This window comes from Canis lupus, chromosome 20 (assembly GCF_003254725.2).
Source record: "Canis lupus dingo isolate Sandy chromosome 20, ASM325472v2, whole genome shotgun sequence".
NCBI lineage: Eukaryota > Metazoa > Chordata > Mammalia > Carnivora > Canidae > Canis > Canis lupus.
The window spans coordinates 24,947,335-25,434,921 of NC_064262.1; the positions used below are offsets into that span (position 1 = coordinate 24,947,335).

The following is a 487,587-nucleotide window of genomic DNA, read 5'->3' on the forward strand; positions in this document are numbered from 1 at the left end:
ATAAGACACAGTGGATAGGATGCTTGTCGTAAGGTCTTCATTTCTAGAAGGCTCTTGTGCCTATGCCCTTTAGAATAACGCATATGCTTCTGGTGGCACTCAGGCTGGTTGGTCCACTGTCTTCTACCTACTTGCTCCTGAAAGTGTGCTTCTTGAACCAGAAGAATCGGCATGACCTGGGATGTTAGAAATGCAGACTTGCAGGTTGCCTCAACTTACTGAGTCAGAATCTACATTTGAACAATATCCCTAGGTCATTTGTGAGCACATTACAGTTTGAGAAGAACTACCCTACTTAATGGTTGTCACATGAAATGGGACTTTTCTCTCCTGTGACTATTGGTAAAGAAGTCAAGATAGGTCAGAAAACTGATTCAAGTGAGTCAGGACAACACCATCACATCAACCCAGGAGGTATTATTGATTTTCTCACGTGTTCACATAATCATTGGCCCCAGCTATTCCAGTTTCCTAGTTACATACCAGTATTTCAATCAAGTTAGTTGAAAATTCTCTGGATATAGAGTCATGTGTTAGGATTAAGATATAAAACCTTAGGATAGTTTGAAAACTCACTGTGCTTCCTAGAGTATGTCCTAATGCCCATCTTTAGGATATCCAAAGTTCAGCTGCTAAACTCACGTGACATTTTAATCTAGCCCAAAGTCAAAACACAGTAACTTTGTCAAACAGGAGGAGAGTTTAGGACTATAGCCCCTTTATAAGACCTGCCTTAAGAAATGTTTATGCCACCCATCTCCAGCATGTGTCAAATTGTGTGCTGTTGCTGTAGGCATAGAACAGCCTCCTTATTTTTCTCTCTAACCTGCTCAGAGCTATACCGCCTAAGTAAGCATCTTCCTTGCACTGGATTGAAAGCAGCATTATTTTTAACATAGGACTGGTGATTATTCTGCAAGGACTTACCCTGTTTTGCTTCACCATTTAGACCCTCCTTCCTTCTCAAAGAATACATTTACATTCATTCTATTTCCCCACCCTCATCTTCAAGTATTTATCAAGTGATGTGGCCAGTACAAAGTAAGACATGAATAACTGCCCCCGAGGAGAGTATATTCTGGGGTAATGGGGACCCCATGGCTGTTGCAGGCAAGAGGGGCAGGCAGAGTGGAGACGTCGCAGGGAGCTTGGGGGACAGAGGCCATTCCATGCGGGGGACCAATGGTACAGAAGGGGAAGTGTGTGGGACCCACAGGTTTGAGGAATGGGTCTTGCGGATCACATGATACATCTCCGGTGCCCAGTGGTGAGGGCTGTTCAAGGAGCATGTGCCCTTCCCCCACTGGGCCTGCAGATGACATGGGCTCACAGCTTCCCCTCTCTGGGTTTGTTTGGATCACTTCATCTACTGGAACATCGAGTTCAAAAAAGTTAATCCCTTCTTTCAACAGACTGAGGTCTATGTGGCAGTGTGGTAGATGTTGGTGTCTCAGCAGAGATGAAGACAGTCTCTTCCCCAGACAGTTCCTTTTAGTGGATAAGCCAATAAATGAGCACATAAATTAAATAAGATAAAAATCTTAACAGGAGAGTACATTTTGGAGAAGTTTATATGCAAGAAAAAATATAGAAAAGTATAAACTAATTTGCATAATGAATCTAAAAGGTAGTGTGGCCATGGTCTGGGAAGGTCTTAGAGCAGAGGAAAGACCTGAAGCCTGGATAGGCAAAGAGTGAAGAGACTACTCCAGAAGGAAAATAATCTGAGCAAAGTTCCCCTTTCCCAGGACTAATGAGCATGGAAACTTGTTTACTGAATTTTTGCCTGAAGCTGACATATATTGACTAACACTGCCAGGGCCCCTGCTAAAACACCAGATTAAAATATGCATTTAGTTAATAGATTCTCTAGAGCTTAAGTAATAATCTATAACTACATAATTACATATAACTGTATAACATATATCATATATAATTATATAATTGATATGTTAATATTATAGTTCATAATTAATGGTTATATTACATAATTAATTAGTAATTATATAGTAATATAAGTAATAATGTTAAAGTATTGATTAATATTAATACGTAATTATATGATATTATCTCTAAATATGATTATGATTATAGTTTTATATATAATAATTTATAATTATTGTTTTCAGACCTCCTCATATGCAAGGCTAAGTACCTTACACTGAATACTCAAAGCAACCTTATGGGGGTGTTTTGATTTCCATTTTATTAATAAGGAAACAGTTTAGGAACTTGAGCAAAGCCACATAGTAGACGCTAATGTTGTACATGGACACAAAGTTGGAGAGCAAAACCCACATTCTTAACACTATGTCAAACTATCCAGATGCTCTATATACTGTAGAACTTTGAATATTGTATACTCAGGTACGATACAACATTAGGATATTAGAACAGCAAAACATAATCCCTTTAAACAATTTCCCTTCAGATGGGAAGAGAAAGTATGATGTATAGAGCTGAAACTATTGAAGCAAGATCATGTGTGGCAATCATCTCTTTCTCAAGTCCTAAAAGTACATAAAAAGGCATGAGGGTGTGGTTATTTGGATAAGTCTTCTTAAAATTGGTAATTTTGTGGGACCTACTATGCAAGGCCAAAGTAATGTGCCAATTGGATCATTTATAGGGCATTGTGGCTGTATAGTATCCAAACATCCCTTCCCAAGGTGGCTAAAAATGCCAAGTCCCCAAATGAGAAAGACTTGTGTCATTTGGGAAATTATACCCATTGAGTTTTTTACAGGATTTCTAGAGTGTGTGTTCGAATGCCATTTGCTCATTCTTTTTCCAGTTCATGGGAAGCAGATTATCAAAAATGATTAACAGAATGGATATAGTCACATTCGCAAACCTGGGTTTGAGAACTGACCCTGCCACAGTGATCAGGCGTCTAGGTTGTTCACTTAAATGCCCAGCCATTGTACTTACCATGTGGCCAGGACCAGCAGAGTCAGCACCACCAGGACCTCGGTAGAAACACAGACTCTCAGGCCTCACCCTGGCCTGGCTGAACGGAAAGCTCTAGGGCCGGGACCAGGCATCTGTGTTTTAACAAGCCTTCCAGGTTTGGAAAGCCCTGTGCTGGACCTTAGCATCCTCATTGATAAAAAGGAGATAATATAGTAATAATATCCTCTTCTACGTATCATTGTGAAATCAACTGAGATAGTATACATAAAGTGCCTCACATGATGTCTAAAGTAAGAGTAATAATTATCATCTTTAATAATTTTATTTTACCTTTTCTTATTTTTGGTTTAGAAAGGTAAGAAACCAGAACCCCAAACAGATAACTCTGTCTGCCTTGGGTCTCACGAGAAATCCATTCTTACAGTTAGTGATGAAGACTTGTCTGACGTCTGCCTTATGTTACTAAGAAAATCTGAATCGTATAAACAGGTTTCTCTTGTGGTCTTTCTTCGGCTCCTGTTTGAAAACGAAGGAGGTCTGCGGCTGAGTGTTTTACGGCCAGTCCAGGGGCTCCGTGGAACAACTCTGATGGATGTGTGTGTCAGATTGCAAAACACTCCCGACTGGAGCAGTTAAACTGGACAGTTTAGAAAACCACCTCCAGGTTTCACATTTGGGAACACAAACACTTCTGGAGTGAAGTGCTTCTTCCCAGGGAGACATGCCACCGCTTCAGCTCCCTGTGAAGTGCCCATATATATCAGGGCTGAATAAAATCCCAGTAAGGACTGGTTTGACCCACTGTGGCCTGTTCCAAACCATCTGAATCCATTCTAATTTCTTTGCAACTTTTATTTAGTATTTATTTATATGAGCTTGGGCATCTGTCTTGCTTATGGCTTCCTTGCTTCTCATTTGTTCTTCCCCTCTCAGACGAAGCTCAGTAAACTTTTCTGTAAAGGGACAGAAAGTAAATATTTCAAGCTTTGTGGGCCATAGGGTCTCTGTGGCAACTACTCAAGTCTGCCATGGTTACTCAAAAGCAGCTGCAGACAAGGCGCAACCAATTGAATGTGGCTGTATCCCAATAAAACTTTATTTACAAAAACAGGTGGCAGGCCAGATTTGGCCGACCAACTCTGGTCTGCCGACTTCTGACTCAGAACCTCAAAACATCCCATAGAAAGGACCCAGATGACCAGACAGAAGAATAATTCAGTGTCTACAGGAAAAATTCTGGCTTAGAAGGAGTTCCTAGCTTCCATTAATCGTCCCTTCAGACCAGTTGAACCAAAACCCACTCTGAAACTGTTTTGCTCTGACCTGGCGGGCAAACACCTCCTCTTGGTTTAACAACTTTTAAAGAAGGTGTTGCCTCACAGGTTGGGACCAATCAAAACACGTTCCACATCTGGAACGAGGAAGTCTTTCGGTAAGGGATGAGATCGAAATGTTCAGACACCAATTAAGTAGGAGGCGAGGAAAAAAAAAAAAAAAGTAGGAGGCGAGGGCCCAGCCAGACTTAAACCATAGGAGTACAGAGTGAATGCCAGCATCTTACTTTTCTAGGATAGTTCAGGGTTTATGACTCTTGGTGTTTAGAGATAACTAAACTGGCCCCTCTGCAAGAAGTAACACAGAAGGTATGAATGTAAGAAATTACTCTTTATTCTTGCTAAAGTACTGATATGAATCTCTGTATCTCTGTACAGTGGAAGAAACCAGTTGACAAACATCGTGACCTAGGCTGTTCTTTCATTTGAAGAGGTTTCTTTTTGCAGTGCCAGGTGTGGTTTGAGACTTGGCTTTGTATGACTTACTCATTCCAAAGTTGGAATTTCCTTGGGTCCAAGGGAGCCATTTATAACAAATGTCATTGGTTGCTTGTCTAACAGCCATTCCAACTCCTGCTTTCTTTTTCCTTGAAGAAGAGCCACTAATTTTGTTGGAGTTCTCCATGTAGCAAAGATAAATCTTACTTGGTTTAATTCAGTGATGATCATCCCATTCATTGTTGCAGTGAGTTTATGGATGAGCATGTAACCCAGGGCCGCCTCATGAAAAATAAAGAAAAATCTGTGGGGAAGCTTCAGGAAAAGATACCCTCTCCCTTAAAAAGAGGCAAACGGGAAAATGTGTCCTTGTGTGGGTCTTGTGGGTATACAGCTTGGAACTGTGGTATCCATCTTGAACCCTGGGGGATGCTAAACTACGGATAACAAAGCATAATAAAACCTGCAGCTGCCTTGCCAGGAGACTTTCTGTTATTGAGAAAGTAAGTGTTCTTTATTATGTAAACTAACTTGAATTTTCTGTTTCCCGGGGCCAAAAGAATCCCAAATGATACCCATTCCTATTTGGTTTCCTCCAGGCCAGCTCTGGTCTCTCTGCCTATGAGCTCTCAAACTCTATGCTTCACTATCCCTGCCTCATCTTACCACCCATTTGAGATTTGGGAATTGTTCTTTGTTTTGTTTTGTCTTAATAGACCTTGAAGTTGAGATCTTACCTATTAGGATTTCACCAAGAGCCACCAGTCATTAAAGAGTTATAAACACAGCTACTCACAGACTGAAGTCATTTCAATTTGTGGTTTTGTTATTGGAAGTGTTGGTAGTAATAATGTTTGTTTACTTTCCACTTATTCAGTGCAATTGTCCTTCCCTAACAAAGATTGTAGGCAAGTGGATGTGATCAAGTAAGCAATTACATACCATGTAATGAGAGACCTGAGAGAGGACTGGGGGCTGTGGAAGTCTAGAGGGAGGATCTGTCATTGGCTTACTCAACAGTCAAGACCTTCACATTTCTTCCATGCTTGCAGAGGGTCCCAGCCTAGAAATGCCAGACGCTCACTCTCCAGCCTCCACTGCAGCTAGGGCTTGTACATATGAGCTCCTTCTGGCCGGTGAGACATGAGGGAAAGCCTTCAAAGGTCTTCTAAAACAGGATTTTCCTTGAAGATTAAGATCATCACAGAGAAGTGTTTTCTTCCCTTTCTGCTCGTTTCTTTCCTGGGAAGGCATGATTCAGGGCTACAATAGCCATCTTGTGACCATGAAGTAAAAGCCAAGAGCATTGTAGAACATGAATCTAAGTGTTGATATTATTATTTCATAGAACCAATCCTATATCTGTATATCTCCAGATTTCTTGTTAGGTGATGATACCACTGTATTTTCGTATCTGTTACATATAGGCAGTAGCATGCTAAATGGCACAAAGGGTATCTAATGTGGACTGGGAATCTAAGAAGGCTTCCTGGAGGAAGTGACTCACAAGCTAAAACAGGAATGATATGTACACATTATGTAATAGGAGGAGAGGTGATAAAGGAGGGTGAGAGACTTGGAGGGGAGATTATGGCAATTTAAAAATTCAAAATTGGTGGCTATGGCTGAAGTATAAAATATTTTTTATGGATTGGCAAGAGATAAGGTCAAATAGGTAAAAGGGGGGAGGACAAATCATATATAACTTTGTAATCACATATAACTTTGTTCATGAATTTCGCTTTTTTTTTCCTAAGAACATTACAAACACTATAGAAATTTTTCTCGTTCTCGAGGTCAGAGTTAATCACTTCTTTTATATACCCTGATCACACTACTGATAGTTCACTATCATTTGGTCCTGTCAGGGGTATAATTTGTTATTCAAGTATTTGTTTCCTCCAGTTTAATTCAATAATGCTTATCCCCTTATCCATTGATTGGTTCATAGATGAGCATGTAACCCAGTTCTGCCTAATGGAAAACAAAGAAATATCTGCTGGGAACCATCTGGAAAAGTTATCTTCTCCCCTAAAAAGAAGCATGGGGAGAATGTGTCTCCCAGAGAGCAGACTATGTCTTATCTCTTTTTTTTTTTTTAAGATTTTATTTATTTATTCATGAGAGACACAGAGAGAGAGAGAGGCAGAGACACAGGCAGAGGGAGAAGCAGGCTCCATGCAGGGAGCCCGACATGGGACCTGATCCCAGGTCTCCAGGATCACACCCCCGTCCAAAGGCGGCGCCAAACCGCTGAGCCACCCGGGCTGCCCTGTCTTATCTCATTTATCTCAACTCCCTCCATCAAATTTTCAACAAGGTCTGTTGAATCAAATTGCTTATCTCATTAGTATTTACAGAACCTGGATCTATTTTAAGTAGTTTGTCTTTCTTGGTCCTTTCAATACCCTCATGAAGCCTAGAGAGAGGTCCAGGCTTCTCACAGCTGGTTAGGGCAGAACCGTAAGGGCTGGAACCAGGTTGATCTCTTTTCATCCAGAAATGCTATTCACTGTGTCATACAGTTTTCTCCCATAGCAAGTGTTTCCATCACTAAGAGTTTGTACATCTATTCATTTGCAGTGAGGTCGCAGTTTGATGAAACTTAAAAACATTTTTTTTCCAAATAGTCATTGCCAGAAGCTTTGTAGTGATGGAAACATCCAGTCACACTTTCTTTTCTTGGGGAGAACTCAGAGTGGTCCTTTGGTGTCAGCAGACATAGGGCAATAAAGCCTCTTTGTTGTGGTTTGAGAAAGGCTAGCATTTCCCCATGTCTCCTGGCCTATAAAGTTCACAGAATGCTTCAGGCTGATGGACACATTTGTGTAGGAACTCTCTTAGTTAGCATAACTAACTACCTACCGTAACATGAACCTGAACATCTTAGTGGTTCAATGCAATCTTTTATTTCTCTCTCACATAGAAATTCATTTTTAGGGGGACCACATTAGAGACCCAGGCTCTTTCTCTCTTTTAGAGACAACTTCTGAATCTAGTAGACAGACAGAGGAAGAGAGAGAGGAGCTTTCTATGGACCTCACTTCTGTCCACATTACATTGGGCAGGATTCAGTCATGTGGCTACACTTACCTGCATGTAAGAATGGGAAACATAGTCCACCTCTAGGCCCAGAAAAATAACCAAATGATTTTGAAAGACAAGTGGTCATCTCTGACTTAGGAACCAAAGGGAATCTTGAGAAGAAAGTGGTGATAACCCTCCACTTTCTGAGGCTCAATCTTATGGTATTTCTTTCTTAAAGAGTGCATGAGTGGAGGTTGGATGGTGGGAAGGGGAGAGGCAGAGAAAGAGGGAAAGAGAACCTTAAGCAGGCTCCACGCCCAATGTAGGGCTCAACCTCATGACCCTGACTTCATGACCTGAGCCAAAATCAAGAGCCAGATGCATAACCAACTGAGCCACCAGGGACCCCAACCTTATAGTATTTCTGATGAACTAGGGTAGAGCAGAAAAGGCTGGGCTATGTAGAAGGGAATTCATCATAAGGGATAAGATAGACTTTCCTGTTGGTTCACCTCAAAGCCAAGATCATGTTTTTCATGAGGGAAGATTAGTTCCAAACATGATATATGGATGAAATTAGAAATTAGAAATCTCCATTAGAAACAGAAAAATTAGAAATCCCTCCTTATCCGAATGGATGAATGTTTATATATCAAAAGAGCTGTGTACTGAAGAATTGCATATATTTGGAGGAGCTCATATCCCAATAGAATACCATTTAATACTGTAAAATCACTCATTCATTCATTTATTCAACAAAGCTTATTACATACCTAATATGTGCTTAGCACATTCTACGTGGTGGGATACTCTTGTCCCTGCCCTTGTGCCCTCAATAATAAATAAATGTGATTTCAGGTAGCCACAAGCACAATGAAGAAAACAGTTTAGTTGCAAGGTTAAGGGATTGAAAGTAACTAGGAGAGAAGAGTCTGGCACTCCTCTAGATTGGATAGAACAGGACATGGTAAATGTTACCAGAGGAGAGAAAGTCTTCATTTCCCCCATTTCTAAGACCCAGTGAGACTGCTGCTGTGCCAAAAAATATTGACAACCAAACAATTTTCTGTGTTGGTCTAAGATGATTCCACGTTTCTAGACCTCCTGCTTTCAAGAGCCGCACTATGCAACCGTGGTGACAAAAATAGGAGCATAATATGAGCTTCATGTGTAGACTCACATCTTCTAGGGTTTTCTCTGCAGAGGACAGTAATTAAGAATGACCCCTTATGCCAGTAAACACCCCTGGGATTCTCAGACTTACCCCAGGAGGTACAACTCCTTAGAAAAACACCGATGAGAGATCAGACATCAGGATTATGCAGTTGGAGCAGGAAGAGGAATGTGGCCTCACAGGTGAGGAAGGCATATCAATTCCACTCTCATTCAACAATTATTTGTTAAACACTTTCTATGTGTCAGATATTGTGTTGAGGCCTGGAGATAAAGGGAACAAATGTGGCACAACCCTGACTTGATCAGTGTTAACCTAAAGGGAAACAGAGAGCTTGACAGAAAAACCAAAGTATCCACATACAAGTGTTTATGCTCCCACTCTATGCAAAGCCCTTTGCCCAGTTCCATAAACCATGGTGTGTAGCCTCTTGGACTTCTTCACGTGCCCCTTCATGAATACGTGAGCACATTTTTCCTCCCCGAGGCGCTCCTCCCTGAAAGGGCACTGGTTTCCTGATCTTATTAATGATTCTGCAGGTGCTTCCCTCATGAGGGAATTCAGCCTCGTTCCGCTTCATGACCAGGCAGCTGTAGGGGTCCCCCAGGGCAGTATTCTTACCTTATCCTGGGATCCAGCCCCAACATGTGTGTTCTCATTCTGACCCTCCCAGGTCACTCCGTGGCTGCCAGAAACCACCGGTCCCCATTGTGCACAAGTCCTCCAAAGTCAACCTTGTCATTACGCAGATGCTGTCAGAGGCCGTGTCTGAACACCATGCCAAAACAACCAGTCCAGAAGGAACATTCGGTCAATCTGTCTTGTCAGAAAGCCAAAAAAGAAGACATTTGTTCGATTGAATTCATGTAAGAGTTGGTTTGTTTTATTTTTAGCTGAATTTAGTCTTGTTGGCTGACGTATCTAGGCAGGGTTCTCGTCTCCTAGGGTTACAAGAGCTCACGTAGTCAACAGCCACCACAACAAAAATGTGTCCATTCCCCCCCTCCCAAGATCTTCGTCTTATCTCCATAACCACTGTGGAAAGCAGTTGAGGGCAAGAACTGTGTCATCTTCTTCATCACACTGGGTAGGTCTGTATTAATATTTGTGTCAGTTGGGGCCCTGCCAGGAAAGAGATGGTCTACCCAGTTGGAATCACTTGAGGCAAGTGTAGCAGAAGGACGGTTTGCAAGGGTGCAGGCAGATGTAGAGAAATGCTGGGTAATGACTCAGGGTAAGAACAGAACTCGACTAGGCCTGACAGGACATGAGGAGGAAATAGAACGGAAAGACAGACAACCATATTTGTCCAAGGAGCGCATCCATTCTGTGTCTCATCCATAGCAGGAGAGTCAAGGGAATATAACCCTAGCCTCACTTCTCTCCCTCCCTTAGATCACCCTTCTGGGGTCCCATGTGGCCAGATTCACCTGGAAGCCTGGGGACCCAGAGCCTGTGGATGTAATGCATTTCTGTCAGCCTCCCAGAACACAGAAGACTCTAGAAGAGTGGAAAGTAGAGCCAGAGGAACAGACAGAAGGTATCTAGCCCAGTACTGTGTCATCTAATTTCCAGGAGAGTTTGATTCCACACCTTCCCTGGGTCAGCATCTGACTTTTCAAGTCAAGCAGCCATGTGGATTCACGGACTCTTGAGCTTAGGGGAACTTTGAAAGCACCAGCTCCTCTGGGATGCAGCAAAATTTCTCCCAAGTCCATCCTCCTCTTGAATGCCTCTGTTGATAGGAAGATCACAATATGTCAAGGCATTTGAGGGCACACCTAATGAGAACCCTCTGCAACCCAGCTCCCATTTTCCTTGTTTCTAGTGTTCTAGGTCTAAATCCTCAGCTCTCTTTCACAAGGAAGGATGCCAGGGTCTTAAAACTCCTCATCTGGGCATGGGGTGAGGAGAAGAAGCTGTAAAGCTTGGGCTGATCTACCGGGCAATGGCAGAAAGGAACTCATGTCGTGGAGAGGGTGGGGAAACCACTTCTCTCCTTGCATCCCCACCACAAAGGCCTCTAAAATTCAGAGCATCCTAAAAATGAAGACGTGACTATGAAATCCCTGAGAACCAGAGCTGGGACCCTTCAGGCAGACTTAATTCTATTTCAAAGCCACACACTCCCCTCAGCAAGACAGAGGAATCCACCAGCAATGGCCAACGGCAGCCAGTGCCATTAATGAAACCCTAGCAGCTAAAAATACCCTCGGCCAGTTCCAAGGACCACACTGCTGCCAGTCTGTTATATTTCATCTTTTCAAAAATCCCAGCCTGTGGAAAGCACTCCACGTGGGAAGGCCTGGGTTGTTTGCAGGAATCAGTGTAAGACGTAGACAGTAGTTTATTTGTTAGGCTGGTAACACATGAGAAATGGAGGAGAGATTTGTTTTCTGTAGCAGGAGGCAGATCAAGCCAGCTGGCAGCGTGCCTGAAACAAATAACCAAGAAACAACTAGATCTGTGTGAAACTTGGTGAGAAAGTTTAGAGTTGGTGGGGCAGGGAAGGGGCCACCGGTGGAAGATAAAATGGGCAAGTGGAGAGGGCAAAGAAGACTGTCAAGTTTTCTTACTGGTAAACTCACTGCCCTGTTTCTTTGTCAGCAGTTTGAAGAGTTGAAATTAAATTTGGTTGGTTCTATTTCTTGTCTTTCTCTCCAGCAGCTATAAGCTTCGAAAGAGCAAGTTAGGATGAAAAATGAATAGTTTCACTCGTCACCCTACTATTTACTGTGTAAACTCAGATGCCACAACAACCCTGAGAGACACATTTTATTAGCCCATTTTTAACTGCCTAAATGTCTTAAAATTTACATTCTGTAAAATTCACTTATTTTTCGCCCATACAGTTAGTTCTAAGAGTTTTCATAAATGCATCTAGTTGTATGATCTCCACAGTGAAGATACAAAGCAGTTCTTTCACCTCAAACCTTCCCCTTGTGCTAAACTTTTCTCATCACAACCTCCCCCAACCCAGCACTAATCCCTGGAACTAAGAATCCTCTGTCCTTATAGTTCTGTCTTTTCTAAAATGTCATATAAATGAAATCATATAGCCTTTTGAGTCTGTACTAGCCACATTTTGCAAATAGGTCAAAGGACGCTTAGAGAAGTTCAGTAACTTGCCCAGGGTCACACAGCTAGAAAAGCAGAGATTTAAGTGCAAGCACTGATTCCAAATCTTCTCCTTTCTCTGCAGCGCTGAGCTGGAGCTGTGTTTCTTCATCTCCAAGAAGGGGGGTGGGGGGGTGAGGTGGGGGTAGAGGGTGGTACAGTGAAATCATGGATGCAGAAGGACTTTGGAAAATGTCAAGCCTTTGTGTAAGGCAGCATTGCTTATTGTTTCTAACAGTCTTTGTCCCATGCCAAGCATTTCAGGAGGGCGCTGAGCTCTCCAAATCACCCTCCTGAACTCCGTGGCATACCTTTGAACCAAGCCTTATCAGTCTGTTTAAAGAAATGCTCTCGCTCTCACTCTCTCTTTCTCTCTCCTACTAATGTAAGAAGCACCTCAGGAGGTTAAAGACCTGTCTTGACTGGAAGAAAGAATCACTGTTTTCCACAGACACAGATTTATTTAATGGGATTTGGGTTGTGCAGGGGTGTTTTGGTCATCTGAAGGGATTTTTCTATTCTCAGGACATGAAAGTAACTGCTATGAAATAAAATTTGACTTGACTATTACGTCACAAGAAGTAAACATCATCTGTTGGCCTGATGGCTTGGATGCCTCTCTCTAAACTGCTTCTGCCAAAGGCTTTGAAATGTTTGCTTTTGGGCTGGATTCAACCATCAGAATATTTAGAGAAGCACATGCTGAAGCCCCACAAAGCAGATCCCTCTCTTGGTGAAGATAAACCTGCAAAGCTGTGGTTTTCTCGAAGCCGCAGAAACATGTCTCGTTCCTTCTTCCACCGCTGCTCCCTCTAAATGTTATCAAAAGCAAAGGTCTTTCTTTGTTATTGCTGCAGATGTACAGTTTTAGCAGTAGACCCAACCGAGGCTAATGAGATAGCCTCCACTCAGCTCCAACACTGCCCAGTGGAGACATCTTGCAAGCCAAATGTGCAATTTCAAATTCTGTAGTAGACATGACTTCAAAAGCAAAAAAAAAAAAAAAAAATCATTGTAATTCATTTTAATAAGATATATCTAAACCGGGATCCCTGGGTGGCGCAGCGGTTTGGCGCCTGCCTTTGGCCCAGGACGCAATCCTGGAGACCCGGGATCGAATCCCACATCAGGCTCCCGGTGCATGGAGCCTGCTTCTCCCTCTGCCTGTGTCTCTGCCTCTCTCTCTCTCTCTCTCTGTGACTATCATAAATAAATAAAAATTTAAAAAAAAGATATATCTAAACCAGCATGTCCAAAATACATAACCAACATACAATTATTAATGAGGTTGGTTTTCTCATCCAAGAAAATGACAGTGATGTCTACTCACAGAGGAGGATTAAAGAACATAATCCAACTAAAGTGCCTGACATGTGGTAAGTGGTGGATAGATGTGAGTTGTTATTAGAGGCATCAGTATTACTGTTTTTACTGGTATTATGACTCTTACCATTGCTATTCAGAAGCCAAACCTCAGGGGTGCCTGGGTGGCTCAGTCATTTAAGCATCTGTCTTTGCCTCAGGTCATGATCCTGCGGTCCTGGGATCAAGCCCCACATCGGGGTCCCTGCTCACTGGGGAATCTGCTTCTCCCTCTCCCTCTGCCACTCTCCCTGCTCAGGCTCTCTCTCTCACACATATGCTTTCTCTTTCTCTCAATAAATAAAATCTTTTTTTAAAAGCTACACTTCTTTAGATGAGAAAAATCACTGAGGGTTGGGGTGAGCACTGGGATCATGCCTTTTATGCATGTTGATTGACTTCAATGTGCCCATCTGGCTTCACATGCTTTTTTTCTGCTGTAAAGCATTCCTCATCCCACAAGATCTCGTGAAGAAGCCTCATCTTGAAGCCATCATTGCCATCCGGCTAGCAGACACTGCTTAGCTCTTCAGTAAAGGCATAAAGGGGAAAAAAAATTACCCCACATCAAGAGAAGTGTGGCTTGGAGTCTTAGCAGGACACGCATGGCTGCCTCCCATGGGACAGTCATGAAGTATTGAATAAAAGTAAATCATTGTTTATAAAAGTGTGAGTAAGGTTAAGGGAAACCAGCAACGGGTGGTATAGAGCCTCGTGCTTAACTACAGAGGGGCTGTGTCAGCCCATGCTTGAAGGGGCAAGGAGACAAAACTTCACCAAAAGTCCAACGGAGCTTGAGGGCTACCTTACAGCAAGCATGACCTTCGGTAGGAATACATGGCCAAACTGTAGAGGAAGGAAGAATGGAGGAACAAGGTAGAAAGGAAATAAGCCTGACGACCTCACTCTCAGATCTTGTGCCAATGGTCCCAATTGACTTCATTCAATAGAAACTCAGAGGGAAGGTTGAGTCCATTGATGAAGGCCATGAAAATCAGCCTCCCAGAGCACAGAGCTTGGTAAAGAAGAGCGTGGAACTGGAGGGAGGGGAAATATCCAGCACAAAATTATCATTTGGTTTGGATCTTGGAACTTTCCTAAGCGAGTAATTCTCCAGCCCCTGAATTTGGGAGGTGTTTTGGAAAAGAGCATGACCAACCTGTTATTTTTCAAGTTCTGCCCTCATACACGTTAACATGCTCATTGACTTATGAAGTCCTCTTCCCTCTTCCTTTTCAAATACCTTTCTTTCTGAATGGCATTTTTCCAACTTGCACATTATAACAGCTCTATGAAAGTGTGTTAACTGTGGGACTTAAGAAACCAGTGCAAGAGAACCAGGATTGCCGAGACCCTATGATAAACCAGGCACTGTGCTAGGTAGTAAGCAAAGGTTAACCTTCAGTCTGTGTCCTCATGGTTTCTATTATCTAATAGAAAAGGGGGGAAATATGCTTGAAGTTCACCACTCGAAATGTAACTATAAATGTTATAGAGATACATTATAATGGAAAACTGGGTTGGGCTTTGCAATACATTGGCTCATCAGAGAGAAGTGATTTACACCAAGAAAAATGATTAGATACGATGGAAGTCTGATGGAGGTGGGCATGGTATTTTATGGTAAGCAAGAGGAGAGACTGTATTTCACACAAACCGAAGTGTTGGCCAAAATGTCTTAGTCTCTGAGCCTGATTTCATGAAGGTCTGTGTGGTAAGGAAGAGGTTAAATCAAAATAAAGAAGCCAGTCCCACAGAAACAGTCCTAAAGACCTCTATAGCTGCCTCCCTACCTATACAGATTATGAGACTAAACCCAAAATAGCCCGTACATTCAGTGGTTGCAATGGGCTAGGGCAGAGAAGGAACAGGAAAAGAGAGAGAGTTGGCCATTTGTCATCTTATTGCCCCAACAAAGGTAGGTATATTTTTTTCACTTTCTGACTGACTCTGGAATAAACAGAACACATTTGGCTGCAATGACAAGGAAGATACTCAGTTTAGTAAAAGTCGAGGTTTGGGATACTTTCAAGTTTTAAAACGGGAAATCTCTTGTCTTCATAAGCATCCATCAACTGATTTACTTACTAATTTTTGTAAATTATGTTATTGACTGTACATCTTATAGCCATGTAGGAAACTTGAAATAACACACACAAAGAATAAATAATGAGTCATGTTTTATCTCACCTTACAAAGATTTCTGTTGATAACTTCTCAGTAAATCTCTGTGTACATTTGGGTTTGGAGTCTATTTTCTTTTTCCTTTGACACATTTGAGATTATATTGTAATTATTATTTCTTCTCAAGGCCCTAATTTAAAGACTAACTATAATCTTGGGGTGCCTGGGTGCCTCAGTCAGTTAAGTGTCCAACTCTTGATTTCAGCCCAGGTCATGATCTCAGGGTCATGAGATTGAGCCTTATGTCAGGCCCTGTGCTCAGTGCAGTCAGCTTGAAATTCTCTCTCCTTCTGCCCTGCTGCACGGCTTGGCTCTCCAAATAAATAAACAAATAGATAAATAATAAATAAAAATAAATAAATACATACATACATGCATACTACCTATAATCTAAAAGAATGGTTCTAAAAAAATAAATAAATAAAATAAAAGAATGGTTCTTTCTCAGAGACATGCACTAAAATCAATTATAGATTTAATTCTTAAAATAATTTTTGAATAAAATAAAAACAAGTTTTCCCTGGAAATTAGGATTTGATATATATGAGATACATGGACCTTGGGCATCTTTAGATTATTGTTTTATTATTTCTAATTCATATCACCAGCTGTGAATTAGTACACAGTGTAGGGGCAGATTCCCTATAATACAAATACAAACATCCTCATTTTTAAAAATTTTTATTTGCGTTTATTCTATGCAGAATTTACTCCCGGGCCGTAAGTTTTTGTTTCTTCAGTTTCTTCTGGGATCTTTTTCTTCTGTGCAACCTCCTCTTCTGGTTTAGGAACAATCTGCTCTTTTTCAGTAAGAATCATCTCAATGTGGCAGGGAGAGCTCATGTATGGATTAATCCGGCCATGAGCCCTGTAGGTTCTACGTCGCATCTTGGGGGCTTTATTCACCTGGATGTGCTCAATGACCAGAGAATCTACATCTAAACCTTTAAGTTCAGCATTACTCTCCGCATTTTTAAGCATGTGCAGTAAAAATTCAGCACTCTTCTTGGGCCACCAACCCTTGTCCAGCCCCACTGTTTGGCCTGCGCACACCTACCAACTCCACCATTGCAGCGACAGAATGGCACACACTGCTTCTGCAAAGTGACATCTTTCAGATACTTGGTGGCTTTTCGAGTATGCATACCCTTGATGGCCTGGGCAGTTTCACGTGTGTTCTTAAAGTGAACATGAAGATTTGAACCTCTCGACTTGCATGATTTTGTAGGGTTTTCTGGGTTCAGCGAGTAGTGAACCATCTCTGGAGGTCACCTCAGGCCGCTCGGGGGAAGAGCCTCATTTTTAACATAGCATTTCTTGTTGTATTTTCTTACATCATAAAATATTTCTTTTTTTTATTGTGGTGAAATTCATATAATGTAAAATTAACATTTTAACCATTTTTAAGTGTAAAGTTTAGTGGCGTTAAGTATATTCACATTGTTGTCTAATCATCACTATCTCTTTCCAATCATGCCATTTGGATACTCAATACCCATTCCTTCCATACCCACAGTCCCTGGAGAAAAATAATATTTTCTGAACATCATTTCATATTGATGGAATGAAATATTTTGTAGTCAATATGAAATGACTACAAAATATTTCTTATATGGATATGCTCTTGGTTACCAAACCATTATCATAACGCTGGACAGTTCTGTTGTTTCCAGATGTTTTTATCTAAGGCAGCAGCAAATGCCTGTGTGTGTGTGTGTGTGTGTGTGTGTGTGTGTGTGTTTCTATTCGGTTCTTCTTTGTATCTTTTGTTTTTCTGCTGCAATATTCTATCTTTCATTTGTGTCAAGTGTGTTTGCAATTGCTCACTGGAGCACATAGTTTTATATATATACTCACATATATAATTCATGTACAGAATATGTGGTTATATAATATATAATTCATATTCATATTATTCTTTTAAAGATTTATTTATTTATTTGAGAGAGCCTGAGATCCAGAGAGATCACAGAAGGAGAGGCAGAGGCAGAAGCAGACTTGCTGCTGAGCAGAAAGCCCAATGTGGGGCTCGATCCCAGGACCCTGAGATTATGACCTGAGTGAAAGGCAGATGTTTAACTGACTGAGACACCCATAGACCCCTATATTCATATTATTGTATCCTTGAAATAAACTCCTGGAAGTGAATTTACTGAACCAAATGTGCAGTATTTTAAAAATTTAAAGTTCTGGGATCCTTGGGTGGCGCAGCGGTTTGGCGCCTGCCTTTGGCCCAGGGCGCGATCCTGGAGACCCTGGATCGAATCCCACGTCGGGCTCCCGGTGCATGGAGCCGCTTCTCCCTCTGCCTGTGTCTCTGCCTCTTTCTCTCCCTCTCTCTCTCTCTCTCTGTGACTATCATAAATAAATAAAAATTAAAAAAATTAAAAATAAAAAAATAAAATTTAAAGTTCTTGTAGATAAATAACAGTAATAGTTTTGATTTCTCTTAAATAGCTTATTGATGAAGGATGTATTTGTTTTACATATTTATTAGCTATTTCTTATTTCGTAGATTATCAAGATATTTGACTGTTTATTTGCTTGAGTTTTACTATTTATTTATCCAGTTTAGCAATGCTAGAGAATACTTGCCTTTTGCCAGTGATATTTGTGACAAATATTATTGCCAGTTTGTTACTGGATTATTATTGATGGTTTTTATAGCAAAATGCAAAGTGTGAGATGTTTATGTAATACAATCTTTAACCTTTCAGATTATTTTCTTCTGTTTTCAACTTTGAAAGTTCTTCCTCAAATGAAGTCAGTAATCACTTATTTTTTACATATTTATGGTTTAATTTTCCCCCTAACTCTTACATATGCCTAAAATTAATTTGGTAGTTATGTAAAGTAAAAAGTCAAGCTTTTTTTTTTTTTTCACAAATAGCTAACCCACTGCCATCAGATTATGTATTTGTTAAAAAAGTTCCCCACTGATTTATGATTGCATCTTCAACATAAATGTCAGAATCCAGTGTGTTGAGTCTGTTTCAGGCTACCTATTCTATATCAGTGATCATCTTTTTATTCCTATAGCAGTGCCACACTATTACAATCATTTCATTTTTTTTAACTTTTTACTAAGTAGAATTTCAGGAATATACAAAATAGATACAATTAAATTATGAAATCCTATGTACTTATCACCCAGGTTCAACACTGTATTTTTTCTAAAGAGCACAAGAGCAAAGAAAAGGGAAAGAGGAAATTAATAACCTTCCCATTGCATCTTATCCAGTTATGACTTAGTCTCTACCAATAATATATGTACAAAATAGTGAAATGATAGGGGAGAAACAGTTGTTCCAAGAAACCTAGCTAAGGAGAGTCAGTGTAGTTGAACAAAGAATATGGGAAGTTCTGATAATCCTAAAAGGCAGGACAAAGAGAAAACTTGAGTCATATAAGAAGTATGTGAGTTCATAAGAAGTGATGAACCTTTTCTTTACATGAAATTCAAAGAGGAATGTTTTATTTAAACATTGTTGAACAAAATGGACAATGTCTTCCAAAGTAGAATTGCAAAGGATAACAAAGCAAAATTTAGATTACTTTTTCTTTTCTCAACTTTGGATAAAAACCAAAGTCTGTTTTTAATCACTGTCTTGAGCACATTTCCACCAAGAGCTAAAGTCATAGCATCCAGGTATATAGTTTTTCAAAGATGCTTAGAGAAGCTAAGACCTTAAGTTGCATGTTTTTAACTAATGGGACCTGTGTCATGATGAAAAGACTGATAAATATACATTTGTTCTTTCCTTAGGAAAAATAAAAAGGAGATTGAACCACCTTGCTTTTGACTGGTGATTGTCAAAGTATGGCAGAAGGCATTTTATGACAGGGGTTGATGAATTTTAAAAATGTATATATTATAAGGTTCTCCTTCCAGGTAAGATGGAATAAGCATACTGTACACTGTATCTCTTATTGAATGTAATTACATAATTTTGACAGAATGTATAGGGCAGTTATTTGAGGACTCTCAAATGTAATTGATAGCAGTGAATTGGGGGAGATTAGAATGTGAAGTTGCATTCTGGTTGTGAAGTTACAAAGTGGTTGTGAACTTACCATTTTTTCTCTTCTAGCATGCTCTGGCCTGAACACTGTGCAGCCCAAAACCCCAAAGAGAGCGCTGGTGCACGAATGCTCCAGGAGAAACCTTCAGGTCCTCTTTAGAGAAGAGGGGACAGGAAATTTCTAACACTCAGAGACAGTGCAGGAATCCTCCATTTTGCCGCCTTTTTTTTTTTTTTTTTTTTCCTTCTCTTGGTTCTCTCCCACCTTGTCCCTTAGGCAATCCCATAGGGGCAGTGACAGAGGCTGCCACTGGAGCTGGCAGGAGCCAGAACTCTGAAAGAAGGGAATCTTCCTCTAGTATAGGTGGAGATGTGATCCCACGAGAGTGGAACAACTCCTCCATTGCATTTGATTCCTTCTCTATCCTCTTGCCACTTGAGCCCAGACATGGGTAAAGTCACAAACATGCGTGACAGATAACTAAAGCCCTAGTTTCAAGCCACAGGACCAAAAAGAGGAACCCAAGGGAAGTGAAAAGTATCAAGGACATGGAAGAAGAGGAACTTGAGAAAGCAACTCTTATAGTTACTTATGAACACATGGTCTTACCCTAAACTGTGTATGCAAGAGTCTGATCCTAATCTGCTAACCAGAGACTGTGAGAATTGAAATAACAGATAGATCATAGCCAGGGTCCCAAACTAACCACTGAGAGACACACAAGTGGGACAGATCTTAAGTGCACCATGAAGATTTGAAAATTGAAATGACGTTGGAAACAATGCTCATAGGTTGGAATTTGTGGTCTTAACCTCACTATTTTGATTGCCTGCTAAAATAAAAATATCAACAATTTTCATCAGATTTAAACAAGACACATACTTTTATAATATAATATTCAAAATGTTCAGAATGCAATCCAAATTACTGAGTATACAAAGAATGAGAAAAACCTCGAACTGCATGGAAAAGGCAATCAGCAGACATCAACACGACAATGACATAGATAGGGGAATTATCTTACAAAGACTTAACAGCAGCTATTATATAAATGTTCCAACAAGTAATCACAAGCACACTTGAAATAAATGAAAAACAGAATGTCTCAGCAAAGAAATAAAAAAAATATTAAGATGAACCAAACAAATTTTAGAACAAAAAAAATCAGTAACCAAATTTTAAAACTGCTTGTATGGGAGCACATTGGAGATAATGGGCAAAGAGTCCATGTACTTGAAGCTAGATCAATAGAAATTGTCTAATTTGAACAATAGAGAGAAAAATATCATTTAGCAGTTAACAAAGGCTCAAGGACATGTGAACCACTAACTAAAAGTCTAACATTCATGACATTAGAGTCCAAGAAGAAGAAAAGGAGAAGGAATAAAATGCTGAAAAAGTACTTGAAGAATCAATGGTTGAAAACTTCCCAAATTTGGCAAAAGACATTTACCTACAGATTCAAGAATTATGGCTAGCCACGAACTGGATAAGTCCAAAGAAATTCAAGACCAAACATAACCAAAGTACTGCATTCAAGAGAATGTATTTTCCCTTTTTTAAAACGATTTTATTTATTTATTTATTTATTTATTTATTTATTTATTTATTTGCAAGAGACACAGATAGAGAGTCAGACATAGGCAGAAGGAGAAGCAGGCTCCCCGTGGGGAGCCTGATGCAGGACTCAATCTCAGGACCCCAGGATCACGACCTGAGCCAAAGGCAGACACTCAACTCAACCACTGAGCCACCCAGGAGTCCCAAGAGAAGGAATTTTCAAACAAATTTCCTGGAAAGCAGCCAGAGGAAAATAATACATTACCTAAAGGGAAACAATGAGTCAAGTGACTGCACATTTCTCCTCCAAAACCCAAGGATGCCTGAAGAAAGTGACACAACATTTTTGATGCACTGAAAATAAAGAACTGCTAACCCAGAATTCTACATCCGGTGGAAAAAGTCCTTTAGTGATGAGGATAAAATAAAGATATTCTCAGGGAAGAACAACTAAAAGAATCCATTGTCAGCAGAGCTGCTCTAAAAAAATTGCCAAAGGAAATACTTCAACAGAATGGAGATGACACCAGAAGGAAAAATTGGAACATCAGAAATGGAGGGAAAGCAACAAAAATGGTAAATATCTCAGTAAATAGGGCAGCCTGGATGGCTCAGCGGTTTGGCGCCGCCTTCAGCCCAAGGCCTGATCCCGGATCCAGACCCATGTCCGGATCCCTGCATGGAGCCTGCTTCTCCCTCTGCCTGTGTCTCTGCCTCTTTCTCTCTCTCTGTGTCTGTCATGAATAAATACATAAAATCTTTAAAAAAAAATCTCAGTCAATATAAAGAACTCTCACTTGAACTCTTTAAAATATTTGATGACTGAAAGCTAAAATTTTAATATTGTATAGAAAGTTTTTCATGTATACAGATATGATATATTACAACTATAACACAAAGAGAGGAATATAATGAGACCTACCTGGTAATGAGTTTTCTACATTGTATCTGAAGTGGTAAAATACCACTTCCAAATAAATTATGTGACATTAAATACGTATATTCTTTAATCATTAGGCCAATCACCTAACATTTATGTAAAGAGATATAGTCTAAGTCACAATATATAAACTAAGTGATATTTACCCTAGTGCAGGGGTCAGCAAATTATGGGCCCAGTCCAGCCTCCAACCTGTTTTGTTTTGCTTGCAAAGTAAATTTTAACACATTTTTTAAAAAAATGAATATGAAACAGCAAAGTAAATTTTAACACATTTTTTTAAAAAATTAATATGAAACAGAGGGAGAAAAAAAACACCTTATTAAATAGAACCCACAAAGCCTAAAGTATCTATTCTCAGGCCTTTATAGGCAATGTTTGCTAATTCCTACCCAAGAAAAATGAAAATATATTCACACAAATATCTGAATATGAATATTTATAGCTGTTCTATTTATAATCTACAGAACCTTAAAGCAAGCTTGGTGTCCTTCAAAAATGAATAGATAAACTGTGGCATATACATATGATGGAATATTATTCCATAATTTAAAAAAAAAGAATGAACTCTTATTACATACAATAACATGGATGAATCTTAAAGGCTTTGTGTCAGAGGAAAGTGCTGTAGTGTCAGCAGAGTCAGCTAAAACAGAAAGTCCAAATACATTCCAGAGTCTCCTAACACCCAGTTTTCCAGCTTTAGTCATAAACCATTCATCATATCAAGAACCAGAAAAATTTCAATTTATAAAGGCAATCAATATGTCTGAAAATCAAGATGAGAGGAAGGTTAAAATTACCTGATACGAACTTAAAGCAAACAAATAATCCAATTAAAAAATGGGCAGACAATATGAACAGACATTTCTCTAAAAAAAAGTACAGGTGGTCAACAGACACATGAAAAGGTGCTCAGCATCACTCATCATCAGGAAAATGCAAATCAAAACTACAGTGAGATACCGCCTCACACCAGTCAGAATGGCTAAAACCCAAAAATCAAGAAACAAGTGTTAGCAAGGATGTAGAGAAAAAAGAACCTTTGCTGGAAATGCAAACTGGTGCAGCCACTATGGAAAACAGTATGAATTTCCCTCAAAAAGTTAAAAATAGGACTACCCTACAATTCAGCAATTGCACCACTGGGTATTTACCAAAAAAAATATAAAACCACTAATTCAAAAGAATAGGTGCCTTGTTTATTGTAACACTATTTACAATAGCTAAATTATGAAAATAGCCTAAGTGTTCATCAGTAAATGAATGGATGAAGAAGATCTAGTGTATGTGTGTGTGTGTGTGTGTGTATAATTTCACACATAAAAAGAATAAAATCTTGCCATTTGCAAGATGAAGCTAGAAAGTATAATGTTAAGTGAAATAAGTCAGAGAAAGAAAAATACCATATGATTTCACACATATGTGGAATTTAAGAAAAAAACAAACAAGCGAAGAAAGAAAAAGAGAGAGAGAGAGACAAACCAAATAACAGACTCTAACTATAGAGAACAAACTGATAGTTACCAGAGGGGAGGTGGGGGAGGATGGTGAAATAGGTGAAGAATATTAAAGAGTATACTTAACATGATGGACATTGAGTAATGTACAGAATTGTTGAATCACTATATTGTATGCTTTAAACTATTAGAATACTGTATGTTAACTATACTGGAATTAAAATTAAAAATTTCACGGAAAAAAATTTAAAGCAGCCATGATAAAACTGCTTCAGTGAGCATTCATGAGCAGAATCAAAACAAATTAAAAATAGAACATCTCAGCAAATAAGTAAAAGATACAGTGAAGAACCAAATGAAAATTTTATGACTGAAAAATACAATAATCGAAATTTTAAAACTCAGTGAATGAGTTTAAACGCAGAAGAGAGTGGACAGAAGAAAGAATAATTGAACTGACTGACAGAAAATTAGTAATTACCCAATCTAAGCAACAAAGAAAAAAAATGGACTGAAAAAAAAAAAACATGAACAGAACCTCAGGAACCCGTGTTACTATAAAATTTGTGCCCTCAAAATCCTAGAAGGGAGAAAAAGAAAAAACTACAAAGTACTTGAAGAATTAATGGTTGGAAAGTTCCCATATTGGCAAATAAAGCTGCAAGAACCTAAGCAAACTCCAAACAAAATAAATCCAAAATCTACAAGACACATCATGGTCAAACTTCTGAAAACTAAACATAAAGAAATAGTCATGGTACTAGCAAGACAGAAATGACATTTCTGGGGGAAAACCCATTTGAATGACAGTGTATTTCTCATCAGGAACCATGGAGGCAAGAAGAAAGTGGTCTTTTTCTTTTTTCTTTCCTTTTTTTTTTTTTTTTTTTTGAACATTTTTCAAGTACCGAAAGATAAACAATTGTACCAGATTTTTTTTTTTTTTTTTTTTAACACACACGACTGGGGTGGGGGGAACAGAGGAAGACTGGAGTGATTGAATCTTAAGTGGGCTCCATGCTCAGAGCAGAGCCTGACACCAGACTCAATCTCATGACCCTGAAATCATGACCTGAGCCAAAATCAAGAGTTGGACATTTAACTGACTGAGCCACCCAGGTGCCCCCACCCACCTCCCCTCTGGTAACTATCAGTTTGTTCTCTATAGTTAGAGTCTGTTACTTGTTTTGTCTCTCTCTCTCTCTCTCTCTCTTTTATTCAGTCATAAAAGGGACATTAAGACAATTTTCTTAGGAAAACAAGAATTTTTCACTAAAAGAATGGCTGAAGAAAGTTCTCCAGAGAAAGAAAATTATAAATTTTTTTAAAAACTCAAGAGTATTAGGAAAGAAGAAAAAAGACTATAGACAAAAATATGGGTAAATACAACAGATTGCCCTTCTATTGAGTTTCCTGTTATGTTTGATGGAAGCAAAAAATTATAATACTGCATATTGTAGTTCTAGGTATAGAAAGAGGAACTCTTTTAAGTTGATTATATTATAAACAGGGAAGGCTAATAGACATAAAGGGAGATAAAGTTACTACACTTTACTTAAATGGATATAATGATGGCACCAGTAGACCAACGAGTTATGTGTGTATATAATGTAATACCTAAAGCCACAATTAAAATAGCTATTAAAATACAAATGAAATTCTAAAAAAAAAAAAAAGGTAGACTATAAAAGCCAAGAAATAGAAAATGGAATAGAGAAAAAAAAGAAAGCAAAAATTTAAATGGCAGACTTAAGCCCTAATATATAATTAATTATGTTAAATACAAATTATATATATACCAATTAGAGAAATTATTAGATATAGTATATTGTATGCAACTACATTTTTAAAATACACACATACACATTAAAAGGCTGAGATTGGTAGAAACAAACAAAAACATGAATAATGTAGACTTTAAAGCAAAGAAAATCACCAGATGAAGAACTTTACATGATGATAGTCAAACCACCGTGAAGACAGACTAACATTAGGTTTGTATGCACCAAACCTAGTGTTTGCAAACCTAGAGCTGCAAAATATGGAAAGCAGAAACTGATAGAACTAAAGGAGAAATAGACAAAGAAAATATTATATTTCAAGATTTCAACTGTCCTCTCTCAACAATTAATTGGACAAATGGACAGAAAATCACTAAGCATGTGGAAGAACTCAATAGTGCCAGCAACCAGCAGCAGCAAATCAACATTTATAGAAGACTCTACCCAATAACAGCAGAATACACATTCTTTTCAAATGCCTACAGAACATATAAAAAAAAGTGGTACATCTTGGACCATAAAAGGAACACTAAGAAATTTAAAAGAATTGAAATAAAAAAACTGACCACAGTGAAATCAAACTAGAAATCAATAAAGTTAACTGGAAAATCACCAAAATTTGGAAACTAAAGAACATACTTTTAAATAATCAATAGGTCAAAGGGGAAGTTTATAGAGAAATTAGGGAATCCAAAGGACTAAATGAAAATGAAAACACAGCATATCACAATTTGTTAGACACAGCTAAAGTATTGCTGAGCAGTAAATTTATAGTGCTAAATGTATGTAAAGATGAAAAATCTCGTATAAAGAATCCAAATTCCCACCTCAAGATCCTAGAAAAAAAAAAAACAAAAACAAAAACAAAATAAACCTAAAGCAAAAAAGAAGGAAAGAAATAACAACAGGAGCAGGAACCAATGAAACTGAAAACAGAAGAACAATTCTTGGAGAAAGGTCTATGAAAAAAAGAGCTGTATATTTGAAAGGATCAATGAAATTGACAAATCTTAGGCAATAGTAATAAATTAAAATTTAAAATAAATAGTAATAAATAAAATTTTTTCTCAATAAAAAAGAGAGAAGACATGGATTATCAATATCTGGAATGAAATGAGGTTATCACTACAGACTCTGCAGACCTCAAAAAATAACAAGTAAATAATATAAATAACTCTACACACACAAATATAGCAACTTAGATGAAATGGACCAGTTCTTCAAGAGACACAGACTACAGCTCACTCAGTATAAAAAAAAAATCATTTGAGTCGCCATTAAAAAAATTTTTGTTAGTAAGATTTGTTGTGTAAAAACTTCCAAAAACATGACCAAGTGGGATTTATTTTCAGGATGCAAGGTTGGTTCAGTTTTCAAAAATCACTCATTGTGATCCAAACTCTTAGAGAAATAGAAATAGAGAGAACTTCTTTAACTCAGTTCCTAGCATCTACAAAAAGCCTACATCCGGAATTATACTTACTAGTGAAAGTCTGAATACTTTCTCCCTAAGATCCAGAACAAGGGAGGTTGTCTGGGTGGCTCAGTGGTTGAGCATCTGCCTTGGACTCAGGCATGATCCCAGGGTCCTGGGATGGAGTCCCACATCGGGCTCCTCACAGGGAATTTGGCTACGTCTCTGTCTCTCTGTGTCTCTCATGAATAAATAAATAAAATCTTTTTTTAAAGATTAAGAAAAGAAAGATAAGGAGTAATGCTGGGGAGGAGACCTCTCTGTGTCTCTCATAAACAAACAAATAAATAAAATCTTTAAAAAAAAGAAAAAGAAAAGAAAGATAAGGAGTAATGCTAGGGAGGAGACCTCTCTGTGTCTCTCATGAACAAATAAATAAATAAAATCTTTTTTTAAAAAAAAGGCTCAGGAACAAGAGGAGGATGCTCATTCTTACCACCTTCATTTAACAATTTGCGTAAGTGCCAGCCAATGCAATAATGAAGGTAAAGGAATACAGATGAGAAAGGAGGAAATAAAAAAAGAAAAGAAAAGAAAAAAGAAAGGAGGAAATACAACTGCCTTTACAGATGACATGACTATCTCCTAGAAAATCTCAAGGAATCAACCAAAAAACTTCTAGAACTAATAAATGAGTTCAACGAGGTCACAAAATAAACATATGGAAGTTAATTTTATTTCTATGTAGCAATAATGAACACATGGATGCTGAGTTTTAAAATATAATGCCATTTAAAATCCTTCAAAAACAAAAATATTGTATAAAATACTTACAGAACTTCTATGCTTATAATAAGCACAAAATACTTCTGAAAGAAATCAAAGAAGATCTAAATAAATGGAAGGACTTAGTGTGCTCATGGATTGGAAGACTCAAAATAGTCCAGTTGTCATTTCTTCCCCCAATTTTATACAGGTTTCATTTGACTTCTGTAAAAAAAATCTCAGAATATTGTTTGTAGATGTAGACAAGATTATTCTAAAATTTATATGGAAAGGTAAAGGAACTAAAATGATCAAAATAATTTTGAAAAAGAATAGATGAGAGAGATCAGTCTACACATTTTCAAAATGTGTTATGTATCAATAGTAGTCAAGACTGTGGTATTGGCAGAAGGATAGACACATAGATCAATGGAACTAAATACAGAACTCAGAAATAGATTCATCCAAATATGCCCACTGATTTTGACCAAGGTGTAAAAATAATTCAATGGAGAAAAGAGGGTTTTTTCAATAAATGGTGCTGAAGGAAGTGGACATCCATAGCCGGAAAAAAACTGAACTTCAATATAAACCTCATGCCTTATGCAAAAACAAATAAAAAATGGACTAGAGAACTAATGTAAAATGTAAAACTATAAAACAATTTCAAAAATAGCAGAAAATCTTTGATATCTAGGAGTAGACAAAGAGTCCTTAGACTTAACATCAAAAATAAGATCCATAAAAGAGGGAAAATGGTAAGTTGGACTTCATCCAAATCAAAAACTTGTGCTCAGCAAAATATCCTGCAAGGGGATGAAAACACAAGCAATATATTGAGAAAAAATATTTGTAAAACACATATCCAACAAAGGACCAGTATCTAGACTACAAAAGAATTCTCAAGCTCACCAGGAAAAAAAAAATAAGCTGACTAGAAAATGGGCAAAAGACATAAAAAGACATTTCCCTAAAGAGGATATACTGATGGCAAGTAAACACATAACATGTTCAACGTCATTGGCCATTAGGGAAACACAAATTGAAACCTCCTAAGATATCACTACACACCTATCAGAATGGCTGATGTAAAAAAAAAGTAGAGACCACACCAAATGCTGGAGATGATGTGAAGAAACTAGATCACCCATGCATTTCTGGTGAGAAAATAAAATGTTATAGTCATTCTGGAAAGCAATTTGGCAGTTCTCCAAAAGGTTACATACTGAATCATTCCATTGATATAACGTTCTTGAAATAAGAAAATTATAGAAATGGTTACCAGATTACAGTTGCCTGGGGTGAAGAGGAGGGTGACGGTGGGAGATAAGTGGATATAGCTATCAAAAGACAACATGGGAGACCCTTGTGTTGATGGAAATATTCTGTATCTTGATTGTGTCCGTGTCAATGTGGTTGTGATATTGTACTGTAGTTTATAAGATATTGCACATAAAACTACAATTATCTCAAAAAGTCAACTTTTTTTTAAATGTATGTATTTTCTTTTGGGGTTTCTGGGTGAATGATTTGTAATTCCATGGACTTTTACTTTAATGCATGATTAAGGGCTACTTCCTAGTAATCTAATAAGTGAATTACTCGGAGTTTTTTAAACCTGGTATTCATTCATTAGAACCAGAAGATTACTCTGGCTTTTAATTCTGCCTTCTGCTGAGAAAACTATCTGTCTGTCATGGTTTCAGAGAACTATATCGCTCTTACTATGTATGTAGCCATCAGCTAACTGATCATTGGAATCCCTGAGCCCTGGGGGTAGAATATGTTGGAGCGTTTTATCTTACTTGACTGTCATTTTCAATTTCTCTTCAAGGTGTTTTGGGTTTTTTTTTTTTTAATTTTAAATTATTCTTGGTTTAGCCTCCCAGTTGATTGAGTTTGTGAACTTGTTTGCTTAACTCAACAATGTGTAAAAATTCCTATTTGTATGAGCAATATGTCTAGCATATAACTTTCCATTAACTCAACTTGCACATATCTTTTGTGTTGTGGTTAAGAATGAATCATCCTCCCCTGTATTGCTAAAGCCAATATACACAAACATAATTTGCTTAGACACTGACCCTTCTTATTATCACTGAATTGTCTTTCCACTAGAAAGTGAGAGAGCTTGGTTGGGGGTGACCGGGAAGACTTTTGTTCCACTAACTGCCCATGGCCAGAGAAGTGTGAAGGCTCTGATCATAGACTCTCTGGTTAATGACTCATTCTCCTAACTGAGTTGAATAGCAAAAAAAAAAAAAAAAAAAAAAAAAAAAAAAAAAAAGTCCCGATTGGGGTTGCCAGCAAATGCAGATATCATGGTGCTTGAATGAAACAAAACAGAGATACGTTGACCACCACATGCATAAAAGGCAATGATAGCTATTGTTATGAACGGTAACGATTCTGACTTACGTTAACGTCCAGGTAGAGGCTCTTCCTCTCTCAGGCCAAGGATGCACTGTTAAAAATACATTTTTATTTCCTACGGAACAAAGTGGGCTTTGTACATTTGTTGGTGCCATTTGTGGTGGAGAAGGACTTTCTCGGATTGCTTTGGAATGATGAAGAGTGCGTCTCTCATCCAAGAACTGAAATGATACGTTCAGGTGAGTCTGGAGTCCAAATCCTCAAAGGAGGGATTTAGGAGGGATTTAGCATTTGGGAGGATCAGGTTTAAACCAAACAATCCTTTAAGAAGAAATTCCATTCAAGTTCTTTCTTTAAAACAGGAAATTAAACAGAGTCATTATAAGGCAAACTCCGGAGAGTGGTAGCACAGTTTCTCCCTACTGTTAGTGGCATGAATTTCATTTGGGGGTCATCTGTGAATTGAAAACTCTATTTAAATTTGATCCTGGTGACCACAGCTCCTTTAAAGTGCAATGATCACAATTCTGGGCAAAATGTGTCATTTTAGAAACATATACCTGAAGTACAACTCCTTGCATAATTATCAAGATTTAAATCCTCCTAGAGTATTATTTTAAGTATTTCATTAAATTCACGGGCCTATTTCCAAAAATCTTGTAGCAGGGGAGAGGGCCAGATTATAGAACATGAATTCCTTCAAGACCCTGGTAGAGTTAACATACTTTATTAAAATTACTTGAGGCAAGCCAGAGAACTAAACTGGTGAAGCAGGCATCAGTTGGCACATTTTCCAGATGTTTTTATTTTTTAAGTTTCATTAAGTGAATATCGGCAGAATAGCCAATGCTGTGTAAACGCAGCAAGATCGAACCCAACCCAGTAAATAACTCTTTCAATTGCTTTCAACAAAGCCTTCTCTCCAAAACTGAATTGCACATTGTTCTTTATGAACACAAGAAAGACTTCCTACACATCCTCTTAAATTCTTAGCAGGGCAGAACGTTGGTGCAAACTCCTCTTGAAACATTTAATAGTGAATACTTAAAATTAATCTGACTTTACTGGCATATTTTTTTCTTTGAGCAAAAATGAGGGCTTTGGGGAAAACTATTAGATTCAGTCAAGGTCTTCGCTTGTCTTATTCAGTGAGATGTTCTCCAAGAGATCCACTGTCTTATTCAGTGAGATGTTCTCCAAGAGAGTTAATGAGGGCCTGGGAGTGGGAGCATGCTTGCCCTATTTAAGGAAGAGCAAGAGAGGCTGTGAGGAGGAGCAGAGAGAGAATGGGGAGAGCTGTAGGAGATTGGGGTACCAGCACCACTCTCTATAGAGCCTTGCAGTCCAGTGGAAACACTTTGGCTTTTTACTCTGAATAAGAAAGGAGGCCATCAGAGACTTTCCAACAGAGCGGTGACCAGATATTGAGCTGGGCGTGGAGTCAACATCCTTGGGACCCCAGGTCCCCAGATGGAAATCAGGGGCTGTTGGGAAGAGCAGAGGGGAGCAGATGCTGGGGAGAGAGCCAACAATGTGTACTGCACACTGGGTTTTCCCACAGTGAATGATAGAAAGAAAATAAAAAGAAGTATGCTTTTGAAACCAGAGATATTCACACATGTGTAACACACACACACACACACATAGTCAGAGAGAGGGAGAAAGAGAACTTTACATCCCACAGACCTTTGTAGCCATGAAAAAGTGAACAACGTATATAGAAACAAAAGTCTTGAGTGCTTTGATCAAAACTAATTTTTTTTTTAATTAGGGTCACTTTGAGGAGTTCAGACTCCTCAGGAGTATATGTTCTGGTTCCATCTGTCCAATGTTGCAGGAAACAGTCTGTTTTGGCAGTTGACTGTGTCTACAATTCTTACATAAAATATGTTAAACATCTGTCCCTGATCAACTTAAATATCACTGCCTTTATTGTGTCTAATGCTGGCCCATCAAAATATAACTTCAAGAGAGGACTTTTTTTTAATTCCCAGCCCATCTTAAGAAGAAGCATAATCATATTCTCAGGACTAAACGGGAACCTTACAATATAACAATTTCAGTATAAGTTTCTTTGTAGACAAGTATCTTTAATTTGGAGACCACGTGGGATGAATTTGACCCAAACCCAATTTAAATATATGTCCATCCTTGTTTGTAGCTTGTAGCTTAGAGGTATCTCTTTTTTGTTAGCCAGAGCAACACCAAACCCAACATCCATGAACGAATGAACTTTCATCTGTGCTAACAGGCGAGCCAGTGTGGAATTTCTACACAGCCATGACTCTTATACTCCCAAGGCAGTCCTTTAGGAAAGGTTCTCTCTACACATAACACCATGAATACTCTTTCCTGTTGACAGTCTACTGTGTGCCAGGTACTGAGTGACATTCTTCACATACAATAGTCCAGCTTCATCCCTATTTTATAGCTGTGTGACCTTGAATCATGAACTTACTAGCTATGAGCTTTAGTTTCCTCATCTGTAAAATGGAGAGAACTTTATAAGGTTGTTGTAAGGATTAAGTGAATTAATATACATAAATTGCTTAAAATAATACCTGGAACATCATAAGCACTAAATGTATAGCCTATTAATAATCATATTTAATAATCCTCACAGCAGAGTTATAAAATAATACCATTATGTTTCCCACCTTCTTGGTGGGAAAGAGAAGATAAATGACAATAGCGGCGATCATGATATACTACTAATAGCTGGGCTAAGCAAATCTATTATCACTAATGTTTCCCACACCTTTATTCCCACTGGGAAGCCAAGAAGTTAAGGTCACATGGTTGGATTGATGGAACCAGGATTCAAATCAAGTCTTCCAATAGAAATATCTGTGCTCTCTCTGCTATACCAGACTACCTCTATCCTTGAGGAGTTTGGTCTGCATGGTAGAAATCAATTCTAAATCGAGTCTTCATAAATTGGCCAGTGAGTTTTGAATCTCTTTTTTTCTTCCCCTGACCAAATGAGTAAGTTTGGCATCTTAAGACCATTATTTTTTTTTAAAGTTTTCAAACTGTATCCTTTTTTTCTCCAATGTTACGCTTTTGTCTATTTCTCCCTTTGGTTAAAAAGTGAAAGTAATTGTTAAAATGGATTTTAAAAGGGCTTCTTGATATTAAAGCCTATCTCAGGAAATGAGTTGGCCATGGGAGGATGGGTGGTGCATTAATACAGATTGAACACAGGCAGTCCCTGCTTGCCAGAACCAATATTTTCTTATGTAAGCAACAAGTTTCAAAGCAACAGAATATTAATATGACCATGGGTTAGAATCGTTTTCACACTGTGCGGTTGAGGGATGATCCTGCGTGGAATCATCTGGATTGCTGCTTAGTAAAGGGCAGAATGCTGGGCTGAACTAGCTGAGTCCAAAGATTGAGGGTAAGAGTCAACCATCTGTATTTTCACAAGTTCCCTATGTGATCCATATGCACAGTACAGGTTGGACTGTTGCTTCATATATCTGACTTCCCATTATCCTCATCATCTTTAGCACAGACACCCAGATTCGGAATGGAGACCTTTACACACAGTCAGATATCAGGAAAGCACTTTTCAGGGGCACCTGGGTGGCTCAGTCGGTTGAGCATCTGCCTTTGGCTCAGGTCATAATCTCAGGGTCCTGGGATCAAATCCTACATTGAGCTCCCCACGTCCCTCCCCCTCTACACACACTTGTATTCTCTCTGTCTCTAAAATAAATAAATAATGAAAAAAAGAAGGAAAGATCTTATCAGCAGTCAATAAGGGGTAGAGAGCAGAACAGGTGGGAAATTACACTAAGGAGAGATCGTGTCATGCTATATAATCCCTTGAAGCTTCTCTTCAGTGTGAAGTCTAAGCCCATGAATTCAAGGGTTCAGGGAACCCAGGATGTAGGGTGTCTCCTCCCCATTCCACATTGCCTGATCAGCCGCAAGATGGACAGGCTACAGCAGAGGACAAAGGCTGGGCCTCCTTTCAGCCTGCCTGATGCTACTAACACATTCACAGCTCTATTAATTAAACATAAGGTTTGGATATTCCGTTCCTGATTTGAGCCAAGCTCCAAAATGAGATGATGAAGAGGGCAGGGGAGGTAGAAATAATAGCAGTGGCCCAATACTTGAGGACTTACGATGGACTCTCTCTGGCCTCTGGCTAAGCACTTTGTGTGCAATATCTCATTTTATCTTCACAACCCAAGAGGTAGGTCCTCTTCTACCTTCCTTTTGTTGATGAGTAAACGGAGGCACAGAGGAGCTGAGTAATTTGCCTCAGACCTTTCAGATAGGGGGACAGAAGCATAATACTACTGCTAAATTCTCTGCTCAGCTTCAGACGTCTGGCCTCAGTTAGAAACAAGATCCCATATACTGCTTGCCTACTGATTATTCACTTAGATACATATATGTAGAAAACAATAAAACAAGGAGTATGTTTTTACTCACATGCCTTTGGTGTTTGAACATGGTATAATTGGGTCTAAGTTGAAATTGACCAGCAGCAAGTGTCTGAAGACCAAATAGATCAGTGTCTGGTGAACACTGACCACATTTCAGTTTATAGGGATTTACCAAGATTGGGACAAACTCCGCAAAACCACAGCCAGCTCTAGGCCTGTGTCGTTAAAGGTAGATGATGCTTTTTGGGCAATCACTGTGTGCCAAGTACTGGGTGGGAACCTCTCATATATTTTTTTCATTTAACCATCAAAACAATCCCAGTATAGTAGTGACTACTGCAACCCCATTCTCTTGAGGTACAGAGTGAATCCTTCAGAGTGTGGTCTTCAGAGTGTGGTCTATGGTCCCGGAGCTGAGCTATCCTGCTGTACTGGTCAGGGTTCTCCAGCAGAACCAATAAGATTATATAGATGTGCATAAAGAGATTTATTACAGGGACTAAGTCATACAATTATGGGAACTGAAAAGTCCCACAATCTGCCATTTATAGGCTGGCGACCCAGGAAAGCCAGTGAAATATTTCAGTCTGAGTTCAAAGGTCTGCGAACCAGAGAAGCCAGTGAGGTTCCTGTCTGAGTCTCAGAGTCCAAGAACTAGGAGCATCCAAGTCCAAGGGCAGCAGATGGATGTCCCAGCTCAAGTAAAAAGAGAGCAAATTTGCCTTTCCTCTGCTTTTTTGTTCTATTCAGGCACTCAACAGGTTTGATAGTTCTCACACACATTGGTGAGGGCAATCTTCTTTACTCCATCTACAGATTTAAATGCTGAACTCTGGGGCCCCTGGGTGGCTCAGTCGGTTAAGCATCTGCCTTAGCCTCAGGTCATGATCCGGGGATCCTGGGATGGAGTCCCACACTGGGCTCCCTGCTGAGCTGCAAGCCAGCTTCTCCCTCTCCCTCTACTTGCCACTACTCCCCCTGCTTGTATCCTCTCTGTCAAATAAATAAAATCTTTTTAAAAATTAAAAAATTAAAAAATAAATTAGTAAATAAATACTGATCTCTTTCTGAGATGCCAACACAGACACAACGAGAAATGATGTTTGACCAGCTATTTGGGCACCCCTTAGCCCACTCAAGTTGACACATAAAAATAACCATCACACCTACCTTTCCAGTATGGACTATATTGGGGTAGAGGTCAGTAGGAAGAAGCAGGAGATTGGAATTCTAGTTCTAACTTTGTCATTTCCACACCTGGCAATGCTGTGACAGTCCCACGTCCCCTACGGACTTCAGTGTCTCCTATTCATAAAATACAGATATTGCCCTAATTAAACCACCAATCACTCTTTCAAAACCCTGGAACTTACCATGGTAGACGCCAAAAGTCTACTTTTTTCTCTTTTTCCTGAGAAACACAATTTTGTAGTCACTCTGTCTTCACAGTGGCCACATATAAAGAGTTTTGAGAAACAAAATTGTAGTAATTTTAAGGAAATGCATTAGATGGTGACATTCAGTTTTGTCTTGTAACTGGAATAAAATTCCCACATCCCATCAAGAAATCTTCTCCCCACTCCTGGGGTGAAAACTGTTCACCTAAATAATATTTATAATTTCATTCCTTCTGATGCTAAAATTTGACCAGCCTATGACCATGTTTCACTGTGAAGGAGCAAAGGGAGGGCATAGATCCTATAATTTGCTTGTCATGTTCCATTTACCCGTTGCTTCCTAATACAAGCAAAATCTTGGCTGGTAAGGATGCCCAAAAGATAGAGAAAGCATTGTAAGATGTCTAAAATATGCTGCGAAACAAGTGCCCTGGTGATACTTAATAACATATCATCAAATAAAACAGGTAATTAGCCATGATGATGGAAATATAAACATGACCTAATTAGCAGAACTTTTCATTACTATCTCTTAGTGTGGACAGTAAACATTTGGTATATTGTTATCACACCCATGTGCATAATTTCTTAGTTGATTTTGGAGCCACTGACCGGGCAGTAGTCAAGATGTCCAAAACAGTGGAGCGAGGTCACAATGCTGAAGCTTTTGTTTTCATACATTACCAGTGCGTCAAAGGTAACATACGTAGGCACTGAAAGTGTTCCATGTGATCACATCAAGGGTCTTATAAGAATTACTTTCATTTGATGTCTGTGTTCCAGAACTTTCTGCAATCCCACAGAAACAGCACTTCACCCCATACTTTCCGTGACTCTAGGATGAAAGAGAGGCTTAGTTCCTCAGCTGCAATCTGCCTTCCACATCCATCAGTCTACCAGACCCACTCGGGATAGAGTTCCCAATGGCCACCATATCACCAAGACCAACAGATTACATTCTCCCCCCATCCTTCCTGATCTCTTTAGTACTTCTGACTCTGTTTACCACTATCTCTTTTAAAAGTTTTTTTTTTTAATTTTTTTTATTTATTTATGATAGTCACAGAGAGAGAGAGAGGCAGAGACACAGGCAGAGGGAGAAGCAGGCTCCATGCACCGGGAGCCTGACGTGGGATTCGATCCCGGGTCTCCAGGATCGCGCCCTGGGCCAAAGGCAGGCGCTAAACCGCTGCGCCACCCAGGGATCCCTACCACTATCTCTTTTAAAACACACTCTGTTCTGTGATGCCTGTCTCTTTGGTCTTCCTCCTTCCTTGGTGGTCATAGCTTCTCCAGTTACTTGGCTGGCTCTCACTCTTCTGCCCACACTAAGTGGGACTTTACTGGTAATATTCCACCCTTTTCCCTCCATGAATAATCACTATGAAATCTCATGCCCACAGCATTTAGAACTAAAGGATTGTTTCCTTTACTTCTTACTGGCAGTTCCTTACCTCCATCTCTTGTTACTTGTCTCCTGGATTATCTCAATGCCCTCCCAATTTTTCTCCTTGCTCCCAATTTGACATCCCTGGCCCTTCAATCCACCCTGTACCAATATTTCCAAATTGGATGTTTGAGCCCATTGTTCCATGTTCTCTGTCCTCTGGGCTTCTTTTCACAAAGTCATCTTGAGTACAAGGCAATTAGGATGGTTTGTAACTTCCTGGTGACTCCAGGGGCTGGGACGACAGAATTGATGGCTCCTGTCACCAACAGGTTTTCCTGAGGGACAGCTGTATAAAGACCAGACTGAGGAGACAGTGACTTTCCCAGGATCTTCCAGGAGCAGGAGTTTTGTCACCTGAAAATGATCACTCAGAATGGATTCTGATCATAAATAAGCTGTTGTCTTGTCAAGTGTCCTTCTGGCATAAGGACAGTAGGTGGACAAACATTGCGGATAGGGAGAATCAGTAACCACCTGACTCAAAAATACTAGGAAGTCACTGAAAATCTTTTCATTTCCCTGCCAGCCTGTCATAGTGCCCATTTCATTAAAATTAAATTAAATTGTTATAAAACCCAAGGAGGGGATCCTTGGGTAGCTCAGTGGTTCGGTGCCTGCCTTTGGCCCAGGGCATGATCCTGGAGACCCGGGATCGAGTCCTGCATCAGGTTCCCTGCATGGAGCCTGCTTCTCCCTCTGCCTGTGTCTCTGCCTCTCTCTCTCTCTCTCTCTCTCTCTCTCTCTGTGTGTGTGTGTGTGTGTCTCATGAATAAGTAAATAAAATCTTAAAAAAAAAAACCAAGGAAATAGAAACTTAGACTGAAGTTTAATGCTCTCTTACATAAGCAAAGTCCAAAGGTAAACTGCCCAGGTGTGCTATGGTGCTCCCTGATCATAAGACACAGGCTTTTTCCAGCTTCCTTCTCCATTATCATCAACACACTACTTTAACCTCATGATCCAACCTGACTGCTTAAGCCCCAGCCTTCAGGTCTGTGTTCCAGCCAATAGGAGGAATTGGCATAAAAGATCAGACTACCTTCCATTAAAGGCGCTCCCTGGAAGATACACAGACCACTCTCTTTGCATACCGTTGGCCAAAACTCAATGACCTGGTCACCTCAGCCGCAAGGGAGGCTGGGAAATGTAATCTTTCTTTTGAGTGGTCATAGTCTCAGCTAAGGAATGGGCATTCCACTATGAAGGAGGAAGGGGCAGGTTCACCTATGGGAAAACTATCAATCCTTGCTGCAGCACCTGTAAATCCTTTGTTGGAGATGCGGACCTTTCGTCTGAAAGATTTTTAGTGACACGCAACTCTCTTTCTTGGGTCCCTTTGTGATTCCTCAACAGGCACTGACTCATCAGTTCCCTTCCAGTGTGACACCAAGATGCAGGCAATGTCAGGACAGGAGGGGAAGGTTACCACCAGGAGACAGAGGGGTTCGAAAACCAAAAGGAATGAAATGTCAAATACACATAATCCACTTGGTGATTTCAGCGAGGAGAACAATAAAATAGAGAAGTTAGAACCAATCCTGGTCTGCTGTGTGAATTTAGAGTCAATCTTCCTCCTATAAAATGGGGATAACTGGGTTATTGTGATGATGAAAGAATGAAAGAATTTGTGCTTTAAAGCACAAAATGTAGGTGTGATGTTATCTGTCATCCCAGCTAATGGCAATTTGCTTGTTGTTCGCTTCATGAAGGCAGGAGCAGGACTTGTCTTGTCCCCCGTCCGACTGTGCAGAAAATAAGGATGTTATAGTAGAGACGACTGCAAACGAGTTCCAAATCAAATGAAGGGGAAACTAGTGTAGTGAACAGAAGAGTTTTTGAAGGTGGCTGGAAGACAAGCAAGAATTGACTATAGCACATTTGATGCTGGCAGATGTTTGGCAGAACGGTGATTTCCTTTTTCCACAACATTGGGAGTTTGACCATTTTTTTGGTTTCTGAATTTGGGGATTTTTTGTTTTTGTTTTTGTTTTTTAAGATTTTATTTATTTATTCATGAGAGACACACAGAGAGAGGCAGAGACATAGGCAGAGGGAGAAGCAGGCTCCATGCAGGGAGCCTAATATGGGACTCGATCCCAGGACCCCGGATCATGACCTGAGCCGAAGGCAAATGGTCAACTACTGAGCCACCCCAGGGGTCCCAAATTTGGAGTTTTTAAGTTCTTATTTGGTACTCTAAAAATTTGGATGGGAGAAAAATGTAAACTGGAGTAGATTGAATTAATCAGGCAAACAAATACAAGCAGAGAAACTCGTTACATTAAATGACAGTCATGAAGAAGTAAAAGCCCTGTGAGCTATTGGCAACTTCCTCTGGTCCAGATTGTTTTTCCCTTGAATTAAACAAATCTAAATGTTTGTAAAATTCTTGAGAAAATATGGTGACCACATGAATAAAGTCAGTAAGCACTTTCTTTTTGTAGATTGTGAGGCTCTGTTAACGAGATATTTATGGTGTCAGTACGATCATTTCAGGTTCGTCACAGGGCATTTAATATCCACCTGGACCTTGTATCACATAACCACTGGAATGTGTAAATATTTCTCACCAGCATTGCTAATAGCTCACACTGGACTAATACCATAGAACTCTCTTTTTGTCTTTATAAGAAAGTCATCTCTATTTGTCACCAGATGTACTCCTTCTGTCACATACACCTTGTCCCACCTTGCTATTAGCTTGCTGTGCCTTAGTAATCTCATAACAAAGAGTGAATCTCGCTTCATGATTCAAGTATGCAAGGAATAGAATTTTATTTTTCTCCACTTTGCCTTAATTGCTATTTGTGTTCCTTTTCAACAAAGATGGGAGAAACTTAACCCCCACTGATTCAGGATCTTTACTCTTTCCACAAGGTTGCTGCTAAGTTCTAGGGATAAGACTCATCCTCTGCCAAGGCAATGAAAGGACGTCCACCTGCTCCCCTGTTGATGCCTCTCTGTGTAGCAGATGCTGTGGGTGTCCCCGCCATAGCTGTCCAGGCACCTCTGGGAGGGGTGGGTCCAGTCAGTGAAGGGTAGTCCCCTTTAGAAAGGTGAAGGTATGAGGTGTCAGCAATAAACATCCTCAGCAGCCAGGAGACCAGAGCATCAGCCAGGTAAAAGGATCCATGCTAAGCACATACAAGCCCAGCAGGCTAACCATTTGTCCAGCTTCTTGCTACCTCAGCCCCATTCCTACCATGAAACCTCTTCAGATTCAGCAGTTGCTCTACCGTGCCTGTGGACACACTCTGGGATGCATGGGAATTCTTATCTTGGGGTGGGGTACACCTAATGAGGTCTCTAAGACCCTATTGGCTGAGACAACATATGGTCATCTCTTTTCTAGAATCCTGCTGCCGCAGAAGAACTCTGCCTGGCAAAGTTTGGAACCCTGGCTGCTTGATCCCAGCACCCTATCTGCAGACAGTGCCATCCCCCATCCAGGTCTTGGGCTAGAGAGTTACTGGTCAGGCAGCACAAAGGAATGAACCTGCATCTTAGCTCTCGTGGCAAGCGTTTGACTTCCTCACCCAGGCCAGAGATGCTTTTCTAACTTCAGGGGCAAAAAAAAAACAAACAAAAACAAAAAACTTTGCTCTGGGTGAATATTTTCTCCCAAATCTGTTGACTACACCATGAGTCTTTTCTATTCCCCCATTGTCTTGGTCAGTGCTACTTAATAGAAATAGAATGTGAGCCACAATGGTGAGCCATATACATCACTTTCCATTCATTTTTTAAGAAACAAGTGAAATTAATTTTAACCATATGTTTTACTTAACCCAATAAAATACTATCGTTTCAACACATAATCGATTTTTAAAAGTAATAATGAAGCATTTTACATTCTTTTTTTGTACTTAGTCTTTGAAATCCAGTTTGCATTGTATACTTACAGCACCAGAGCAACCACATTTCAGGCAGTCAGTAGCCACACGTGGCTAGTGGCTACCATATTGGTCAGCACAACCGTATGCCCGGAGTCTTCTTTTCTATTCCTTCATTGTCTAACTTTTAAAAATGCAAAATTCAGAAGAGTCTCCTTTTTATCTGCTTTTCTGCTGCTCTATTTCCTGAGGCAGTGAACTCAGAATGGACAACTTCCTGAATGAGGAACACGGTTATGAGATAAAAACAAATTCTAGAAGATGGACAGGGAAACAAAGGTTAGTAATTCACAGATGTTATCCCACCACCGTTTATTAATAAATGATTTATGGCTTTTTATAAATTTATTTTATTTTACTATAGTACATTGTATTACATTAAAATAAAATATTATATATTAGTAAATGCTATCCTACTAGAATTTATTAAGTGCCTACTATGTGCACATTATAAAACTTATTTCTAAAACTTACAACAGGGCAGCCCCGGTGGCTCAGCAGTTTAGTGCTGCCTTCAGCCAACGGCCTGATGCTAGGGACCCGGGATTGAGTCCCATGTCAGGCTCCTTACATGGAGCCTGCTTCTCCCTTTACCTGTGTCTCTGCCTCTCTCTCTCTCTGTGTGTCTCTCATGAATAAATAACTAAAATCTTTTTAGTTATTTATTTAAAAATAAAATAAAATAAAATAAAACTTACAACAATCCAACATAGAAGTTATATGCAAATTTATCAACTAAAGCACAATCTCATAGAGGTTAAGTAACTTGCTCATGGTCAGAGATGACAGAACCATGATTCCAACCCAAATCTTTCTAGTGGCCCCCAAATCCTTTGCGCCTTCCACTGAGCTATACCAATTTCTTTCTCTTCTTGCTTGACCTACTTTTGTTTGTTTTCCCTTCACATAGTGGCTTTAGCAGAGCATATAGAAAAGGCTACCTCTGCCCCTGTGTGACCTTGGGTGAATTAGCTCTCAGAGTCAACCAGCAGGGAATCCAGCATGGCTGTAGAGCAGCTGTTGGGATGGCTGGTTCAACCAGAGATTGCCCTGGCCTTTGCTGCCATTCAGAGTGGGGCCATCACTGCTGCCCGTGTCAGGAGAATCTTCGTTTTTGATAAATGATGGCAGCTAGGATTGGAAAAGTCATGGCCAGCCTTGGGCAGCAAGCTATGTGCTTGTTCCCTCAAACTGACTGCCCACACATTCACAGGCACAATTGGATTTGAGTACTGGGTTCTCAGCCATCATCTGGGATGCAATAGAGATGTGACTTGGGGTTTTAATCCTAGCTTAATCTTTTCTATAATAATTTTCATTCTTTATCTGAAGACAGCTATTTCTTTCTATTCTGCTCTGTGCCACACAGATCTAATTTTCTTTTTCCTTTTTGAGAGAGGGCAGTCCACAGAGTTCAAAGGGCTGTTGGAATTACCTGCTTCAGTTCTGCTTAACTCTTATGTTGGTCTTGAGCATTCGGATTTGATTATCTCCTTCTTATTAACAATCCTAGGTTAGACCACATTTCATTTACCTACTACTCTATAAATACTTATTTAGGCATCTGTCCTACTCATTTTTAGCAACTTGAGGGAAGAGATCTTGTCTCATCAACTTTGTTTTCCCCTTGCTCAATGCAGCCATTCAGCATATATTTATCAAGTACCTAGAAGTATCCCAAGAACAGACCCGCCGAAAAAGATACAAAGAAGGACACAATTTGGTCCTTACCCCCAAGGAGTATAGAGCAGTGTTTTTTACAGTGGGATGTGTGTCAATTTTATAGAAGAGATTCCTTGGAAAATGCCATGTTATATTAACTTCATCTTTGCCCATTGATGCTGAAAGACTTCTCAGAGCCTTTAATATGCTGATGTGCACTATAAATCTCCAAAATGAAAAATAAGATATATAGTGTTTCTTGAAATGTTTTGACCATAGAACTGTTTCACGTCATACAATCTATTGGGACAAGTGTTTCATGGAACGCTTTAGGGAATGGTAGGGAATGTAGAATTGTAGGGAATGGTGGAATGTTTTAGGGAATGGTAGATTTGAGGCTGGTAGAGGATAGAGAAATGGAGAAATAATGACAATAATGCTAGCTAACAATTATGGAGTTCTTATTCCATCCCACGCTTGTGGAGATGTTGAGAAAGGAAAGTCTCCTGAGGCCAGTAGAGAAGACATCATCAAGGAAGGGACTCTTAAGTTGGCAATTGAAAGATTGGACAAAGACTTACATATAGATCTTGAAGAACATTTGTTGACAAAATGAGTAAAAAAGATATATCTGCCCTCACCCTTGTATGTACTACCATTATAAATTTTAATAGTTTTGTTTTTCTTGTATGTTAAGGATCCAACTTGTAAATAACTCAAAATTGGAATTATGGTAGGCTAACTAATGGTTCCCAAGATGTCCTTGTCCTAATTCCCAGAACCTGCAAATAAGTTATGTTAGATGGCAAAAGGGACTTTGCAGGTGTGATTAAGTTAAGGAGATAGTCATGGGTTATTCGGGTCAACGAAGTATCACCACCATCATTATAATAGGGAAACAGGAGATCAGAGAGACAACAGACAACGTGACTACAAAAGCAGGGGAAAATTTGAAGAGATTTTGCTGCTTACTTTGAAGACGAAGGAAGGAAGCCAAAAACCAAGGGATGTAGATAGTCTCAGGTGCTAGAAAGGACAAGGAAGAAATTCCCCACTGGAGCCTCCAGAAGGAACATAGTCCTAGGGATCTCTTTGAGACTTCTGACCTCCAGCACATTCAGATAATAAATCTGTGTTGTTTTTAAGCCACTAAGTTTGTGGTATTTTGTTACAGCAATTATGCAGCAGTGGGAAACTAATGCAGAATATATTTTTTCTTTATTTGTAAAACCACACCTTTGAAAATTATTGACAATTCCAAATAGCTTTTTTTTTATATGAATTAGAGCTACTGCCATTTGCCATATTAGAAATACAAACTAGGGCAGCCCCGGTGGCTCAGCAGTTTAGCACCACCTTCAGCCCTGGGTGTGATCCTGGGGTCCCCGGATCGAGTCCCACATCAGGCTCTCTTCATGGAGCCTGCTTCTCCCTCTGCCTGTCTCTTTCTCTCTCTCTCTCTCTCTCTCTCTGTGTGTGTGTCTCATGAATAAACAAAATCTTTTTTAAAAAAAAGAAATTCAAACTAAGTATATGTTAAATAATTGATGTATTTAAAATAGCAATAATAACTTTACTACATGTTGATGAAAATGCATCTTTTTAAGAAAAATAACTACATTTTCTAAAACAAAAAAGACAAGAGTAGCATTATTCCATATTTTTGTTCATTTTTTAATGGTTAACTTAATAGAGGGTGGCTGGATTCTAATAACTGGAAAACCCCAATGAGTAAAAGGGCAAATCATATCTTAGTTTTAGCATGAACACCATTTTGACCTCACAGACAGACCTCCTGACAGATTCCCCAGAGTCTCCAGACCACAACATGAGGGTCCCTAATACTTAGAACTGACTGTGTCCATGGCACCCTTTGCCAAATAGGCAGTCTGAGTTAATCCTCACAACAGGCTGATGTGGTAGGCACTAATATTAACCCATCGCAGAGATGAGGATGTCGAGATTTGGACTCAGTAAAAAACTGGTCTCAGGCAACATACTGGTAGAGCCAAAATTCAAGCCCAAAAAGACTGACTCCACACCCCATGATGTTCCTCCCACCACTCCACTGTCCTGTTATCCTGATAGATTGTTGGTGGACATCATTAACGCATGTGTGTAGGACTTTCTCTTTTCTGACTTTTTTCCTTCTGGATCAAAACACCTGCCAAGCACTTCAGCCCACCAATTACATTTTGTCTAGATAATCTGCTTCTCAACTTTTTTTTTCTTCTCAACTTTTAATGAGTTATAGAATCACAAAGCTGTAAGATAGTTCAAAATCCTTTCTCCCTTCATTGGACCTTTGGAGAAACTAAGGCCTGAGGAGGAAAGTCCTTAGCACATGACAACCCAGCTAGTTATTAGCAGAACCAGAAAAAGAATTCAACTCTCCTGGCCACTCAATTGTGATTCCTCCAGATACCATGTTACGTTAGATCCCATAATTCAAACTAAGATTTTTAAATATAACAGAAAAATAGCAACCATCCTTACAAAGCATTTCTACTTTAACAGCTACACATCATTTCTGTTCTCCAGTAGGAGTAGGAATAGTTGAAATTTTCCAGGTTTTTGTGTCAGCTAATGAAGGAGCTATCTTTGCTTGATCTCTTACAGGTATCATATCCAACTGCATGGCAACAGTAATCTCGGTCCCCAATGCCAAGCAGGTACTTAATAAATATTGATGGGATTAGAGGGGCACATGGGTAGCTCAGTTAGTTAAGTGTCTGACTCATGATTTGGGTTCAGGTCATAATCTCACCAGTCATGAAATCAACCCCACGTTGGGCTATGTGCTCTGTCTGTTCCAAATTCTCTCTCCCTCTCCCTCTGCCCCTCGCCTCACTCTCCTTCTCTCTCCAAAATAAATCAGTAAATTTTTAAAAATAAAAATTAATAACAAAATAAATAGATAGTGATGGGATGTATAAGTAAATGAATCACTCCACCCCTTCATTCCACCTCTGTATTTTCTTAAAGCCTTATTTGCAGGAATGTGGTTGATTTTGCACCTCCACCTATGGAAGTGAGTGAGATTTCTCCCAAGCAAAAAGAACCATTGAAATTCCAGACAGTAGAGCAGCTTCATGTTTTGCCATTTGTTTCCCTTTCAAATTCCTGCTCTTGATCGAGGCCTCCACCCTCCCTGCCAGAAAAGAGGGAGGAAAATTTTAAAAAAAAGAAGAAGAAGAGAAAGTAAAAGAAAAAGAAGATAAAGTGCCTTTGTAACAGCTCAAACTTATCTACGGCTTCCTCTTGAAGCTACCCAGCCCTTCCCTTTAGATTGTAATAACTGGATCTTTTATTTATTTTTTTTTTCGTTTTTCTTATCAAGGGGAAAATAAGAAAAAAAGTGCCTTTCCACAGGCTCTCAGAAGTCATCAGATTGCATCTCTGGAAGGGGTGAAATGTTCAGACATTCAGGGAATCAGGCCCAAGAAGGGCCTCCTCCCAGTTAAGGCACACCTGTTTCCCAAGAAGGTTCTGGCTCCTGTGTCTGGGGACAGAGGGGTTTACCGAGCCCAGGGGTGCAGCTGTTTGCTTTAGGAAAATAGCTTACGCTGTAAATACTCCAAGGTATTGTGCCTGGTGTACAAAAATCTTGGTTCCAGAGCAAATACATAAATCTGAGGCTGACGGGGGAGCTTAGTGGGCCACATGTTCGGAAACATTCGGAGTTTTCTTTAATGAAAGCAGATTGCCTTGCCCTGTGGACTTAGCGGATCCTATTTTCTTTTTTCATTTCAAATCCACAGGCTCTCAGAAGAATTGAAAGCAACTAGGTTATACCAGGTGCTTTGAGGACAATGAAAAACTGCCGCCGGACCTAAAAGCATTAGTCATTTGGGGAATTTCTCTTTTTCAAACAAGACCTGGTGGAATTAGATGCTCAGAGCAGTTATTACAATTTAGCTCGGCCAGGTGGTTTCTCGGGCAATGTCTGCAATGGACCAAGTTCAGTCGGTGTTGTCAAAAATCTGGTCTGTTTCATGAAAAAGGATATAGCCAAGCAGATACCAGAGTTCTCCCCTAAAAAAAAAGCAAAACAAAACAAAACAAAAATTAAATCAGTTAAGTTGTTGAATTATAGTAAAGCCTGTCTTACAAGCTTTGCCACACTTGTGCTCAAAATCTTCACTGGATGAAACTAAGGATGATTTGTCCCAAGAAACACTCCAAACCAAAAATTAGTGCTAAAATCAGTCAAGCCTAAGCCAGGGACCCAACAAATTATTCAACATTGGCTATTTTGACAGTTCTGTTCTTTACAGTCACCTCCCTTTGTTACTTTAATTTCTTCCCCTCAGAAAAGAATGGTTAAAATTTATGGTTGGGAGAAATAACTGATTACTGCTGGCAAGTTAAGTGAAGGGGCCAATTGTTCCATACGGCAAGAATCAGAAGGCTAGGAAGCCATTCACCAGGGAAGACTGATGTGCGAAAGGGCACAGCAATGTTCCCTCCATTGTGTGATAAAGAGTTTCATGTTTGGTTCCAAATTCCTAAGGGCAGCCTGGTGTGCAACCGACCAAGCCATAGGGAGAGCATGCGAAAGTTGAAAGTATATGCTTCACACACAAGATGGGGTCAACTTCCAGTAGACAAAGGTTTCCTGTTCACTTTTGTTAGAGTGGTCCAGACATCCTGCGTGTTTGTCAAGACAAGAGAAGCAAAATGGTCATTTTGCTAGTTCACATGGAAGCTGAATGGCCCCAGGCCTCATCAGCCCCCTAGGAATGACGTCATAGAGACTCCCCTGGGACACACACACACACCACAAGCCCTCCATGCACACAGCAGTGTTTCTAGAGAATCCAGGGGAGACTCACATGTGCCTAAGCCAACCTTAACTGACTGGTGGGGCTCCAGGAGACTGCCACATATTGCCAAAACTTCTCCGCCATCTCCCACCAGGCAATAGAAATGCAGCCACCAATCTCAGCCACCCCTGTCCCACTATTCCAAGGGACACCATCGTCAATGCATAAGGACTCCCATGAGCCAAGACAGAGCTGAGTTCCATCCAGAAATGGGAGAATGCTCTGCCCCGCGTAGAATCCTAAGCAACACTGTTTGCACCCACATTTCCAGAACTACCCCCACTCCCCACCCCTCCAGAAACAACTGCAGCTTTTCCATGGAACTCCCCTGAAGGGTTAGGATGCATCTGTGGGATTGGGAACAGCCCCTGCGTTAGACTGGGCATTCTCATCCCACCTCCAGGTGCCTGCTCACAAAACATCCTTCTCAGGAAACCATTTTTTCGTCAGAGTTTATCAGTTCATACAAATAACACACCAAATAGACCCTGACCGCCGTAAGTCAATGAAAGCCAACTAGACCCTAAACCCCAGCGAAGATCATGTTCCACACAGTAGGTCCATGTGAAACCTCATCTAAAAAGGGTCCAATTTGTGTGGGTGGCTCTCTCTGTCTGACACACTTCCTTATTACTTCACCAGTCATTTGACGTGTTTATTGTACGTGTTGCTAAGAATGAGAAAGTCATAGAATAAGAAAATGTAACAAGTAAGAGGGAGCTACAAGATGATCTGGTCCAGCCAACTGCAGGAAGGAGAAACCTCAAACCTTATGTCCTCTGCGTGGTCGTAATAACCACAATAGCAACCATAATGACTAACAGACACCGATTGCTTCAGAATTTATGAAGCATTTTACATACATTATTTCATTTAAATAATGAACTGAACCCACCCGTTTGGACCCCTACTTGTTAAATAGCAATGAAATGGAACTTTCTGTTTCTAAGTAGGGAAGCTTAAAAAAAATCTTATTAAAAATAGCTCCAAAGGCAATTTGAACATCAAAGAGTTTTTTATGAAACAGCATTTTGATGAGTTAAGTGTAAATGAATCAGAAACATATGGATTAAATTTTATTTAAAATAAACAAGGGTTTAAAAATTAAGAGGTAAAGTAGTTCGAAAACACATCTGACCTAATCCAAAGTGTCTGAGCACAAAAAGGGCTGAGGGCTTTACAAAGCTGTAAACTAGGGAGGTGAAAAAATGACAATCTTGTTACCTGGAGTTCTTGTCCTGGGTTCTACACCGAATAAAACTCTACACACCTTAACTCCTACACAAGAGGAGACCTAAAAGTTATTTTGAAATTCCCCTTTAAGTTATGAAACTATTGTATTAATACCAGATGACTGAAATCATGAATTAAGCCAGCCACAGATTGATAATGTCATTGAGCTTCTGTTTTTTCTAACATTTTAAGTCTTCGGTACAAATGCTCAGTTTTCAAAGATGTTTTTGAGATTTCTATCTCTTCCTCTCTGTTTCTTTTTTTAACATCCAAACATTTATTTTGAGCTATCTCTGTTATTTTTTTCTTTCCAACATGTAATAGGCAACCCACAGACTATGACATTTTTATTTCCATTTTATTCATCAGAATTGTTCATTGTTCACTGAGCCAGCTATTTTACGATTTGCGACTTTAAAAATCCACCTGCTTTGGGGAACTGTACTTGTGTTCCAGTTGCAATAAGAACCTTTGGTTCTAGCCAGTCACCAAAACTGGTACAGTTTGGGTTTGCATAAGTGGATTTCCTCTTGTCATGAGAAACGTTTACCTTACTGACAGTCCTTTATTTGTCTTTAGTGAACATTACAGCTTGGCAGATTTTGCACACATACCTTCTGTAAAGAAATCAGTTTTCCTACTCCATTGCAAACCTTAGTTTTTACATGAGAAGATTCTTTCCTCCTGCCTTGGTGATGAAATCCCCAAAGATATTGCCACTCTAGCCCAGCCTCAGTAGCTTCTAAATAAGTACCACTCCATAGAGTCATGATGCTTAATAGATTCCTAAGAAATCTTTTAAGCAGTGACTGGATGTCTGCAGTAAAATTGGATTGAGACAGAGATTCGTAGTACCAATTATCCTCTGCCCATCCATGTCATCCCATCCTTAACTGGGTTCCAGAAACCAGAATGGCCCGGAGCAAATTGTCAAATTGTCAAAATTTGTCCTCGGCAGTCTTCCAGCTTCTCATATTAATCCCACACACAGACGTGGTGCTCTCACTGTGATAGAATGGAAGACGTTGTACTGAAAGTCACTCAGACCCAAGTTTGAGACCCACACTTGCCACTTGGTGGTAGACTCAGTAAGAATTTGCCCCCACACAGCATGGCATTGCTTTATTTTCCAAGTCCCTTCCTTTCTATTTTGTGTTTGAGTGTCCTGGGCTTCAAGCAAGATGTGTTGTCCAAGTAGCTCCCTTTGATGTTGTCTATTTGGGGGGCTGTAGCTTTGAATGTGACATTTGTTCCATTCAGAAGATGCCATATTCTTGTCTCACAACCTGACCTCCACCTCAGTACTGATGCACTGAGTTCTCCTTACCTTAGTCTTTGCCTACATGCTTCCTCTGCCTGGAATTTGCTCCCCTTTGCTGGCCGCCGTTCTTGCTGTCAAGAACCTGTCCATCCTATAGGCTCTCCTTTCCTGAGTCTCTTCCATGATGGGCTTAGTCAGAAGTGATACCTTTGTTCCCTCAATTCCTGTGCCCCAACTGTGCACCCGCACACATACTGTATCAATATTTGGTCTATGACAATCAACTTTCCTTTTCTAAACCTGCTCTATCCGATAGGGTAGCTACTCACCATGTGTAGAATCTTAATTTTAAGTAATTAAAATTAAATAAAATTTAAAATTCAGTACCCTGATTGTAGTAGGGCCTTTCAAATGCTTACTAGCCACATGTGACTAGTAACTGTCATATCAGACAGCATAGACACGGCACATTTCCACCATTGTGGCAAGTCTTGTTGGACAACACAGTTCTAGAAGTTATGGGATTTAGAACCTTGTCTCTATGTTCTTTCTCTTCTGCAAACTCTCCCTACCATTTACTACACATACAATAGTGCCTGGCACCTGAGGTTCTATCTGCTTCCGTCCACTTCCTATCTTTCATGGGGCCAACTCAGGACCTTTCACAGAGTGATGATGGCAAATTTTACTGTTTTAAGTGCCTTATACCATACTACGTACTTTAAGTGGTAGGTATTAATAGCTTCTTTTTACAAATGAAATAATTAAGTGATCTAACTAGGTGACACAGGCATTAAGTGAAGAAGTCAGAATTCGAACCCTGACATTTCTGACTCTGGCACTATGTAACTACTCACCTTGTTCTGGAGCAGGATTCCTCAACCTCCATTCTAGTGATACTCGTGACTATTTGAGGCCAGATAATTCCTTGTTATGGGGGCTGCCCTGTGCATGGTGAAATGTTTAACAACATTGCTGGCCTCTGCCTGCTAGATGCCAGTAGTGTTACTGGCCCACTCTCCAACCCCAGTCCCCAACAAACAGAACTGTCTTCAGATATTGCCAAGTATCTCCTGGGGGAGCAACCTCATCCCTGGTTGAGACTTACTGCTCTAGATGTTCAGTTAAGGTTGGTCATACGGATGAAGAAATGCTTCTCAAAATTCTGGCCCCTAGCTTTGAGCAAGTGAGAAGCAAGTTTACACCTCCTCTTTCAGGAGGGCAACCAAAAAAGAATCCTCTTAATCTGCAGTGTAATCCACCCAGCCAACTCCCCATCTGGGAAATGTTCCGCGGCTGCTTCCTTTCATGTGCAGCAGAGATAGGGCCTCGGGTTGCTGACAGCCCAGATGTTCTGCAGCCCCACATGACTCACGTTAACACCCACATGCCCTGTTCCATGGGGCCAGCCGGCCAGCTTTTCCTTGAGACCACCTGGTCTGGACAAACAATCTCAGCAAACAGCACCTCGGTGGAAGGGGGGCTGAGTGGGGCTGAAGACATGTGGCAAAGAAGAAAGAGCTAATATCTGGCCTCAGTACAGCCATCCAGGCAGACCTCAGAAGAGGAAGAGCTGTTCTGAGCTGTTTGAGAGGACCCAGGGCCTAGCAAATGAACCCAAAACCCACGTAAGCCGCCTGGGAATCACGTTTCAGTGTTTGTAATAATCACAAGATGAATACGAAAAATAAGGTGGTCTTTGAAAAAGCCATGGGATCTTTCTGAGGCAGCTCTGTCTCTCCCAGAGATTCAGCGGTCATAACCCCCACCCCACATCCTCCACTTTGCCTTTGTTTGTCTTTTAAGTGTGGTTAACTGCAGACACCTCCTAAGAAAAACATTTCTTTTTTTTTAAGAGTTTATTTATTTATTCACGAGAGACACACAGAGAGAGGCAGAGACACAGGCAGAGGGAGAAGCAGGTTCCTTGCAAGGAGGCCGATACAGGACTCGATCCCAGGACCCAGGGGATCACGACCTGAGCCAATGGTGGACACTCAACCACTGAGCCACCCAGGAGTCCCAACATTTCTTTTTTAGCGTGTATCCCTAAGGCAGCATTTCCCCCCACTAGCCCTATGAGGAGTGCTACAGAGAAAAAGTGGGTCGCACAAGCTAGAGAAATGCTGACGGTTCTTTCCCCTTCCTGGGGCCCCCAGTATACACTCAAATGTAGAAACTCCAAGAAGCCTCGCAGCAAAGAAATGTAGATGGTGAGCAAAATTCCCCTTTGCCAGCTAACTCAAGCAAAAGATGCCTACACCTGCCCAAAAGCCCTCTAGGAAGAAGCAAGGCAACAAGATAGCAGGTTTGAAAATATTCGTAAACATTGAGAATATAAATGCAAACATCTAGTAGAACCCAGGAAGGCTGCTTTTTGTAAGGAAGCAGGAAAACTCAGAATTATGGGACCACTGGGTTCAAAACAAACTTCACGCTCAAAACCAAAAAAGAAAAAAAACAGAGAGAGAGAGAGATTTTTTTCCCCCAGTGAGCATATAAAGCTTTATTCTTACAAAAATAATCTGTTTGAAGAGTTTTATTTTAGGTTCAGAATTTCAGATGTTCTCCATGTCTCTTTTTAGGGCGTCCAACTCCTGACTTTAATTAAGAATGTTACACTCCGCTCTTAACGAGCAATAAAACCCAGAGAATGAGCAGTTGTAGTTTATGAATAATGACTGTCATTAGGCTGAAGCCCTAACCCTAACCCGCAGAACCTGTCCTGAAGCTGTTTCCTCCTCTGCCTCCCTTCCCTCCCGTAGCCCTCCCGTCAAGGTTTCCAGGAGAGGCACCATGGCATTTCGGGGCCCAGGGAGGCCCAGGTCACAGGGCTAGCTTGTGGCAGAACTACCTCCCCGGGTATCATAGAAAATCTTCACTATTACCCAGGCCACCTCTCAAAATAACGGCAGTGACCACAATAACTAAAGTCGCTGCGTGCCAGGTGTCAGTGGAAGTGCTTTCTCAAGAACAGTGGCGCTAGAGACCAAATGTGTGGGTCACCTCTGGAATTCATGAGTTGAAACCTAACCCCCAGTGTGATAGGTTAGGAGGTGAGGCCTTTAGGAGAGGATGAGGTCATGAGGATGGAGCCTTCATGAATGGGATTAGTGTCCTTATAAGAGACCCCAGGAGGCTCCTACACCCCATCTTCCATGTGGGGATGTTGAGAAGACAGCCCTCTGTGATCCAGGAACCAGGTCCTACCAGACGCCGAATCTGCTGACGCCCTTAAGCTTGAACTTCCCAGTCTCCAGAACTGCAAGAAATAAACTGCTATTCAGAAGCCAACTAGTCCATAGATTCTGTGGTAGCAGCCTCAACAGACTAACACAAGATCCACAGATGTCCAAAGGCTTAGTGGTTAGAAGTTTCTTTCTTTCTACTTGGATTAATTGTATTTAATTCTTACGATATCTGCCTAAATATTTTGATAACAATATTTGGGTATATTTGGTTTCCTTTGGAATCTTATGTATTTTATTTTATGCTTAAAAAAACTTTTTTTTTCTGAGAAGGGATCCACAGACTATACCGGACCACAAAGGGGTTAAAAGGATGGAAAAGATTAAGAAGACCTAGGGGTGTCTGGGTGGCTCTGTTAGTGGAGCCTGTGACTCTTGATCTCAGGGTTATGGATTCAAGCCCTACATTGGGTGTAGATATCTCTAGGAGAACAAGAAGAAGAAGAAGAAGAAGAAGAAGAAGAAGAAGAAGAAGAAGAAGAAGGAGGAGGAGGAGGAGGAGGAGGAAGAGGAAAAGCAGGAGAAAAAAGGAGAAAGAAGAAGATAGAAGAAGAAGACCTTCCCAGACTGGGAGACTGAGGCACAGAAAACCTAAGTAATTTACCCAAGGTCAAAGGGCATATGAGGAGCAGAGTGAGCATAGAAACCCAGGTAATCTGGCTCCAGAGTATATGCCCTTAACCAAAACCCCACAGCTGCCTCTCTGAGGCTCTACGTCAGACCCTCTATGAGATTCTGGAGACCCCATGTTCTCCCCACAAGTAAGGTAGATTCTCAACCACGCTTCATGTAGCAGCCAGGTGTGTTCAGTGAAACCTTAGCTGGCTTCCCCTCGTATGGTCCCACTAGCTCTGGCCTTCCCCTACTTCCACTTCCCTTCTGTCCTCTGTTTTCCAGCCCCATGGGGCTCCGTCCTCCACTTCCCAGCCTTTGAACTTAGCCTCTCCTCTCCTGGAATGCTCCTCCTCCCTTAATTCCTTCTCATCCTGTGACCTCTGCTTTCATGCCACCACCTCGCAGAAGGCTTCCGTGATTAATGTATCAAAATGAGTCCTCTGGGTTTTCTTCATATATTTTACATATTAATTCTTTCTCTGTTCTGGGTATGGCAAATATCTTCCCTGGGTTTGGAGTTTATCTTTTCACCTTCTTTAGAGAATCATTTAGTGAGCAAAATGATTAGTTTAAATGAGCCCAATTGATGTACTCCCTGACAGTCTGTGCTTTTTGTTTCTTGTTTAATAAATCATTCTTTACGTCCAAGGGCATGAAGATAAACTCTTGTGTCTCTTCCTAAAAGCTTTGCGTCTTACATTTAAGCCCTCGATGCATCTGGAATTGACTTGGAAAGCTGTGAAAAGGGATTCAATTTTTTTTTCCCTGTATGGATAATGAGGTGTTCTAACATTAATTATCAAGCTATCCGGTTTTCTCCCACTGATCCCATGTGGACCTTTTGTCTCTGCGGTCTATTAGCCAATCCCTGTGCCAGCTACTCTGCTTTATTTTGTATAGTTTTAACATGTGTTATGGCAAGTTGCCTTTCTTAACATTTTTCTTCAGGAATGTCTTGCCAATTTTTGCTTTTCTATGTAAATTTTTTAAACAGCGTGTCCAGTTCAACTTTAAAAACAAACAAATAAAAAGCCTGTTTTGAGATTTTCATTGGAATTACTTTATATCTACAACATTATTTGAGAAGAATTGACATTTTTTTAACTTCTGAGTCTTTCTGTCCACAAATGGGAATTAACTCTACATTGATGTAAATCATTCGATGCTTTTATTTGGGTTTGCAATGAAATGCTTGGGATTTCTAATTATCTCTGTCAGATCTTATACATATTTCATTACATTTCTTTCTAAGCCAGATAATTTTGCTGTTATAAGTAGAATCTTAGTCATATTTCCTGTTTTTTTGCTAGTGCAGAGAAATATCATTAATTACATATAGTTGTATTCCACAAACTTACTAAGTCAAATTACTCATGGATTATTTTGTGTCTTCTTTCTATATAGACATATGTATCATCAGCAGATGGTGAGAGTTTGGTTTTTCCTTTTAATATTCATGCATTTATTTACTTTTCTTATTTTGTTGCATAAGCTAGAATCTCCAAAACACTGTTGATTAAAGTTCCTTTTCTTTCCTTGATTTTGGCTTTAAAGGGTATGTTTTTAACATTCCAACAATGAGTCTGATGTTCAGTTAAGGGTTGATGTAGGTTCTGTGGGGTTTAGGTGGGGGTTTTTTAAAATATATGTTATTTAAGTAATCTCTACCCCAATGTGGGGCTCAAACTCACAGCCCTGAGATCAACAGTCTCCTGCTTCTCCAACTGAGTCATCCAGGCACCCCATGTGTGCTTTATTTTATTAATAAAGTTGCCTTCTTGTCTTAAAATTTACCATATGTTTGCTGAGTTTTATTTAATGCTTTTACCTCATTTAACAGAGTTGATTTATTTCCTATGTTTTGTTGATGTAGTGATTTAGTACACTTTCCAACGTTGAACCAACCTTGCTCTCCTTCCTGGTTATGATGCATTATCTTTTTCTATTCATTGATGGATTTTGTTTCCTTAGATTTTGCTTGGAATTGTGTGTTTATGATCCTCAGTGCATTTGAGCTATTACTTTTCCTCTCTCACACTGTTTTTGTCTAATTTTCGTGTCTGGGTTTTATAAGCCTTGTAAAAATGCATTGTGGTGTGATCTCTCTTTTCCTATTTTTGAAGAGACCCTGTATGATTAGATTTGTCTGTTCCTTGAATGTTTGGTAGAACTTGCCAGTAAAAGCATCTGGGTCTAGTACTTTCTTTGGGAAAAGATTTTTTAACAGAATCAACATCTTTGGTGTTAGGATATGATACATTACAAAAACGGCCACAATTCTTCGCTCTTCTGTATATCTATGGCCCTTCACCAAAGAGGGATCTACCTCATCACCTTTGGAACCTAGGCTAGCCTTTGTGAATTTCTTAGCCATACTTCCCCTGTATTGTTTTCAACAATAGGTCTTTAAAGGCTTTTTACACTTCTGCTCACTCTCTCAGAACCCTAGCCTACCACATGAGCAGGCTCAGCCTAACCTGTCAGAGGATGAGGTATCATGTGGAGGTCAGTTCAGGTGTCTCGACTGAGGCCACACCATACCATCCTCCAGGCAGCTGCCCTTAAAATGTGTGTGATAGAGAGTTTAACTGCAATTAGTAGAGATACTTACCCAACCTGCAGCTGGCCAAAGATGTATGAGTAAGCTTAGCCAAGACCACAGGAACCATCCCAGTGACCCATGGATAAGTACTTATAATAAGTACTTATTTAAGTCATAGAGTGGTAGTAGAGTGGTTTGTAGATAACTAATGCATGGCACCATTCTTGTTTTCTTTTTGTTTCTTGAATCCATTTGGATATTTTTAAGATTTTATTTATTTATCAGACAGAGTATGAGAGAGCACAATAGTGGAGAGGGAGAAACAGACTCCCCACTGAACAGGAAGCCCAATGCAGGGCTTAATCCCAGGACTCCAGGATCATGACCTAAACTGAAGGCAGCCACATAACTGACTGAGCTACCAAATGTCCCCCAATTAGATAATTTATACTTTTCTAAGAACATATCCATTTCACTTGAATTTTTAAAATTTATTGATGTGGAATTATTCATACAAAGCTCACATTTTCATTTTTTCTTTTTTTGTCATTTTTCCCCTTATAATTGTTTTATTTGGGTTTTTTTTAATTTGATCAATCTTCTAAGTTGTCAGTTACATTGCTTTAATAAATCAACCAAAATATGCACAAGGAGATCATTTCTATTTTTATATTTGTGTTACCATTCATTAGTGTCTATCTTTTTGTAATTATGACCCCCACTCAACTTTATCTGGCTTTTTCTAGTTTTTGTTTGCATTGTTTTGTTTAAGATGTATATTAGCTCATTTATTTTCCACCTTTCCTATTTTTAAATATAATCATCGAAGGCTACAAAGACATCATATGAAGCTGTAAGAAACAAGCTGGCTGCATCCCACAAGGTTCACAAATAGTATTTTCCTTATCCCTCAGTTTGAATGCACATTGTAACTTCTTCGACATATTCACCACTGAGAAGAGTGTGTTTAGTGTCTAAATGAAGGAGGAGTTACACTTTTGTTATTAATAGCTAACTTTACCTTTTATAGACAGTGCTATAGCCAACTTATACAAACTCAAAAGATGTGATTATTGGAGATTCGGGAATTTTGCAAACCTATTGTTAATAAATCAATAGCCCAAAATCAGCTATGGTGGGACTATTTACAGCACAGAAATCTGGAAACATTATAAAGCGGAACTTTTTTTTTCCCCTCAACAGAGGTAGTTTACCAGCATTTGTCCGTATAATATCAACAGCTTAGAATGAGTTGATACTTGCTTTATGCCCCAATACATGGCCATATGTCATGTATGTTGCATGTATACACACAAAGAAAGGTTTATTACAGTTGTTAAGAATAATACTCTACATGTGTTCACTAGATCTGTCTTACTAATCATGTTAAGTCTTCTATATACTTTTTAAATTTCCTTTTTCTATTTTTTATTTCCTTTATCAATTATTTTTTTAAGATCTTATTTGTTTATTTAGAGAGAGAGAAAGCATGAGCAGTGGGAGGGGAGAGAGAAAGGGAGAGAGAAAATCCCAAGCAGACTCCGCACTGAGCACAGAGCCTGACATGGGGCTCCATCTCACAAGCCCAAGATCACGACCTGAGCCAAAATCAAGAGTTGGATACTTAACCATTGAGCCATCCAGACACCCCTATTAATTTTTGATTAAAAAGTTTTAACTCATGATAGTAGAGGACTTGTTCATTTTTCTTTGTGTTTTGAAGCTCTTGCTTTAGATATTTTGAAGTCATATTACTGGAAACATAAGTTTATAATTATTCTCTTTCTCATGAATTAAAACTCTTGTCAAGGGCAGCCTGGGTGGCTCAGTGGTTTAGCGCCTGCCTTTGGCCCAGGGCATCATCCTGGAGACCCGGAATTGAGTCCGTGTTGGGCTCCCTGCATGGAGCCTGCTTCTCCCTCTGCCTGTGTCTCTGCCTCTCTCTCTCATGTGTCTCTCATGAATAAATAAATAAAATCTTTTAAAAAAAAATCTTGTCAAAATAGAATGACCCTTTTATCCCTAGAAATATTGTTTCCACAAATAGTTGTACATATTTCCTTAGGTTAATAAATACCTGCTGTATTACATCTGACCTTTCATTTTCGATCTTTCTGTATTGCTGAACTTTTTTATGTCACTTAATAATCTCTGATTTCTTATAGAAATGTTTAGGTTATTTCATATATTTGATAGTAACTACTGATGTATTTGGATTTATTTCTACAATCTTATTTTCAGCTGTTGACTGACCTTCCACTTCAGAGTGGGGGACACTTTCCTAATTCAATTCCATTTTGTCCTCTCCACCAACATGGGAATTTATATTGTTTCTCCTCATGTTCATGCTAACCTTGTTTCCTAATGTTTGCAGTGGTTTTGACTGTGAATGTTATTTCTAGATATTTTCTTTTTTTTAATGAGTTTCTTTTTTTTTTTTAAGATTATTATTTATTTATTTATTTATTTATTCATGAAGGACACAGAGAGAGAGAGGCAGAGACACAGGCAGAGGGAGAAGCAGGCTCCATGCAGGGAGCCTGATGTGGGACTTGATCCTGGGACTCCAGGATCACGCCATGGGCCAAAGGCAGGTGCTAAACCACTGAGCCACCCAGGGATTCCCTATTCCTAGATATTTTCTGAGACTTGGGTTAAAACCCGATTGTTTTCTGCACAGAGGATTTGAAATTTTCTTTCTACCAGCCACCTTACCACCACCTATAGTTATATCTTTGGTACAAGGTCCTTTGTTTGTTGATAGCATAGATCTAACCCCAAACCTGCAGTTGCCTTTATCATGAGTTTATAATAAGGAATTCTAAAGGAATTCTGTTATCTTTTTTCTTCACCCAAATGTTGGAGCAGAAACTATGCCCCCAGTGTCCCCTCATTAGGTTTTTGTGGGATTTTTTTTAAGTTCACTCACTTGAACTGTTGTCTCCTGGATTTATGTAGAGGTTCATGAATCCAATCTTACAGCCTGCTTCTTGTCTCTAACACATGACTGATTAAAACTCAGGATTTGGGGGCGCCTGGGTGGCTCAGTCAGTTAAGCGTCTGCCTTCAGCTCAGGTCATGATCTCAGGGTCCTGGGATCCAGCCCACATTGGGCTCCTTGCTCAGGGGGAGACTGCTTTTCCCTCTCCCATTAACCCTCCCCCTGTCTGTGCTCTCTCTTCCTCTCTTTCAAATAAGTAAATAAGATCTTTAAAAAATAAAAATTAAATTAAATTTAAAAACCCAGGATTTAGGCTGCCAGAGACAAGACTTACCCCAGGGCAAATGCCAACTCTAGAGATACCTCTCCCCTGATAATTCTTGTTTTGTGGTCATTTCAGGTCTCCACAGAATTCCTGTCCTCTCCTTCCCAGGCAGCCATGTTTCTTTTGTTTGTTGTTTGTTTTTTAATGTCTTACTATTTTAAAAAAATTTAAGATTTTATTTGTTTATTTGAGAGAAAGAGCGCACAAGCAGGGGGAGGGGCAAAGGGAGAGGGAGAAGCAGGCTCCCCGCTGAGCAGGGAGCCCATGCAGAGCTCCACACAGGACTTGATCCCAGGACTGGAATCATGACCTGAGCTGAAAGCAGAACCTTAATTGACTGAACCACCCTGGGGCCCAATGTCTTACTATTCTTTTAGCCAAAACCAGAAATCCCTCCCTGCTCTTCTCTTTCTAATCCCTTATTTACTTCCTTTATAACACACAAAGTATTGTAATTTTCTTAATTTTCTTTCTCACCAGAGTATACCATCTATGAGGGTGGCAACCCTGTTCTCTTCTTTACCATTCTGACTTTGCACCTAGCTAGCATGACTAGGCTCTCAGTACATTTTTGTTAAATTTATATGTGAATGAATGAATGAATGAATGAATGAAAACTCAGCACCCTGAAGGACTAGCCTGTAGAGATAGAGGGAAGGCAGGTCCTCAGAGGAGGTACTTACTCCACACCTTATGTTTAGGGGAAGGAGAAGGCAACTGTACACCGCAGGTGTACCCGGGAGATGTCACACAGGAAACCGCGTTCAGACAGTCCATGCAGCTGCCAAACAGAAGAAACCTGTGGTCCTGCTCTCAGGGCATCAGGCACCTCAGGTCTCATAGTGCGAAAAAAGAGTTTTACAGGCTGACGTCATCTAAAAATATTCACTGTCTTTATGCAATCTACATATTACAAGTTTGATGACCATGTTGCAAAGTGTTTTCAGCTCCTTTTGTCTAAATATACATTTTCTTAAAGACTTTATGTATCTGAGGGAAAGAAAGAGAGCAGGAGCAGGAGCAGGGGAATGGGGGGGTGGGTGGAGAGAGGGAGAAGCAGACTCCCCACTGAGTGCAGAGCCGGATGTGGGGCTTGATCCCAGGGCCCCGGGAACATGACCTGAGCCAAATACTGATGCTTAACTGACTGAGCCACCCAGGTGGCTTAATATACATTATTTTTAAAGACTCGGTGTACCAATTTAGGTTAGTGAAGGACGAGATGCCCCAAGGTCATTATGTTCACTATGAGAACAAAGTACTAGCAGTACCGCTTACCCTTTGACCACCGTATCCCCAGTTTCTGCTCCAACAGGTTTTATTTATCTTGAGATTAAAGCAAATCACCAGTGGACCTACAGTCATTGCTTTATGGTGAAGTACAGACACATAAGCCAGAGGCATCTGTGGATTCTGTAACCTTTGAAAAATGATTTATTTTTTATGGGCTTTGTTTTTCACTCGTGGGTAACCTGATAACATTTCAGAGCCTGAAATCCTTCTCTAAGCTAAAATAACCTGTTGAAAGTTAAGTGTAAACCAAGTCTAGGCTGGAAGAGCAGAGATTTTTTGCTTTTTTTTTTTTCCTGAAAGTTCCTTGAATCTGGAAACATGTCTGGTCATACTATTGCAATGTGGAAGATAAATCATAATTGGATTTTATTGAGTCACAAACGACCCTGAAATTGTCTAACTGTATTATATTAGAGAAGTCTAAGTCTCATAAATAAATACACTGATTAATAATCTACTCTAGACTCTGTGCCATCCTTTGTCAATTGTGGTGCTCCTCCGCTGGGCCTCAGAATCCTTCTTAACACAGAACAATAGAAGAAGCCAAAATGTCACTTCTGGTTCTCGCAAAATTAAAGCATCAACAGCGTTTGCCTTTTGTCAGCTAAGCAAATGCTAAATTCATCTCTTTAGTGTAAGGTGTGGATTTTTATGCTGGTTAACTTCATGCTTGGCAGTTCAAGGGTTGATCTCAGAAGTTTGGTGATTCTTGCTTTCTAGGTTTCTTTCCCACAGAAATAATCTATTTTTCATTGATTCTGCCTCTGTCCTACCATAATTTATTTTCTTCTCTCTCTTTATAGTAGTTCAAAACAAAAATAATATCATTTACAGGTTAAGGAAATTCCTAAACAGCTGAGACATGTGCAATCAGTTAAATGAAACTGTCTTATTTTCCATAAAATGAACTTAGTGGCTCTGGTCCCTCCTGAGCATGCTGGAAGCAGATAAGCTCTATACAGCAGCAGTGAAAATTGTAAATAACAATCAGCAAGTGATTTTTTCCACAGTGAAGAGATTTTTCCATTAGATTTCATTTGACCTTGAACACTGTGTTAGCAATGAATAATTAATGGTACTTATTACAGTAATGCCCCCACTTAACTTACATTATCAGGGAATTAGATGCCCTAAATGAGAGAATTGGCCAGATAGGAAGATTTGTCCCCTTTTTGCAGATTGCACACATACACACACGTACAAAAATCTTTATTGGAACCATTTCTAGTGCTTTCGTTTTTTAAATGTGTGGCAAAATTTTGTGACTTATTGACATTCTTTGAAACATAAACATTTATCCATTCAATAAATAGATCCTAGTGAAGCCTAATATGTGCCAGGCACTATGCCAGGTGTGGGCAACAGAACAGTGAATGAAAGAGACAGAGTCTCTGTCCTTAGGAAACCTATGTTCCAGTGGAGAAGAGAGATAAGTAAGGATCATGCAGAGTGCTAGGACCAGGGCAGGAAGAACTCATGAACTACACTGGACTGAGTGGCAAAGTAGTTGAACTGGAACTTGGCTAAGTTCTCTAGGACTGTTTGCCACTAAATGGCATCTGATTGCTGTGTCTTAAGATCTTGTGGTTAATCCTGGTAATTTATCTTCTTTAAACTCAGCTATCATTTCTTGCTGTTTGCTAAGTGTTTGGTGCTGCTCCTATTATTTTTTGGTACCAAAATAATGTGCACAAAGTGGTTAAACAAAGGATGACAAATACATGGTATGTTAGTTATCCATTGTTGCATAACGAATTACTCTAAAACCTACCAGTTGAAAAGAACACCCATTTATTATCCTACAGTTTGTATAGGTCAGCAATCCAGCATGCTTAGCCGGATCCTCTACTTCAGGATGTGTAGACATGGCTACATATCCTCAAGGTGTCAGCCAGGCCGGAGTCTCATTTGAAGGTGGGACTCCATTCCTCAAGGAATGTTGGACTGAGAGCATCAGTTTTTTGCCAGCTATAGTCTGGAGGCCACTCTTAGTTCCTTGTTACATAACCCTCTCAAAAAGGCAGCTTGCTTCATGAAAGCCATCGAGATAGAGAGAAAGAGAATATGCTAGCAAAATGGAAGTCACAATCTTTTGAAATGTAATCACAAAAGCAAAATTCTTTCACTTTTACTCTATTCTCTTGATTCCAAGCAAATCACTAGGTCCTACCTACACTCAAGGGAAAGAATACCATGGTAGGAACTACTAGAGGCCACCATAGAGGCTGCTTTCCCCATATACCCAGGGTATTATCATCATTCTTCCCAGGGCCGTAGCAAATCTCACTAATCAATCATGGCAGTTTCAACCACTGAGCCCCAAAATGGCTTCAAAATCATACTTAATGGAGAATTCCAAGAGGCCCATTATCACTCAGTTGATGAGATAAGGCAAATTTTCCTCTATTACTTAAACAATAATCATTCCAAGTGATTGTTGTGGGGAAAACATTTAGGCCAAGAATCAGGACAGAGATAGGGGTGCTAGTTAGAAGCAGATCTACCACATGACACAACAATAGCCATCATTTGCTAAGTCAATGGGAAAGAAGCAAAGCCTGTAGCAGAAATCGATTGATAGAGACTTGAAGACAGATATTTCACAGTAAGGACCTTGAATTGAGAAATACGTATCACAGCATACAAAAGCCCAAATAAGATCAGATCGTATTATGGTTGAACACACACAAGAGAAATCCAGTCCTGACCAGGACAGAGGTTATCCTCTTGGCTACACTGAGCAAGAGTCATCATCATTAAAAAATAATAATAATAAAATAAAAAAAAATAAAAAAAAAAAAGTCATCATCATTTTTCTCAATGAAAAATACCAAGGGTGCAAAGCAGACCATGGCCATGCCATGGCCTAGCCTTATGTCTCTTTCTTAGACCTATCTCAGATTTTGGAGAGTCCCACTCTATCTATGATAGTGTTACTCAACCTTCCTTCATGCACCCTCCCTTTGCATAAACCTAAAAATCTCATTATCCACCTGCAAAGGAATGTCTCTGCTCCCTTCTCTGACAATCACTCACATCTCACTCCATGTTTTATTCCCATTACAAAGCAAGGACCTCCTCATTCTTCAAGAATCTGTTTGTCCACACCAGCTCCGACTCCTTAAGCTTCCCCTTTGTCTACAGGGCTTCTAAAAAAATCAGTGATTTTCAAACAAGGGGAATCACAGTCCCCAGGAGAATAAAATTTTTTAATGTTTTATTTTTTAAACTTTCAAACATTCAGAAAAACTTCAGTAAGTGTATAATGATTTTCTGAATACTCTTCACTTAGATTACATATTTTCCTTATTACCCTCTTAATATATAGTTATTTTCCTGAGTCATTTGAAAGTAACTTGCAGGGGCAGCCCGGGTGACTCAGTGGTTTAGCGTCGCCTTCCACCCAAGCTGTGGTCCTGAAGATCCAGGATCGAGTCCCATGTCGGGCTTCCTACATGGAGCCTGCTTCTCCCTCTGCCTATGTCTCTGCCTTTCTCTCTGTCTCTCATGAATGAACAAATGAATGAATAAATAAATAAATAAATAAATAAATAAATAAATAAAAGTAACTTGCAGAGGGATGCTTGCATGACTTAGTCAGTTAAGCATCTGACTCTTGATTTCCGCTCAGGTCATGATCTCAGTGTGGTTAGATCGAGCCCCACAATGGGGTCAGTGCTCAGCAGAGTCTACTTGAGATTTCCTCCCTCCCTCTACCCCTCCCCTAGTTTGTACTCTCTCTGTCTCTCTCAAATAAGTAAATAAAATATTTTTTTTAAATAAAAGTAAATTGCAGAGATAATACCCCATTACCCCTTAATATTCTAATGTATGTTTCCTAAAAGCAAGGATCCTTACCTACATAGCCATAGTACAGCCATGAGACAATAATAGCCTCTAATCTGCACATTTCCCTAGCATTTCACTTATGATCTCAATAAGGTACTTTATAGGTCAGATCCAACCCCAGTCACGTGTGGCATTTAGCTATCAAGTCTCTTCAGATCCCTTTCTTTGTAGAACATCCCTCGATTTGGCTTTATCTAAATGTTTCCCCAAGATTAAATTCAGGTTTTTCTTTTGAGGCAGAGCCATCAGAGAAATGATGGTATGTTTTCCGCAGTGCATTGTCTCAGTAGGTACCCATACACAGTGTCTGTCCATACATAGTATCTGCCAGCTTCTCCACTGTAAAGTTAATTATAAGTATTTTGTACTTAGGAGTTAATGAGTAATTCATTCATGCTTTGCGGGGAAACATCTTGAGACACTGCAACTGCCCTGTTCTTCATCAGACTTTCCCCCACCACTCCCTGCCTCCATTGGTGATTCTTGTCTGAATCTATTATTACTCTGATAGTTTTGCCAGAAAATATTTTAAGGGTGACTTTGGCATGAATGATTTTAAAGGACTAATTTTCAGATTGTGAGCTCCTCTCTAGATGAACACACCTGTGGCATGCCTGGTTCTCCTTCCAGGGCCTCTGACTGCCTAGCTTCGGGCCACACTTCCTGCAGGATGCCACAGACACAAAGGGAAGGATGCCTCTGGGGTACTGCCTTAGGCCCCAGCTGGTTGCCCCTCTGACTTCCCTTTCAGAGCTGTCTCCTCCCCCTTTTATAGCAGAAAGGCCCACCTCTCACCCATCCAAAGCTTACTGTGGTGCACTCCTCCAGGCTAAAAACAATCCAGGACTCCAAACAAAGGAGTGATTCAGAATCTAGCTGTTAGTGTTGAGAAAGTGAATGATTCTAATGATTGGGTTACAAATCCTTTTCAACTCTTTGCTTTCAACAAAATTGAAGAAGGATCTGATGGAGTTGTCAGTTAGTAGATCATTAAAAATAATTTTTGATGATAGATCACCATACAATTTGGCAAATACCCCAGAAGAGTTTGAAGAATTGAGTGATGTTGCTATAAGGAAACTCTTTTTTTTCCCCCACTACTTATGTGAGCAAAGTTTTTCAGTACTTACAAGTACAATTAAAAGTAGGAAAAAAAGGGTGGGGGATAAAACTAATACTGAACCCTGTCTCATTTGGACAGTAAGAAATATCCAAGAGTTATTAGGAGGGGAAAATCCGATTCATCTCATTTAAGGTACATACTTCCATAAAATTTTTCTTCCCATGTTGCATAATTATTTATCAAAACTTTTATAATGTACTTGTTGTTTTGAGCAATTGAGTATGAATACAAATAATTTAATAACAACTCAATGCACAAGAAATTGTTTAACAGAGTGTTAAATTCCCAGAAAAGATTAAAGATTTCAAAGTTTAACTTTGTACAGAAAATTGATCCAGAAAATTGTGACAGAGTGATCAATAAAAGGCCTTTCAAGCGTTAAAATACATTACATTGTAGTAAATTCTGTGCAGGAACTGAAATGGAAACAGAAAAAGGAGCAAAGTGTCAAATCTCAGTATTATTAACCTTCTCCTGTATGAATTCAAGAGTGAATAAAACAAATTTTGTTTTATAGCATCAACGTTAAAGTATACTAAAATTGCACAACTATATAACCTTATGATGAAATATTGTAGCCCACCATTTTAAGATGTAAGGAATAAATGATTTTTCAAACATTCTGGGAGCCACATGATCAACAGCATTAGAAGAACACTGCTAAGGAAGACCCTTTGCCTCTGCATGTATTACCTTCAGTAGTGCTCTGAGGCTTTGCCTCCTGTTTTCTATGACAAACCTTCTGCTTCCTATCCAGGGTCGGTCTCCATCTTGCTCTCGGAGTCCCACTCACCCATCACACTCACCCAACCCCCACCCCATGGTTGCCTCACCCCCAAATGAAAGACCAGCTCGCCCTTTGGTGGGAAAGGCTCCAGATCATGTCCATTGCTTCTCAAATTAAAAATGGTTCTCTGAGTAGTGCATTTGTTATACCTAGATCACTAGAACACCTAGCCCCACCTGAGTGTAGTCAAGATCTCATAGCCAAAGAGGAAAAACTTGCCCTTGTGGCAGGTGCCCACTGGTCATGATTCTGTTTGAAGGAGGGCCATCTCACTGGGGGCATGTGCACCCTATCAGGCCAGTTGTATGGTGGTAAAGCACAATCAGAGTCCTCGAAAGAAGGAAGTCAGGAGGAATTCCTATGTTGCAGGATATCCCTGGTAACATCCAAATTCTGGGCCTCGCCAAGGAATGTGGAAGAAGGCCCAACACACCAAGTATAGGCCCCACCAGGTGACTTTATTGAGCATCACTGCCTCTGAGTGGTATCTTTCATACTGGTTTAAGCTCTTCAAATCCATTCTTTTGTTTCCATTTCTCAAAATGGTACTCAAAATTCCAAAGGGTTCAAATGGAATTGTAAATTAGCTGAAATGAAGGTAAGTGAGCTGCCAAAGTATGACATCTTTATTTTTGTAGTTTATTACAGCCTGATGATTTCCATCAAAGGATTTTACATATCACAATATTACTTTTTTTTAAAATGTTACTTTTAATTGGAAGTCTAATCAAGCACAAAGACAAAATTAATAGTTATGTAAGTTTAATTGAATTTTTAAATATTTAAGCTCCAGAAGAGATACATGAATGGGGAAAATAAATTTATGGAAGAAGAGATATAAAGGATAAACATATTTTAATTTAATCTTTCTAATTAAACATAAAAGCATTACAAAATAACAAAGTAAAAATATTGGTGAAAATCTATGGCGAGGGTGTAGTTAAAAAAAAAACTGTTAATGAAATAAGGGTCACAATTAATTTGACTGTACCTATAAACATTATTTTCAAATTCTGTACTCTTTTAGCCAATAATTGCCACTTCTATAAATCTAGTTAAAGGAAACACAAAGTTAAAGTCAAATTTATTTACTGTCAAATTGTATATTAGTTAACTGTAGAATGATAGTAGCAATAAGGGGATCCCTGGATGGCTCAGTGGTTTAGCACCTGCCTTTGGCTCAGGGCATGATCCTGGGGATCCAGGATCGAGTACCACATCGGGCTCCCTGCATGAAGCCTGCTTCCCCTCTGCCTGTGTCTCTGCCTCTCTCTCTCTCCCTCTGTGTCTCTCATGAATGAATAAATAAAATCTTTTTTTAAAAAAAAGAGATAGTAGCAATAAAAAGAAAACAACTGATATAAGGGATTGGGGTAAATTCACTGGAATAATATACAGTTCTTCCAAATGTTATTGTCAAAACACATTTAATGCTGGCAGATAATATTCAGGACAGAATATAAAGGGATCAAAATGTGTTAAAGAGAAGGAAGAGTGGAGGGAGAAAGGAAGCAGGGGAGGGAGAGAATGTATCTAAAACACATATAAGAAAAAATAGGCCACCATGATGGTGAGATTAGGGTACCTTTTATTTTCTTATTTACATTTTCTTTAGCTTTGAAATTCTTTGCAATGCATGCATCAGTTTTATAATCCAAAACAGTGTTGCTTTAAAGACCATATATGCAATTTTAATTTTAACTGCTGGTTTTGAGGAAAAACAGATTTCATGGTCCACTTGGCAGCATGTTTGTACAGAGTGCCATAGAACTAGTCCATTCCCCTGCCCCCCCCCCCCCCCCCCCCCGTCTATGGACAGCAGCTTCACCTAGAGTTAGACCTAAGCTGATGTATCTTCCCCCCTCCTCACATACATACACACACACACACACACACACGCGCGTACACAATCGGACAAGGATATTCTAGCCTGTCCCTTGAGAGCCTGCTTCCTTTCCTTTATTCTGAATAATTTAAATGGAGCTGAAGGAAGCTATTCTTTTCCATGAGCTGATATTAAAAGATTGAGAGAACCATGTAATGAGTTCCTTTCATTTATCAGTATTATCGTGATTAAATGTCCTCTCTTACATTATTCATTTATTCAACAAATAGTTTTGAGAGCCTATTAGACATTCAGATAGTCACTCTGATGGAGACAAAGTGGTATTCTTTCATTGGTCTCTTTACTCAGTCAGTAAATCATATTTCCTATAGTATTTACCCAGTGTGTGACAGACATTGCTCAAGACATTGCAAAAACAAACAAAACAAAACAAAACAAAACAAAAAAAGACATTGCAAAAACAGTAGAAAACTAGGTAGCCATAGTCCCTGCCTTCAAGGAGCTCACAGTTCAGGAGGAGACAGACAAGCCAACACATAAAAGTCACAATAAGGGCACCTGGCTGGTGCAGTTGGTTAAGTGTCCGACTCTTGGTTTCAGCTCAGGTCATGATCTCAGGATCCTGGGATCAAGTCCTGCAACTGCCTCCACACTCATTGTGGAGTCTGCTTGAAACTCTCCCTCTCCCTCTCCCCCTCCCTCTCATTCTGTCTCTCTTTCTCTCTAGAATAAATAAAATGACATGACATGACATGTCATGACAGTATGTGCCATGCAAGAATGCATGGTGTTGCAATAGAGACCAGCAGGTGTGCCTAACCAGATTAGGTGGTCAGGAAACGCCTGTCTAAGTAGGGACCTAGAGAATGAGTCAGAGAGCAAGTCTGGCTGAAGAGTGCTGAGGAACTGTAGCTTTTTATTCCTCAGATATTTTGAGGGGTGAATAGGGGTGATCCCAGATCTCTACAACCTCATACACTACAGGGGTTGACATATATAAAAGTCATCACACAATCTCCTCAGCATGTAAGAGTCAGAAAAGGCTTCCCAGCAAAGGTGAGTCCAAAAATTAACTTTTTTTCCTTGACTGTAATTGTTTTATTTAGTGTTTGAATAGGTCTATATAGTCATATGTCAAAAAATACAAAAGTAAAAAAGGGTTTACAGTGAAAATTCTCTCTCCCAACCTCTGCCCCTCATGCCCACCCAATCCCGCTCCCCAGAGACCATCAGTGTCACCGGTTTCTTCTGAATCCTTCCAGAGATGGTCTATATTGATCTAAACACATGACTGTGTTTGGGGGGAGTTCTTTATTTCTCCTTTTCATTATGTGAGGATCTGAGCTGAATCTTCAAGTATGAATTTTCCAGAGAAAGGGATTTGGACAATGTAAGAAAGAATATGGCAGTGGAGGACAAGAGAAAGTCTATGTCTCAAAGACACAGATGAGGTGCATAGGACAAGCTCTTCTGTGTTGTGGAAATATTAAGTGTGAGGCAGGAGGGCAGGGGAGCCAGATCATGGCAAGATCTGAGTACCATGCTGCGGGGCACAAATTTAATCTGGTTGGTAGCCGGACTCCAATAAAAGACTTAAGTACAAGAGTAACATGTACTAATTGGTGTTTTAGGAAGATCGTTCTAGCAGCTGGTGGACAATAAATGTCCAAGTGAGCCTTGCTCACCAAATGGAAAAGCTGAGCTTCTTTCCTTGAGGCAATGTGAGCCAGGAAAGGTTTTTAAATATGTGTCTTGCAGTATCAGAGGTTGTGTTAGGCCGACTGATCTATCAGCAGTGTGCTGTCCTGCGATATAGCACAACATTAGAATAATAACTGAGAGAAAATCAAGTCAGTGAGAATCTAATTGAACACCAACCCTCAGCAGGAATGTGGGCCATTCCTCTACTTTTTAACACTAAGGAAGAAATCTGTATTAGTTACATATTGCTGCATAACAAATTACCCTAACATGTGGTGGCTTAAAACAACCCACATTTATTATCTCACAGTTTGCACAGGTCAGGAATCTCAGTCGGGTTCTCTGCTTCAGGGTCACTCACCAGCTAGAATCAAGATGAAAATCATGAAAAAAAAAAAAAAAAGATGACAGTCATGACTAAAGGTTCATCTGAAATCTTGACTGGGGAAGAATCTATTTCCATGTTTGTTGGCAGATTTACTGAGGATCATTGGGTTTTAGTCCCTTGGCATCTGGGTCTCTCTCAACGCAGGCAGCTTGTTTCATGAAAAAAGAACAAATTGGAATAGCAATAAGAGAATCTGCTAGTAAGGTAGAAGTTAGAATTATTTGTAACTTAATCTCAGAAGTAACATTCCATCAGATAGCAGAGAGTCACTAGGTCCAGTCCATACTTGGTGGAGGGCAGGGGATTATAGGTGGCATGAATCCAAAGAGGCAGGATCATTGGGGCTAATTTAGAAGCTGCGTATCAGAGAAGCTTAATGAGAACTGTTCCTGTGAGTGTTAGGAGCTGGGACCTGGTCTGGGGGGCTAAAGCCAATATTGTTCCTCCCCCATGATCTAGTCAGGAAATCAGCTGCTCTCCCCTGGCCGGCTGATTACCGCCCTCTTTACAATCACCACCATGCTACTATCATGTTCATGTTTATCCACTGTCCCTGATGACAACACACCACCCCTCTGGAAGTCAGAGCATCTGGGAACATTTATATGTGCACTGGGTTGGACTGCATCTCCTTGCTGGTATTGGACACTATGAAACTTTCCTCACTGCTGCTATGTGTCACATACTTGTGACATCAACCCACGAAAAGAAACACCTTTGGGATCCCTGGGTGGCGCAGCAGTTTGGCGCCTACCTTTGGCCCAGGGCGCCATCCTGGATACCCGGGATTGAATCCCATGTCGGGCTCCAGGTGCATGGAGCCTGCTTCTCCCTCTGCCTGTGTCTCTGCCTCTCTCTCTCTCTCTCTGTGTGACTATCATAAATAAATAAAAATTTTTAAAAAAATTAAAAAAAAAAAAGAAACACCTTTAACAGTGAAGATCAGTTCTTAACACATCCCTGACATTTTAAACAGAGCAGCCTGGTTAGTTTGGTAAAGTAAGACTTTATTAACCATAGTGGTAGACAAGGGCCTTAGAGTGAGCAACTCAGGAAATGCCCAGGGGAACGTAGGGCCCTGAATGCAGGTGGTGTAAGCCACCACTCCAAACCAAGCAGACATCAGGAAAACAGAAATTACAACCGCCAACACTGAGTGTGTATACTGTGCATCAGCAACTAGGATAACCTGACCTTCGTTATCTTGTCTTAGTTCACTAACTGGGCAAGGTCAATACTGTCATCCCCATTTGACAGAGGAGGAACCTGAGGCCCAAAGAGGTTAACTAGTTTGCCTGCACTCACAGCTAAGAAGTAGCAATACCAGGATTCAAATAGTTAGTCTCGTTCCCTGCATTCTTAAATTGAGAACCAGCAATAATTCATCATTATGAACAGTCATGTTTAGTCTTGAATTACAGGGAGGACTCATCACCTAAAGATAATTTGGGGAGGGTGAGAAGGACAGACATCATCTAGAATAAATCAACTTTAAATGAAAATCAAAATACAAGTGTAAATAATGGAGGATAAAACTTTTATTTAAACTAGAGCTTTTAGGGGCGCCTATGCGGCGCAGATAGTTAAGTATCCAACTCTTGGTTTCAGCTCAGGTCATGGTCTCGGGGTCATGAGATGGAGCCCCGCATCAGGCTCCTTGCTCAGCACAGAGATCACTTGAGACTCCCTGTCCCTTTGTTTCTGCCCCTCCCTCTCTCTCTCTCAAATAAATAAATCATCTTAAAAAAAGAAAAAAGAGCTAGATCTTCAAAAAACATTTTTAATAAAGAAGAAAAGTTTATTTTTTTAAAGTTAGGTCAGGAGTCAACAAACTTTTCTGCAAAGGGCCAGATAGTAAATATTTCTGGCTTTGTGGTCAATAAAATCTCTGCTGTAACTACGGAAGTCTCCAAGTGTGGTATAGAAGTGGCATGGACAGGAAGTAAATGAAGGAGCATAGCTGGTTCCAATAGAGATTTATTTACAAAATCTGGTGGCTGGCTAGATTTGGCCATTGAGCTGTAGTTGGTCACCCTTAATGGGGTCATAATTGTAAGGGATACTAATTCTTAGAAAAAGTAAGACTTGTGCAGATTTTTAGCACAATATTTCTGACAAACTATGTGCTATCCCAATACAATATCATCCCTCCCTATTTGGTTTCAGTAGTTTTATCAGAAAGAGTCAACTGTGCAAAACCAGGCTTCATCACTTTTCTCAGGGTTCCCACTATCCTTTCGTAGACAAATGACTTTCTTTTGAAACTGTTATAACCTCATCCTTCTGGATTTTCTCTTCTTCAGGTGTAAATTTATCTGACTCTGCTATATCCCTGTTTCCATGTCACTGCAATAGTTCTCCAATGTCGTTTCATCAACTATGTGAAATCTTGTGCCGTCGTAAGATTTCCTGTTTACTTTCAAGTTGGTTTTTATGGGGATTGTTTGTTGGCTGGGTGTGCATCCAATGGACAGCAAGACTGGGGAACCAACTAAGACTGTGACCTGCTGAGCAAACCAGATGCTAAACAAGGAAGGGTTTTGGTAAAACTTTGAAATAGTCATGTCATTGGTGAATATTTTCCACATTACCATGATCCCAGCTTCCCTTCACAACTGCTACCTACAGGTTCTCAAATAATGAATACACAGGTAATGAAGATCATCCCCGTAGGATTTATCCACCATTCTTATGCTCACATGGTTTTCTTACATTCTGTTTTTCTATTATACCATCATTTATCGAGCGCCTACTTTGTAACAAGTCACTTTACTTGTACAATATCCCTCTCTATTCATTTTTTCCCTCTCTATTCAAACTCTTACTAGCTAAGCTCAGTAACACTGACACAAATGTTTCAAAAAACATGACACAAAAGTCTTTGTTACCTAAAATTCAGGTGCTGAATAGTTTCAGAAAACACTATTTCCTTACTATAGAAATTCACTTCTTTCATCTCATAAACCAATTCATCTTTGACCAGGAAGAGATACTTTTAATTTTTTACTGTTTCCGCTAGCAACTGTGAAAAGTATTTTACTGTTCCCATCTAACAGATTCTGAGAACCTAAGACAGCAAATAACTTGCCCCAGTTCTCCTTGCCAGTCAGTAGTGAAATGAAATCCAGAGTCAAGTGTCACTGGCTCCAGAGCCCATGATCTTTCTTTCACATACCTTTCAAATATGGAATTCATGTTGTTGAAAAGCCCATCTATTTTTCTCCCACAAAATCAAAGCTAGAGATTCCTAAGTTCCTTAAATCACACTATAATTAATAATGCTGATTTTACAACATGAGCAGTAACACTGTCATTTTTTTTAAATCCCCCCATAGGAGCACCTGGGTGGCTCAGTCGGTTGGGCATCAGGCTCTTGATTTCAGCTCAGGTTATGATCTCTGGGTGGTAAAATGGACCTCTGCATCTGATTCTGCCCTCAGCGGGGAGTCTGCTCTCCTTCTCCCTCTTCCTCTGTCCTTCCTCCCTGATCTCTCTCTCTCTCTCTCTCTCTGTGTCTCTCTCAAATAAATAAATCTTTAAATCTCCCCATAAATCTGAATGTTAAAATAAATGCACTTATAATGCAATCCCTCTACTTATTAGCACACTGGTTCTTAAACTGGGGTCACAGCACAGCAAATATCAGCATCCCCTGGAAATGGGGTAGGAATGTTGATCTCAAGCCCTACCTTGGATAAACTGAATCAGACACTGTGGATATAGGGCCCATCAACCTGTATTTTAACAAATCCTCTGGGTAATTCTAATGCACACACAAAGTTGAGAGCCACTGAATTGTAGGATTAATGACAAGGTCTCTGGTGATTGTTGCAATAAGAACCAGAGCATACACGGATGCCAAAAGTCCAGATGACTTTGTGGCTGTCATAAAATTCTGGTTAATGCTCTTGCTTCCCTTCTCATTCATTCATCTAACAAATAAGTACCAAGCCCCTATTCTGGGTCATCGGATACCAAGCCAGATGCTGGGACAAGGTAGGGGAGAAAACAAATAAGGCAGTAGCCCCCTCAGACTTACAGTCCGATGTGTGTAACAGACCAGAAAACAGTCAATTCCAGTAGAGTATAGTCAGGGCCATGAGTGGTCAACTCAGGATGCTGGGGGCAAGGAGTTCACCTAACCGAGTCCTGCAAGTCAGTGAAGATTTCCAGAATAAATGGCTAACAAGGTCGGAGTCCTGAACTTTCTGTGAAGGTCCAGTGCCATGGGAGCTAGTTTTGTATCTCCCTCAGGTCCACAGCCTGCCTGAAGCAGCTTCAGATGAAATAAGGGAGGAAAAACACTCAACCTGTTGCTTCTAGCTTGTTGGAACACTTATCTCTGACGTGCATTAAAACCATATGGAAGGTCACAGCTCCATGTGTTCACGTGGTAGGGGAACAGAAATTGGGAAACAAGTAAGCGTACCTCCAAATCCCAACTATTGGATGCCAACTGCCAATTTACGTAATTTCCTGTGCTTATTTCAAAATAGTCAGGAGGGCAGGAGACATTGTGAGCACCATAACCAGGCCATTTAGACTAGCAGCTGCTGACACATTCGCTTCTTTTGTGATTTAAAAAAAAAAAAAAAAATCTAGCAGAACTTGAGAGGAAAACATCTTTGGGGAATGGAATGAATAGTTTCTTAAGAGAAATCAGGTTAGATTTAACAAGCTACCCACAAACCAGATTCCTACCTACTCATTCAGCAAACGTGCTATGCGTGCCTGCTGTGAGCTGACTCAAAGCTAGGTGCTGGTCTTACGACAATTACAAGAAGGCATCTGACTTCCAGGAGATGAGAAGGCAGACATTGAACAGGACATTGAAAGGGTGATATTTAATAAGGAAATACCAGTACAAATAAAGATTGTTGAAATGCTGAAATACTTCTGGACTGGTTAGTGAGTGGTGTAAGTTTTTTATGTCCCCCAGAAATGCGCAGCCCCTAAAAAGGAGGGTATGAGGGGTGGGGCAGCTCCCACGTGCTCCCAAGTGGCCTGTGCCTCTGAGGCTGGGATGCAGATAGCAAGACAAGGAGCTTCAGAGAGGTCACTGTTGTCAGTGCCTGAGGCAGGGCTTCTCGAACCACATGGGAAGCTCTGGCACCCTCACACACGCTAAATGGGCAGATAGCACCCAGGCCGAAACAAAGCCCAACAAACAAGTCCCTTAGGACTACCGATGTAATGGGGAAGTTGTTGGAAGAACATCAATCCAGTTTCCTTTGTCAGGTCATGACCCAGAAGGGACACACGTAGCTAGTAGCAGTCACATCAGAGAAAACACCACATGAACTATTTTTAAAATTCAGGCTACATACTGTGTGGTTTTTTTTTTTAATTTTTTTATTGGAGTTCAATTTGCCAGCATATAGCATAACACCCAGTGTTCATCCCGTCAAGTGCCCCCAACCATGTGGTTTTAAACACACATTACATACTGTATGGTTCCATGGATACTACTTGCTAGAAATGACAAAATTACAGAGATGGAAAACAAATTCTTACTCTCAAGGGTTTGGGACAAGGTAGTGGCCATGAGATGGATTAAGTCTTACTCTAAAAAGCACAAGAGGTCTTTGTGGTGCCTTGATTGTGGTAGGAGTTATATAAATCTGCACATGTGAAATAATTGCATAGAGCTACACACATGCACACACACACACACACACACACATCCCACAAATGTAAAGTGTATATAAAACTGGTGAAATCTGAATAAGTTCTATGGATCATACCAATAACAATGTCTTGGTTTTGATGCCGTACTACGGTTATATAAATGTTACCATATAGTGAAGGGCCTCTCTATATTATTTTTGCAACTTCTTCAGAATCTATAAATATTTCAAAATAAATAGCTTTTAAAAAGCTATGGGCTGAATTGTGTCCCCCCCCAAACTCACATGTTGAAGCCTAACCCCCCTTGTAAGATATTTGGAGATGGGGCCTCTGAGAGGGAATTAGGTTTAGGTGAAGTCATGAAGACAACCCCAATGATGGGATTCATGCCCTTATAAGAAGACACTAGAGAGCTTGCTCCCCCTTTCTTTGTCACGTAGGGATGCAGTGAGAAGGCAGCCATCCATAAGCCAGAAAGAAAGCTCTCACCTGAACCCATTCTGGCACCCTGACCTCTGGGACTTCCAGCCTCCAGAACTGTGAGAAAATCCATTTCTATTGCTTAAGCCCATCTGGTATGCTATTTTGTTATGGCAGCCTTAGCTAAGACAAAGGGGGATTATTGTTAATTCATCCATCCATCCATTTGTCGGTGCCACCCATTCATGGTACCCAGCCATGATTACCTATTTTGGCTGTCACCGATGGTTTCTGGGGATGTGGGAGTGGGCCTCAGTATGGTCGTGACAGTCACAGAGAGCCTCCTTGGGCAGAGAAGGACTCAGGGAAAGATCAACAGACACCATCCAGAGAGATGGACACAAAAGGGTGTTCCAGGCAGGAGGTAACAAGGTCCTGGAGTGAGACAGGGCCATGGGACACCAAAGAATCCTGCACAACGTAGCAGAGAGTAGAGGGGGAGGGAGAAGACCGAGGAGGGAGGTGTGGGCAAGGATGGTGATGGCAATGGCCATGGCAACAGTGCATGAGTTATTGAGTCGGTGACAGCATGTCTTTCTGCACCTGGGACAGCCTCTGCACCTAGCCTTGGCCCTGGTATTTTCAAGGCACTCACCTCCACATTCAGAAATGTCCTTGTTTGGAGGATAATTTAAACAGCCCCGCTACATTTGAGCCACGGTGAGGATTGTACCTCACCCTGGGGACAATGGCTGATCTATGAAGGATTTCTAGCTAGACTCTTAGCATCTCATTTTTATTCTAGAAAGACCTAGCTAGCTCCGGGGATTAGTGCTCTTGCTGAAAAGGGAAAATAAGCTGACCTGAAGGTATTTGCCTCTGCTCCACAAAGGAAGGGGAAAAAAATTGGGAGTGGAGAAAAGGCTGCCAAGGGCTTCAAAACTTTACAGAATCTTTGTGGTCAACTCCAAGCCATCACCCTCCCACCCTCCGCTGCAGTTAGGATGGCCACACCCAGCCACAGAGGTCAGTTCGCTGTTGACTTCACACACACACACACACACACACACATCTTCTGATCCCCAGTCCTCCGTACCCTGCCCTCCTGCCTCCCAGACCCACCTCACAGAAAAATCTAGCTAACAAAGGAAACAGTGGAAGGGGGCAGGCAGCAAACAGGGTTGGCAGGGGAGGGCCAGGTCCCTGCTCAGGACTCAGGCTTGGAACTAATGAGCTGCAATGTTGAGTGCAGACACCCTTATGCAAAGCCCAGACAGTCCTGCCCCAGCCCTGTGCCTGAATTTTCCCCTGCGTGACCTCAAGAACCCAGTGTTACCTTTGGGATAATTGCACCAGTGCTTAATGATCATATTGAGCAGAGATTTCTTACAGGATTAAAAAAAAAATCAAATTTCCTCCCAATTTCTCTTGTGCATTCTATAGGAAGTTAGGTTAGTATAAGTCCTCTAAGAGGTTCCTCTCTTTCTCCTTTATCCTCTTAGCTCCATCCTCACTCCCCTGATCTTTTTACTTACCAACCACGAAAGCTGTTACCTATTGGTGATTTGTTCCCCCTGTCTTCTCCTGGTGATCCTTTAACTTCCCTGCAAATTCCTCCCTCTGACCGTAGGCCACAAACCCTGTTCTTAAGAATTTGCTGGGGTGCTGTACTCATGGTCACAACAAACACCATGAAGAAGGAAACATGACCAAATGTTCCATCTTTAATTCCATTTTAAAATTGACCTTTTTTTTCTGGGATTTTTTTTTTCTTTTAGTGTAAAACTAAAGTGGTCCTCTATCCCTTTAAATCAAATATCCCAAATGCGGATGGGAGTTTGTATTGGCATGATCTTGAAAAGAGAATTATTTCCTGACCTTGCTGGGGAAAGAAAACTTTCTGGCTATTCGTTAGTGCAGGCAATTTTGATGTAAACTGACATTTCTCGGATGCCCTTCTTGGGAATATTCAATGTGAAACCCAAAATCTCTGGCAGCTGAAACCCCAGCCCAACTGCCAGGCCCTGGGCAGAGATAAAAGAATGTCGATGAGCAGCAGGCAGATGGGATTACAACAAGAAGCCTTTTCTCTGAGCCCAATGAGATGAGCTGGGGAGGGGTCAAGGAGGAAGGGGGAGCCGTGCTTCCCAGAGAGGGGATCAACAAAAAAGGCGCTTTTTTCGGCTTTTTATGGAGAGGGTTTCCCCTGTTGTCCAGCCATTCCCCTGTTTTGAGCACCATTCACTGAGAGGCGCCTTTCTTCTCAAGTCTTTTATCCCAGGATGCTGAAAGCATTCCCGTGTCCTTCTTCCAGAAAGCACTCTCCCACACTCTGGAGGCCTCCAGCGGGTCGCCCCAGCAGTTCTCTGCTGGCTGCTGGGCTGGTGCTACCTATTCAGCTTTGAAAGCGGCTTTATATTGTTTTGCCTCTTCCTCCTCCTCCTCTTCCTCCTCCTCCTCCTTCTTTCCCAAGACCAGGAATTTAAAAGTTTGAAAAGATAATTCCCCAAAGTCCAGATTGCTCTTTGGGAGAGGACAATGGTTAGAGTTGAGAGAAGGAAACCCTGCTTCATATTTTTTTTTAAGTAGGCTCCATGCTGAGCGTGGAGCCCAATGCAGAGCTCGCACTCACAGCCACGAGATCAAGACCTGAATGAGGTCAAGAGTGGGACACTCGACTGACAGAGCTACCCAAGTGCCCCGGGGAAAACCCACTCTTAATTCACTCTTGATTTGTTTGCTCTTCTTTCATCTTCCAAATAATCTGAGAACTGTACTTATTTTTTTTTTTGATAGTTAAAATCAAAACGAAAACCATCAAATGCTTTCCTTTGCCACCAGACTTTCAAAATTCCAGGTACCTGAGATAGGGATTTGTTTAAATTTGGGCTTGAGAGACAAGCCCTGAGTGAGTAATGGCAACAATGGAATAAGTAGTGCTTGGTCTCCTTCCCTGCAGCCAGCTGTCTAGATCCACATCTCAATTCCACTGCCTCAGAACTGTGTGACCCGGAGCAAGTCACTTCAGCTCCCTGTACATTACCTTTCTGTATGAATAAAATTGGGAGAAGAATAGCCCACTGTTAGGACAATAGAACACTAACAATAGAACTCTTAGGACGATTCATTAGAGCATGGCCTATAGATGCTCAAGAAATATTGACTTCGGTGTTTACTATCTAACTGCACATTTATTCCATATTAACTTAGATATTTTATTTTGGGTCATTGTTCTACAACAGAAAGCTATGTACCCTTGCATTTAAGGCCAGTTCACCTCCTGGTTTTCATATTTGCTCCCACCTGAAGCCTTAGGGCAGGAATAGGCCCCGGACAGTGTGGCTCACAGAACAGAATTCTAGGGCTTTGGGAATTTGTCACCGAAACAAATATGAGTCTCTGGATTATTTTTATTTTTTTCTTTCAAAGAAATTTCCAGAGTAAAAAACAGGACATGTTGGCTAGAAGGAAAGTCCCAAAGCCCCTGTGCATACTTTTGTCATTGCACTGAAGAAAGGCTGGGTGGGACCTCCCAGCTGTATTGCCCCAGGAGCCCTACACCCTTCCTTCAGGACCTCAAAGTCATTCAGGGTCGGGTGGGTCCCTAAGAAGCTCATGGTCCTCTGCACCCAAATCCAAACACTTGTCCTGAGGGAGAATGGATTTTCCAAAGCCCTGCCCATGGGTTTTCCAATGTCCCAATTTTATGCTTGTTGTTATGACTTACAAAAGCTTGCTGGGTTTGTTTTGAAGACAAGGGAAAAAATAACATTACGCTATTTTAAACGCCTGCAAATATTTCAAATATGACCCAAGGCAGTAAAAATGCCGTATTTCCCAAACCACAAACCCCACTCCTTGTTAAAATCCAATTGCCATCTGAGTGTGGGATGAAGAGTCAGGATGCCAAGTCCTGAGCATCACACATTCTATCTTTCTTTGGGTGACTGTGAAATACTCTCTCCTCCATCACTTTTATGCCTATTTTTCACAAGATTGACTTCATAAAGCCATTGAAAAACCGCACCCCACATGGACACTTTGGGACCCTTTGCAGCTGGATGTCAGGGAACAGAGCTGGGCAGAGAATGTAAAAGGAAAGCAAATCGCTTCTGGTATCTCTTTCTCGAGATGTTAGAGATGGAAAAATGCACGTCCATATAAAAACCATTCTTGCTCCTCCTGCTTCCCTATGGCGCTCAGAGCACAAGAACTGTTTCTGGTTCATTCTGGGTTATGTTGTGCCAAGCGCGGTGTCTGACACTGAGCACGCAGTGGATGGTTGTTGAATGAATGATCTATTTAAAGAATGAGGCCTAAACGGAAAGCAAAATTGGCATAACTAAGCTTTATTTTTACTGTATTTAAGTAAGTGGACTGTTTTATGTTAACTGTATAGTTTAAAATTTAAACACAATATTTGTGCCTACATAAATAGTTGGAAAAGGTAAAATGTCATAACACGGGGTGTTTGTTATTAAAGTTGGAGCTTGCCTTTGGATTATGACAACTTGATTTAAAACAAGGAATGGATTGTTCCTTGCTCCACTCACTGTAAGTTGCAGTGTTTTGCAACATCAGATCTTTCTTGGGGATATAAACAGATGGTGACAAAGGATAGGCGCCTTGTGGAGTCATTGCATCTGAATACTGGCGTTGCTGGGTGGTTGGAGGCAAGGCAGAGCCAGGATAGAGCAACTTTGAGGCCAAACCCATCCTACCTGCAGGGGCCAGAGAAAACCAGCCACTTCTCCCAAAGTCCCAGCACTGGAAGACTAGAACTTGACTAGGTAGTTAAAGGGGACAGAGAGGGGGCTATTTTTTCCCCTTGACTTTTGTTTTTCATGGGGGTATAATTGACATACCACATTATATTAGTTCTAGGTATACAGCATAGTGATTCAATGTTTGTGTGTCCATTGCAAAATGATCACCACAGTAAGTCCAGTTGGCAGCTGCCATTCTACATAGTTAGCAGAATTTTTTTTCTTGAGATGAAAACTTTGAAGATCTACTCTCTCAGCAACTTCCAAAAATGCCCTACAGTATTATTAACTATAGTCACCAGGCTATACATTACATCTCTGTGATTTATTAATTTTATATCTGGATGTTTATCAAGGATATGGGGGCGCCTGGGTGGGTTCAGTCGGTTAAGCATCCAACTCTTGATCTTGGCTTGGGTCTTGATCTCAGGGTGGTGAGTTCAGGCTCTGCACTGGGCTCCATGACCAGCATGGAGCTGGTGAGGTTACCACCTCACCCTCAAACTCCAACATGACCTATGCCTTAGTGCTGTTTTTGTTGTCTGCTTTGATGTAAAAGCAAGAGTATTTGGAGCAAGAGCTGCAGTACTCCAAATACACAATAGGCCTTTTCTTTATCATTCATACAACATTTCTGGTTTAGGTATGTGTAGATGGGCCATGTTGTTTGTCCACAGGAAGAGTGTGAAGGTATAAGAATAATTTTTTTAGTCCTAAATGATGTTTTGTTTACTTTCTGTCAAGATATTTACCAGTGTCAAATTCAAACTATAGTACTGTGTAATTATGTATAAATTTTTTTTATTTATTTGAAATTAGACTAGATATACATTTTTAAATTTAACATCTGGCAGGACAGTGTTCTATTAACTCATTGAATGTGTTTCCTTTGTCTTGTGTTAAGAAATATTGATGCTTGATTGTAAATAAATAAATAAATAAATACACACACACATAAATAAGAATAAATTTTTTAAAAGCTAAAATCAAGGATATGTATGCAGAAGTTGTATGACCTCTATCTCAGCACAAGAGGATAGCTTTCTCTCCGAGCCTCTGCACCTCCATCAACGGTGCACGTACATGCACACACACACACACACACACACACACACACACACACAAGACCTGCTTTCAGCTACTGTGATAATCACGGACCAATTAAGCTTAGGTGTGATACCAATTGTCCTTCACTCCAGGGGGCTTGGAGTTCCAAAAATGTCCCCAGTGTGTCTGTGTGGCCACATTCTACCTTATTGTTGGCCTCTCAAGCTGCTTCTGTGCTCACTGCCTATCAACTGATGTGTCCGAGGTGTGCTACAGCCTTAAAATTAAGGAAGTCCCATCGATTCAAAACAAAAAACAAGTAACCCAGAAGTTCAAAGGGAAGAGCCTCTCAGAAGAGTCAATCGAAGTTCAGATCCCAGCCTACCACTCCCTGCCTATGTGGATTTAGGCAAGTTATCTGCTCCGCTGAGCCTCCCGCGATTGCCTCATACATAAAAATAGAAATAATAAGAGCACCTTCCCCATGGAGTTGTTATGAGACCTGAATGAGATAATGCATGTAAAGCGCTTAGCAAATTGCACGGCACACAGGAAGTGCTCAATGGAGATTTAAAGCAAATAAATAAATGAGTCATATTAAGTGAAAAAAAAAAACTTCGGGGTCTCCCCCAGGACCACAGCAGTGGAATTTTCTGCAAAAGAAGCATTTCAAAGGGAACCACTCAACCTGTTTCCACCCGGGAGGGGTTGGTGATGTTCTGTCAACAACCAAACCACAGGAAAAAACACCCCCATGCAACCTGTCTGGGCTTCCTTTTCCAGCTCCTTATTAGGCTGCACACCTGGGGTGTGATTTTATCCTCTGCCAGCCAGTCTTTTAACCCTATCCTGGACTTCTCTATGAGGTGGGCAGAGCTGAGTCAGGCTTTCCTCATTGGAGGGGTGAGACTAAGGAAAGGGCTAGATTCATGAACACTCCGTGCAGAGCTCTTTACCTTCTCTTTGACATGGACCTTTGACAATCCGGTGAAGCCCAAAGACCCCTTCTCAGAAGAAGTTTTTAAAATGCAGAAAACAAAATACATTGGATTAAATACATTGGAGAAAAAACTATGTTAAGACAGAGTGTTTAAATTTTAAAAATTTAAAAAGCAGTGTTACAATAATACGTGAGCTTCTTTACTAATGCATTAAATAACATGATCTAGCAGCCAGGCTCATAACCACCACGATTTTGAAGAAGCGATGAGGGAATATGTTATTTCACTGCTCCCACCGCAACTGGAATATGATCTGAAAATCCCTGTGATTTCTTCTGGTGGCAGAGAAGCAGGTACTACCATGTGGGTATGGTTTGTTGCCTACATCATAACAAAAGGAAATGTTAAATTTCAGTTAGAGGTGGTTGAAAATGAATGTGCAATTTCTTCCCAGCCAGGCTTATCTAAGTTGGGAAACCCTGACCAAGATGCATCCAAACCTTCCTCTTTCCCCATCCTCTCAGCCTCTAGAACCAGGGCTGACTTGCTCACTAGGCACAGTAGACACAAAACCTAGGGCCCACAAGACTTTTAAGGGTTGATTTTTTTTTTAAGTTTTCATTTTAATTTCTTTTGAAGTCAATAGAAAATAGAGAAGGTAATAATAATAAAAGGTGTAGAATAGTGAATCCAAACCAGATTTATATGTATCTTTATACAAATACAGTCTTAAATATAATTTTTAATACTTTTTTTCAGAAGGAATGGACCCACAAAGGCAAAAATGCACACGACCCATGGAAGTCATGATGCAGCCCTGCCTGGCACTGGTGGTGTTTCCTCAGGACGCTGTCTTTGAACCTCTAAGTCTAAAACAAGTAATGCCAAGGACATAAGTCGTATCCTCAGTTTGGCCATCCCTACTTCCACCTGAACAGTGGCCTGCTGTGAAGCTGCTCTCTCCCTGCTGGAGCTGTGTGCATCCAAGTCTCCTAAGAACGCTCATCTTTTTCCCTTTTCCAAGTAGAATCATCAGTGTCCTGATTTGCTGGGACTTCCCCAGTTAGCATGAAAATTCCATGTCTCAAGAAACCCCTCAGTCTTGTGCCAACTAGAATAACTTGTCACCCCACTTCCAAAGTCCGCTAGCTCAAGCACCCACTGTGGTATCACTGGGATTGTCTGCCTGGGTTCCCCTTTAAGCCCCGTCTTGAGAGATAGAAAAATGTAAACCCACACAGTGATCGGGATCACTGAGTTTTACCCACAGTTGCCCTCAAAATACAAAGGGACCTCTCTCCATCTTAAAATAATTTGACTGCTTTAGTACAGAAAATACAACAGTTAAAAAAAAATACAACAGTTAAAAGGATCATAATCCTAATGACAGGTAAACCCCACAGATATGTTTTTTCTCACCTGAAAGCCATGCATGTATCAATAAATTTTTTTCATATGTTACAGAAAAACATAAATACAGAAAAAGGAAAAAACATCTCCTCTACCCCGATGTTCTTTGCAAAAGTAGCCAACTTTAACACTTTCTTATAGGTTCCTTCCCCAAAAAGATTCTGAATTAGTCTCACATTCACTGTGCCTAATCCCAGAGTCTTCGTTTCTTACCACTTAGCTCCATAGTCTGCTGGCTAGGTGACAGTGAGTACCACAGTTTCTGTGTCTGTAAGACAGAGGCAGTGAGTAGACCTATCCAATGAGATATGGTCCATGCGAGATGCCTTGGAAGGTACTCAGCTCGCACCAAGTGCTCATAAGTATTGTTCACTATCATCGCAGTAATAGGAAATCAGAAGTCTGCATTGTTGGTATGGCCTCTTTCTTTCTCTTCCTTCACACTAGGTTCCTTGTGGTCCAGCAATGTGGGCCACAGTCTGGCACAGGACCACGTTTCTCCTGTCTGGCAGGAGGATCTGAGTGGGGAGTTATAGCACTTACGGCTTTCCTTCCCTATCGAGAGCAGTGAGCCCATCATCTCTCACTATGTTCTTAGAGAGCCTGAGGATCCAGAGACATGTGGTTTCTTCCAGACCCACACTCTCTAATATAGCAAGCACTAGCCACATGTGGCTCCTTAAATCTACATTAGATTTAATTTGAATTGCAGTTCCCCAGTCACGCTAGCCATAATTCAAGTGCTGTATGGCTATACGTGGCTGGTCGTTACCATATTGGACAGCACAGATACAAAATACCTCCATGGTTGCAGAAAGTTCAACTATGCAGTGCTGTTCACTGCTCTCCTTCATCCTCCAACTTAGACGTAGACCATGATCTGAGTGGCCAGTAGAAGCCTCACCCCCTGATGCTAAAGTGTTTCAACCCTCTACATAAGAGGTCTACCCCAAGTCCATGAATGGACTTCACAAGTCTTGTGAATGGAAGAGTAAATAACATAGGGTTAGCCATACTTCAGCCCCTTTTGAAGCACGAGCAGACAACATGCATTCCTGCTTTGCTTCTTCCAGCCTGCAGCAATCACTTCTACTTATCACAGAGCCACCTAGAGCCTCCAACCCCAAGGAGTTTCAATCAAGTCCCCATGCATCTGTGTCCCCACTTCAGTTTTACATTTAGATCCCTGTATACATATCCCAGTGTTTTGTGTGGACTCTCCCATCTGCCCCCTCTTCCACAGGAGAGTCTGCTCTGAGATGGAGCTCCAGCCCCAGGCTCTAGTGCACAGGGCAGCTATGTGGGGAAGGTTCTTGATTCTGCTCTTCTGTCTTTACACTGGATGTTCCATTGCTAGACTTCTTCTCCTTTCCTCCCTCTCTCCCTTCCTTCCTTTCTTTTTCAAACTTGATTGTGCACCTATGCCAGACATCAAGAATTTAAAAACAAAAAGGCTTGATCTCTGCCCCTCAAAAAGTTTGAAGTCTAGGAGGTTAAGGCAAAAAAAAAAAAAAAAAAAGAAAGAAAAGAAAAGAAAAAAAAGAAAAGAAAGAAAAAGTGATGATTTGGCAATAACAGCTTGCATTTATTGAGAGATTTATGTGCCAGTCTATCCTAAACACTCTATAAATACTTAAATATATTTATTCATATATTCACTAACTTATCTTTTTTTTAAGATTTTATTTATTTATTCATAAGAGACACACAGAGAGAAAGAGAGTGAGAGAGAGAGAGGCAGAGACATAGGCAGAGGAAGAAGCAGGCTCCATGTAGGGAACCCGATGCGGGACTCGATCTCGGGATCCCAGGATCACTCCCTGGGCTGAAGGCAGGTGCTAAACCGCTGAGCCACCCAGGGATCCCTCGCTAACTTACTTATCTTCACAATAACCCTATCAAGTAGGTGCTGTCATTATTCCCCATTATATAGAAGAGGAAACTGAGGCATGGAGAGATTAAATAATGTGCAAGTCATGCAGGTAATAAATGGTAGATCCAGAATTTGGACCAAGACATCCTGGCTGGAAATCTATGCTTTAGCAATTGTATTCTCCTGCACTTACTTTTCCCTCATTTGAACCATGCATGTACCAGTAAAATTTCCAGTAGTTTCTATCTACTTCCAGTAATCAGCCAATGACTAATTTTGCCCCTGATGGAACATTTGGCAACGTCTGGAAATATCTGTAGTTCTCACAATTTGGGAGAATAAAAGTGCTCCTGGCATCTCACGAGTGGAGACCAAGGATGCTAGTAAACATCCTGCAGTGCACAGGACAGCACCCCCAGCAGGGATTACCCAGCCCTGACTGCCAATAGTCTGAGGTTGAGAGACTGAGACATAGGTTAGTCGTCGAATGTAAAGGATTTGATAAAAGGCTCTTGTGTTATATGTATACATCCTCATGTTTATGTTATAATCCTTCAACAAAGAATTCAGAAATTAATATTGTTATTGTTACTATTTTCATTGGTTTCATTTGTATTAAACAAGAGAATGATAACATTTTCAGATTTTTCTCTGAGATAAATGTAACCCAATCCACCCAAATCTAAGAACCCAAATGTTGTTACTCGAGCACAAGCCTTTGGGGAGTGAAGGAACATGGATGAGCTGTTGACCACCCTCTCCACTCCCACCAACCAGCCCCAACTGGGAAGCCACACACATCCTCCTGACCCTGCAATCTCTGGGTCTCCTGAGTGCCCTTCTGGGCACCACCATAGGAAATAATTATCCCCTCTGGACTCCTGCCAATTAAATTCTCCCATGGCTTCTTGTTAGCAGAAAAGTGTGGGGAGGCGGGCTTGTTGGCATCCATTTCCTGTTCATCTCATCTGCCTCCTGCTTCATCAGCAAGTGAAGCTTTTTCTCAGGATGCCCACAGCTGCATTCCCAGCCCAGTCAGCCAAACATTCCTGGCCCCACCCGCAGACTGACTATCCCATTTATAAGGAAAAAGGGGAAAGAGGCAGTTTCTGGAGAGGCTTGTCTGAAGGTTCTGCTTCCTAGCATTAAGAGAACTCTCTCATCCAGGGAGTTCTATTTGGCTGTTGGCCCAGTGCCTGGGAATGGCAGCTGAGGCCACTAGATCTACCCATGAACTTGACAAATACTATTGAGGAAGAGGATCCTGGAGATTATACAGTCCAGCATTACTCAAAGCATGATCCATGGAACACTTATTCTGCAGAACCTTAAAAGATCTTAAGGGTAAAACGTTCTGTGAGCACTGAATTTGGGGGACCTTGAATTAAAGAGTGCTGGATAGGTCTGTTTGCAGCAGGACTTGTCAGAGCTTTGAATATGTTAATGGCCATTTTAAGTGTCTGAGTAAGGAGCATAGCATGCAGTGTTTTCTCAAACCATTTGACCACATGTCTTAGTTTGAATTCTCCCAAAAGCAGAGATAAAGACATGGGTTCAAGTACAGCTTAGTTAGGAGTTTATTCCAGTGATCAAAAATAACAAAGTGAGCCAAAATAAGACAGAGAAAGAACCAAAGGCAATAAAGACGTGTTAATGAGCTGATTAGAAACATGAGCAATTGGAACTCAATACTGCTGGAGGCTGTCTGAGGAACCATAAAAAATATGCCAAAAAATTAGCCCACTAAAGGTCGAAGCTCCTCAGGCTCCATGCTCTGTTGATTGGAGGCTACAGTTGGGGGCATTTGATGCCCTGCCCTTCCCAGGTTGCACCTGCAGGCTGGCAGCGCAGCCCTCCCCAGCTCTCAGGAAAATTCTGAGGCAGCAGAGCAAAGAGACACTGAGGGAAACACTTGACATGAAACTTGGCAACGTGCGTAGAAGTTTCCACACAGCTACACTGAAATAAGGTGGGCCAAAGGGATGTGGTATGGCACACAAGTCTGCTTACCACAAAAGACTTTCTTTTTTCTGCTAGAACATGTGATTTATAGCTCTTCTTGGAAGGCCTAGGAAAGTTTGTTCTCAACTGAGTGCCTTAAATTACAAGTGAGGGACAGAGATCCAGAGGAAAAGTGACTTGCTCGAGGCATGTCACAGTATTCCAAAAGAGGCTCACGGTGTTTCTCATTCTTTTTATCTGTATGGGGCTTATTATAGCACCTCCTTCCACAGTGAATTCAGATATGACATGCTTACAACAGTGCCTGGCACATAGTAAGGTCTCAATAAAATTATTAATATAACATATAAAATTGTTATATATATAATATAATATAATATAATATAATATAATATAATATAATATAATATAATATAAAATTGTTATTATTTGCTCCAAAATGAGAGTGGTTGCACACTCAGAAACTGCTACTGCAGTGTTGCTCACACCATACTTGTAGAAAGATGAAGTCCTTCTGTTCGAGAAGTTTACATACTTAAAATGAGCAAGGTCATGATTCATTCCCTCAACAGATTTGGTGGCTGGTATAGGTATAATAGTGAAGAAAGTAGAAGGAGCCTCTTCCTTCATGGAGCTTACAGCCTAGTAGAGGAGAGATAAATTAAATAGACAATTCAGTAACTAATTAATTACTTCAAATGTGATGATTGTTTTGAAAGAAAACTATCTATGCTGCAAGTCTACCTTCTGAACTTCTGGCTGCAAAACTCTCTTTCCTCCACCTACACACATAAATATCAACCCCCCACAGGGGCTGCTAGCATGGCACATGCAGAGCTAACAAATAAAAAAAGCTAACAACACACACCATGTCTCTGTAACACCCACAATCCCAAGTCAGTTTGGTAAGAAAAGAAAAAAATTAAGCTTGTTATGTGTCTTTATTGCCAACCCTCCTCCCCAATCATATACCCAAACGGGACTCATTTGTGCTTTTCCAGGTTTTTGAAAACCATCTGCAGGAAAAATAACAGAAGACCCTGAGGGAGGAAAAAATGTTGACTCTGGCATAAAAATATTAACACTATCATTGTAATAGTTACCATTTGTTAAACATCAATTCAAGTGGTACTTCATATGGTACTTTGTATGTTATTTGATTTCAATAAATATTTACTAAGTACCTACTGTCTGCCAGGCTCTGTATTAGACATAGGACATGCTCTACCCACCCCACTCCAAAAAAACAGATAAAAATTTATACTCTCTTGGGACTCACAGCCTAGTTGGAGGAGAGGGATAGTACACATAGCAATTAAGTAAATTTTGTCAATGTATCAGGTAGTTTTTGCTGCATAACAAATTGCCCCAAATCTCAGCGACTTCAAACTATAGCCATATCCTTAGCTCCTGATTCTGTAGATCAGCTATGTAGGCTGATCTCATCTCAGCTGGGGTCACTCACAAGTCTGGCAGGCAGCTGGCTGGCTTGCAGCTGAGTGCTTGGTCATCCAAGGTCAGCTGGATCAAACCAGGCCATCCTGGCTCACGTGTCTTTCACATTCTTCCAACAGGCTGGCCTGGCATCTTCTCATGGCAAGACAGACATGCAAAGGTGAACAGCCCAGTCCTGCAAGAGAAAAAAAAAAAAAATGGCCATGTACATATACTTTTCAAGTCTCTGCTTGCATCATAGTTATTAATATCCCATTGATTAGAGAAAGGCATATGACAGAACGTAGACTCAGAGTGGTAGAGTATTACAAAATTGTAGAAAAAAGATGCAGATACAAGGAGGCCATTAGTTGGGACAGTTACACAAATCACTTTGCCATGGATAGAAATAAGCACTACAGAAATGAGGCAGGTCTAGTGAGATGGGGCATGCAGAGGCCTTGGAATTTCTAGTAGGAGGATTGGGTAGTCTTCCCAGGGAGGGTGGCATTTAAAAAAGACTTGTCTCTGTGTATTACTATCTACTAATATTATTTCTAATTCTCACAGCAAATAGCACATTAGAAATTGTTATTCCCATTTTACAGATGGAGTAATTGAAGCTCAGAGTGGTAAGTAACCCCAGGATCTCACAACAAGCAAATGGTTATAATACTAAACAGGGCTTTTGCTATTGCAAGCCTTAGGAAACCCAACCCAAACTTGCACATGCCAAGAAAAGGTAGGAGAAGGAGACCGGGTGGCTTACAAAATTGAAAAGACCATCAGCAGACACATCAGTAGAAAGACACGTTAATAGTGTGGCTTTCAGATACACTTGGAGCCAGGCCTTGGACTCTGTCACTAGGCTCTCATTTCTCTCTTCCTGTGGGAGCTTCCTCTGTATTGGTCCCATTCTTGGACAGTCTTCCTTGGGGTGGCAGGATGGCCACCAGCAACTGCTTCCAATGTCAAGTCCAAGAGGAAACACTGAACCTCTTTTCTGGCAGTTCCCACCAAAGTTTAGAGATTCAGTCCAACTGGACCAGTTTTGATCATTAGCATTCCCTGCCCATTCACAATGGCTAGCAGAATGTGATGTGAAACCTGCCTTACGCCCCACTCAGGAGGCAATGTAGTAAGCACTTGATGAGTTAAAATAAATGAATGAACAAACAGACCTCAATATGGCTTAGTAACTCGATGTGCATGAGTAGTATCATCTATACTATCTTCTTCTCAAATAATGTCTAAGACCCCTTGCTTCTTTATAATAAATGATAATAACTTTTATACTGCTTTTCCTCACCCCCAACACACACCTACCACCTTTATGGATATCAACCAGCTTTGCAAGATTTGTGGATTTCACTCTGCATTGCACAAAGGTAGCTGATGGAGCACCTATGACACAGACAAGGAAATCGCTTTATTGGAGTCACACAGCAAGCTAGTCCTGGAGTCAAAAAACAGAAAAAAAATTCTGATTTCCAAAGGCTACCAACCCATTGCAAAAACTCAATCTGTTCTTCTATGGAGGAAAATAGAAGTGTTCCATTGAAGAGCTCTTTCAGAAGAATCAAAGATGAAATTCTCCAAAAGAAGGGCTGGTATGAAAAATCGTGATCATTGTAATGAGGAGGCCTCCTATTAGGGTAATATATATCCTCAACTGCTTTTCTGAATCTCATCGTTGGTAGTTTTGCAGAGCAGTCCTTTGAGAAATCACCTGGCATTGCATCTCAATATATGCAATTAAATTTGAGATCACAAGAGATATGTTATTCACGTTAATTCAGTTCAACAAACATGCACTGAACTATATGATGCCTGGAGCTGTGCTATTCCATGATAAGGCAGAGATAGCTAAAGCTCAGGTGATTTCACAGAGTCAGAAATGAGCAGCATCTTCACAGCTGACACTTCTCGAACTCTGCGCTGGGCACTATTCAAGCTTTTGACACCTATTATCTCATGCAATCCCCCAAACGATCCTACAGGTGGGTATTATTATTTCAAATTAGGAAACTGATACAGAGAGGTTGAGCTACTTGTCTAGGATCACTCAGCTAGGAGGGGACAGAGCAGTGAATCAAACCCAAATCACATCCTCCCCTCCCACCTGCATAGCCCTGCTTCCTTCTGATTCATGCCAGCTCTGAAGATGGTATGAGAATCACATTATCCTAGTGCTCTCAGACTCATGTTGCAACTGCCATTTCTTGAGGACCTCCTCTGGGCCAAACACCTGCATGCAGGGATAGTTACAGACATTAGCCCACTTAGGCTACAGAGCACCTCTATGAAGTTAGTGTTATTATCTCCCATTTTTCAGTTAAAGAAACTGAGGTTCAAACCAGTTAAATAATGATTGAATGACTACAAATTGGTGAGCTGATCAGAGGAAGGGAAATAGGAGCAGGACCTCCCCCCCCCACACACCCCTAGAGATTAGAGCTACCATTTATTGTGCATTTACTTGCCAGCCCTTGGGCTAAATACTTCATATAAATTATCTCCAGTACTCTTCCTAAGGACAATGAGTCCTAGTATTTCACTAATTTGCTCAAAGTTCACACCGCTAGGAAGTATCAGGCCTAGAATTCAACCCATTGTCCTGCTGCCCCAAAGCCCTATGAGAGCCACTATGAGAGCATGCAAGACTTTCCCAGGTAAGAAGTGGTGAGGGCACTGGCCCTCCAGTGGGGAATGGTTGACAAACTGTGGTACACCCATATAATGAAACCCTACTCAGCAATTGAAAGGAATAAATTAACAATACAACAGGATGAATCTCAAACGCATTGTCCTAAGTGAAAGAAGCCAGATTCAAGGGCTCACTACCCCAGGGAGAGAAACCAGATCAATGGTTGCCAGAAACAGGGTGACAGGGAGGGGTTAACTAAATAGTGTAGGAAATTTGGGGGGTGATGGAACAATTCCATATCTTGATTATGGTGGTTCCATGACTGTCGGCATTTGTCAAAACTTGGACAAGTGTACCCTAAGATGGATTTTACTGTTTCTAATTGATACCTCTATTTCCTAAAAAAGGGAAAAAAAGAAAGAAGAGGAAAGGGTGGAAGACCACTTGAAGGAGCTCAGCTAGCATAGTCTTCAGAGAGGCCTGAATTCTTCCTAGAAAGAGTATCAGATGGAAACATTTGTCAATCTGGTCAGCAAAGGTTCGGTGAGCAGCTACTATGTGCCAAACACTACAGGCATACCCTGCAGATATTGCAAAGTTTGGGGCCAGACCACCATGATAAAGCAAATAGTATAATTAAGCGACTATTACAATGAAGTGAATATTGCAGCAAGATGAGCCAAATGAATTTTTTTATTTCCCAGTGCATATAAAAGTTACATTTACACTATACCATAGTCTACTAAGTATGCAATAGCATTATGTCTAAAAAAGCCATGTAAATGCTTTATTGCTAAAAAAGACCTTATTGCTAAAAATGCTAACCATTCATCTGCGCCTTCAGGAAGTAGAAATCACTGATCATAGATCATCATAACAAATACAATAATAATGAAAATGCGTGAAACCCTGTGAGAGTTAACAAAATGTGACACAGAGGGACAGATGCCTGGTGGCTCAGTGGTTGAGCATCTGCCTTTGGCTCAGGTTGTGATCCCAGGGTCCCGGGATAGAGTCCCGCATCAGGCTCCCCACAGGGAGCCTGCTTCTCCCTCTGCCTAGTCTTTGCCTCTCTCTCTCTGGGTCGCTCATGAATGAATGAATGAATAAATAAATAAATAAATAAATCAATCAATCAATCAATCAATCAATCTTTAAAAAAAAAGTGACACAGAGACAAGAAGTGAGCAAACACTGTTGGAAAAAATGGTGCTGATAGACTTGCTCAACGCAGGGTTGCCACACACCTCCAATTGGTTAAAAAAAATACAGTACCTGAAGAGTGCAATAAAGCAAAACACCTAATATACAGGCATAGAGAATACTATGAGTGAACAGAACAGAGGAGCTCCTGAACCTTACGGCTTATGTACTGGTTTACATTTTTTTTAATTGTTTTTAACGAAATAATATAATTTCAGCTAATAGTAATAAAATAAGCAAATAAAACCAGGTAACAAGGGACAGTGAATATATTCTAGGTTAGAGAATGCAACCCTCTGTGTTTAGCAGAGTGCAGGGCATGGAGTAACCACACCAAAAGTTATGGACGGACAGTAGTGGATTCAAGGTTTATTTGGTTTTTAACTCAGAAAAATCCCAGACGATAGGACTTACAGTCAGCGCTCACTGAGGCCTAAGTTCTCCACAGGAATATTTTGACCTCGGGAAGGGTTTCTACATGCTGCCCAACACGTAGGCCACCTTTCTCCAGGCGACCCAGGGAATGCTCATTCATTTCAATGGAAAATTGCAGGAAACATACTGAGAAAGAAATATGCTGGGGCAAGACATCACATTATTCCTTCCCAGGACTTGAAGCAATGTTTTTTGGATTATTCATATGCTGCTCTTGTTGATTCTTTTTCTTCTTTTTTAAGGATTTATTTACTTATTTGAGAGAGAGTGTGTGTATGTGTGCAAGTGGGAGGAGGGGCAGAGAGAGAGAGAGAGAGAGAGAGAGGACCAGACTCCCCGCTGAGCATGGACCCCCGCAAAGTGGGGCTTCATCTCACAACACTGAGATCACAAACTGAACTGAAACCAAGAGTCGGGAGCCCAACCAACTGAGCCACCCAGGCGCCCCATTCCTGTCAATTCTAAATGGATTTATCATCTATTCTTTTGCATAATACAAAAAAGTTACAATTCCTTTCCAACCTGCTCTGTTTGCTTAGCTTTATATTTTATGAACAAAACATTCTTCCCTTCCTCTGGACTCTTTCCTATGCTTTATGCCAGGAAAACCACATGACTTTAAATGCTTTGGGGTTGGGTGGCTTCTTCCCCTTATATCCTGAGAACCTGATGCCAGAAGTCACCGCCCACATTTACAATGCATGTTCCTCATTTGACCAGAACACATCCTTCCTCCCTTGGCCTTTGTCCCGTGCTCACCTGGAGAATGCTTCAAGTTCAAAACATCCCCGTAGAGTCCAGCTATTGTCAGAGTTGAGAGTAGAAATGACTTTGGTATCTTCACAAATATATCCTGTTGTCTCCAACATCTTCATTCCAACTCTGTTTCTCTCCTTACCCATCCCCCAAATCTACCCTGGTGTGGGCTGATTCCATGGCATTTTGGGGATCCAGTAAACCTGGTCATTGGTTCTGAAACCATTCCAGGAGTAAGATTATTATGCGATGATACCTGAACTCCTATGAAGTTTGCAAAATCTGCCACAAGCTGTTCCTGACTTTCCACTGCTCAGAAAAGAAAACACCTTGTCTTTTGTCTCTGGAAGCTGTTTACTTAGGGCTTTGACTAGGCTCCCCACCTTTCAAACACAGAAAAGATGACTTCCAGCCAGTTGGCATTAGCTGTTTTAATTTGTCCATGAGCACGTCTTTTTCTTCTTTAACTCTCTCAGAATGTCAAGAAGCTTCACTGGAAACTCCAAAAGAAGTTGAGAATTTTTGGAAGTCTCTGGCAGAAGAGATTATAAAGTTACTCCCTGCCAAAGGCTGGCCTGCCCCAGCAGGTTTAGACAATGTGAAAACCATGTCTCTAGTGAGAATTGGCTGTGCTGCTTTGCTTCTCTTACAACCTTGGCTCTCCTGTCAGTGCTATTAGGAGAGAGCAAACACTTGCATTTTTCGCTTGAAATGTTTGTGGGTTTGCTGTTGGCTATGTGATCTCAGTTAAATTCAGTGACACAAAGTGATTTCCAAAGCAGTTAGGACCAAACTGATTTTGAAGAAGTCACCAGGAATGTGTGTCAAGGGTAAGCCACAAAGATGTTCATGATGATGGTATCTATGATAGGAAAGGAAGGAAGGAAGGAAGGAAAGAAGGAAGGGAGGGAGGGAGGGAGAGTGGGAGGGAGAGAGGGAGGGAAGAAGGAAAGAAGGAAGGGAGGAAAGGAGGAAGGAGGGGAGGAAGGAAGGGGCAAAGAAAAGAAAGGAAAAAAGGTGATAAGGAGCAATCTAAATGTCCGACAATAGAGTATTGTTTGAATAAATTTTGGTACAGCCATTTGATGTTAATGGCATGCAGTCGTGAAAAAAATGCCACTGTAGAAAGTTACATGATGGCATGAAATTATTCTTTCTCTCTTGTAAGCACCAACACACTAGAAGGTAACTAGTAATATTAAAGTACTAAAATTATTTCTTAACCTGCAAACGCAAGTGATAAAAAGTATATGTATGATGCGATCTCATTTTTATTTAAAAAATGTAAGTAGGTACAGAACAATGTTTCTCAACCTTGGTATAATTGACAATTGGGGCTATCCTGTGCATTGTAGGGTGTTTAGCAGCACCCCTGATGGATTCATGTTCCAATTGTGACAACCACAAATGTCTCCAGACATAGACATATGTTCCCTGGGAGACAAAAATTGCCCTCAGATGAGAACCACTGGTCTAGTACATATTGGCAGGATGTGAGAACCATTACAAAGGAGAGGGATTTTGTGAGAGTCTGTTTAGTACATCTGGTCCAGTCTGTGGGGCCAGGGAAGACCTTCTTGCAGAAATGCTATTGCAGCTGAGGTCTGGAGGGTAACCGAAAGGTACATAAACAAGAGGGACCTCCAAGGAGAGCATCTGTGGATCAGAGACCAATGGCTGGAGCGCTGGGGATCATTTTGGCTCCATTTTGAGAACACTGGCAGGTCAAAATCTCAACGTGTCACCTCGGCTCTCTTCCAAAGAAGAATCTGAAGAGTTCTGACTTCTTTACCATGAAGAGAGCTTAACAGATCGAGAAGTCTAACCGGTGGGATTCAGGGTCAAAGAGCTCTGCAATGTATCCTGCCTCCTCCACTTACCAGCCACATATGCTTAGGGAAGTTATTTCAGTTCCCGTCAGTTCCCCCATCTGTAAAATGGGTGAAATAATCCCATCCTCACAGGGTTTCTGTGAAGATTAATTCCATAAAGCCGCTTGTGCAGTGCTGAACATGGGCACAAATCGTGGCTGCCGTTGATGACTCTCACTCTCTGACCCCTCATTAGGTGCCCTGCATCATATTTAGAACTTGATACACATTTTTTCACTTATTCTTCATAACATTCTTGTTTTAATATTTTCATCTTGTTTTACACACGTGGAAACCGAGACTTCTAGAGATTAGGTAATCGGTTCAAAATCACACAGCCAGGAAGTGGTGGAGCTAGGATTGTATCGGAGAAGTTCAAAGAAAAAGCCTATTCTCTTGATCAGCGTTTTATACTGCCTCTGGCAACGGATCTGTCATTTTCTGCACTACTGTTCTCTTATCGAGTAACAAATTGCCACAGGTTTAGCAGCTTCAAATCACACCAGTTTCTTATCTCATGGTTGCTGTAGGCCAGCTGTCTGGGCACAGTGTGGCTGGATTGTCTGCTCAGGGCCTCATTGGGTTGAAATTAAGATGGCAGCCGGGACTGCAGTTCACACGTGGGACCATGGCTCCTCTTCCAAGTAGACTGGTTGTTGGCAGAATTCATTTCCTTAGAGTTGTAGGACTGACGTGCCTATTTCTCTGCTAGCTGTCAGCCAGGGACCACTCAGCTCCCATATATGGGTCCTGGCCACATGGTTCCATAGACATCACACAGACACCCATGTTTGCTTTCTTCCGGGTCAGCAGAAACACAGCTCTCTGACCCCTTTCCACCTCTTCCATCTCTATTCTTTTTTTTTTCTCTATTCTTTTTTTCTTTTTTTTAAGATTTTATCCATTTATTCATGAGAGACAGAGAGAGAGGGGGGCGAGCAGAGACACAGGCAGAGGGAGAAGCAGGCTCCATGCAGGGAGCCCAATGTGGGACTCCATCCTGAGACTCTAGGATCACACCCTGGGCCGAAGGTGGGCACTAAACCGCTGAGCCACCCAGGGATCCCCATTTTCGTCTCTGTTCTTAAAGGACTCCTGGGATCCATCTGAATCGACATCCTATCTTAAGATCAACTGATTTGAGAACTTCATTACATCTGCGAGATGCTTTCAGAGCAGTGCGTAGAACAGTGATGGATTGAATAACTGCAGAAAGTACACAAACACCGTCTCAGCCTTCTGCCTACCACCTCCTATTCCTGTTTCGTTTTGTTTTTTAAGGCTTTACTTATTTATGCATGAGAGACACAGAGAGGCAGAGATATAGGCAGAGGGAGAAGCAGGCTTCCCCATGGGGAGCCTGATGCGGGACTCAATCCCAAGACCCCAGGTTCACAACCTGAGCCCAAGGCAGATGCTCAACCCTGAGCCATCCGGGTGCCCCTCCTATTCCTGTTTTTAAACAATGGTTGCTGAGACTGTCAAAGAGCATTGCCTGCCCTTATTGTGTGTCCAGGTCTAAACTCAGCTCTTTGCTGACATCTCCCTGGACAGGGGTCCTGTCCCGCCGCCCCCCAGCTCCATGCCCCAGGCAGGCATACAAGAGTTCACCTCACATTTCCTGGTGCAGATGCTTTATGCCATGTGTCCATCAGCTCTGTGAATTCCCATTTGTTCCTTTCTTAATCTGTTCTCTATTTGGAGAGGCAGGTAATTCCCACTGTGAAGAGGGGAAGTCTGCACTTTTGGAGAAGGGAGTGGGGTACCATCGCCAAGTGTGACCAGGACCGATTCCAATTCAGCTGGCCAGTGCCATTTTGTGGAATCCAAAACTTTTCTCTGACTTCTCAGGCATGGTTTGCACTCCCCCACCTTTCCTCCTCCCTTCTATGTTCTCTGGTTTCCCCTGCAAATTCCTGTGTTCTTACAAGCATGCCAAGAAAATTGCACTCAAACCATCTGGACAAGTAATCCCAGCGTGAAAATTATCTGGGTATTTGGACTTCCCAAACTAAAAAGGTTTTGGTTTGAGTCATTCATAGAGGCCCACCCTAAAACAGCCTCATACTTCTGAAGGAAGGGAAGTGGCACTTAATAGAAGGGAGCATCCGGACCAGAAAATTTCACCTTGCCATTGATTTCTTCACATTATCTCTGCAAGAAATTCCACTAATTAAAAAAAAAAAAGAAAGAAACAAAGAAACAAAAAGCAGGTGAAGAATGTGAAAGACAGGATGTAGAGAATTAGCTGTACCAAATATGCATATTAATAGAGGTTTAAAGGTAAAAGCCCTGGGGCACCCCCAGGTGGCTCAAAGGTTGAGCATCTGCCTTTTGGCTCAGGTTGTGATCCCAGAGTCCGGGCATCAAGTCCCACATTGGGCTCCCTGACCCTGCTTCTCCCTCTGCCTATGTCTCTGCCTCTCTCTCTGTGTCTCATGAATAAATAATTAAAATCTTTTTTAAAAAATAAAAAATAAATAAGGAAATAGTCAAATAAAGTAATGTCTTTGTTCCTCCAACCAGACCACTTGGCATCTGTTTATTTGGTTCTTGATCATTTCAAGAATATTGGTGGGATGCCTGGGTGGCTCAGCGGTTGAGCGTCTGCCTTCAGCTCAGGGCATGATCGCCGGACCCGAGATCGAGTCTCATATTGGGCTCCTTGTAGGAAGCCTGCTTCTCCCTCTGCCTATGTCTCTGCCTCTCTCTCTCTCTCTCTCTCTGTCTCTCATGAATAAATAAATAAAAATGTTTAAATTTCAAGAATATTGAAAGAAAAAAAGGAGAATATTGGTATATTGTTCATTTAGGAGAACCATGGAAAAGTATAAAGCAACTCTATGTCAGAAGTATGAGTTAGTCAGACATTCTTCATAGAAAACGGAAGCCAGCACAATTTTTAAATTCATGCATCTTCTGAGATGAGATTTAGTGAAGATAATGATCAAAGAAATGTTAGTTATGTTCTTGAGAAGAAACTATGACAAGAAATAAATACGTGGTTCTCTGATGACACCTGGGCTTGGAGGTCAAAACACCTGGGATCTTAAGCAAGTCTTTTTTCTGCAACTGATATCATCAAAGCCAACTCTCTCCACAGTTCCCACTGAGGAAGCAGGGAGAGGCCTGTGAAAGCCAGTTATGGAGAAGTTGGAACAGGAATACACCAACGCAGGATCCCTGGATGGCTCAGCGGTTCAGCACCTGCCTGTGGCTCAGGGCCGGATCCTGGAGTCCTGGGATCAAGTCCCACATCGGGCTCCCTGCATGGAGCCTGCTTCTCCCTCTGCCTGTGTCTCTGCCTCTCTATGTCTTTCATGAATGAAAAAATAAGTAAAATCTTAAAAAAAAAAAAAAAAAAAAGGAATACACCAACGCTGGTCAGTCATTGGCTGCGGGCTGCTCTCCAAGGGCTTTAACCCCCCAGGAGACCCACCTGCCAGCAGAGATGTTTCATTCCTCCAGGGAAGAGCTGTAACAAGTTGTGCTCTGACGTCCTCTTAGAACTTTTTTTTTTTAATATACAAAAACAGACAGAAATAGATTTCAAGAGAGTAAGTTACAATGTTAGAAAAAAAAAAAGGATAAAAATCAATATCCTGTATGTTGGGTCCCCAGCCTTATCCCGTGGTCTTCAACCTCAGCCCTCTGTGTCCTCTGTGATCTGGCCTTCTTTCAGGGACTTGAGCCCCTGTGCTCCTCCAACAGTAGAACCTCCATAATCCCTTCCACCCCAGACTAGCTTGGACCACCACAGGACACTAATCTAGCCCTTAATTAGGTCTATCAGTCAGTAAACTCCACGAAAGCAAGGACTACTCTGGCTTTTGTTTTTTACCCTATCTTCCCAGAGTCTGGCACACAGAGATTAGTGAATATTGCATGAATGAACGGATATTAAAAAAATAAATTCCAAGCATCAGCCATGCAAAGGGACTCAGTTGCAGATATTTGCAATGGCTCAGACATATATCCTTGTTTTTGTTTTATTTCTCTGAATAGGTTAATCTAGTCACAGACAGAAACTAAAGGTGTAAAACTATTTACCTTATGGTTTAAAATATGCCCTCTCATCCCCACCTCCCCAGCTCTGATGTAACTTCTCTCCAGCAATCTATTTCGAGGGCCTTCCTATATATGCACATAGTAAGAAATACTCACATGCATTCATTCTTCTTTTTTTCTACAACTGGTAGGAAACCGTAAATACTATTTATTACTTTTTTACCTAATGATAAAGTCCCCTTATGGGGACTTAAAAAGCTTCCTCATTCTTTTCCCTCACACTTTATGAACATTTCAAAATAAAGCAAAGAGTGGGTAGTTTGGCTGTCAATACCTATGAATGCTCGCCAGCTAGGTTTTACCATTCAGTAGCTTCCTGGGCTTGCCTCATCAAATACCCACCCACTCTGTCATCCTTCTGTCCTTCCATCAAACCTTATCATTCCTTGATTCACTTCGAAGTGAATCACAGATTTCCATACACAGTCACACAAATGCTTTAGCCAGTGGATCATTAGCTAGAGTTTACCATGCACTTCGTTTTTTTTCTTTTTCTGCAAAATACACTATAGTAAACTGTGCAAATCTTAAGTGAATATTCTGAGTTTTGACAAATGCACAACACTGACTTTTGACAAATGAATACATTTGTGTACCCAAGCTCCTATCGAGATACGGAATGTGAACATCACCCCCAGAAATGTCCCTCATGTTCTGCATCAGATAATTCCCACTGTTTTGTCCTCAGATACAACCATTGTTCTTTTCCTACCATCAAATAGCTTTGACTGTCTAGAATTTCCTATAAATGGAATCATACAGTACGGACTATTTTGTTTTTTGAGCTTCATGCATGTCATTGCAGGAGTCAGTAATTTGCTCCTTTTTTTTTTTTTAATTGCTGAGTATTCTCACAGTGGGGAATATATGCCACAGCATTCCCACAGTGCATTTACCCTCCTCATTCTTCCTATTAAGTGCATGGAACACCATTACTGAGGAACATTTCGGCTGTTTCTACCTTCTGCTCTCACAGAGATTACCCTCTCTTTCTAGCCTGTCACATGGCTTGCAAATACATAAGCTGAATTCCAAGAATTGAAAACACCCAGTCATCGTTCCTGCTTGTTGACTCTCAAACCGGAGAGGAAAAGTTGGTGTGTCACAAATTCGGGACTGAGACACCCATCAGCTGCGTTTCAATGGCAGGTGATTTGCAAGGCATTTTAAGAGAATGAGAACTGTGAATTAGCACATCAGCCATCCCCACCCCCGGCCCTCCCCGGGGTGGGCGAGGAAGGGCAGTCAGGCCAAATGCAGGCTTCCCGCTAGCCAAGCCCTGCTGCATCACAGAGCACAAAGCCGAGAGACTGGTCAAAGAGAACATCAGGTTTCTGCACATATTGTGAGGTTTGAGCTCCTCTGGAGTGGGTGTCATTCTGTACGCATTCTTCTAGTTCCCGCACTAAACCTTTGGTTTCCGTCGGGCCGGATCCCTGAGACTTTGATTGCAGACTGGCTGCTGGTCTTGCTCTCAGCTACAGCCCTTTGTTGGAGAACTCACACCCCGGCCAGGCTCTGGGTTTCATTAGATAAGCTTACCCTCCACCCCTTTTTCACACCCATCATCCCCGGCCCCTGAACGTGGCAATGGGTTTTTCCTTACCTCCCTCCCCCTTTCTCTTTTATTTCTCACTGATAAATGGCAAAAGCAGCTGCCGGGTTTGCTTTGAAGATGCTGATGGACGAGCATGATGAATCGGGACGGATTAGAGCAGATGAATCACATAACAACGGAGAGGGGACCGGGGAGCTAGCGCGAAGCCGGCTTCCAGCTTTACGTTTTTCAAACTCGCCTTAAAAGCCTGCGTTGCTTTAATCTGGTTCCAGTTTCTGCGATGACTCTGCATATGTTTAAAAGAAGGAGAGCGAGAGAAGCCTTGTGGATATAAACAGGGAATTCCATTCTTCGGTGGGACTCTAAGAGCGCATTGTCATTCAGGGGGAGTCGAAATAGCTAGGAAACCACTTCAAGGCTCCCCCGAAACAACCGGGCAGCTCCAGGAAGAGGAACAGTTGGCAAACCAAGTGACAGAATTTAAAACTGTAAATCTTTAACATGAGGATTGACTAGCACAATACAGCTGTTGCTGTTGGTTAGCCATCTAGCCCTGTTTGGACGGAAAGTGTATTGTTGAGCTGATTGTCATAAACTGCTTGCTTCCTGCGAAATGGTTAGCATTAGCAGGTTGGACCCGGGTCTCGTGTTGAACCCAGGAAAAATAAGAACAGTTATTTCGCGGCCCCGTCGTGTTTTCTGGCCTTAAAGGGACAAAGGAAATAAAGCTGCAGTTCCAGGGCTGCACTCGGGGGTTTGAGACCCAGAGATTCCAAGTCCTCCTTTGAAATTCAAGAGACACTTAACAGAGAAGAAAGGGCTTGGTGAATGGATGGTTCCTTTGTATTTGAACAAGAGGGGCCCTCTTCCTCCCTGGATGGAAAGCCATTCAGAGGAAATCATTAAAGGACGTCCCTTTTTGCACAGCTGAGACTCTGGGGATACGGGCGAAACGAAGTGTCGAATTGATGTCGTTAAGTTACCCAAACAACAAGGGCCTGGATAGAAAAGGGGGGAAATCGTGGCTTAGCCGTTTGGCTAATTGCTAGGATCCTGCGATTCCCCGACTCACCGCAACTCCCTTGCAAGTTGTCATCACGAAATAGTTACTTAGCACTTTCCCATTTCATATTTTAAGTAGAGGAAATATTAAATGGTACAAAGGACTGTTGAGTGGTGGGGAGGGGAGTCTCGATTTGATGTATCAAAAACCTTTTGACCACAAGCGTTTTAAGATCTTCAGTACAGGTTCCAAGAGCAAAGATTTGAAAGGGGCTCTCCCAGCGCTGCTGAATACTAATAATCCTCACCGACAGTGTGATTGAACGCTTGCAATGCGGCCACCACTTTGCTAAATCCTTTCCGTGGATTATCTGATTTAATCTTTACCTCATCCCTACAGAGATCGTGGCATTTCTTTCTCTTGGAGAGCTTTAAGAATAAAGTGGGTCATTTTTTAAAAAACAGTTCTGGCTGCCCTTCTCCAGGTGGATCTAAAAACATTAAGCAGTGGTTCGGAAAGGCCTTTATTCCCCACCCCCCAACCCCCCACCTCTTTCCTTACTAGGCTTCTTGCATCTTCTTGCATCGGATTGCCTGAGAATGTGGGTCTAAGGGGGGCTCCGAAGGGGCCCATGTCGATTGTTGCTTATGCCCTCGGTTCATTTCTACACCTCCTGTTGCCAAGTACTGGACTGATCTTGGTCATGATGAGTAGAAGGATAATAAAAGCAGAAAAGAGGGGAAATGATGGAAAGGCTTTGTGTGCATTTTGACTGTACACATTTTATAAATCTGTTTACAAGGCGAGCGTAGCTCCCCATCTGTTTGGGAAATCCCATATAAATGACAGTTAACTGATTAGTCAGATTTTCCCCCAATTGTCGTGATTTGTAAATTTAACTAGGTATCTGGACATTAATAAAACTAACCCAGAGTCTGATAAAATGCATGTGGTTTGTTTATAAGTCATCCCCACCTACATCTTCCTTCTGACCACAAAGAGCATGTTAAGACTAAGTGTTTCTCATGCAACACATACTTATTGAAACACTGCTAGGTGCCAGGTTATCTACTTGCTAGATTCTGAAAATTTGTGAATAAATAAGATACACATTGCCTCCTTCACTCTGATAATGCAGTGGGTGGCTGACAAAGTATATAACTATATAAACAGATAAAAATATAGTTACCAACTGTAGCGAGTGCTAGGAAAGGGATCCGGGAGAAAAAGAAAGAACATACGAAGGATCTAAATTTTGATGGGGTGCCCCAGGAAGGCCTCTCTGGGAAAGTGACATACCGGTAGGGGTGTAAAATAAGACGTAGCCAATTCAAAACTAATGGCAAGGGTATTCCAGGCAGAAGGGACTTGCATTGGCAAAAGCTCTGAGGCTGGGAATTGTTAAGTGAGCTTAGACAACGGAAAGAAGGCTGGTATGACTATTGCTGGTTGGATGGGAGTGGGGGTGACAGAGAGCTGCAGGGCCAAGGGTGAGACCAGGCACCAGGCACCAAATGCCAGGGAGGGACTAGATCCAGCAGATCTAGTAAATATTTAAAACCTTAGAGGAACAGTGAATGGGATGCTCTTGATGGTTTTAAGCAGGGAGTGAAGTGATGAGCTTGCTCAGATGAGGGCCTGGAGACAGATTGAGGGGAGCAAGTGTGGTCTCAGGGAGACCAGCTAGGAGGCAAGTGCAGTTGTCCTGGGAGAGTTGAGTGTGGCTTGGATGAGAGTGGTGGTGAGAAAAATAGGACTTGTTTTAGACAGTTGAGGAAAGAATATGATTCCACATTCCCTGCATCCTGAACACAGAGCCCATAGGCACAATCACCAAGCAGAAGTAAGCAACAGATTTTGGGTTGTCCACTTGGTTGACCAAATAAACTAATTTACATCTATATAGGGTTTTGGTTTGTTTTTTGTTTTTTTTTTTTTTTTTTTTTTAGGGGGAAGAGTTTCCTAAATAATTCTGATTAGCTGTTCTCATCACGCTGTTAATTGGCAGGTACTTGTTGCCTAGATGTTGACACTAATATCAAGAAGCCATAAACTGACTCAGTGATGAGCACAGCGCTCCTTCAACTGAATTGTTGAAAAGACTCTACAAGTACCCCGTATAAGAGGATAGAGACACTGTGTGTTTATTTATCTACCATGTTGTAGAAAGCACTGACTAGAATTCACTGTCAGCTTTAGGATCCCTCCTAGTAGTCCTACCAGCATGCAATTTTGATCTTTCTCAAATGCGATCACTCCCTTATCAACCAGAGGCCACTCCTTCATTCCTGAATCATGAAGTCTGTCTTCTGAACACCCTGGCTTATGATGAATTATGTCTCCGTGCACAGTAACGCACTGTTGCCTGGTCTGTATTAATTCTTTGGTGTCCATATCTGGTTACACATGTTGAGCTGAGAGCTCTTGTGAACTTTACTCATCCTCAGCAGAGTTGAACAACAGACTCTGCTTTATAGGATGTTTGTCTTTGCTCAACCACAGCCCTTAGCTGGATACAATCTACGAGTTGCTCTTTCAGTTGAGTTGGCAAGGGCTCATCATTTTGGAGGTGAAGGTTGCATATTCTGTTTCCAATAACACGTCTGTGATGAGCCAATAACTGGGACGCCTGTCTTTGCAACTGGGTCATTACAACACCCACCAAAGTCACAGCAGCAGTGTGGCCAATCCCCCATACAAGAATCAGAGGGATTTCTTTGTTTTAATCTGTCATATTGCTGAGGACTTGTTTGAAGTTAATGTTTCAATATAGTTTTAATGTTTTTTTTAACATTAATAACACTTTTATTCTATATGGGAAGGTAAACTTTTGATGAATTTCAATGCTGTCTCTCTAAAGTTATCCCAGCTGTGTCTACGCACACACTGAAATGGATAACAATGAGGACAATTTTCTGGATGATATGCCAAGAGCTGAGATAAGACTCTGAATCAAATCCAAAGTCCCTTTGCCTCACTGCATCTTTTCACTTGGCTGGTGGTCTCCTTTTTCCATTTCTTTTTTTTTTTTTTTTTTATTGTGGTAAAATATACATAAGGTTTACCATTTTAACCATTTTTGAATATACAGTTCACTGTCATCAAGTATATTCACAGTGTATGCAACCATCATCAGTGTCTGTATTTCCAGAACTTTCCCATTACCCTACACAGAAGCTCTGTGCTCCATTTCCTCCTCCCCTAAGCTCCCAGTAACCCCTGTTCCACTTCCTGTCTCTATGAATCTGCCTATTCCAGGTACCTCATACAGGCACATCTTGCTCTGTTATGTGCCATTTTATTGTGCTTTGCTTAACTGTACTTCACAAGATATTGTGTTTTTTACACACTGAAGATTTATGGCAACCTGTGGTCAAGCAAGTCTATCAGTGCCATTTTCTTTTCTTTTGTTCTTTTAAGATTTGATTTTTAAGTAATCTCTATACCCAATGTGGGGCTTGAACTTACAACCTTGAGATCAAGAGTTGTACATTCTCCCAACTGGGCCAGCCAGGCACCCCAATTAGTGCCATTTCCCCACAGCATTTGCTCACTTTGTGTCTCTGTGTTAGATTTGGATAATTCTCATAATATTTCTAACTTTTTTATTATCACAATACTTGTTATGGTGATCGGCGATCAGTGATCTTTGGTGTTACTGTTATAATTGGGGAGGGGAGCACCACAAACAGTGTTCATGTAAGAGAGTGAACTTAATCAATAAAGTTGTGTGTGTTCTGACTGCTTCACTGACCAGCTCTTCCCTAACCAACGTCCCCCACCCCCCGCCCCCGCCCTTTCTATTCCCTGAGACACAACAGTATTGAAATTAGGCCAGTCAAGAACTCTGCAATGGCCTCTAAGTGTTCAAGTGAAAGGAAGAATTACACGTTTCTCACTTTATGTCAAAAGCTAGCAATGATTAAGCTTAGTGAGGAAGGCACGTCTAAAGCCGAGTTGAACTGAAAGCAAGGCCTCTTAGGCCTAACAGTCAAGATGTGAATGTACAGGAAAAGTTCTTGAAGGAAATTAAAAGTGCTACTCCAGTGAACATGTGAGTGATAAGAATGTGACACAGCCTTAATGCTGATCTGGAGAAAGTTTCAGTGGTCTGGATGGAAGATCAAACCAGCCCCAACATTCCCTTAAGCTAAAACCTAATCCAGAGCAAGATCTTAACTCTTCAATTCTATGAAGGCTGAGGGAGGTGAGGAAGCTGCAGAAGAAAGGTTTGAAGCTCGCAGAGGTTGGTTCATGAGGTTTAAGGAAAGACTCCAAATCTGTAAACATAAAGTGCAAGATGAAGCGGCAAGTGCTGATATAGAAGCTGCGGCAAATTATCTAGGAAACCTAACTAGGATAATTACTGAAGGTGGCTACACGAAACAATAGATTTTCAATGTAGATGAAACAGCCTTCTATTGGAAGGAAATGCCATTTAGGACTTTCATAGCCAGAGAGGAGAAGTCAATGCCTAGCTTCCAAGCTTTAAAGGACAGCCTGACTCTCTCATGAGAGGCTAATGCAGCTGCTGACTATAAGTTGAAGTCCGTGATCACTGACCATTCAGAAAATCCTAGGGCCCTAAAGAATTATGCTAAATCAACTTTGCCTGTGCTGTGCCAATGATGCAACAAAGCCTGGATGACCACACATCTGTTTATAAATGGCTTACTGAGTATTTTAAGCCCACTGTTGAGACCTGCTGTTCAGAGAAAAAAAAAGATTCCCTTCAAAATATTACTGCTCATGGACAATGCACCTGTCATCCAAGAGTTCTGATGGAGATGGACAATGAGATTAACTCTGCATTCTTTCTGCATTCCTGGACCAAGTTGTAATTTTGAGTTTCCAATATTACTAAGAAATACATTCCATAAGGCTACTGTTCCCATACATAGTGATTCCTCTGTTGGTTCTAGACAAAATACATTGAAAACCTGGAAAAGATTCACCATTCTAACAGCCATTAAGAACAATTGTGATTCATGGGAGGAGGTCAACATATCCACATTAATGGGGATGTGGAAGAAGTAGATTGCAACCCTCATGGATGACTTTGAGAGTCCAAGACTTCCATGGCATAAGTGCTGGAGATGTGGAAGAAATAACAACAGAACTAGCATTAGAAGTGGAATCTGAGGATGAGACTGAATTGCTACAAGCTTATGAGAACATTTGAGTGGATAAGGAGTGGATGCCTCTCATGGATGAGCAAAGAAAAGTGGTTTCTTGAGATGGAATCTACTCTTGGTGAAGATGCTGTGAAAATTGTTGACATGACAACAAAGGATTGAGGATATTGCATCAACCTAGTTGTTAAAGCAATGGCAGTGTTTGAGAGGACTGACTCCAATTTTGAAAGAAATTCTAGTGTGGGCAATCTGCTATCAAACAATATTTGCTTGGTACACAGAGAAATTGCTCATGAAAGGAAGAGAAAATGGATGTAGCCAACTTCACCGTTGTCTTATTTTAAGATATTATCATAGCTGCCCTAACCTTCAGCAACCATCACCCTGATGAGTCAGCACCATCAACATCTAGGCAAGACCCTCCCTCTGCAGAAAGATTATGAGTCCCTGAAAATTCAGTTGATGGTTAGCATTTTTAGCAATAAAGTATTTTTTTATCAAAGAACAGTTGACATACAGCAACAAAATTTTTAATTAAGGTATGTACATTGTTTTTTAGACATAATGCTATTGCACACTTAACAGACCACAGCACCATGTAAACATAACTTTTACATGTAATGGAAAACCAAACAGTTCTTTTGACTCACTTTATTGCAATATTTACTTTATTGTGGTGGTCTGGAGCCAAACCTACAATGTCTCCAAGGTGTGCCTAGACTAGTGGAATCATACAACATTTGCCCTCCTGTGTCTGGTTTATGTTTTCAAGGTTCATCCAAATTGTGGCATGTGTCCAAATTTCCTTTCCCTTTTTGTGGGTGAACAATATTCCATTGCATGGATGTACCACATTTAGTTTATCTGTTCATCCATTGGTAGTTACTTGAATTTTTCCCATTAGCTATTGTAAGTGATGCTGCTGTGAATATATAAGAATCTGCTTGAGTCCCTGCTTTCAATTATTTTGGATATATACCTAGGAGTGGAATTGCTGGATCATATCGCAATTTTATTTTTAATTTTTTGAGGACCTGACAAACAATATCGCACAGTCGCTGAACCATTTCACATTCCCACCAGCAGTGCACCAGGGTTCTAGTCTCTCCACATCCTCGCCAACAGTTACTATTAACCATCCTAATGGCTATGTCCATTTCTTTTGAAGTGGTCCTGTGTCTGTCTATATGCCTCATCGTCTTGATAGAATCAAGAGACCACTCTATTCTGAATGACTTACGCAGATAGATGCAAATTTTCATTCAGGCAAAAAGGGAAGAAGAATCTATCATCCAGATTCAAAGTTAAGGAAGTAATGATGAACCATGAGAGGCAGTGTAACAAAGTGGCTAAAAGCTTAGACCATGACAGTCTGGCTACAACCCCAGCTCTGCTCTAGCTAGCCGTGAATGTGGGTGAACTGCATGATTCCTTTGCATCAGTTTCTTCCTCTATGAAATATGATTAATAAAGACACCCATTTCCTAGGGGTGTTGTGAAAATTAACTAAGTGGATACATGCAAAGCTCTTAGAACAGTACTCTGCAAATATAAGTTTAAACAACTCTAATTCACCAAATTTCTAGTTCAAATATGCATGAAGACTTTTGGACTGCATCTCAGGCAGTTAAGTCAGAATCTCGGTGAGGGGTGGCATCTACATTTTCACTGAGCACCCAGCACCTCAATGATCCCTACACACTATCATATTTGACAACCCCTGCTCTAACTCATAGCCAGCTGGTGCCACCTTCGGGTTTCTTTTTTTTTTTAAATAGTTTTTTTTTTTTTTTTTTTTTATTTATGATAGTCACACACACACAGAGAGAGAGAGAGAGAGAGAGAGAGAGAGAGAGAGAGGCAGAGACATAGGCAGAGGGAGAAGCAGGCTCCATGCACCGGGAGCCCGATGTGGGATTCGATCCTGGGTCTCCAGGATCGCGCCCTGGGCCAAAGGCAGGCGCCAAACCGCTGCGCCACCCAGGGATCCCAACCTTCGGGTTTCATCTGACTTTCAAGCAAGCCAAGTCCCAAGATGTGACCCCATGTATGTCTAACATTGCAAAACTCAACTGGAATTTTATATTATTGAAACTAATAGCCTATAAATATTATGAGACTATTCCATGAAGGAAATTTGTTTTAAAATGTTGTACTCTGTTAATTCAGATGTTGCATTCTCTTCTTTTCAGAGCAAAAAGAGGGATTTTTTTTTTTTTTTAAGAGAGAGAGAAATAGAGCATGGGGTGTGAGGGAGGAAGGAGAGAGAATCTTTAGCAGGCTCCCCACCTAGCCTGATGCAGAACTGGATGTGGGGCTCCATCTCACGATCCTAACTGAGATCATGACCTGAGGTGAAATAAAGAGTTGGAGGCTTAACCAACTGAGCCATCCAGATGCCCCAAGGCTTTTACATTTTTGTAACCATTTCTGGCACAGCCATTTAAAAATCTGAAAAGTTGCTCATTATTTTTATAAAACAGTGATTCTGACAGTCCAGAAAATGCCAGGGCACTCATGTGGAAAGTCACCTGGCCCTTCTCAGTGTCCAGATGTATGGCATTAGGCAAAACATTGAAACTGAAGACTTAACTTCTATCTGGCCTAAAAGGGCCACAGAAATGTTCCATTTCTCAAAGCATTTTAAACAATCCAGGAATAGGAGCTCTTGTGAAATGCTTTGCACGGTTTCCCATTTCAGAAGTTGTTTCAGCAACCTGAACTTTTCAGAAAACTGAAGAGTTTAAGAATACAGAGGCTTCACCCATGCAGGCCACACTTTTACAACCAGGCCAGTCTCATCAAATTCCCACTGGGGAAGCCATCAGAATTTCCACTTCATGGCAAAAGGAAATACTGGGTGTTTCAGGTGAAGATTTCCTTCAAGAAAAGCAAGGGTCATTAAACAGCAAGTAGGGGAAAAGAAATAAGGACCATTCGTGTAGAGAGCTCCAGAATCACTTTGAAAAGAAGCATCTCTCAAAAGAACTGAAAATAGTGGAAATATTTTACACTAAACACAGTAACTAGATACATCCTATTATCAGCTCACCAAGACTTCTCAAAGGCTCTGTCATTTTTAGGGGCAGCTGTCTGGAGACAAAGAGGCTGATGGAGAAATTGTAGTGTCACCTGCCAGAGCTCTGAAAAGACCCTAAGTTTCATAAACAGACTCTCAGCCCCTACACATATTGGAGGGCTTACCAACAACCATACACTCAGCAACCCTGCCCATAGATTACCTTTGTGAATCCTCATGACTATAAAGTAGACCATTTTACAAATCAGAAAACAAGAGGCTCATGTATTTGTTCACCCCATAAATATTCACTGGGTACTTCCTACCTCAGGGACACTGGAAAACAGGAGATGGAAAATGAGGCAGGGAAAGAATTGCTAAGTGAAAGAAGCCAATCTGAAAAGGTTACATATTGTCTGACTCCAACTATATGACATTTTGCAAAAGGCAAACAAACCTATGGAGACAGTAAAAAGATCAATGGTTGCCAGGTGTTGAAGGGAGGGAGGGATGAAGCACAGGGGATTTTTAAGGCTGTGAAACTGTTCTGTATGATCTTAAAATGATGGATACACGGTATTAAACATTTGACAAAACCCACAGAATATACAACACCAAGGGTGAACCCTAATGTAAGCTACAAACTTTCATTAATAATGTATCAACATCAAGTGGTTCACCAATTGCAATAAATGTGCCACCCTCATGAAAGATGTTAATACCAGGAGAATTTAGGGAGGTGGGAGCACAGTGGGGTATGGAGGAAGCTTTCTATACTTTCCACTTAATTTTTCTGCAAACCCAAAACTGCTCAAAAAAAAAAAAAAAAAAGTACCATATTGAGTGGTTGGTTTTTTGTGTTTTTTTGTTTTGTTTTGTTTTGTTTTGTTTTGTTTTGTTTTGTTTTAACAGGGAAGGAAGACCACAGCCCCTGCCCTTATGAAGACTTAAAGAGGATGAGACCAACACAAAGCAAGGAAACAAAGACTTGGAAGAACTGGTGCCCCATGCACTGAAGGAGGGAAACAAACAAAGCAAATGGCTGGACCCGTGCTGATGGGTTGGTCACGGAAGGCCTCTCTGAGGAGGTGACATTGAAGCAGAGACCTGAAGGGACCACCATGCAAAAACAGGGGGAGAGTGTTGCACATAGAGGGAACAGCATGTGCTAAGACCCTGAAAAAGAAGGGAAATCTAGGAACACGAAGATCACCCAGCTGACAGACAGCACAGTCAGGATTTGATTCTCTTCTGACCCCAGCGCCTCGTAGGTCATGAAACAGCCACCGTCTTGAATATGGAGCCTTACTCTTTCTCAAATTCTCCCTGTACTCCTTTCCCTATGGTGTGGCTGGACAGTGTAAACATTACTTAAAATGGGAATAAATTCTTCCATCGCTGATGGCAAAGTGTCCCGCCCCGTTCTTCAATCAGTAGAGAAGATCCCAGGGCTTTGCTTTCCCGACTATCTTTAAAATTCAAGAGGTTTGAGGGAGGAGCACTTTGTCATTTGGAGAAAAGGTCATCTATTCATCATTTTCCAAAAAAATCCAACACATACTGCTTAACTCTTATGGAGCACTTCTCTTTGCATTATGAGAGAGGTTCCTATGGTCTTTATAAATATTTATGATACCCGACTGGCCATGTTACATATACTGTGCTTTGCTAATATGAGTCATGGCTTAAAGTCTTCCTGCGCACAGAGCACGGGGATTGTGGATGTGTGGAATGATATCCTGGCCGGGGAGCAAAGACGCTCACTACGATTGTTCTGTGGTTCTGCTTAAAGAATTTGCGCATAACCGTGTCAAAATACAGGTACTTCTTTTCTTGAAGAAGAAGAAAAAAGCAATCTGTTTCGATCCATATGAAAAAAGCATTTCAAAACTGAAAACACGGCATGTAAAGAAGAAAGAGGTAAGTGTGTTATTGTAAATGGGAAAAACAGCTGCTTGGGGCAGATAGAAACCAGATGGGAGAGAAAGAATCAGAAGAGTAAAGCTGAAATGCATTCAGGAAGAAGACATCAGAGGTGAAATGTGCTCACAAGTCAGAGGAGCGGTAACTCCCAGACTTTTCTTCCTGTGGTGCTAGACCATATGGCTCACAGGAACACTCCTTTCTCCAGGAACATGGAAGAAAAACCGAGGTGGATGCACCAACTTATCCAAGGAACTGATCCAAAAGTACAACCCCGGCACACCCCAGATGGCTGGGTGTCTTCACTGGGGAGGTGCAGAACTTGGCATGTTCTCTGAGGGAATGGCTAGAAGCCTCAGAAGAAGGATGTGTCTGTCCTCATCCAGCCCCAGTGCTGGGGGAAACAAACCAGACAGGGACAACCAGGTCTTGTAAGCTTGCGTTTATAGGAGCTCTCCTTTGTCACAATCCACCTGTCTTTTTACGTGATTCTCCAGGGAATGTTGGGAAACTCAGAGGCATTGCTCAGATCCCAACCTTGGCCATCTTGTCCAGCAGACGTGAGGTAGAAAGTTCTGGTGAACTGTTTCCTCCATGCTGTGTTGTGGCTTTCTCGCACTGGGGAAGTGTATTATTTGAGTTGCCACATGCTGACCACAGGCTTCCGGCTGCACCACATGCTGGCCTCAAAGGGGAATGGCTCATGGTTGTGATTCCCACTAAGGCTTGCTGTGGTGCAAGGGGAGGAGGCTGTGGCCTCGGCGGCTGGCACGTCCACCCACACAAAGCTGCAGACAAGCCCGCCGATGACTGTTGAGGTACCATGCCCAGATTCATGTGGCCAGTGTAGTTATCTTATCTAGTTAGCATTATCTGAGCAGCTAATGATGCGTGAACAAGCCAGGTTGGGAAGAACAGTCAGCAGAAAAGACAGCTCGTTCCTCAACATGCCACAGAAGGACAAAGCTGGTATCCAGGCTTCTCAACCTAAATTCTTGAACAACAAGGGCTTAGCAGATAAAAAGAAAGGATCTAATAAAGAGTAATACAGGCGGCTTTCATAAAGCCCTGTAACCTCAGGCCAATGACTTAATGTCCCTGAGCTTCAATTGACACATTTATAAAATGGTGATCCTACAAATATCTAGCTCATAGGGTAGTTGAGAAAATCAAGTGGGATCATTTATATAAAGAAGCTTATATTATAAACAGGATCTTTATAGTTAAACAGGAGAACTTAAACTGGTTTAAACAGAAAAAAATAAAACGTACTTACTGGCTCCCATAAACTGTAAAGTTCTGGAGCACATCTGGCTTCAGGCGTGGCTGGATCCAGTTACTGAGATTATTTCTTCCAGATGCTTGCTTGCTCTTGTATTTTCTGTCTCAATCTCGTAATCTCTCTCTCAATCTGTTTGTCTCTCCTCCTCTCTTCCTCCCCCCACCTTCCTCTCATTCTTGCTCATTATCTCTTGTTTGGGGCTTTGTTTTCTTCAATGTAGGCTTCATCCTCAAGCAGTATCTTTCTTTCAAATGCCATGAGAAAGGTGGCCCCTTTTAGTTCCAGGCCAAATAGTCTGTACAGAGGAAGTGAGACTTCCATACATCCCACTTCATGGAGGTACTCTGGTTGGATCTGGAGGTTGCCCTTGCTTGTATCCATATCTACAAAACAGGCACGAAGAGCTCTGGTTGATCAGATTGAGGCATGTGCCCTCTCCCATATGGAGGGTTGGGGAAGGGGCAACTTTAGGGTCTTTTGCAGGTGGACCCACCAGAATCATATAGCATGGACAAAGAACGATTCTCTACAGACACAACAGATGTTGACAAAAATGGTTCAGAACTCCATAGACAGGTCCTATGCATCTCTCGTATCTCTTGGTATCAAAACCTGCTCATCCTAGACCTTTTTCCCTTTTATTTGGCTGTTATTTGAGAAAAGAATTGGTTGTAGACTGGCTTCTAATCATGTGTCATGGAAAGAGCTTCTGCTAGAAGCCAGAGATCTGTGTTCTAATCCAGCTTTTACCACTAAGTAAGTGGCTTAGTGACTTTGGTCTGGTTAGTTTCACCAGCTCTGTGTAACCACCAACCCTGTCATTTTTTGCCAGCTCTCACAGACACAAGAGCTGCTGCCAGTTATCTTCCAGAGCCCCTCCAACTCAAAGGCCAGTTTCTATGATTTCATCCTTGTTGCATGACACCACATAGGCGTATTCTCATTTTAACCGAGACTTACTGAAAAGGCAATGATTTGATACATTGGATGAGATGTGATCAGGATAGTTGGGCAAGAGAAAGCAGGAACCTCTTTCCAAATCTTCTAAGCATCATTTTCCATGGGCAGGTACCTAATCATGGTACAGGAGCCTCCATTATTTGCAGTTTTGCTTTCCACGGTTTCAGTTACCCCTGGTCAGCCTCAGTCTGGAAGCTGATGATCCTCCTTCTGACAAATCCTAAGAAGGTCAGTAGCAGCCTAACACTACATCACAATGCCCCTGTCATTTCCCTCACTTCATCTCATCACATAGACGTTTTATCATCTCACTTCATCACAAGAAGGGTGAGTACAGACAATAATGTATTTTGAGAGAGAAAGATCACATCCACCTAAGTTTTATTTCAGTGTATTGTTTTAATTTTTCTATTTCATTATTGGTTTTTATTGTTAATTTCTTACTGTGCCTAATTCATATATTAAACTGTATCACAGGCATATATGTATAGGAAAAAACTTAGTATATATAGGGTGCGGGTCTATCCATGGTTTCAAGCATCCACTGGGGGACTTGGAACGTACCTCCTACAGATAAGAGGTATGTATTTTGAATTTGCTGTTCAAGGTAATGGAAAGTGTGGCTAGGTTGGCTTGTGTCCACACAATGGTGGAAAGCGAGGTTGAATGAACAAGGCATACTCTAGCCCACCTTTCTCTGATCAGATTGATGGCCTTCCACTTCTGCCAATGACTCCTGTCTTCTTATGGGACAGTCCTTCCAGGGCCTCCCACTGAGGTTTGTCCTGGGGCTATCCACAAAGCTCCAGCCTCCTAAGTGTCCCTACTCTTCAAATCTCCACCAAGACCTCCCCGCCTTAGTCCCCTTCCCTTTCAAGTCCTACACCCTGCTAAGTGGTAGATACTACATTCAATACACTAGCCACTTCTGTCTTTTAATGAGTACAGAAAAGTTACCCTCCAAAGCAATATATGCTTGTCAAGGATCTTGTGAAGATAATGTTCTAATACAAAAGAGTGAGTCCAATGGGGGAGCCCAGCACCCACAAAAGTCAGAAGGGAGTTAGCAGAGGAGCTAGACCTGGTGACCTCACTCTCAGGCAGTTCATATTTAGTATTTTATACCCCACTTCTTCCAAACAATATTGGAGGCCACTTATGACTATAAAGAAGACATGTATAAAATGATATAAATTAAAGAAGAGAAAGCATATAGGTCAAGCCCCTAGATTGACATGTTTATTTGATATATACAAATTCACCCTGTAGGGTGCCTGGGTGGCTCAGTTGGTTAAGTGTCTGCCTTCCCCTCAGGTCATAATCCCAGGACCTGCATCAGGCTGGAACCTGCTCCTCCCTCTCCTGACTGCTGCTCCCCCTGCTTGTGCTCTCTCTCTCTCTAATAAATAAATAAAATCTTTAACAACAACAACAAAAAAATTCACCCTGTTGAAAGCCAAGACAAAAGTAAAACATGGTGGACCAAATGACTTTCAACCACTAGTTAGAAGGAAAATCTTTAGGTCCTAGTTATAAATTAGCAGAGGGAGAGGTTCCTGGGTAGCTCTGCTGGTTAAGCATCTGACTCTTGATTTTGGCTCAGGTCATGATTTCAAGGTTATGAGATGGAGCCCCATGTCGGCTGGACTCAGTGCGGGGTGTGGATACTCTCTCTCCCTCTACCATCCCCCCCACCCCCTGAGCTCACTCTCATGCTCTCTCTCTTACTCTAAAAAAATTAATAATAACAAATAAATAAATAAGCAGAGAGACCCAGATGAAGAACTTTAAAAATAGTATGAAGAACAATGGTGGAGCAGCCCAGGTGGCTCAGCGGTTAGCACCGCCTTCAGCCCAGGGCCTGATCCTAGAGTCCCAGGATCAAGTACCGCATCGGGCTCCCTGCACAGAGTCTGCTTCTCCCTCTGCCTGTGTCTCTGCCTCTCTCTCTCTCTCTCTCTCTCTTTCTGTCTCTCATCAATCAATAAATAAAATCTTCAAAAATAAAAAAATTTAAAAAAAAGAACAAAGACTGGTGGCAAAGACTGCTGGTTATGTGATGTAGATACGTTCTTCATATCAACTTTGTGTGGGTCTTTGAAAAAAGACAACTTCAAAGGGCAAAGGAATCCCAGTTTTCTCCTGTAACCCTGTGTGTACAGCACACGTGAAGTGGAGAATTATCAGTTATTGCCGACAACCAAAGTTAATTTAAGTCTCCTGCCTGATTTGAAGCATGGCGATTTGAATTATCACCAAATCCTGTAATTTCTATATCTTTAATGCTCTCAAACCAGTACACTACTTTTTTTCACCATTGGCCCTGGCCTCATGACAGACCGCCATCAGCTCTCCCTGGAACCAATTTGTCTCCAACCCTCCCAACCATTCTGTGCACAAAGCAGTTAGACACAACTTTTCCCAGCTGTGAATTTGTTCTCCTTCAGGGCCTCCACATTGCTGCCAGAACATGAAGGTCCTAGCCTGGCCTTCCAGACCTTTTAAGATAGGGCCTCCTGTCTATGCTGCCAGGTTCACCTCCCTTCCTTTACTGTACCACTCTTCCACCTCTCTCTCTTCTGGAATATGTTTATCTGTTCCAGATGCCCCACAATCTCTGCCTGGCTATTCTTTCTCACCCTTCAGATCTCAGCCTAGACATCCTGTCTTGCACAAATCCTTCCTCACCCTCTCTCTGTGTCCGCTATCTTATCGCTTCTCAAACCAACTTGGAATCACCCATTTACCCACCTGCTGGCTCTACTAGACTCTCAACCTCATTGCTCATGAGCACAGCCCCCAGAGCCACCCCCACTTCTCTGCTTTCCAGTGTCCTGAACAATTCATTTCATTCCTCTGTGCCTCAGTTCCCTTGTCTCTAAAATAGGACTTATGACAGCACCTGCTTCAAAAAATATATTACAAGGACTAAATGAGAAATTTCATTGAAAACACTTATACTTAACACATAGTAAGTATGAACAATTGCTATTATCATGAGTGGTGGTATTGTATTAGGATAGAGATTTTATCTGGCTTATTCACTGTTTTATCCCCACACCCAGCCCAATGTCTGGCACAGAAGAGGCAGTCAATAAACATTTGTCAGATGAAAGAATGAATGAGTGGGCATTGAATTATCTGGTTCTATCACATACATAGTTTTGTCTGCACTTTATTTGGGTCTGTGTAGACCAAGGAAACCAACTGTGCTAGCACCTCCCCCAGTTTGTTTGCTCTGGTGTTTTTTCCATTTACTCTGTTAAGAGAAGGATTCCATTTTACAAAGAAGGGAGGGAGGGGGAGCCTGGTTCCAAAGGCCTGTTTGTTCTCATTATTAATTTTCCTCTCCTCTTCCAAGCAGAGTTTGAATGATTTTGAATGTGCACTCATCTGGAACGGCACCCTCCTTCTCTTGTTTCATGCCTGGCTGCAATTAAAGTCAAAAGCAAAATTTGAAAATACAACTTTATTATAGAATGAAAGAATTGTTGATTCAGGGACTGGCCTGTAATCTCACAACATTTCAAAAAAAAAAAGAAGAAGAAGAAAGAAAAAAGGAAGGAAGGAAGGAAGGAAGGAAGGAAGGAAGGAAGGAAGGAAGGAGAGGAGAGGAGAGGAGAGGAGAGGAGAGGAGAGGAGAGGAGAGGAGAGGAGAGGAGAGGAGAGGAGAGGAGAGGAGAGGAGAGGAGAGAGAAGAATATCAAGCTGCCAGCTAGTGGGTTCAGTCTCACCAGCAGAGACTCGAAACTCCAGAATCAATAACTCAGTTAACTTTGCCAGTTTCTAACACAATTATAAGAATTGGAAAATTGCCCAAATGCTCAAAAAGGAATTAAGGTCTTATGAGAACATCCCCACCCCCTTTTCTAAGGAAGTACACGAGCGATAAAAGCAAAATAACTGAATGGGGTGGGGCTCAGCCATTTCCAGTGTCAGATCAGAGAGTTGTGGAATTTCAGAGCTGGAAGAAGGCTCAGAGGTCATCTGGAGGCCATTTCACAGATGAGATAACTGAGACCCAGGGAGGAAGGAATTGACCCAAGTTCACAGAGTGCACATGAATCTTGAAGCATCTCTATCATGATTCCTTCCTCTGTGTGAGAAATAACTACTAAGAGTCTCTTTGGGGCCAGACATTGTGGTAAGAGTGGGGGCAGTTCATGGACAAGCCAAGCTGACATTTTCTCTGCCCTTACAGAACTTACCTTCTACTGCAAAGTCAGTCAACAGATCAACCAACAAATAAGGATGGAATAAATGGCCAGATCTAAACAGAGTGTAGTGGCGGAGAGCTAGCGATTCAGGGTAGTCAGGCAAGGCGATTGGGAAAGGAGAGCTAGTTCAAAGACTCCAAGACCAGGGCAAGCTTGGCAAATTCAAGAAAACGGAAGGGAGCAGAGTGTGGCTGGGGCACCGTGAGTGATACAACGTCCATATCCTGAAAATAGAACAGAACAGCTCTTGCACTCAAGCTCCTCACACCTGAGAGGCTGCTGGCCTTTGGTAGAATAACGAGGAGCTGGAACCCAACCTCTAACCCACTTTTCCTGAGCCCTGGGACATCTGGATCCACCAGCACACTCACACCTGTTCACATCACTTATGAAAATAGTTTCCATTCACCAAGGACAAACGGCATTGGACCGGACTTAATACCAGATTTCGTAGTCAGCCACCAAATCAGGAGAAAACCACGTTGAGGGGAACATGGCTGTGGTGAGAAAGGTCTGGAGGGGTAATTGCAGCATTAGGGAAGTGGTACAGAGCACAGTCTCTCATCAGAACCCCCTTGCAAAAAGACAAGCCTACCCATTATGGAGCCGGGCAAGTTGCCTGATTTCTTTGAACTGCAATTTTCTCCACTGTAAAATGGATACCTCACTGTGAAGTTGGAAGGAAAAGATGAGATCCTGCTCATAAAGAGCTCAGCACCCATCAAACCTTCACCCTGAGCCCCTTTCTAGCATCAGCTTTCTTGAGTGTGCACATCAACAGGCATTCTTGCTCCACGACCCGGCTAGGGCCCTGAATCCACAGCATCACTCATTATCCTTCCATTTGGTAGTGGCCACCGAGACCCACCGAATGAGAAGCTAATACTCTGGGGCCCAAGGACCGTTTGGCACAAGGCCCCATAGGCTGCCTGCCTCCCACCCACTACCCTGTGAACCCAACAGCAGATGACCTCAGCAGAATTAATAAAATGAATAGTACTGTTTTCGTTTAAACACCAATGAGGTGATGTCTGGTTTTTATTAAATATCGTAAGTAAATAATAAATTCATACCAGAAACAAAAGTATAAACATGGCTGTATTATAAACATTGATACTCACACAGTCTGTGCATCACAACAAGGGCCTCTGTTGGCTACACTCGAGGACCATGGGCTTAACTGACTGGAAGCCTTAGCTGCCATGAAACCCCAGCAAGCAAAAGAAAAGAAGAAAGAAAGAGAGAGAGAGAGAAAGAAAGAAAGAAAGAAAGAAAGAAGGAAGGAAGGAAGGAAGGAAGGAAGGAAGGAAGGAAGGAAGGAAGGAAGGAAGGAAGGAAGGAAGGAAGAAGAAAGAAAGAAAGAAAAGAAACCCCAGCAAGCAAGAGTCCTGGAAGGTAGGAAAATAGGATGCTCCACTGCTCTACTCTACACACAACCATCCTCCCCTGCAAAGAAGTCTTTGATCCTATTACTCAATCCTGAATAGCAATGATGACAACTATATCAATAATAATATTTCTGAAGCACCCCTTACGTGCTAGGTCCACACAGTCCACTAGGGAAGCCATTAGCCACATGGCTAATCAAAACTGAGATGTGCTACAAGCATAAATATTATACACCAGGGACGCCTGAGTGGCTCAGTCAAGCATCTGCCTTTGGCTCAGGTTATGATACCCAGGTACTGGGATCGAGCCCCACATCGGGCTCTCTGCTCAGCGGGAAGTCTGATTCTCCCTCTTGCTCTGCCCTTCCTCTCAACTCCCACTCGTGCTCTCTCTCTCCCAAATAAATAAATAAAATCTTTTAAAAATATACACCATATTTCAAAGATTTAGTGTGAAAAAAAGTAAAATATGCCATTAATAATTTTTTATGGATTGCATATTGAAACAATATTATTTTATATATATATTGAGTTGAAGAAAATATCTTATTAAAATTAATTTCACCTGTTTTTACTTTTTTAAATGTGGCTACTAGAAAAGTTTAATTAGCTATATGGTTCTCATTTTCTCTCTAATGAAGAAGCAACCAAGTGCAAAAAGCATGAAACATGCATTATCTTCTAGCTCCAGAGCAACCTGTTCAGGTTAGGACAGTTATTACCCCCATTTTCCAAATGATAATTCTGCAACTGAGTAGTGCTGACTTTAATCCCTCGTGGCCTAGAAGCTATTAGAGTATTTTGTAGATATGTCCTTCCCTGATTTTTTTCACTAAATTCTACTTATTCTCAAGGCTTATAACTATGTTTTCCTCCTCCTTGGAAGTCGTCAAGGATGACTGGACTTCTAGCAGTTGTCTCCTTTCTCTCTCCTCTTTCTCCCTCTCTCTTCCTGACCATAACTCTCCTTGCCTGTTCCCCACAGTTAGGTGCTTAAATTCCATCTGCCGTGTCCTATACACTTACTATTTCACATCAGTTGCCATTTTCTTTGCAAAATACTATGTTCTCACACACTGTTTTTCAGATTGTGGGCTGTAACCCAATCATTGTTGGGATGTGAAATCAATTTAGTGAGCCATAACTAAAAACCTTCAAGGAATGAAATAGAAGAGCATAGAAGAAAATAGAACAGGGGGGAAAAAATCAATGTACATGACACCATGAAATATTGTTTCCTAGTATGTGTGTCCTGGATCACGATGTAATTCATATTTCTGACTCTGCAGCTCAGTCCAGACAAGTTTGAGAAACACTGTGCTCATAATTAAGAGTATGGGTTCCAGAGCTGGGCTGCCCGAGTTTTAGTTCAGTTCTATCACTAGACATGCATATCAGAGTAGGTTCCTGACTTGATTCATTTGGCATTATAAGAAGCAAGCTGGTGCTAAGTATTTTTAAATGGCTATGTAAACAAAGGTGAACTCTAAATCTTCATTCAGGAATGTGTGTGAGGATTACAGAGTGGATGTAAGATTATTGGTAGGGGGAGAAAGTGGGTATGACTAAATGGATCTTTCATGGTCCCGTGATCTATCCTCTTTTTGAAATTTTTTGAAGAAAAAAAAGGGAAGACCATTTTGTTGCATTCCTCCATTCTTGTTTTTAAGAGAGCAAGCCCCAAGCTCTCTACAAATGGCTTGTACTGAAATTTCATATTTGAATTAAAGGTCATTAAACATGATGGGGGTAAGGGGAGTGAGGATTGTACTCATCCTTGTGGGGCCCTTGGAAGGATGAAATGAGAGATGCATGGAAGAGTGTATGTAGCACAGGGATTGACACACAAAGCTACCAAATTGCCTCTCCCCACAAAAAATAATATTAATAATCATAATATGTGGTTAGGATTCCCTTGCTCAGAACCTCCCATGCCTCCTTATTGTCTAGGAGATAAAGTATTAGCATCTAATCCTGGAATTCAGGCCTACCTCAGTCTGACCCTAAACTACCTCTGCAGCTTTGCTGCCCACATACCAGGAAAGGCTCACCTTTCCCTAAAGCCCCCCACAGGCTGTCTGCCTGACCTGTACCAAGCCTGGTCCATATCTTTTCCCACCCCTCACCCCCACCCCCAACACCACTCCTCTCCTCCACCTAAATTCTCTTGCTTGTGCTCTACCTGGTCAAAATCTAGCAGCTTTCAACACCAAACTCAGCCCCCACTCTTCCGCAGAGTCTTCATTGATCTTTAACTCACTGGTCTCAACTAATGTGTTAAGCTCCAGAGCCAGCCAAGTTCACAGGGTCAAGTGGTTAAAGAGATAGGCAGAGAAGGGGAAGAACCAATGAGCAGTAGCTGTCACTGGATCCTCAGAATCTCCAGGAGGGCTTGTGCAACCCTGGATTGCCAGGCCCCGCCCTCAGAGTGTTTGATACAATAGGTGTGGAGAGAAGGAGGGGTAAACATTTGCATTTATAACAGGGTCCAGGGTGATGCTGATGCTTCTGGTCGGAGAACCACACCTGGAGAACCCCTGGTGAAGTATTTGAAAATATAGGCCCCTTTAGATGGGCCTAGACTTAACATAGTGATGCACATCGTGCCAAATGCTCTACAAACTCAGGATTCAAATCTAGTCCCTTCCTACCCCCTCCCCCCATTTAATCTCTGTTTTAATAGCAGGATGTTCTATATCATTCTTTTAAGACATCTCCCCACATATACTAAGAACTCCAGAATTTGCTGAGTAGAGAAGTAATTCCTCTTCCACAGGCTACAGCAACTCTATGGGAATGGGTTTACCACTGCCATTGCTTCTCATGAACACACGGGGGCGTTGTTGAAGACTGGTCCACACCACCGTTGGTGGGGTTGGTGGTTAATAACTGGGCTGTCCTGACTGGTCCATGGGCCTACTGAGGTGCACTGAACCTTTGTTTTGGACTTTAATGTTACAGCTTTTTTTCGTTAATAGGCTCACAATCAGCCATTTTTCACCAAAGCATGACCACTGTGCTAACATGGCGGGGTCCAAGGGAGTTCAGATCATCAACCCTGACCACTATGCCCAAACCAGTTCACCTCTCTGACTTATCAATCCTTTGAGCTGAACTTAATCATTAGTATGATTCTCCTCAAGGTAATTATTTTAGGGGTTCTGTTGTCCTGTCCCACCATTGGTAGGGCCATCCTGAACAGCCTGGATCTCCTTAAAAGAGATTGAAAGCCATTCACACAAAACCGGCCAATTCTCTGCAGGCCCAGCTTTACATAACAAAAGAGTGAAGCAGCTTTTGGTAAACCACTCAAAAAAACAAAAAGGTGTTCTTTATGCTCTTTTCCAAGACAATGGAAGTCTATTTAGGCTTTTCATTTGCACATTAAGAGGGGCTTTTCAAGGGCCTTTATCCTGACCTGGTTGACCTGCTCCAGAGACTCTGAGCCAGAGCCACTAACTCCTTTCATTTTTGCTTTGTCAACCACGAAACCCACCTTCAGTTTGCACCTCTAACGTCAATCTGCACAGCAGTCCCCGAGTGGGTCATAACAACAATTTGGTGGATTCCAACTCTACTCTTTTTTTTCCAAATGAAAGTGGAAATTAAAGGAGTATTTTGCACGTATTAAAGAAAGAATTGATACACGGAACTTTTGTTTCCCGTGTATACAAAGTCATCAAAATCTTAAGTGAATTTAAGTGGGGGAACTAAGTCAAAAGACTTGCAGAAGATCAAATTGTTATGCAAACATTTCCCCCTCTTTTGGTGCCCTCTTCCTTCTTTCACCTAAAGAATTGGAAGCCTATTATGGGCCCCTCTTCCTCCTTCAGAGATTGGCCCTCAAGCTCCCGCAGTGTTGTTTTGCAGTTATCTAAGTACTCCAAGACCCCTCCTCCTACACCCCGCTGTAGACCTTGAGCTCCCTGAGGGCAAAGATGGGGTCTTACTCTCTGCTGTACCCCCAGCATTCCCACACAGTGTTGGCACAGTAAGTATTTGCTGAATGTCCCAATCTGCCCTCATGAGTTACCTTTGGCATCTTTCAGATACGTTATGTCATAGTTGGTAGAAACTCTTCCCCAACCTCGAGTTTGGGAACTTTGATACTTTTTTGATACATTTCTCTCAGTAGAATGTAGACCCCTTGAGGTCTACATATCTTAATTCTATGGATCCTGAGTCCTCAAAGAAAACTGAATGTAAAGGCACATGCACTGTAAATCCTAATTGATGAATGGAAGGTTCTGTTGAGCAGAGAAAAGGAGATTAGGCGTGTCTGACTTTCTCCTCCCTAATTATATCTCAACTTTTCCAGATAGAAAGGGTGTTCAACAGGATATATTAAATTAAACAAGATAACATAAATTAGAAGCCATGAGAATTTCTGGGAATTTTAACTGAAAGATCAGTATATATGCATAAAGATTCAGCTCTACAAGTGTTTACTAACACTTTTTTTTATAAAAAGAGAAAAAAAATTTTTTAGAAACAGGGCAAAATTCAACAATCCTACATTGCTTGAATAAAATATGGGACATTTACAAGACCAAAGATGTACATAAGATACTGTAGGAAGTGGTTTGCATAGGACTATTCTAAAATACCATATATGGTACTGATTTCATTTTGTAAAAGACATATGTATACCAATGGGGGCAGGCAGAAGGAAGAAAATACTCCAGAACATGAGTGTGCTTCTCTCCAGGTGTGACTGAGTGATTTATACCAATTTTGTGTTTGTCTCCTGCGTTTTCTCCATTTTCTGAAAAGGAATTTATATTACTTTTCTAAAAGGACCGGGTAGGAAATTCTCTGTTCCTTTGTTTTGTATTTAAGTAGGTAGACCAAGAGAAAGGAAAATATGAGCAGGCTGCTAAGAAGGAAGCTTATTCCAAAAATGAATCCCTAAAAAGCTCAAACAGGCAAGTCACACACTTGGCTCTGAGTTTTCTAGCAACTCACACAAAAGGGGAAGTGGGATCAGCTGCAGAACTCTCATTGTCCAGGGAAAAACTGTACTCTTCTTGATTACGTAGGTATCTGTCAGTGTCTCCTTTGAAGCCCTCTGAGGATGTTGTGCAATGTAATTAATAACATCCTCTACAGATCCTATCCAGAGTTTCCTGGAGTTGGCCTCCAATAGAGCAGTCTCTAAATTAGACTAACGCGGTCCCTGCCCTTACTCCAAGAGTGGCCTCGGGGCAAGGTATTTAATTCCTCACTGAGTACCTCTACTTACTAGTGGTGATTAATTACTTCATATCTAAATAACTGGCAGTTATTAATAGCCACAGTGAGCAAAAATAGTGATTAATCCATCCTCGCCTCTGGCTGGCTTCTCTGAATGGATTCCCTCTCTCCAATTGCCAGGAGCACCTTTCCAGGGAAGTGGTCTGCCCAGGTTTACACTGTAGCAGAGCCATCAGGTGACTCAGTGACTCACCTGGTCTCCCACCTTGACCTCATCCCGGGGTACAGAGGCAAGAAGCCAGAAAGACTTGTTAAGTATCTTCTATCTAAAGCTCAACGTACACAATAAGACCAAACTGGTAGCCTTTTTCTACACAGCCAGAGCTCTTGGGATAGACGTGTGGGGAAAAGGAGAGAAAGGCTGCAGAAGGGGATGTAGACTCCAAGGAAGTTCCCCAGACTGAGATCCCAAGGCCTGCTCCATGGGAGGCATCTGAGCTCAGTCTGATTTTTTACAACACCTGCCTATAAAGGTGCTGAGGTCCACAGGTGAATGTGGGCAGGTGAGAGGGCTTCTGAATTAGGGAGCAGATCACTTCAGTAGCATAGGTTTGAGAGGGCACAAGCAACCAGGGGATGTAAAGCGATCCTTATCCCATCCCCTGAGCATCAGAGAAGGCCTCCTGGCAGAGGTGATACCTGAACTGGGACTTGAAGCATCAGTGTGGCTTTGCAGAACTGAGGAAATGGTCAAGGGCATTCCAAGGAAGCAAAGGTACACTGTCTTCTGGGAAGCTCTCATCATCTTCTATCACCAAGGCATAAAATTCAGAAGGGGCTGGAGACAAGGCCGGAGAAGCCAGGTCATGGAAGGCTAGCAATGTAGCACCAAAGAAAACAGGCCTGGGTTTGTGTACACGAATGCCAAGACCAGGCAAGTGATATGAATCAGTGCATTGGCCTGAGGACAAGAGAGAATGGTGGATAGTGTAGCAAAGAGGAGTGCTCCTGAGTCACCTAAAGAGGCCAGTCAGTACTTCAGCCAGTTGTTACTGTGGAAAAATACAAGACTAGCATTGCTAGATGTCCCCACTGATTAAGAAGACAAATCCAGAGCCCTATGTGCTCGTCTCCTCATTTGTAAGTGTTGGTGACTAATTCAAAGTTAAAACACAATGAAAAAACAAGAAGGGGGAGGGCCTCAATATTGTACCAATGACCATTGTCCTGTAAACCTACCATGTTGCCACTTTGGTCTTACAGTAGGAGCCATTAACAGCTCTAAGGTGGGGGGCAAAAGGTAGACATGTACGTTTCCAACCCCACGTGTAGTTATATGAACTGTTGGTTAGAAAGGGCAAGAGAGGAAGCCTGAAACATGTTTAAGTATGTAATTCTAAGAATGGGCTACCATGAAATGCCCAAGAGGCAATTCTTATCACCCCACTGGTTTTCACTATTAATATGCAGTATCAGACCCAGTGTTGTGAGGGCAGAGTCAAGAATGGTTAAGTGGGGGCACCTGGGTGGCTCAGTGGTTGAGCGTCTGCCTTCACCTCGGGTCATGATCCTGGGGTCCTTGGATCAAGTCTCACATCACGCTCCCCTTAGGGAGCCTGCTTCGCCCTTGCCTAGGTCTCTTCCTCTCTCTCTCTCTCTCATGAATAAATAAATAAATTATCTTAAAAAAAAAAAAGAATGGGTAGTGAAAGGACATAGGATTCTGCTTGTCGGTGACCTACTGTGCACTTAATTATGTGAACGGCTGGGCTTAGGGATATGAGGATAAGAGCTGTCTCACTCTTAAAACCTCAGCCTTCACCTACAACAGAATCATATGGAATTAGTGAGAATTTTAATGAATTGACTAATTTACTAATGATGTGGTGGCCAGAGATGAGCTTCAAGTTCTGCTTGGCCACCTGTTACCCAGACAACTCTGGTTAAGACATTTGGTGTCGGCAGCCCCGGTGGCTCAGCGGTTTAGCACTGCCTTCAGCCCAGGGTGTGATCCTGGAGACCAGGGATCCAGTCCAACGTCGTGCTCCCTGCATGGAGCCTGCTTCTCCCTCTGCCTGTGTCTCTGCCTCTCTCTGAGTGTGTGTGTGTGTGTCTCTCTAGTGAATAAATAAATAAAATCTTAAATAAAAAAAAAAAGACACTTGGTGTTTCAGATCCTTAGCTCTTCACTCTGTAAATCAGGGATGCTAACACCTACTGTATCTACCTTGCAGGCTCAAAATCAAAATGCAGAAATGTCTGCAGGGAAGAACTTTACAACCTTGCAAGTGCTCTGTAAGGTAAACTGGAATGATTACTATTACTTTGCCAAACCTGGCTTTCTTTAAAAAAAAAAAAAAGAGAGAGATTGTATTTATTCATTTGAGAGAGAGAGAGAGAGAGAGAGTGAGAAAGAATGAGCAGGGTAAGGGGAAGCGGGAGAGGCAGAAGGAGACTCCTCACTGAGAGGGAAGCCAGATGCAGGAATCGATCTCAGAAACCTGAGATCATGACCTGAGCTGAAGGCAAACACTTAACCAACTGACCCACCCAGCCGCCCCTAAACCTGGCTTTCTTTAAGAACAATACATTTAGGTACGTGGGGAAAAAACAGAGAAAAAAATGTACAGCATCTGATACCTTTGATATAGGCCTTCCAAATCTTGACAGGTTCCCACCTTTTTACAAGAGTTGTGAAGCGGAGTCTCAAAGTTTCAACCCTGTGCCGACAAGCATCTGTAAGGCAAAGCACCCTCCCCTACAAACCACTCCATCAGCTATTGCTCTCAACCTGTGTGCTGTGAACTGTCCATTCTGGTCACACAGAACCACTTTGAGCCAGACCTGGACATGCACAACCTGCACATGTTTTTGCACATGCTGTTCCCTCCGCCTGCAACACTCTTGCTTTCTTAGCTTTTATGCCTACAAGAATGTCAGCTGTTAAGCATTATTATGAGCGGTTTTGAACTTACACATCACTTCAAAGATCTCAGGGACCCCAGAGGTTTCAGACCACTGCTGACTGAGCTGTTCTTTAGCAACTATTGTTTACTTATGCATCTCTCTTTCTGTCTCTCTCTCTCTCTCTGTGTCTCTCTTTCTTTCTCCCTTTCTCCCTCAAACATAAATGTCCTCTCAAAATGATAACAACCACATAGAATAACTGAGCTGAACTTTCTTCTTGGATCCAAAAGCACCTAAGGGGAGCCTGGGTAGCTCAGTCAGTTAAGTATCTGCCTTCAGCTCAGGTCATGATCCCAGGGTCCTAGGACTGAGCCCAATATCGGGCTCCCTACTCAGTGGAGAGTCTGCTTCTCTCTCTCCCTCTTCACCCGGCTCGCGTTCTCTCTCTCAAATAAATAAATAAAATTTTAAAAAACAAAAATATAAAACAAAACAAAAGCACTTAGGATGTCAATCACTCTGAAAAAATTTACTACTAATTTTTAGTCAAACAATTAATTTAACAGCAGTTCTCCCCAGTCCCTTTCTTTTTCCTTTTTCATTTTCTTTCCAAAATATTTTATTTTATTTTATTTTATTTTATTTTATTTTATTTTATTTTCCAAAATATTTTAAAGCAAATCTCTGACAACATGGCATGCACTCTTTAACACTTTTGTATGAATCTCTAAAAGGAACATTTTCCTACAAAATGCAATACAGTTATCACACTTAATAAATTAATGATAATTACTTAATACCATGTACTAGCCAGTTGGCATTCAGATGTCCCCTGTAGTCTCAAAAGTGTCTTTTTACAATCGGTTTATCCAATTATTGCATGAGATTGTTATGTCCCTTCCATCTCATAGTCTGGGAACAGATTCCCTATTGCTTTTTTTTCACACTCTTGACTTATTGCAATGATAAAACCAAACAATAATAAAACAAAGTCAGCAGTCTTACCCTTCCAGGATTCACTGATTGCCTTCAAATCCTAGAATAGTTGAACTTGTGCCTCTCTCCCCCTTGGTTGGCTCTGAGACAGTTGATTAGCCTTTTTTGCCAATAATATGTAATTCCTGGGTTGTGTATCTCACACACTGCACCTGCTCAGGAGTTACTGCACATCTGGTTGTCCCAAGAAAGATGGTCCTTTTTTTTTTTTTTTAAGATTTTATTTACTTATTTAGAGAAAAAGAGTGTGAGCTGAGGGAGGGGCTGAGGGGGAGGCAGAGAGAGACTCCCAAGCAGGCTCTAAGCACAGAGTCGACATGGGGCTCAACCTTAGGACCCCAAGATCATGACCCTAATGAAAATCAAGAGTCCTACACTCAACCGACTGTGCTATCAGGCACCCCAAGATTGGTACTTTTTAATCATTACATGAATATCTTATTTGCTCTTCACAGCAACTCAGAGAGGTATGTTCCATAATTAGTCCCATTTACAGTTGAGAAAAAAAAAAAAAAACGGAGGCACCAAGCAGTTCCAGGCTTTGCCCAAGTATACACATGTCTGACCTGGAAGCCGTAGATTGGCCTTAAAAATAGCCAAGTCAGTATTTTGTGTCTGCCACTCTCTAAGGACTCCATGTCGTAGGTGGGAGATCCACCCTGCCCTCTCTTCCTTCTTTATCTTGTGCAGCCTTTGTGGGCAACTCTTCCCAAGCTCAAGAGTCTTCTTCCTCCTGACTCAAGGGTTTTATATGAAGGCCTGGTGGAGAGAATGCCTCTCTTCATTTAGCTGTAGTAAACAGAGAACAGATATTTTGCTTCATCAAATAAGATATACAGGTATGTATGTATCCATCTAAATATAAACATGTATATATATACAGTCAATCCTCATTATTCTTGAGTTCTGTATTTGTCATTTCACCTGCTTGCTAAAATTTATTTGTAATCACAAATTCAATACCTTTGTAGCACTTTTGACATCATTCACAAACACACATACAGCAGCAAAAAATTTGAGTCACCGTAGTCTACTTTCCCAGCTGAGGTCGAGGCAAGTAACGCTCTCCCTTCCTGTCTCAGCTCTCATACTCTAAATAGGTGTCCTTTCCACAGCCTATTTAGCACACATTTTTCATATTTCTGTGCTTTTCAATGGTGATTTTGCTGTTTACAATGGCCCCCAAGCACAGCCCTGAAGTCCCGTCTGATATTCCTAAGCATACCACCATGATGTGCCTTAGAGAGTGAGTGTGTGTGTTAGATAGGCTTCCCTCTGGGGCACCTGGGTGGCTCGGTCCATTGAGCCTCTGACTCTTGATTTCAGCTCAGGTCATGATGTCAGGGTTGTGGGATGGGGCCTGGTATTGGGATCTGTGCTCCGAGGGGAGTCTACTTGAGATTCTCTCTCTTCCTCTGCCTCTCCCACTGCTGGCACTCTCTCTCTCTCTCTCTTTTAAATAAATAAATAAATAAATAAATAAATAAATAAATAAATAAATAAATAATTTTAAAGGCTTTGTTTAAAAAAGATAAGCTTCATTCAGACATGAGTCAGAGTGTTGTTGGCCTCGAGTTTAATTTAATGAATCCACAATACATGATAAATAAGAGATCTTTAAACAGAAATACACATAAAACAAAATTATGTGTTGATGTTTAACAGAATGTTAGGGCCAAGGCTCACAGGAACATAACCCCGTATTTCCCTTAGGGGCGATGATTCGCTATTCAGTAATTCAGTCTTTGCTGTGGCTTTAGAGAACACAACTTACCCCAAATAGGGCGAACTGGCTCTTTACACATATGCACTCACCTTAAGGTCGTTCTTTTTTTTTTTTTTTTTTAGTTTTACCAAATCTGATTAACTGTGTTTTCCAATTAAATATTTTGAAAAGGTTTTTTTTTTTTTTTTAATTGCAGAGAGTGGGGGATGCATAGAGCACATGATGAGGAGTAGGAGTTTAAAAATATATGTATCATATTTTGTTTTCTCTGCTCCAATCAATTCCGGATAAACTTTACCACTGAAGCGTATCTTGATATTGCTGACTCTTCCGAGGCAAGCTGGCCATGGGGAATAGGTTCAAATCTGCTACCAATTTAATGTTACTCAGTGCTGAAGTATTTATAACTTTGTTTTGCTGAATCATTATAAAGTATCTGAGTAAAATAAAATTAATCAATTCCTGAAGTTTTTATGCCTCCAGGGTTTGGGGAGGATTCAATGAACACAACTTTCTTTCATTATAATTAGTTTTCAACCTTCATCAATGTCTGTAGCCCTTAATGTAAGTAATTTCATATTGATCCTGGAAAGTTGGGTTCCATTTGCAAATTTTCATTATTCTTTCATTCTTATTGCTGAAGGCTAGTGAAAAAGATGAAATGAGAGGAGATAAAATTAAATTTTAAAAAATCTATTTTATGATTCCACACACACAAACACCCCAAACTTTTCAGTTTGTTTGAAAACCACTGGTAAATTCTGTCAAATTGGCTGTCCAAGGTCATTTCAACTTCACACTATTTTTAAACTTTTGGTTGTATGTGGAAGGTGAGATTCAGAACTTGCAGCTAGAAAGCAGTGCTTGGGCTTAAAGGGGTTGCAAGCATGGCTTCTCTGGGTTTTAAAGAACTGTTCTTCAGATCATGGTTTTCATCAAAGTCATTCTCTACGTTTTTGTAAACACGTTTAATAAGAAAAAAGTTTAAATAGCAAAAACAATATGAAAGGTTGCTCTAAATATGGAAACGTTGGGATGAATGTTATGTTTTAAAGGCTCTCACTTATGAAAACACTAATTAAAAAGTCCACACCGTGTATCTTAGGGAAAGGAGACACTTCTTTTTTCTTTTTTCTTTCTTTTTTTTTTTTAAGGGAGATACTTCTTTAACTGCTTTCTAAAAAAATTTTTTTTCACTGTCCTTCAGCAATAAGAATGAAAGAAGATAGTTTTTCTTTTACTCTTGCACTGGCTTGCTACAACCATACTCTTCATTTTTTAAAGTAATTTGAAAACAAGAAAGGGGAATGGGTCTAGCTCTCTGGATCCAGAGCTTACGTAACCCCTTCTCTTTCTGGCTGTGTAATTTGGGCATGTCACTGGGCTTCTGTGGCTCTTCTTCTGTGACATGGAGCCCTGACACCGACCACACACCATCATCCACGTCCAGCCTCACACCTACCCGCACAGCTCTGACCGGAGCACCCAGTACATAACAAGTGCTCAGTACAAGGTAGCTGTTGTCCTTCAAACTTGCACCCTCCAATAATCACATTTATAATGAGGTAGCTTTTCTCACATTAGTACAAAATGTGAGAGTCTACAATGAGTATAAAATGGCCAATTATACTTTAACCGGCGTGTATTTTTTTATAAATTTATTTTTTATTGGTGTTCAATTTGCCAACATATAGAATAACACCCAGTGCTCATCCCATCAAGTGCCCATCTCAGTGCCTGTAACCCAGTCACCCCCACCTCCCACCCACCACCCCTAGTTCATTTCCCAGAGTTAGGAGTCTTTCATGTTCCGTCACGCTCTCTGATATTTCCCACTCATTTTCTCTCCTTTCCCCTTTATTTTTAAATATCCAAAACATGTTACTGAGAAACAAATACAAGAATTTTCCACCTGAACTCCTTGTTTACCAAATATCTGTGGGCAGATATTTGACTTTTTTTTAAAGGGAGGTAGGGCAAGAAGATTTGACTTTTTTTTAAAGGGAGGTAGGGCAAGAAGAAAAGAGAAGAATGCCTCCATAAAAAGGCTGTTCAGGGATCCCTGGGTGGCGCAGCGGTTTGGCGCCTGCCTTTGGCCCAGGGCGCGATCCTGGAGACCTGGGATTGAATCCCACGTCGGGCTCCCGGTGCATGGAGCCTGCTTCTCCCTCTGCCTGTGTCTCTGCCTCTCTCTCTGTGTGTGTGTGACTATCATAAATAAATAAAAAAAATTAAAAAAAAAAAAAGGCTGTTCAGTGTAGATTTTCTGAGTAAAAAGAAGACTGACTGCCTTGACTCCTGATTGTTTTTCCTGTGGCCACCAAAGCTACACATCATATACCACTGAAACTCCCATTTCTATGACCTGATTCTTCCCAATATGCCCCATGAATGTTTTCTTGGATGCAAGAAGAGAGAAAAATCTCCTCCTCAATTCTCCCCTTGGACTTCCAGTAAGAGTGTTTTTTTAAAACAACAAAAAAGCAGCATGGGGAATGATTGCCAAGCACACAGCCACTTCTTCCCTGAAGTAGAAATGATTTTCAGGCAGGGGTGTGCACAGCTTTGGGGGATGATCTATGATTGGTCTAAGCCATCCATGACTAGCCCATTTCTCCTTGCCTGTTGTTTGTCAAGGGCAACGATTCTCAACTCAGTTAATTTTACCTACATGCATATATACACCCATAGGACATTGGCAGTTTCTGTAAACATTTTCATGTTGTTATACATGGAACTACGTTATTGGCATTTAGTGGGTAAAGGTCAGGGATGCTGATTAGCATCCTTCAATGTCCAGGATAAACCCTCACAAAAAAAGAATGATCAGGCCCAAAATGTTGGTAAGGCTGAGCTTCAGAAACACTGGTCTAGGAATTGATACATGACACAGTTCTGACAAAGAACTATGAAAGGAAGGAAGTGAAGGAACTTCTAATAAATAATTTCCGGCATAAAAGGAGGAATTTTTTTTTTTTTTGCCCCCATCTCCTTTTCTTTTTGGAATGCTGGAGTGTGAAGATATGATGCTTGGAACTGCTGCAACTATCTTGGGACCATGAGGGGAGATATCACCAACATGCTGAGGATCTTTGAACCATGGTCTCCAGACTTCTTGTTGTATGAGAAAATTAATTACCTTTACTTTTAATACTGTTAGTATTTTGGGGGCTCCTGGGTGTCTCAGTCAATTAAGTGTCTGTCTTTGGCTCAGGTCATGATCCCAGAGTCCTGGGATTGGGCCTGAGAAGGGCTCCAAATATATATATATATATATATATATATATATATATATATATATATATATATTTTATGATAGTCACACAGAGAGAGAGAGAGAGGCAGAGACACAGGCAGAAGGAGAAGCAGGCTCCATGCACCGGGAGCCCGATGTGGGATTCGATCCCGGGTCTCCAGGATCGCGTCCTGGGCCAAAAGCAGGCGCTAAACCACTGCGCCACCCAGGGATCCCAAATAAAAATATTTTTAAAAAAACTATTAGTATTTTTGTTTCTTATAATCAAAAGCATCGTAGTTATTATATCTATGATGGCATATGACTTATCCCTAAAAGGTCCACATTAAGTAAGTAGAAAACAGCAAAACTTTTCTAAGATTCAGATATTGCTCAGAGAGTTGGGCTCAGCCTAGCTAAGTGTTTTGCTTCTTGCACGAATCCCCTCATAGCAACTGAATTTCATTGCATGCCTCTGACAGATGACATCTGACTTTATACTGAGTGACCCATGGGCATGGAAAATTGTGAAGCCATTCTGTTGTATTTCAAATCCAAGCTTTGCCACCTAGCTGTTGAGTGATCCTGAGTGAGTTTACTTTTCTGCTTCTTTGTCTGTAAAATGGGGATAATAGTCCTCAGAGGTTAAACGAGTTATCACATGAAAAAATTGCTCAGGATAGTGTCTGGCACATATTAAGTACTATGTTCATATCATTGTTATTATTAATTGAGTCCACTAAACCTTTTTCACAAATGTATCTTACCTGATCATGTGACCATTCTTTAAAGCTGAAATTGACAACCAATAGGGCCTTTTGTGTGGACTACTACTGATAAGGAAATGGATTAGCAATACTCTGTTCAGTCTTATCAAATGCCCCCAACGGGTAAGGGCACAGCCAGGTGGCCTGTGCAAACTCTTCCCAGGATAACTGTACCACGATGTTAGCAGACCCATTACAGGTATGTCACTTGCTGGCAAAAGAGCTAATTCCAGAAAACATGTCTCCTTGTCTTCCAGGATTAATGATTCCATCACTCTTTTAGGTGTAGACCCAGATAGCTGGTCTAGCATTATACACAATTCCCAATTCAGTTAAACCAATACCAGGACAGATGCCATTAAATTCTGCACACACTCCTGGAAAGAGTAGCCTTCCTCAGAGCCTTGCTGCCTTCTTCTCTGTCTTTAAAACCCTACTTGTTGTCTGAACATCTGCATAATGGGACTTTGGCATGAGGCATGCTGTAATTTGAATTGAGCTCTGCAGCTAAGTTGCCATGTGACCTCAGACAAGTTACTTTACCTCACTGTATTTCATCGTCCTTAAAATGGGTCTAATGAGACCCCCTTTTAGAGAGTTGCTGTGCATAAGCTAACAGTAAAATTCTCTAGCATGGCTTCTAGGGTAAGCTAGGTGTTTGATAAATGCTTGCAACTGGTGTAATTCTGTTTGGTTCTCTCTAACCCCTCTTCAATTATTTAATAGCAAAATCGGTATCATAGCATGGCTGAGGGCTGGTGCAAGTTGATTGCACTGAACTATGCTGGACCCCAGCCACACTTGATGCTCCTTTTTCATAAATACTTGAGTAATACTTTAACCCAAGAAGGCAAGGAAAAAGCAGTAGGGCCCGGGAGGAGTCCGCCAAGAATCCACATGAATTGTGTATTCGAAGTGGCTCTCCTACAGTCCTAGAGAATAAATCTTCAACACTGCAGGTCTGTTCTTTTTTGTAGACTCCAAGCACTACAGCTTGACAACCACTTTAATTGGTTGCCAGGTCTCCCTAGGCAAAAGTAGTCCTGTGCATGATGAGGTTTCCTGTCTTGTGTAAATGTTGCAGAGCTTGGCACCAATGTATCTATTTTCAGCCTTCCTGGAAAGAAACAGACACTTTCTTCATCTGCCCCCTCTGTGTCCTAGGCCACAAGTTCCATATTTGCCCCAACCCTGAGACAAAAGCATCAGCAAGGAACGTGATCCTAAAAGTATTCCTTTATATCCTGGTGTCCTCCTTCCAGTGATTCTCTGAGTAAGTTGTCCTCGTAGCACCGGGGAACCCACAGGATGACATTGGATGGTACATAGATAATCTTTTTGCACAGGGGCCATACTAATCTTCTCTGAGTCATTCCAATTTTAGTATATGTACTGTGGGAGCAACCACAATAATCTTTCTGATATGAAGTTTCTTTTAAATTCAATTTCAATTGTTAAAAGTGAAAAAATACTCAAAGTAATGCAAGTGAATTTTTTTTATGGTGAGTTAATTTTAAGGACAATGTAATTTTGAGAACCTTGCTTTGTAACTAACAACGATGGAGTGTTCAGCACATACCTGCCCTGGTAGAGCTTGCAGAGCTTTGCAGGCATCGTGCCCACCATTTCCAGTAGTAGACACTGTTTTCACTCTACACATGAGAAAAATGAGGCTCAGAGAAGTTCTATAATTTACTCAGTTATTGCATTGGAGCTGCCTTAACCTCCATTGCTAGGTTCACTTTAAGTTGTTAGCCGTTGAAATGAGGCTTCAAAGCAACAGAATTAGGGGCTCAGTAGTTGTGGCATTGGCCCAGGAGCCTGTGTATTTACCCCAGCAGATGCCGATTCAGCTTTTGCCAATGCAAAGACCTTCAAAGTTGAACGATGTCTAAAATGCCTTCTAACTGGAAAATGTACCGACAAATGTCACGTTCACTGAGCAAAACACGTGCTGGACACTACCTAGGCATGTCCACTGGTAATTTTATCTTCTCTCCCAATAGTGTTATTTTCTCCATTGCAGAGATGAGGAAACCAAAGCTGACTCTTGCACAAAGTCCTGGCTCTTATGCAGCTGCCTCAGGATTCAAATCCACATCTGTTTACCTCCAGAGCCTGTGCTATTAATTTCTATAATGTAATCCTTTGAAAATAGGACTAATAATTCCTGTTCTTCTTATCTCTTCAGGTCATTATGAAGATCAAGTATAATAATGTATGTTAAGGTGGTGTATAGTGTGTACAGTGCTGTATTTAATCATTCAATCACGTAATTCCTCTACCTACAACCTTCCAGTGGCTTTTGTCTCACTCAGAGTTAAAGTCAAAGTTCTCGCAGTGAATGACCCAGTAACCCCATCACCTGTTAGATCTCACTTTTTACTACCTTCCTCTCACTCACCCTTTACAACCACTCCAGACTCCTTGGCATCCTCAAACACACAAGGCATACTCCTGCCTCAGGGCCTTTGCACTTGCTGTTCCCTCTGCCCAGAAGGCTTTTCCCTCATATATCCACACAGCCTACTGTCTCATCATCTTTGGGTCTTTGCTCATAATTTCAGTAAGGCCTTCCTCTATCTCCCCAGATAAAACTGCAACATTACTCAACTCTCCAACCCTCTATTCTTTTTCTCTGATTTATTTTTTCCCAAAGAACTTACTGCTATGGAACATACTATACACCTGATGAATTGGCTGATCTCTCTCCATTTAGACTATCAACTCCTTGCGGTAAAGGTCTTCTATTTGTCTCAACTACTTGAGAATGGTACCAAACCTAAAGTGAATACTCAATAAATAGATGTTGAATGAAAGAATGAATGAATGAAGTTAGTGAGTATTCTTATGTGCCAGGCATATCTTTTATCAAAGACAAAGTTCATGTATGCAGTTATGACCTTCCTGTAGCTTATTGAAAGATTCATTTTTGGTTCCCCTTTGACATTCAATATATTTCTAGATTCTTAATGCAAGAGCACAAATGATAAATAAATGTGACCTGAATAAATCTCTCAGCTTTAGGTTTCCCACACTGACAAAAACAAAGCTTGAGAGTGCAGCTCCCAAAACATCTACAATGCTGGTCCTTCCCTGTCCCTACCCCAGTCATAGAACCTCCCCTTTTTCCTTCCAGGAAAAGCCCTAGAGCCCTTGGCATCCACCCAGATCTCCTTCCCCAGGGAAGCTAGCATTCAGCTGGATTTCAGCAGCGGTGAACACTTGACTTATTCCCTGGGGATATGGCGTCTTAGTCACCCTATAAACTGTTAATTTTATTTAGCTATATTTTATAAGCTGGCACTTTATCAGAGCTGTCTCTCTCTCTATGCCCTCAAGTGCCTTTGAATGTACCCATAATGCCTGTTAATTTTATGTCACTCTTTGCATCTTGTAAAATGTGGAAATACACAACAAGAGAAACTAGGAAAGACAGATGCTGGATGGGTCAGCCAAGAGTGCCTGTAGAAGTCCTCTGGAGGAATAAATACGTGCTCTTTCAAGTGCAATGTCTTTCTGGAAGGGGAAATCATGTAATGACCTGGACTGGGAGTGCCTGGGGACTCCCAGTCCACCCCCGTGCAAGACAGTGATTCTGTTAGTCTGTAGTGGAGCCTTGGAATTAGCATGTTAGCTTTTCATTGAGATGGTAAAGCACAGAAAAGTAGAAATGATGTCCAGCTCAGTGAATTCTCATATGTTCATGCAACCAAGAATATTGCCAGCACTTCAGAGGCCGGGATCCCCTTTTTGTCATTGCTTCTCTCCATCAGTTATCCTGTTATTATCCTGACTTATAGCCTACAGATTAGGTTCTGCCAATTTCTGTATTTATATAAACAGACACATACTACATATTCCTAGGTGTCCGGCTTCCTTTGCTCAACATTATATTTGTGAGATTGATCCATATTTTTGCATGTGGATGCAGCTTATTCATTTTCATTGCTGTGCAGATTTTTCTTGTGAATGCATATTTCTTATTTGTTCTGATACTGAGGACAGACAACTGGATAGACTTCTGTATGCAGCTGTTATGAATCAAGCTGCTATGAATAGTCTAGTACATGTCTTTTATTTTTTTTAAGATTTATTTATTTATTTATGAAAGAGAGAGAGAGAGAGAGAGGCAGAGACACAGGAGGAGGGAGAAGTAGGCTCCATGTCGGGAGCCCAATGTGGGACTCGATCCCGGAACTCCAGGATCCTGCCCTGGGCCAAAGGCAGGCGCCAAACCGCTGAGCCACCCAGGGATCCCCTAGTACATGATGGATGGATGTACTTTTGATGGATACATGTATATATTAATGCTGGGTATGTATCTTGGAGAGAATTGATGAGGTAAATCAGCACTTTTAACAAGCAGCTCAGACAATGTTGACTCATGCTGAAATTTAAGAGCCATATGAACAGACTAACAAGCAAATATCACTTACCAAGGAAATTAATCCACTTTGGATTATACTTCAGTACAGAATATGTGAACTTCCCACAAGAATATTACAGTCACATTATGGAGGGAGGAAAAAAAAAAGAAAACAGACCATAGACCCAGAAAGCGCATAGTGAAGAAAACACTAAAGAAAAAATAACTCAGGGATCCAATCCAGATGTCTGTTCTAGTCTAAAACAATATACACATATAGAGCAGAGTTGCAAAATGGCTTTCTATAAGAAAGATTCTAGCCTGGGGAACCTGGGTGGCTCAGTGGTTGAGCATCTGCCTTTGGCTCAGGTCATGGTCTGGGGGGTCCTGAGATCGAGTCCTGCATCAGGCTCCCCACAGGGAGCCTGCTTCTCCCTCTTCTCCCTATGCCTCTGCCTCTTTCTGTGTGTCTCTCATGAATAAATAAATAAAATCTTTTTTTAAAAAAAGACTCTGGGTTGTATTTGGCATAGTCAGTGTTTCAAAAATCAAGAAATGTCACAAAAAGTCTTTATTTTGGATTTCTTTTTGAAAATTAAACTCTAGCAGCACTAGGTCCTCCTTCTTACATAGCTGCAATTGGCTGAAGCTGAGCACCAACTGTCCCTTCAGATGGGACTCGTAGTCCCCAAGGGCCAGTAGTCTCTGCCAACCCCCATTACCTCACTCTGGCCTCCCCTCATTCACATTAGCTGCCTGACTCCTGTAGGCATTCAGCTTCCTAATAACTGATATGGAAAATGACAATAAACATTTTCCTGTGCAATATCTGCCTTCATCCACACAGGAACCCTACAAGCCATCAAGGGCTTGGTAAGATAAGTGCCCATATTGGCAGTGGGAGCCAAGCAACTTGAGGTTGCAAGAGTGATTTAACAAAATTGCACAACTAGCAAGGGGTAGCCTTCTATCTCCTAACCTAGAGGAGCTGTTTTGAGTAGTATTTAAAAATTACATGTTTGCTTTTTTTATGTTAAGTGGTAACGAGTACATCAAGATATGTATAGTAAGATGCTTATAATAAAGTTTAGAGCAGTTTTTTTAAAGGCATCAGCAAAGGGAAAGCATTGCATGGAATGAAGTGGTCACAGACATGTTTCCCCCAAGGATGTGGGATCTCCTCTGAGCCTTGATTGATGATTGAGTAAAGGGGGACTGATGGCATTCTGAGCCAGGGCTCAGCTGGAGTCAAGCCAAGGAGTCAGGAACATGCAGACGGAGATGGATAAGAGAGAGGCCCAGATGTGTAATGAGAAATGCACCTCCTTACACTGCTAGCCATGGCTTGGACAGAGATCTCCACCTCTCTGAGTCTCTGGTCCCATTAAAGTTCTCTAGCTCACCCATTCAAGAAGACTAAAGGAAATTCTGCACGCTGTTAGTCGAGCTTTATTCATCCTCGTTAGGATGAATAGCACCGTGCTGACACTGGCAACCACAAGAAAGCATAGTGGTATTGATGGTTAGGGTGCTGGAGCAGAGAACGGAGGGACTCCCCAGGGCATCTGAGGTAGCAGCGAGCAAGATCTCCATCCTCACGTCATGCCCGCCTCAGCCTAACCCCATCACACCTCCCTGCTCCACCACCGGAGGGGAGTTCTTTCTATTTGAACTATCATCTTCAACTTTCCGTTTTACTTTGTTCTTCTTTTTTTTTTTTTTTTAAGATTTTATTTATTTATTCATGAGAAACACAGAGACACAGGCAGAGGGAGAAGCAGGCTTCATGCAGGGAGCCCGATGTGGGACTCCATCCCAGGACCCCGGGATCACGACCTGAGCCGAAGGCAGACGTTTAACCTCTGAGCCACACAGGTGTCCCACTTTTTACTTTGTTCTTAAAGTCGCTGCCAGGAAGCATCATCCATTTGGCAAAAAATATTAAGACACGGTCTTCCCTTAGATGCACCCAACTTTAAACTGACCTTGTAATCCATGTAGCACAGACACTTAGGAAGGAAGGCAGTGCAGTGTGGTAAAATAGTGTGAACTCCAGTAGCTGACTTGGATTTGATTCTTTGAACATCTCACTGTGTGGCCTCGGGCAAGGCAGCCAGCCTCTCCAGGTTCCAATTCTCATTATCTGTAAAATGGGAAAAATAGTACCAGTCACTTGGGGGTGATTATGAAGGTTCAGGAGAAATACATAAAGTGACTGGCACACAGCGGGTGCACTGCTCATTGCCATTACTGTTAGTCCAGTGCAAGATCATTATCAGAAGAGCCTATGACAGATGCCTGGGTGGGTCCTGGAATTGAGTCCCACATCTGGCTCCCCAAAGGGAGCCTGCTTCTCCTCTGCCTATGTCTCTGCATCTCTCTCTGTGTCTCTCATGAATAAATAAAATAAAGTAAATAAAATAGAATAAAATAAAATAAAATAAGAAGAGACTATGAATTAACTTGCCTTAATGTTGGGGTCAGACACAGAGCACAACATTGTGAATACGTTAGAAGTCAATCATATCCATTGACTCTCTAGTCTCTTTCTGATGGTGACAGACATCATCTCTAAACACGGAGCTGAGCATGTGATTCTTATGTCACCTGCCTGAATCATGACTGGCCCATGAAGTGGGAGTGTCACTCAATTAGGCCAATCAGAGTTCTTCCCAGGATTCATATAACAAACACAAAAAGGGAGAGAGAGCCAGAGAGATACTGTTGGCTCATTAAGCTAACATTTTATAAAACCTCCAAGACTCAGCAGGCACTGAGGATGTAGGTACATTTTCCATCTTATCTCTACCAACCTCTTTGTATTAATGATTCAAAGCCACTGCAGTTGCCATCATCACCTCTTCCCCTGAGAATGTCCAGGGATCTGAAGGAAGGGTAGTGAGTGTTTCCTCCTGGAATATTTTATCAGGAATAAAAGTCATCTTTTCCTCAGTTTTCTCTTTTTTAAAATCATATTTATTTAGATATAATTAACATACCACATTATATTAGTTCCAGGTGTATGAGATAGGATTCAGTGTTTGCATATATTGCAAAATGATCACCACAGTAAGTCTAGTTAACATTCTCCATCATACACAATAACAGAATTTTTTTCTTGTGATGGGAACTCATAAGATACACTCTCTTGGCAACTTTCAAATGCAATATAGTATTATAAACTATCATCACCATGCTGTACATTACAGCTCCATACTCTTTTTTCTCATAACTGAAAGTTTGTGTCTTTTGACTCCTTTCACCCATTTCGCTCTCACTCCCCACCAACTGCTTCTGGCAACCACCAATCTGTTCTCTGTATCTATGAGCTTGGATGGTTTTGTTTTTGTTTTTGTTTTAGATTCCACATATAAGTGAGATCATTGGATTTGTCTTTCTCCATCCAGTTTTTTCACTTAGCTTAATGCCCTCATGGTCCATCCATGTTGTCATGAATTGCAAGAATGCATTTTTTTTAAGGATTTTATTTATTTATTTGACACAGAGAAAGAGAGCATAAGCAGGGGGAGCAGCAGGCAGAGAGAGAGGGGAAAGTAGGCTCCCCACTAAGCAGGAAGCCTGATGTGGAGCTCTATCCCAGGACCCTGGAATCATGACCTGAGCTGAAGGCAGACACTTAACCGACTGAGCCACCCAGGTGCCCCTCATTCATTTTTTTATGCCTGAATAATATCCTATTCTACTTATGGCTGAATAATACTCCAGTATCCTATAATATATATTCTAACATTGTAAACACACTGTTATATATCACATTTTCTTTATCCATTCATTCATTAATGGACAGTGAGGCTCTTTCCATGTCTTGACTATTGTAAATAATGCTGCAGGGAACATGGGCATGCAGATAGCTCTTTGAGTTAGTGTTTTCATTTTCTTCAATAAATACCCAGAAGTGGAATTACTGGATCACCAAGCTTCCTCTAAAGCTCACTAGCCACAGTTTTATCACATCGCAAAGGAAATGGAATTACTATGATTCATTTAGACCAAGATTTCTCCACTGTGGCACTATTGGCATTTTGGAGAAGATATTTCTGTGTCGGGAAGGCTGTCTTACAAAGTGTACAAAGTTTAGACACATCTCTGGCCCCTACCCACTAGATGCCAGTGGCAGCCCCCTTTTCATGATAACAACGTCTTTGGACATTGCCACGGAACCCTAACAGGGCAAATGCCTCCAGGTTAAAAAAAAAAAAAAAACCAACACACACACACACAATGATTTGTACTAATCAGCACTCAATCCTCCCTGGAGATGGGAAAGATCATATTCCCCAAGTCAGTATCTGACATCACCAGAGTTCTGTCAGCCAGGAATGAAGCAGAGGGCTTAAGAGGGACAGAGAACATAGCCCTTGGGTCTGACATAGGCAGGAAATTGATAGAAGAGCTAACGGTACTCTCTGGAAGTAAGAAGGCCTCCGAAGAGAGACTGGGAGCTGTCCCAGCATTGGTAACATCAGCCTGTAGACAGGAAGGGGATAGAATCAGCTTTACAGAGGACCTCCGGTTTCCAGTCCTTTGGGAGCCTCTATAAGGACTTTGATTTTAATCCTTAAAAGGCTGTAGTGAAGACACTAAAAATGGGCCATTTGACCCCAAGAGGGTTAAAACAGGATCCATGATATAGACCTTGCAGGAGACAAGACACTTTTTCTTGTTCCATGGATCCTTTTGGCAGTCTGGGGAAGATTAATGGGTCCCTTCTCAGGATAATGTTTTGAACTGCATAAAATAGAATATCAATATTTGTAGTTGTTTTGGGACAGTGCAAGGATGCCAATGAGTTCCTTCTGTCTGAGGACTTAGATGGGAGAAGTGGTTAAAGGGATCCTGGGGGGATTTTCTGCTCCATATAAATTTGGGCTTTCAAAGCCTCCTCAAACTAATTGATTTTTAATTCTTATTTTTCTCATTAAAAATTGAATGTATACTGATGGGGGAAAATTGAGAGAATATAGAAAAGTATAAAGAAAAAATATTGTTCATATTCCAATCACTCGGAAATAATCACCATCAACATTTTTATTGGTCCTTCAGACTTGTGCATTTATATACATATACACATACATACAAAGACATACATAGAGGTACAATTTTTTTCACCAGAATAAGACAGTGCATAATTATTTATCAAATAAAAATTATTTTTTTCATTTAGTAGTTAAGGAACATCTTTCTGCATTAGAAAATAGTAATCTAGGGTCACCTGGGTGGCTCAGTCAGTTAAATGTCTGAATTCAGCTGAATTCAGTTCTGGGGTGGAGCTCCAGCTCGGGGGTCCCTGTTCCGTGGGGAGCCTCCTTCTCCCTCTCTGCTGTTCTTTACCCCACCCCCCACTTGTACTCTCTTCTCAGTCTTGTGTTCTCTCATGCTCTCTCTCTCTGTCTCAAATAAATTAATAAAATCTTTTTTTGAAAAAGAAAATAGTAACCTAGATTGGGGACAGCAAACTGTGTTTCACAAGACAAATCAGGCCCTCTGCCTGTTGAGTAAAGTTTTATTGAAACACAACCATGCCTATTTGTTTACATATTGCTTTCTCATTACAATGGCAAAATTGAGTACTGTTAACCCTTGAACAACATGAGTTTGAACTGCGCTGTCCACTTACATGTGGATTTTTAAAAATAAATATAGTATAAGACTGTTTATGTATTTCTCTTCCTTATGATTTTCTTAATAACATTCTCAATAGTAGTCTATTAGTAGCTAAGTTTTGGGTGAGTCAAAAGTTATATGCAAGGGGCACCTGGCTGCCTGAGTATTTAGAACATGTAACTCTTGATCTCAGGGTTGTGAGTTCAAGTCCCACATTGGGTGTAGAGGTTACTTAAAACTAATTTTTTTTTTAAAAGTTATATGCAGATTTTTACCTCAGAGGGGTTCGGCACCCTTATTCCGTACATTGTTCAAGGGTCAACTATAGTTGTGACCCAGAATGTATGGCCCATGAACCTATCATATTTATTATCTGAAACTTTATAGAAAAGATTTGGGGACCGTGAGCTAGATCATGGATTTTAAAACCTGAGGGTTTATGAATTTGGGGGAAGAAAAAGATGATATATTTATTTTCACTGACTCTAACTGACATTTAACATCTCTTCCAGTTGTTGATATAGACGACAAATCACAGTCATGTTAGCAGTACCTGTGAATTTGTTTCGAGCCTGTCATGCATATCTTGATGTGTTTATGTTTACCAGTACTTTAAAATTATAATTATTAGACCTATTAGATCTTATTTTGTGCCTATAACAAGAATGACATTTATTAGTATATTACAACTTTTTAAATGTCTGATACTTTTATTTCCACATACTGTTTTCTTTGCAATCCTGTGTATTCTGTTTTATACAGTTAAAAACATTATTGTGAGAAAGGATCCATTAGGTTTCTCCAAACTGCCAAAGGGATCCATAGAATAAGAAAAGTTTAAGAATTCCTGATGTAGGTAACTTTTTTTTTTTTTTAAAGTAGGATCCATGCCCAACATGGGGCTTGAACTCACAATCCCAGGACTGAAAGTTGCATGCTCTACCATCTGAGCCAGCCAGGTACTCCTGGCTAATTCTTAATGTAATTAATTAATGTAAGAATTACTTAATGTAATTCTTTTTTTTTTTAAAGATTTTATTTACTCATTCATTCAAGACACAGAGAGAGAGTGAGAGATAGAGATAGAGACACAGGCAGAGGGAGAAGCAGCCCCCACGCAGGAAGCCTGACATGGGACTCGATCCCAGGTCTCCAGGATCATGACCTGGTCCGAAGGCAGTGCTAAACCCCTGAGCCACCCGGGCTGCCCACTTAATGTAATTCTTAATGAAGCTACATAGTATTCCATTGTTATTTAACCAATATGCAATCTATTTCAAAATTTTCATTCCTTTTCTTAAAAAATATTTTTAATCTCATGTTGTACACAAATCTTTATGTACTTGTCCAATTGTTTACTTAGAATGCATCTCTTAAAATGAATTGTTGGATCAATTGTGATACACTTTTTTCTCAAGTCCCCTGATGCTGTTGCCAAACATTTAATAATAACAAGAATGATGGTGGTGGTAATATGAACCTAGTGCTTATTTAGTGCCACACACTATACTAAGCATTTTTTACATAATAGCTAATTTAATCCTCTGAGGACACCGTTATCGTCCCCTTGTACAGAAGAACAAACTGAAACAGAGAAGGAAATTCTCCCAAAGTCACACAGCTGCCAAGTAGCAGAGCTTGGATTTAAACTCAGGCAGAGAGGGGATCCCTGGGTGGCTCAGCGGTTTAGTGCCTGCCTTGGGCCCGGGGCGTGATCCTAGAGTCCTGGGATTGAGTCCCATGTCGGGCTCCCTGCATGGAGCCTGCTTCTCCCTCTGCCTGTGTCTTTGCCTCTCTCTCTCTCTCATGAATAAATAAATAAAATCTAAAAATAAAATAAAATAAACTCAGGCAGGATGGCTTCACAGTTCTCAGTTTCCAGAAGACACTCAGAAAGCCCACTGCAAAGAAGCTGAGATACGATGACAACTCCTTGTCAGCCCAGACAAGACCAGGCAGGGTGAGTATCACAGGACAAAGGAGGAAGGGAACAAGTAGGAGGGATAGTGGAAGGATAATGTGGCACCAGAACAGAGTGGTCAGAGGGAAGGAAAAAGCCCAGATATATGGACATAGATATAGATACAGATACAGATATATATAGATTACAGATTTTCCAATTACTCTGTGTGTGTGTGTGTGTGTGTGTGTGTGTGTACACATGTGTAAATCTGTAAAGACTTCAAATACATTAGGGAATGCCTGGAGCTGGCTGACTGGGGAATCGAGGTGTGCCACTTAAAAGGAATCTCTTTTCAAGGTGAAAGATGTTCTAAAATTGATTGTGGTGATGGTTGCACAGTTCTGTGGATATATTGAATTGTATACTAACAATTATTGAATTGTATACTTTAAATGGATGAATTATGTGGTTTGTGAATTATATCTCAATGATGCTCTTCTCTCAAAAGGGATGTCTTGGGCAGCCCCGGTGGCTCAGCGGTCTAGCGCTGCCTTCGGCCCAGGGTGGGATCCTGGAGACCTGGGATCGAGTCCCACGTCAGGCTCCCTGCATGGAGCCTGCTTCTCCCTCTGCCTGTGTCTCTGCCTCTCTCTCTCTCTCTATGTCTCTCATGCATAAATAAATAAAATCTTTTTTAAAAAAAAAAGGGATGTCTTAGATGTTGTATCTAATCATCTAAGACAAGAAGGTGAATCATGAAGACTGTCATATGATGACCGAAAGAGTATCCAGGGCAGGGAGTCAGAACCCCTCACCTACGCCCATGTGAACATCTGATCCCGCATCCATTAACAGCACCTACACTACCTACTTAGCCCAAAGTTTAGTTGAGATGGTAACATGACCACCTACTCTTTCATGTCACAATTTAGTGATTGCCTACTATGCACCAGGTATTGTTCCAGGTGCTGGGATATAAGAGTGCAAAAATAGGTGCAGTCTGCTCTCAGGAAGCCTTTTGTAGCAGAAGAGACAGTCAGTAACTAATTAAACAAATAAATATAGTGGATAATGTTAAGTGTAAGAAGAAAAACAAAGCCAGGTCATGCATTAGAGAGCAATGGCTCTTACACATACCCAGTAGCACATGATACATGGAAGTGCTATTCAGAAAAGGCTGAAATGATGAAGTGGCATTGGAATGATCTGAGAAATAAGATAAATGAGCAACTGTTATGAACTGCAGAGTATTAAAGAACACTTATTACTACTGATGACATAACTACATATATGTACCCTGTATGACATAACTATAAATTTCAGATTTCTCTTTTTATCAATAATTATATCCGTGATGGACTGAATTGTGCCTCCCCAAAATTCATATGCTGAGGCTCTAACCACCAGTGTGACTGTATTTGGAAACTGGGCCTTTAGAGAGGTGATTAAGCCGGGAGCCTGCTTCTCCCTCTCCCTCTGCCACTCCCCCCACCTCTCTCTCTCAATTAAGTAAGTTAAAAAATTAAAAAGATACTTTGTGCATTTTCATCTGGGGAAGTTATTTTCTCAATGTGCTAACACAGGGTCAACTTTTATAAACATTAATGGACACCCAAGAGGAGAAAATAGTTTCAATATACAAAATACATATTAAATCTTATTAAGTTTATTTTTCAAATTCTCTCATCTATTTATATTTTCTAAATAGTAGATTTGTGAACGTATATGAAGAATGTTTTTACACCTCCCACAACAGCTGCCTCCTATCTATTTCTCCTTCTTTCTGGATCTGTGATAAGTACGTTTAGGTTGTTGACTATTCTCTTTGCTATGGATTCTAACTGTCATCAGTATAAAATTATCTCTTTTGTCCCATTAATGCTCTCTGCCTCAGGTTTTATATTGTCAGAAAATAATTTTGCCATCTCTATGCCTTTTCATTTGCAGTTACCAGAAAAACTTTACTCATCCTTTAATTTCTAAACTTTTCTAATTCCTTATAGGTGTGTATTTTCTTTTGGCACTTTTAACCTCTGTCAATTCATTTTGAAGAGCGTTTTCTTTTTTCCCTTTTTTGGGGGAAGCAGGCAGCACTATTTCATAACTGTGAGTTGTTTTCCTAATCCTGCATCATTTGATTTACAGTTGGTGAAAATCCCTCTGATACTTTGCACCTCATCATCTATCAGAACCGGTTTCTATCTTTTTCATAGTTTTTCTAAGTGTTTAAGGGGAAGTTGACAGATTCTGTGTTAGGTCCTGCAGGCAGATGCCATTTTAAATTAGAGTCTGTATAGCCAAATGTTCATTCCTCATCACAACTTCATAACTGAACCTTGTAACTTAACACAAAAATCACGTCACTGCTGGAGAGTGAACTCCAATCATATATTCACCTTCGTGTCACTCACTCAAGATTCAAATCACCTTCAAGTAAGCCTGATAGAAAACTATTACTAATTCAGGGCAGCTTAACAAGTTGTCACTGGCCTGCCACACACCGGGCTAGTTTTCACTTATGTATTCACTTAACAAAAGGGTATTGGGGGGCACTTGGGTGGCTCAGCGGTTGAGCATCTGCCTTTGGCTCAGGGCATGATCCTGGGGTCCTGAGATCAAGTCCAGCATCGGGCTCCCCGCGGGCAGCCTGCTTCTCCCTCTGCCTACGTCTCTGCCTCTCTCTCTGAGTCTCTCATGAATAAATAAATTTTAAAAAATCTTTTTAAAAAAAGGGGTATCGGACACTCACTTTGTACTGGATACTATTATGGACTCTGGAGATAAAGTGGAGAACAAGACAAAAAGTTTGTGTCCTCATGGAGAATACATTTTAGTAGGAAAAAAAATTAAACAATAAAGAATTTAAAAATAAAGATATAATCCTAGGTAGTGATGGTCACATATAGAAAAATTGACTTAGAGAAAGTAGATGAGGTAGTTATTTGAGGGGAGGTGGTCAGGGAAGTAACATTTGAGCAGAGCCCTGACTGAAGGAAGAGCTAGGGAAGGGTTAGGAACAGAATGATCCAGGCAGAGGGAGCTGCATTAGCACCACAGCCCTAAGACATGAACAGACTATCTTGAATGAACATTAAGATTCCTCTTGCGACGCTCAATCACGATTCAAAGCCCAGTGGCTGCTCTGGGCTCACATGCTCTCCTTCTGGCATCCAGAGAGAGGAAAGCAGGACAATGTGTCATCTCTCTCCGACTTCTACTGTAGGAGGTAGAGCTCATGCCATTGGCGATTCTCCAAATTAGAAAGGGGAGAGCCGCTGAACAAGTGTCTACTACAGTTCCCTCCTTTCACTGTCCAACATGCCTTTTCATACTTATATTTTTAAAAAATATTTCCAACTAATATTATGCAGCCAGATTCCAGACAGCCGCAAGCATCTTTACCCACTTACCAGAGGAAGGCAGCAGAAAGTCTCTTCATTTCCTACTTCCTCATCTCAAAGTCCAGGGTTTGTGCATGAAGGCTATTCTTTTGGATCTCATTATGCAATGTCTGCGCTCCATTGCAAAGTCAACCAATAAAACACATCCTGTATAACAGTGGAACAGGAAGAAAGAAGACAGACAAGAGAAATTAATAAACATGAGCATATATAAATATGCACACATTTTATTACAAAAGGATACCAAAGTAAATACAAGATATTGGAATATTTACAAATGGTTTTTAGTCTAAAATGTTTTTTTAAAAAAAATAAAAATTAAATTAAAAAAATAAAATGTTTTTAAAAATCTGTTACATTTAGGAGACAAAGTACACATTTCAATTAAGGTTGTCAAAATTTTAGATCAAATTTATTTTAATAAAGCTGACTTAGAAAATTAACTACTCACTACTCCTAGTTTAGGGGTATGAACTGATTGATGTCTGATAAGATTAACAGAAGTTGCAACAACAACAAAATATAAGTTCAGTTTTTTCACCTTTTGAAGGATTTAATTTGTTTTAAATTTTAATTCCAATAGTTCACTTAATGTTATATTAGTTTCAGGTGTACAATATGGTGGTTTAACAATTCTATACACTACTCAGTACCCATCATGATGAGTAAATTTTTAATCCCCATCACCTATTTCACCCATCCTCCTACCCACCTCCTCTCTGCTAACCATCAGCTTGTTCTCTACAGTTAAGAGTCTATTTGTTGGTTTTCCTCTCTCTCTTTTTCCCCCTTTGTTGATTTGTTTTGTTGTTTTAAATTCCATATATGAGCAAAATCATATGGTATTTGTCTTTCTCTGACTGACTTATTTCATTTTGCATTATACTCTCTAGATCCATCCATGCCATTGCAAGTGGCAAGATTTCATTCTTTTTTATGGCTGAGTGATAGTCCCATTGTATATACATACTGCATTTTCTTTATCCATTCATCTATTGGCAGACACTTGGGCTGCTTCCATAATTTGGCTAGCATCAATGAAAGGATTTTAAGTATTTTTGATCAAAAGTTCATTGTACATCAAAAGAAACAGCATGTTGGGGTGCCTGGGTGGCTCGGTCAGTTGAGTGTCCAACTCTTGGTTTCAGCTCAGGTCATGATCCTAGGCTCCGTGCTGGGTGTGGTACCTGCTTGGGATTCTCTCTCTCCCTCTCCCTCTGCCCCTCCCCCTTAAAAAAAATAAAAGAAGAAGAAAAAGAAAGACACAGCATGTAAAATTTACCACCAAAATGGTATTTCAATAAATAAGGAAATTGCAACAAGAAACAGAATCCTTTGCAGGACAGAAACTGTTCTCCAAAGTAATTGAACCGTTTTACATTCATACCAGCAATGTGTCAGTTTCTCCATGCTCTTGTCAATACTTATCATTGTCCGTATTTTTTTTTTTATTACAGCTATTTTACTGAGTATGAATTAGCCTCCCATTGTGGTTTTGATTTGCATTTCCCTAATGCCTAATGGTATTAACACCTTTCGTGTATTATTTTTTTTTAAAGATTTTATTTATGTATTCATGAGAATACACAGAGAGGAGAGAGAGGCAGAGACACAGGCAGACGGAGAAGCAGGCTCCATGCAGGGAGCCTGACGTGGGACTCAATCTGGGGTCTCCAGGATCACACCCTGGGCTGAGGCAGTGCTAAGCCGCTGAGCCACCTGGGCTGCCCCCTTTCGTGTATTATTGATCATCAGTATATTTACTTCAGTGAAATATCTTCTCAGATCTTTCAGTCATTACTTAATTGGGTTATTACTGACTTGTAAAGATACAAGTCCTTTACAAGATAGAGATTTACAAACATTTTCTTTCAGTATGTGGCTCATCTGTTTCACTTCTTAACAGTGCCATTTAAAATGTAAAAATTTTTAAAAAAATTTTTTAAATAAATAAAAAAATTTTAAAAAATGAAATGTAAAAATTTTTAATTTTTATGAAGTTCAGCTTATCATTTTTCTTTCCTTTATCAACTGTCCCTTTGAGTGTCCCATTCAAGCATTTTGATTTTTGTTCAAGGAAGACAACACAATTTTGACTAAAAAATACATAATAGATACATTTTTCTTCCCTTCTCACCAATTTTGAAAAAAACCTCATATTATGGTGGCAACACTCTCCTAATGTAGCATCTGCTTTGCAAGGTAAAAAATAGTCACTGGGGAAAACATTTTGTTATCAGGGCACATCAAGCCTGCAGGTCATTATCAGGGTAGTTTTTGCCTATGTATCAATTCATCACCTACCTGTACCTTCCATCGGATTTCTTGGAGAGCTTTGCACCATTGGCTTAGTTCTATAGCACCTGGGGAAATGCTCCTTTTGAAAGCAAAGGTCAAACTATGCATGCTCAGCCCCACTGAAGCTACAATGAGACATCAGAAAATGAGAGACAGTTCTATTTAAGAGCCCATCTGTAGAGCCACACAGGGCTTGAGTCACTGCTGGGAAACTTCTGAGCAACAAGAACTGGAGCAAGTTCTTTAGTGTCTCTGAACCACAGATGGTCCTTTAATGAGATGGTAACAGTTACAGTTAGGCTAGGTTTGACCGTACCCACTAGGCCCTCCAGAAATGTTGGCCATCGTTGTTTTCGTAATTATTATTGCTACCATCAATACTTAACTAGGACCAGCAAGAAAGAACCCCAGCATGTCAGCTCTCAGAAACTCCCTTGGAATCTAGGTTTTAACAATGCTTAGGAAATCAGAGCTATTCCTTGTTACTCGATGTGGCACCTGGACCAGCCGCAGCAACATCACCCAGCAGCTTGTTAGAAATGCCAAATTTCAGGACGCCTGGGTAGCTCAGTGGGTGAACATCTGCCTTTGGTTGAGGGGATGATCCTGGATCCAGGGATTGAGTCCTGCATCGGGCTCCCTGCAGGGAGCCTGCTTCTCCCTCTGCCTGTGTCTCTGCCTCTCTCTCTCCTAAATAAATAAATAAAATATTAGAAAAAAGATATGCAGAATCTCAGACTCTACCTAGATCTGCTGAACCAGAGTCTGGGTGATTTGTGTGCCATTTGTAGTTCAGGAGATGCTAGAATCTTCCTAGCTTGGGGGGAAGAGTGAACACTCTGTGGGGCTCCTCCTCCTTGGACTCTATGCACTGCTTGGCTGCTAAACAATTCTCCCTTCATTTAACTGGTGCTCCTCAAGGAGATCATGGTTTGGCTGAGTTTTTTTTTTTTTTTTAAATCTCCGTAAAGGGGGTTAGAGAGTCCTGTCTTATCTTAGGGGCACCATTACAGTTAATCAGAATTTCTGCCAAGAGGGGGTTTGCTGTGCCCTTTCAAAGAAAAAGATAATAGACAATTAGCATAGACAAGATATGGGCAGATAAGTAGAAGAAGTACATTGGTTTTCCTCTCCTCAGGAATGAATTAACAGGCTGATGAAACCAGCTATCAAAACCCTCAGTTAATCTTTTAAAGAAAGAGTCATCATCTGCTTAAAGAGTTTAAATGTGAAGTATGGCCTTTCAGACGGATATTTGTGGATTGGGGCTCTTTCCAAAATCACAGGCCCTTCTCAAAAAAAAGTCATCTTTTCCAGTATAAATTAATAAAAAAGATAAGACTTGGACTTCACTTAAATGCTAGACTCATCTGTCCCCAAGTCCTTAAAAAGCAGTGCCTCCAACAGGAAAACAGAGTCCCTTCTCGTGTTTTTTTGATTTAGAAGCCCCAGAGAAAAGTGTGGGAAAAATCACACTTGAAAATCACACACTCGGGATTGCATTTTGCTGAAACCAAAACTGGGATTTGCCCAGAAATTTCTCAGATCAAGGGTAGGGAGGAAGAGAACGGGAGGGAGAGAGTTAAATGGTGAATTCCACAAGCAAGGTTTCCCAACGTTTTTTTTTTTTTTTCCCTTAACCCTCTCCCCTATATAAACCAGCAATTAAAACACAGCTGGATAAGCTATAGTAACTGAAGGCAAGGCATATGAAGGCTTTGGGGGCAACTCCTCATCTATGCTGAATCTTGCAGGACAAATAGGAGTTTGGTAGAAGAAGAGGAAATGTGGCCAAGAGGACAATTTTTAAAAATTGAGCTGTAATTAAACAAACTGAAACAAAGCAAAACATCAAGCTCTTAATGCAGAGAACAAACCGGTGGCTGCCAGAGGGGCAGGAGTGGGGGTGGGGAATGGGCAAAAGAGATAAAGGGATTAAGAGGTACCAACTGCCAGTTATAAAACAGGTAAGTCACGGAGACGAAAAGTACAGCCTACGGAACATAGTCGATAACATGGTATGGTGACAGATGGTGACTACACTTGTCGTGGTGAGCACTGAGTAATGTAGAGAATTGTCGAGTCAGTGTGTTCTACACCTGAAACCAATATAATATTGTGTGTTAATTATATTTCAATTTTAAAAAATGAAGTAAAGCTTAAAAAATTGAGCTGTAATTCACACACCACAAAAAAATTGAGCTGTAATTCACATACCACAATCTTTAAAGATACACAGTTTTTTAGTATATTTACAAAGTGGGGCAACCATTACTACCGTCTCATTCCACGATATTCTTCACTCCAAAAAGAATCCCAGATGTCCAGGTGGCTCAGCCGGTTAAATGTCTGCATTTGGCTCAGATCATGATCCTGGGACCCTTGGGACCTAGGCAGGCAACATGCTCCCTGCTCAATGGGGACCCTGCTTCTCCTTCTTCCTCTACCACTAGTCCCTGCTTGTGTTTTCTCTCTCTTTGTTTGTCAAATAAATAAAATCTTAAAAAAAAAAAAACTAATAAAAGTAGACCAAAGGAATCCTTTCACCACGTTGTAGAATGTGCTGGGATTTTGTTTTATTCCAGTATGCTGAGGCCAACAGATCAGGAGACAATTGTCACTGAAAAGATTGTTGCTCACAGTTCCCTGGGGGAGGGGGCATGCCACACCATGCCAGGCTGTACGGGCAAGTACTAGGGTGGGCAGGAGGCAGAGAATGAGGGAAAAGCCTGGGCCAGAGCCTTTACTGTAGTTTTCTTGGCACAGAATGGGCAAGTCAGGGAGGCTGATCAGGTTTAGGATTGGATAGTTTGAGTAATTACGGTGGGTTCTGGGCTCTAAGGTGGTCCCTAGTTCTCTGGTATATGGCCCAGGGTGATTTAGGGCTGGGGAATAATGTCTGGGACTGCAGGAGACTGATATAAGGAGGTGAATGGGGGGTTTTGGACTCAGGAAGAATTGGTTTGCATATCAAAGATGTGCACTCAGGCAAGGTGTTTGCTATCCCCAGGAATTAGCTAACCTGGGGTGGGGGTGGGGTGGGTCAGTCTCCCTGGTTCCCTGAGGCCCCAGAATGTCAAAGCATCATCACAAATGTGGAAAATAACATGATTGATACACTTCAGTCAAGCTCATCAACTGGGATACACATCTTAGAAAATCAGACCAGCGTCTGAAATAAAATACATTTTTGCTTCTTTCTAGACATATATATTTTTAGCCTTGTTTTAAGCAATCACATCCGTGAAATGGTGGGTCTAATAGGCTCAGTATCTTTTCCAAGCAAATATTAAAGTACATATATAACAAGACTACCTAAACCAGGTCATAGACCACCAGGATTTTTTGCGTGCTACAGTGGGAAGCACTGACCTAGCTCATCTTCTTCATTTTACAGAGGAGAAATGTGAAGGCCAGGAAGGGCAAATGACTCACCCAAGATCATTTAACTATTTGTGGCAAAAGAAGAGTTCAAACTCAACCCAATGCATTTCCTCCTCTGCATGGTGGTGCTCACAGAAACTACTTTGAGTCACTTGACCAGTGACCCCTTGTGTTTTTCTGATGGTTTACTGGTCCAATTATCTCTTTAGAACTATGAATATTATGAGCCTGAAAATAAAAGCACTTCCCCTGGTGTATATCTTCAATGAATTCTTCATTGTCTACCTTAGGTCACTATGGAATGGGGGGGGAGGTCTTCCTCAGATCTTGTTCCAGAGAGCAAACAACTTGCCTAAGGAAGTTGGAACCTCAGATTTCCAATGACTAGCACATCCCTTGCTTGGAAAACTGAGCCAGGAGTGCTTAGTATAATCCTGTCCTCAGAAAGTCTGATTCAATTAAAAAAATCCAAAGATCAGAATTTAAAGAAGTGATTAGTATTGTGGCACTAATAGTAATGACTCACCACTGATATTTGTAACACGTGATGTATTTCTCATCGTGCTTTGTAATAAAAAAATTTCTGTGCCTCCTTTATAAAATTGGAACAAAAATACATAAATTTTCAAGCCCTGCATCTAAACCCAACAAATTGGAATTGACACAGAAAGTTAGCCCTGTCAAAACATCACTTATATTCTGAGATGACTTCTGGATGAGGAGAGGAAAGAATGCTATCACTGGAACAGTGGTATTTCCCCAAACCCAGTTTAGACACATAGGAGAATTCTCCATCCAGTGTGTCATGGTAAAAATTGCAATGTCTGGAGCCACCATTTGCATGCAATCCCCTCATTTAACAGATGAGGAAACTAAAGCTCAAGAGGTTAAGTAAGTTGATCAAGGTCCCCCCGGTGGAGAGAGACCATTCTGAGACTGTGGTTTTCCTGTAGCAGGAAAATAGAACCACAGCCTAATGGAGACAAAGCTCATGAGAATCCTGTCAACTCCTAATTCTCAACACACTGGGCAGTGGTGCTCCAAAAATATCATTCACTAATTGAGATCTGTACTCGTTTCCTATCATTGCTGTAACAAATTATCATAAAGCTAGCAGCTTCAACAGCACAAGTTCATTATCTTACAGTTCTGGAGGTCAGAAGTCTGACACAGGTCTCACCAGGCTAGACTTGAGGTGTCAGCGGGGCTATGTTCCTTTCTGGAGGTTTTTACAGGAGGATCCATTTGCTTGCTTTTCTGGGTTGTTGGCAAAATTGAGTTATTTGCAAGTGTAGGACCAACGTTCCAGATTTTTGGCTGACTGTAGATTTTGAGGTTGGCTGCATTCCTTGGCTCCTAGACCCTTCCTCTAATTTCAAAGCGATGGCAGCTATAGACCTGATCACGTCTATCTCTGTCTCTTCTTCCGTGTTCACCTCTCTCTCTGACCACACCTGGGAAATGATCTCCATGTAAAGGATGCACGTGATGAAAGAGTGCCCATCTGGAAAATGCAGAATGATCTTTCCATCTCAGAGTCTTTACCATTAATCACATCTGCAGAGTCCCCTTTGCCACAGAAGCTAGCATATTCACACATCCCAGGGACTAGGACCTGGATATTTCTGGGGGTCATTCTTCTGCCAGCCGAGCCAGTTCCTCCTGTATCCACTCCTACCAGGGAAGAAGTCAGAATGAATCTCTAGCTCTCCAACTTCATAACTGGCTCATTCCTTATCCATTAACTCCATTTTCAATCCCACTGGTTTAATTTCTTCCAAGGCACTGGAGGAACATCCCTTCCCTGTTCAAAAAAGTGGATGGCTCCTCCTTGTCCAGTTAAATGAATCTAACTCCTCACCCCAGTGAGGAGTATCAAGGCCTTCAGTGATACATTATTTCATTTCAACTTCTCTTTTGTTCATATCACCATACATCTCTCCTGCAACCCATTTTCTTTGTTAAAATGGACTCCTCCATCTTCCCCACAGCCATCAGACACTCTCTTACCTCTGTGCCTTTACCTGCATTATTTTCTCTGCTTTATTCCCTCATCTTTGAGTTTCCTAATCCTAAAGTGTTCCAAACTCACCTCAAATGTGACCACTTCCTGGAAACCTTCCCTGTTTCTTACCACCATCATTCAGGCTGGAAACAAAGTTTTCTTCTGATTTCTTTTTTTTTTTTTTCTGATTTCTTATGGCTCTCATGTACCCCTTTTTATTAAAACTAAGCAGGTTCTAATTATCTGTTGCTACACGACAAACTACACCAAAATGTAGTGGCTTAAATCTACCATCTATTATTACTGTATTTCATGATTCTCTGGGTCAAAAGTCTGGTCAGGCACAGTGGGGATGACATATCTTCGTTCCTTGATTTCTGGCACCTGGCTGAGTTGACTTGGGTGTTTCTCTTGCTCACCCTCTCCCCAGAGTATTTCCACATGCTTAGCTCGGGCTTCCTCACAGCATGGTGGCCTTGGGATAGTGGGAATGTTTACAAGGCAGCTCAGGACTCCGGTAGACCAAAATGGAAGCTGTGAGTCCATGCAGAGGCAGGCCTGGACCTGGCATAGCATCACTCTGTCTTACTTCATCACCCAAACTATCACACACCAGATTCAAGGGAAGGAGAAGTGGATCCCCACTATCCTATGGGAAGAATATCAAAGAATTTTACAACATCTTTTAAATAACATAAATCATTTTCTAGGTACTTTGATACATGCCTGATCTTTTCTCTAAGACTATGAGTTCCGAGTGTAATCCATTGAGTAGCTGTCAAAGCACAGTGATTTGCCCATAATAGGAACTCAGTAAATTTTTTTGTGTTAATGAATAAATATGTTTAGCAGGTTCTTGCTAAAGGTAACTACAATTAATTTTACATCCTCTAGAGTGAAAATAGATGGGGCGGGGGGGCGGGGGCTACAATTCTTTTTTTAAAGGCTACTTCAAAGATTTTGAAAATGTGCATATATAAAATAGATGACCATGTTCTTTAGAGGGCAGACAGTGACTGTATAATATTTGTGATGTGAATCATGGGTAATCAATTCGGGGTTGTATGAACCGATCTTTCTAATTGAATTCCAATGAAGCACCTGCTTTATGTCAAACTCCAGCTCATGAGTGATCAAGTCATACAGAAACCCGTTTCACATCGATTTTCAATGCTGCTTAATAGTTTGTTTTGCTGATTCAATCAACATTTAAATCTATAATAACCATAGTTGAAGTGCTTGCCATAAAACTGTTTTTATCCTCTCTCTGCTCTAAGACTACATGGTATCAGCTTTTAGAAAGTAAAAGCCTTTGTCTAAATATATAATTTTGGGGGTGCCTGGCTAGCTCAGTGAGTAGGGCATGCAACTCTTGATCTTGGGGTCATAAGTTCAAGCCCTATGTCTGGTACAAAGATTACTTAAAAATTTTAAAAAAACACTTAAATATACAATTTTCCCTCCAAAATGCATTTGGCAGCATCCCTTCCAATTTTAATTACCATTGTATCACAAAAAACTACTACCCTCCTTTTTCTTTAAGAGCATTGAGAAGGTTTTCTAGAAAATGTTATAAAAATTTAATAATAGTAATAAGATAATAATCATAATAACAAGGCAATCAGTTTTATAAAGAGAAAATTGTTAGAAGGCACTGTGAAGTCTACATCTGAAACTAATGATGTACTATAGGCTGGCTAAATGGATTTAAATTAAAAAAAGAAAAATAAATTTTAAAAATAGGAAAAAAGGGAAAAAAACGAAGTCAATGTAATGAATAAGAAAGCATAGGCTTCAGAAAAAGCACTCCAATTGCCTGTTGCTCAGAGCTTTTTTCTTCTCATCCACAAACCAGAACTAATAATCTCCAACTCCTGAGATAGTTGAAAGGACTTGGTGGACAATGTACATTTCTGATACCTCCTGGACCATCCTTTCTATGCCTCCTCTTTTCAGTATGACACTGGGCAGTTCATAAAGGTTAAAGGCACAAAGTGTTATTCCTCTGAGAGGGCATTTGTAATTTATCAAGAGATCTAGATTTCCCCACAAAGGAATGAATCTCCTATGGTAAAATCGCAACTCACAGAAGTAAGACTGCAGAATGGAGTTAGGGAAGAAGATACTTCAGGAAGGGTCCCTTTTTTTTTTTTTTAAGATTTTATTTATTTATTCATGAGAGACACAGAGAGAGGGAGAGAGAGAGGCAGAGACACAGGCAGAGGGAGAAGCAGGTTCCTTGCAGGGAGCCCAAAGCGGGACTCAGTCCCGGGACTGGGAGATCACGCCCTGAGCTAAAGGCAGATGCTCAACTGTTGAGCCACCCAGATGTCCCAGGGAGGGTCCTTCTAATTACAGTGAGTAAAGACCTTCGACCTTACCTAAGGGTTAGGCCAACCCAGGAAGGCACTATCAGAAGAGGCCTAGTGGTCAGATATTTGGACTTCGGACAAATCCCCACTTGATCCCCACCTTAGCCATTTCCCAGCTGTGTGAACTAGCATGTTTCCTTTAACATCTCTGATCCTTTGTTGCCTCATGTCTAAAATGGGGCAAAAAGAGAACCTACTTCACTGGTTGCCTATGAGAATCAAAGGAGGTGAGATGAGTAATAGCATCTGATAGCCAGTAGGAGTAGCTTAGTTGATTTTTTGTTTCCAGTGATGATGAAACTTAAGTTTTTAAATCCCCAATTCTAAATATCAAAATATGTGAATACGTTGTCAATCCATGGAGGGAACTCCAACCTGGCAACACCCGCTGTATTCACCTTTGTATTCTAGTCCCATACCCTCCCCTTGTCCACCAGCCTATTGCCTTGTATAGAGCATGTGCTTAGTAGGAGCTCAATTAAAGCTCCAGGCCCTGAGGAACAAGAAAGCGATCCTTGAATCATTGTAATGACTTAAAATTAATGTGACGAGCGAAACATATTTAATGCTTTGAGAAGAGCAGGGCTCGCTGTCAGAGAGGCAGCAGCAGATCTTAGCTGTGGAATCTGGCATTTAGACATTGCTGCCTTTGCCATAACGCCCACAAGGATCCCTTGGGACTTTGTTGTCTGAGATAGATTTGCAGAGGACACAGCATCTATCACTCTGGCTCCGGCTTCAGGCCTCAAAGATAGAACTGTGGTGGTCATTTTTTCCTTACAAAACTCACTTTAGCCTGGGAAATCAGTGTGGGGACTAGAATCACCTGGACTTGGAGCCCGTTCAGGGAATCTGTCATGCGCTTAGTGTTGGCAGGGCTGCACGCCCTGAAATGCTGAAATCTGCTCTCACCGAAACTTCAGTCTGCAACTAGGAGTACAAAAGCCCCTCCTGTGGGTGCAGGTCCTCAGTAGAAATGGAAGACTACTGCTTTTCTTTGGGGCTTCCATCAGGTAGATGAGCATTAGTGTTTGTCTCATCCACACTGCTTAGCTGACCCTGAGGGCCCAGGGAGAAACTTCTCCCGTGACCATGGGGCCGGGTGCCACTGCTCACAAAAGTTTTCACAGCCCATGCCTGTTCTCTCATGTATATTCTAGTGCCAGTCTGTGAGGAGTCTGCTTTCTTCACACCCCTGACGAGGCGCATCATTTAAGACATACTTCGATGTCTGATTTATTTATATGGGAGAAAAAATAATGAGCCCTCGTTGCTTAAGCTTTTCATAAGAAAGTGTAGAAACCCTTCGTTTAGTGCAAGATGAAATGTTTGCTCTTGGGATGATAAATACACTTAACTCCAGGAATGATGTGCATTATTCCCTCATAGCCACCCTACCTCCAATCCCATCCAAGCCCTTGGTATTTCAGGAAACTCTGCTCGACTCTAGATGAGAGAAATTAGGTTTTTGTTGGCTTGGGTTTTTTCTATGACTTGAAATTCCTAGGGGCTGCAGCTGGGTAATATTTTATCTGTGCAGCTCCTGAGCCATATAACAAGAAGTATGCAAGACAGTAATCTAAGGAAACATGAGGTGTACTGCTGGAAACTTTTGTCTAGTCATTTATTCAAGTGCTTATGCCATGATGTGCCAGTTACTGTTTGTTTGTTTTTTTAAGATTTTTAAAATTTATTCATAAGAGACAGAGAGAGAGAGAGAGAGAGAGAGGCAGAGACACAGGCAGAGGGAGAAGCAGGCTCCATGTAGGGAGCCCGATGCGGGACTCGATCCCGGCACCCCGGGATCACAACCTGAGTTGAAGACAGATGCTCAACCACTGAGTCACCCAGGTGCCCTCGGTTACTGGTTAGACATTGAAGACACAGCAAAGATCTCAGACAAGCTCCTTGCTCTCGTGGAACTTGTAACTTCAGTACAGGAAGACCCACAATGGAAGCATAAACTAACATATGAATAAGAAAAATCTTTAAATAATAATAAGTATGGCTGTGTAATTTTATAAGATGTTGGGAGAGAAATGAACAGGAGGAAGGAAGCAATGTTTAGCTACAGGCATTAGGAAAAGCCTCTCTGAAAAGCCAAGAGCTAAGAGGACCTTGGAGCATAAGAAAGCACTCCCCATTAGAAGACTGAAGGCAAAGGGTGGCCAACAGTGGCCCATCCCCAAAAGCCAGCCGACACCAGTTTTTGGTGTGGCCTGAAAGCTGAGATGGGGTTTTACACTTTTATTTGTTTATTAATTTTTAAAGATTTATTTATTTATTTTAAAGAGAGAAAGAGCACGAGTGGGAAGGGCAGAGAAAAAGGAAGAGAGAGAGAAGCTCTCCACTGAGTGTGGAGCCCAAAGTGAGGCTCGATCTCACAACTATGATATCATGACCTGAGCTGAAACCAAGAATCAGATGCTTAACTGACTGTGGCATGCTGGGTTTTATGTTTTTAAATGGCTGAAAACAAATAGAAGATAGCAAATAATTTGTGACATATAAAAATGATATAAAATTCAGGGGTGCCTGAGTGGCTCAGTCGGTTAAGCATCTTGATCTCAGCTCAGGGCTTGATCTCTGGGTCATGAGTTTAGGCCCCACATTAGGCTCCATGCTGGGTACAGAGCCTACTTTAAAAAAATGATAGAAAATTCAAATTTGGGGGGCACCTGGGTGGCTCAGTCAGTTCAGCATCTGCCTTCAGCTCAGGTCATGATCCCGGGGTCCTGGGATTGAGTCTTGTGTCGGGCTTCCTGCTCAGGGGGAGTCTGCTTCTCTCTTTCCCATTCCCCCTGCTTCTGTGTTCTCTCTCTCTCTCTCTCTATATATATATATATATATATCCCTCTGTCAAGTAAGTAAATAGAATCCTTAAGAAAAAGAACATTCAAATTTCAGGCCCATCAAAGTTTATTGGAACAAAGCATGGCTCGTTGGCTTATCTGCTGTCTCTGGCTGCGTTGGTAGTACAGTGACAGAGCTGAGTAATTGTAACAGAGACCTCATGGCCCCCAAAGCCTAAAATGTTTACTGTGTAGACTTTTCAGGAGAAAGTGTGCTGACCCCTAACCTCGGAGAGGAAGCACACATGCTTAGTCCCAGCACAAAGACACGGAGGACAGCAGGGAGGTTGGAGTAAGGGGTGGAGATGATGCCTGATAGACACACAGAGATCTGGTCCGAGGGACAAGGGGTATCAGTATCATCTAATCATATGCAACCTCTGTGATAAGCAATATGCTTTTGTCTAGCCTCTACCCCCAAACAGTCTCAACTTACTGAAAACAAAGCCAAAGTTTTACGATTATAATGGACAAAATTCCACCCCATCCTCCTGGACCTGGGAACTCATAAACCTTCCACCTGCCTCCCTTTGGCTCAGAGCAGTGGTTTACCAACTACAACAGATGATCAGAATCCCAGCTCTGCTATGTACTGGCTGCGTGACCTTGAACAAGTTACTCGACTCCTCTGGGCTGCAGGTTCACTTTTGCAAAGTGAGGCTTCGACTACCTAACTTAAGGACTTCTGTGAAGTTTAAATGAGATGATACAACGCGCATAGCAAGGGCTGTGAATAGCTGCCATTATTATTATTATTATTATTATTATTATTATTATTATGGAGCAAAAATGTCACTTGGCAACTGCAGCTCCATGGCCCCAACCTCAGAGATCCAGATTCAGTTAGTCTAGGGCGGGGCACGGGAATCTGCCACAAGGAGTGTGAACTGCGCCGTTGAGAAATACTGCCCCGGGAAGACAGGTGCGCGGCCATCTGGCCTGGCAACGTGACCTGGCCTAAGGCATTGATAAACAGTAACTATGTATCATTGAACAGGTAGAGTTTGGGGGTGGGATTTTTTTCTTCTTCTTTTCCCTGTGCAAGCCCAAGCCTGAGTTTGGACAAAGAAGTGGAGGTGGAGGTAACCATGGAAATGGGGTGAACCTCACATCAACCCCACTCTGTGTAAATCATATTAAGTGCTCTCCCATTGCAGGCAGGGGCCTGTGCCGGTTAAGTTGTGTATAGAAGAAGAGTTCCCTGCCATACTCTGTGAATCCAGGAATCTTCATGTGTTTATTTCCATTTTTACCCTGTGGATGACAGAGTCCTTTTTTGCACTTCCTAGGGGAGACATTACAGAGGGAGACAGGCTTCCTCTTTTTCCCCTTCCCTGTCAGTCAGGGTGGATGGAGCGGGGGTGGTCCAGGAAGGTAAGTAAATAAGGGAGGCGGAACTGGTGTGAGGCAATAGAGAGTGGTGGGGACTGTGGTCAACCAGAGAGCTCATGCTGCACCTAAGGGGCTAGCTGCTCCTTCTCCTCCAGCCAATTGTGGTCATGCAGGAATGCAGACTGAGGATGGCCAGAAATTCCTTATTTTCTAAAAGAAGCCAACTATCTAGATTTTTATGCAATATATTCCCATTAATAAACATTGGCAAGTAATTCAAAAAAAAAATGTTTTAAACCCCATATGGGCCAAACCAAACAAATCCTCTGGCTGGATCCAGACTGTGGGTGGGCCTCCAATTTGCAAACTCTGGTCTAGACTGACTAATGCAAACTCTGGGACCTGCACCCCCATTTCCACCCCATCCTGTAGCCTGGTATAGGGACAGGATCTGTCTGTCCTAGGGCCCTGGTTCTCAACCTTAGCTACACACTAAAATCACCTGGGGGTGGGGGAGGAAAATGCTATATTGATGCTCATGTTCCGTATCCCAAGAGTCTGATTTCGTTGGTCTGGGGTGTGGGTGTGGGGAGGAGGTCCCCAGGGAATAGGTGGTCAGAGTTGAGCTCTGTGGTCCAAGGCAGAACCAAAGGGACTTGTTTGGAGAAGGAAGTCCTGGGAACAGGGTGCCCAGGAGTCTGATAAACAAGGCCAGGCTAGAAACCCCTGTCAAGGTGTGAACTTTCTGTGCTCCCTTCCTCCCCACCCCCTTGGTCTATGGGCAACAGTCATGTAGACAGTTGTGAAAAGTTTGACATTATTATTTTTTAAATTATTTTTTAATTTATTTGACAGAGAGAGAGAAAGCACAAACAGGGGGAGCAGCAGGCAGAGGGAGAGGGAGAAGCAAGCTCCCCGCTGAGCAGGGAGCCTGATGGGGGCTCGATCCCTGGACCCTGAGATCATGGCCTGAGCCAAAGGCAGATGCTCAACAGACTGAGCCACTGAGGTACCCCATGAGTATGACATTATTAAATTGTTTGTCTTGCAGTTTGCATCAGACAACAGCAGGTATTCACAAAATTCTCATAGCCTCGTGCAGCCCTATGAGGTGGTGGTGGGTTTGGTCCCGGAAAGAAGGGACGAGGTAAAGGTATGCTGCTCCTCCGGCTCCCAGCTACAAATGCCCACGTACAGAAGCAGCTGAAGCCTGGGAGCTCCAGGTGACAGCAGCCCAGAGGGAAGATTCTTCAGCACAGAGGAGCTGTCAGGCTGCCTCTTTCAGCCGTACCACCTCTTTCCCAATCATTCCAGAGGAAGGTCACCCTTAAAGTTGGCGTGGAAGTTGGTGCTTGAGTGAAGAATTCTTTTGAAATGTTTGATCTCTAGCCCCCAGTTTGGCCCAAGGTAGGTCATAAATGTGCGTTGAAGGCATGGAAAGAGAGAATGAAGGAGTCAGTGGCTGCCTTTACTGCCTTTTTGCCTTTTGAGGCAATTCTTACTCCTTTTCTATGAGCAAATGAGGGAGGAGGGGTCTGTATGGGAATTGGGTCCACTAAATTTTGTTTTCCATTAGCTGCTGGGCTTTCCAGCAAGTTCGCGAGTTGCCAGGGTGGTTTCATACAAAGGCTTCACTCACGTACATTAATTGGCCCTTAACACACAGGAAGACACCAGTGAGTTTTTATAGTGTGTGCAGGGTTTTTGAACCGAGGAACCAGATTCCTAGTTTTCCCTGCACCCACTATTTTCCCTTTGAAGTCCACAGGAGCCTTGCTCAGGGTGTCTAGAGAGAAACGAGGATCTGGTCTAAGTGAATTGTTAGGAAAATGTATTAAAGTGCTAAAGTGAGATTAAGTTACCCAGAGAAAATACACTTTGGCCAGAAGAAACTGCAATCAGAACCATCTGAAGGGGGTCCTATGGTCAGAGAAAAGAAGAAAATGTATTTTAAAAATTCAATTAATGGGCTCGGTTGCCTCAGAGGAAATAAAGACTCATTGTCTTTTACGTGTTTAAAATATGAATTGCCAATTAATGATGCGATTGGCAAATTGCTCTACAATTAAAAACAGAAATGTTGTTTGAGGCAATTAGAATAATTGTCATATGTTAATTATGGGTTGATGGATTTTGCATGCTGCCAGCAATTACCTTTTGAGTCTGAGCTTTTCTGAACGGACTCCAAATCCATAAAGACATTGATAAAATAAGAACTGTCTTCCCTGTTGGCATGCCCGCCATATTTTTAGTGTCTTTTAAGGTATGTAATTATTTTTAATTAGGTCTCCAGAAGAAATTTTCTTAATACATGTTTTACTAGGTCATCATTAAAGAACCTTGTAACCAATAAGAAAGGAGAGGGGGATAGAAAGAATATAGTCTTGAAAGTCAGGCAAACCTTGGTTTAGGGATTTACTAGCTGGGTATTTTTGGGCAAATTGCTTAGCCTTTCTGAACCTTAAAGTAAGATGGGGAAAATATATATCATCACTGGGAGGTTTACATGAGGTAATACTTCTATATCCCCAAGTATTATGAGTGATGCATTGCAAATGCTCTATAAAAGTAATTATTGCTTTTCCAGAAAGAGCAGGATATTTCAAGCTGGGCCCCTCAACTATTTCAATATAGGTAAGTCCTTGCAGTTACTATTCTTACAACTAGGACTGTCATATGTAGCCATCCAGATTATGGTCTGCACCACCTCTAGGAAGAGTCACTGATATCGAAGTCTATGTGAATATTGTGCCCCTTGAGGTTGTGCAGTGTACAACATTCACAACTATACATGGCTGCTCTGCTTATGACCAATATCCTAAACTTAATTCTTTTAAAATTTTGGTCCTCAGATAAACACATCTTATTTTTGTTCATTAGACATTCTCCTATTTAGGCGTTTTTCAGCAGCATTTATCAGAAGTTAGCAGAGTTTTACCCGGAGACCTAATATGGCCTACAGCCTGTTTTGCAAATAAATTTATTTTGGAATGCAGTTACACCTGTTCATTTACATGTTATCTTCAGCTACTTACTTTTGAGCTACAGAGTAGAGTAGCTGCAACAATGACTCTGTGGGCCACAAAACCGAAAATATTTGCTATCTGGCTCTTTATTGGGAAAATTTGTTGACCCGTGGTGTTAATGACCATCCAGCCAAATATCTGTTTATATTAATTGCAAGGAAAGTTAATGGCTGGTGGCTGTGGTTGTTGTTTCTCTTCTCTCACACCTCTTACATTACTGAGCCAGCTTTTTCCTAATTCCTCATTGCCACTTCTAGACTCTTCTTTCTCCTTCCCCAAACTACTACAACTCTGAAATGCATGCTTTTAGGTTTTCCCATCCACCACCCTGTCCTTGTGGCCATCATCTACTCACCCCTGAAATTTTAGCTCCTGGCTCACTGCCACCCTCTCAATAATCTTCCCATCATAATTCTTGGTACTTCTCATAAGCATTTGCATAAATGATCTTTCCATTACACTGGCCTCTCAGGTCTTGAATCAGATTATCTCCAGTGATTTCACTTTCATCCAACAGTCGATGACTATTTATTAAGTGCCAGACCTCGCTCTCACACACTCAGCTACTTACTCCCATGGTCAACCCCAACCTATCTTTGCCAACTAGAGTGACCCCTGCCCATCGAGCCTCCCAGCTCACTTCCTGTAGCAATCTGACTACAATCACTTCCAACTCCCCTGGCACCTATTCCGCTGATCCCACTACCTTTTCATAGTCCCTTGCCATTTTCCTGCTCCATGGCCTCGTGTTGTAATTACTCCCTAGCCTATAACTTCAAGCCCCCTTGCTCCTTCACCGCTTCATCATGCTCCCCTGGCAAAAATTTAGTCCTGGTTACATCCAGTACCAGACCATACCTGCACTGGAGCACAAGCACTTGAATTTAGAGAAACACACAACCCAGCTGATCGGTTTCACTTTAATTCACGCCCTCTCACCTCCAGTGGATATTTATGCTACCTGGTAATCTTTAATGGCTCATTAAACTGCCAACACCTTCACGCTTATTCTCTCTCTCAATGATCTTGCCTCCTTTGTCAATCAGGAAAAGAAGCAATTTGAAGAGAACATCCAAAAGCCCACACCGCCATAGCCACCTGCTTCTTTGCCATATATTCTGCATCAGCTTTCAGGTTCTTCTACCTAGGACCAACCTCTCCACCTGTCCACTAGGATCCATCCCCTCTTGCGCATTCAAGAATATTGCTTCCACACTTCTCCTCTTCCTTTTGTGCATTACTGGTTCTTCCATTTTATATAAGAATATTTCCATCATTACGAATATCATATTCTTTCTCCCATCTCAAAACAAACAAAATGAAACAAATTTTCTGACTCCATTTTTGTCTCCAGCTACCAAGGCAATTTCACTGTTCCCCTATAGAGTACAGCTCCTCAGAAGTATGATCTGTCCCTATTGTGCCCAATATTTATCTTTAGTTCTCTCTTTCACACTCAAATCATGCTTTTGTGATCTGTGTTCCACAAAAAGTACTCTTGTCGAGGTCAACAATGAAATCTTTTTTGTGAGATCCATTAGTCAGTTTTCAGTTCTCACTTTATCCTTCCAAAATTATTTGATATAGTTGACTTTTCCTCCTACTTAGCTTCCAGAACATGATGTTCTCCTCAAAGACAGGGAGTCATGGGAAAGAACCATCTAGAAGACCCCTGGGATTCACTTGGATTGATTATATTGAGAGTAGGAGACCTTTTGTGGAAGCCTCACCCTTGTAAAGTGGACCCTTTATCTAACACAAGATGGCTCTCTTGTTCTCATGATTCCTGGAGAAATCTAGTGGCTAAGGGAGTGGTGTGGTGGAGGGATGGAGGTAGGGAAGAGTTAGCCTGACTTGAATCCTGTTCTCCCACTTACGAGCTTATGAGCGTGGCTAGGTTACCCAGACCCTCCAAGACTCAGATTTTTCCATCTAGAAGAGTAGTTGGGAATGCCTCCTGCATAGGTTTGTTGTAAAGAATAAATGAATTAGTGTTAGGGAAAGCCTAGGATCATAGTCGAAAGCTCAGATGCCTTCCAGGGTAAGCAGGCAGAAACTATAAGCACATGCTTACTTTCTAAAGATAGGTCAACTTCAGATGTTGAAAATTAATACACTGGGCCAAATACATCCCACTGAAAGCCAAGTTTCGCCCACTTTTCACTTGGATGGTGGCCAAAACATGGCAGATATTTGGTTAATATTGGATCCCCTTTCTTTTGAAAACCCACCTCAATCAGCCATTCGGTCAACTTGCTACTGATTCCCGCAACATTCAATTGACACATCCATCTCTGTGGATGGGCGTTGTGCAAGTCAGGGTGGCAGGCAGTCCCTTCCATATGGTTCCATTTATTGCTAGAGAGAGTGGGATACCAAACAGGCTGACAGGTAGTGGAAACAACTGCTCCTAAAAGTGTCACCAAAAAAGATAGAAAAGGAGCTGGGAATCCACTATATTAAATAGAAAGTGTTTAAGAATGATGGTTAAGAGCTCAGGTTCTGGAGTATAATTTCATGGCTCAGTGACCTTAGGCACATTACAGTGGTCTCCCATTACCCACATTTTTGGGTTTTGTTTTGCACAGTTTTTGCACAGTTTTGGGTTTTGTTTTGCACAGTTTTGCACAGAGTACCACTCCCCTGCCCTGCATCTGCCCTGCCTCCAGTCTACTGTGGTCTGGAAACGGATGATCCTCCTTCTGATGTATCATCAGAAGGCTTATAGTAGCCTAGCGCTACATCACAACACCTACACCATTCCCCTCACTGCATCTCCTGACATAGGTGTTTTATCATCTCACATCATCACACAAAGAAGGGTGAGACAGCACAATAAAGTGTTTTGAGAGAGAGGGAGAGAGACCACATTCATATAGCTTGTTATATTGTTATAATTTTTCTTAGTTGTTGTTAATGTCTTACTCTGCCTATTTTATAAATTAAACCTTATCATAGGTGTGTATATGCAGGAAAAAAACATATAGAGGGTTCGGTACTCTCTGTGGTTTCTGGCATCTACTGCGGGTCTTGGAAGGAATTTCCCATGGATAAGGTGGACTACCATACTTATCCGTTCTCTGTCTCAATGTTCTGTTTTTAAAAATAAAGATAATAATAGTCCCTGCCTCAAAGAATTGTTGAGAGGATTAAGTGAGTGAAGACATTGAAATCACCCAAATCTTTCCCGGGCACATAGTTACTTCTTACGTAGGTTAGCTGTATGGCAGGCAAAGGGTTCTAGATGTGAAGTTGGAAACTAAGGTTCTAATTAAGGTGGCCAACTTGTCCTTATTTGCCTAGAACTTACTCTGGATTAGCACTGGAAGTCATGTAACCTGGGAATCCTTCAATTCATGGTTGGTCAGGCCGGTTCAACTTCCAGCTACTAACTAGCTGCATTGCTTTGAGGCCATCTTATCCTTCCTCTGGATCTGTAAAACGAGGAGTTTAGACTAGGTGAGCAGTTCTCAAACTTCATTGTGCATGAAAATCTCCTGTTGAAAAACATGGACTGCTGGACCCCACCCTAGAGTTTCTGATCCAGCAGGTCTGGGGTGGTCCTGACCCACTGTTCTAGATGATCCCGAAGGTCACTTTGTCTTCTACTCATCTTTGATTCTATGACTGCTTTCCTGTGACTCGCTTATAGTCTTTGTGGGAAAATGAGGTTCATGTACAGAAAAGCATTCATTCATTCCATCATTTATTCTTTCAACAGTATTTATTGGTCAGACACTGTTGGTTAGGCACGGTTGTAGATGCTGGAGATCTAGCAGTCAACAGAATCATAAGTTTGTAAACCCCTTGATGGCAGGGGCTCAGCTAACTTACTTTATGCCTCCCCATGCCATGCACAGTGAAGGCTCTTGACAAATGAGAGCTGGAGAATATATAATATATAGGGAAGAGCAAGATAATACATAGGGAAGTGGTAAGCTATGCCTTGCGGACGTTAAAGATAAGCTGTTGGGTAGGCAAGCTAGTCTGTGTCCAAGAGCTACAACTCTTACCTCCCTGACCCCCTACCAATCATGCCTACCCCCCAAAATCCGTATGTCAATGTCTGTCTTAGGGCTGGGATTCCATTTTTTGAGACTTATCCCCAAGTCTCTTATGAAAGAGAAGGACTTTTGGACTTACCTGATATTTTTAGGAAGAGTATAATAGGGCTTCAATGATTTCATCCATCCAATTAGTTATTTTACCTTGCTGTTAGCTATGAATGGGAGAACCTACCTTTTTTAAATAAGGCAATATGGTGTGTTTCTCTCATACCTATTTCCAGGAGAGGAAAAAGGGAGCTCATTTTGTGGCCTGCTAAAGAACCAGAATATTTATCATCCACGAAGCTTTGTTCAACTGCATCAGCTGGTTGGCATGCTGCATTCAATCAAGGATCCTGACAAACGTGTCAGCAAGGTCAACTGATAACACTAATTTTTGTGACACTCCCAATGACAGGTTTATTTGATTAGACTTTATTTCCCCTAAAAGAAATCCACTCATGTTTTATTGCATGTCCACTTAGTCACACCTGTTGCCTCGGGTCTCTGTGGCCACATAACAAATCACCCCAAAATTTAGCGGCTTAAACCAAGGTCCATTTTTATTGGTCTCCATTTTGTGGGTCTGGAATTTGGGCGAGGCTTAGGGAGGATGAATTGTCTCTGTCCTTGTGGTGCCAGCTAGGTTCATCCTTGTAGTTGCTTTGAGCTGAAGGCTGCCCTGGGCTGACAGATCCGAAATGGCTTCACTCCGGTGTCTGGGGTTATGGTACTGGTTGTTGGCTGAACTGGTTTTGTTTTCTCCCTCACAGGCTCTCCCTCCTCCTGGTCTCTTATCCTCCAGGGCCTTTGTGATTCAGTAGGACAGTCTAGGCCTCTTTACATGGCAGCTCAGGGTAGGAAGAACACAGGAGTGGAAGATGGTAGGTTCAGAACCGGCAGCGTAACTTCCTCCACATTGTGTTGGTCAAAACAAGTCACAAGCCCTCCCGGAGCCCAGGAGAGAGGGGAGAAATTAATGGCCATCTCTGGAGGTGATTCATCAACCTGCTTGCCTTCTCTGCATCTTAGTGCACTTCCAAGTAAGAAAGAATAGTGGGTTTTAGGTGGGAGTGGTGAGGGAAGGGGTGACTAGTGACAAGACGAAGACATTTCTTTGACTTATAGCATCTAAATCCAAGAAGGGTGTCAGAACCCCCTCCGGGAAATAAGAATACTCAAATGATTACGTAAACAATGTGGCAGAAGGATAAAAATGACAGTGAAAGGCACATAATGTGTGTCTGTCTATATGTTTATGATACATTTGAAATGTGTCAAAAACCCAACTGCCCTTTTGGAAACAAATATAACAGCCCATAAAATTCTCAAATGCTTCTCGTCTGAATGCATCTCAAAGAACAAGAGAGTTGAACAGCACGAGAGGACTTTACCAAAGTCTCAAGGGCAGCAGATGTATCGAATGCTCTCAGTGAAGGGGCAGTAATGCCAACCACATGCTTGCCTATATTTTTGAAATTATTTTATTAAGGGCTTGTGAAAATGTGGAAAACATAAACATGCACGCATGCTCATAAAAACACACAAAGTGCAAAGAGCTTATCTTTGTGGCAGTATTGGGGGAGATGGCCACAGGGTGTGTGGGGTACCTATGGTGACTGATGATTCTTAATTTTAAGTGTCCAAAGGAATCACCCAGGAGCCCTGCTCAAAGGCAGATCCTGATCCCATGGGTCTGGGACGGGGGCTGAGATTTCTGATGAGCTCCCAGGGATGTTGCTGCTGCTGGTGCATGCATTTGAAGAGCAAGCTTGTTGAATAAATGGAACGGGGTGCTTGGCAAGTGTCCTTTCCTTCAGAGCTTGCAGGGCTCGGGCAGCAAATGCTACCTCTGTGCAACCACGAGCCTGATACTGTGCTAGACAACAGGATACCAAGACAGGGCAGAGATGCAGACTCTGAACTTCATGAGCTGCGGGTCCAGAAGAAGAAATAAGCACAAAACATAATTCAAATAGAGAGTGTTAAGGATGCGGCTGGATGACTGCTAGACACAGGCTTTGTGGTCCGGATTCAATCCCTAACTTCGGCATGACTTGGGTAATCGGATTGACCAGAGTCTCAGTAGCTCCAATGTGAATTGACCTTCAGGGTGCCTACCTCATAAAACCCTCATGCGACTTTACTGGAATTAAACCATCATGTGAAATGTGAAATAATATCTAATGCATAGTAAGTGCTCTGTAAATACTAACCATTATAACTATACAGGTTTTGCTGTGTATGGTGGGGGCAGAGGCCAATATATTTACCATAAAATGTTAGCTTATTAATCATAGAAGAAATTCTGGAAAGCTATTAGCAAGTATGGAAAAGGAAAGAAATTATGTCCGTTTTCACAAAGTCCTTGAGAAACAAGCATTATGATGCACCTCTAAAGATGTGTATTGGGTATAAAGCATGTGTGGTGATGGGTGAGAAGGAACTTTGATTTAAGAAGGTTCTGTTTAGAGGCACCTGGGTGGCTCAGTTGGTTAAGTGTCTGACTCTTGGTTTCAGCTCCAAGAGTCAGGCTCCATGCTTAGCACAGAGTCTGTTTTTTCCTCTCCCTCTGCTCCTCCCCACTCCCTGAAGTACTCTGTCTCTCTCTCTCTCTCTTTGCAATAAGTGAATAAATACCTTTTTTTTTTTTTTTAGATTTTATTTATTCGTGAGAGACACAGAGAAAGAGAGAGAGGCAGAGACTCAGGCAGAGGGAGAAGCAGGCTCCATGCAGGGAGCCCGACGTGGGACTCGATCCCGGGTCTCCAGGATCACACCCTGGGCTGAAGGCAGCACAAAACTGCTGAGCCACCCGGGTTGCCCAGTAAATAAATAAATTATTTTAAAAAAAGAAGGTTCTATTTATTCTTGATCCTATGTGACCTTGACACAATCATTTAACCTCAGCTTTTTCATCTATAGGGTGGGAACTATAACAACCACCATATTCAAAATATATGAGGCTCAAATGTCATAATGGATCTTTGGTGTCCACAGAGCTGGCTTGGAACCTTGGCCTTATCACTTATTAGCTTGTGTAGCCTGGAGCATTTTTCTCAACATCAACCTCAATGAAAAAAGTATATAAAACACTCAGCTAAGTGACAGACACATAATAAGTCCTCAGTAAATGGTTGCTGTTGTTGTGATGTGAGTGCTTTGAAAAATATAAGGTGTATGACTTCACGAAGATTATTATTGTAAGTTATGATAAATGTGCTGTCTTTTATATGCATTGAAGTGTTGCTGCTCAGTTGCTGGCAGTAAGGTATAAACTATGATTTTCCATCCCTCCTCCCCTTTCAGGTGCTGCTCCAAGTGACAACTGGAAAGGTAGCCGAGGGAGGGTGAGAGGTCTAGTCCCTGTGGATGATGTAATTAGTGCATCTCTTCATCACTGAGGCTAAGAGGCTGCTTCTCATACTGACTTTCATTCCAGACTCTCAAAATTTTGAAATGCTGACAGCTTTCATAAAATTGTTCTCTATCCTTTCAGCGAACCAGTTACAATCACAAATTCGCGAGGCAAGGACAGGCGTGCAGGTTCGTCTGTGGTAGAAGGTAGAAACCACTGGTTTGGGGCCCAGTTGATGCTGCTCTGTAGAAGGGGGCAGGGACATGTGCAGGGTCGCAGGTGAGCAGTCTATCTATGGAAATGAAGCAACTGCTGCTTGGCACTGTTTGGGCATTAACCAATATTCCACCAGCCAGAGATTGCTCAACAAAGCACACCTCTTCCTGCCTCCACCCAGGGAAAATGTTGGAATGGGGGACAGAAATCTCCAAATGGATCATCTTAGAGTCAGTCCAACCCTGGACTCATTGGCTTCCTCTCTAGCCTTCTCCACCAATCCATCTCCTTGACAAGATTATTGCAAGGAAGGAGTTAATGAGTACACAGCTTTATTTTCCTTGGAAGAGAGATACAAAACAGGCTCAGAGCAGGGCTGTCATCACCCTGCAAGTCTTCAGGGGTTTTATAGGTAATTATTAACCCTTTGTGGCATCCCTGAGAAAAAAAAAACCTTTATGCTGAAAGCACCTACTAAAATTTTCCATGTGTCGTATGTATATGGACTCTCAATTTTTTCCAGTGTTATGATTCAAAAACACCTTACAAATCAGCCTTAAGTGTATGTAGCCCTAAACAGTTGAACTGCCCCTCGTGTTCTATATCAAAATGGATCCTTCCTTAACTGTCTTTGCACTCAGGTCAGAAGTACCATTATCTTTGTTTTCCATTTGACAAAACTGAGGCTGAAGGCAAGGTTTCATGGGTAATGAGGCCTGGCTAGAATCCAGGTCTTCTGACTGCTGCCCTGGTGCTCTTCTAATGTACTGAACATGATATAAAGCCTCTTCTAACAATGAGAAAGCACTTCTGAATCTCAGTGTTCTATAAAACCACCAATTATCACCACCCAGAACTGTAACAAACTGCCATAATTCGGTCCTCTGGAATTTGTGTTTAAAAAAAAAAAAAGTAATTCCCATGATCAACCTGCTTTCTTGTTATTTTATCATTTGCTCCTCCCCCCGCCCCCCCCCCCTTAGTGATTTCAGGCTATTTAAATTGGGGTTTCTCTTTTTCAATGGGTTTAAGAGGTTTAATGGCTAAGAGAGACATGTAGCAATTCTCACTGGGGATTTGATTCCATGCAGACCCCCGGAGATTGGTCTCTGGTAGGTTAAAATGAACCAGAAAACCTAAAATCCCTGCACGACCCCTTCAAGGAATAAATAACTATTTAAAATCGTGAAGATGGCAGTCAAGGAAAATGGGGACCCAGAGTCACCAAATCCACTCTTGCTCTGTGCTAAGTGTGCCAAGACTTGCACTTTGATAAGCAGGGACGCGGACTCCCTTAGAAATGTGTCATTGTTGTTGTTGTTCAGGTCTCCTTGATCTCAGGTTGTGGCCACAGATGAATTCTCTCCTGAGCCCAACATCACTGCTCTCCAAGCTCACACTCTCAATCACAAGCAGGTTGCTAGTATGTGGGCAAACTTCCATACATGGTATGGGGAGCAGACATGACTTCATGCTCTGCTGTAGACAAGAGGAACTGCCAAGGCTCAGGCGCCCAGTCCCCCCAAGTGTTCCTTGGTTTTGGAATGCTTCTCTCTGGCTGCGTGGTAACTAGACCACAGGGGATGCTTTACATTTGTAGGCACACCCTTACCTTGCAGAGTCTCAAACCCAACTTCCAGAATCTCAGTGTCCCAAAAGAGCATCGTACGGGCACGCTCACAAGCATTTGGAAAACATCTGACAATAAATATCCATTTTATAATACTTCTATGGAAGAGACCTGCAAGATAATTTTAGGTCAGCCGCTCAAGAGGTTCAATGAGTTCAACATCTTTTTGCCACATATGTTGTTTCATTTGGGGGTAGGGGTGAGGCTGGAGGACCTGACAGTTTTGTTTAAGGAAATGTTCATGGGTATTCTACATAAATTACTGTTTTGTGTTCCTTGGTCTCGAAAAGTTTAAGAAACATTGACATAAAGGACCTCATAAATTTGGGGACCCTTCAAATTCCATTCTTAGGTTTATTATTATTTTGCCGAAAGGCATTACAACACAGAGATCCATTTCTTCTTGTCCAGATGGAAGGTGTATGTTTATGTGGATTACAAATGAAACATAAAAACTGATTAAAGCCCTGGGTAGATGGGTCCGGTGTAACATTTTTCTGATAGTGTTTCTTGGGAATCATATTTGGATTGATTTACACACATATTTGAGCATTGCTTTGGGCATCACTGCTGAGATCATGCATAAAAAGACAGAGAGAGAGAGAAGCGAGGCACCATTATATCTGATAGCGTACTTAATCAGAGGAGGTAGGTGGAGAAATAGAAGAGGAGGAGGGAAATAAGGAGAAAGGAAACCAGTAACCACCAGACATGCTCCTCTGGTTGAGGCAAAGTTTAACATCTCAATTAAGATAAGCCCTCTTAGAATACATCAAATGGGTAACAAAACCCTTTAAACACGTTTCGCTTTTTTTTTTCTTTTTCTTTCTGAGCAGCAGCTCTTCTCCTCCGTTTCCATAAAACACAAAGTCAGCTTTCATTTGCTGGAGCAAGTGTTTTTGGAAAGACTTGACTTGCTGCATTTGTGCAGTTATGTTAGAAACTTGCATACACTTGGAAAGGGACGGGAGACACCAGCAAAAACCAAAACGCCCAGAGGGGCAGCTATATATTAGGGTGCTAACCTTTCCCCTTTCTCACTGCACGCTTGCATGTGTGTGTGTGCGTGTGTGTGTGTGTACACGCGCGCTCGACCTCACGGTGGTTTGGACACACATGGCTACTATGTTCGGACTTGTAAGGGCTAAACTTAGAAGATCTGCCACAATCACTATTTTTCCCTTCTACTCTGTCTCCTGAAAACCGGCTTAAAAACACTCATATTTAAACAAACGAGCAAACAAAGCAACTCTCCATCTGAAGCCTGGAGCATTTTCAGAGGTACCCTTTAAGCGAGGGTTAGGGGCGGGCGTGCGTGTGTGTGCACCTTTGAGACCTGGTTTCTGCAGCCCACGCTCCCTTTGGTAACTGAGGACGCACTGCTGGATTTGAGAGGTCAAGAACGAGTCAGGAGCAGGACGGAGCTCCAAGTTGCGCGAAGAGGAAGGCGGCCAGCCCTCTTGAAGTGACTGGTAGGAAATCTGCGGAGTTTGAAATCTGTGCCTTGGGTCTCGCAGGGCGCCTGGCGAGTGGGCACAGACTTTGCTCCCCATCCCCGGCCCTATTTACAGCCAGGGGAGAAGGGAAGGAAGCGGGTGGCCAGGACAACTGCAAAAGCGGAGGCGTTACCCTCTTAATCAACTTTCTCTCCTCCCCTAGACCCCGAGGGCACGTCTCGCCTCCACTCCCCAGCCCGCAGCCGGCTTCTCCGCCACCAGACGGCACGTCCCCTTTAAGGGTCGGAGGCCGCCTCTCCCTTTCGCCTCCTCCGGGTCCCCCGCCCTTCACACCTAGGGTGGGAAAAGGGAGCGGGGCGGGGCCTCCAGAGGGGCGGGGCCTCCCGAGGGGCGGGGCCTCCCGAGGGGCGGGGGCGGGACCGCGGCGAGCGCGCCAATGGCTGCGCGGCCTGGTCGCCCTGGTCTCCGGCAGCCAATGAGCAGCGGGCCGGGGGGCGTGGCGGGCGCCGCCGCGAAGTGTCCAACGTGGGCCGGCGGGAGGCGGCGGGCGCGGAGCCCAGGGGGTGTGTGAGGGCGAGCGGCGGGGGCGGGGCGTCGGGGCCCGCCGGGAGGCCCGCGGCGAGCGGCTGATTGTTCGGCCGCGAGGTCGGCGGGGCTCTCGCGGCGCGGAGGAGCCGAGCGCGGCCCGGAACTGCGCGCGCGCGCTCAGCCTGCGGGGCCGGGACAGCGGGGGCGCTCGGGCCCGGGGGTGACCGCGCCGTCCAGCTGCGGGGCGCTGCGGGGCGCTGCGGGCCGCGACGAGGATGCGTTCGGGCGCGCGGCTCGGGCTGCGGGACTGAGCGCCTTCCGTGCAGGCGAGGAGCGCCGGCCGAGCCGCTGCCCTGCTGCCGGGAGCCCGGGGCTTGCAGGAGCGCCGCCGGGGCGGCCCGGATGGGCGCGGGGCTCGCGGCCCCCGCCGGCGGCTGCGGAGCGGCCCGGGCAGCGCGGGCGGACTAGCGCGGCCGGCCATGCCCCGGCGCGGAGCCTAGCGCGCCGCGGAGCCCCCCGCCCGCCCGCCCGCCCCCCGGGAGCCTCGCAGCCTCCGCGCCCGGACCTCGCCGCGCGCTGCAGACAAGATGGCGCGGCCGGTCCGGGGAGCGCTCGGGGCCCCGCGCCGCTCGCCGCGTCCGGTCCTGCCGCCGCCGCCGCTGCCGCTGCTGCTGCTGCTGCTGCTCCGGCCGGGGTCGGCGGGGGCCGAGCCGCGAGCGCCCTGCGCGGCCGCCTGCACTTGCGCGGGGGACTCGCTGGACTGCGGCGGGCGCGGCTTCGCGGCGCTGCCCGGGGACCTGCCCGCCTGGACGCGGAGCCTGTGAGTGCCGGCCCACTCCCCGAGCCCCGGGCGCTGCCCTCGGAGTCGCGGCGGCGGGGGTGCCTGCCCCCCCGGGTTGCACGGGCCGCTGGCGGGGAGGCTGGGCGCCGAGGAGCGGGCGTGGGCGCGGGGCGGTGGGCTCCGGGAGGTACCCGCGGGGTCTGCAGGTGAGCGACTGCCGGGGAGCCGGAGCGCGCGTGTGCGTGTGTGTGCGCGTGTGTGTGTGCGCGCGTGTGTGCGCTGCAGAGCGGGAAACATCTGGAAGCGAGGGTGTCAGGAAGCCCGTCTGGGGTCTGCGGGTCTCTACTTCTTTTTTTTTTTTTCCTTTCCCCCTCTCCTGTAACCTGTAACCCAACTCTTGGGTGTGTGAGCTCCTCCGCCTTCCAGTGCGCAACGAAGGAAGGTGACTCTTGGCTCCAGTCTTCCATTTACATTATTTATTAGTGAGAGTGCGTGTGCGTAGCTGCCTCCGAGTCCCACAGGACCGTGGTGGCCTGACTTGGCTCTGGCAGGGGTACGAGCCTGCCTACACCCACGTTTGGGGGCTTGCAAAGTTCCTGGATATGTGACTGCTGTGTGTGTGTGTGTGTGTGTGTGTGTGTGAGTGAGAGTGAGTGGGGTGTCTTGATCCCTTTCCACCTGATGGGCATTAGGGAACTGTGTTCCAGACCCTTCCTGTCTATTCCTTAGGGGCCCTGTAGGGCTTCCTGATGCAGTGGGGTGGAGCCCCACACTTCATTTCTCCCCCGTAAATGGTGCAAATTAGGAGTAGTGCTGCTTCAGGAGAAGGTGCCAGGGTCCTGGTTGCTAATTTAAGCTGTCTGTTTCACCTGAAAGAGGCTCTTTTCTGGGCTGTCAGGATCTCGGCCTGTGACGACTTTAGTGGGACCCTACTTACAGGAGATTTGGCAGGAAGAAACCGCTTTAGACGTCTGTAAACATAGTAGAATAGAATAGGCGCTTTTCTATTCTAAGAAATCTGGTTCGAGAGTCAAAAAAATCCTATCCAGTTATGGGTAATTAAGCATCTCTGCAGAACTAGCAGTACCTTCTAGAAAAGGCCTCGCTTGAATCGTCTCCTTTTCAGTTGCATAATTGGACACCTTTCCTAGAACATATAGGGGCACGGGAGGAACCTCAGGCATGACATTCACCAGTTTAAAGAAGAGAAAACTGGTGACACAAGTTTTAAACGACACCTGTGGCTTGGTCTAAGAAAATGTGGTCTGGGTATCTGGAACCGGGCACGTGGATCTGTAACTTACCACGCAGCCTGATGATCAAGTACTGTGGAGTTTTGAAACTGGATTTTTGTTGGGGTTAGGTTTTTCTCTGCAATTTTCTGCTGCTTCTGTGGAATTCACTGACTTCGTGAAAATCAGTGGTCTTGGGGGGGGGGGGGAGGGCTAGGGGGGTTAATACAGGAGGTGGCTGTTAAGTAGTGGGAGACAGAGCCCAGCATTGCCAGATAGAATCCTGTTTACTTGGGGCAGTCTGGGGTATGGTGGTTTTCCCTTTACATATTACTAAGATAGTTTTTAAAATAAAATCATGTGGGCAGAATCAGAATAACTTCTGAAGTGTTCACCTGTTGGAAGAATGACTACCAGTGCCATGTGTCAGTGGCATTGTGGGGAAGGCACTTAGTACAGAAGTGGTGACTGCGCAGAGAGGACAGGGTGTCCTCTTATTTGCACTTCCCGGTGGTCACAAGATCCACTTTGCCTTGTCCTTTAATTTTTGGAGCAAAACTAGCCACTTTCGGGGCTTCCTGTTGCTTAGGAGTGACATTTCACATGACATAAGTACCTTTTAAATTGCAGTCTTTTCTCTTTTACTCACACATTTGATGACCAATAAATTCCAAACTGCCTGCTTTGAGCCTCACTAGATTTGATCATGCTGATTATGGTGTTAACCGATTAGATTTTGAGATATGAATGGTGATTTCTGATTAGTATGTGGCAATACCATGTTACAAAATGGGTATCTTTTGAAAAATATGTGTGAAGTCATTTTTTTCTGATTAAAGAAAAATGAAGTGTGTGTGTGTGTGTGTTTTCTAGACCAGATTTCTTCATTTAAGTCATTAGTCTTATTCTGAGTTTTCCATCGGGATATTTATATGGTTTAAATTCCTGGCTATGATTCAGCAAGACTTTAGGGGAGAAAGTCTCTGTATATAATAAAATAAAATATCTTGTAGTTTCACCAAGTTTATACCCTCCCAGTCCATTGTGTCTAGAAAATGCTTTGAGCTCATTTATAACCCCATGAACTAGATTTACTGCAGCTAGTTCAAACAATTTCAGGCTATGGGTTGGAGATAGAAGGGGACCTGTGGCTTTATGGAACTTTTTTTTTTAACTTTTGTAAACAGAGCATCTAATTTTGGAGTTGCTCCTAGGCCTAGTGTACAGAAAGTAAGACTTTTTAATAGTAAATGTAAATGCAGTTTGAATAGGAAAAAAATGGAATGGCAGTGGTAGAAGGGAAAATGCGTTCATTCCTGGAGCCTGAGGATAACGTCTTCACAATAACTTATGGTTGTAGTAGTTGAGCCATAACTGAGTCTGCCATCCCATTACGTAGGTGAGATTGGCATAGTCCAACCAGCACATTCATAAATAGCACCAAGCATTGCCAAGCCTTATTCCAACTTCCCAGAACCTTAGAAGAAGTTGAACTTCTTAGAACTTAGATGTTTGCTTTCTTTGAAATTATTTTTGAGAGCAGGGCTTCAGAAGCTGTTTGAGCAGTATTAAATACAATTTACCTTAGACTCTTCCCTGTGGCATAAAGTTGAGCACAGTATGTGGCTAGTGTAACTGTTCTGGGACTGAATGGTGGCTTATGGGATTGTGATTGGAAAGAGGGCAGGCCCCGGAGGAGCAAGTCCAGATTCTCAGTCGTTCTTACTGGGGAGGGAAGGTGACACAGCATTTGAAAGCCAGGATTTTGACTCAAGGACTCCTCGTGCAGTTATCCGGAGCCACATTCAGATGAGTGTATTGATTTGGGTCTCTTTGTATTATGTCTCCTTAGGTATTTGCGGTATCAAACCTGGGGGCTTAAGTCTAACCTTGTCAGTTCTGGCACAAAAAGTGGTGCTCAAGATTGCATTAGAAAATAAACACCAGCCAGAGGTTGCCATTGTAGTTGTGTAGCAAAGAGGGCCTTTGTCTTTCAAATTTTACAGCTGTGCTAGAAGGGCCAGGTGTGCAGGGTGTTGTGAATTAAGGATTTGGAACGTACTTCCCATCCTGTTTATGCAAATTAGACTTAAATTTGACTTAAATCATTGATGATGACCAGATTGTTCCAGAACCTCAGGTGAGATGTGTGTGTGTGTGTGTGTGTGTGTGTGTGTGTGTGTGTAAGAAGTTGATGATTGTAAGGATTGTCCTCAGGTCTTCCCTTCGGCCCATTTTTCTCTTTGTGTCCCTGTATAACTTACAAAGAACTCATCAGACATCATCCAATTTCTGAGGATGGACAAAGGGTTGTTGGGAATATGGGTTAATGGCCAAAAATCTGAAAGGTACAAGTGCTTTCAGAGTTTTGGGGACATTTAGCTTGGGCTCAGAGTCCTTTCCTTTGCAACAAGTGTCAGAAGCCTGGTCTCCCTTCCCCTCCAAGATGCAGTGTTTGTCTATTACTAGTTCTCTGACACCTGTTTTGAGTAAGGGAAGTCTGGCAAATAAAATTAGTTGCCTTGAGAGAAAGGCACACTATTTCAGTCCCTCTGATATGAAATGATAGCCATCAAAATCCAAATTTGTGAATACTGTGAAATTAGGAAGCGTATGGAGACTCCCGGGTTCCCAAATAAGTGAACTGTGTTGGCACACAGTGCCCCTCTTGCCTTCAGGATGTCAGAACTGTTCATGCCCCCTTTCCCAGGGACCGTTTTCAAAAGAAAATATCTCTTTCAATAATTACATTTGGTCACTAGATTTCACAAACTTTGGACTCTGGAATGTATTGTCAGGAATAATTCATCATCTCCAAAAAACTGAAGATGTTTCAATGTAATAAGAGCTCTTTCCTACTAGATGTCCCGATGTCCCGGCAATCTAGCTCTGCTCCTTTGGCTAGAGATTTCTCTCCCTGCAGAGCTCATTTCTTTGCCTGTGTTCCCCACGCAGCCTGCCCTGAGCGCGTTGGGATGGCCTCTGGCTGACCTTTCTCTCCCTCAGAGACCATGCTCACAATGAAAGGGCCTCTCCCCCATTCTGCAGAAGTGTCTCCTTGGTGCAAAGGCTGTTCAGCATCCTCCCTTTCAGGGTGGACAGGAATGCAAGAGAGCCACTAGGGTTTTGTGTCACTTAACAATGCACCTGGCCCAGTTCTGTGCACCTGCTGAAGCCCTGAAGGCCTGTTAGTCAGGGAAGGGGAGGTTATTTAACATAGCCTGTGGTTATTTTAAAAGTGACAACCACAGGAGAGACAAGTCTGGAAAAGGGATTCATTGAATTTAAAGTCTCTGTAAGTAAATAATGGATGTTGGTTGTACCACCGTCTTTTCTTCTTTTTCCCCATTTGTTTAAAACTCCAAGGGATTCTTCTGACTTACTCCATAGGTTGAAGGACTTCAGGTTTTCCTAAGCAAGCCTAATTTTCAACTCCTTTTGAAAGAGCTTGGGGACATTTACTCGTTGGGGACCTTCCCCCTCCTCAGAAACTGCAATTTGAAACCCTGGGGGTCTTTTAAAAGCCAACAGGACTCTGGGCTGTGTTAATATTCAGAGCTGTTTACAATGGATGCAGTTTCAAAGGCTGAAGGCATTGTCTTGAGACAAGAGGGAGGAGGGGTAGAAGCAAAATTCCCAGGCAGAGGAGGGAAAATATCTAAAAATCCCCAATGTTCCTTGGCCTGTGGGAAATTCAGGGACTGTTAGTGGTGTTTTTCTATGACTTATGCATGACCTTGGGCCTATGCGGTCCCTTCCATCTGCCTCATGGATTCAGTTCATGTTGTGTGTCAGTAATGTGATTGTCCTCTGCTTATGTGTCCAGTTCAAGTTTGAGAATCAGTTAAGAAGCTCAGATCTGTTCGTGTCTTCCCACGCAAAGAAGTAGGACTTTAAAGACCAAAGGTTAAAATTTTCACAGTAGTTTACCCACTTGAAACCTTCACTTATTTTTTTATATAACTAATAGACTAATAACTAATAATTAGGCTAATAACTAATATAACTAATAGTAGAGTTTAATAGTACAGACTCACCAGTTAATTGGCCAATTCCATGATTGTGGCTAAGAAAGTTTTGACTGAAAATCTTTTTTTTTAATTTTTATTTTTAAAAGATTTTATTCATTTCTTCATGATAGACAGGCGGGGGCGGGGGGTAGACAGAGGGAGAAGCAGGGTCCATGCAGGGAGCCCGATGTGGGACTCGATCCCGGGACCGCGGGGTCATGTCCTGAGCGGAAGGCAGATAGATGCTCAACCTCTGAGCCACCCAGGGATCCCAAGAAGTTGCCAGTTTTTATGCTGGTTTTTGTTTCTCGTTTTTTTAATTTTTTAATTTTTTTTATTTTTTGGAGGGAGTATGCTTCTGGATTTTTCTTATCCAAGGACTTTTTTGCTTTATATGTTCCTATATTATTACATTTTTTTTTAATAATCTAATACTTTCTATGTGGTTTTTATCCAAGTATGTTCTGTATACTCTTCTGAAACACAAGCTGTAAGCCCAGCTGCTTACAGAAGTCACTTGGTTTCTTAAAAAACTGTTCCTTCATTTCACTGGGTTTCAAGCGTTTTTGTGTTTTGCCTTCAGTTGTCTTTGTCCTCAAAATGAGCATTCCCTGTGTTGGGTATTGGGTTGGGTTGTTGGTGGGGAGGAGACTGGGTGAGGGTGAAGCTTTCTTCACTTCCACTCTGTTTCATATGTGGATACCCTCATCCCTGGTGATCACACCCGGCACACACCCTTCACTAGGGAACTGTGATGAAGAGATTTGCAAATTACTTCGAGAAGCCATCCCTGGCCCCACCACCCCACAGCTCCTGTGTGATTTGGGGCAAACGTCCTTCCTTTATCTCTAATAAAGGGGATTGTATTAGTCCAAGTGGCAGCTGCGGTGAAGACAGATACACATGTGTTTAGTCCACTTCCTCAATATAAGTCTGTCAGTTCACTGCTGATTCTGGAGCCCAGTTGCGAGTTGAAAGCCTCAGTAACTCAAGGTTTACATCTTCTCACGGCCAGTCCTTCCACGTCAGATTTCTTTTTTTTTTTTTTTTTTTTTTTTTTTTTTAATTTTTATTTATTTATGATAGTCACAGAGAGAGAGAGAGAGAGGCAGAGACATAGGCAGAGGGAGAAGCAGGCTCCATGCACTGGAGCCCGACGTGGGATTCGATCCCAGGTCTCCAGGATTGCGCCCTGGGCCAAAGGCAGGCGCTAAACCGCTGCGCCACCTAGGGATCCCCCACGTCAGATTTCTTGGTGACAGATGCTTCCTAGGAAAAGCTGACTTGTCCGAAATGAGGACCTGTTTTGGAGTTGGCAGGTGGCAGGGCTCACATCCCATGCAGCCTTCTCTCATGAAGTTTTTGGTGATATGTATAAAGTGAAACAAGTAAAATTTCATATGCCCTTGGGAATCTTAGGCCAACCTGGAGGGCTGGCGGGAAGCTGTGAACAGTTGCAGCAAATTATACAAATTATACAATTAGCAAAAATTATTGAGGTGGTTTATAAATGTATTCCAGTTGTGCAAATACTTCTGTTCCTTTAGCATTATCCTTTGGGAGGTGGCTATGGGAAGGAGGCAGAGAAGTGAGAGGCCCTTAAACTAATAGTTTTATCCTATTATTTCCCTGGTTTCACTGAAACTGAACCCTACTGAGACGCAGGTCGTGCCTCTAGGTCGATAGCTTGGAAGCCTGCAGGTGCGCCCTTCCAGGCAGGGGTTAGGTTTCAGACTCTGGGGCCAGCTGAATGCTGCGCTGTACCCATTTCTCTTTGGAAATATTTGAGAGTGGAGGAGGGGTGAGGGGTGTTGATTGTTGGGTTGTACACAGAGAGCTGAAGAGCTCTGACATTTTTCATTTGTTTTGGTTTGTTTGCAGCTATATTGTATGGGACACGGGTGGTGAGCACAGGGTCATGTCTGGAATCTGGCAAGGATGCCACCTGAAAAGCCATTTGCTGTTACTCCTTCTGCACCTGTACCTGTGTCCTTTCCCCAGTGAATGGCTGTGATTCACAGCCTTGCCCACATGAACGGCTACGATTGTTGGCGTCTTTATTACTATTTAATCTGGCATAACCGGTAAAGCCTATTGTGTGAACAACCAATCCGTTCATCTCTGCAAGTCCTAATACATCTTGGTTTCCTTATGAACCAGGATGCAGGTTCCAATCACTGCTTGTTCAGTTTGTTTTGGCAAAAGGTGGCATTCAGGGAGTTTAAAGAAAGCATGGTCTGTCTCTCTTTAAGCACTTCGCATTGATTATTCTTTAAACTTCTGTGGTGGACAGGTCTCTAATCTTCTAAGATCTGCAGGGTTTTGTTTTGTTTTGTATTTTCCTCAAGGTCTCATTATTAGGAATTTAGTGAATGAAATGAATGAGGGTCTGTCCAGCAAGCAGAATTACCTAGTTGTTAAGAAACAAGGTGAAAATGAGGATTTTTTTAAGCTGATAAAAAAAATCCACAGCATCATCATCTTCTGAGGCTCCTTTATGCAGCATTTAGCAAGTGACCCCCCACCCCCACTTCCTATCCTTTGTTCCTTCCACCAATTTATAATCTGTCATTCAAATAATTTGTCACTTAAAGCATACATTACGCTGATAAATCCTCTCTCTTGGTGCATTCTTGATGATAGCCTGTTAGAGACTCTGAGAAGTATCTAACTTTTGAACTGGAGGACAGATAATCCTGCTTTCTGCCAAACCTTAATAGTTGCAGAGCTCTTTGCTTTCTTGAAAGCATTTGTGTATCAGACATTAGCGCTTTGGGCTGGTTGGAGAGAACTTGACCAGGCAACGTCTGCTGGTCTTGAGTATCTTTTCTTACCTTTTTTATTAAGGAGCTACCAGACATCTCTGGAAGTGGATAGGGAGAGGTAGTGAACTCTCTGTACCATCCACCAGCTTCAACAATGATCACCCCATGGCTCCTCCCGTTTGATCTGTGCCCCAACACACTTTTCACCTTTCATGTTTTTTGGAAGCAAATCCAAACATACCATTTCATGTGTAAATGTATCAGATATTATTATTATGAACAGCTTTATCAAGATATAATTCACATACCATACAGTTCACTATAGGGTGATTTTAAGAAATGTAAATTTGAACAACTTTTGGGGAAAAAAAAAAACCCCACATCATTTAAGTGTGTTTTTCCAAAAGGAATTTTGGTTAAGCTGTCTTTACAGAATGTTTATTGAGCATGTACTGTGTGCACTCTGACTTTGTGTGTTCTAAGAATAGGATTCCCCCCCCCCTCCTTCTTCTGGGAGGTGCTTAGAAAGTTCTTTGGTCCTATAGGCCTTTGCCAGGAGTATGCAATTTTGAACTGTCCTCTCTCCCCACATAGCTCTTCATTGAGATGTTTCTACAATGCTATTAATTGCTGATTAGAAGCCACTTGTGAACAAACATAACTTCGAATGGGTCATTTAAAAAGTGATATTTCAGATCTTGTTGGTTAATAGAGGGGTAATTAGCCGTTGGGTGTAGTTAGGTCTCCAGTCTGAACCAAGTTAACTGTTGTTTACTTTGCAAGGCCTGACCCTCCAGCTGTGGCTACTTGAAGCTGCTTTAAATAGAGTGAGAGGCACCCTGGAAGAAAATCCTCCAAAAGCAAAGAACTAGGTTCCTGGAACCCTCTGTGCTTGATTTAAACTTCACAGTCTTGAAAATGCTTTTCTTCAAGTAGCTGCAGAATGGTTTGGTTTTGTTTTGTTTTGTTTTGTTTTGTAGAAGTTTAGTTTCTCCACAGCCTGCACTGCTGTTGTTATTTAGGAGAGACCCTTTGAGAGTTTATGCTGACTGCTGCTTCGTTAGGAATCTGAATGGGAGTTCCTTGTCTCCAAGTTCCGTTTGTGATTGTGTGCTCATCCTGGTTTATTGAATGATTTCCATATCCTATTTGTGAAAATTGAATTCCATATTGATTATGGGGCGTTCAGGGGTTTTAAAAGCTGTGCAGTGTGGTCATGTCAAACTCAGAGACAAAGTAAGCTTAATTAAACTTCTGTGATATTTGTTTAGATACCATCTTACAGTGAATTCTACCTTTGAAAAAGTGGAAGTACATGCCAGAGGCCTTATAAAAAATTTTTTGGGGGGGAGGGTTTAAAATTAAGAAATTTTGACTGTGAATTTAATAATCTGTTTTGCAATCTGGGAGAACTACATTCCTTCATCTGATTTCAGCGGTGTGATACGGTGGTCTATCACCATGCAACTTGCCTACGTTGTAGTTTGTGTTTTACCTTTAATTATTTTTTGTTGTTGTTAGTGATTTCCTCTCTCCACCTGGGCTGGTGTGAGTTTCTGGCATACAGGCTCACAGTGCTTGCAAAACTTATAAACAGCCAGAAGAGCTCATTGCTTCCAGGAAGTTGGTTGTTGATGCAGTGAAGTGATGGATGCATGCAGAAGCTGCAGTCTGGAGGGGCTGGGGTTTCCTTCTGTCTTTGGAGGAGAGGAGATCCAGAAAGCAAACTGAAATGTTGTGTAGCTGTTAAAGCCTGCCTCGTCCCAAATTCCTCTGAATGTTTGCTCAGATTTGGTGTCTGTGTAGGACTCTTGGCCACGGGTGATTTGACCTCATCAAGGGCCGTGCTTTGCCCAAGTGAAAAATCAAGAACTCTTCTAATGGAGATTTTTGGGTTCTTTCACAAGTTCATTTGAAACAGTACTTAGAAATGATTAAATTATATTGAATTCCAGATGCTCCTAAAATAAAGACTGGCTGACCTCAAATATTATTTGTTGTGGGGGGAGGTCTAGGGAAATTTATTATATCTGAAATCTTGGAATTCAGTACATCTTTCTGGGCAGAAAGGCGACATTTTCATGAAGCTTCATAAAGGGGTTCGTGACCAAAGAGGGATTAAAAACTATTGAACTAAAAGGAAAAATTAATTTTCTTAAGGCTATGAAGGCAGAAATGTGGTAGGATGAAAAAATAGCCTGTAGCTGGGTATCAGGAGACCTTGGGGTTTTGTCCCAGCTCAGCTCCTGATCGGTAGTGTAACCTTGGGCTAATGAATTAATTTCCTTTCTGGAAAGGGATGTATGACTTCTAAGACTCCTTATTTTCAGGTTTATGATTCTCTCCTAATTGAAGCAAAGAGGAAATAAGCTTACTACTCATTGGACGGTACAAATTAGAAAATTGAACTGTGTGTCTAGCATACTTCCTTAAAAGTGATCTTTGTATGTCTGGCAGTTCTGAGCAGAATCCTCAAATGGGTACCTGGGCAGCAAAGGAAAATGAGGTGTGCGTGAGGACTTCTGAATGAATAGGCCTTTGGGTGTTATTGAAGCAGAGCAAATATTCCATGGTATTTCTTTGGCCATTGCCTCTTTCTTTCCCTTTGGAAAACTCAAAACTTTGGAAGCTAATGAAGACCTACTTTGGACTTTTGATTTAGCTTTTTAAGATTTAGGTTAAAAAAAAAAAAAAGGCAAATAAATTAATGGCATGTTTTCCAAAGTTGCTTATCTCTGCTTACCTTGGGGCAGCATCTCTCTCAAGCAAGCCTTCAGTGCATACTTGGGATAAAGGAAGTTAGTTGTAAGCGATGCTGATAAACTGCCCTGAATTTCTAGATGGGCCATCTTGGATGGATTTCCATAGTCCTCTCCAGAGGAAGGGCAGTTACACACCACCTGGCCTGTCCTTTCTGAGCTGGTTCTCCATGGTATGAACATAGTGGATATCAGAGTAGCTTTTAACCGTTTTACCAGGAGATGTCTTGTGTGTATCTTTTAAGGCAGAAGCTCAACAGCCTAATATATGTAGTCCAGTGGTGTGGTTTCTCCAATTTTCAAAGTCTGTCGCTCACTCTTTTTGGGCAGGTTAATTCCAGAGCTACCCATCTGCCTGTGTTTTCATTGGTTTGCTCTTTGTTAGGCGCTGTTCTTGAAAATTGGGATCCTATCATCACCTGACTCCTTAAAAGACTTTTTTTATCATACAGAATCTAGATGTTTTTATTTTGTGATCTGAATACCTCCTTCACTGTCACCTGGAGTCCGTTAGTGATGTCAGTGACAATTCTTGGGTTTTTCTCTTTTTTTCTTTAGAACAAATTCTTGGAATTTGGAAGCTTGTTTGGGGATACAGCTAAAATGCAGTAAAGTTGGAGGTACAATTAGTGGTTTGGCACTTGTTGACAGGAAGTTTAACAGGAATTAGGGGCTACTTTCAGGCTAAAGGAAATAATCCAAAGAACTAGAATTTTTTTTTTTTTAAGCAGTCCCCTTTTAAGACCTGAAGATGGCCTTTTTTCATGGGCTTTCTGATCAAAATAGACCGAATAATCTTCCCATGATTATGTGAGTCCTTTTGTCAGTGTCAGACATAATCTCTGTTTTTCACTTGACCTTGTTCACTCATTATTTATATCTAGTCATCTCTCAGTGGCTTCTCCATCTCTCCAGTTAGGTAAGTTTTCACACATCTCTGTCTTCCTTCACTTTGATTTTTAAGTAGGAGGGATTGTTCAGGTTCACTTACCTAAGAATCCCCTGGCAATTATTTGTTTATTGCCCTATGCCTTTCCTTCTTGGGGCTAGGTGCATCTTTTCTGGGCAGAAGGGAGCTCATGTTTCCATTATTTTTCAAAGGGCATCTGAGGTTTAGCCCCAAAGTGTGATTACTCTTGATTAACCTGTGTGGAGGACCTAACAGAGGTGCTTTTGGAACTTAGATGTAAGGAGTTAGAGGACCTGTTTCTTTGTGCTGAGGACCTGTTTTTCCATCCAGTGTTAGCTGATGAGTAAAGGGATAGATTCAGAGGTGAGTCTGAATGGACTTGTATGGACCTTCAGTGAGAAGTCATAACTTGTGGTTTGTTTGATTTTATATGTCAGGGCGAACTTTTGAGAGAATATCTGACCTAAAACAAAAATTATGGATGGTCCTCCCTTCCTTTCTCCTTATTTTCTCCTTTCTGCTTGAGAACCACTTCAAAGAATCAGATGTGTTGGTGCCAGACGCCATGCAGTTATTGTTAAAAGAATTTGGAAATATAATTGAAAACAAACTTTGTTGAGCAGAGCAGATCCAGGCGAGTTCTTATTTTGAGGGAGAAGGGAATTCCAAGTTTTTCCTCTATTTGGAGCTGATGTCTCCGAACACTTGTTCTGTGAGATGAATCATCTGTGAATTCTACATCTGGGAGTTATATATTGGGAAATGGCATTCTTTTAAATGCAGAAGAAACACAAAAGCTTAAAGTTACAGTGTAGTTGGAAAATTCTAGTCAGAGTTTCAAAAAAAAATGAGCATTGAGGTGAAATTGGCAGAATCATTGGACATGAGATTGTGATACCTAAAATAGACATGCCCTTATATGGAAAGCAGCATGCCAGCCACACTTATTTATGGGGACCCCTCCCCTTTGTTTAGAGACACATGACCTTTTAAAAAATTTTGTAAACATCAACGAATTAGAATCATTAGTTGAGGCGAATGTGACTTGGGTCTGAACTGACTTAAGCATTTGTCTTAAACACTTCAAATAAATCCAAGCCATGGTCACCAATGAAAAACCCAGAGCAGTGCAGCGTTTCAAGGTCTCCTGGGGGAAGATAATGCTATGTCCTCATTCACCGTGTCCTCAAGCCCCCTTCATTCCACATGTGTGGTTGTGAGGAGCGGTGGTAATGGGGATAAAGCAGCCATGTTGTTGGGTGACACAATGGTCAGAGTGGTGGCTCTGGGGTCCAGGCTGCCTGGTGATCTTAGGCAACTGACTCAGGTTCCTCTTGCATTACCTGAGGATAATTATAATGCCCATCTCATTGAACTTGTTATGAGGACAAAACTGAAATAATTTGTAATTTTTAGAGGAGGGCCTAACACATAGCAGAAGCTTGGGTAAGGTTAGCTACTATTGTTATAATTCTAGCAGTAATAGCAGTTTACAGTTTTGCAGCTGGAATCCTGTCCTTTAATGTAATTATCATCTTAACTCTATGAAATGTAATACCTCTGCATCATACACGAGGCCGGGAATGGTTGGCTGATTTGCTCAGGGTCTAGCCGTTGCCAAAGTCAGAACTCAAACCTGACACTCCATGCTGGTACTTAGAATGACTATGGTAGAAACTAGTACTGTTTGTTTTCTTGTGTTTGTCTTGCTTCCCTTTCAAGTCTGCGTGCTCCTGGAGTCCAGGGATCGGTCCTTCAACTCCTTGGGACCTGAAGCACCTAGCACAGTTGTAGCCGAGCAGCCTGTGCTCCATAAATGGTGTCTTGAATGGGATCTTGAAGAGCATGCTTCTCCATTGGTAGACTCATGTGTCAGAATCCATTTTTGGTGTGCCCCTTTGGTGAAGGGGGTGGTAGCAGGCGCATATGTCTCACCATCTGTTGTTTATTGTTTCTCTTAGGTTGTGGTTTGTGTTCCTGTTCCATGTTTCTTTGGTTTCTGGAGCAACTGCGAATATTATATGCTCAGGGATCAAAAAAGTAAACTATTTATAAACAGTAAAGTATCCTTGGGTTTGGAAAGTGTTTTTCTCAAATGCGTGTATATTTGGTGGCTTTATTATAATCTCACTGATGTATCATTAGACAATTTGTAGACTGAGGCACATTTAAAAGATGGGCGAGTTGTAGGCTGGCCTTGTGTAACCAGCTTACAAACGGCCTTGGTGATAAGGCCCTGGTGTTAACGCTGACCTGAGTGGTGTATTTTTAACTCAAGAACATATAAACAGTTTAGCCTGCTGATGGAGTTTATACTCCGCCTGAAATCCTTGGCATGCCTTGAATCCTGCAGCCTTGGGAGATATATGTGGTCCTGGGAGACCGTGGTGGCCACCAGTGACCCTCTGGGCCCTACTCTTCACCTTAAAAAAAAAAAAAAGACCCCAGCAAAGATGATGAAAGGAAGAAAGGGAGAATTCCTCAGTAGTTTTGTAGGATACATTTTATATCCAGCTTTTCTCCTATACTATTTCATTGTGGTATGCGGATTTTTGGGGGCATGGGGAGAATTTTCTTCCGTTTCGCTTCCCCTGCCAGCCACGGGGTCTCCGCAGAGTCACAGATTGCAACACGTGACTCCCATTGCCTAAAGCTCTGGCTGTCCACCCACCTCTCCAGTGTTCATTGTTTATTCCTCTGTGGCTCCCTGGGTCCCGGCCGCCACGTGGGACTTTTTCCATGCCCTTATAATACCGCCTGTGTCGTGTCTCTCACATCCTCTTCCCTCTGCCTGGAGAAATGTTCTTCCCTCTTTGCGTTGCAAACTCCTCTTTGTCCCCCCTTAGCTGTCCCTTAGAAACTCTTCCTGACCTTCCTACTGAATTCTGCCTTGAGAACTGTGTAGTGGCTTTATACAGAATTGATGAGTTGACCGACAACTCTCCAACTCTCCAACTCCCCCCCCCCCCCCAATCCATCTTCTATAATCTTACCTGAAAGCAGGGACTGGTTTTGTGTCTGACCTACCATTGTATTTCTAGAAACTGGCCCACATTATATTTTGAGTACAGATATTGATGGAGATAGAGCCATTGGTCTTCATTCTACGTGGTCCTATAAACCCTATAGAGATACATCTCCCAAACACTTAGGATAATATAGACCTCCCAGAGGCTCATTTGTCTATACATTTTCTAAATATACCTTGTCTGCTTGATAGTATCCTCTATTCCCCACGAAATATTAATGTTGAGAGACTTAGAACAATGAAAAGGAAGAAGAAACAAAGAGTTGGAGTTAAAAGATAGGCAATTTCCGAGCCACATTAAGAGTTGATTGTTTTTCATTCCTCTGTTGTGAGAAGGTGGCTGGCTTTTAAATCCCCTATCCAGGGGTTGTTATTGAAACTCCTGTTCGGTTTGAACACTGCAAGTGACCTGTCTCCCACACGGGGTCCCCAGGCATTATTTCCCTTCTGGATCTCCGGTGGCTGTCGTTGGCAGGTGGGCTGGACCCGGCTGCTCTGCTCCATGTTGTGTTTGGCGAGGGAGCCCACAGTGCATTTCCCAACTGTCGACATGGCCTCTCATCTGCTCTTTTGCTAGAGCTGATGTTTGGAGTCTGTTTTTTGAGGATTGACACTGCAGGGGAGGGTTGTTTCTTACCTAGACTGAGGCTGTCTAGACACCCTTCCCCTTGTGGTTATTCTGCTCAGTTTATGCTGAGCCCTGGCCAGGGCAGCTGGTCTGGGTTGCTTGGCTCTTCTTTACTTTCCAAAGACCTCTACTTTGACAAAAAGGATGGTCAGGCCAAGGTCGTTTTTCTCGCTCTTTGCTGGCAGAGGAAAAGGCTGCTCTCCTTGACCGGAGTGAGTTGTGAGAACACTGAGGGCAGGTTACCGTGCCCTCCTTGGTTCAATCCAAACTAGCAACTTAGGTTTATAGAAGCTTCCGTGGCCAGAGACTTCTGAGCAGATAGATTTCTAAATCTGGCCCCTTTCCGCATGGACCTCAGGTGTGGGCAGTCTCCTGGAGATGCTAACAAGTAGTGGGGAAAACTGTGTTCAGCTCAGTGAGCTCTGCCTCAAATGTTTATTTTAATGGTATCAAGATCTTCTTGTAGGAGGGTCCTTTAATACCCAGTAAGTTATGATAGTCAAGGAACATGATTTCATGTAAATGGGATTTTATACTATTGACCTATAGTCTAGTTACCATGCCTTTATTTTAGTTACTTTTGATATTCTGGTGACACATGGTAGACATGTCTGTTGAATAAAGAGGAAACTACAAACGAAAAAAAAATGATCTCATTATCCAGTGACCAACCAGATCACTCTGGAGTATGAATATGTCTGCGGTTGAGTTATATTTTTTAATACAAAATTAAGGTTGCTATACACTTGTAATTCTATTTTTTAAAAAAGACTCAATATCATAAATATTTTCTGTAATATTAAACATTTTTAAAAATACCATTTAATGCATAATTCAACTTTCCCTGATATTAGGCATCTAAGTTTTTTCCTAAACTAGGGTAAACATCCTTATACATATATGTTTATACGTTTCATATTTCCATAGGCTGAGTTACTAAATTCAGATTGCCCTGGATATACAACTTCTTAAGATTTTTGGCACTGGTGCTCCTACGAGGCCACCAATTTACATATGAAATTGTACCCATTTCCCCCACACCGTCATGAACATTTAGATGCTGCTTTATATTTTCGGTAACCGTACACCAGTTTAATACCTGAAAATTGCACTGGATTATTTTAATGTGCGTTTCTTTGGATGATGAGGCTGAAGATCTTTGCATATGTTACTCACAGACATTTCCTTTTTAAATTTCCTTCTTTTTCTGACACAGAGTTAGCTGAATAAATGAACTTCATTCATGGCCTCATCTGTGAACTCTGGGCTTGAACCACAGATCTATCCCTAATTCGAGAGACGATGTGTTTCTTAGAGTCTGAAAAGCCTCTTTCCCCCAGGTGTCACTGCCGAGAACACCGTGCTCTGTGTGGGCTCGTCACAGATTCACAGATTCTGAATCTGACCTAGGAAATGTTTTTGTGTTCTTCTTAAACTGAAGTTGATTATGTGTTCTGGAGGGGAATGTTGCGGTGGCTTTGCAGATACCCAGAAGTAGCCCCAGCCCGCTTGAGCCCTGCAGAGCCAGCCTGCCTGTGCCCAAGCCGCCCTGCCTGGGGCTGGCGTGCCTGGTACCTACAGCTGGTAGGAATCAGAGCAGATTAGCGTGGCGGAGAACCCTTCAGGAACAGCTTCCAGCAAATGGAAATTATTTTAAAACAAATTGATGTGGTTTTTCTGTCAAACCTACTTGGAGCATAAACAAGGTTGGACTGTACGCTGCTTCCCTTCTACAGACTAGGCCGTGTTTAGAATGTGGCTTTGAGCAAAGTAAACATGGTCTTGAAAGTGAGTTGTCATTGTGTGTGTCTGACTTGAAAAGTAAAAGTAGCGCACTAAACCCGCATCCTCAATGACTGTCTGGTGGCACGGAAGACTTCCCTTCTCTTTGGTTTGTCTTCTGGCCGCAGCTGTCACTGCTTCCTGGAAGGGTTTTAAAGGTAAGAAGTAATTTGCTGTTGAAAGGATTAAAAGGAAAGAAGTACCAGGTCAGTTTCTGCGGTGAGATAAGCATTTTAATCTTACCCCTTTGCCGTGGAGGAATATCAAAAACATCTTGTGAAATACTTAACTGTGTGTGTTTTTGAGCGGACATGCGGGCCCGTATCCCGTATCCCCCCCGCCCCCCCGCCCTGTTTGTGCATCTGAATTCTCTGCTAGTTGCAAGGTGGTTCCTCCACACTAGGACAGTGTCAGCTTTATTAAATTGGCCACAGGCTCCCTAGAAGGTGAAACAATGCTCTTAATGTTCTGATTATATATTAATGAACAACCAGGCCAAGGGGCACTTGCCAAAAAAGCTACAAAGTGAGAAAGCCACCAATATCAGAGTGAACTTTGCACTCTGAAAGTGTGAATGATGTTGGGTGAAAGAAGTTTATTGCACAAGGGGAACAACTGGAATCTCTTTGATGTCGGTTAGAATCCAGGCCCCATTAGACTTTCGGACTTCCCAGTTAACTACATCTTTGCTGGTCTAGGGGACATGCTATGGTCCAGGCATGACCAGCATACTAGTAGCAGGGCAAAGGAGGTGGGGGGCGCATTGGGCATTTATATCTGCTCTCAGTGATCTTCAACTAATTTTAATCTAAAATTGAAACGTATAGTCTCCAACCTTTCCACTGGAAAGACTTTTTCCAGAAATAGCATGCTGTGATTCTAAAAGCAGCCTGGGGTTAGATCTTAATCAATTAGATCTTCATCTTAATCTAACTAATTTATTTCTCCCCATTGTGGTGACATTTTGTCCTGCCTTCTGGCTTATTCTTAATTTTTGAATGGCTGGCAGTGGGGAACCCTGCTTTCCACGGCCTTATTAAATAATTACGCAAAAGAAGAAGAAGAAGAAGAAAAAAAAACCCCTGCTCTTTCCAAATCCTGAGAATTTGTTTTCTGCAGGAGGCTAATACTCCAGCTGAGGTTTTCCACCTGTGATGGCTCCCTGAGCAGAGCTCTGGTAGTGAGTCATAGTCGTTTAGGAAGCAGCAAGGATTGACTGGGTGGGAGGGAATTTTGAAGGTGGTATCATGGCTTTACCATTCAAAATGTGGGTATTTTGTCTGCTGTCCACTTCATTTATCTACTAGCACTTGGAAAATTATTTTTGCATTCTTGTGGTACAGAAGTAGCTAGTTGGCATTTTCCTTAGAATTTTGAGAGTCTGATAAGGCAGGCAGGTTTTTTTCTTTTTAAAAAATAGCTTTATTGAAATACAATTCAAATTCCATGAAAATCATCCTTTTAAATGATTTGATACAGGGTGTTTTAAGTAGGCTCCACACCTGGCACAACAGTTTGAACTCCTGATCCTGAGATCAAGACATGAGCTGAGCTATGATCCAGGGTTTTTAACATATTCACAGTTATACAACCATCACTACTAATTCCAGAGCATTTTCATCACCTCAAAATAAAACCTTGTATCCACTAGCTGTCCCTCCCTATTCTTTCTTCCTCCCGCTGGCAATATCTACTTTTTATCTCTATGAATTTGCCTATTCTGGACATTTCATATTGATGGAATCATACAATACTAGCCTTTTGGGTCTGGTTTCTTTCCCTTAGCATGATATTATCAGAGTTCTTTCATGTTAGAGCACGTATCAGCTATTTCTCCTTTTTATGGCTGCATGATATTCCATGGTGTGGATACACCACATTTTGTTTATTCACCAGTTAATGGGCTCTAGGTTGTTTCCACTTTTTGGCTCTTTTGCAAAATGCTGCTGTGGGCAAGTGTTTGTGTGAATGTGTATTTTCACTTGCCTTGGGGTATGTGTATCCCTAAGGTGGAATTGCTGGGTCATAGGGTAAATGTGTTCAACTTTTTGAGGAACTGCTAGGCTTTTCCAGAGGCAGTATGCACTTACCAATAGTGTATAAAGTTTCCTCTTTGCTCTCAGTCTCACCAGTAGTAGTTGTCTGTGTTTTTCACGATAGCCATTCTAGTGGGTGTGAAGTGCTATCTCCTGTGGTTTTGATTTGCATTTCCCTCATGACTAGTGATGCAGAGCATCCTTCCATGGGCTTATTGGCCATTTGTGTATCTTTTTTGGAGGACTGTCCAGATTCTTTGCCTACTTTTTAATGGGGTCATTTTAAAAAGAGATTGTACGATTTTGAATGGCTTGGGGTTTTCCCCAGGTAGACATGCTTTTCTGTCTTACTTTCCTTAGGAGAGAGAAAGTGCATTTTTAAGATTTTTTTTTCAAAGACTTAAGGTCTTCAGGTAGAAATAAAATGGACAGTACTTACTGGTTTATCTGGTTTACTGCCCCCACCCCACCCCACCCCACCCCACCTCACCCCACCTCACCCCGCTGCCCAGTCTGGAATCCCAGGCAGGGGAGGAAATGCAAGAGAACAGAATGGTGGTTATTCTTGAAGTGAATCTAGGTTTGGGGGTCTTTGCGGGAGCTCATCACACACACAGGGTTCTCCACCAGGAGAATGGGAGGATTTGTCCACCTGTAACCTAAGGAAACTTGCTGTGCATGTACATTTATAGCCAAGTCTATTTTTTGTGCATTTCCTCTGCTCCAGGGCAAGCCTGCCTTTGCCGACAGAGCTTTGCAGCTATAAATTAGACAGAAATGCAGTATTGAGGCTGTCCAAAGGCAGTCAGGGTAATTGCTCTGGACGGGTTTACAATAGGGAGGTGTGAAGTGCTTGGTGGCAACCGGAAGCTGGGGGAGGGAAGACAAATTGAACTTGGCCGGCTTCAGTGTGGTGGGCTGACACAGCTAATTGAAAACGCTGGCCCTGGTGGCTTTTCATGGGAAAGGAAGCTGAGGCCTTACAAGCGTTTCCTTTACAACAAGAAACCAGAGGGAGAGGGGCTCATTGAGTTATGCAGGGTTTAGAACTGAATCTCTGTAAGCATTTAGAGCCTTTGGCTTGGATGTAGAAGATCAGATTTTCTGTGTGTTTTTTGTTTTTAATTTCCTACTCTTTAGCCCCATTCTAGATGAGCCAAGTGGATAGAGGTGGGGATTCCAGGTGGTGGGAGGGACCTTAAAAGAAGGTCTATAGGTCCACCTTGGAAAAACATTGACAGCACTACCTTTGGCGATCCACTGACTTAGGTAGACTGGCCAGTGAGCCATCTCTAGACAAGTGAAATAGGGGTTACTTGGTGGCTCCCTGTTAGTCTTCTGGGTAGCCGGTAGGTGTTCTCTAACTTCTCCATTGACCTTGGAGTCTGAATTTGTGGCGCAAGACCTGGAAGTCTGCATTTTAAAGCTGAGGGTGGTGGTAGTGGGGGGGGGAGGGGCTTGGCCTTGAAGTCTTAAACGTGAGAGCTGCCACTCTGGATAGTGGGCTTCTGTAGGCTCACTTACAGGTCCCTATGACTCCACGTCTCCCCCCTACCCCCCTGTGGTTGCTTGGTATCGGGGGTTTTCTGGAGCTTGGGCCCAGGCAGGACTGAGTGGTTCCTTGCCCAGCCAAGCCTTTTCCTCCCTTGAAGCCTTTGCCTGTGGTCTCGTCCTCCGTGACTCATCTTTATCTTCCGGTCTGAGGTTAAACATTTCCTCAGAGGGCTTTCCTAGAATGTCCAGGCAATGGTGGCTGCTATCTTATTCCAGGATAGCCTTCAGAGCACATCTCTGGTTACCTCCTCAGGGTCTGTCTTCTCCTCCTGATTGTAAACGCTCGGTGGGTAGAGGCCAGCTTGTACCGCACGGTCCTAGAACCCAGCGCCAGTCCTGGCACACAGCAGGTGCTGAATGAGCATTTGTGTGTTTGTTAATTTCCAAACCAAATGTGAGTGACCACTGGCTTTTCTGCTGTGTGAATTATCCCAGGCACTGTTTCCCTATGTCCTTGAAGCATCCACCTACACACACTTGTAGAAATAACCCCAGGTTGGCTCTTCTGCACACATTTTCAGTGTGGTGTTATTGTTTCCCTCCCAGAGGTTCCCTTGATACCTTTGAAGGATCAGCTGCACCTGCTAAAAGTAGCCATTTCCTAAAAACTAGAAAATGGACCCATCTCGCATTTACTTTAAACTCCGTGGTAGCAATTTCCAGAAAGCCCTTTCAAAGGCGGGATGTATAAGGTGTGGAGATGGTGGAGGTGATAGGATCTTCCTTGAGATGTGTGGTGGTTAATGTATAACCTCTTTAACAAGGCTTCTGGATATGCATGTGGCCTTGTGGCTATCATGGATTCATAAACCGTGCTGTGGTTCACATGCTTGTAGTAGGTCCATGGCTGTACACAGAACTCACACTTCCAAGCTTCAATTTCCTGTGTTTGAAAAACCACCACAACCAACAACTGGGAAGGCTTGGGTCTTGCAACAGGGTGGAGATACTCAAGAAGTGGTTGGCAAAGGCTTCCTTAGATTCCTTCTTCCTTCCCCTACTCTCAACATACATTTGCATGATTTTAGAGAAGGTGAAGCTAAGGGAAATCAAGAAAGAGAGGTGGATTGTGTCTCAACTCTACTGAAAAAAAAGATCTCAGTATCCTATGGAAAAAAAATCAATAGTATTAAATATCCTGTTATAGTATGTTTATATTATAATGTAACACTAATAGTATATTATTAATGTGTTAGTGTTACTGGAGTTTTCATAATTTATAAACAAAAGGCACCATTGTTTCCCATTTAAAAATTTATTACAGACTATAAGACTATTTCATTATTCCTGAATAAGTAAAATGTATTATTTTATGACTTCTCAAACTGTTAAATTATGTTTAAAACTGTATTTTCTAAAATCAGGAAAACTTGTGCCCAAATTTAAGTAAGTTTATTTGTAATACAAATTTCAGTTGGTACTTTCCATGCCTGTAAGAATAACCTGATAATTTCACACACAGAAGAGAAAAAAGAGGTGGGGAGCTAAGGTCTGAGGGCAGAGTGAATCAGGCCTTCCTTTTTGGGGAGGTGTATCTTCCTCATGTAGAGAAGACATTCTGGTCTAAGATCCAGGCACTGGTCCCCAGGACGAGTGCTATTCCAACTGTACCTACTGCTCCTTCAGTACATTAGTATCTTTGAGGGTTGTTCATTAGGAGGGGCCAGATTAGAAATGAGAGAGCATGAATACAAGAAAGTAGCAAACTAGGATAATTTTGTCCCGTATTTTTGCCTCATGAGCATTGTCTAACTGTTCCATCTGAGGGGAAAATAAATACTGGAGTTTGAATACTGTGAAACTCAGAAGCTAAGCTACCCGGGTAGCTTAACAAATAACATTTTGAAGTACTACCTGCCCTTAATGGCAACACAAGCCATCAGTTAAATAAACCAGCTGTTAAGTAAGAGCAAGAACACAAGTGTTTGCACTAACCACCTTTACATTTTCTGATCCTTGAATGTCAGTTGGTTTGTGAATTATTAACTTCAATGTGCATGAGGAAATACTGGCTGCTTAAGTGTCATGTATATTTTTATGTAAGAAAAAAAAGAATTGACCACACCCTCAGCTGCTACCATTTTCGGCTCAGTGCTTCCCTGCTTTCACTCAACAGGCGTATTTAAAGCAGAGGTAGGAATGTTGGCCTCTCACAGACCATACGTGCACCATATATCATAGCTCATCACTTGCCATCATAATTTTGCTTAGGAAGGAGCTGAAGTGATTTACAACCTGTTGGCAGATAGCAGCCTGATGATCTTTATCAGGCTACGTGGCATGTCTAGAATCCTAGTGAAGGGCTTGGTAGGGATAGCTGTCTTGTTAGGAAGAATTGTGTGTATTGGGTCAGAAAAGAAGATTTAGTAAATCAGGTAGCTGGCTTCAGACGTCTGTCACTTCCCAGCAACTTTGCAAGAGGGCTTTGAGGCAAGCTCTACAATTTGTCCCTGGAGAGAGAACCATCTTTGTCTAGTGCCTCAGCTTCCTTGGTATGAAAACCCCAAGTTGGCCTCCTCCACAAGAGCTCAGCAGTGGGTCTCCTTGGAAGAACCTAGCACAGCCCATGGAGGGAGTTGCAGTTAGCATCTGTTGCTAACTGATTTGAGGACTTTGATGGGGAAAGATTGGAGGATTCCATCTGTGAGCCTGGTTTCTACAATGCACAGCTATTTGTGGAGGTCTAAAGGTGATATGAATAGACTAGTTACCCCTCTGCCTTTTACCTAGGAAGGGGAATTGTGTATAAGCCTTTATTTGGAGGTGAAGGGAGGAAGACTTTGTAAAGGGTGAGGAGAAGGGGGCCCACCAGACAGGGCTATTGAATAAATAGCAGATGTCTTCCTTTGAGCATTGCATACCTTTGGGTATTGGTTGCTGGATTAATCCTGCAGTGTGAGTAAGTCACACTTAGAAATGCCTGGGCGTGGTTCTAGGGGTTCAGTTACTTTACTGCAGGGTCTAGGCTTTGCTCATTTGCAGTGCTAAAAACATGCGTGCCATGGGAAGGGAGAGAGCTGGTGCTTTGTTTCCCTTTTCCCTCTCTTTATTGTCCTCAGGTGCAATGACATTTGATATTGGAATACATTGAGCACCTTATTCTCAAACTGCCGGAATTGTTGCTGACATAGACCGCAGGCCCCACAGCCAGCCTCCCATATAGAAATGGAAGAAAAGAAATTCAAGCTGTAAATGCATCTCTGTTTGGGGGCTTTGTAGTGGTAAATTACATGAATGAGTAAGTTGAAAAAGTGCCTGGTTTATACCATCATGAATACCTAGGTCTTAGATAAATATTGACACCAGCAGTGTGGCAGGCCTACCATTGGTCTCACGGCCCTAAGGAATAAAAGATCTTTTCTGAGGTGCTTGTGACCTTATAAACCACCCTGACAGGTTTGTGCAGGTGCTTTCTGCAGTAGCTCTCTGGGTTTGAGAGTGGGTGGTTTTCTCTTTGTGCTTATGCAAGCTTAAACCTAACCAAAGCCAACCCCCCTCTGGTTTATCGATCACCACTGAGTGTGGGGCAGGTAAAGGAAGTTGTTGGCGCTTTTTTGCAGAGTCATGCTTGTGTGGCCATGCAAACTGGACCTGGGACCCGAGGGTCTTTTATTTGCTTTGATAGTATTTGAGAACTGAGTGTTGGAGAGTGAGAAGAGAAAGCCAGCCTGGAGAGGCTTAGCTGGAGGACAGGTTGGGTGTCATAGCTGAATGCCTTACAGAGCCAGCTGTGCCACACCCCAAACCATCCTTTGTTTGATCTCCTATATCTTGTGGCACAGAACCAAATTGCCCTCTAACTACAGAGGGCTTGGCGATGCCAGTTTCGTTAGTGTCAAGTATGCAAGAGCATCAGCCCCCCTCCCCCCCCCCCCAAAAAAAAAGAGGTAGTGAGATTATTAGAAGGAAGCCATGATAGGAGTTACCTGGCTAGGGCAAGCTCAACAGAGATTTTAACTCAAGTTAAGTTTTATTACGTCATCTTTAAAAAGGAGTGATGGTGGAAACTGGGGGGTTTGTGTGTTCATCACATCACATGTATTACGCAAAGATGTCCTACCTGTTCCTAGGGCAGCTGCCTTGATGTAGCTGATGTCTGGGTTTGGTGTGACACATCTGCCTTGGTTTCCTACTGAGGTGGGAATTGAATGGCTCTTACCTCTCGCTAGCATGCAGAGAGGATATGGAGTATCTCAAGGGACATGCGGTCTTCCTGAGGTTTCCCCAACCTGTCACTGGGACTCTGAAGGGAGTCCCTTATGATCAGTTATTGGTAGGGCTTTCATCACTGTTAGTGGTGATTTACTTTAAAAACAGACTCACATCCCACAGGTGCCAGTATTTGTTATTTGATCGAAGTAGAGTTTAGCAAGTGGAATTTAGCACGAGGACCTACCCTTTAAGACACACCTTTGGGAGTCAGTGACCTGGAACTGCAGACAGTGGAGGGGCAGGAAGAGATGGGGAAGGGCACAGATATGAGGGCTTCTCTGTGTTACAACGCATGGGGCCCTGCTGGATGTAGACGGACCACGTGGAAGAGGTGAGGCATCTTTTTAGAGGCCTTGGTAAATGATTTTAAAAAAAGAAAAAACAGAAATGGAAGTATATGATGGTGCTGTCATTTTCACAGCCAGCTTCCTTTTTGACACAGTAAAATTTTAATATGTTCAAGGATGGCAGTCACACACCTCATCTGATTCTTTGTGCTTGTAATTGTAGTGAAAAGGAAGTACTATGTTTTAATAGCAGAAAGCAGTGTACGATAGGGCATGCTGCAGTACTGTGTGGTTGGCACACCTTGACCTCACGTCTTCTCCATGGTTTGGCAACCAGGACCAAAGAAGTTGTACGGCCCCAGGAATACCATGTAGATGGGCTTTTTATGTGGTTGGCATTTCATGACATCCTAGAATCGTAGAAAGAAAAACTTTGCCTTTTGGCTTCAGCCAGGCACTTCATAACACACATAAACTTTAAAAAGCCCAACGGAAAAATTGACAGAACAAAATCCCAAGTTGATAAGCTAGCTAATAAAGTCAGTGACTTAACTGTTAGCCAGGAGGCTGACCTTTTAAAACTGCATTTTCTTCAAAATACTTAGCTAGAGATACTCTTGTGCCTCCATGTAATACAACAGGATGTATTCTTGAAAAGTTGTGGGTAAATTCAATTTTTGACTTTGGCTGACTTAATACCGGGGATCTGTTCCCTGTATCTGAGGGATCTTCATTTGTAAGTTTGACATAGCTGGGAAAGAAAGGAAGGATAAACCTAGAAGATATTATTTGAATATTTAAAATCTGGAAGACGATGTTGAAAACTAAGAAGAGAATATTATATTGATAATCTTTGAAGGAACCTTGCACTTAGTCTGTTTATAATGTCGAGTATCATGGTAAGTGCAAGTACACCTGGATTTTTTTATTTGCGTTACTGATTTTGGATGCTTGGGTTTCACACAGGCACAAAGAAATATCAGAGACGTTAGTGAGTAGTGGGTGTGATTTCCGTTGGAAAAATGAAAGATCCACATATGTTACAGTGAAAACTGATCAAGGACTCCAGCATTTACCCTTGGGAACTTCTGGTTTCCCAGAAGGATTTTTCCTTATGGGCAGCTCTAGCCTGGGAAGGTAGTTACACCCACTTATGTCATTTGTCCCTTAAATTGTGTCAGTGTGTGTGTACGTTTGTGTGTGGGCTGGGGAGGAAAGAGATGCTGATAACACTAAGGTAAGCTGCTGTTTGTACAGATGTATTTGCTTTAAAAAGAAAGCTTTCATTTCCTTCCTCCCTTTTAAGGGAGACAGTTAGGCAACTTACTATATATTGCTGTTTTGTAACCCAAAAGTATATTTGCCTAAAATCACCCTTCTAAATACAGTTGACCCTTGAACAGTGGGGGTGGTAGTTAAGGGTGCTGACCCCCTGCATAGTCGAAAATCTGTGTATAGTTTTCGACTTCCCCAAAACTTAACTACTAATAGCCTACTCTTGACCAGAACTGTTACTGATGACATAAACACATATGTGTCGGTTAACACATATTTTGTGTGTTATGTGTATTATATACTGAATTCTTATAATAAAAGTAAGCCAAAGGAAAGAAAATCCTAAGGAAGGAAGCTGCATTGACACTACTGTAATGTAAAGTGTAAGTGGACCCACATAGTTCAAATCCATGTTGTTCAAGGGTCAACTGTACTTTATTTAACAACAACAAACCTCGATCGTTAGGTGTCCAGAGGTGTTACTGCCAAGTTGTTTTGTTTTGTTTTTTTAATCTTTTGGCATATGTTTCTTTAACCAGAGGTTTGTGTACTCTCATTCTCATTGACTGGCTTCGTGTTCGAGGGGAGGGTGCATTGTCAGAAATGGGAGTTCGGAAAACCACCAAATGCCTTGACCCTTTCCTGCTTTGGGGAAACTCCTGGATGAGAGGGTTGAGGAGGGTATGTAATGACTCAGATGGAGGGAAAGAGTTTTTTTGTTTGTTTGTTTGTTTTGAATATTTTAACGTGTCTGTCGTGCTCGGGAAGTAATATATTATTGGAGTATTGAAAGTTTCATTTCTGAAGAATCCAGAGTCACTGGTGTAGAATTTCCTTATCCCTTTATCCCAGCGAAATCCTCGGCTGTACCTTCTGCCAGAAAGACAGGCTTGGAATTTGACCACCCTGTTCTTGTGACCAGGAGTACTTTTTATGGGGCTGTGTTAAAACAGTTATTTTCCGATCTGAGAGGCCTTTGGTGAGGGCATGAAGTGTGTGAAATCACTCAGTGATTAAGTGGAGAATCATTTCAGTGTCTTGGGAAAGGAAATTGATCCTAGTATCACTTAGAATTGGTGGTTGTGCCAACGTTTACACAATTTTGTTGCGGGACACATTCAAAACGCTTATAGGATATTGCTAGTTTGCATCTTTCATATGTGAAACCAAATTTAATGAATTTTAAAGCTGCATCACGCTTTTAATAAACACCCTAAATTTTACAGTGGTGGTTCTATAAGATGCTCATCTTCCTGCAGATATTTCAGGGGCCGAGGGGTTCAGGTGGAGGTGTAAGTATCTTAACAGTATTCTGTGACCAGAAGGCACTGGTGGACTTCGCAGAGCACTTGGTGAAGCAGATTCCAAATTTATCCACCAGATTAATGTGTCCCTCACTTCCTGTCCCTTTTGACCGACTTTTAACTACTACAGAAGCAAAAGTCTGTTTCCTGCCTTAGTAGAGCATAGTTTTCATTTAGGAGAATCTCCCTCCATCCTTTCTCTGAAGGAACTCCATCCAGACCTTAAGTGTGATGCCAGAGGTGAGCACGCCTTCTTGCCACGTTTCTGTCTTCTCTAGATCATGATTGATGAACCTATTGCTCACACTGGAGTGCCTGGTACCTCAGGACATGAGAGCATCATTGGACAAGAGATTGATGAGGCAGGGAGTGCCTGGCTCTGAGGCCCTAGGCTCCCTCTGTTCCACAGAATGGCTGGGTGTTCAAGAGCTAAAGATTAAACTGTTGTGCTGGATGGATGGTGCCCGGCAAGGGGGAACCAGTCCTATTACGGGCGTGATGAGTTTGGAAAGTCCTATAGAGCTCAAGCACTCCATGAAAGGGTGAATTTGTGATCCCTTTTCGGAAATGATAAAGTAGAGAGTAGGTGACCAGACTCCTGACCCCTCTTCCCTCCCCATTTCCAAGTCTTTGCACAGCCACTTCTGTAACAGCAAAACCAAATGGTGGCTGTAGACACCTCTCCCCTCCTGGGGTGGTCATGGGTGGTGTTCCTGTGTGACAGGTTTGTGGGAGGGTCAGCTTGTGGCCAGCAGCTATTTCCTGCTCAGATTCCCTTTGTGAAATACCCACTAACTGCAGAGCTGGTGAGGCCAGAGTGCCTCTTAATTAAATTAATTAATCTTTAGAGGTTAATGATGCATGTACCATATTTACTCAGAGACTGTTATGGGATATTTATGGGCTTCCCTCTGGGACCACCCCTGCAGCCTGGCATGAGACACAACACACCCAATTACTTTGTCTCTTCAGCCAAACTAAGATTTGGGTAGGAAAGACAGATTTAAAACCTCTTGCTTTAAGGGATGTAATAGAAAGAAAGCAAATGCTGATTATGGTTCATGGAGCTGGGGCTCTTGACTCTTTTGGTCAAAACTTCAAGTAGATAAACAAGGAGCTGTTTTCTTCCTCTGGAAATCTTCCTTCCTTCCTTCCTTCCTTCCTTCCTTCCGTCCGTCCGTCCGTCCTTCCATTTTATTTATTTATTTTACTTTACCTTTGTGGCCTTACTTCCTGGCCTTCTTCCTTAAAAACCATGCTCCTTTTCTATTCTTCTAGAATTCACTAAGGTCTTTCATTTTCTGGTTAACCTTTCTCATCATAATTGATCTTCCTGCTCTGAATGCCATCTGGACACAGTGGTACCCATACCAAGGATGCCAAATACTTACAAGGGCCAGGAAGATAGTGCAAATGAGTAAGAAGGGCCTAGGAGAGAGAATAGGAGTAGCGAGGTCCATGTTCAACTGCAGTACTTGCTAAAAAAATGTTGCTGGTGGCTACTATTAGGGATGCTTTCCCAGTGATTATTTTCAAGAGAAACTGAAACTTTAATTTTTTTGGTGAAGACTTTTTCTCCAAACACTCTTTACTCACAAACAAACATAATTTCCCTGCAGTTCAGCCTTGGCCCAAGAGCCACCAATTTACAACTCCTGGTCTATCATTCAGAAGATGCTTGCCATATCAGAGCCTTTGGCTGCAATTATTTACAGAGTCTGTAATATATTCAGAGTCTTTCTGACCAGTACGTTACAAACTCCGTTAAGATCACAGGCTAGATCTTACCCTAACTTGTATCAGAATTTATCAGAGCACAGTACACATTGTAGACACATTGTAGTCACTGAATATTTGTTGAACTTGATTGGTACTAAAGGACAAAGACTTAGACTTGTATTCAGATTATCCATGGGCCGGGGTAAGATGTGTGAACCATTAAGATAGAGAAGCACATATAAGATCTATGGGATTATGGAAGCAGGCCTGGGTGGCTTCTGTCAGCTAATATCTTAAGCATTGGAATTCAGAGGCCCACACCGATTTCTATAGCTGATTTTAAGGAGTAAAATGAGGACTTCACTCATTGTGAAGTCCTCATATGGCTAGAGCATATTATCTCTTCTTTTGAGTTGCTTGCGGGCCTCATGTGCATAGAGATTTATCAATGTAACCCTTTCAGAAATTGAAATAACTGTGATTCATTCCTGACTTTCTTAAATAGAACTGACCAAAAGTTTACAAGATGAGCTGTATGTAGTGAGTTGCTATCTGAGTGATTTTGCATTTGTTTGCAGAATGCGTTTCTTTTTGCAAGCCTCAGTTTAGGGAATATGGGGCTACTTAGCTTACTGACGAAAATGGCAGCAAGTACAGAACCTTCTCCTGAGTGGGAATTCTTGCCAGAAGAATGATTCCAATTTAAGGTGCAATTTTATTATTATTCTCAATATAAACCTTTAATACATATTATCAGCTTGTTTAGTTGTAGCTTTTGGTCAATGAAGGGAAAACATCACAACAGAAAACAAGATGAGAGCATTCAATATTGTAGGTATAAAAAGAAATCCCTTATTCTCATAAAACCTATAATGTAGATCTAGGGAGTGTAATGTAGTGATTTCATTGGAACTCGATGTGTACCACACATAATTTCTCAGAAGGTAAGAATGCAGCAGAAATGGCTTTAAAAGCTTAAGGGATTAAGTAACTTTAACGAGTTGTATTTTCTTCTTCACTCACACTCCCTGAAATTTGAAAACCAATCACTTTTTCCCCGGAGTCCTAAGCAGGTGACTCCTTTTCTAATGGGTGGCACGCAGTACAGCTTTTGAGGTAAGAAGAGATAGATGACTGGGGCCCAGGTTTTCTAAGAAATAAGGGGTTTCCAGGTCAGTCTTGGGTGCCCCAGGAGGGCTCCCCAGATGGGTCTTTGGATTGCTTCACACTTCTCTTTCTGGCTATATTATTCAGTTTAGCAAACACCTGAAGGCTTAACCTATGCAAAGTACTATGGAGTTCAGGGGTTCAGTTGAGTAATGGGAAATGGGCTGGCCTGGAAACCAAACTGAACACGAAAACCTCACTCCCCAGGGAATGCTTGTCATAGAGTTAGGACCTGCTTCCACTTTGAATTCTGATTCCAGTTAATGTTAAAGAACACGGCCATGTGTTGAGCAGGAGGTTTTGTCTGGATAAGTCAGTGGCCTGTGAGCAATGCCTGTATTTGAGGATGAAGTGCTAATTATGTTGGTGTAACGATGTTGGGGTTACTTCCTCACCACAGCTTACTCAATAGCAAACAACTTTTTATCCTTCGACTCCAAGGAGTCAATGAATTATTGTTTGCCAGCTTTGAATAGTGTTTGCCAAGTTTGTAATATGTGGTTCTGGTTGTAATCCAGGGAGGTGCTGGTCAGATTATATAAATACTGATTTAAGCCTATAGAATTACACTCAGAGGGCATTTTTTATTCAGTGTCTTCTTAGTGAATTGAATTTTCAAATGTCTTCTCTGTTGGGATGGTTAAGAACCTCGTGCGCCTAAAGGATATGTATGAGCTAATATTGTCGGTATCCATCTCCCACCACATTTTTAAGAAAGCTCTTGAATTATTGGGAAGTTCAAACTTATGTTTGAAATCCAATTTTCTTCTTTAAGTGCCAGTTCACTTTAGATATGTATTAATTCCTGCATGATTTCAATATGGTACAGTTTTATTGTTTAAAGACTTTATTTATTCACGAGACACACAGAGAGAGGCAGAGACATAGGCAGAGGGAGAAGCAGGCTCCCTGCGGGGAGCCCTATACAGGACTGGATCCCAGGACTCCAGGATCACAACCTGAGTCAAAGGCAGATGTTCAACCATTGAGCCACCCAGGTGTCCCCAATATAGTACAGTTTAATAGAAATTTCAGCTATGATGGAAATCTCCTGTCTGCATTGTGCCTCACCGTAGTGGGGAGCGTCACGTGGTGGTTGCACACTTGGAATTTAGCTAGCATGACCAAGGAACTGAATTCTTAGTTTGGTGTAATCTTGATTACTTTCCGTGTGAATGGGAGTAGCCGCCTGGCCAGTGACTACCGAATTGGACAGCACAGGTTTCCATAATGGTGAGGATTGCTCAGCTATTCAAAGACTTAGCTCTTCTCATTCAGTGGGGTCAGGGTCGGGGGTCTTTGTCAGGAAAAACGCTCAGCAAGCAGATTGTTGTCTCGCACTGTTAAACAGTTTGCTTCTCAGACACAGATAAAACCGGGATAAAACTTGAGCCATTCTCCACAGAGGTACCTCTTGTGTGTTCTCCAAATGGTGGGCCGGACGGTCATCTTTCAGCGGATTAGCTGAAAGAATATCTATGGCTGGGCCCAATTGTTCCAAGCTCTGCGCACCCTTTGTACGAGAACAGGGAAAATTTGTGTTATGACAATGGCTGACAAAATGTTTAGTGAAAGCTGCAATTGGCAGTAACTGAATTCCCGGAGGTTTCTTTCCAGCCCTCTCTGCTACTGAAAGGTGCAGAAATGCTTTTGACAGCATCTGTCCTGCTGACAGATGAATTGTTTTGACAGGAGAATCTGAAACCTTCAACTGAAGACACATTCAGATGTCGGGCCTGGTAAGGGGCAATCATGTTTGGAGAAATAAGTGAGATGCTTTAGATTTGTGTGCGTGTCAGCTGCCACCTGAAAGAAAGACCTCATGAAAGTTTTTTTTTTCCCCTTTTTATAATTAACCCTTTGATTGTTCTTCTGACCCAAGATGAGAATTCACACCCCTCTCTGCACAATCCTTGGGGTGAATAAACATATTTCTTTAATTGTTGAGAAATGAGTGATATCAAGAAGCATAACAGTGAAAGGGTCAAAAAAAACTTTATTTAAGAATTGCACTGAGGTATCAAATCATTATGTGGTGTACCCAAAACTAGTATAATGGTACATGTCACTTATATCTTAATAAAAAATTATGCTGGGAGAAAAAAAAAAACAGTGCTCATGACAGCATTCTTGATAATAGCAGAAAGGTGGAAAGAACTCAGTTGTCCATTAGCTGTTGAATGGATAAACAACATGTGGGATATATGTATACACACACACACAAAATGGAACTTTTATTCAGCCCTAAAAAGGAAGGAAATTGTGACACAGGCTACAACATGGGGGGACCTTGAGGATATTGTGCTAAGTGAAATATGCCAAACAAATACTTAGATGTCTTTTTTTTTTCTTTAAAGATTTTATTTATTCACGAGAGAGAGAGAGACACACACACTCACAGGCAGAGGGAGAAGCAGGCTCCATGCAGGGAGCCTGACGTGGGACTCGATCCTGGGTCCCCAGGATCACACCCTGGACTGAAGGCGGCGCTAGACTGCCGAGCCACCTGGGCTGCCCTACTTAGATGTCTTATACAGAGTAGTCCAATCCACAGAGACAGAAAGTAGAGTGGAGGGGGCCAGGGGGCGGGGAGGATGGGGAGTCCGTGTTTACGGGGTGCAAAGTTTCAGTTGGAGAAGAAAAAGTTGTGGAGCTGGATGGTAGTGACGGTTGCACAACAGTGTGACTGTACTTAATACCATGGAGCTGCACACTTAAAAAGCAGTTAAGTCGGTAACTTTTTATGTTTTGTATATTTTACCACAATAGAGAGCCATGCCGAGAGTTTGTCTCAGTGAGATGAGCAAACAAGAAAATGTCTCTGAGGATTTTGTTTCAGATTATATTTGTCAAGGAGACTGCGGTAAATATTTTCCCCATTTCCTGATCACAGCAGTTGGAGATCAGCAGCTTGTCCCAGGTTTTAGGACTGGTCACTTCTCAGACTTCAGAGCTGGACGGCTCTGCGGTGGCAGAAAGTTGAAGCTGTTGCAGGGGATCCGAGCTTCAGCCTCTGTCTTCTCTCTCTGATTGCTAATCGGCACTCTTGAGAGGAGAATGACCCTTTAGACCAGTCTGCTGACCCTCATTTGTTGATAACCTGGCTTTTCTAGTTCATTCAGAGGGAAAAAGTGGCCTCATTCAGGCTGACCCGGGGAGAGCTTAAATTTCCACTTACAGGTGTCTTCATCTTCTTTGCTGTTTACTGGAATCTCAGCGTGAGGCCCTCATACTGTTCAGCTTCTTCGTAAGATTACCTTGCAGAAGACCCTTTTCCAAGGAGCCTTAATCCGAAGAGCAGGATTCATATAACGTTTTGGAAATTTAAGTAAATTTTGTCTGTTCTTTAAGAGAATGACAGACCAAAGGGGTGTCATGATTTAAAAATGGTTTTATTCTAATACCATTCCTGGGGTGGGGAGTAAGGGAAGTAATTGCATTCCAGATAGTTTACCAGTTAATTGCCTGAGACTGGTTCCACCCCTGGCCACATCTATAAGCCAGAGACAAGACATGCATTTTGAACCTAATAGCCTGAAGAGTCAGTTGTCCAGAATTCAAGGTTAAAAGCTGGTGGTCCTCACTCCAGATGTGGCCTGCAGGCCTGCAGGAACGTTATGTTTGGCCCATGAAGAATTGTTTTGTTTTGTTTTTAAGAATTGAAAGGATTTCACCTAAGAATTCAGAGTTTGAACTTCTCTTGAAAATGAAGACTGGTCTGCATTGCCCTTGTTTTTGGACAAGAGCAAATGCCCCTTTTGATGGGCAAGCAGGTACTGCTGTGTCGGCCTCTTTGCACGCCTGGCAGGGTGACCATCCACATTACTTGCTTGCCCTCCAGGCTTCTTGCCTTTGTGACTTCTGAGTCTTCTCCTGATGTCTCCTCCATCTCCGTAACTCTCATTACTGATGATGATGCAGATGTCGTAGATATTGTAAACTCACGTTATCTCTGGACTCAGCAACAGTATTTCCCTCCCTCTTGTTTATGCTCATGTGCTCAAAATAGAAGAAAGTTTTCACTCTGTCCAGTCCTTTTTCTGATGTGGGAGTGTTTTCTCCATGTGTGGATTTTCTTTTTCAAGTCTAACCTGTTGATTTCTGTGTACCCGATCATAAATACCGCCAAGCACAGACAAGCTCATGCTTGACTTCAATATGTGGTTTAAAAAATTACCACCTTCAATTTTTATAGTAACATAATCTCTGGACAAATTGCTTTTAATTCAGGCTGTGCCCTGAACACAGATGTACCATTAATTTCAAATGCAGTCTGACTTTTATTTAGATGAATGTCTTGAGCCGACAATGAAATGGCTATCAGCTGTAGGTTAGTATTGATTGGAATGTCTCTGGAGTAAGTTTAAAAGCTAGTTGCCACTTACGTGCTGCCGAAATGATAGACTTGAAACTCATGATTTGCAGTACTGTTAATTGGCATTAATGCCTATGGAATTAATAGCTGAGATCAATACTGTTGACCTCTTTGGCATATGTGGGACTGGGTGTGTTTTGGTGGCAGGGAGCAAGGCACAGTATACACCAAGGTCCCCTCTGGACCATGTCTCTGGATTTCTGTTCCTGAAAGATCAAGCTGGTCTAGGCTGAGGGCTGATCCAAGAAGCTCGGCTGACTGAACACAGATCAGCTTGCTCCTTGTGTGCCTCTAAGGGTATAGCTGGGGGATGAAAGGAGAGAAGTAATTCTGAATGATCTTGGCAGGTGCTATCTTCTTGAGGAGGCTGCTTGCATGTATGTGAGCCTTTGGTTAAAACCAGCCACAGATTTCCCATAACCATAGCTCCTCTCTCCTGTGTGACTGTCTCTCCCAGTATTTATTCATTGATGGTGGGCATGTTGTGTTCATGGAAAGCCTTATGATTAGAGCCTCCTGAGGTCTCCCCTTTCTAAGCAGTTCCTTCAACTTTGAGTGAGCATCTTAGCGATTTTTAGTCCATAAGATCTTGCTTAGACTAGGATTTCTCAACCCCTGATTATTAGCATTGACACTTAGGGCTGGAGATTTGTTGTTAAGGGCTCTCCTGTGCTTTTTGTGGGATGCTTAGCAGCATCCTTGGCTTCCGTGTGCTAGATGTGTGTAGCCGACCCTGCCCCCGCCTTTTCCCTGCAGTTGTAATAACTAAAAATGTCTCCAGATAATTGCCAAATGTCTTCCCTGGTTGAGAACCACTGATTTGTAGACAGTAAAGGGTCAGTGCCTGACTATTCTTTTTCTTTACTACTGTGTGATACTTGATGCTTTAGTAAAATATTTTTAAAATGCCATTTGGAATAGCCTTGGACCCGATTTGGTGCAAAACATTTGGGTCACCACACTCTCATGTAGGTAGAGGACTGACTTACCTTAGAATTTCTTTGAAGTTGCTAAGTGGTGCAGTTATATTGATTGAAATCCATATGGGGTTAGCCAATTTCGGTGATTTGAGATTTTCACGGTGACTTATTCGTGGATGCAAGTGGGGAGGAGCTATATCTGTAAATCTCAGAATGAATAAGGTTACTTAAAATAATGTATGGGATAGGGGCAATTATGAAGGAGAGGGCCTGGTTTGGGGGGCAGAGTAGAAGATTCCTGAATTTGGGGTTTAATGTTGTATGTTGATTTAATTATTATTATTTTTTTGCTCTTCCTTTGCCAGAAACCTGAGTTACAACAAACTGTCTGAGATTGACCCTGCTGGTTTTGAGGACTTGCCGAATCTACAGGAAGTGTGAGTGCTTTCTCCTAAAACTCTGGTTGGAGGTGGGAAACCGTTTCTCTCACTCCCCTGGATCAGGAGTCTAAACTGGCTGCCTATGACAGATTGTACTGCTTTCTGATCTCCTTCACTGCCGCCCTCCTCGTAGGCAGTCAGTGATGGGTGTGCTGTCATCCAGGAGAAGTCATGGGTTTGCAGTGGGCATATGGGAGGATCCCCTCATTTGTGCAAACCTTCTGGACCCACTGTGTTGGCACACCTGACAGGTGCTTCCCCCCACTTACTGGGCGGAGGTAGAGCAACCTGCTCAGCAGAGGCACATGTGCTAGCCCACTCCTTCTGCTTCCCAGGAAACAAAGGTATAGAAGAATGGACAATAGAGGCTTACTTTTCCCCTCTCTTCTCCAGAGTCAGGCATTATTACTGCCTTTGGAACTCTCAGCCAGCCCCCCTGCCTTGTGCAATGTCCTGTAAATCAGGCATCCCCCTTTCCTTCTTGACTGTAAAGAATTTTGCTTTTAACATAGATGTCAGGGTTATCAGGAATGTTAGCTCCACAGGGACTTTAGAAAAACTTCTATATAAGCCCTGCCTAACCACTGCAGAAAACTTAGAAAGTCTAGAACTATGTAAAGACTAAAATCACCAGACATAATCATTATGAACACTTAGTGAAAAATACATACCTCTACAGGCAGAATTTTGGGATCAAACTGGTCTGGCTTCTTTCCCTTCTTATAGTTTTGTATCTTTTTCATACTTAACCCTTACATTTTTGAATACATTAGTATGTAAATTAAACTTTAAATGTCCTACTTAATTTTTATGTAAAATGACCACACGTGGATATTCCATAAATTATTCACCCCATGCTTCTACTGTCAGATATTTTTATTAGATATTATTAGGTAAGTGCTTTACATGTTTTGGTCATTGTAACTGATAGAAGCCCTTGTTTATTATTATTTTTTTATTTCATTGTTGGATGATTTATCTAAAGGAAACTTAATTTCATCACTTGGTACAATTGGCAAAATACTTGCACCCCCTAGCCCCATCTTCAGATTCTCCAAATTGTGTTTATAGTTTCTATGCGTCTTTTAAAAAGGTTTAAATTTCCAAAGTTAAAAGAACTTCATAGTTGGAAGGAGCCCTTGGAAATACTCTGGCCAGAACCCTAGTTTTGGCATAAGGTCAGCAGCCAGTGAAGGGAGCAAGGAAGTGTGAGGTGGGTCACTGTGCTAATTTGACGTAATAAAATACCCCCTTCTCCCTCTGCCTTGACTTTTCTCCCTCCTCAGAAGAACTCCTGTCGCATTTCTGAGTAGGATGAGGCTCCTGACAGCATCCTGGGCTCTTAATTATGTGTGTGACTGTTCGTCCTGTTGATGCACTCATGAGGATTGACTTTAGCTAGCTATTGTCCTAAGCACTGCTGTTTTCACTGCCACCTTCTCCAGACATTAGAAGGAACCAAGGCATGAGGACTTGGCTGAAATTATTTAGCACCTCGGTGTTTCTTTTCCCTTTTGGCAACATGGATGTATGAACACATTACCAATGGTACCATAGTTATTCACTGGAGATGATGTCTAGAGCTTGGCACACGAGGAGGCTACTGAGTGTTGTTATTTCCTTATGCTACATTTGGAACCACATAGCACCCCAAGCTGGGCACATTATTAAGAAACAAATCCTTGAGAGCCAGTTGATTGGGCTTTTTACCACCATGACCACCTGCAGTCACACTGGGATGAACAAGATGAATTCCCTAGAGCCCAGAGCAGTGGAACTTCTCACTGATGAAGGGCCTTTCCTGAAGGTCATTTTAACCCGTGGTAGAGGCAGATGGGAAAGAGGGAGTAAGGGGAGTAAGGGGTGGGGAAAGGATATTGAAGAAAAGAAAAAAAATCATAGTTGACACACAATTGCTTCTAAATTAACTGGGTTCAAGGCTTTCCCAGGAACTGTCAGCTCTCCTAAATCCTGCACAGCCCTCCCTCCAACTCTGGAAACCTTAACAAGAGGAGAACCACAGGCTGGCAAAGCAGCAGGCGGTGGTTTAGCAGTGGTTTTATTTTGGAGGCCCGGAACCGCAGTCCATCGTGGGCCGGGTGGAGAGAGAAAGCAAGCCGGTTGGAGGTCCCTGGAGGCCATGAGGACACTTGAGCAGCTGCTGCCAAGCCACACGGTCTTCGCTGCCCACAAGCTCTGTGGAAAGCCCACCAGGGAGGGCTTCCAGCCAGGGGTCCTGGGCGGCCAGGCTCCTCTGTTAATAAGAAGGGCTATTTATACCGTCCTCTTTAGAGTTGCATGCAGGTCCCGTGCTTGCTGCCTGGCCAGAGAATGCTTACTCTGGGTGCTGCTGTGTGCTTTCCAGGGCCATTGACCTAAAATGTTCCTCCAGGCAGCCGGGAAGCCTGCGTGTGCCCTGCCTTTGGGTATTTATGGCTCACCCTCTGGGGTCTCGAGATCATTCTCCCGTGTGTCTGTGTCTGTGTGTGTGTGTGTGTGTGTGTGTGTGTGTGTGTGTCTGTTGGGTGTTTAAGGGAGGGGTGGAAGAACCAGAGGGTATCTTTTTGAGGCACTGCTCTTTGGCTGCCAATTACCACCACCTGTTAGGCATTTGCTCTATTTCTGGCTCCATCCTAAGCCGCTAGGTTTAAGAATTTCAGCTGGGTCCTGCCACAACCCTCTGAAGTTGATACTGGTGTTGTTTACATTTTTTCCAAAGGGAAACTGAGGCACAGTAAGGTTAAGTGATGTGCTGAAGGCTCTTCAGTTGCTAAAGGGTAGGATTGGGATTGATTGAACCCAGAGCTACCTGATTTGAAAACCTGAACTGTAAAAAAATTCCCCTTAATAATCCCTGCTCGGCTGCTCTGTCACGGTGCCTCAGTTTCTTCTTTTAAGGTGGAGTGCTAATTTAGTACCCTCCTCAAAGGGTTGACGTGTCATTGAGTGAGATAGTGGGTGTAAAGCATTCAGCGGAGATCACCAAGTTCACCCATAACGGTCATTGTTTATAATGGTTAAATCTCCTCTATCCCCATACTAAAATAGGTACATCTGGCCATCTGGTGTAGAAGCAATGTATCATCAAGTCTTGCCGGAGTAATTATTTAGTATGCCTTATTCTCTAGTAGCTAAAAGCTCTAATAATAGTTATTGATTAAGTGGCTCTGACTCCAAAACCTGCTCTCCTCCCGGCTATTGATGATCTTGTCCCTTCTGAGATGCAGAGCTAACTGAAGTTTCAACCTCGTGCCCAACTTTGTTATGATGTGCAGCTCTCCTTGTGTTTGGGAACAACCAAAACGTCTCCCCAGTAGTGGATTGGCTAAATAAATGATAGTTCATTCTTGCCAGCAGAGGAGTACCCTGCAGCTGGTCAAAAGAACTGGGGAGATCTACTAGATATATTACTAAGGGGAAAACTGCACTGTAGAAAAGTCTGTGTAATTCACAAGCATCTGTGTAAGAGAAAAACATGTGCACATTTCTCGTAGCTGGCAGCAGGCACTTCCTCTTGGAAGCGGACCAGGGAGCTGAAGTGCGAGGAAGCCTCATTTTTCACTGTGTATTCCTGGTTATTCTCTTTTGAAACGGTTTAAAAATTTTACTATGTGCTTCTATCAGCTATTGAATAAATAATACGGCCATTAAAAAACCAAAACGGCCCCAAAGCCCCATAACCCCAAATCACTCCTTCGGTTTGTTTTTCATTGTTTGTCAAAGCCTCCATTGATTGAGATAATAATTACTCTGAAATTCCCCCCCCCTTTTTTTTTTAAACATTTGACTCTTACAAAATAAAAGAACTTCCTTTCAGCAAGCTGAGTAACTGGACACTTTTAGAGAGAATCCAGAAGGCCCATGATGACATTAGGATGGGTGAGCAGGAAAAGGCTCACCTCTAGATTCTCCCCTGGGGTCAGGAAGTCCATGTGGCCCTGTTTACTGTATGTACACCTCTTCTTCCAGCTCCAGAGTCAGGCCACAATTCGTGGTCTGATGCACCTGAGTGAGGCACTTCTTGCATCACCAGGAAAAGTGAGTTCAAGAAGCAAGACATTTTAGAAGGATTTTTAGGGCCTTGGATGGGAGCCAGTGTGGGGCGTGTGTGACACATAGAAAACTGCACAACCCCAGATACTCTGAAGATTTCATCAAAGACTGTCCTAAATTCCTACTTTCCTTATTCGTGGAGACTGTGCTAAACTTTCCCTCCGAACTCTGGCTGTGCTATTTTTGACTGGTCTCTATTTCAGTCTGGCAAGTTGGTTATGTCTCAGAGTGAGTGCAGTCTCCACTGCCTTCTGAGGATACTGTTCTCATGTCTACAGGGGACAGCGCCCAAAGAGAAAGCCAGTAATGGTGACGCCAACTGACTTACATTTTAGCTAGCGGTTCTTTTTATGTAGGAATGATCAAGAGTTACGCGGGCCATGCAGTTCTTCTCCTTTGGACTCCCAACTGTCCTCTGCATAAATCCAGCAGCCCTGTTGAGATCAGAGCCTGTGATCTCTGCCTAAATCTGTTTACTTGGGGCTGCCACTAGATCTAAAATGCCTCGTTTATCTTTAGCACTGGTCTGCTGCACCTGTACGCCCCACTTCCAGTAGTTTTTGTCAGGATTTGAACTATTATTATGATGCCCCTTTTCCTTGTTCATTTATTTCTGTGAAATTGGGTGGAGTACTTTGTCACATGTGCAGTCAGGCTGGCCCGAGACTAAAGTCGTTCAGCAAAAGTTCCCCTGCAGAGAAGTCCATGCTGTTTATTTCAAGGTTTAGCATCAAGTCAGATCCTAAACAGGCTGAAGCACAACCACCATGAGGTTTAGGAGCCTTCTGGCTTGCTGGCCTTTCCACTCACTTGCAGCCGTTCTTGGGTTCAGCTCTTGCCCCTGTGACTGTCTGGTTGTGCGGCCTTAGCCTCGTGATTGCAACTGAAACTTGACTTAGAACACTTAGATATAGGGTAGGGACCAGCACTAGTACCTGGTACCTAACTCAGAGTTGTAATGATGAAGTTGCATCAGGCATGTGGAGTTGCTGCTGTAATTCTAAAGAAATCCAGGGTAGTGAATGGTTAGGAAGCTAGACTTGGGGGCTACCCCCCCCACCGGGTCACTGCCACTTACTGTAGGTGACTATCTCGTTGGTCAACGTCTCCATAGTTTCCACTTCCTCCTTGGTACAATGGAAATGTCCATGGGATGTACCTCCCTAGCAGTCTAAAGATGAGTTAATACACCGAAAAAGCTCTTAGAGCCATGCCTGGCATGTAGTAGCCCCTCCGTAGGTTAGCTGCTGCTGACATTATTATTAGCACCATGTTCTAGAACAGATCTCTAGCACTGAAGATGTTTTACGCAAGCTACCTTATTGGCAGGCAGCCCTGACCTTAGTTTTCCTTGCTCTACAAAGATCTGAGGGTCTCCTCAGGTAATGAGTACATTGATGGTACCGTGAAAATGTATTAGGAGAGATTAAAACCGCTGGAGAGTTTTCATCATCCCTGCATCAAGATAGGAAATGGATCACTGCGGGGTTGGAGGAGCACAGAGGTGAAGCAGAAACAATCTGATTCCGGGGGCAGTCAGATAAGAGACTGTGAAAGTAATTAATTGTGTACTTCAACACGCAGACAAGGGCCCTTTAAGTGAAGAAGGGATTTGCCACATGATACGGATCTGTTTTCTCTCTGCCAGATGCTTCAGTCATGAAGCTATTGAAACAGACATTCTGTGTCCCACGGCCCAGTAATTGCCAAGCCTCATCTCTAACTGGCTCTGGCGCTGCAGAAAGCAAATGGGATAATTCAAGGCCTTTTCCTTTTTTTTTTTTTTCCTCCTGTTCACATCTATAGAAGATGGCAGACAACCAGATTATTCTATTCAAGCAAATACTAGCTGTATATTTGTATGAATGCAGCTGTTATTTCAGTGACCTTGTCTTCAGAGAGTAACAAGATGGTCCGTGTAAGAGACACACTCTTAAGAAAAAAAAAAAAAAATAGATAGCCTAGCGTTATCCCTTTGATTCCGCATCTAGATACCGTTTCTTTCCAGCCTGTTACCCAGCAGAAAGCTGGATCACTATGCTCTGGCTTTCTTAAGGATTTTTGGGCTCACTTTGCAAGTCTGATTTTGGAGTCTCTTCCCAGATTTGGAAATACATGTCCATGTAAGGAGGCTGGGTTGGAAAGCCTCTGGGGGCAGACTCGCGAGCTGTGTTTTGGTTTGTGGGCTTTCCCTTTCATTAAGAGATAAGAACTCTGAAAATACAGATTTAGGCTGCTGGAGCAGGAAAGGGTCTTAGAGAGCACATCTGGGCTGTGGTGGATTTTCAAAATGTCTTTGCACAAAAGTGTGTGTATGTACACATTCCTGGAAAACATGCCTGGAGGCTTCACCCAAGTTCAGGAAAGCTGGAATCACAAATAGATGAGACACTACAAGCCCAGCTCCCTTGTTATTTGTTGCACAGCTGAGGCACCAGAATAACTGGCCCACATATCCCAGGCTCCTGGAGATGAGCCTGGGTGAGGCTCTGGCCCTGGGTATGAGGGCATCACCCTTGGGTGATGGCAGAGCTGTGATTCGCAGAACCCCATGTCACAGAATATAAAAGCTTCCAGGAAAGGATGGTCTTTCTCCCCAAATCCTTTTCTGACTCTCAGCCCACAAAGAGCATCCCCATCAATGACCTCAGAGAGCTTTTGTTCTACACCCCGTATCTTGTGTCGTCGCTGTGCCCTGTTTGTCAGTGTTGCATTTTGAGCTAGATGAGACTCTGGAAGACAGGTAGCACTCTGAGAGTGTTTGGTTCTAAACCATGTGTGTGATAAATGGTTTGTTTTTGTGAGCTCATGTGACTTGTCTACCTTTAAAAATTCTCTTTTAAAACTATCATCTGGGGCACCTGGGTGGCTCAGCTGGTTAAGTGTCTGCCTTCAGCTCAGGTCATGATCTCAGGATCCTGGGATCGCGTCCCACATTGGGCTTCCTGCTCAGCAGGGAGTCTGCTTCTCACTCTCCCTCTGCCTTTCCCCTTGTTGTTTCTCTCTCTGTCTCTGTCTCTCTCTCTCTCAAATAATTAAAATCTTTAAAAAAAAAATAAAACTCTCTGTCTTTTATTGAACATTTCAGTATTGTCTTACCATGGCCAACTCAGCACTGCTTTTTGATTTACTTTGTTTGATTTCAAATTGCTAACTTAAATGACAAACTTCTTGTTGTTACAGGTACCTCAATAACAATGAACTGACAGCCGTGCCGTCCCTGGGTGCTGCTTCATCTCACATCATCTCTCTCTTTCTGTAAGTGGTGCCACGTGGGGAACCCTGGGCTGGGTCATGAGGCCGGGACATTATCTTGCTGACATTTGGTGCCAGGAAAACTTGTGTCCCCGTGCTCGCTGGTAAAGAACGGCCTTTCTCCACATGGCCATAATGCCCATGGCAAATGTCTTGCTGTTTGTAGAATTAAAACCTGGAAGACTTGCCTCACCCTAATTTGGGGGGAAATTAGTCTTCTCCCTGCCCAGAGGTACATAGAATTAATAAATTTCTTGGTCCTGGTGGTTAAATTGCAACTTGGAGTGAATGGAGTTAGAGGAAGCCTTGTGAATTACAAGACAGCAAGCTCGTGTTTGTGGCAGTGAATCTGGTAACGTGACCCAGTTCACTTTTACAGCTTTAAAAAAGAAAATACCCCCAGGCCTCTGAAGTCAAGCTAAAAGTAAGGAATTAGTTGATGTGATCAAGTGTTCAACAATGCTCTGGAAATGAAAAAGGCTATAAAGGAACTTAAAGAAGGAAGGAAGGATGCGAGGGGGGTGAGTTCTCTTTGGAGCTGCTAAGAGCCCTTGCTCATGATTTATGCCCACTTCAGCTCTCAGCTGGAGGTGCTTGCTTGTTTGAAACTTGCCCAGAGGTCTTTCCATATGAACCCATTGTGAGTCCAACAGTTTTCTCAACCAGATTCCATGGGCAGCCTCCTCCAGCAGAGCATCTCTCTTTTCACACTAAATTTCCCTTTTCCATGCCAGCCCTGCCTATTTTTATTTGATTTTGATTCTGCTGGTGTTAGAGCTCGTTTGCTCACCTGCATGTATCTTTTCTCCACACCGAGGCTTGGCAGGCAGAGCAGAGGGACTTGGTGGGAAGACGTCATCCCACGATGGCTGTGTAGCTTGCAGGTGTCAGGTTTTTACTGGCAGTAGGCCCTGTGTTCAGGAGGTGCTCTGTCCTTATAAGATGCAGTGCTGAGCTTAACCCTTTTCAAGGCATGGCAGGATTGAAATTGCAAGGGGTTAGAATTGTGGCCACAGCTCCATGTCCTGGACAAACAGCTTTCTATCTCTCCAAACCTCATTTTCCTCATAGAGAGTTCCCTTAATCCATTTTGCACATGGGGACGGTGAGCCAGAGGTTTAAGAGAAGTTCATTATAGTATATGAAACACCAGGCATCATGCACAACACCCAGGAAGTGTTTGACAGTTGGTGGCTGCTGCTTCTGGCTTGTGGCCTTGTCACCTGGCCCCTTGGGCCTTGGCATGATCTTACCTGTAGGACCATAGGATGTATGAGTCAGTCCTTGTTTCTGTGACATGCTGGAATGAAGGTTTTGGCCTTTTGTCCCAAGATGGACAGGCCAGGGTCTGACTGTGTCTTTGTACCATCTGCCTTTATGTCTAGCATCTGGAACATGTTGAACGACTATCTAAATTAAATGAGTTACCCATACCTGAGGCTAATTAAGGATGTGATGTTCTGTTGTATATTCGGAAAGCAAAGCACTAGAAGATGCTTTTGACTTCTTGCCACTTAATGTATGGTTTCTGGGCCAGCAAAGTTCTACCCGCACTGAACTCATTGGAAATGCAGAATCTCAGGCTTCAGCTCAGCCGCACTGGATCAGAAGCTGCTTTAATGAGGCCTCTTGGCCCTGTACCCACTCATTCAAGTGTGAGAAGCACTGCCTTCACTCCCCTTGCTCTTCCCTTGGGGAGGAAACCAGGGACACAGAGAACATCTTTGTGTCACCTACAGGAAACCAAGGATCCCTGAGTTCCTGTAAGTTGCCAAGTCGAGAGCTGGAACTGAGATTGGATGTGAACGCCCAGGCATGCTCTTTTCCTTTATCTGCCCCAATGTACCAGGTGCGGGAGTGTGGCAGGTGACTCTGAACTACCCGCTGCCAGAGATAGGCAGGGCCCCTAGCGTGCTCTGCGGGCCTGTATCCCTTTGAATCACGCCTTGCTCTGCTGACTAAAATTACATTTCTGTTCCTTGGCCCAAGTGTCTGGAGCCGTGGGGCTGGTTGGCCTTGTTCCTGCTATTCCAATTAGACAGCGTTAAACTATGTAAAGCAGGGAGAAGACATAAAGACTCCCTCCTGGTTTTGATTGAGTTTGGAAAATGCAGATTAACATTGGCAGCCACCTCTTTGGCCTGACGCTGGTCTCCATCTGACTTGGTCAGTGATTTCTCTGAAACCATGGAAGCTGAAGGGTGTTGATCTTCCTTTTCTCTGAGAGGCCTGTGCTCCCCTGGGTTTAGTGCCTGCAAAGTTAGGTTAGTGGTGTGACATCGGGGTAGCAGGGTTATGGATGGTTGTGCTACCACCATCCTTCATGCCTTTCTGTATTTCCCACGAGGGCTGTGCAAAGGACTGGGAAGAAAGTAACACTGGGCAGCGGATGAGCGTGTCTTTCCAACCTGGTCCATGAAGCGCTCAGCACCTCTGTCCTCAGGATAATTTCAATCCGTCAGGCTTAGAAGAGCTTGTTTTGCTGGTGTCTGTGGCTCTTCAGAACCAGTGAATTAAAAGGTGTCATATATTCAACAAACATGTAATAGGTCTCTTCTGTTGGGGGCCAGAGGCCATCCGAGAGTGTCCTCACCAGGGTTCAGTGCTGTCACATCTGGGAAGCTCCTAACATAGTGTGTGAAAACATGGTAGATCAATACATTTCTCATTTCATGTCCTAATCCCCAGATTCTCATTTCCATCTCACCTTCCCGTTGTGGGCAGGCAGAGGATCCAAAAAATCAGCAAAATGTGCAAAGAGACTAGCTGGCTAAGGCCAGCTGAGGTAGAGAAGATGGCACAAGTTTCTGGGGAGGTGTTTGTAGGTGGGTCCATCAGGGAGAGGGTGGATCAGGCATATGTCCTGGGACAGGTTGCTTTTGTTTCATCTGTTGAATGAGACAGATGGTAAAAGTCCACTTGCAGCTTTCATATTCCTCTGTGACCTGGAACCTGAGAGCAGAGGCAGTGAGGTCAAAAAAGAGATGACCGAGCCCGCTGTCCTGTAAGTATTCTGGCTGCAGCAGAAGTAGTGGGTTTGTGGTCTGCAGCTCCGACCCCTGTAATTACTCATGTTTGCCTGTGGAAATCAGATCATCATCTCATCGTCTCCATGCTTGGTTCCTAGTGTCCTGAGTCCATGCCTGTAACCTGGCTCCTGGACGGTGTTCCAGACACCAGGGCCCTTGTTCACAGGGGTCACAGTTTGGAGGACCCTGGGGGTGGGGCGAGGAGGGGGAAGATTTGTTGTGCATCCGGCTTTACTCTCAGGGCCTCAAAACAGACTTTTGCCGAGTTTTGGTAACTGAAGTCATTCAGTAAAATTTCAATTGGGTAATACTTTCTGATTAAAGGAACCTAATTCAATTAAAGTATTTGTCAGAGAGTAGATTTATTTGTATCGTGTTCTGAAGATAATGCCAAAGCCATTTGTCCTTAATAACAAGCATGAAACTCAAGGAAAGCTATTAATAGGATTGGGTTGGGGAGTGAGGGAGCTAATTTGATAAAAACAGTTCTTAGGAAAAGAAACAAAAGTTTTGTTAAATGGGAGCAAAATCTGCCGGTAGGTTTTTACATTTCCGTTTTCTGTGGGTTTGTGTGTGTGTGTGTGTGTGTGTGTGTGTGTGTGTTTAATTTGAAGTCCAGGAAACTCATGTTACGATTCCCACGGCAACAGTAATTTTGTCTGATGCATAAGTGACATTTCTGGTGAAGAAAAATTTCCGCTTTTCCTGTGGTGTTATTGCACTTGTATCATTGAGAAGATCGGTTACAGTGGAAATGGTTGGATTTTTTTCAGTCCTAGGAGTAAAAAGCTTGCTGTGAAATCGACATTCCCTTTAAAGCAGGGCAGCTTTTTGTCTCGTGCGTGTCAGCTGTAACATGCTTCCCATCTGGCCCTGGGCTTGGTCCAGGTAACTTCTTTTCCAGTTCAGGGGGTAGTGGGTTGGTGGGTGTACTTTTTTTTTTTTTTTTTTTTTAAGTAACCCCTATCCTCAACCTGGGGCCGTAACTCACCACCCTGAGCTGGCTTAGCCAGGGGCCCCACATTGGTGTATATTTTAAACCTTGTCCCTTCACTATGCCTGCTCCGTTCACTTCTAGTCATGAGAAAAAAACATTTTTTTTGAAAATTATTATTTTTCCTAGATTTTAAGTAAGCTCTACTCTCAACGTGGGGCTTGAACTCAGACCCTGAGATCAAGAGTCACATGCTCCACCGACTGAGCCAGCCAGGTGCCCCTTGAAAACTGTTTTTTTGGGGGACACCTAGGTGGCTCAGTGGTTGAGCATCTGCCTTTGGGTCAGGTTATTATCCCCAGGTCCTGGGGTCCTGGGATCGAGTCCCACATCAGGCTCCCCACGGAGAGCCTGCTTCTCCCTCTGCCTATATCTCTGCCTCTCTGTGTCTCTCGTGAATAAAACAAAATCTTAAAAAAAAACCCATCTTTTTTATTAAAATCTTTTTTTTAAGATATTTATTTATTCATAGAGACACACACACAGAGAAAAGCAGAGACACAGGCAGAGGGAGAAGCAGGCTCCATGCAGGGAGCCCGACGTGGGACTCGATCCTGTGTCTCCAGGATCACACCCCAGGCTGCAGGCGGCGCTAAACTGCTGCGCCACAGGGGCTGCCTCCTATCTTTTTTATTGAGCTAAAATTTACAATAAGCATTTTAGAGTATACAGTTTAGCGGCTTTTAGTTTATTCTCCATGCTGGGCAGCAATCATTAGTTTCTAATTCCAGAACATTATCATTACCACAAAAACAAACTCCATACCCCATTCCCTTCCCCTCAGACTCCTGGCAACCACTCATCTGAAAATTAATTCTTTTTTTTTTTTTTTTTTGGAGAAAAGTATTTTTCTCTCATGTTAGCAAATGTATTTGGAAGATTTAGAATCTTCCAGGAAAAAGATCAGAGGCGGATATCAGTCTCCACAGTTACCTATTTTGCTGTGACCTCTCGCCTAAAGAAAAATGGATTAAGTGAAAGGGATGGTATATTTAACATCTCTTTATTGGAACTTCCGGAGAATAAACCCTGAAGGGAATGAAACCTGGTGTCCTGTCTGTGACCCCACTCAGAGCCAGCCCTGGCAGGGGAAGGAGCCCTGGGTGGAGTTGAGGGAGCCGGAGCCCGTGAGGGATGGAGCGTTCTCCTTGGCTGTATCTTCTGGGGAAGTAGAATCAATAGGAGTACTTCACTTTCCATGAGCCTGCCTGGTAAACCCTCTAGAAAAAAGAGGGGCCAAATCAATCTTCTTTACAGGCTCATTCAAGCGGAGATCGATGCACGTTAAAGTGTAATTAAAGAGCAGGCCTTGGAGGGGGGAGTCCGTGATGAATCGGTCGTGGCCTGTCAGGGCTGAGAAGAGTCAGTCTCTACATGGGCCTGGAAGCCATGGAGAAGGGGACCCAGAGCTCAGCTGGCTCGTCTTGGAGACCGGAGCTAGGCTGTTCGTGATGAGGCATACGGCACAGGGGAAATCACACTGAGTAGTAAACAGCTGGCTGTGATTCCTAAAAACGTGTGTGTGTGTGGTGTTCTCCCCCTAGTGAGTTGAGATGAGGCCTCTTGCCTTTCTCTTCGCTTAGCTGCCTTTAAAACTTTCTCCATATTGCCTCACCTGGAGGAAGGTCATCATCTGCAGAAGGGGTGTTAAAAGCCGTTGTTGTTTTACACCCCATGTTTATCTGCAGTAGTATGAGATCATAGTTTATCTGGCAACTTAGAGTAGTAATCTTGGATGGTGAAGCTCCTTGTGTATGAATACGGGGGGGGGGGGGGGGAGGCTCATAGGTGTGTGCACGAGAGGTGAGGTGGGTGTAGCAATCCTCCCAACGGTAAAGGATCATCTGCCCTTCCTTCAGAGGAATTTGCTGGACCATCCACGAATCACGAGGCTAAGAGTGGACTGAGTCCAGTTTCTTAGGAAATGTGGAATTGGGTAGCCCTTGCCCCATTCTGCTTCAGAGACGCGTCCTCCAGCTGAGAGCCCCGCGTCGCCGTGCTGGTAAGGGAAGGCCAGTCTGCTTCAGTGTTGGTGTGCAAGGATACCCTGTTTGGGCCACTGGCGGCTCTTAGTGCCTGCTCCTGAGGAGTGTGGAATCCATAGTGACTGAGACACTTTAGGCAGGAACTGAACAAAGTTGCATTTAGAAAGTCCCGAGTCAAATTTAAGTGAATGTCCCTGTTCCTTGAGCGGCATGTGGCCTGTTCTTTTCCTACATGCAAAAGGCAAGCTATGGTCCTCGTCAGCAAATAGCATGTTATGTGGAAAAACCGGGCCGGGGTTCCTCTCCTGTGTCTTGAGGGGCGTGCTCACTTTCTGCCCCGTTTGCCCAGAGTTTCATTGGTGGGAACTGAAATCTTTGCTTTAGGTGAAACAGCACACCCGTTCCCTCGGGAGATCCTGGCTTTTCCCCCCAATCTCCTGTGTGATTCTCAAACTGAGCCACCTGTCAGCATCACCTGGAAGGCTTGCTGAGCTGCAGATGGCCAGGCTTCAGCCCATGTCTGGAGTGCTACTAAAGAATTTGCCTTGCTCACTCACAAGTTTCCAGGTGTTGCTGCTGGTCTGGGAACCTGCCTTTGAGAACCACTGCCCGGGCTTACATAGGGATTGTGGGGGTGGTGCAGGGCACCCCAAGACTCAGGTGTGGAATCCTTACAAAGCTGCTTAGCTAGTGGAGGGCAGTAAATTACTTAGACAAATTCTTGAAGCCGCAATAGTCATTTGTTTGGGACAGCAGGGCTCAAAAGCCTGGTGAGGTATTTGCTTCTGAGGAAGGCGCTAGGGACGATGGACCATGAGGGAGCAGGGGCGGGACAGATCTGGCTGTGGCTGTGGGTTTGAGGCTCATGGCTGTTATAAATTTGTCTCTGCTAAATTTGCTGTTCATTGGTGATCACGCCGATCACCCCAGCAGACCTCCACCAGTAACTACGGAGGCAGGGAGCACTCAGCCAACAGCCGAGCCTGGCAGGAGACCAGTTACTGCCTAGGTGTGCAGGTATGAAAGACTCCGCATGCTGCCCCACCTCCCTGGGCCGGAAGAGCCAGCGCAGGGAGGTGCTTTTAGCACCACTTACCTTCCTGCTGGTTATCAGTCAGTACTATCAGATAAATCTTTGCCCTCGTCTAAGACATGAATGGTACTGCTTTGTTCCAGGTGGAAGTTAAAGGGAGCATCTGAAAGGTGCACAGTCGTCCCCTGCCCTGATGGAATCGAAACTCGGCCCACACCTGCCTGCCCACCTGCCCCCTCACTCACCCACCTCCTGGTGTCTCCGCCTTCTGCCACTGGGAGGCCATCATTCTGGTCATCAGTGAGCACATGAATGGGGAGGCTGAGATGGGTTCAGGAGGGAGACCAGGGACTCCCAGGTGGGGCTGCTGAGGCTGGCGTGAGGTGAAGCCCCCTGTGAACAAACATGCCTTACAGGCTGGAGTTTCTGCCCTCCAGGAACTCACAGGCTAGCTGCAGAGAAAGATGTAGACGGTCGTAAGGCAGGCGAGGGCTGCTGTCACTGGTAGGGTGGAAGAGGGGAATGTTTCCCAGATGGAGTGACATTTTAGCTGAGGCTCTCCCTGCCTGGATCTCCTTTCTTTACCCGCCTCCCAGCCCCGGTGAGTGTAAGATACAGGCGTCACATGGAGCCTCTGGCTTGCTTGACCATCGACCACCACATGGGGTACGTGGAGGAGTACTCCTGGGACATGGCTAGTTCCATTTTAAGGCCCGCTTGCCCATCCCCGTGTTTTTGCTTTGTCAGCAGGCAGGCTGCTACAAAGAGCCAGCAAGCTTCTGTTGGAAGGCAGAGCAGGACCCCTGGTTCTGAGAACTGCAGCCTCGTCAGCCGCTGGATACCACCGATGAGCCTCAAAATAGAAAATTAAACACCCAGTTGACAAGGAAAGCATTCTCCGTCCCGGAAGCTTCCCAGGGGTTCTGTCCTGCAGACTGCCTCTTGCCCTGAGTCTAAGGGAGCCTTTTGCTGGGAAAGGAGCTACAGTGGCCCTCACGGCGAGCCTGCCAAATCACACACAGTCATGACTTGTCATTTTCCTTCTGTGTTTCCTTTTTTTATTTTTTCCCCCTTTCTTTGTGAGTTGGGGGGTGGTGAGGCAGCCAGATGAGCGGTACATCTGCAAGTCATTTGCTGAGAAAGTGAAGCGAACGCCAGCTGTGGGTCTGGGGAGCCGATGAAGGGGAGGCCAGGGAAATAGCATGCTCATGGAGGTCACTGTCTTTTTTGGGAACTCAGTAGCTTAAGTTCTGTGGTTCAGAGTTGGCTTTTGTTGTGGGTGTGGCTCCCCCCTTACATGGTGACCATGTAAGCTTTAAATACAATCCAAGATCCACTGAGCACAGGGATGCTGATGGAATGTGGATGGTCTTGGAGGGAAGTGCCTCTCCTTGCAGCCGTGGGTGCCGAAAGCCCTCTGGGGCTCGTGAGCCCAGCCTGGAGGTGGAGCACCTCCTGGGTTGCTCAGTCTCCCGTGTGAAAGGAGCTGGCCCCTGCCCATATCAACAGTCTCCTTCCAAGCAGGACCATTTCCTCCTCCTCCTCCTCCCCTCGCCCACTTCCTGCAGGTGGCTTCTGTAATCCACTTACCACTAGGGAAGCCCCAGGAGCGTGTGCATCTAATCCGAAAATGGCTGGCTTGACTTTGACCCGCGTGGTGACCTTGTAAAGAAGGCAGGGCCTATTGTGTCTGCGCACACCTGGGAGCCATTTCCAGCTTTTATAGCCCAAGTGGAAGAAATGTGTTTGCATTTATGCTGGGCCTTCCTTTCATAAGGTCTGTCATTGTTGGCTGTTAGGCAGGGAATATGAGATTCACCCTGCTTACTCAAAGGCAGGGGTTCTTCAAGATAGAAGAATTTACTCTTTGTATCGACTCGCATAGGATTGCCATTTCTCTGTAGTTCCAAAGCCGTTTCTCTGTAGTTCCAAAGTGATCAAAACATCAGCCATCTCAGGGTGCCTGAGTGGCTCATCGGTTGATTGTCCAACTCTTGGTTTAAGCTTAAGTCGTGATCTCAGGGTCCTGGGGTTGGGCTCTGCATCAAGCTCTGCACTCAGCAGGGAACCTGCTTGAGCTTCTCTCTCCCTCTCTCCCTCTCTCCCTCTCCCCATGCTCACATGAGCGTGCTCTCTCTTTCTCTCTCTCTGGAATAAATAAATCTCTACAGAAAAAGCATGAGCTGCCTCTTAGGGTTCCACCTTCCAAGATGAGACATGGCAGTGGTCAGTACATGGGTTTCCTGATGTCAGGAGGCGTTGCTCTGTGTGCCTTCACAGGCCCCATTTCATTGGAGTGCCTCTGCAGTCTCAGGAGATGGCATAGGGTCTGTTTTAAGCACCTTTTACAGATGAGGCACAGAGAGGGCCAGAAACCTGCCTGAGATCACACAGTAAGTGGGAAACATAGATCTTGATTTCTTTTCTGTCTACCTTTGGGGTTTGTACTCATTGAATAGAAGAAAGTATATGACCCTGGAGACCCTCAAGTGCTGACCTACCAAATTGTGTTAGGAGGATGAAGCCTAGAGTCAGGTAGCCAACAGGCTCTGATGGACCTCCAGAGCGCAGATGTGCGGTTGCTCCCACGGCAGAGGCATCTCTCAAAGCCAAGTGCATGCATGCTTCTGCCTCTGCAACGTTGCCCCCAGGTGAACCTACTTTGGGCAGCCCTGGGGTGATTTTCATTAGCTGATGCAGCATAACTGGAAGTCCTCCCCTTGCCCCCTGATCACACCCACAAGTTAGTTATTCTGAGCTGATTACGGTGCTTTTAAGAGTGCTGTGGGGGGAAACTCAGTTTGTTGTCAGGTTCCTGCAGAGGCCAACACGTGGTACAGTTGTGCCAGCAGCTTCTCGAAGAGTGGCAACCTGCCCTCGAAGACATAATTTCAAGGCGAATTCCTGCGACATTTCCTCACTTCCTGGATGCCTTTCAAACCCAAACAGCTGAGATAAAGGTGCCAATTTATGGTCCCATCTCTCCAACTCCTTTGACTAGGTTAGAAAAGTGTGTGAAGGCTGGCAGCAGGCAGCCGTGTGGCACCCATGGGGTGGCTGCACGTGAGGCCGCTAGTCTTTGCTCAGCCGTGTGGATGAAGAGTGTCTTTAGGGACTAAGAAGCATTTTATTGTTGGGAGGGATAGGAGAGGGCTGCCGGGAGATGAGATCCTAGAGACCCAGGCAACTGTAGGAAAGGATAGCTGCAAATGGGTCTTTCCAGCTTACATCAATGCCTGCATCACAGAGCTTTTATGGGGAGGAGCAGCTCTGCATAGTGCTTAAGAGAAGGTTCTGGATCAGCAGGACTCTTGGTTTAAACCTGCCCTTGCTGTGCTCTTGGCCTCAGTTTGCTTACTCCTACAAAGGTATTTGCTGATAGAGCAGGTTGTGCGGATTTGCTGAATACCACGTGCGCTCAACACAGTGTAAAGCGGATAGTGAACCTGCGCCTGGTGGGAGACACTGCTTTAGACCGACCCCTCTCCACAGAGCGCCCTCCATTGTGGGCAGAGCAGGGCCTGATTTTGCTGCTGTGTTCCAAGGGGCTTTCGTGTTAGACCGAGGCATAGGCTATATGCATCCTCTAAGAACAGACCTCACTTGCAGAGACCCATTATGGGTCACTCGCTGGTGACCTAGTTGAAGTTTATAGATCATTTCCATATTTGTGTGTGCATAGGTCCTTAACGTCCTCATAGGTGAATTCCTGTTAAGGGAACTCTGAGTGTAGCAGCATCATTGATTTCCTCTCCTCTCACTGCCCCTTTTTTTACCTGGGGTGGGTGCAGCAAGTCCCCGAAACACTCAGCAAATACCTAAAAGGGTCTCATTCTTGGCTGCACAGTAGAATGACCTGGGAACTAAAAAAAAAAAAAACAAAAAAAACAAACCCCAAACCTAGATTTCTAGGTCCCATCCCAGAGCAAGTAATATCAAAATGTTGGGCTGGGTTGGGGGCACTGGACACAGGAGGCACTGGTGCTTTTTTTAAATCTCCCCTGGTCATTTTGATGTGTAGCCAAAGTTTTCTAATGAGCCCAAGGTGGGTAACTGCAAGTGAAAGGTATTGTCTTCCCTTTGACTCCTTCCTTCTCAAACCTGTCACTGAAAGTGCCCAGGTTCCCCTACCTTCCTGGCCTGTGCTTTTTTTTTTTCTTTTTTTGGTACAGGTGGAGGGGAAGTAAATGCTAAAGCTGACCCCAGGATTCTGGGGCCTCTGGCAGAGGTTTCCACTCCTGATTTAATTGGAAGACACTGTCAAGTTAACCACTTAATGACTGAGAAACTGTGTTGCCTATGGGGTGCATGGGGGTGGGCTTCGGGTCTGCTTGGACATGCCCCCCTTTGGTGATTCACGGAGCTTGATTCTGGCTTTGCCCCCTAATCTGGGTCATTTGTTTGCCCTGAAAGCTGGCGTTCTGGACCATCTCTCACCTGCATTCCACCTGTAAGTCAGAGAAGTCCCCTTCTGATGGGGCGGGGGGGGGGGGGGGAACCATCTTCCTGGTAAAATGATAGGCAAAACTTATTTCCATCTTTTCAGAAAACTTGTTCTTCATAATTCCAGAAGTAAGACTTTTTGCCCTTCTTTTTAAAAAGGAAAATCTGTAAACATGAGCTGTAGAAAGGGAAGGTCCCCTCAGATCCCACCCAAAAGCTGTACTGGGAGACAGCAGGATTCTAGTGCTAATGTTGAGTTTCAATGATCATGTGATGTATGCGATGGAGTTTTGTGAGGGTTGTGCTTGGAATTGGCCCTTCTGTAAGTCAGAAAGGTAGAATTTTGGAAATGAGGGGGAAAGATTTCCTGAGACTTTGCAGAATGTGGTGTTTGTTCCAAATCGAGTGTGTTCTTTTTTATAAGGAGAAAAAGCAGTGGCTCTCAGCACACATAGTGGTTTTTCTGCCTTGTAATTTCCTGGGAGTCCAAGTGAGGACCGGCCATCCCAGCAATCCCGGCACCCCCCTCCCTGCACCCCACCCCCAGCCGCTCCCCAGCCTCACCAGCAGTAGTCATCCACCCTTTCACCACCAAGGGCTCCTTCCAGTTGGGGACTGGCCCTGTTCCTCTTCTTCATTCTCCTGTGTGTGCTAATAGGAATTCTCCAGCAATTCTGTGGTTCCACCTAAGAGTACTGGACAGACTCACTAAATTATCTAGGGAGATGGATTCAAAAAGCAAAGTATTGTACATCGTGGAAATAATCAGATTAGCTTCCTGTATGAGGCCAAGGTTCGTCTTGTCCCTGCCTCGGTGGCCTCATGGGTCATCTCTGGGAAGAGAAGGCAGGTTGTTGAGGATCCCACCTGTTTCTCCTTTGGCCTTCTTCTTGTGCATTTTAACAGAACCTTGGCCCGCTCTTTGCCCACCTCCAGCTGGATGTTGTGACTTAGGGTGACTTATCGGCTGGCAGGCGAAGGCCCTTCACTTTCCTCTCGTCAGGACATCACCCAACAAAGCACATCCTACCTCTTGACCCCAGGATGCATGCCATCTATAGTGTGATGGGTGCTGGCACCCAGGGTTGAGGGATGGGGAGGAAGCATCCTTTCTTTGGGTGCACATAGCCTCCCCATCATTCAGTACCATTCAGAGAGGAACCAGTGTCCTGCCACTTGGCTTCCAGCCCTGACCCTGCCAGAGACCCTACTTCAGGGTTTTCCACATGTCCCCTCTCCTCTTCTGGGCTGCTGTTCCCTTATAGGCTGGTTCTATAACCAGAAGGGGCTGGTTCTACATCAGCCATGTTGAACCAGTGTCAAGAGGGCACAGGACCACTTCCTCTCCTGTCAGCCTGTGAGACCTGGCTGTGGGGCCCTGGGTTCTGGGCAGAGGCCCAGATGGCTGAGTTCTGCCCAGTGGGCCCGCTGAGCACCATGTTGAAGAGTCTGCTTGAATGATGTGGGAGGTTAGCACCCTGGCCCACTGCTGCTGTTCACCCCAAACCTGGCACCTGTAGCCTGTCTCTCCAGGGGACTCCTTATGGTCTGTCTCCAAAGGTGCCCAGACTCCGCCCTTCCCTTCCTTCTCTGTTCCCCTCCCCACGGGGCCTGCAGGGAGCTCCACACCTACCATCCAGGGAACCGTCTGCCTTATGGTTGCCCCGCAGTCTGGGTTTGGTGAGGAAATGAGGGAAGAATCCCTTTGTGGCTTCCCCGTCACCTTTGAGATAAAGTCTTGGTTCTTGCAGGTTTGTCCTAGATTCCCTTTCTTCCTTGCCACTTACTGCCTTGACCTGTGTGTGAAACTGCACGGGGGGAAGCCCCCACAGACTGTATCTCTGGATTCTGGCCTCATTCATGTTGTCACTGTGGTCTGAAATGGCTGTTCCTGGCCTAGCCTCCTCCCCCACACCATTGTGTCCCCATCTGTCAGTGCACCCATCACATCTGTGTTTTTCCTCCTTGACTCCAGTGTGTGTTTTTTGGACACAAGGGTTGAGGAAAGCGGGATGATGCTGCTGCAGTCAAATATTTTATATATTTTATGTATATACATATAAGCTACACATAATAGGCGTCCTGTAGACGTTTGAGTGAATGAAAAACTGAAGGACTAAAGCGGTCAGTCCAAGAATAAGCGATTGTGGGGCATGGGACACATATTGGGTAGTTCTAGACATTTATCATCAAGATGAAGAGAATAAGTTGGAACAAGTGATAACAGAAGTAGTCTGTTGGGGGCTCTTGGGGAGGGAGAGCATGGCACTTTCCAGCCAAGAGATAGGACTTGCTTTTCCTACGAACTAGGGGTGGTGGAAGGGGAGGAGGGCAGGGGGTGGGGGTGACTGGGTGACGGGCACTGAGGGGGGCACTTGACAGGATGAGCACTGGGTGTTATTCTGTATGTTGGCAAATTGAACACCAATAAAAAATAAATATTATTAAAAAAAAAGGACTTGCTTTTCCTGATTTGTTGACAAGCTGGACAGAGTACTACAGGAGAGAAAATGGAGTGGAAACTCCTGCATGGTGGGCAGTGTGCCTTAGAGGAAGGAGGGTGGCCCTTGTCTGGTGAATCCTTATCTTGCTGCTTTCTAGATATGAAATTGCCTCACCCCGGTGCTCACCTGTGAGGGGCTAGCAAGTGGTTTGGGGAAAGGCTTTCTCCAGAGTGAAGCTGGAGAATCACGGCAGGTCCCTCCGTGCATCCAGCCCATCCTGACTACTTGTCTGAGTCAGAAAGTTCAGAAACTCTAGCGTTAGAGATCTGCGGCTTTCTTTGCTACAGGACATGTTAAAGCCTTTATTAATGAGGGAGTAGGGCACGGTACAGTGAGCCACCTGCCGCATGTGCTGTGTGAGATGAGTTGCATCATGTAAATTTGCCAAATGCAGAATCGAGCAGAATGGAAGGTAGTTTTATGGGAGCCCTGTCTATACCTTTCCTTTGCTGTGGCCTGCTTCAGGAGCCTGCAAGGGCCCACAGGGGAGGGTGTGTGCAGGTATTCCGGAACTGTTTCATGGAAGTCCTCCAAAGCTAGTGCTCCAGGGATGATGCCTGGGGACTCTCTCGCATGGCAGTGTAAGTCTGACCTGTGTCCAGATGTGGACACCTGCTGAGCCCCGCTGCATAGCCAGGCGGTGCTGGGGCTCGGCCAGGAGAGGGCATGGGACCGCGTGGTCACTCCTGATGCTCCAGGTTGGGGCCACACTGGTCTTCTCACAGGCTTTATCAACATCATCCCCCTTTGCACTAGGAGTCCGCACCCCCTTGTCCTTTCCTCAACAGTGGAAAATAATGAAGCAGTTCATACTTATCCCTAGATTTCAGAAATCCTAGAGTGTCCAGCAGTGTTTGGTGCTTGGCTTTCAGAATGGAGTCCTACTAGGTCAGTTTCTGCTGGTTTGGAGGAACAGCTGGAAACCAAAGAGGTAGCATGATTCTACCACGAAATCTGTCAGGGCCTCTATCTGATTCCACAAGGAATGTCATGACATGTTTTTTGGTGTTTTAGACTTTTGATTTTTGAGATAATTGTAGATTTGCATGCTATTGTAAATAATGATAATGTAGAAAGATTCTTCTATACCCTAATCCAGTTCCCCCCAGTAGTAGCATCTTATAAAACTTTTGTAACCAGGATATTGACATTGATACAGTCAAGTTATAGAACATCTCCATCCCCAGAGAGATCCCTCATTTCGCTTTTCAAAGCCTCCCCATTTCCCTTCTGCCCTGACACCCTGGGCAATGTCGGATTTGCTTTCCCTATATATAACTTCCATTTATATATTTCTTCCAAAGAATGTGATATAAGTGGATTCACATATCATGTAGCTTTTTGGGACTGGCTTCCTTTCAGGCAGCATAATTCGCTGGAGAGCCATCTACTATCAGTAGTTGGCTTCTGTTTATCGCAGAATAGTACTCCATGATACGGATATAGCACACCTTGTTGAACCATTCACCTGTCGAGAGACCTCTGGGGTGTTTCCACATTGGGCTATTAAGAATAAAGCTGGTATGAGCATTCATGTGCAGGGTTTGGAGTGAATGTCAATTTTCACTTCTCTGGGATGCATGCTGTAGAGTTGCTGCATTGTATGGTAATGGTGTGATTAGTATTTTAAGAAACTGCCGTACTTTTCCAGTGTGGCTGTACCATCTTGCATTGGCACCAGTGGCGTATGAATGATTGGGTCCTCCCCATCACGGCCATTGTTTGACGATGTTGTGCCTCTTGCCCATTTCCTAATTGGATTCTTTGCTTTTTACTGTTGAGTTTTCAGAATTTTTTTTCCTATATGTATTCTAGATACTGGTTCTTTGTTGGACCTGTGGTTTGAAAGTATTTTGTACTGGTCTGTAGCTTATCTTTTCATCATAACAGGACCTTTCTCGAAGCAAGTGTTTCTTATTTTGATGAAGTCCAGTGTATTAATTTTTCCTTTTTTGGTTTGTGCTTTTAGTGGCAAGTAGAACTCTGCCCAGCTTTAGAGTCCAAAGGTTTTCTGCTGGGTTTTCTCTAGAAGTTTGTGGTATATGTCTTACATTTGGATCTATGATGGTAGGGTTGTTTTTTTGTTTTGTTTTGTTTTTTGTTTTGTTTTGTTTTTTAAACCTGAAACAAAGAAGAAAATTGAAGCCTATGGTTTCAAGAAAGAAAGAGAGCAAGTGTTGGCTCCTGCAGGAAGCTACAACGGGCAAGGCAAAGGAGTGGTTTGGTTGTAGGTGCAGAGCCAAGGGTACTGGAGGCAGTGCCACTTTGATGTTCTAGCAGAGCTTATCGTCTTCAGGGTAGATAAGAAAGACTGCATTAAAAGGCCAGCTCCTTAATCCTACTGTACACATCCTTAACCCTCCCCAGTGCAGTCAGATCCTACATTGAAGGCATAGGAAATTGTGTGCTAAGAGATATCCTAAACCGTATGACTGGGGAATTAGAAGTCTTCTAGATGAAGCAGGAAGCAGGCCCGGCTTTATTTTTAAAGGCACACCAGTGGTGTCACTCCCAGAGGGGAGAGAGGGTCTTATCTCGGAAACTGCAGCCAAGGGCTAAAGTAACCTTTTCCTCTGCTGGAACCGCAGAGCTGCTGGGAAGCTGGCATGGGAAGCACAGGGAATGTTTCTATTGCCAGCAGAGGGCAAGTTCCATCTGTGGCCCTCGAAGGGATTTCAGGGGCACCCTGGCACCCACAGACCCATCTCTCTGTCCTCTTAACCACAGGCTGTCTGATAAAGCTGCTTTGGCCTCTTCCCTCCAGAGAGCAGCATGGCCTGGGGCCAGTGGGAAGAAGGGCTTGCATATGGGCTGAGTGGATGACCCCAGACCAGGACCTTACCCCTCGGAATCTGGCTTACCAGGGGCCTTCTCTGGTGTGGTAGGGCACAGTGCTACCTGTCCCTGCTCCCTGGAGAAGGCCCAGTTTTGTCTCGTCAAACTTAACGGCCTAAGGAACTGAGAGCTACTCTCACCTGTTTAGTGACCACTCCAGTAGAAACAGGAGGGGGCTGGCCAGGCCCTGCAGCAGCTGTGTGTGGACGCTGCAGGTCCAGGAGGCCCCTGTGCACCTGTGGAGGGGTGGGGGCGTGCTCTGTGGCCCACTGCAGGATTTGCGCCACCCCCGCCCCGAGTGTGCAGAGTTGGGTCCACCTCCAGTGGAGTCACAGATGTGGGGTGTAGCCTGGTGCATGCCAAGAGGAGGTGGGTGGCACAGGGTACTGTCCAGAGAAGCCCTGTTCCCCAGGAATCCTTCTACCCACTTACGTTCTTGTGCAGGTGCCACATACCGAGGAGGGCAGCAGGATAAGGACTCCTTCCTGCACTCTAATCCTAGCTGCCCTGCTTCCTGTTGTATTAACCTTCTGACGTATCTATAAAATAGGGGCAGCACCCATCTCTTGGGTAGTCATGGGGATTCAACGAGCTAGCCAAAGCTTGACTTCTGGTAAGCACTCACAAAATGTGAACATTGAGACCACTCTTGCTGCTACTCTAGCTCTTGCTATTCCTGCTCCATTTTTACTGAGAAAGAAGGGTGGTGTGCCTCCTTGGCGGGTAGCAGCAAGGGGAGGTTCCACTATGCAGCCCAGTCCAGTACTGGGAGTGTTGGAACCATTTCCAGGAGACTGCAGAGGCCCCAGGGCACCAGTCCAGGCTCTGACTACAAAGGCCCTTTGAAGTTTTTACCACCTGGAGGCTGCTGTGTGCCCTGAGACTGTTAGGATTCAAGGGGTCCGCGAGGAGACTCTGGAACCTTGTGCTAGCCCTGCCTGGAGATGAATGGGTACCTGGTGCATGAGTGGAGTAGCCCCTGCTGGCACCCCCTGAAGAAAGGCCACTGCTGCTTAGGCTGCCCCTGGGCAGTGTTCGCCCCAGAAGGCCCTCCACCTTGGGACTATTAGGCAGGCCAGGCGTTTCTGCACTTAAGGATCAAGTCCCAGAGTTCAGTGTCTAAGGTTGCACTAACAGCTTTGTAAAATAACAATTTATTTACATAATAAGCACATTAAAATAGTATGCAAAAGAGAGAAGAGGAAAAATTCTGTCGTTGCCCTACTATATCCAAGAGAAACGTATTATAGAATTTCCTACCTTTTTCCTGCCGGCCTCGTTGGGAGAGTAGCAGTCATGGGTATCCGTCAGCAGAGCACCTTGCTTTCTGCTCTGGATCGTGGTGTGGATGGCATCCTGAGTGCAAGAGCACTGCTGGCTGCAGAGGCCAAGATGGGGGCACAGCCACCAGAATGTTATGTTTTGTTCGGAAATTTTGAGTAAGGCTCCCTGGGTTAGAGGTTTCCCCGGCTATCTGAAAGAAGAGTGTTCCTCTGAAACCTTTTGTCAGCCAAAGTGTTGTAAATCAAAGAAGCAATTACCGTTTTGTCTAAGCAAAACTCATCTTTGGGTTTCCGGAGCTTAGCAAAAACAGGTCCTAACGTATGGAGGTCTTTCCTAAAAAACCAAGTGGTGGAACCCAGACGTGGGGATCCTCAAGTCCTGACTGGTGAGGTCTCCCAGGGGCACAAACTACTGTGGCAAGCAAAAGAGCCTGTTGGTCTTAGATTCTCAGGCTGCCCCTTGTGCCCACACCCCTCCCCCCGCTGCTGCCCAGCGTTTCCAATGGAGAGGAGAGGGGTGCTCACTCTGTGCAGTGCAGCAGTTGCATCACAGCACACGGCAGGAAGAGAGGGGACACTTGCAACCTACCCTCCCAGTCTTGAGATGTCAACCATTGCAGCGGCTTCACACCCTCTAAGATGAGCTGAGTGGACACCCCTTGTTGAAAGTTTCTGGGATTGGAGCCTGACTTTGAAGGTTCTCTTACCGCCTCCTTCCTTACCACCACCATCTCTCCACCTTGCCCACCTTTCTTTGCCAGCCCCTTGACTCTGGGAGGATCTGTGCCACAAGCTCACCATGAGGCACACTGGTTTTCCTCCCTGCTTCCTTTGAGGGACGCAGACACAGGGACCTTGAAAATGGTGATGAGAAGAAATTAAGTGAGCCCAATGCATTCTTGCAGCACCCGTGGGCTCCCCGCTGGCATCGGGGATTGTGGTTCTGCAGGACGCAGCCCCACAGCCTGGTGCTCTGTGCACTTCCAGGCAGGGCCCCTCATCTGTGAGGACTCCAGTGTGCTGGAGAGGAACACCAGCTGTGTGCTGGGTGGCAGCTTGCCAGGGCAGGGGAGAAAAGGAGAAGAAAAAACAAGGATGCATTGACTGACTTAGGGAAAGATAAAGCCAAGGGAGAGAACTGAGCAGCCATGTTGGCCTTGACCAGAAAAGAAACACTTGGCTTTCCTGACCCAAGGGTGGCCCTGTGTAGATGGGAATTTCGGGTGGAAGGGGCTCATTGTTCTTGGCTTTCCATGCCCTGGCTCAGCTTGGTGCCGCTCTGCCCTGCTCAGATGCCAGGGCAGGTAACCTCTGCATGGTCGTGGAACTGATTCTGCAAGCATTGGCCAACCCCTAGAGTCCCCGCTAGTGTTAACATGGGACAGCCCTTCTCCCTGGGGACTGCAGCCCAGGTGTGGTAGCTAGGTGTTCCAGAGCTCACTGGTGTCTGCTAGGAGCTCCCCTAGTTGAATTCCTCATCACCCTTCCCCCTGTGGCCAAGGCATGATGGGGAACTGGGACAGGGCTGCTCCTCACTGCTGCCAGGTACGGGATGGGCGGACCGTTAGCCACCGCACGAGAAGCAGACCTGGCTCACCTTTGCCAATCCTGGCTAATCTGTGAATGTCTGTTTGGGGTTAAACCGGGGAAAATGCACAATTAACCTTAAAGTCCATTTTATTAGGCATTTTCTTTTAAACATGATAGGTTTTCTACCTAATAAATTCTAGGTAGACTTTAACCTTTAATTTCTTAAAAAAAATTCTAATTGGATGGTTGCCTCAGTATTTTTTTCTGAATAACATTCCTTTGTTCAGGTTTGTGGTGGAGAATATAGGAGACCGAACTAAGATGGCAACTCATTTGTTTATTCAACAAATATTTATTGAGCACCATTATGTTCCAAGGATGGTTCTAGGTGCAAAGGATATAGCAGTAAAGAAGACTGCTCAAAATTCTAATTACATTCTAATGATGTAATGACCTCGGGACTTCTTAATACCTTAGGAGGATTTGTTTTCATCTGTTTGTAATTAATAGACTTTTAGAGCACTTTTAAGTTTATAGAAAAATTGAGCCGAGAGTACAGACGCTTCCCGTATACCTCGTCCTCTGGTTTTCACTATTAACATTTTGCACATTAGTGTGGTAAATTTGTTAGAATGGATGGGCCAATATTGATACATTATTAACCAAACCTATAGTTTACATTAGGGTTCACTGTTGTACATTCCTTGGGCTTCTGCAAATGTTCAAGGACTTGTATCCACCATGACAGTGTCCTGCAGAATAGTTTCACTGCCCTAAAAATCCCTAAGCTCCACCTAGTCATCCCTCCCTCCCCGTAACCCCTGGCAGCTACTGATCTTTTGCCTTTTCCAGAATATCCTATATTGGAATCACAGAGTAGACAGCCTTTTCTGATTAGCTTCTTTCACTTAGCCATGTAGGTTTCCTTTGGAGGTTCTCTTGTCTTTTTGTTTGTTAGCACACCATGGAATGGAATGCAGAACCCTGGTAGTTTGGATGAGGATTCTGTTGATTTACGGTCACTTGTGGGCTTTGTCCCTGTAGACTTCACAGAACCACGGTGGCTGACTCGACCATTCCTGATCTTCGGCTTCCAGCTCGATGTGTGTAAGGGTGGGGGAAACCAAGTGGGCTCTGCTGCACTGAGCTGCCTGGGGCCAGCCACTCCCATGGGGATGGGACATCACGTCTCCCTTGCAAGGAGTTAATCAAAACAGTTCGTTGAAGACCCCAAGGGGAGAGTGACCCTAGAGGAAGTGAAGGGGTCAGGAGGTTGGTTGACACAGCTCAGTCCTGCCTTCGGAGGGGTTGACCCCGCCTGGTGGAGGCTGTTTATCCCGCCACTGGGCTGCTCTTGTTTTTTATCCGATCTCCACCTGAATAAACAGATCCGGAACGTCATCTGCAGCCAGGCTGAGAATCTGCCAAAATTCCCCAGGGAACGGATGATTCACCAGCAGCAGAGGGGAGGGGTGGGCAGTGAGAAGGAGAGAGAGAAAGAAACCTGCTTATTCTGATCCTCATTTCCTGTCCAGCAAACAACCTAAGCTGGGCCGTTTCTGAGGCGTCACTGGTTTCTTAGAGCAGATGATCAGTGTATGCAGTAGAACAGATGGTTTTGGTTTTTGTGCTTAAGAAGGTGAATGTCAAGCAGTCTAGTTGAGGGGATATTGCTTTGGACTGTCATTCTGGGCAGCGAAATGTTTCTTCACATTGGCCTAGGAAAGCTCTTCTGGACTTGTTCTTCTTATAGCCTCCTTCTCTCCCTATTTCAAGTTGCTTGTGGTGTTGGTCCTGGTACTTTGGGCACATTAACTTCTTGCCAATTTGGGGCTTAGAATAATTGTTTTCTATCCTCTTTCTTTCCTTTCTTTCTTTCTTTTTTTGGTGCTCACTAGGCCCCCACTTAAAAGAATTCTGCTGGACACCTGAATGAGATTAGATTGAGCTAGCCATGCTCTGCGGCCCCAGGCTGTATTCCTGATGCTTTTTGTGGGGGACAGGTGCAGGCAGAGGGATGTGGGAGGGTGGCAGCATCTGACATTGTGGTTGAGTGAAGCGGCGGGAAGCATCAGACTTGGATCAAATGGCTTTTCAGACACATTTCAACTCTGGGGAATTTGGTTTAAGAGAAAACTAACAATGTTGGCTAAGGCCGAACCAATGCATGCCCTGAGATTGTGCATAGGTGCCACTCCTGGATGTAGATACTTGTCGCAGGTGAGTGCAAGTACGCACCCAAAGGTACATGCACGAAGTGTGTTCATGGCTGTGGTTTCTGCAGTAACCCAAACTGGAAATAACTCCATGCCCATCAACAGTAGGAAAAGTAAATTGCTGTATGCTCTGTAGAGATATGGTGATGAAAAAGAATGGCAGCTCATACAACAGCGTGGATGGATCCCATGAGCAGAACGTTGAGTGGAAGTAGTCGGAAACTGAAGAGCCTATCGGGAGCGATTCCATGTGTATAAAGCACCAAAGTAGGCAAGATTAGTCATTGGTGGTAGAACAGAGCTGTTCCCTTTGGGAAGAAGAACTGCCAGGAGAGGGACAGGAAGGAGGCTGAATACGTTCTGAATCTGGATCTGAGCAGTTGGTACATGGCTGAACACGTGGAAAAAGGCATTGAGCTCTGCACTTAGGATGTATGCACTTCTCAGTATTCCTGTAATATTGCCATGAAAACATTTGCAAACAAATAGAACAGCTGCCACCACTGGGCCACATGGCCTGTTTGGCAGTGCTGTACTTTTCAACAAAGGAGAAATTATTATCTTCATCGGTGTTCTTGAAATGATTAGCATCTTTTGGCGCTTGCGATAATACAGCTACCCCCCTCAGGTAGGCATCGGAGCCTCCCTGACTGAGTTTTACAACGAAATCAATAATAACAAGGTCACAAATTGTCTAGTCTTCTATGGGTTCCAGGTATGGGCTACAGAATTACAGCATAGCCCCAGGCAGCACTGAAGGGTGTGTGAACGCCTTCATCCATTCTGGTCAGACCTTGGAGTGCCTGCTCTGGGGGTAATAAGTGCTGTGGTGCAGAACCATAGAACCAATTCTGGGACAGTACGGGATAGGCCAGGTACAAGATGCTTCTGGTCCTCCAAGCCTGCAGGGTGTGGATCGTAAGGATGCTCACCAGGATCACTGTGCTGAGTGCAGGGTGGGGGTGGTGGTGGCAGGTGTATGACCGCCCCCCCCCCCCAATGCCCACCCCATTTCAGGGCTAGATTGTGCGAAACTATGTCTTAGCCAAAGGTTTAAATAAAGCAAGGCCTGGAATCAATTTTGCTGATTTTGTTAAGGAAGACCTTTAAAAGTTTGATATTGAGATAACATGGAAGACATGCTGTTACTAGTGAGAATCAACACTCTGGGAGCTGACAGTGTCTGGGTGTCACCATAATTCTCTGGAAGAGCCGCAGGGTGTGCCTGCTTTAGATGTTAAGGACAGTGGGTTGGCCGGCTTTAGTGTGTTTGCCTAATTGGAAGAATTAAAAGGAGTAAGGATAAAGAGTGAGGATCTCCATTCTCTTAAGATCACCGTGTTTGCCTACCTGTCTCCACTGGCTCTCCCTGGTCAGGATCCTGGGTTGTCTTTTGAGGGACATAATGAAGATGAAGACTTAGGTCCCAGTTTACTTCCTGAAGAGGTAGAAAAGACATCAGTGGGAAAGATTCCAATCAGTGCCATCTGACATGGGCCCTAGAGGAACAATGGAAGGGTTCTCTGCTGTAGAGAGTCATTGAGTACCATTTTGCGGGTAGGTAAGCCGGGCGCAGAAAGTAATTTACCGACAGTTCTAAGGCTGCATAAGAGCTAGAGTTAGAATCTGGGTGACTCCCCCACCAACCCAAACTGGTTGCTATAGTGTAGACCAGGGGTCAGTAAACTGTAGGCAGCAGGCTAAATGTGGCCCACAGCTTATTTCTGTAAATAAAGTTTTACGGGAGCAGTCACACTCATTCATTTACATATTGTCCTGTTTCACTCCAGTGTCAGAGTTGAGTACTCATGACAGAAAATGCATGAGGCACAATGCCTAAAATACTCACTATTAAGCCTATTTTAGAAGACGTTTGCTGAGTCCTGGTGTAGACAATAGGAGCATAATTTCAGGAACCAGCTGTAATCCACTTGACCCCCGTGACCCTGCTTCTTTTGATCTGCTTTCCCTTTCTTCCTGGCTGTTGTCGGTGACATGAGATCTTTTCCACCACCAACGGGAGGACCTTGTAAACGAACCTTACACAGACCCATAGTGGAACAATCACTTATGATGAAAAGTTTTAAATGTTGGTTTCAAATGCCCCTGGCTGTTTTACCGTCCAATTCAACATCGACTCTGAAAATGTAGCCAAGTGGAGAGAGCTTATCTTGCCTGCCCTCTGCCTTTGAAGACCGATTTTATTTTTGAAGCCTTTAACAGGTGTTGGTTTAATAGACTTGTGCTGTATTAAGTTCTCCTTGCCCCTGAGGGCTGCCTAGGGGGTAAACCGACACGGGGTGGAGGTGGGCACCGGGGATCAGCACCGCACCTTCCCTGGCCCCACAGCCGCAGAGCCCTTCTCACTTGGTTTCAGTGGTGGAGAGAGCCTGGGTGTCCCTCTGCAGCTCTCCGTTCCCCAAGAATCAAGGCGGCCAATCCTCCCTCAGTTAGACATCCTTAAAGACATGATCTCAGAGGAACTATTCTTTCCACCCAGAATATCCATGAGTAAGGACTTGAGCTTCCCTGCCTCGTTTGCTGAGAGTCCAGAGGCACAAAGCCCTCTGGAGAGTTGCTCGCACAGGCCTCCAGGAAGCTGATACAAAAGCTAGGCCGAGCTGAGGCCGGTCATGCAGATGGGTCTGAGGAGACCAGGAAATAGCCAGCTAGCATTCAGACCCAGCCAAGCTTTGCCGAGGGCTTATGGATTGAGTCCAGGACTGTGTCCTTAAAATTCTGCTGGGAGAGCCTCTGAGATGGCACGCCTGATAGTCCTGCCCTTCTGAATTTGCATTTGAGTTCCTCTTGCTTCGCAGCTGTGTGACCGACCTCAGGAGATCTTCAAGCCTCAGTTTCTTTAACTATGAAGTACAGAGATTAATAGTACTTGCCCCTTTAGGTTGCTCTGTGATTTCCCTGTGACTTCACCCAGGACCTGCTGTGTACAGGTGTTGAGTTATTGGTCAGCTGTTGCTAAAGAGAACTTGAGCAAAGATCTAGAAGTTACTAAGCTAAGTGTGGGCCTTCTTCGGAACTGGACAGTCAGTTACATTAAAGGAGACATGATGACCACCTCCATGTTGCACGTGGCATTCAAAACATGGACAGTTTCTTGAAAGTGGACCACCTGATGGAATCAGGGCAGCAAACACATTTTCACAGCTGTGTACTCTCAAGGGGGTAGGAGGGCTTCCCCTGAATACTGCCACCACGTTGGGTCTGGCATTTTATGGATGGGTGTCTGGAGGGGGCATCTTGGGTAAGCCGACTTCCCGGGATCGGGTAGGATAGGGTTTGGTGGGCTGTGGTCAGGGCGTGCACATAAGCCACATTTACTGCGGGAGTGAGGAGGGGAATGTAACGCATCTGGTTGGGGATCCGTCAGTTCTCTGGCCGTGGAGTCCTGCAGAAGCTTTCGTCTGGGATTTGCTTTGAAGCACAGCTACCCAAGATGATACTCTCCAGCTGGAACACACTTATTTCATGCACGGAGCTGAGACTGAGGGCCCCGAGTCAACGATTTGTTCCTGAGAGAGGACTCAGGCCTGCCTGCTTTGCATTGAAATATGGCAGAGAAGTAGACAGGAACCAGTCATTTATTATATTTATTCATTCTTTTGCCAGAGCAGCTCCCGCAAACTAGATCCTGAGCCTGGCTCTGAGGATACAAATATGACTAATAAAAACAAGAACTGGTTTTATTGAGCAACTGTTTTGTGTCAGGTCACATCACCCGGGGGGTATAGGAACTTCACACCTTGCTTTATAGAGGAGGCTCCTCTCAAGGTTCACACCTAAAAGCGTGTAACTGGGATTTGAACTCAGGCAGGGCAGTGCTCATGGCAGGTTCTTCAGTGCTATGCCAAATGCCAGTGATGAGCTCTTGGCCTTGGGTGGGGTTGTCACGGTCCACAGAGATCTCTAACACAGTGTGATTTTTTTTTTTTTTTTTTTGCCATGTTGGGGGGTGGGTTGGGTAGAGTCTACAGGAGCACAGAACTGTGTGGCCAGTTTTCCAGAGTGCAGGAGTTCAGGAAGAATTTGATCAGGGTTTTGAGCTAGAGTAGAGAGATCAGTCCGGGGGCGGGGGGGGGAAGGGGGGGTGGAGACGGCAGTGCATCCTCAGCAGCTGGGACCAGCAGTGTTGAAGCCCTGAGGACCCGTGAAGGACTAAGTGTGTTGTGTTGTCTGGGCAGGACTACCACTGGGCCACTGACACGCTTTCTTTCCTTCACATTCCCTGACTGAACTCATCTGCTTAATGATTTTCTTCTGCCTCAATGCTGACAAGTCCCAAATCTCTGAGATTCAGAAATTCAACTTGTATTCATTTTTTATGAATCATTCAACACTTATTTATTGAACACCTGTTATGTGCTTCACACTGTTCCGGTGGTTGGAGACACATTAGTGGACAGATCAGACAGGTATCTCCACCTTCCTTGAGCCATATCCTGGTCGGAGAGAAGGTGTTAAACTTAGAAATAAGCATATTACTGAATATATTAGGTGATAGTTAGAGCTTTTGAGAAAAATAAAGCAGGCAAGGGAGTGGAAAGTGTGTGTTTTTTTTGTTTTTGTTTTTGTTTTTTTTTTTTTTTTTGAAAGTGTGTGTTAGAGAGAGATGGGCAGGAGGAGTCTGTGGGTTTAGAGAACCTGGCCAGGGAAGCCTCATTGCAAAGGCGATGTGTGAATAAAGATGGGAAGGATGTAAGGGGGCATCCTTCTGTGCATCTGAGGGGGCAGAGCATTCCAAGCAGAAAGGCAAGTGCAAGGGTTCTAAGACGTGTGTGTGCCTGCTTATCTGAGGGCCGTGTGGGGTGGTGTGTACAGTGGAATGAGGGCGGGTGTGTGGCAGTCACGTGGGCTTCGGAGACCACTGTGAGGACTTAGTCCTACATGAGATGCAAGAGTCATCGTTTTGAGTGGTAGGCAGTGGATTCTTGTGAACTGACTTGGGTTTTTTGTTTTATTTTTAAATTGTGGTAAAATACACATAGCACAAAATTTAATCAGTTTTCAAGTGTATAGTTCAGTAGTGTTAAATACGCTCGTGTTGTACAGCTGATCTCCAGAGCTATTTCCATCCTGCAAAACTAAAACTGTCTACCCATTCAGCAGTTCCCCATTCCTACCTTCTCCAGCCCTTGGAAAGAACTACTTTACTTTGTTTCGGTGACTTTGACTACTCCAGATTACCTCCTAGAAGTGAAATCATACAGCATTTGTCTTTTTGTGACTGGCTTATTTCACTTAGCATAAAGTCCTCAGGATTCATGCTCATTGTATAACACGTGGGTCAGAATTTCCTTTTTAAGGCTGAACTTAGTGCATTGTACGTGTAGAGTGTGCTGTGTTTATTCATCCTTCGATGCACATTTGGGTTGCTTCACCTTTTGGCTATTGTGAATAATGCTGCTATGAACATGGGTGTGCTTATATCTCTTTGAGATCTGCTTTCAGTTTTTTTGGATATATAGCCAGAAGTGGTACTGCTGGGTTGTGTGATATTTAATGTTTTGAGGAACCACTATACCATTTTCTTCAACATGGCACCAGGGTTCCCATTTCTCCACATTCTTGTCCACATTCTTGTTTTTTTGTTTTGTTTTGTTTTTAATAGTACCAATTGTATGAGTGTGAGGTTATTGATGTTGAGTTTTCATGTCCCGCTGGCCATTTGCATGTCTTCTTTGGAGATACATCTGTTCAAGTCCTTTGCCCATTTTTTAATTGGGTTGTTTGGGGGTTTTTTGTTGTTGAGCTTTAGGAGTTCTTTATGTATTCTGGATATTAATCCCTTATCAGATACATGATTTACAAATGTTTTTCCCCCATTCCTTGGGATGGCTTAACAGGTTCTCTCAGGTTACTGAGTTGGGAGTAGTCCACACACACATAGGGGATGGCAGGCACACCCACTAGCCTGCTAACCAGGTTATCTTCAGATCTGCAGACTAGAATATTTAGCATCAGTGTTTGATGCAGCCCCCAGCTCTCCTCTCCAGGTCCTCGGGGGCCTCTTACTCTTGTCTTCTGTCTGTGTTGCTGCCCCCTCTCTTGGACCGTGGTGACATGGAGTCCCTATTCCCCAGGTTGGCCTGGGAGGCCTCGCCTGCTGTGCTCTGCCTGCCTCCCAGCTCCTGGCCTGGGTCTTCCCAGTGTCCGCCTCCAGCCCCTGGAGTTGGCCCCCACACCCTGCTCGGGGCAGAACTCAGCACTGCCCCTGGCACTTTGTGTCCCCGGTGCCTGTCACCTTCACTCTCACGCCCGGTTGTGTCTCATCCCTGGGGCTGCCTCTTGGGCCAACTGGGGATGTCTACGGCATGTGAAAGAGCCGCCTCCTCATCACCAAGTCCTTCCTCCACAGTGGGCCTGGTACACCTAGGGGCCCACAACCTGTTTGAATCCATGAACAAACAGACTGGCAAGAAAGACCAAAAAAGGTATAGGATGAAGGGCAGAGACAGAGGAGAGAGACGAGGCACAATGGGAGAAGCGTCAGGGGGGCTCCCAGCTGTCCCATGGCCCCTTCCTCTGTGTACAGTCCCTTTTTGCATGACTTCGGGCCACGGGTGCTCCTTGCCGGCTTTCTTCACATCCTCTATTCCTGGCTCCCTGGTCCTGCATTCACAGTTCCTTGGATGAGGCTCAGCTCTGTTGCCTTTCTTGTTCTTCTTTTCCCATACTTAACATAATAAAGGTTTTCTTTTCTTTTTCCCTTTTTCTTTTGGAGGCAGAAAACTGAAGAGACCATCTTTATTAAGAACATAATAAAGAACTCAAAGGACAGAGCTTTGGCAGGGAGAGGACGCGGAGGGAAAAATGGCCTTTCATTCTGGGGAGACTTCCCCGTGTGGGGAGTTGTGCTCTTGTAAATGGATTTTTGGGTTCAGGGCCTGGGAGAGTTGCAGAAAAAAACAAAGGAGTGGACAAGCAGCCCCAGAGCTTCTGGGAAAGAGAGCCTTGTTTATGCCTGTTGGAACCGATTTGGTCAAGTGTTTGTTTAAAAGAGATGCCACTTGGTAAGCGACGCCTGGCTTCCTTGTGTTGTGTTCAAGAATGCTTTGATTGGCCAGGGACCCTGACACTGTTGACTCAGAAACTGGCCTGAGTGAGTGCCTGGAACTGGAGGCCCAACAGTACCACCCAACAGATTCTGAAGTATCTGAATATTGGGATTTAAGGCTGCTGTGGTTTGAATCTGCCTGGCACAGCCAAACCCACAATTGGGGGCCGGGGTCCCCGTAGCCTCCAGCCTTGGCCAGCATTTGTTATCTTTTTCCTGATTGATAAATTTTGGTTAGTTCGTTAAGTTCAGGGGTTTCCAGAAAGAGGACTATAGGTGCAAATAAGTCATGGTGGTAAAATGCCTTTTTTGGGTGGGGGTTAAGCACTCTGAACACTTAGGTTAACATCTGCTTTCGTGTGGTTTCAGCTGGGTGATCCATGTCTCTAAAAGAAGAGGTCACGGCCCCATCTTCCATACGAGGAAACCGAGGAACAAAGCTATCAAGAGGGTAGAGTCAGTAGGGTCAGATTCACTCCAGATTCTACCTGGATCTAATTCCAGGTAGACTGAGCATCAATCCTGTTCTCCTTAGGTTGTCAGAATCGTGCCATTAAAAAAATAATAATAATAAAAAAAATCCCTTGTGCCTATCCTCACATGTGGCAAAACATGAGGTGTGTCATGAGCATTAAGTTGGATTAGACCTGAACTCTAGGCTATGGTGCCTGCAGTCCATAAGTGATGGGCTTGGGCTACATTCTGAAGATTCTAGATGAGAACCCCACCAGGAGCTGGTTGGTTTCACCAGGAACATTCTTTATGGGAATGCACACTTGTGAGTTCTGAGTTCTGGCTCAGTGTTCTCTGCATGGTGTACATAACCCCTGCATTCTTGTCCTTGGGGAGAGCAGCCTAGGCTTTGAACTTGGGCAGACAAACATGTCACTGCCAGGAAATTCGATCTTCTGTCTAGCACCCAGCCAGCAGGTGATAACTTTGCAGAAAGAAGAAGAGGAGACCTCATTTGAAGAGCAGCACCACTTTGAGAATTATCTGAATCAGGGAAGAAGGTGTCTGAAAGAAACAGTGGGGAAAATGTTGTTTCTCTGCAAACAGACTCCAGTCCCCTCCCTCTGTGTGTTTCAGGCAGCACAATAAGATCCGCGGTGTGGAGGGGAGTCAGCTGAAGGCTTACCTTTCCCTGGAGGTGCTGGACCTGAGCTCGAACAACATCACGGAGATCCGGAACACCTGCTTTCCCCACGGGCTGCGCATAAAGGAGCTGTAAGTGCCCCTGCTCTGCCGTCTGCACCCAGGGTGGGTGCAGAGCATGGGTTTCCCTCTCCCCTGTGCCCAGGCTGAGCCTGGGGTGGGGGGCTGGGCATGCACCTTTGGCTTTCCTCAGCAGGGCAGAGGGCGGGGGACCCCGGTCCACTGTCTTCTGTGTGCGTATTTGTAGAGCATCTCCTGCTTAAACAGCATTCTTCTTCTTCTTTTTTTTTTTTTAATTTCAATTAGTTAACATATAGTGTATTATTAGTTTTAGAGGTAGAGGTCAGTGATTCATCAGGTGCATATAACACCCAGTGCTCCTTATATCTCGTGGCCTCCTTAATGCCCATCACCCAGTTCCCCATCCCTCCACCTGCCTCCCCTCCAGTAACCCTCAGTTTGTTTCCTGTGATTAAGAGTCTCTTATGGTTTGTCTCCCTCTCTGATTTTATCTTGTTTTATTTTTTCCTGTCTTCCCCTTTGATCCTCTGTTTTGTTTCTTAAATTCTGCATGTGAGTGAGATCATATGATAATTGTCTTCCTCTGATTGACTGACTTTTCTCAGCTTAATACCCTCTGGTTCCATCTACATCATTACAAATGGCAAGATTTCATTCTTTTTGAAGGCTGAGTAGTATACTCAGAGTGTGTGTGTGTGTGTGTGTGTGTGTGTGTGTACACACACCACATCTTGATCCATTCATCTGTCGATGGACTTCCAGGCTCTTTCCATAGTCTAACTATTGTGGACATTGCTGAGCAGCGTTATCCTGACTGCATAGATGGAAGCTGAGGCAGGGAGGGGGTGAAGCAGCCTCACAGACCCATCACTTGAGAGGAGCCACTAGCTCTCAAGTACAGGTGTAGCTGGAGGACAAGGCCTGTGTTCTCTCTCATTGCCTGGACTGCCTCCCAGGAGAGGTAGGAGGGAAGATTCAGGGGTATGTAGCAAATGGCCCTGCAGGGAGGCCTCCCTGCCGAGGCTTACGTGGTGGGTGCTGATCTTCGTGGCACCCCACTCCTGAAGCCTGGAGTGAGCGCTCTTCGAGGAGGTGCGTACTCCCACATCTGGGTTCCCAGGACCACCTAGATCTTTTTGTTGGTGTGTGTCCCCTTTGCCTATCCCAACAGCCCTTCTCACACCCAGTGCATGGTGGAAGGGAGGAGGAACCATTCAAACCTGTTGAGCTTACTGTTTATTGGTAGAAAAATATTGCTTTGGGGAAGAAACTAAAAACCCAGGCTCCAGAGATAACTTCAAATGACATGTGAGTTTTCATTCCCCGTGTCATTACTCATCCTGACTCATTTTGGGGATCGTTCATGAGGGTGTTGTAGGAGTTATTTTGACCCCTCTGTTCAGGGAAGCCAAGGTATGGTACCCAGATTTTTCTGAGATCCCAAGGAGGGGATGTGATTTCTTTCTTAGGCTGCATCAGGGCACCAGAATTGGAAATGGGGGGGGGGGGGGCCCTGGCCTTTGTAAAGCCAGCGTGACCATGCTGAGCCCCCACTCAGGGCTTTCCAGAGGTGTCCTGTTGCCACCTGGCACTCCCTTGCTTGGGACAAAGAAACCAACAGCCACTGAACTGAATTGCAGTGACCTCTCTCTGTATGAAAGCAGGAGGGACTTTCTATTTTGGCAGCTCCTGGCCCATGTATCTCCATCATACAGACTGTTCCCCTTTAATGTGGGGTGTTAGGAACAAGCAGTCCAGCCCTGCTTGCACAGAATCCTCGTGTGCCCTGTCCTGGGCCACCGCCTGACAGAAAAACGCCTCATCCCCTTCCCATCTCTGGTGAAGCAAATTCTCTCTGGTCTTTTTCCTTTATGCTTTAGCTGCAAAAAGCAGCGTTTGTCCATGGAAGGTGGAAGGAATGCGGCGGTAGCGGGAACTTCTGACAGGAATAACCTATATTATTCTTCCCTTTCCTCTCTGTTTTTTCTTCTTTTTATTAGCTGATAGAGTGTACACACAGTGGAGTCACAGGTACAATCTGTATGTCCCGGTGTGTTGTGAGGGGAAGTGCTCTTTACACACATAATCCTATAGGAGGACGTCCCATTGAGGAGTTGCTTGTTGTCCAAAGGGACCCTGGGCAGGTCTGTTTAACTAGTGTCTCTTTGATATATTTAACACGATTAAGATGAGTTGGTTTATACACATTTATGAGAGTGTAGATACAGATCTAAAGTTGTACAGTGAGACCCGCTTTAATGGGCAGCCCCGGTGGCTCAGCGGTTTAACGCTGCTTTCAGCCCAGGGTGTGATCCTGGGGATCCAGGATCGGGTCCCACATCGGGCTCCCTGCATGGAGCCTGCTTCTCCCTCTGCCCCCCTCTCTGTCTCTCTCTCTCTCTGTCTCTCATGAATAAATAAATAAAAATCTAAAAAAAAAAAAAAAATTCAGGCTGGTAGGGTGCCTGAGAGGCTCAGTTGAGCATCCGACTCTTGATTTCAGCTCAGGTCATGATCTCAGGGGTCAGGAAGTCGAGCCCCGAGTTGGGCTCCCCGCTCAGCAGGGTCCCTACTAGAGATTCTCTCCTCTCCCTCTGCCCTCCCACCCGCTCATGTGTGCACACACGCTCTCTCTGAAATAAGTAAATCTTTTTAAGAAGTAAATACAATGTAAGGCTGCCTCTCTAACTTATTAAATCGGTCTGACTGTGCCTGGAAGTGGACTTTCTGATTCCTAGGGCTTTTCCTGCCGACTTCGAACCCTGGGTCTCAGTGGGTGTTGAGGGAATCCCATGGGTGGCTGTGCAGCGGGCCCTCTCACAGCCCTGCTGGACGGTGAGGGTGCTGGGGTCAGTGACGTCGACCCTGCCCCCCGGTGGAGGCAGCCCTGGCCGCCAGCCTAGTGTGCACCAGGCTGAAGTGATCATCCCATCAGGGCCCGAAGGGCATGGTCCTGACGCACCAGTTTCCTGCTCCCCTGTCCAGGAGTAAAGACGATGAATGTGCCCTCGGACACCTGTCCCCCCCGGGTGTGTTTAGCTTTTGTCCCCAGCTCAGCCAGGTCTGGTGTCTGTACCAGGCTGAGGAAGGCCCCCTACTGACCATGACATTTTCTGCCCTGTCGCCGTTCCAGCAACCTGGCAAGCAACCGGATTGGCACCCTGGAGTCGGGAGCATTTGATGGTCTGTCACGGTCGCTGGTAATGCTCCGCTTGAGCAAAAACAGGATCACCCAGCTTCCTATGAAAGCATTCAAGTTACCCAGGCTGACACAACTGTGAGTATGGAAACCTGCACTTTAATTAAGGTTAGCCACACTTTATGGAGGCCAGATTTCCCCATGGCCCTCGTTGCACATGCAACCCCTTCCTCACTCCTCCTCGGCCAGGCCCTGCGTAAACTATCATTAATGGCCCTACGGTGACACCTCATAAAAACAAATTAGAAGCTGGGTCTGGTGCCTGTGGGCTGCCTCAGGTTGTGGAGGAATCGAGATCCACTGAGGATATACATGCTTGTCCTCATGGGCACTTTCCAAAATGAGATGAGGAATCCTGCTGCTTAGCTGATCCTGGCTGATGCTTAGGCTGTGTGGATTGGGGTATTTATCTTCGGGGTTTCCGCGTGTGTGTTTTTTCTCTAAAGTTCCGTAAAATCTCTACTGTAGACGCTGTGGTATCCAGCACTTTCTGAGCAGTCTGAGATGAAGTTAGTGTAGCCAGAGGTAGTGAGCAAGAGGCGGGCCATTGTCCTCACTTGCTAAATCTTATAAGGTAGTTATTGTTTTGCTTTTTTGTTTATTTTTATTTATTATTCATTCATGAGAGACATAGAGAGAGACAGAGGCAGAGGGAGAAGCAGGCTCACTGAGGGGAGCCCAATGTGGGACTCGATCCCAGGACCTCGGGATCATGACCTGAGCCAAAGGCAGATGTTCAACCGCTGAGCCACCCAGGTGCCGCTTCTTAAGAAAGGATTTGTTTAGTTTTTTGATTTCCAAAGCTGAGTGCACTCCTAGGATGGCACAATTTTTTCATTTTCTTATGTCCTTTTTATATCAGAAGAGTATCTCAGGAAAACAAGCCAGTGTCGGAGATTGGGTCTAAACAGAACAATTGTTCAGAGCCAGGTTCAGCACCAAGACGGGGCGCCCAACCCCAGCACCATCACACCTGTGCTTCACTCGCTCACACACGTGCTGTCACACACAGACACTCATTCACACTCTCTGACACACACACACACACACTCACACCCATGTGGGAGATCTCTGGTCTCTTCAGCTCTGGAGAAGGTCTCTTGATGCTCAGAAGGTTGTGTGAAGGAGCAGAGTCATGATGAGACACCAAAGAAGTATTTGGGGAAAACCAAGGGCTTTCTGGTTAGCCCTATGTTCCCCCCTCTTCCCCTAGTGTTACTAATGGATCCAGCCCACCCAGCTTCCTGAAATTTTTTGGTGAACTGTGGTTTTGTCATGTGGAGTTGGACGCCAGATGGATGTGCTTCATCCCCTCCTCTCCCACATTCACCAACTCCTCTCCATCTGTAGAGACCCCGGCTCATGCCTCCAGTGGGAAAGTCATTGCCATTTGCTATCCAGTGGTTAGGTTTTTCCCAGGTCGAGTCATCTGGTATGGATTGCTCTTGCTGAGCTAAGAGACACCTCACCTAAGATGTTCCCATCCTGAGTCACACCCACCTCCTCACTGCAGGGTCCTGGATGTCTGGGGAGGAAATGGAGCATTTGGTCATTTGGAGGCCTGGTGGGGCTGGCTTCTGGGGAACGCTGCGCCCTCCTTTGTTCACGAGCCATGGCTTAGTCAGCATCACTGCCTGCGTGGCAGGCAAGAGCAGCTTAAGACACATGGGGACCCCCGCGGTCCATTTGGGCTTCGCCAGGACAGCCTCACCCCAATTTTCTTTGCTGGCTCAGAAACCCAGCTGGGCCTGCATGGGAACAGTTGTGGGTGGGGTACATGTAGCGAGGCCTCTGAACCTGCTATCTTCATCCCTTCAGGGACCTGAATAGGAATCGGATTCGGGTCATCGAGGGCCTGACATTCCAGGGGCTTGACAGTTTGGAGGTGCTAAAGCTCCAGCGAAACAACATCAGCAAGCTCACGGATGGGGCCTTCTGGGGACTGTCCAGGATACACGTGCTGTAAGTGTGGTGTTGGGTTCCGGGCAGGGCCCCGGGTACAGGCACTGCGGACCTGCGTGTGCTCATTCAGCCTCAGCCCACACTGCCTTGCAGGGATCATTTAGGACTCTAGCCGCACCTGGCCCCCTGCGCTTTGGGTCTCAGGAGGCTGGGCACAGCTTAGTAGCTTTGGTGACTTTGCCCAATCTAAGGGTATTTTCCTCAGAGGTTAGGAAAATCTCGGGGCGGCGGGGGGAGAGTTTTGGTGGGTTTGGTCAGGGAAGCAGGTTGGTAAAGGTAGAAGGAGCCATTGTGCTTGGGCTTCTGTCCCCTTGCCAAGTCCTCAGCGAGCAGTGGGGTGCAGAGTGGGCCTCCTCCTGCACCCTCCCCTCTCCCACGTGCTACAGGAAGTTCCCTGTCTCCCTGTTTTGGATATGACCGTCTAGATGTGCAGGTGGGCCCCAAAACATCTAGTTCACCCTGGAGATTTACTTATGTTTAGTGAGCTAATCAAGCCACTCGATGCAGGTGTTCCACTGTTATCAAGGGAGCACTTTTTCCAGCCAGATGTGTACGGCCGCAGAGCTTGCTTGCCTGCAAGTCACGTAAAACAGAGAGGGGCAGAAAAGGCAGTTACTGATCTTCCATTTTTAAACATTTAAATTAGTTTCTTTTCAATGGGCAGTAACATGTACTCTCATAACTGAGTAAAATCAGAGGGTACAGAAAAGTGCCTGTGGCCCCTTGCTCCCCATTCTTTCTTTCCCCTGGTTCTCGTGAAGGGCAGTCTCTTGTAGCCCTTTCCTGGTTGGTTTTTCTTTTTTTCTTTTTTAAGATTTTATTTTTAAGTAATCTTTACACTGGGGCAACTGGTTGGCTCAGTGGTTGAGCGTCTGCCTTTGGCTCAGGTCGTGATCCTGGGGTCCTGGGATCAAGTCCCACATCAGGCTCCCCCACAATAAGCCTGCTTCTCTCTCTGCCTGTGTCTCTGCCTCTCATGAACAAATAAATAAATTTTTTATATTTTATTTATTCATGAGAGAGAGAGAGGCAGAGGCACAAGCAGAGGGAGAAGCAGGCTCCATGCAGGGAGCCAGAAGGGGGACTCGATCCCGGGTCTCCAGAATCAGGCCCTGGGCTGAAGGCGGAGCTAAACTGCTGAGCCACCCAGGCTGCCCAAATAAATAAAATCTTGAGAAAAAAATAATCTCTGCACCCAATGTGGGTCTCAAAGTCATGACCCCAAGATCAAGAGTCACAGGCTTCACTGACTGAGCCCACCAGGGACCCTGCCTTGTTGGTTTACTTCCCCCGTCTTGTTGATCAACTGGAGATGTGTTATGGTTAATGATGTAACTTGCTCAGGAACCTGCCATGCACACGCATGCACACACATGCACATGCACACATGCGTGCATACACACACCCTCCCTTCCAGACTGCAAGTTACGTTCATGTCTTTTGTTATCTTTGCAACGGAGACAGAAAACAAAAACTCTACATCCCGTTTCATCAGCTCTGCGCTGTGCTCATTATCAAAAGTGTCTCTGATGACCCCCTATTCCTACCCACCCCCACACCCACCCACACTCTGCGAGGTGAGGGCATCAGCATTAGCACTGCGGTCTTGCTTCTCCCTTTCTTCCTGGTCCTTGGCTTGGCCACTCGTCTGTTTCTATCTATTCAAAAGCACTTTTTCGTGACCTCCTAAAAACTTGTTCTAAACTTTGAAATCCAGGAGGTGGTGTGCTGAGATTTAAAGAGAGTTCTGAGAAGAAAATGGAGTCCGCACATGGCATTTGGTTTTTAGGTTGAGCAAATACATACATGTCGAGGGTGAGGAGGTGCCCGCGAGGTTATTTATAAACGGAGTGCTCACCTTTTGAGCAGCGGCAAAAAGTGAGACAGATAAAAAGAAATCCTGGTTGCCCGAAAGCCTTATAATACTGAACGTGGGGCAACATATGAATTAGTAACTTTTATTCAAGAAGCTAGTGCAGTGGGGTCATCCTGGGCTGGGCTGTGCAGGGTCGAGAAGCAGGGTAAGGTGTCCTCACCGGAGCCTCTTGGTGGGAGTGAAGTCCTCAGCGCCGTGCAGAAATTCTAGCATGGCATCGTCCTGTTTGCTTCTCCTAACAGCCTTGCAAAGTTGCTACCCTGGGGTCACTCCATCTTACAGATGTTTCAACCCTGTTCGGCCAGTAAAGTAGCAGAACTGGGATTTAAATCCAAGTAGTCCGACCCCAGAGCTAAGGCGTGTCTCTAGATGCCAGGGTCCAGAGCCTACATGTGGTTAGCCAGGCCTGGGTTTGAAATCTGGCCCCTCACAGCTTGCAGAGCTAGGGAATGAATCTTACGCAAGTTACCTACCTTCTCCCAGCCCCAGTTTTCTGATCTCTAAGTGGGGGGAGATAAAAAGTACCCCCGTTCTCTCTCCTTTCTCTTCCTTTCATGGGCTCGGCCATCTGCTGTGCCCTGTGCTTGGAACCCCTCTGCCCATTTGTGTGCCTGGTTCACTTGTACTCGGCTAAGAAAGGTCACCTCAAGGAAGTGTCCCCTCGCCCTCCGAACTCCCGAGTCAGCCTGGGCGCTCACTGCCATCTGTTGGGTTTGCCTGTCTTCCCCAATGTCTGACCCACACACACACACATAGATGCCCCCCTGCACCCCCCCAGACCCCACGATCCTCGTCTGCGCTGTTTTCAGATCCTCAGTGCCCACTAGTGTGTGACCCGAGGACGTGATGGGTGTGCACATGAGAGCAGACCTCCGGCGGGCCTGCCCTCACCCTGTGCACTGTCGTTGCAGGCACCTGGAGTACAACAGCCTGGTGGAGGTGAACAGGGGTTGGCTCTACGGCCTCTCGGCCCTGCACCAGCTCCACCTCAGCAGCAACTCCATCGCTCGCATTAACCGTGAAGGCTGGAGCTTCTGCCCGAAGCTGCATGAGCTGTAAGTGTCCCGCCTTTGCTGTGTGTGGAGACACTCGGGGACTCTGCTCGTGGGTGACCCTGCTGGGGTGGGAAAGCTCTAAGTCCGGTGGGTCCACAGCGGCTTGGGAAGCTCAGGCACTCAGGGGCGGGCAGGCCTATGGCCTGTGTCGGGTTGGGACGGGGGACACAGCTCCGCCAGCCGAGCCCTGAGTGGGACCTCAGTGCTTTGAGCTGGACTCCCTCCTGATGGCCTCTCCACACCCCTGCATTCAGATTAGCTGGAGCTCCAGGGTTGGCCTTGGAGAGTTTCTGAGGTAGAGCGCTCTGTTCTAGAAGGGAAGCCTCTTGTACATTAGTGGGCACGCCCAGTGACATGTGCTCCTCTAGTGACAGGGCTTATTGGGCCCTGGCCCTGAGAGATGGTGACACCCTGATAGTGGGAGAATTGCATGTCATCCTCAGAGCGTCCACCCTCCTTCCATTAGACAAGTCGTCCGGGCCCTTGGCTCCTTCTCTGTCCCTGCTCTGCAGCCCTGTGGCTGGGTGGCAGGGGCCCGTGCCGAGGCGCATGTGCACATACTCCTCCCTGGACGGCGTGTGGCCCATCCTTCCTTCCAGACACCTCCAGACCAGGCTGTGGGCAGGGACTGGGAATCCTGAGCCATGGACATCCCCGAGACCACCAGTGACGTCCCAGCTCCTGGCAGGAGGGCCTGGGCCTTCCGCTGTGCCAGTGGGTCCCTGACGATGGAAGTGGCACTGCAGGTGCCCGGTGGTCATGCCTGTGTCTGACCCCTGTGCTGGGTGGTGCTTTTGGAGGAAGCAAGCAGATCCTTGCTTCTGACCAGCTCTCGGTTCAGGCCGTGGCCCCACCAGGGAGGCCCCAGGACTCCTGGTTGGTTGTTGTCCAGGCCTGAGAGCCGTGAGGAGGCGAGAGGAGCCTCCTGAGTCCACCGTGCCTGGGCCAGGCCAGTTGCTGAGTGAGGAGCCGAGCTCTGACTGGCTGAAGGCTGTGCGTGGCCCTGGTTTGGAGGCAGCAGTGAAGGTGTGTCCCCTGTGCCCCTCTGGCAGGTAGAGCAACATGAGCTGTCCTCCATCCCCATGACAAGGGGCAGAGAAGGTCACAGAAATGCCTCAACCGCCTATCAGTTTGCCAGACATCCAGTAGCCTCAGAGCCAGATTTAGGATTGCTTTCCAGCATTTCCGGCCCCTCCTATAAACTTAATTCTGTCGTGGCAGGTGAGGAGGTATTTTTAATCACTTGCCAGGTCTTCCCGACAGACAGACACCATGACTTATTTCTCCAGGAGGGAAATAATGTTACTCTCTGCAGCCTTTAAAAACTCCTTGATCTTCTCCAAATTTATTTTGCTTCCCCCTGGCCCAGCCCAGATTTTCCATTTTTCAAGGATGAAGGATAGGCCAAGTAACCAACCCAGGGCCGTGTGCAGGAGGCATGCCGGGAGGAAGGTTTGATTCGGATGCTCAGGGAAGATGTGTGGGGCATCGTGCGAGGAGGTCCCAGGAGGCCCGCTGGGGTGCGGGCAGGAGAGGGGACCCTGGCCCCCCCGCCCCCAGGCAGGAGTTTCTGGGAGGAAGGCTGGTTCCATGCAGTGGCTAGTGGTGCCCTCTGCTGGCCAGTGTCGGGCGTCTAAGAGGGCTTCCTTGCTCCCTGTCTGAGCCCGCTGGGTCCGGGCCAAGGTCTCAGGCCCCTTCGTGAGAGGTCCCTGATAGCCTGAGTCAGGACCCCCCACGGACCCGGCGTGAGGGATTGATTGGAGCTTGACGGTTCCTGTGTTGTATGACCTTGTGTCATCTTCGCAGCTCAACACACCTTCCGGTCTCCGTGATCTACACAAATATTCCAGGAGCCAAACTCTGCCGGTGTGAGGCCCTGGTGGGTTTCCAGCTGCACAGGCCCTCTGGGGGGGATCCCCGCGAGCCTGCCAGCGTCCTGTTGTCCCACCGAGACCCTGCTGAACGTGGCTCGGTGTTCAGGAGACGGCAGGGCGCGTCCGTGTTACGTGACAGTGACGTTTGCTTCTCTTCCCCAGGGTCTTGTCCTTCAATAATCTCACCCGGCTGGACGAGGAGAGCCTGGCCGACCTGAGTAGCTTGAGCATCCTGCGCCTCAGCCACAACTCCATCAGCCACATCGCAGAAGGCGCCTTCAAGGGACTCAAAAACCTGCGTGTCCTGTACGTCCTTCACGGCGGGGTGGACAGAATGCAGGGGTCCCTGGCTCAGAAGGCCGAACAGAGTCAGCCAGCTGCCGCCCTGAATTCCCTCCTCATTGCTTTCGTGTCAGAATCCGATCCAGAGCTGACCTATGTGTGCAGAGCATCACACTTTTTTCAGAGCTTCAACTGAAAAAAGAACCAGTTGAGCAGAAAAATGCCTCTCTCAATGGGTGGTGCCCAGAGGGTGACAGTGGCTCTGAAACCTGCCATTCGCAGAGCAGTAATTCCTGCCGTGCCCTTGGCGGGATGCTAGGGTCCCACGGTTGGGAGCATCCCCCCGGAACCACAGCCAGCGCTCAGGCTGTCTCATCTTGAATCTTCCCCCTGCACCTTCGGCACGCTCTGTGTCCAGGAGGCCCCATTTCAAGGGATGTAATGGGAAATCCTATTTCTGTCCTTGAGCTTCAGTAGGGTTATTTAACAGAGAGGCCATAACGTCCTTTTCTTTTCAGTTCCTTATGACGTGGGGTTGCCAGAAGTTGCTTCAGGATGCTTTTCTGGGAGCTACAATTTTTCTTTTTTTGGCTCCAGAGAACTTCCAGGCAGCCATGGGCATGAAGCCCCCAGAGAAGGGTGGGTGATTTCCACCAGACAGAGTGGGATACGAAGCCTCCTGCCCGACATGCCCCGCTGCACAGAGGGCCTGCTCCAGTGTGACAGGAAGGCTGTGCACTTGCACCTGGCACAGAGGCCAGAGCAGGCTTCAGTGCTGGGCCATTGTCAGGAGTGTGAAAGAGCCCTGATGCCAGGCTATTAAAGCCGAGGTCAGCCAGCCTTTGAGCGTTTGCGAGGCCCGAATAACAAGGCCAGCAACATTCAGATTGAGCCAGAAAGAAGAGAAAAGCTTTGGCAGCCAGAGCGAGGAGCAGGGAGACAGGCCCACAGAGCGGCAGCCGTGGGTCCCAGGCTTTCATTTTGAAGATAATAGGGAGAAACCCGTTGAAAGGAGGGATCCCTTCCAGCAGCAGAATCTCGGCGCTTCGAGCTTTCTGCTCTAAGATAAAGGTCAGAGCGAGCACTGCACTTCTCCAGTGGAGCTCCCCTCCCTCCTGGCAGTGCTGATTGCTCTGGAAGGCCTCTTGGGGGCCCGGAGCAGCATCCCTTTTTGTTCCTTGCCTGTGTCGTGGGCAAGAGTGCAGGAGAGGAAGGCGTAGGCACCAGAGAACCATGGGGGACATTGGGGCAGCCTCTGGTGGGGCAGGGTGGGGGCCTGGTCACCAGGTGGGGGCCTCGCCTGCCGCTGTGATCTGCCCCGCGAGCTGGGGGAGGAAGCTGAGTCATCCGCCTTGTGATCTGCATTGTTGGAGGAGACTGGGCTGAGAAGTCCGCCAGCCCTGGCAAGTGGGTCACAAGTCTGACTCAGCGCCCAGATGTCGTCCCTGGCTCCGAGTCAGCGGCTGTGCAGGCCCCGCGAGGAGGGGCGACTCTGGCCTCCAAACCCACTTGCCAGCACCGAGTGGCCCCGGGGAGGACCCTGTGCCGGGGCCTCTGTCTCCGCCATCTCCTTCCTCCGTGTGCCTTCGGTGGCCTCTTAGTCAAGTCTGGGAGAGGGACTCTGGTTGGTGTGAGGGCAGACAGGAACCTTAAAGAGCCTTTCTGGCTCAGTCTCAGTGCCCGTGGGCAGATGCCTGCTGTGGGGCGGGCGGAGGGGCGGAGGTGGTTTCCCCATGTGCTGTCTGCACCCTTTTCCCGCCCCGGGGCCTGACCCTCCGCACGTGGGGAGCAGCCACAGAGCTGGGGAGCTGCGTGCTTGAGGCACATGGCAGCTTTGTGGGAAGGCTGAGGCGGCCAGCCTCTCGACGGGGTGTGTGGAACAGGCTTCTCGAAGCTCAGCGCTTGCTCTTGGGTTGACCGTACGTTACAGCTGGGCATCTAGAATACACACCGGTTTGGGGCTTCCAGGACGCACACTGGGCGTCCGTCTGTTTTCCCACTTGATGTTAAAGAGAGTGGAGAACTCGGGCTGGATGGTGAGCCGCCTTTCTGTCTCCTCCCCAGGGATCTGGACCATAACGAGATTTCGGGCACAATAGAGGACACCAGCGGCGCTTTTACGGGGCTCGACAGTCTGAGCAAGCTGTGAGTATCTCGGCACCGCCGTGGCTTCTGCGGAGCTGGTGCACCACGGTTCTGAGGCTCTCCCTGCCTCCTGTGTCCTGGGCCCAGCTGGAGCAGGGCCGCTCGCACTGATCTTTTGTCTGGGAAGAAAAGTCTGAACAAGAGCGCCGAGGCGTGCCGGCCTCTCCCTGGCCCGCCGTCTCCCACTGCCCCGGGCGCTGGTTTCCCTGCGGCTGAGACCTGGTGTTCCGAGGCCTGTTGGGTTTCCTCTCTTGCTGAACTTGTGACTGACGTGAAAACAACTAAATATTTTTTGTCTTGCTTTGCACAAGGAAATCTTGCCCTCTTCCAACTGCTAGAAAGTGTGTGAAATTCTAAAGCCAGGTACCGTTAGTGGTTTGGAACGTCTGGTCCATACTTTTGTTGTCAGTCGTAACGTTAAAGAGGAACAGCCGTTACCATGGGCTAATATGACAGCACCGCAGTTTAGTCAAGGTTTCTGTATTTAAGCCCCTAGAATTTGTCACTCATTCCGCAGGGCGTGTGTGTACGTGTGTCGTATCTGACAACCTCACGAGCGCGCTCTATCGTGCGCCCACGTCGTGGCCGAGGAAAGGCAGGTGAAAGGATGTTGCCGCAGACCGCACGGCGGGGAGGGTCGGCGCCGGCCGGTCCAGCTCCAGAGCTCGCGCTGCTCTCCCTCGTCCCGCCTGCTTTCCCTCCGTGCGTCACCAGCCCCCAAGGAGCCTCCAGGAGTGGGAACGGGAGTGGCTGTGACCACTGACTACCAAGTCGGAGGGAGGGTCCGGGCAGATGGCAGAGGCAGTCCCCACTGCATCACCCCCAGCCTGCTCGGGGACAGTGAGCCTAGCAGAGTGTGAGCGTCTGACAGAGTGACCAAAGGTCTGCCTTCCTTTTCCTTCCCCTAAAAAAGTGCCCCCTCCTCCCCGCCTCCTGGCCCCTTGACCTAGCAAGCCTGGGAAGAGCCAGGACGGCACAGAGGTGGTGCCACAAGAGCCGAGGACACGGGCCTCACTGCCCTGGGCCTGCCTGGCTGGGCCCTCAGTGACAGGTGTGGGAGAGGGCATGGGGGGGGGTAGCGCCACTGGGACCTCTGTGGGGTCTGTCCCCCCAGTGGGACCTGCAGCAGGGCTTCCCAGAGGCTCTTGCACGTGAGGGCAGGTGGCCCCAGGGATGCTGGGGCTTCTGGTTCTGTGGAGTGCAGCCTGCGCCTGGAGCCTGGTGTTGCCTCTCCCCGTCACTGCTATGTGTTCCCGTGTTTTGTCATTCTTCACCCGCTGGACCAGGTTCAGCAGTTCTACCTCAAGTCCTAGCCCGTGTGCCTCACTTGCCTTGTGCTGTTTGACACGGGCTCCCTGAGGGCAGCGCCTTCCACGCTGACCTGGTCCCGAGAGCCCGGGGACCTTGGTGAAACATGCCATCTCCAGCCTCCTCCCACCCAGCCCCACTCATCAGAGTCTTGGGGCCGGAGGTTCTGTTCATGTTTCAGAATAAAGGCAGGAAGCACACAGTTGGGGGAAATGGGGACAGGAATTGCTTAATATGATTAAATATATGCACTTACTGAGATGGGATGGTCTCGTGGTTATGTTGCAAAAGAAAAAAAAAATCCTCCTCCTCTTGGATGGAAAAACAAAATGGCATGATGCCTGTGACCTGGATTCCTGTTCCACCAGCCGGGCTGGGCGGGGGGACGCTCCAGAGGTGAGAGAAGACTGGCACCACTGGGCGATGGGTGCAGCTGTGTAACGGGCACGGGTGGCGTTTGTGACGCTCCAACTGCCTGTGGCGGTGTGTGGAATCTTCTCCGTTAAAGGGGGAAAGAAGGAAAGCATACGCTTTCCCTTGCTCCTGGGGCCCAGCTCTGGTTAAAAGCCACTCCCTGGGGTGTGAGAAGGTGCCGAGGAAACCCTTAATGGACGAGGGAAGGAAGGGGCCAGTGCTGGACTCTCCTCCCTTTGGTCCCCTCCAAGCACCGCCTGGAAGCTCCCAGCCGTGACCCCGCACTGCGCCGTGTGAGCGGCCAGGTGGTGGGGCGTTGGGGTCGGGAGTGTGAGCAGAGAAGGGCTGCCTCTCTAGGGCTGTCACACCACAGATTCCCTCATCCTGCGGGGCTGCGGTCGGCGCTGGGTCCCTCCGACCGGGTGCGGGCTTGCCCTTGAAGCACGTGCAGGAAGGTGTTTGGGGATTGAGGATGGGACCGGAGATGTTCCTGCCTTCACTCAGTTATTCAAGGACCTGGGGTCCTTCCTGCCGTGCAGGTCAGACCGAAATTAAAGTCCTTTCCAAGGAAGGAACAAGGGAGCAGCAGGGCCATAAAAGGCTTCCCTCTGTGCAGATGTGCTGGCCGCAGCCCTGCCCTTCATGTTTCCACTTGCGGAATATAGCTGGACTGGATAGTTCTTCGGTCTGAGCTTCCTGGCAGGGCGAGAAGGTTACCAGCTCTGGCGAGCTTGCCCAGTTGACCTGTGATGATTTCGCTCACCTGTCACCTCACCGCATGGCCCCACTCATAATGTTGGTGGAACACTTCCTGGGGGTCTGCACAGGGTCATGGTACGGGAGGCGGGAAGGAGGCTTTCTGGAGCACAAGTAGGAGCAGAGGGGAGTGGTTAGTCACTTGTGTATGGGAGGGTCAGGCGAGTGGCTGCCCCATGGTTCCAGCTCTCTCCATGGCACTCCCTGGGGTGGGGCAGGGAGTGTGCAAAGGGGAGTGATGGGAGAAACGAAGAATTGGATCTTGCCACGAGGCCTCCTGATGCCAGTGAGGCGGCGCGGGCCTGGTAGGTGCTGTCCTCATGTCTTCACGGAGGATGGCAGGGCCTACAGGGGGCTATTCACTGTCACAGGCAGAGGAGGGGTAGGGGAGTGGGGTCAACAGGGCACGGCTCCTCGGGTCAGTACAAGCACCACCTTAGCACCCGCCTGGCATCCGTAGGGCTGTTAGCAAGACCTGAAAGGCCTTTGGGAGCAGTCAGAGATGCAGAAGAGGGTGGATGGCTGACTTGTGGGGCCTCTCTCTGGGAGCCCCAGATCAGGTGCAGGCGAGGTTCAGCCGCCCACAGTCGTGAGGACGGAACGAGCCTCCCCCAGCCCATGGACCCGGCCTTCCTTTCTCCCCGCAGCCCCACTCTTGGCTGGAGCCGACCCAGCCTGCCTGCTTGAGCCGCGACCCCAGATGTCCGCCTGGAGAACGGAAGGGGGTATTTTAATCCACCAGCAGGATGATTAACCCCCACATAATTGAGAATTTGTTTTATTGCTATTGTTACCATTAGAAATAACAGTCTGCCCTCACTGTAAAAGAGGTCAGCGTGACTAATACGTTACGGAGGAAATAAAGCACAGCTTTTTTCCTGGATCTAGTTTACAGGAGATTTCCCTAAACAGTTAATAGGTTTTACTAGGACCTGGAGCACAGTGACCCGGCCCGGGGGATCCGAGGAAGGGGGAAGTCTGCAGGCTCTCGCAGATGCTCGGGTTTGGTGCCGGGCTAGCTTTGTGGTTAGGGAACGTCCGTCAGTGTGGCCACCGGATTTCTGCGCGCTCGGGTTATTTGTTTTAGAATAAAAACCTCAGCTGGAGAGAACGCGTGGAAACTCTTAGGAGGAGGTCATTTTCACGTTCACACAGGCCGCGTCCGAGAACAAGAGAAGTCAGAGGGGTCCCCGGCCTTCAGGCCCCGCCGGCCTCCCAGAGGCGGAGGCGCAAGGCTGAGCTCAGAGCCGCTGGTTGGCTGCTCCCGGGGAGGCCCTGAGGGGAGGAGCCTGCTCTAGTGAATGGGGGGACCCGGCTGCCCCCCTGCAAGTGCCCCCGAGCGCAGGGCGGGGGACGCGCCTCCTGTGGCTTGTGGTGCCGGCCGGGCCTGTCCGCGGGCAGCCCCGTCGTCCCAGGGTCCCCCTGCGCTTGCCCGGGGGACCCCAGGAGCCCCGAGCCGTCGGCCGCAGCTCAGGGCCCGTGTGGCAGCTCCCGCCCGGCCGCCCTGGAAGGTGGCCCTGGGCTCGGCGGAGATCTCTGGTGGTCGGTGGGCTCCCAGACGGCACCGGGGCTCCTCGAGGGCCGCCTGCCACCCCTCCCGGAGCTGGGCCTCGGGCTCCGCAGCGGCCCCCGTTCCTAGGAGCCCTTTAGATGATGGCACTGGGCGTCAGGGTGCAGAGCCCGCGAATCTGTCGGCGTGGCGTTGGGGTGCGCCTGCAGGAGGTGGAGGGAATGCCCGCTGGGCTATCACCAGAGTGTCTGCCGGTGAGGAGGGTGCCCCTCACCCCCCCCAAACAGGCTTTCCTTCGGACCACGTAGCCCAGCAGCAGAACCAGCATTCCTTTGCTCCGTGTGTGTTGCAAGGGGCCAGGTTTTGGTTCCTGGGAAAACTCTGGGTAGTTTCCTGTGGAGCTTGTGGTTGGAATTGCCTGGAAGTAGGGGCCCCTTCTCATGGGTGGGCAGTCCGGGGGTACAGGTATCTGATAACCTTGGAGGTTGACCTTTGACGACCTGTCTGGGATTTAATGAATCTCGGGCATCATTTAAAATCTGCGCTCAACAGCAGCAGCAACGCATCTGGGCATCTGGGCTCTTGCTACCGAAAGGCTCTTGCAGGCCCGCCCTGCACCCCCTAGGGGCCTTCCCACAGGCAGAGGCGCAGCTCGCTGTGGCCACATCCTGGCTACCAGGGTGCGTCTCGGATGCAAAGAGCATTTTCCTGCCCTCTTTTTGCCTCCTTTGGGAACCTTTAATCCCCAGTTTTCAGCATGGGTGGTAGGTCACCCTGCCTTTGCATTCCGTTCCACGACTCCGCTGCTGTTCCCTGGAACGGCGATCAGTCCCCTCTTTCCCATGAAGCCCCATGGGTGGTCCACAGAGACAGCCCGGGCTGGTTGAGGGGGTTTCCACTGAACACCGCAAGGAGCCTTTTCAGGTGAGACGGTGTGTGCAATTGCAACCTGTCATCGCTGTTAAATTCGAATAAAGATAAAAGTATTTTATTTCAGAAAGGGGGAAGGCCTGCACACTTCAGACCCGTAATCTGAGTGCAGGTCAGATTTCTACCTGCCCCTCACAGGACAGTCTTATCAGATGGCAGTGCCCTAATTGTGTGTTCTCTTTCTCCCATTCCTCCCTTGTCTCTCCCCCTCCATTTTTGTTTTTTTTGGGTTTTCCCTGTCTCTGGATGTTTGGAAATGGCAGCACTCTGTTTGGAAACAAGATCAAGTCCGTGGCTAAGAGAGCCTTCTCGGGGCTGGAAGGCTTGGAGCACCTGTGAGTATCTCGCCAGACCTTCCCTGACCCACAGGCCTGCCAAATGCGGCTGCCGGGGAAGTCTGCTAGCAATTTAATCACATCTTTGTAAACTGAGAAACAGCCTATTTGGAAACGCCAGCTGCTTCCTTCTCATTATAAGTCAGCTTCAACTTTGGCCTTTATGTTGCCCATGCCAGGAACAGTTACAGAACATATGGCCAGTTGGTGAGCTCCTAATTAATGTGGCTGCTGTTTGGATAAATACCTCCTCCTCCCCGCTCCTGCCCTGCCTCACCATGGCCCTGGCTCCTCCACAGACCCCAGGCTCCTCACCTCGGTGCAGGCGATCTGGCCCGGCCCAGGCTGACTGCCCTGCTGCAGCAGCTTCACCGGGCCGAGCACATGGGGGGCTTGGCCAGGAGGGTTTCTCCTGCTGTGGCCGCCTCCGGGCGCCCGGGAGGAAGAGGATGGAGCCAGCTCGCAGAGTGGCAGATATTGTCACCATCGAGGGCAGATGCCCCTAGTACCTGATTCTTCATCTGTTTTGTTTGGGAGTCCAGTTCAACCTGAATTCTGTTCGGAAAGGTTTTGCCTGCTGACTTGCTGAGCGGGTCTCAAGCCAGCTTTGATGCTGCCCCCAGGCTGGCGTGCCTCCGAGGTTGTCCTACGTGCTTGTCCCAGCCACGTAGAGTGGACTTGGGACGCGGGGTCTGGCTCGTATCTCTGGCACACAGGTGAAACCGGGACTACCCTGAAAGTTCCTGAGCCTCTCAGCTCCACACATGGCTGACTTGAAGGGGGCCCAGGGTTTGTCTGCATAAGTAAAGACTGTTCTTTTGCAGGAACCTTGGAGAGAATGCGATCAGATCTGTCCAGTCTGATGCCTTTGTGAAGATGAAGAATCTCAAGGAGCTGTAAGTACCTGGGACTCCATGGCCCTGGCTAACCTGAGCGGAGAATTCAGAGCTAGAATTGCCTTTATTCCGTGATGCCTCAGTTCATATGCCCGATGGGGCCGTTTGTATTTGTGGGTAGGTTGTCCTTAAAAAAAGTGCCCCATGGAGGCTTATTCCGGGTTAGGGTCAGCACACCTTTTCCTAAAGGGTCACATAGTATTTTCAGCTTTGTGGGCCACAGGGCTCCTGTCACGGCAACTGCACTGTTGTCACAGAGAGCCGCCATAAATAATACACAAATGGATGGACGTGGCTGTGTGCCAGTAAATTCTTATTCACGAAAACCGGGCCTGCAGGCCATAGTTTACTAACCATGGCTCTAAGTGACATGAAATGAATTCTCTTCTAGAAAATGTATAATCATTCCTTTAACGATGTCGAGGGCAAATTTTCCTCATTTAGATTTGCGTAAAATGGAGCAGCTGTATTGAGAAGGGCTTCTAGAATGAGTGTGCTGGCCGATGAGCGAGGCAGAGAGGATGTGTGGGACGGTTACAGGTAGCCGCCGTAGGTGGTGGTGCTGCCGCCATAGACGTTCACCACGGGCCCTTGGGTAACGAGGGTTGGAAGAGCTTGCCTGTGCCCTGGGCTCTGGCCAAGGAGCTCGTCTGGGTATTTAGGTGGCAACACCCGTGCTTCCTTTCTTCTTCCTATACGTTAATCTGATTCTGCAACCAAAAAAGTCTAGCTGTGGTATTAGTTTCCGAAATATTGGGCTTTTGGCTCTTAGAAGAGTTGACAGAAGGGTGGATGCCAGAGGATGGCTGTCTTTGTGTCCTGACCTCATCCTCATTCCCGAGCCACTCCTGGTGGGCCCCAGGGAGAAATGGGGAAGCAGGAAGGCGGAGTTCCCATACTTTAAGATGAAAGCAGGCCCTGGGTGACATTCCTCCAGATAAGTGAGGGGACGGGACGCCTTTTGGCACCTGCTTTATGGCATTTATGTAGCTGCTGAGTAGCTGCTCTTTCTTAGAAGGGTCAGGATCTTAGATGGTGAGTGTTCACGTGTACTTCTTTCAACTTTTCTTTGCAACTTTTCAAATATAACATTGGAAGTAATCTGATTAAATGGGAAGAGGGTATTCTGAGAGAAAAAGGGAAGGACATGGAGATTTTCCTTCTGGCCTCCCTGAAAATTGAGGTTTCCTGAGATGCTTTCCTAGTTGGGAAGAACTAGCCCCTTCCAGGTGCTTAGGACTACCCCACACCCCCCCCCCCCCAAAATATGCTCCAGTGTGGTTCTGGAGGCTCAGCCTCAGCCCCTGCCTGGGTTTCCCACTGCTCGCTGCATGTGCCCTGCTGTGGCTGGCCCTGGGCCCAGTCCTCTGATGGGAGAAATGGTTAATTCCACTTGGTCATTTTCTTCCGCCATCTGATCAAGGCAGGTTGTACTGTGCACTTAGTCATGCTCTGGGTAAATTTCCACAAGCGATGATTAGAAACACACTTTGAGCTGGAATCATGAAAATGCACCGTAAGCCAGCACAGTGATGGGACGGCTGGAGGCGGGAGTTGAGGAAAGCTGTGCCTGTTGGCAGCAGACAAGAAGGAAGAGTAGTGGAAATCTGCAAAGCCTTGGGGTTGCGGGCAGTTCCCAGTCCCGTCTTCCAACCTCACCTTTGTCTTTAAAGCAGTGTGTGGGGGATCCCTGGGTGGCTCAGCGGTTTAGCGCCTGCCTTCGGCCCAGGGTGTGATTCTGGAGACCTGGGATCGAGTCCCATGTCAGGCTCCCTGCATGGAGCCTGCTCCTCCCTCTCCCTGTGTCTCTGCCTCTCTCTGAGTGTGTGTGTGTGTGTGTGTGTGTGTAGGGGAGGTCTGGGGGTCCTTACTGTGTGGCTGGACTTGTTCTTCATCTATCTTGTTAGTCCTTTGTCTTTTTTCAAGAGAGAGAACCAGCACGCATGCTTATGAGAGCTGGGGGGAAGGGCAGAGGAAAGAGAGAATCTCAAGCAGGTTCCACACTCAGCACAGAGCCTGACACCAGGCTCTGTCTCGTGACCCTGAGATCATGACTGAGCTGAAGTCAAAAGTCAGACACCTGAATTAACAACTGAGCCACCCAGAAGCCCCCGTTTGTGGGTCCTGCCTTGCTCTTTAGGAAAGTTTTCTCTCCGCCCCGACTACCCACTCTCTTCCGAGGCCTCGTCTCCTCTGTGTGGGGCGGGCTTCCCTGTGGAGAAGGTAGGAAACCTGAAGCAAGCCAGGCCGGCACGACGTGGTGTGGGCTGTAACTCTTCCCACACGCGCTTCTGATCAGTGATAGATGCCAGACTTGCTTTCCTTGCTGTGTTCCTGGGGCTCAAATGAAATAGGTCCCTGTCCCCCACACAAGTGCCTCAGCTCTCACAGCCACAGCCCAGTGGCTTCCTCGAGACTGACTCAGGCCTTCCTGCTGGTGACACAGAAGGGGGCAGTCGTGCCCCGTGCCTGTGTGATGGGGAGCCTGTGACGGCGCTGCTGACAGCGGGAGAGCCCTTCTCCGGGCGGTGTGGACGTGGGGTCTCCCCGCCAGCCCCCCTGTGGCAGGCGCCCGTTTGGGGAGCCGGGCCTGCAGCTACCCCAGGGCTGGCTGTGGGAGCCCTCCCGGCCCCGCACCACTCCACGGTGGAACAGCCCTCGGGCGACACCTCGGAGCGCAGGGCTCCCTGCCCAGCAAGGACAAATGTAGAACTCGTTAAAAAGAAAAAGCTGATGCTGATGTAAAGGTCAGATGTGGCCAAACATCCCAGTTAGAGTGGCTCTGAGATCAATTATTTCAGTCTTTGAGAAAGCACCTTCCAAAAGTATTTTAGTATCAGATGGCTCACCTGGGAGCCGGGAGGAAGGGGCCGGAAGAGGAGGTGTCCCTGACTTGAGCTTGCAGCGGTTCCAGGCTTGCACTGCACTCCCCCTTGTCGCTTACTAACTTGACAGTTCTCTGCTCCGATAGAGGAAGACAGAAAGCCGGCCTGTTTGGTGGCCTGTTGACACGTGAGGACCGTGGGGTGGGGCGGAGGGAGGAGAGGAGGTTCACGTGATGCTGTGGACCTGCTCGGGACAGGCGTGCGCCCCCTCTGTGGCCGTGCAGGCGGCTGCTCCTTACAGGGGCGCCCGGGCTTCCTCGGCTCCGGCTCCGGCTCCGGCCTCGAGTCTTCCAGGAACAGGCAGCTAGACTCTCCGGTTGACTTGTCTTCTTGTGACTCCTTGGGAAGGAATGTCCGCTGAGATGGCGATTCCGATTTCTGTTTAAAAAGCTTATCCTCAGTTGCTGAGAAATGAAAAAGAAAATATTCTCTGTTTTGGTTGGAGCCTCACAAAACCAGAGTTGTGCACTCTCATGCTCCCTGGGCAGCGGTAATCAGCCAGCAAGCACTGTTCAGGGGGCGGCCCGACTTCTGCTGCCTCCTGAATCGCCCTGCGTAGACGTAAACACGCAGGCAGGCAACCGCCGGCGAGGCTTAGGTTTTGGAAGTAAGGAAACCTTCACCTTTGCCAAATAAAAACCCGACAGCAATATAGAAAAAGAGCCCTCCTCGGAACTTGTTTCAGAATTTAGATCACAGTTTCAGATGGGGTTTAGAAGCCCCAATAGCTGGTCAGGAGTGGGGGGGCGGGGAGTAGAGAGGGGACTGCTCCTCACCCCGTCAGATGGGCAGCGGCTGCACGAGGTGAGCTGGTGCCCCCCCCCCCCCCGGGCAGATTAGAGCAGGGAGTGCCTGGCATTGAACACGTGTGAACTCCGGGGGTGGGGTACGCCATGGGGCATTAAGGCCGTGGTGTCTGCGTCACCTGGGAGCTTGGTAGAAAGGCCAGGTCTTGGGTTCCCCCTCTAACGTCCGAGCCAGAGATGCACATCATGAAAATCTCCAAGTAGATGGTATGTCCTGCCCTAGGTCACTGGAGAGGAACTTGGGAGAAAAATCTCCCTTTCTGGATTGCTGGTGTTAACAACAGACGGTCATCAGAGGGGACTGAGGGAATATCCCTTTCCTGAGGTCCCACCTCAGATGTCCCTTTTGTTTTGCTTTCAGCCGTATTAGCAGTGACAGCTTCCTGTGTGACTGCCAGCTGAAGTGGCTGCCGCCGTGGTTACTGAGCAGGACGCTGCAGGCCTTCGTGACGGCCACCTGCGCGCACCCAGAGTCGCTGAAGGGCCAGAGCATCTTCTCCGTGTCGCCGGAGAGTTTCGTGTGTGGTAAGATTGTCTTCGTGATTTTTTTTTTTTTTCATGAAGGGCAGTGAGGCCAGGAAGAACCTCTCATTATGGGAGTGACTGCTGTGATCAGAGTAAACCCCAATTCCTGGTTACCAATCAGCTCCTGGATGCGATTTATTTCCCACTGAAACCACACATAGTATTTACTGTAGAGACGCCTCATTATGTGGTTCTTGGAGTATGTGCATTTAATCAGAAGGGAGCCTGTGTTGGTTCAGTTACAAATCAGAATAATCAGTTACTGGAAGAAAGTTGTGTTGTCTCAAGACGGCTCTAGAGCCCAGGTTGAGCTGTGAATTTACTCAGTGTATGAGGCTGGGGTTTTAATGTGTGTTTCTTTCCAGCCCCAAGAATGAAAGGTTAAACACAGGAAGAACAAGTCTCAGGAGAACAGTTACTGTAGTAAAAATAATTCCTTGTTGTTGACTTGCACTCTTGCTGTTCCTCCAAACCACTGAAATCTGCACTCGTAGCTTTACGCTCTTTCTCCCTTCTGACCGTTGGAGCATGGGTCTTGCCATCTTTGTGACCAGGGGTGATCAGAATCCCAGGTTTGGTTGCAAAGAGCACAGAAGATGCCGACCGGCTGGAGACTGTGCACGCGCACACACACCACACTCCAGCCGAAAGGCACTGCCTCTTGATCGATGAGACGTGGTCAGAGAAGGAGATGAATTCTGAGCGGTTCCTGGTTTCTAAGCAGGAGTGAGGGTGAGATCAGAAGGTGATCCCCACTAAGCAGGTGGGATCAGAACTCCTGTGCAGGCGTGAGTCCACCTGACTTTTGTCCCCCGCCCAGTCTGTATGGGGTGTGCCTTGGGTGTGATGATCCTCACCAGGAGCTCCCCCAGCAGGGTTGGGACCCCTGCAGTCCACTTCTCCATCCTGCTTCTGGGGCAGAGCGTTAGTTGATGCGCCTGCTGAAGTCTGAGTACAGCTGCCCCCTCTTTACACCTCCGTCCACCACCATTTCTATACATAGGCTTGCCCTCCTGTGCTAATCCAGTCCAGCAAGAAGCCTTAAGAACACCCAGTGAGGTACAGCCCTCCAAAATGAACTTCTGTACTGATCAGTCTGTTGGGACCTCTGTGCAGAATGTAAAATTGCATCTAGCTCCCGTTCCCTAGGACAAAATGATTGTGCAATCCACTGTTCACCAGGGAGCTGGGCCTTGTCCATCAAACTGTTAACCAACCTTCCTGCAATGGAGCTTTCTGTGCCTTCCTCCCTTTTCCTGTCACGGGGCATCATCTGCCCCTTTGGATAAGCCAGGGTGGGACTTGGCCCTGCCTTGCCCTGCCTCTGGCCTGTGGCCCTGGCATGTTCCGGGATCCAGCAGCCCTCTGCTCCCTAGCCCCGCCTCCACATCGTAGCTCAGGCTCACCACCAAAACAGTCACCGGCTCTAAATGGGAATCGTGAAAAACACCTGGCAGGAGATCAGAGTTTTAAGCTGTGTGGGAGTCTTCCCCCTCCTTTTTTATAAAATGGAAAAATTACCACTTCACACTCATGTGCACTGCTAGCATCAAAAAGTCAGATAACAAGTATTGGTGAGGATGGTGGGAAATTGAACCCTCCTCCACTGCGGGTGGGAATGCAGAATGGTGCAGCCCCCTTGGAACACAGCTTGGAAGTTTCTCAATTAAACATAGTTGGGATAACCTGCTTCTAGCTGTGTACCCAGGAGAAACAAAAATATGTCTGCATAAAACTTGGACACAAATGCTCGTGGCAGCATTGTTCAGAATAGCCGAAGAGTGGAAATAATCCAAATGCTCATCACTTGATGAGTAAATAAAATACGGTATAGCCACGTCCTGGAGTATTATTAGGCCATAAAAAGGAATCGTTCATACATAGATGAACCTTGAAATATGTAAAGTGAAAGAAGCCACCACAAAAGACCATACCCTCTATGATTCCTTCCATATGGCAAGTCCAGAAGGAGTGAATGCAGTGTCTAGAATAGGTCCCCATTTAGGGACTGCTGCAGGGGTGGGTGGTAGGTAGGTTGGTGATTACTGGTGGTTTAGGGTGGAGGGAGAAGGGATGGTAGTTAAAAGGTAGGGAGTCTCTTTTTGGAGGGCATGAAAATGTTTGGATATTTACTGTGATGATGTACCATGAACATACATAACAATCACCTGTGTTAAATGTGCTGATTAATAGTCTTCAGAATTTTGAAAAGCTGTATAATCCTCACTACTAATTTTAGAACATTTCCATCACCAGTAAAAGAAACTCTAGGTTCACAGCCGTCACACCCTACTCTCCCATGTCTAGGCCCTGGCAGCCACTACTCTACATTGTATCTCTAGGATTTCTCTGTTCTGGATGTTTCATATAAATGGAATCCTACAATATATGGTCTTTTATGATGAGCTTTTTAAATTTAGCATAAGTTTTTAGTATGTATTAGTTCTTTTTATTTTGGGGGGAGAGAGAGTGTGTGAGTAAGCCATGAGTTGGTGTGGGGAGGGGCAGAGGGAGAGGGAGAGAGGATCTTAAGCAGGCACCACACCCAGCACAGAGCCTGACTCAGGGCTTGATCTCATGACCCTCAGATCATGGTGAGCAGAAATCATCGGATGCTTGACCAGGGAGCCACCCAGGCGCCCCCTTACTTCATTTTTCTTCATTATTTTTTTTTAACGGCTGAATATTACATTGTATAGATAAACATTTATTTAGCCATTCATCAGATGATGGACATTTAGGTTGTTTCTAATTCTTGGTTATTATAAATAATTTTGTGAACATTCACATGTAAATTTTTACGTGAATTCTCTTGAGTGCACACCTGGGAACAGAATTGTGGGTCATAGAGAGAACTCTGTTAACTTCTTGAGCAGCACCATTTCATATTCCCACTAACAAGGAGTGAATGGTATCCTGCAACTGTGTTGAAATCATTTCTTAATTTTGATAGGTTTTTACTGAATTGCTGAAGATTCTCTTTGTATTTTATTATGTCCTTTGCAAAAGACAGTTTTACTTCTTCCCTTCCAATTTTGATAGCTTTTTTCTGGCGTGGTTGCGCTGGGTAGAGCGCCTCGGGTGCAGTGCTGAGGGGAGGTGGTGAGGGCAGACATTCTCGTCTCTTCTGATTGAGGGGGAAGCATACAGACTTTGACCATTAGATAGGATGGTGTGCACTTTTCTTAGATGACCTTTATCTGGTTAAGGAATGCCCTTCTATTTTTAATTTGTTGAGTATTTTCATCATGAAAGGGTGTTAACTTTGTCAAATGTTTTTTGCTGCATCTGTTAAGTGATCACGTGGGATTTTTTTTTTCCCTTTTCCATAAAGGTCCCTAATTTTGTTTTCATCTAATTTTGTTATCTGAGAATACTTGGCTTATACAGTAGAGTCAGGGACTGTTCACTCCTCACCTATCTTTTTGGAAGAATATGTGAAAGATTAGTGGTAATTATTCTTTAATTTTGGGTAAAATTTATCAGTATAGTCATTTGGATCTGGCCTCTTATGTGAAGTTTTAAAATTTGTTTCTCTATTTGGATTTTTTCTTGAGTCAGTTGATAGTTTGTCTTTTTTAGAAGTTGTGCATATATGAGGTTATCTCGTTTGTTAGCATACAGATGGTTCATAGTGTTCTCATTCATTGCTGTAAGGCTCGTGGTCATGTACCCTCTTTATTTTCCTAATTTTAGTGTTTGAAATTTTCTTCCCATCTCCCCAAACTCTGCGAGTCTACAGTCTTCAATTTTGTATTTTCAAAGAAGTAACACGTGTTTTCATTGATTTTTTTTTTCCTCCATCTTTGTCGTTTATTTCTGCTCTAATTATTATTTCCTTTTGCTTGGTTTGGATATAGCTTGTTTTTCTGAGTTCTTAAAGAGGAAGATGAGGTCATTAATTTGAGAACTTTCTTAATGTAGACATCTACAGCTCTAAATCTCTCTAGAAGCATGGTTTTAGGCTTGAGCTTTTAAGTTTTGGTACTTGTGTTTTCATTTTCATTCATCTCAAAATATTTTCTAATTTGTCTTATGATTTCTTCTTCAACTTAAAAAAGTGGAGTGTCGTTTCCACAAATTAGACTCCCAGTATTCCTTCTGATACTGATTCCTGACCTCATTTCACTGTCATTAAAGACACTTTGTAGCATTTCTGTCTTTTTAAAAATTTATCGAGATTGGTTTTTTTAGCATAACATATGGTCTGTTGGAGAATGTTCCACGTGCACTTGAAAATGTTTATTCTACTGTGGTAGGGTGGAATGTTCTGTAGATATCTGATAGGTCTATTTGGCTAATGGTGTCATTTAAGTTTTCTGTTGCCTTGTTGATCCGCCTAATGGTTCTATCCCTCATTGAACATGGAGTATTGAATTGTACAAATTGTTGTTGCATTGTCTGTTTCTTCAGTTTTCTCTGTTTCTGCTTCTTGTTTTGTGGAGCTCTGTTAGACGCACATGTTTGATGTTTAGTCTTTGAGATGATCGTTTTACATTATAAGAAGTTACTCTTTCTCCTTAGTTAACCCTTTCTGTCCTAAAGTCTATATTATCTGATATTAGCATAGATACCATAGCTCTCTTTTGGCAGCTGTTCCTATTTGTGACTTTGAATATAAAGTGTATCTCTTAAAACAAAAAAAAACATGTAGCTGGGTCATGGGTTTTTATCCCATTTTGGTAATCTTGCATTTTGACCAGAAGGTTTAATTGATTTGTTTAATGTAATTACTGATAGGATAGAATTTACTGCTTGCTGTTTGTTTCCTGTGTATTTTAGGTTTTTAGTTCCTATGTGTCTTCATTACTGACTGGTTTCGTATTAGGTATCTTTTGATGTACCATTTTCATTCCTTCTTGTTTATTTTACTATTTTTTTAGTTACTTTCTTAATGATCGCTGTGGGGATTATAATTAACATCTTAAAACAATCTAGTTCAGATTAAAATGAAATTAATCTCAGTGATTACAAAATTTTGCTCCTACTAAGCTCCATTTGTGGAGCTGCTCCTTTGTGGTACTGGTGTCCTGTAAATTACATCTTTATTTATCACAAGCCTATCAACACAGTTTTGTGGTTGTTACTCTATGTAGTTGCCTTTTAAATCAGATAGAAGAGTGTTACAAAAATATTCTGTACTTGCATACTTACATATGTAGTTATTTTAATGGTGCTTTTTATTTCTTTGTGTGAATTTGAGTTACTACTGTGTCCTTTCATTTCAGCCTGAAGGATTCTCTTTAATATTTCTTGTAGGGCAGGTGTGGTAGCAGTGCATGTCAGGTTTTTTGCTTTTAAATCTGAGAGTGATTTAATTTCTCCTTGACTTTTGAAGGACAGTTTTGCTAGATATAGAATTCGTAGCTGACAGTCTCTTTCAGTACTTTGACCATGTTTTCCTACTCACCTCCATGGTTTCTGATGAGAAATCAGCTGCTAATGTCACGGAGGATCCCTTGTATGTGATGGTCGCAGCTCTCCTGTTGCTTGCAAGATTCTTTGTCTTTGACTTCTGACAGTTTGACTATTAAGTTTCTGGGTGGAGACCTTTGAGTTTTACTTTTTGGGTTCATTTAGCTGCTTGGATGGTTGTAAATGCCTATTTTTCATCAAATTTGAGAGGTTTGGGGCTATTATTTCTACAAATATTCTGTTTCTTTTATTCTCCTTCTTGGACTCCCATTATTTGTATGTTTTGTGCTATCCCACAGGTCTTTCTGACTATTCCTTATCCTTCATTGCTTTTTGTTTCTTAGATTGGATAGTCTCAACTTCACTAACTCTCTACCTGCTCAGTTGGGCTTTTGAGCCCCTCTAGTGGATTTTTCATTTCAGTTATTATACTTTTAAACTCCCAAATTTATATTTGGTTTACTTCTACAATTTCTAGTTCTTTTATTTTTAAAAATTTTATTTATTTATTCATGACAGACACAGAGAGAAGGCAGAGACACAGGCAGAGGGAGAAGCAGGCTCCTCACAGAGAGCCCAATGGTGGGACTCGATCCCAGAATTCCAGGATCATGCAGAGCCAAAGGCAGACTCTCAACAGCTGAGCTACCCAGGCGCCCTAATTTCTAGTTCTTGATTGGTGTTTGGTGCGAAAGTATTCAGATACTTCTACTTTTAATTTTCTTAGGCATGATTTCCTTTAGTTCTTTGAACATACTTATAAAGCCAATTTAAATTTTTTATTAAGTTCACGATCTGGGCTTCCCCAAGAACAATTTTCATTGACTGCTTTTTCTTCCTGTTTCTTTGCATGTTTTGCAATTTTTTTGTTGGAAACTGAGCCTTTAAAATAATATGGCAACTCCAGAGATCAGATTCTCCTCTGTTTTCCCCCTGGTTTGCTGTTATTCTGTTTATCATTACAACTCGTTTAGTGACTTTTTTAGACAAATATTGTAGTCTGTTCTGTGCAGCCACTACAGTCCCTCCCTGGTTAGCTAATGACTGGACAGAAAATCCTTAAATCACTTCGGAAAGCCACTCATCCTTTGCCCAGCATCTCTGTTGTATGTTGACGGTATGTCACTACTTCCTGTTTAGTACCAAACCATACTCACAGATAAGAAATGAGGATCCTCTCAGGTCTGTCTTGGGCATGCAAATCGCCCTGCATGTGCACGTGGCCTTCTAGAGCCTTAAGAACATGTTGGACCTTTTCAGTGCCCATGGTCTGCATTTCATTCACTGTTTTTTCTAGTTTTTTGGCCAGTGTCTTTTTGGCCTCAGCTGATATGGCCTCACCATGGGCTGCTGCTTGTTTCCATCAGATGTCCAATGGGGAGGGCTTCCTTGCTGAGCCAACTGCCTCAGGTCACATAATGCCAGAGGATGGGGCTTTTGTTGGGGCTCCAAACCCATTCTGCCCCTCTCGGTGGTTGTTAAGCTGTTGGGTTTTAAGGATACTACAAAGCTAGGGAGAGAGGGATGGAACGTAAGCTAAGCTAAATTAGAATGCCACAAAGCTCATTTTCCTTCCTGAAATTCAGGCATTTTCTCGAGTCAACCCTCCCGTTGTTACGGCCTTTTGGTTGTTAGAGCCTTCTGGAATTCTTAAAAAGTTAATCATAACCATTTTTGCTAGTGTTGTTGTGGCTTTCATGGAGGTACAGATTTTTGGAAGAGTTTGTCTTGCATTCTGGAAGTGCTTCCTACTCCACTCCTTTTGTAGTGAAGTTTGTGGGTAAGGTCTATGCAGTCATGACTGATGAGAATCACTTCCTGACTCTGTTAGTGTGTTCTGTGTTAAGGTAGTAAGCAAGTGAGGCGAACCGTGGCATTCTCATGGAAATTCTTGAAATAAATGCTTTGGTACACGCATGTCAGTGGATGGGTTTGTAATCAAGGAGTTTGGTCGTAGAGGTGATACTGCCCAGAGGTTTATAATTGGATAAGGCCAGATATCCGTGGTATGAGTCGCTTATGGTGTTTGGTGGAGCTGAGGGCAAGCAGAGACCCTGAAAGATGTGGTCCCTCTGTGTCCTGAGAACCTGGGTGGGAGACTCTTAAATTCGGCTCTCCTCTCCCCAGATGACTTACCAAAGCCACAGATTATCACCCAGCCAGAGCCCACTATGGCTGTCGTGGGCAAGGACATCCGGTTCACGTGCTCAGCAGCCAGCAGCAGCAGCTCCCCGATGACATTTGCCTGGAAGAAGGACAACGAGGTTCTGGCCAACGCCGACATGGAGAACTTTGCCCACGTCCGCGCACAGGATGGGAAGGTGATGGAGTACACCACCATCCTGCACCTGCGCCACGTCACCTTCGGACATGAGGGCCGCTACCAGTGTGTCATCACCAACCACTTTGGTTCTACCTACTCCCACAAGGCCAGGCTCATTGTGAATGGTAAGGAAGTGCTGTTCACTCCGGTGTAGGAGTCCCCTAGAGCCACCCGTGCTTCTCTGTGATCCGGGTGGGAAGGATACAGAGAGGAGACACGCAGCTTCATTGGCACATTACTGTATCACTAGCACCCGGCTGGCCCCCGAGCAAGTTTTGTAGATTTCATGAAGGCTTTTTCTCAGTGATTTACCTGTTTTTGAGGACTTATTTTCTTATCCAGCTGTTATGTTAAATGAAATCATGGGGCCAAGCCTCGTATTTTTATCCATTTATTATTCTTCGCAAACTTTGACGTCTGATATCCAGATCCCAAGCAAACCCTGACTATAGTGAAGCACCTGCCCTTCGAGCTTTAGAGCCTATCAAGGTGGCTTTTCTCAGGGCTGCTATTTGTTAGTGAGTTTAGGGTAGAAGAAGACAAGTCAGTAAGTAGCTAGAGTAGGTAAGCCCCCACCACAGTAACCTGGTTATTAAACCTCCCGTTAAAAAGTGCTGGAACCACCGTGTCTTGAAGCCCTTAAAGATCACAGGAAAACACAGTCTTTACCCCACTTTGGCCTACTGTCTTGGCTTATCCTGAAGGAGTCCTCTTTGTTATCAAAAGCTCCGTGAGCAGTTAGACTTCCCACTGAAATGACCTTGATGGGAACTGCAGTGATGCCCCGGTCTGTGCTGGATGCTCACCGCTGGGTCAGGGAGTATGTGGCAGAAATAAGCTAACCAACTGCCTACAGCTCGTGAGCATCCGGTGACGTGGCCCCAACACCCCTCCCCTCCATGGGTTTCTTCAAGAGGGAAGGGCCATCCTGTTGCTCTGCCCAGGGTGAGGGCTGGTCTTCCTTCCTGCTCTCATTACATCCTGTTGGAGCAGATACCTTTGTTTCCCGGGCTCTGTTCCGGTGGCTACTTAAGGCAGGCAAGTGTCAGACCCCAGCATTTATGGGGTATCTCCATATGGAAAGATTGCCTCATAAGGGATCAAAGGGGAATGGCTTCATAGAAAGTTTCCATCTGAGGGGGTGAGAGCAGTCCTGGAAGGAAGAGGCTGGGCAGTTTTGGGAAGCCTACTGCTCTCTCAAAGGCGGTGGGCACTCTCACCGTCTGTTCTAGCCCAATGTTGGCACAAAGGGTGGGGAGGGGACACCCCCATATAGAGCGGGAGGTCTCTTTCCCAGAGGATTGTCCGGCCTTTGCATCCTGCTTTTCCGTAATGCGAGCCTGACGGTATGTATTTTGCAGTGTTGCCGTCATTTACCAAAATCCCCCACGACCTCGCCATCCGCACCGGCACCACGGCCCGTCTTGAATGTGCGGCCACCGGCCACCCTAACCCCCAGATCGCTTGGCAGAAGGATGGAGGCACGGATTTCCCTGCTGCTCGTGAACGACGCATGCACGTCATGCCCGATGATGATGTATTTTTCATCACAAATGTGAAGATAGAGGACATGGGGCTTTACAGCTGTACCGCCCAGAACTCGGCCGGCACCGTTTCCGCGAACGCCACCCTGACAGTCTTTGGTTCGACCACTCATCCCCTAAGTATATGAGTACACGTGTGCGGATGTGGGAGAGGGCCCTCGAATAGCACAGATACCTAGTGGCGAGGTTCTCAAACGTTCTGTGGAACCTACAGTGGCTGAATGTGGTGTCCTGGTTCTAGTTGTTTAAAATGTTGAGATGTTGAGCTGCTAACATTTTCTTGAACAAGTGGTTTTGTTTTTTTTTTTTTTTTTTTAAGATAGCCACTGAATTAAGGGAATATTTTTTATAGAGCTTTGATATGGAACATTCTAGACCTGGCCTGCTGAAGAATAGAGGCCTGGCCCAGGAGAGGTGGGGGAGGAGGGGTTTCTGTGTGGCTCGGGGTTAGTTCCCCCTCCTTGTTGAAGCCACCCCCCCCCAGGATGGTAATGATTTAGTCATTGTGTTCGGTCTTCTAAAAAGCTCGCCACTCTGATAAAAGATCTCACGTGGCACTTCACTGAGGTGTTGGACTGTGCTTTGTCCAGAAGACAGGGCAGGCCCACAGAATAACCATATGGTCTCCTCTGACTTCTTGCAGAAACCCCGTCCTTGGTGGTACCTCTGGAAGACCGTGTGGTGTCTATGGGAGAGACGGTGGCTCTCCAGTGCAAAGCGACCGGGAACCCCACCCCCCGCATCACCTGGTTAAAGGGGGGCCGCCCCCTGAGCCTCACTGAGCGACACCACTTCACCCCCGGCAACCAGCTGCTTATCGTTCAGAATGTGGTAGTGGAGGACGCGGGCCAGTACACGTGCGAGATCTCCAACACCCTGGGCACGGAGCGGGCGCACAGCCAGCTGAGCATCCTGCCCGCCCCTGGCTGCAGGAAGGATGGCACCACTGTGGGCATCTTCACCATCGCAGTGGTGTGCAGCATCGTCCTGACGTCCTTGGTCTGGGTGTGCATCATCTACCAGACCAGGAAGAAGAGTGAGGAGTACAGCGTCACCAACACAGGTTAGCCGCTGCTGGCTGAGCTCGCCGAGGGGAGAAGAGCGGTGCTGTCCGTAGAGGAGGCAGGTCCACAGGGGCACCCTTGGCCCGTGCTTGGTGGCCGCCGTGTGCTGGCTTGTTGCCGCAGTGACCTCACGGTACTGTGCTTCTGCTAGTCCTGGCTCCACTGCCATCACTGCGCTCTCTTTTGCGGGCTCAGACCTCCGACTGCTCCATTTTTGCACCCAGGTGGGGAGCGAGGCTAAGCTGGGCCCTCCAGACAAGCTCTCTACACAGCCTGGGCGGCTGCTGTTGACAGATTCTGCTGTCTGGGCCTGACGGTTAACAAGTGTTTTCATTTCTTATCACCACAAAAGATCAGGGTACCTGGTATTTGACTGTCCTGTCTCCTTGCAGATGAAACCATTGTGCCGCCGGATGTTCCAAGCTACCTCTCTTCTCAGGGGACTCTTTCTGACCGACAGGAAACTGTGATCAGGACTGAGGGTGGCCATCAGGCCAATGGGCACATCGAGAGCAACGGTAAGGCCTCAGAGCCTGACGTGGCCATGTCCTCAGGAGCCTCCTGCCCCTTCCCAGGGCAGGTGCATGGCTGTACGTTGAGCACATCTGACCCAGAAAGCTGGGCGACTCAAGCCTTCTGTCGGGTTCTCTTAGCCCTGCCCTGTGCATGGTCTGCAAGGTTTTAAAAATCCAACCCCCAGGAAGTTACTACATGGGGCTTACATCTCCTAGTCAGGATGAGGTAGGATTGAAATAAGAAGCCGCAAAGGGCATTACAGGTCCTGAAAGCAACCCATTCGTTGAGTAGGGGATAGGCCCAGGCCTGCTCTGTGGCCCCATGTCTGCTACTAGAACATTCTCCTAGGGTGAGCTACCTCTACAGGGGAGACTGCATGCTTGCAGGGGCAGGTCTGTCCTTCTAAGAACTGCTCACCAGCACGGCTCTGAACACCAAAAGGCCTGCCTGCGGGGAAGCCTGTTACAAATGCTCCTTGCTGGTCAGCCCAGGCACCTACCACCGTAAAGAACATTGTAAAAAGGACCATTCTAGTAGCCTTGCCACTTGTTCTCATCAGGCTGACTCTGAGGAGTGAGCCCCTCATTTCTAACTGTGGGAATCTACTGCAGGTGTTTGTCCGAGAGACGCAAGCCTCTTTGCAGAGGTGGACGCTCATGGCGTTACGTGCAGGCAGCCCCAGCTCTGCACCGGATGTAACAAGGAGCCGTGGGACGGGATGGAGAAAGCCCAGCGGAGACCTGGTCCGCAGAAGATGGGTAAGAGATGCTCTCATCAGGCAGCCTTCAGTTCTTGAAATTAAAATTCAAGTAGACCTGTTCATTCAGTGAGAGAGATGCATTACCGGTCTAAGTCTAGCTCAGAGTTTGGTATTCAGTGCATAAACAGGAAGCTGTGGCCTGGCTCTTGTAATCTGAAGTAGCATGTCTCCTAAATAAATCTGTGCTGTGGTGAGCCTGGGCTTGAACTTTCCAGATTTATAGGCAAATTAAATAAGGGGCAAGGCCCAAATCAAAGTCTCTTTTCACCAGGGCTGTTTCTGAGACTATTTGTCTAATTATTCCAAAGACTCCTGACACCACAGGGATGTCATGCAGTGGGATTTTTTTTTTCCCCCCTCTGTGATCAGAGCAGTAGGACCACTTTCTCTCATGAAGCAATTAATCTGAAATGCTGAAACATGGAGGGCCCCTTCTTCACTAATGGCTCGGTATCAGCCCAGTCCTTTCTCTGGGCTGATGCAACACTTGGGGGAAGAGGAGAGTTTTCATAGAGTTGGTCTGTGCAGGCCCCTGGAGCTCCCTGTTCCGGGTGGGGATGCAGACCTTGGTGGCCATGGCTCTAATCTGTCTCCGTCCCCGCAGAGCACAGTGGCCCGGCTGCGTGCGGTGACTGTAACACTGACTCGGACGGTTACTCCAAGGAACAAGCTTTCTATCCTCAGCCTGTGACCAGAGATGGCGCACAGCCCGGTACACTAAGCAGCCAGGAGCCCAGTCAGACGGACCGGGAACATTCTCTGCATCATATGACCAGTGGGACTGCTGACAGGTCCCGTGCCGACTGCAAGGGGTCCCTCTATCCCAGTAACCACGACAGAATGCTGACACCCTTGAAGAAAAAGCCAATGGCACCTCCAGATGGGAAAGGTAGATGTTCATGGTCTTCCAAGGAGGCACCTGCAGGTGGGGGCGGGGAGGGGGTCGGTAAGCAGCCGGACGGGAGGCTCTGACATGCCCTCTCCTTTCTCACAGGGGCCTCCTCTTGGACTTTAGCGAGGCTGTGTGAGCCAGACTCCATAGACCTCCAGCCTCCCTCGACATTAACTCCAGGCAGTCCTGAGCTCCCAGAAGCCTCCTCGGGCTTTCCTGACGTCCCCAGTGAAGGCCAGCACTTGCTTCTTTCCAACGGACACCTCCCCCAAGCGTGTGACTCCAGTCCCGAGTCCCTACCGCTGACAGGACAGCTCCCCGGGCAACGGGGCGTACCCCTGCTCTTTGCACCGAAAAGCTAGGCTTTGTCTACCTCAGCTCTTGTGTCCGTCTCTACAGGAAAGAGGTAGGAGAGGCTGTAAGGAAGCTTGAGTTCAAGCGTCACTGATGTGTACAGAGTTTTTAAACTTCCATGTGGAGTGTCCGTGGTCTAAAGGACTTGCAGCTGAAGCACAGAACCGCCAGAGGCTATTGTGTACAAAAGCAGAAAAGTATTTGATACCATTGTACATAAGAGTTTTCAGAGATTTCCTATATATTATATATCTTTTGCAGAGGCTATTTTAATCTTTAGTGCATGGTTAACAGAAAAAAAAGTACAATTTTGACAATATTATTTTTCATATCAGGTTGCTGTTTAATTTTGGAAGGGGGGCAGGGAATAATAGTTCTGGTGCCTTAATGCATGGATGGAAGTTGTAGAAGCTAAAAACCACATTTGCTCCTAGGAGTATCTGGCGGGTGGGGAGGGGAAGTCCTTGGGTTTGTATTGCACTTCATAGGCCAGCCCCGTGGGAGGCTGTACGGCCCGAGCCTTCGTGTGCGTTGGAACTCACTTCCTGTCAGTATTGCTCACGTGTGGCTGCTCTCGCAGCTCCCCTCCCTGCAGAGTCCAGAGATGCCCATGTCGTCCTGTACCTCTGCCATACGTGACTTTCTTGAAAGTTTAAGTTCTTGCCAAGCAGGACGGGGGTGGTTAATCTGCCACGAGGCATTTGTTCCAAGCAATTAAGCACTGCCTGCCTTTCTTCTATGAGAAAAGCAAATGTGGTTGTCATCCGTATCGTTCGATTGTCATTCGAGGCTTTTTATTAAGGTAGAGGCTGCTGGTGTTGGTACCTGTGGATTTTTCAATAGTGATGTTTTAGTTCTGCCAATATAATTAATATGACATTGATCATGGGGGAGAAAAAGGATCGAGTCCTTACTTTTCAGGGCTAGCTTATCTCTACTGAGGATCCGGAGCCTGTCTCTCCACGTCCTTCCCTCCCACCGACAGACCCGGGCTGGGACTGTACAAGCTTAAGAAGCCCTTGACCGGGGCCTATTTGCACTTTGGAGACCTGTAGCTAACCATCTTGTGAGTGCCAATGTGTATTTCAGGAAAAACTGCATTGAAACAAGGTCCTTAAAATCTCAGAAAGCAAGTTCCTTTAGCCAAAAAGCTGAAGGTACAGACTGACAAAATGGTTGTTAAATTTTACTGTCCGGTGTCATCACTGTTCTAAAAGGTAAGCACATTCAGACTTGTGTTCTCAACAGTCAACTGATTAATGTTACTTCCACAAAATATGTGAATTTGCTGCTTCTGAGAGGCAATGTGAAAGAGGAAGTATTACTTTTATGTACAAAGTTATTTATTTATAGAAATTTTGGTACAGTGTACATTGAAAAACATGTAAAATATTGAAGTGTCTAACAAACGGCGTTGAAGTGTCTTTAATAAAGGTTCATTTATAAATGCTGATTGTGTGGCTGGGGCATTCTTCTACCTATGCTGTAAGCGGCACTGTTTCACCCCGTTCTGTTCCAAAAACTCCCTTACATTCTGCCTTTAATTATCTGTTTTCCCAAAAAGGGGAAAATTTCTTCTCGGCAAGCAAAATCATATACTTGTTTGCTCCGGGGAAGATACACCACCCCTGGATTCCTGAGATTTCTAACAAACACCTGGAGCTTATTAGTCAAGCTCTGAAATGGTGACCTCCCCCATTTCGTCCCTTCTAATTTCCAGTACTGCGCAACAGACCTGACCAGGCGTGGAGAAATGGTGCTGTCTCCCCGCTGGCCCAGGCCCCTCCTCTGGGGCTCGCGGGGAGGGGGACTCAGGTCCTCAGTGGGCCCACCACGCCCTCCCAGGCCCTGGGCTGCAACTGCTGGCTCTGTCTCACACCACGTGGGCTGCTGGACACTTCTCTGTAAAATAATACAGTCGTGTTCTTTAGGGGACATCTGAGGGTAATTAGGAACAGCAGCCTGGCTGCCAGAAGAATGCCTGCTTGCACCTGCAGTTCATTGTTTTTAAACGGAGCCCGAAGCTTCACCACAGGGAGACACCCAGTGGCGGGCACCACTTTCCTGCTCCCTGTCGAGCTCCCCCCCCTCCCCCCCGCCCACCACGACCCAGTGAGAAGCGTCTCTGCCTCCCTCGGTGTCCGCTAGCACGGGGCAGGAGAGGCAGGACAGCTACAGATCCAATGAAGGCTCTGGGCAGCATCACCACATGGATTTATTACGGGGGTCTGAGAGGAGGGCTGAGGGCACCACCAGGGCCAGGGCTCCGGTCCTCGCACACCCGAGCCTGGCGACTGCAGCTGCTCGCACGGCGTCCCCTTTCCTGAGAGCAGAGCATGGGGCACCGTCCGGAGTCAGGGGCTCGCTCTGCCAAGTTCCAACAGCAAGCTGCGGGTTTGCTCATAAGCACCAAGAAAGATGAAACCTCCCAGACTGATGGCTGCCGTTCGAGGGAAGACACCTGCAAATAATCTAGGGGAGGAAAAAAGCAGAAGGAAAAGATTTTTTTTAAATTGGTGTGTGTAAAAAAGGTTAAATTCCAACACCCACAGCTTGCACAGCTCAGCACACCATGCCCATTAAACCCGACCCAGCACTTAGAGCGTGTGCTTTTGCTCTCAGAATGGCACTGAATTACATTCCCAAGCAGACTCGTTGAAGTTGGGTCCCAGCTGCTTGTTAGCCAACGTGGCTAAATACCAAACCACTTACTCGTGAGCCTCACAATTAAGTCTAATAATTAGTTAAGAAAAACTCTGTCTCCACAACAGTCCCGTTGAAAACCTGCACACCGGCTGTGTCCCTGGGAGATGAGGAACCGGACCCTGGGAGTGGAGTCACAGGCCTAAACCGTGGGGTGGGCCTCGGCCCACCCTGGGGATGAAGGTAGGCTCTGCGTGTTGGAGATTTTCCCACAAATCCGCCGCTCCTCCCAGTGACTCAGTTGCATTTTGTCCTGACCCGAGAGGCCCCCGGATGTGATGCTAGACCAGGGAAGTGAGTCTCCATGCATTCCCTAGTTGTCTTCTCCTCTGGGGAAGGACCAGAAAGGCCAACGACCCAGGCAGAGCCTCTCGAAGGTTCAGTCCCCACACACCACATGAGGCCGGTCAGAGGTGCGAATAATCAAAGGCAGAGTAAAGAACAATATTACTGGGCATGCAAATTGGAGGTTCCCTCTTGAAAAACCACCCCGTGGCTGTGCACAGGCATTTGTTCGAAGGGGTTCGTCACAGCCCTGCCGCTAACCAGAGAGACTGCAGAGGCCCCGCCTGAGGCGGCCCACAGGAACCGACGCAAACTCCCACAGCAGGCTCTGACTAAAGTGCAGTCCCCAAGCTGTGCACGTGATCACGGCAAGGATGGGTCCTCAACTTTCTCCGGGGGGCCAGGATGACAGGAAACATTCCCTGTCTTTCTAGAATAACAGCCTTTTTACCAAGAGTGTGACTTCTGTAAGCAGAAAAAATCAGAACTAAAGGGCTTTGTAGTGAGGACGCTCTGGATGAGGTCTAGGGAAGGAAAGTGTAAGTGGTCAGGTTTTCTGAAAAGGACATAACCCCTAAGAGGAGGAACATCCACAATAAGCTAAGTAGGGACTGGCCAAGAACGTGGATGGAGAGGGACCCGCGCCCCGGTTTCGGCCCCCCTGCTGGGACAGGTCAGCGGCCTCCTGAGCGTTGCACGGCACTTCTGAGGAAAATGGACTTCGTGTTGGGGGGGCCCCTACTTTGGTTGGCAAAGTAAGGATTTAAGTCATTAAGTGAAGTACTACAGACGAGAATCTCTTGTTCTTGTCTAGAAGTAACCATGGAAGCGATACAAGGAGAAAAGCCGGCTCAGCGTCAGGCACGGTTTCTGGGCTCGGTGCTCGGTGAGGACAGAAACTGCTCAATTACGGCTTCGAGGCCCCTGGGACCCTCCTGCCCGACCTACAGAGAAGGGGGCCAGGAGGGAGGCCTGCAGGGGCCGGCACGGGGGGGGGGGGGGGGGGCCTCTGCCACCAAAGCCTCCCTCCCTCCCTCCCTCCCGAGCGGCCTGTCTGGGTTCAGCCCTTGCTGCTACTGAACTCGGCTGCTCCTGGCTGCTCCTGGCACGAGGCAGATGGAAGCACTTCATGGTTTCACTAGATGACAATTGACTCTATGAACATAATTATAGCCTTAGAGCAGAGTCATTTGTAGAGCAAGCGCCCCAACCCACGAGGGGGCCGACACTTGAGCGGAGGGGGGCTGGGGCTGTGCGCACGGGCGGCCGCGGGCGTTACACGAAGGGCGCGGCCCAGAAACGGGGCAAGGCAAGGGGCAAGGAGCGATGCGGGCCCAACGGGCTTCGCCATCCGCTTTCCGGCTGGTGGACTGGGGAGCGAGTGGGGTTTTCATCCGGGAGAAGCCTGTCCGCCGCAGAGCGGAGAGCCAAGTAGGCGCCAGCACGTGGTCGTCCCTGTGAACCAGCATGGCACCACCGAAGCGTCCCCACTGCCCCGGGAGGCCAGCACGGGTGCTCCCGCGGGGCAGGTGTGCTCAGGCTGGAGGAGGGGCGGCAGGGGCCGCGTGGGAAGCAGACAGGTTGGGTCGGGGCCCTGGATGCCCAGGGCTGGGGGGTGGAGCAGGGGCCCAAGCTGGCAGGGATCTTTTTGTTTTGCTTGCTTTTAGTTACAATTCTTTTGTCAAGTTAGTTGGTGCCTTTGATCCTCTCAGTAGGAAGCTGGTGGAAAGGAGCATCTCTTGAAGGACAAGTGCGGCTGCTTGGAACACTCTAAGGACAGCACCGTGCACTACTGAGAGCCCCAGCTTGAGAAGCAGATTTCCACATTACCTTCGCAGGGCTGACACTGGGGACACTGGGGCCTCTGCCTCTCATTCTGGCGCGGCCTATTTACTTAACACCAAGCACGCAGCCCAGCTAGGACAGGGAGGGCTCCGTTGCCATCAGCTCCCCGAGGGAAGGCCTCGGCAACCCTGCCCACCCTGCCGTACCCGCCTCTGGCCGCGGTCTCAAGAAAGGCAGATGCACTGCAGCTCCATACCAAGTCCACAGAGCTGAGTCAAGAGCAGAGGTCTGACCCGTAGTTGCCATAAAATCAAACATGAGCAACAGTGAAACAGATCGGGCAGCGAAATTCAGCATACGGACTTTATGGTCTAAAAGAGCCACTGCAGGCAACATGTCTGTGACCCCAAACCTGCTGGAAACACTGAGAATCTTTCACCTGCTACTGAAGAGTGGCCTTCGAGCTCTCTCTTCTCTCACACCATTTCACTGTTCAGTGGGAGATCTGCGTCAAAATCCGTGTGTCTGAGCTACGAGCCACCAGCTTGCGCCAAGTTAGCTCTAAGTGGCTGACTTGCGGCGCACGTGCTCCCACTCCGCCGTTCCCTTGCGCATGCTCAAATACTCCTTCCCATTAAACCCACTTCTTGTTTCAAAATCCTTAAGTCCATCATCAACCAGCAGCAGTCCTTCACAGGTGGCCCATCCAACAAAACCACCTGACACGACCTACTTTTCAAACTACCAGTTAGAAATTTTGAATAGAAAATGGGGCCATTCCCCTGCAAAAACCTTACCCGGGTCCTGATCAATATGCCTCATGTTCCCCAACTATCAGCCAGCTGGATGAAAAACCTGGCAAGTGCACACAACACTATAATCAAATCACCAACATGGCACCTGGACGAGGAGGTGGCACTGCCTCAGCTTTGCTCTCCCCACCAGCCAAATCCTGCCACAACGCTCACTCCTGGCCCTCCAGGAGGAGGCTGAGGCTTTGCTCTCTCAGGAAAATCACTCGTAGGCCATTCCAAAGAGAACGCTGTAATTTCGCACACCTGTAGACCCGACACTTGGATCTCTTTATAGATTGTAAAAGCAACGTGAAAAGCACGTTTTGAAAAGTAGGTGTTTGAAGACACGATGCTAGAAGTCTGCGGTGCTGAGGAAAGCACAGAGCGGGTTCTAAGCAAGACCACGCGCTCGGTGGTACAGGGAAAATAGCTGTTACTGATAACAGTCCTAAGTCTCCCCAACCACAAGCGCTTTCCTTTAAATGTTACCCTGGCTCCCTTGCATTCCTAAATTACGTAACTGGAAGCCTGTTTGCTCAGAGCTGCAGCCCAGAACCTGTGGGGCGGGGGGGGGGGGGGGGGGGGGTGCACGTGGATGTCCTCCAACACTGAGATGGCCAAGTCTGGCAATCACGTGGCTAGACATTGCGTCAACCTGACTGTGCACTAGCATCTCACATAGGCGACATCGAGTATGTTTTATGTGGTGTAAACAGAGACCCAACCAGGCCGACCAGAAGGAAGGAAAGGGGTTCATCCCGCTTGGGCTAAGCGAGGAAGAGCCGGGGGAGGGGCGGAAAGGCAGTTTCACCTTCCTTCTTGTCCTTACCCTGACAGCCCCTGCGTCCGCCAGACCCCGTGCAGCGCAGAGAGTACATTGCCGCTAGCGGTGCTGGAACCAGCCTGCGTAACAGGACAACAGACAGAGCCATTATCTTATGAAATTCCCCAACTGATCGTCAGATGCACAGCTCCCACCACCACCCTCTAGGACAGTCTGAAACAGTGGGGAGCTTCTCGGGAGTCAGGGCCCCCGGACCGCACTAGACCAGAAGCCCTTCCACTCAAGCCCACAGGTAAGCCTCCCAGGAAGCTCCTTTCCTAGGCTCTCGCAGTACTGAGCTGGATGCAGAGCTCACTGGATAATCCACCGACAGCTGTTGGACCGGAAGAAGACTGAGAACAACAGTAACTGCTCTGAGAAGAATGGGCCATAATCATAGAGCCGGTCCAGCTGTGAACTCACCCAAGTAGCTAATAAACACATTCAGTAAAGAGAACTGTGTTCAGTTTAAAACAGGACCGACCGATACTCTCAGGTTTGGCCTTGTCAACCTACATATTAGAATCTTGCATTCATCTTTCCACTTTTCCGTAAGGGTAGGACTTTCTTTTTTTCTATTGTTGTGCCCCAGATATGTTATGCACATCGCATTCCATGAGATCTTGGTCTAGCTTTTTCTGTATCATCTTTTCAACAAAAAAAAATTTTTAAATTTTTAAATATTTTATTTATTTATTCATGGCGGGGGGGTGGGCAGAGACACAGGCAGAGGGGGAAGCCGGCTCCCTGCGGGGAGCACAATGTGGGACTCGATCCTGGAACTTCCAAGATCACGCCCTGGGCCGAAGGCAGGCGTCAAACCACTGAGCCACCCAGGGATCCCCCGAAAAAAATTTTTTAAACCATTCTGACAACTGTCCTGATTCATCTGGCCTGAGTTCAGAGCCTCTAGCTTACCTGCTGCATAGCATGAAGCAAGTCAACTCTCTGGGCCTCAGGTCTGTCACCCGTAAAAACAGCCCCACTTGCTTACAGAATGTCTGAGGAGAATTTCATAAAGGTTAAAATGCTATACAGACACTGTATGACTACAGACAGTCTTATCAATGTGTCCATTTCACGAGTGGTCCAGGAGGCAGCATAAGGCTGCTATTACAGGGAAGTGTTACACTGCTTTTATTCACTTTATATACATAGGAGCCCTAGTGCTACCACGTACCAGCATCTGTTGTATCTACATTACGTTATTTTACACTTACCTTTGCCAACATGATTCTTGTTTTTGCCACATCCAGAGGTGTGGTGACTGCAGCTGCAAATCCACCTGTGCATATAAAAATACCCAACACATAAAGGAGGTATTGTTGTTTACTGTGTTACACGGTGTGGTCTTTTATTTTACAATTCCTCGCAACTCTGCCAAAATCCCTCCCTAATCATTACCCCCACTGGACAGATTTAAGAAGAGGATGCACACATGCAAAATCCACCTGCTGCATTGCTTTTGTAGTGATGGTAAACCACACATAAAAGAGATGACAGGATGATGCTTTATACACTCAGGTGAGGAAAAAAAAAAAGGGGGGGGGCATAATTTATCTTGCTCTTTTGTGGAGCAACAAACCTGTGTGTATACATGGTTGTGTGTCTATGTTTAGACACCCACTGTCAGTATGAGAAGCTCATTGCTCCCAGTGAGTCCTGGAGGCCCATGCCTTCTATGGACCACTGTTCTTTATCCCGACTCCAAAATAACTTTGTCTTTTCTGGGCTAAGACAAAATGGGCAAACAGAAATATGCATACTGCTATAAGGACTTTTGGTATTAATGACTAAATTCTCTGAGTTAAAAGAGTAAAAGCTTTCTTTTCAGATATATGCAGGCTTCAGATAACAGGCCAGGCCAGGGAGTGACATTTCTAGGCCCCACTCTGCACCCTCTTCCAGTTAGTCTTGATTCAACAGGCAAAATTCCTACAGCTTCCTCCCACCTTCTCTTCCATGGAATACCAAGACTGACAAACTGGTATTTTAAAAATCCACACATTTTAATACCCATATCTATGGACAGAGGAATTGGAGAACATTTTTTTTTAACAGAAATCACAGTATATGGTGTCTTTATTTGGTGTGATGCAAAGATGTATTTTAATCCCCAAGAGGCCTTAAGGAGATAGAAAGAATAAACCCAAAAGGGCTTTCTAAAGATTCAGCTTCCATGAGCTAGGCTGCACAGTTTTATAGGGGCAAATGATGCTTCAGAAATAACATCTCTGTCTCTGATTTTTGTGGCATGTGAAGGTCACTTGATCTCCACCAAATATCTTTCTACTAACATGTTGTAGAAATAAGATCCTCACACTGAACTCTGGTAACATGTATTATGACACTGACTTTTTGAAAGATGTACCCATTCATGCTTTTATGTTCCATTTTTTGATTACTCACAAAGGACACATACCGAGAGGCTAATGATGATCAGTTACATGAGTACTAGAGTCCCCTTTTGTTTTAGCTACTTTTGTGCTAAGAACATCTGAAACATTTTCCTTGGGATTCAAAACCTGCCTGAAATTCAGGTACTTATTCAACTTCAGGCAGCGAACCATATTATCCAAAACGCCCCACCCTAAATCTGATAGTATCCAACTCTGTTTCCCTCACTGGCTGCCAGGGTTTGCAGGCCCCATCCCGGAAGAACTCTTTCAGAGTCAGGGAGGCCAAGCCTGAAACCCCTACTCTACTCATTGCCTGGCCTTAGATACAATACTTACTTTGGAGGTAAAGCACCACAGGAGTCAGGTACTTCTGTAACTGCTACCCCATGCTACAGGTAGGGAAACTGAGGATCACTGAGGAAGGATACAGAACTCACAGAAAGAAGGTTTTACTTAGTGCAGAGCTGAGACTTGAACATTACTGACTCCAGAACATGAGCTCATGGTCACTGAGTGTGCTACGGGCCTCAGTTTTTTCACCTGTAAAAAGCAGTTAACAGTATGACACAGGGACTAAATGAGTCTGTGCCAAATGTCTAGGACACTGCCTCTTTTCTGCAACAGCAGAGAGAATGTGTGATTTTCCTTCATGGCTCTAGCCCAGCACACACAGCAGGCATTCAAAAATGCTTGCCAGGTGCCCTGGATAAGCATCTGTAGTTGTTACAAACCCGAAGTTTCAACTCGTCCTCTCAGAGAGAGGAGGAAGGGGAAGCTCAGAGCTAATACTTTGGGCCTCCTTTGTACCTGGCACGCTGGGACTGTACCAGGTGCTGTCAGTAATTACTGTATCTTGTTTGCACGGGGATTACTATTCTACTTTATAGACAACTTGCTCAGGGCCACACAGTATAGAGCTGGGACTCAAAACCACATGCATCTTAGCTCCAAAAGTAGTGCTCACTTATTACATGATGACTCTGATACATGATAAGACATTAAAATGTGTCTGATTGTTAAAACTCAGAAGTGCATACACCATTATCCTATTTGAAAATGCTCGCAAACTAACCTAGACCAACTCTGAAGCCTTAAAAGTTGGCGATGACATTACCTGTCCCCTGTCTGACCACTCGAGCTTTCCTAACTTACCTTCACTGCCTAGTGTTTGTCTTCTCATAAATGTGGGCACCAAGCATCAAACTTGTCTTGGCCATTAGCAAAAGTGCACCTTTCCCTTACTGTGGCTGCCTGCCAATATGCTCTTAGACACTGCTGTGTCCTACCAGGAATAGGAAGAAAAGGCAAAGGAAAAAACAAATATGCTTAAATAGGTCCTAATTTTACTATGATGGTAGCTGTATTTTATGAGTTATTAATAAATCAATTCTAATGTCTTCAAATATCAAGGACTGCTTTAATAGACAGCCTTCACAATGTTTTTTATGAGGTTGCAAAGAAAGGCCTGTGAGGATCACGTAATAAAATAATGGGTTACAGTGCGGAGGGGGTTGGGGACCTGTGCTTTTAAAAGTTAAAATGCAGTGATTTTCTACATCTCACTTAAGGGAACTGTAAACTGCTAGTAATAAATACAAGGAACATGCTACCCTATTAGACAGGAAATAATTATTTGGTGCAGCCAACTGTAGGCTGCCTGTGCGCTCACATCACACATGAAATAACTTTCTAGGGGCTCCACAAGAGTTAGGTGTTTACAGAATGTTAGGCCAACTGCTTTCAAAGACCAAGTTCAGGGGAAAATGGATGTTTACAATGAAATGACATCTCATGCATCCTTAGGGAACAAATGTAGGTTCTTCACCACTCCAAACAAAGAGCCACCTCCCTACAACAAGTCTGGAGCTGTCACCTCCCAGAAGCAGCTGTGAAAGTGGTGGGGATAGCAGTGGGCAGTGCTGACATGCAAGAACCTCCCTGGCCTCCCCTCTCCTGATGAGCCTCAGCAAGAATAGCATCTCCATGCACCTCCTATGCACAGTCTCCACACAAGTATACAGACACAGAGTGCTTCAACAACAACGAAAGTGTTTTTGTTTGTGATTCAAAGTTGTGTTAGGCCTTCTCATTTGTTACCCAGATAAATCCTTTACTCTGTTCTGGAATTTCTTTCTTGTTTTAAAGATTGATTGAGGACAGGATACACCTGCGCACGAGTGGAGGGGCAGAGGGAGAAAATATTTAAGCAGACTCCCCACTGAGTGCGGAGCCCAATGAGGGACTCAGTGCAGGGCTCCATCTCATGACTCATGAGATCATGACGTGAGCAGAAACCGAGAGCCAGACACTTAACCAACTGAGCCACCCAGGCGCCCCATATTCTAGAATTTCAAACCATGGGAATATCTCTCCCTCTCTGTCCCTCCGACCCTCTGTCTTTGGGTCCTGCTCCTTCTCTCTCAGAAAACGTAAGTAGATGTTAATTATGAGAAACTGACCAAAGAACCCTAGAATAGTACATATCACTATAGTAGCAAATGTCATAATTACTTAAGCTGAATTATGGCTTTATGTTTAAAAATTAACTTGAAGTGAGGAAGTTGGCAAAATCTTTTTTTTCCCCCTAGTTTAACCCCTGACCAGAAGCCAAGGGAATTTCTGAGCATGACAAGCCATCAACACCTCCAATCTCAGGGGACATTTTTGGATATTTGTGCCAAGTAGTTTATAAAACAAGCATGGGCACAGAAAAATGCCAGAGATAGCACAGAGCGTGGTTCATCCAGGATCATTTAACCAATTTAAAACTGGAAAAGTGCACAAGAATGAATAACCTGATTTCTGATAGAAGGCCAGTCTTATCACAGCCTTGGTGGCCAAGTGAGGCTGCAGGGTCTGAGCGTGTGGTGGGGAGGGACGTCAGGCCTGCGAAGAGTGGTCTGAGACAGCACGTCATTAGTCCTCTCTAGTGTGGTGGGCATACTGGCACCACAGACTCCCACAGTGCATCACTTTTTCACAAGCTGGAATATTTTTAAATGTTTATCTTTCACAAAGGTTTTTAAATAGTAACTGTATCCCTCAGGATCAACATACCAACTGAAATTTTAAAACAAGAGGGATATAAACAAAAATATACTTGTTTTGTCTTTTGCTATATATATGGGGATCTACCTTTAATGGATTTGTGCAGACGTAGACAAACTCCTTCACTTACCAGAACCTCAGCTGAACTGAATTGGAGGAGTTTTTCAGTCTGCATGATTATACGGAGTAAAACTCTATCAATATGTTATTTTCTCAATGCAACTGTCAATATGAATGTGAGACAGCTTTTCATGTTCTGGGTGTTGGCTGTTGCTATGGCAGTGGAAACATACCCCCATCGATCAGTTCCATTTCAGAGCTTACAAGGGCCAATACAAACATTATCCCCACCTATCCTTGCAGTGATCCCCGCTAAGGCAGCGGGGGCACATCTGTGTTACAGGTAAGGAAGAAGGCCCCAGTCTCCTTCCTTAGTTGGGGGCAGAGCTGAGACCTGACAACTCTTTGAGTCCAGCAAGCAGGCCCACACCAGGTACGTGGCTCTGGGCCAGCCCATTGCCTCCTCCACGATGCAGCTTCCATCAGCCACTGGGGCAGAGCGCTACCCAGCTGCACTTCTCAGATGAGCCTCCACTCTGAAAGGGCCTGGCCCCCCAGACCTACCGCCCAGTGGATGGCTGATAAAGTTTCTCTTCCTGTTCTTCTAATCTAAGCGCTTAGTGCTTATCACAAAGCATTATTTGGAAAAAGACTGTAGTGAATGCACATTTCCTTCATAGAAACAATGCTTGTAAGCAAAGCTTTGAATTAGCTACTTCAGGAACGGGACCAGAGAATATATACTTCTTGCTTCAACACATGGAAGTTTTATGGTATTGCTACATTTAAGATGTGCCCTTCCTTACCCAGGATGACTAAACTTCCATAATGCTCACTTTGTCTCTTGGAAGGACTCAAAAAAAAAAAAAAAAAAAAAAAAAAAATCACACATTTCTCTTAAGGACTGGGGAGCAAAGACTCTTGACCTCTGGAAAGTGAATCAAGACCACCTACTCATTTAACATAGCTAATGACTATGTGTCATGTGGAAACAATTACCTGTCATAATCAATCTGAGTGGGCTTTGTGTCTAGAGGCAAGATTCTTATTTTTGATTATCAATTCTGCAAGTCAAATGGGTCCAATTATTAATAAAGAATCCTATAAAATACATGTTTTTTGTTTTCCTAATCACTACAACAAAAAACCCAATCCAACAACCATTAAACAAATTGGAAAAAAACCAACCTTATTATTTTCTAATGAAGTGCACATCCTAAAACTACATATCTATTTACTGGCTACACATCTAAACTAGCAGTCTACAATTTCTGGCAAATCTCCACTTCGTTTTATTTCAACCATAATTCTAAATTACCTTTATTTGTAATGCAAAATGTACCTCTCTCTTAGGCCATTAAAACTATCACTTATTTAATTTTTTAAAGCACCTGAGTTCTTATTACAACCTCAATGGAAAATGCACACGATTTAGCAATGGATAACACAGTATTGCATATTGTCGCTTTGCTCTTGGTTTAATGTCTAGAAAATGCCCAGATGTTTAGATCTCCATATTTTCTCCACAGACCCGTTTTGCCTTCGGTAAGTTTGCTGAGCAGCCTCAGCTCTCCTGACACTAGTTAATCTGTGGGGCTGTCAAACATGTCACACGAACCGTGAATCATTGCCTTCTGCAGAAATCACTGAAACCCCCAAAGCACTGCTCAAGGCAGACAGCTGCACAGTTAGCCCTGCACCCACAGCAAGTCTCTTCCCAGAGAGGACTTTATAAATCATCTTTAAGATAATCCAAGGGCCTGAGTGAAGGCTTTAATAAAGATAAGAAGAAAAAAGAAAAATTTGTCAAAAACAAATTGGTTGTCTTTCAAGCAGACACCTTTTTAGCAGTTTTTTTTTCCCCTAAGACACTCTTTTCTCAAACAACTAATGGAACTCTCTTCATCTAAACAATCTGGAATTTCTAAAGAATGTTGTTTTTGCATAGTTAATATTTTCACATTTTTCTCCCCCCTTTGGTCTTTCCCAGTATAATATAATCCTTTGCACCTGCAAAAGCTCCACAGACTGCTGACTGCCAACAATCCACCACATGATCCTGCCTCCAGGACCAGAGGGCCTGTGTTAAAGGAGAAAGAAAAATATAAGTTATTAAATATTTGAATTTATCGGAACCTCCTGTGGGTTAGCTCTGGGGATGGGAACTTAAGTGAGAAGCTATTTTGGTGACATTCCTCACTGATGACATAAGTGATTTTCCCAAGGACTTAACTGCATTCTAAAATAAGTCAAAGAAACAAGAGTGACAGCCACATTCAAGTGCTCAAAGGAAACAATTTTCAGGAAATATGTATGATATACACACACTGGTGTGTATGTGTACAAATAAAAATAAAGATACATCTCTAAGACAATGTAACATTTCAAGTATTTCCCATTTAATTCTAAACATACAATAATTTGCAAATTAGTCCAGAGCAGGGTCTGCCACAGTCCTTAGTTCTTTTTTCAATCTTTATTCATACTGCACATGTCTGGAAGATGCTAATTCTGTTACTTAAGTATGGGTTTAAAATCTGTCAAAACATTTTTTGCACTGGTCAATGACAGAGGTTGAGGATTATACCAATAAATACCCATCAAGTTTCACACTAGACAAGAAGGTGGCAGAGACATGGTACTTTGCTCTCAAAGAGCTGGTGACCCAGTAGAAGACAAGAGGCAGGACTCGTCTCTGAGTCAGACCCTGGTCTAGTCTCTGAACACATGTTAACACCAAGTCCTCACAAAACCCTAAGAGTTGGGCCCTGTTATTATCCATCTTTTATCCAGGCTTTCTAACAGCAGAGCTTGCACTGTGTTTTTTGTTTTGTTTTAGGTTTATTGAGGTATAAGAATGTGTCCAACTGTATCCAATAAACTACACATATTTAAAGTTTGCAACTTGTTAAGTTTTGACACACGCACAAAAAATCATTGCCATCGTTAATATAGTGAACAAATCCATCAACCCAAAAAGGCTTCTCTCTGTCCTTCCTCCTCTTCCTGCCCCTTCCTTGCCACCCCCTAACTAATCTGATCTGTCACTCTAGATTAGTTTGCTTTTTCCAGAATTTTATGTAAAAGTAATTAGACATTCATTTTTTTGTCTTTCATTTTTTTTAACCTGGGTTCTTTCCTTCAGAATTTTTGTAAGATTCATCCATGTTGCTGTCTGTATCAACACTTCATACCTGTTTAATTGTTGAGCAATATTCCATTGTGTAGATATATCATTATTTGTTTAGGTTTCTGCCTACTGAAGCATATTTGGGATTTTTCCAGTTGTTAGCTGTTACCAACAAACCTGTTATAAACATACATACACACACACACACACATACACACACATATATATTTTTATATATTTTATATGGACACATGCCTTCACTTCTCTTGGGGAAATATTTAGGAGATCTCATGGTAAGAATATGTTTAACTTGTTATAAGAAACTACAAAATCATTTTCCAAATTGGTTGTACCACTTTACATCCTGACCAGTTCGTTTCTCCACATCCTTTCAACAATCCCAGTATTATTGGGATTTTTAAATTTTAACCATTCATAAAAAGTGTGCAGTAGTATGCCACTGTGGTTTTAATTCATATTTTCCTAATGACTGATGTTGAGTTTCTTTTCACATACGTTTATATGCCATCCCTATATCATCATCTTTTTTTTTTTTAAGTAGGCTCCACACCCACACCCAGCATAGAGCCTCAGTGTAGGGTTTGAACTCACAACCTTGAGGATCAAGACCTGAGCCAAGATCAAGAGTTAGATGCCTAACCAACTAAGCTACCCAGATGCCCCTCCCTATATCTTCTTTAGTGAAGTGTCTGTTCAAATGTTTTGCACATTTCTATTGAATTGGTTTTTTTAGTTACTGAGTTTTGAGAGTTCTTTATATATTCTAGATACAAGTCATTAGCAAATATTTTCTCCTAGACCATAATTTGTCTTCTCATTCTCTTAATGGTATCTATCAAAGGACAGAAATATTTTATTTTGATGAAGTTCAAATTATCCTTTTATGGATCTCACTCTGGTGGCACATAGAAGAAATCCCTAACTCAGACCTTAATTCACCTGTGTTTTCTTCTAGAAATGCTTTTTAGGTTTTATATTTAGATTTACCATTTATTTTGAGTTTGTTTTTATGTATGCTGCAAAGTACGGATTGAGGTTCTTTGTTCTGTTTTTACATATGAAAAGTTCATTGTTCCAGCAAATGGAAAAGACTATCCTTTCTCCAATGAACTGATTTCTCACTTTTGTCAAAAATCAGTTGTCCATATATGTATTGATCTGTTTCTAGACTCTATTCTGCTCCAATCTATAGATCTATCTTGACACCAATTGGAGACTACCTACCACAGCTGTACAGTAAATCCCTGAAATCATGAAACATTCTCCAACTTTGTTCTTTTTCAAAATTTTTCTTATTATTCTAGGTTCTTTGCATTTCCACAGAATTTGAGAATCAGTTTATCAATTTCTACAAAATAGAATGATAGATCATTCTGGAGAATGGAAGTACTGGCAATACTGAGTTTTCCAACCAATAAATACAGTATATCTCTCCATTTGCTGAAGCCTCCATTATTTTCTCTCAAAATTATTTTGTAGCTTTCAGTATATAGGTCTTACACTTGAATTTTCAGATTTGTCCCTCAGTATTTCCTATTTTGATGTTATTGTGAATGGCACTGCCTTAACTTCAAATTCTGATTGGTTGTTGCTAATATGTAGAAACAGAATTGACTTTTATATATTGATTTTGTATATTGCAAACTTACTAAATTTATCAGCTCTAGTAGCTTCTCTGTATTTTATATCACATTGGTAAATAAACATAAGTTCATTTCTTCCTTTCTAATATGGATTACTGCCTTTTGTTCTTCTTGCCTTACTGCACTGGTAGGACCTTTAACATAATGGTATGCATGGCAAAGCTGATGACAAATATTATAAAAAAAGACTTCTTGAATATATTTATTAAAATTGTTAGGATAATATAATTACCAACTCATGGTGGCATGACATTTTTAGAGACGATCAAACATAGCACAACTGAAAGAAGAACAGCAAACTTAGTACTAATTTCCTATTCTCAATACTTCCCCACTGCAGTTATATCTGGAAGACTGAGGTTGCTAGAGAAATGAGAATGGTGCCATATAAATACATATATGGCCCTATTTTGTCAACTTCAATAACTTTTGTGTGTGATTTACTGCCTTTTTTCTTTTTACCTCTTGATCTCTTTCATTCATTACTCCTCTACCCCTACTTCCTGGCAACTACCTAAGTGTTCTCTGTACCTATGAACAGTTTTTTTTTGTTTTTTTTTTTTTTTTTTAGACTTCACATAAAAGAGAGACCATACAGTATTTGTCTTTCTCAGATTTATTTCACTTAGCGTAATGCCCTTGAGGTCCATCCATGTTGTCATGAATGGCAAAATTTCAGATTTTATGGCTGAATACTATTCCAGTGTGTGTGTGTGTGTGTGTGTGTGTGTGCGTGCGCGCACGTGTACACACACAATTTCCTTATCCATTCATCCATCGATGCACAATTGTTTCCATGTCTTTACTATTGTTAAATAACACTGCAATGAACATAGGGATACAGGTATCTTTTCAAGTTAGTATTTTTACTTCCTTCAGATAAGTACCCAGAAGTGGGACTGCCAGATGATATGATAGTTCTGTTTTCAATTTTTTGAGAAATCTCCACACAATTTTCGATAGTGGACACACCAATTTACATTCTCACCAACTTCCTTTTCTCCAAATCCCCATCAATAATACTTGTTATTTCTTGTCTTTTTGAGAACAGCCATTATGACAGGTAGAAGGTGATATCTCATTGTGGTTCTGAATTGCATTTCCCTGATGATCAGTGATGTTGAATATCTTTTCATGTACCTGTTGGTCTTCTGTATGTCTTCTTTGGAAAAATGTCTATTCAGATCTTTTGCCCATTTTTAAATCAGATTGTTTGCTGTTCTGTATGAATTCTTTGTTATTTTGGATATTAGGCCCTTATCTGATATATGATATGCAATTATCTTCTCCCATTCTGTAGGTGGCCTTTTCATTTTGTTGATGATTTCCTTTGCTGTGCAGAAGCTTTGTAGTTTGATGTAGTCCCATTTGTTTATGTCTGATTTTATTGCTTTTGCTTCTGGTGCCAGATTTTTAAAAATATTCTTATGTTTTCTTCTAGGAGTCTTATGGTTTCAGGTCTTGTGTTTAAGTCGTTAATCCATTTTGAGTTGGTTTTTGTGTATGATGTAAGATATTGGTCCAGTTTCATTCTTTTGCATGTGGCTGTCCAGTTTTCTCAGCACCATTTACTGATGAGACTGTCCTTTCCCCCACTGAATATTCTCGGCTCCTTTGTCATCAATTAATTAACTGTATATGTGTGGATTTATTTCTAAACTCTTTTCTGTTCCACTGTCTATATATCTGTTTTTATGCCAATACTCTATTGTTCTAATTATGATAGCTTTGCAATTTAGTCTGAAATCAGCAAACAGCTTTAAGTCAGACACCTAACCAAGCAAATTAGATATATAACAATATGTGTTATCTGAGGGCTCCCAACATTCCCTTCCACCTAAATGATAAGCATGATTACTTAAAAAGTGCATTTATTAAATTCACTAGACTAAGAGTGCAGCTGCCAAACAGATTTTTGTAAACATCATATGAAAGGAGAGAAGCTAAAAAAAGATTTACTACACACAGCTTTCTGAAGATAGTCTTGCCATTGAGTGTAGTACTTTGTATCTTTTCAGTGAACTTAGTATTTGCAAATATCTCTGTGCTTTTGCAGAAAGCATGATCTTCTCCAGAGCTCATACCAGCACTGGCAACAGCTTAAGAAACCAAACAGGAGAACATCTTTTTTTACTTTTGAGGTGGAAAAATGTGTATTTTATCAGGCTAAGGCCAATTCTAATACCATTACTTACTTTGCTGAATTTTTAGAAAAGGAATATGAAACCTGAACTGGACTTTAGTGCAAAGTCCTTCACTGAAGTCCATCTTCCATTAATCTACAGATATTTTCGAGTGCTCCACAGAGCAGAAATTTACTCAAAGCAGACTTACAAAACTAATGATAATGCTGTTTATAAGCAATAATAAAGAATAACAAGATGTAAAAAAAAAAAAAGAATAACAAGATGTGAATTACATGTCATACAGGAGGGGGAAAAATCAAAGACGTTATGTAATTCATCAATTCAATATTTACTGAGTACTGTACTGGATATCAGGCACTTTTTTCCAAAGGGAAAAAGAAGAGCAGCCATTCCTTGGTCTAATATTTGGCAGGAGTACAGTATGGGTAGAGAAGGTTTATAACATAGAGAAGAGAGGTGATAAAGGTTTCACAGAAGTGCCTGCTCTAATCTAGGAAGTAAAAAAACTGGTTTGGGGGATACCTAATCAAAACAGACTCAAATGGCTGAAGACAGTTTAAAAATAAAATCTCCATAGATTAGTATAACTTTCCACTATTACCTGGCCTGAATAGTTTAGTCTAAGAACATTTAAAGAAATCATTTTGTATTTGAAAAGAAATCTCCAGAACCAAAAGGTTTAGAATCAAGTGAGAAACATCAGTAGCAAACACACAGTATGATAGAACTAACATAACGGCAACCACAATAAACAATTCTGTAGAATTTACTTGTATTTCAGGTACTAAACACTTCACATACATTCATTCATATCATCCTACCTACAATCTTCTGAGGTATGTATCATTTTATCTTCATTTTATAGGCAGGGAAGTTGAGGCTCAGAGAAGTTAAGCAACTTGCCCAGTTTAAATGGGTAGTTAGCAGAACTGGAAAGTGTATGAGACAATCTGGTACAAAGTATTAAAACATGTAGACTTGGATCTACAGGTTATAGCTGTCTGGACAGCAAAGACAATGATATTTGTAAGACATTTTACTTACACATATAGCCTGTAATTTCCTCTGGAATGATATTAAGATATCCAAGTGAATGAATAAACGATGTCACTGCCTCAAACAACTTATTTTAAGTGATATGACTGTAATGGTTTTTTCAAACGAGTAATTGTCTAAATAAAAAATTTTGGAAATATAAAGAGACCAAGCTAAAAAGATAAATGTTATTTGCAAATATTTCGCTTGGGAGCTACTTTAAAATTCATTAAACACCACTACCAATAACAAGAACGTGATTGGTAAAAAAGTACTGTATGTGAATTATGAAAGTATTGTGAAATGACAGATTTGCTCATGTATGTACAGGGACCAGAGGACTGAGATCAGAAAAAAAGAAAAAAAAAAAATACTGGCCAGGAAGACAGGAAAGGTTACTCACTAGAAGTGTAAATATATTGTTTATGACTTTTCTGTAATTTAAGAGTAGACTGCAAAATGAAAAAAACAAAAAAAACAAACAAACAAACAAAAAAAAACAATGCAGGCCACAGTATGAATGATTACTACTGACTAGTAATTACCACTTGCTGAGTACCTAGCATGTTCCAGGTAGTATGCTAAAGATTTTACATTTCCCATTTAATTTTGGAAAATATGTATTATCAGCAAACACAGGTGTGGAGGCAGTGTTTAACAATGTTAAGTAAATTGCTTAAAGCCAGAGATAGTAAGTGGGGTAACTAAAGTGGTTGGTGGCTCCCCCGCAAAGCCACAGGTCTTGTAGACAGGATAATATATATGTAACGCTGTAAGATTTCTCACTACTATACATAGCTCAACTTCTAGTAAAGCTACATTATAATATATAAATGATTAGAGAAAATATTTTGACATCTATGAAAGTTGTTTAAAATCATGTGGGTTTATAATGAAGATTTTTTTTTAAGGATCAAAACATTTTAAATTGCCATAATTTCTCAATCTAAATGAGTATTTCCACTCCCATGGAGGTCTAATGGTTTCTTTGCAGCCAGATAAATGACTAGGGAGTGTGGGGATGAGGGACAGAAAGTAAGTCCAAATATGAAGAACCAGAGTCTTGGAAGCCTTAACTCTTACAATGGAGATTGTGTACCAAAATAAATAAGAATAAAAAAGCAGATCTCTATACTTTACGTAGTATTGATTTATTTATCCCAATTTAGTGTGCTGTTTCCTTTCTTCCCTCAAATAAAAAATGAAATTTTCAGATGAATCCAAAAACAACTGCTAATATCTCAGGTCAAGGAGAAATTTCAAGTGGAAGTAATTAGGCAGATATGCTCTTAATTCTGCTTCTGCAGTTTTTTGTTTTTTGATTAGGAATGTCAGTGAGTGACAAGAGGCAGGCATTTCCCTGTAGAGCTGCAAGATTCTAGATGAGAACGAGAGCAAATAATCTACTATGCTCTCACCATCTTATTCTCACAGCTGCCTGGGGGCTGGTTCATGGCTTAGTTTTTATAATGTTAAGTTTCTATACTGCAGCTTGATAGAAAATATTTCTAAGAGCTTAGAGATTTAACTCTGAAATAACTTTAGCCTCACAGAAAAGTTGCAAAAATAATAGAGTTCCCATATACCCTTTACCCAGCTTCCCCTAATGTTGACATCTTATATGACCAGAGTACAGTGATCAATACAGCAGACTAGAAACTACTAAAATACAGAGTTTGAATGTTATCATTCATATTGTTTAAAGGTATGCAAGTTTTAGCATCAGCTTTTTAAAAAACTAACATGATTTTTATCATCTATTAGGATATTATAAGGAATCCAGATATACCTAAAGGTAGCACTACAAAATAATCAGGTTATCTTAATTTTCCAAGTCAGTCCTCACTCATTGCTCAAAGCCTATTAGAGGAAGAAGGGCATGAGGTAATTTGGCCTCCCCTGCCATCTCCACCCCTACTTAACCCCCAAGATAATAGCTACTAGCCTGAGTATTCATTCAAAGGATAGAAAGCTAACACCAGGCCCAATACTATGAAATGGCTAGAAGTCCAAGTCTGGGTCAGGTGTTTTCTATTAAAGTAGAGCATGAAGAGAAGGCTTTTTTTTTTCACTTTAAAAGACCCACCCAAATGTACACTATTGTCCTATGAATGAATAACAAATTGAAAATAAGTGTTTTGGCTTTCACATAGGAAAACTCAGTTTGGGACTTGAGCTGTTAAATTCAAAAGTAGTTATGTAGCTTCCAATTTTGCAAGATTATGAAATTTTACCAAATGCTTTTTGTGGTACAAGGATAGGAATGTGAACAGAATCATCTACTCAGTTCCAAATTAATACCATGAGATGATAATTTAAGACAACAGAAAAGATAATCCTCTGTGCGGGCCTTAGTATTGTCAGCCTACCACCAGAACTTTCTAACATATCAGAGACATTCAAATGCTCTCCAGGCAGTAGCTGATGGAGCTGTTGTGTAGCTTTTGCACATACACTTTAAAAAACAAAGCAACGATTGCTTAACATGTTATTTTTCAATTAAATGAATCATCTCTCTGTGCAGTATTCATATACTAACATGTCTTTATTATTATTATTAGTTTCATAGGTAGAGTTCAGTGATTCATCAGTCTTATATAACACCCAGTGCTCCTAACATCACATGCCCTCCTTAATGCCCATCACCCAGTTACCCCATCACACTACCTATCTCCCCCTCCAGTGACCCTCAGTTTGTTTCCTAAGATTAAGAGTCTCTTATGGTTTATCTCCTTCTCTGATTTCAGCTTGTTTTGTTTTTCCCTCCCTTCCCCTATGCTCCTCTGTTTTGTTTCTTAAATTCTACATGAGTGAAATCATTTAATTTTCTTTCTCTGTTTGACTTATGTTGCTTAGCATAATACCCTCTAGTTATATCCACATCATTGCAAATATAAGATTTCATTTTTTGATGGCTGAGTAATATTCCATTGTGTATGTGTAAAATACCACATCTTCTTTATCCATTCAACTGTTGATAGGCATCTGGGCTCTTTCCATAGCGTTACTACTGTGGACACTGCTGCTATAAACACTGGGGTGCAGGTGCCCCTTCAGATCACTGCATCTGTATCTTTGGAGTAAAGACCCAGTAGTGCAATTGCTGGGTCACAGGGTAGTTCTATTTTCAAACTTTTCAAGAACCTCCCTACTGTTTCCCAGAGCACAGCACCAGCTTGCATTCCACCAACAGTGCAAGAGGGTTCCCCTCTCTCCGCATCCTCGCCGACTTCTTTCATTTCCTGTCTTGTTAACTTTAGCCACCCTGACGGGTGCGAGGTGGTGCCTCATTATGGTTTTGAACTAACATGTCTTAAATGGAGAGTTTCAAAGCAAAGTTTTAAACCAAGAAAATGATTAGCCATAATTGAGACCACAATTAAGCTTTCGTTTCTGTGATACCATGGCTCTAGCAATAAAATCAAGTAGCTAAAAGCCTAAAATGGGTTTCTCCTACAGAACTAGCTTTCATAACTGAAGACAGATTTACCAACGGACAACTAGGTATCATTCATAACACACAAGCTGATTACAGTTACAATGGCAGGTTGATTTGAAAGCATTCGGAGATGTGTCAATAGCACCAACCCTGTGTGGGTTGATATGTACCTTGTTTGTGCTTAAACTATATTTGGTTGGTTGAGACATTAAGACACTTGCTTTCTAGACAAGTAAGGTGGTGAAGATATTAAGAATTTGTAAGAAAGGGGCGCCTGGATGGCTTAGTCAGCAAGTGTCCGCCTGTGGCTCAGGTCATGATCCCGGGGTCCTGGGATCGAACCCTACATCAGGCTCCCTGCTCAGGGGGGAGTCTGCCTCTTCCTCTTCCCCTGCCCCTCCCCCAGCTTGTACACACACTCTCTCTCCCCCTCTCAAATAAAATCTTTAACAAAAAAGAATTTGTACGAAAGCCTTTAATGAAAGATTATGCTGGTAATTAAAGGGAAAGAAATTTCACTTATTATTTTTTAGAGATCTATGAGAGAGAGCATGGAAGCATAAGAGCATGGGGAAGAAGGGGAAAGGAAGATAGAGAATCTCAAGCAGACTCCATGCTGAGTGTGGAGCCTGATGTGGGTCTCAAGATCCTGAGATCACCACCAACACGAAACTAAGAGTAGGATGCTCAACTGACTGTACCACCCAGGCACCCTTCATTTATGATTCTTGAGCAAAAGCAAGATGGGCCCAAATGCTGAGTTGTTTAGTAATATTTAGGATTTATAGTTTAAAAATATTATTTGGGGGTAATGTGGCTACATTTTACTAGAGGGGTATTTATTCTGAATGGGCATTTTCTGAGTTTTCTGAATCTGTGATTAGATGGCTTTTGTTAGTTTTGGGTAGGGAAAAAAGGTCTCTTTTTATTAACAATATCTAAATGTATCACAGAATAAAAATTAAAACAAATTACTGTAACTGATGTTCATGATGTTGACTGGGAGTCAACAAGAAAAGGTAGGATTATTTTTAATAATTCTGCCTGCAAAGGCATACCTGGAAGGCTATATTTAAGTACAGAACAATTGTTATAAAAGATCTTTAAGGTTAAAATGAAAGAACTGAGATACTGCACTAAGGACTCCCATTTATCTGGAACAAATATACTGGGAAGCCTCTATCCTTAACAGTACCAGAAAAATATAAATAATAATGAGTCACGACTTTCATTAACCTTCAAAAGCTATCTCATCTCACCCCTAATTCTCTAGGACAGGGAGCTCACTACCTTCAACTCTGGAATCCCAGAGGCCCTGCACAGTTCCTTATACAAAGAAGGTTGGCAAATACCTGGTACTGGATGAGTGCCTACAACGTAAGCAGTGTTTGATGACTTTACTCTTGTGTAAAGAACAGGGGAAGACAAGAACTGGCCAAACATAATCTCAAATGTTCATTCTTGGCTCAGTAGAGAACACTATAAACCAGGAATGGCAAGTAGGTTCCACCTCCATCACTTTGAGTTGTGGAGCTTTTCGAGGAGCTGTGCTAAGTGGTTCCAAGGTTCTGTTTAGGTTCAGTGGGATAGAGGGCTCTGATCCACCAAGATAGAGAGGCTGAAGCAGTAGCAAAGCCATCCCAGTGAACAGTCAAGCCAAACAGACTAAACAAGCCCCAAAAATGCTCACAAATAACCAGAAAGCAAGTTTAAAAAACAAAAACAAAAAGCGAACTCCTTTTTTCCCATTTTTCAAAGGAGGTTACATGTGAATCTAGAGCTGCATCCTTTGAAGTCAAATACTGGCAAAGTTTTCTATCTCTAAAGGAACTGGAATCATTATAGGCATTTTTTAAAGTGCTGTTTAATATATATCTATGTTTGATAATATGATTAAGCTAAAGTATGGTAAACTCCCCTCTTTTCTCACACTGTCGCAGCCAAAAAAGTCCATGTGACTCATCATAGTAATCTTCTATCTGACTGATCCTATTTATCATTTTAGTCACAAACTTGCCTAAGTAGGAGACAAATGTATAAAAGAAAGAAGACAGGGGCGCCGGGGTGGCTCAGATGGTTAAGCGTCTGCCTTTGGCTCAGCTCACGATCTCAGGGTCCTGGGATCGAGCCCCACATCAGGCTCCCTGCTCAGCAGGGAGTCTGCTTCTCCCTCTCCCCCCCCCCGCCCCCCACCCTCTGCTTGTGCTCTCTCCCTCAAATGAATAAGTTAAAAATCTTAAAAAAGCAAGAAAGCAAGAAACAAAAAAGGACTCCTGGCGTGCTTTTTATTGTTTTGACAGAGGACCCTGACTCCCTATCCTCTAAACTGTGGCACTGGTGAAGCAGGGTTAAACCTGACCTTCAGTAATGGAGCCTGCATGGAATGTGCTGGGCCTTGTCATTACTGCGACTTCTCAACTGCAGCTACTGTGGATGCCAGGCACCTGAGTGCACAGGTTAAACAAGGGTTGGGAGAGGAGCCCAGAGATCCAGAAGCCACACCCTTTCCTGCCACCTCTCAAGGCCATTACAATAGAGGACATGCCTTGACCTTTCACTATCTGCCTTGGACAAACTACACAAAACAAGAATTTTCAAACCTTTTGCTTACAGATTGAATCCCACCTAAAAGTAGGAGGAATTTTTTATTTTCCCAACTCCCGTATTATGGGATCCCTCTGCCTCTCCCTCAGTAGCCCTAGAAACAAGAAAATGTCACCCACTACTTTTATCAATCAAATAAAAGGACACTACGACATTCTGATTTCTCTTTTTACACAAAGTGTCCCATATCTTCCAGGATGAAAATTAAGAACTCAAATGTTCTTATAGTTTTGAATTGTTCAAGATCCCTGCTTCATTCTGTGATTTTGATAAAATCCTTACTAGCACTTTAGGCTCTAACTCGACTGGTGGTCTGGACAGAAAATTACTTTGCTCTCAATTTCAGGTGTTTTCTTCCCTGATGACATGTTATAGTTAATTTAGGGTACAAACTTAGTGTGGCAAAAATCACATACATACATACACACTTTTACTCCGTTATCATTCCCTTCTCCGTCTTTAGTATGCCTTTATTGGAAGTCTAAGTTCTGACCAAACATGTCCGTACAGACACCAGAAATGAAAAAGTGTACGTGGAGACAATGAGCGCTGAGCATCTTCTATACTATTATACAGACTGCTAAAGAGTATGGGAGAATTTTGTTGTCAGTTGGGATAGTGATAGACATTTTAACTATTATCAAATTAAGAATTAAGAATAAACAAGTTATTAACTCTTCCACTTGAATACAAAGTTTTTTTTATAAAGTACTGACAATACAAAGTATATATGAAAAACCTAAATCAGTACTTTATACATTGTATTATAATTAAAAGAATAATCCATTGGCCTCTGATTTCTATTACAAAGTTATGACTTCATCTTAAAAAATCATCAGCACGGTGTTATCCTCTTATGTAACCAAGATGATTTTATTTTATTTTCATTATGCTTCAACAATTGCATCTGTACTTAAAGATTGTATTTCTTCTAATTACTGCTTTGCAACTTTGTAACATCCTGTAGCCAGAAGCCTATTTAGACCTGACTCCATTCTTAATAATCCTCTAAAACTGCACTGCACACTTCTGTTAAATATTCAGATAATACAAAAAAAGTAACATTCTTACATGGAATTTTATCATAACCTTCCAAAATATGCTTATTGTTTACCTAAAGCTCAGTAAGAGCTTTGTTATAGCTATGAACATACTTCTAAAAGAAACTAATTATAAATGAAACAGCATTAAAGGAGAGCACTTGATGTGATGAGCACTGGGTTTTGTAGACAACTGATGAATTACTGAACTCTACATCTGAAACTAAGTACACAGTGTGGCTGGAATATGTTGGGGTGGGTGGTAGGGGATAAGATGGTGGGGGGGGCTGGGCAGAGGACATAGAACTGTATCAAAGAGATGTCACTGAAGGGTTTTAGTGGACAGTGGTATGATCTATTTCCTTAGAAGATCACTCTGGCTGCTATGGAGAGAGGATATTTTTGGGAAGCAAGAATGGAATCAGGGAGATTTTCTGAGCAGCGAATGTATACCAACTGAAACAACAGGTGTGTCAGAGGTCTCAACACCAACAGTGGACTTGCTGATGGGCTGGGTCATGAGGAGGGGGAAGGAGAACTGTGGCGTAATTCGTTGCCTCCTACTTCAGCAAGCAGTAGATATTCATGTTCTTTACTGAGACAGGGACAACAGGGAAGGAATAGGCTGGGGAGAAGGAGAACAAAACCCAAGAGTTCGGTCCTGCTCCTGCACTGGGTGGCCTGAGACATCTTGAGTGAACGTGTCAATTAGGAAGGTGGTCACATAAAGATGTATCTCAGAGGAGGCAGTCCATGACAGAATTATACATCCACAAGTCATCTATATAAAGACCATATCTAAGGCCAAGGGGGCAAAATAAAATAATAAGCGATGGGTCTTTATCAGGTAATAATAACCATGGAATCTATCATGTTTCTCTTCTGGTTGGGCTGCCAAAAAGTTCCAAACACAACATGAATCTTAAAGGACAATTATCTTCTTGGGGATTCTGAGTATGATAATCTACCCTCTTTTATTTTTCTTCTTTTCTACGGTGTCTAGCCTTCTTTCATGCAAACTCTTACAGTCTATGTACTATGAGAAAAAAGGGACAGAAAAAAATGAGGTAGTGTAATGACGCAATTAGGGAGTCAGGAGGACTGGCTCCTACATCTGAAAAGTCTCCAATTACAGACACATTACCTTAACCTTATCTGGTGGTTTGTGCCTCTCTCATTGACTCCAAGCTCCTCAAAGGCAAGAACCCTCTTATTCACCTTTGCATTGTTGTGAAAGGGGCCAATGTCCAGCTCAAGAGTACGCGGGCAATGCTTAAATACTCCCAGTACCTGTCATATATCCATAAATGCAAGGGACTGAGGCCTTGCTCCAGTCCTCTAAAGCTTAGTTCTAAATTGTTTTAAACATTGCACACTGTGTGATTAAATACCAACAAGCAATGCACACAAATGTTAGGTAAGTTAGGGTAAATCTTCAGGGCCTAGATTGGAAGATTTCAAGGAGGGGGAAAAAAAACACCCCAAACTGAACTGGCTTTGGAAGATGCACAGTGTTTGGAGATGTGGAAGCATATTTCAGAAAGCAGCTAAAAAAAACAGAGGCAGTGAGGAGCCTGTTAGGGCTGGAGAGAAAGAATTTTGAAAAAGTATAGGGGGGAGGGAGCCAGAAAAAACAGTGTGGATATCTACTTCATGTTTCAGAGTGTCAGGAAGTTACAAATTTCTGAGAACTTCCAAGAGATGTTCAAGGAATATCACACAAATTTACTGTGTAGAATGGAGAAACTGTCAGGGCCTAGTCTAGGCATAAGTTAGTAAGAATCTGACAAAAAGGAGGCCACAGGTTCCAAAAAGTCAGAGTCCACCAAAACTTGGTGAGTGATGTGAAATGGACAGAGAGGAAGAGATGGTGAGATTATAATCCAGGGCCTGGACCCCACGGGTCAGATTAGTAGTATGATTAACAGAAATGGAGATAGGGGACACCTGGGTGGCTCAGTGGTTGAGCGTCTGCATTTGGTTCAGGGCATGGTCCTGGGTCCTGGGGTCAAGTCCCCAATGAGGCTCTTCGCCGAGAGTCTGCTTTCTCCCTCTCCCTATGTCTCTGCGCACTCTCTGTGTCTTTCATGAGTAAATAAATAAAATCTTAAAAAAAAAAAAAAAGACAGAGGTAGCAGGAGGAAGTGATTTTAGAAAAAGATAATACGCTTAATTGTAGGCAGAGTAAGTTTCAGAAAACAGTGGCCACTCCCTGTCTCCAGGCACTCTGCCCCTCACAGCACAATGTGTATGCAACCTGCTCGAGTCCTGGTAGAGAAAAATCTTCCTAAGAAGTATTCTCACAGAAATATAATAGAGAAATTCTTCCATATATTACAATCACTCCATGGCTGCAAAAGCAAACTTGATGGATAAAATCATAAACACAAAAATAAAAGAGGTGCCCAAAATTGTCTACTTCTATAAAGCACTGTGAGTTCACATTTAGATGTTTAAACAAAATATTATGTGAAAAGATGCTCAACATTGTTTAGCCATGAGAGAACTGCAAATTAAAACCACAATGACGTACCAGTACACAACTATTAGAATGGCTAAAAAGATTTTTTTAATCTTCTGATATAACAAGTGATGACAGGGCAGCAGAGCAACTAGAACTCTCATACATTGTTGCAAAATGGGACAACTGCTTTAAGAAACAGTTTGACAGTTAAACTTATTAATTAAACTTATACTTTCCCTATGACCTTATTCCTAAGTACCTACCCAAGAGAAACAAAAACATATGTTCCCTTACAAATATCTGTATGCAAATTTATAGCAGCTTTATTCATAACCATCAAAAACTGGAAACTCAAATGCATTTCAACTAGTCAATGGATAAGCAAACTGTACTTCCGTACACAATGTGATACTACTCGGTGACAAAAAGATTCAAACTACTTACAGGCAAAAATATGAATGAATCTCAAAAGCAAATTAAGTGAAATAAGCCAGGCACAAAATGCCATATATAGTGTATGATTCTTCTTATGTGATATTCTGGAAAAAGGAAAACTGGAAATATTTTGTATTCTGGTAATTGTGGTAGTCATAAACATTTGTCGAAACTCATAAAAACGTACATTAGCAAAGGGTGGATGTTCCTGTATCAAAATTACTCAATAAATGTGACTTAAAAAAAAGTAGCACTTTAACATTTGCTCAAAGACAACTGTTAAAAGTGTAACATTATGATCTATGATTACTCTGAAAAATTCTAGACATTTCTTAACTAGTTAGAATACTATAAATGTCCTTAATACTGAAAAGAAATAAACCCCATGCTTTTTCCCTTTTAGGCCTCAAAACATTCCTATGCAAAGATAGGGTGTAAGGATGTTAGCGAGTGTGCAGAAGCTGCGTGAATGCTGGTTATTGAGACACTAATAAAGTAAGTCTTGTTTGCTGGACAGCTGTTGGCTCCATTGTTCTTTGGTCACACACAGAAAAGGAGAGCTGTTATGCTCATGGAATGTGACCTTCTCATTGGATAGCTGTTACATCATGCCCAGAAACACTGCCGAAGAAATCCATTCTCACCATGCACCACAAAGAAAATGGTCAAAACAAAAACAATGAAAGACCCAAGAAACTATATGTAAAGTATATCTATAAAATAAGCTGTGCTACTTAAAATCAGATCACTTGTAAGAATAGTTTGTTGATATGTAATATTCCATAGTTTCTTTTGTATGAGAAATGTTTTGTCTCATCTTACTATCCTTAGCGTATAACCTCCGAGTACAATTTTTTTTTGACTTTTCAAAAGACAGGCTTTGATTACTAATTCCATGTAACTATGAGACTAATTACTTTACTTTTTGTATTATCAAATGCCTACCTAGGTACTTTGCCATTTTACAGTTTGGTCATTTACAAACCATTTTCACTTGGACAAGGATTTTCAAAATCTTTTAATCATCATGCAAATGTACTAGACACATTTTACATCGCAACCCAGTACAGAGACGTGTCCAGGAGCAACCCACACTAAGATTTTACAAAATAAGACTTATCCTTACCACATAAGATGTTCTCTACTATTTCCTTTTCTATTAGTCTTTACAATGCTGTCAAATATCTACACAATCCATATCATGACCTACAATTTTCAAAACCATTGCCCCAGAAGATTAAAGAAAAACATTTCATGTTTTAAACACAGGCTTTTAAAAATCCATTTTATTATTTGTAATGAAACATATGAGTGACCTTCCCTGAGGCTGACTCACAACTCCTAACACTCTGTTCCCCCTAGGGAGTCCCATGCCTGGCTGGGGTGAGCAGCAGACATGGAAGGGACAGTCAGGGCCCATGGCCTCACTGCTCCCTCAGTTGCCAAACACTACATGTGAGTGGGGGAGGCCTCAGCCAGTGGAGGCCTACAGACACTGGAGGCCTACTCTCCACTCAGCCAGTGGAGGCCTACAGACACACTTGCTTTCTTTCCATTTACAAACACTGTTATTCCTTAACTTCTATACACATGTACACATGCACAGATGAAATAAAATTCAGCCAAGGAGAGAGTTGTTGCAAGAAGAAAGAAAGTAAAGCAAATTTTTTCCTTAACATCCGTGGGTTTCAGTTATGCCTGCTATACTCAGCTTCCACTACCACAGATATCAGAAAAAGATTAGAAGACTGAATTGGCATGTAAATCACATGCAGAAAGTATTTTCAATTACCAACAATTTTGAGTTTTTAAACTGCTAGTCAATATCATATTCTGCTACTCCATACTGAAAATGGTGGGTATTTATGATAGAGAGAAATTTTATATGAAAACTGGAAAACTTACTTTTAAGGACTCCCACATGGGAAACTGGACCAATGAGAAAGGAATCTGAAGAGGAAATAAAAAAATAAAAAAAATTAGGAAAGATCAGAGTTTGCCTAGCATTACTACATGAATCTATAACTATTATTTAGAAACCTTAGTTCATTTTTATTTTATTTATAAAATAAAGCTAAATTTATTAAAATTTAAAATTAAATTTATAGGTATGGTAGACACATAGTTTTCAGAGAGTTAAGCTGTAACTGCCTTTAGAGCTCTGCTAACTTTCTGAGCCCAAGGGACAAAAAAATGATGATATAAAACCCTTTTGAAACAGAAAGAGAAGCACAATACAGAGATCTGGCTACCGAAATGACAAAATAAATATTTCCTAACACAAGCAATAAAGACTTTAAAGACTTGACATTTTTCTGCTGAAGAGTTAGAGCTGTCTACTCCTTAGCAGGCCAAGTGTTTGAGCTTGAAACAGAAACAGGGAAGGGGAGGAGGGCGGGGGGTGGGGGTGAATGGGTGACAGGCACTGAGGGGGGGCACTTGACGGGATGAGCACTGGGTGTTATTCTGTATGTTGGTAAATTGAACACCAATAAAAAATAAATTTATTTAAAAAAAAGAAACAGAAACAGGGAGAGGGAGGAAAATGCAGAGGGAGGGGGAAAGAGGGAACAAGTGGGGGGGCAAAGGAGGGCGGGGAGCGGGGGAGGAGGTGGCAGTGAGGGGAGCAGGAAGACAGAGAAAAGGAGGGAAAGGGAAGGAAAGAAGAGGAGTGAAAAGGAAGAAAAGGAGGGGCAGGGAGGGAGGGAAGGACGGAGAGAGGGAGAGTAAGGAAGGGATGTCCAGGGGAGGCACAAGAATGAACAGAGCAGGTAGGAAAGAGAGGAGAGGAGACACATAGAGCCACTTACAAGAGGAAGCTGAGAAATAGGGACAGAGGAACAGAACAGCCAGTCTGACAGTGGGAAGGGTCAGCTTGTCAATGGTGCAGGAGTACAGGAGCACAAGTGGGCCTGATGACTGGCTAGTCCCCAGAGTAGGCAGGGAGAGGAGTCATCTGCAGTAGCCCAATGTGATGCTGAGGACAACAGCACACTGATGGCAAGTGTCTGCAGTCAGGTGGTTAACACTAAGAACTAGAATTACCAAGCGCTTCTCATGTATCAGGTACTGTGCTAGTAAGCACTTCCTGAGCTTTATTTCACTCCTCTCAACAACCCTGTATGGCAGTTAAGTATTATTACTACCTCCATGTTACAGATGAAGAGGAGGTTCAGGGAATCTGTGTAACTTGACTAAAGACACCCTACGAAGCCCAGACAATCTGACTCCAGAGCCCTCTGCTACTCTACCTAGAAGACATCTAAGTGCATTGATCTGCACATAAATTCACCCCCAGTAGAATCTGCTTTCAATGACATCTCCTAAAATTTGAAAACAGAACCACACCACCCTATTTCCTAAGACAAAAACACCTGAACTCCACTCAACACCACCCACTAGCCTCTGTGACACCCAGTCACTGCCCAAAAGGGCTGTGCTGGGATGATGCTGCTCTGAGCAGGCCATGGCCCCAGCATTGTTTTCTGTATTCAGCTCAGCTGTAAGTTAAGAGTAAAATATGGACTTTGAACATTATCAATATGCATATGGGTATGTGAGTGCTTGAAGTGTGTGTGTGCTAGAGACCACTACCTTGAAGGCATTAATGGATATTTACCTTCAAATGAATCAACGGCATTCAATTACTCTGAAGTATCTACACTTAATCACAAATTAAAAGTCTAACATCTTCTGTCTTACTCTGCTGGAGCAAATAATGGTCCCAGGTTTGAGAGTGGACATGGAGAAAAAAATCTGTCTTCCTGTCAGGCAGGAAGTGGTAATAAGAAAAAAAAAATCAATGACAACAATCCAGTTTAGGCTGACAAAAAGAATCTCAGAGAAGTTTGCTGTCTTCATAATAGGCAGCATCCTACCCTGGATGTCAAAATTGCTCAACAGGAGTGAAACGGAGTTTAGTTTTTTTGTCACCAAAACATGAAAGCAGTGACGAAAAATCTATTCTGAAACTAAAGTTCAATTATATTAGCTATTTAAACCCCCCAAACTGACTGTATAATAGTTTTCTTTTTTGAGGGAGGGAATGGTTTAAGATTTTATTTATTTATTTGACAGAGAGAGTGCACGCACACAAGCAAAAGGCAGAGGGAGAGGAGAAAAGCAGGCTCCCCTCTGAGCAAGGAGCCTTATGTGGGGCTCAATCCCAGGACTCCAAGGTCAGGACCTGAGCCTAAGGCAGATGCTTACCTGACTGAGCCACCCATGCACCCCTGTATAATAGTTTTCTAAAAGTTTTTCTAAATTTCAAACAAATGCATAGCATGTAATAGAATATCCAAGAAGACTAAGAGGTACTAGGATTATAGATGATTTTCATTTTCTTCTTTGTACTCACCCCTCCCAGATATAAGTTTATCACATTTTAACAAGAATGTAAATATTTCATATTTATAAAATTTAAAAAAGGCCTTATAACTTATTTTAATGGTCCACAGAGGCATTTTTTACTTCTGGATTAAAATAACCTGGGGTGCCCAGGTGGCGCGGTTGGTTAAGCATCCGACTCCTGGTTTCAGATCAGGTCATGATCTCACAGTCCTGGGATCCAGCCCCACAGCAGAGTCTAGGGTCTATGCTCAGCGGGGAGTCTGCTGGAGATTCTGGCTCTCACTCTCCCTCTACCCTACGCTCCCCTGTCCCTGCTGGTAGGCGCTCAGGTCTTCTTTCTCAAACAAATAAGTACATCTTTAAAAATAAATAAGTAAAAATAAAAATAACCTGTAAAACTTCATTGTAGGATATCTACGCTTTTGGGATACTTAATGTATTAGAGTTTGAACCCTACAGATGAGCATTTTGCCCATTTTCCTTTACTAAAAGCTACTCATTAAATTGTTCCTTCAAGTTTAAAGAAGTAATTTAAAAATCACACAGTTGAAATGGCCAAACTATTCTATAGGGTATTTATCTTAAAAAGTGAGCCAACAGTAAACCCCAGCTTTACTCTCTAAAACGAGATTAACTGACAGTCTAAGGTAATTAAATGCACTGTAAATGCTTAAATAATTAAATTTATTTCTGGTTTCTGGTAGTGAAATATCCCTCTTAAGATAAACTCCTGATGTGTAAAAAATTTTTCAAATATTCTTCAAGTCAAAATTCTATTGAATGCTTTTTGTCATTTACAAGATGAAGAAACAATAATGAAAATGTGTTCCACACATGTGAAAGGAGTACTGCCAGCGAATACAGCTCCCGGGCTAAAACAAACCCTTTTCCCAACCTCTACAGAACATGGGTCTGACAAAGAGCTAGCTCCCTCCCCATGTCTGGTTTGGAGTTACAGAACAGTGATGTTTCTTCAAAATGTGGAATTTTAAACCCCAAACAGATGTAAGCTGTTATTCTAAAATGTTTTATAGATGAAGAAAATGAATAGCTGCACTCAGAGGTCTTATATTCCAAAACACAACATACTCATTTTATTACACCAAAAGTTACAAAATGGCTCACTGTTGTGACCTTTTTAATGCCTCCATTTAAGATGTTGTGTTTGAATAAGGTTGTTACGACCCAGGGCACTAATAAGTTAGCAGCAGTAAACCCAGCTACCATCAAAGAGGCAGATGCAGAGGGGAAAAAAACCTGCTAAAATTCAACATGGATTCCACTTAGTAGTAATAAACACAGCAATAATGCTGTACAAGAGTACATGTGAGGATTTCATGTGAAGTAGATAAAATTAAATATAGGCGTGGTGAGCAGGGGAAGGAAGTGTTGGGCATTACTAATGAAATAAAGAATTTACAAAATTACATTATGAACATGCTTTACCTCTCATTAACTACTGGACCAGAATCATCACTGAAGCCAATCAATGCTTTTTTTAACCCTGAGATCTTAAAACAAGTGTCTGTGACCTTATGGTACTTAAAAAATAATGAAGTGATTTATAACAAACCCAGGGAATATAAAGATATGATTTCTAAGGTTTTATTTATCTCTAAAATTCTATTTTTCAAAAAAAAGTCTATTTTTCAGTGGAAAAAAATCACATTAGAATATCACCACTGTTTTAAAAAATACTTGATGGTTAGCTGCAATGAACATAATACTACTATGAATGCTCTAGGAAGCATAAGTTAAAAGCTATGAAAGCTATTGTACGTTGGCAGAAATAACCTAAAACTCTCTAGCAATAAGACAAAAAAAAAAAAAAAACGGAAACTTTTTGCTATGACTTCAAATTAATAGGGGTTTGAAGTACAGCATGGAATTGGCAGGCCTGCCATGGATACCACACTGGGTCCGAGAACTGACTCATTCCAATTTTCAAGGGATCCTACAAGTGACCCACAGAGATGTCTCCTTTTTGTTGCCTGACAGTGTCCAAATTTCTATGACTGATTTAGCATTTTCCACTTTAATGTTGCAGCGGTAACAAAGCGATTCTCCTCTTAAATATGCTATGCCTTTTTTCCATTCAATCCCAAAGGTAACAAAGGACAAAGCAAGTTGAAGACCTAAAAACCTTTGCTTCTAAGTGACTATTGTTCCAAAATTTAAAATTAAACAAAAAAAGGTGAGAAACATTCAAAGCTGGTCTGCTAGCATTTGACAGGACAGAAAAGAATTCTAACAGTCAATACACACTGATTTTTCAATTTAACAACCAGAATCCACTTACTCTCCATACATAGAGAACAGAACACCTACCTAATAAAGGAAATTAACCTAAAAGTAGGAAAAATCTAAAGTGAATTATTCCTTAGGCTTTTAAGAGATGTTAAAAGTCGTTCCAAAATATCTTTCCAAAAAAAGCACAAAGTGGACAAAAGAGTATCAAAATGTAACACGAAAAAGGAGAAGTGTGTAAGTGGTTTGACTCTTAAGTAAATCTTTTAAGAACTCATCCAGGAGCTCTGAGAATATTACCAATCACTAACTCCTGTGTGCTGGGCACAGCAAGTCCTTGACAAATGTTAGCACTGAAGGTCCTGATCAGATTTTCTTTCTCTGCATTCTACAGAATTATCACAGTAATTGTGTCTGGGTGGAAGGTGCTCCTAGTATATCAACGTATGTGTGAGTGCGCCAGGCACAGAGCACCATTATGTAGACAAGATAACAACAATGTCAAATTAGTCCGTGGTCCACTATACTTCTGAAGTCCTAAAAACAAGTTTCACTGTTTTTTACAAGTAAAAAGTGGTTTTGGCTCAGATCACGATCTCTCAGGTAGTGGGATCGGTCCTACATGAGGCTCCACACTCTGTTCAAAGGTTCTCTCCCTCTGCCCCTTCCTCTGCATGCCAATCTGTTCCCTAGCTCTCTTTCTCAAAAATAAATAAATAAATCTTTAAAAATAAAAAAAATCTAAAAAAATCTAAATGATACTGTGGCAGAAATAAAAAATGTTTTTACCTAAAATTCATATGGATTCTCAAGAGACTCCAAATAGCCAGAAATTATTTTCTTTAAAAAGAAGAACAAAGTTAAGGTCTCATATTTCATGACTTCAAAACTTACTACAAAACCATAGTAAGCAAAATGATGTGGCAGTGGCATCAAGACATACACATCGATGCAACAGAGAGCCCAGAAATAAACCCTTGCATATATACAAATGGTCTTTAACAAACCATTCCAGGATTGTACATGGGGGAAAGGGAATCTCTTCAACAAATAATGCTAGAAAACCTGAATATTCACAAGCAAACAAATAAAGGTGGAGTCTTACACCATATATAAAAATTAACTCAAAATGGATCAAACATCTAAATGTAGGACCTACAACTATGAAACTCTAAAGAAGAAAACATAGGGCAAAGTGTTCATGACAGTGCATTTGCCAATGCTTTCTTGGATACAACACTAAAAGCACAGGCAACAACAGCAAAACAAGACAAATGGGACTACATTAGTATTTAAAACTTTTGTACACCAAAGTACATAATCACTAGATTGAAAAGACACACTATGGAATGGGAGAAAAGGTCTGCAAATCATGTATCTGACAAAAGGTTAAGATTCAGACTATATTAGGGGTCCCTGGGTGGCTTAGTGGTTAAGCATCCAACTTTTGATTTCAGCTCAGGTCATGATCTCAGGGTTGTGAGATCAAGTCCTGCATTAGGCTCCGTGCTCAGTGGGAGTCTGCTTGAGATTTTCTCTCTCTCTCTCTCTCTCTGTCCCTTCCCCTGCTCAAGCCCTCTCTCTAAATAAAGAATATATTTTTAAAAACTTCTATAGCTCAACAGCAACAAAAACCTACCTTTTCAAATGGGCAAAGGATTTGGACAGACATTTCTCGTGAAAAGATATCCAAAAGGCCACAACCATATGAAAAGATGTTCAATATTATTCAACAAAATACTGTGTGTGTGTGTGTGTACACACACATACATAAATATGAGCCTTAAAAACAAGGAAATTCTGATAAATGCTACAGAAGGAATGAATCCTGGGGACATTATACTAATTGAAATAAGCCAATCACAAAAAGACAAATACTGTATGATTCCACTTATGTGAGGAATCTAGAGTAGTGAAATTCATAGACACAGAAAGTAGGACGGTGGTTGCCAAGAGACAGAAGAGGGAGAAGGAGAGTTCTTATTCAATGGGTACATAGTTTTAGTTCTGCAAGATGAAAGGAGTTTTGGAGACCAGTTGCACAACAATGTGAAAATTGTAAATTTTTTTAAAGGTTTAATTTGTTAAAATACACAAAGCATTTATCATCTTAAACATTTTTTACAGTTCAGTTGTATGAAAGTTACTACTAATAAAAAGGCAAGCCACAGACTGAAAGAAAATATTCACAAAATAACCTGAAAAGGACTTCTTTTTAGAATATATAAAGACCTTTCAAACCTCATTAACTAAAAATAAAAGTGGGGGGGATAATCCAATTTTTAAATTACACACAAGACTTGCACACGCACTTCACAAAGAAATACATATACAAATTGCTAACATAAGCACAGGAAAAGATATTCAACATCATTAGTCATCAGGGAAATGTTAATTAAAACACACTGAGAGAAAAGGCCACTGGTTCCCCAAAAGCTAAACACAGAATTACCGTATGACGCAGCATTCTGCTCCTAGGTATACAGCCAAAATAACTGAACACAGGGCCTCAAACAGATACTTGTACATCAATCTTCACTGAAGCATCATTCACAATAAATCAAACAATCCATGTGTCCACCAACAAATAAACTAAAAATTAAAATGGGTGCCACCCATACAATGGAGTATTATTGTGCCATAAAAAGGAATGAAGTTCTAACACCTGCTATAGCACGGAAGAACCATGAAAAACATCATACTAGGTGAAATAAGCCAGACACAAATGGGCAAATAATGTATTGTTCCACTTACATGAAATATCTAAAATAGGCAAATTCATAGAGACAGAAACCAGATTAGGGGTTACCAGGGGCTGGGGGGAGAGGGCAGTGGGGAGTTCTTCCTCTAGGAGTACAGAGTTTCTGTCTGGGGGCGGGGGGAAGACAACATCTTGGGACCAGGCATTGGTGACCGTTCACTAGATCGAGAATGACACTAATGTGTACATTTAATGGTTAAAGTGACAAGTGTTAGGTTTTACCTATTTCACAGCACGATTTAAAAACTGTTTTTCAAAAAGCACACACTGACAAGGCACTGTACAACCACTAACAGGCTGACATCAGAAAGACTGAAAAAATCAAATAAGAGTAAGGATGGATAGCAATCACAACTCTATTTTGCTTGTAGGAACTTAAAACAGGACAATTGCGTCCAAAGGATCAGTGTTTGATCCAGAAATTCCACACCTAGGTATTTAGTCAAGAGCAATAACAAAATATGTCAACGATTAAATTTGTCATGAATGTCATAGCAGCTTTAATCACAACAGTTACGGCCCATCAACAAAAGTAATGCTATATGTAGTGTGGTATAGTCCTACTGTAGAATAATGGCAATAAAGTGGAAAGAACTATTGATATTTGCTATCACATATAATGTCCCTCACACACGTTATGCTCAGCAAAAGAAGTCAGACATAAAGAGAGTTCATACTGTATGGTTGCTTTTACATCAATTTCTAAGAAAAGGCAACACTATCCCAGGTGGGCAGACTGCCTGGGATGGATTACTACAGAATGCTCTAGGTTATGGAAATACTCAATATCATAATAGTGATGTGGATTATAGAAGTGTATCCATCCTTCAAAAGTATACATCTATCCTTTGTGCATTTCAATGGATACAAATTTAATCTTCAAATGTACTATAAAACATACAACAGTAATCAAAGTCAAGAGTAGGAGGTGATACAGATGAGTAAAAATGGCCGAATATTGACACCAGCTGAAGCCTGGAAAGGAGCACTTAGGCTTCATTATACTATTCCATTTACCTTGTGTGTGTTTTAATTTTCCCATAGCAAAAAAATGTGTATAGGTAAAGCAGAATTACATTCTCATCTAAAAATTCATACACAGAAGCCTAAAATGAAAAGGTCAAAGTGAGCTCCCTACCTCCATTTAACCAGTTAACTGACATTTGAGCCCAGGACACTTAGTTTTGGTTTGGGTTTTCTCATTAAACGTCAGTATAGGAGTCCTAAAACTGGATTTTTCTCCTAACAATATCATAGAGATATTACCATATTCATTAATTATAAATCTGTCATTTCTGATCAATGCATAGTATTTCACAGTATTTATCCTCGATAAATTATTTCTATTTTTCTCATAAAATGCTCTTTTTAATATTTCTAATATATAGCAGATCCTAGACATATCGCACAGATTATAAATACACTATTTCTGAACAAACTTATGACAAGGCTTAGAAGAGGAAGGCCCAACATTAACCCTTCATTAACACAATCATCCTTAAAAATGCCCAAGGTTAATATTCAAGTCTCTCAGAACACAAAGAAATTGTCTTTTAGGTATCAAGTTTAATTTACCAAATCAATCAAAATGAAAAAAAAAAAAATAAAACCACACTGGCTTTTACACTGCAAGTGATTCTAACACACCATTCCACACTGACTCCTAGCAAATGTTCAACACTTGCATTAACACTTAATCCTGCAACCAGAGGTCTGTAAACATAACTTACATGGTAGGATTATGGTATCAAAAATTATACCAACATAGGTATGACTGAGCAGAATGTAACTATGGGGTCACAGGTAGATATAACCTGTGGTCTTCCTAAAAAGATGAACTATTTTTATCAGTTGGGGTTCTTAGGAAATAAAGTTAAAAATACTTTTAACAGTTTTCCATTTAGGGCAAGAAAAAATTTTTAAAATCTATCTTTAGGGGCAGCCCGGGTGGCTCAGCGGTTTAGTGCCGCCTTCAGCCCAGGGTGTGATCGTGGAGACCTGGGATCAAGTCCCATGTCAGGCTCCTCGCATGAAGCCTGCTTCTCCCACTGCCTGTGTCTCTGCCTCTCTCTCTCTCTGTCTCTCATGAATAAATAAAATCTTTTTAAAAAATCTATATTTATATAAATATATACACATATGCCAATGCCTTCATTGATACATTTATTCTCACTGATTTCTTTAATGAACTGTGGATCACTCAATTTCTACAATGATCACTCAGCAATTAGGGTGATTCTTGCAAATGAAACCTGAACTTATCTTCTGGTGTATAAGAAGCAAATGGAGAAATTCATTTTCAGTTCTTAAGAGTCATTTCCAAAATGTTAAGCCATGTTGACTTAAGCCTTCTAAGAAAACAGCCAGAGAGTAGTTGAGGGAGGTGCTTGAGACAGAAATTTCACAACAAGAATTCCTGTCAAGATGTTAGAACTCTGGCACAGGGTCAGGAAAACAGATGCTTTCAGTTGGAATTTGCATGCAACTTTAATCCTTCACAAAACATAATCAGGTTGTTCTTCATATTTTTTTCTGCAGCTGGGAAAGGCATTCGCATGTATAGTCACTTGGCTTTCCCACTTACAACTCCATGCCTCCCTTTCAGCCAGCACGGCTTAGCTCCTTACTCAGAAAACAAAAAGAGGGGTGAGGAAAAAGTTGTAACTGACCCCTCAAGAAGTCCTACAAGAGAAAGGAAATTATTTTGCTTATTATTCTACCAACTATCCTTGTTAACTGAGGCACATGCTTATTTATCCAGGTCTTCCCCATATCTGAATCAATCTATTTTTTGGTAATAAAGACGTTCTAACTGATGGTTTCCCAAATTCTAAAAAATACAAATAAAATAAATAAATAAAATTTAAAAGAACAGCCAAGAGCAATAAACTTCTCATCTAATATTTGAATCATCTGTATACCTGCATCCTTTGGGCATTTATGCAGAATTACAACTTGAAAAGAATCATAAAAAAATAAAAAGATTTGCATAGTGGTTAGGCCATGTGAGTGGCTCACTTGCTCCCTCACTGCTTCCCCCACTTAGCTATCTTCCTCTCAGGACAGTCCCCAACTCTAGCCTCCCCTAGAATAATGTAGTAGTAAAGGCATATTTGAAAGCAGTTCCGTGAACATAAAATGACAACAAGGAGGCTGAGCAGTAGTGTGGCAATGACCAGTTTACAAAATGGTCAGAAGAAAGGAGGGGCTGCAGAGCAGAAGAGAAGAGAAGGACAGTAGCTTGTTAAGGGCTATAAGGGAGAAATGTCTGCCTTACTCCTCACTGCATCCCAGGGCTTGGCAGAACAGAGTGCTCAGGAGCACCTGGATGGCTCAGTCGGTTAGTATCTGCCTTTGGCTCAGGTCATGATACCAGGGTCCTGGGATCAAGCCCCACATCAGGCTCCTCACTCAGAGGGAAGTCAGCTTCTCCCTCTGCCTCTCCCCTGCTCATTCTCTCTCAAATAAATGAAATCTTAAAAAAAAAAAAAAAAGAAAGAAAAAGAAAAAGAACAGAGTGCTCAGTAACTATCACATAAGTGAAAGGAGGAAAAGCAAAGGAATGGAAGAAGAGAAGGTAGGCAATAAGGCCGGTGCAAAATTAGAGTAGAATCCAGCATCCAGTTCTTTTGGCTCATAGTTCAATGAATATTCTTTCCATTTATCAACTATTGATCTACAAATATTTGTTAGAACAATGTGCCAAGAGCTGATCAATAAGGGGAAAAAAGTATCAATCAAGATGCAAAATGATAAAATATAAAAATAGATCCCATTCATTCCAGTCTGTTGATTAAGTCAAAAGTCAGATACATATGCATACATACACATCCCAGGAAATAAAAGCTTTGCATAGCCACTCCATAAATGTAACCCCAATGAACTCTTATTTACTTCTCATAGAACACAGCATTCAAGCACTGGTAGTAAGAACTACAAATAATCTTTTTTGTACCATTAAAGAGAAGCCACACTTCCAAAAGGGTAACTTTGGGTGGAGTTTAGGGCATTAGATAAATGAGTGTAATAAACTGCCACAAGGCACTGCCCTCAGTTTTCTGATTTCTTTATCCTCAGTTTTGCTACATGGGCTGAGTCCTATTATATAATTATATATTATATATATATTTTATATATATAATTGTAAACACTCCTCACAGGTAGTGTTTGACTATAACCATAATACTACTTTATGCATGTCAGCCAATTATGAGAATATTTAGGAGACAGAAAATAAACTGTAGGGTTTGATACAGATTTTTTTTTAAATGATAGATAAAAATAAATGTTACCCAATTAAATGAGAAAGAAGAAATTATCAGTTAGCCATCAGCCAGATTTTATCAGTTAGCTGTGATGCATTACCAAAATGACCCTCAAATCCCAGTGGCATACATCAAACTCATTTTTCCCATTCACATTACATATGTCACCTGTAAGTTGGCTATGGCTGCCTTGAGGCTGTAGCTTTTGCTCCATGTGTCTTATGATTCTAAGACCCAATTAGAGGGAACAAACCATATCTGAGACATGCCATTCTCAAGGCAAAAGGTAGGAACTGAGAGGAGGTTGTCATATCTCTGTTCAGAACTAGAATACATTGCTTCCACATATGTTCCATTTATTAAAACAAGTCACAATGACAAGCCTGACTATGGGAGAGGGAGACACTGCAAATCACTTGACAACAGGAAGGGAAGTATAATTGATCCTTTTACATTGAAAGAAGTGGAGTGGAGAACTATAATATAATTTATCCCACAGACCTTCCAATTTCCCATCTAATGCTTTTATCCTTACTGTTGGTAAACCTAGGCCAAAGCATACATCTATAATCATTAAGAGAATGATAAAATGAAAATCTAGGGCCAAAAAAAGATTCCAGGAAGATGATGATGTGAAGTTAATACACCCCCACTTTCTGTGTTGTGACTCCCACTACAGTTTCAATCCCTGTGCTGCAAAAGGTATAGGCCTGATGCCTGTAGGTTACTAAATGGAATTGAAGGCTTAAGCTCTTTGGAGTATAGAGAAAGAGACTGGAATATGTGTCTCTAATTTTTCTAGGAGCTGGGCAAGTACCTGGAGTCTAGCCTTTCGGAACTTTGGAACTACTCTAAACTACTGGCTTTAGAAAAAGCCTGGTTTGAGGAGAGCTGATGACCCTTGGGTAGGGGGCAAGGTCTCCCTGAATCATTTGTGACCAAGACCAGAACTGGGCCCTTATGAGCTGACAGGGAAAATATGACAACACATAACATTGAGCATCTGAAAAGACAGTTACCAGTCATGACAAAGGGAGCAACCCCACAACTGAAAAGAGCTGTGTGAAGAGTAAGAGGCCAATAATGGTCAGAAAAATAATAAGCTAACTAAGGGAGAATTAATTACAGCAGACAGAAGTCTTCCTGCATCTAAAAGCACTAATTTTCCAAATAAACCATACAAATGATTAAAAGAAAGAAAGAGGGGATCCCTGGGTGGCTCAGTGGTTTAGCGCCTGCCTTCAGCCCAGGGTGTGATCCTGGGGTCCCGGGATCAAGTCCTGCATCAGGCTCCCTGCACGGAGCCTGCTTCTCCCTCTGCCTGTGTCTCTGCCTCTCTCTCTTTCTGTGTCTCTCATGAATAAATAAGTAAAATCTTTAAAAAAAAAAAAAAAAAAAAAAGAAAGAAAGAATGGATCATGGCAAAAGTCCAAATTTGTGGTATGAAAGATCAAATGGAAAAAAGAGCTCAAAGCAACAAAAGAGAAATCATGATAGAAGAGATAAGAGAATTGGAGGACAGAACTAATGAGATGAACAGCAGTTCCAGCAAAAGAAAGATGAACAGATAGTAGTAAGGCAATAATAAAACACATACCAGAAGAGAATTTCCTTGGCCCAAAGACTTCAATCTGCAGATTAAAAGAGCTCACTTTATTCTATTCTAGACATAGACCTAGGCATAACTTAGTAAGTGCCTAAACTCTGAGAGAAAAAAATTTACAAGCCTGCAGGTGGAAAGAACATATTCCTTACAGAGGGGAAAGCTTAGAGAGCTACCAGACTTTCCCACCTGCAACATCAGAAGCTAGAGCAGTGGTCCTAACAAGTATTGAGAGAAAAATGGATACCAAACCCTACACCTGGCACCTGGAAGGAAAACAGTATGGAAACTCAAAAATGTGCAGGGAAAAGGGGAAATATTTTTTTAAAGATTTTATTTATTCATGAGAGACACAGAGAGAGAGAGAGAGGCAGAGACACAGGCAGAGAGAGAAGCAGGCTCCATGCAGGGAGCCTGATGCAGGACTCGATCCTGGGACTCCAGGACCATGCCCTGGGCTGAAGGTAGGCACTAAACTGCTGAGCCACACAGGGATCCTCGAAAAGGGGAAATAAAAGGTAATCATTAATGGAATGGAAATGTATAGTAGAAATTCCAAAGTAACAAAAATTAAAAATCCAAAATAACTTAAACCAGCAAAAATAAGAGCTAAGAAACCACAAGTTAAAACATATAACAAATAAAGCAAGTTAAAAGAACAACTATTTTTATAATAGGTGAAGAAAGTAAATTACGCCACTAGAAGAAGGACCAAGTCATATTCTGATTAAAAAAAATACTCTGTTTAAAATAAAACAAAATGGTAAAGAAATGGTTAAAATGACAAGCTTGGCATAAAAATTAGGTTTAAGGATTAAAATGAATAAATGGGATTTTTTTTTTAAAGAACAATAAGTAAGGGGTACCTGGTGGCTTAGTGGGTTGATGGAGGCCAACATGGAGCTCCAGGCTCAGCAGGAAGTCCGCTTGAGATTCTCGCTCTCCCTCTCCTTTTGCCCCTCCCCCTGATCTCTCTCTCTTTCTCAAATGAATAAATCTTAAAAAAAAGAGAGAGAGAAAAAAATGCCCGGAAATAAAGTCAACAAGAGGGGCATGTGACCTATATCAACAAATCTATAAAATTCCATCTAACAAGATCTGAAAAAATGTAGAAACTATACTGTATTCTTGTCAGTTTTCCCAAGCTTAATATATATACCTTAATTCTTTCAGTTATAATTTTTAAGAACTGTACATTGATCTTAACAATTACAGAAGAATAAATGCCCATGTATAGCCAAGAATTTTCTTTTTGCCAAGAGTATTTTTTTAAAAGGTATCATTTATTTATTCATGAGAGACACACATACACAGAGAGAGAGAGGCAGAGGGAGAAACAGGCTCCATACAGGGAGCCCGATGTGGGACTCGATCCTGGGACTCCAGGATCACGCTTTGAGCCAAAGGCAGATAGATGCTCAACTGCTGAGTCACCCAGGCATCCTGCCAAGAATATTTTTAGAAACAAGAGCAATAACTTTCAACATGTATGAGAATTTAACTTATGAAAAGATGGGGAAAGGTGCTGGCAATAATACACTACAGGCAACTATAAGCAAAGAGAATCCCATCTTACTCCAAGCACAAAAAGTAAATACTACACAGATTAAATGTTAAATAATTCCTTTTGTTAATAATCTTCCAGGGGAGATGAGTAGAGGTACGGAGTAACTGGTGATGGGCATTAAGGAGGGCATTTGATGTAATGAGCACTGGGTGTTTTATGCAAATGATGAATCACTAAATTCTACCCCTGAAGCTAATAATATACTATATGTTAACTAAATTGAATTTAAATTAAAAAATAATCTGCCAAAAAATCTAAGAAAACATATGTACTTTATATAAAAGGGACCTTTTTTTTAAAATTTTTATTTATGATAGTCACACAGAGAGAGAGAGAGAGAGAGAGGCAGAGACATAGGCAGAGGCAGAAGCAGGCTCCATGCAGGGAGCCCGATGCGGGATTCGATCCCGGGTCTCCAGGATCGCGCCCTGGGCCAAAGGCAAGCGCCAAACCGCTGCGCCACCCAGAGATCCCTATAAAGGGGATCTTAAGCCTAGAAGCTATAAATGAGCAGACAGACATATTTCCTAATGAAAAAAATAAAAATTTCTTTTTTTTTTAAGATTTTATTTATTTATTCATGAAAGGGAGAGAGAGGCAGAGACACAGGCAGAAGGAGAAGCAGGCTCTATGCAGGGAGCCCGATGTGGAACTTGATCCCGGGACTCCTGGATCACGTGCCCTAGGCTGAAGGCAGATGCTCAACCACTAAACCACCCAGGCATCCCCCAAAATGAAAATTTCTATAGCAAATAATGGAAAAAACAAAAGAATAATAAGATTTGGAGAAAATATGTCCAATTACAGAAGACAGAGGTCTAATATTTACAAATACAAAGACCTCTTATAAACTGACGAGTACCCAAGGGGGAAAAGGCAAAGGACAGAAGCCGGCAAATTTACAAAAGCAATTCCCACTCTGTGGCCACTGTTGCCAACAAACAACACCCAAACTAGGTCAATTCAAAGTGAACTACAAAGGAGGTACTAGTTAACATCAATTAGAATAGTAAAACTGATATGACCTGTTCTACTTATTGTAGACAGAAATGCAAGGAAAAAGGTTCTCTCAGGCACTGCTAGTAGACGTGTGAGTTGTTGGTTTTTAAAGAATGTTATAATCTAGAAACATCTATTTTTTCTAATAATTTTTCTTTTCTTTTTTTTTTTTTTAAAGATTTTATTTATTTATTCGTGATAGTCACACAGAGAGAGACAGAGAGGCAGAGACACGGGCAGAGGGAGAAGCAGGCTCCATGCTGGGAGCCCGACGTGGGACTCAATCCCGGGTCTCCAGGATTGCGCCCTGGGCCAAAGGCAGGCGCCAAACCTCTGCGCCACCCAGGGATCCCTAGAAACATCTATTTTAAAAACATATCTTTAGGTACAGCAAACCCACTCTAAGAAATTTATCCTCCTGAGATAAAGCATTTCCATATAGGAATGTTTACTACAACAGTTTGTAGTGGCTGACACCTAGAAGCAAAGTATATGAACATCATTAATTGGAAAATAGTTTGGTATCTTAAAACAATCTTCTACCACAGAACAGTAAAACAGTCATTTAAAAGAATGAATCAGAACTGTAGCAGCTGACATGAAGAGACTTCTACAGGTATTGCTAAGACAGAAAAAGATAAATATGTAAAAATATGTATCACGTAAGCCACTTTTTACAAATAACAAAACAAAAACTGTATTTGGATATGATTATGATAGTGTGGAAGCAAAAGGATACACACAAATACATACCCATTAAGTTATTAATATGAGTTATGGAGGGTGAGAAGAGGTAGGGGAAGTTGAGTAAAGAGGTGGTAAAAACAAAAAAAATTTAAAAAAGCAGAGGATGGAAGGAGAACTATGCTTCTTGAAGAAAGAGCTGATTCTAGAAACAGAGCAAGCAATTATAAGATGAGCCTAGAGCCTCTTGTATGGCCAAAAATTAAGGAAATACTCAAAATCAAACAAGTAATAACAAAACCAACACTCACACTGATGAGGGTACATCAAAGGGACACAAGAACCAACTGAAAGACACCCAATGGCCCAAACTGCAACAATCAAGCACTATAGGATTGTAACCCAAACTATAAAATAATTATCCGTGAATCATGCTAATATAATGATTGAATAAATGATGAAAGAAATGACAAAGCTCTACAGAAGAATTCCAAGTAATTCATGTAGATAAAGTAAAGCATAACTGCTGAACCCTTAAATGTGGGCTGCACACAATGACTTCTTCTAAAGGAGAGTGTAGAAAGGGGGAAAGAGTAACTTTCTAATGGAAACACCTGGCAAGTGATCAAGGCCAACATTAACAGTGATAAGTCATATTGGTGTATGTACCTTAACATCAGTCTATTTACGAGAAAGATATTATTAGACAAATCCCAATAGGCATTTACAACCAGAGGAGGTAACCAGAACTCTCAAAACTGTCCAGGTCATCAAAATCAAAGTCTGAGAAACTGTCAACCTAGAAGAGCCTACAGACACATGATAACTAAATGTAATGTATTATCCTGGATGGGATCCTGAAAGAGAAAAAAAAAGACATCAAGTAAAAACTAAGGAAAGCTGAATAAACTATAGATTTTAGTTCATTACAATGTATCAATATTGATTCCTTAATTGTAACAAATGTATCATATAAGTAAGATATTAAGAACAGGGGGAGTAGGACACAGAGAATATGGTAACTCTGTATTAACTTGTATTACAATTCTGTAAATCCAAAATTGTTCTAAAAAATAAAATTAAGGGGTGCCTGGATAACTTAGTCAGTAAGCATCCAATTCTTGATCTTGGCTCAGATCATGACCCCAGAGTGTGAGATCTAGTCCCACATCATGCTCTGCAATCAGCAAGGAGTCAGCTTTCCTCTCTCTCCTCGCTTTCTGTCCCTCCTGCTCATGCTCTCACACTTTAAGACTGGCTCACTCTTTAAAAAACAAAATCTTTAAATAAATAACATTTATTAAAAAACAAATAAGTACTCAACAAGTTTTTTTTAATAAACAAATTAGGGACACCTGGGTGGCTCAGTTGGTTAAGTGTTTGCCTTCGACTCAGGTCATGATTCCAGGGTCCTGGGACCGAGCCCCACATCAGGCTTCCAACTAGCAGGAGCCTGCTTCTCCCTCTCCCTGTTACTCCCTTCTCCTGTGCACTATCAAATAAATAAAATCTTTTTTTTAAAAATTATCCCTAGAGAGTGCCATAAATGGACATAATTTGGGGGTGGTAAGAGTTAGACTGTGTTGCAAATTATAACTCTGTAATTACACTAAAAACCACTGCTTTGTACACTTAAACGGAGGAATTATAATGGTATATAAATTATACCTTGAAAAAGCTAATAAAAAATGCCCCTGCGGTGCCTGGGTGGCTCAGTCAGTTAAGCCCCTGCCTGTCCTGGGATCAAGCCTCACATTGGGCTTCCGGCTCAGCAGTGAGTCTCCTTCTCCCTCTCTCTCTGCCTCTGTGATCTCTCAAATAAATAAATAAAATCTTTTTAAAGGGGATCCCTGGGTGGCTCAGCGGTTTAGCGCTTGCCTTTGGCCCAGGGCGTGATCCTGGAGTCCCGGGATCGGGTCCCGCGTCGGGCTCCCGGCATGGAGCCAGCTTCTCCCTCTCCCTCTGCCTGTGTCTCTGCCTCTCTCTCTCTATCATAAATAAATAAAATCTTTAAAAAAAAGTAATAAAATAAAATCCTTTTAAAAAAAAAAAGTCCTTGCATAAAAGAAGAAAAGTTGAAGATTATGAAGATATAAAGGCTGTTAAAACTGTATGTGCATTTTGGAGCACAATCATAATCACAGAGAAAAAAATCTAGTTTTCTCTTCTCAAAAATAAAGATAAGCTTCTCAAACACATGTTAAAGTCCATAAGCCTGGAATCATCATTTTATTGCCCCACTGGCAAACATCCTTAAATGAGAAAGTATTTTATTTGATAATTCTATTTCATATTTTAATTATAACATTTTTTAAAAGATTTACTTATTTGAGAGAGAGTGAGTGATCAGGAGGAAAGGCAGATGGAAAAGAAGAGAGAATCTCAAGCAGACTCCTCTCTGAGTATAGAGCCCAATGTGGGGTTCGATCTCATGACTCTGAGATCATGAGTGAGCCACCCAGGTGCCCCTATGACAACATTTTAATTAAGTGGTTTCCTATATAAAATCTGGGACATGTGCTAAAACTACATAAGCTACAAAATGAGTGAATAAAGTGACTAATAGTAAACATTTAAAAGCTCTAATAGTACTCAAAATGAAAACCTTCATGATACTAAAGCTACAGAATAAAATGCCACTGAATTATCTATAATTACAAAAACTGAAACAGTAACAAACACTTTATTTTGTAAGATTTATTTATTTTAGTAAGCCCCAGCCTTCTCCATGGTGGTGAAGACCCCAGTGGACTCCACGACACACTCAGTACCAGTATCACCCCATTTGATTTTGGCAGGATCTCACTCCTGGAAGATGGAGATGGACTTCCCACTGATGACAAGTTTCCCATTCTCAGCCTTGACCGTGCCATGGAATTTGCCATGGGTGGAATCATATTGGAGCATGTACACCATGTAGTTGAGGTCAATGAAGGGGTCACTGATGGCAACAATATCGACAACTTCAGCATCGTGGAGGGCCTCATGACCATCCACATCCATGCCATCAATGCCACCCAGAAGACTGTGGAAGGCCCCTCTGGGAAGCTGTGGTGTGACAGCCGAGAGGCTGCCCAGAACATCATCCCTGCTTCCACTGGCACTGCCAAGGCTGTGGGCAAGGTCATCCCTGAACTAAACAGGAAATTCACTGGCATGGCCTTCCGTGTCCCCACCCTAATGTGTCAGTTGTGGATCTAACCTGCTTCCTGGAGAAAGCTGCTGACTATGATATCAAGAAGGTGGTGAAGCAGGTATCAGAGGGCCCCCTCAAGGGCATCCTGGGCTATACTGAGGACCAGGTTGTCTCCTATGACTTCAACAGTGACACCCACTCTTCCAAATTCAATGCCGGGGCTGATATTCCCTCAATGACCACTTCGTCAAGCTCATTTCCTGGTATGACAATGAATTCAGCTACAGCAATCAGGTGGTGGACCTCATGGTCCACATGGCCTCCAATGAGTAAGAGCCCCCGGACCACCAGCCCCAGTGAGAGCAAGAGGAAGAGAGAGGCCCTCAGCTGCTGGGGAGTCCCTGCCTCCACTTAATCCCCCAACACACTAAGAATCTCCTGGCCTCCAGTTTCCATTCCAGACCCCCTGAGGAAGGGGAGGGGCTTGGGGAGCTCTACCTTGTCATGTACCATCAATAAAGTATAGTGTACCCAGCCAAAAAAGAAAAAAAAAAAAAAAAGATTTATTTATTTTAGAGAGGGGGAGGGCAGAGAGAAAGGGAGAGAGAGAATCTCAAGCAGATTCCTTGCTAAGTGCAGAGCCTGACATGGGGCTCAACCCCAGGACCCTGAGTTCATGACCTGAGCCAAAACTGAGTCTGCCACTTAACCAACAGAGCCACCCATGTACCCCAGTAATAAGCATTTTAACAGAGACTTTTCCCTTAAAATGTTCCATATATTGAAATGATAAATTATAATAAACTTAAAACTTTTAAAAAATTGACTAAGATACAAACATTCTCGCAAACTCTCACAAAATTTAACGGCTCTTCTTCTTTCATAAACCACATCCTGTCTTTCAGCCAACTCACCAGAAATTCCTGAAATCAGCAGTCCATGGGAAGACTGGGAGCTGGGTAGGCTGGGGTGGGGTAAAGTATCTTAATGAATCAAAGCTCCTAGAACATTTGGCATATAATGGGTTCTCAACAAATATTTCTTAAATAAATGAACAGATCTCAGAAAAAAAATAGTGAAACAGAAGAATAAAATGCTTTATTCTAGAAACTATTAATTTCTAGAAGCTGTCTTATCTCCATCTCAATCAATATTAAAATAAAGTGGAGAAAAATAAAGACGAACACTCTGCCACAAAATATTAAGACAGACTGTCTTCTAGTGGTTTTCTTCTTTCATTTTACTTACATTTCAAAATGCAATAAGTATCCAATTCCCTTATAATGAAAAATTCCTTCAAAAGCCTAAATGGAAACTCATTACAATTTTGTTTAACATTTATATTCATTCTTGGGAGAGTGGGGGAAATGGAAGAGAGGGGAGGGATTTTTTAAGCAAATTTACTGCAAAGTTTGTCATTATTAGAATGGCATACAACACAGCTTGTTCCCGGGGAAAACAATACTTTGCTTTCAAATTTAGTACTGCTTAGATGAATTTAATTTGAGTGCTCTCTAAATTGTTTGGTTAACAGAAGTATGTAGAAAATAAAGCATGATACATTATTTTTAAAAACTACAGAAAAATCCCAAAAGGAGGAAATGTGTAATAACAAATTATGATATATATGCAAAGTAAATATGTAGACATCTTTGATAGAGAACTTCGGTGAACTATAATTTTATCATAATGAACACTGACAGCATGGAATTTCAACGAAAAAATCAAAAAAGGCACTTCATTTCCATTTTCCTGTCTTTAAAATCAAGATAAGAATAATAACGGCAAATTCTTAGTGCTATGTGCTAGGCATTGTTTGAAGCACTTTATATAATTTATAAATAGGTTACAATATGTAACTAATTCTAATGCAACTCAACAATAACCAGTATGCATTTTGGATTTCAACAGAGGTTAGCCAAGAGAAAATAATATTGTAAATCACCTGCTCACAGGGTAATTTTTCTTTATAGATAGTCTTTTTTCATAATCCAATAAGGAAATGTTAATGTTTTCTTAAAACATTTTAAATGGTGCCATTTAGACAACAAATGGAAAATTAAGGATACAAATGTAAATGCAAACTATTATTTTTAAAAATTCCTTGTAAGGAGAAACATAAAACACAACTGAGTATACTGACACACAATTTTTATGGATTAAAGAATGTATAATACTCCTAATATAATACACCTAAGCTATTTCTTGCAGACTGGGCTTTCTTTAAGGTAAAACTTATAGTAGATGACTTTCAGAGCTCTAGATGAACGGATGGACTGTTAAACAGGAAATAGAAGTGGAAATTTTTGAGAATCTTATTGTTAAAGAAAACAGGATAACAACAAACCATTTGTAAAGATGTGAGTTGTTCAGAAATATACCTAAACTACAGTTGATCTCCTACTTCTTGGTAGGTGATGCCTTAGACCGCATGCACTGAGTTTAAGATCATGAAGACCTGGGATCCCTGGGTGGCGCAGCGGTTTAGGGTCTGCCTTTGGCCCAGGGCGCGATCCTGGAGACCCGGGATCGAATCCCACGTTGGGCTCCCGGTGCATGGAGCCTGCTTCTCCCTCTGCCTATGTCTCTGCACCCCCCACCCTCTCTCTCTGTGACTATCATAAATAAATAAAAATTTTAAAATATATATTAAAAAAAAAGGATCATGAAGACCTAACACTGATTTATATCAGGAGTGTTTCACAGAGTGGTTTTTCACATCAAATAAAATTTCAAAGGAAAAAGGGGTGAAGTCCAACTAAAAAGAAATACTCATTTTAATGAAGTAATCCATTCTTTGAATTTGCATCTTAGTAGGACTTTTCATTCTATTGTATTAATAATGGTGTAAAAAGAATGCAAAATCACAATACTAAGAAAGGTCAACATAATTAAAAGAATCTGTGAATTGAGAGGTCTTAGTTTAATTCAATCTCCATTAACACCATCACCATTTACTGAAGGCCCGTAAGTATCCACTGCTAAGACAGACCCTCGGAATACGAGGATGAATAATAAAAGGTCTTTGGCCTCAAGGAGCAATCTAACATTCTTTTTTTTTTTTTTTTTTTTTTTTGTGATAGTCACAGAGAGAGAGAGAGAGAATGAGGCAGAGACACAGGCAGAGGGAGAAGCAGGCTCCATGCACCGGGAGCCCGACGTGGGATTCGATCCCGGGTCTCCAGGATCGCGCCCTGGCCAAAGGCAGGTGCCAAACCGCTGTGCCACCCAGGGATCCCCAATCTAACATTCTTAACAGTGTTTTAAGAACTAACGCTAACGGATGTTCCGATGTTCCTCTACTGAGGAAGAGTAACTGGTTCCAGACCCTCTGATTATCATAGGGATCATAGGGCCTAATTGTTAAAGCAGTTGAACTGAATTGGAGCACAGCCAGAAGTGGCACCAAAAGCACAAGAGCATATAGGTGGGGGCTGGCTGCCTTTCCTTCTTTTCTTTATCTTCAAATACATATATATATATACACACACATACACATATTTATGAGAGAGAGAGAGAGAGAGAGAATGCACACAAGCAAGGAGGAATGGGCAGGAGAGGGAGGAGACTGAGCAGGGAGCCCAATGCAGGGACTGGATCCCAGGAGCCCCAGACCATGACCAGAGCCTAAGGCAGACACTCAACCACTGAGCCACCCAGCCACCCCTGCCTCTCCTTAAGGTTGGTCCTTCTCAAATTCTAAGGCTGAGAAACAGTGAAGTTCTGTGGATATCCCACTCTCCTCCCCGCACTACACAGCTGCAGAAGCAATTCCTTATTTCAAGAAGGTTCTTCTCTAGCACCAGTTCTGTGGTGCCCCTTGATAAGAAGAGTCAGATTCTGGATCATAGGAAGGATGAACCGCCTATTTTAGCTACTAGTTTAATAATGGAGAACTGGTTTTGCCTGCATGTTTGCAATTGTTACTTTTGTATGAGGTAAAAAGAAAAAGAAAAAGAAAAAGAAAAAGAAAAAAAGAAAAAGAAAGAAACTGGGCCACTAGCACTGTGGGGTTGTCTAGTAACTCCATTTCAACTCTGATCCAAAAAATAAGAAAAAATTCACAAACAAGTAACATTACAAAAGAATTTTATAGAAACAGGGAAAGGGGACAGGTAGGGACAGGAAATACATATATTAGTTGATGTGTGTATATCTACTTGTATATATACACATATTCAAGCTTATATGCCAAAGGCATAACTATGTAAGAACAACCATGTCAACCACCAAAAATTCAAAACCCTTTAAGACATATATTGCTGTGATGGGAGACAGGATGAAACATCCATTTTCTACTTGTATAAGCTACAAAGCTGGGCTGAATACACAGAACTAACCAAGAATTTGTTTTATTTTCTTAATAAACGAAAATGTTCAGTGGAACCCTTTCACAATTGATCTTTTCAGTGTAAATATTTTTTAATCACTGCTAGTTTAAGTAACACAGAGCTATAACCTGTCAATCAATCCAAAAATTCATTCTCAAGTAAAAGGGAGATAAACCCAAAGAGAGAGACATAGGTACAGTTGGGGTTAAGACGAAGACCAGGTAGGAGGTTCCTGTGATAGGGGGAAGTGAACAGGCATGCAGAAGAGCAAATGATGAAGTTTTGGTAATTAAATGTGAGCACTGACAGAGAAGTCAAAGAGAACGGTAGTATATGCTGGTGAAGCAGGGACCAGAGTGTAAGGCTTGCATCGCAGTCTGCTTTTCCTATGAACAGGACCTGTGACCTTGAGGTCTTTGTTTCCTTATCAATAAAGCAAGGCTATTAGACACCAAGATCTCTCAAGTCCCTTTCCACATTACAGTTTTAGCATCCTAAGTTTCTAAGACAAAAGTCTGGTCAGCTGAGAGAGCCCTGGTATAAGAGACAGACAAGGAAGTCAAGAGGGTGCTACAGAAATAGAAGGCATGCCATTTATCTTTGGGACCACAGATGCTTCAAAAAATTAATTTATATTGCCTGAATAATCCAGGATACCTAGTTTTCTATAACAAACCTTAAAGGCAGGGTAGCCCCGGTGGCTCAGCGGTTTAGCGCTGCCTTCAGCCCAGGGCCTGATCCTGGACACCGGGGATCGAGTCCCATATCAGGCTTCCTGCATGGAGCCTGCTTCTCCCTCTTTCTGTGCCTCTCTCTCTCTCTCTCTCTCTCTCTCTCTCTGTCTCTCATGAATAAACAAAATCTAAAAAAAAAAAAAAAAAAAAAAAACCTTAAAGGGTAACCTATGCATATCAACATTTAAGAATCACTGAGCTAAAATAAAGCATAGAAAAGTGAACATCTTTGAATATTGTCTTTAATATTTTGAATATTTAAGCATTTCCGCTATCAATTCCTAGGTGACAGGTAAATGGAACAGTACTCTAAAGCAGCCTTCTTTGCCTGTGGGATTTATCTCATTTTGTTTCATTATTAAGCCTCTTCAACCTTAATATATGCTCATAGATATATGCTGGCTTTAATTCAACAAGTTTCTAAATGTGAAATGTACCAATATAGGGCCCAGTGCATAGTAGATGCTGGATTTATTTTTTTTTTAAGATTTTATTTATTTATTCATAGACACAGAGAGAGAGAGAGAGAGAGAGACAGGGAGAGGGAGAAGCAGGCTCCATGCAGGGAGCCCGATGTGGGACTCGATCCCGGGACTCCAGGATCACACCCCAGGCTGCAGGCGGCGCCAAACCGCTGCGCCACCGGGGCTGCCCTAGATGCTGGATTTAAATCCTTGGTTTGCTACATCAAAACCACACACAAGCTCTTCTCTAGAAAGCTGCAGGAAACATCACAATCAACTGCTGCCTCTTTTCTGGTTGGCATTTCTTGATGCAGTCAGTCCCCTAAAAAGCCACGATTCTCATGCCTTTGGAACCTTCCCAGTGAAGTTTAATTTTACATGGGGTTAGGTTCTACAGGTCTGTGGGTAAGTTAAAAACCACATGATGTTACTCTAGGCTCTACTCGAATCTAGTAGGACTTCTTGCCAGAAACCAAGGCAACTTAAAACAAGAGAGCAGGCAAAGTTTGGATTCTTGGTTAGGAACCAAGGGCAAGTATAGCATGTGTGTTAAGGGCCAGATGGGATGTGTGGGCACTGTGAAGCAGTAACAGTTTGCTCCTTCCAGCTATTCTTGCCATCGCACTTGAAAAGGAGGCAGTACCAGCATGTCCAAGAGCAAGAAAGGGGAACATGAGAAAGTCCCACATACAATGTTTTTATGAATACAGGGGCAAAAACACAGAAACCACTGAGCAAAACAGGGGTGTTGGGGATGGAGACTCCTGGTGGTGCTAACCTATTCACAGAGTCTGAGCCAGTGTGAAAACAATCCCATGTTAGTAAGTACTAAAGACAGTGATCCCATCTTCAGAGAATCCTAGGCTCCTTGTAATATTAGAAGATGTTCTTAGCACTTCAACCATTCTGTAAGTGGTAACAGCCAGACCCCTTTCCCTGTGGCATGGATTTTCTTAACAGTCCTCTATAATCATACCATTTCACTTATCGAGCCAAGTATACATGATGTGAACACAAGAATAGCTTTCTTTCTACAGGGGGTCAGAAGATTCGAACAGCCTTGAGGGTCCCAAATACATTAAGAATGAGATTTCCAGATTTCCACATTAAGAGAGGAATTTAGAGACAACACCCCTAAAGCAAAAGTAAATCATTTTGGGGAGTTTTTCATTTAAATATAATCAATTAAATCACATACACAAAAAAGTCTCCTCTGTGCCAGGACACTTGAATAAAATCACAACAAAATTTTACCAGACAACACCCTCTATCCAACCTAAAGAATTTACACGAGCTAAACAAAGTTGTTAAAGGAATGTACTGACTTTGAAATAGAATAACGGCATTTCCTAAACACCAGTATTTTAAGAATACTTAGATACACTAGGGGTACTAGGCCTCACCTACTGTCATGTTCCACAGAGCTGGTTTTTGTCACTTAATTATACAAAACAGGATTTCTCACAGTGAAGGCTACAGTTGGAAGATGAACTTACACCAGAATTTTTGCTAGAAATATGTAAAACAAAAACAATCCAACAAGAGAAGAATAATGAGTAAGTGACTTTTTGGGGGAGTTGTGAATTGGTTGAACCACTATTTTGGCAATATCTATTAAGTTAAATATACATCATACCCTGTGATACAGCCATTCTACCCCTATGTGCATATCCAAGAGAAATGAGTACTTGAACTCACAAAAAAAAAATCACATACTAGAGTGTTCATAGCTTTATTCATAATACCAAAAACTGTCCAACCACCCAAATACCATCAACAGAGTGATACACAAATTGTAGAATATTGATATAAAGAGATACTGTAAAACAAAGTAAAAAAAGAATTATTACACATAAAATATGGCTGAATCTCAGTGAAGACAGGCTGATACAAAAGAACACACACAGTATGTGATTATATTCACATGAAGGCCAGGAACAGATAAAACATCTATGACGAGCAAAGTCACAACAGTGGTTAGTCAACTCTAGGGGAGAAAGGATGCAAACATGAAACAGGAAGAGCCTGGGAGCTTCTGGGTGATGAAAAAGTTTTTTTACCATCAACTGGGTGGTGGTTAAAGGGATATGTACATACATGCAACACAGCGAGCTGTACACTGAACACCTGTGCACTTGAGAATATGTAAATTACGCCTTGAAAAAATAAATCAACATAGGCCTTTCCATAAAAGCAAAGGAAGAAGTAATGATGGAGGGGGAAATGATATATTCGTCTACATAAAAATATAAAACCTCCATATGGAACATGAAGGTCTTGGAGAAAAGTAAAAGGCAACTGACAGAACTATGCATATATTTACAACATGCATGACAAAAGACTGATATCCCAAATATGTACCTCCCAATTTAAGTACATCCACATACACAGAAGAATAAGTATCTCAAACATAAAATTAATAAAGGGTGTCAACCAGAAATTCTCAAAAGAAACTATAACACTCCAAAATGAATCCCGAGCAGTAATCCCAAGCTAAACTGGGGCATCAGGTATATATGTCCTGCAGAAAGGCTCCAAATCAGTCAGCCAGGAGGCTGACAGCTACTCTACATGGAGTCAGTCACTTCCTAGTCACAAGCCACAGAAATAAAAGACTTCACTTTTATTTTTCCAGCACTCCCCTCATGGCAGATGGCATTTTCCAAGTATAATTACAAAACTGAGGAAAGATTTCTATTCTTCCTTCACTAGCAGCAGCCAACCTTGCCCTGGGATATGGGTAAGTTTGGGGCCTGTTCTCCTGATTACCACCTTATACTCATGGAGGGTCCAGAGCAGATGGGCCTTTCTGTGTACTCCTGCTCCACTCTCAAATTCTGTGCCACAAGGAGGCTCTCTCAGGTGTTCTCCCCTGTCCCCAAACCCTTCTTTTAAGTAGCTGGTAGAGCAACAAGAAATAAGCTGAATGGGTGCAGATCCCCCTGGCACTTGAGGCTTCACGGAATTCTAAACTCTCGCAATAGACTGCACTGAGCCTTCCAAAATATGCTAAGATTTCAGGTATTTCCTTGTGACTCATTTTTGGCTACCACCTCTTCCTATCTACCAAAGGTGAAAACAGTCCCTATGTCCTGTCCCTTCCTAGAGGGGCTTGTGATCCTCTGTTATTCAGTTTCCTTGGTTGCCTTGCAATCTCAGCTCTATGATGGGCTCAAAAAAAAGTATTGTTATTTTATGTATTATCTGGCTCTTTTCTCCTTGTGGCACTATACATCCTAAGGGAAAATACCATCATTTCTATTCAGAAAATACTGTGAAATAAACAACAGAGACTGAAAAAAACAGAACTGGTGATTGCCAGAGGGGAGAGATGGTACAGAAATAGGTGAGAGGGATTAAGAGGTACAAATTTCCAGTAAGTCACAGAGTGTACAGCATAGAGAATATGGTCAACAATATTGTAATAACACTGTATGAGGTGTGGTGATGGTAACTATAACAGTGAGCACAGCATAACGTATAGAATTGCTGAGTCATGTTGTATGTTGTATACCTGAAGTTAATGTAACATTGAATGTCATCAACTATACTTCAATTAAAAAAATATCTATCATGCAATGAATGAAAGTGAAAACACATCATTACACAGTTTGGGAGATATACCTAATCTGGTGCTTAGAGGAAAATTTATAAACTTAAATGCTTACATGAGGAAAAAAAAGGAAGATTTACAAATCAATGACCTAAGCTTCCAACTTCTAAAGCTGGAAGGAGAAGAGAAAAATAAACCAAAGTAATAGGAAAAAGGAAATAATAAAGATAAAAGCAGAAAGCAATGAAATAGAAAAAATAAAAGTAGATAAAATCAATTTTTAAAAACTGGTTCTTTGAATAGATCAATAAATTCACAAATCTCCAGCTATACTGACCAAGAAACAAAAAGACAAGATACAAGTAACCAATATAGGGAATGAAAGAGGTGACATCACATTAAAAGGATAAGACAGGAAAAAAAAAAAAAAAAGGATAAGACAGGGCAGCCCTGGTGGCCTAGTGGTTTAGCGCCACCTTCAGCCCAGGGTGTGATCCTGGAGACCCGGGATCGAGTCCCACAACACGCTCTCCGCATGGAGCCTGCTTCTCCCTCTGCCTGTGTCTCTGTCTCTCTCCCTCTGTTTCTCATGAATAAATAAATAAAACCTTAAAAAAAAAAAAGGATAAGACCAACAACTTAGATGAAATGGACAAATTTTTTGAAAAACTGGCACAAAATAGAATACCTCAGCAGTCCTATCAATCTCACATGAACTCTTTTAGAAAATAGATTTCCTAACACATTTCATGAGGCCTGAATTACCCTGATATCAAAACCAAAGATATTCCAAGAAAAATCTACAGATCAATATTCTTCATGAAGACAGAAGTAAAAATCCTTAACAAAATATTTAGTGATCCCAGAAATACATAAAAATGATAATCATACATCATGAGCAAGTGATCTCTATTCCAGGAATACAAGGTTGTTTCATCATTCTAAAATCAATGTAATTTGCCACATTAACAGAATAAAGAAGAACAGTCATGATCAAAAGGCTTTTGAAAAAATTAAACACCCATTATAATAATTAAAAAAAAAAAAAAGCCAGCAGTAGTTGGGAACTTTCCCAACCTACGGAAGAACACCTCTAAACAGGCAGCTGACACCATACTTAATGGCAAAAGACTTTACCCTTTTCCCCTGCCTGAGACTGGAGAAACAACAAGGAGGCCCTTGTTGTTGCCACTTCTATTTAGTATTTTACTGCAGGGTCTAACCAATAAGGTAAGGCAGGAAAGAAAAAGAATGCATACTGGAACAGATAAGTAAAAAAGTAAGAAGACTGACAGTACCAAGTGTTGGCAAGAATATGGAGCAACTATAACTCTCAATCATAGCCGGAAGGAATATAATATAGTACAGTAACTGGGCAGCCCCGTTGGCGCAGTGGTTTAGCGCCGCCTGCAGCCCGGGGTGTGATCCTGAACACCCGGGATTGAGTCCCACATCGGGCTTCCTGCATGGGGCCTGCTTCTCCCTCTGCCTGTGTCTCTGCCTCTCTCTTCACTCTCTCTCTGAATGAATGAATAAATAAATCTTTAAAATATATATATATAGTACAATAACTTTGGAGAACGGTTTGGTAGTTCCTTAAAAAGTTACATACCATATGGCCCATCTTCTCCACTTCCAGGTATCTGCCCAAAACAAGTTATAACAAATACCCACATAAAGACATGCTTAAGAGGGACGCCTGGGTGGCTCAGCAGTTTGAGCATGCGCTTTGGGCTCAGGGTATGATCCTGGAGTTCCAGGATCGAGTCCTGTATTGGGCTCCCTGCATGAAGCCTGCTTCTTCCTCTGCCTGTGTCTCTCCCTCTCTCTCTGTGTCTCTCATGAATGAATGAATGAATGAATGAATGAATGAATAAATAAAATCTTAAAAAAAAAAGACATGCTTAAGAATGCTCATAGTTGCTAATTTAATAGCCAAAAATTGACAATCCACATGTCTATCTACAGAATAAGCAACTGTGATATATTTATATTTACACAATTATACCACTCAACAACAAAAAAGAATGAACTCAGATACAGCAACAACATGGATGAACTTAAAAATAATGCTAAACAAAAGGAGCCAGATGCCACAGAGTATACACTGCATGATTTCATTTATTTTAAGTTCTTTAAAACAGACACAGGATTGGAGTGCCTGGGTGGCACAGTGAGTTCAGCATCTGATTCTTGGTTGTCACCTCAAGTCATGATCTCAGGGTCATGGGATCAAGCCCTGTGTCCAGCTCCATGTACAGTGCAATCTGCTTGAGATTTTCTCCCTTTCCCTCTGCCCCTCCTGCTTGTGCTGTCTCTCAAATAAATAAAAAATCTTTTAAAAATACACACACACACACACACACACACACAGGCTCTAAAGTGCTAGGTAGCTGATTAGTAGTTGCATAGGGCTGAATACAGATATCTGACTATAAAGGACACAAAGGAACTTTTTCTGGGGGTGATGAAAATGCTGTGTATCAGGGACTGGCTAACGATGGTATGCAGGCTGGCTGCCTGTCTTTGGTAAATCAAGTTTTACTGGAATACAGCCATGCCTATTAATTATATGCTGTCTACAACTGCTTTTACACTACAAGGGCAGAGTAGGGTACTTACAACACAGATTTTATGGCCAACGAAGTCTAAAATATTTATCATCTGACCCTACCCTTTACACAAAAAGTTTGCTGACACCTATTCTTTATCTCTATCTCACTTGGGATGATAGGTTATTTAGTTGTATGAATAGGGCGCCTAGGTGGCTCAGCGGTTGAGCATCTGCCTTCAGCTCAGGGCATGATCCCCGAGTCCCAGGATCGAGTCCCACACTGGGCTCCCTGCATGGAGCCTGCTTCTCCCTCTGCCTGTGTCTCTGTCTCTCTCTCTCATGAATAAATAAGTTTTAAAAATAAAACAAGGTTTATGAATATGTCAAAAAATACTGAACTATTTGCTTAAAACAGGCATAGGTAAATGATAGCTCTATAAAGCTGATCTAAAAGTAATAAGTACTTTGAAGAGACTAAATTATAATGTAAAAACAAAATGTTAGTCCCAGAATTTAGAAAAAAAAAAAAAGACACAAAATATAAAGCAAAAGAAACAAAACTGAGCTATAAACAAACCGTAACAACTGAAAATATCTATTTATTTTTTAAAAGATTTTATTTATTTGAGAGAGAGTGTGAAAGAGAAAGACAGGGGGGAAGGGTAGAGGCTAGAAGCAGACTTCTTGCAGAGCAGGGAGCCCAATAGGGGACTCAATCACACGATTCTGGGATCATGACCTAAACCAAAGGCAGACACTTAACCAACGGAGCTACTCATGAACCCTGAAAATGCCTTCTTAAATATAATACATTATTTCTTTATTCTTAGACCGGAATATCATTTTCATTAGGGTAAAGCTGATTGGAAAATATGGTTGCAGATCAGCAAAAACTTGTTAAAGGCAAGATACTCAATTCCATATGTCTTCAATTAATTCTCTTTGTTTCATCACTCCTTCTATCCTCCCTAACCCCCAGCTCATGGCCCACCTGAGGAAATAGACAAATGTACACAGACTCCATCTCATGTTATTCCACCAGAGAGAGGGGAAAAAGAAGCAATGTCCACTTACACCTAATCCTGATACTTAAAGCAGCTAATGGAGTACATGCCTATTTGGATAGCCTCATGTTCAACAGGAACTTTTGTAAAGAAGTGAGTTTTATAATATGAAAGGGTCATTTTTATGCAATATAAACCATGATAATTAAAAAACAAGAAGGTAAAAAAGAGGTCAGAAAGAAATTTGTTCCCATCCCACTTAACCATAAAACTTCATTAGAAAGATACTATGAGAGGCGCCTGGGTGGCTCAGTGGTTGAGCATCTGCCTTTGGCTCAGGTCGCGATCCTCGGGTCCTGGGATCAAGTTCCACATCAGGCTCCCTGAAGGGAACTGCTTCTCCTTCTGCCCATGTCTCTGCCTCTCTGTCTTTCATGATAAATAAATATCTTTTTTTAAAAAATAAGAAATATACTATGAAAAACTTGCAGAAAATTGCTTACAAAAAAAATGTATAATTTTCTTTTTTTTTTTTTTAAAGATTTATTTATTTATTCATGATAGACATAGAGAGAGAGGCAGAGACACAGGCAGAGGGAGAAGCAGGCTCCATGCCAGGAGCCTGACACAGGACTCGATCCCGGGACTCCAGGATCACGCCCTGGGCCAAAGGCAGGTGCTAAACCGCTGAGCCACCCAGGGATCACCAAAAAATGTGTAATTTTCAATCATCATACTCCAAATAACTGGTGCATGGAATGAAAAATTTCAAATAGTGACTGATAAATTATTTCACACTAACAAAGCTATGAACTGACTTAGAAGTTAAAGTCATGGTATATGTATAAAACTTCCAATTCCAATGCAACATTCATTTGCCCATGCTTATTTGTTATTGAAACCACATGTTGGCACTGAACCATTTTATGGTTCATTTGGGACAAACATGCAGAAAATTGTGGGAAACAAACAGAGCCCTAGGAGTCTGTTAACGGCAAGACACTCAACTCCAACACAACTTCAGTTTGGAGGCTTTATAAAACCTAAGCTAAAAAGCCAATCTGTGAGTGAAAAGAGATCTGTCTTACCAAGAAATGTCTATTGCAGCTGTAAGGTACAGAAGCTGCAACCACTGACCGTGTTTTCATTTTTAACCCAGAAATTGCAAAATACAGATCCCATTATTTAATGAGAGAATGCATGCCAAAACTAAATGATATCTTCACCTAGTCATGTATTTAAATATCGCAGGGTAAAAATATCCTTTAAAAAAAAAATCTAAAGTATGTTATCAAACTAGTAAAATAATACTGATACAAAGAACTTCCTTGAAAGACACGTTGCTATACACTAAAGATGAAAACAAAATCATCTCAGGATCTGCCTCCCATTTTCAAAATTCATTCCAGACAGCCATGTGTATTTTAAAACAAGTTCCTCCTGATAATTCTGAGTTCTCAACAGCCTACTACTGTCACAATAAGGCAAAATGCAATGAGGCAGAAAGGAATCTAAGCAATAAGAAAGCCTAACCCCACAAGGAAAAATTTTTAACAACTTAAATTCACGTTTTGCCATGATTCCCACTACCCCATAAGTCAAATAAATGGTTTCCCTTCTCCTTCCCTGTAATTACTCTATATATCTGTCCTTAACCCATAGGGAACACTATTCAAATGAAGAAACCTTTAAAGAAACTCTACAGTTTGCTAAGCATTATGACAAATAAACAATTCAAAGAGAAGTGAATCCCTACAGTGAAGGACATCTCAAACTGGAAGGGATACCCAATAAACTATCAGCATTCTACCTACACAGCAGAGACTCTGGGAGCCCAGAGCCAGAGGTGGCTAAATTAAGAAGGAAAGCCCTCCTAGAAGGTGCACAGACTCTCTCCATGCTCTCAAGAACAAGAAAAGCACTCAAACAGGACAGAACAGATTAAATTTAGCATGCATCATAATCCTATGGAGGGCTTATTAAAACACATCCTCAGGTTTCTGTTTTAGGCAGGGCCTGAAAATCTGCATTTATAACAAGTTCCCAAGTGATGTTGATCAATGGACCACACTCTGAGAACCACTGGCATAAGCAGATGTGCATGGCCTGTTTGCAGATTTCCGACTAGTTTCTTGTGGCTGAAATACAGTTAGCATTCATTTGTAATAAATTCCTTTTTCTTCACAAAGAATGTGTCCCACTTCATTACTTTCCTTTTTTTCTTTTTTTTTAAAGGGAGGCTATGAACACTTTAAAGATCATGACAACTGGGATAAAAATGATTCACATTAACATATAAAAGAATTAGAGGGTCTAACAAATTTTTTATTATGTAAAATATTTTAAAATACAATTTTTTAAAAATGGTTAAATTCAGGGTATTTTTATACAAGGCTTAAAGTTCTCATAAACAAATTTTCTTCAATTTACCTTCTAAACAACCAAATGGCTTAAATTACTTCACACCTACCAGGATGGCTATAATCAAAATAGAAAAATTATACGTATTGCAGAGAAACAAGCTCTCATACACCGTTTGTGGGAATTTTAACATGTTGCAGCCATTGTGGAAAATGGGCAGCTGCTCAAAAACCTAAACACAGAATTACTATACGACCCAGTAATTTCGGTCCTAGGTATATACCCAAATAACGGAAAGCAGGGACTCAGAAACCTGTGTATCAATGTTCACTGCATGCTACAGTCTGAGTGTTTCTGTCCCTCAAAACTCATCTAGTGGAATCCTAATGCCTAACATGATGGTTTTAGGTGGGGCCTTTGGAAAGTGATGAGGTTATGAGAGCAGGACCCTCATGAATGGGATTAGCACTCTTATAAAAGAGAGTCAGAAAAAAAATAATAAATGAATAAATGAATGAATGAGAGTCAGTCCATAGTACTCCCTACCGCTTCTTCCAGGTGCAGAAGAAAGCTCTCACCAGACCAGGCTGGTACTCTGATCTTGGATTTCCAGCCTCTGGACGTGTGAGCAATACATTTCTGCTGTTTACGAGCCCCCAGTTCGTGAGATTTTGTTATGGTGGCCCTAATGGACTAAGACACTGCAGTATTACTCACAATAGCCAAAAGATGGAAGCAACGGGGAAATGGATAAACAAAATATGCTATTTGGATAAAAAGGAATATTACTCAGCCTTTAAAAGCAATGAAGTTTTGACATATAAACCACATCATGGATAAAGCTTGAAAACATTGTGTTAAGTGAAATAAGCCAGACACAGATAACAAATATTTTATAATGCACTTACATACAACATCTAAAATAGGCAAATTCGTAGACACAGAAAGAAGCCTGGAGCACACTAAGAATTGGGAGAGGGAGGGGGGAATGAAGAATTATTGCTTAATGGTTATAGAGTTCATGTTTGGGGTGATGACAAAGTTTTGGAAATAGAGGAGTGATGGTTGCGCAACACTATGAAAGTAATTTATGCTACTGAATTGTACACTCAAAAATGGTTACAATGGCAAAGTTTGTTAAATGTATTTCACCATCAAAATAAAAAAGCTTCAAATGGTACAATCGCAAGTATTTGTCCTAAAAGTCCACTGAAGATTAAATTGCTGGTATTAATATTTGATGTCAGTTTAGCTGAGCACGTAAGTTACAAAGACATGTCATTTGTAGTTTCATTTTGTCTACAGGACTTCTATGCTAAGAAAACCTGCTCATGGGAAGCTATAGACAGCAGTTTTAATAAAATTTAGTCAAATGAGCTGTGAAAGACAGCAAGAGTTAATAAGAACTACCTTACTAATCGGATGCCAGGAAGGTACAAAATGTTGGTGAGTCTTTGTTTCACATAAAAATTATCTAAGTTGACTGTCCCCAAATTATATGAAAAATGAACTGCCTAATGAGAGCATATAAAGTGTTTTGATAAACACACCAGCTGGATGCATTATATATCAGAATGATATCTTTGGCCATAACTTTACTTGCTCCGCCATAATATGAATTTCCAGTTGCATATGATCTCACTTGCTTCTGGCATCCCTCACTTGCTTTCAGTATTTTCAGTACTTAAAAAAGAGAGAGAGAAAGAAAAAGAAACAATTTCATTAGATACAAATGATGTAATGTGGTTTCTGCTATACAGGAAATCTGTGATAAGCTGTGGACCTAATACATGCTTCTACCTCACTAACTTTGATTCTACAACTTCTAATCTGTTTTAAATGATGCTGACTCTTGATTTCCTACCTCAAAACTATGAGCTCCTTAAGGATAGCTGTGACTCTGCCTCTTCTTATATTCACAGACTCTGGCATATAGATAATATATCAGTATTATGTGAATGTTTATAAATACAGTGTAAGTCATTGTGGGGAGGGGGTAAGGATCATTCAAAATTATGAATCTAAAATCCTTCTAAGCTTAATATCTAAACTTGGTGTCTGTCCACAACATCTTAGAATCCTAACCAGGAGTCCCAGTTTTTATACCACTGGCTAAATTACTCAATTACATTACTCTCAGAGAAGCCATCTTAGAAGAAACATATGCAGATCCACGTAAGTAAAAAGATGTTCTCAGGCACCTGGGCGGTTCAGGCAATTGAGCGTCCATCCAACAATTGATTGCAGCTCAGGTCATGATCTCAAAGTCCTGGGATCGAGCTCCTGCTCAGGGGAGAGTCTGCTTGTCTCCCTCTCCCTCTGCCCCTCCCCTGGCTTGTGTACTCTCTAAAATAAGTAAATAAATCTTAAAAAAAAAAAAAAAAAAGATATGTTCTCATCTGTCTATAAATCATAGCAATATACTTAGTAATGGAAAAGTACTCCATCCTTATGTCTGGACACTGCTTCTCTAAACTTCTCACATCCATGAGAACCCAAGAACATTAACAAGCTTGTGAATTATTATTCTGGGGAAGGGGGATGAAGATCGTTTGGAAATAACTTTGGCTTTTGACAGCTGCAAGTGTAAAATTTAGCTCCTAGAAAATTGTTAGTTGCTTAATAAAAATCCTAGGACTCTAACAACTGATACCACTGTTACAAAAACAAGATATACTTTTTAGTGACAAAACCTCTCAAGTTTCTTAATGTTACAGAGTAAAATGTTGGTGAGTCTATGAGGTCTTAACTCTAAAAAATCATAATACATGTCATGATTATTTTCCTGATCCTAATTCATCAAAACAGGCACAAGGAAAGAAACGTGCTCATGGCCATATAAGCTTGAGGGAGCACCCCACAGCTTCAGATGAGATCACAGCGCTGGCTGACACCTTGACTACTGCCTTGTGAGATCCTACGCAGAGAATCCAGCCACATCGCCCAGACTGGTCTAAGGAACTGTGAGATAGTAAGTGTTGTTTTAAGCCACTAAGTTTGTGCTAATTCATTATAGCTATAGAAAAATCAACACAGTCATCTAAAGCACTTCCGATGCTCCCCTGAGTGATTCTGATGTTACCATGACCCCTTATTGAAGCCCCTCATTTTAACAAGGTGAAAACTATGGCATATTCTTCTGGTTCAATGATCTTGACTATTAATGTTTGACTTCAGATGAGGGAATAGCCAAAATTGTGTGTGTGTGTGTGTACACACACACACAGTAAAGGTGTCAGAAATCTTACAATACTTTCCATCTTGCATCCTAAATTTTATCTTGAAGGCATCTTGATCATTATCTGATACAATCACCTCATTTATACACCAGCTGCAGAGAGAGCATGGACTGCCCCAAGCTCAGAGAGTTCCTGAGCAGTGGAGAAGAACAAGAGTCAAGATCCTCAGCATGTGGAGGATTCCCTTAGAAGTCTGTCAGGTGGCCTCCTGTTAAAGTTATTAGTTGGGCTTGACTGTAAAGGGGAGGGGGAGGAGGGAGAGAGGGAGCGAGAGGGGGAGGGGGGGGCTATCTCCTCTCTGCTCTGCATTAAAATGCCTACAAAATAAACACTGCATGTTTTTAGGAAAGTAGATTCTAGAAGATTCAAAGAATAAAAGCCGCATCAAAGAGGTCAATGGAAACTAGAGCAGAGTAACTACTGTATTATAATATAAAGCCTTCTGTATCTTTAAAACAGTGATTCTCAACCACGAACAAGTCTGCCCTCCAGGGGACATTTGGTTGTCACTACTGGGGGATGAGCTAAGGTGCTTCTGGCATCTAGTAGGTGGAGGGCAGGGATGCTGCTAAACCTCCTATATGCACACAGCAGCCCCCACATTCAGTAATTTATTAGGCCCAAAATGTCAACTGTGCACAGGCTGACACGGCCTGCCTTAAGGCATCACAGTTGTCACTCTTTACTCCTGCTGACAACCCTTTTGCACTGTAACTTACTTCAACTGTGCTCCCTTACATATTCAAGGCAAAATTCTTTCACATCCCAATTTTCTGTGGCTTGGGCTTCAATCACTTTTGCTTTGGCTTGAGTTTAAACATAGGCTGTACTTCTCACCTCTCATATATTTTTTTTAAGATTTATTTATTTATTCATGAGAGACACAGACTGAGAGAGAGAGAGAGGCAGAGACACAGGCAGAGGGAGAAGCAGACTCCCCATGGGGAGCCCTACGCAGGACTCAATCCCAGATCCCGGGATCACGACCTGAGTCAAAGGCAGGCACTCAACCGCTGAGCCACCCAGGCAGCCCTCTCATCTCTTATTTTCAGAAAGTTGTACCCTGTTTTTTTTTTTTTTTTTTTTTTTTTTTTTAGTTGTACCCTGTTCTAATAGCACAGGGCCCACCTGCACAGCACAATGTTCTAATAGGCAAAATCAAAACACTATTATGTATACTTGATTTCAACAAATTCATGTTTCATACAGTGATCAAAATTTAGCAGCCTACCAGTGAAGGGGCAGTAGAATGTGAGTATGCATTATCATTGCTTAGTCTAAACTGCTGGCAACAAATAGTATTATGTGGCCCAAACTATGGTATAAATGGCTGAAGTGAGGAAGGTGTCAGAGACAACAGGGACTGGTAGAGATTCTGGTGATCTGCAGGGCACAGCCTCTGTCTAAGAAAGCAGCTGCTACTCAGCTCAAGTCAACTGCTGCCATGCAGGAATGCAGACTAGATAATGCCAGATATTCTGATTTTTTTCAAGAAAAGCTGGGTATCCTAGAATTGTGTTGAAAACTGCGAAATTTTAAGATGTTAGCTTACAGTTTTTTTTTTCTTTTTAAATTTTTTATTTATTTATTTATTCATGAGAGGCAGAGACACAGGCAGAGGGAGAAGCAGGCTCTCTGCAGGAGCCAGATGTGGGACTCGATCCCAGACCCCAGGATCACACCCTGAGTCAAAGGCAGATGCTCAACCACCGTGCCACCCAGGTAGGTGTCCCTAGCTTATAGTTTTAAAAAAGAACTTTATGACTCCAATATTTTGGTCACCTCTTTGAAACTTATGGTCTGAAAATTATAATGAGGGCAAGTAAGAGACTCCAAAAAGATCAAATTCAGGGTATACTCAGTATATTAGAGGGTACTGGAGGCACTCAGTTTGAAACTAAATGATAATGCCCTTGGAAGAAGCTAGTAAGTTTCAGGATGGCCCTGATAATGATGACATCATGAGGACAGCAGGAACAAAAAATCGTTAACAATTCTATCAGGCTATATTTCTGACACTCTCCTAGGCACTTTATATGTACAAACATGTCATCTTAACAATCTTATAAGTAGGCATTATTACCCTCACCTCACAGATGAAGAAAATGAGACCAGTGAGATTAAATAATTTGCCTAAGGACACAGGACTAGTAAGTACTGGAGCTGAGATCTGAGATCTGAACTCAGACAGGCTACCTCCAGAGGCCATGCTCTCACCCATTCCTGTATCACAATTCCCATGTTTATGTCTGTAGGCATTAAACACTGTATCTCTCACCATCTGTACCTGTAGATAAAATGTTTCATCAATCTAAGTTCTTAATGGCAACACTTAGATAAGAGTTAAAACAATACTCAGTATACTCTGCCTAGACATGTGTAGATAGAAGTAGAAGCATTTTTTTTCAAAATGAAAATGTTAACCCCTGCTCTCAAGAAATTATGTAGGTCTAGCAAAATTCAGTCCTTGTTAGTTGGAAGTTTTACTTTCCTAATGATAGTTTGGGCTTCTGTTTACTTAAGAATACCAACAACGAGATGTAGCTGTCACACTCTCTGGCATTAAAGTCAAAAGGTATACAAAATCTGGCCATGTCCTCTGACCAGAGAGGGAACTATGGCAAACAATTCTAAAACCCACCAAAGATTTATGGAGTAAACTTGTCTTACACATGGCAATTGCACAGATGCTACGCATGGAACCATCACTACTAAAATTCCTTTAAACGTAAGTATTAGAAATCCGTAACAACTTAGCAAGCAAAATTATACTTCAAAGCAGCTAGGATATAAATTAACTTCACATTTCATTTCACTACAACAAAACAAGAATACTTGCTGTAACAAATTTTGGGAAACTAGCAATTCTGAGATGAATTTTAAAAAGAAAACTCAATGTTCATCATTAATACAAGGAGCTCTGCATTTGCTCTTCTTGAAGAACGCTATTTCCCATTTCAAAATCAAGAGCTCTGAAGAATGAGTTCTGTCATTTTATTCTTACAGATCAAAAATTGGTCTGGTATTATAAAACTTCATAGACTTTATTTGGAGATGAAAAGGAACTTAAAGTATTTTCAATGTCATTACCTCCAAATCTGCTCAGAAATCCAAACAAAATCTAACTTAAAAATAGAAATTTAAACTGTAGGGGGAAAGAGCTCTGCACATTCAAATAGTGTAAATACAGAGTAAAAAGTGAATTTAACAAGATGCTGAAATACAATAGGCACATGCTAGCAATCATTTTGAAGAATATGCTAAAAAAAAAATCAGTCCACCACACTTGAATATATGCTGCAGTCTAAAACACTCATATTTCCTACTTTCTTTCTAGTCAATAATATTGTTCCAACTTTTTTAGTGAAGCAAAAAGAAAAAATCTCTCAGAACACCTGGCAAATACGCATAAATCATGGTGTGTTCCCAGGAGGATGTCTGAAACAAACAAAAAAATAAACATCAGCAACAATAAAACAGAAGGACTCTTTAAGAAAGTAGTTTTTAGATTTTAACTGTTTGAACTGTTAAAGATGAAGGGGAAAGGCTACGTGCAAAGCAAGAGAAATTTTACTTGACACTAATTCAGTATTTCCTTTAGAAAAGAATAAAAGTTCAAATCACATCACCAATATTAACAGAACAAAATTCTGAGCCTTACAAAAGGTCCCCCAAACTACAATCAACAGCCCGGCCCACTCCAAATGCTATTGGTAATAGAGAACTACAGTGTAACAAACAAACAAAAAATTCAACCTAAGCTAGAAGCCTACTGGAGTTCACTGTAACAGGATTTGAGCTATAATTAAATTTGATTAGTTTGGTTCAAACCTCAAGTTCAAAAGAATTATCAGCATGAATGGATGAAAAGCCCTTTTACACGGGCATTTTGAAAATATGAAAAGGGCTGACACAGCAAGCATCAAAGACTTTAAAAGCAATTGACCCTTCCCAGAGCAAAGGAGAAATGCTAACAGCTGAAACTCAGATGCTGCGTGCAAAGAAAATAAAGTTCCAGATGGTTCAAAAAGCCTGGTATTTTATTAAATATTAAATGCTATTATTTTTAACTGGATTTTGCGCAGGAATAGCCAAATGTGTCATCCATAAAATGTGAAAAAGAAGTCTGATTCCACCTCCTTGAAAAACTAGAATAAATATTCCCCTTATCAAAAACTGCTAGCCTCTTAGAGGAAGGTGCTCAAGGAGTTACAAGACATTCAAACAATCATGATGTTTAGTAAGAGAGCAAAAACAAAAACCACCCACAACCTAAAAATCCAAACTTGTTTATATAAAGAAAAAAAAAAGACTTCACAAGATTTATCATGTTACTATTTGAAGACATTTAACTCTTACTCTATAATAAACAATGGTCAAATACATATATATACACACACACACTTTTCCGACTTACTTTATATTTTTGGTGCATTTAAAAAGGAAAGTAAAAGCAACCAGCATAGTAAATTCACCCTATAGAAGTGTGTCAGTGTCCAAGGGTTAATAGATCTTAGAAGAACTAAAAAAACAGTATTAGGTGATTAAATAAGTAAAATTTGTAATATGCATTGTTTAAAATATATATACATAATGAAAATGTGTTTATACATATTCACACACGCCAATGTATATAAATGTATATATAGTGTCCATGTACACATGTTGTACATCAAACCATGGGTTTCTTTTCAACAAAATGAAGGTGGTTTATAGGAAGTTCAGGTTATACATACCCTGAATTTTTAGATTGCACTTAAGTAAGTTTTTATGTTAAAAGTTTTCCCTTTTACTGTGCTTTATCTATGTACTTCTGGATTCGGCGGGTGGCCGGGGGGGGGGGGGGGGGGGGGTTCATGAGATGAAACATTCTTTGCCAAATGAAGCAGGTGTGAGATATCTCAAAGATGAAAGCAATTCTCCAAATAACAGCGTCATCCTGTAATGCTTTCTTGACATGTGCAATTTTGCTACTCCTCTCTTTGAGATTTAATACAAAGCACTATGTTTGTGATCTTTCCTAATGTAGATGAGTTGTCGGAATGGTGCTCATTTCTAGTGGTTGTTCACAATGAAAAAAAAGTCAATTCAACACTGATCTCACTTAAAATTGCAAAGAAAGGCAGCCATAGCAGACAGGCTACTGTATTCCCTAAATGCCCTTTTCTTAACCCATTTACTTTACAAGCAAAACAACTGTTGATAGATTTCTTTTACTCCGAAAACTATTTCAAATCATTAGTTTTAAAATACCACAATCCCCCACCTAAAAAAGAAAATCCCATGAAGAAATCAATCATATTGCTTACTTTTTTTAATCTGTTAAAAAAAAAATCATGCTGAAGGTGACACTGACCTATCTTTAATATATCTGTCATTATATTAAAAATTTAGGGATCCCTGGGTGGCGCAGCGATTTAGTGCCTGCCTTTGGCCCAGGGCGCGATCCTGGAGACCCGGGATCGAATCCCACGTCAGGCTCCCAGTGCATGGAGCCTGCTTCTCCCTCTGCCTCTCTCTCTCCCTCTCTCTCTCTCACTGTGTGCCTATCATAAATAAATTAAAAAAAAAAAAAAAAAAAAAAAAAAAGGAAAAAAAAAAAAAATTTATACATGGGGTGCCTGGGTGGCTCAAGTGGCTAAGCATCTGACTCTTGGTTTTAGCTCAGGTCATGGTCTCAGGTTGTAGAGTCAAGCCCGAAGGCAGGCTCCATGCTCAATGGGGAGTCTGCTTGAGATTCTCTCTCTCCCTCTACCTTTCCTCCTGCTCATATATGTGCATGCAACTCTCTCTAAACTAAATAAAATCTTTTTAAAAATTTATACACAATTTTTGACAAAAGGTTTTACTGAAGAAAAAAAAAGATAAAATATTAGCCACTGTTTTCTGTAGTAATATCCAACATTTTATTTTTCTCCTGATTAAACAGTTGTAGAATTTAAGTTTTTCTTTACTTCAAAACAGAACAAGAAAAACTTTTAAGTGAACTTACTTAGTATCAGCCAGTCCAATAGTTCTCACACTTTAGTGACCATCAAAATCACCTGGAGACCTTATAAAACACAGTTCTGTGCCCTATCCCTCCAGTTTCAATTCTTAGAATTTGTATTTCTAAATATCTCCCAGGTATCGCTGCTGCTACGGAAATGGAGACCATATGATCCAACCAGTATTTTCTTTCTCTTGATAATTAGCTAAGCAAGTAAAGGGGAAAATGAACATTGAAACATGGTATATGATATATCTTTTAGTCTTAGAATTTAAAAGGAGTTGGCATAGAGAAAATTTAAGCCAGGCAGATTACACATGATCTAGTTAAAGATTCTTTCAAGAGTCAGGTAATTAATATTTTAACCTTTGAGAGCCATACAATGTCTGTCACAACTACTCACCCCTGCCACTGTAGTGTGAAAGCAGCACAGATGAGACATACACGAATGAGAATGGCTATGTGCCAATAAAACTATTACAAAAACAGGCTGTGGTCCAGATGTGGCCTACAACATTGCCAACCATTTTAAAAATGAAAAAACAAAAAAACAAAACAAAACAAACAAAAACAACAACAAAAAAAAAACGCCCTAGGAGGTTAAACAACCTCAAAAGGCACAAGATGATAAGAGGCATAATTACAACTAGAACTCAGGTATCCTAATGCATGATACAGTAAAGAAGCTACTGTTATGGTACTATTTTGATAAAAGTCACAAATGAAATGTCTTGTAAAACTTCATGTTAATAACCAAAAGGAAAAAAAATCACTTTACTAAAGAAAATATGCAATACTGTCTAATTATTATTCAGAATTTCTATTATTTCTAGACAAGCAGCTTTATGAAGTGGAGGACATTTCTTGGACTTTATCACATCCTTTTATGTTAGACTGTGCTGAAACAAGGCCTGCGAGCCAGCCTTCTGATCAGGGACTGTGGAAAATGGGGACTCCAAGGGTTTCTCAAGTCTTACCATCTTAGTCCTTCATATTTCTCATCCTGTCCTCCACTCACTGAATGCCATTCCTTACAAAATTTATTCCCAATGATATTAAATTGTCACATAAAAGCCAAAAGAGGTAGTAAATTATGAAACCTAAGTTAAAAACAATGTTTTATGCAGACTAGTAGGCTTGCTCTCAATTCCAGTTATTAGTTACTAAAGTTAAACAGAATATTTAGCTAATAAAAATAAAGATTTATCTTTATCACAGACAGCTAAACATATATAATTACATGTATATACTACATACACATATAAGCAATATATGTTGTGCACGTATGCATAGTCACACACTCATACTCTTTACGCTTTCATAACTGCCAAGGCTTTTGCTCTTAAATCTGACATGTGAATAAGTGAAACTATTTTAGCAATAAAGTAAATTTTATGCATTTGCTTATTACTATTTATGTCAGTTTGTAAAAAATAATAAAGCCTGTGCATACATTATATGACAAATAAAATATTCGAGCGTTAACTATCAAACACAAACTCAAAAAAAGCTTTTCTAAAGTTGCTATACACTTACAAGTGTGTATACCCAATTCAGAATAAGAATGATGAGTCTTAAATCTGAGACAAAGTTTCAGACATGTTTGATGTATCCTGAACCATGCGTGAAAAAGCATCTGTTATTTACAGATCAAAGCAACCCTGAGTATCCTAAAACAACTAGAGTGAAAAATGTCCAAATCTAATTTCATCCTTGTCCACATGCTTCTTTGAACTAATAATTCAGAGAATTGGTCAGTATGTTGAACTAATTAGCATGCTTAACGCTTGCCAAATTTGATGGCTCCAATTCTTTATTTTAAGAACTAGAATATTAAAACTAGTTTTAAAAACGCATACACAAGCAAATTTGGAAAAATGCAAAGGCTAGCCCAAGCTAACAAAGTCACATAGGTTGAATAATAATTCCTCAAAAAGTTCCAAAAATGAGTGGCACCTACTAAATACTCTTTAAGCTATGAAATGAGTTGTAAATGGTTTTTGGTTTTTCATTTGCATGAAATGAATTCCACAACATTTTTTTTTCTGTATCCATTTTTTTTAAACAAGTTCAACATATATCTAACTTTATTTCAACACAAAGAACTGAAGTGTTCCTGATAAGAGATTAGCTTTTTTTTAACTGCAACAAGAATTAAGTTCATTCAAGATTTTTCAAGTGAAATCCCACACATTCAGAGCCAAGAGCAAAGCGTATGCCTGTACTATTCACATATTTGAGCCTCATGGACACATTTGCTACCCAGATTTTCCTAACATTTACTTCAGGTAATCAATGAAATGTTCACAGTAAATAGGTTACTGTCTATTAAATGGAGAGTGTTAATGAGCTAATACCTCCATGCTTTCTTTTTGGCTTACTGCCAGATTGATTTTTTTTTTAATTCTTCTATTTAATAGTGTTGATGCTTTAAGAAGACTCATTCCTTTCATTTATATGAGAACATTACACAGAGCCTTCCAAGCAAATTCCACCTTGTCTTGCAATTCTATTTTCCCCCCTCTAACTTGAGGCAAGGGTTAGTTGTTAAGGAAAAAAAAAAAAAGGAATGAACAAAGATCCCAACCCCAAAGGGGGCTTGCCACATGTGATGACAAGTCCAAACTCAGTGTTTCAGTTCCACTTGAAGTAAAAGGTAAAAAATAATCTTTACAAGGCAGTCAGCACACTTTTTATTAAATGCTTCCCAATATCGACACATCAACTCCATTATACTCCTCTTCCTTTTTCTAAGTTTTATAAAAGGCCATTACTGGAAATGAACTCATTCAGAGACAGTGATTCACTCCCTGATTATCAATTATTTCTACATTTGCAAGTACTTTAGCAATATCACAGGTATTTTCAACTATCCATGAGCTGCTTCACAAATGTATAAAGTCCTTCTACACACAAGTAAACAAAAGCCCTCAAAAGGTAGAATCTTTGATCTCTTCCGTCTTACCCAAACACTCTAATTCCATATCTCTGTACCCTACATGCACTCTGTACATGTTTTCAGGTAAGCTAAAAACCACTGAGTAACTATTTTTCTCACAGCCACAATGAACTTCTTTTGAACCTCAGAGTACAAAGAAAATTTCCGGGATGTCTTTCACATTAAAATTTTCATGTTAACTCTGAGGTTTGCAGACTGGCCATTCTAGGACAGCAGTGCTAGACCAAGAGTCACATAGCCAGGTTCTAGGTTTATCTTCACCAAAAATCACCAAGTTATCTTAGTCATGTGAGGTCTTGTATTTTGCAGGACATTGTAAAGAGGACAACTCTCAAAGAAAGATGCTTCATGCTTGGACAAAATAAAATACACAGCACCTTTGCCTTCTTCCCGTAATAAATGTCAAGATTATTTATACTGTGTGGCAATGTAACAGCAATAAAAAAAAAAAAAAAAAAAACAGTGGTCCAATCTATGTAAGGAAGGGAAACTATCTGCTAAATCAGAGTTGAGGGATCCCTGGGTGGCGCAGCGGTTTGGCGCCTGCCTTTGGCCCAGGGCGCGATCCTGGAGACCCGGGATCGAATCCCACATCAGGCTCCCGGTGCATGGAGCCTGCTTCTCCCTCTGCCTATGTCTCTGCCTCTCTCTCTCTCTGTGACTATCATAAATAAATAAAAATTAAAAAAAAAAAAAAAAGAAAAAAAATCAGAGTTGAAAGAGAAGTGAGCTTCTATTCCACTGATGCATACATATTAAAGGTAGATTAATTTAAGAGAAAGTAGTTCGTTCTTAGAAAAATGGAAGAAAAAGGGGGAAAAAAAAACTTAAGTTTTGGAAAGTTCTTAGTCATTCCTAACAGTTTATTTGGGTTTTCTTTTAGACAATGTTTTAGGGAAAAAAAAAAAAAAACAAATGATGGAAGACATGTAGGTTTCGGGGGTTTTCTAAAACAGCTCTTCCTCTCTGTTAAAGAAAGAAACAAAGGGAAATGTCTTCAAAAATCAAAACATCATCTTTCAAGACTGGGATGGTCAAAAAATACAAATACCTGAGTGGGAAAAGAAAAACAAAGACTTTCCTGACACATAGGAAGGAACCAATACAAATTTGTTCCAGATACAGATCCACACAAATACGGCCAACCAATTTTTCACACAGGTGCAAAAGCATTCCAATGGAGAATAGACAGTGTTCCACAAATGCTGCTGGAATAGGACATCCATATGCAAAATAACAAACATTGACATGAACCTCATCCCTTAAATAAAAATCAACTCAAAATAGATCATAGATGTCAATGTCAAATATAAAACTATAAAACTTGTAAAATAAAACACAGGAGAAAACCTTCATGACCTGGAGTTGGGGAGAGTTCTAAGTCCTGACACCCAAAGCACAATTTATAAAAGAAAAAATTGATAAACTGGACTTTGTCGAAATTTAAAAGCTTTTATTTTATGAAGAATATGGTTCGGGGAATGAAAACACAAGCTACAGATTATCAGAAAATATCTGCAAATAATAAGTGATAAAGTACAAGCATCCTGAATATAAAGTACTTTTCAAAGCATTACAGTAAGAAATAATTCAACTAAAAAATGGACGAAAAACCTTGAAAAGATACTTCAACAAAGAATATCTAAGGACAGAAAATATGCACATGAAAAGATGTTAAATATCATTAAATGAAAATTAAAACCATTATGAGATATTATGCACCTATAAGAATGGGCAAAATCCTGTCCAAAACAAGTGCTGATGACTTATAGCATGTATTACTAGTAGGAATGCAAAGCTGTACAGTCACTACATAAACTTCTTATAAAGTTACCAAAAACTTACTATGGATCCTATTTCTGATTTACCAGCAATCCCATTCATGATTATCTACCCTAGAGAAATGAAACTAATGTTCAAACAAAAACCTATACAAAAATATTTATAGCTATTCTTTTCATAACAGCCCCAAACTGGAAAGAATTCAAGTGTCAATAGATAAACTGTGGAGTATCCAAACAAGAGAATAATTAAAAAAGAACAAACTATAGATACATGCAATGATGGGCCTGAATCTCAAAGGCATAGAGCATGCTGTATACTGTATGATTTCATTCAAATACCATTCTCACCAAGAAAAAACTACAGTGATGGAAAACATATCAGTCACTGCCAGGGGTTACAAGTAAGGACACGGAAAGGACTACAAAAAAGGGATAGGACAAGAGAGTTTAGGGGATGATGGAAATGTTTTGCATTCTGATTGTGCTGGTTGGTTATATGAATGGACACATGTATTCAAATTTATACCTCCAAAAATAGTCAATTTTATACCAAAATAGCCAAATTTAACAATATGGTAACTTAAAAAGTAAACTATTTGTTGTTCTTGTCTGAAATAAATATAGGGAAGCGGGAAGGGGATATAAAAACAATGTATTTCATTAAAAAAAAAACTTTTTGTCCAATAAAAAAGCCTAGATGCAATAATACACCTAAAGCCAACATCTTGGTTTCTAAATATCTCTCCCTACTAAAAGCAATCAAGGGGTCCTTAGAGAGGGGGCCCGTAACAGGATCAGGACACCCTGTTACAACAACGAGGAAGTTCTTCAAGATTAACAGGAGGACGCCTGGGTGGCTCAGTGGCTGAGCATTTGCTTTTGGCTCAGGGTGTGATCCTGAGTTCCAGGATCAAGTCCCACATTGGGCTCCCTGTGGAGAGCCTGCTTCTCCCTCTGCCTATGTCTGTGTCTCTCATAAATAATAAATAAAAATCTTCTTTTTTAATTAAAAAAAAAAAAAGATAATCAGGGAAATGTCCTGAGAACAGAGCAGTGAGCTTGAAGAGGCTCCCACTGGCCAAATTTGGGACAGTTTGAGCATAGAAAAGAATAATGCTAGTGGCTTATAGTTATTGAATAAAAAAGAATCCATGACTGTGTGATCTATGAATATAATAGAATCCAATTAATTCTCACTTTACATGAGTGACTTGTATGTTACATGCTATACCTCGATGGAGCAGTTTTTAAAAAAAATCCATGAGTCCATATGACTATTTTTATTTTTTTTTTAATTTTTATTTATTTATGATAGTCACAGAGAGAGAGAGAGAGAGAGAGAGAGGCAGAGACACAGGCAGAGGGAGAAGCAGGCTCCATGCACCGGGAGCCCGATGTGGGATTCGATCCCGGGTCTCCAGGATCGCGCCCTGGGCCAAAGGCAGGCGCCAAACCGCTGCGCCACCCAGGGATCCCCATATGACTATTTTTAAAAAGAGCTGGAGCTGGAGTGAGGAGCAAAAGAGGAGTAGCAGAGAAAAGCTTCATTACCGAAGACTGCCAGCTAACAAATTCAGAGAAAAATGACAGTATTAGGAAAATCATAATTTTGCAATCACCAATGTAATAAATGCTTCCGGCAGAAGTATCCAAAGACATTATAACTATTGGGTGAAAGATTATTGGGGAACAGGATAATCACATAGTCTCAAAATATCACCCCATAGATTACTTCTTAGTAACAAAAAAGAACTGAACCTTTAGAGTACAGAAAACTAGAAAACACCAACTTAATCTAATGACTAAACTTAGCTTCACCAACTCTTAGCTTCATAAACTCCTGATTTCAGCCCAGGTCACGATCCCAGGGTCGTGATGTCGATCCCAACATTGGATTCCATGCTCAGTGCAGAATCAGCTTGAGATTCCCTCTCTTCCTCTATCCCTTTGTCCCCTCAAATAAACAAAATTTTAAAAAGAGAGAACCATAACTCCATTCTTTTTTTTCTTACAGGAGGGGGAAGGACAGAGGAAAAGGGAGAGAGACTCTTAAGCAAGCTCCACGTCCAGTATGGAGCCCAACATGGAGTTTGAGCTCACAACCTGAGGTCACGCACGACTCCATTCATAGAAGACATATAATATTTAATGATGAAGTATCAGGTATCTGCTACCTTCTTAAAATGTTTCAGGAAAAAATAGAAAAAGAGGATAAAGCAGATAAGGCAAAATGTTCATCACTGAATTCTGGGAAAAGAATATATACTTTAAAACCTATTCATTCATACTTCCAACAAAGAAAAGGAAATATATACATCATTATGAAAAGAGCGTAAGTAAGTGCTCAAAGAATTCAGAGCCCAACTGTACCCTCTGTGAACAGTTATTTTATATAGATCAAGTTACTTACACCACCAAGTACCTGTTTTCTCAGTGGTATTAAATAGGCAAATATCTGTTAGTTCATAAAATGGCTTACAAGACAGTAAGAAGTCACTACTTACCAAGAAGTTACTATATTTGTTCCAGGCCCTTTGTTTCATGTGTTCACTTGATAAAAAGTTAACGGTTGAGATGTGTTATCTAAACAACATGCACTTTTTTCAAATTCACATTCAACGTCCGTAAGGATGAAGAAAAGAACCTCTGTAAACAACTGTGTGAACCAACAGATAATTGGCAAAGAGTGTAACTTTCATAAGATCTTGGTTGCTCAAGAGAACACATATCACAGCCTCCTCTACGCAGACATTACTGATATCTCCTACCAGGCCAAAGACATACTTCATTTGCCCCATAAAGAACAATAAACTTCATTCCAAAGTGATTTTTTAAAAAGATTTATTTAGAGAGAGAGAGCAAATGAGTGCGACACCATGTGTGTATATAAGTGGGGGGAGGAGCAAAGAAAGAAAATCTTCAAGCAGACTCCCCACTGAGCACAGAGCCCCCACACAGCACTCAATCCCACGACCCATGAGATCATGACCTGAGCCAAAACCAAGACTCGAACAATTAAACAACTGAGCGACCCGGGAGCCCCTCCAAAGTGATTCTTAACTTGGTTAGTATTCCATTCTTCCAAACAGAAGTATGGAATAATTCACAGACAACAGGGAAGATTCACAGCATGTGGATCTAGCTATAAGGGAGTTTTACTAGAATACTTGGTATCAGTTTAAAAGACATACAAACATAACCACTTATTTCCCAAATATAATTAGGATGCACCCTAAACCAGTAAGATCAAAATACTTCTCTAAGAATCCTAATTCAATGATATAATTCCCTCCTACTGAAAAAAAGAATTGAGGAAACACACTTAGGGCCAAAGAATCCTTATGAATGATTATCACCAAATGCTGTTAGGCAGTAGCTTTGTAAATTTTATTAGGTACTAAAGAAAGTTACATGGCAAAAAAAAAAAAAAAAAAAAAAAATCAGGATAAAATAAAGGCCTTAAACAAATAAACCAAATCCTTAATTCATTATGCCTTTAAGTAGATGAGGATAGTAAGGGACCAGAGACGTAAGCTTGTCAGAGGCAGAGCTATGGTAGAACCCAAGCAGTCTAGCTCCAAATCCCACACCCGGACTATACTCTAAGACCTCCAGGAAGTATCAAACCCACCCCAGGAAGGCAGTGCAAAGTCCAGACATAGTGACTGACCACACCAGATGAGAACACAATGATGGAAGAGTCCAAGATACCCAAGAGAAAAAGAAAGTCAGTACAAAAAATAAAAAGGGTTTTGAGGTTGTCCCACTTGAACATATGAAAAAGGTAAATAATGCATCCCCCCAAAAACAATTAGAAACTTCAAGGAGAAAAATAGAAAGTTCATGCCCCAAATGTTCAACAAATTAAAATATGAAATAAACTTTAGCGACTGATGGGAGTGCAGAAAGACAGTCTACTTGAAATCCGTCTTTCAGTGTGACACAAGACCAACACAAAAGGAAATGCAATTGACCCTTGAACAACACAGGTTTGAACTGCATTGGTCCCACTTAATGCAGATTTTTTAATATATATAAATACAGTACAGTACTTTAAATGTATTTTCTCACCCTTCCGATTTTCTTAATAACATTTTCTTTTTTCTAGTTTACTTTCTCGTAAAAATGCAGCATATAAAACACATAACACATAAGATATGTGTTAACTATGTTATCAGTAAGGCTCCTGGTCAACAGCCGGCTGTCAGTAGTTGAGTTTCACACCAGAGTTACCTGAAGGTCAACTATACAACCCCACCTCACTACTTGGCCGGGTGACTGTTCATGAGATCTCAATACCAACACTAGCTCACCGTGTTCAACTCTGAAAATCAATCCAGAAAAAATCATGGAAGAAGTGACTGTAGATTAAGGACAGGGTAAACCTGACAGGCAACCTAACAAAATTAAGTGTAGTGGGAGAAGCATTCCAGAAAGTGGGATTAATCTAAAATCAAAGAGGGTTAGGCAGCAAAAAGAAGTGAACAGCCTCAATTCGTAAACAGAAAGTTACAAGATGATGAAAGTCTGTAGGATAAAAAATGCAGACACAACACATGACTTAAAATTTCTAAAATGACCAAAGTTATGAAATTTATGTAACCAGAATGCTAGAACGAGCACGTCTGGGAGGAGCATAAAGTGAGCAAAACCACATATTTCATTCCAAAGATTCAATAGATTTCATCTAAGGCTAACAAATTAAGAAACATGTTTAAATATATTGTCCAGAAATATGGATGTAATAAGATGAACTAAACACAGAAACTGTTAAAAGAGGTTAGCTCTAGAGAGTGAGATGGGAATGGAGAAGGAAGACAGGAGACCGTTGCTTCTCAGCCTATGTTCCACACTGTTGGACTTGTTACTAATTTCACTAACATTACTTGGATAAAAATTAAAAACTGAAAACATAAGTTTTAAGTTTAATTTGTCCTTATTTTAGAAGATCATTTAAAAAATAAAGTATTTCATATAATGTCTTCTGGCATTGTTTTTCAGCTATTTTTTTTTCCAAATAATCTCCAGACTTTAATACAAGTCACTAACATAGCACAGGGAGTTCACGTATACCCCACAGCCAGCTTCCCCTGTTAATAACTTAAATAACCAGAGTATGATATCAAAACCAGCTACCAGTACTGCAGCAACACTAGTAGCTAAGTGCCACACCTTACTTGAATTTTATGTTTTCCTAATATCCTTCCTGTTCAGAATCAAGACAGTATCCCACACTGCATCCATGTGTCTCCTGCTACATGTGACATCTTTATTATTCATCTTTATTTTTCATGACGTTCACAATTTTGTACAAAGTCTCTCAGTTTCAGTTTGTCTGATGTTTTCTTATGATCAGGTTCAGATTATGCATTTTTGGGCAAGAAGATCAAAGCAGTGATATTGTGTCCTTCCTGGTACCTCATGTTGAGGATGTAGGGTGTCAATACATCTTATTAGTGATGATGTTAACCTTGATCACTTGAAGGTAGCATCAGTCAGTCTTTCCACCTGTAAAGTTACTATTTTCCCCTTTGCAGTTGATAAATATCTTGGAGGAAACACTTTGTGACTGGCTTTCATTTCTGGTTAAATATATACCAACATCCATATTTCTGGACAATATACTTAAGCATGTTTCTTAATTTGTTAGCCTTAGATGAAATCTATTGAATCTTTGGAATGAAGTATGTGGTTTTGCTCACTTTATACTCCTCCCCAGACATAGTTCGTTCTAGCATTCTGGTTACATTTAACAATATAGCCACCTGTTGTTACTTTTTAGAGATGCACCCAGGGAAGGATTTTTGGATAAAATAAGGTAATATGTAATATTTGCATCAAAATAAGGTAAGTGGGGGAGGGGTGTGGGTCTGAGTAGAGATGAAACAATATTGGCCAAGAGTTGATACTTGTTGCAACTGAGTGACAGGCCCAGAGAGATTCATTTTACTGATCTATTTTTGTGTACCTTGACATTTTTCCATGACAAAAATTTTTAAAATTCGAACCCAAATAAAAATTTGTGCATACATTTACCAAAAGATAAATTTATTTATTTAGGAACCTTGGATTGGAAAACACTAATTATATTGGCGTTTCACTTCTTAACTCGAACCATTTTTAAAGGTACCAAGGCAATCACTTCAAGAGTTTTCCAAGATCATAAATGGAAGTTTCTGCCACTAACATGTAAAACACAGGCATTGTGCACCCTCTAGTGTATTATTTTAGTTCAACATCTGTATCAGCAAATTCAATTTAAAAAGCCAAGTATTTTCTCAAAGGAAAAGAAGTCTTCTCTCTCACCACTTTCCCCTTCTCCATTAGTCAATAAATTATCTATTAATTACTTAGCCTAATACCAAAACCATTTCAATGCCAAAGATGATCAGCTTTTTCCCACTGATCCCACTTTTTCCCATGTTTTCTCAGAACACATGTTGAAGCCCACGGAGAAGAGGACAGAGTCTAAAAGCAGCCAAAGCATTTTTAAGCCATCTTCACAAAGCCTGGAGGAAGGATGCTGAAATCATATTAATTCTAGTTTAGAAACATCTGGTTGTGTTCTACTTGAATATATGGCTCCATTTCTACATTTCAGAATCCTACCCCTCAGAAATAGTGCTCCATTTCAAGTCAACAGATTTGGTTCAAATCACTTTATTTTTCTGATCTACTGAAAAATTCCAAGAGGAAAGAACAGTGGATTTATCTGCAAAACATGAGCAAGAGGCAGGGTGTAACAAACGCAGACTTTGGATCACAAAGGCATGGCTTCTGCTTCCAGTCCTGCCACATACTACCTGCACTGCTTATCTTCCCAAGCCTCAGATTACTGATCTATAAAACAGGGCAAACATCCTACTTTTAGCTAAGGCTTAGAAAAATATATGTGAAGTAAATGATCAGAATTCAAATTGTGACTATTAACATTATATAATCCTAAGGTAATATGAAACCAAGTAGTCAAACACACAATCATTTTCAAAAGGTCCTTTAAATGATTCCCTTCAAACACAATACTTGAATTACACACAAAAAATTCTAAATTTTTCCTTCAAACTTGGTTTTCTTTTGTTTCTTAATTCTCCTTATAAAATAATGTTTGTTCACACAGTAAGATATTATACACTACTCAGAATCTCAAGAATAATTTCTGACCCACAGTGTTCAGTGTATGTAACGTGCCTATATCTGGTGAAAGATTTTCTTCATGAATAAGTTGTTTGCTATTTTCTTACATCATTTGAAAAAAATGTTTTAAATATATGAAACATTCATAGGAACAACCCTTAACTAGAAATGACAAAATCATAACAGACTATTTGTGGAAGGCACCATATACCAGGAAATATGGTAAAAGGCAAGGAGAAAATTAACTTCATTTGAAGTGCAGCAAGTTTACATGACAGAAAAACACTACCTTGCTTGGGAATTAAGTGATGATTCCATAATTCTTGCCAAATCCAACTTAGCCTAAGCATCTGCTAGAGATTTTCAATATCTAAGTACTTTAAAACTAGTCTACTTCTAAGAAGCAAATATGATTAAGTCATTGATTTGTCCATTAAATATTTTCTGAGTGTGCTACATGTCAAGCATTCCTGTAGGTGTTGAGCTAACAGAAAGAAGTTAATATATGCTCACAGTGCATATATTTTTATTTGGGGAGGGAAGCAGGTAATAAGTATATAAACAAGAAAAGATTATTTCAGATAAGAGTGCAAATCTAGGGTACCAAATGAGTGCTTGGGGCTGGGGCAAGAGTTTTAGCTAAAGAGGTCACAGTAGACCCCGTCAGAGAAGCAACATGTGAAGTACCGCCTATCGGATAAGAGCTAATCACACAAACATATGGGATAATATGCACTTGTGAGCCACTGTCCTTCATGAGCATCTCTATTGAAGCAGATTCTCTAGGTTTATATACTCTAACTTTTCTTTTAAAGTCATGTAGACTCCTCGTTGCTAAGAACATATTTTTCCCCAAACTCCTAGCACTAATGCCTACTTAAAGGTATAAGAATTGAAGAAAGATACCACTAATTTGAAATATGTTCCTCCCTAGAAAAATTTATTTGCATATAAATGCAAAATGTACAGGTGACCACAGGGATTCAGATCATGGGCTCAGGAGTCTTCAGTTCCCTCCCTTACTGGATCCAAGACTTTGAGTGAACCACAACCTTACCAAACCTCAGTTTCTATAAAGTAGGGATATTTCAGGTTATTGAGAGGATTCTATGAGTACTATACGTGAAGAACTTAGTACCTTAAGTGGAACAGGGTAAGTACTTAGCAAGCACTAGCCATTATTTCAATTGTGATTTATGTATATTTTTAAGAAAAATGTCTACATATATTAACAGAGGTATTCTGAGATCTTAACTTTAAAATTAGGGGTGCCTAGGTGGCTCAGTTGTTTAAGTGTCTGCCTTCGGCTCAGGTCATGATCCTGGGATCCCCTGAGTACAAGATCAAGCCCTGCATCAGGCTCCCTGCTCAGTGGCAAGTCTGTTTCTCCCTCTGCCCCTCAGTCCACTTGTGCTCGCTCTCTCTCAAATAAATAAATCTTAAAAAAAAAAAAAAAAGGTATTCTGTGATCTTAACTTTAAAATCAAAACTGTGTAAAAAATTAGTAAGTTTGAAGTAAACCTCCACTTTCAGAATAATTACAATTCAGAATTACAAAGGAACCACCAAGTGATTTTTAAAGAAAAGTTTCCACGCTGGTGCCCAAAAATACAAAGGCAACAAAAAGAACAGATATTACGGTTTAAAGAACAGACAAGTGCTCTGGATATCCTCAAGAGGGTACCAGAGAATGGGATGAAGTGAGGTATATAATATGGTTTCCTTTCTGAAGAAATGGACCTTGAGCTAGAAAAGCATGGGTAGCCAGAATATGGCAGACACTACAGGGCGACTCAGGAACAGCAGTCCCAACCCCATTTGCCAGGCTTCACTGCCTATACTGAAAAGCTCCATATATACTTAACTTCCTACTCCCCATTCAACTCAGGAAGGCACTAAGACACCTGGTACAAGAAAGCTTTTGTTTCCCAAGTACACAGAGTGACAAGCTAGTACTATCTCCAGCCCTTCCCCATTCTTCAGGCTTGGAAGAGGACCATGATGCCTAAAATGGAGCAGTCATTTTGTGACCATGAGTAAAGCAGCCAGAATATTAAAGTTAACCAAGTAGAATGAAAGAGCCTGTTTCCTGTATATGCTCTCATTTAATCAGCATCAGCCTCAGACTCAAATGACTACATCTTTCTTGTTACACAGGGAGGGGAAAAACCCTTGCCTGCTACAGCCAATGGCATCAGATTTTCTCTTGTTTGCAGCTTAAATGCAATCTACACTGATTACAGAGATGAAGAGGATATTTCATATAGGATGAAAAATACAAACAACAGAGAGGGAGAGGTACTTCAACATAATGGTTTATGATGCTAACATTTAAAATGAAGAAGAGTTATGAGATCATTTCTACCTTTAACCAGTACCTTTCTTATGTGTGTACATAGAAGAGTGGGTAAAACCTATCCACAGGAACTGGTGTCCCTTCAAGACAGCATCGCCATCTTGCAACAATGGAAATAGGCAGCATTTTCAAAACTGCACAGAGCAAAGGAAATGTGTCCAAAGAATGAGAAAAGTAAATAGCAGCTGGTTTCTTGTAAACAAAACATGAGAAAATATGCACTGAAGGGCTAGAGTAATTTTTCTATATTAAGATAATTTTACTAAATGGTTCTTTCTAAAAATGTTTGTTTATTTAAGAGATGATGAAAAATTGCAGGCTAAAATTCATATCTGAGGAGTAACAACTTTAGGTTCTCAAAGAATGAACCATCACTCCTTCTCCATAGAACATCTCTACAGTATAAAGTTATGATACTGTAAATGCAATTAAGTGACTCATTTTATAAACCTCTGTGATTAAAGGGGGTATCTCATTTTCATTTGTTTAATATTCCCATTAATAAGAACATCCCGTTACACATTTACTGAGAGCCTGGACAATAAAACAATGGAAAAATTCCAAAAGCAAACAGATTTTTTTTTCTTTTCCCATGAAGCTAACATTATGGAATTTTAACAGATGTTCTGTTTGGTCATAGTTAATAAAATGAATTATGTAGGATTAAAACAGGGTTCAATATGTTTGCATTGGATTTTAAGCGAAAAACAATTTCACATTCAAAGTTTGAAAAGATTTATAATCACCTTTTTCCTTTTTGGTGGAATTAGTAGGATATAGAAAATAAGTAAATTATTACAGCAATTCCTACTTTTGTGATAAAACCAGGCTTATAAAAATGATTCTTTCAAGGTTTAAGAAGAATGAAATCTTAGAAATCTATATATGTACTTCGTCAGTTATCTAAAGCAAAGGTCTTATAATGGAGTGTATCAAAAGGCTGAGCCACCACCCTGCCTAATTCCCAGTCCCCCTAGAGCTGCCTCAGCATTCTAAAGTGGTCAATCATGGCTAGCAGCATCTGAATAAAAATTAATCAGACTTAAAGGAATGAAACATCAACAAATATTTACTGAGTGCTAATTCTGTGGAAGGCATTATGTTATGCTACAAGCCTGTGCATGCTACAGAGAGGCAAAAATCCAATAGCTCTTTTCAAGGCAAATTTATATGGTATCTAACTACACAAGGCATAATTGTACGAAGCCAAACAGAAAAAAAAGGTTAACGACAAACCACAAGAGAAAGAAGGAAATGAAAGAAAACAATTTAATATAAACATATGCAGAGAGATGGATACACGCAGTGACACCAGGAGAAAAAATTCTTTCTTATCAGATAGTGCTGGGTTTGGTTTTGTTTTTTTTTTCTTTTTACTATAATGAAAGCAGGAAATAGTACACAGGCTGAAGGATGGTAAATAAGTAACAGAAGTTCTAGCTACAGATGCTTCAAAACATCTTTCAATGGAAAACATTCAAGTGTTGCAATCTCAGTAAGAAAGCCTTTCTCTAAATGTATAATCTTACTTGGGAAATAAATTCCAGCAAATTATCAATGTGACCCAAAAGAGAACAATCAAAAAAGAAGTTCCCAACATATTTACATTACTAATTTTGACCAACTAAAACACCAGTAAGGGCAACTCTACATTATTATAACCAATATGTTGTTTTTCCTACAGAAGTAGTCAGTGAATATAAAATCAGTTGCAGGTTGCATTTTGTTAACTGAATAGAAAATTCCTCTCTAAAAGACATTCTCCAATTGTGGCTGAGAAGCTTTAAAAGTAATACCAACAGCTGGCCTCTAATTCAAACACAATCATTACTAATCATTAAATGGCATTCGGATGTTTAAACACAGACAGATCAAGGTTGTATGGCTGTTCAAGGACCTCACAACCTAGAGTCAGGTTTCTTCATCTGAGTCCCCTAGCAGACCATATTGCTGCAATACTTCTTTCGTAAGACTGCTGAGAGTTCAATGAGAATAGTCTATGCAAAGTTCTTAGAGCATATGGGCAAACTTGGGCTCAGAGAGGTTAAGTAACTTGCCAAGAGCAGGCAGCTGGTTCCGGGCAGAGGTGCCTTTCACACTTAGGTGTTATTTCCTGTCAAAAGCCCTCCCAGTTGCTAAGCATACTAAACACATCCCACATGACAGGCTCTCTAGAAAGCACATGGATGGATCTTTCCATCTCATTCTCACCAGGACTTTAATTCAAACAACCAGTTCACAGTAAAGGAAATAAAATAGTTCTTGGATATATGTTCACATGCCCAGTCTCAGATTTAAAACTATACTGAAACTAGCCTCTCAGACTGCTAGCACCGTTGGTAAGGCACAGGAAAAGAGTTCCTAAATTGCTGACAGAAGTGTCAACTGTGGGGTGCCTGAGTGGCTCAGTCGGTTAAGTGTCTGCCTCAACAGACAGAGTCCTGGAATCAAGCCCTGCCCTGGGTTCCCTGATCAGTAGGGAGGCCTGTTTTTCCTTCTCCCCTCTGCTTGTACTAATAAATAAATAAAGTCTTTAAAAAAAAAAAAAAAACAGTGTCGACTGGTATTTCCACGAAGGGCAAACTGGCCATATGTATCAAAATTACCAATGTAATACACCTTTAGCCAAGCAATCTCACTTTGGGTATTTAATCTACAAACATCCTCAACCAAATACAAAATGACATAAGAACAAGAACATTCACTGCAACATGTTTGTCATGTCCACCAACAAGAAACCAATGGCTCATGTATACACTGGAATACTATGCAAGCATAAAATTGAGATGGTCATCTTTACAAAGTGATTAAAAAAAAGTCACCCCGAAAATATTTTGCTAAAGAAACAAATGAACACCTATGACATAAACACCTATGTCTCTGATAAAACATACAGATTTATATAACATCAAGAGTTTGAGGGGCAGGGCAGCTCGACTGGCTCAGCAGTTTAGCACCGCCTTTGGCCCGGGGCGTGATCCTGGAGTTCCAGGATCAAGTCGCACGTCGGGCTCCCTGCATGGAGATGCTTCTCCCTCTGCCTGTGTCTCTGCCCCTCTATGTGTCTCTCATGAATAAATACATAAAATCTTAAAAAAAAAAAAGAAAGAAAGAAAGAAAGAAAGAAAGAGTTTGAGGGGGAGAGAAACTGAGGAAGCAGACAACAGAGCTGGGGTAGACACTGAAGAATAATCCTGAGGCTTGATTCCTAAAGGTACCCATTTCCAGCCACTGCATGAGGGGAATTCTACTGTCTAAAATAGACAAGAAGGGTAACTACAATGGAAAAGCTACCTAGAAGTGAGCTTTTCAATCCGTGGTAATTTGGAGGCCCTAAAGGGACAGATCCAAGGCTTCAATGAACTTATAGAACAGGTTGAGTGATCTGTTTGGTCTGCTTGATTTTGACTGCATGTGTAACAGAGTTTGGTGGGAGAGCTGCTTTCATTGAAGCCTGGCAGCAAAGCTGTGGGGAGAGAAAGGAGATAATCCTTATCCATCTTACTTCTCCATAGCAGCTACTCTTATCTACCAAAAAGAAGTCTGGAGTCATTCATGATCACAATGGCAACATCTTCCCTGCCACTGAGGCAGCTCCAACTGCCATCTTACCATCAGACTTATGCAGACAAGAGTCAAACACCAGTAACTTAGCCTCCAAATTCTGGGGGACACATGCTAGGCTCTTCCAAGGCTTACTCGCATGTGCTGTACTACAGTCCCTTGGCAGGGATCCAGCTACAGGGAGGCTCAACCTCTTCTTGCAAATACCCTACCTGGTTGAGTGCCTCCTTGCAGCATCCTCACTTGAACTGAGGTAGAGGGAAATCACTCTTGCCTCTTCTGTAGGCATGAAAACCTCAATGCTGCTGAGCTAAGCAAGGTATACAGGTGCTTTTACACCCTTGTGCCTTTGCTCATAATGTTACATCTGCCACTGCCTGTCTCCTTGACTATTTCTAATTGCCACCCCTTTGAGAATTAAGTCAACATTTCATTTATATCAATGCAACAAATACTAAGTACCATTCAAGCACTGCTTCCTCTATACCCCAGCCACATTTTGTACCTATGTATCACCAGAGCACTATAAAGTTGTCTATTCCTAGTCATTTTCCCACAAGAACATAAATCCTTGAGGACAAAAATGTTCTGCATGGTGTCCAACACAGAGTAAGGACTTTTAAAATGATGCTAAGGAGAATCTATGGATAAAATGCATTTGCAGAGCTTAACTCATTCTTACTTCTTTTGAAACAACTTGCCTTTCTCAGCTTTCTTCCTCTTTAGAAGTCCTTTTAATTCACAAAGAAGATCATGAGGCTGCTCTCCATAGAACTTTCAGGACAATGGACATTCTGAAATTAGTCTGACTAGGAAAGCAGCTGTGGTTTTGCTCCCCATTTCCATCTTATTACAATGACACTACTCCAGCACAGTCCTTGGCCGCATCTAATTTGTCCAAGATCATGAGACAAACGAATACTGAAGGGATGAGGTATAATCTGTTGACCTTGCTTAGACTCCATCTAAAATTCACAGTAACTAAAATAATTTAAGAGAACATAAGGGATAAACACTCGATCTCCAAAAACATCAAACACAGAAAAAAAGAAAAAAAAGGACGGCATTCACAAAATCTAAAGAACAGACATAATCTATCTTATAATGCATGGATTCAAACTTCAATCTCATTCTAATAGGCTACCACTAGGGAGATAAAACATGTTTTAAAGGAAAAATTGTACACAGAATAACCATATGAGTTTCCTGGTGATTCTCACTAAGGCTTCAATGTATTTTCTTATTGAAACAATCAGACAAGCTCTTGGCAAAAAGATTTGATATTGGTGTCAGAATAATGTAGGAATTGAAACTATTTGTAATGTAAAAATTTTGTTTAAAGTAGATATATCACTTCTTATATTTCTCATTCTGAAAAGAAGCTATGTTTCATTCAGTGATAATTCTTCTCTCGTTCTATCAGAAAATCTGTACAAAAGCAATATTTCACCTAAAATCAGTTCTGAAGGATCTTTTATGAATACGCATAATGCAGAAGACCCCAATTAAATTTCCAACAAAGCACTGCCATTTTCAGTAAACAAAGTCATCTTGGTAGGGTCATACTATTTGCAAAATCTGAAGCCTAGAAATTAATTATTAGTGTGACATATGTCAAAACAAATTTTTAAAAGAATAGAATGCAGTTGTAACCATGTGTTTTATCTGTTTGTATGCAAAACCAGTATTGCCTGGCACATAAATATATTCATTTATTCAGCATCTCTCAGAAAAATAAAAAAAGGTTCAGTGTCCCCCCACCCCTGGTTTGCTGCACTCTAGTGAAATCTGAGTAAATCACACATGTTTAGTGAGTTAGAAAATAAGTACAGAATGAAGATATAGTATGGGTGATAGTTTTGAAAAACAGAAGCTCACCATCACACAAATAAACTAATTTTGAAACATTCAGTTTTCCTTCAAAATAAGTTTTTCAAATATCTACATTAACCACACCACACTACCCTAAAGGCTGTTACATTGCAGAAATCAAAGCTTCAAATAACATGTACCAGTGTTGGTGTTTCATAAAAGAGACTGTAGTCTATAGTAAAAAAACAAAACAAAAACAACCTGGGAATAAAATTAGGGACTTCAAATAATTTCAATGTTCTACTAATTATAGCAATGTTTATTTACATTAAAAACATTTTTATAAATGCAAACATTTTAGCACCTAGGGGATTCCAAATAGAAAAAAAAGAATACAGAGCATAGGTATGCAGATTCCTCTTTGTATTTTATTTAATAGAAAATCTGTCCCAATCCTTTTCACAATATATATATGTATACATCAAATCATCACATTGTACACTTTGAATATCTTACTACTTTAGTTGTCAATTACACCTCAATAAAGCAAGAAAGAAAGGAAGAAAGAAAATTATATCCCAAACCAAAGACTTGTCATAAATCTTGTATAAATCAACTTTTGAACTTCAAAATATCGTTCTCTACGTGAGGTAAAAATTAAAACATACTTCCCATAAGAATATACTAAAATCATTTTGCTTTTTCAACTAAAAGAAGAAGAAATGTAATGGATCCCAGAATTTCAGTGTTAGAAGTCGCAAAAGGTTAAGTGGTTGCTGGGGGCACACTGCGTGGCAAGCCACCCACATGGCCAGCACTCCAGTCCAGATGGAACTTCCCAGCTCATATCTTGTTATGAGGAAGGCAAGAGTTGACTGCATGATACAGACTTCTGAGACACTTGTCTCTTCAAGTGCTTCTTTCATTACCAATTTTTCATTAATTCTGTGTATTCTGATAATTATTAACTTGGTACGTTACCCTTAGTAGTTGTTTCTTAGTAGTTGTTTCGGCTATTTCAGCCGAAAACATCTGGCCACTCTAGCAACAATGAAGCGCAGGATGAGTGCCATTTTCATCTGGAGGACAATTCTTCCAGCAAACCCATTCTGCCCATTCATCAGGGCTAAGAACCGGGATAAGACTAAACAGTGTTTCAAAAAGTGATCATAATTCCCCTTTTTTATTTTTTAAATAAAAATTTCTCTGAATAAATTTACTCAAAAAGGCATAGCATTCTTTCATACTTCAATACTGGAAATTAAGTGAGTTACCTCTCTTAAAACTGTGCTTTTATAGCCTCGATACAATCCTTGGATGCCCTGAAACAAACAAAAGACCAAGAGCTCAGAAAGTCAGAATAGCATAAAGTTTGGAATGACATTCTGAGAAAGGCAAATTTACCTTTTCTGAAGTCAGAGTTTTAAAACATTCACAATGAGCACAGTTCCATAAGACGTTAAAGGTTACAAACCGACCTAAAGTATATAAGGCTCAGGTCAGTTCCCCTTAAATAGGAACATCTCTAAAATAATCAAACTGACCACTTCAATTGTTTTCAAAATTTCTGCTCCTGAAAATTATACTTGAGATGTTTTATATAAAAATATTCCAAAAAAAAAATTCCGAAAAGCAAATGCACCAAATGCCAATCGTCCTTTCATATAAAAATAGAATTATATTTCATAGTTTCAATCAGAAGACATCAGAAATTCATTAATAATCTCTCCATGGTAATAAATATCTCTGGACAAGCCCTGATTTATTTAACTGTCCACCTGACTAACAACAAGGTCCCTTTACTGAGTTGCTCTCATGGTCCTATGATTAAATACTCAGTATCTCCTCACCTAAGTGACAAAGGGACCATTAAGAAAAATGTTTTCTAAAACCTAGACACATTGAAAATTTCCACATGACTAATTACTATTAAAAAAAAAAAAAAAAAAAAAGAAAGGCTTCTGTAAAGAATACAAAGAAGAGCAGTTCGATGGTCCCTAGAGACATGGACAGCAAGATTAACTTCTGACCCATAACATTAACAAGTAAAAAAGGAATTAATTTTAATATAAACGTTATAATGCTAGTCTCTATATCCATTTTTTTAAGATTTTATTTATTTATTCATGAGCGACACAGAGAGAAGGCAGAGACACAGGCAGAGGGAAAAGTAGGCTCCATGCAGGGAGCCCGATGTGGGACTCGATCCCAGAACTCCAGGATCACGCCCTGAGCCAAAGGCAGACACTCAACCACTGAGCAGGCGTCCCTCTATGTCCATTCTTATACTTCTCTTCCTCAGGTCCTCAAATTTGTAGTAACATTTTATTATGACAGCTTTATTTACTCCACATTTTCACAATTTATTCCATGTCTGATTCTGAAACTAGTACAGGACAATTACAATGTAGAACATATACGCAACTCAATATGTGCTGTTTAGAAATTTGGGGAAAAAAATTAAAATTAAATTTGAAAACGGAAAGGCAGAGATATCGTTAGTATAAAAAGCTGCTGTGATTGGGCATTAAATTGAGCTTTATGGTCTCTTCTAAGACTTCTGATCTGAAAAATCACAATATTCATATTAATTACTATAAAACCTTTCTCAATAAAGAAAAATAGTTTAAAAATACATCTCACCTCTGTATATAAGATGTTAGAGAAAATCTGAAATGTTCTTGAAGAAGCAGATACCTGTGCCCTCTGCTTAACCACTTCTGAAGGAACTCGAATCAGGCAGGCAACCTAAAATATATAATTTAATTACATCCTAAAAAAGAAGTAACTGCTGTGAAAATTGAAATTTTCTTCATAAGCAAAAAATTATAGTTAAAAAGGGATAATGTACATGCTCAGTGCAAGACATCAAAAGGTATTTTTTCAACCTAAAAAACTTGGACTCTTAATGGACATGCATTATTTTGTCAGCCCAGAACCTCTCCTCCCTTGTCTTGCCTGTATCAATCCTCATACTTTGTTCTAAGTCCATCTCTCCTCTCTATGAGGGCCTCAATGGCAAGAAACACTTTGCTTATTTACTTACTTATTCTGAATCCCTAACAGCTAGAACAGCATCATCTAGTGTTCACATGACAGCCATTTCAAATAGGTTGAAAGAAGGAATCAAAAGGGCTTTTCCTTTACTGTCAATAATGCACACAGCAATAGATCCAAGACTGCTCGTCAGCTGATTACACCTCATCTTCTATCCTACTAACCACCCCAGCTTCAACTAGTTCCCAACCCCAGCACCCTAGACAGCCCCCTGCCCACATACACACACAAAGTGGGATTACAGGTAATTTTGCTACTTCTTTTCTGCCTACCAGCATTTCTAAATTCTCTAAACCCAACAGGTGTTACTACTTGATTACTTTCTTTAACATAATATCAAAGAGGGATCCCTGGGTGGCGCAGCGGTTTGGCGCCTGCCTTTGGCCCAGGGCGCGATCCTGGAGACCCGGGATCGAATCCCACATCGGGCTCCCGGTGCATGGAGCCTGCTTCTCCCTCTGCCTGTGTCTCTGCCTCTCTCTCTCTCTCTGTGACTATCATAAATAAATAAAAATTAAAAAAAAAAAAACATAATATCAAAGAGTAAATATATCTGCTATGGACCAAAGATTTTAAATGAGGGAGAAAATAAAATGAAAGGGCTAATTTGAAAAAACGCTTTTTAGAGTCCAGGTAGCTCAAGCAGTTGAGCATCTGATTTTGGCTCAGGTTATGATCTCAGGGTCCAGAGATTGAGCCTCGCATTGGGCTCCCCACTCTGCGGTGAGTCTGTTTCTCCCTCTCCCTGTGACCCTCCCCCAAATCATGTTCTCCCTCTCTCACTCTAATAAAAAATAAAATCTTTAAAAATAATTTTAAAATATGCTTTTCAATGCAATCCTACTTATTAGCCTTGACAAATACTTATTTTTAATTTAGAGATAATCACACATGCAAAAAACAAATTAAACACCTTACCACTAAGGCCTAAAACTGGGCATAAATCATGTTATTCTTGATAAGTGTGTAAACTTTTAAAGTCATACTTATAAACAAGGACAGAAAATAAAGATCATTGAAACTTACATGAACCTAAAAGGATAGCTCCTACCATCTAAAACTCATTAAAGAAATGAAAATAAATAAAAAAGAAAAGAGAAAAGAAGGAAAAAGGCTCACTAACTCCTTGTATTTTTCAATTCAAGAGGTCAAGAGTGAAGTACAACCCCAATATGTCAAGAAAATAGGAATTGTCTCCTTGTGTGGCTTGGTATAAATATTTATGGAACTTCATGCTTCATAACCCTTCATGTTCTTACATTATATTTTTATTTCTCAAAAATACAGAAGCAAAACAAAAACTTTGAAAAGGTTCTCAGATGAAAAACAATCTCGCTAACTGAAGAGGTACAAAGCACCCCAGCACGGCTTCCTGACTTGCACGGCATGGCAATTTTGGCATAAGAGAGAGGCCACTGTCTATTTCTTCCAGTGACTCCACTGCCTTCAATTTGGTTTTCTATTAACTCTGATCTTTCTTGGATTTGAATCTGAGCCACAACAGGGTATTTCACTGCACAAGAACAAAAACATGTTACAGGATTGTGATTCCATGAAAGGAAATAATGTTATCTGTGGGTCTCTTGGTAAATCCATTCTTTAGAGCATTCTTTCCTCACAAATCTAGGGTTCAGTATGATTCCATGACACAGGAATGGTGGCATTTTCATTAAACCCAAGAGTGTTTTATATGTCAGAGGTCTATCAGAAGACAAAATGACTAAGATTTTACATAAAGAAAATATATGTTCCCATCTTTTGTCAGCATTAAAATGTAATACTGGCTTCATTAGAATTAAACATACCAAAAAGCATGACAAACTTCAGATTAAAAATTGATAATGAAGCTGTCAAGGTTTTTCTTTCTTTGACGTAAATAAAAACTTACTTGACGTGTTTAACTTGAATTGTTTTTTGCAATGGAGACCTGAATGTCTCCATCTAGCATTAACTAACCACCAAGATATAAAACTATGGTGCTAAGACTAAATGTGTAAAAAGGGGAAAAATTACAGTGAACTTCACCCTCCCGTTTGATAAAAGGTATGAGGGCAGAGGAGGAAGAAGAAGGGAGAGAGATGCTGCTAAATCTGGTTCTTTCTGGTTCTTTCATTGCCACAGCCACCTACCTTCTACACAGCCAACCTGTCACTGTCTCACTTATCTTTTTTTTTTTTTTAAGATGTATCCATTTGAGAGAGGGTGTGTGCAGGCACAGGAGTCAGGGGAGAGGCAGAGGGAGAGGGAAAAATGGGCTCCCCACTGAGCAGGCCCAATTCAGGGCTCAATCCCAGGACCTTGAGCCAAAGGCAGATGTTTAACAGACTCAGCCACTCAGGCACCCCTGTCCTCTCACTCTTGAAATGCTCTTCAAGGTCACTGGGCATCACCAATAGTGTCTTCCATTAACATCCTTTCCCCAACCAGGCCAACGCAGCTCACAGTAACTTGTCTGATTTTTATTTTTCTTGGTGAAACCTAATCAACAGCCTGTTAATAGGCCTCCGATACTAGAAGCCAATTGTCAGCATGATTAAATACATATCAATCTGAGACAAAGGTTAGGGAGGGTCAGAGCACTACTTGGGTTAGGAAGTAAGGGTGAAACCCATATCTTTTGGTTATCATCTCGAGAATTATTTCTCACCAAAGATCTATCATATATATGTACACCCAATGAAATTAAAGTTTCAAAGTTCAGTATGAGTTAATTCTTCATGTTTAGACAGGTAAACCTACAGTAAGCTCAACAGAGAAACCTAAATAAGGGGAATACAGCCAAAATTTAATCACATTCAAAGCAAAGGCTGCTTTGGGCTTTGCAGAGTAAACTCCAATGTGATAAATGAGTAAGAGGGAGAGGAACCTCAACACCCTGAAAATTTCTGAAATGCACAACTTACTTAGTTGTATTTTATTTCACCTTCTTTGTACAATTCTCAAAATTCTGGGAAGCAGGTTTCCAAATTAAGAATACCTAACGTACCTTTCTAGACCACCATTTAAAATCAAAACCTCTAGGATGGAACAGCTCATCTGTGTGTCAACTCTGCCATCTCCTGGTTACTAATGGAATCACAGCTGCCAATAAAATAATCCTAACAGCAATTTTCTAACTCCTGATTTACCATCCTTAGAGTTTAAATTTTATCCACTGATGGGGCACCTAAATTCATAATACATTTCTTTTTTTTAAGATTTTATTTATTCATGAGAGACACAGAGATAGGGGCAGAGACACAGGCAGAGGGAGGCAGGGAGCCCAACATGGGACTCGATCCCAGGGACCCCAGGATCACACCCTGGGCTGAAGGCAGGCACTCAACCACTGAGCCACCCAGGCGTCCCCCCATAATACATTCTTTACATCTAGACTCTTTCCACTCATATAAACAGCCAATAGACACTAGAATAAAAATTGTTCATTTTTGTTAGTCTTGTCTCTGACAAAACTACTATCCTTGATAATCCAGACTCTAGGCAGAAGTCTGGATTATCAGGTTAATAATCTTTTCAACAAAAATAATTACATCATCTTTTAGGCTTTGTCTGTGAAGGCTGTTCACACAATTCTACAGAAAACTTTAGCCTTAAATGGCTTTTTCACTTTTGTTCCTTTCTGTAACAGAAATGAGCTGTGGTTTCACAGGAGGTGACAAAAACCCCATGGACAGAGGTGTAGACTTCAACACACATAAAATCTGATAGTGGAGGAGACTGACATCTAATGCTAACTATATTAGTTGCCTATTGCTGCTCTAACAAATTACCACACAGTAAGAGGCTTAAAATAACACAAATTTACTCGTAAAATTCTGGAGGTCTTACTGAGCTGAAACCAAATTGTCAGCCAGGTGGTATTCCTTCTGGAGGCTCTAAGGGAGCATCTATTCCCTCATTTTTAGAGGCTACCCGCATTCTGTGGTTTGTGGTCCCTCTCTAAGACAGAGCACAGCATCTTAAAGCCTCTCTCCTCAGCTTCCCTGTATTCCTCTTGTAAGGATGTTTATAATTACACTGGGCTCACCTAGATAATCCAGGAAAATCTTCCCATCTCAAGATCCTTAACTTGATCTTGTCTGCTAAGTCCTTTTTGCCATGCTAGATAACATATTCACAGATTTTAGGGTCTAGGATATCTTTAGGAGACCATTTCTTTGTCCACCATAGTAACCAACAGCACATTTTAGAACTCTAACCTTTTCTTATTTTAAGAAACCCACAACGGGGCATATGACCAGCTGAGTCAGTGGACCATGCAACTCTTGATCTTGGGTTGTCAGTTCGAGCCCCACTGGGTATAGAGATCACTTAATAAAATCTTTAAAAAACAAAACAAAGTGTTCAGAATTCACAATATTACAGAGTAATACACATCTCGTTGCCAATTCTGCATCACTTTTGCCATTTTTAAAATATTATGAAAAGTAAAAGACGAAAGTGCTCCTGGAAGTATGCAGAGAAGTGTCTGTCTAACCATTCATTCTACAATAGTGTTTTACAGTCCACAGCAGCTGGGAAACCTTGAACGAGTCACTGAAATTCTCTGAATTTTCATCATCTTCTGAAGTGATTCCTTCCCCAAACTCTAAAACTCTAAAATTGTGCTACATCCTGCACTTGGTGTGACATGGACTGGAACCAATATTTACTGGACTAGATGCTAGGCTGAGCACTTAAGTGATGTATCACTTAATCCTTAGAAGAACTGTAAGTGAGGCACATTAATCCTGTTTTTTTAGATAAGGAAAACGGCAACACAGTGAGGTTAAGTAAATAGTCAACGGACACACAGCAAATAAGCTATGTGACAAGTCAGAGTTCCAACTCTGATCTGTGTTACTTGCCATCTATGATCCATATGCTACCTCGTTACAGAAATCCTCATGTATTCTCTAGTTCTATAATAAACATATCCAATTTATTTATACGTTCCCCAAGGACAGGAATCAAAATTTCTTATTCTGTGTTTTTAAGCACCCATCACAGTGTCCGACAGAGAATAGGCACTCAAATATTGAAAAGTATACAATTACAAATCAAAGCAATTTTGTAATAGTGGCATTTAATTCATTATGCCACCAAGAACCCTAATTTTAACAAAATAACATCTGAAAATGTAAAGGTTTGTCAAATGCAGACTTGCTCAGAAGTAACTAATCCTATCATCACTAGTTTGGTCCTTGGAGAGAAGTATTTGGTTTTCCTCCTTACACTGTAATGGCAATAACTGACCAAGTAACACTCTTGTGGCTTGAAACTATTTCAACTTCATCATCTTACATGAAAATCTTGTTCACTATTTCTATAAAACTGAACTTAATTTGTGTTCCAAAAACTGATGCTGCTCTTAAATAAAAAGCCAACAGAGCTTCCCTTCCCTCTTGACCACTAATTAAACAAGATAGTCAATGAAATACACTCTCCTAGATGATGAATCAATATCATCTGAACTAATGCTGCATACTATAACAGGGAAAGAAAAGAAAATCTATAAAACAGAAAACAAACTGAAATGTGTTAAAGAAGGAAGTCATTAAGAAACTAGTGGGATGGGGGAGCCTGGGTGGGTCAGTTGGTTGGGCAGCCAACTCTTAATTTCAGCTCAGGGCATGATCTTGGGGTCTTGGGGTCAAGCCTCACATCAAGCCCCACACTCTGCTTAAGATTCTCACCCTCTCTCTTTATCCCTCTCCCTGCTCAGTCTCTCACTCCTCTCTTGCTCTAAAATAAATAAATAAAATCTTAAAAAAAGAAAAACTGGAGGGATGGTGGGGAAAACTGTTCTTTATAAAGCTTCCCTGATAATTTTCTTTGTACATTCATGCTTATACTTTAAGCAGGATCATCACCAGACATGGGCCATGCCATGCCCAGACAGACTCTCAGGTCCTGTCCCCCTCTTCTCCCTGCTCTGCACATTCACTTTCACTCAGGCTCATATGGCGGAGACAGCTGAAAAGTAGGGTGTGCTTAGCTGACTGAACTCAGAAGACTGTTAGAGAGTTTAAATATGTGCACAACGGGACGCCTGGGTGGCTCAGCAATTGAGCATCTGCCTTCAGCTCAGGTTGTGTTCCCAGGTCCTGGGATTGAGTCCCACATCAGGCTCCCAGCAGGGAGCCTGCTTCTCCCTCTGCCTATGTCTCTGCCTCTCTCTGTGTGTCTCTCATGAATAAATAAAATCTTAAAAAAAAAAACCACTATAAATACATATAAAAAATTTTTTTAAGGAATTCAGGGTCTTTTTATAAAGATTTATTTATTTGAGAGAGAGTGTATGAGTGGGGAGTGGAGGGGGAAGAGGAGGGGAAGAGGGAGAGAATCTCAAGCAGACTCCCTGCTGAGTGAGGAGTGCGACATGGGACTTGATTTCACAACTCTGAGACCATGACCTGAGCCAAAACCAAGAGCTGGATGCTTAATCAGATGACCCACTCAGGAGATCCTTAATTTTTTTTAAAGAAATCTCTATATCCTTTGTGGGCTCAAACTGACCAACCTGAAATCAAGAGTTGCATGCTCGGGATCCCTGGGTGGCGCAGCGGGTTAGCGCCTGCCTTTGGCCCAGGGCGCGATCCTGGAGACCCGGGATCGAATCCCACATCGGGCTCTTGGTGCATGGAGCCTGCTTCTCCCTCTGCCTGTGTCTCTGCCTCTCTCTCTCTCTCTCTCTATCATAAATAAATAAAAAATTTAAAAATATGTTTAAAAAAAAAAAAAGAGTTGCATGCTCCCCTGACATAGCCAGACAGGTGCCCCTATAAATGTATTTTAAAACATATTAACATAATCAAAAATGGCCTAAGTCCCACTTGGGAAAACACAATGGTAACTAACATGTGTTTTGTTGCTGACAAACACTCCTCACTGAATCAAGGCATGAACTTCCAAATAGCCAATTCAGTGGGAAAGCTGGAAAAAAAAATGAGGTGCTAATGATGTACTTAATCCATATGCTTATAACCAATGAGCCCTGTATGGACTACAGCACATAGAAGGTCCAAGGACCTTGTCAGTTGGTAGATAAGCTAAACAACATAAATTGCCTTTGTTTTCAAGGCATCTTAGATGGCATGGGCCTTGAAGGAAATGTCAGGTCTTGGTGCCACCCTCACTTTATTTCCAAAATCCAAATCGACATGTCTGAGTGCACTGCCACCCTCAGAACTAGCCAGTCTTTATTAAACTAGGCCTTTTAGTAGGTCTAAAAGTTTATAATTCTGAGGAAGACAAAAGGAATTGCACTTCTGATCAGTATATGGCACTCCTTGAGCCACTAGCTAACTAACATATTCCTCAGTGTGGGACTGCTGAACCAATTCAGTAAAAACATTTAGTAGTGGAATATACATTTAAATTTTTGATGACTCTAAATCAGTGGTGCTTAAATATCACTGAGTACCAGAATACCTAGGAATTTTGTTTAAAATGCAGGGTTCCAGAGCTCCTGGGTGGCTCAGTCAATCCAGCATCTGCCTTCAGCTCAGGTCATGATCTCAGGGTCCTAGATCAAGTCCCACATTGGGCTCTCTGCTCAGCAGGGAGTCTGCATCTGTCTCTCCCTCTCTCTACCCCCCACCCCTCCCCACCGCTTATTCTCTCTCTCCCACTCTCAAATAAAAATCTTTTTAAAAAATAAAATAAAATGCAGGATTCCGGGTGCCATCTCCAAAAATCATCATTTGTAACCTGCCCAGGCAACTGAATCTAAAGTAGGTGCTCTCTGGGCTGCACTTGGAGAACTACTATTAGAAGCTGTCAGAAAAGTATCTACAAAACATGATATATTTCCTAGCTTTCTCAATCCCAAATTAGAATGTGGCCAAAAAGGATAATCAACCTGCATCTATGTATATAGGGACATCCACACATCTGTCACCCATGTACACATTAAATTCAGAGTGGCTACATTAGGCTGCAAAGAAATGTCAATGTTCTTTTATTTCTGCAAACAATATGAACTTAAGCCAAAAGTAGGATAAGACCTGGGAAAAGTAAAATCTTAAAGACTTAAAATATCACTATAGCTGTAATGTTACAGCATCTGCTGTATTAGAGTAAACCTGCCCCCAACCCTTCTGATCTAATTACAGATTCTACTTCTCACAGGGCTTCTTCTGTGTCTGATGAAAGCTGAGCTGCAAAATAATTGAGGCAGGGATTTAGAGATTTGGTGCAGCAAACTTCCTAATAAAAATGGCACAAAAGACTATCTCACTGTTGTTACATATTAAATCTTATTTGATTGATTTTACTGTATTCCAAATTACAAACATAAGGTAGAAGGTTGTAATTATAGTTTTATTGATTCATCATTAAGTTTTAATCAAGGTGCTGCTACAGGGGATGGTTATTAGGGCACTGTGCTTTTCTTTCTTTCATATACTTAGAAGTGCTACAACAAAGCAATTGTGGACACAAAGGATACCAACAATAACAATAGGTTATTGTTTCTAAGAATCTATTTGCAAATTAACAATCTTCTATCAAAGTATGTGTTACAGAACAATGAGGGAACGAAACTATTTATTTTCTCTAGGTCTCTAAACCTTTCTGACCATTGACAGCTTTAAATGTTTCCCATTGCTCTTTATTTTACCCATGAAAATTGCTTCTCCTAAATTCTCCTATTTCTTTCTCTTATTTCTAGCAACCACACCTGTATGAATCTGAAACCAAAGATCTTCGATCCATGAATCTGAAACAAGGTACTAAAATAGGAAGGCAGTATATACATTTCCCAAGCATTTATTGAGAAAATAGATACTGAATGGCTTTGGTAAGTATTTTTAAGAAAGTATAAAGACAGAACCCAGGTGGTTCAGTCCAAGCATCTGCCTTTGGCTCAGGTCATGATCCCATGATCCCATGATCCTGCAATCAAACCCCCTGAAGGGAACTTCTGAACAGGGAACCTCTGCCCCTCCCTCCACTCATGCATGTGCTCTCTTGCCCACGTGCTCGCTCTCTCTCTCTCTCTCTCTCTCAAATAAATAAATGAAATCTTTAAAAAAAAAAAAAAAAAAAAGGGACGCTTGGGTGGCTCAGGAATTGGGCATCTGCCTTTGGCTCAGGGCCTGATCCCGGAATCCAGGATGGAGTCCCACATCAGGCTCCCTGTAGGGAGCTTGCTTCCCCCTCTGCCTGTGTCTCTCATGAATAAATAAATAAAATCTTTTTTTTTTTTTTTAAGTTGGTTAAGCATCTGACTTTGGTTCAGGTCGTGATCTCAGGGTTCTGGGATCGTGCCCCATATCAGGCTCCCCGCTAAGTGAGGAGCCTGCTTCTCCCTCTCTCTCTGCCCCCATTTGCGCTATCTCAAATGAATAATTAAAATCTTAAAAAAAAAAAAAGTACAAAGATAACTGGAGCATCATAATCAACATTTCCACACACTCTAAAAATCTTTTCAACATAGGACACTGTAACTAAATTTAAAATCAATCAAATACCATCAAGATAAGTCTCACCTGTGAAGTCAATCTACATACCCGCTACTGATTGCTTCTCTTTTTAAAGTTCTCCAGGCACCACAGAAACTATAAAAAGGTATCTGACATTAGGCCTTACCATCTAAGGGACCACAGAAATCCTGAGAGACGTAATAAAAATATGACTGTCCCAGAACTGTTTATCTCTAGGGTATAAACACTTGTTTCCTAGCTCACATCTACCTACCCCAGCTCCTACACCCTAGAGTTCACACAAAGAACACAATGACAAAGGCTTCAGTATTCAAATTGAAGAAAACCAGAGCACCTGGGGGTGGTTCAGTGATTCAGTGTCTTCCTTTGGCTCAGGTCACAATCCTGGGATTGAGGCTCCCATTGGGCTTCCCGAGGGGAGCCTGCTTCTCCCTCTGCCCATGTCTCTGCCTCTCTCTGTGTCTCTCATGAATAAATAAATAAAATCTTTAAAAAAAAATTTTAAGAAAGCCTATCCTTTGACATGGCAAATTAGCTTTCAGGCAAGATGGCCCCATGTGAGATGAAGTAAGAGGCCAAGTTCTTTTTGCTGCCTGTTTTCGGCAAAATGCTATAAAATATAAACTAAATACTGAATTTATGAGAATATTTCAGCTTAACCAACATGCAATTCTAAAATAATGAGGCAAGAGCTGTCACAAGGACAGTTTCACATTCTGAGAGACACTGAAACTCTCATAACTTGTTATTCTTTTATATACTCAAAAAATACAGCATATAATGAGGTTCTAAAATCAGAACATAATCACAGAAAAAAATCTAAACCTGGGATAATAGGTTAAAGGATTGTTTTTAAATTAAGTATAAATTGCTTTTAAATTGCAGTTTAAGCTAATTTTCCAGTACACTTCAAGCACAGGAGTTCCTACTTCAAGTAAGAGTAGAGGGAATGAAAATGTCCAGAAATTCTATGCAAAATGTTCATGCATTCAATTTCCTGGAGAGACAGCCAATCATTAGATTCCTAAATGGGTCCATGGCTCATGAAAGAATTACCACTTGTGTTCCCTGCCACTCAGAAATCAATACACTCACTGCTGGTCCCATCATTTTTGTAACTTCAATAAATCATGAAAGCATTTTTTTTAAAAAATCCAGACTTAATTTGGGTTCTGAAAAATCATTTTTTTAAAGATTTTATTTATTTATTCATGAGAGAATAAATGGCAGAGGGAGAAGCAGGCTCCCCTCGGGAAGCCCAAGTATTATACATTTGAAACTAATATGACACTGTATGTTAACTATACTAGAATTAAAATTCTTAAAAAAAGAAACTCATTTTACAGTAATGAAAAAGTATGAGGTTTTATATATCCTAGATACAAGAAAATAATTTTTTAAGACACAAAAATAACAAAGGAGAGCAGAGATCATCTTTTGTCTTTATCAAACATCATAACCTCAACAATTCATATTATCACACAGAGGGATACTGCTTTTCTGTATAACAGACTTTTGCCCATAATTCCTTTTCTACTGGATTTCCCAGATATAATCTGATATGTTTTCATCAACTAAAATGATATAATTAACTTGACTATATATCTTTAAAATAACTTTCTTTTAAATTATCTTAACATTTCCCAATTCCTGCTATGAGGCCAGTTCTACCTTGATACCAAAACTAGCAAGACACAATAAAAGGTATAGACTTTTATCTCTTATGAATAAAGAAACAGAAGTCCTCAGTAAATAAAACCTAGCCCTAAGTAAAAAGTATTATATACAACGATCAAGTGAGATTTATTCCAATAATGCAAGAGTGGTTTAATGTTTGAAAACCAATTAATGTAATACACCATATCAGCAAAGTAAAAAACAAAAGTCTCATGATTACCTCAATAGATGAACAGAAACATGGACAAAATGCAACCTTCACAATGTAAAAAAAAAAAAAAAAAAAAAAAAAAAAAAAATTCATCCAACAAACTAGGAACAGAAGGCAACTTCCTCAACTTGATAAAGAACATCTATGAAAACCTCACAGCTAACATCATACTTAATAGTGGAACACTAAGACCTCCTTCCTGAGATCAGAAAAAAACGTAAGGACTCACACTCCCGCCACTCCTATTCTACACTGTACTAGAGCTTCTAGTCAGGTCAATTAGGCAAAAAATAATAATAAAATAGAAGGCATAGAGACTGAAAAGAAAGAAGTATAACTACCTCTATTTGCAGAGAATATGACCTCATGCATAGAAAATTCTAAGGAATCCACTAAACAGCTTCAGAACTGATTAATGAGTTCCCCAGAGTTACAAGATACAAGATCAATATATGAAAACAAAATCATTTCTACATGTAGCAATGAACTAATGGAAAATGAAATTTTATTTTTAAAAGATTTTATTTATTTATTTGAGAGAATGAGCAAGCAAGAGAGAGAACACAAGCAGGGGATGTGAGGTACAGAGAGGCAAAGGGAGAAGCAGACCCTCCACTGTGCAGGCAGCCCAATATGGGGCTCCATTAAAGGACTCCAGGATCATGAAGGCAGACACTCAAGGCAGATACTCAACCAAGTCACCCAGGTGCCCCAAAAATGAAATTTTTTAAAAATTTCCATTTAGAATAGCACCAAAAGGAATAAATGGAATAAATTATCAAGAGGAGTATAAAACTTATACTCTGAAACTACAAAACACTGTTTAAAAAAAATCAGTACCTAAATAAGTAGAAAAACACCATATATTTATACATCAGAAAATTCAGTATTTCTAATATAGCAACTGTCTCCAAAATTGATTTGCAGATTTGATGTGATCCCTATCACAATCTAAGTTGCCTTTTTTACTGACATTGATAAGCTGATTCTAAAATTCACATGAAAATGCAAGAGACCAGAATAGGCAAAACAATCTTGATAGAAAAGAACAAAGGTGGAAGACTCCTACTTACTGATTTCCAAACTTAGCACAAAACTGCAGTAATCAAGACTATGTGGTACCGACATAAGGACAGACACAGATATCAACACAATAGTATTGAGAGAGGGACTGCCTATCTTGTCATTGCTTTCCAAGTTTATTCTACTATGATCAGACACCAAATGATCTGTACAACCTTGTCTTTACACTACTTGTTGAAATTCACTTTGTTGTACTACTGGTTCATACATTTTTATTCATGTTCCAAGTATGCTAGAAAAAAGTAAATAATCTTCAACTCTTAGGTGCAGAGCTCTACACATATCCATTAGCCCCATCTTGTCATTCTCTTGTTCAAATCTTCTATGGTCTCAATAAATGTTTCTGCCTGTCTGGTCTTAAGATTTTTACAGATAGAAGTTAACATCTCCAACAAAAATTATAGTTTTGGTGGGTGGGAGGATGGGTGAAATAGGGGATGGGATTAAAGAGTACAATTATCATGATGGGAAAAAATTAAATTTTAAAAAATTACATTTCTAGTATTTCTCCTTGTTCTTCTGGCAATCTCTCCTTTATATTTTGAGATTATATCAAGTTTATTGCATCTCCCAAGAGAATTATTCCTTATATCACTATATGATAGTCTCTTTGGTTTTTGGCTTTCAGTGATTTTTTTGCCTGACACTAACATAACTCTATCAGCTCTTCAGTGATAAGAATAAAGGATTATTATAGGTGTAAACTGTAATTGTGGGAGCTGATTAAGCAGGTTATGTAGAATAGTCATTCTACATCTAGCGTTAGGACAGAAATCAGAGGGCAGGCAGGGGGAAGGATGAAATGATGTGAAATGGGGAAGGACAAAGGATAAACTGACCCATCTGTTTCTCACCAACCTTACTGATGTGGGTGACTTGTAGTATAAACTAGCATTCTTCACTGCAGAGCCCACACATCTGTCTCAGAATTTAGAGAAGCTGAAGGAGATGATCCAGTAGGAACTGGAGAGGCTGTAGACCAGATTCTAACACCAACCTTGTAAGCATCAACACAACTATTGCTTCACTTCCACCTTTCAAATCTTGTGCTAGTTTATCTTATAGCCAGCATAACCTGGAATGATCCTGGAAAGGGAGTTCTAGGAAATAGAGTTCCAGCTCAGTTATGTTGACACAACACAAAGCCATCACAATATGCATGGATATCTACTTCCATCTTTTTAATTTCATTCTTTCTGTATAAATATGTTTTAGGCTGTCTCTTGAAAATAGCATATTGCTGGATTTTTCTTTCATTCTATCTAGACTCTATCTTTTAACTATCGTATTTAATCCATTTACATTTATTGGTGTTTTAGACTTTCATAACTTATAAGAATTGTCTTTTAAAAATCAAAGTATTATCTGCACCAAAGATATATGCATGGTTTCTGTAAGTATTTTACACACATAACTTGTTACTTACCACTTCTCCAGCAGAGGCAGCCAACATATGCTTCACAGGCATTAAATATGAAGATGAATCAGTATGCAAAAACCATTTCACATATTCATAGGTGATAAAAAAAGCAGCAGCTGAAATTTAAAACAAGCCAGTCTTTCAAAAAGTTTAAATATATATTCAAACTGTTAAGAAATAGGGGTCTCAAAAAAATTTACAACAATAATTATTAAATTGTAAGATATAACGATAATAGGTGAACACATACTCTTCCTCCCTGCCCCACTCTTGCAGAATTTACTTAGCCCATATTATATGCCCAATCCTGGATTTATAAAAATGCAGAAGACACGATCCTAGTTCTGAGGAAGCCTAACAGCAAACCTGGCATTCATCATTTTGTAGTAATAAGTCACTTGATATTTTTTTAGTAACCATTCTAGAATAAGATACAAATTTCTGTAATCCTAATTACCGTTACATAAAATAGAACAATCAGCTATGCTGATTTATAAAGAGGTTAAGACTGAAAATATATACTTTAAATAAAATATCTTTTTGATAATGTTTTATTGCTGTTCACTCAAAATAACTATGGCTACTTTTTGCTATATCATCTCACCTTTACATCAAGGAAATAATCAACTATTTAATTACAACTGGAAATCAAATCTCAAAAAAGCTCTCACTGTCACCACAAACTTATCTTAGGCACAAGACAGCTTTAAAACCTGCCATGTACTGTTAATCAAAAGATGTTTATCACTTTCTTAAAAGATAAGGCATGAAAGATAAATGAAAGACAAATTCATCTTTTGAAGGACGTTTGAACAAAATCATAGTAAAGTCTAAAACACTTAGAAAAAGAGCTTCATACTGAAAAATCAGTTCTACATTGTTAAAGTCAACAAGCTTTTAAACTCTCCTCAGGCTGCTAACAAATAGAAACACTGGGCCAAATGAGGACTCCTGTCCCTGAAGGAGTAATGACCAATGCAAACAGTTTTACATAATTAACATAGGTCCTTAATCCCACAGTGGTTCTCAAGAAGTCTTTCTTTACTTCAGCACACTCACTAAATGCAGCTAGAATTTCCTTAACTGCAATCAGCAGTAAGTTCCACCTGCTACACATTTCATCCTCCCACCCAAACCACAGGGAAGGAAGAAAGTGCTACAAGTTCCTAGGTTTTCCTGGTTAACCATTTCAACCTGCTCAGATTATATTGCCACTTTTGTGATACACAAAATCTTCTAGAAATGTAAATCCTGGGATGCCGGGGTGACTCAGCAGTTCAGCATCTATCTGCCTTCAGCTTGGGGCATGATCTTGGAGTCCCAGGATCTAGTCCCACATCAAGCTCCCTGCCAGGAGCCTGCTTCTCCCTCTTCCTATGTCTCTGCCTCTCTCTGTGTGTCTCTCATGAATAAATAGATAAAATCTTAAAAAAAAAAAAAAAAAAAAGAACTATAAATCCTACAGGCACCAACTCTTGATCTCAGGTCTTGATCTAAAGTCAAGAGTTCAAGCCCCACTTTGGGCTCCACGCTGGGTGTAGAGCCTACTTAAAAAACAAAAAACAAAACAAAATGAAATGTAAATCCCAAAATTCTCCAGACGACACCCAAGAAAACCCAACTAATTAGAAATGATGTCACAAGGTTCCAAGTGAGACTCTGGACAAGTTACAACAAAGAACAGAAATTGGGCTGATACCTAGGTCTCTTCTAGCTTTTTAAAAACAAAAACCTATGGTTTTTCTACATTCCCTTCTAAATCGAAGTAAAGAACCTGAATAGGGGTCTTCTGTCTCCTCCTTTTTCAACCCTTAGTCCTCTTCTTCCCCAAGTCTTCACCACTGCAGAATACTGCAGTCTCCCCTTATCCACAGGGGAGAGCCCCAGCACGAGACTGACATGATGGATAGTACACCCTATACATACTACATTTTTTCCTGGACATACACATCTATGCCAAAGTTTAATTTATCATTTAGGCAAAGTAAGAGATGAACAACAATAATAATAAAATAGAACTATAACAATACACTGTAATAAAAGTTATGTGAATGTGGTCTCTCAAAAGTATCGATACTGTATTCACCCTTTCTCTTGTGATGATGGGAGATGATAAAAGGCCTATGTGATGAGATGAAGTAAGATGAATGATGTAGGTATGTGACATAGTATTAGGCTACTACTGACTTCTGATGATGCATCAGAAGGAGGATCAGCTGCTTCTGGGCCACAGTTCATCACAGGTAAGTGAACCACTGAAAGCAAAACCACGGATAAGGGGGGACCACTATATGTTCTCAGAAAAGTCTACAGCCATGGAATGTTACATTGGTTTATTGCACCCGGACTAGAACCTTAACAAAGAGTTAAAGAAGAAGAAAAAAAAAAAAAAAGGTGTCATGTAGGAAACTTCTATTCAACCAAAATTTACAGAAAATAACAAAAAGGCCATTTCTGAAACACAGGGACTTTGACTATCTACCCCGCATCATATATCTGCTGATGTTCTGTGGATGGGGAAAAAAAAAAAAAGAAGTAGAGCAAGAAAAGCATTTTCTCACAAATGCAAAAGTTCAAAACCACATGTACATTATTAAATCCTGCTGGCAAGAATCTAAAATAGTCCTGTGAGCCCAGAAGCACCATGTACTCCATGGACTATTGCTAATACTACCATCTACCAACACTAATTCCTCTGTGAAATTTGTAAGAGAAAAAGAACTTTTAGAATGATCAAGGAAATACCATAAAAAGTTTTTGTTTTTGTTTTTTTAATTCCAATGCCCAGGCCACACTTGAGATCAGTGAAATCACATCTTTGAAAGTGCAACACAGGCATCGGGACTTTTTTTTTTAAAAAAAGGTTTATTTATTTACTTATTCATGATAGAGAGAGAGAGAGAGAGAGAGAGAGATTGGCAGAGACACAGGAAGAGAGAGAAGCAGGCTCCATGCCAGGAGCCCGACTTGGGACTCCATCCCGGGACTCCAGGATCACGACCTGGGCCGAAGGTAGGCGCCAAACCACTGAGCCACCCAGGGATCCCCATCGGGACTTTTTTAACCTCTTCAGGTGACCACACTATGATCAAATCTAGGATCACTGGGGATCCCTGGGTGGCTCAGCAGTTTAGTGCCTGTCTTCGGCCCAGGGCATGGTCCTGAAGTCCCGGGATTGAGTCCCACATCAGGCTCCCTGCATGGAGCCTGCTTCTCCCTCTGCCTGTGTCTCTGCCTCTCTCTCTCTCTCTCTCTGTGACTATCATAAATAATAAATTAAAAAAAAAAAAAAAGAAAAGAAAAGAATCTCCTAGAGGGCAGCCCTAATGGTCCAGCAGTTTGGCTCCGCCTTCAGCCTGGGGTATGATCCTGGAGACCCAGGATAGAATCCCAGGTCAGGCTCCCTGAGTGGAGCCTGCTTCTCCCTCTGCCTGTGTCTCTGCCTCTCTCTCTCCCTCTGTCTGTCATGAATAAATAAAATAAAATCTTTAAAAAAAAAAAAAAAAAAAGAATCTCCTAGAACAGAGGTTCTATAATTGTGTGTGTGTGTGTGGTGGGTGGTTGTTTGGTTTGCTTCAGAGTGCCACTGAAAGCGTCAGTAAGCAAAATGAGATAAGTATCTGAAAAAAGTACATCAACAAATGGATTAAATAAAACAGATTATATGGATTACAAAATAAGAGCGCCATAAATCATATAATGTGACTCCAAACTACAACAAAAGCAAGACACCTAAAGGAGATATCCAAGAGGAGGTTAGTGGAGTTGGCTGCATCATCTAAGAGCAATTTAGATAAGACAGAATTTAAGGCCTCTTAGGTTCATGTGCTCCAAAAGAATCTCCAAGGCAGTAGTTATTAAACTCAGCCTCATACTGCAATCACCTAGGAAGTGACTAAACCCCCTGATACCCAGGCAAAGCCCAGACCAATTAAACTTAGGGAGCTGATACAGGCATCAGTATTTTTTTAAAGCTTCCCAAGAGATTCCATTGTGTGGACAAGGGTGAGAACCACTGTTCTGAGGTATGGCAACCAATATTAGAACAACATTTTCAAGATTCTAACTGCGAATTTTAACAAGAAAAACCATTTTAGAAAGACTGCTCCTATTGTTGACAAATACAGTGGAATGGGATCTCTAGCACTAGCTGATACAAAAGCAATGGGTTAATGAATAGAAAATAAATTCAAGAGATAAGCTACAACACATGAGCAATTCTATGTGGGGTAACATCATATACCATCCTGGAGATAAATCTCATTATCTTGGCTTTCTGGCAATGAGAATATCAATATAATTTTTTTTACCATTAGGAAAGGATCCAATAGCAGCAGAAGGAACACCAGCATATATTCCACGAAAACCACCAGCCTTATTAAATCCTTGTGGACTCTGCAGCCTGGTTTTAATGGTATCCAGAGGAAATAATATCAGGTCAACAGCAACACCTGCTACCCCACCAGCCTTTAAAAAAAAGAAAAAGAAAAGAAAAGAAAGGAAGAAGGTTACAATTGAATAAGCTCTCTGCCATTTGGGGGTGAGGATAAGAAAAAAGTAATTTTTAAAGCCTGTTTCTCATACTGATCAGTCCACAGCTTATTTGGCAAAGTCAAAGGAACTTCTATCTAATTTTATAGATTTTCCTGGGGAAATAACCATTGTTGTGCTATATTCTTAAATTGTAATTTAAGTACATTTTTATTTTTAAAATGAATCAAATTAAATTTTTAATACTTCCAAATGGTTCAAAAATAAGCAAGCAATCTCAGGTTAAGAGTTCAAAGTCTCTTTCCCTAGTATAATAACTCAGGTAACCACTTCGGCCGGTTGCTTACTGTATCCTTCTGAAGTTACTCTAGGTATATATAAACAAATGTAAATACATATATTTTTTAAAAGATATATACAATATGTACTGTACTGCACATCACTTTTATTACTTAATTTATCTTGCTGATCTTTCCATATCAACCAAATTGTTGTATTTTTGTCTTTTTAACAAATGCATAGTAAAACTGAAGACTTTTTTGGGGAGAGACTTCCACCCTGAGATAGGTAATGGTCCTTGGGAATCTAGATCTGTATTTTAAGATCCATACATCTAAGGACTCCTGTGGTATTCACTCTCCTTTATGTATATTTAAAAATTCCTTGATAATTTTTAAATTAAGTAAAAAAAAATTGGGAAAAAAGAAGAATTACAAAGAGAAAAAGACTCTCAATATGGTTGCTATATAATAATTTTAGTGAATCACTAACTTTTCTCATCTTTTGGATTTTGAACATGAATGTATTATCTATTCAAAAGGTAAAATATATATATATGTTAAAACTACATATTAAAAACTAAGATACAGAAAAAGAAAATCAATATTATTCAAACATACAGGGAAAATTCAAAATGATGTACTGTTTCCATCCTTTGGGTACACAAAATGCTCTGGCAGTACAAAGCTTAGTACATAGCAAACACTCTGCTCTACTTACCACTCACCAAAAAACCAGTGCAAGAGTTTACCGCAACAATGAAATTACTCTGATGAGAAATCCAGTAATGAACTAGGACAGGTACATAATTAAAAACTATTTTAATAGAAGCAGGAAAGTACATAGCCATAAATATTAATACTGTACTATGTGATCGGCCTGAGAGACATGAAACCTTTGGAACCTCAAAGACCACAAAGGTCTACTCTGTGAATGACCTAAAAAGATGTCACCAAAACAACACAGAGATATGCCAGAAGAAAACCACAAAGAATGACAACTGGGATTTCTTTCTGGAAATAAAGACAGCCTTTTCTAAGTCATTGGAATATGTTTGTAAGTAAAGTAGGAAAGTTTAAAAAAAAAAAAGTCAATCTTTTTCAATATTCTTCTCAATTATTTTTAAAGGATTTTGTAAAATTCAGTACATAAAATATTGCTCATGCCTCTTCATTTTTTCAAAACACAAGGAAAAAAAAATCCCACTGGAGAAATCTGATAGGACTAGATTCTTTATAAACATGCTGCATTTCATTCTAATTTTCTCTTTAATCTTAAGAGAGGGTTCAGAGAGATGCTATCTACTGCTAAATTTTAATCAATAAGTTAATTAGTCTTTTAATCTATTTGGCTACTTTGCATGCATTGATTCTCTAACCCTTCTTTCATCAAAATTCTTACCTTCAGAGAATAAAATAACCAGATTCAATCTGTTTATCTAGTAAAACACGAATCAGAAGTTACTAATTGCTTTTGCAGATTTCAAACTTCTGTAACTCAAATGTCATTTAAATTCATGAGACTGAAAAAAATTGAAAACAAAACAAAAAGCTAATAAAAAATAGGAAAAAGAAAAAAAATACTGATATATTTTAGCCACACAGCAACATATTTAAGATTTAAACAAAAACTTTTGGGACTGCTAATTTTACATGTAATACTGTTATGCACATAATTATATTCAAAATGCATAAGCCAACAGCAGTTGAATATAAGGAACTCCGTCAAATTCTTTTATTCTTTGGTCTGAGAAACTTGTTTTATTTATGATCATTTATCAAAAAGGTAGGGGTGCCTGAGTGGCTCAGTTAAGCCTCTGGCTCTTGGTTCCAGCTCAGATCATGATCTCAGGGGTCCTGGGATCAAGCCTTGAGTTAGGCTTTGGGCTGAACTCCTAGTCAGCTTCAGATTCTTTCTCCCTCTCCTTCCCCGTGTTCCTCCCTGCTCGCATGCACTTGCTCTGGCTTGCTCTCTCTCACTCTCACTCTGTCATCAGGCAAATAATTAGTTTCAAGATTTGTGGTAGCTTACACTGAAAACTGTAAGTAAAGAACTAGACAAAAGCCAAATATACAGAACATATCTCAGATAACCAGCAAGCCTTACTATAACATAACAATTTATTGAAACTTTGATATAAAATATGCCTCTAACTTAATAAATGTAAAGTGCTACAGGATGTAGAGAGGAAGTAACTAATGAGTGCTTTGAAACTACTCTGGGGGGATCCCTGGGTGGTGCAGCGGTTTGGCGTCTGCCTTTGGCCCAGGGCGCGATCCTGGAGACCCGGGATCGAATCCCACATCGGGCTCCCGGTGCATGGAGCCTGGTTCTCCCTCTGCCTGTGTCTCTGCCTCTCTCTCTCTCTCTCTCTCTCTGTGACTATCATAAATTTTTTTAAAAAATTAAAAAAAAAAAACTACTCTGGGAGTTGAAAAAATTCAAGACTTCATACTATTGAACCTTTCTTTTTCAAAAAGAGGCTGGCAAAATAACGGAAAAAAACACTGCTGCTCAGCTACAGGATAAAACCAAACTACCTGTCTAATTTAGCTAAACAAAATCATCACAGGCCACTGGCTTAAACAACGCTAAGGCTTCCCTGAGGAACATCCCTCCTTGGTCTTCTCTACAACAAAGCAGTCACTAGTGACTCTGCCTCTGACAAGTGCTGCCTGTTTCCTGGCATCCTTGTCTTCTTCCCCACCTTGATTCACTCTCCTGCCAGTGCTCCTGGCCCCTACACACTAATGGCAGCATCATTTTCATGAAATGCAAATTTCAATTTCATCTAGCCACTCTCCAGCCTATAAGTCTCCCAAATCTTCCAAGAGCCCTAAGAATAAAGGACAAAATCATAGGACAGCCTACAAGGTTCTGAAAGTTCAGGACCCCATCTACCGCTCAACTCCACTGCCATTGCCCTCTGCTTGGCACCTCCTTGCCACCTCATTGCTCTCTTTTCCTCCAAATCATCTGATCTTACTCATTTCTAGGACTGTACAGATGCTCCCAAATCTGCCAGTCTAGGCTTAGACCCTCTTGTTTGCGCATGCTAATCACAATTTTTTAATTCTACAGTCCCATCAGACTCTAAGATCCATATCTATTTTGCTAACCAGTATGTTCCCAGCACCAGTACACAGTAGGCGTGCAATAACTATTTTTTTAAAAGCTGTTATTTATTTATTCAGGAGAGACACAGAGAGAAAGGCAGAGACAGGCAGAGGGAGAGGCAGGCTCCATGCAGGGAGCCTGATGTGGGACTCGATCCCCGAACTGGGATCACGCCTGAGCCAAAGGCAGACGCTCAACTGCTGAGCCACTCATGCATCCCAGGCAATAACCCTCTTGCACTGTTGGTGGGAATGTGAAATGGTGCAGCCACTCTGGAAAACTGTGTGGAGGTTCCTCAAAGAGTTAAAAATAGACCTGCCCTACGACCCAGCAATTGCACTGTTGGGGATTACCCCAAAGATACAGATGCAGTGAAACGCCGGGACACCTGCACCCCGATGTTTCTAGCAGCAATGTCCACAATAGCCAAACTGTGGAAGGAGCCTCAGTGTCCATCGAAAGATGAATGGATAAAGAAGATGTGATTTATGTATACAATGGAATATTATTCAGCCATTAGAAATGACAAATACCCACCATTTGCTTCAACGTGGATGGAACTGGAGGGTATTATGCTGAGTGAAATGAGTCAATCGGAGAAGGACAAACATTATATGGTCTCATTCACTGGGGAATATAAATAATAGTGAAAGGGAATAGAAGGGAAGGGAGAAGAAATGGGTAGGAAATATCAGAAAGGGAGACAGAACATAAAGACTGCTAACTCTGGGAAACGAACTAGGGGTGGTGGAAGGGGAGGAGGGCAGGGGATGGGAGTGAATGGGGGACGGGCACTGAGGGGCGCACTTGACGGGATGAGCACTGGGTGTTATTCTGTATGTTGGCAAATTGAACACCAATAAAAAACAAATTTATTATTTAAAAAAGCTAGCAACTATAACAATTTTTTAAATATTGAAGTTAAAAAAAAAAATGACTGAGAGGCACCTGGTGGCTTGGTCTGTTAAACGTCTGCCTTTGGCTCAAGTCATGATCCTAGGGTCCTGGGATCCAGCCCCACATCTGACTCCCTGATCAGAGGGGAGCTTGCTTCTCCTTTTCCCTGCCCCCAGCTCGCACTCTCCCTCGCTCGCTCTCAAATAAATAAAATCTTTAAAAAATCAATGACTGAATCAATGACCCTAATAAGTTATCTATCACCCATGTTAGAAGATACTATAAATCAACCTTCAAAAGGTATATCAAATTAAAAACAAATTGCATAATACAGGACCACACAATTCCCAAAAGAAAAATATAAACAGCCAACAAAATTATAAATATGTTTCCCCATCATTAATGATCAAATAAAAACAAATTAAAACTTTTCCCCATAAATCAGAAAAGGCTAAAAATATGAAGAATAGGTATGGGCACTATTAAGGGAAACAAATTATTATAGTTTTCTGAAGGACAATTTGGCAAAACGAAAATTTTAAATTATAAAGCCCCTGATCCCATGATTTTATTTCTAAATATTTCTTCCACAGAATTAAGTGCATAAATATACAAGATGGTTTACTACAGCATTATTTGTAACAGTAAAAAACTGGAAATAACCTAATGGTCCATCCTTGGGGACTTGTTAGATAAATTATGTTATCTCTGAGTAATGGATTGCTACACAACCTTTATGTATTTTTTTTTCTACACAACCTTTAAAAGAATGAGGTCAATCTGAACGCACTGGCACCGAAACATGGGTTATATTTTTAAATTAATCAAATAAGCTATCAAACAATATATCCCATATGATCTCACCTTTCAAAGAAATGTGTATTGATTTGTATATATATGCATAACTAGAAGTCTAGAACCATACACACTGAAGTGCTACAAGTTACTTCCTCTATGGAAAGAAATTTGGGATGAGTAGTATCTTGCTAATTTTTGTACTGTTCCGGTCTTGTAATGAGTATTATAAACATATAAAAGTGAAGCTTGTCAAAATGAATACTGCTCCACAAAAAAAAAAAAAAAAAAAAAACCTTAATTCCCTGGTTGCATGTGGTATATAGGCAGCACCTACAGGGTAACAAGAGCCTTGACCCAAGAGCCCTACACTACAATGTATCTGGCTTCATTTTTCATATTCTTGTGGACTGTGAGCCCCATCCAATCTGTTTCCTGAACCTGTCCTTATACTTCTCACTTCTGCCCTCCTGCTTGAGTTTTTCTTTCAATGTGGGATGTCCCTCCTATCCCCATTGTCTCCTGTCTACAGCAGACCACCTACTCCCCCACCACTGTACGTACATACATACACACCTGCCAAAGTCCTGTCCACTTGAAGGCTGTGACCAAATGCCGCATCCCTCCTAAAGTCCTTCACAAGCTCCCAGTCAGAATTAAGTGCTACTTCCTTGACTACTTGCCCATCTAACTCCGTCTATATTCACTTTCAGTACTAGCTAACCATTATGTCTGACCTGACATTAGGATTCTTTAGACCAGAAGCGGGGTCAGTCACCTTTGCCCTCCTAAATATCTAACCCAGAACCTCCTAAGCTGCAGGGCTTCTGCACCTGTTTGCTGGTTTGAACCAAAAGGAAACGCGAGATGATGAGAACTTTATCAAAAGATCGCATCTTCCAAAGAAAAAGAGTACATCACTCACTGATTGTTCCTGTCGTGGTTTGCTGGAGCACTTGTGACAACAGAAAGCCAGCGCTATCTATCTACTACTATACTTGCAGGCATTCCACACTGACACTGACAGCTCTGTGGTCTACTTAGGGTGACTTCTCCAGAAATCCTGTTTATCATCACCTCCTAATGGAAAAGGCTGTGTCACTTCATTTTTGTTTAGTGAGGCTATTCTCAAGAACACAGTAATGGTTCTAAAATTTGACTTGAGTATCCTTCCATTTCTTCAGAAATTCGTACAGATTAAATATTGCCTGAAAACATAGTTCTGACATCAGACAGACCTAGCTTCAATCTCAACTGCATCTCCTTAGCAGAGCTATTTCACCCTAAGTCTATAGTTCTTCATACATGAAATGGGGAAAATAGTACCTGTACTTCATAGAGTTTTTCACAACTGAGATTAAATGAGAATTAAATATAATTAATAACCCTGTTATATGCTTGTTTGTAATAAAAAACTGGAAATACCAGTAAAAACAGCAAAACACCAGCCTCAATCACTTATCATTAAGCATGAATTATTATTTTTAGTGTTACTATAAATATCCTACAAAGTTTCCTGATGCAGTATTTCTGACGTGACAATATTAGAAGCCATAAAAAGACTTAACAAAGATGGAAGAATATGTTCATGTATTAAATTTCATAAATTTATAGAGAGAATACATAAATTCAAGTCTTTCATTAGTAATTATGATTTAAATGTCTCCTCCAACTCAGCTCTCTGGACAAGAATTGCCTGTGGACACATTCTACACAAAGCCAAATCATGTAATGCATGGCAGGAACAAGTCAGCACCAACTTAGAAAACTTAAAGAATATTTTTTTTAAAGATTTTATTTATTAAAAAAAAAGATTTTATTTATTTATGCATGAGAGACATAGAAAGAGAGGCAGAGACACAGGCAGAGGGAGAAGCAGGCTCCACTCCATGCAGGGAGCCTGACATGGGACTCAGTCCCGGGTCTCCAGGATCCCGCCCTGGGCTGAAGGTGGCACTAAACCGCTGAGCCACCAGTGCTGCCCTTGAGAAATATTTATATTCAAATTTCTTTATGACCATTAGATTTGAATTTATGGGTGAATTTTTTTTTAGATGTTATTTATTCATGAGACAGAGAGAGAGAGGCAGAGACACAGGCAGAGGGAGAAGCAGGCTCCATGCAGGGAGCCCGACATGGGACTCGATCCCAGGTCTCCAGGATCACACCCTGAGCCGAAGACCATGCTAAACCACTGAGCCATGCGGGCTGCCCTGGGTGAATTTTTTAGAAGCAAAATACAAAACTGTAACTATAGGACTTGGGCTATCAAAAAATTGCATAAGCACATGTTAAAATGCTCAGTAAATGGTTACTTTTTAATCACTCCTTGCCACTACACAGCTAATTTTTATCTTCCTTTTAAGGTCTGCCTCCTACTTGACTGCAAACTCAGGAGGGCTTCAAAGCAATCTTTCCAAGTCCCAAAGGCTGACAAGTAGGTCTTGCTGAACGGGTAAAAGATACCTAATTTGTGGAGGTGGAAAAGCTATGGGTGCAATTTTTATCTTTTCTGTATTTGACATTTCACTAATACTACTCAAAATCTTTATAAATTTTCAGTATTAAATTTTTATTTCTACATGTAGCATTTATTTGGGAAGTGGTAACAAAAGCACATTAACAAGTCTTTTACAATTACCAAATACTAAAACTCTCCCAGCAACCCCACTTATACCGAAAGAAAAATGAGAAAAGAAAAGTGGTCCCATCTTTTAGTACTCGAGACAAGAAAAAAGGCCTCCATCGCAGCAGCGGTTCTCAACTGTGGTCCTAGATAACTGGTGATCTCCAAGGGTGCCTTGCATGCTCCACTAACTGATCAAAATTCAGAATATACTTGTGTCTAAGTGACTGCTCAACACAAAAAGAAGCAAAAAATACCTGCTTGCTCTGACTTAAATGCCGAAAAGAAAAAAGTCACAAAAGCAACCTAGAGAATGTGGAAGCATAATTCCCAATTCCTCACAGATCTGGAGATAATACTTCATCACTGGATAGTAACCTCCCTTTACACCAAATTTAAGAGTAGGAGGCAATTTCCAGAAAGGAAAAATATGTGGCAAAGAACATCAAAAACTTCCTTTGAAGTATGTCCAATACTTCATTCTTTTCTTCTGTTTTCTCACCCCACCTAACAAGCCCTAGCAACTATAACCCCCGCCATTCCCCTCAAGTCATACTCTGCCAGGGGTTCTCAGCAGGAGGTCGGGCCCAGTGAGAAGATACTACTACATGAAGATTATGAAAAAGCTTTTTCAGAACCACCTCACTAAACCACAATTTAAAAAGAAAAGAGTCAAGCAAACAGTCCTTGCGCTACACCGTAACAACATGCATGAATTTCAATTCCCACAAGTAACACAAGTTACCAACACCATAGATGAAATTACAGTAAACACAGAGATGTTTTCCAAAAATAGATAATCAAAAGAGTGAACTGGCCAACAAAGATGAAAGTGCAGCAAATAAATGAAAAGTGGTAACACTGAAAGTGAAAATCAAATATAAATTTACAAGATATAGCCAGCCATGGGAATAGGGACACTGGTGTCCGAGATACTCTAGAGGATGAAGATGTCCCAGAGGAAGGGATGCCAGCAAAAGTCTTCCCACTAAATGAACTCTCAGAGGTATTTCCTAACGTTGAAAGCACACAGGATGGGACGCCAGGGTGGCTCAGGGGTTGAGTACCTGCCTTTGGCCCAGGGCGTGATCCTGGACTCCCAGGATTGAGTCCCACGTCAGGCTCCCTGCATGGAGCCTGCTTCTCTCTCTGCCTGTGTCTCTGCATCTCTCATGAATAAATAAATAAAATCTTAAAATCTTAAAAAAAAAAAAAAAAGAAAGAAAGAAAGAAGAAAGAAAGAAAGCACACAGGATAAAATGTTGGAAGTTGATCCAAACTTGGTAAACATTATGACACTTTGCTAAGGCATAAAAGATGCTTGTTCTGTACTGTAAATTATCTGACTAGAAGACCAGCACTGGTCAAATTACTTTTAACACATTCTTCACAAAGAAATAAATCCTTGGTTTCTAATGCTTTAAATTACAATGCTCTCAATATTAGCTTTACTATTTTTTTCACTTTTCTATACATTTCTAATGAACAGTAAGAGTCTGTCATTTAACACTGACAAGAATTTTTAGAGGTCATTAAAGGATCATACACTTTCTCATCAGTTATAAAGACCACTCTGCAAGGTTTCCACTTGCACATTTTGACAACCCAGGCTACCACGCAAAGGACTGCCCATACTCTACACTGCGTAAAGTCCACACTTGCCAAGGTTCTTTTTCTTGTAAACAAGGACTGGTTAAAAGTAACTAGAGTAGGATATTTTTGGTTTCATCCAAGTAACAAGCCAGATGAATTCATGAACTACAAGGGCAATGAAATAGTTAAGTATTGAAGGGGAGAGAAGAGTCAGGCAAGAAGGAAAAGAGATGTAGTACAGGATGTGATGTTTTTAAAAATATAAAGTAGATTTTTATATTTTAAAAAAACTGGAAGAGAAAAAGTAATGCTACTTCAAAACTATTTTGTATTAGAAATTTCAACAGTCCCTTCAATAGTCCCTTTTTAATGAGAACAGTGAATGTTTTAATTAAGCATGAACAGATGTACCTAGTGTTAGTAGTAGTGTAGTGTTGTATTAAGTATTTTCCATGTTATAGCACTGTTGTTAATGGCCCCTGAATAGTTGATGAAATGCGTCTATTACAGTTTACCTAATCATTCCTGTGTTTCGCTTTTAAGTGGCTTTATATTATCTTCACTGAGTTAAGTGTTATGAACATCTTTAGGTTACTAACACTTAGTTCCACACTGCTTTCCTGAAAGTATGTACCAGTCACTGTACTCTGAGGTTTTTCTCTTCTGAAAAGCCTACTCTGCTCCAAATGAACACTAATATCCTAGTGACTCTTCCCTTACTCTACTCTACAACCCTCAATCCTCCTCATGAAGCTTTAGGAAGGGAGTATTAAAATATCTGCTAAATGCTAGGTTCTGTATTGCATATCTGACAGTCTCGTTTAATACTCAGAATCTGAATTTCAAGACCAGCAATCATTTAGACTTTCATTTCATTCATTCAAAACATAAGGCTGAGTACCTATATAATGCCAGGCACTGGTAAAACAGTGTTAAGCAAAACAACACTCCCCAAGGAGCGTTCAGCCTGCCTCAAAGACACTTCCAACCCCCCCCCCCAAAAAAAAGGGCCCACTCTACTGCTGAACTACTTTGTAATAATGGCTTCCATTATGCTTCACATAAAATTCAAAATCCTTTCCATGGCCCACAAAGATTCACCTCAGCTGACTTTCTCTACCTCTCCAATATAACCCCCTGCCACTACCCTTTCCCACTAGGCCTCAGCCACCACTTTAACACCCTCAGTTCTTTCCATCTGAGGGTTTTCCTTCATGCTGCTCCCTCTGAAGTTTCTTCTCTTCTCAGCAAAATGTCTTGTGCTTTCTTATATTTTATGTCTTAGTTTGATGTCACCTCCTTGGGGGCTTTCTTGATCACTCCATCTAGCATAGGTTCTCCAATATTACCCCACTGCAGTTCATTTCTACTTTTTTTATAACTTTTTAAAATATTTTATTTATTTAAGAAAGAGAGAACATGGGGGGGGGAGCGTCAAGGAGGGACAAGCAGACCCACACTGAGTGGGAAGCCGGATGCAGGGCCACATCCCAGGACCCCGAGATCATGACCTGAGCTGAAGTCAGACACAACCAACCAGGTGCCCCTAGTTCATTTCTTAAATAGCACTTTTCAGTTTGGTTTGTTTACCACCATAAGTCCAAGGACTATCAGAGTGCCTGGTGGACAGAATACATGGCAGATAAACTATGTGCTTAATGAATAAAATCCTTCTTCTTTAGCTAGAAAGAAATCTATCTTCCTCAAAACTTCTACATACTGATCCTAACTTTATCTTGTGTAACTACAATGAAAAAAAATATTTTTAGGCATTTGTATCATACTTTAATAAATTTTTTTAAGATTTTAGTTGGGATCCCTGGGTGGCGCAGCGGTTTGGCTCCTGCCTTTGGCCCAGGGCACGATTCTGGAGACCCGGGATCGAATCCCACGTCGGGCTCCCGGTGCATGGAGCCTACTTCTCCCTCTGCCTGTGTCTCTGCCTCTCTCTCTTTCTCTCTCTCTCTGTGTGACTATCATAAATAAATAAAAAATAAAATAAAAAAAATAAAAATAAAAAAAGATTTTAGTTGATGGGAAGAGAGGACAGGCAGGGGGAGAGGGAGAAGCAGGCTCCCTGCTTGATCATGACCTGAGCCAAAGGCAGGTGCCCAACTGACTGGACCACCCAGGCACTCATACGTTAAAAAATTATTTATTTTTTTAAAAGATTTTATGTATTTATTCATGAGAGAGACAGATGTGGGACTCCATCCCGGGACTCCAGGACCACGCCCTGGGCCAAAGGCAGGCACTAAACCGCTGAGCCATTCGGGGATCCCTGTTAAAAAATTTTTAAACTACTGCTCATTAACTCTGGCACTGGCCTGTTTTTAGCAACAGCTACTGCTGCTGACTTCAGAGACAGTATCAAGGAGTATTTATGGGCATGGAATCCCACCTTACGCCACCTGGATTGGAATCTGAGCTCCAACACTTGCACACATGAAATAGATCTCACTTTGGAGAAATTCCCTAACCTCTCTATACCTCAGTTCCTCATCTGGAAAACTAGGATATGACTTAACTGTCAGAATTAACAATTAACCCCAGTTAACCCCAGTTAACAACAACCCCAGTTCCTGACAGAGTAATGTTAACGGTCAAAACTACCACTGCTGTCTCACTGTCTAGAGAGGAAAACTTCAAAGAGATAACGCATCTCTTTGTATCCTTAAAACCTACCTTACACAAGTCTCGACAAACCTACATTTAAAACCGTCACCCCACAAGTGTGGCTAAGACACTCCCTTTGCATATATTTCCATAATACCCTGAAACTAGCCCTCACATCAGGTATCCTAACAGTTAACTTTGCTATTCTCCCTCCACCACCTGACTCGTGTAAGCCGGTCTGTCTTGTTCACCATAGTATCTCCAACACCTGCAACAACAAACGTTTGATAATTAAATGAAATTCCACTGAGCTTCCATTCCTCCCAGTGGGAGCCTTTTTAAAAAAAATAAATAAATAAATAAAGCATTTGTGGGGCACCTGGGTGGCTCAGTCCATTAACCATCTGTCTTCGCTCAGGTCATGATCCCCAGTCGGGGATCCTACCCCGCGACCAATATGCCTACTGCACCTGCTCTAACAGAGGCTTATTTTTGCAAAATATCACACAAATTTTTATTCTTGGGGTTGTTTTTTTTTGGGGGGGGGGATGTGAAAACATATTGATTCTTCGTCGTTTCCTAAGGAATTAAACGCTACCATCTTACTGGCTCCGTAACTATCTGTGCTTATCACACTATACCTACAACCTACAAGAATGCTTGAAACACTAAAAAAAAATAAATTAATAATAATAATAATAATAATAAGCAGACTAATTATATATTGCATGAACAGATATGTCATTTTCCGAGAGTGAAAACAGATAAGGCTAAATGGAACCCACAGTCCTGGACAGGGAGGAGTCTGAGCGTTTTGGGTTTTGTTCTATGTATTTAATTCCCAAGTTCTCCATGGTATGGAGAACAGTTATAACTGAAGCTTTTATTTTTTATTTATTTATTTTTTAGGTAAACCGTCTTGCGGAAGGCTGTCAAGCACCCCGCCTCCCCCCTCCCCATCTCCTCCTGTTCTCCAGGTAGGAAGAACGCAACCTTGACACCACGCCTGCCTGGCGGGGGCCCAGGAACCGCACGCTCCCTCCCACACCTGCCCGGCGACCAGCGACCCAGGGCAGTTCAACGCGCAAAACCGGAAGAGAGCTCTCGGGCACGGAAGCCGCTGCGGGCTGCAGGCACCCCGAGCGCCCCACCGCACCACCCAGCACTCACCACCAGCGAAGCCGTGAATCCAGGCCTCTCCATGGTCCCGCAGACCCTCCACGGTTATAAATCGAGGCTGAGCAGAAGCAGGTCGCAACCCCATTCACTGGGCGCCGCCATCTTGGAGGCGGGCCCGTAGCTGCGGCGCTTCCGCGGTCACGTGAGACGGAACCACAACAACTGCACGTGCAACCCGAGGAGGGGGAGGGGGGGCCCAAAGGAACGCTGGGAAGGAGGGGAGGAGTCGGAGGCGGGATGCGGTCGAGCCAAGTCTCGCGACTCTTCTCTGCCTCCCATTCCTGCAGCACCCTAGACGGATGAACTCTCGCGAGCAAATGAGCCTCGGTGGTGAAGGCGGGCGGAAGCCAAAGTGTAAACCTCCAAGGGGGCGTGGCTTAGTGGAGGGCGGGGCCTTCGAGCTGCAGGACTAATTCGGGGGACTTAGGCTGGTGGTTTCCAGTTACTTCTTTTTTTTTTTTTTTTTTTTTTTCCTCCCCTCTTGGTTTTGGGTGTACAAATTTTGTCCAGATCCATATAAAACAGACTCAACATCAGAAGATTGTTAAATAAAAATGTAGGAAAAGACTTTAAAAGTTTCTTTACTCCAGCTAAATTAGCATCCTCCACTTTTTTTTTTTTAAAAGATTTTATTTATTTATTCATGAGAGACACAGACACAGGCAGAGGGAGAAGCAGGCTCCATGCAGGGAGCCCGATGTGGGACTTGATCCTGGGTCTCCAGAATCACACCCTGGGCTGAAGGCAGCACTAACCTGGGCTGCCTGCATCCTCCACTTCTTACTGGCAGTTCCTGCACTTAATAGTATTTGCTTTTTAAATTATTTATTTGCTCATCTTGTTCGCTGTAGTACCAGTGTGCACACCTACCTAGAAGACCACTTTACTAAGTACTTAGGAACAGTTTCTTGGAGTGGACCTGCCTTTATATTTACTAAATCACCTTCTGTATTTCTTTATGTTAGGGGCCAACTGCATCTCCGCATGGTGCTAAACGATTGATAATTTTCACATTTAATACTCAACAACCACCTTTAAGGGAAGCACCATTACCATTCTCACTTTACAGAGGATCCCGATGCTTCCAAGGGATTCATTAGCAAACCCAAAGCTACAGAGAACATAGCAGAGCAAGACTTGTAATTTTTCTTAGGGTCTTCATCGTCTTTCTTTCTTTCTTTCTTTTTCTTCTTCGTTGTCTTTCCTCAAAATCTTTGCAACAGCCTTAGCAGGCTTTTTGTCTGCCTTTCTTCAATTGATTTTTCATGCCATCGCTAAAATCTTTATTCTCATCTAGATGTGTGATCTAAAAATGATTAGCCTGCATATGTTTAAGAGTTTCAAATTCTGCACTTCACCTATTAGGTTTGGGAATGACTTCTCCAAGACTGAGTTTCCTCCATTGTGAAGTGGGAATAATAGTAACTGCTTCATTAGGTACTATTACAGATTCAGTGAGATGATGCAAACTCGTTCTCAACTTAGGTCCTGGTTCTTAGGAAGTGCTCTCTAAAGATGATGGTAATATCCCTTCCCTGCTTTAAATTCCTCCCTTTTGCTGCACGTGTGACAGATAGTCCAGGTCCTTAGCATGGTACTGACTCCCCCGATAGTGTCTTCTGTCACTCATTCTACTGGCTAGACTATGCACAGACAGACCATACACCTTCAGGCCTCCATATTTTACGTATGTTATTCCCTTTACCAACAACACCTTTCCCTCTGCCACCTGCAGAACATTGGTCCTCTCCTGTTTACCACGTCACAATCCATAGGCCATCTCAAAATATGTTGCTTCACGCCCCCCAAACCAGCAGAAGAACCACTAACATGTCATTTGCTCTTTTAAGAGCTTATATGACTGAGTCAGGTCCCCAGGATAATTTCTCTTTTGATTAATTCAATGATTAGGGACCTTAACTATGTCTGTAAAACTTTAAAAAAAAAAAACAAAACTTTTTTTTTTGCCATATAATGCAATATAATCATGGAAGTTATATTTCATCATGCTAACACTCACTCAAGAGAAGTAATTGTGCAAAACACATGAATTACAGGGCAGGAATTTAAGAGCCATCTTAGAATTATGCCAACCCTATTAACCCACAACTCCTTGCTGGAAGGCTCCTCAAAGACCATCAAGTTTCTATCAGTAGGCTTGCACTAATGCTTTCATCAAAGTCCTTCCATTTTTTTATCTACTGCCTGGTGACAAAACCACTCCTTTGGTTTAAATGTTTGTTACAGCAGCACCTCATTTTCAAGTACCGAAATCTGGTACGGGTTACCTATTGCTGGGTAACGAACTACCCCAAAACTTAGAACAACAATAAACTTTTATTACCTCACACAGTTTCTGTAGGACAGGAATCCAAGAATGGCTTAGCTGAGTGGTTCAGTCCCAGAGTGTCCCTCATGAGTGTGCCATCAAATTATCTTCTAGGGCTATACCTAAAGACTTGACTGGCTTTAGAGGATCCACTTACAAAATGGCTCACTCCATTACTGGCAAATTAATGCTAGCTATTGGCATGTGGCCTCAGTTCCTTGCAACACAGACCTCTCCATAGGGTTGCTTGATTGTCCTCATTATATGGCAGCTAATTTTTTCCAGAGTGAGTGGTCTAAGAGAGAATAACACAGAAACTATAATGTTTTCTATGACCTAGCCTCAGGAGCCATTCAGTTGTCATTCCTGCAACAGCCATTTGTTACACAGGTTATCCCTACTTTTTATGAGATTGGACAAAACAAAGGCATGACCCCCAGGAGGTGAGAATCACTGGGTGTCACCATGGAAACTGGACACCACATCAGAGATATGCAAGTGAAAACTGTGATGAGATATGACACGTTCCTTAGAGCCACTACCATAAAAAAGGCCCAAGAGGCCAAGTGTTGTTGGCAGGGATGAAGAGCATCTAGAACTAGTATGACCACTACAGAAACCAGTGCCTCTCTTATTTTTATGTATATATATTTTATTGTTTTTTTTAATCTGGCTTTAATTTACTTTATTTTTCTTGTATGAAACTATGTGGTAGCCACAGCTGGAGCCTAGGTCCTCTGCATCGAGACCGATGTGGGTATTTATAAGAGCATCAGTGAATTCCTGATAGGGAGACTTGGTAAACACCGTCTCTCTCCAGAGGTCAGGGATGAGACAGCAGTAGGTCTTGGAAGTGGCATGAAAAGTAGCCTTGGCAAAATTGCCCAGAGTGGCAGTGCAGCCTCTGGCTGAGTTATAGCAGTTACCAATGCTGGCCATCATTGGTAGCTTCTTGGGCACAGGGGCTGAGACCATGCCAGTACCTCTGGAGGCAAGGGTGAAATGCACCAGCACAGAGCCACAGCAGCTGGTCACTTTGCTTAAGACAGTGTGGTGCTTGCTGCTCTTGTTCCCGCAGTAGCCTCTCCACATGAGAACAATGTGTCGTTCACATTGTGAACAATGTGTTGTTCAACTCATTCTAGGTTGGCCAGGATGGTGGCCTCACAGATGGCAGTAGCTACCTCCTCTGAGCACTGAACACTGACACCAATATCTCCACTGTAATCTCCAATGACAACAAATGCCTGTAAAGAGCCTGAGATGGTTGGTGGTCCACTGACTTACACAGCATCCGTAATCACCACCCAGGACCTAGTGCACTCCTCAAGGAAAGAGTGGCCACCGTGAGACCAATCTGAAATCCTGAGGAGCATCTTTCTCTCTCCCCATTTGTTTTTATTGTTTTCTTACAATTTCTTGGCCTATAATTAAATCCTCCCCAAATGCTTTCTGTCCCCCATTCCCAAGCTTTCCTATGCCTCTCTTAGGTATTTACTCAAGAAAACTGAAAACATGTGTCCATTATTGTTCACAGCAGCTTTATCCATAATAGCAGAAACTGGAAACAACCCAAATATCTATCAGCTAGTGAATGGATAAACATCATATGTTACATCCAGACAATGGAATATTACTCATCAATAAAAAGAAATGAATTACTGACACATGCAAAAATATAGATTAATCTCAAAGCATTATGCTAAGTGAAAAAAGTCAAATTTTAAAAAGTACATACTTTGTAATTCCACTTATATGAAAATCCAGAAAAGGCAAAATTATAGTGACAAAACAGACTGGTGGTTTCCAGGCACTGGGGTGAAGGCAAGGGATTGATTATATATTTATATAATATATATGGTATATATTTATAAAAAGGGGCACAAAAGAACACTTTGCAGTGATAGAGATGTTCTATATAATTATTGTGATGGCCACTGCTTGGGTGTATACATTTACAAAAATGCCTTGAATTGCACAATTTAAATGGATGCATTTTACTGTAAGTTATACCTCAATAACTGATTAAAATATCATATTTGTCTCACAGTATGGTGATGATTGAATAATATATTCATGAAAAGTACACAGTCCAGTGCCTGGCATGTAGAAACTATTAAATTTATTCAGTATTTTCCTATTAATATTATAGATTCTGAATGCCATTGAGACTGATAAATTATTGAGATGCACAAGCACTTGGTGATAGATAACGTATAACTAACTCCCTCAGAGAAAAGAGATGTTATCCAGTTACTAATGATCTTGGAAGTTTCAGGTAAAACTCTTCTCCAAGAGAGAATTTAACCCAGACTATGGATTTTGATTTTGAGATAATATTTTGTTGGTTCTAAAATTAAGGGGAAACTCTTCCTTTTCAAAGTAATGACTGTCTTTAACTATGTAAAAAGAAATTATGTTGATACCATTTTCTGTTAACTTGGAAGGTAATACAATTCATTGGATGCCTTCCAGAATCAAAAAATATATACTATATTATATTATCTCCTTTTTACAAAGGTAAAAGCTTCATCAAATATTTCCACTAGATGCCCTTTAGGGAATACAGATCCTACAACATGACCTGGGACCTCCTTTTCAAGAAATGCTAGTACAGGGGCACCTAGGTGGCTCAGTCGTTTAAGCATCCAATTCTTAGTTTCGGCTCAGGGCATGATCTCCAAGACATGAGATCCAGCCCCGGGTCAGGCCCTGCGTTGAGCCCCACTATGGGCTCCATGCTGAGTATAGAACCTGCTTCCAATTCTCTCTCTCTCTTTTCTCAGCCCTCCCCCACTCATGCTCTCTATCAAAAAACAAAGAAAAAAATGCTAGCAGAAAAATCTTTCACCACTTGTGCATGCCTTTTAAATGGAGTATTTCAATGCATCAATATTTTTACCACATTGCAGGCACAGAATGTCCTCAAATCTTCAATTTTAAAAGATGCAGGAGGGGCGCCTAGGTGGCTCAGTCGGTTAGGCATCTGACTCCATCTCAGCTCAGGTCTTGATCTCAGGATATGAATTCAAGTGCTGCATTGGATTCTACTGTAGATAGTACTAAATAAATAAATATGTAAATAAATAAATCAGGAAATGAAGCGGGCACTGACTTGCATTAAATATTAGAAATTATAACACTGTCTTCTTCAATTAAATCTACCACTGGAAACCAAGTTCACTTGTAAACAAGTTCTGAAATCTCAATAGTATTTATAAAAATTCCCAGTAAGTCAAAAAACGTACATCAACAAATAGATTAGGGCAGCCTGTGTAGCTCAGCAGTTTGGTGGCATCTTCAGCCCAGGGCGTGATCCTGGAGACCATCGAGTCCCACGTCAGACTCCCTGCAGGGAGCCTGCTTCTCCCTCTGCCTGTGTCTTTGCCTCTCTCTCTCTCTCTCTCTCTCTCTTTCTCTCTCTCTCTGTCTCTCATGAATAAATAAATAAAATTTTAAAAAAATTATTTTAAAAAATGGATAAGGTGTAGCTTAGAGGAAGTAAAGGATATCATCTTCAGTCAGGACAAGGCCCAAGTTCCAGGCTCCTGTTACTAATCTTCATGGAAAAGTAAAGTAACGAAATCATGTTCAGTAAAAAATATTTACGGAGGTATTTAACCCGTCTGCAAAGGATAGCAAATACATATAATGGAAAGGAAGTCCAACAAAAAATATAAAAGGCCTGTTTTAAAGGCCCATTTTCCTGTAAGTTATAGAATCAAGGGTATACTTGTCAGGTGGCTTCTGTCTTTCTATTTTAAATCAGTGAGAAGAAAACAAGATGGTCCTTTCAATAAAATGGTTTGAGACAATCTGGTAGTCATTTAGAAGAAAATAATGTTTTAGAATCCTGTGTGTCATACTTTACATCCAAATACTGTTCCAAATGGATTAAAACTTTTACTTGATGTAATTAAACTATTAAAACACTAAAATAAAAAGGTCAACATTTTAATATTTTTCAGATAAGGAAACAAGTTCTATGTATGACTTTTTTTTTAAAGATTTCATTTATTTATTCATGAGAGACACAGAGAGAGAGAGAGGCAGAGACAGAGGCAGAGGGAGAAGCAGGCTCCATGCAGGAAGCCTGATGGGGGACTCAATCCCAGAACTCCAGGATCATGCCCTGAGCCAAAGGCAGACGCTCAACTGCTGAGCCATCCAGGAGTCCCTATGCATGACTTTTTTAAACTAAGAAAAATATCCATAGTATATATGACAACAATGAATTGTTAACATTAAATACATCCTATAAATCAATAAGAAAGACTGATACCAATAGGGAAAAAAATGGGCAAAAGTCACAAAGAAATACAAGCAGCTAATTAACATGTTAAAAAAGTATTTTAAATTCTTTAGTAACAACAAAATAAAAAAAATAAGGCATATTTTTGTAAAGACTTTTTTAAGTAATCTTTTGACTCAATTTTTTTTTAAAGATTTTATTTATTTATTTATTCATGAGAGAAACAGAGAGAAAGGCAGAGACACAGGCAGAGGGAGAAGCAGGCTCCCTCCGGGGAGCCTGATGCAGGACTCAATCCCAGGACCCCAAGATCATGACCTGAGCCAAAGGTAGATGCTCAACTGCTGAGCCACTCAGATGCCCCTTTACACTCAATATTGAGCTCAAACTTATAACCCCAAGGTTAGGAGTCACATGCTCTACTGAGCCAGCCACGCACCCCATTAAAGCATATGTTTTTTATTTTTTATTTTTTTTTAAAGAGAGAGAGCGTGAGTGGTGGGGGGCAGGCAGAGGGTGATAGAGAATCTTAAACAGACTCCACACTGACCACAGAACTTGCCATGGAGCTTGATCTCCAGACCCTGAGATCATGACCCAGGTCAAAACTAAGAGTCAGATGCTCAATTGACTGAGCTACCCAGGTACATCATAAAGCATATTTTTTAATCTTATCAAATAGGCAAAGATATTTTTTTCTAGAAGGAGGGTAGAGCAATATTTCTGGTGAGCAATATGGCAAGTTATATCAAAAGCCTACAAAAAATGTTCTTTGTCCTTAATTATCTCTACTTCTTGCATTATGCTCTAAGAAACCATTTTCTTAAATCCATAGAAGTAGGACTATAAGGATATTCATCTCTGCTTATCATAGCAAAAGGAAAATTTTTTGTACATCCAAAAATGTTCATCAATATGTGACTGAGACAATTTGTAATAGTGCCCATATGTAGCTATTTAAAACCATGATGTAGAAGAATCTTAATGATACAGAAAGATGATAAACATAAAAATAATTGCACAAGAACATAGGCATATGCTGGTTTTTCTCTTTATGCCTCAGCAGATCTATTCTCTGCTTTCTCTGCCTTGTTCTCTGTCCTAGGGAGCTGACCCCTAGGAACTGCCTTCTGGCTTCCAACTGTGCTTGGCCAATGACAGTCATGGGCAAATCTGAGGATGGCAAAAAAAAAAAAGAGGCCAGAGTATTTCTTCCTTGCTCCCTACTGGCCTTGACCCAATTTTGTCAGGTGGTGTGTCCCTTGACAAATCTGCTCCCATAAGAGCTTCCCCTCTGTGGCTCCCCTCTTTTTGACCTCTTGTAACACATTTTCCTTTCCTTCCTTCCTCACGGCTAAGGATGATAATCGCTTTTCACTGTTGTAAGCCCCAGCCTCCTCTTTCATAGGTAATTGATTTTCTTAACACTGCCCACAGCTCTCCTCAAAAATCCCAACTGAGGGGCACCTGGATGACTCAGTCAGTTAAGTGTCTGCCTTTGGCTCAGGTCATGATCCCAGGTCCTGGGATGGAGCCCCTCATCAGGCTCCCTGCTCAGTGGAGAGCCTGCTTCTCCCTCTCCTCCCCACTTGTGCTATCTTGGTTGCTATCTCTGTATCTTTATCTCAAATAAATAAATAAAATCTTTTTAAAAATCCCAATTGAGTGCCTCTTTTGCTGATAAAACTCTGACTGACAAAAGACAACATAATCCAATTTTTATAAACATATACATATTAGTTATCTGTTATTCCATAACAAAAAACCCCAACACTTGGCAGCTTAAAACAACAAACACTATCTTAGAGTTTCTTTGGGTCCAATATCTGGATATTGTCTACCTATGCACAGGCTAGCTTGAAGTCTCTAGGATACTATAGTCATGCTGCCAGCCAGGGCTGCAATCTCATCTGATGGCTCAAGTGGGAGAGGATCCACTTCCAAGCTCACTCACATGGGTGTTGGCAAGATTCAGTTCCTTGCAAGATGTTGGACCAAAGGCTTCACTGTCTATCTTCACTGTCTTCACTGTCTATCTATTGCCTGGAGGCCTTCCTCAGTTCCTTGCCACACTGTGCTTTCCATATGGGAGCTTGCAACATGGCCCCTGGCTTTTATCAGAGGGAGCAAGCAAGAAACAGTGAAGCAGAACACCCAGGATGGAAGCCACAAATTTGGTAATCTAATTTTTGTGGTGACATCCCATCAACTTTGCCAGCCTGTGCTCAGGAAGAGGGGATTACACAGGAAATGTATATATGCAGTAGGAATCACTGGGGGCAATCTTAGAGGCAAAATATAATTTGCAAATGCACACCAAAAATGTCTGTAGGATGACTGGTTATTGTTGGGTACATTAGTAATGATCTGTTTTCTCTTTGCATTATTGGCAATTTCTAATGAATAATTAGTATTGCTAAGACCTATATCCAGCTGACAGCCACTCACATGACATTGCTTAATTTTTTACATTTTTCCTTGATATAAACCTGAGTAGACTTTACAAAAAATGAATCAATTATCTGCCATAATTGGATTTTGTTCAATATCTGACCCAATATGAAGCTCTGGCTAGGATTCCAAGACATGTATAAAAATAATCAGGATGAAATTTGTTCAGCTAATTTCTGCATTCTCTGACAAAGATCTCCAATCTATTGGACATGGAAATTATCTTAAAACCTTTTGCCTTGTGCATTTACTGCTCATCAGTTTGGCAAGCCTGTCACACTGAAATAGGACCCAGAAGTGCCCTGGCTGTAATTGTTCCTCTCTGCTGAAGAGGCAACAAAGAATTACAGGTCACCCCTGTGACACAGATGAGGACAGCAAATGATTTTTCTCAGCCATTCACAATTGTTATATTCAAGGGCAAATTGAGCTACTTTTTTTTCTTTGTAGTATAGGAAATAATGGAAAAACATAAATGGGGTTCACGATCTCCCCATTAGACGAAAATTAAAGAAAAATGTTCACCATTAAACCATAGTTTCAACTAAGCACAACAACTTTCATTATTCCTCCAATTAATTCCATCAGGCAAGTAATATATAAGCACCTACTGTGTGTGCATAATGTCCTTTTTTTCCCTATAAATATCTCACCCAACCAACTTCATTTTTTGTCATGGTTCCGTGATTCTTACAATCTGCTAGTTTAAGAAGGCTGCCTCTTACTCAATTTCTCATTTCTTTGATGCAAACCATTACCTAATTCTTCAGAGACACCCCATCTCTCCTCTCCCTTCTCTCTGCAAATCACCTCCAAAAATTATTTCTTGGGGATTGCCTGGGTGGCTCAGTGGTTGAGCATCTGCCTTTGGCTCAGGTCATCACCCCAGTGTCCTGAGATCGTGTCCACATAGGGCTCCCTGCAGGAAGCCTGCTTCTCCCTCTGCCTATGTCTCTGCCTCTCTCTGTGTATCTCTAATGAATGAATAAATAAATAATTTTTAAAATTGTATCTTGGCTCATTAATGGCTGAACCAGTTATAAAAACCTTCTCCTGACTCCACATGCCCCTGTCCAGTTCCCCTGGACAGCTCCACATGAGTAAAAGAAATTGCAGTCACTTTGTATCAGGCCCTATGAGATGACTAACTATTCCCCACTTACTTTCCCACTTAATCCAAACTGTCACCTGTAACTTTAGGTATGGGAATTGAGCCTGGACTCCTGGTTTCTTAAAGGAAAACAGCAAACCCAAAGGAATTCATTGCCACGTGGGAAAACAGTTTGGCAGCTTCTTACAAAGCTAAACACAGGGATCCCTGGGTGGCGCAGCGGTTTGGCGCCTGCCTTTGGCCCAGGGCACGATCCTGGAGACTCGGGATCGAATCCCACGTCGGGCTCCCGGTGCATGGAGCCTGCTTCTCCCTCTGCCTATGTCTCTGCCTCTCTCTCTCTCTCTCTCTCTCTCTGTGTGTGATGACTATCATAAATTAAAAAAAAAAAAAAAAAAAAAGCTAAACACAGTCTTAACACATGATCTGCTAGTTGCACTCCTTGGTATTTACTGAAATTAGTTGAAAACATATGTCCACACAAAAACCTGCACGTGAGTGTTTATAGCAGTTTTATGCACAAGTGCCAAAACTTGGAAGCAACCAAGATGTCCTTCAGTAGGTGAGTGGATAAGGAAACTGGTCCATCCAGACAATGGAATATCATTCAGCACTAAAAAGAAATGAGCTATCAAGCCATGAAAAGCCATGGAGGAAGCTTGAATGCCTATTACTAAGTGAATGAAGCCAATCTGAAAAGGCTACATGCCATATGATTCCAACTACATGACATTGTGCAAAAGGGAAAACTATGAAGACCAAAGAAAAAGATCAGTCGTTGTCAGAGCTTGGTGGGAGAGAGGAATGAATAGAGCACAGGGGATTTTTAAGGCAGTGAAATAAATTAGTATGATAATGACGGATACATGTCATAATACATTTGTTCAAACCCCTGGAATGTACAATGCCAAGAGGGATGTAGCCAATGTAAACCATGGATTTGGGAAGATCATGATGTTTCACTGAAGGTTTATCAATTTTAACAATGACATCACTCTGGTGGGGACACCGATAGGCTGGGGAGGGGTGCAGAGAGTCTATGGGAACTCTGTGCTTTTTTTTTTTTTTTTTTTGGTTAATTTTGCTGTATAAAATTGCTCTTTAAAAAACTCTACTGGGGTGTCTGCCTTCAGCTCAGGGACTCTGGGACCTATCCTTACATCCCCCACTCAGTGAGGAGTCTGCTTCTCCTTCTGCCCCTCACCCCACTAGTGCTCTGTCTCCTTGCTCTCTCTCAAATGAATAAATAAAATCTTTTTTTAAAAAGTCTACTATTGGGCAGCCTGGGTGGCTCAGTGGTTTAGTGCCACCTTCAGCCCAGGGTGTGATCCTGGAGACCCGGGATCGAGTCCCACGTCAGGCTACCTGCATGGAGCCTGCCTCTCCCTCTGCCTGTGTCTCTGCCTCTGTGTGTATGTGTGTGTGTCTCTCATGAATAAATAAATAAAATCTTTTTTTTTAAGAAAAGTCTACTATAATAAAAAAGGAAGTCACTGCACTATTCCTCAAGATTCCCAATGATAATAATATTTAGTCAAATTCTATCTTCTTTATGGCCAGAGAGAGAGATAGGGAGGGAAGACAAGGAGAGGGAAGGGATGGGGCAAAGAAAGGAGAAGAGGAAAAGGGAGATTAAAGAAAAAAGTGAGATAAGAAAACAAAGATCATGTTGATATTAAGACACTTTTTCCCCAACCCAAATGTCTGTTGGCAGATGAAAAGATAACCAAATTGTGGTATAAATGTACAAGAGGATATTATTCAGCCTTAAAAAAGAAGTAAATTCTGACACATGGTACAGCACCGACGAACCTCGCAGACATTATGTTAAGTGAAATAAGCCAGTCAGAAAAGGACAAATGCTATATCCTTTTGCTTCTAAGAAGTGCCTAGAGCAGTCAAATTGATAAGGAAAGGAGAATGGTGGTTGGAGCTAGAAGGGGCCGAGGGAGATGGGTAGTTAGTGTTGAATGGGCACATCATTTCAGTAGGGGAAGATGAAAAAGTCCTAGAGATGGATGGTGGTGATGGTTGCACAACAGTGTGAATGTACTTAATGCCACTGATCTACATGCTTAAAATGGTTAAAAGGGTCATTTTCATGTTATGTATATTTTACTACCATAAGCAAGACACTTCTTCATAGGAGGTAGAACACATTTAATATATTCCATTTCAAAGATGAAATGCAACTCAGTCTCATAAAAAAAATGCTGATGCAAAACGGTTTTTAATCAACCAATAATCAAAGTGCTCCCTACCCCTCAATGCCATTTTTGCCTCAGGGGTCGGAGTCGCTGGAGTTCCAGAGGAGAAGGGGACACGGCAATGAGGGGAGCACTGTATCACACAACACAGAGCCCCTGATTGTGGAAATTCTTTTAAAGAATGATATTTATTATTTCAAATTTCCATTCACCAACTCCGTCATCAGGTGCCTCTCCTGACTCAATCTGCCATTTTATACCTTCTACCTTCCTTATTGCAAGCCTTCCAAAGAGCTCCAAGGCGCCATGGTCTTTTTATTTATTACCTTCTGCCAAACAAACAGCAGCCGTGAATTCAAAAGGGCACAACCTTTTATTGTTTTGAGCTAGCAGCAGGCATCCTAAATGAACGCTTTGGGCTTAATGCTACAGGCCAAGCATTAATCTTTTTGATCTTCCCTAGCTGAACCTGTTTAGAGTTCAAAGACTCATGAAAAAGTGAGTTCATACCTTTGTCATTTCTCAGATGCAATGCTGCTAACACTGCAAAATGGCCACAGTTCCCCCAAATAATTTATGAGAGAACACAATACCACCTGCAGAGCAATGTGTCAGTCAGGCACAATCCTACATCCTCTATTAATTCTTACTTTTGTTCCTCTTGCAAGTTTTATTTCTCAACAGACATTTTATATTTTTCCCTTTAGCCTGAATGATCTGTCCCCTAACTAGTGCTTCAACTTCATGGCCTGTCAGCCACCTTTCTCTGCTGGTGAAGTTTTAGCAACACTGGGGGCTTTTGGTGCCTCAGATGAGTTGATCTTAGCCATACCTTCAGTCTCAGGGCCTTTGCACACGCTTAACCCCCACACCTACATTTCTCCTTCTTACATGGCTTTCTCTGGGGACTCAGTTAATGTGGTTTCCTTAGAGATTGCCTTCTCCCTCTCATCACCCAACTCCCAGCAGTTTTCTCCCATACCATCATACTTTTTCCTCAGCACCCATTACGACTTGTAATTATGTATGTGTATACTCATTTAACATCTTTCTCCCACACTAGATAATAAGATCCATTAACACAGGGACAATGTCTATCAAGTTCCCAACTGTGTACTCAGTGCCAGACATATAGTTGAGCTCAAATGTTGGAATGAAGGGAAGATAGGAGAGAGGAATGGAGGAAGAGAATGAAGGAAACTGACACAAGGGCATCTTCAGTTCTGTAATGAAGCTTATGTGCATTAAGGAGGGGCAGAGGACATCTGACATTCCTGGAGACCAATACTAGAGGATTAGTAACACTATTGAAATCTTCGGGCTGCCCTTCCTCCAGAGAACTATTCCTCCTGTATTTCAGACAGCTGGCAGACAAAGGATGTCAATTTGGAGTATGTGTTCCTGGCAAGAGAACATATGGACCCCATGGAGTGATCTTCATCCTGATTTCCGTGATCCCCATCTCTCCCAGAGTTCACTGCCATTGCCCTGCCATGATTTCCTTTCAAGAAATGAGCTCGCTCAGAAACACAGTTGAATCCAACCAGGGCGATGGGCAATCAGTTTGGCTGTGACCTTATGGACAATAGATTGACTAGTTTGCAACAGCTGGTAACACTGTATGTTGCTTGCAGAAATGAGAAGCTCAAAGAAGAAACTACATTTTTGTTTTAGTAAATATGGGGAAAGAATGATTTAAAATAACTCTCAAAAATAAAAGAATGCCATTAACTAATCCCTCAGAAGTAAATTTTCCAGAGTGTTTCAATTATAGTCTTTTCCCTTACAATATCTAAGTTACCCTCATTAAATACTCAGAGAACTCTGTGCTTACACGAATACCCATGGTGTACCTACTTCACACTTACATAGAATGAATTTCTGGTTCATGAACACCAGGCAGAACTATTTCTCTCTTGTTAACAGGCTGTTTTAACAATGGATCAAGAGCAATAATAGATGATCAACTGTGCTGTCCTTTTCTGCCTGTTTCTCCTCATCTTCGAGGGGCACCTGGGTGGCTTAGTCAGTTAGAAATTCAACTCTTGGTTTTGGCTCCAGTCATGATCTCAGGATCATGAGATTGAGTCCTGTGTCTAGTTCTGTCCTCAATGCAGAGCCTGCTTGTCCCTCTCCTCCCTTCCCCCTCTGCTCTTCTCGCCCCCTTGATCTCTCCCTCCCTCAAATAAATAAATAGATTAATTAATTAACTAGTTAATTAATTAAATAGTTTTCTAAAAGACTGCTGAAACAGACAAGAAAATTGGGACAGGACTTACAATCAAGATGTAAAATTAAGTTGAGAAATGTATTTCTAAAATCTATATCGTGTGTCTATCTTCTTTCCCAAATATTTGGCAATAAGCAGTGAGATTCATTTGCAATTTGAAAAAAAAAAAGCAACTTGGTTTTAACTCTGCATTTGTTTACATGAAAGTTCACAGCATATGTCAATTGCTTTGGGTGGGAATTTGGAGATGAGGGCAATTGTTTTATATGCACAGTGTTCTTATTCATCAAAGAACCATGTAGAGTATTTCAAGTAAAATGTTAACATCAGGCCCAAGGCTGAACCCAGATGTGCCTTTAAAATGAATTCAGAGTCTGTCTTCTCCGAGTACTGTCTCATTACAAATGACAAATTAAGATACATGGGGAAGGTTGTACCTGCTTCGTGTGCAGTAAAACCTCGAACTGTTGGGACCACGCTGAGAATGAAAGAGCCTCGAACTAGACTAGGATGGTCTCGAGGATTGGTGGGAAACTGAGGCTGTAGCCCCTCTGTGCTAACGTGACACAGCCCCTCTGTTCTAATACCTCAAACTCCATGTGTGACAAGGTGACAGAAAACTTGATTGTCCCTCACAAACTCATCAAAGCACACTCCGTTCCAGATGCAAATGAATGTAGCTTTATACAGCAGTGACACCATTCACATTGTAATTTCAAGCAGGGAGAAGTAGAAGAACCTTTGTGTTTGTGCAATAAAATGCCTCCTTCATCCCTCAAATTCTCTTCAAGCTCTTAATAAAAAACCTGCAAATACCTCCAGTCTGATTTTGGACATAAAGCCTTGAGATAATCTAGCTTTAGAAAAATTATGAGTACATCTGCTTCCTAACCAGAGAAAGATATGAGACTCTGGGGACAGGGAATTATAAATCCATTTCTTTGTTCTTTAAAATTATTCCTTTATCTCTGAACTTCAACAATGCGCTCTCTCTCGCTCTCTCTCTCTTTCTCTTTCTCTCTCCCTCTCTCTAATTCAGGAAAAATACATGTGCAAAGAGTGTGAAATTAACACAGTGCATGCACAATCTCAGTAAATAAACATGAAAATCTTTTTGTTGCACATCACTAGCTTCATTCAATTAGCAAAATGTTAAAATACTGTTGCACTGCACAACCTAACCTTTTAATTTGTGGGAAAACTAAAACAAACAAACAAAAACTAGCAAATAAGAGAAGCTTGAAATTATTCCTTTTCCACCAAGGTACCTAGCCAGATATAGAAGCTGCAGAATCTGTTTTCTAGAATTCTCATTTACATCTCAAACCCTTTTAGTCTTTCCTGGTCAATACTCTTTCCTACCTTCTAGTACCATAGTCTTCCTCTTCGCAGTCAACTGTCTAAGATGTTAGATGGAAAATAAAGTGTTAGCTGACAGCTACGAGTGGCTTAATACATTCATGGTAAACATATTACAAAAACCCTTACTTTGCATTACTGTGCACACAGGAGACATCACTAATCTTTTGCTGAAAGACTACCACACTCCTTAACTCCTTAACTGCTGCCAGCAGCCAACAAGAGCCAGAGTTGGTAAAAGAAAGTCATTTCTTCAAGTAATCTCTACTGAACTCCTATGGTGTTCCAGTCATTAGTTTGATGTGGAATATTGTGATTAAAAACAATGTCCTTGGGCAGCCCGGGTGGCTCAGCGGTTGAGCGGCTTTCTCTGGCTCAGGGCCTGATCCCGGGTTCCCCACATCGGGCTCCCTGCATGGGGCCTGCTTCTCCCTCTGCCTGTGTCTCTGCCCCTCTCTCTCTCTCTCTCTGTCTCTCATGAATAAATAAATAGATAATATTTTTTTAAAATAAATAAATAAAAATAAAAACAATGTCCTTGATGGCATGATAGACTGGTGAATGAGACAGACAAAATCCTGTCATGACCTATCAACATTTTAATAGGTGCTTTTAAAAACAGAAAACTCTAAAAATCCAAAAGGATGAACCTCCAGGTGTAAACAGTATGGGTATTTTTGGCCACAAACTCCATCCAATAACTCTTCTTGATGTTTTCTTTCTTTCTTTCTTTCTTTCTTTCTTTCTTTCTTTCTTTCTTTCTTTCTTTCTTTCTTTCTTTCTTTTTTAAGATTTGTTTATTTATTTATTTATGATAGACACACACACACAGAGAGAGAGAGAGAGGCAGAGACACAGGAGGAGGAAGAAGCAGGCTCCATGCAGGGAGCCCTACACGGGACCCGATCCCCGGGACTCCAGGATCGCGCCCTGGGCCAAAGGCAGGCACCAAACCGTTAAGCCACCCAGGGATCCCTCTTCTTGATATTTTCATGTAATCTTCATGCTGTAAGGCCAGGAATTCTAGCACCACATCATTAGGTGAATTGTCTCATTTTTTATACAAATTCAGATAAACGGGAACAAAAGAAATAAACTAGGTACAGTATTCATTTCCCTCTTCTTTCCAACATGCTGCATGACTGCTATGTGCCAGGTTCTAAATTAGATATGGGATACACACATGATTGGGTTTCATTCCCTGCCACCATAATGCTCCAGTATAATGAGGGATATAGAATCATAAACAGGTGAACTCAGAGTAATATTATGGACTACCAGAGCCTGAGCTCACTATGGCAGGTGACCAAGACAACCTTCGAGTGTAATTGATCCACTGTGGCACTGCTGTGCCAAATGCTCTCAAAGTAGTGAACTGTATGTATGAATGTTACAAGTAACTGCCATCTTTAAAGTAATCAACTTTTTCTTTCTTTTCTTTAGACACAAGAGACACCCAGAAGATAGAAAGTAAAAACCTGTCCTGGTCCCTGAGTTCAAACTAAATTACAAAGCTATAGTAATAAAAAACAGTGGGAGACTGTCGCAAAAACCATCACGTAGATCAATGGAACAAAATAGAAAGCCCAGAAATAAACCTATGCTTACATGGTCAATGAACTTACAGCAAAGGAGGTAACAATAAACAGTGAGGAAAGAAAGACAATCTCTTCAACAAATGGTGTTGGGGAAACTGGACAGCCAAATGCAAAAGAATGAATCTAGACTCCTACCTTACACAATACCCAAAAATTAACTCAAAATGGATTAAAGATTTAGACGTAAGACCTGAAACCATGAAACGCCTAGAATTAAAAATGGACAATAAGCTATTTGACATAGGTCTTGGCAATGATTTTTTTAAATCTGACACCAAAAACAAAAATGAATAAGTAGAACTACCTCAAACTAAAAGTCTTCACAGCAAAGAAAACCATCAACAAAATGGAAAGGTAACCTACTGAATGGGAGAAGATATTTTCAAATCAAATACTGGATAAGGGACCCTCTTACACTGTCAGTGGGAAAGCAGATTGGTGCAGCCACTCTGAAAAACAGTGTGAAAGTTGCTCAAAAAGTTAAAAGTAGAACTACCCCCATGACCCAGCAATTGCACTACTAGGTATTTATCTCGACAACACTTATTTTTAGTCTTTTTGATACCAGCCATTCTGACAGCTGGAGGATGACACCTCACTGTGGGTTTTTGTTTTTAAAGATTTTATTTATTTATTTGAGAGAGAAATAGGCAAAGGGAGAGGGAAAAAGAGTCTTAAGCAGACTCTGTGCTAAGCACAGAGCCTGAGGCAGGGTTCTGAGGACACTGAGATTGGGACCTGAGTGGGAAACCAGAGTCAGATGCTTAACCAGATGCACCCCCAGGTGCTCCGCCTCCTTGTGGTTTTGGTATCCATTTCCCTGGAGATTAGTGATATATAGCCAAGATCTTGAAACAACATAAATATCCATTGATGAATGAATGGATAAAGAAATTGTGGTGTGATATATTCTATGGAATGTTATTCAGCCATAAAAAAAAATAAAAAAAGAAATCTTGCCTTTTGTGACAACAAGGATGGGCCTTGAGAGCATTATGCTAAGTGAATTGAGTCAAAGGTAAATACCACATGATCTTTCTTATACATGGAATCTTAATATAAATAAGTAAACATTGGGGCACCTGGGTGGCTCAGTTTGCTAAGTGTCTGCCTTCAGTTCAGGTCATGATCCTAGCTAGGGTCCTGGGATTGAGTCCTGCTCAGTGGGGAGCCTGCTTCTCCCTCTGCTTCTGCCCCTCACCCAGCTTGTGCTCTCTCTCTCTCTCTCTTACTCTTGCTCACTCTCTTTCTCTCAAATAATAAATAAATAAAATCTTCCAAAAATTATATATATTTATATGCAAACTCATAGATGCAGAGAATATGTCAGTCATTGCCAGAGGTAGGGGTTGGGAGATGAGAGAAATAGATGGATTGTGTTTGGATTTTTTAATTTAAATATATCAAATTTTAAAAATAAATAAATAAATAAATAAATTTTTTAAAACTATCCTGGGAACATTTTATGAGCACTTATCTCCTACTACTTTACAATTTGAAAAAAAAAGCAAAACCAATTATATGTATTAGAATTCAAAGCCATTTTCATATTTTATTAATCTACTGACATTTTAAGAAATAAAGGGAAATTAAGATTCTATTTAGACAGCAGTCTTTGCATTTTTTCTTTTAGAAAGATTCATACATTTAAAGGTTATTAATTAAACATTAAATATGATTAAATTAATTATTTATTAATTAAGCTTTTTTAAAAAAGATTTTATTTATTCATGAGAGACACAGAGAGAGAGAGAGAGAGGCAGAGGGAGAAGCAGGTTCCATGCAGGGAGCCCAACGTGGCACTTGATCCTGGGTCTCCACGATCACACCCTGGACTGAAGGGGGCGCTAAACTGCTGAGCCACCCGGGCTGCCCTATTAATTAAGCTTTTAAAGTTAGTTAAGAATCCAGAAATCACAATTTAATTAACATCAAATTTTTATGAATTGTATTGTAAAACTTTTATAGAATTAAGCCATTTAAGGAGACATCTACTATTATGTTACTAGTTAAATACAATTTAATATATACACTCTTTAACTGTAAATTTAACTTTGGTCTTGAACAAAGACCAAACTTTTGCTTGAACAAGCCAAATATTGTGCTTTCTTTAATGGTAAACTGTTAGAAACTGAATGATGTAGAAGTGTCGGGATTACCACTCAAATACTCAACACTAAAATTACTTAAATGAAAAAGCCAGCTGGGGTGCCTGTGTAGCTCAGTCAGTTAAGTGACTGACTTGATTTTGGCTCAGGTCAGGATCTCAGGGTTCTGAAGTGAGCCCCAGGTGGGCTTCTGCACTTGGCCTGGAGTCTGCTTGGGGTTTTTTCTCGCCCTCTCTTTCTCTGGCCCTCCCCACACTCTTTCTCAAGAAATAAATAAATAAATAAGCCAGCTAATTTAGCAAAATTCTGTCCTCTATATCTTTTCTCTTCTCAAAATAAGATAACTTAATGGTTTTTCTGAAGCCTGATGATATAAACGATTACATGAGGTGAAATTAGAACTTTGGGAGGAACCTCCAAGTGCTAGCAACAGGCAGATCTATGAGGATTTACTGATTTCCTGTTGAAACCTCATTGTTTTTCCAGCCTTTTTTGAGATACACAATATGTAAATAAAGACCGATATTTTAAAATTAAAAAAAAAAAAAAAAAAAAAAAAAAGAACTTTGGGAGGAAGGGCTGTGGAAATCCTAACTGGTGAAGACTGAGGTGATTCTCAGGGTGTAGCAAGCTTGGGACACTCAAATACCTTTTATTGAAGTCAACTTGGCCAATACTTTTTTTCTTCCTTTCTTTTTAAAGATTTTATTTTTGGGATCCCTGGGTGGTGCAGCGGTTTAGCGTCTGCCTTTGGCCCAGGGCGCGATCCTGGAGACCTGGGATCAAATCCCAGGTCGGGCTCCCGGTGCATGGAGCCTGCTTCTCCCTCTGCCTGTGTCTCTGCCTCTCTCTCTGTGTGTGTGAGTGTGTGTGTGTGTGTGTGACTATCATAAATATATTTTTAAAAATTAAAAAAAATAAAGATTTTATTTTTAAGTAATTTTACACACAACGGATGACTTGAACTTACAGCCCTGAGGTCAAGAGTCACCTGCTCTTCTGACTGAGCCAGTCAGGTGTCCCTTTTTCTTTCTTAAACAAGCTTTTATAGGAAGCTCATAGCTTTACAGCAGCTGCTGTTTGCTTCTGCTTTTACTCTCCTGGATAGTTAAGGTGTAGATGATGTTCAAGGTCAATTTCAGCATCCGGATAAGGGTCAGGATTAGAATCAAAGTGAGAGTGAGGATCAGGGTGAGAATAAGAGTTCAGGGCAGGTAGCAGTGAGAGTTAGAGTCAGGTGAGGGTCATGGTCACGTTCAGAGCCCCTGTGAAAAGTTCATGTGAGATTTAGTTCATGGTCAGGGTAATGTGTGATTTAGTTCAAGGCAAAAGTATGATGAGAGCCAGGTTCAGGATGAGAATAGGCTCAAAGCCAGAGTGAGCATCATGGTTAAAGTTAGGGTATCGGCCATGTTCAGGGTGATGGTCGGGGGTAAAATCAAGTTCATTGTCAAGTATAGGGTATGGTAGGAGAGGTAGGGGATTCAGAGGCAGTGTCAGGGTTACAAATGGGCCACACTCAAATCTGAAGGTAAGGGTCATATGAAGAATAAGGATGAATATAAAGATCAGGATGGGGGGGGTCACCTGGGTGGCTCATTCAGTTGAGCATCTGACCCTTGATTTCGCTCAGGTCATGATCTCAGTGTCGTGAGATGGAGCCCTTTGTCTAGCTCTGCACTTGGCATGGAGTCTGCTTGTCCCTTTCCCTCTATTTCTCCCCTCAGCTCTTGTTCTCTCTCTCTTTCTCTCTCTCTCAAATAGAGAAATAAAAAACTTAAAAAAAAAAAAGATCAGAGTAAGGTCAGGTGCAGGGTCTAATTTAGGGCCACAGTCAAGGTGAAGGTCAGAGTCATGGGGATCACTTTGACAATCAGCTCCAGGGTCAGGGTCAAGATTAGAATAATGATCACGTTCAGGTAGGGGAAAGGTTATGCCACAGTCAGGGAGAGGGTCAGGATCCAAATGAGTGTAAGGGTCAGAGTGAGGGAAGAATCAAGGTAAGGACCACTGTGAAAGTAAATGTTAAGTATTAATGTCAGATTCAGGATCAAAGTCAGGTTCATAGTAAAGATGAGGGTTAGGACAGATTAAAGATCAGGGTGAACATCAGAGTCAGAATCAGAATATAGGTCAGGGTCAAGTGAAATATCAGGGACACTTAGAAGGTGAGGGTCTGGTCAGAATAAAATTGAGCAAGGCTCCTGGGTGGCAACAGTCAGTAAAGCATCCGACTCTTGGTTTCAGCTTGGGCTGTGATCTCACGGTCATAAGATCAAACCCCATGTCCAGGGAGGCTGTTTCTGATTCTCTCTCCCTCCCCTGCTCCTCTAGTCTCCCTCTCAAATAAATAAATAAATAAATAAATATTTTTTAAAAAGATATTAAGGGATGCCTGGGTGGCTCAGCAGTTGAGCTTCTTCTGCCTTTGGCCCAGGGTTTGATCCTGGAGACTCGGGATCAGCCCAAGCTGCATGGAGCCTGCTTCTCCCTCTGCCTATGTCTCTGCCTCTCTCTCTCTCTCTGTGTCTCTCATGAATGAATAATTTTTTTTTTTAAAGCTGCAGCCTGAAGGTCAGGCTTCTTTTTTTTTTTTTTTAAAGATTTTATTTATTTATTCATAGAGACAGAGAGAGAGAGAGGCAGAGACACAGGCAGAGGGAAAAGCAGGCATCATACAGAGAGCCTGATGTGGGACTCAATCCAGGGTCTCCAGGATCAAGCCCTGGGCTGCAGGCGGTGCTAAACCGCTGCACCACCAGGGCTGCCCGAATGAATAAATTTTAAAAAAAGATATTAAGAATGAGGGTCAGTATCAGGATCAGGTAAGGAATAGGGTCAGGTAAGAGCATTAGTATCTGGTGAGTTTTGGGGCCAAGGGCAGAGTCAGGATGAGAATGAGGGTAAAGTTCTAGGTCAGGGTCAAAGTCATAGTAATAATGAGGGTCAGTGAAAGTCAGGTACACATCAGAGTCAGATTCAGGGTGAAGCTCAGTGTCAAGGTGAATGTGAAGGCAGATGTCAGGGATATAGTGAGGAATAGGTTAGAGTCTACATGAGCATGAGGGTGAGTGTCAGGGTTTAGCCATGGTGAAGTTTAAATTTAGGTTCAGATTCAGAGTCAGGCTCAGCTTCAGTGTGAGGGCAAAAATCTAGCTGAGGATCAAAGGAAAAGTCAGGGTCTATGTGAGTATCAGTAGCAGGCTCACATCAAGGTTAGGATCAGGGAAAACTTCAATGTCAGAATCAGGAAGGATCTTGGTTAGGGTCAGAATGAGCCTCTGTGACAAACAATGTCAGGTAAGCCTTAGAGTCAGAGTCAAAGTCCACTTAAGAATAAGGGTAAAGGTTAGAATCAATATTGAGACGAACACCAGAGTCAGAGTCAGGCCCACATGACAATGAGATTCAGACCACAGTGAAGGTCAGAGTCAAGAGCAGGGTAAAGACAACGGTCTGGATGACGGTAAGGATGAGAGTCATGGTGAGAGTAAGGGCCAATATCAGGTTCATGGTGACAGATAAGGGAGGTATAGATAGAGTTGAATCTCAAGGTCAAGTGTCCCATGCATATTTTGAGGTGGAGGGTGGTTCTAGGTCAGTGTGGGTAAAAATCAAGGTTGTAAAAAAAAAAAAATCAACGTTATAAACATGGTGAGGGTAAAGATGGGGGTGAAGTTCAGGAGAAGGTTAAGGTCAGATTCAGCTTGTGTGTCACAGTAAGTGTGACGGACCATTTGAATAGGAGAGAAATGATGGTCAGTACCAGAGTAAGAATGAGTGTGCATTTTAGGGAAAGGGTCTGGTTGATGGTCAGGTTGCATAACAAAGAAAGAGTATGGTCATGCTGAAGGTAAGGGGGATGGTTGGAGTCAGGTAATTTTCAGGGTCAAGTTCAGGATTAGGATCAATATAAGGGTAGTATACACGGTAAAACACATTCAGAGTAGAGTGGCTTTTGGGCACAGCCAGGTTCAGGGTAAGGATAAAAATCAGGGTTAGTGTAAAGGTCTGGTTCAAGGTGAAAGTCAGGGTGATTATAAGGTTTGAAAAGAAGATCAGGGTCACATTCAAATGAGGGTCAGTGTGAAAGTCAGATCAGGTTAAGGAAAAGGGCAAGGATCCTGGTGTGGGTCAGCATTCTTTGAGGGTAAAGATTAGGTGAAAGCTCAGATGAAGCTCTGTGCAGGGTAGGTTTCAGGACAGGGCCAAAGGGAAAGAAGTGTAAAGGTTAAGAACACCTCAAAGCCAAATTTAGGATTGTCAACCAGGGATTAAATCTGGTTGAAGGTCAATTTCAGGGTAACTTCTCATAGGTGAGAAGGTCAGAGAGTGTTAGGGTGACAGAATCAGTTTGAAGAGTGGGGCCTTTTAAAGGGTGACTAGGTCAGGGACAAGGTAGAGTCAATTCTGGCTGTATCAATTCTGATGCAGGCTCAGGATCAGAATGATAGTTGGCGTCACAGTCAATTTGAGAGTAGGGTCAGGTTCAGCATCAGGTTCAAGATCAGAGTCTGCACAAGAGTCTACATGAATGCCAGGGTCAGGATAAAGGTCATAGTTAAGAACACTATGAGGGTCAGGTTTAGGACCTAGTGAGACTCAGGGTCTATATCATAGCTAGGGTGAAGGTCAGAGTGAGGACAGGTTCAGCGTAAGGATAAGTTGAATATCAAGGTCAGTGTCAAGGTGAAAGTTAGGTCAGGTGAAGTTCTAGGTCAATTTCATGAACAAGGTCAGTGTAAGAATCACAGTGAAGATAAGTGTGAGCATTAGGGACAGAGTGTCAGGATCAGAGTCAGGGTCAAGAAAGAGGTAGGGTAACATTCAGACTTGGTACAGTGACTGTGAAGATCAGGGTCTAACTCGGGCTTAGTGTCAGGGTCAGTTGAATGTTGGAGTCAGGTTTATAGTTAATGTGAATGCATATGTCAGTTTGGGATCAGGGAAAGGGGCAGGGTCATAGTAAGAGTCAACGTAATGGTCACCACAGAATGAAGGTGAAGATTAGCGAGAGGATGACATATAGTAGTAAGTCAGAAAAAGTATGAGAATGAGGGTCAGATTCAACGTCAGGGTCAGCATAAATGTCAGAGTGTTGGTGAGGGTAAGAGAGTCTAGTGAAGGTCAGAGTCAGGTTAAGGGTCACGTTGAGATTAAATATTAGAAGTGGGGTAAGGATCAAGCTCCATGCGCAGTGGAGAGTCTGCTTCTCCTTCTCTCTCTCCTCCCCTTTCTCCTGTTTGTTTTCTCTCTGTCTCAAATAAATAAAATCTTTAAAAGAAAAAAAGATAAGTCTAGGGACCTTACTTGACTGACACTCAACCTGACCCTGACCCTTACCAATACCCAAATCTTGACGACAATGCCGACCCTCACCCTGAACCTGACCTTAACCAAACGTTGACTCTGATCATGACTCTCTGCCCCTGACTCTGATTATACCTTGACTCTTATCTCACACTCATATTGAATGACCTTGACCCTCACCTTGACTCTCTCCCAAACATTGACTCCACATTTCACCTTGTCCTTGATCTTAAAGAACCTTGTTCCTAAAAACTGACACTAATCCTCACCCATAATTTGATCCTTATTTGGTCCTCACTCGGACCCTGACTCTTTTAACAGTGACACTATAAGTAACCTTGATTCTTCCGGTGCCTGGGTGGCTCAGTCATTTAAGCATCCAACTCTCAGTTTTGGCTCAGGTCATGATCTGAGGGTCGTGAGATCAAGCCCCATGTCAGCCTCTACACTGGGTGTGGAGCCTGCTTATGATTCTCTCTCTCTCTCTCTAATAAATAAATAAGAGTAATCTTGATTCTTAACCTGACCTTGGGTATCACCTGGCTACCCATAATAAGTAGTCTACTCACCCTTATCCTGACTCTGACTTTACCTTCACTCTGACACTAACCCTGACACTGTACCTGACTCTCCCTTGATCTCACTCTGACAATAAACCCTTCACTGACTTTGATCCTCATTTTGACCCTGACATACACTTTGACCTTGATCCTGACACTGATCCTGACCCTTACTGTGACCATGATGCTCACATTGAGCATGACACTTATCCTTAATGATCATCCTCCCCTCGTCCATTACCTTCTCTCTGACATAAAACTTGGCCATTACCCTCATTGATATTCTGACCCTGACCTGAATCCTACTTTCATCCTGAACTTAACATTTCCTATTGTCATGAAATACTGGATCAATACCCTAATCCTGACCAGATTACCTGGTCACTGGTAATCCGGATTTCTGTTATGGTCACCCTGGCACTGACCCTGATTTCTGTTATGACCTCTGGCTCTGATGTGAACCTCATCATCATCATCATGAGTCTGAATATGAAATCTCATACACTTACATTCTAGTTTCTAGAATGTATTTTTGAAAACTGTGTATACTTCTGAACTTACACTTGAACCGCATGTTTTCAAATATATTGCTTTGATTTGTGTTAATATGATCCACCTCAAAATGAGAAAGAACGGTTGAGATGAATATGTGGTTCTCATTGATTTACCTCAGGTGGTGCATGGGTTCAACATTAACTGTTAATTGTAACCATCATTTAAAATTCTCTTTATAGGGGTGCCTGGGTGGCTCAGTCAGTTGAGTGTCCAACTCTTTACTTCAGCTCAGGTTGTGGTCTTGGGGTCATCATCTCGAGGTCAGGGGATGGAGTCCTGAGTCCATCAGTCAGGCTCCATGCTCAGCAGGGAGTCTACTTGAGATTCTTTCTCTCCCTCTGTCCCTTTCCCCTGCTTACTCTCTTTCTCTCTCTCTCTCAAATAAGTAAATCTAACAAAAAATTCTCTTTAGAGGCAGATGTTTGGTTTTGAGCTTGGTTTCTTCTTCACTGCTTGTCTGGTACACAAACATACAACTTTCAACTGTATTGGCTTAATTTGCAGTGAGAGCTTAGTGTGAGAACAATGTGTATGTATGTTCTCATTTTCACATATACAGTGTAAATTCCTCTTATCTTGTTGTAACTCATAGGAAGACAGAGAACTTGGGGTAAAGAATGTTTCTGAGCTTTTGGGGGTTTTTTTCTTCACAGAAATCTTACATAGGTCTCAGTTTAGGCAAACAAGAAATAGTATTGCAAACAATTCATATTCGTGCAAACTGGCTCAGTCTCTGATATTTCTTTCATAAGAAAGTTCTCATTGCTCCCTAAACTGAAATAAACATCAGGAAAGCAAAACACACTCATTTTAAAGGCACATTCTTACGTGCAGAAAAAAAGAGGACTATTGGGTCAGCCTGGGTGGCTCAGCGGTGTAGCCCCGCCTTCAGCCCAGGGTGTGATCTTGGAGACTTGGGATCAAGTCTTACATTGGGCTCCCTGCATGGAGCCTGCTCCTCCCTCTGCCTGTGTCTCTCTCTCTCCCTCTCTCTCTCTCTCATGAATAAATAAATAAAATCTTTTAAAAAAAGAGGACTATCTACATATTTTAATTGACCCCTTATGTCTTATATGCAAATGCCTCTGGATGATAATACATATATGTTCGTACTTACCTCCTCAAAAATTTTAATTAATATGAGCTAGTGCTCAAAATATTACCTGGATGGTCTTTAACTTTCTGGCCTCTAGGTGTCACTTATGTCTATAGAAAAAAGAAAGAAAAGAATGATTTCTTCAATTAATATAGATAATAGATATAGATAATATAGATAGTTGATTATAGTGGGTATAAAAATTACAGAGAGCTTCTACTTGATTTTTTACTGCTTAATTTTAGAAAGTTGTTGCAGTGAGTTCACATAGTAATTTAAAATGATATATATTGCTTTATTTAATATACTGATAAACTATCTTTTAAGCTTTATAGTTAAAAACTTTAAATTACCTAAGTATGTGTTTGTGTATCCACAAAGTACCCAATCACTGAATTGGCCCCACTTTCTAATAACACTCAATCTAGAGCAAACCCTCACTTCCTTAGGCCCTCCTAAAATCACCTGATTAAAGCCCAAATTCTATAATGGGTACTTTCTAATGCCATCTAACTGAGACATCCTATGGTTCCCAGTTGGTGTATTCTCTCCCAGTGCAACCAGTAACAAGCCCAATTTATTCAATCACAAGTATGTTCCCATTTGGGCTCAAAAGCAGTGACAAGTCAAATGCACACATGGACACAGACTGTGGTCAGTTTGGCCAGGGTTAGAATATCTTGGTTTTTCTGTTTGTTGGTTTTTTAAAGTCTATTTTTAAAATTTTTTAAAGACTATTTTTAAAAGATTTTATTTGCATGAGAGATAGAACAAGTGGTGGGGAGGGGCAGAGGGAAACAGAGCTGACTCCCTGCTGAGCAGGAAGCCCAATGCCAAGGCCAGGGCTGGATCTGAGGACCCTGGGGTCATGACCTGAGCTGAAGGCAAATGCTTACTTGACTGAGCCACCCAGGTGCCCCTAAAGATTTTATTTTTTTATTTGAGAGAAAGAGTGAGAAAGAGAGCACCAGCATCTGCAGGGGGAGCAGCAAAGCAAGAGGAAAAAGCAGGCTCCCTGAGAGAGCCCAACATGGAGCTCCATTCCAAGACCTGGGGATCACAGACGTGAGCCAAAGGCAGATGCCCAACCAACTGAGCCACCCAGGTGTCCCTAGAATACCTTAATTTGCATTTTCAAAACTTTAAAATAATAGGAGATAAGTGCTTATTTTTAAGAAAGCTCAATGGTGTTAAAACTTTTGTTCTCTGGGTGATTTTTTATGACTATAGAAAAAGGTGGGTGATTAATTAAAAATACTAATTAATACTAGCTATGAGGCTGGCAGAGATAGGTCTATGTATAGGATAGTGTGTTTTAAAGCCACAGTCAGGGGCAGCCTGGGTGGCTCAGCGGTTTAGTGCTGCCTTTGGCCCGTGGCCTGGTCCAGGAGACCCAGGATCAAGTCCCACTTCGGGCTCCCTGCATGGAGCCTGCTTCTCTCTGCCTCTCTCTCTCTCTCTCTCTCTCTCTTTCTGTGTCTCTCATGAATAAATAAATAAAATCTTTAAAAAAATAAATAAATAAAGTAAAGCCACAGTCAGAAACTAAATTATCACCTATTTAGGAATATATATGAACGAATGAATTCCCAAATTCATAAAAATAATGCATAACAATATATCATTCCCTAAAATTTGTTATATCAATAATGTGCCAAAGGAATAAATTAGGATTTTTTTTAAAAGATTTTATTTATTTATTCATGAGAGACACAGAGAGAGAGAGAGAGAGAGAGAGAGAGAGGCAGAGGGAGAAGCAGGCTCCATGCAGGAGCCGGATGCGGGACTCGATCTGGGGTCTCCAGGGGTCATGTCATGCCCTGGGCCAAAGGCAGATGCTCAACCACTGAGCCACCCAGACGTCCCTGATTTCGGTTTTTCTTCTTCTAATTTTTTTGGAGGTTTTTTTTTTTTCGGTTTTTCAAAGAAAAGTCCCTGAGTTATTTTACGGCCAGATCCACAGCAGTTCCTTTTGTCACCAAATCATCGGTCATTCTCAATGCTTTTTTGCACAGCCCTCAACAATTTGCGAGGCCTGACCTACTCGTGCTTGTTCTGGTCTAACACGGCCGCCGCGACGTCAGGTCTCCCTGGAAGCAGGGAGGTCAGGTCTCCCCAGCAGGTGGAGACGCCGAGCCGCTGCAGCGGTTGCAGCGCGCGCCCTCGGGCCTGCCCAGCGCAAGCGCGCGCTTTTTTTTTTCTTTTTTTTTTTAAGATTTTATTTATTTATTCATAGAGACACACAGAGAGAGAAAGAGGCAGAGACACAGGCAGAGGGAGAAGCAGGCTCCATGCAGGAGCCCGACACGGGACTCGATTCCGGGTCTCCAGGATCACGCCCTGGGCTGAAGGCGGCGCTAAACCGCTGAGCCACCGGAGCTGCCCAAGCGCGCGCTCTTGAAAGAGCAAGTCCGGGAGCCCCGCCACTGCCCTCTGTGTCCTTCCTCCTTTGGAGGAAAGAGGAGGATGCCCCCCATCTCCCCGCTAGCCCTGGCATTCGCTGGCAGGTCGGTAACGGGCAGCGGGGGGATTGCTGGGGGGCCCTGTCCGCCCCCGGCCCACAGGAGTGGGGCTCCCCGCTGCACACTTTGCCAACCGCCTGCCAGCGAGCATGCCTTGAGGAGCAGGGGGAGGGTGACTTGGGCCAAAACAATTAAATTGCAAAAGGAGGGATCCCTGGGTGGCTTAGCGGTTTAGCGCCTGCCTCCGGCCCAGGGCCTGATCCAGGAGACCCGGGATTGATCCCACATCGGGCTCCCTGCATGGAGCCTGCTTCTCCCTCTGCCTGTGTCTCTGCCTCTCTCTCTCTCTGTGTGTGTCTCATGAATAAATAAATAAAATCTTAAAAAAAAAAATTGCAAAAGGATGCTGGGTGGTGGAAAACTTGCAACCCATCCCTGGGTCACGCTCTCTCTCTCTTCCTCCAAGGGAGGCAGGGCTGGGCCACAGGTAGGCCACCAGGTACAACCGCCTGGCCCTTGGAGGAAGTTTCGCCCCTGCACAGGAAGGCGAAAACCAGTGAGCCCCAGAAAGGGTTGATCTTACAAATTGCCAAGCTGATGGGAGTTCAAGGATCTTTGAGAGCCTTGTTAATTTTACTTTAAAATCATGTTCTCGGGACACTTGCGTGGCTCAGTGCTTGAGCATCTGCCTTCAGCGCTGGGTGTGATCCTGGAGACGAGGGATCAAGTCCCACTTCCAGCTCTTTGCATGGAGCCTGCTTCTCCCTCTGCCTATGTCTCTGCCTTTCTCTGTGGGTCTCTCGTGAATAAATAAATAAAATATTTTAAATAAATAAATAAATGCTCTGTTCTCTTTATATTTCTTGAGGACTTGGATATGACAAGGACAGTGAAGTTTCCACGTAAAAGTACTTAACCCAAGTACTAGTAAAATGAATGTCTCTGTCATTAGAGAGGTAAATGAAAATTTACCAGGTGGGAAAGCAAAACTAAGCCATTACCTCCTCCCCAAGTATGGGAATAGCTTTACAACAGGGTAAAATTTCACTGCACCCTGGAAGTAAACACCAATGAACAAAACATATTTCTAAATCACCATAGAAAGTGTTAGTATGAAGTCCATTTGGAGGTGTCCACAGGGCACCTGTCTGTGACCCACCCTGTCCATTTTATCAGGATTGTGTGGTTGCCATGTAAGACTTGCTTTGAAAACATCTGTGGCATCTACACCTAAAACGAGGCCACCAGTGTTAATTGAATATTATTTCTGATTTATCTTTGTTTTATGGGTATTATCATGAAGAATTTTTGCTAAACTCCATTTTTCAAATGTTTTGGTATAATCAGCCATCCTGAGGTGCAGGGAGCAACTGAAACTGAATTAGAGACTTCTTTCAGACAGTTGGTAACAGCGTCTTTGAATTTCTCCAAGAGTGTTCTTGTCTGTGTGATTATAAGGTATTTATCTAGGTTAACCTTGTTTAACATAATGGTCAGCCCAAGCATTACTGTCAAATTATAGGTCTTTGCCTTTGACCTTTTATTTTTATTATAGCTATTTTCTTAGATAATAGCAAAGCATCTAAAAGTTCTTTAATGTCCAATTTATATAGGTTTTTCAAGGTTAGAAACACCTTTGTTTCTGAATGATTCTGAATTTGTGGACTACCTCAAAAGCACATTTACTATCAGTATAAATATTTGCACTTTTATTTTTTTGTGAGCTGGCAATGGCATATGAAGTAATTTAATTTCTGGAAATTGTCTGTGTCTAAAGGGTTAATTTAACTCTGTGATAGCATTTTTAACTTTAAATAAATACAACTAGGGGCACTTTGGTGGCTCAGTCGGTTAAGCGTCTGCCTTCAGCTCAGGTCATGATCTGGAGTCCCAGGATCAAGTCCCACGTCTGGCTCCCTGCTTGGCAGGGAGCTGCTTCTCCCACTGCCCATTCCACAGTGTGCATTCTCCCTCTCTCAAATAAATAAATAAATAAAACCTAAACTAACAAACAAACAAACAAATAAATAAAAGTAGATCAAGGGTGGCCTAGAAAATTACTAAGAAAATGGTTGAAGGGTATGCAAAAAGCATGGCATTAATATTAAAAGAACAGTTAATAGCTGGTGACAAAAAAGAACTTCTGATCTAGGCATAAAATAAGTCATTTTACACAAAAGGCCCAAATTATCATTTTATTTTTTTGGCACATTACTTATGTAACAAATTGTCTGCATCAAGACCTACATAGTCGGTAGAGCATGCAACTCTTTCTTTTTTTTTTAAGATTTTATTTATTTATTCATGAGAGACACACAAAGAGAGAGAGAGAGGAACAGACACAGGCAGAGGGAGAAGCAGGCTCCATGCAGGGAGCCCGACGTGGGACTCAATCCCGGGTCTCCAGGATCACACCCTGGGCTGAAGGCAGCACTAAACTGCTGAGCCACCTGGGCTGCCCAGAGCATTGCAACTCTTGATCTTGAAGTTGTGAGTTCAAGCCCCACACTGAGCATAGAGTTTACTTTTTTAAAAAGATATATAGAGATATAAAACATATAGATAATTTAAATGATAGCTTTAAAATATGATTGACAATATAATAAATAAAACAATATGTAATCTTAAATTTATTATGTGAATGAACTGCATAACTGTTAAAAGTAAACAGAAAGTCATATCCTGTACACACACATCTGTATCTCTCTGCAGTGCTTGTACCCAGTATAATCAACTACCTATACCAAATACCTTTTTTATTATTCCTTTCTTTTTTTCCTCTAGATGTAAGAGATACCTAGAGGGCAGAAAGTTGAAAACCACCAGGTAATTTTTTTTTATGAGCATTTACTTCACATTGATCAAAAGCTTTGAAAAAAAAAAAAAAGAAACAAAAGCTTTGAGGACGCAAATACAAATTTATATGTATTGCTATCCAAAATTATTTGCATATTTTGCTAATCCACTGACATTTAAAAAACAAAGAGTCAATTAAAACTACATTTAGTAAACAGTATATTTTTATCTTCTTTTCTCTTTGTTATAACAATGTGTTTTTAAATGTTTTCTACCCTTGTGTTTATCTTGCTTTACTTGCAGAAACAATAAGGGGTTATTTTTGCAAGAATGTCTGAGACTGAGCTTGTTTATATTAGTACAGATTCTTTTCATCACTGCTCTTAGATTCTTCCTCATTTACCATACCCCATGGTAAGTATGTGCCTTGGAGATGAATGGCACACATTCATCCACGCTTGTGTTCATCTTTATTTACTCTATGAAGCACTAAGGAGTTTCTTTTAAGAGAAATGTCTGAGACTGAGCTTCTTTGCACTAGTACAGATTTTTTTCAATTCTACTTCTGTTTGCCTACATAGAGATGTATGTAAGGTATGACCAAGAAAACCTCAGATACGTTTATCTGCGTTCATCTGTGCATTCACTGCATTTTCTTCCTGTGAGTTAGAACAAGAGGAATCCAAGCTATATATGTGAAAATGAATTCAAATTTACACATTGTTCTGTATACAGTAACTTCTTATTGTGAGTTAAAGCAAATATCCTTGAAAATCATATTTGCTTGAACAGACTAGCAGTAAAGGAGAAATCAGACATTAGTTTCTACAGAAATTTTTTACTGACTGCTAGAATTAACCCATGCTTTATCTGAGGCAAATCAATGAGAACCACATGTTCTCCTCAACTGCACTTTCTTACTTTGAAGTAGACCATATTAATACCAGTCAAAGCAGCATGCTTAAAAACATGCATACAAATGTAAGCAAGTTCAGAATTATACATAGAGTTTTAAACTATGTTCTTATTGCTAGTTATAAGAAATCTAGTTGAAACTAGCTTGTAAATGTACAAGATTTCATGTTCAAACTCAATGTGGTAATACTTAGGTCGTTTTAAGGGTCAGAACCATTATGAGAACCATTATGAGAATCAGAATCACATTGAGGGTTGGAGAGGGTCATTGGGTAAGATTGAGGGTCAGGATCATGTGAGCTTTAGGATCATAGTAGGGATCCAGATCAGTGTTAGGATCAAGATCTGGGTCAGAGTGAAGGGTGCTTGGCTGGCTTAGTTAGTGGAGTGTATGACTCTTCATCTCAGGGTTGTGGGTTTGAGCCCCATGTTGGATGTAGAGATTACTTACAACTAAAATCTTAAAAAAAAAAAAAAAGATTTGGGTCAGAGTATATGTTAGGATCAAGTAAAGGGTCAGGGTCCGTGAGGCGGTTAGTGTCCAGATGAAGGAGAAGAGAAGGTCTGGTGCAGAATCAAGTGAGGGTAGCTGTAGATTTAAGGATCAGTGTCAAGGTGATGGTCACAGTGAGGGTCAGGTTGAGGATCAAAGTCATTGTCAGAGTCAGGATGAGGCTCCATGTGAGGTCAGGCTAAGAGCGAGGGTAAACATATGAATGAAGCTCAGGGTCAGGGTCAAAGCTAGGATTAGGGTTAAGGTGAAAATAAAGATGAGGCTGGGTAATAGTCATTATTCATAGGAAGGAACAGCATGAGGACCTGGGTCGGGATGAGAATTCTAATCCGATTAAGTGTCAGGGTGAGGTAAGAATCAAGGTATGTTCAGGATTAGGGTCATGTTGAGTTTCAGGGTCACACAGGATGAAGGTCAGGTTCAGGGTGAGAGTAGTGTAAAGGTTGAAGTCAGGGTATTGGTCAGTGTCAGAATAACGAATAGGGTCATGGTCAGGTTGATCATCAAGAACAGAGTGATGTTTGAGGAGTGAGGAAGTCAGATACAGTGTCAGGGTGACATCACAGTCAATATCGCATTGAAGATAAGGGTCATGAAAAGGTAAATATGAGTATTAGGATCAGAGTGAGAATCAGATTCAAAGTCTGATTCAGGGAAATAGTCACAGTTAAGGACAGCCATGGTGAGAGTCAGCATCGTATCAGCTTCAAAGTCAGGGTCAAGATCAGGATAATAATGTGGGTCAATGTAAGGATCAAAGTAGGAGTCAAAGTCAGAGGGTATCATAGTATTAAGGGTCAAGGTCAGCCTCAGAGATAGGGAAGAAGTGAAAGTCACTATCTGGGTGAGTGTCAAGGTAGGAATGAGAGTCAGAGTTGGCATCAGGGTCAGAATCAGGATGATGGTCATGTTGAGGTTGAGGTTCAAGTTCCTAGTGAAAGTTAAGGTCTAGTGCAAGCCCAGGGACACAGTGAGGGTGAAGATCTAAGTCTGAATAAGGTTGAAGTTTCAGGTAAGGGTCAGCATCAGGATCGTGGTGAGGGGTAGAGTCAGAAAAAGGTTTAGGGTCAAGTGAAGAGTCATGGACATGGTGAGGGTCAGAATAAGATTAAGGATGCAGGTTAGAGTCAGCAATAAGGTGATGGTGAGGGATAGGATCAGGCTAATGGTAAAATTTGAGGTCAGTTGAGTTTTAGGCTCAAATTTAGTCATGAAAGTAGGTTTTGGGCAAAGATGAAAGTCATGATAATAGTGAAGGTCAGAGACAGCATAAGGGTCTGGGTCATTTTGAGGGCCAGCATCAGGCATATGGTGAGGGATAAGTTCAGGGTGGAGGTGAAAGTTGGATCATTGTGGTGTTCAGGATCAGGTTCAGCTAGAATCCAGTCAGTCTCAAGATGAGGGTGAGGGTCTCAAGATTTGGGGTGAGGGTCAAAGTAAACGTCATGGTCAGGATAAGTCTCAGGGAAGATTAACATGCAGTTCATAATCAAGGTGATGGCCAAGGTAAAGGTCACTGGAGGCCAGAGTTGGCATCATGTGAGGATCAGGATAATGGTGAGTGTCAGGGTGAAAACATGGTCAAGTTAATCTTCAGAGTTAGAAGTGAGGCTTAAGTTAAGGATAAAAGGGAGCTTGGAATCAATTTCAGGCCAGGCATCAGGGTCAGAGTCAGATGAATATAAGGATGAGATTCAGACTAAAGTGAGGGTGAAAATCAAGTGCATAGTCAGAGTGAGGGTCTGGATCAGGGTAAATGTCAATGTTAGGGTCAGAGTCAGGGTAAGATCAGAATGAGGCTGTAGGTCAGGGTTAAGATTTAATAAATGTTTAATGAAAGGATGTTTCCATGTACATGTGTGGGTCAGGGTCAAGGTTATAGACACGGTGAGAATAAAAATTCAAGGAGAGGGTCAGGGTTAAGGACAAGTCAAAGAGAGAAGAAACTAGTCAGAGTAAGGGCACTGTCAGCTTGAGAACATGATGAAAATCAGAGTAACAGGATTAGGAAGGTTTAGGGCCAAGTTCAGGATCTGAGTCAGTTTAAGAGAAGTGTATGGTCAGGGTCTGCTTCAGGATGATTGGTTCAGGGTTTTCAAGATAAGGTGATAATTAGGGTCAGGTTAGGGCAGCCCAGGTGGCTCAGCAGTTTAGCACTGCCTTCAGCCCAGGGCATGATCCCGGGATTGGGTCCAACATCAGGCTCCCTGCGTGGAGCCTGCTTCTCCCTCTGCCTGTATCTCTGCCTCTGTGTGTGTGTGTGTGTGTCTGTCTGTCTGTCATGAATAAATAAATAAAATCTTTAAAAATAATAATGATAATTAGGGTCAGGTTAAAGCTGGGGGCAAGTTGAGAATCAAGTTCTGGTAAGGCTCAGGTGTGGGAAAGTCAGAGCCAGTGTTAGGGTGACGTCAAAGTCAGTTTGAGAAGATGATCATGGAGAATGTGAAGATAAGGCTGATAGTAGAGGTCAGATTGAAAATCAGCACCAGAGCAGCCCTGGTGGCGCAGCAGTTTAGTGCCACCTGCAGCCCAGGGCATGATCCTGGAGACCCTGGATCGAGTCCCACGTCAGGCTCTCTGCATGGAGCCTGCTTCTCCCTCTGCCTGTGTCTCTGCCTCTCTCTCTCTCTCTCTCTCTGCATCTCTATGAATAAATAAATTAAAAATCTTTAAAAAAAAATCAGCACCAGGTCAACTTTTGGGACAAAGTCAGCCTGAGACTTAGGATTAGGATCGAGGTAAGGATAAGGTTAGTGCAAGTTCCAAAAAGGATAAAAGTGAGGGGTCAGGGTACCAGGAATAAGAGGTAAGGAACAGGGTAAGGTCAGGTTCAGAATGTGTGTGAGTGTGAGGGTTATGATCAGAGTCAAATTATATGAAAGGATGAGGGTCAGTGACAATGTCATTTTATAATTAGGGTAAAGATTAGGGAGAGATTCAGGGTGAGGTTTTCAGAGTAAAAATTAGGTTGACAGAGTCAGTATTACTATTAGGGTCAAAGTGAGGGTAAGATTCAAGGTCAGGTTCAAGATCACTGTGAAAGGTAGAGTAAAGGTCTAATAAGGGTATCGGTCAAATTAGGGTCAAAGTGAGAATAAAGGTCAGTGTCAGAATTAGGGTGAGTATAAGGATTTGTCAGTATGAGTCTTGGTAGGATGAAGGAAAGAGCCAGGGTCAAAATGAAGGTCAGGGAGAAGGTTAGATCCGTGTCATGTTCAAAGTAAGGTTCAAAGACAGAGTGAGGGTAAAATTCAGGATGAAGGTAAGGTCAGAGTGAGAGCCAAGTTCAAGATCAGAAGCTTATTCAGCATCAAATTTATGGTTGGACTCAGGATTATGGTGAGAGTCAGTGTGACATTCAAGATAAGGGTCAGAGGTCAGGGAGGAAGAGAATTTTGAGTATCTAAGTCAAGGTCAGGGTTAAGATCTTGGTGAGGCTCGAGTTCAGGATCTGAGTTTTTGTATCAGGGTGAGGATTAGGATCAGGTTCGGAGGAAGTGTGAGGATAAGATTTAGAACCATCATCAGGATAAGGGTCAGTGTCAGTGTGAGGGCCATAGTCAAGTACAGGGATATGGTGAGGACCAGGGTGAAAGTTGGGATAAGGTAAGTTTCCGGGGTCAAGATTAGGATCAGCATCTGGGTCAGAGTCCATATAGAGGACAAACTCAACATGAGGGTAAAGGTGAGTCAGTCCATGTCAATGTCAGAGTCAGGGCCAAAATCTGGGCAAGCAACAGGCTGAGTTAAGGTAATAGTAGGACAGGGTGAAGGATTAGTTCATGTTCTATCAGAATGAAAACCAGAGTCAAAGTCAAGTTGAGAGTGGTTCAATGTGAGGCTCAAAATCAGGGTCAAGGTCTTGATGAGGGTCACCATATCAGGCTCATAAATGGTGAAGATCAGAGACAGGCTTTACGTAAGGGTCAAAGAAAGAATTAGGCTCAGCATCAGGCTAACAGTCAGAGTGTGGGCCACAGTCAAGGTGAGTGTGAGGATGAAGGTCCCATCGCTTTTGGGGTGGTTCGTTGTGCAGGACAGATAAAAACTATTCTCTGGGCGCCATTGAGCATCCAGCTTTTGGTTATGGCTCAGGTCATGATCTCCTGGTCTGGAGATGGAGCCCCATGTCAGGCTCCCTGCTCAGCAGGGAATCTACTTCCTCTCTTCCTCTCTCCCTGCCCCTCCCCCTGCTTATGCACACACTCTCTCTCTAATAAATGAACAAATCATTAAAAAACAAACAAACCTCTATTCCCTAAAGAGGCATTTTTTACTTGCACAGAAGCCAACAGCAGCTTCAGAATCGTCCACCTCCCTTCCTGTCCAACCCACTACTTCAGGTCTTTGGAAGGACCTACCTAAAGACTCATAGAAGTCACTTAGAACAGCAGGAGGAGTCTGCTTTTATGTCCCTACAGCCCTTTTAGCCTCATCTTTCAGGATCATTGAGCCAGCAACCTGGGATCAGTCCCAGCTTCCTAAAGACACATTTTAATTCTCTATTAGACTTAGAAGATTATTTCTTTAGAGAGTCTCTGGTCTTTCACTATATCCCTCCTACCCTGTCCCCCCTTTTAGGTCAAAGCAAGTGCTGGGTGAGGACGACTATTAGCCCTCATGCCAGTGACTTCTCTCAACACCTCAGCCACCTCCTCTGTAAAACAAAGGAGTTAGATTTGATGGTCTTTTTTAAACTCTATGGGAACCTTTCCAGCACTGACTCCTTCCAACTGCCCGGCCCTGCTTCCCTTCCGAAGACTCCGCATTAAAGCATTTCTCCACTTTTAGAATTCATGTCCCAAATGGCCAAAACTGCAGAGTAATGATCTCACCTCACAATTCAGAGCCCACCTCCTGTCCCGTTGGGACCTGCTGCAACTCCTACATAGCTTCAGGGGTCAAGATTCTACAGTTTTAATTTTAGTCATTTGTACTGTGAGAATAAGGGATTTTTTTTTGTTTTTTTGTTTTTTTTCCAAATATAAAAATTATAATATGGGGAGCACCTGTCTACTTGTGAGATGGGATGCCACCCCATTCGTGGATCACTGAATAAAACCAATTAGATTTTATAATTAAAACAACAACAACAACAAATGTAATATGGAACCTGCTATTTGAAACAATGCCCCATCCCTCCCTCCCTGGAAGAGCCCAGCGGGCTTTCTCAGGCTGTCATTTTCAGGTCTCCTCCCACCGTCCCTTTGGGATTCTCTGCTCTCATATCACTTAAAGATATTGATTATCTGCTCCACCACTGACCCTGTTCTGTTTCTTTTTTGTCCCGGTTGCCTGTGCTTGGTGTCAGCTTTCAGATAAGGAAAGAGAGTTGGCTGTTAAGGCTCTATTTATAATATGCCCTTGAAAGCTGAGTGCTGACTTCTATGAGCTAAAAAAACTGGCAGGTAAGGAGAAGAGACACATGGCAGAGGGTCATCCCCAGTGAGAAGGACAGCCCAGGATGGCAGAGCGTGGACACACATGCACACTCCCAGGCAGGTGCACACGTATGCATACACATACACACACACAGCATCCAGGTCGCAGTGAATGAAGAGAAAAGAAACACAGGAGTCCAAGGGAAGAAAGGGAAATGCCTGGAACATGATAGAAACTTGGTGTATATTTGTTGAGGAGAAAAAAAAAGACAAGAAGAAAGGGGAAGGGGGTGGTGCAGAGAGGAATTCAGACAACAAATTTAGTGAGGAGAGCACTGAGCTGGGAGTCAGGGGACCTTCAATGGAAGCCTAGGCCTCCTTGATTTATTAGATTTATTAGAAATTTGAGCTTGAGCAGGTTTCTTGGCCTCTCTGAATTTGGGTTTCCTCTTTCCTCAAGTGGGTTTAATATTTCCTTCCCAACGAATCTCATAAGATTGCTATAAAAATCAAATGTAATGATGGTTATGCAAGTACTTGGGAAGCGGAACCGACTCCACACAAATGAGGCCCTCCGCCTCGGTGTGAGAGCTAGCATTTTGCAGAGTACCATTTGCCAGCTACTGCAGCAAGCCCCACACGCATCAGTGCAGTATAAACAATTCACAACAATCTTGCAGTATAAACTATTCTTATTCCTCTTCTACACGTGAAGAAACCTACTGAGGGACAGTCGTTTGCCAGAGATCACACACCTAGTAAGTGGTCAACTGGGATTTGAACAAGGTCTGTCCAGTCCCACAGCCAATTCCCTTAACCACTCTGCTACCACTCACACCTTGATATATATCTGGTGCCTTTCATAGACCCAAATGAAATGAAATCTGCCTCCTGGCGCACCCAGGTGGCTCAGTGATTGAGTGGCTGCTTTTGGCTCAGGGCATGATCCTGGGGTCCTGGGATTGAGTCCCTCATCGGGCTCCCCACAGGGAACCTGCTTCTTCCTCTGCCTATGTCTCTGTCTCTCTGTGTCTCGAAAGAAAGAAGAAGAAAAGAAAGAAAAGAAAAGAAAAAAGAAAAGAAAAGAAAAGAAAGAAAAGAAAAAAAGAAAAGAAAGAAAAGAAAAGAAAAGAAAAGAAAAGAAAAGAAAAGAAAAGAAAAGAAAAGAAAAGAAAAAAAAGGAAGGAAGGAAGGAAGGAAGGAAGGAAGGAAGGAAGGAAGGAAGGAAGGAAGGAAGGAAGGAAGGAGAAATCTGCCTCCCAGCATTAAGCAACATTGACTATGTCCCCTCAGACAGCCCCTAATTGAAAACCACAGGCTGGGTGGCTTATGTAGCAGAAATGTCTTTTCTCGCAGTTCTGGAGGCCAGAAGTCTGAGATCAAGGCAGGGACAAGGATGGGTCCTGGCATGGCCTCACTTCCCAGCTTGCAGAACTTCGCCCTCTTGCTGTGTCTTCACGTAGCCTTTTCCCTGTGCTCCAGGTAAGAGAGTGGGATCTCTGGTGTCTCTTCCTCTTCTTATGAGGGCCTCACCCTTAGGAGCCCATCAAACACTCATTACCTCCTGAAAGGCCGTATCTGACATTGGGGTTTGGAGTATCAATATATGGATTGGTAGTGGGGCATCATTCAGTCCCTAAGAGACATGTAATAGACAAATATTCCTCCAGATAAAAAGGTTGTCCACTTTTCCGCCCCCTGCAAAGAGGGATTTTTAAGAATCCCATCAGATCAACAGCAGCCACTGCAGCAAAATTTCTCAGCTCTGAATCCTGCTCAGATAAATGCTCTCCCATAAGGCCAAGCAGCTCTGCTGTAAAGGAATGAAGTGGCTTTTGTACCAAATATTTAAGATATCCCTGCTCTCTCCCTCTTGCTCGAGAGCATTCAAAGGTCTGTCCCTTCTGCCCTTCTTGCCAAGCGTTCCTATTTATAGTTTCTGGTGCTGGCGGGTCTGAAGGAGTCAAGAGTTTTCAAATCACTCCCATAGCTTTGCCGCCTACTCCCCACCATCTCCCCTCAGCCCTCAGAAGCTATTATTCCTGGTTCCCCGGGTCTGGGTTTGGGGAGAAGAGAAACAAAGAGAACAATTTGCAGGATGCAAAGCAGTAGGTCCCTTAAAAAAAAAAAAAAAAAAAAAAACTCAGAGGAAAATGAATCGGGGTGTTTATCTCTGTAGTGTTTTGTGTTTAGATCTGCTTATAACCAAGCCCTTGGTCTGTTCCTGAAAACTTAGAGAAGTTCCATATTGACTTCATCCTTGAATCTTACTTCACAGAGATGCTGATGAGTCTGTGGGCAAAGAGAGAAAGGCCAGAAAGGTTTGTTGCCTAGATGCCAGAAGCCATTAAAGGGTTTTACAATCCATCTCTCTTGCTTCTAGCGGCACATGATAAATTACCAGCATCAATCTATCTAACAGTATCAGGCTTCAGAACTTGTGAGCCATATGTTCACGTTATTGCTTTGTGCAAATAGATACTCTAAATATGCATCGATCTGGCACATTTCATGAGTATTTATCAAAATGTTCTCTTGTCTCCCAACACATGTATTAATAAAAATAATATTAAATAATACCAAGTTGCAGCCATGCACGAGATTCCAAACTGTAGGTTGTTTGCAGATTTAGTGAAGGCTATTTGTAATCATAAAGAGAAAAAAAATAGCCCAGTAACCGAAAGTTCTTATGGCAGATAGAGAAAACCTTGTATGTTATAGTTTTTATAGATGGGTGGCAGAAGAAAGATAGAACTATGGTTGAACTTGATTTAATCCTGATAAAAATTCTGGATTGGGTGTTCAGACATCTGGGGCAAGAACAAACATTCTTTACATTGGGAGCCCTGTCTGTGTGACCATGAAATGTCACACCCCATATTTCATCTCCTAGTGTTAATCTCACACTTTATGGGGAAAAAATTAATATATTTTTAAATTTTTTCTCTTATCAATACTTTCTCCCTAGTTACCCTAGTCAACAAGAGAAGTTCTAAGCTCTGAGGAGACAGCGAGACTAAAAGTTACGTTTCAAGTCAATGATATTCAGTTAGAAAAAAACATCTGGAAGAACATATTTCAAATTGGCAATACCTATTATGGTTTGGGACTGAGTTTGTATAGGTCATCTGTTATTTTTCAAGGCTTTGAATTCATTGAGTTTTATTAAAACATTTAAAATTGCTTTTTTTGAATTTGGGAAACCTTTTAAATGTGTGACAGCGAATAATATAACAAATGCCTTCATACTTTCCAACCCAAATGAACAAGTTAACATTTTGTAAAATTTTCTTCAAATATTTTCTTTAAAATATATGACAGGGGCTCCTGGCCGGCTCAGTTGGTAGTGTGTGCAACTCTTGATCAGGGTTATGAATTTGAGCCCCACATTGGGTATGGATGTTACTTGACAATAAAATATATTTTTTTTAATTTTTATTTATTTATTTATGATAGTCACACACAGAGAGAGAGAGAGGCAGAGACACAGGCAGAGGGAGAAGCAGGCTCCATGCACCAGGAGCCCGATGTGGGATTCGATCCCGGGTCTCCAGGATCGCGCCCTGGGCCAAAGGCAGGCACCAAATCGCTGCGCCACCCAGGGATCCCAAAATATTTTTTAATTAAATAAAAATTCAAGAATAAAATATACGACAAAAGTTACAGATAGTGGCAGCCTGGGTGGTTCAGCGGTTTAGCGCTGCCTTTGGCCCAGGGTGTGATCCTGGAGACCGGGATCAAGTCCCACTTCAAGCTCCCTGCATGGGGCCTGCTTCTCCTTCTGCCTGTGTCTCTGTCTCTCTCTGTGTCTCTCATGAATAAATAAATAAAATCTTAAAAAAAAAAGTTACAGATAGAATTGAAATCCTCTGTAAACCACTTAGAAGCCCCATTTTCTGGTTTACCTCCTCGGGGTCTATCACCACAAATCCAGAATGTGTCCTTCAGCCACAAATATATGTAGCCATCAATGACATGAGATGTCACTTTGTATGACTTTACACAATTATATAAGCATCTTAATGAATCATTCTTCAACTTATTTTTCATTCTCATTATGCTTTCTTGAAGGCTTTTCTCCTATGTTACTTGCTGGCATTTTAAATATATATATTACTCATTTAAAAATTTACATTTCTTACTTTAATTAGGATAAGACATATCATAACTTTAATGAGTCAAAGTAATTGAGGGACACTTATAGTCCAAACACAGGACAGAATATTATCAGAAAATGCCACTCCCTTGATTTATTTCTTTGGGAACCCCTAAGACAAGGTCTTGAGTATAAGCAATCTATTGGGAGAATCCCAGGAAACAAAAGAGTAAGGAAGTAGGGGTGGAACTGAAACTGGCATTGGCAGGGCTAGTCATCAGGGGCTCCATTCCACTAGGCCGTCTTGAAAAGCCCATGAGGGGTACCTGGGTGGCTCAATCAGTTGAGCATCTATCTGCCTTTGGCTCAGGTCATGATCCTAGAATCCTGGGATGGAGCAGCAGCTTGGGCTCCCTGCTCAGCAGAGAGTCTGCTTCTCCCTCTGCCCCTCACCCTGCTTATGCTCTCTCTCTCTTTCTGTCTGTCTCTCTCTGAAAGAAGAAAGAAAGAAAGAAAGAAAGAAAGAAAGAAAGAAAGAAAGAAAGAAAGAAAGAAAGAAAGAAAAAAGCACATGAAATGCTGCCCAGAATTTTCTGTCTAAAGGAAGGCAGGCTAGAGGATTCATCCACAAGCCCACAAGCTCCACTGCCCCATTGATTGAAGATGGCCCATGCTTTTGAGCTACACCTTCCGTGCGCCAGGGGGGCATCAGAAGAGACTCTGATGCAGAACAAGAAGGTTACGCAGTGCACACATCAGTGGGATGTGGCCAGCCAGGATGGGTCAGAGCATGCCCGGAACTGTTGGCCTTTAGCTTGGGCCAACTATCTGCTACACAACAGTTACTGGCAGGCCTTTCTTCCTTATAAATGAATCCAATTTGACCGCACGGAACGGGATTAGTATCCTTCCTCAAATTCAACAAATGACAAGAAAATTTCCTATTCTCAAGAGTTGCCTCAGAAAATTCAGGCACAAGGTGGGGTCCATGGTTCTGAGTACATTTGCTGAGCTACTGCTATGTACTAAAGTTTTAGAAATAGCTGTGGGTCCTTCCCTTTAACTGTAATCAGTACAGGCAGCAAGGAAAATATTGTTGACTTCCTCACACTATGGGACAGCTGCTTTTTCATTCCAAGCATGGGGAAGAAAGTGGTAAAGATGGGTATTTCGGATGCCTCGGTGGCTCAGTGGTTGAGCATCTGCTTTTGGCTCAGGTCATGATCTCCATGTCCTGGGATTGAGTCCGACATCGGGCTCCCCAGCCCCCTGCAGTAAGCCTGCTTCTCCCTCTACCTGTGTCTCTGCCTCTTTCTATGTCTCTCATGAATAAATAAAATCTTTATATATATAAAAGACAAGTATTGCTTTTTGGGCTATAGGTGGTAAGTGACTTCAAAGATGGTGACTCCTTGTTTGAAATGAATCCGAATCATCCTACTCATTCCTATCCCCTGAGCAATCATAAGACAGGGGAGAGCACATCTAAGAAAGAAGGTTCCATAGCATAAGTAGGACCAAAAGGCAAGAGCGGGTATTCAAGGTGAGTTGGAGGGGAGAAGAGATGCTTACAAGGAAGGGGAATAGCCTCAAAAGGAGAGAGGGTAGAACTAAAGTGTTGCAAATTGTTGCTAAACAAAAGTTTCTCTATCTCAACAATTTTGCTAGGCGCCTCCTGTGTTTCTTATGTGCAAAGGTGGTTTTTGGAATAACTTCTTTGTTCAGAGCCTTCTTGTTACTTGTCATTATCGCTAAGATTACCCAAACCTATAAGGCTCTCTACTGTGTTCACTCCAGCTATGTGAGCACTTTCCAAATTCTGCAAGGCAGACACCCCATCAGCTGTGGTACCCAGCGTGTCTGTGGTTCTCAGTGAATCTGATGAACCATCCATTCGCTCACTCAAAAGGGTCTTTCTTTTGATTAAACATTCCAGGCTTCCAATGCCAAAGGGAAGCAGAGGATTATAGTAATTATCTGGATGACTCTGGCCATAATCTCACTTTTACCTGAGTGTGATCCTTACCTTAATTGCCTTGATAGCTAGAGAGAGACTTTATTCTTGGAATTACAAAGTTATAGGGCTAGAAGGAGATCTCAGGTCATTAATCATCAGAATAATAGGGTCAACTATCTGGCACATAAAGAGACTAGACACCTCTTCCCTTGCATGTTTTTTGGGTAAGGGGGGCTGGATTTCTTAGCATCTTCCCCTTTACCCCATCTTAACACCTCTTACTCCTTCTGCACACAATTAAGGTGACCAAAATTGAAATCCTCATTAGGTCCTACAAAATTATGAGGGACCTTTAAGAAAAAAGACAATATAAGGCATCCTTTGATTCCTGTCCACAGTAATACCGCTTACTTTACTAGCTAAGTGTAATGTGACATTAGACTTTGAAAAGGTGAATCAAGTAAACTAAACTCTAGCACCTTGTTTTTAGTTGGCATTTTTTTTCCCTCAGTGGTGTCAAAATTCAGGTAATATCCTGTAACTGCAAATAGGTTTCAGGAGAAGACTGATTTGATATTTTTATTTAATCAATAAGGTTCAAATGTAATTTTGATTTACTGGGCTCCAAGATGTCCTCTGAATTTATATTATAGCAGCGTATTATAGGAAACCAGAACTGTCACTCCAAAAGGATGCCACCATCTACAAACTCCCTCTCTGTTTCCCCCCTTCTGGCTGTAACAGTGTCCATCATCCCTAGTCCTTTACGCTTATATAACATCTCAACACTTTTCTCGGTTTTGATGGAAGATGCCAGAATATTTGCTCCAGTTTTTTTCTTAAAGAACTCTGCACTGGAAAAAAAAAAAGAAAAGAAAAGAAAGAAAGAAAGAACTCTGCACTGTATGTATGCATGGATGGCTTTTCAAAAACAGTTAGAGATATAACTTAGTCATCTACTGCAGACTACATACACAATAAAACACTCCTTTTGTAATGTGATAGGGTACCTCTTTTGAGATTTAAAAAAAAAAAACTCTCCAGGTGTGGTTTTTCAGAGATTCCATTTACGTCAAGATCATATTCAAGCCAAAGGATCCAGGACACTTATGGCTTTCTAATTATTAAAGGAAAAAGTTGTTTGTTTAACTTCACAGTGATTGCCATTTTGCTGTGTGTATTCTATAGACAGGTGCTCTGCAATATGATTTCATAGGTTAACTATTTGATCCTCAAAACCACCTTATGAGTGAGGCATATTATTTCCATATTGCAGATGAGGAAGCTGATGCTTCCAGGAGTTCAGTTACTTACCCAGAGAGCCCAAGGGCTGGAGCTGGGGTTAGAACCAGGTCTATTATCAAAAGCCAGATTTGCCAATAATCTTAATGCTCAGTGTATCCATTGTGCTTTATTTACCATATATACTCACCTGCAGCTCTACTCGCCCTCTGGATTAATGAAAGTGTGATTCTAAGTAGGACCAGAATGTACTGAGTGTACTTTAAGGCTTTAGGCGCATCCTCTGCATAGCAATATTTGGTGACTTTTCATAATGCATTTTTATAAGCCTGACAACATCATCTCATTTTGGTCTTCATTTAGAAATAATGATGAATATTAATAAGTGCTCAAGGCACAGTGTCTTTTCTCGTGAGAACCTTGTCACATGAGTGAGTGAGCTTCCAGGAAGTTTGGTTCAAAATGGAAATGTGGATATAAATGCGTAAATGGGGAGATGTGAGTGCTCTGGGCTCCGTAACTTAGATGCAACTTTGGAAGTACTGCTTCTTTCTGCCGAGGAGTTTGGGAAGACCCCAGGTTTTTTGAGGATAGCTGTTCCTCAGCCAGGAACCTTCTATCATGGAAGAATTAAATCAGTCTCGTTTTGTGGAATGCTGGATGGAGGCATTCTATTTTCTGCTACTTAATATTTTAAGCAGGCTCATTTCAAGGAATACCAAGGATTGTGAGCAAACCACTAGAAGCTAGAAGAGAGGCATGGAACAGATTTTCCCTCACAGCCCCAGAGGGAACCAGCCCTGCCCACACCTTCATCTGGAACTTCTAGCCTTCAAAACAGAGGCAGTAAATATCTGTGTGAGACCCTAGTATGTACTATTTGTTATGGCAATCTGAGCACACTAAGTGCAGAGCCACTGGCCAGCCTGATGGTGACAGGCCCTAAAATGTTCAGTTTCCTGAACCAATACACATATGTGTATATATATACATATGTGTATATGTGTATATATATATATATATATATGTATGTATATGGACTTAATCCAATTTGATTGAGTCCCTGGTACTCTCTATGTAAGATTCCCCACAAATATTCTGTGTCAAGCATCAGGGGCAGGGACCAGGATGGTATCAGAACTAAAACTTATCACTTAGGAAAGGTTGAAGGAGCTGGAGCTAGTTTACCAGCAGAATGACCCCTGGCAGGAAAGAAGGAAAGGAAGAGTAAGGCTGGTTTTCAGATAAGCTCCTTGAGAGCAGGAAAGTTTCTCTGTGGCTCTTGCTGTACCCAGATCCTGTCAGAGAGTAGCTACTCTAGAAATGTTTGACGAATTTTCAAATGCAATGAAAATCTCAAGAGTCCTTAGTTGCAAGCAATAGAATACAGTGAACAAAAATAAGGCGGGGGAATGTTTACTAAAAGAATATTGAATAGGGGCACCTGGGTGCCTCAGTGGTTGAGCATATGCCTTCGTCTCAGGGCATGATCCCAGGGTACTGCGATCAAGTCCCGCATCAGGCTCCCCATGGGGAGTCTGCTTCTCCCTCTGCCTATGTCTCTGCCTCTCTCTCTCTCTGTGTCTCTCATGAATAAATAAATAAAATCTTTTTAAAAAGAATATTGAATAATTGCAGGGATGACTAGAGAACCTGACCAGAACAAGTAGTCAGACCATATTCAAAGTCATGCCACACAGCCAGATGTGAGGACCCCACAACCGCTGCCCTGAAGACTACACATCACACTTTGGGCTGCACTTGTCACTGTCACCTAGGACAGAGACATGTTTCACAAACATCTTGCAGTCTAGGTTGGGTTTACCCGTATTGCATTTCTGTCCACAAAAATAGAATATTCATAATGTCCTTTGGGACTGGGCTATATGTAGGGTAGCTCTGATGCCAACTATTTCAACAAGGAGAACTGCTCTCAAGGAAACAGTCACCTCTATTCAATGCTTGCTCTGTGCTGGGCTTCAGATACCACATTCATCTTTTCATATAGTCATTTCAGCAACTCCAGAGACCATATGACATGCCCACTATCTGTCAGGCCGTGTGGAATTGTATATGTATGAGACATTTAATAATTGTGTGTCATTGTCCTCTGTGTCTCAGTCTTCCACTCTATAAAATGGCAATGATTTTTAAATGACCTACCTTACAGATTCGTATGAAGATTACACATTATGTTATGTTATGTTGTGCTATGTTACTGAGCAAATATATATGAAGTAGCAAGAACAGTGCTTGGCATATAATACCCCAATTCCAACCCTCCAAGGCTAGCGTACCATTTTGTTTTGTTTTGTTTTGTTTTAAAGGACTTTATTTATTTTCTTTTTAAGATTTTATTTATTTATTTATTTCTGAGAATACACAGAGAGGAGAGAGAGAAGCAGAGACACAGGCAGAGGAAGAAGCAGGCACCATGCAAGGAGCCTGACGTGGGACTCGATCCTGGGTCTCCAGGATCAGGCCCTGGGCCAAAGGCAGTGCTAAACTGCTTGAGCCACCTGGGCTGCCCTAGTATACCATTTTGTGATGCTGTAACTGAAGAGTAGCCTGTGCGGGATCACACAGAGTAGTTGCGCCTGGATTTGAACAGAAGTCCACCTGACTCCAGAGCTGAAATCTTAGGCATCCATAATACTGACAGTAGAAGTGAACTACATTGAAGTGCTTCAACATATCTATAGTACAAACCCATAGAGTTTGGGGCAACAAAGAAGTTATCAGAGTTTTCAAAACATGTTTTCTGCTTTATTTTTGCACTTCTGTCCACAAAATTCTTTGGAACTTCTGTAGTTTTAAGTATTTCTTTCATATACAATCAGTTTTGAAAAGCCCATAGAGGCAAGTAAGAGTACTCAATTTGCAACTTGCTTGGAGTGTAAATGTAGAATGCCTGAGCTGGAAAGGCAAAAATGCTGCCTGCCCAGGTGTGTGCTTTGGTGTGGTGAACTGGGTTGGACTCAGTCTAAATTAGTGGCAAGTCAGCTTTAGACAGTGCTTCCCATCCCACTAGGAACAAGAACATTATTTCATTTCTTTGCAGGAAAATATGTATAAAATTTCAGAAGATTCACAGGCTTCTAGAACCCATCTATGAATTCCAGTGAAGAGCCCTCTTTATTAAGTTCTATTTTCATATAAGTAATCTCTTCACCCAACATGGGACTTGAACCCACAACCCCAGGATCAAGAATCACATGTTCTCCCAACTGAGCCAGCCAGGCACCCCTCTAGTAAAGAACCCTTCTTGATTAGTGACTCTAAGCCTTTTAGAAAGCCTACAATCAGGGTGCCTGGCTGGCTTGGTTGGCGAAGTGTGCAACTCTTGATCTCAGGATTGTAAGTTTGACCCCCACATTAGGTATAGAGATTACTTAAAAACAAAATCTTAAAAAGAAATAAAAAGCCTGCAAACATTCTTTTAGTGCAGCAAAAAACACCATAATCTACCCACACTGCTTCCTCACAATGTCCAGGAGGAATCTAATATCTGCAGGCAATTATGTAAAGTTGCATGGAAGCCAGATTTTTTCACCTAGCAAATACTTACTGAGTGTCCACCTTGCATTTGGTATAGTTTCTAGAAGCTGGTGATATAGATATGAAAGAGATGAACAAGGCCCTTTTTCTTAGAGAAATTCCAGGGATGAGACTGGCAATAAACATAAAAAGCAATGTAGAAACAAAGTAGGATAAGGTGACCGAGAGTGACTGGTAGGTGGCTACTTTAATGAGATGAGCAGGGAAGGCATCCCTGAGGAGTCATTTGGGCTGATACCTGAGTGGCAATATGGAAACAAATGTGTGAAAAATTAAGAAGTTGCATTCCAAGGCAGAGGAAATAGCAAATCCAAAGGCCCAAATTAGGTCATGAGCTTGATCTTCCTGGAATAAGGAGGAATAGAGACAGGATGGGTACAGCTGGCACATGGTCAACTAACACTGAATCTGAGGCCTCAGTAACTGTGATAGCACACTAAATTCAGTTTCTGGATGTCAAATTTGTTTTTTTTTTAAGATTTTATTTATTTATTCATGAGAGACACAGAGAAGGAGTGAGGCAGAGACATAGACAGAGGAAGAAGGAGGCTCCATGCAGGGAGCCCGATGTGGGACTCAATCCCGGGACTCCAGGATCAAGCCCCAAGCTGAAGGCAGAAGCTTAACCGCTGAGCCACCCAGGCGTCCCTGGATGTCAAATTTGAATAAGCATCAGTAATCTCTTAGTAATTAATAGGTTTTTTTTAGGAAAAGACTCCATGTGTAATAATAATGAAAACTAGGAAACCAGCATTTTTTTCAGTTATTAAATTCCTTATCAGAAAAACCTACAAGCTATAGATCAATTTTTTTTAAGTACTGTTCTTTTTTTTTTTAATTTTTTTAATTTTTATTTATTTATGATAGTCACACACAGAGAGAGAGAGAGAGGCAGAGACACAGGCAGAGGGAGAAGCAGGCTCCATGCACCGGGAGCCCGACGTGGGATTCGATCCTGGGTCTCCAGGATTGTGCCCTGGGCCAAAGGCAGGCACTAAACCACTGCACCACCCAGGTATCCCTATAGATCAATTTTTTAAAAGATTTTGTTTGTTTATTTAAAGACCACATGAATGGGGGGAGGAGCAGAGGCAGAGGGAGAGAGAATCTCAAGCAGACTCCATGCTGAATGTGGAGCCCCACACAGGGCTCAGTCTCATGACCCATAACATCATGACCTAAGCTGAAATCAAGAGTCATTTGCTTAACCAAATGAGCCACCCAAGCACCCCTAGATTAGTTTTTAGGAATTCCTGAGCTCAATGGCTTCTGGAGGGCTCAAAACCACCTGTATCAGCTGGAAGCTCAAATCCACCAAATTTTGAGACCCCACTTCAGCCCTCACTTCAACCTTCACACCTTCAACATGTCTAAATCATGTTCCAAATATGTACGTACTTTTGGAGAAAAGGCCAAGTTCCATGTTTCCAGCAGAGATATTTTAAGTTTGGAGGCAAAAATAAAACTAACTACAATTCTGACTATAAGTCAAGACTCAATGGACTTCCTAAAAACGCATTGGAACAGTTAAGTTTTTTCTAAATTGCCTCTGCCTCCCACAGGAGAGAGAGAGAGAGAGAGAGAGAGAGAGAGAAGGTCGGGAGAGAGAAATTAATTGGAGAAAACACCTGCCAAAGTTTTTGCCCTGCCTCAGTATTTCAGGAATGCCACTGTGATGGATTCATCTTAGCGCAGATGCAATCAAGGGCAGTGGATGGTGGAGGATTCTATCCCTCAGAGCAGCAGCCATTCAACAGCAATTTAAGCAAAACATCAAGGGGACAATGATTCCCTTAAGGTTCTTATTACCAAGTAATGCCAAAAGCTGGTTGCACTTAACTTTGAACAGCTCTGCATTTTTAACCCATATTGAAAGAACATGGAGATCTTTTCAGGTTATTTATTTAGTTCACGGAGAAATTTAATAAATAAAACACACTAGCGTAATGTCAAAAGAAGGAAAATTGAAGATTTTCCCCATTATCAGATCATCAGGCTGCAGGACACAATTGAATGCAGTAGAATCTATTTATGCACTTGGAAATGTATGGCGAGAGTAAAGGGGTTAATTCAGAGACCGTTACCTCAGTTATTATACTTTTTCTTTTTTTCTTCCTTTTTTTTTTTTAAGAGAGCAGGGGGCGAGGGAGGGAGCAGAGAGAGGAGAGAGAATCTTAAGCAGGCTCCACACCCACTACGGAAGCTGACATGGGGCTTCATCTCACAACCCTGAGATCATGACCGGAGCCAATATCAAGAGTCTGATGCTTAACTGACTTTGCCACCCAGGCACCCTGCAGTTTTTATATTTTGTGTTTGATGAAGGGCTTTCAAATATTTTACTTGGTCCTCATAATAACTCTTATAATTAGCATGTAAGGATTCTTTTAAGCTATAAATGAAAGAAACTATCTTAAACGTGCTTAAGCATAAAAGAGAATATATCAGCTTATATAAAATGTGCTATGTTCAGGCCTGGCTAGATCCAGAAGCCAAACTACTCTACCTCTCTCATTATTCTCTCTCATTTTCTCTTGCTCCTTCCCTCTCTGTATCTTAGCTTCATTTTTTTCAACATTTTAGCACCATCTTCTCCTTTTGTAGATGTCTTCCTACAAGCAGCTAAAGCTTACATCATCCTTGTAGACTGTAATTCCAGATAAGGCAGTAATCATATCATGTGTAGAGATTTTAAGTGATCCTGCTTTGGCCTTGTACCCACCCCTCGAACCAATCTCTATGAATGGTGGAGCTATGGCTACTCCAGTGGCCAGGAAGTAGATTTGATTGACAGTCCAATCATAGCCACATGGAATCACAGGGTTACCGTCTCAGCCCTGGAATGAGGAGTGCCAAGCTGGCAAAAGCTACAAATAGGCAATGTTGGGGAATATGGGTGGCTTAGTTGGTTAAACTTCCCGACTCTTGATTTCAGCTCAGGTCATGATCTCAGGGTCGTGAGATTGAGCCCTCCCACAGGTGCTGTTCTGGGCACGGAGCCTGCTTAAAATTCTCTCTCCCTCTCCCTCTGCCCCTCCTACCCCACTTGAGTGCTGCTCACTCTTTCTCTCTCTCTCTCTCTCTCTCTCTCTCCCTCTCTCCAACAAACCAAACAAAACAAAAACAAATAGGCAGTGTCGATATTGTTAGCCTCATTTTGCAGATGAAGAAATTTTAACAGTGGACTTGACCAAACTAAAAGATGTCTGGTGATGATGGGTTTAAATTTCTTTAACAAAAAAAAATAATAATAAATAAAATAAATTTCTTTAACAGATGATTAAATCTCCCATTCCATAAGATAGATGAGGTTTAAAGTGCACAGTAACACAGTGAGTTAAACCCACACCAAAGTAAAAATGTCTGTTATAAGATCATTCTCTGAGAGTCAGTCTTATTTAAGGAGATGAGTACAGTGCATATATAAAGGAGGAAGGAGAAATGCAGAAAGAAGAGTTATTTGAGTCCTTGTCATTTCCCCTCTAGACTGCAGACTTTTTGTAGAAAGAATCTGTGACTTCCCTCCTTTATCCCCTGCAGGGCTTGGCAAATGATAGCAAACAGCAGTAAATGTGAGCTGAATAAAAAGAAATAAATTAGCACCCTTTGCTTGTCCTCGTTTCCTCAGTAAATTGATGTGAGTTCAATATATCACCTTTAATGCTATGTCCATCTAAGAGACAGAACTGACCTTCTGCATTGGCAGAAACTGAACAGGGGATTTGACAGGGATTTGAGAGCTGTGCACATAACCTGGAATCATGAATTTACAGATCAGAGCTGAGTTTTAAATAGCATATGATTCAACTCTTCTAATTTTATATATCAAAGAATGGATGCCATAAAATGCATATCAAGCCCCAAGTGTTCTGTGGGGGGAAGTGGTAGAGGTATGTAGGCTACTGTCCTTGGTTCTGAACCAACTACTCCCTGCATAGTCTCTTTTCCTGACGTCGGACACTTATAATCTGCCCGCCCTCACCCGCTGCCATGGGTTTTTCTGCATTTTTGTTTTCAAGGTGGATAGGAAAGAAAGATACATTATTTACTACCACAGAGAAAATAGAACTGAGCCTTGCATCACAATATATAAGTTATTTCACCAACTTTTGATAGTTCTCTCATTTTTCTTCCCCAGGATTTGCTTATGCTGTCCAAAGAAGTGAGTCAGTGTGCCCCAAGTTCACAAATGAACTGGAGGTTCCAGGTTTCCTAAATCGAATTCTGTTGCATCCCCCCTCCGCCGCACCTTACTGTCTAAACTAATATTTGAAAACTCCATACTAAGAGTCTTAACAACAAGACGTTGCCATCCCTCCTCCTAGATGCCTGTGTATTTGTTGTCTGTGGCTGCATAATAAATCTGCCCCAAACTAAGGAACCTGAAACAAATAGGGATTATTTTGCAGGATTTCAGAAGCAGCTGAGCTGAGAAGTTCTGGCTCAGCCTCCCTCATGAGGTTGCAGTCAAGGTACCAGCCCAAGCTTCAGTCAACTGTAGACTTGTCTGGAGCTGGAGGAGCTGCTTGCAAGGTGGTTCATTCACATGGCAGGCAAGCTGGTGCTGGTTGTGGGTGGAAAGTCTCAGTTCCTCACTATGTGGGCCTCTCAGCAGTTGAGTATCTTAAAATATAGCAGCTGGCTTCCCCCAGCATGGGCACTCCAAGAGAGTGAAGTAGAGGTTGCAATGTGTTTTATGACCTGGACTCTAAAGTCATATACTGTCTCTTCCATTAGCCCAACAAACCAACCTGATACAAGAGTATGAAGACTAGGAGCCATGGACCATGGAGGATTATCTCTGAGGCTGGCTACCACAGCTTCTTGCATGAAATCTTATAGCACTTGTACCACTGTATTACAATTACGTCGTACTTGCACCTTTCCATGGCAGACACAGTTATCTGCCTACCAACAGCCATTATCCCCATCCTCCTTGCTAATTGAATCCTGATTTTGTACAGGTATTGGAAAGCACTTTTTCCAGGGATCAGCAAACTGTGGTCCATGGCCTGTTTTTCTACAACCCATGAGCTAAGAATAGTTTTAACATTTTTAAAGGTTATAAAAATTAAAAGTAGAAGAATGTGAACCACAGATCATATATTACACACAAAGTCTAAAATATGTGCTACATAGCACTTTACCAAAAAAAGTGTGCTAAGTCCTGGTCTAAGCCACTCATACCAATCCCATTCCCAACTTTCTCTGCAGGGTTTAAAGACAGGCAGGTATCCCAATTTTGGCATGAAGCATATGAGGGTCTTGGGGAGCTTCTGGAAATAATTTTTCTCCCTCATAAGAATGGATTCATGAGGGGAGATCCTTATGCCTCTCATCTGTCCTGCCTTGAGGGTTGTCTGGTGAGAATGGCAGGGTGACAGCCATTTTGCAACCCTGAGGGGAAAACCAGAAAGATTGTGGAGAAGCTGACCCAGCCAGACATCTGAAATTGTTGAATCGTTCAGTTAACCAATCCCCAAACAATCTACTTCCAGATTTTTTTACATGGGAAACTTACAACTATCTTTAAGCCCTTCTTTGGGCATTTTGTTACTTGTAACTGAAAACATTCTAAGTTATATATAATGCCTCTAGACTGAGGGGCAACAATATGTTTCTCACAGAATCCCTCATTTCCACCATAGGGTTTGGCATAGAATAAAGTCTTAGGTATTAGTGGTTGTCTAGATCATAGTTTCCTAACTTCAGCACCACTGACATGTGGGGCCAGAGAGTTTTCTGATTGGGGGCAGGGGTGCTGTCCTGAGAATTGTAAGGTGTTTAGCAGCATCCCTGGCCTCTGCCCACTAGATGTTACTGACACCCTTCCCTCACCTTGTGATAATCAAAAATGTTCCCAAACATTTTCAAATGTTCCTGAGGGACAAAAATCCCTCCTGGGTTGAGACACACTAGTATAAATGATGCTTAGGATATTAATTTCTAGTGTGGATTACTTATTAGGCTAAACTTCAGGTCAAATAATAGGGTTTAGTCAGACTCCTGTCAAGGCCAAGTGGCCTTGGAGATAGTGGGGCCTTGAGAAGGCTAGATGGGACCCAAAGGACAAAGGAAGGGGAGAGAGGTAGGCACTGTAGAAATCTCAGCTGGGTCACAAGCCGGCAGTACTCAAAGATCATCACCACCACCAGCCACCTCTTCTGGTTCTTTTTGGCATGGAGAAGTTAGTGGAGCATAATGAGAAGAGTTTCTTAGTCTAGGTTTTGGACAAAACAGTCCTGGGGACCACAGAGGGCCAGATGACAAAGATGAAAAGAAAAGAAGTGTGATTTTGCTAATGGTACCCAGAAAGCTCAGGGAGGCTGCAGCCCTTTGGGGCATAGATTTTGATAAAGGACAGGGTGGGGGGCAGGGGGAGATGAGAAGATAGCACATAAAAGTGGCTGAAAAAACACAACCCAGTAATGAGCAAACTCTATCAATGTATCAGTGTGATTCCCTGTAACATGCCTGTCTCTTTTGAAAATACAACAGAAAACTTTCCATCAAACTGTTTTCTGTCAAATGCTGGCCCCTGACAGATTGTGGCATATGGTGGTTTGTCTTTTAAGTCACTGGGGTTTTCTCACTCAACTTCGCCAAATGGTGGCTGTAATTATGGCAGTAAATGCCTCTCAAATGACAGCTTTTTTTCCTCCTTGAAAGAGTGAACATTTTAACAAGGATGTCGAGTAGACCACAAAGAACTATGTGCTGCAGGGCTTCTTGGAAGAGAGGCTAGAGAATGCTGTTCATCACTCAGAAAGGAGGCTGATTTCCTCAAAAGGGCTGGAGCAAAGAGGTTGAAAGCCTAGAGCTCCAGTCCAGGCTCGCCGCATGCTAGCTTCGTGACCTTCCTCCAGCAACTCTCTGGACCTCTCTGAGCCCTGGTGTCCCCAGCATGGAGTTGGCAGGATCCAAAAAGATCACCTACAGGAAAAAGCTTCCTTAACTGCACCCAGGTATGCAAGGAGGATGGTCATCCTCGGCCCCTCGGTCTCTCTGTGACAGGGGAACAGCCTACTGCCAGCTTATGGAGGGCTCCTGCTATGTGTTCAGGCACCCATCAGCGGCCTTGAGGTGTTAGATGAATGCAAATCCGATCCTCAGTCCCTTGCCTAAAATTCTTCCAAGTGCCCCCTTGTCCCAACCATAACTTGGGTGGCAAGAACCACCACAATCCAGCCCTCCTTATGCTCAGCCTCAGATTTTGACCCATCTAGACTCTAGCCATCCCAGAGAGCTTGCTGTGTGCCACACATGCCACTTTCTCTTGTCTCCAGGCTTTGATGTGTGGGTTACCCTTGACACAGAATGTTCTCCCTCTTCCGTGGTGCCTGACTTGAGTAAATTCTACTTTTACTTCAAGTCCTGCTTTGAAGGTCACTTTCCATGTGTTACGAACTAAATTGTGTCCCCTTTAAATCCATATGTTGGACCCCTAACCCCTAGTACCTCGGAATGTATTTGGAGATAAGACCTTTAAGGTGGTAATTTAGGGGACTTGAGATCATAATCCAATGTGACTGGTGGCCTTCTAAGAAGAGATTAGGATCTAATATGCGGAGGGAGGACCGTGTGAAGACAGCTGTCTGCAAGCCAAAAAGAAAGGCCTTAGGAGAATTCAATTTGCCCGCACCTTGATCTTAGATTTTGAGACTCCAGAACTGTGAGAAAGTAAATATCTGTTGTTTAATCACCCCTGCCCCCACCCTGTCTTTGGGGTGTCTTGTCATAGTGTTATGGCAGCACGAGCAAACTAATACACTCTAAGAAGACTGACATGAACTCCCAGAGACCACCCATCACCTTCTCACACCATCCTTTATTTCTCTTTTCAAAATACTTATTGTATGGTATTGCCTCCTTTTGACATTTTCTAACTTTTTCTTTTTTCTTTTTTTTTTTTTTTTTTGGTGAGGGGGGAGAAATGAAAATATTACTTTAATACCAACAATGATGCAATATAACAACACAGAGAAGAGGTAGTGAAGATAAGACTCAGGCTTCCTGTTCCCTAACCAGCCTTGACTGTAATGGCAAAGCCAAGCAACTTGGAAGCTCCTACCTCACCTAGCCTCTCAGTGGAGTGGGATGGGGTAGGGAATTGGAAATCCAGGGCTCAAAACTTAGAGAAGGGCTGATGGCAAGTGTGGGGAGACGCTGCATGGCTATGGGGAGGGCCCATGAACATGTCCCCGGCCCTGCACAGGATGGAGTCCTTGGCAGCATCATAGGGATGCTCCCAGGATAGGATCTCCAGAACAGCATCAGTGGAGCACTGGTGGGTATCAGTCACATGTCACACCATCTCTGCAATGTATTGGTTGGTGAGCATGATGTCACTGTCATCCCAGTTTAGAAACTTCGATCTCATTGATGGTGTATCCTTCTCCACCACCAGGAAATGGCAGGGTGGTTGTTCTTGTTAAGCTCCCCTATGCTACCCAGCAGGAGACCACTCACCATGTCCTTGGAACCAACCACTGCAATTAGCTTCCCCCTGTCATTCTTGCCAACAGGCAGAGCTCAGCTGCTATGGCCTCTACACTTTGCCTCCTTTTTAATATGTGGGTTTGTGTTGGTTGATGAGATGTCTTGAGGAGTAGATGACTGAAGGTCTTGAGGTCAGGGATTGTGTGTCCCTGCATGATCAAGACTGACCTGATTCCCTACAGGCTTATAGATGATATGGTGGATAGATAGGTGGATAGATATGAATGAAAAAATATTATGGTGGATAGATATGAATGAAATAGATATGAATGAAAAAATATTATGTCAGTTATCCAGATAATTTAGGCCAACAAAAATTCTCATTGAAGAATAGGCCTGGATTTGGAGCTGCATCTTTCTAGGCAGTTTACCTAAATTCCCTGAACTCTAATAAAAGCATCTATCCTTCACTAGACCTATGAAGTCACAGATTTCAGATGTCTCCCAAATTTGGCTCTGGAAACATTAGCAGTGAAAGTAAATTTTCTGGTGGGTTTTCCATTATATATCTTGGTTCTGTGTCTTGCCATTTCTACAACACATTCCCCACAAGAGTAAGGAAGGGGAAGATAGAAGAGAAAAGAAAGATTCTTCCAGTAATTAGGAATCCGCAATCAAGAAATTGTCAAATAAAAAAAAAAAAAAGAAATTGTCAAATATCTAAACTTGGTACATCCTGCTACATCCCAAATCCATTTATACTGATTTCATAGGAAAGCAACTGGTCACCATTTTCCATGTAACCATCAATCATAGTGCTCATTGACAGAGTTTAGAGGATAAATCCAAGCTTAGTGAAGTTCTTTTAAAGAAAGGGAATGCCAGGATGCCTGGGTGGCTCAGTGGTTGAGCATCTGCCTTTGGCTAAGGTTGTGATCCCGGGGTCCTGGGATTGAGTCCTGCATCAGGCTCTCTGCAGGGAGCCTGCTTCTCCCTCTGCCTCTCTCTGTGTGTCTCTCATGAATAAATAAATAAAATCCTAAAAAAAAAAAAAAGAAAGAAAGAAAGAAAGGGAATACCAATTCCTGCTTTTAGTAATTGAAATTATCCAGGAATACCCACACTAGTTCAGTTTTTTGATATTTGGATAGCAAACAATTAAAAGCTGTGACAGCCAGAGGTAACAATTAAGGGGGAAAAGAAAATGAAGAGTTCACAAATACATTCAGTTTTATCAACTTTGTCAGCTAAGTGTTCCCTTTAATTACTATTGATTTTCATAATAGTTTATTAACCCAATATGCCAATTCAAGTTTGTCACAGACTATTGTGCATGTAGGAGAATTGATTTTATGGTTTTGGAGGGGAGGAGAGGCCAAGTGTTTGGGGAAAAAAATGCATCCCCTTGCTCATTTGTATCTGATTTTTAAAATTGTTTTGCTTGGGCAGAACTTTATTTTATTTTAACTGAATAGATCAGTCATCCTGACAGTGTTTTAGCTCTAAGCACTGGCTTCTGAAGTAGTATATTTACCCACTGGCTTTGTGGGGCGGAGGAGAGATGGAGGACAGAACTAATTTGATAAATCAAGTCAATAAAACCACCTTATAAATTTCATTATGAAGATTTTATAAATGCAGCACAGGACTTGTGTAGAGTTGAGAGAATCAGGACAAGATTCACGTTTTGCCACTTGCGACTGCTCCTGAGCCTTTACGTGTCCTTATGAGTTAAAATGGGGCTTTGTGATATCTCCGTTACTCTGACTTTCAGAGTAGGCATGGGGCCCAAGTGAGATCATAGAAGGGCTTCTTAAAGTTTAAAGTACATAACAAGTTAATGCATCATAGGCTTCCTTGTGTACAGAGAAGTATCAATAAACGACATAGGAGCCTCTTTAGAGTAAATGCCCAAAACCAGAATCTCCCAAGATTTACCAATCCTGGTTAATAAAATAAAAATTAAACACCAATTACCATGGGAGGGAAAGCAGATTAATGTGGTGGCGCTTTACCTGAATATTAATTATGAGTTGGGAGATTCCATTACAAGGCTCAGGCAGGTCATGCTTTATTGGTTCATCAATAAGGAGCTCATGCTAATGGACTGGCATAAAATATCCTCTGAGGAACAACCCTGGCTTTCTAGCCAGAGACCATAAACTCAAAATAATTTACATGGCACAAAATCCATTTCCTTCCAGTCTGTAAAACAGTAATGAGAAACACCAGGCTGGGTAGAAAAATGAGCATTTAAAAGGTCACGGATGTTTCTACCCTCCCTTTCTTCACTAGGGTCAAAGCTATAGATACCTCTCAGGCCTAGAATTCCCTAGAACGCAAAAAGTAAAAATATGTGGGTTTACACAGGGCCTTTGAGGCAGGGCCATGTGTAAATGGCACTCATGTTTGCCCACCTGTGGGTCAGTTTCACTCCCAGGTCATGTTGACTCTGACCTCCTAAGGCAGGACTTGAGCCTCGCCCTGTCACAGTAGATTCTTGTACCCTGGCCCCCTTGTGGAAGTCACTGCCACTAGCTATTTGAGGACAGCTTCCAGACTCTGCTTCCTCCCAAGTGCCCTCGATTAACATTGTCAATATACCACCACCAGGTTGGTATCTCTCAGCCCCTCTCCCTGCTGTCCAACATCCCAGCATCAATTAGTGGGGAGACATCCTCACACGTGATGAACCTGGTCCCTGGGCCCCAAGGTATCCTGATAGGGCACAGTCTTATAAGCTCTTTCAGGAATTTCTTGGGTTCTGAGCCATCTCCTCTCTTCCCTGAGTCTCAAGATAAATTCATTAGACAATGTTGGGTGACAAAACTCTCTATTGTCCTCTTCTCTCCTTTCTCCCTGCCTCTCCACATACAAATACATAAATAAATCCTCACTTTCCTTCAGCCAATAAAACCAAAGCCACCTAATAGAACCATTTGCAAACCAAATATCTATAAGAATCTCCAGCCTATAACCAGAAAGAAGGATGACAGCAAGCATTGGTGAGGTTGTGGGTAAACCAGAACTCTCACACTCTACTGTATACATAAATGATGCACCACTTTGGGAAAGAGTTTGGCAGCTCCTCGAGATATTAAACATGGAGTTACCATATGACCTCGTAATTCCACTCTAGGTGTGTACTTGAGAGAATTAAAAATAATTAAATTAAAATAATAACAAAAATAATTAAAAATCCACATAAAACTAGTACATACGTGTTGATAGCAGTATTTGTCCTGATAGTCAAGCAATGAAAGACACCCAAATGCCCATCAAATGATGGATGGATACATAAAACAGGGTCTATCTATACAACAGAATTTTATTAATCTATAAAAAGGAATGAAGCCCATACAGAAACATGCTGCAACATGGATAAAATTTAAATATACTGTGCTTAGTGGAAGAAGCCAAACACAAAGGCACATATGGCCTGATTCTATTCATATGAAATGTCAAGAATGGGTAAATTCAGAAACAAAGTAGACCAGTAGTTGCCAGGGATTAAGGAAAAGGGAAACTGGAACTGATTGCTAATAGATATGGGCATCCTTTTGAAGTGAAGAGGATGTTCTAGAATTAGATCATGGTTTTGGTTGTACAACAGTGAATATACTAGACTTTGAAAGGTTAATTTTGTAGTATATGAATTACATCTCAATTTAATTTTTTTTAAAAGATTGTATTTATTTATTCATGAGAGAGAGGCAGAGACACAGGCAGAGGGAGAAGCAGGCTCCATGCAAGGAGCCTGACGTGGGACTCGATCCCGGGTCTCCAGGATCAAGCCCTGGGCTGAAGGCAGGCGCTAAACCGCTGAGCCACCCAGGGGTCCTCAATTTAATTTTTTTTTAAGCTGAGAAATAGGAAAAAGAAAATCATGAGCTCTCCTATTTCTTCTAGTAAATCAGACGTGGGTTCAACTGATACATTGAACTACACTTACTGAGGATTGTAGTTAGAAGCTTCTAAAAGCTGCCCTGCCCCCTCTACTGCCCCACCTGCTTACTGATGCCTGAAACTCTTCTGTGGAGCTTCTCTTTGTCTTAGTATCTTAATACTTTCCCAGTCTCTACTTTCGTAAGGCAAATCTCTGGAACCAATCAATCTGTGTTTCAATGAAGACAAGTGTCAAACAATACTTCCTCCCCTCACTGGGTATCAGACTATAATGGTTTGATGGAAGAGTTGCCAAAAAAAAAAAATCAAACCAAACTCACACAAACACGAATCGTTCTATGTTGGACCTAAAATTCAAGATTTTTCGCTCTCTGTTTCTGTATTTGAATAGGAGCTTTGAAAGATATTGGATATGCATATGGCACTTATTTAGTAGAAAATTCAATGAAGATAGTAAGCATGATGTAGTCATTTAGTTGATTTAATACTTACTTTGAGAGAAGCCAGAGACAGTCTGAATCAGCTAGAACTGGGCATTATTCATAAAAAAAAAAAAAAAAAAAAAAAAAAAAAAAAAACATGGTTTTTTGAAGCCAAAACACCAAGATTTGAAGTCTAGTTCGATCATATGACTTCAAGCAAGCTTTATAAACTTTTTGGCCTTGACCTCCTCACCTGTATTATGGGGATACTAGTAGTACCTACCTTGTAGTAGAATTACAGAAATGAATTAAGTTACTACACGTAGAGCTTTAGAACCCTGCCTAACATATACTAAGCACTCAGTAAAACTTAGCTTGTTGCTATTTCTGAAAATGGCTGGAGAACAGCCCTGCCCTTTGCAGCAGGCTTTCTATAGAAGATTAGTGGGGAAAGTCTGAGAGGACTGACACTGAGGTAATTAGGTGAGTCTGCTCGCCTGCCACATCCCCTCTATTTCCCCTGAAGCCTGTTTTTTTTTTTTTTAAGATTTTATTTATTTATTCATGTGAGATACACAGAGAGAGAGAGAGAGACAGAGATATAGGCAGAGGGAGAAGCAGGCTCCTTGCAGGGAACCCCATGCAATACACAATCCCTGAACCCGGGACCATGCCCTGAGCCAAAGGCCGCTCAACCGCTGAGCCACCCAGGCGTCCCCCCCCTGAAGCCTGTTTTAGGCAGGCCCCCAAATCAAGCAGAGGCAAGTGGCTCTTGGAATGTGGCATGTCCTGAGCCACTCAGGACTGCATTAATAAATTCCAAAAGAGGGTTAGAAATGGTGACTCCAGGGCCTGACTGTCCCTAATCCAGCCTAAGCTAGATGCTTTGTCCCCCCACATGACAAGCAGACGGAAAACTGCAAAGAACATTCTGAACTCTATTTCACTTCCTCCTTTATAAACAGAACAACCAGATCTGAGCACTATTTTTAGTATTTTTAGCCAGTTGACAGAACAGGACACTCTAAATGGCAATTTGAAAATAACTTTCCCATCTCTCGACCCATCACCTTATATCAAATTGCCAATTTCTCCATGTACTTACCACTATTTTTTTTTTTTTTACTTACCACTATTTGCAGTTATCTTGCTCATGTTCTTATTTGCTATAATGTAGAATTGTTTGTAGTATGGAATGAGGCTTCCAGGAGGGCATGGTTCTTATCTGTCTTTCTTGCCTCTGCTGTATCCTCAGCATCTGGAACAGCGCCTGGCACAAAGTAGGCATTGAATGAATAGTTCTGGAATAAATGAGTGGTGCTCACCCCGGGACTCAGCATAGTGCGTCTGTTCTAGACAAGCCTCTACCCGTGATGACCTCTCAGCCTCCACTCTCACTTCCTGGGGAAACCTGCCCATGCCCTTCCTGTCAGCACCTACTTCCTGGGTCTCCTACACAATGGGGGGCAGGCTGGAGGGCCTCTCAGTCTGACATCACCTCATGATATCATCGCTGATTGGACCTGAGGTGGACTCCTTCTCTAACTAAGACATTCATCATTTCTTTCTTGGAAATTTGGGTTTGGCCCTCAGAGTCTCTTGCTAATAAGAGAGGCTGGAGTGTTCTGGTCTCAAGTATGATCAAAGCAGAAGGAGCCAGTATGCAGTAAAGAGCATAAAACTACCTGCAGAGAGGAAGTGAGGAGATGAGAGAGGATGGCAGTAGAGAGAGAAAGAGATGGAGTCCAGGCAGGTGGACTGGCCGATCCAAGTGTGCTGATTTTTCAGCACTCACCGAGTCCTTGAAGAACTGGCCATACTTCCTTGATGAGGACCTTGGTTATAGGGCAGCCCAGGTGGCTCAGGGGTTTAGCGCTGCCTTCAGCCCAGGGTGTGATCCTGGAGACCCAGCATCAAGTCCCATGTTGGGCTCCCTGCATGGGGCCTGCTTCTCCCTCTGCCTGTGTCTCTGCCTCTCTCTCTCTCTCTCTCTCTCTCTATCTGTGTGTGTCTTTCATGAATAAATGAATAAAATCTTTAAAAATTAAAAAAAAAGAACCTTGGTGATAGGGTACCTGAGGTGGCTGTTGGTTGAGTATCTGCCTTCAGCTCACATGGTCCTGCTGTGGATCCTGTGGTGGACCCTCTGCTCAGTGGGGAGCCTGCTTCTCCCTTTCCCTCTCCACCCTGCTCATGCTCTCTTTCATATAAATAAATAAATTTTTTTTTTTTAAAGAACATTGGTTATATCTTTGGCTGGGTTTCTTTTTTTTTTTTTTTTTAAGATATTTATTTATTTATTTATTTATTTATTTATTTATTTATTTATTTATTTTTGCGAGACACAGAGAGAGAGGCAGAGACATAGGCAGAGGGAGAAGCAGGCTCCATGCTGGGAGCCAGATGCAGAACTCGATCCCGGGACTCCAGGATCACGCCCTGGGCTGACAGCAGGCGCTAAACCTCTGAGCCACCCAGGCGTCCCCTGGATTTATATTTCTTGCATACAAATAATTCCTGACTACAAAGCCCTAGCATATAGCAGGCATCCTCAAAACCTCTGTTGACTTGAATTCATTTTTCATTTATTCCTTTACTCACTCAACAAATATTTATTGGGCCAGGTACTGGACTAGACGCCAGAGGCAAAGAGATGTGCAAAAAAGTGGGCACTGTCCCTGCCCTTGAGGAATTCTAGCAGGAGATAGAGATGAATTGAATTAAGACAGGAAGAGAGGGGCACCTGGGTGGCTCAGTGGTTGAGCATCTGCCTTCGGCTCAGGTCCTGATCCCGGGGTTCTGGGATCGAGTCCCACATCAGGCTCCCCACAGGGAACCTGCTTCTCCTTCTGCCAATGTCTCTGCCTCTCTCTGTGTGTCTCTCATGAATATTTTTTTTTTTTTAAAGACAAGAATAGAAACAATGGGGACGCCTGGGTGGCTCAGTGGTTGGGCAACTGCCTTTGGCCCAGGGCATGATCCTGGAGTCCCAGGATCGAGTCCCACATCAGGCTCCCTGAGTAGAGCCTGCTTCTCCCTCTGCCTGTGTCTCTGCCTCTCTCTCTCTCTCTCTCTCTCTGTGACTATCATAAATAAATAAAAAATTTTTTTAAAAGTTTTGAAAAATAAAAAAAGAATAGAAACAATGAGTTCAACTTTGCATCAGACACTGCCTGGTATGTATCAGGAATGTCTTGGAGTGCACAGATACTGAACTCATCATTGATACTAAGGGGACCACAGTGCTCAGAATGAGGAACTCTCATACTGTCCTTCAGCAAATAGCTGATACATATTCTATCTGATTTGCCCTCAGGCTGATTCCATGGGCCTGGTCTGAGAAGATGCCTGTTTCTTGGGCGAGTCTGTAAAACTGAGCCCCAAAAGGGTTAAGTGACTTATCCAGAGGCAGGGAGGCTGGTCGGGGCAGAGCCAGGACTCCGCTGCTGCCTCTAGTCTCCAGAACCCCGTTTTCCCTTCTCCTCCTATGAAATGTTGTCTCTTCGGTGAGATGGTGAGTGTGCAAGAACCTAACAAACACACTGTACAACCCTGCAGAAGCTCAAGGCAGTAGGCCCCCAGGCGGGGCTCAGTGGGGCTATTTTTAGGATAAACTCTGCCAAAACAATGCAAGCAGCAAAGAGAAGAGGCAAAGAGAGAAGTCAGCTCTAGGCTGAAGCTGCTAGAGTGCGGTTCTCAGTGGGTTTATTTGCAGTGCAGGACCCGATGGAAGCCTGGAGGGCCCCCCAAGGCTGAAGTTTGTGAAGCAGTCCCTTCACCAAACCTCCCAGGGTCTGAGATCCCCACTGCATATTTAGGTGCCACAGAGAGATCATGCCCATTGAAGCTGGGACAAGGCTCCTGACAATTACATTCAAGGCCTCAACTAAACTGTACACCCCCCAGGGTGGGTGGCGGTGGGGGGTGGGCTCATTTTCCTCCCTGTTTACCTCACATCACTCACAGATTGCAGATGTCACCTCTCTTGAGGCTATTTCTGTGCTCAGGCTGGGCTCCTACCTGAGAGCACAACACTGGGGATTCTCTATGTGCATTTCTCAAAGCACAGTCTGTGGAACACCTGCACTCTAATCAACTTTATCAAAATGAATGTTAAGATGACTAGGCCCCACTCCAAACTGGATGAATCAGGACTACAGGGTATGAACTACTGGGTATTTACCCAAAGAAAACAAAAACACAAATTTGAGAGCACCCCTATGTATATTGCAGCATTATTTATAATAGCCAAGAAATGGAAACAGCCCCAGTGTCCACTGAATGATGAATGGATAAAGATGCCCCCCACACACAGAGAGAGGAATATTATTCAGTCATTAAAAAGAATGAAATCTGGCCATTTGCAGTGATGTAGATGGAGCTACAGTATACTATGCTAAGTGAGCAAGTCAGAAAAAGATAAATACCATATAATCTCACTCATGTGTGGAATTTAAGAAACAAAATGAATGAGCAAAGGAAAAAAAAATACAGAGACAATTCAAGAAACAGACTCTT

The 487,587-nt window shown here is 42.2% G+C and overlaps 2 protein-coding genes, 1 non-coding gene and 1 pseudogene across 38 annotated transcripts; 1 reads left to right on the top strand and 3 right to left on the bottom strand.

The window, feature by feature from the left end:
* Nucleotides 1–137,725: 137,725 nt before the first annotated feature.
* Nucleotides 137,726–137,822, bottom strand: LOC112666123 (U6 spliceosomal RNA; annotated as a pseudogene).
* A 42,970-nt stretch (nucleotides 137,823–180,792) lies between these two features.
* On the top strand, nucleotides 180,793–291,891 carry LRIG1 (leucine rich repeats and immunoglobulin like domains 1). Of its 2 annotated transcripts, none has more exons than XM_025456501.3 (19): nucleotides 180,793–181,040; nucleotides 217,330–217,401; nucleotides 224,641–224,715; nucleotides 254,726–254,863; nucleotides 257,946–258,089; nucleotides 259,830–259,973; nucleotides 262,761–262,904; nucleotides 264,941–265,084; nucleotides 267,125–267,205; nucleotides 272,387–272,458; nucleotides 273,283–273,354; nucleotides 277,407–277,570; nucleotides 285,113–285,433; nucleotides 286,670–286,972; nucleotides 287,496–287,915; nucleotides 288,309–288,434; nucleotides 289,044–289,190; nucleotides 289,797–290,081; nucleotides 290,187–291,891. In XM_025456501.3, exons 1-19 carry the CDS (start codon nucleotides 180,808–180,810, stop codon nucleotides 290,444–290,446), a joined length of 3,345 nt encoding a protein of 1,114 aa, XP_025312286.1. In that variant the 5' UTR covers nucleotides 180,793–180,807; the 3' UTR covers nucleotides 290,447–291,891. The 2 variants fall into 2 exon arrangements, with proteins under 2 accessions (XP_025312286.1, XP_025312287.1); XM_025456502.3 differs by having other exon boundaries at nucleotides 286,670–286,951.
* Nucleotides 290,662–484,438, bottom strand: SLC25A26 (solute carrier family 25 member 26). Of its 35 annotated transcripts, XM_025456503.3 has the most exons (15): nucleotides 484,200–484,416; nucleotides 447,446–447,488; nucleotides 425,444–425,603; nucleotides 406,930–407,086; nucleotides 402,626–402,735; nucleotides 388,387–388,491; nucleotides 387,018–387,065; nucleotides 322,199–322,243; nucleotides 304,346–304,415; nucleotides 298,049–298,113; nucleotides 297,747–297,829; nucleotides 296,835–296,908; nucleotides 292,720–292,910; nucleotides 292,174–292,340; nucleotides 290,662–291,263 (listed from the first exon to the last, which is right to left on the bottom strand). In XM_025456503.3, exons 3-15 carry the CDS (start codon nucleotides 425,525–425,527, stop codon nucleotides 291,236–291,238), a joined length of 1,227 nt encoding a protein of 408 aa, XP_025312288.1. In that variant the 5' UTR covers nucleotides 425,528–425,603; nucleotides 447,446–447,488; nucleotides 484,200–484,416; the 3' UTR covers nucleotides 290,662–291,235. The 35 variants fall into 35 exon arrangements, 34 of the variants coding, with proteins under 34 accessions (XP_025312288.1, XP_048953866.1, XP_025312289.1 ...); XM_049097909.1 differs by lacking the exon at nucleotides 388,387–388,491 and having other exon boundaries at nucleotides 484,200–484,425; XM_025456504.3 differs by lacking the exon at nucleotides 322,199–322,243 and having other exon boundaries at nucleotides 484,200–484,423.
* On the bottom strand, nucleotides 423,854–423,927 carry LOC112666124 (small nucleolar RNA SNORA64/SNORA10 family). Its single transcript, XR_003140751.1, has one exon. It is a non-coding gene; the product is annotated as a small nucleolar RNA SNORA64/SNORA10 family (small nucleolar RNA).
* Nucleotides 484,439–487,587: the final 3,149 nt, after the last annotated feature.

What these genes read in the sequence shown, in the direction of transcription:
- LRIG1 (XM_025456501.3), top strand. Translation starts at nt 180,808, where the DNA reads ATGGCGCGGCCGGTCCGGGGAGCGCTCGGGGCCCCGCGCCGCTCGCCG. An exon ending in CTCGACAGTCTGAGCAAGCT is followed by an intron (nt 267,206 to 272,386) that starts GTGAGTATCTCG and finishes TGGAAATGGCAG; the next exon opens with CACTCTGTTTGGAAACAAGA. An exon ending in ATGAAGAATCTCAAGGAGCT is followed by an intron (nt 273,355 to 277,406) that starts GTAAGTACCTGG and finishes TTTTGCTTTCAG; the next exon opens with CCGTATTAGCAGTGACAGCT.
- SLC25A26 (XM_025456503.3), bottom strand. Translation starts at nt 425,527, where the DNA reads ATGCCTAACCGACTGAGCCACCTAGGCGCCCCTCCTGCATCTTTTAAA. An exon ending in CCATGTGGGAGTCCTTAAAA is followed by an intron (nt 304,416 to 322,198) that starts GTAAGTTTTCCA and finishes CCTTTAACACAG; the next exon opens with GCCCTCTGGTCCTGGAGGCA. An exon ending in ATTTCTCCACGCCTGGTCAG is followed by an intron (nt 291,264 to 292,173) that starts GTCTGTTGCGCA and finishes AAAAATCCACAG; the next exon opens with GTACCAACACCAGCAGCCTC.